We start from the raw sequence: 460,000 nt of genomic DNA, 5'->3' as shown, positions 1-460,000 counted from the left end.
CCTGGTTCTGGTAAGAACTCTAGCGGCTGCTTTTTGGACCAGTTGTAATTTGTTTATTAAGCGTGCAGGGCAACCACCCATAAGAGCATTTCAATAATCTAGCCTTGATGTCATGAACGCATGGGCTAATTGTTCTGCATTTGTCATTGAGAGCATATGACGTAATTTAGATATATTTTAGATGGAAAAATGCGGTTTTACAGATACTATTCACATGACTTTCAAATGAAAGATTGCGATTGCGACGAGGACTTGACAGAGCAGACATCAAGTGTTAGACAGTATTCTAGGTAATTACATGAGGAAGTTTTTTGTCCAATAATTAGAATCTCTGTTTTTTCAGAGTTAAGTAGTAGGAAATTACTAGTCATCCAATTTTTTATATCCGCTATGCATTCCGTTAATTTGGTGAATTGTTAAGTTTCGTCAGGGTGTGAATAAATATAGAGCTGAGTATCATCAGCATAACAGAGAAAACTAATGCCATGCTTCCTAATAATATCTCCTAAGGGTAGCATGTACAGAGTGAACAGCAATGGTCCTAGTACTGAGCCTTGTGGTACACCATACTGAACTTTTGATCGATAAGACACCTCTTCATTTACTGCTACAAACTGATAACGGTCAGACAAGTATGATTTAAACCATGCTAATGCAATTCCACTAATGCCAACTTAATTTCCGAGTCTATTTAAAAGAATGTTGTGGTCAGATACAGCACTAAGATCGAGGAACACCAATAGCAAGATACAACCACGATCGAATGATAAGAGCAAATCATTTCTGACTCTAATGAGAGTTGTCTCAGTACTATGGTACGGTCTAAATCCTGACTGAAAATTCTCACAGATACCATTTCTTTCCAAAAAAGGAACATAGTTGTGAGGATACTGCCTTTTCTAGTATCTTTGACAGAAAAGGTAGATTTGAGATCGGCCTGTAATTGACTAATTCTGTAGGATCAAGTTGCGTTTTTTTAACAAGTGGTTTAATCATAGCCAGCTTAAAAGTTTTCGGTACGTATACTAGTGACAAAGATGAATTAATGATATTGAGTAGAGGATCTATGACCTTTGGAAGCATCTCTTTCAATAGTTTAGTCGGTAAAGGGTCTAACATACATGTTGTCGATTTAGATGTTTTAACGAGTTTAGAAAATTCTTCCTCTCCAATAGCAATTAAGGAATCTAATTTTTCGTCAGTGAGACTACAATGCACTCTCTGATGCGATACTGTAGTAGACGGATGCATAGTTATAATTTTTCCCCAGTATTTTAACTGAGAAAGTTCACACAAGTGTTTACCATTTGGAGGCATAGACGATGACATTAACTTTTTGTTACTTCTCAAGTACAGATGGGCTTTGTTTCTCTATGATAAGGCAGGTTTGAGGAATCTCCAGGAAACATACTTTTATTTACCTACTTTGTTTCTCTATGATAAGGCGGGTCTGAGGAATCTCCAGGAAACAGGCTTTTATTTACCTACTTTGTTTCTCTATGATAAGGCAGGTTTGAGGAATCTCCAGGAAACATACTTTTATTTACCTACTTTGTTTCTCTATGATAAGGCGGGTCTGAGGAATCTCCAGGAAACAGGCTTTTATTTACCTACTTTGTTTCAGAGGCTCTGGGTTACACTGTCATGCTGATCTCTATCTCTATGTAAAACCACTCCCCCTTGAAAGGTATAAAACACTGTGTTTTAGCATTCCAACAGCAAAGTCCTCAATAAAGAGTAACTTCTGCTTTGAAAGATATCCCAACGTCTCCTGGTCTCTGAAGGAAAAGTTTCCAACACTTGTAACACGGAGTCGGCTTTGCAGCCTTGGCTAAATGAAGTTTACACGAGACTAGATAATGATCTGAGATGTCATCGCTCTGCTGCAGAATTTCAACAGCATCAACATTGATTCCATGTGATAATATTAGATCTAGAGTATGCTTACGACAATAAGTAGGTCCTGACACGTGTTGTCTAACTCCAATAGAGTTAAGAATATCTTTAAATGCCAATCCCAATGCATCTTTTTCATTATCTACATGTATATTAAAGGCACACTATGCAAGAATTGTACCTTAATATAACAGCTTCAAAGTCATTTCGCTGGTAAACAAACTCATAGTAGGGCGAATCATCCTGGTAGTAATGCTTGGGGGGACGCCACTGGAAAAACCAGCAATGCAAGTTTGAGAGGAGCGCCCCCGACAAATCTCGCGAGAATCACAACATGCTTTACGGCAACGACGTCACACACATCAGCAACAACATATGAAGCACGAAGACACTTGTGCACATTTCAGACGTGATACTCTACGGTGGAAAAAGCAAAGAAATCGCGGTCGGAAGAGACTAGGAAAAGGAAAAGAGAATCTGACAGCGTGAGGAACCAGACAAGAGTCCCACTCGCTCAGGCTTTCACTGTTGAAGTTCATTCCTGCGATTATCATGAGAACAGCTGTCAATATCTCACATAATTATCAGGACATAAATAAGTCAACACGTTGTAAATAGTGTAAACAAGCGCTATTTGTAAACTATTGTGATAAATTGCATAATCATGTCTAAAGACATCATAATGGCCAATGTTATGAAATAATGCGCCGTACATGTAACTTTATTGATGTCATCTGGCATTTTGTAATGTTTACATTACACACACAAAAAAACACAAATTAAATCATATAGTAGGCCTAGGCTATTTACTTATTTATTTAGCTGCAACCATGTAAAAACGTTATAAGCCGTCAAGCGAGGTAGGCTACTTTAACGTTATTACTATAAAGTAACGCTTGGCAAACATATTATTATCCTATTACCATCATCAGTAGTTCATCTTCGATAGCACAATATATACAATTATGCAGTAGCCTAATATTTGTATGAAATCGTGAAACATTACCTGGTCAATGGACATCTTCAGAGTCTAGGAGGGGGGGTATCAGGCCGTGAGTGCAGAGACGCTCTGCGTGAGTGGTATTCACGACAGTAATGTTAAATACAAGTACTCTACATCGACTCTAGGGGGCGCTGTTTGACAAAAACGGAATTCCTGCACAGTGTGCCTTTAAAATCAACAACAATTAGGACTTTATCTTCAGCCAGTACTAACTCTGATAGAAAGTCAGCAAATTCTTTGATAAAGTCTGTATGGTGTCCTGGTGGCCTGTATACAGTAGCCAGCACAAATCTTAAACGTGATTTATCATTTGCACTATATATTGTTACATTAAGCACCAACACTTCAAAAGAATTATATTTGAAACTAGACTTCTTAGTAATTTTGAAAATATTACTATAAATTACAGCAACACTTCCCCCTTTGCCTTTCAGACGAGGTTCGTGTTTATAACAGTAATCTTGCGGGGTGCACTCATTTAAAGTAATGTAATCGTTTGGTTTTAGCCAGGTTTCTGTCAAACACAGCACATCTAGGTTATAGTCTGTAATCATATCATTAACAATAAGTGCTTTTGAAGTAAGGGATCGAATATTCAGCAAACCAAGCTTTATCATTTGTTCATTTGTATTATTTCTGTTTTTTATTTGTTAAACATCAATAAAAAATTTACCCTTAGATGGGTTTGGAAGTTTTTTGTATTTCTTAATTCGGGGAACAGACACAGTCTCTATATGATGATATCTAGGTGAAAGAGCCTCTATGTGATGGGATTTATCTGACCTCAGTGACGTGAGACGGCTGGAAGACGGTTGGTTTAGCCAGTTTGTCTGCTTCCTAACCCGAGCCCCAGATTGTCATGTTTGAGCTCTAAGACTATGTGCCATATTACTCGAGAGAAGAGCAGCACCATTCCAGGAGGGATGAATACCATCTCTTTTCAACAGGTTAGGTCTGCCCCAAAAACTTTTCCAATTGTCTATGAATTCTATATTATTTTGCGGACACCTTTTAGACAACCAGCCATTGAGTGATGACAATCTGCTAACTATCTCATCACTCCTTCGAACAGGAGCCCGTATACCTGACAAGCAGTTAATGTTATGTTTTAACTTCAGCTGTTAGTGACTAAAAAAACTGGTATGAATCCCCTTATATTCAAGAGTTTTTAATCACATATTTTGATTGTATTTCAGCATTATTAAATGCTTAATGTCACAGTTTATCCCTTTTGATTCATATGCAGTAAAAATGCAGCTATGTGCTTTTCTTCTGCTGAGTTTGACTTTGGCTCATTGTCTTGCATCACCAATCGTTAGTTGGATAGTAGAAGGCTTATATTATAATACGTTGTTGTTTTAAAAGTGATATACACCTCTCGATTTTTAAATTTATTTTTCTTAATGTCTGAATATTGATTTCATATCTCATGTTCTCAGCCACCACTAAACAAATGGTAAGTACAGCAAAGTCACTGACATGAATCTGTTGTAATGTTATTGTAATATGTTTTCAGTGTGCAAGATGTTTTTGATTATTGTCATTTCTGAGATGATGTGATTGCTCTTTTTTCTTATTTTACTTTCAGGCTGTTTTACTGAAATAAATTTTTGATTACACCTGTCTTCTTTTCTTCATGATATTTTATTCAAAGGCACTGAGGAATGGAAGAACATACAAGATATAAATAAAGGTAAAACCAATATTTTATTTGAAGAACTCACGTATTTTTATTTAAGCAGTATGGTAACATATCTATTTTTTTGTTTGTAAATGTTTACTCCTGATTTATTCAAGCATATTAACCTCTAAACAACACTGTTGTTTTATTAGGTTTAAATCTCAAAGAAGGAGACATCATGGTGATGAGTTTTGTTCCAAGGCATTCTAAAAATAGAATATTGGACAATTCAAAAATCAGTCAATATGATATTCTCAGGATACTTAATTCTTGGAAATGAGTACCGGTGGGATATTCCCGTCCCCTATGAGCTGAGTGTGAATCTCAGTAAGAAAAGATGGATTATTCACTTGCATTTTAACAAATTAAATTTGAAATATTTAAAAGACCTAATGTTGTTTTCAATTATTGTTTCTGATTGTGATTATAGGTATGAACAATAAATGAGTCATTTTGAGAGCTTTTGAGCAGTTCAGACTGAAATCATGTATTGACTTTAAGCCCAGAACAGCAGAAGAATTTTAAATCTCTGTGGGGAGTCTTGAAGGCTATACAATATGCTTCTAGTTAGTAATCCACAATATAGCATTTAGCCCAGACTGTGCTATATTGAATGTGTAGTAGTAAAAAAAGAAAAAGAAAAAGAAAAACATTCATGAGTTAATAAACTCCCGAACACCTGTCCAAATTTTGGATAACTTGACTATTCCTTCTAAAGGCTTTTGCCAAATACAACTTGGGCCAACTTTAAGAAGGCCAAATCAAAGAGGGATCAGACAGGTTAGACCAGAGAGATAGTCCAAATCCAGACAATGACCAGATTCAGACAGGAGAGGAGTTATAGGCAAGAATGTCTTTACCAGCATACACTCTTAGAAGAAAAGGTTCTGTAAATAGAGCCTTAAAGGGTTCTGTTAGACGCTTCATTTAGTCGTTCCCATCATAAAATAATTTAGTTGTAATTATTTAAAGGGTTAGTTCACCCAAAATTTGTCATTTACTTACCCTCATGTCATTCCAAACCCAAAAGACTTTCGTTCATCTTCGCAACACAAACAAATGGGTTCTTTATAAAACCCTAGGGCTCTTGACTCAATTTTAAAGAACACTTTTTTTACAAAAAGGTTCTATATAAAGAGCAGAGCAAGAGTTCCCTTACGAACGGTCACTTCGTATTGCGTAGCTATACGCAGTGGGGAAACTCCTTTTCCTCAATTTACTGAAGCCTATATGTAAAACGCATTTGCAGCTGCACAGCTAGCACACTGAGCGTCTAGCACGCTCATAGGCTGTGCTGCAGCAACTGCACATCCAATGGCGCGGGCGACTCTGACGTGCGACCAATGAGCTAGCCCAACGTCAGAGCCCACCGAGGGGGCGTGGCCTAGCCTATATAGACCCCCGAATTAGCCATTATAGCAGATTTTTACTCCGTCAGCAAAAGTACACATGTCCCTGAGCTTTCTACTGTTATTCGCCGTCGAACAAGCCTTTTCAGCCTGAGCGAGCTTGTCTTCAGCAGACTTCGCCTGCACGCCGTTGTCTCCTGACGCCGTCTCACCTGTGGCTATCCGGCGACAGCCTATATCCTTTGTTCGAAAGCTTTGTGTTTGATTTCAGATGCCTCGTTCAGCCTGCGCCACGTGCGGAGGCCGTCTGCACAAGGCAGACCAACACTCGAGCTGCATTTCCTGCCTGGGGATCGACCACGCGGAGAATGCACTCTCTGCCGGCGGATGTGCGGCCTGCGAAAGCATGCCTATCTCCTTGCTGCGCAATCGGCTAGCTCTGTCTCGAAACGGCGATGCTGCTTCAGCCACGCTGTCTATTCCAAGGAAGAAGAAGCGTCGCAGCCAACGGCAACCGGAGAGTATGGAAGTTGGTGAACGCACGCCGGCCGCGTCCCCGCGTGCTTCACTTTCTCCTACTCGGACGACATCACCGGTCCTGTTTGTAAGAGACCAGCGCCCCCCCCCCCCCTCCCATGTGGAGGGCCTCGTCTCCTTCGGCGGTTCTCTCGAGCGCGACGACAGCCTGTCCATCGCCGCTTCGGAGGATGAGTGGCCGGGCTCTCTCGACCCTGTCACCGCTTCTCAGTCTCAGTCGAGCTAGAGTGGACCACGCCCGAGGAGCCGCCGCGTAGTCGGCTGGATGGATGGTCCCTGTCGGGGCGCCAGCAGGCCCCTCGTCACAAACCAGCGCCATTCTTCCCCGAGGTCCACGAGGAGCTCACCAAGGCCTGGCGCGCTCCGTACTCGGCACGTGTGGGATCTGCAGTTTCCGCGATGCTCTCCTCCGTGGATGGCGCAGCAGAAAAGGGTTATGAGTCTTTGCCGCCCCTCGAAGAAGCCGTGGCTGCTTATCTTTGCCCGAGCACTGCAGCTAGCTGGCGAGCTAGAGCCTCTCATCCCAACAAACCCTGCCTAAACAGGCCATCGGAATGTTTAATGAGTTATGAATATTCACATGTTACTGAATATACTATATTAATTATGTTATTGAATATCCTGTTTTTGAATATGCATCTGTTACTGAATATTCTATATAGGTATTATTGTTATGTATTATGTATTGTTATTGAGTGTTAAAGCTGCCGTGACAATATAATTTCCTGCAAAGGATCAATAAAGTATCAACAACAACAACAACAACACCTCAGCCCTCGCTGGACACGTGTATTCCGCCTCCGGTCAGGCTGCATCGGCCCTGCACACGATGGCCGTGTTGCAGGTCTACCAGGCCAAACTCCTCCAGTCCATGGACGAGGCTGGCCCGGCCTCGGAGGCCTTTCGAGACCTGAGAAGTGCTACAGACCTAGCGCTGCGTGCTACTAAGGCTACAGCACAGGCCATCGGAAGGAACATGGCGAGCTTGGTTGTGCTCGAGCGCCATCTTTGGCTCAACCTCACCGAGATCAAAGAAGCCGACAGGACTAGATTTCTCGACGCCCCGGTTTCCAGCTCCGGTCTCTTCGGCCCGGCGGTGAAGGGATTCTTGGAGAGGTACACAGAGCCACAGAAAGTGTCCCAGGCTATGCGACACTTCTTGCCGAAACGCTCGAGCTCCACGACCAGCAAGCCCAAGCCACCGCCTTCACCTCATCCAGCCAAACCGCTGAAGCAGGCCTGTCAGCCCCGCCCCGCGGCCGCTGATAGCCACCGCCAGTCAAGGCCCGCGAAGCGCTACCCGCTCCCCCGCCGTCAAGGCCCGCGGCCCAGCACCGTGATTGACCAGATACCTCCGAAGTTGTCCTAGCACAATGAGGGAAGAGAGAGGGCTCGTGTCTTGCGCTCGCCAGACCACCCTCGAAAAAAACAGCAAAACATCCCACAGCTCCCTGTTCAGTTCAAGCGGCTGGGGATTTTATTATTGTGAACAGGCCCGCAGCAGTAAGCGCGTCTTTGCAAACAAACGCCGTTTTCACGGCGACCCAAATAAAGCACAAAAAGAGCATGTTTCACAATCACAACACACGGGTTCACGGTCCCCCTTCACTAGGTGGCCCCCTCCCTGTTGTAACACTGACTTCCCCCCGGGCAAAAGCCTGTATAGTCAGTCAAACACTCAGTATGTGCACAAATCACATTATAAGGGTATCAGGTCCCCCTATGTTAGGCAGCCCGTCCCATTCAATGTGTCATGCCCTAGCCACACGGGCCATGGCCTGGCAAGCCATCCCCGGTGTGTCGAGTTGGGTTATAAACACTATAAAGCGAGGCTACTCGCTCCAATTCGCTTGCAGACCCCCGAAATTCCAGGCGGTTATTGAGACGTCGGTGAGAAGCAGCGTGGGTCACGTGCTACGCACCGAAGTTCAGAATTTATTAGCAAAAGGAGTGATAGAGTCAGTCCCTCCCGCGAATGTATTCAGGGTTTTACAGCCGCTATTTTCTAATTCCAAAGAAAGACTGCCGACTCAGACCCATACTAGATCTGAGACATTTGAACAAGGCTCTCACGAGACAGCCTTTCAAAATGTTAACACTCAAACAAATTCTCGCGCAAGCTCGCCCGGGCGATTGGTTTGTTACAATGGATCTGAAAGATGCATATTTTCATATTCAGATTGACCCTCGTCACAGGCCATTCTTGAGATTCGCCTTCGAGGGGAGGGCACATCAATACACCGTTCTGCCGTTCGGTCTGTCCCTGGCACCCCGCACATTCACAAAATGTATGGATGCAGCGCTCTCCCCACTGAAAAGTCAGGGAGTGCGCGTGCTGAATTATCTAGATGACTGGCTGGTGCTGGCGCAGTCGAGAGACGAACTGATAGTTCACAGGGATTTGATTCTTAGCCATCTAAAATACCTGGGGCTCACAATCAATGTGACCAAAAGCAAACTGACCCCCAGCCAGAATGTTGTCTTTCTGGGCACGGTTTTAGACTCGGTGACAATGAAAGCGCGGCTCACTCAAGAGCGCACGCTCTCTATACAGACACTGGCGGCTGCGTTCAGGGCGCGCCTCTGAAGAAATTCCAGAAACTGCTTGGTCTAATGTTAGCTGCATCGTCAGTACTCCACTTGGGATTACTGCGCATGCGCCCGCTGCAGCACTGGCTGAAACGCCGTGTGCCAACCCATGCATGGCAGTCAAACAGCCTGCGCATTATGGTGAATCACGGGTGTTTAAGAACACTGATTCCCTGGCGGGCTCAGGACTGGTACCACATGGGGGTGACCATGGGGGTAGTTTCCAGGAGGAAGGTGGTTTTTACAGACGCGTCCAACCTAGGTTGGGGAGCGCTGCACGAGGGCAAGCCTGCCTCCGGCCTCTGGTCGAGCACGGAGCAGAGCTTACATATCAATTGTCTGGAAATGAAAGCAGTTGGTTTGGCCCTGAAAGCTTTTCTGTCAAACCTCAGGGGTCACCACGTCCTAGTCCGTACGGACAACATGTCAATGTTGGCCTACATAAATCGCCAGGGTGGCATCAGGCCAGGCAACCTGCATGCTATGGCGAGGGAACTCCTCCTGTGGGCACAAGCTAGTCTGAGCTCTCTGAGAGCAGCATACATTCCGGGCGTCCAAAATCTGGGCGCGGATACGCACTCACGGGGCAACGCTCCCCTAAGTGAGTTGTCCCTGAACCCTCAGACGGTCAGTCTAATATGGGAGATGTTTGCGAGGCCGAAGTCGACCTTTTCGCCTCGAGAGCAAACACCCACTGCAGGGTTTTCTTCTCGAAGAACAGGGACGCGCTGGCTCATCCCTGGCCCAGCTGCCCCCTTTATGCTTTTCCCCCGTTTCGATGACCCCACAGGTCATCGAACGGGTCAGGGAGAGCGGATGCCCAGTCCTTCTGGTGGCTCCTCTCTGGAAATCCAGACCGTGGTTTCTGGAGCTGGTTCAGTTGTCAGAAACGATCCCCTGGCCTGTTCCAATGAGGAAGGATCTCCTCACACAGGCCAACGGAATGATATGGCATCCCGACCCGATTTATGGGCCCTCCACGTGTGTCCCCTAAACGGGGACCCAGGGACCTTCCTGACAGAATCTTGAGCACTATCTCTGAAGCAAGGGCCCCGTCTACTCGGCGCCTGTATGCTTTGAAGTGGTCGTGTTTTTCCAGCTGGTGCTCGAAAAATCAAGTTGACCCAGAGTCATGTGAGGTATCTGTGGTACTCTCCTTTCTGCAGGAGCTACTGGACACGGGCCGCACCCGGTCCACGCTCAAAGTTTATGTGGCAGCCATCGCAGCGCATCATGCTTTGGTGGCTGGCCACTCACTGGGAAGAAATTACCTGGTGGTAAGGTTTCTGAAAGTCGCTAGGAGGATTAACCCCTCCAGGCCCCCTTCGGTGTCGCCTTGGGACCTCTCCACTGTCCTTAGGGCCCTGAAGGGACCACCTTTCGAGCCGCTCCAGTCGGTTGATCTAAAACCACTCTCGCTAAAGACTGCTCTCCTGTTGGCATTGGCATCTATCAAGTGAGTGGGAGATCTGCAGGCTCTCTCTGTGAGTCCTGCATGTTTGGAGTTTGGGAAGGATGACTCCAGAGTCATTCTCAAACCCAGGCATGGGTATGTACCCAAGGTGCTCTCAACGCCGTTTAGAGGACAAGTTATTACGCTATCAGCCCTTCCCCCCATCGGCTGAGGATGGGGAGGTTAATCTTCTCTGCCCTGTCAGGGCGCTGAGAATCTATCTGGAGCGTTCTGCGTCTTTTAGACAGTCAGAACAGCTGTTTGTCTGCTTTGGTGGCCGATCTAAGGGTGATCCAGTCACGAAGCAAAGACTGTCTAGATGGATAGTGGTTGCCATTTCTATGGCCTATACATCAGTGGGTCAGGTTTGCCCTATATGTGTCAAGGCCCACTCGACTAGAGGCATGGCCTCGTCATGGGCTTGGTCATCGGGTTTTCCCATTCAAGATATTTGTGAGGTGGCTGGCTGGTCCTCGCCTTCCACATTTATGAAGTTCTATAATATGGAGGTGCCTTCCCTGCAGGCGAAGGTACTTTCGGTATGATTAAGACCCAACGGTGTCTGGTCTTGTCAACAAAGATTACTGTGCATAATCATATACATACATATATATATATATATATATATATATATATATATATACATTATATATATATATATATATATATATATATAGAAAACCCGCTTAGGCCGGTTATAAAATTGTGCTAATAATCCCGACAGTGTCTGGTTTTGTTAGTATATTCTGTCAGTTGAACTGATATATTTCAGGCCCGACAGTGTCTGGTCTGTTATGTATATAAATATATTTGTTGGGTTCTGGCTTGTTCTGTTAGCTCAGGGGTCCTGAGTTGCAGGGCAACCAGTTACTTAGGGTGCGGCGTTTTGCATGGCGTCCCCACTGCGTATAGCTACGCAATACGAAGTGACCGTTCGAAAGGGAACTACTCGGTTACTATCGTAACCTCAGTTCCCTGAGAGAGGGAACGAGTATTGCGTAGCCGGCCGCACTATAGTAACTGGTGAAGTTGTCGCTTCAGTCGTATAAACCTGCTATAATGGCTAATTCGGGGGTCTATATAGGCTAGGCCACGCCCCCTCGGTGGGCTCTGACGTTGGGCTAGCTCATTGGTCGCACGTCAGAGTCGCCCGCGCCATTGGATGTGCAGTTGCTGCAGCACAGCCTATGAGCGTGCTAGACGCTCAGTGTGCTAGCTGTGCAGCTGCAAATGCGTTTTACATATAGGCTTCAGTAAATTGAGGAAAAGGAGTTTCCCCACTTCGTATAGCTACGCAATACTCGTTCCCTCTCTCAGGGAACTGAGGTTACGATAGTAACCGAGTAGTTATTGCTTGAAGGTTATGCTGAATTTGAAAGCTTATTAAAGGGTTAGTTCGCCCATTTAAGACATGAAGTTGTATGGAATCCTTACCAGCACTATAGTGCATACACACTGACCCACTCTAGTCCTCCCTGGTCAGAGTTCTGGCCGCTGGAAGTTTTTCAAGAAAGTACTCCCGGTTAGTTTCCGGGGCCTCAAAACTGTGCGGGAAACAGGAAAGTAACCGGGAGTACTTTCTTGAAAAACTTCCAGCGGCCAAAACTCTGACCAGGGATGTGACTACAGAGTGGGTCAGAGTGTATGCACTATAGTGCTGGTAAGGATTCCATACAACTTCATGTCTTAAATCGGCGAACTAACCCTTTAAAATGCCAGGGAACAACTCAAAATGTGCAAAATCCAAGAGAGAGGGCTGGCAAAAAGTAGCAAATTAAGTTTGTAGTGATCATGTTAGATGTTTTTATCACTTATTACAGTATATATTTTTGTATTTTAATAATTTGTAAATAATGAATAACTTTGTTCATTGTAATGTCAGTTTCACCACCCACTACTAGAACATGGGAACAAGTAAAAGTGAAGTACTAGAATATTCTACATAATGGTAATTTGTACTTACTTAGTCTCTTTTAAAAAGGCACTGTTAATAAATGTTTGCCAGCTCTTCCTCAGACACACAGCAGGGACCAGTAGCAGCAACACCTTCACTGCTGGTAAATGAACTTTAAATGATCTTAGAACACGTTAAAATAATGTGTTGCTGCATTACATTAAGTAGGCCTATAATCCCAATGGCTGGTGCAGTCATCAACTGTTAAACCTTGAGTAGTAATTAATTGCTCTGACTTGTGAAAGTGTACATGTGTGAAACTACATGTAATGTAAAAAAAAATATGTTGCCATGATTTATTGATCACATTTCCCCCCAGTGTACTTCATTGTAATGAAATTGTGTTTTCCTCTTTTGTGCATTTTAAACAATACACCAACACTTTTACCTGTTCCCATACCAAGCAAGTTGCTGAAGCATGTGCAGTAAGTACTTTTTCTAACTTTACATCAAAAAGGAAGAAAGTACAACACTTTGTAATGCCCATTTTTTCCCCAATGCACAGGACAGTAAAAGAAACCCTCTCAGGTCAGGTAAGTGCATAAATAAATTTACACCTGAGTACCTATTATTTCTGAATGCAATATGAGTTGCAGGAGTCCACGCCTACAGAAGAGCGTGCACAAAGCAGTGATACAGAGGTGGGCAGTGTTGTACTTTCCCTTTTCATTTTTGGTGCATAAGGCATGTGTTGACAGGTTTCAAAGAATCTCAGGGCAATGTACAGTTTGTGCTTTTTCGTTTCCAAAAAATGAATGATGTAAACGACAGCCTCACGAGCCATGAGAAAATTTATAAATCTCAAATAGTACACTCTCGCGCTGCGCTAAAAGACTTCCCGTATCACCTAAAGCCGTGATCTAATCCTGTTAACATGAAATTTAAGCTTGCGCACCTGTTGCTATGACTGACAGCAAGTGTATGAGCTGAGTGTACCAGCTGAGTCTATGACTAAAATGTTCAAGTGTGTTGAATGTGAATATAAGAGAATATGCATATAAATTTGACAGATGAACACTCTGCAAACTCCGAAATCACCCACTGCCTGCATTTATAATTATGAAAAGGAGCCTTCCCTGGTTTGACATGGAATTGAAACCACCTGCGAAATTTTAGTTCCATCTAGTGGCATATGGTGGAGCTGCTACTTTTCTGCAGGTGAACAAAAGGACATACACATTTGTATTAGTATTAGATATGTCTAAAACAAAAACAAAAAAACAGCGAGGAAGGTTTTCTGATAAACAGTATTACAATAAAAACCACTTGAGAATTCAGAAAGAAATTATTTGCATTAACGTTGGCTTAGTGCTTGGTCAAGTGGTGATTGGTTTGATAATGCCACGCCACAAACGTTACAAAAGAAATAATAAACAGAAATTCTATATTTATTGTAATAGTTCTATGAAATGGAAAAATCCCTTTGAACTTATGTTTCCAGAATTTCAGCTTGCTGAAATTACAAAACACACCTACAAAAAAACAACAATGGTCAAGTTTCTCTGCTTTGCTGACATCTTGACCAAACTTTCAATTCATACATGGATTTGGTCAACATGTGACTCTTTTAACTTCCCAGTTCATCCTTCCATTCACTCTCACTCTTTGACAATATCGGGTACAGTATAATCTAGTATGAAACAAATCAATGAAGGCATGAGATAACTACATCACAAAAAACAGCATGAAATCTCAACAGATGGCAGTAGAGCTCATAAATTTCTCCACAAAAAGCAAGACCTCGAAAAACACTCGCTAGGTAAAAAGTAATGGACAAAACTCAGGGCGGTCACTCACAATAGAATTAAATACAATTTAGATGATTGTTAAAGTATAGAACCATGTTCTATAATTTGTGCCTTTTTTGTCTTCCTACCTTGTTGGGGGGAAAAAAGCTTAAACCAGCCTAAGATAGTTTGTTTGTTTTTTATTCTGGTCTTCCAGCCTGTTCAACTGACACTTTCCGAAAACTCCTTTAAAAGCTTATACAACCTATACTGATTTGCTAAATGAAAACATGCAATTTCGGTTCCTTTTAGCCACACATTGAATATTTCACAAGTCAGCAAATGTTCAACAGTATCCCTGAGGATAGTTTATGGACTGCCATAACTTAAGCTGAATATGTGACCTCAGGTTGGTTGAGGAAACCCCCAGCTGGGTATGGATGAAGTGGGAATCTCCCTTCTCAATTTGAGTAGCTTCTCACTGCGCTGACCCTCAGTTTCTATGACATCCTGCTCCTCAAGTGATTGACGAATGAGGGATTTGAGCAAGGGCAGTCCAAGGCCAGTCGTGGCAGAGACTGGGACGACGTGCATAAAACGCATTAGTGTTTTAGGGGTGATGTCCTCAGGAAAGATGTGGCTTGATTCTAGGGAAAGCAGAGCATCACTCTAAAGTTATCAATCAAGGAAAAATGCAGAAAAATGTAAAGGTCAATGCAGTGAAACAATCACATTAGGCCCACATTTCAGCAAAATGTACTTGTGGTAGAAACTAGAGACTGCTAAAATCGTCAAGTACAAATCAGCATCTTTAGGGAAAAATTGCAGTAGATACTTGTGGGAATGGTCATTCTTAAGAGTGACCTTAAAACTATTGCATGAAAAATAATGCAACACTTTATTGATAAAAGCATCTGTGTCATGATATGACATTTCTGACGCACCCGCTTATATATCTAAAATAACACAAAACAAAGGCTAAGTCTACACTAATATACACATCTGTGACTAATATTCATGATATTTGCTTCCAATAATACCTACCTTCCTGGTTCTCCAAGTGAGCTTCCAGCTCTCCGAGCCGGCCCTGAGCCTCAGGGAGGTCCATCTTATTTATGACCAGGATGGCTGGCTTGTCTAACAGTTCCTCCTTATACAACTCCAGCTCCTGATCAACAAAAAAGATCAAGAGCAAGTTATGCAGCAAAATCTTGTATACAGAAGCATTTCATTGAGAAAGGCAGTAGTGTTTTAATTAGTTCAAATGTGGGGGTTTTCAATGTTTTTGATAGATGTATCTTATGATCACAAAGGCTACATTTATTTTATTTTTAAAAAATTGACTGGAAAAAAATTACAGTAAAACAGTAATATTGTGGTAGAAGTTTTCTATTTTAATTTATTTGATAATGTAATTTATTTCTGTAATGGCAAAGCTAAATTTTCAGCAGCTATAATTTCCTTATTTGGCGCTCAAGAATATGATTTTCAATGTTGAAAACAGTTGTGCTGCCTATTTATTTAGGATTCTATCATGAAAAGAAAGTTAAAAAGAACAGCATTTATTTGAAATGGCAATCTTTTGTAATATTATAAATGTCTTTATTCCTTTTTATCAATTCAATGCATTCTTGCCAGATAAAAGTTTTTCTTTTATCTTAACCCCCAAACTTAGGAACGGTAGTGTATATAATTACCTTGGTTAAAAGCAGTACAGTTTCAAATGCAGCCCTAAACGGAGTATTACTAGCTAGCTGAAACCCACAGATATCGACCTGAAACACCAGAACATGAAATTACTATGCAATTCTCCTAGTCCGTAAACAATTAAGTTCACAACATAAAAGACTGAACGAAGTACCACAAACATGAGCTGCTTGGTTCTTTCCACATGCTTGAGAAACTTGTGTCCCATGCCTTTATTCACGTGAGCACCTTCAATGAGTCCTGGTAAGTCTGCCACTGAAACCTTCAGAGAAAAATAACTTCTGTAACTCATTCTGACATCAGTCTGAAGAAGTGCGTATTATAAGACACAACATACAATATAAAGTAACATTTGCTAAAGATGTTTATGAAAAATGTAACTGTAGATTGTAATTTTTGGTTTAAATCTTGGTTTAACTGTAGGCTATATTGTAATTTTGGTTTAATTCTCTTTATGGGAGAAGGTCAAAACCAAGCTTGTCAATCAGTATGCAGAATAAATCTAATTCAGTTATATCCTTAAATTAAAAACCGACTCTTCACACAATGTGGTCTTCTGAACAGGCATGCCACTGTTGTAACTACATTAAGTAATGACATGATAGCATCTTGCTGAGATGAGTGAATGTTATGAGTTCAGCACATTTTGAAGAGAATGTCATCCTACCTGCTTGTGGTCATCATACATGATCTTTCCGATTTCAGGTCTTAAAGTTGTAACTAAGGGGAGGGGGAATTATAAAAACAGCAATATATATCATATATGCAACATTCTTCCACTTTCAACTTCTTTTTTCCCAGCAAATTTCTTATTACGTGTAAATATTTTTAAGAAAATAAAAAGATTTAACAACTGAGACAGACTGAATATTTCACAGACATTTGACGAACAGAAATGAAATGAGTCCCTGAAAGGGGGAGGCCAATATCAAAAGCAGCAGTGAGTATCTGGTGTGGCTAGCAGATGCTTTAAGAGCTATAGTACATCTCATCCTCATGGTCTGCAGCAAATTTGTCAGTTCTTGCTGTGAGATGTTACTCCACTCTTCCACCAAGGCACTTCCAAGCTGTGTGCGTTTTTGTGTTTTTGGCACTGTAAACACGATCAACTGTCCTGTTTCTCTGTAGCATTGTCTTACATTACGGACATTACAGTGTATTGCTCTGTTCACATCTGCAGTCCTCATGCCTCACTGCAGCAGGACTATGGCATGTTCACACAGGTGATTGGGGACCCTGGGCATCGAAAAGGTTTCTTTAATGTCCAAAGTTATTGAATTAATGAATGAATGAGGCATTTCATATAGCGTTCATATCTACTACTGTACACCCAAAGCGCTTTACAATCATATCAGCGGATCTCTCCTCAACCACCACCAGTGTGCAGCATCCACTTGGATGATGCGAAGGTAGCTACAGAACAGCGGCGCCAGTGCTTTCACACCAGCTATAGGTGGAGAGGAGAGAGAGTGATAGAGCCAATTCTGTGGATGGGGATTATTAGGAGGCAATGATTGGCAAGGGCCAATGTATGGAATTTGGCCAGGACACCGGGGCTACATCCCTGATCTTTCAAAAAGTGCCATGGGATTTTTAATTACCACAGAGAGTCAGGACCTCGGTTTAACGTCTCATCCGAATGACGGAACTGTGATTGTAACTGTGACCTTAATTTTCTTTAGGACTTTTCCACAGGTGCATGTGCAATAATTGTTTATGGTTCACTGAACAAGCATGAAAAACATTGTTTAAACCCTTTTCATTAAAGATCTGTAAAACTTATTTGGATTTTACAAGGATTTGCTGAGGACAGATAGATAGATAGATATTTCAACTTTTCACTACGTTGGTTTAACTAATTTATACAGATTTTCAGTACTCACAGGGATAGCTGGCAATCATTGGTTTAGCATGAGACAAGGCAGTCAGCAAGGAGGATTTGCCTGCATTGGGAAACCTGTCAAAAATAATACAAGCCTGTAAAAAAATGTTTGATGTGTGTGAATTAAATACACAGAAAAACAATAACACAAGGAGGGTCACAAAGAATGACACATAGCAGTGTTTTATGACAAAACATCACAATCAATAAGGTTTTTACATACCAAGTATAGTTTAATTATGCATTATATTTTTTGTGCGTTTTACCTACATCATGTTTAGCTCTATATGTGCTTTACTTTTGACACCAATACTTCCCACCCCATTCCACTTTATGTGTAGAGATTCTCTCACCCTACAAGTCCAAGATCTGCAATGAGTTTGAGGTCCAGCCGAATCTGTCTGCTTTGACCTTTACTGGGTAAGAACCCAGAGTGAAGAGAGCCACCATGACCACCTCTAGCCACCAAAAGTCTGTCTCCTTCACAGTTCAACTCCCCTAAAGTGAAAAGAATAAAATGTTCAATGACACAGAGTACACTGTGAAAAGGAACAAACAACACAAATTGGCATTTGATATAAAAGTTCAAATGTGAGAGAAAATGTGTAGAAAAACGTCAAACAAAGAAGTGAAGTGATATGAGGAATGTTAAAGGAAAACATTGGATGATATAGATGTTACAGAGAGGTGTAAATGGAATTACCTAGTATTCTCCCCCCGTCCGTTGTGACACTGATCCCAGTAGGTGCGAATACCTGGGTGTCCTCTCCTTTCGCCCCTCTCAGAGCATGAATACTGACAAACGCATCACACAATAATTTACTTAGTCTCGAATCTCTATACTAAAAAATCAGCACAATACAAATCAGATTAAACAACTCTCAAAATCAGGTTTTACAAGTCAATAAACAGCTTTATGTGAGAAGCAGTCCAAAAATAAGTGTTTATTTACTGTCTTGTGCACATTCTCTTAAATGAAACATACATCTGCACATTTGAATCTGAAATGATACACATGCAAATCAAAAAAATTGTCCACAGAATCATCTCCTCCTGATGTGTTCAGTGTGCTGATTTTCTGGGTGCATGCAAACAATGAAAAAAGTCTTGAATTTATCATAATCCGAACATGTGGAACGCAATATATATTTAATGAATAATGACAAAGTCTTCCTCACAAAACTTTTAAAGAATTGTGCATTACTTTAATGGACTTTATGGAGCTTGACATTTGGGTTCGCAGTTTCATTATATGGAAAAACAAGCTTGGATATTCTGCTAAATATCTTGAAAATTCAATAGACTATTTGATAGCAACTATTTGAAAGATTGTGAATGCATCCTCTGCATGGAGCTAGTGAGGCTTCACAATATCAGAACAATATAGACCTCCTTACATCAGATTCACCAGACAAAAGAATAACACCTAAAATGCATCTGTTTTAGATTTCTCACTTCAACACAATCAATCAATAGGATAGATCACAGCACACAATGTTACTGCAAAAATAGGGCCCTGTGACTTGGCTTGACAGTTTATGTGTGTGTGTGTGTGTGTGTGTGTGTGTGTGTGTGTGTGTGTGTGTGTGTGTGTGTGTGTGTGTGTGTGTGTGTGTGTGTGTTAAAATATCTTATTGTGGATTAAAAACATAATAATATATTGAAAAGACAAAAATACTATTATATTATTTCTATAATATATAAGAAACTCCTACTATTGCCTTTAAGAGGTATTACTGACAATTTCCATTTCTCTCACCCTTATACTCTTTCTGAGAAAAAAAGGACTCACCTGCTGTTTGAACCAACACCTGCAGTGAATCGTTTGTTAGGGTGTTTGTCCTTGATTTGCTTCAGTGTGGTGCCTTTTTTGGCCACCACACACACGTCTCCACCATTTCCCCCATTTCCCCCTAAACGGGGCAAACCCATTCCTCCACTTCCACCCCTCACATACAGCCGTATATTATCCACAAAGTTGCCATACTGAAATAAATGAGATGCAGAATTAGTTAAGTTCATGAAACTGTTTGTTTTTCACTTTTGAACGCATGGAAATTTTCAAGCATAAAGATATTTATTTCTCTGGTGTTGACAGTACAATCAAAAATATCTTAATTTGTGTTCCAAAGATGAACAAAGGTCTTACAGGTTTGGAATGACATGAGGGTTGTGGTTCAGATAAATCATACATTTCACACACATGCTTTATGCTGTTGGTTTATTTATTTATTAAGAATGTTTTCTCATAAACCCAACCTAAATCAACCTTCAACAGTATAAGAACAGAGCCCTCAAATTATGTCCCTTTGAATTGAGACCTGAGTGAGCAGGAATACGTCTTGCTTAGGTAAACTACCTCAATCCTCGAGAGTCGAAGGAGGAGTTTAAGACGCAAGGATACCACAAACCCCTAGTCAACATTACGCACGTCGCACTTTGCAGCACACTACATTTCATTAATTAAAGTGTGTCTGGTCTGGGCAACCTGGGATAGACAAACGTCAAGATTACAGTAGTTTACATCAGTAAAATTACCAACAGGCTACTTATTCGCGTCACCACACAGCTGCTAGCCCTAACCCCATTTTATTAGCCAATAAAACTCATTCATTTATGAAAATAGTCCTATAGGCTATAGACCACTCTGAAAAAGACAAAATAAGGAATTCTTAAATCAGATTTATGGATCATGTTAATTGGAACAGGCATGTGCCAGCTCGATTTCTACTCATTTCACAAGATGACAAAATGCTAAAAATGTTAAGTGTGTAGCATCATGTTTGTAACAGTAATAATCATATAGTAATTTGTTACAAGATCTGTTAATGACACAGAAACTGAGCATGTGAAGGTCGGGCCAACTATGACTTCCTAAATGTCATTCTATAAATTTGCCAACGTTACTAACCTTGCGGAAGCAAGCTCTGCTTGTCCAGACCATACCGAAAAAACTCTTCAAGTCAGATATTGTCCTGAACTGGAAAAAAATCTATCTGTTTTTAGTTACAACGTTCCTGATTCTGCATTGCTGAAGTGAAGTACCAAACACGTGTGTACTTCCGGAAACATGGCGATGTGTGCCGTGATTGGCTGCCTGCAAGTGCTGTCCGTGTTTCCGCCTCTCCCAGTCAGAACTAAACTATAAAGAACTAAACAACAATCTTTTTCGTTAAAATAAAAATTTAAATTTTATTCGTTGCATTTTATTCCCTGTTAACCTTAGTTACAAACAAAACAGTAAATGTCAAAATAATATTTGTTTACATAATACAAACTAAAATATTTTCTCAATAAAATACATTAACTTTTTATATAAAATAATGGCATTTTTTAATAATTAACAATAAAATGTAGTTAGACAACAAACACAACGGAAAACAGCCATACAACATACAAAACATAATAATAAATAATAATTTCTGAACATTGACTCTTTGACCTTTTTCTCATGGTTTCTCAATAGAATTCATAAAAGTATATAGTAGAATAGCATTGTTCTAACAGGGGCACTTTGTAACGCAGTGTGACAACATGCCCCACCTGCGCAACTGGGATTTAACCTATATCTAGTGTCTTCTACTGGTCAACGAACTATCTCAACTGTTAAATAACAGATATAAGTTTAAAATTATTTAAATTTAGACAAATGTGATACTTACACAAAAAACAGAGATGAAAAATTAACATAAGTGAGGAATTTACTTTAGCTTATAAATGTTCAGTGATATGTTCCAAAGATTTCTGAATTTAGGCACAATTTTTTGTCTATATAATGTTGGTGCAATACACTAAGTTTCGTCATGCTAGCATGTGTGAAAGTATTTAAAACAAGTGTGTTACAACTAGCCCGTGTTAGTATGTGCCCCGCTCACCCCTAGTTAGCTTTTAGCATAACTTGTTTAAAAAAATACAAATACTTGATTATTTATTTCATAAGGTACATACCTAAAACCTAGCAGTAGAAATTATGCCCACTGTGTCAGACAACAAAACTGGACAGGTAAATAAATATGAGATAATATTATTATTATTACCATTGGTGAAAACTACAACGTTTTTTTTAAAGGCGTTTAAATATTGTTGGCCCAATTTGGCTAAATGTGTACGATAAAATGGGCAAGTGGGATTCAGGTGAAGTGAGTGACCTTTAATCTTCATTATACTCAAATTATTTTGACATATCTACCTTTCAGAAAACAGAATTAAGTGTGCTATTAGGAAATTCAAGTCAGAGATGGAAGAAAGGAAAGAAAGAGCAGAAAAATATAAGTTATAGCCTAAGTTGAATAAGTTCAATCTCTCGAGTGAGGAAAAGATGAAAGGAGCAAAATGTCGCCTAGATAAAGAATTAAAGAGTTCAGAAAAACAGACGGAAAAATGTTTAAACTATGGTTACCATTTTAGATGTTCCTTTTTTCAATTTGTGTTGGCCTATTTGTTGTTGCATGTGTAATAGTCTGAAGATAGGCTGAATATTCTGATATGCAGATTTCATCAAATTTAATGTCAACACAACATGTTCTATCAGTTGTTTTGAATTTTACACAGGCATTGAGTGAACTGATGATTTTTACTCATAGCCAATGTGCTTTTGGTTTTGTTATATGTTGTTGAATGTTTGTTTGAAAACATATGTTAATAAATCATGTGTTTTAATTAAGATACAGGATCTTTTTTGATAAATCAGGGATGGCCCACTTTGAAAATAAATTTGTCTGGAGTGCAAGATCCTTAAAATGTTTATTTGTATGTAACAGAATAATTGCAAATAATTTGTATATTGCAAATAACAGATTATATAAATGGTATTCTTGCAAATAACACATTATATAAACTGCCTGTATTCAAATTGACATATTATAGCTGGACTTTAAAGTTAACAAAAGAAGGCTCATAAAAAAACATATTGTATAAATTACACTTTAACAGGAGGCAGACTTTATTCCCTACAAAAAAGAATAGTAGGTTAATCATGAGCTCTAAGTCTGCTTCAATTGTCATTTAATTATGTTTTTCACGTCAAGAGGTTTTTAGTGTAAAGCCCAATTTATACTTCTGCGTCGAACTTACGCCGTAGCTACGCCGTAGGCTGTGCGTAGCGCACGTACCCTTCGGCGTACCCTGACGTGCACCTCTCCAAAAATGTAAGAACGCGTCAATTCTACGCGGACGCAAGCGCTGTGATTGGTCTGCTCAAACCGCTTCCTCGGGTTTCACATGCTCCCTCTGCGTGTGTCAACGCGGATAACGACGCAGAAGTATAAATTAAAACCAAAGCGTAGGCTACGGCGTAGAGGCTCCGGCGTAGGTCCGACGCTGAAGTATAAATCAGCCTTAACGGTCAGCAGCCTGACGTTTGAAACGTGGGCGCGCAGAGCTTTAAAAGTCTCCAGAAGTCGTTATAAACACTCTGTCAAAGCCAATTAATCGCCTCAATGGTATGACAGGAGACGTGCCTGCAGAACAATCGCAGAAAAGAAACGACTGAACTAAACATTGTAAGTAATGTTGTCTTCAGTAATGTTTTACATGCAGCTATTTCACTTGCTGTGGTCGGAGAAAAAATACTTTTTTTTGCTTTTCCAAAAGGTTTTGTTTTACACGGCATACTGTTTATGATTCGCATACACCGCAACAGTCATAAATATTCACTGTTGATTCCATAGGTTCCAATGGAACGATTAATTGGATTCCTTGACGGCAAGTAGTGGCGCCTTCTGTCAGTGTGTCTGCTGATGCTCGCCACCGCATCATCGGTCTACATACCCAATCTTGAGATGCTGAATACCGAGAGGGCAGGAGGCGGCAAGAGTCCCGGTCACCTGGGCGAGATAAACCGTGAATGCTGGAACACATCGTCACTAGCGGTAATACAAGCGCGTAAATTATCCGTTGCCGATACGGTTTCTGGTCTCTGGGACTTCATGACATACTGCCAAATATTGAGATATTAAAAATATATATATAGGTATATGGCAGTTTTCCCCCATGGTATTGATATCAAAATTGTGGCCAGTGAAAATGCTGAGTGGCTGGTAATTTTGGAAAACCACTAGCCACAGTGGCTGGTGAGCAAAAAAGTTAATATCAAGCCCTGTTGTATATATGTATTAGGGGCGTACACTTTAAAAATGAACTCAAAAATGAACTCAAAATGAACTCAAAAAAAACTGAACTCATATTTCTCAGTTAAGTTTACTTTATATTTAAAAGTAAATAATTATAGGAGCCCTGTCATTGTACAGCTTCATATTTTTAGCGTTTTCAATGAGACCAAATCAATAATAAGACAATTTTTAAAGGTACTTTATGTTGGCACACACAGACATCAAGAATTAGCGTATACATCTCAACAATGGTGACAAACAGATCAACTCTGAACACAAGCTCATTATTTATTCATGCAGCAATGCATGATGGGAGCCATGAATGAGTTTTAATTGGTGGCACGCAGAATGCACTGCAACATGCTTTATAATTGTCACCATTGTTGAGATTCACAGGCTGATTCTTGATGTCTGTGTGTCTAAAAACAAAAACAAAAAAATAATAATAATTGTATTTGAGATATGTTAAAAAAATTCTTAGGATTACATTGTAAAGGTTACAAATACTGTACAAGGACAGTGCTGCTATAATTAATAAAGTAAACCTAAATTGGGCTCTATATGAGTTCCATGATTCAGGTCAAATGATTGTGAAATAATGATTATGTTAAAACACAACCAACACCATCAGATCACCTTTTCTATTTGTTCATCTGACTGTTATAACTGAAGTACAACAACCAAACAAAATCTAAAGTCAATGATTTAAGAGTCAAGAGCCCAACTTAAGCAAACACTGATCACCATAATGGTAACATACCAATTACGGTTTTCTCCTTCAGTGATTCGGCTTGTTAACATCAGGTGTCTTCAATGTTGGCAATAAAAAAAAGTGTTCTTAATTCATCTTTGACGTCAGTCTGTTATTCCGATATTTTTGTTTAAGAAAATGTGTAAATTTTACTCATTTTAAATGGTTAACTTTTAAGGAATTAATTTGATTAATTATTACTCAATTCTAATTTGTTAAATTTAATTAATAATATTGCTTGTAATCTGTTGCCTCAATTTTATTGATTAGATTTAGCATATTCATTCGTATTCATTTTTACAGTGTAGAATTTTGTAGGGACGCTATAGGGACGTGTCCCTACCAATATCCAATGCAACTGATATGTCCCTAGCAATATTTTCGATTAAAACTTAAAATATATTTATATATAACCACTGTTGTCCGGTTGTGTCTTGTGGTTTTTATGTAGGCCCTATTAGGCTTATTTTATTTAACCAGTAAACATCCTATTTACATTAAAGGTCCCATATTATACAAAATTAACTTTTGCATGCTATTTGGACATAAATGTGTATTGGCAGTGTGTGTACACAACCAACCAAGTCATACTTTGCAGTCACGTGACTACCATGGATACCTGGCGGGCAACAAACGCTGAAAAAACGGAAAATTTCCAATACTAGCCTACAATCAATTATATAGTGAGGCTATTTTGTTTCCATAGCACATTAACAAGAAGTTTAATGACACTAATAACACTAAAAACAATACAATTACTAAATATTAATAATATCACTAAAATGACGAAACGATCCAGAGCTCTATATCATTTTAGTGATATTATTAATATTTAGTAATTGTATTGTTTTTAGTGTTATTAGTGTCATTAAACGTTTTGTTAATGTGCTATGGAAACAAAATAGCAGTCTTTAGTTCACGAACAGCACAAAAACTTGTTTAAAAGGAAATATTCTTCTAATTTTTTTCTGTCATTAATGTAGGTCCACAAGAAAAATATTAAGCCAGTAAATTAAGATAATCGCTATACCGTTATATCTATCGTCGTCTTTGAGAGAACTCGGCGTTAATGCAGCGACAGATACTGAAAGCTACGTTTCTACTTTCACTTTAAGGGAATGAGCGCGTTTACATGCACGGTCTTAACCTGATTATGCTGAATAATAGTGCATCCAATCGTACAACAACTATCTGGCATGTCGTTTACACCTCAAAACATCAACTTTTCTTTATTAAAACTGGCAACGTCCTGGCAAGATCCTTGATTAGTTTACTGGGTTTCCCTGCTAGAGAACGACGTTCTTGCCCGCCAGCCAGCACTTGTGACGTCACATGCAAAGTATGAATAGTGATAAAAATCCACTCACTCCTTTTTTATTAATCCCCATAAATCATCAGCAGTGCCTCCCAACGACCTGTTTTCAGAATGCTGTTTTAGTGACGTCACTAAGTACAGGCCCCGCCAACGAGTGTTGACAGACACTGCCGTTCTAACATAGAACCACCCTGATCGAGTTCACAGCTGCTGCACTGACGAGAATGTCTCCCAGCGTTGGTGTTGTGTGCTTGGATGTATTAAAGGGTTAGTTCACCAAAAAATGAAAATGATGTAATTAATGACTCACCCTCATGTCGCTCCAAGCCCGTAAGACCTCCGTTCATCTTCAGAACACAGTTTAAGATATTTTAGATTTAGTCCGAGAGCTTTCTGTCCCTCCATTGAAAATGTATGAATGGTATACTGTCCTTGTCCAGAAAGGAAATAAAGACATCATCAAAGTAGTCCACGTGACATCAGTGGGTTAGTTAGAATGTTTTGAAGCATCGGAAATACTTTTTGGTCCAAAAATAACAAAAACTACGACTTTATTCAGCATTGTATTATCTTCCGGTTCTGTTGGGGAACCGCGTTCACGAGTCCGCAGTGACGCTGATGACGTAAGACGCTGCTGACGTGTATCTGGTGCGTCCGTGTATTCAAGTTCAAATAAATATGGCTGGGCAAAAAAACGCAAGTCTTCCTCTGTGTGGAAATCCTTAGACATGTTTGTGAAGATTGTTTTGTTTCCAGGGTGCGTCTCCCTCAGACTGTAAACGAAGCTCGGGCCGCCGCACCAGACACACGTCAGCAGCGTCTTACGTCAGCAGCGTCACTAAACGCGGATCCACAACAGAACGGATGGAACGGCAACGGCAGCCGGAAGTAAACGGTTAACTGCCGTAGTTAAAGAACGCAACAATCACTAAGCAACAGTGAAGAGTACGGCGTAGGGGATAATTTAACCATTTGACAAAATACAAATAAAGAAAGTGATTTTAAAAAGCAGTAGAGGGTTGCTTTGGCCATTTAATGATATACATAAACAATTACAATGCCACATACCATAAAACATAACATCAGTGTTGGGCAGTAGCGTCGCTACAAGTAGTGACACTACTAGTTTAACTACATTTCTCGGTAGTGTGGTGGTAGCGTCGCTGTTTTCTGTATCAAATAGCTTTTCAGTAGCGAAGCTCTTTTTTTGATCAAGTAGTGCGGTAGCGTCCACACAAGCTAACGTTACATTTTCCCAAGCATTTCTAAAGCTCAAGCTCAAATCGGAAATACAACTGCTAAGTATCACTGATGCTGGATCAGTTAGTGAGGGTGACTACTTCTTCTTCTTCTTCTTGTTTTACGGTGGTCGGCAACCATAGGGCCATTATCCCAGACAGCAGGCGAATCCGAGCCGGATCCGTCTCTAAACCGGCAAATCCGCGTTACAGTCACGTCCGTTTCACTGCTCTAAAGCCCCGTTCAGACTACACGCGACCAAGCGACGCGATACCATTCATTTAAATGGTGAGCGGGCGACTTCCGGCGACACGCGCGACAGCGACCGTTGGCGACTAGATGGGGCGTGTCTGGCGACGCAACAAAGTTGAGAAATTTTTAACTTTATGCAAATGAAGAGCGATTTTCGCGAGCGACAACCAATAGGAGTGGAGCGCACGTGATCCTTCTCCACAGCCCCTGGGCCTGCAGTGATGGATGAAAAATTGATCCTTGCGGTTAGCAATTTTCCAGTTTTATTTGATATGTCTCTGCCCACGTACAGGGACATAAATAAAAAGAATGATGCCTGGAAAGGAGTTTCGGTGATTGTGGGGATTCCAAGTAGGTATAAATGATTGAATAGTCTGTACAATTAACTATATTTTTTTTGACAGACAGTAAACAAAACCTAATGTACTATAGTGGCCTTTCTAATATTTTAGTGCTGTTTACACTCTCCATTTACACTTGTATATAATGTACTCCATAATGTTATTGAAATCAATGTATACTAGATATAAATAACCCATTACTGTACTGTACAACCTATTACATCAGTACTGTATACTGATGGACACATATTAATATTATGTATTCTATGAAATATTCAGTATATCTTGTATCTGTATACAGATATTAATATTGTATTGCAACATATCACAGAATAAAATAGGCCCATACTATGCTTACTCATTGCATCTTATCATACTTTGTTATACATTTTCATAAAAGTAATATTTGTGTCACATTTGTGTGCTCATACATACATGTGTTTTTTTTTTTAGTTGAAGAATGCAAAAAAAAAAAGGAAAAACCTCAGTGATGTATACAGGAGGGAAATAAATAAAAACAAAAACAAAAAAAGTGGCTCAGCAGCTGATCATGCTAAGCCTTGGAAATACAGTGCCATCACGGGCTTCCTCACCCCCTTTATGGAGTTCAGAAGCACTAGTGGAAACATGCCTCAAGGGTTTGGACAGTCAGCGGGTCAGGGAGAGCCAGCCATATCCTGTGACAATCCAGCTACAGACTTCAAGCAGCCAGCTAGATCCAACCAGCAGCCAGCTTGATTTAACCAACAGCCAGCTTGATTTAACCAGCAGCCAGCTAGATCCAATCAGCAGCCAGCTAGATCCAACCAGCAGCAAGCTATATCCAACCAGCAGCCAGCTAGATCCAATCAGCAGTCAGCTAGATCCAACCAGCAGCCAGCTAGATCCAACCAGCAGCCAGCTTGATCCAACCAGCATCCAGCTTGATCCAACCAGCAGCAGAAAGCAACCAAGACAGGAGAAAGAAAAGTTTACACAGGGCACTTCAAAAAGGCAGCGGGGGGGGGGGGGGGGGGGTTTCTCTCTTTTTTTGAGAAACATCTTGTCTCAGCTCTAAATAGAGCAGAGGCAGCACCATCCAATACTCCACCAGCATCTGAAGACCCAGATAAACTTTTCCTCCGTAGCCTGTTGCCACAAATCAAAACTCTCACATCTAGAAGGAGGGAAAGAGTGAAATTTGATATTCACCGAATTATCTTTGAGGCACAGTGCAGCCAGGAACAGGAAGAGAGCGGGGTACAGCTGACAAGGCCATGAGGGGTGTTCGTAAGCTTATTTACCCTTGTGGTCCTGTCAGCTGTACCCTGCATCCAAGGTTAATATTGTTAAGTGTTTTTGTTATTATGAGAACAAGGTACAGCTGACAAGGTTGAGCTATAATTACAGTTTACCCTCATGTAGTCCAGCTTCATGTTGAGTTTTGTTTTGTTGTTGTTTGGGGGTGGGGGGCCTGTTTAAAAAGAAACCAATTAAAATAACAATAACTTTTAGGTCATTCTTCAAATAAAAAAACATTTGTTCCAGAATGTTCAATGTTTCTTAAAAAAATATATATATATTTTTTAATTGTAAATTTCTTCAGCACACCACAAATAATATTTAGAAGAATTTTGTCCATGTAGTAAGTCAGTTGGATCCAATACTGATTTCATGAAATTATTAAGTATATATATCTATATATATATTAAAGTTTGTAGCATTTCATAGTGTGATTACCATAGTGCAGTCACTTATTATTCATATGTTTTGCTGTTATGTATATTGGAAAGAAATGTTTATTGAGCATATCTTATACTATAGCCATGCAGGGTATAATTTAGTATTGAGAAGAGATGATGGAAACACATGGAAACATTGCTCTATTATTATTACGTGGGTGGCTCTAAAAAGAGCCTTTGGTTTAGTGCAGAAAAGATCCTTTCATGCCTGTCACACCGGTGGCTGCCAGGGAACTGCAAATTCAGCACAGAAGTAGTCGAATAGGGTCTCCCTCACACGCATGGCATCGGGGGAAGCGTTGTTGCTCCCTGCTCTGCTGATGTTCTGCAGCGCAGAGGCTTCCCCTTCCACGGCCAGGGTTGGTGCGTTCCACATACTCCCTGTTGTCCTCCGCAGAAAGTTGTGTAGAACACAGGATGCTTTAACACAGGCTTCCACATGATCAGGGCTGACACCAATCACACGCCGATACATTCGCCACTGTGCTGCGAGTATACCGAACGCATTCTCAACTGTCAGCCTTGCCCGTGAAAGCCTGTATTTAAACACCCTGTGTCTACTGGGAAGGGTGGTGGTACCTGGGAAGGGTCGCATCAAGTTTCTGCAGAGAGGGAAGGCCTCATCTGCCACAAAGACGTGAGGCTGGGGTCCCAGGTGTTCTGCTCCTGGTAGCATCGTGTCCTCTGGTAGGCCAAGGGTTCCACTTTGAAGACCGTTTCCAAAGGGAAAATTTGCCAGAGGCCCACCATCACTGGACTTCCCATAACTGCCAACATCTATGATGCAGAAACAGTACCTGGCATCTACAACTGCCAAGAGGACAATAGAGAATGTCCCCTTGTAGTTATAGAATAATGATCCAGAGTTGTTGGGAGCCTGGATCACCACATGTTTCCCATCAATAGAACCAAGACAGTTTGGGAAGTTCCAGCGATGGTAGAAATCTGCTGCAATGTCCCTCCAATCTTCGGTGGAAGGAACCGGCATGTACATCACAGCAGCAGCATCAAACTGGGTCCTATCCAGCCTGAAGTACTGCTGGAACCTGACTTCATCCAGCCGCAGTTCCTGCACCAGCCGGTGGTACTCGCCGTGCTGTCTCCGAGTCCGAATGGTCTCGTGAACCCAGATAGACCGGCGTTTGCGCTCATGCCGTAGATAAACGGCCGCAACGAGAAAAGTCGACTTCTGTGTCTCGTTCATCTTCATGCTTCACTACAGACGTTTTTATGTACGGAGTATATTTATATTTAGTATTTTCCCTCCAGAAATTGTGTTTTTTAGCGGCAAGAAAGCTGATTCGCTGTCTTTTGGATGTCATACTAGTCAACCAGTAGTGGGAAAGCCCACTAGCGACCTCATCGCCAGCGACTGGCAACTTGCAGCGACAAAGTCGCGTGTAGTGTGAACGGGGCTTAATACGGATCCAGCCCGGGCCCGGGTTTTAGTGCGCGGGAACAACAGTCGCAAAGCAGATTCGGGCCGTATAGTAGTGTGATACTAGCGCGCGATTTTTCTTTCTGCAGAACGAAGCAGCCACAGTCGGAACTCGCGGGCATCCTACCTCAAAAACTTCACCAAGGTAAGCTCAAACTGCTATTAATTAATGAATTTATTGATTATGTTGTCTACTCGTTAACTTAAAAGGTTTGTTTTGCTCCTTTGATCGGTTTTGAATAGTATTAGCTGACTCTAATGTTATCAGAGGAGAGCATGCTAACATGAAGACGGCCCAGAAGACTGTAATTATATGTAATTTAGGAATTTAACTGCTTCTATTTATTATAATGAACTATTATACATTTTCTTAAATGTGCTGCGTGGTAACGTTAATTTCAGTGATAGGCTTGCTTTACGTTATGTCAACCTAGCTAAGGTCTCCCGCAAGACCCTCATTTTAAAAGAGATTTTATAAGTAACTTAGCTGCTACCTGCCAAAAGTTTGGAAACGTTTACATTTTTTACATCAGTAGGCTAAGTATGATATAACACCAAGAAGTTGAGTGTTAGAGTATTTCGTAAACCATCTTCACAACCTAAATCATATTTATGGCTAAGATATTACTATTTCTTAAAAATAATTTCTTACTTTAGTAATTCAGTCCCATCAAACATAAAACTACTTATGTGATATCTGATTCTGATCAATTTAGAGGGATAGTTCACCCAAATTTTTTTATTTGCTGTTAATTTACTCACTCTAGGGCCATTTAAGATGTAGGTGTCTTTTTTTCTTCTTTAGTTTAACAGTACAAATGTTTAGCTGAAACAGTCAGTTCCTCTGTGATTCTTATAATGGAAGTCAATGCTACCCTCACTTTGAGAGTCATAAAAACACACTGTATACCGGCAAAACAATAAAACCTCAATGTATCGTCAGGTGCCACAGGTATGGATTTTGTTGCTGGTTTCCCTTTAAATTAATATTTAAATTGTTGAAATACCTGATTATCCCTTAAATTATCTACATTACTGAAGAACTATCAATTAGGAGCTTATTAGTTTGGGGAAGTTGGAGATGTTTATGCCACTTTTTAGTTTTTTTTTCCAACAGGAGCTGTAAGGAGTAACCAGTCCTCTACGGGTGCAGCAGATACTGACATAGATTGTTACACCATCCGTTGGTTTAATCTTGCCTCTGACTGTGGCGGCGGCCGGAAAGAACGTGCAAGAGCCAAAGAGGCATTAACTGAGGTAAATTTCAGATAGAAGCAGCATAAGGGGGGCTTTCACAATTTACAAGCCATCAGGGTGCTTCCCCAAGAACTAATGGAAAGATTTCTCAAAGACTAATTCAGATGCGTGCAGAACATTAAGCTCACATTCTATGTGTTCATTAGTTTATGATCTGTCTAATGTTAACTATGAAAGGGTTCCTCTGGTCTGAAAGCCTCCTTAGTGGCAGTTTGTGTTTTTAGCTATTACTGTTTTTCATCAGTATAACATTACAATAGTGGCAAACCCCACTGCATTTATTCTTGTAAAATTACCAAAAAAAAAAAAAAAATCTGGTCATTTTAATTTGCAGCATAATATGTAATTATTATGGTAATGGTTAGCATAAGTTGCCTTTAGCATCCAATATAAATATATTTCTGCCTTATGGTGAACAGAATCCCCGTCAGATCGCAATCGGAAGCTACTTCAAACACCTGCTGGTGTCTGAACTAGTGTTGTCAAAAGTAACGACTTCGGTACCAAATCGGTACACATTTTTTTTTCAATTGTGACAATACCAGCATTTCCCTCTAGCATTTTTAGCGCTGTTGAACAAATTCTTAAAAACCTCTGATTGGCTATTGTGTTCTCACGCTCAAAATTTAAGTCTGTGATTGGCCATTGCTCTGACAAGCTCAACATAGGTCTCTGATTGGCTACAATTATCAACGTTTCAAAAGCATGTCAGCTTCATTGAGCGCTTAGGCCCTGTTCACATTGCAGGCCAAAGTGGCCCAAATCTGATTTTTTTGGGGTTAAGTGACCAGGTCAGACTTCTTCAGAGGTAGTGTGAACACTCAAATCTAGCCCAGATCTGATTTTTTCAAATCAGATTTAGACCACATACATATGTGGTCCTGAATCAGACCCAGATCTGATTTTTTTCAATGCGGCCGCAGTGTGAACAATCAAGGCGGATTTGATGCGACTTTTACGTCAATCTACATCGTCATTTGTCACAATTATGCGCCGGCGAAGCCCTAGACACAACAGACACAGACAGTAGCCTAACATTAAAAACTTGACTAGATATGGAGAACAGCGATGAAGCGAGTCAATGAGAGTGAGGTGTTAGATCTAAGTAGTATATGGGGAGATACTTCAATTCAAGCTAGAAGGACCTACTGTAACCGCTCCGTTTTTGAAAAAATTGCACACGAAATCGAAGAACGGGGACACAGGAGATCAGCGTCTCAGTGAAACTATTCACGTCATATTCCCACCACTCCTGGCTTCGTCTACGCATCCACACAGATCTCTGTAGTGAATTTGCAACCATAAACCCGCAAAAGTTTCCATTACACAAACACTATGAAATAAATGCGAATATGCTTACTTCCTCCATAACCTTCCGAACTTTAGTGCATGCCGGTTAGTTTGAAACCTCAAACAGTTCACACTGCAATCAGATATAGGTCACATTTTAAAAGGTAATGTGAACAGCCAATCAAAAAATCGGATCTGAGCAAAAAATCAGAATTGAGCATTAGGACTTGCGGTGTAAACGGGGCCTTACACAATGTTTGAAAGCAGGCGTCTATCAGTGGATCCATCTATCAGTGGTAAGCGCTTGGTGAAGACGACATGTTTTTGAAACGTTGATCATTGTAGCCAATCACAGACATATATGTTGAGCACATGAACACAATGGCCAATCAGATACATAATGTTGAGCCCCATAGCAGGCAGATTTCTCATTTAATGGTAATTACATGAGTATCTACTGTTTTCGTCTCAAAGACTAGTTTACAAATAAAAAACAGCAGTGTCATAATATTATATTATTAGCCCAAATACAGACAATACAACTCAACTTAGCCTATATAGGTCCATTTATAGTCAATCAATAGTCTGTCTCTGAACGCTGCTTCAATAGATCTCAAAACTAACAGCTTTTTTCTTTGTCTTTTGTTTGCACATGCCAGATGCAGATGGGAATTAAATGGCACGTGTGAAGGGGTTTGTAGTTCCATGGCATTCCTACCCTTCTGTTTGGTTCTTGATGGATTTGCAGTTCATGATATTAACATGTTTGGGATGCAGCTTTTTGCTGCCTCTTTGCTACTCAAGAAGACCTTGTTTTTTGGTACAAATAAATTCACAAGGCTTATGTTACTACTACACAGCACTAGTATGTAAATGTATTCTTTAAAATATACATTGAGAAAAGTTCTGAGATTGTTTAACTATTTGTGTAACACTGTTTGAAACTTTGTGAAAATGATGTAAGCCCAGCAAGTAGAGACTTAAGTGGTTTATGAACTTTGATTTTAGCTCTTGTGCAAAAATTATTAAAAGAAAAAAGATGCACAGTGGCACTGTTTTTGCATTGTTTTGTGTAATACATGGAAGGAGAAAATCAAAAGAAAGCCCTTGAATATGTCAAATTTACTGTCCAGATTTTTTTTTAATGCATGATTATTGTGAAGTAGTGGCTGTGAATTAGTGCTAACACAGGTGGTATTTTAGTGTAAAGTATACATTTTAGTGTAAACTTCTATAGCAGTACTTTCAACGCCTAAGCATTTCATGTTAAAACCTAACAGAAAAAATATCAGTGGTATAAGACTATAAGATATTCTAGATATGTATACTTCTTAAAGAGAGAGCGAGTGTGTCTGTGTGTACAGTCTACAAAATGAGCTGGCCCTGATCCGGCATGATTCTGGACCAGATCTGGCCCACATTTGGGCCAAATCGCCATAAAGAAATCAGGAGCTGGCCCAGTTCTGGTCCAGATGAGGAAAAAACGGAACTGTGCCGGTATTGGCCCGTTGTGCCAAAAGACACCGGCCCAGGTCCGTTGCGCGGATCTGGCCCAGAACTTATGAAGTGTGGGCCAAATGATTTTTGCTATCTGGGATGATTCATTACCACAATACGGAAAACATGGACTGAATCACGATGCATAAAAACGAAATTTACTGTATAATGCGGAATTTCACAGAATTTGTCAGATCTTCGATGAAAAGAAGGTAGGCTAAGTAAACTTAAATAAAATCGCCATATAGACTAGTGTCTGTGAATATTAAACCGCTTAAAGACTATTTAAGAATCATGCATGTTCTGCTTGTCTCTGTGAATGAATGGCACAGACGCGCGGATTCATTTACCACACACTGATGCACCATGACGCTTGCGATGTTTTCAGCAATGGATCGATCAACTTCATCTACACAGCCGCTCTGAGAGTCACTTTAGCAGCATTTTAGCTTGATTTGAGAAAAACTTTCGTCATATCAAAAAAAAAAAAAAAAAATCAGACACTCAAATGTCTAGCTTCATGGCAACCTGTCAAAATAAAAGGTTGGTTTAACATTGGGCCAAATTGGTTTGGAACAGTTGTTGATCTGAACTGACAAATTATGCCTGACTATATGTTTGATTGACAATTTCATTGATCACTGAGATAGCATTGACTTGGAATTAAGTTGGTTCAATATAAAAATTTAATTTTAAAAAGTAGCTCAGATGTAGTAAACTACTTTTGCCATATTGCTGTAGCTTAGCTTGCTACATTTCCCAGGGTGGTAGCTTCAGTGTAGTGAAGCTACATTTAATGTAGAGTAACTGCTAGCTTAGCTCACTACATATTCTAAGTAGCTTGTCCAACACTGCATAACATTAACTTTCTTAATCTTTCACGTAGTAGCGACTACGGCAAATCAGCTGTTCTCCCGTAGTAGACGGTTACAGTAGAACGTCGTGAAGTAGCACTTAAGTCGCGCATGCGCAATAGATCGCCAGAACGCCGTTGCCGTTCCACCAGAGGCCGTTGCTTAAAGTCCCTAATGCTGGACGGAGACTGACGCCTGGCAGCTTTTCTTTGCTGCTGCTCTGGAGTAACGCATTTCAGCTACGTGCTATGTCTTTTTAAAATATTGTTCACTATCATCATACGTTTTAGTTATCAGGCGCTTTCCAACAAAACCGTCAGCAGCATCTTTAGAAAAGCATTCGTCCATGTCATCCGGTGACTTGGCTTGGAACCTCCCACTAGGGATACGGACTATTTATACCGCGTGCAGCATCCGAGCCTTCTAGAGATACACGAATCCAAAAAAAAAAAAAAAAAGATTCTGAAGATTGTTCGCTTGGAGGTAAGAAAATCACTATAGAAACGTCTTTATTACCATTCTGAACAATAGTCTGCGACTGAAATGTGACCTAAATTATGCAGAATATTATCAAACATCATTCGCTTCTGATGTTTTGACACGCATTTTAGTCGTAGACAGCCTGCTTAAAGTTACAGTCAGTGTTGCCATTTTATCTCTAGCTGAAATAAAATTTCTACAACGAAAGATTAAAACAACTCCCATTCCTGTGCCGTTACGTGCTCTAAAGGAAGGTTTTTGGTACAGAATTGTATGAATAGACAGGTCATGAGGACAAAAACAGAGGCTATGTAGCATATCATTTTTTAACAGGAACGTTATTTATAATGCACTTATTAGAAAAGAGAAAGAAAGTACAGGTAAAGTTTACATGTTACAGAGAAAGTAACATGTAAACATTGTCACTCCATTAGTTAATATCTGAAATTAGTTATTTTCCGTACTGTTCAAACTGTTCTAAATGAAATTGTTTTATTGCCTTATTTGACAATATTTATTTTATTTATTTTAGGGGCGTATAAACGTATACACAACAGCATACACACGTGCTTTCTCAGACACGTGCACGCATGTATACAATACTCACACACAATCCAGATTCCAGTCTAAGCTCCTGTCTAGATGGCACACACAGACATGACTACCTGTACAACTTTCATCTAATTTTTAATGTACTTTCAGTTATATGATGCTTATTAAGAATAGTGTGTCCTGCCATGTCTGATGTTTTGGTTTCCCATCATATGATACCAGATACCAGGTCTTAAGCAACTTAAACAACTTGAATATGGAGATTTGAATGTCTAATGTCAATTTAAAAAGAACTGATTGTTCACAAAACAGCAGCATACAATTCTATTGACTTTTATTGACTGGAACATTCAAAATTGGTATTGGCTTGGCACTGGCTTTGTTAAATATACAAGGGATTTATAACTGAAAGAAAAAAAATACTTCAAAAGAGCACAGCTGTAGTAAACATTTGGTTTTCTGGATGAGCGGTTAATAATGGTGTTTTTCCCTGGACAGCACTCATTAATTCAGAAATATTTGACATCTGAATTCTTTGATTGACCTGTCAGAATCAAGTATTCTAGAGAGAGCAGTGCAATAGTCTACATGTTATGAGGATTGAATCTTTTTTGATAACAGAGACAAATGAGTGTGGAAAAAACAAGGGCCATGTGAGTACCCCTTGTGAATGTGGTCAGGAGACTGTTAAATGGGGCAGTGGGGTGGAAATGCCAGTTCAAAACCCTGCCAATGCTTCCCTCCGCCCCTTACACACCCGTCCCGCCATTCTCACACCCGGTTATGCCTGGAATCCCATGCACTCTCTCTGAAAAGAGTAAACAACCAGGGTCAAAGAAAAACAGGTTGTGACGGGTGGCTGTGATGTGCCGACTGTCAGCATGCCAAGCCCACTTTTTTGAAAAAACATAAACATGAGTAGCATGGATTACAGGCCAAACTGAAGTGTAATCAAGGGGGATTTACACCCGCCAGGTCGAGACAATGAGTGTGCTCAGATAACACTGCCTCACTCCGTAAAACTGATTATGATTGGCTTTTGTCAGGAAGCAGTGGCAGTGCTAATACTAGCATTAGCTCAGCAGGGTAGAGTGTTTGAGCAAGGCCATCTTTGCGTACATAGTTGCTGACATTTTTGTTATTAGAACCTTTTGCATATATAAGATATGACGAGAGGGGATCAATTGCTGTAAATTTGGTTCTATGGTTAAAAAACTTTCACACATTTTAAGCTCTCATGTGGAAAAGAAATAGCTTGTAAATCTAAGTAAATATGCAACACATCAAAATAGACTTGTGTACACTCTAAAATTGCATAAGCAATCACTCTAAGGCTTAAAACAAAAACAACAACAGACAGCCTGTAAATTCTATTCTAAATATTTTATCCTATCACAAGTTGGTTACCATGTATTTGTTGTGCATTAATCAATTTCAGATCTTTAGTGCGAGTAATAATATCCAAACATCACAACACCATAATGTAATATTTTAAAGTGGAATGGTTTCTATACAAAGGTTGTTTTAGAAAATGTCCACATATAAGGCATTACTGTAACATGCTAAGATGTTGCAGCCAGGATTCATTTGATGTTGATTGACAGATGTAATTTTTTGTGCTTATCAGTGCCAGCTCTAATTCTGGCTACCACTATGCCTCTGCTGGAAGAAAGTTCCGTGCCGAGGGACTGTACTCGAACTGTGCCAGTAGTCATCATTGGTGAGTCATCAAGGAGCAAACATGATCAGATTCATCAATAATGAAAGTCGGATGTTTACAGCATTAACCAATAGGGCTGGCTCTTAGTTAGTATGGATGTTAAGAAATATTTAATAATAATATTATATATTTAAAGAATAAAAGATGCACAAAAATATAACATTCCATAGTTACATTCTCTCCCGTCTCCCCTTCACAGGTAATGGCCCCTCCGGGATATGCTTGTCATACCTTCTGAATGGATATACTCCTTATTTAGATCCCATGGCTGTGCACCCAAGCTCCATCCTCTTTCGTAAACTACAGGAAGCCAAGCATCTTCCCATCACTGAACAGGTAAAAAAAAAAGAGTGATGAAACAGGTTGTGGAGATTAACGTTAAGAAAATAGTGAACAATGTAAACAATCAAAAATGTTATAGTCTACTGTGCAATAAATCCTTTGCCCGGTATGTCTTCTTGTAGGATTTGGAGTATCTTTGTGAAGGTTTAGAGGGGCGTTCAGGAAACCCTGTGGCAGTGCTCTTAGACACACTCCTCCATCCAAATGCAGATTTGGGCTTTGAGTTCCCCTCTGTACTGCAGTGGAGGCTGAAAAAGAAACATCACATTCCTCATCTGGTCTTGGGCAAAGCTAAACCTGGCGGTGCATGGCATGTGAGTGATCCTTTTGTAATAGTAGGGTTTATGCTTTTCACTTACAACTGCCTGAGCTGAAAAAAATATGAATTGAAAAAATAACCTTCCCTAACTATTAGGCTAGCTTTGAGAATTTAGTCATGCTAGTTATCCAATACAACTTACATAATGTGAAGAAAACCTGGATAGATATTTTTTTCTAAATGTCCCTCATTGACAAACTTTGCCCTTCTGGTCTCCTAGGCAATGGAAGGTTCGATGCTGACCATTAGTCTTGGTATATGGATGGAGTTACCAGGAGTCAACTACAGAGATTTGACTCCGGGCAAACGGAAGTATGCACTATGGAGGAGAACTGCATACATGATTAAGGCAGCGTCCATTAGTACAGGGATGTCAAGTCCCACTACTGGAGAACCACCTTACTGCAAAGTCTAGTTACAACCTTAATTAAACACACCTGAACCAGCTTGTCAAGGTCTTCACTATTACTAGAAATTTCCAGGCAGGTGTGTTGGCAAAGGTTGAAGCTAAGCTCTGCAGGAAGGTGGGCCTCCAGGAGCAATATTGGACATCTCTGCATAAGTATTTCTCAAGGATATCAAGAAGATATTACGGGTCTTATCATACAGAAATATGGTCTAATTTTTTTATGTTTTAGTAGGTTCTGAGATTGATGGGTTCCTTTGTATATATGTTTGATTTTCTCACAGGGTGGTGTCCAATGATCGAGCCACTCCAGATGAGATCTCCTCCTACTACAAAAATTATGTCAAGCTCATGGGTCTCCAGAAGAACTTTGTGGACAATACCTACGTCACCTCTGTTCAAAAACTTCACCGCAGTCAGGAAAACAGTATTGGGAATGAAAATGTAAATGGTCAATTGAATGGTGTGAAAAACGGGTTTGATTTTTGCAATAAGAACAGCACAGAGAACGGTCAGAATGGACTGGTAAATGGGTTTAGTGATGAGTTACAAACTGGAATGGAGAATAGCATTAGAAGAGGAGAGATTGGGGAGGAAGATGAAGATAAAAGAGGCAAAGAAGGAATGAAAGAGACTACTGGGGTGTCTCAAGGGCTTTCACAGGGACTCTGGGAGGTCAGGGGCTACCAAAAGTTCCAAGGTGACACTCATGTCCCTTTTAGCTTATTTGCCGAGAATGTTGTCTTAGCAACAGGGGCATCTGACTCTCCAGCTCGATTGGGAGTAGAGGGGGAGGATCTCCCTTATGTGTTTCACAGTGTGCGTGACCTTGGGATGGCTGTCAGCGGTCACGGCAAACTGGGCTCTTCCTCTGACCCTGTGCTGGTAGTGGGGGCAGGGCTTAGCGCAGCCGACGCAGTGCTGTGTGCCCTGAACCATAGGGTCTCTGTGTTGCATGCATTCCGAAAGCGCACTGATGACCCAGGTCTCATCTTTCAACAGTTGCCAAAGACACTTTACCCTGAATATCACAGGGTCTACCACATGATGTGTTCCCAAATTTACCCAGCATCCCCTGTTGCCAATCCAACAGCTCCTAGTCCATCTTTGTTTCCCGACTACACCAGCTTCCCTGAGCATTGTGTGCTCTCCTTCCAGCCTGACATGCACTGTGTGATGAAGGGATCCAATGGTGTCCTTAGAGTCTTCAAAGTCTCAATGGTGCTAGTTCTGATCGGGACCTATCCCAACTTGTTTTTTTTGAAGGACCAAGGGCAGTACCTTGGCTTGGATCCCAGTAGGCCTATCTCCTGCAGACAGAATCCTGTCGACATAAACCCTTACACCTTTGAGTGCAATGCAGAGCCTGGGCTCTTTGCCATGGGACCCCTTGTTGGTGACAACTTTGTACGCTTCTTGAAGGGTGGCGCTCTTGGCATTGCTAGCTGTTTGCTCAAGAGACTGAAACAGAGGATGAAGAAAAACAGGAAATTGATCGCAAATGAAGGAGGGTGTGGAGGACGGGGAAGAGAAGGAAGTGGAGGCGGAGTAAGAGGATTTGTCTAAGGCTCCAAGAGAAGGTGTTTTATGACAGTAGTCATCTTGGGATAATTCTCATCTTTGTATGTATGCAGTGAATACTAATGAAACTTCAACTTTCCTTACACTTCTAAAATAAAGTATATTTATAAAAATGAGCAGATGCTAGGAGAAACTACTCTCTTCCCAATGGAGTCTTATGTTGACTCATACAAAAGCATTTTTTTGCTGGTCAGAAATACAGTTATGTGCCAATATATCATTGTCATTTAAAGCCTAGATGGAGTACGATTTATGTCTTTTTGCTGTCAGTTACCTTGTTACTTGTAATTAGTAATCTGCTCTTACATTACATCACGGACTGCATATCTCATTTAATGGTCAAAGTGCCTAAAGGGCTGTTCACACTGACAGCGATTTGTAGCGGCAAAGCAACTGAACATCATTCATAGTTTGTGTCACAAGCAACAGACTGTTGCTGTTGAGAAGTGACAAGGTTGAGCAGAGCAAAGAGAAGCAGCCTGAGTTGGATATAGAGGCAGAGTGGGAATTCCTACTAGACACCAAAGGATCAGAGACTCAGCGATCTTCAGTGATTTATTTGCATTTATCAGTGTGAATGCAGCATAAGTCAAGGAGAAGTCTACAGCAACAGAGACACAAAAAATTAGGAGGCCATATTGTTAAGACCTGGACTATGTGTATCTTTTCTATCAGACAAGATCCAAACCAACTTTACTCTTTTAACAAGTGCCAACCCTACAGTACATTGTAATTTATAGTAACCATGGTGTGTCTATGTCCCTAAGGTATTTTATAAGTAAAATAGTTAAATAAGGATTTTCTGATCAAAGAATTCAGATTAATCTAATGTGAGATGTTTTAGAGATTTGCAACAGGTTTTGACTCCTTAATAAGGTATTTCACAATACTGAATACTAGTGAAATGTTTTATTTCATACCTATCTATAGTGCCAAATAAACGTTATATTGCTTTGAAATAATAATAATAATTTCTAAAGCATTACGTTTTCACCTCAGCCATTCATACTGTATGTTTAGATTGCTGAGGGTATCCTTGTATGGAGTGACAGTTTAGACCGCAGATTTCATCAAAAGACATGAAGGAACACTTGAAGGAACCAAAAGCATAAGACAAATCTGAGCTGTAAGAAATAAGAAAGTCCTTTAATTCAGAGCAGAATGATTGAAGCTGCTTCACAAGGAGGTGACATACAACTGCTCAATTTTGTAAAACTTCAACATTTATTACATATAAGTTTTGTACACAGTATTTTTTATTATAGACAAATAAATCTCTAATAAAAGTGGAAATGTGTTTTGCTTGGCAATCTTATCACAGATATTTACCACATTATGAACATTATTATCTTTTCTTTGCAGGTTTAGGGTTGTACCTGAGAGAAAAAGAGAAAAATAAAACAGATTCAACACAAAAGTAACTTATACAGTCCAACCAACATTCCCACAAAGGCATTTAACATTCCTGCCCAACGGTGACAATTAGTAACTGATGTCTAAATTATTGAATAACAGCAAATTGATATAAACTGGTATGCAGTAAAAATCAGACATTATTTAAAAGTCGTCAAACCAGACACCCCCTTCCATAAAACATGTCTGGGACACTTCATTAGCCTGGGGGAGGGAGCTGGAGCAGATGTTAGAAAAACAGAGGTGCCGTTTTCTTTTCATTCTTTTTATTTTCTTTGTGATGTTCCCACCCCATGCATGACTTGCTGAACAGATTCAGAGATCAAACAGTTGTGTTGGACACAACCACACAGCTGTGACTGTATATTTGAGGGCGCGAGTGTTGGTTTTTGACAGGACAAATCGTACCACTTGAAAGTCCCCCGTTAGCCAGGTTCAGTCTCCAGGCAACAATTCTGTGCCTGACAAGGCCTAACCCTTCTTTCTCTAAGAAGATGCGAGCCTAAAGGCTCGGCCAAAGAAGCATACTTTGAAAGCCTTGCGCACAGAGCGGAACGCAGAAAATTAAGTATACCCGGGTCTTAACACACAAGATGGTGGCGATGTTTCGGTTGTATGAGGACGAAGTCTATGCCAATATCTGAAAGTAAGGTTATGCCAATTATTTGTATTCCATTTATATAAATATAAATTTGATATGAGTGAATCTACTAAAGAAATTATCTCAAGACACTGACCACTAACTTAAATCATCACTGTATATTCTGTCCTAATCACTTAGTGTTTAATCAGCAAGAGCTTGTTAGAAATATCAACGGGTCATCACAGCCCAGCGTGACCTCAACTGTGAACAATGACTTAAAAGCAGTTAGGAAATCATTGACATCATACTTTCCAAGCGTGCTCTGTGAAAATTAAGGATCTGCTAAAAGGAGAAAACGCCCCCTTCAAGAACTCATGCGTGATGCTTCGACACTGGTGGACCTGGTAGTTTATCAGCAGCCAGAACACACAGTTGATGAGTTCATGAATTCAGTTCATAAACAGTGTGCATGACTTTACGAAAGAAACTTGCTGCGGTTGAGTGAAGTTTTTCAAAGATATGTCAAAGCTGTAGACGTCTACCACCAAATATCTGAGAGACTGTCTGACAGAGGATTCAAAGCGGGGCACAATACTGGGAATCGGATCCAATCCCTCTGTTCTGCCTGGCCTGCCTCAGTGCGTAACACTATCCCGTTGCTTAAACTGGTCTCAGCCAGTCCACTCCAGGCTAAGCCCATAGTGTGCCAACACAAGGTTATTGCCTCATTGTGAGCCTTGATATCTGGGGTCAGAGGTCAGTGTCTTGTTGAATGTAGTGTTAGTTTAGGCAGGTGGCGATTGTCTGCATGAGGGTGAGAAATGGACTGGGATCAGACAATCTCAGTCAGGGTTCAAAAGAGCACTAAAATTGCTCACGTCCCACTTGACGTCACTCACTTGATTCTGTCGGTTTGATCTATGTCCCACCCCCTATAAATTGTTTTATGCCCTACTGTCTGCACAAGCACATAGACCACATACCTGAACAAATCATCTCCCAAAATCTCCTCCCGTTCATTCTGTTTTTCCTCCTAAAAGAGAGAGAATATATGTCAGGTTTTGCCAACCACCAGTAAGATGAATGTATTTAATTTAGATAAAGTCACTAAATCCAAGAAACTACATTTTGGGGTAGTTCCTCTAATTCACACAGCCTGTTTTATTTAGGAGCTAGAAATACCATTAAAATGTGAAACTTAAACAGCACAGCTCTAACAAAGTGCTTGCACAACCACCTCGAGTTTTTGAGTCGCTGATAGTACTTGAAGTGAATTGTACAAGAACTTGTCAACATCCAGATCAGTGACCGCTTTCTGTTTACTGTCATTCACTGTATAAATTATCAAATGCATACTAATTAAAACATGACAAAATACACATCAATTTAAAGCTACAAACAACTTGCGCTTCAACTTATGACTGTTTATATCTACTAGCAACTGTGATTTTGTGTCGTTTGTGCTCCAAAGTAAGGATGCAATTTAACAGATTAAGTCTGTTTCATATCCATTGCACTGCGTGATTGTGTGAATGGATGACAGCTCAGTTTGTTGTGCTATTGTTGCTTTTAGTATTCAGAAAAAAAGAAGTTACTACTATCAGTGTTGATGTTCAACTCTGTATCCAGGGTCCAGGGTGTGTAACATTCCACACACAAATCAGAATGATAGCTATGCGCATTATGCCTACTACTGGCTACTGTTTCAATGCAAGCAAAAATAAGCAGATTACTCCAAATTATTAAAATTACAATACGAAGGGAATTTTTTATTTTATTTTTTCATGCTATACTTTAATGACATGAAAGACAAAATATAACCCTGCTAAATAACACCCTTGCTAAATGGTCAATGAAAAACAGCAGCCATTAAAAAAAAAGCTTTAGATGTGCACCATTATTAAATTATAAGTGATGTTAAAAATAAACTTTAAGTGAGCGTAAACAAATTTAAATAATCAAATTCTAAAAAAGGGGAAATGAGCACGCACAATTAAATATCCAATAACAGGCAATGACATGCATATAAAACAGTCTAAGGATAACAACCATTTCCCATGGTTTGTTGCCACTCATTTCCTTGTTCCTGTGGTCTCTCACCTCTGTTGCCTGTCTAAGCCATTCCTCCAGTTCAGAGTTCTTGCTGCGATTGTGAGCCACCAGATCCGAGCCTCCGATAATATTGGGCAGCCCATGAAATCCAGGGACATTTGCCTAAACATGCACACACAGAAGCCATTTAAATTGTCATATACACAGATAAACAGACACTGTGATACTTTGCCATAATATTACAGAAGTGTGCACAAGACACTCGCTCAGACCTTGCGGAACCTTTTGACATTTTTGTCATTGGGGTCACGGGTCTGTAATGGGCCAGGTCTTGATCTGGAAGAGGAGGTGCTCACAGTCAGGGACTTAAACTGAACCTTTAGGAGACTCCTGGGCAGCTCAGCCTCATTCTCAGATCCAGTTTTGGAGGTTGAGGCCTTCAGATCAACAGAGATTTTATTACACCAACATGTTACAAGACACTCTGAGGGAAAACAGGGTGAACATTGTGATCATGACCTTTCTGAAACCCTGAAAAGATATTATTAGGTAGCATAGGTCAAACTGACTCACAACTAATGTCTGTATTTAAACCTCTCACCTTCATTTCCTTATTAGCTACAGTCTCACTGTGCTGAGAAATTGCATTTTGAGTCCTTGAATTCTGAAAGAAAGAAAAAAACATGGGACTAGCTGTTCTGTAGATAAAAACAGAAAACATTTATAAGAAAGAAATGATGGCTGTCTCCGTACCACAACAAAAGACACTTCCTCCTCTTTGACCTCTTCATGTTCTGGTCTATTCCCCTTGTTTGCTGACCTATGTGCCGCCAGACCTGGCGTTTGATTGGGTGACCTCTTTGACTGCCTCTCAGAGCCCTGATTTGTTGCAGCTGGGCCTGTTTTGTCCATCTGCAAGTTCTGAATGTTGTTCCTTGTGCCTTTTCTGGTTTTGGACTCAGTGCCCTCTTGCTGATTGGGCAATTGTGGGTTATTGATTGTGCTGTTGGGTTCTGACTCAAGACGTTGTTTTTTATTAGCTGCAGCACACAGAGGCTGATCCATCTCTTCGGACATTATGGATTCAAGCTCTTCAAGTGACATTTCTAAATCAGCAGCTGCTTCAGGTTCCTCCGGGTCTGATGGGACGTCTAGCTCTGGTTCCTTCCTCTTTTTGCTGCCAGAGCTTTGACTGGACCCACAAGCCTGACCCAGACCGGCACTGAACTCAGATCTTGACACTGAGCTGTGTTGGTTTTGGGCAGGATGTGAGTTCTTGGCGGAGGAATTTTGCTGGAACTCGTCTTTTTTATCTTCACTGTCTTTTCTGAAGATTTTGATCTCTGACTGGACAGAATTGGCACAGTCTTCATGGGGCCTGCAACCGTAAACAAAACAATCATATAATAGTTCAAACATCATGCAACCTTTCAATATGAAAATACTGTCACATGACCCTGTACACCTGGTTTTAACCCTTTCACACGTAAGTTTAAAATATTCTAACTGACCCCCCAGCGTGAGTTTTTCAAGGCGACCGTTATTTATAACTTGTCACTTTAATGTTTCCATGGTGACGCGTCATTGCTTGTCACGTGGCACAGCGCAACTACAACACAGCGCTGAATGAATGATGATCTGCTTTTATGTAATTTTTCCTTTTTTATTAAAAATATACACAAATGTATTAGCTATAGCATGAAACACTGATATTCCGATTGTCAAATATGTGCAAGTGGAAGTGTTTTGTTGTTTAAACACCTTTATAACGATCGCGTTAGTTGAGCTGTATGCGCAATGGGCGGCGCCATGTTAGTTTGTTTCACAGTTCAGAGAATCGGATCTGTTGGATTTACAACATTTCAATTCCTCCGCTTCTCACGAAATACATGAAATAGGTGGCCGGTGAACTGGGAGAAGAATAGGATAAAATGTAAAGCTACTTACACAATGTGTATCTGATATGAATAAAAGTGTTGTCTTATTATAATGGAAAGGAACAAGAATTATTGCCGCTTCCATAGACATCAGTGTGTTTTTTACAAACTCAAAATCATTGTTTTGCTAGTAATTATGTGTATTTAAGTGTCTGAAACCTAAAATAAACATTATGTGGTTGAAAACACTCAATAGTTGTGATATATGACAGCACTGAGTGCGTCTGTCTCTGGCTCAGCGCCAGTCAACGCGCGAAAGCACGTTTGAATTTAGAAGTTGATCACGTGATGCACTGACCGTTCTAATCACACCGGTGTGATCGTACGCTACAGGGACCAGCCAAGACTGATCACACCGGTGTGATCGTACGTGCGAAAGGGTTAATGTCTATCCTGGGTGATCTGATTATGAGTGGTCAGTTGAGACACATTATCTGGTTGTATTTAAGGCCATGTGACTTTTTTTAATCACATTTATTAGACTACATGCAGCATTTTCTGTCTCATTACTTTACATATTGATAAAGCACAAACTAAAAGTAAAAGAAAAAAAGAACAATGAAAACAAACCGAATAAATTCAATTTCACTACAAACATCACTTATTCTAGGCACGCAACTGTATTAACTTCATTTGTGTGTGCTTCTCAACATTGATACTAATAAGAAATATTTCTTGAGCATCATCAAATCGGCATATTAGAATGATTTCTGAAGGATCATGTGACTGAAGGCTGAAGTAATGGCAGCTGAAAATCCAGCTTTAAATAAATTCAATTTTAAAATATCTTAAAATAGAAAACAGTTATTTTAAAATGGCTACGTTCACACTGCAAGCAAAAGTGGCCCAAATCCGATTTTTTTAATCGCATGCGACTCGGATCAGATTTTTTTATCAATTTGAACAGCATAAACCACTTGGAATCCTTTTGATTCTGAATTGGGCCACTTCAATATGTGGATCCGATAGAGGTCAGATGTTTTGCCATAGTCATATCAGAATTCATGCGACATTTTTCACAATTCTAAGCTAATGGACATCACTCCAAAGATTTTATATCCTGGTAGTTCTTTGAAAATGGAAGATGGCAGCGAAGTTAGTCAGAGGAGGGACAGTGAGCTGTTATACTGCTCTATACAAGAAAAACTGCACAAAAAAAACTTTACTCTTTCTCCTCATCCTCGTCCAAATTCACTGGTTCCATGGCACATAACCTTATAAATGAATGCGTAAAAGCTGACTTTAGTAACCTCCATGTTTACTTCTGTATGACAGCGTGCTGCGTGACGCCTTTGTTAATGTCCTTTTGGGTATGTGGGTCAGTCTGATATTGGCCATATTTAAAAGATAATGTGAGCATTATGGCTTTCAGTGTGAATACTTTAGTGATGTGGTGTGGCATCAGACTTGCCTTTTTTTGCCCGCAGGCTGGAAGAAGTTTGTGAGGGCTGTCTGTTTCTGGGGGGACTGTTTTAGTGTGGTGCTGCCATTGGGAGGTGCTGTCAATTTCCCAGAAACTTTAAATTCAACTTGCCCCCTGCCCGAAGGAGCAGAACCTTTCTTCACCCTCTGCTCAGGCTCAGCCATGCTGCAGCTCTCAGATGACCTCACCGTCTCACTGATGATGCGGGAAGTGGAAGGTTCCGGGCCGAGGGATGAGGACTTATTGGTTGCTGATAGTGTGGAGCCCTTCTTTGTGGGACGTGTCTTCTCAGGAGTCTCGCCAACTGCACTCACTCCACTTGTAACCATCCTGAAAATATGAACATTGACATACTTTACAAGACAGATTTATATTAACACTTCTATTAGCATTATTTGCAAGTGCTGTATGGTTTTGGAACTCTGTGAATTGATTGGTTTATTTAAAAAAAAAAAAAAAAATCCAATAATTATAATTTTAAAAAAGGACCAACACTGGATATGCGTTGTCTGGCTGTGCACCAAGTTACATTTGTGATCTTATTGTGCCATACTGTCCTGCTAGGGCACTTAGATCTTCAAATCACTTGCTTTTGAATGTGTCACGATGTTGCTACAAATTAAAGGGTGATCGGGCTTTTTCTGTCGCTGGGCCTAAGCTTTGGAATGCTCCTCCTTATCATGTGAGGTGTGCTCCTTCATTGGATATTTTTAAATCTACTCTGAAAACACATTTTTATTAGGGCTGGGAAAAGATTAATCGCGATTAATCGCATCCAAAATAAAAGTTTGTGTTTACATAATATATGTGTGTGCACTGTGTATAATTATTTTGTATATATAAATACACACACATGCATGTAAACATATAAGAAATTTTTTTTATTTATAAATAAAATATTTATATATAATATGAATTATAAATAAATATATACAGTATATACATGCAAATATTTCTTAAATATATACATGCATGTATGTGTATTTATATATATACAAAATAATTATACACAGTGCACACGCATATATTATGTAAACACAAACTTTTATTTTGGATGCGATTAATCGCGATTAATCTTTTCCCAGCCCTAATTTTTATTCTTTAGCTTTTGGAAACTTGTAATTGTTGTTTTTATAGCGTAGTTCTGCTATGCACTATGTACAGCACTTTGGATCAATTTGTATTGTGTTAAATGTGCTTTATAAATAAAGGTTGTTGTTGTTGTTGTTGGATAGATGGAGTAATCAGCTCATAACAATGAATTAACTGATTGTTTCCTTCACTTTAATTTGTGTTTTGTTGTCTCACTTCCAAAAGTTTCGTCATTTCCTTAAAGCAGAAGTCTAGTTCACTTCAAATCACAAAAAGCTGTCAAATAAGGCTATTTATAGTTATAAGGTTTGAACACCACTTAAAATGTTAGGTTATTGTTCTGAGGTTCAGGGGCCAGTTGCACCAGCTGTGCTTGAGTTACAGCTTAGTATAGTTTTTACTTAAATGGACACTAAGTTACAACTTACACACTACTAAATATTTTCACGTTGCACCATTGAAATGTAACTCAATGAATAAACTAAATATTTACAGAAGCCTTCAATCACGTATTTGAAGGCTGCTGTTGGATCATTAAGGGTAAATGTCATTTTATGCAACTGCACATTACTTTACGAAGAGCTTACAACCAACTACTTACATTATGCCTTAAGAAAAAATGGTGCAACCAAATAAAGTACAGAGTTAGTAACAAACTAGCTAGTAGTTACTAAGCCTCTGGTGTAGACTTTACGTTCTAATTTAAGAAAGAACTTACGAATGGCTGGTGCAACCCTACCCAGATCTGGAGATGTTAGGTGGTCCAATTTGCTTTATATTTCTATTCTTGAAGACACAGTTATTCTGTATGACTCATGGCACAGACTTCTACCTGCTCTGGTCCTGAGAGAGCTCAGTGTTGACCACATAGGCTGTGATATTCTGGGAAGGTGCCACGAGCGCCGTCTCATCCACAGCAGTGTTCTGAGAAAGTGTTGCTGCAGCAATGACTGGCTTCACTTTCACAGATTCTGTGAAGAAATGTTGAGGAATTGTTAATGATATGTCAGTTTCTGCGTAAAGCCAATCCTTTTGGCCAACAGGAAGTCCACTTCTCAAACTGCCATGAAAGGTCCATTATGCACGCAATAAAAAATAAAGTACAATCAATCATCATCATATTCATCATTATTCAGTCAGTTAACATACTGAAAAAAAAAAACACTAAGAAAGAGTAATGTTCTAAAACAGTCCGTCTGCACCAGATGTGTATGTAAGTGTGTGTAAACCCACCAGATTGAATAGAAGAACAGGGATTGCAGTATGTTTGATTATTGACATGAATGGCAGCCAATCCGATCTCAGATTCTGTGATAAAGCGCAAGCCGTTTCTGTGTGAACAAGACAAAACATTAGAAAGAAACAAATATCAACAAATAATTTAGAGCTATCTGAGTAGAACTACAAAAATCAGTAAAGTAAAACATTTAATATATGTTTCAATAGTATATGCAAAATTACATATTTGTTATTATATAATTAATTTAAATAATTATATTTAATAATATATTTCTTTCATTTTTAAATAATGGCCATTTTGTACTAATGGGGCAGGAATGCGTGTTCTGGCACAAACAAACACAACAAATACATGCACATACAAAATGCAATCAATCAACAATCAAACGGAAAATATCTTTTTTCTTTTTTGAAACAGTAGGTGGAACAGATTTACCATATAACTCAATATACAGAATAATTGCTATAGACATTGTCTGAACTAATAACAGACAGCATAGACTGCGCATCAGCAAAAAATACACACACACACACCTGTAAAGAATCTGGGCCACAGATTCCACCCACTTCTTGGAGTTTGGAGGGATCATAGCCTGGGAGTTTCCCGATATCATGTCAACTACACAAGTGTTGCTCGACTCTAAGAGTGAAACGGGCAGAGAGCCCTCGTCCAAAACCCGAAACACCCCACCTCCGCAACTCACTGCCAGACTCAAACGCTTCATCTGAAAAGATACAAAAAACATCAGTGACTACAACAATAAAATACTGACTGTAATTCAGATGGGATTACAAGGATTTTCTAAATTGTTCAAACCTAATTACAGCTTTGTCCTGCAAAAGAGAAAATTAAACCGCAAATTAAGACTAAACTGATGTAATTGAAGCCTGCTAGCTGTTAAAAAGAACAGGATGGGCCTTTTAATTTGTCCCACAACAAGAAGAAATTAAACATTTGTATGCTTTAAACATTTAGACATTAAAAAAATCTTAGTTTTACTTTAGTAAAAATCATAATATAATTTTTTGGTTCATTTAAATGAAGCTGATATAAAATAAAATATAATTATATGAAAAACTTAAACTAGAATATAAAAAATAATAATAAAAAAAATAGAAATACCTTGACAATAAACAAATATAACTTGATGAACTACAAAACAGAAATAAAAACTGAAATAAAAAAATTTGAAATTATACAGGAAATGGAATATATATATTTAAAAAATATAAAATGAAAACCAGCACACAACTAAAACTAAAATGAAATTAATACTATATTTGTAAATAATATTATAACAACAACACTGTTCCAAACACTAAAAAAACTAAATTTTAACTTTTGGAAAAACTATCTTTCTGGGTCTCCAGAGGTTAAAAACTTCACCCTCAAAAAAATAAAATGACCATGTGACCCCACTGCACTGCTGTAGTTTCTATCAGCAGGTATTCACTCACAAACTAACCTGCTGGCAACAGAGAATATACCAGCTGTTCGACATCACATGGTCTGCTCTTACTCTGAGATAATCAGCACTGCTTTACACCTGATTAATACAGAACAGCAGGGAGGAACACCTATGTGACATGATCCAACTTTTTCCTAATGAATTACGATTTTTCAGAGGAAAAAGAAAAAAGATAAAGAATACATGAAATTGGTAAGAAAGGTCAGAGAGCTGGTTCCAGCATTACAGTATAATAGAGAAATTAAGTAGAAATTAAGGAGTCTTTTCTTAAGTTAACAGAAATGAAGATGTCTAAGGGTCTGGTAGTGGAAATACTTAAGGACACACAGCTGCTGCTGCAGTTTGTGTGTGGGCTGTGGAAGAAAAAAAAACGTCTGCACAGACTTTAGTATAAAGGTAACATCTTTTTCTTATGTAATAACTGGCCACGTGAACTGATAAGAAACAAGAAAGTGAGACAACTCAACTCGCCGTGTTTGGAGGGAGAGAAATGTTGACTATGACCCCAAGAACACCATCCATACATTCAAGCACGGAGGTGGAAACATTATGCTTCTGGGCTGTTTCTCTGCTAAGGGTACAGGACGACTTCACTGTATTGAGGGGCTGATGGATGGGGCCATGTTTTTGATTTGATTACTTTATTATCCCCATGGGGAAATTTTTGTTGCCTATGTTTCAACACGTGTACACACGAAGAACCAACAATATACAAAAATATAAAAAAAAATATATATATATCATCATTGAGACCCGCTCAGTAAACACCAACACTACCTTTCATTTAAGAATTTTACTGCCTGTTCCAGGAAGGATTTTTTATCCATATTTTTAAAAATCGATGCCATCCTATATCTCCGACCCAATGGTAATCTCATAAATTTATTGAACAGAGGATGCCTATTGTCTAATATGATTTTGTAGCTTTACTAAGGCAACTGGTTAGATAAATTTGTTCAAGAGCTCTTAGAGGGATAACAAGTAGTTTACTCGCAATACTCAAAGCTTTCCTAAGCAAACTCTTTTGTTCAACTGAGACATTTCCAAACCAACAGGTGATACAAAATGTAAAAACACTTTCAATAAAAGAATTATAAAACACTCTTAGGATTGAGACGCTTACAATAAATGTCAACATCTTCCTAAGGAAGCAGTCCATTTATCCCACCTCAGTTTATGATCAAAGACAACCCCAAGGTATTTATACTCATTAACACACATAATTGGCTCCCCTTTAATAGTCGTCACACTCACTGAAGACTCCTTCCTAAAATCAATCAATCCTTTGTTTTTGAAATATTTAACTTTAGGTTTGACATGTCACACCAGGTCAAATAAATTCATTTAAAACAGATCCATGACTGTGTTCGTCCCCCTGAAGGAGACTAACCTAATGCAGTGTCATCAGCAAATTTGATTAGATATCTCCCTGAATGAGCACTAATACAGTTGTTTGTGTACAATATAAACAATAGGGGTGAGAGGACACAGCCTTGTGGGGATCCAAAATTAGTAATTTGTTTCTCCGACAGTGATAAACCCACACTCACTCGCTGTACTCCGTTTCTTAAAAAGTCCCGCAACCACAGACTCTGTCCTCCATCTAGGTTAAACTCTGTGGCTAATCTTTCAACTAATACAGATGGCAATATATTATTAAAAGCTGAAGAAAAGTCAGCAAATAGGATTTTCACGTGATTTTTGGAACCTTCAAGATGCCAGTAAACAATATGCAACAGTGAATACGTTTACATGCAGCCAATATTCGGGTTATGGTCGGGTTAAGGTCACTATTCGGGTTTCTGAAACATTAGGAATAACCTGTTTACATGCGTCAGCAGAGAGAGTTTCTCCTGTATACATGGAATTGCAATATCCCAATGTAAACGGCGACGCACGGTTAGCGTCTGACGTACGGACAACCTTAAGAAGCAATATGCGTCATTTCCGATTCTTCTTCCTGTATCCAAAGACAACAACAACAGCAGCAGCACGCGGATAATGAATAGTTCGGGGCAGATAGCGATCGCCTTTGTTTGCGCTTTGGTGCTGGTACTGACCTCGCCCCAAATGTATGCTGTGCTGCGTCTCGCAATGTTTACTTCCGGTATACTGCACGCGGGTTTTTGCCGGTGTTTACATGGCCGTGCGTGACCGGTTATTGCTAATATCCCGGTTTTGAACGGGTTATTGGCTGCATGTAAACATAGTAAATGTTAAGATTGCATCATTCACTCCCTTGTTTGACTGATATGCAAATTGCAAAGGATCTATATATTGAGTTTTTGACACTTCATACCTTTTAACAAGCCTTTCAAAGCTTTTAAACACCAAAGAGGTCAGTGCAATTGGCCGAAAGTCACTAAGCTCTAATGGTTTATTGATTTTAGGAACAGGTATAATAGTTGAAGTTTTCCATATAGTTGGTACTATGTGCTGGTCTGAAGATATTTGGAGTAACACATATGCTGTCAGGACCAGGGCTCTTATGTGTATTGCAACTCTGAAACATTTTCTTTACATCAACCTCTTTGATGGAAAAGTTATTAGTTGATGTCAAGAAAGTTCCTTCATCACTATTAGTATCCTCACTATTCCCCTCAAAACTTGAAAAAAACTGATTTAACCTATTTGCTAGCTGGATATCCCCCTGTGATTGTCATATTTGTGTTATACTTTCCTTTACTTTTATGTGGCACACTAATCATTGTCCTAATACCTTCCCATGCCTGTTTAGAATTTCCCTGTGACATTTTAGCATCAATTTTATATTTATTTATATAGGGCCTTATCTACCTTAATTTGTCTTTTAATTTCCATTTGAAGGTCCCTTTTAGCAAAAACATCATTATTATAATATGCTACCTTCTTCTTATTTAGTAGTTGTTTAAGTTTCTTTGATACCCATGTCTTATTATTTGGAAATAATTTATAGGTACTGTCAAATCTTGGACGAGAACCTCCTTCCTTCAGCCAGAACACTGAAGATGGGTCATGGAAGGGTCTTCCAGTATGACAATATGGCGTTATTTTCCTGTCAAATGTCGAGAGCGCATTATTGTAGCGCAAAAGTACATTAATATAATGCGCGAGCGGAATCTCTCTGCTCGCGCGCGGAATATAATGTGCCGAGCGCGAATCTCTCTCCTCGCGCGGAATATACTGTGCCGAGCGCTAATGTCTCTTCTCGCGGGAACTGGGCGCGCGCTCTCAGATATACGCTGCTCTTGTAAGAATTTTCTCTGGGCTCGCTCAGAGAATATGCCTGGACTTAAAACGTGTTCAGTGCAATCGCGAATCTCTCCTCTTCGCTTAAAGTATATGGAGGACCAAACCTGTATAAATTAAAAATTAATAAATTAATAAATAAACAAATAAATATGGGAATACATGTAAAAAATAAATAAATAAATGACTATTTATATTATTTATATAAATATCTTATTTATGTATAATTATATTTTTTACACATTTATTTATTTTTTCATTTATTTATTTATGTATTTATTTTCAATTTTATTTATTTTCACATTTATTTATGTATATGCATTTATGTCTACATTTATTTATTTATACATTTATTAGTCTGTATGCTAATGAGGGGGGGGCATGTTTTACCTAAGACATAGCAATCGATCCCCGAGTGGCAGTGCTGAAGCATTGAGGCCACAGTGACACCTTGTGGTGTGACCAAACAATACGGACTTTGGTTTGTGGACGTGACTTTACAGGTCACGCAGGAAATAAATGATGGTTAATATGGCCAAAATCTTATAACACGGTTTATGTCCTTTAATATGCCCTAACTGTATGTAGCTATAGGCTATAGGTTTACCATACATAGGCCTACTCTTATAATTATACATAAATAAGGAAATAAAAGTATAGTAATTTATTTATTTATTTTTACATTTATTCACATATTTATTTGTTTATTTATTCATTTATTTATTCGTTTTTAATTTCTGCAGGTTCGGTCCTCCATATATTATAGGCTATATGCATCATCATGTAGCCTATAAGTTCTTAAGTTTAACTGATCAATTCAGTTAATAAGGCACTACTATAGAGCTGTCACCAGTAAAATCAGTTTCAACAAAATCCATCTTCGCACTGCAGATGTGTGACGTGTGACGCTGACTCTGAATGGAATTAGATATTATTTACACAGACTGTTAATGCAGAGGAGCCATGGATGCATTTACACTGCAATTACAGTTGCGTAAATAATGTTATGAGATTCATTTCTTAATATAATATTTTGAATATTGAAATGTGTGATTTTCTCCTTCAGTCATTCTGCTTGTTAACATCAGGTGTCTTCAATATTGGCCAATCATCACTCAATTAATCACATCAGCAGAGGTCAAACTCTTGACATCGACACTTTGACGTCAATATGACTTTCATTTTTGACCTATTTCGTGACGTCATTTTGACATAATGTTTGATGTCATATTGATGTTAAATTGACATCAAATGCCCACTGGGTAGCTACATACAGTTAGGGCATATTAAAGGACATAAACCGTGTTATAAGATTTTGGCCATGTTGCCCATCACTATGTCATTTATTTCCTGCGTGACCTGAAAAGTCATGTCCACAAACCTCTTGCGTATTTGGTCACACCACAAGGTATCACTGTGGCATCAATGCTTCAGCACTGCCACTCTGAGATCGATTGCTATGTCTTAGGTAAAAGACCCCCTCATTAGCATACAGAGCAATAAATGTATAAATAAATAAATGCATAAATAAATAAATAAATGTATAAATAAATAAATGTACAAATAAATACATATATACATAAATAAATGTGAAAATAAATAAATAAATGCATTTAAATTTTTTTTGGGAAAAGTGGAGAAATGTGCTGGTTAAGTTCGTGAGACAATCAACTAATTACTATTATTATATTACGTATTAAGACCCTTGATTGTCACCTGACTATGGCTTTGTAAACTTTATCCATGATGTGGTTTATAATGGACTGTGGTACAGAAACTTGGTTTACTCTGGCTATTCTCTGCCGTCTCAGACGACGATGTTTCTCCCGTTTTAGCCACCGTAGCTTCTTCGAAAGGGAGGGTGAGCGGTGGGCTGAGCCCTTAGTGTAAACTCGCAACCGAACCGCTAGATGTCGCTAAAAGTCACACACTGCACCTTTAAGTGCAGGCATATTCTCTGAGCGAGCCCAGAGAAAATTCTTACAAGAGTAGAGCATATCTGAGAGCGCGCGCCATGTTCCAGAGAGAGTCGCGCTTGGCACAGTATATTCCGCGCGCGAGGAGAGAGATTCGCGCTCGGCACATTATATTCCGCGCGCGAAAAGAGAGATTCGCGCTCGCGCATTATATTAATGTACTTTCGCGCTACAATAATACGCTCTCGACATTTGACAGGAAAATAACGCCATACGACAATGACCCAAAACATACCTCTAAGGCAACAAAGGAGTGGCTCAAGAAGCAGCACATTAAGGTCTTGGAGTGGCCTAGCCAGTCTCCTGACCTTAATCCTACTGAAAATCTGTGGAGGGAGTCGAAACTTTGAGTTGCCAAGCGACAGCCAAGAAACCTTAAGGATTTAGAGAGTATCTGTAAAGAGGAGTGGACCAAAATCCCTCCTGAGATGTGTGCAAACCTGGCAACCAACTACAAGAATGGTCTTACCTCTGTGCTTGACAAAAAAGGTTTCTCCACAAGTACTAAGGCATGTTTTGCTTGGGGATCAAATACTTATTTCACTCACTGAAATGCAAATCAATGTTTAACCTTTATATAATGTGTTTTTTTCTGGATTTTTTGGTTGATATTCTGTCTCTATCCATTAAAATAAACCCACCATAAAAATGATAGACCTTTCATTTCTTTGTAAGTGGGCGAACTAACAAAAACGTACAAAATTTTCTCCATCCAAAACAACCCTTTGAATACTAGTGTATAACAGTCATAATAATATAATGATAATAGTTACAGTGATGGTATAATTTATAATATTAGCAGTAGTTAAACAATCCCTCTTGCCTGTTTAGAGTTCAAAAACAGAAAAGTTTTCCCCTTGAAGAGGCTTTTTCTCTCAGGACGTGCACTCAGATCCACGTCCTCTTTAGCCAGGCTGGGCTCATCAATCGGAGGCCTAAATCTGATCAACACAAAACACAGCAACATCTGATCTCTAATGTTTTTTCAAAATATTGCGTCAAAGTTATTTAAATGAAAAAGAACAAGCAACTGTGAGCAAGAGAGAAAAGAAACATTATGTACCTCTCAGCTTTAGGCAGTGGCAGTTTCTGCTGCACAGCCTTGCTAAATGCACTGAAGAATTCCGGCTTTACTATAGACCGACAGCACAGCAACGCACAGATCGTCTGCCAAAAGAGACATTGATTCAGTGAAAGTTTAAGTTTACCAGGGAACTGAATAAACCCTCCAGGATCAAATTAAGTGCTTAAAGGTATAGTTTACCCCACAATGAAAATTCTGTAATCATTTACTCACCATCAGGTTTTTTACAAATCTGTATAAATTTCTTTGTTTTGCTGAACACATTGCTGAACCAGGGCACCATTGACTTCCATAGTAGGAAAAAAAGTCAACGGTGCCCCAGAACTGTTCAGTTTCCCAAATTCTTCAAAATATCTTCTGTGTTCAACAAACCAAAGAAATTTATACAGGTTTGAAACATTCTGAGGCTGAGTAAATGATGACAGAATTTTTACATTTTTCGGTAAACTATGCCTTTAAGAGGTCAATGGCCTTCTTACCTTAATGGTGACCTTTACAGTGGGCATGACGAGATGCGTGCATTCAAGTGTCCAGGAGTTGACAAGTCGCCCTCTGATAGAATGCACATCTTGAGAGAGGGAGGCCTTCCCTTCGTTATCGAGACACGAGGAACACACCACAATACACTCTTTCTCCAAACTGAGTGGAGAAACAGGGTGCTTATAATTGGCCTCGTGAAATTAAAATGTAATACAATAAAACTATACAAAACTAACTACATAAACAAACATGCATGAAACATAATGGGACAATAGCCTAAAGCAAATAAGGTAAGCAACAATGTCAGATTTGTGTACAAATATTTGTTTTTATTTGGATCTTTTCAAGAACTGTTTGATCAAAATCACAAAACTGGTCTAATTGATTTGTTCACAAATTGGACTGAAGTGGTTCTCAAATTCAACTTCAGCAAATTTACATTCTCCTCTTCACACAAACCATATGACCGCCAAAAAACTGTGCACAAGTCTTATAGACTACTTCTATAATACTGAAAGATTGTGTACTTCAGTTATCTTTAGTCAGATGCATTTACATTGTGATTGTGCCTCAAATCAACTGTATTTTTGTTTACAAAAGTGTGACCCAAATGGCCCACATAATTAGCCCCTTCAAGTTACAGTATCATGGGCTCTCCATAGGATGTTATTGTATTGTTTGTGGAACATTTGTTACCAAGTATAAAGGTCTGGTCTCAAAGACAGTACCATGGGTTAAGATTATTTGAAGGCAACATGCTAACATCTCTGCTGAATAACTGCTACATTACACCTTTAATAAATTCTTTTCCCCACAATAACTCTGGTCAAGCTTACTTATTTTATGTATTAGAAAATTCGAATACATTGGCGAGCCACCCAAATGACTGCTCGTCCAAATGTAGAGACATCTTACAATTCTTTTTGAAGCTCAAAGGCTTCAATAGTCATTCGTTGTAGCAACAAGGGGGAAAAGTGACCAGTCCTCAATTGGTTCTCCATTTTTAGTGCATTCAGAGATTCTCCAATTGTAGTGCACAGACGGAACACCATAGGCTTTTGGAACAACATATGGGTCATTTTACCACTATCAGCCACTTCTAAAGTATCCTTACATACACAAAGGAATGCATTGTCACATACAAACCTGAACTTGCTCTGGAAGACACCAAATGTGATTTTGTCTCCTGTCTGCAGGGTCTTTGTGGAGCCAGTCTCAAGCTTCTCACCATTGATGCAAGTGCCGTATTTAGAGCTGTCCTTCAGAGTAACTGCCTGCCAACAGTATAAAAACAAGAAAGCACCCTGTCAGACTCAAGATTTACCACAAACTACTGTCAACTAATCCATCTAAATTACAGCTGTAAGGGAAACGGGGCCCTCTAGGGCATGACACCTGCAAGCACGCATTCATAGAATGCAACGCCATCTCAAGTTAAACATGATACACTTAACTATCAATTCCGGAGCTGGCTTATGAAGGTATTTTTTGGAGTAAAACAACTGAACACCTGTGACATTGGAATTTGAAGTTGTACAGAATAGCCACACATATTTATCAATAAATTTAAAGTCCCAGAGAAAAATCTTTTAGGAGTTTTGTTGGATTTTGTTCTTCTGCAACAAACACAACACCACCTTAAATTCTGCACTGCAGGTGCACAAATCCTATTCTTCGAATCACAATCACATACATACACACATTTTTGCTACAGCTGCTGCAGTGAATTTGGTGCAAAACACACACTCGTATCAAAAAATGTGAAGTCATAGAAAAATTCACCACATCCGCAAATTAATATGCGAATTGTGAATTCATGCAATGAGAGTTGCACAACTATAGAATATTATTGTCACAAATACATTGCTTTTCTTGGATATTTCTCTAGCACAATCACAAGTCCATATCTACAACTGTTGAACTTTTGTACAAAATAAATACAACTGTTGAATTTTTATTGTATTTAAATGTTGGGTGGACAAGATTATTTTGGTTAGTTTAAAAAAAGGTATTCAACTGATTATTAAGAGGACAGCACTAAAGTTTGCTTATATTTTCAACACAGTTTGGTATTGTAATTCAAAACCGCTGTACTTTCATATACCATTGCTTAAAAGATGACAAGTGATCTATCAAAGCAGTACATTAATTAAAATAGACAAGTGAAATTTCATCTTTTTGAATATTTTAAAATACCTATATCAAATTACTGTACTTTTTAAAATATAGATTTTACTTCTAACTGCATTTAGAAATAAAAATCTATATTCTAAGTTGTATTCACAGTCAGTACATTTAATTTTCTTCCCCTAAAACTTTCCAACAAGCTATTAGTAATATACATATATAATTTATTGCATCTTGAATTTAAATAAGGAATCCACAACAAGAATGACTAACTGGATTCACAATAAAAATGACTAAGGGAAATAATGACGCACGTGATTACTGTTCTTCTGAGTAATTAGCAAAATAACACAAAAAAACAAGTAAATTAAAATTTGATTACTTTGTGAAATACTTTCCACAATGTTGCCTTTGAGACAATCTCATGAAGCAACCTAGGATATGTATGGACAGACTAAGAAAGCCAAAGAAAAACAAAGCCAAGATGACTTGTGCATGTTTGAAGAAAAGTGCAAATAATGTTTTAGACAATATAAGTCAAAGGCAGTGCTATTCATATTCTACAATCTGAGCACACCTCTCACTGTGGTTTGGTACATACTGTATAAGAATGACAGTGGGAGGGTGTACAGAAGCATTCATAGTATTAGTGGGCTTAACCCTTATGTGCTGTTGTGGCTGTTTTCAGCCACTATGGGGAATTTTTGAGTCTTAATTTGGCCATAAAACAAATCTTATTTTTACACATATTTTGGGAAAATGCTTTGAAAATTTTCAAAAACTCAACAGTGCACTGTGGGCAAATTCACTACCCTTTCGTTATGTTCGTGGCTGAAAACAGCCACTACTTTAAACTGCTGTAAAAATGTAGCAGATAAATATTTTTTTCAATTTGTTTTGCATAAATCTATTAATCAACCTCAGTCCTGATCAAAACTACTAAATGTTTTTAAAAAATTCAGGATTTTAACTCCTTAATTGCCAAATTCATAAATGATTTCACTGACTTGGGGAAAAAAACACACAAAATGACATATTTTCAATATAAAATGTGATTGTGGACTGGATTTTTTTTTTACCTTTTATCACAGTCTTGGACATGTCAAAGATTAGAAACAACATTGGTTTTGACGCATTGTTAGTTTTTGTGCAGCATCAGATGTTAACTTTTTCTCCCTCATTTACTGTTCGTGGCTGTTTTTTCCCCATTGGCTTCCATTATAACCACATTTTTTGATTGCAAAGCCATGACACCATATAATCATGCATTTTTGGGAAGAGGTAAAATTTGTAATTACTGTTGATAACCAGGTGGCACCATTAACCCTTTAGATAGGCGTGTGCAAAAAAAGGCTTAGTTTCTGGCTTTTACATTGAGTTCTATGGAGTATAATACTGCCCTACAAAGCAAAAAGACAGTAACTACGCAGAGTGCAGAACTGAGAAAAATGACTTTAAAGTTACCCTGTCATCCAGCCTAAGTAGTTGTAGGTAGATTATTGGACATGTGGCTATTTTGTTACTTTATATTAGCTTATTCTTTTATTCACATATCAAAGGATGCATTGAATGTCAAGAAAATGATAACTCATTTTTGACTGTAAATGCAGTTACTGCCTTTTTGTTTTGTAGGGCAGAATAGCATATTTTTGTGTGTGTGTGTGTGTGTGTGTGTGTGTGTGTGTGTGTGTGTGTGTGTGTGTGTGTGTGTGTGTGTGTCTGTGTGTTTGTCTGTGTGTGAGTGTGAGAGAGAGTGTGAGAACTCACCTTGATACGTCTGAGAAAATCAAAACATGCACCTCAGCTCTCAGAACTACATGGAGTAAACAAAAACAAAGTGCCTTTTGATGGTGAGAAATGCAGACTAAACAAAAACAAAGCAAGTGGATTTAAACACTTGCATGCAAGCCTGCTGGTCATTTGATGGTGAGAAGAGCAGCAACCAACATGAGAAAGGGCTTGACTTGTAGTGAAGTTTTTGAGATGATTATGCAGCCTGACCCCTCCAGCGAGCTGCAGGATGTATTGTCTTCTCCCTCTAACACCACAGACTCAGGAGAGTCAGATCCTGATTTGGATGTGGCACCCTCATCACTGAAGGCGAGGAGGATTTGGAGGATCCTGGATCTGGGTGGATTGGGAGAAACGGCAAAGTGTGGTTTCCCCCAACGCGGAGACAACTCCCTTTCTTCAGCCTGCCAGAGGCGTGACTCCGGTCCAGTTTCTCATTGTGCGGCGCCCATGGAGGTTGGTCATGCTGACAATGAGGTCAATCATCTCCTCCGTGAAAAACAGACTGGACACAGAATCCATGTTCTGGACCCTTGCGATGGCACAGCGCGTCGGCCCTGGAGTCACGCCTCTGGCAGGCTGAAGAAAGGGAGTTGTCTCCGCGTTGGTGGAACACTTCACGGTTTGTCCCAATCCACCCAGATCCAGGATCCTCCGAATCCTCCTCGCCTTCAGTGGAAGCTAGAGAGGATGATGAGGGTGCCACATCCAAATCAGGATCTGACTCTCCTGAGTCTGTGGTGTTAGAGGGAGAAGACAATACATCCTTGCAGCTCACTGGAGGGGTCAGGCTGCATAATCATCTCAAAAACTTCACTACAAGTCAAGCCCTTTCTCATGTTGCTTGCTGCTCTTCTCACCATCAAATGACCAGCAGGCTTGCATGCAAGTGTTTAAATCCACTTGCTTTGTTTTTGTTTAGTCTGCATTTCTCACCATCAAAAGGCACTTTGTTTTTGTTTACTCCATGTAGTTCTGAGAGCTGAGGTGCATGTTTTGATTTTCTCAGACGCATCAAGGTGAGTTCTCACTCACTCACTCACACACTCACAAAAATATGCTATTCTGCCCTACAAAACAAAAAGGCAGTAACTGCATTTACAGTCAAAAATGAGTTATCATTTTCATGACATTCATGGCATCCTTTGTTATGTGAATAAAAGAATAAGCTAATATAAAGTAACAAAATAGCCACATGTCCAATAATCTACCTACAACTACTTAGGCTGGATGACAGGGTAACTTTAAAGTCATTTTTCTCAGTTCTGCACTCTGCGTAGTTACTGTCTTTTTGCTTTGTAGGGCAGTATTATACTCCATAGAACTCAATGTAAAAGCCAGAAAGTAAGCCTTTTTTTGCACAGGCCTATCTAAAGGGTTAATGGTGCCACCTGGTTATCAACAGTAAAAATTACAAATTGTACCTCTTCCCAACAGGGATAACCACCAACAATCAAAAATGCATGATTATATGGTGTCATGGCTTTGCAATCAAAAAATGTGGTTATAATGGAAGTCAATGGAGCAAAAACAGCCACGAACAGTAAATGAGGGAGAAAAAGTTAAAATCTGATGCTGCACAAAAACTAACAATACGTCAAAATCAATGTTGTTTCTAATCTTTGACATGCCAATGACTGTGATAAAAGGTTAAAAAAAATCCAGTCCACATTCACATTTTTTATTGAACGTCATTTTGTGTTTTTTTCCCCGAATCAGTGACATAATTTATGAATTTGGCAATTAAAGAGTTAATATCATGAATTTTTAAAAAAACATTTAGTAGTTTTGATCAGGACTAAGGTTGATTAATAGATTTATGCAAAAAAATTGAATAAAATATTTATCTGATACATTTTTACAGCAGTTTAAAGTAGTGGCTGTTTTCAGCCACAAACATAACGAAAGGGTAGTGAATTTGAACAATTCACAAGGGTTAAACATCTCTTCATTGAAGAAGCTCCTTGTTTTTTTAAGTCAACATTATACAGCACAGAGTTACTGACCTGCTCAGTGACAGTGAGGTTGGCATGCACACGACTGATAGACTGATCATTGGACAGCAGAATCTCACAGTTCTTACGGCCGACCACATACTCCTGACCCGGGAGCAGAACGACACATTCCCCTTCAGAAACAGAAAGGAAAGAAGTGAATTAAGGCATCCCAAACTATCCAGACAATAATTACTGGAAACATGGGGAATTTCTCTTGTTATATGACAAAATCTTTGTCCATTAATGAAAGTGCAGACTGTCTTGATTTCATGTCAACATTTTTTCATGGCAGTCAGAAAGATGATATCTGGTACACATATCTTGTAGCCTACATAAAATATTTCAGGGGTCTGTTATTGATCTATTATTAAGATTTCTCTGCCTAATATACATCATAACCATAAAACATATAAGTGGTGACATTTGTGACAACTGAGAAACCCAGAGCCACGTTTTAAATAAGTTACGGATTGATTCACATTATAAAATCAATTATTCCTACTTCTTATTGAGAAAATGACCAATTTCAACTCTACATTCCAGTCTACAACTCGGCAATTGTTAACCGGAATACAAACAAATACTCCCACTTACTTTACAAAAAAAAAACCTTAAAGGACTTTGTTTTAATTGGACATACAGTGAGTAAAAAACCCTTACCTTATAGAATTAGATTAGTTAATTTGATGTTAGCATAATGAAAGTCTTGACATTAATAACATAAGATAGCCTTTTACACAAAAATGATGTACAAGTCTTTAGAAGTCGTCCCATAAACAGGAAGACTTATGTAAACGCCAACATATTACATTACCATTTGTATTGCTTGAATGGCTTGCAGTTGGTCTGGATTTTAAGTAGCAGCTAACGACGTTACTGCCGTAGTAACGTTAACTTACACAAAAACACTGATAAACCGAGTCATTTTGCACATAAAACGTTACCTCCAGCTTCGGTTGTTTGCAGTTTCCACATTTCAATAGTTGTCGCTTTCTAGAGAATTAATACTTCTATACAAAATATACTGTAGCTGTAAAACGGAACTGAATGAACATATGAACTGTCGCGCCACATTTACATCTTCATATGCGACGTAATCAATTTCAGTTTCAAAATAAAAGTCCTACAGATATCTATGCAAGTGATGGAAGGTTCGATTCATTTCTAGGAATCGGTTCTTTCGAACAATTTATTTCAAAGAAAAGCGAATATAATAATATTCAGTTCGGGAATACAATAATTAACTGAAATCGAATGTAACATTAAAATAAATGAATGAGGCTGCACTATTCATTGAAATAAATCTAAAATTCACGATTATTAGAGCAAATGTATGTGACCATTAACCGACATCAGAGAGCTGTAAGCATGCATAAATTAAGTTAATGAAATATTAACTTGAAAAATCTGGGCATAATTTCAGTATATTTTACGTATAAAAGGCTATTTAAAAAATGTACAGTCTATGATAAAATGCTAACATATTTTTTTCGAAACACTGGTTCAGCCAAGTTTTGTGAACCAGTTCAACCGATTCATTAAAAAGATATGACTTCAGGAAACAGACACCGCCTCTCACCAGAGACGTTTACCTTTCAAACTAAATTTAAATGTTAAAAAAATAGACACAACGCATGAAAAAATGACAGTGAAATTGATAAATGATTTTAAAACTGTCCAAATTAATTTGATGTGCATACATTTATTCATGTGTTCTTTTTTATATATTACATAACTTGCATTAAAAGTTCATTAAATAGAGCTGTTTTTAAATGTTCTTTTTAGGCATCATATTTACAGAACAACAGTTTTTCGTCAGTAAGTGTAGAGTGTTTATTTTTTTCATAAATAGCCCATAGAATCCTTAAATTAAAATATTCCACTGGGCCATAACATGTCTGTGTATGCAATAAAAGAGGTAGAATATCAAGCTCTTTTTCAGACTTGGTTTCAGTGCTTGAAAAATTTGCAGAATGTGTGTGAGCGTAAGGTTCCGTGCATCAAAGTTATTTACATATATAACAAATGTATTAATGCATTATTAAGCAACATTGCTACTGATTCAAAGCAATTAGCATTCCAAAGCACTTCTAAACAATTGACAACTGCAACTATTCCTTTAGATGTACATCCATTTCCAAAGACAACAAAGTAGATACATCAGAAGTCCATGGCTGTCTTTCCAATGTGTTATTCCCAAAGGGTCTAGAATGAAAAATCATTGAACATATCAGTTTGACAGTGTTCATTGTCTCACTTCCAGTTCAGTTTTCATAGGTATCTTTCAGAATAAGGTCCCAACTTTTTTTAAAAGTTCAAGTTTGACATAACTGTACAAGTATGTTTATTGCCAGATAATCATTTATATTATAAAATCCTAAATTCCCTCACAAATTCTTTGCATTCTAGCTTTGTCACAAGCATGTTTGTGTATCTGTGTGTGTCGGTGCATTTGGTGTTCAGTCAAAAAGAGAAAACAAGCCTTCTCGTTACATGCAGAGGCATTCTAAATGAAAGTATTATACAGACTGGGAACCAAGACTCCACCATGAGAGACGTAAAAAAACAAAGCTTCAAAATAATGATCTTAGTTGTTTAAAAAAAACATGCACTTCAAAAAAAGAAAAGAAGCCAATGAATCCAAATACATCATTGGTGCACCAACCTCAGCTGTTGAGACAATATGAGGTTAAAAACAGCAATTTTATATATGTAAGATGATGTTTGGATATATTTAGCTACACTAACCAAGATGGTCAATTCCTTAAAAGCATTTTGTGGCTGGTTACAACATTTGAGTGTGTGGTCAATCATGCATTTTGCATGTGCATGTTTGCAAGGTCGTGAATTCCAGCACAGTTTCTAATGGTGAAAGAGTGTGAGGTTAGATATAAGTAGCTGAACATTTTATATCTGAAAACTGTTTTATGACAGAAATGTTAAATGACTGACATAAATATCCAATGATGCAAACTACTCTTTTTTGTCAAATTTCACCGTTTCGAATTGAAAAAATACACTGTATTATTTGCATGTTATTCATGTAATACATAACTGAATGTGATTAGAACAGGAACAATTTGCTGTTTTTAAATATTTGTTTAAGACAAGGTTACGGCCATGTATTTTTGTATTTGCATGAGTGCATTGTAATGAGCTGTGAAGATAAGAAGAGGTGTCAGAGGTGCTGCATTTTTTCCATATCCATGTAAACACAGTGAGCAAGAAAAAGAAGCACTAGATGGAACGAAAAAGAAAAGAAAAAACAAAATGGAAGAGAGTTTGTCAGGCACAGAGAGCAGTGGGTATGAAGGGTTAAACTCCCTTATATTGGTTGTAGTGTTCAGTCTTTTATTATGGTGAGAACAGCTAAAAACTTAATCAAGGGTAGCTTTGCATAACCCCGTCTGCAAGATAAATTCCTCATCTCGAACCTATTTCCCACCTGTTATTTTTTCCTCAAATTTCCCCTCTCCCTATTCATGCAGTGGTTTATTCAAGAATCCGTGGCCCATTTCAGAGGGCAGATTCAGAGTAAAGAGCCCCTGATGATCCGTGCGGCGGTGGGTGGAGCCTGCGCAGTGATGCGACTGATGTTGAGTTGAGGTCTCCGCAGCTACGCAGGTGGATTCCCCCGGCCCTTACAGGGTCATCATCGTGCCGACGGCCGTTATGGCGACTGTCGCTATGGGAGTGGTGGTGTCCACGACAATGGTGGTGGACGTGCTGCCCCCTGTTGGCTCCCAGAGAGTTACGAAGCACCTTTATAGAAACACAAACATGCAATGGGTTATTTTAGTATTAAATTGTAATATACAAAATTCCATCTGAATTAAATGATTTTATTTATGGTTTTGGCAATGTTTTACCTGCTCTAACGGCAGATTTCCCTCTCCTCCTGTCCTTCTTTTCGGCCCCTGAGTACAGTTTCCAGCATGCTCAGTGGCAGGGGCCAAGTTACGTTTGGATCTTTGCAGGAAACGTTGAACTAAATTTCTGGTGACCTGAAAGGAAAGGTGAAAAATGAAAATTTTAATTGTGAACAGTGCAATACAAATTTGAATTGAATTGAAAATGTTTGTCTTCATATTTATACATTTAACATTACAGTAATATAAGCAATGATTTATTTAGCGCTGTCATCGTCACATGTTAATCACAGTCTGCACTACATATCCAATCATCCTCTCCGGCTCACACCTGCACTCACTCCACCATTACCTGCACCTGCCAACGATCATCATCCTCACTCACCATGTACAGCTGTTATCACCTTTGTCTTCATTGTTCTCTCTGTTCTGTGTTCACGGTCGGTTATTGTTTGTGTCAAGTGCATACTGTTTGTGTGTTGCATGCTGTCTTACCTATCGGTTGTATACTGAGTTACTTATTAAACTAACTTGTTAACTTTCTATTATCATCGTCTTCCTTGGATCTAAACCTTGACAAGCGCTTTACCATGTACTACTGAAAGTGCTTTAAAATCATATCTCCCTCAACCACCACTAGTGTGCAGCATCCACCTGAATGATGAATTAATGATCCAACAGTGTGTTCACACCAGCTATAGGTGGAGAGAGTGATAGTGCCAATTCAAATGATGGGGATTATTAGGAGGCCATGATTGACAAAGGTCAATGGGGGGATTTGGGCAACACACACTACAGGGTTACAACCCTACTCTTTCGAGATCATCACTATACTGGGGCATTAGGACCCACACAGACCACAGGGTAAGCAGCACCCCCTGCTGGCCTCACTAACACCTCTTCCAATAGCAACCTGGCTTTCCCAGGAGGATTCCTATCCTGATACTGACCAGGCTCAACCCTGCTTACTGTAGCTTCAGTGGGCAACCAGTCTTGGGCTGCAGGGTGATATGGCTGTAGGGAATCAGCATATTTCGGGGTCTAACCTTGAGGTCTCCAAGTGAGCGTGCACAGTCTTTGGGTAAACGCAGCGAGGTGGCTGGAATCTGTTTTGAAGGCAACCGGCTACTTACAGCCTTAATACTGCCCTTTCTGGGCAGGGAAGCAGGAAGGGCCAGAGAGGAGTGAGGTAACAAACCAGCTCCAGACGATACCCCTGGATGACACAAATAAATTAAAGAAAATTTAAATCAACGGGGCAGAGACAGATTAATAATAATAATACAAATAATGTAATACAATTTTGAACATTATTAATAATAATGTAGAAAAATAATAATATAAAATAACTTATTTTTACCATTGTTATGTTATTTTAGTGTTACTTATATACTATTAATGTTCAAATTTATATTAACTAATTAATATAAATGGCTTTAATTATAATAATTATATTTTAATATTTGTTTCAATTTCATTTTGTTATGTAATATTGTCATGTTTTATTAGTTAAAAAAAATATGAAAAATTTCTATTTAAATTTTTTTTTTTTAATTTCAGTTAGTGACAAGGCAACATTTCTAATTTTCGTTTAGTTTGTTTTCCATCAAATTATTTCGAATAATTATTTAATATCTAACATCTATATTTTTTATAGTTTTAGCTAACAATAACTAAGTAACTTTCTGTACATTTTAAATATCTCTGGCCATTGAATAGTTTGTTTCTATTGTACCTTAAAGAAATATCGCATGAGAAATTAACTACCTTGCCTTGGATGGAGGTTTGCAGGCAAGTCTAATATAGTTTTTATCTGCTCCATCCTTCCACATCAGGGATCTTTTTAAAAATAAAATTATAAAACAGATGCATGTTTATAACATTAGCCTTCTTTAGAAGGATATGCAGTTTAGCAGGTGCTTCACAAAAAATCAGCACAAAGTTTGACAAACCACATTTTATTGTTATCATTATTTAGGAAGGATAGCATTTATCCAACTTCCTCCTTATTACTGTCATGTCCATGTATTGTTTAGTTTCGTTTTGTTTTCACTGTCACCATTCGCCTGAGATCTAGTTCATTATTAGTTGTGGTTTTTAAATAGTTCCCACCTGTTCCCACCATCATCAGTTGATGATCTTCCTTTGTGTTGAAGCCCAATGTTTCTTCAGTTCATTGTCTTGCTTTTACGTTTATGGTGGTTGTGTTTATTAAAGTTTATTTGTAATAATAGTTGTAATCCTGCGTCACAAATCTCTTCTTTGAGTTAGGTCATGTTGCTAAACGAGAATAGCTGCTGCTGAAGTGTCAATGCGGATGGTCATGCATTAACAAACTTGCGCTTTTGAGCTCAGAAACTTTTTTCATTTTTTTTTCAGAATTTCACAAGAAACTCAGTCTCAATAAATGGTATTTTTTAAATTAAAGCAAGTGATTAGTTTTGAAACTTGAAATGAACTTGAATTTTTTTTCCTCATGATATGAACCCTTTAAATTTAGTAGGGATAGTTACATGTTTAATACATACATTTTTTATGTGTTACCAGGGTTATTATCATTAACTAAAAGTATTTTAAACTTTAAAACAAAATTGTTAATTGAAATAAAGCAATTGTTAAAAATAAATTAAATAAAAAAAGAATAAAATTAAACAAATTTAATTAAACTAAATAAATTAAACTAAAAGATAAATAAACTAAAACTAAACCTGAAATAAAAATAAATTAAACCTAAAAATTAAAATTTTAAAAAAATCTAAAACATATATATAAATATATATATAACTAAATGAATTAGAAAAATTTAAAGTCCCTGTAAAGGCAATTAAAAAAAAAAATTCTAAACACATTATAAATGTTAGAAATGTATTGCTAAAACATATTACAAAGACTGTGAACTGTGAAGTACTGAATTGTGGAGTTAGACCGTTAAACAGTTTTTCACCATTGCTATTTTCCTGATTTTTTGGGCGGGTCTAAAACGGGGCTCGATGACACACTGGAGCCCTGAGCTCCTGGCCCCGCCCCTACTTGATGATGCACTAGAGCCACTGAGGCTTGCCGCTCCACTAACAATATAAATAGAGCACATTCGCATCAGTTTGGCGCTCAATAGCGAGTTACTGTCAGTACTATTATTTGTTACTACAGCGTACAGTTCACTAGTTAGCTATGTCTTCGTCACGGAAATGCGTACTACCTGGATGCGAACATGTCTACAAAACAGATCGGTGTCCTTATTTAAATTTCCTAAAAACGATCACATCAAGAAGAGGTGGATTAATTTTGTGAAGAGCCACCTTGATAGAGAGCTGAGGATCACCACCAAAACCAGCCTCTGTAGTGATCATTTTACACGGGATAGTTTTATAAACTTTCGTCGGAGACAACTGGGATTCTCTGATAATCGGCTGTTACTGGTGAATGGGGCCGAACGACTATCTCCCGCCTCGGCCTTTATCCTCCCGTCGCGCCGACAGCTGGTGCCATCATCGGTAGTGCGTGCCCACCAATGATTGTAAGTTGCCTTGTGTGCTTATGTTATGATTAACCTAATAAGCTGCTAGGAGCATCCATTCCGGCTGTAGCGGGTGACAGTTGAGTGTGGCAACGGCAGCTGTCCCGCGAGTGGGCGTGGTTACAGCGCAGCCAGCGGACACGCCCCCAGCGTTTGAGAGCAGAGACTACTGCACATTTTTTCAAGATTTTGATAGCTTATTTTATGTACTTGCCAGCTTTTTTTTTCATTCAAATTTGGCTGGGTGGCTAATAACACATTTTTCTGTGATATGACAAACTCAGAACACATACTTCATTTTGACTTTACAGGGACTTTAAACTGAAAATTCTATTGTATAAATAAAATTAGAATAACTCTGTGTGCTACTCCTAATCATAATAATTGTACATAATAAACGTCTCCGTGGCCTGAGAGTGCTAAACTCTTACCAGTTTCAGAAGAGGTCTGCGATCCCCCCTCACTGACTCCTTTACTGCCTCCTAAGAGACTGAAGTCACCTGAGGACAGAAGAGCACATGCAAAAACACACGTGACGTCAGACGCTTAATGAAGTAATGTGCATTACGTAATCAGATTACTTTTTTGATGTAACAAATACTTTATAAATTTACACATAACTATTTAAGTTACAAGTATTTAAAAAAGTTTTGTAAAAATTTTTTAAAAGGCAGGAACAGACAAAATTCATGTTTTCACATCAATCCCAGACAATGCAGTCTGTTACGTATGTATGTTTATACCAGTGTCAGTCGAAGAGCTAAGCCCTGGTTCACTGTGTGACCTCAAAAGGGGTAAGAACCCATCGCTGTCTTTCCGATCCCGTCCAATTTGCTCACGTAAGCATGGCCTCAGAAGGAGCTGTCCAGGCATTTGGTCCGTGCGGTCTTCAGCAGGACCTGATAGGGCTGTGGTAGGTGGGTTGCGAAATGCGGATGAGGAGTCCCGTCTGGAGGGCGTGCAGGGCCGAACTCGGATTTCCGGGATAAAGGAATGCTGAGATCCAGCTAAGAACTCCAACTGAGAGCAGCTACTAGCCAACAGAGCTTGACGCCTCAGCAATGGAGACCTATGGAGAAAATAATGAAGACTTACACCTGAGAAGTGATTTTGTTTAACAATTTTTAATGATTTAACTCTTTCTGACCTGTAGGTAGAGGTGTTGTATGAGCTGGGGGAGGAGCAGGAGTTCGATCTCTCGCCTCTGAAAAAATGCCTGCCGGAAGGAGCGGCCACCACTCCCTCAGAATGCTGTGTGGAACGGAAGCTGGCATACTCTGCCCCCTCCCCTCCCTCGCTGTCACCCCGTGGTCGTGCCCGCACACCGACACCCACTTCCATGAGGCAGGAGTCCTCGGACGGGGAGCTGTCATCTGGAATATCCACAATCTCAGACATCAACAGAGAGCCACTGTCCATTGACACTGAGAGAGAGAATATACAAAATGTGCACATATACACATGGATTCGATCATTCAAACGCACTCGGCACACCAGTGAAAGAGATGGAGGATGTTACATAAAAGATGGGATGTCTTGACAAAAATGTATCACAGAAGACACATTTGAAATGAATGTCACTGAAAACACATCTTAACACAAGGTGAAAACAGGGCCTGTTTCCCGAAGACTCACCTTCACCACTGAAAGCCGTGGATGTTCCTCTCTCTCCAGACAGCTCACCAGCTTGAGCGTCAAACACTGTGGCCTATAAATAGTGAGAGTGTCATCATGACCACAGTATTACATGATAATGATGTAGATTACAAAGCATGATCAAATATGAAATTTGGACTTAATATACACTACTATTCAAAAGTTTGGGGTCAGTGTATTTAAAAAAAAAAGAAATTAATAATTTTCTTCAACAAGAATGCATTGTATAAAAAGTAATAATTTGTTACATTAATATAGCGCTTCTCTCGCCACTCAAAGTGCTTTACATATGGAAGGGGGAATCTCCTCAACCACCACCAATGTGCAGCATCCACCTGAATGATGCGACAGCAGCCATATTGCGCCAGAACGCCCCCCACACACCGGCTTATTGGTGGAGAGGAGACCGAGTTATGAAGCCAATTATTATATATGGGGATGATTAGGAGGCCATGATGATGGACAGAAGCCAATGGGCAAGTTTGGCAAGTGAGCAAAGATGAGTCAACTCGATGCTCAACAAGGCTGTAAAAACTGCAGTATTGTGCAATATTATTACAATTTAAAGTCCCCCAGGGGGATGTTTAGTAAAGTCCCCCAGGGGGGTGTTTAGTAAAGTCCTCCAGGGGGGTGTTTAGTAAAGTCCCCCAGGGGGATGTTTAGTCCCCCAGGGGGACTTTAAATTGACTAAAATTGACTACAGGGGGACTTTATTTAAAAAAAAATGAGTACCTGACTAGAAGCCCTTTGACCCATCACTGCCTCATAAGGAGGAGGACAGTCAGTAGGGTACAGAGGCACTGGACTCTCCATTGATCCATTATACGTGACACTGCAGGTACACACAGAAAACAAGGCATGAGAAAAAAAAAGAAAAAGAAAAGGCATGACACAGAAGGAGTGTAGTTAAAATGAGCAGATGCCTATAGAAATATAAACAATATTTTCAGAGTGATAAAGAACATTTACATGAAAAAACTGAGAACCATTTAATGGAACAATACTTTACCTGTGCATCTCTAGTATGTAAGCTTCATTACTAAACATACTAAATGCTATTTTAAAATGTTTATAAAGGTTTTCCTAAAAGTTTTGTTGGGTTAGGAGATTTTATTAGCTCAGTATGAAACAACCAAAATGATGGAAAAACAAATGTGTGTGTGTTTTCACCTCTGTGCATCGGTCTCAGAGCTGCAGGTGTACTCAGGAGGGTAGTAAGGTGGTGGGGGGATGGGGGGAACAAACTCCTCAAAGTCCATCATGTTACTGAGAAATGCATCCTGAGGAGTGGTGCATTCTGGGTTTACAGAACGGGAGCGATGAGGAGCCAGCTACAACAAACAAAGTTGGATGAAAGAAACATGTTACACTGTAACATTATACTATTAGTAAACCAAGTGTTTCAGTGTAAAGATTTTGTGCATTTTGTCTCACTAGATGCAGCAGGTCCAGAGAGAAGATATGAATGCTGCAGGTGACCGTGGACAGAGTGCAGATAATGGTGGAGAGAATACTGAGACCACAGGCACTGAACAGCAAGTCCTGCACACACATATACAGTAGTATCATGGTTAAATTCATTCTTATTCAGGCACCTGAGCTATCTGTTTGATTTGGGGGTCTGGGAGCATTAAGTTAAAGGATGCCCATAAAAACAAAAAACTATGCTACTATACTCCACTATGCTACTATACTCCACTATGCTACTATACTCCACTATGCTACTTTTGGCCATCTCAACGTGCAGTCACACTTACCAAACACACCAAATTCGCTGTGTTGACCAATAAGAAAGCTGCTTGGTTTGAAAGTGACTAATATGCAAGTTCTGCTTCATACATTACTACACTTTTGACAACAGACAATAGACCTTTATGCTTGCAAACTTTTGCTGAAATTTCGGTAATGTAATCACATCTTAAACAATAGGAACATTGGGTCTTGTTCACTAACTGTGTGTATGCATAAATTTGTGAGTGAAATGTGCGTACGAATGTCTTCACGAACAAATCATTCAAATTGACACTTCAATAACTTTTGTACTAAAATTTATTTTAAATTTATGGGGGAAAAACTACTGAAACCATACATACAGTAGATTAAAATACTGATGAAACTTTAAATATATTATATTGTTATACATAACAGACATAACATATACAATATATTTTTGTGTCTTGAGAGCATGTCAAGTGTTTGCTAAGATTGGCAACAAAAAAAAAAAGTTGCGCAGAAAGTCCTTAAAGGGATAGTTTACCCAAAAATGAAAATTCTGTCAGTAATTACTCACCCTCATGTTGTTCCAACCCCGTAAGACATTCGTTTATCTTCGGAACACGAATTAAGATATTTTTGATTAAATCTGAGAGCTGGATCACTCCTCCATAGGCTTCTAGAATTGTCTTGTATTGTCTTCCGGTTCTGTTGTGGATCCGCGTTTAGTGACGCTGCTGACGTAAGACGCTGCTGACGTGTGTCTGGTGCGGCGGCCCGAGCTTCGTTTACAGTCTGAGGGAGACGCACGCTGGAAACAAAACAATCTTCACAAACATGTCTAAGGATTTCCACACAGAGGAAGACTTGCATTTTTTTGCCCAGCCATATTTATTTGAACCCGAATACACGAATGCACCAGATACACGTCAGCAGCGTCTTACGTCATCAGCGTCACTGCGGACTCGTGAACGCGGTTCCCCAACAGAACCGGAAGATAATACAATGCTGAATAAAGTCGTAGTTTTTGTTATTTTTGGACCAAAATGTATTTCCGATGCTTCAAAACAATCTAACTAACCCACTGATGTCACATGGACTACTTTGATGATGTCTTTATTTCCTTTCTGGACAAGGACAGTATACCGTTCATACATTTTCAATGGAGGGACAGAAAGCTCTCGGACTAAATCTAAAATATCTTAAACTGTGTTCTGAAGATGAACGGAGGTCTTACGGGCTTGGAGCGACATGAGGGTGAGTCATTAATGACATCATTTTCATTTTTGGGTGAACTAACCTTTTAAGTTAAGATCTGACAAGATAATTTAGGATTTTTCACAGATTCGTATTACAGAAGCAAATTTAAGTTGATTTAAGATTCTTATCCTATCTTACAAAATCTCATCTTATCTGTAGTTAGGAAATCTTAAACCCCTCCATCGAGTTCGGTAATCAACTCTCAGGACTGTTACCAAGCAACCAACGATGCGCAAACAACTGCTGTGAAGTAAAACGGAAAAACTGGAGAATGGAGAAAAAAAATAAGTGGTGCTTTTCATTAAGTAAAGTTTTGATAAGCTTGGTAGAAAAGGCAAAGCCTAATCCTTTTATTTCATAGGAGTCTGTAATTATTTGTTAAAGAGTTTTGTCGTCAAAGTGTAGCACGTCAATTGCAAGTCTTTCTTTGTCTTGTATCATTAATAAATGTGACGTCATTCTCAGTCAGGGCTATCATTATGTGATTTGGCAGTTGGCTTTCAAATAATTTGAAGTTAGGACACCATTGGGGTTGCCCTAAAGTGACAGTTTTTAGGATTTTTTTTGCGGAGTTAGGATGCTTCTATAATACCCTTTTCCTATTCATAGTTAAGATAAGATTGTGTACTTAAGAAATGTCATTCTGTAACAGCTTTTGTCCTAAATGAGGTCCTAACTAAAATTACCATGGTTACCAAACAGATAAGATAAGATTCTAAGTTAGGATCTTTCTGTAATGCGCCCCCTGGGTCTTTTTTTCCCTAAGTCAGTTGCATATAATGGTAGTTTAGTGTAATTTGAATTGGAAAATTAAGATTGTTTACCTCTTGTCTAACTGCTAGTTGGTTAAACTATTTCTTAAGACTTACCTTAGTATTCTTCCTTAACGCACCCTCAACTTGGGGGTCTCATTTTGTATTTCATTACAATTAAAAGAAGTCACTGAATCATTGCACTGACAATATTTTCCTTTGTTAAACTTTTCATTTGTGTCTTGAAATTAAAAATGTGCAAAGCTTGTTTAAAATCTTAAAAAGCAGATACCTTGAGCTGGTGACGCACAGCGTGGCAATCTGAATGTTGGTAGAGCACTAGTGTCTCATCTTCTGTTGGAGAGCATGTCTGCTTTGGGTCACAGCAAAGACACATGCGATTCTCCATCTGGAACAAACACACAGATATTATTTGAAGAGAAGAGAAGTTAAGAGAAGAGAAGAGAAGAGAAGAGAAGAGAAGAGAAGAGAAGAGAAGAGAAGAGAAGAGAAGAGAAGAGAAGACTACCTGACAGGTAACATAAGATTTGACCATCTGTGCATTCTGACATGACAGCATGGAACCAGCCAGACTGAGAATCACACACACTGCAGACAGCAGCATGAACAGCGACACCTGAACGAAACAAAAACAGCATCACTGCAAAAACTAATGAGGAGCAGACAAAACACACTCAAGAAATCATGTCGAGATGACAAAGGTACATACGACAAGAGTGAAGGGCCTCCTCCATGATATCACACCCACTACTCCTGATGCCACAACCTGTTCAACAGAGGAAAAAAGGTATAGATCAAAGGATAGATTTCCTGTCTCTCACACAAATCTATGTTAGATGGCTGCAGAAGACTTGGATTACAAAGCAAAAGTCCAATGGAGCAATTTATGTTAGTTTTTATAGATAGATAGATAGATAGATAGATAGATAGATAGATAGATAGATAGATAGATAGATAGATAGATAGATAGATAGATAGATAGATGGATAGATATTCCATGTTTGGTTTCTCATCATAGTAGGAGTTAAAAAAACTGTGTCCATAATAATCATTTTAATAATATAAACAGAACATTAAATATAGAATGAAGGACACTGCTGACATCTCATGCCAATGTTAATATATTCAAATAAACTTACGAAGAAGCCAGCCCAGAAAGGACAGGACTGTCTGACACGGGGTGATGAGGTGAAGGCCAGGCTTGTGAAGCTGAAGGCCAGCACCATGGCCCCAAGTGCAAGGTGACACAAGCCCAGGTACAGCAGCAGGCGCGCACTGGTCCTCCCAGACATTCCTCTGCGACTACCAGACAAAGCTCGAGACCCTGTCATCGAGGCCACGCTACTGGAGTCCGATGGTGAAGGCATGATGGCTACTGAAATACCTCCAAATTATGGGACTATGTGACAGTTCAAAAGATATGGGATGTGAATGAAGATACTTCTTTAAATATACAGTTAGGGTCTATATATTGCCTAGGGTCCTAAAATGAATCCCACAGCTGTTAAAACTGAACTTGACACACTTATGTTGTGTTAACATTTATTCTTGGCATCGTACATCTGCATTCTCCAATCCTTAATCTCGCTCGCTCGATCGCCCACCTGCAGTCTCTCTCCCCCCGTCCCCGCGGCATTGCGGTACCCAGAGCCTTTAGCAGGCCGAGTGTCTGCCGCATCCGCAGGCCAGAGAAGCAGCTTTGGCCTTCTGGCTACTCCGCGGTGGAGGACGCGCTGAACAGGACTAAATAAACGATCTCAGTTTAGCTGACATCGAAGTGTATCTTCCCTGGATTTCCACTAGAGAGCCTCACATCTCCCGCCTGAGCTCGGAAGAGACGTCTCATGAAGCAGAACAGTATCAGGAGAAAAAAGGGAACGATCGACAGAAAAAGGAAATGAAATTTACGAGGACAAACTCGCTCACTCGCTATGTTGTTCCCATGATGCATCCGTTTGTTTTGTATAATAATTGTAACGCCATGGTGTTCTCTGTGAGGGAGTTTGATCCTAGATCCAGTCTCCCCGTTTTCCTCCCGCAGTCACGAGGACTCCCGTCCCATCCGTATCCCGGACATGAGCATCACTACGTAATCGCACCAGACTTGTAAGTGTCTTAGCTTACGTTGTTATTCACGCCTAATATATTTACGTCACGTAAACGTTATGCGATGCCATTTCAGCGTGACTCAGTTTTTAGAAAGATAAAATAAGCAGTGCATTGTGGTAGCACGTGTCCCTAATATTTGTTCAATGCGGCACCGCATTCACCCAGCGCGAGGTGCTGATGCTGCACTGAATAGGCGGTTGCTTGGCAACCTACTTCGACAGTCGCAACGGTTGGCGACCTTTCCGCGCATGCGTAAAATATATAGCTTTGCACTTGCATCGAAGAAGAGGTGAAAAATACGGGAGTGGCCAAAAGGGATGTCCGGCCCAGGATTGACATCTTCGATAAAACAAGCCAAAAATTCCATACATCATTTTTGGCCAGGATGTCCTACAAAGAAATAATGAAGAAAAAAAAAAACAAGAGAAAAATCTACAAAATAGTCAATGTAGGCCTTTTCCAATGAGCTTTTTGTTTGTATGTATTTGTGTTTTGTTTATGCTTTTTTAAACAGGGTTTTAAATAAAACCTGTATCTGTTGCTTACCTTTTTTGCTAAATAATTTTGTCATACAAGTACCTTAACCAAGTTTAGTGTTTTGTTCTTCCCTCATATTTAAAAATATTTTAAATATTTAAAGTATTTAAAAAAAAAATGGACTAATTAAACTTGTAGGGTCATTAAAAACAAATATCCCCTCCGGACATCACTTTTGGCATAATCAAATTATTACCAGTAAAAAGAAAAACTTCACAAAATGTTGAACATTATTCACTTTATTAAAAGCAGTTCATTGTAAAATTTCTGAGAAATATGCTGTGTCAAAGAATATGAAAAAGTGTAATAATGTAGAAAGACAGAAACTTGACGCAAACAATTATGCAAAAACAAACATGCATTATGTCTGATCATAATCCCTTTGGAGAAACACACTGTGAATTTTCAGTAGAACATTATTATATTCCCACCCATAATCCATCAATTATTTTCTCACACAACTCATTTAACATCCTAAATTCTCATATCCATCCATTTTAAGAGGTCAGTCTGTAAAAATTGAAGTTATTCACCTTTTATAGCAGCGACCATTCAAACCATTTGTCAGAAAGTGCAGATTAGCTGTCAAACTGGACTATATTTTTAACAAAAAGACCTATCATGCCTATCTACACCTGAAATAATGCTGAAGTGAGCAAAACTAGGACTTGTGCAAGTAAAACCAACATTGTCACCATCGTAGCCTAGTCACTGTTTGTGTAGTGCGAAAATATAAACATGATATTTAAAAAATGTGATTTTCATCTAACTACATGAAAGCTGTACCCTGTTTTATATATCATTTAATGTATTTCATATCTTACTACTGCCATCTTTCTTGGAAACCACTTCCTATTAGCATTCCATGTTCACTTTACAAATAACATTCAGGATTTAACAAAGCAGTTCTCTGTAGGTGTGTGTGTGTATGTGTGTGTGTGTGTGTGTGTGTGTGTGTGTGTGTGTGTGTGTGTGTGTGTGTGTGTGTGTGTGTGTAGTGAGCATGTCCTCTGCATAAAGGCATATCTAAAGAAGAAGACATTTGGAGGACTTTTTCTCTGTGCTGGTGGAAATTTTAACCTCTCGGCCAGATGGACCCTGTAAAAAGAGAAAATATTAAATCTAATCCAAGGCCTAATTTATTCTTTAGATCTGTCTGATAAAAAAAAAAAGTGATACCAGTCGAGATGAAATCTACAAATAAGTTTAGTAGTTCAAAACTGATTGTGTGTTTGTTTCAGTATTAACATGCACAGATAATAAGCATAATTGTTCATTTTATCTATGTACACACACACTGGAAACTTACCGACTTCTTATTTGACATTAGCAAAATGTCTCGAGCAAGAGAAGCAAAAGACTATGGAGAGAAAGGTAAATCTTGTCAAAAAGTAGACCAATTATATAAAATTCAACATATTAAAATGCACAGATTTAGTATTTTTAAGGAAGTTCCTGCCACTGACACACTGACACTCATAAAAAATATATATCTATTTCAAAACAATCATTATGTTGTACATTTGTAAGAACATATAAGAATACTGATATTACATAATATCTGAGTAACAGATAAAGATCGACTGTCCCTATTAACAAATCAAAATAGCATTTCTTTGTTTGCCTGCTATTTTTTTTTTGCTAAGTGAACATATAATGAATCAGTCAATCCATACCTCCTCAACGTTGATGCTCGATTTTGCACTAGTCTCAAAAAATCGAATACCATGTTCCTTTGCAAGCTATAACGAAAGAAAAATGACAATAATTATTTTTTATGATGAAAATGATTTAAAGGGATAGTGCATCCAAAAATGAAAATGAAAATAAAATAAAATGAAAACCTCAAGTTGTTCCAAATCTTGTCAAATTATTTTTTCTGATGAACACAAAAGATGATATTTTGAAGAACTTAGGTAACCAAACAGTTGATGGGTCCCACTAACTTCCATAGTATGGAAAAAAAAATACGATGGAAGGCAATGGCTAATGTCAACTGTTTGGTTACTGACATTCTTCATTCTATCTTCTTTTGTGTTCATCAGAAGAGAAAAACTCATACAGGTTTAGAACAACTTGAGGGTGAGTAAATTATGACAGTGTTTCATTTTTGGGTGATCTATCCCTTTAAGTTTGTTGTCAACTGAAAAAAAAATGTAGTGCCAAATGCAACACATTTTACATGTGTTAAATGGTGATATGTTTGTATGTTTTAAAGCATGATATGCACATGCTGTGAATCAAATGACTGAAATATCATTCAAAGCACCAACAAAACTCCTTGTACGCACTTGGATGGACAACGAAAGGCATCTTTTCTCAAACCACATACTGGCAGTGTGTGTATGACAGCACTCACCTTCTCACCCACCTCCGTTGACACTTTCCGCTTGGCCTCGATATCACACTTGTTACCCAGTAACATCCGACTTACACCTGCGGATGCATTCTGGGAAACACAGAAAAATAAGCATGTGCTCACTTCCTTATTTTCGTCAAAACTGAGACTTGTTTTAACAAAAGGCCCCATGTATTTTTAGTGCGTCTCTGTTCTGGTAACCTGTGCAGGATCTGGTTCCTTTGGCATCTTATAAAGAACTGAAACTCACTTTTAACAAAGCCTGTTTAATTTGATATGCTTTTCTGGAGGTTGACAGAAAAATCTGATTATAATCACTGTGTATACGACAGTAAGAATAAATTGTTATGCTGTAGATAAAAATAAAAAAAACACCCAAAACAATACACTTTAGATTTTATTAGATTAGTTTTCCTAACAAAATGAGTCAAGTTGTCCAAACAAATCAGGGATGGGACAGAGAAATATGTTAAAAGTAATATGTCGACCTTTATTTATAAAACTCCTATAATGACTGACAGATTTAATTTCCTCTTTCTCTCTTACTTCTTTGATGCCCTTCATCCAGTTCTGAATATTCTCAAACGATTTTTCATCAGTGATGTCATACACAAGGATGATGCCCTGAAAGAGATGATCAAAATAAAACACCATTAACATTATGTGTATGATTTTCCATATCTAAATAACTGTTGAATTAATCTTGGTTTCGCAATAATCACATATGTAAGTTTATGGCTATTTACACATAGGACCAAGAAGATTAGTTTATGTTAACATTTGTGTTTCCTGTCTCACCATGGCCCCTCTGTAGTATGCAGTAGTGATGGTCTTAAACCTCTCCTGTCCCGCTGTGTCCCTAGCAAATAAAAGCAGTTGCACACATAAGACATTTTAGCAGTCAGAAAGCTTGTCAGTAAAAAAACTATGTGACTTATGGAACAACAATTTCATTTGGCATGTTTAATATACATATTTTATAGCAACTGGACTCTGTACTTCCGGCTGTCAATGCCGTTGGACATTAATGACTTTGAGTCAGGTCTGGGACTGGGACTAAAGTCAACCAGACTCCACCTTTGGCACATTTACAGCAAACGTACTGTTTTAACAGCCAGCTGTCAAACTGAAACACACACTGAAGATGTCTTGTGTACATGACACTGCCACCATATTTACCCAGACATTCTGTGCACATGTAAAGAACTTCAGCTGAATAGACTTGAATGACTTTTAACTTCTCTGATTTATCAAACAAACAGGACTCACCGCAAAACATGTATAATATTAAATTTGCATGTGTATTTAATTTATATATATATATATATATATATATATATATATATATATATATATTTACCAGACTTGCAGTTTAACTTTCTTCCCCTCAACCTCAATAGTCTTCACTTTGAAGTCGATACCTAGAAAGAAAAAAAAAAGAAAAAAAGGATAAACAGGAGGGGCAGGAAGGAAGGACGGACATGTTTTAACCCCAAGAGGCTAAATAAAAGTGGACTAATGAATATGTTTGCTACATTCAGAAACACATGGAGCAGGCATAATGAGATACAATCACTGCTCTAAATGGTTTAATAGACACCCTGGTTTGTTTTTCAGTGAATTAGGAGGGAGGGGTGGAGGAATGGGGTCTTTTGAAGATCTGGGTGAATGCACTAAATGCCATGGAGGATGGCCTTTATCTGATGCAGAAATGAAGGGGGTGTAACTCGTGGACGTGAGATTGGGAAAATGAGATACAGAGAGGGACAGGCTGTGGCTGGCAGAAATAAAGTAGAGCGAGGGGGCCGGAAATGGAATCAGGGAGGAGGATGATCCGCAGGACTGATTGAGTTATACTGGAGAAGAGGCTGGAATGAGATGACGTTTTGACTAGTACTGACATGAACAAACACTTGGGGTAGCACTTGCTTTACAAGGTAGACACTGAGCAGTAGAGCGAAACATTTTGCCTTATCAAACACTATTACAAACAGTTTCATTGCGTATAGCAGTTACTTACCGATGGTTGATATGTACGTTGAATTAAAATTGTCTTCTGCGAAACGGATGATCAGACAGGTCTTGCCAACACCACTATCGCCAATAAGCAATAATTTAAAGAGGAAGTCGTATTTCTTTGCCATTGCTGGTTTCGCATAGAACTTTAATCACGTTTAAAAAAACTTTCCTCCCGTTTTTGTTAACAAACAGTCACGCGCAGCTGACTGAAAAGTGTCCTCGTTTCATGTGTTTTCTTTCCTTGGGAAACTGTCACCGGTAAACCCAGTTTTGCTTTGTTGCCTTTGTCCGTCCGGATAAGAAGTAAAAATTCCATTAAAGTAGAAAAGTTTTCTTACAGCCCTTTTTCAGTGCAGATGCCACGCATTTTCCATTTTTGATGTACGATGTTTTCTCTCTTGTACGATATACTTAAAGGTATTCATCCATACATAGACAACAGCAGACTTTTTTTCTCCCTAAACTTTCCCTTGCCCGAGTTCCCAAAAGCTGACGTCGAGGGAGGGAGAGGTTTAATAAAGCACTGCTTACGGGAACCGATCACTGTCTATCAACAGAGGGCGCCATTGGCACACAAGATGCTGAAACGAAGCACCCGCTGAACTCTTCTGTTTTTTAGGTCATTATGGTCTGTTTGTGACGTTGTCAAAATATTTAAACAAACTAAACATATATATATATATATATATATATATATATATATATATATATATATATATATATATATATATATATATATATATATATTTGAAAAGAAAATAGTTTTATTTTACTGTATATGTAATACAATTTACTTTTAATACATCATTGTATGATGGGGTTAGTGGGTCTACTCCTCAGATGAAATTTTCTCCAAAAACACACTACCCACTGCATCACAGACAAGGCTTAATGTCCCTGACTAAAATGCAGATTTGTGCGGTCTTGAAAGCAATTTGCACTGACATATCTGAAAATAATAAAATATGTCATATAATGTTTTCTAAGACACATTTATAAAAGCTACTTAAATGTCCTAATTTAACTAAGGCCTAATCATGCTTAATCTAATCCATGTCTGTGAAATCAGGCATAGGTCATTAAACACTGTACTGAAACAAGTTGTTTTGCATATAAGTAGGGATCATTTGTAATAAATGTGCAAATTGTGCCCATATCAACTGTTTTTGTCACAACAGAGATTTACTTATAAGTACTCTAAGATGCTAAATGAAGTAGTTATAGCAGAATAACACAGAAGTTGTTAGTGGTGTTATTTATATTATATTATAGCCAAGTATTTAACAACATATGAAGTTTTTATTTTTATATTTTAATTTTAGTTTAAGTTTTAGTCATTTTGTTATGTGCTTTTGTCTTTTTAATTTTATAATATTTCTATTAGCTTTAGTTTTAGTCATTTTAATATGCTTTATTCAGATAAAAGATTTTAATCATTTGAAATCCCATTGCATTGCATTAATTGGCAAAAGTAATTGAAATTATCACAAATATATGTTAAACATATTATTATAATTATTATTTAATTATAATAAGTATGTTTTATTTAATATAATACACCAAACTATGCTTTTAAATGGCACCTTTATGTTAGGTTGCCTTTATGTATTATTAAGCATTATATGTGAGAGTTTATGTCACAATTCAACATTCCAACATAACCCACAGCCTGTTTTAGCTTAATACTTATTTAATATGGGTTAAGAAGAAATGCTTTTATTAAATGTGTATTTCCTGCCCCTGCTCACGAGCCCCGTTCATATACGCCATGTATTTCCGCTAGCCCCCCCTTTTCGGCTGCTGTTCCACTGTCGCCAACATGCCTGTAAGTGCGTGCTATTTCAATCAAGTCCATTTAAAATGTAATCACACCTGGTATGTGGATTACATCGCATCGATTGATTAGGGGAGGCTTTTGTCTCATTATCTTACTGGCCACGTTAAATTAATTTAACATATTTTGAGGTTAAAACTTAGTAGAAAAGGGCGAAGCGCGTGCTATGTGTATAGGAACGACAAGATGGCCGCGTGCATGCGTTAGAAACTCATGGAGAGCATTGCGCTTCTCGCACAAATAAAACCGTCACCTACTATTATATGTAACGTTAGTTGAGATTTAGTAAATAAATAATACGTTAAATAGAATTAATATGCTGAGTAGTGGTGGATGTGCCTCTTATTGTTTGTGAGGCGGAAGTGTGTCATGAATCAGATCACCCTTTGTAGTGGCGGTGTTGACAATCAGCTGATCATCTCTATCGTCAAGCTTATTCCATTGATAGTTATGTAAAAAAACGCCATTTTCTGTACAGCGTTTACACGAGTGCTCATGTTGTATTATCGTTGTAGCTGAGTTAAAATGCCATAAAATGGCTGCGTCCTGCACTCTTGAAAATAAAGGTTCTTTATTGTCATTGATGGTTCCATGTAGAACCTTTAACAACCATAACTTTGTCATTGCACAAAAGATTGGGTCATTATTCTCACACACAGTCACAAAAAAAACAGTTTATTTTAAGAACTGTTCACTGAGGGGTTCTTTAGGGTACCTAAAATGTTTTTATTTAATATTTAGCATCACTGTGAAAATCTGCTTTTGGAACCTTAATTTCTAAGAGTTTAGAATAAATCTATCATAGCTGAGATTTCGCCAGTTGGCAAAGGTGATTGACAAATCTCTCATCATCACTTTCAGCTCGCGAAGGACTTGTTGCACCCAACGCCAGAGGAGGAGAAGAGAAGACACAAGAAGAAGCGTCTCGTACAGAGTCCCAACTCTTATTTTATGGATGTCAAATGCCCAGGTAAAATCTGTGAGACATTTTTTTCTCACGGGGAACTGGACAAAACTGATCAGCCTTGGTTCTGAGAGAATTTTTTTCTGTAGGTATTTTTAAAAAGTCTTTGGGAGTTATAAGCCATGAACCAAACCAACCAGCTATGAGGGGAATTGCAACAATAGAGTTTGATTTGAAGCAAAGTAGTATTTGAGAAGTAGACAAAAATAAAGGTACAAAACTGTCTACTTAAGTTTTAATGAGTAAAATAACTACAATGACATGGAGCATTGTGAGAGACGATCAAAATAAAAATTCTGTATGAGCTATTTATATGTGTATAAAACAACAATGAAAAATTGTGTTTCACATACAAGAGGCATTGATTTGTGTATTTGTATGTTTGAAGCCATTCTCTCTTTGCAGGCTGTTATAAGATCACTACGGTGTTCAGTCACGCACAGACGGTTGTCTTATGTGTAGGATGCTCTACAGTGCTGTGCCAGCCTACTGGAGGAAAAGCACGCCTCACAGAAGGTATCACAAGTGCACAGACACCATCCAAAGCATGAAAGAACCTAGTTTATCAATCTAGTGGTTGCACAGATTCTTGATGATTATCTCATAAGCAGAATCTCACAGAGGGATTTTCTTCATTCCTGCTGCAGAGCATTCAGAACATGTCACACTAACACATTAAAATACAGCCTTCAGAAGATGACTAATGTATTCATGCTTTCGTGTGGGAGAAATATGGCTAGAAATGCACTCCTAGATCAGAGATACACATACATGCGCTTGTAAATGTAGCAGCGCCATGGCAACACACCGACACAGACCAACCTAGTGTTTTCCACTTGATCGTTGTTCTCTTTTTGAGCTGAAGCTTGATTGGTGAAGCTCTGAAACTCACTGCCCTGCTGGCCCACAGTTCAGAAGAAAGCCAATGATTCAGTGGCAGATTTCTGTCTCAATGATTCAACACTCTAATTGTTTGGTTCCCTGTCCAGAAAATAGACATATGTTCTATTATTTAAAAATGTTTAATTACTTAAAGCACAAATTTACAGCTAAAAAATTATTTTGAGAATTTATTTGTTGTGGGGATTATTAAAGAGAGAAACAAATGTACAACTTATGAAATGTTCTTGGCCAAACTGTGTGTAAATTGAAGGCTATATATATGTATTTGTTTGTCGCACACTCGCTCTGTTGAAGTCTTTGAAGTTCAAAAGCCTCGTCAGGATGTCCATTTTCAAAATGAAACGACTTGAATTTCTTACATTTATAGATAAGAAAATTACTGTAAAATGTAAGCAATGCACTGGTGAAAACACCTCAAGCGCATTAAACAAGCACACGCTAGCAACTAACATGATATGCTTATGACCTTGTTTAAAACGTTTAAGCGTCTTGGGCACCTTTTCCTTGCTCTGCTTTTTCAAAGTGCTTTTTCCCCCCCCATAGAAATGAATTTTCCGCTACTGTGAAGTGTGACGAAATATAGATTTAGTTTTTGACTGAATTGCTTCTCTGTTAACAGGATGCTCGTTCAGGAGAAAGCAGCACTAGTCTCTCATTAACCAGTATGCAAGGATGAGAGAGACCACGTGAGGAGAGACAGGATTGGCCACTCCACAGGGATTTCAGTGACTCCACCCACAACGAGGCCGTGTTTCTTATCTATAATGAGATGAAAGCTAAACCGAGAAGAGTGCTAGAAAACTGTCAAAGTGCTGTCTGAACACAGAGCGTGTGAGGTGTATAACCACCAAACCTGTCTCTCTCTCCCTCTCTTACTTTAAATAAAGGTTCATTTTTCATTTATGTATGCGTGTTGTGGTAAATAATTTTCCAGGCAATCTGCATCGTCACAGCTACATAAATACTATGATGACCTGGTTTCACAGACAGGGTTGAGATTAAGCCACGATTAGGCCTTAGTTTAATTAGGACATTTAAGTAACTTTTATAAAAATTCCTTAAAAAACATTACTGATGAGCATCTTGAGACGAAAGAGCACTCAATTTTTTTTAAAGATTATTAAGCATATTGCTTTCAGTTAATTTGAGTCCGGGACTAGGCTTAAGCTTTGTCTGAGAAACCAGGGGGAAATGTAAGGAATTCAGCTTGATGAGGTTTCGTGTCATGCTTGCCTGTTGACTTGATCTCATCACAAGCTTATACAAATGTTTTTCTCTGAAAATATTGTGTCTGTTGTTTAGATGGGTGACATTCAGATTGTACACATGTAACCATTGCATTATATACTATTGATCCAAAGTGATACATAATAATTTGTTACACTAAAGCGTGTTCTATGTAAAATGTATTCCTGTTATGGCAAAGCTGACTTTTCAGCATCATTACTCAAGTCCAGAGTGTCACATGATCCTTCAAAAATCATGTTGATTTGCTGCATTTCTTTGAAAAGTTGTGTTGCTTAATATTTTTATAATACTCTTTTTTTTCTTTTTCTCGATTCTTTGAATAATACAAGTTGAAAAGAACGGCATTTATTTGAAATTAAAGAAATGTATAATGTTACAAAATATTTGTCACTTTTGATAAATGTAATGAATTCATGCTGAATACATTTCTTAAAGAAATCTTATTGCGCCAAAACTTTATTTAAAGTAAAAGTAGTCTGAAAATGAGAAATTATACTCTTCAGGAACCTAAAGTGGTTTGCACGTTTTTACTGCTGAACTGTAGATTGAACCATGACTAGAATCTTAACCTATTGTAAAAAAAAACTTTCAAGCACATGGTTCTTTCATTTATGACAGAGAGAATAAGATAACCGAGGTGCATTAAGTTAGTTAGTATTCCAGAGCCACTGTTTTCTCTGCAGGGCCTTTTGTGTTCGCAGTGATGGTGTGATCCACAGATAAAAATATTTTTTGTCCTCTTCTGAAAGAAAGTTAGAAAACATTGATTAAAAAAAAAGCATATCAGTCTTGCACTTTTAAACCATAATAAGCAAATGTTGGTGCATTTAGAAAATAGATCTGATTTCACGCAGACTTTAACATAAAAGTGCTCAGTGCATCTTTAATGTAAAGCGGCTCTATCAACTAAAATGTGAGGGGGTGTCATGCACCTCCTTGAGGTCAAACACACCTGTATTAGAGGTTCGGAGGACTGCAGGTACAGTTTGTGTGAGAGACAGTATGGTATTGTACGCTGTGGAAATTGAACACATTTAAGAGAATATAAGATGTTCAGAGCCTGAGTGAATCACATGTCGGACAGCACTCAATCACTGACCGCAAACATATTCAGTGTTGCTGAAAGTTAAAACTCTTATGTGTGACCCTACCTATGAAAAGTGCAGCGGTGGTGGCTAATACAGCAAAAAGAGCAAATATCAAAATGAACAAAAGACCAAAATTTGCTCCAAGTTGACCTGAACATACAAATAAAGAGCACTGTAGTCGTTACAGAAACAAACATGTCTGTTACACTACAATTCAAAAGTTTGGGGTTGGCAAGATCTTTTTAATGCTTTTAAAAGTTTCTTGCTCACCAAGGCTGCATTTATTTATTTATAAATACAATCATATTTTGAAATATTATTGAAAATAACAGTTTTCTATTTTAATATATTTTAAAATAATTTATTCTTGTGATGGCAAAGCTGAATTTTCAGCATGATCACTCCAGTCTTCATTGTCACATGATCCTTCAGAAATCATTCTAATATGCTGCTCAAGAAACATTTTGTATTATTATCAATGTTTAAAATAGTTGTGCTGCCTACAGGGGCATCACTATTTGCACTATTTTCAGGAATCCTTTGTAACATCACAAATGTATTTACGGTCACTTTTCAGTTTAATACATCCTTGCTGAATGAAAGTACTTTAAAAAAAACAAAAAAAATCTTACTGACCCCAAACTGTTGAATGGTAACGTATATGTAGAATATTGCGAGAAGTGTGTTTGTTGCTCTCTTACCTGACTCCTGGCTGTCCATCACTCTAGTCACCATCACGACGTGGGTTTGTGGAGAAAGGTCTGAATACAGGGTAATGATTGCAGTAGACGGTACCTGATCCAGGAAATGTGATGTTGAATAGACTCTAATGAGGAGGAGGGTGGGGTCTTCATCTGACCGGACCGGATCAGACAACACAATGTCTGTTGTGTCTGACTGAACCTAATTTAGATAAGAGTGAAGAAATAAGAAACTGAAAAGTCATTTAATTTCAAATGCATTTTAAATACAATTAATTCAGTCAAGCAGTATAAGGATTTCTCCCATGATCCCTCTCATTCTCACCCTCAGTGCACTGAGCATGTCTGTGGTGCCAAACACTGTGATTTCAGCCACAGGCTGCTGGGAGGACAGTTTGATCTTGGTGACAGGACAATGGAACGCTGGCACATACTGGAGCCGAAAGGAAGATTGAAAAGAAGGGGGTGAGTTAGAAAGCGACGGCAGGGCAGCTGGGGCTGATTGAGTCTGCAGACACGCAGACAGATAGATGGAGACAGGCAGAGTGGACAGAAGATGGAGGATGGAGTCTGACTGGGGCTGCACAGAGATCCTGCAGCTGTACTGAGCTGAAACAGGACATGACAAGACAGGTCAACCATAAAGGCTAGCTTCATGGTTAAAATAACAACATTTTAAAAATATGTATATTTTATTTTTATTGAAGGATGCTTTGAACATGTTACCAAGTTAGGATTATCAAGGATTTATCAAATTTATACTTCAATTGTTTGTTTTTTTAATTATTAAAACACAGTTGGAATCTCTCAGACGCTAATCATAACAGGAGGCTTTAAAAAAAGTCAGCATCTTAAAGTATTTTAGGTTTTGTAAAACTTGTTTCACCTGTGTCTGTATTGTAGAAGGGTGTTGCTTGAAAGATATCCTGCAGTATTCTTATCTCTAGGTAGGGTGCGCCAAAGTGTAAAGAGCACAGTAGCTCTGCCTCAGGATGTAGTTTTTCCTCTATGACCTCCAACTGGTCTAGATTGCATTGAGCTACAATGCAGAAAGAAAGAGTCAGTCAGACTCAGTCACAACCTCATATTCCATCTGCACAGACATTTATCCATGTCTCTGAAAGTGAAAATCCTTCCCGGATCCAAGATCTAGGAAGATCAAATAGAGTTGAGATAATGAAGATGTGCAAGTAAAATTTCCCACCCACCACTTGTTTTAATTGTACTTATTAAACCACTTGTTTTAATTGTACTTATTAAACAGTTAGAGATAATCACGACTGATAATCATTTCTAGTCTAAGGATTAAGTGTTTAAGCGATTAAAGGGGATCTGTGAATCCCCCAGACAGAAATGAATATTTGGATTATAATCCCTTTATTTCTTTAATCTCTTTACAGTCTAAATATCCCTCATTATTCCTTAATAATCTTTATGCAATCGGATTAATGGCATGTCAGACGTTTTGTGTACACTGGCGTTCCTGAATCTCACGTGTAGGTGGAAGGAGTCACCTATGTTGGCAGCAGAGGTGTTAAGATCCACTCTGACTGTGTATTCTGAAGCTTCGGGCCAGTTAGTGAGGAGCCAATCAGCAGGAAGAATGATCACAGGAATGGACGCAGACTCCACTATTACCTGCATGACACCACAAGAGTCTTTGAAATCAAAACATTCACAATGGTTCTGTTCCAAGACTTGGTGAGCTACTATGCCACATCCTAACAGAGATGGAACCACACAAGTGATCAATTTGGAGTTTTTTTGAAGGGCTTCCATTGTCAACTACAATTTATATATGGCTTCGCAGTATATAAGGTAAGGGGAAATAGAGCCATTATGTCACAAAATATGAGGACACTTATGTAATACCACATAGGCACTGATTACCTCTCTGAAGGTTTGCTGCCCACCCTCTATCCTGTAGTAAACCACTACCATCCCAGAATTCTTTGCAAATGCCACACCAGTCTCAGAGTTAATTTGAAGGATCTGACTTGATGACACATCCCATCTCCCTCGCCGACCTTAAAGAGGACAAAACAAATGCAAAACCGATCTATACTCTAATGCTCAAAGTATACTTCGGTTTTTATGCGTACACAAGGGTATGCGTACAGCCTGCATGAAACGCACAGCCCGACTTTTCTAACCATGCATATTCTGTACGGTCAGCTTAAATTTGCATCTTAATTGTTTTGCACTAAATTAGTTTGTCTTGTGTACTCTGACTTGGATGCGGACTTTAAACATAACTTTAATCAGAAAATAAACAAACAACAAAACGAAACGAGCAGCAGCGGCCGACTGCGGCATAAAAACATAATTAAAACAGCAATGTGAAATGTCCCAGGCTCTTGGCCACGCCCTGCTTCATACCACAGTAACGTCAATAAAACTTTAATACATTAGTACATCCATGAACATGGTTTCTGCCTGAGTCCCGTTAGCTTTCCATCAGCTGTGGAGTTAAAGATGACAACTCCCATGATTCCACGCTCATTCACGGCATCATCAAGCTACGCTTTTGTTATTGTTTTGAAAAAGTGACCTCTAGCGGCAAAACTTACATACTGTGCTTCAAAGCGCATGTTTTTGCACACAGGAGTATACTTTGAAAGGCGAGACGCTTGGCCATACGCATACATGAAGTGTTCACATTCAAAATGGAGTATAGTTTGGACTTTATGAAGGGTTTGTTTACGAAAACTAAAACCAGTGCTCTGCTTGCTAGTAACCTGATTTACCCTGCTGGTCTGTAATGGGAGAGCTGAAACAGATTATATCCCCAGGGCGCAGGAATCCTGAGGGCTCTGAGATGGCAGGCACCACAAACAGAGTGGTGTAATCGCTCAGAAATGGGTTTATAGGGTCTCCCTGCACCCTCAAAACAGTTAGACCAGGTGACACCGTCTGAACCAGAAACGACTGATTGTCTTTGTCAACTATCAGTTGCACCAGGTCATCTCTGAGACAGAAAAAAAAGAGATTAGACCACTACTGCGAGTACTTGGAGTCACATAAACATGTATATTTGTGTAATTACCTGTTAGTGGTGACCAGTGTTTGCATATTATGGGAGTGGAATTGTTGTCCCATGTTGTCATAATATAGAGCTTTGATATGGATGCTCTAGCCCAGAGGGTAGGCAGGAAGGGCTCTCTCATCATCACCGTTCACGGATGACAAAATCAAAATGCGTACAAACCACACTGTTGACACCTAAGGAAGGAAAAAGTTTGACATGAGGATCTAAAATGAGGGTTACTTATGGTAATAATTATCATGATGAAGCTGAACACTCACCTTCACACTGATCAACAGTGTTTGGTTGATGCCACAAATGTCCACGGCAAAAACCTCCAAAAGAGCCATGCCTGTATCAGGTCCTGTTCTCAAAACTCCTTGATCATCAACAGTAACAAGCCCTGCCCCTGAGACACACCGGCTAAACGTGTAACGGACTGGGCAGACCGAGTCTCTGAAAACACACGTTTTAAAACCTGTATGATGTTGCCTAGTCAAGCGTAACCAGTCCGTTGACAAAACAGCAAAATACCTGTGGTTGTTTCTGAGATTATATGAAACCAACCAGGATCTTCAGGCAATTCTTCAGTAAAATTTAGGAGGGAAAATAAGTAAATGTAATTTTGATCAGGCAATGATGTGGAACAGACTTCATGGAGTGGATGCTAAATTATTTTTTTCAAGCTGGGCAAAAAAAAAAATGAATACAAATTTCTGACATGAAACAGGCATACAAACTCACTTATTGCTCTGCAGGGTGTACTGAGAAAGGGGAGACATGAGGATGGATCCTAGGGTTCCTGTTGTTAATTGCATCTCTTCAAACACCTGAGAAATAGGGAGAACAAAAGAGAAGAGATACATTTATAGAAAAAAGAAGAAAAAAACATTTAGAGAAAACAAGTTTTTTCTTCCCTATAGTGACGTTTATCTGAGTGAAACAGCTTCTCGAATTAAAAATGTTGGGTGGAACTTGATTTTGTCCATCGGGAATTGATTGGATGGTTGTTGTTTCTATTGATGTCATGTGAGTGACAGGTTGTCCCGCCCTCGCTAGTAAACATGTTATCAGAGAAGAGATGTTGCAAGAGGCAGAGGAAGTTATTTTGATTTTGAAGATTATGAGGCCGCATGAATAAAAAAAAAAATGATGTGCACGAATAAATCATTAATAATAAATGCTGCAACATTCCATTGTTTATTTTGACTTCATGGTGACTTTAAATATTATTCTTCCATTAACTCATTCTTGAGTATTTTAAACATCCAGATATTCTATTTAGCTGATTAGCCTTGCTGAATCTGTTTGACTAAAATAAACTGTGATGAATTATGTATTCTGAGATTGTGTGGGTTACAGTACATTGTTATTATTTTATTTTATTAAATCTAATTATAAAAACAAGCCTGTACAGTATGATTATATAGTACAGTACAGAACACTTTTATCTCAGAAGATCAAGGAAAATCTGCTTCCTCATGATGCGACTCCTATAAATAGCTTGTCATTGGTGGTTCTTTGTGGAGGATGTATTTACCAGTATCTGTATCTCGTCGGTGAGATGATCAGAGAATGAAGTGTTGCTGGTGTGTATTTCTTCGAGCAACACACGCACTTTGAGGCTGGTCCTGCCTGGAGCTTCGGCTCTCACTAGCACAGATAAACTGTGAGAGGGAGACACACTAACGCCCACCTAAAACAGACAGCATAATGAACAAGTAAGTGTTCATACAAGTCAGTTTAAGCTGTGTGTGTGTGCATCTCACCTGTGCATGCCTGGGTTTGATCTCCAGCACACACGGTTTGCTCAGACTCCAGTGGAACCTGAGGCCAGACTCGACACTACCCAGAGAAAGAGGGTTCTGACCGCTGTCCCTCCCCATCACGTAAACCGGCATCTAAAAGGAAAGATTCATCCAAACCCCTCCTTATACATGCAGCAAAAAAACATGGCTGCATACAATAATAATGAGCATGAGAAGGACAAACCTCTGTTCCTACAGATAGAGTAACTAAAGGAGCCTGTATCCTCACTGCTGTCAGGTTAAACACCTCCACTTCATCCTGATCACGTCACATACAGTTAAATCGCAATTATTAGGTTTATGCGAAAGCATTATATCTTTAAGGGTGTATTCACACTTAGTAGGTTTGCTTTGATTAACATGAAATATGAATGCCACACTGACCAAAGGCATCTAAATAAACCAAAACCAGAACAATGTCATAAGATGCGACACTTAAAAGGAGAGAATGCGCAAGCACACGGAAAATCGCAACTCTGTTGAGTAGGTACTTATTTTAATTAAGTAATTACTTCACGACCATTAAAAAAGTATGTTCTATATGGTATGAGTGTGTCATTATCATGTGACCTAGTAGGTCATCCAGGCACTTTTTGCCTACTCTTTTAAGAGAATTGTAAATTTGGATAGACTTTTGTCACATGCTGTTTTTCGAAGTGTTATTTTTATTTTGTTTTGATTAAAGAACTGAATGCGATTAGATCCTGCCTATGTTTTTCGTTTTTATTTGAACCCATTGCTGACACAAACACTGGGCTCATTCAGCCCAGCACACAGCATTGTTTTGTAAAATGGGCAAGTTCTAACGCAAAGTATATATCATATCATTTTAGTGTGTGTGTGTGTGTGTTTTTGTTGTATTGTTCGGTGTTAAAAATCAGTGTAAACACTAAGCAAACCAGTACTAAATGTATCATTTTCTTTTTTGGCCCAGACAAAAAGAACCAAGAGAGAACCAAACTAGTGTGAACACACCCTTAGAAATGTGTACATTTATTATAGTAACATTTGAATACAATTTAAATAATAAATAAGACCATGTAAGCGCATGATGTGTGTATGAGAACAGATGTTAGTGATGGTAGTGGTTACAGCATATAATTAAAGCGGAATGGGATGAAGATTGGATTAGCTGCAGTAGGTAAGTAGTTAGGCCTATTAATAATTCATCCTGTGTGCCATGGAAATGGAAAATTAAATCATGCATGTATGTTTGCTCCTGGGTCACCTTTATAATTATGTGATTAAGAGACATTTCAAACAGAACACTTTTTTGTGTTTAAAGGGATAGTTCACTCCAAAATGAAAATTCTGTCATTAATTAGAGTGAACATGCTTGAGCTTCCGTTTACCACAACTGATGAATGATGAATGTTTAAATGTGAATAAAAGCCTAAATTCATTGTTCATTATATTAAGCGACAACGTCTCTTCAGAAAATTTTGAATAAAATGCTTAATTCATATGGATTAGTTTTACGATCTCTTAATCAACTTTTTGAAGCGTCAAAGTGGTAGTTGTGTAGCCGTCAATGGAGAGACCGAAAGCTCTCAGATTTCATCAAAAAAATCTTCATTTGAGTTCCGAAGATGAACAAAAGTTTTATGGGTTTGGAATGACATGAGGGTAAGTAATTAATGACAGATTCTTCAGTTTTAGGTGAACTATCCCTTTAAAAACAAAACACAGTAGTGGAATGAAAAAGTCTTGAGATGCAACTGTGAAACACGTCTGTCTAGCACATGTTTACATTGCAAACCTATGGAAAAGCAGCACAGTGGAATGCAAAAATGCAAGACATGGGGCAGAGAAATGAAAGAGCATAAAGGCGTGTTGAACTTCTTTTAACTTGTTTACAGTGGAATGCAAAACCTGGTTCTGTGTGAACGGACCCTACAACTACTACCACAGGTATGTGATCGTCTGTGAAAATAATACTTTTTATGTATGGCCTCACATCACAGGAAATCTATTACAAATCTATGCGTGTGCTACCTGTACAAAGGTAAGCGGTGCTTCTGTATCTTGTGTCTGGAGAGTTCCTCTGACTTTGACCACACCCACTGCCACACCTCTGACCAGTCCTGTCTCTGTTACCATGGCAATAGAGTTGTCACTCACGGAGAACCTGGCACTGGACTGAGGATGAGGCCCTCCCTCCAATTTCACCTGAACACCAAATACATCTTTATACTCAAAAATGCATTTCTGAGAAAACTAACATATGGTTTGGTGCATCCGGTCACACCCACCTGTCGCACACTTCCAACTGCCAGAGTGAGTTTACTGGGCTGCAGACTGAAGGGAGGGTAAACTTGCATATTCTTGTGGGAGGAGCTTATAACACGCCCATGACCGTCCACTACTGAGAGGTGGAGACTGACCACGCCCACTGACAGGCCTGTCACATGGAACCCCATGCTGTACTTGTCCACAGGCCCCGCATCCCTGTATACAGTAAAATACAATTCCAAAGCCATCTGTTTTAACTATAATTTCTATGTGAAAGAACTAATGACAGAAATGAAAAATGAATATAATCAAATATTTTGAAAATAAAATGGAAATACCCCTTATGTGCATACAATTTATTTGTAATTCAAACTGAAACTTTACAATAAAAACGACTCCTATAGCAGTTATATCCATTTCTTTAAATTTCATACCATTTTAATATTTCCATCATTTCAAATTGAATTAGAATTCTACATTCTGTTTAATACTTCAGTTTAGATTCAGATTCATTAAATTCTAAGTCTCTTGCCTCCCTCCTTACAATTTTTCCAGCACCTCACCTCAACACCACCTCAACTCAAGCATATCTATTAATTTCTATATTATGTATTAGATATTACATACTCTTTATTAAGTCATAGGATAGAATTTAGAGCTTGAACCCTTCCATTATGGACAACAAACCTTTTTCTCATGCAAATGTATGTAAAAGTAAACTAGTGAAATGGGACTGATACAAAACACATGGTCTGGACTCACTCTACAGAAATGATTGACGAAGAAGGGATAAGCATCAGGTTCATGATCAACAGGAAATGATGAAGAAATGGTTGATTCTTTGAATCCAGAACACGCACTCGTACTACAGCAGAATGTCTGACCTCAATCTAAAAACCATTAACATAGGAGACAATGATTCAGTGAACATGAGATGACAAAAATGTAATACAGTGTAGTAAAATGCCTAAAAGTAACGCAAGAGATGAGGAGCGTCTGTCTCCGTCATACAATATTAATGAAGTCAATTTGGAAATCTGTGATGTCAGAGACAAGAATGGAGGCCACAGCAGGATCAGAGGTCAGGCAGAGGTCATGAGCAAAAATAGTCGAAGAACCAGACTGAAGTGGGGACACCTGGGATAGAAAGATTATAAGAGAACTGGATATTTATATTGCAAAATATTTACAAGAAATATTTGAATCTGCACAGACTATTCTCCCACCTGTATTATATTCGTGTCCATCATCTGGCTAATGCTGGCCAATTGGTTGTCTTTTAGATGGATATGAAAGTTACCTGAACCATGGATCAAGGTCAAATTTTCCTACAGAGATGAATGGATTGATTGAGGAGTCATTAAAATAAAAAAAAAACAAGCCAGATGAGATATGATAGAGAGGGATGAATTTGCTCACTGTGACTTTTGGATGATTGAATAAAGTGACAGAGTGTCTGGCCCACTGTACGTCATCTACCAAACGCAGATTCACACACTGAGATGCTGGAGCTGTCAACATCTTAAACAGCGCACATAGTTCAAGTGTTACTCAGGGATACAAACATAAATATGGACACATAACAGCACAGATAAACACACACCTCTGGACATGTAGGAGTGACATTGACAATCATGGTTCCTGTCTGTCTGTGGGACTGAAGAACCTGGCAGGCTGTAAACCAGGCGAGTTGATTAGATTAAGCTAAATGGAAAATAAGATTGTCCACAATAAGGAAAGAAAAATTATTTTTAAAAATCTAGTCTAAATCCTGTCTTATAACTGTACTCTTATGTCGGTTTCATATAGTATCAAACTTTTATACCATTTTCAAGAAAAGTCTCACTTTAATTACTCTAAAAATGTTATGTGGTGTAACCAAGTAAAAAGGTATCTTATTCACTGCTTTCAAACAAGTTACAACATACATTTTTAAATATATGAATATAAATAAAATATAATTAATTATTCATTTAGAAATAACATAATATAATAATAAAACATAATAATAAACTGATAATATTTTACCAACACTGCTTCACAGCTTGAGTATAATTATTAAGTAATCTCATACATGTATGTATCTATACTGTACAAAGTAAAGTGTTATTAATCAAATATTATGAACTATTGATTTATAAATAGCTAAATAACTAATAATATTTTACCAAGACTGCTTCACTGCTTTTTGATCATTTTAATTTATAAATAGCATAATAATAATAATAATAATAATAATAATAATAATAATAATAATAATAATAATAATAATAATAATAATAATAATAATAATTTAACTGCTTTTAAGAAATATTACTAAAATATTATGCCAAAGAACTTAATAAAGCATAATTCTTTAAAAAAAATATATGGCATCAGGACAGCTGTATCAGTCTGATATTTTTTTAATTTAATTCAGAAATTAAAGAATATTAGAAGCGGTGTATTCATTTCATGCATGAATTCCATTAATCTATTTTTGAATAAGTTAATAGATTCGGACAAACAAATGAGCATCATTGATCAATTTACACAACATTGTGAAAACTAAAAAATGGCAAAATTATACAGTGCAAAGCAAAACACCATGTAGTTTGTAGGCTGTCTGAGTTGGTCTATCAGTCGCTGTCATTGTGGACTGGGGGTCCAGTGAGAGGAGACCAGGGTCAGAGGAGGACCACCTCATCGAACAGGAAGTGAAATTATCAAACTGCACCCCCTTTTGGTCAAACACAGACAACTGTAATGTAGCATCCCTAGTGCTGGACACAGATAACTGTGAGAGGGAAAGAAAATAATGACATGAATTAATATGGTAATGTGATATTCAATTACATCAGAGTAATTCTGAGAGAATAAAAGAAGTCCAAACACTGAAAGAGATAAAGTGTGACCTCGTTAAATAAATAAATATAATATATAAATAATGATAAAATCATGCTTAACGTATCTCACTATAGAAGGCATACAGGATAATATTTCAAATATAGCAGAAAAGCAATAAACTATTGATTTGGTGCTCTATAATCATGAGAAAGAAACTGTGAACCTAGTTAATGTGTGAATGAATCTTTGAACAAAGGTGGCAGAGATATCAGTCACAAGAATGTGCAGTAATAGTCCTTTTTTTGCCATCCGTCAGTTCAGGAACAAATGGTCACATTAATTATTTTATGTAAGATTTATGTAAGACTTTTTTTTATTCAGCAAGGATGCAAAATTGCTGTATTAAATTTATACAAAGTGACAGTAAAGGCATTCATAATGTTACAAAAAATGTATTTCAAATAAATGCTACTCTTTTCATCAAACTAATCCTGAAAAAAATGTATCATGGTTGTTTTAAAAAAAACTATTAAGCAGAACAACTGTTCCTCTTCAGTCGGTCAGTCGACGCCATGTCGAGACCGACGAATAGGAATCTCGCTAGAGAGGCTAGTCTACTTCGAGTGAAACTAAACGAGCCAATGCACATTGGCGTGGAATCATTGGCATCAGCTGTTCAGCCACTCAGCGCAGGTATATATTGAGCAGCAGGTGAGATTGCACTTCAGCTTTTTGCTTCTGAGCCGAGCGTTTCGATGCTGTTCTCTTGGTGAGTGTCTATAAATTAAACCAGCGAGCTCTCCAGGAGGATTTCTCTCGTCTGGTGCGGGCAATACAGCACGGCAGCGGGGTCGACTTTTCTCTCTCTCTTTCTCTTTCTGTCATTTTGTGTTTGTGTTGGTCACTGAGCAAAACAAAAAGGCTGTTCTTACAGCTGGTACGGTGTGCCAAGAGCGCTGAAAAGACGTTTTTACAGCAGGTAAGATCGCCATGAGAGAGAGACAAGGCACGACAGGCTGCACACTTCCCTGTCTGTGTTCGAAGCGACCGTTCCCCTATGTGCTTCAGCACTACTTTTCAAATACAAACCTAAAGACTCTTTAATCAGAGGTCAGAAATGTGACCACTGACTGTCCGCTGTGTTTATATTGTGTTACACTGTATTATTATGTTTATTTTAACTATGTATTGTTTAATTTTATGTAAAGGCCCACTAGGGACTAACATTGAGAATTAGCCTCGGCTAAAATGTTGTAGTATGGAAAATGAGTTTCTGTAACATACTTGTCCCTATTCAAATAAACTTAAATAAAAAATAAATAAACTAAGGAGGGCAGTCCCTTTAAAGAGCTTAAACGGGTGGAGCGCGTCTTTTTAAAGATGTCACTCTACCTGTGTGTTTCTAGATGCGGTCGTTACCTGGGATTGCGGAATGGTCACTAACGCTGCATCGATTGTCTGGGCATTGAACATGCTGAGACAGCGTTCTTGGATGAGTCATGTATCCATTGTGGGAAGATAACATTCTTGGAGCTTCGGTCAAAACTCTCGTTCCTGAAAAGGGGCGGAGTCCCCGTGCCTTTGCCGCGATATAACCCTCATCAGAGGGTTACTTCAGGCAGTGGTGCGGTGACCTGAGGATTACGGTGAGCGCACTTCCTTCGGGGAACCAAACCCCTAAGAACCCTCATCCCTCCCATGCTCCGCAGCCAGTAGAGCCGCCAACGGAACGTACTGGACCGTCCACGAGGTGTGTACCAGTCGTTTCCTTCGGCGCTCCACATGATGAACAGATGTCGGTCGCTGCATCGGAGGGTGGGTCAGACTTGTCTGCGGATGACGATTTGGCGCCGCTGCCCCCTTCAGGTGTGGCAGCGGTGCCCGAGTTGGACACGGAGATGATGGCCATGGTTTCCCGAGCTGCCAACAGGATCGGGCTCGTGGGGACCCTCCACTATGTCCCAAGCCCTTGAGGCTGGATGATTGGTATCTTGGGGTGGAGTGCTGGTTCTCAGCAACCCACCCTGGTGCCTTTCTTCCCGGAGGTGCATGAGGAGCTCACTGGGGCGTGGACGGCACCTTTCACTTCCAGTAACCGTCCCGGTGGCTCCTCCTCCCTCACCACCCTTGATAGCGAGGCGGCTAAGGGGTACACGCCGTTGCAATGCAGCTGTGCCCAAACTCTACTTGGCGCGGAGAGCCGTGTCTCCCTTCCCAGGACTGTAAGTACTCAGAGTTAACCCAGCAAGGCTTACAAGGCCTGTGGGGAAACCACCTCTGCCATACACCAAGGCATTGAAGGACCTGCATGAGGGTGGCCACGTTCCCCAAGTTCTTCAGGAACTTCGTGCCGCGACGGACCTCTCGCTTCGTGCAACGAAGGTGACCGTGCGGTCGGTGGGTCGTGCGATGTCCACTATGGTGGTCCAGGAACGCCATCTCTGGCTGTTTCTGGCTGACATAAGGGAGACTGACAAAGTCAGGTTCCTTAACTCCCCTGTGTCCAAGACCGGCCTCTTCCGCGATGCGGTCAAGAACTTCGCCCATCAGTTCTCGGCTGTACAAAAGCAGACTGAGGCAATTAAACACATCCTGCTGCGACGGTCGGCTGCTGCCTCTACCTCATCGCCTCCGGCCCCTCAGTCTGCTCGTCGCCGGGTGTGTCCTCATGTGTCTGCCTTCTGTCCTGCGCCGCAGCATCAGCCTCCACCTAAGCGACCTAAGCCAGTCGCAGGCAGGCCGCCCCGGAGATGGATGGGACTGCTCTCCAGGAGATGGTGACCGCACCGCTCTCTCCCATGGAAGAAGGCCGGGTGGAAAATCTTTTGTTCCCTTTTATTTGTGTTCCGCCACTAGCCGCAAAACGAGCTGTACCAGCTGTGATTGTAGTCCTACTGGCGAAGGACGCAATAAAGCCGGTCCCTTCAGCCGATATGAGGTCAGGGTACTACAGTCCCTACTTCATTGTACCCAAGAAAAGCGGTGGGTTACGACCCTTGGGCTAAGTCACCCAGTATTCATATGCAGTACATCCTTGTATATCTCCACATAACTCCTACGGGGAAGAATGTGGGTTCTGCAGCGTTCTCCTTCCTAACAGAAAGGGCACGCTTTCCCAGTGTTATCCAAGAATCTCACTGTATGGGTCATCTCGGAACAACAGTGACAGATATACTCTGTGTAAGCCCTCTTCTATCGTCCTTCCAGGCAAGAAGGGGCAAGATGCTTGCCAGCTGGATGGGGTCAGCAGCTGTGACCCGTTGGTAGGGATTCCTATTCGTCGGTCTCGACGTGGCGTCGACTGACCGACTAAAGAGGAACGTCTAGGTTACATATGGTAACCCTCGTTCCCTGAAGGAGGAAACGGAGACACCACGTCCCGTCGCCACACCTGCTGCAACCCGCTGGGGCAGCCAGCTTATTGGCTCAGCTCCTAAGCAAAAAACTGAAGTGCAATCGCACCCTCATTATATACCCGCACTGAGTGGCGTAACAGCTGGTGCAAATGATTGCACGCCAATGTGCATTGGCTCGATTAGTTTCGCTTGAAGTGAAACTTAACATATCATTACCATTTTGGTGTCTGCACTGCAGAAATGTAGAAATTATAGAAATGTGTGTAAATAAGTGAGCATGCAATCACTGGCATTCTGATGGCTTGTAATTATTCTTTCCATTTTGTGTGTGTGTGTGTTTCACTTTGACTAATGATATGCTTCATTAAATTGGTAGATCTAATGCAATTTCTGCTTCTCTCAGAGTGCTGTGACCAAAAAAAGAACATTTATGACCAAAAATCTAAGTTTTCCTCAGAAAATGAGATATGATGTGATGTTTCTTTCTCAGAAATGGTTTTAGTATATTACTGTGGGTGTATTGATTGCGAGGGTTTGACATTGATCAAATACTTGGTTTCTAGAGCATCTATGTCAGGAGAGGAAAAGCCCTCATGCAAACACACACACACACACACACACACACACACTCACACTGAGGGCCCATGCATGCGGTTACTATGGAAACTGCCATAACACTTCACCCAGCATATCTCACATAATTGCATGGCAAATGAGAGCAGCGAAAAGAGGGAAGGAGAGAGACAGAGTTCTGGTGTGGGTGTAGGGGTGAAACAGAAAGAGAAAGAAACACCTGGAGGGTGAGAAAATGAAAAAATTAAAAGAAAAAAGAGAGGACATAACAGCAGGAAGGGGCAAAACGAGAAAGAGATAGGATAATGTGGGCATTACTCACCAGTCCACAGGGGTACTGAGGCTGAATGCAGGAATAGTGATGGGAGAATAGAGGGATGGATGAAGGTGAGGACGGGGAGGAGGTGGTTGACGAGAGAAGAGAGAGAGAGAGAGACTAGCGGGGATGCCACACGCCACATGAACTCTGCTCTCCTCGACTGCGGGAATCTCGTTGAATGGTCCTGGAGTATTACCACATCTGAAGACCAACCACTGCACACATAAACACACACACAAGTAAAAAAGCGCTTCACCCACTCAATGCATAAAGGGCTTATGCAGCAGAGAAATGACAAATTTAGAATGAATTCTTTAAAATGAAGAATACTATCTCAATTGTTTTTTTGGCATACAAACCCACAAAATATCCACCAAATTGTTTTCAGACAACGATAGAAAAATATATACTGATATTATATATATATATATATATATATATATATATATATATATATATATAATGCAGACTATATATATTTATAGAGAGAGAGAGAGAGAGAGAGAGAGAGACAGAAATAGAGATGTTTTTAAAAGTAATGAGAGAGTAATGTTTTTAAAAGTCTCTTAAGCTCACCAAGGTTGCATTTATTTGATCAAAATAATTATAATCATAATAATTATATATTATAATCAAAAAAATTATAACAATTTAATACATTTTAAAATATAATTTATTCCTGTGATGGCAAAGCATCAATAATCCAGTCTTCAGTGTCACATGCTCCTTCAAAAATCATTCTAATATGCTGATTTGCTGCTTAAGAAACATTTCTTCTTATTATCGATGTAAAAGCAGTATTTAGTGTACGTATGCAGTGCATATGAGTGATACTTTGCAGTTAAAGACATTTCGCAACCTGTTTTCCCACGGAGGTGCACGTGACCTGATACGCATGTTGAGGTGTCCTTGCTTGGGTTGGACTCAGTGCCTCCACGGTAACACTCCCTGTTGGAAGCACCTCGATGTCACTATAAAAACGGATGGGGGCCGGGGGCCAGGGCTGAGGCCCCCCATCGAATATAACCACACGAGATGAGCCCACTGAGAGAAGAACTTCAGATGCAAGCGACTGTGCGAAAGAAGGAGAGAACAATGTCACTGAGAGGTTAAGTGGAGTCAAAAGCTCATGATAATGTCCTTGTTAAAACTGTTGTCTTTCATTAGTGTATGACTGACAAAAGCAAAAGCACTGATCCATCACACTGTCCTGTTAAACTCTCATGAGTGTACCAGAGAGCTCCACTGCTCTCTATGTCCCTAACATACTACAGAGTCATACATCAGTTTCACATTAATCTTCTGCTACATCCAAACAGTTCATTATCTTAATAAATAGCTACCATAAGGCTGATAAATCACCCTTATACAGACGTGACACTTACTACAAATCATACACGCACACACACCAACACGCACACACACCAACACGCACGCACACGCACGCACGCACGCACGCGCACGCACGCACGCACGCACGCACGCACACACACACACACACACACAGCATACTTTAAGAGGGCTGTAGGCCACCAGTGTTGTCGTCTCGCTGATGTTGCATGCCTCTGTTACCACTGTTATGGTAACAACAGCATGTCCTTGTAAAAGAGCCTCCATTCGGACCCCTCCACAGAATTCAGCACCTGGAGGCAAAGATCCTTGGAGAGAGAAAGGCAGAAATGTAGAATCAGACAGAAAATATTCATGTGATGTTCTTGCAGGTTTAAATCAGGTAGATACATTAATAGGTTAGGGAAAACCACAATAAATAATATGTTGCGCTACCACATTCATTTAATTTAATTAAATATTGAATCCATTAGTTTGACAAATCTACAACAAATCTTACAGTGAAAACAGAATATAATTATTTTAAAATAAATAAAAATAATTTTGGTTGTCTTTTTGAGATTGCATGTAACATCTCAGGGAGCAAAATTTAATCTGTTTCAAGTATTCAAGTATATCTAAAAATAGCCTTAAAAATATCCCAGTTGGCAAATTGTTTTTGTTATATCATCATTTTCTTAAAATATTTTTTTGAATGAAAATAGGGTTGGTAATTTTTATTCGGGTGTAACAAATGCAGTCTCTGTTTTGAATTTAAGCCAAAAATTTTACTCTAAGAATGTGCTGGCTTCACGTACCAGACAGCTGTGTGAGTTATCGGTACGTAAATCCTCTGTCAAACACAAACACGCATACACTCCATCAACTTGATGTTTACGGGCTAATGTACTAACCGGATTACACAGAGAGAGCGCATATTGACTTTCCCAGTGCTTTAAATTAAACCAAGAGAAATTAACTAATTAATCCTATTTTAATTTGTGCGTACAGTGGAGAGGAAATCCTAAATGGGGGGTGTCTGTGTGTGTGTAGGCAGTGAGGGGGTCTCTGTGCGTGACTGGGAGTAGATGATGACTTATTCTTTATGTTCGATATGCCCAGAGCTAAACAATTAGAGCAGGCGGGTGAATGAAAGGGTCATCAGAGTAAGAGAATATTGAAGAAATCAGTGGAGTGTGAATGGATAAACCATGTACAATTGTAGAGATGGAGATGCACCTGACATGTGTGTAAATATGCCGGAAGGTTCAGTGTGAACGTGCAGAGAGAGTTGAGAGCAGTTTGTGACGGCCACAAGATTTCTGTCCTCCAGAAGAGATGCTCCACATTGAGAATTTTTTTTATTGGAGAAGTTTGCCAGAGAATGTGTACTGGTGCTCCTGTGAGTGTTTGAATGTGTATCAAAGACAAAGGGTGTCTGAGAGCAGGTGTTTGGTGGGTCCTGAATGCCCCAAAGAGCCAAGGGAATATCTATCCTGTCCCCCACACGGCAATCGCCCCTCTGAGGAATTAGCTGCAACCGGCCAGGCCTTACAACCATCACCTGTACACACATAAGACACAGGAGTTTATATATATATATATATATATATATGTGTGTGTGTGTGTGTGTTTGTGTTTGTGTGATAGTGAGTGCAAATTTTACCTTCCCGACTACTTTATGTAGGATGTTTTTGGAATCTGAAACCTCAATTTCCGCCTGGCCCCTCCTCTTTCCTGCTAGGACCACCCCTTTTACTGAAACTGTGGCAATTCCACTATCAGGCACTTCCCATTCCACAGAGCCACTTCCTCCCTCCACCTAAAAATACAGTCAGTTATAGCAAAGAGTCATTATGCTCCAACATATATAGATAACAATATTTATTTTAACGGCACCTGAATTTTGTGCTGATACAGCTTATTGTGGGGTTGCCACGGAAACACAATCACAGAGGGCTGCAGGGTAAGAGGGTTGTAGATTTCGACTTCCTGTCGCACTCTGATTGCTGGGATGACAGGCCACTCTTCACCATCCTGTTACATAAGACGGTTGTCCAAGTAAAATAAAAAAATAAAATAAAACTAACAGTACTCTAATGGTTGGTAAAGTACTTTATGAAAGGCAAATATTTTTCAGACAATATTTAATTTTTTATATTAAAAAATAATATTATAATAATATATTATTTTTACAGTATAAATGGGACTTTTCAGAACTGAACTATATACTGCATTTTTATTTTAGAAACACGGCCCCTTACAAAAGAACCATAATTGTGGGTCTGTGGCAAAAAAAAATTTGATAACGCTTGGCATAACACACAAGTTATTTTAAATAACTACTTTTACAATAATATAGTAGAAAATGTCACAGACACAAACTCTAGGTAAATATCACTTAAAGAAGGCTGGGAAATGCCCAACCTGATGTAGCTGATACTAACCAGCTCAATAGTCAGTCAAACCACAAAGCAGCACCACAGCGTGCGCGGTGAAGGTCTGACAAGAAAATTTAAGCCTGCCTAAAGGATGATTTCCCTTGGAGGCAGTTTGGAAGGTTTTTCCTTCTTTTTTTGTCCCATTAATCGAATGGATGATCCCTATAAGTTAGCGGGGATCGACAGGAAGTTGCAGACGAAACTAATGAGCAATGTTTCCCCTGGTGCTCATTTTACAGAACCATAACGCCTGCATGACGATTGGATAAATCTGCCCCCCTCTAAGACACGTTTCATCTTCTGCCACCACAGTGACTCCCGCAGATGGAACATGCTGTCTTTTCCTTTTTTAAACAATGAGTTTCCCAACACACCCTATGCCTCTCTTTACACTTCACAGTGTGTGTGTCCTCATTTCCTGCTCTCTGTCTTATCATGCCCCCTCAGGTGGGGCTCCCCTCTAGATCTGCAAACAGCTTGTGCCATTTACTCCAATAAGACTGAAATGCACTTTTGTGAAATAACCCTGACTGAACCCCTCAAACTGAGCAATGAACTGAACAAATTCCCAGAAGTAGGATTTTGACATACTGATGACATTGGTATTGTCTAATTAAACCCATGACAATACCCAACAGGGAACAAAGACCAGCACAAAAATAATGGTATCAGTAAAACCATTTTTCAGGGTTCTGGTAATGCAGTAAACATTGATATTGATGTCTATGTGAAAGTATATAACCATCCTTGTACACATACGGGTTGCTCACTGATGACAAAAAGACAATTTGCTAAGATTTATCCTCGTTGGTTACTGTTGCTTGCTCATAAAAGGTTTGCAGAACAATCCCACAGGAATGAAATGGAGTTGCACATGAAAACACAAGTCTTGTATTCTGTATTGTGAAATTGTGTTTAAACCTATAACAACACAAAGTAATTCTAAAGACATACACTACAGCTCAAAAGTTTGAGGTCAAGTAAATGTATTTTTTTATATTCTGATTAGTTTACAGCTCCAAATCACTTCGGCAAATTATTTAACTTATTTCAAAGGTCCTTATTGCCTACAACAGCAAAAGACATTGGCAAAGCAAATTAATTTAACAAACAATAGGATGAAAATGACAAACTATTCCTATGTTTTTACCACGAAACTACGTTTTGCTACCTATGAGAAGCACACACTTTTTCTCCTGCTCTGTCTCCCATACAAACGCACACACATAAAGACCCATACAAGACGCACACTGCTCTACTAAATAGCAGCATCTCTATTTAGTAGATCACAACAGACTGTAAAAAATTTTTTTTGAATGCATGTAAAAAAAGCATACCTTTAAAATAGCACATTACGGGCACTTTAACTTTTTCCATAAGTGACCATCACAAAAGGAAGGAAAGAAGAACAAGCTATTACATTTTGAAGATTACAAAAACAAATGATTTCCTCTCACCGATCAATTGTCCAATCTTTGTAGATATATATGTGTGTGTGTGTGTGTGTGTGTGTGTGTGTGTGTGTGTGTGTGTGTGTGTGTGTGTGTGTGTGTGTGTGTGTGTGTGTGTGTGTGTGTGTGTGTGTGTGTGTGTGTGTGTGTGTGTGTGTGTGTGTGTGTGTGTGTGTGTGAGTATGTTACCTCAGAGACGATGCTATAAAGTGAGGCCTGTATTAAAGTCTTTCCTTTCATGATGGTCTGCAGGAGATGGCAGGATGGATCAGACAAAGACTCGAGTGTCACTAACCCCTCAGTCTCCTCCACAACAATCACCACATTCTGCACAGGGTTAAAGTTCAGACGTTATGCTCCTGTCAAGAGATGCAGTGGAGCAAACAGTGCAGAAACTATGAAGCACAACCTGTGACAGGTGAACCACATGGCCCTTGCTGTCATGGATACGGACAGTCAAATAATACTGCCGCCCTGTCTCCAACACCCACCTGTCCTCTTCCTCCACAACACTCAATGCTGAAACACACAGACAAATGCAAATAAACATAAACTCACATACAGGTGTGGAACTCTCATAATATGTGTAACTCACTCATATAGCTGGGCTTCACCACATATACAGAAGTGCGAGGAAGGTGGGACAGTATTTCAGGGGGCAGATCTGAGTCACAATTGAGCTTGGAACCATAACAATATACTCATATGCCCTACAACATACTGTTTCAGTGAAAAACACAGTTGTGTCGGATACTGTTGTGTTCAACTGATAGTGTCGCATGACCCGGCTTGAGGGCGGTGACTGTCGCTGATTCACGCTCAACACAGATGATGTCATGATGGTACATTCTGCCCCTGCATCCATCCACAGCCATGCCGTATCCCTCCTCAGAGAGAGTGACCTCTACAAACAGACAGGACAGTGAATAATTGATAATTGATAAAAGATGCAGGTGTAAAAAAATTAAAAAATTTCTTTCTTGACATTCGCAATGATGTGTTCATGTGATGCAATATAATTATCTAGAAGTGTGAAGTCATGTGGTTTGGGTGTTAAAGTGTTAACATGCAGTTTAAATGCCATATTGGCATAAGCATATAAAAGCCACTGGCATATTGGTAACCTCGGGTGTGTGTTTATGTGAAGAGGTGTTGAGGACACTTGTAAAATTAGATTCCTGCCTTCAGTTGGCTTTAGAGGAAAGCTCAACACAGTCCAGAGCTTAACCAGAGCTTGATTAATAAACATCATGCATACATTTTTAACATTTCTCTGTCAATGACAAGGAGTTGAACTTTAGCATCAAGTTTTACTAGCACAATATTGTATTTGAATCAGTGTGTCATGATAAAAAGACCACCATTGCTGGTTTTGGATGATGATATTGTGTTCCTATTGGAGGGAGATGGATTGCTTTTTTATGACTAGCAAGCTGCCCTTGGTCAATCAGTCCACCAGCTTCATCAGCATGTTTTGTTAGTGAACAACATAGCTATGATGGTCCACCAGCACCAAAGCAGCATAAACCAGATTTTATTTGTACCAATCTCTCCTTCTTGTTCTGTTTTCCACAGACTGTATCTGATCATGGATCCCTGTAGCAGGTATGTATCTCCAGCTGGACTCAGGTGTAGTCTGTCTATCACAAACAAAGTCACACTGGCTGCTTCTACACTCTGAACACCCACCCATACACACACACACACACACACACACACACAAATTATAATATATTATCATTACCATCACTATCACTAACACTACATTTGATCAGCCCATACATTAAAAAACAATTTCTACATGTTTTGTTATCTATGGATATTGTTATAATGATTGGAAATCATTAAATGATAATTGTTATCATTTTTTTAAAAATGTATTATTTATCAGTAGTATACATATTAATATTCTGTTCAAAAGTTTAGGGTCAGTAAGGTCTTTGAAAGAAATCAGGCTTCAGCCTATTTCCAGACTAAAACGCATGTTTGAGCTGTTTTAACTGAAAGAAACTTGCTCTGATATATCTTAAAATATGTCAGTGCCATTGTTTTTTCTCAAGATGTACACCAGTGTTTTTTGTTTTTTTTCTAAAGCACATTTATAAAAGCTATTTAAATGTCCTAATCGAACTAAGGCCTAATCCTGGCTTAATCTAAGCCCTGTCTGTGAAACCGGGCCATTATGTAGTGAATCCCTAAATTCACTTTTTAAACATTGTATTTAAAACTATTAGTTTTATTTCTAGTGTGCTTTCTTTATTTATTAATTTTTTGGGAATATAATATAGAATTTTAATATTGGCCATTAAATTGTTACCAACCATAACTTGAAGGTACTTATTGTCTTATGTGCTTCTGCCATAATTTAAAATTCTACCTATAGTGTTATTTGTGATTTCATACCTTGTGTTCAGGGTGTAGAAAAGACGCTTTTATAAGTGCTGAGCCACTGTGAATCCCATACAGCAGGACACTCTCACCCCTCTGACCAACATCCTCTAGAGACTGGATATGAGGTGGGGGAACGTACCCGGCATCGTGGTGACGCACAAACCTATGTTAATCACAGAAAACAAGATGTGCTTTATGCTGAGGTATTTTCCCTATCTCTCTCCCCCTCTCTTCACTTTAAGATCCTTGTTCACCTCACTGCCTGTATTGCATCAGACTCCTTTGCCAGCCGCCAATTAAATTTCAAACTAGCCAGACAGCTAAAAGTATTTCCTGTGGATCAGGCCAAGAACAGAGCACAGCCATAACTTTCTCATTCTCAATGAAACGCATCTTCCTAATGTCCAAGGGAAATTTCTGAAATGAAAAGTACCTTCAGAGTCAAATGCCTGGACAGATAACTGCAGTGGGGGGTCGTCGGTAAAAAGCTGTCGAGCAGTCGTGACGATCTTAATCCTTTCAATCCGATCAATGATGACATCACAGCGCAAAATGTGACCTGTCACTAAAATGGGAATGGGTGAAGTCACACTTTTGAACCCTTCATGTTCTGTTTCGGATCCTAAACATCAAAAAAAGTATAATTTTCAACTAAAAATAATTCATGTATGCTGTTTTATACAGCAGAAGCATGTCTGTCTTGCTCACAGCAGCGTTTTGGTTATGTATTGGAAGTCCGGTACTTGCTCTGAAGCAGCAGCAGCGTAGCAGATCTATCCTGCCAAGACCAACCATATCAACATTGTCATATCCATTACCATGCCAAACACTCATAGAGTTGTCATGACAGAAATACAATGAAAGTCAATGGGAACCAAAACTTTTAAGTTACCAACATTCTTCAAAAATATTTTGTGTTTCACAGAAGAAAGAAAATCTTTTGGATCAACATGAGGGTGAATATGACATAATTGTAATCCTTTTAATAGATTGAGAACAACTGTAATGAGATTTAAATGTTGTGCACTGCATTTTAATTCAAGCAGTCAGTGAGCCAAAAAGTGAGCAGGCTGACTGCATTCAGTATTTATTTGTCAATTAAAATGGCAGTTAATTTCATATGGAAAATGGCTTCATTATTCATAAATTGCTCATGAAAAAATAACCTATACAGCTGTAATGGCTCTGTATGTCCTTCTGTAGAAAAAAAAAAAGCATGTCTATTTATTACTGTCTCCTACTCTCGCTCACCAGGGTCTTGTGCTTGGACCACAGTACGGATAGGGACAGCCTGGGGCGAGGACAGAGCTGACACCAAGCACTGCTGACTGCAGGAAGAGAGGGGCAGCGGACCAGGAGGGCTGAGTGCAGAGAGAGGATACACCCTGACAGTCTCAGGCTTAGAGGACACCCTAAAGTCAGACATACAGCAATAGAGTTAGACACATGAGTGCAAGTAAAGCACACTATTGCCGATATTGTTATTTTCATACTTACTTTTCTGCTAATAATTTGGGCATGTTTCTTTTCAAAAATGTTTTAAATGTAAATGTCATGATTAGAATATGAAACTCTGACACCGACTCAATGAGTTTAGGGCAAAATGAGGGAGACTACAAAACTGTATTAAGGAATTTTTTGGGATCAAGAAAATATAATCAGAATTACTTTAAATTATATAAAAACAAGACTAGTGTTTGTGATGTTAACTCACAGCAGGGGCAACATGGAAAATGCCTTCCTGATGAAGAATGACATTGGTAATTACACTACAGGTAATTATGGCAAACATTTTAGGGTTTTATTTTAAATTGTAAAAATATTTCACAATATTACTATTTTCACTGTATTTTTGATTAAATAAATGCAACCTTGGTGAGCATAAGAGACTTCTTTGAAAAACTTTTAAAATAAACCCGATTACAAACTTTTGAATGGTAGTGTATAATGTAATGTCATCATTTTGATACAATAAAGAGGAAATGAAAAATTACATAATGTGTTAAGAACATTATTGTTACGAACTGCTCCGAGACACAAAGGTTGAGGATCCAAATGCAGTTTTATTGAAAGGGTAATCCACAATCTAGTCAAAAACAGGCAAAGGTCATAAACACCGGGTAATCAGACCAAACAATAACAAACACAACAAGGCAGGGAACACAGGCAAAAGAGCAATCCACAGAACAGGCAAGAAATCCCAAACAACAAGAGACATGAAACCGTGGAGAATGCTCAGAATTGCAGTGTAACACTAAACAAGACTTTGCAGGGAATAAATGAGTGTACATGGTTCAAATAGGCGGAGACTGATAAGGTAATGAGACACAGGTGGATGCAATCAGTGATGATGAGTCCGGGCAGTGAGTTATGGGAAATGTAGTTTGTGAGGGAATGACAATAGTATGATGTGGAGTCCCCTCTGGTGGCTCTCAAGCGCACTCCAGCTGGTGACCGTTACAATTATAGTGATCTTTGCTCACTTCCCATGTAAAGCATATCATTTCACATATACGCAAAATAAAATAAAATAAAAATAAACAGGTAAAGTTGTGGGACGTTTCGTCTCATGTCTAATAAATGAGGAAATCAAATTCCAGTCTAACTTAAGTTATTTTGATACGTGTCGTGTATACACATTATAATTGCAAATTGCACTCTAATTTCTTCATCAGACTATTTATCTTTATCCTTCCATTTATAAATGGAAAGGCCTGAGTGAAACATTATTGTGGACCCTCAGTCAATCACTCTCTCTTTCCCCTTTTCTCCCTCAATCTTTACAGGCTTTCACACTATTATCACACCAAAACAGCACAATACTCTAACCGATTTCAAGTTTTTAGCATTCTTCTAGCATTTGCAAGCATTGGTAGGCCAATTCTTCAGGAAATGCATATACTACTGATTTGCAGGGCAGTAAAGGGGCAAACCAAACTTCACCCTGGAGATGATGTCATAAAAGATTGTTTGAATTTTGTTATTCAGCAAGGAGAAAAGAACTGATTAAATTAATTACTTTTCAGACATGACAGCTCGTAATGAGACAGAATGGTGTGTTAAGCAGAGTATGCTCCACAGCCCCTGCCACTCACCATTTGTATCCTCTCTGTGCTGTCAGTGTGATGTTCACAGGCACATGAACGCTGAGAGGTAGCAGCAGCTTGGGAACGTTCAGTTTAGTCGACTTACTGAGTGCAATCAATGAGCTCATTAGCAGCATCACCCAAACTGCTCTCTCCATCATAGGCATGTTGAAATTGCAGCTCTCAAAACCAACTACAATACACAACTGAATAGCCTACTGCTGGTGGCTAAACAATTATGTTGACATCATTTTCAAAGCAAGACACGAGCAGAAACCGCAAACTAGTTAATCTCATTTGTAAGAGCTATATTTAGGGTTATTATGCCAGGCGCTGGTAAACGGCTAACGTTAGTCGTTACAATGACGTTTGTTGATGTTGTTTTTGAAATAATGTCGGCTCTTGAATAATCGGTGTTCTGTTTTTACATGACCCCCAGAACGATTAGTAACCTGTCTGCGCTGTTTGCAAAGTAACTATAGGCTATAGCCTACGTTGCATGTTTTTTTCTAAGGAAATAAAAATTATGGAGTATGAGGTTTATAAAATCGAAAAAGATCTGGGTCAAATTGTTTTACAGGGTTTTTTATAATAATTGAATCGTCCGTGAATGTAGGCTAAATGTAAAAAAAAAAAATCGTTCTCGTGGAAACGCATAAGTCTATCATAAAATTAAGAATCAAAATGATTTGGACCTACGGATGGCGGATGAGAAATCTGAATTTCAAACCGCGCGTCACACAATAACGTCTTTACATAGCCTAAAAATAAATAACAAAAATAAATTTTCGTTGGTGAAACGCTATGTAAATTTATAATAAATCCTAATAAAGGTCATACTTTATCGACACAGGCATAGCCTACCGTCCGAAATCGAGGCTAACGGTCATGAATGTTAAAGTAACACTATCTAGTTTTTCAACCTTCATAATATATTTCCAAGACCCTTGTGAGGCCTACATCGATTTACAATCCACAGTATTCCTGTGCCCCATGAAGCTTTGCGCGAATTATGAGTGTAACTCAAACAATCAGTGAAAGACTAGCTCTATGGACGCAATATATATATATTTTTAAACCGTGTATGATGACATATATTATTCTACTTACCCTTCAACCATTGAACATTAAAAGGACATTTAAAAGTCTCAAAGCATCAACAAGGTACTTCAACAGACCAAATAATCTCTGAAAAAGCATATTTCCACAGCAAAATCGGTCGATTAAATACTGTGGTAAGCTCAGTGGCGGTTCTAGACCATTTCAACTGGGGGGGCCAAGCTGGGGCCAGTTGTGCTGTTAGAGGGGCCAGTTGCATTTAGACCTTATTGTTGTCATATCATTTTCTGCACTGCACTGCAGGCATTAACAGGCAAAATACCATGTTTATAATCATTCAACAATGTATTTGCATTTCCATTAGATTTTTACATTTGCATTACATATTCAGTATTAGTCACAGTAACTGTAATTGACATGATGTCCTTCTTTCTCAATTTTGTAAAATCGAATTTAAGGCTTTTTAAAACCTGAAGAAATCAAAATTCATACCGTACATTAGGGGTGTGCAATATTGACAAAAATATATCTCAATATTTTCAATGTTTTTTTGATGATTAGATGATATTTTACTGATTGTGTTTTTGTGCTGGTGACATGGCTGGTTTAGGCCTGTTGTTGACAGCAGACTCACAAAGATATTCATATTTTTTAATATTCTATGCAGTGGTCAGTTAACAGCAGGGACCGAAATTCATTTTTTAATTAGTTTTTAATTAATTTAATTTGCCACCTTAAATTGATTTCCAGGGGCATTTTCACCTATATATGGACATTCTTTCTAAACTTATTTAGAGTTATGAATCACCTTTTATGTCAAATACTAACATACAAATTAGACAGTAATTATACTTATTTATACAATAATACTTAATTATACAATAATTATACCGTACCACTGTTACCAGTCAAATTAAATCATTTAATCAAAATCCATCTTTGCAGTCTAAAGGAGACACAGAAGTGGCATTAATATATTTACACTCCATTCACAATTGCATAAATAAAGCTATGAGATTTTTTTTAAATCAATATTTAAACATGAAATTATTTCAAATTTTAACGTTTTAATTAAAGGGTACTTTAAATATGAAACTAAAACCGCCAGTAGGCGGCGGCAAGTCACTGTCTTAATAAGTGAGTTGAAGGATTCATTCATTCAACCGATTCGTTCAAACGGCTGATTCATTCGGGAAAGAAGCAAGTGATTCCTTCAAAACGCGGATTTCAGTCAAGAAATCATCGCTGTCTGTTGCATTGAGACTCTGCTACGATTTCATTTTGAAATTCTAGTCGGCGAAATAAAGGGAAAACAAACAATATTGACAATATTGTGTCTAAAATGTAACGCCCAATGTTAACTTATTGTTAATTTAACTGTTGTATAAGATCAATATCACAGTTGCAATTGTGCACGGGAAAACAGCACTCTTGCTGATGTGATATTCTAATATAAGAACATAATATGATATAAATATAAGACATAAACTAATTTGGGGACATAGCCTACCTACCTATGAACCGCACACAGCAGTGAAAGGAAGAGAGACAAATGCGATGTCAGCTCACAGTGCATCGTATACAGTTAAAACATTGATTACAATATCATAATAGACAATACACATCGCACACCCGATACGCACATAAAGAATGAACTTGCAACTGAACTGACATTTACCAGCTTTCTCCTTCTCTCCTCTCTCGCGTGCAGGATACAGACGTTAACGTTATTCTGCCGCGATTCCCGCGAATGTGATGCGAATTGTCACGTGAACAAGCAAATCCACAAAGATAGAATAATAAAAAATAATATGCATACAACGAAAACAACGATAGCAAAAAAAACAGTTTTGTAAAAATTATTTCACACTCCACATTTAGGGGGGCCACAAGGGGGGCCAAGCTTGTTGTCACAGGGGCACGGGCCCCCCTGGCCCCCCCTCTAGAACCGCCACTGGGTAAGCTGTAGCCTATTTTGTAACATACGCCTTAATAATAAAAAAATGTTTTACTTCAGCATTGCGTGATACTATTTTAAGTGATTTCAGTCGTTTTGACACATAATGTTAAAGTAGCATATATGTTGACCTTTATCACACTATTACAGCGAAATTCAAAAGTAAAAAAGAAATTAATCATGAGGAAAAGAATGCAGAGCTCTTACAGTTATAACATGTCACGTTAAAATACCAAGTGTTACGTTATTCTCATGTTATTCTTAGATAAAACGAAAGAAAACTGATAGCTCATTAAGTCAAACTGACGGATCAGCTTTATTTGTAGGGCAACCTTATGATTTGAAATGATTCGTTTCAGTCTTTTTGAATGGTACAGTTCCCCAAAACGGAAGTGCCACCCATAATTCAAAACACAGTAAGCTCGTCAGGAATAAGGTGGATAGGTTAAATGACACGTCTGCATAGCCTGATGTGGTCTGTATCGCTTTTACTGGCACTATGTAACGACTCGGTTACTAATGTAACCTCAGTTCCCTGAGAGGAGGGAACGAGTATTGCGTAAGTAGCTTACGCTATGGGAAAACTCCTTTTCTCGAGAATACTGAAGTCTTTATGTAAAACGCATTGCAGCTGCACAGCTGACAGCAATGAACGAAGGAAGCTCGGTCATTGGCTGTGCTGCGGCAACTTGCTCGAACCAATGACGGGGCGACTCTGAATGTGCGACCAATGAGCGCGCTTCGCGCCCGCGCGCGTCAGAGCCCGCCAAGATGGGCGTGGCCAAGAGCTATTTATTGGGCGCCCCGTCATGAGAGTTCTTTAGGTTAAAACGACTGAAGCGAACTAACCAAGCACAAGCACGGCAGCTTACGCAATACTCGTTCCCTCCTCTCAGGGAACCGAGGTTACGTTAGTAACCGAGTCGTTCCCTTTCGAGAGGTCTCTCCTATTGCGTAAGTAGCTTACGCTATGGGAACACCATGCAAAACGCTGTGCATGCTGAACTTCGCCTTATGATAGCCAGAGGCAGGTGCCTGAGCTGAAAAGCAAAGTTATCATCCAACTAGCCGGCAGAGGCGAGCTTTATATGTGGGAAAAAATACAGAGCGGCTAGAAGGCGCTCAGTGTGACACAAGCACATACATAATCTAGATACGAACTCGTAGTTCAACTAGCATCATGCTGATAGTACATTGGAATGCAATGTCGGGACCTGTAGGTTGTAGAACCTGATAAATGTGGACGGTGAGGCCCAGCCTGCCGCCGCACAAATATCCTCGATCGGTATCCCGCTCGACCATGCCCAGGAAGAAGCCACACTCCTGGTGGAGTGTGCTTTGACTCCCCAGGGGCATTGAAGTCCCTTAGCTTCATAAGCCAGTGCTATAGCCTCAACTATCTAGTGAGAGATTCTCTGCTTTGAAACGGCGGAACCTTTCGTACGGCCGCCAAAGCATACAAACAGTTGTTCTGTCTGTCTGAATAGGGCAGAACGCTCCAAATACACTCTGAGAGCCCTAACGGGGCAGAGTAGATTAGCGTCGTGTTCGTCTGCTGGAGACGACAGCGCAGTTAGGGAGATAACCTGTGCTCTGAAGGGAGTGGTGAGCACTTTAGGAATATACCCGTGTTTCGGTCTAAGGACGACCCTGCAGTCGTAAGGTCCGAATTCTAGGCAGGCAGCGCTTGTCGAAAGCGCGTGCAGGTCGCCCACTCTCTTGACCGAGGCGAGTGCCAGCAAGAGCGCAGTCTTAAGCGAGAGCTGTTTAAGGTGCACGGTTTGGAATGGTACGAACGGGGGCCCTTTAAGAGCGTGTAGGACAGTAGCTAGGTCCCAGATCGACACTGAGGGGGGGCGTGAAGGGTTCATCCTCCTAGCGCCCCTTAGGAAACGAATAATTAGGTCGTTTCTTCCCAATGGACGTTCCATTACAGGGTCGTGTGATGCTGTGATGGCCGCCACATATACTTTGAGCGTGGAGGGGGTGCGGCCCGCCTCCAGAAGCCCTTGTAGAAAAGCGAGTACGTTCGTAATCTCGCATGTTGCAGGGTTCAGGCCCTTGGCATTACACCAGTCACTGAACACTTTCCATTTCTGAGCGTATAAGCGTCTCGTGGAGGGCGCCCGCGCCTCAGCGATGGTTTTTAGTGCTCCGCTCGTGTGGTTCCTGGGAACCCGTTGAGGGGCCATACATGAAGGGCCCACAGATCGGGGCGGGGATGAAATATCATCCCGCTGGCCTGACTGAGGAGGTCTGGCCTCAGTGGAATCGGCCGTGGTGCAGATTGCATTAGCATCAGATCTGGAAACCATGTTTGGTTCTTCCAGAGTGGGGCTATCAGAAGCATTGCGTTTTGCTCCTCTCTGACCCGACTGATGACCTGTGGCAGCATCGCGATCTGGGGAAAGGCATATAAGGGGCGGCTCGGCCAGCTCTGGGCGAGTGCGTCCGTGCTTTTCGTAAAGAAAAGAGAGCAGTGCGCGTTCTCCTTGGAGGCGAAGAGGTCGATCTCCGCTTTGCCAAAGGTTTTCCATAACCACTGAATCGTCAGCGGGTTGAGAGCCCATTCTCCTGGGAGAATCTTGTCTCTGGATAGCATGTCTGCCCCCTGGTTCAGGGCGCCTGGCACATGCGCTGCTCTCAGCGAGCGCAAGTTGTGCTGGGACCATAAAATGAGTCTCCTGGCCATTGAATGCATGGAGCTCGACCTCAGTCCACCCTGGCGATTTATGTACGACACTACCGTCATGTTGTCCGTTCGGACCAGGACGTGTTCGTTTTTTAGATGTGGACGCAGGGCTCTGAGAGCCAAAGCGACCGCTTTCATCTCCAGACAGTTTATGTGTAGGCGCTTTTCCGGGTTTGACCAAAAGCCGGAGACAGGCCTGCCCTCGTAAAGGGCCCCCCAACCTATTTTGGAGGCATCTGTCGTTATCATCTTTCTCCTTGTGTTCACACCCATACTCACGCCTGACTGGTACCAGTCGGCGGCTTTCCAGTGCGTCAGGGCTTTTATACAGCTGTGGTTCGCTCTGATTAAAAGGTGGCCCGAACGCCACGCGTGAGTAGGGACGCGGCTCTTGAGCCAGCGTTGGAGAGGGCGCATATGCAACAATCCTAGCTGGAGTACGGCCGATGCTGAGGCCATGAGACCGAGCATCCTCTGAAACCGCTTGACGGGGGCGCGCGCGCCCGCCCTGAATGATGTTGCAAGGCGCCGGATGGTGAGCACGCGCTCTGATGAGAGACGCGCTGTCATTTGCATCGAGTCTAGAACTATTCCCAGGAAAGAAATCCTCTGGCTGGGAGATAGTATGCTTTTTGCAAAATTGATTCTTAAACCCAGGCATTCTAAATGGCTGATAATCCAAGATCTGTGTGTTATTAACTGACTCTCTGATTGTGCTAGGACCAGCCAATCGTCCAGATGATTCAGTATTCGCACTCCCCTTCGTCTCAAGGGGGAAAGTGCTGCATCCATAAATTTCGTGAATGTACGGGGAGCCAGGGACAGGCCGAACGGAAGTACTGTGTACTGGTAAGACTGTCCCTCGAAAGCGAATCTCAGAAACGGCCTGTGATGAGGCGTTATTGGAATGTGAAAGTAAGCATCTTTCAGATCCACTGAGAGAAACCAATCTCCTGGGCGTACTTGCGCGAGGATATGCTTGGTTGTTAACATTCTGAACGAGCGAATCATTAGTGCTTTGTTCAGGTGTCTGAGATCTAGGATGGGGCGGAGACCGCCATCCTTTTTCGGGACGAGAAAATAGCGGCTGTAAAAACCTTCCTCGCTCATAGAGGGGGAAACAGTTTCCACAGCGCCCTTTTCTATTAGTTTGCGCACCTCGGTGCGTAGAACATGTGAACACTCCTTTCTCACTTTCGTCTCGACCACAGTCGTAAAACGTGGTGGTCTGCGAGCGAACTGGAGCGAGTATCCGTGCTTTACTATATCCAATACCCATTTCGGCATATCTGGAATGTTTTCCCATGCCGCTGCGTGTACAGATATGGGTTGAATACAGGCTAGGGGCGGGCCGCTGTGACGTAGGGACCCGGCCAGCGAATCGCCTGAGCTCGTAGCTCTCAGAGGCGCGGGCGCGCGCTGAGCAGCTGAGTGAATGGGCGCGTGTGTGATTACAACAGCGCGCGCTGTGTCTGTAAAACTCGCAGCCTGAGCTGGGGTTGTGTTTGACACTGTAAGGACAGTGTTTATATGTGGGGGTGCATAAACAGTGGTAGGCACACTCGTCACTTTTATAATGTTTCCCGCTTTTACTGGGGGTGAATTTATAACTGTGTGAACAGTGCTTCTGTGTAGTGGTGCGTACATGACCGTAGGCACGTGATCTACATTCATGGGGCGCGCAGCCTGAGCTGGGAATGAATTTGGCACTTTTTTGACAGTCTCTGGGAATGCACACTTTGTGGACATGTGAACCCTTAGTGACACAGGCAGAAAAAGACTCTTTTTGTGTTTTCTGTGCGTCGCCGTAAAAACGGTGTTTGTTTGCAGGTGAGCGAGCTCTTTGACTGGCCCATTGACTGCTGTATGGACATATCCAGCCGCCTGTAAGGGGACTGGGTAATGTTTGAGCTTTTGCAGAGAGAGTGGTCCGGCTTTTGCGAGACACACACTCTCTCTTCTCATTCCTGTGGCTAGGACGGCTTTCGAGGCTCAGGGTTCAGCACAATCTTGGGCCGAGGACCCCGTCGCTCAGGCGGCGGCTTGCGGTTGTGAGAGCGCGAGCGGCGTCGAGTGTCAGCCTGAGGCGCGGGCTGAGAGGCGGTGGGAGCTGTTCTAGCCCGCTGCAGCTGTAGCGGTCTCTGTCTCCTCTGCGATTAGCTGGAGCGCTTGGCAGGAAATGGCGCATAGCTTGTGAAGCGTTCTGGGCCTCAGTGAAGTGTTCGGCGAAACCCTTAACCGCCGGTCCAAACAGCCCGCTGGTGGAGATAGGCGCGTCGAGAAATGGCGCCTTATCCGCGTCCTTCATCTCCATCAGAGTTAACCACAGATGGCGCTCGAGAACAGTCAAATTAGCCATGTTCCCTCGTAGCCTCTTTCCTTCGCGCCGTCCACAGAGGAGAGCGAAGAAGAAAAAGAAGGCTTTAAGCGCGCAGAGTGGGGGGCTTTCCACGACTTGGTGAGTTCGTCGTGAACTTCCGGGAAGAAGGGAGAAGGCCTTTGCCGAGGGGCCTGCTGGCGCCCCTGCAGAAACCACTCATCCAATCGGCTCCGGGTTGGTTCTTCGGGAGAAGACCAATCGAGCCCGAGGTCTTCCACGGCCTTAGAGAGGACACGGATAATCTCGGTATCCATGGTGGAGCCCCCGCTCGTGCTAGCTAGCGTCGACGGGGCGGGGTCGAGAGTGGAGCCCGGCCAGTCGTCCGATGCTGCGTCGATGGACAAGCTGTCATCTATTCCCCCATCGTCCTCGGACGCGCCGAAAGTCACAAGGCCCACCGCTCTGCTAGAGGGGTGTAGGTCCGGCTGGGTGAACTGAACCGGCGGTGGGGAAGGCAAGAGCGGCGGTGAAGCACGCGGAGACTGGCTCGGACTGATGTCACTGAGCTCAGGTTCAGGAAGCCTCTGTGAGCGGCGCTTTTTCTTAGTGCGCGGCTCAAACAGAGGGGTGGCGGCGATGGGCTCGCTCAAGGCGAAAGCGGCGAGGCGAGCCCGCAGTGCGGAGAGACCCAGGTCATCACATTCCGGGCATCCGCCCTTGGTCAAAGCAGCTTCTGCGTGGTCCCGGCCCAGGCAGCGAGCGCAGATGATGTGACGATCCCCGTCCGGGAGAAGGTCTCTGCACGACGCGCAGGAAGGCATTTGAAACAACGCCTCAGAAAATTTGCTCTTTTACAAGTGTCGTGGGGCGAACAGATGTAAAGATACTTGCGTGTGTGGCACGCCGGATGGCTCAGTAGGATGGCGTTCGAAGGCGGCTGAAGGTGCCGACGTCCTCGTAGCAATCCCGCTGGTATGCTTTTCGACGGCGGCGAATGCTTCAATAATCCGGAGGATCCAGCGAAGAAGGTGTTCGCTGAAGGAGATTAAATCTAAAGAACTCTCATGACGGGGCGCCCAATAAATAGCTCTTGGCCACGCCCATCTTGGCGGGCTCTGACGCGCGCGGGCGCGAAGCGCGCTCATTGGTCGCGCATTCAGAGTCGCCCCGTCATTGGTTCGAGCAAGTTGCCGCAGCACAGCCAATGACCGAGCTTCCTTCGTTCATTGCTGTCAGCTGTGCAGCTGCAATGCGTTTTACATAAAGACTTCAGTATTCTCGTGAAAAGGAGTTTTCCCATAGCGTAAGCTACTTACGCAATAGGAGAGACCTCTCGAAAGGGAACTTCGAGTTTCGGGTAGGAGCACAAAAGGAACTACAAAATTCGACTGCTTTACGGCATAGCCTACATAGTTTTTCTTTGTTTGTGATGTCTTTCATAAAATCATGCACTGTGGCCATTGTTGATTCCAAAGCAGGTGCTGAATAAACAGCGAGCGTGCGCGTTGGACAGTAGGCTGCGGTAAGCTAAATTATTTACGACAGCGGTAATGGACAATTCCGCTTCCAACCTGTAGGGCGACCGCAGAGGAAAAATTCCTTAGTATTGCTTTAAAACATGAATGTTGATGTGCCCGCCCCTGACACAGTCACACAATGATACTCACACACAGACACAGTCAAGTATAGATATATACTTTATTAATTCTCTCTGGTAAAATAAAATTACAAAATAATTTCAACCTCAAACGGCACCTCCCTTATCTATAATTAATATTAATAAAATCGTTATTTATACAGCAATCATAATTTCCATGACGAATGAGAAGAATGCTATTGTATAATTATAACAAATATGAGCTAAAACTGCGTTAGTAATTATTAATAGTAAAAAACCGAGCGATACAAAGCTAGTTCAGTAATAGCATACTGTACATATTCCAAGCGGATGTAATTCAGTATTCCGGCCACAGGATGTCACTATTAGTCAGTTTTCAAAATGGTCTCTCCATTGAAATGGGGTTAGAAGTCTCTTATTCCAACACCATTAAAATAGAAGCAACTCCACTAAAAAAATGACTATAATCACTCATTCTACAGTTATTTCCGTGTGAGCAGCTGTTCCACCTTGATGGGGTGGTTTTTATAATGTATTGACTGGCCTCAGCGTCACGCTTCGAAATAATTCTTTGCTCAAATGGCTGTTAGTCTCTTGAAGACTGTAAAAAGTGCTGTTCAGCTCTCTATGATGATTCGCCATCATAACATTGTAGGGCGCTGATAATTTATACTCTCTCTAATCCCAACCACCCCAATCCCTTGTTTTGCAACACACACCTCGGTCCATTTCAGTCAACTATAGACAAAGCACTTTGGTAGCAAAGACGGAATTAGAGAAAGTGTATGTATGAGTGTCCATGCATGTCAACATGTCTGAGTCAGTCTCCTCTAAAATGTATACATTCATGGTAACAGTAAAGGACGTCCTTCTTTTGGACTACATGAAATATGGCAGTTTAGTCAAAGGGTTTTTGTGCAAATGTTAGCATCTCCTCCATTGTGATATATTCTGTGGCGTTAAGCTGCGTAATGCTCGTAGTTACAGTGCATTGTATGAGTATGCGTGTATATGCTTATGTCATCACTTCTCTTCATTACGACTAATCATCCATCTCTCCACCCTGGTGGGAACTTCCCGCACTAGTGCTCTCAACAACTGGAGCTGCTGGTGTTGGGACTGTCCTCGGTGGGCTGAGCCGGGACGGAACCAGAGCCGGAGCCGGAGCCGGAGGGGGGGTTGGCTAGAGGCAGGCTGGCAGCCGTGGGTGAGAGCACAGAGGGCACAGTGGGGCTCAGGACCTTGGCATCACGCTCACGCAGCAGTTGAATGAGTGCGGCATGCTGGGAGCTGAGCGTGGCCGACAAATGAGCGGGCAGAGCATTAAAGCCGGCCGTCAGCTGCTCCACCCGCTGCTCCAGACTTAACATCTGCCTCTCCAGATCCTCACTGCGGTCATTCAGCTCAGACATCAGTTCATACATGACGCTCTGCATCTATGTGGAAAGAGAATGACAGTGTAGTTAGACAAAAATAGTGTGGTAAAGTAAAGGGAGGGATACAGGACAGTTAAAGGAAGGGAAAAAGAGTACAAACATTAAATGAGACCATGAGAAACATTAAATAGAAAGAGTAGAGATAAAGTCAACATGGTGTGTAGACAATGCATTTTACTTCTTAATATAATACATTTCTGTGGTTGGATGGGACCCAAAAATGAAAATTATGTCATCATCTACTCACCCTCAAGTTGTCCAAACCTGTTTGTATTTCTTTCTTCTGCTGAACACAAAACAAGATATTTTGAAGAATATGGGTAACCACACAGTTGATTGACTTCACTGATTGACTTCCAAAGTATGGAAAAAAAAATGGAATTCAATGGGGTCAATCGACTGTTTGGTTACCGACATTTTTCAAAATATCTTTTGTGTTTAGCAGAAGAAATACATACAGGTTTGGAACAACTTGAGGGTGTAAATGGTGACAGTATTTATTTTTCGGTGAACCATCCTTTTAAGGCCCATTGTTCACACCAATAATGATAACTATAAATTGTATGAGAACAGGAAAGTTCACACCACAACTAACGATAACAACACAAAAAAAACGATATCAATGGAAACACTTCCAGAATTATTTTTTTTTCCAGCTAATGAACAATAAAAACATTGACAGCCAATTAGTATCCATCTGACTTTAAAGAGCTTGAGCATTTAAAGAGGTAGACAACATAAATAGAATGTTATCGTGTGTTGGTGTAGTGATCTTTATAGTGATCCTTCTTGGTGTGAACTGGCTTTTATCCATCAGAAACTGATTGGATTGTGAACAGTGGGCGTTATATACCAGCATGGAGTTTGCTAAAATAAGTAGCTAATTGGTTATTGGATAGCATTATTCAATAGTGACATCAATGGGAAAGGAAAACAGAGGAAGAGCAAGTTATTATATTTTGATGAAGGATTATGATGACAAACAATTATTTTTAATAGAACAAGGAATGTGCATTAAGTGCATTAAGTAAATAGGGTCCATTTTGATTTAATCTGTATTATCTTGGTTTCTTTGGCTGGACAGCAATACAATTAAATGGAGACTTTTGCTTGAGTCTTCAGCTTCTCCTTTTTTTCTTGAGAAAAAAAGACTTACAAAATCCCAAAAGTTTCTCCTTTCGAGTTTCTGTAGTAACTGTGGACAAAATCTGCTGTGGACAAAATCTGCAATCAAATATTTTTTCAAGGACTAAATCATCTGAACTATGAAATTCATATTAATTATATAGCTCTAAAGTCATTCTGTGTCTCAACAATTGTTTCATGTGTGTCCCATTTTTGGATTGTATTTAGAGCAAAAAAAATTAGCTAAAATCTTTCAAACCTTAATACATTATATAGTTACTTCATAAGCAAAATATTAAGACTTGTTTTCAGAGAACATATCTTGAATAAGGTTGATTTTTCTTGCTATATTATAATTTAACTTTAGGCATGGGTCTAGTCAAATTTTGTGAGAAATAAAAACTTACCAGAAAGGCTCACTGAAAACAAGTGTTAATATCTTGTGCAATTAGATACCCACACACGACATGGACACTGTACAACATCTTCAAATTTCTAAAGTGAAAAGGGCGCACAGTGCAGGAACACACAACACACTCTCTTTCACACATAAATAAATAAAAACACCAGTTCCCTTACATTCGCTCACGTTCGACATAGTCGACGTGCCGACTGATCGGGATCACACTTAGGGAGCCTGACATCTTCGAGTACTGTAAAAATGAGCCAATGCACATTGGCGTGCGTGAAATGCATCACACACTCTGCCCCCGCGGTGCGGGTATAAATACGGAAGTGGATGCACGCATTAGTTGTCTTCCCCTTCGGAGCCGATCGGTCTTCATGACAACGAGCGAGTGTGTCTGTGTTCTTCTGGAAGTCTCTCTCAGTGCTGGTGGTTCTACAGCACGAGTGCAGCGGTGATCGCGATCTTCTGAGCTCTCAACTGCTGTTTTAACAGCATAATTTCTGTGTGTTTGTTGACGGTTGGTTAGAGGGCAAAGAAGTGAGTGCTTCTCTGTTTCAGTTCACTGTCCTGTGTTGCCGCGGTTATTCCCCTGTGTGGTCCGGCACTGGTTGCGGGTCCCATTTTCTGAAAGAGCAACACAGGCAGTTGGGTGCGGTTCGAGGACCCGGTCATCCGCCTTCTCACGCATCCCTGGCCGTCTCGTGGAGACAGGTATGTGTTCTACACCACCACACTCAGACCCTGCTTCGGGCCGCCTTCGGGCCTTCCGAGCCGGGTCCCTGTCCTCCACCTCACTGCCCCACCTCGGGTATGTCTGTACGTCTGGGACCAGGTGGTGAGCCTGTAAGCGCTGCCCCGGAGGAGGCAGACCCAGCCCTGGCTTTTCTCTGTCTGTACGCTCCATTGCGGTTATACGTGCTCAGAATGCAAAGCCTGGACCTCAGACCAGCTCTTGTCTGTTACGGAGACCAGCAGAAGGGAAGGCTGTTTCCAAGCAGAAGTTGGCCCACTACATGTGGATGCCTTCATCTTGGTGATTTCCCAAGATCCACGTGCCCACCTGGGTGGTGAGCTCCTCCTAAGTGAGAGTATTGCTCCCTCCTAGGCGTTGACACAGAGTGCCTCGCTGAACAGATGTTAATAGAGTTGGGGGCTGGGCAACACATATCACATTCGCTAGAGAACTAGCCTATGTGTCGAACCGCTGCTTCCCGTGGGCTCCCTTCATATGAAGCCAGTTTCACTGTAAGCCCGGTTCAAAGTGTCGGCTTGTTGCGCCATTCCCCTCCTATGGACTGGATACGTGTGCAATTCTTGCTCCAGTGAGTTCCCCTTATTAGCAGAACCCTGTCGACTTCCTCCATACCCTTCGGCAACGGACATGGCAAAATGTCCGAAGCCAGGCCTATCACTCATATGCACTGGTGAAACCTGTGTTAGGCTGGGTCCATATGTTGTGATCCCTATGGCGATCCAATATGTGTATTCTTCCATGATACGGCTCCCTGCGGCGAGCCTGTGTCTTCCCTCGGCAGGTTGAGTATCCTCCCTGTCATAGGCTGGAGCCACCACAGTGACATTCCATATGTTGTACTGCCCGGTCATCCGCCCAGTCCATATGTGTATTCTTCACACATGTTACCTACCTTCGGACAGGATATTGCTTACGCAGTGTATTCCTTTCCATCGAAAGAAAACACTTTCTCAGTGGTCTTCTGGAACAGCAGTGACTTCCCTGGCCTAAGCCCTGTCCCATCTCCACCTCAAAATAATGCGGGTGGATCAGAAGGCTTTTGTCTAGGCACTGGAAGGTGGCAGCACTAGTGGCGTTTTAATTGGGATGCCAATCAGTCGAGACGTCGACTATGTTGAACGTGAGCGACTGAAAGAAAACGTCTCGGTTACGTATGTAACCCTTGTAGTAGTCAACGTAGTCTCGATGTAGTCTCATCGCCACTATTGCTGGACCACCACTGACTCTGAGTTACGCTCGGCTCCTCAGCGAAAAACAACTAGTGCATGCATCCACTTCCGTATTTATAACCGCGGCACAGGGGCGGAGTGTGTGATGCATTTCACACACGCCTATGTGCATTGGCTCGTTTTAACAGTATTCGAAGATGACAGACTCCCTGAGTGTGATCCCGATCAGTCGACACGTCGACTACGTCTCCGTTCCCTCCTTCAGGGAACGAGGGCTACATACGTAACCAAGACGTTACATTCAAAAAAATAATGCCCAAACAAGCACCGCCATCACAAAAAATATCTTGAATTGCACACATTTTATGTCACTCTTCAGCTTCCTGTCTCTCTCCCCTCCCACCCTCTCCCTCTCCCCATCTCCTCGCTCCCACTGTCATCCCTGCTTTAACACTTGTTCAGGTTGCTAGGAGACACAAAGCCACAGAAACAAACGGGTCATCATGGAAACAGTTGAATGCTGAGATATATTTGGGAAAGCAAAGGTATGTGTGTGTCACCGGGCATTATGTGTTCCCATCAACGTAGTTGCAGCCTTGGGCATTATAAAGTGTTTGTATGCATTTAGGTATGATAAAATTGCAGGGAAGGGAACACAATGTCATCGAAAGTGTGTGTGGGTGTCTACTGTTTCCTAACAGATTAAACGTGCATATGCGTGGGTTCTGGTGTGCGACCATGTCAGTGATTTGTGTTCATGATGTGTGTGCATGCACAGTAGTCTTACCTTTGATAAGTCCACCAGAGTATTGGCTTGATCACTGAGTTTTCTCTGCTCCATTTTAACACTTCGCAATCTACAAAATAGGGATAAACACACACACAGCCCATTAGACCCCCTCCTAATCTCACTAGCACCAATGGCCCTCAGTTGTAAACCTCAACTAGCTAATTAACTTAATCAGCTTGTTTTCTTTATTTGTTTGTTGTTGATGAGAATCCCCCCAAGATGAATACGCAATTACGGCGTAAATCATAAAAGCTTCAGACTTAAAAGGATTCAATAAGTGTAGGATTTCTTTAAAAGAAAGGGTTCGGTTTGAAAGGAGCTCTTAAAATTGGCGGCCAGGGCCACAACAAAACAGTGACAGGAGGATTAGAGCTTTTAAAATGATGAGTATGTGTGTGGTGGGCACCCACACAGAGACAGGGAATAGCATTAGCCCTAGCGAGCTAACAGTCAAAAAAGCTGATACAGCAGTCAGTTTGGCCAAACGAATAAGAAACATGGTCGCTTCAGAAGCATTAGACGATCTGAAAAGTCAGAGGGTTATGTTATAACCAAATTGGACTGGCTTATGAATTTGAATTAGGTGACGTAACATTTGCTCAGAAGTTCAAACTAATTTGTTAAAAGGCAATAGTGCTCGAGCCATATTAGCATTAGCACTTGTGTATTCTTCCAGTCCACTGCCAAAACAATCGTTTGGCAGAGGCTTCTTTGGGACGACATTACGATGAGTAATTGATGGCAGAAATGTCATTTTTGGGTTAACTATCCCTTTTAAGCCGTTGTTTTAATCAATTTATTTGCTCATTTTAATTGCAGCACTAAAAATGCAATAACCATGTTTCAAACAGTGGAGTGCAAAGTTTCTATATACCAATAGATAATAATGTTCTGTTTATTACAAGTCCGTACTGCAGTTTTAATGTCTGCTTCTTTAAATACTCAAGCACTTTAAAGCCAGATTCTGATTGGCAGTTAGTATTTTTATCATTCATCAGCTAAAGAAAAAAATTCTGAAAGTAATTCCAACAATATCTTTGTCTTTTCTGTTATAGTTATGGCTGTTTAATTCACTGTTCTTATCGAATAAGAACGATTATTAAGACTGCTTTGTCATAATTATCGGTGTTTGTGTGAATGGCGCTTTTCAATGTTTGCTATATGGAGGGTCAGTGAGATCATTGATTAAGCCAGAAAATACTAAAATGTCAATAAATTGGTATTTGGATGATACATAAAATTGAATTACAATAGAAAGCTTAAGTTTCAGGTTTCTACACTGGTTTCTAAACGGGTCTCTGAAGAGATGAATGGTACAGAAAACCATCACTACACTTTTTTTTTTTTTTAAAGCATGAAGATTGATAAATGAGCTCTTACAGCTAACCATTATCAGAAAAAACTGCCATTCATGTATGTATTTGTCATATAATGTCCATGGGCAGGTCAGACATGCTAACTGCCACAATCACACTTATCACACATCTGGCCACTCAGCCAAAATGTGAAGCACTCTAAATGCTTTTTGTGCGGTTTTAGCGTATATCGCTAAAGCTCACCAAGTACTTTTGTTGTTTATGGGTCCATTGGTGTGTGCTTAAAGTAAAAAGTGAATGAGGGCTTAAGTGAAATTGTGGTGTCTGTGAAGGGAAGCTGTTTTTCTCACTGGTGAATGGCTTGAAGGAACTTCCTCTGATGCTTGCGTACACGGGAGTGGTCAATTTTCTTCATCAGCTTGGTGTGCTTGTATATCAGCCAAGTCTCTCGTAGAACATTCGCTGCAGCGTTCTTTATCTGAGGGAACATGTCGCCATAACAACAATATTAGCAACAGGAAAAGCACCTCAGGAGCGAGTATTGACAAGTATAAGCTCTGCTTTGCCAATACACGCACACAACCCCAAACCTCTGCCAAATTAAAGGTCTTTTTGGGAGTTATTCCAGAGTGACTTGACAACAGACATTGTAGCCCATAATTCTGTCATCTGGTCAATTCACTATTCTGGCTGCAGAGCAGTGATGTCCAATAAGAGAGAGTCGTCTCTAAAGCCGTATATTTATATCTTTGTGATAAATTTTTGAAGGACAATAGTAGTGAATTAAAGCCATCTTTTAAATATCCCCAAAAAACAACAGACCCGAAGTCATTTATTTACAATGGGGAGTAGTACGGCAGCTACGTGGAGTTGCGATCATCTGCGTATATGGAATTTTTGGATCTGATTTGAGCTTCGAATGTGTTAAAAATATTTTAAAAGGAAAGATCATGTGTGACCACCTGACTGGATGTGATATATTCTGATTAAAACAATGGGCCCTATTTTAAAGGGCCCCTATTATGCTATTTTAAGGTTTCCTAATGCTGTTGTGGAGTCTCCTACAACATGTTTACGTGCATCAAATGTAAAAAAAACCTGTTTAATTTCCTCATAATATACATTTGCACATCATCACATTTTCAAAAATTCTCAAATGACTCGTCAAATTAATCAATCCCCCTAATCCCTCCTTTCTGCGACTTACTCTGTTCTGATTGGCCAGACAGCTCAGTCTGTTGTGATTAGTTTACCGTGTACAGCACTTCGAAAACAAAAACGCCCATTGCTATAACAACGTCAGCTCTGCATGTCCTGAGGCTTCCTACACTGTAAACTAAACACAGTAACGGACAATGACATCGATTTGACCATATTAATGCGAGCGCGAGTCTGATGATGAAACTACTTAGTTTGAGGCACATTATAAGATGTTGCAACTTTAATTCCTCACCATCAGCATTAACAAGTGCATGTCCATAAACAAAGTGATTATTTTACTTGTACTCATTTATTTACATATTAGCCTATTTTTCTAATATATTGCGGTGAATAGGTGAAAACTGTATCAATAACAGTACATGTATGCAATGTACATTAGCCAAGCTCTAGAGTGAATGATCTGATGTAACATAAACGTTGGTAAAACAAATATTTCCTCAAAGTAATGAGAACGACAGACAATCTGCATTAATAGAAAGAGTTTTAGGTAATAGTGGCCTACAGATATATTCAATACTGATTAGCAGAAGTATTTCAGTAAGACAGTGATAACATGAGTTAGCCAGTTAGTAGGAGACCTACACATTTTAGAGTTGAATCTTACTTTTGAAAGACAATAACTTAATATACGGTGCACTTTCAGATTTAAAACTTTGCAGGATGTTTTCACTACATGAAAGGTAATTTTCAAAAATCCAAAATAGGGGCCCTTTAACGATCTGAAACCTAAGTATAAAACACAAGTAACTTTGTGGGCAAATCTCAAATGGGTTTGTCACACCAGGAGCGGTTCACAGCCAAGGAGACCGACGTTCTCGTCAGGGCCGTAAAAGTGACATTTTATGGGGATGGTAGAAACCCACCCAAATTAGCTTTGGTTAAACAGACGTATAATTTGGATAAATGTGTAAGCTAGATTTATGCCTATTTTTTCCACATCTTCATGGACACCACAATGATTTCCCTTGTGTGGTAATATTTTTCCTTGTAGCCTAATTATGTATGGTTTGCAAAAAATGGGAACTGCTGCGTCTGTGTAAATGAGAGAAACAAAGTGTATGCGCGTTGTGCACACGCTACATTACGGCCAAGCATGCGCCCTTAAAATAGCATCTGAATAACACACCACTGACTTTAGACTAGGTCTTTCCTGGTCTGTGGCGGAATTGTTTTCTGAAACTGCAAAATAGCACCAGGGAACGTTTGCACTGGAACACACCTCCTCCTTTCGCTGAACCACCCCCGGGAGCGCAAGTTCATTACCTAATTTACCGACGTGCGTCTGTGGAGGGAAAAGTCTGCTGTGCGCCGCGTGCAAAATAGTAATGATACATGCGTCGGTGTACAAAGTCAATTGCGATGGGTGCAAGATAGGGCCAATGAGTTTAAGGTGAGAGTTATCTTACCAATTTTTCGGTTAGTATCTCTTTCGTCAAATGTACATTTTATTAAGTGATAATGCATTCAGTTGGCGGTATGGCTCTGCTCTGGGCAAACTCCATGCCTAAAAGTAGCAAGACGTCCCTTTGCATAACTGAAATTCACAAAAATTTAACATAACTTCATTAGGGATTATTACAATGTAACTTTACTGGTATTATTGAAGACAAGCACAGCATTTATTTGGACACTCTGCATGCAATTTCTAGCAATTGATCCACTACATACCTATTTAAAGACAGTACAGCGCTATGCTAGCACATTTAGCGCCTGATTAACCAGGATTGCGGGTGGTTAGCAGATAAGATGCAAGTTTTTGCACTGAAAGAGGTACAAAAGAATGTCTTGAGCTTCAAATATTTTAATATTTTAAACTCTCAACTCTTGAAGACCTCCTTGTGCATCAAAAGATTCATTTGTGAAGTCTTGAAGCCACGATTACTCTTTTAAATCTCACATATGGCACCAGAAAAGGGAGAGGAAGAGCAAATAAAGGACAAAATTTAATAAGAAAATCTGCTGAAGAAAAATGAATGAGGAGACTTCAAAGGGGCACCACTTTGGTGGAAAGAACAATTACATCCTCTTTGGGCAACGGAGGGATGATAGAACCCTCCCGTTTTTTAATAAGCTCCAGATTTGACAGTATTCCTCCACACATAGGGCAGCACCAGGCTATTTTTTTTTAGCACTGCACAGCTCTGATTAATTAACAGTGGTCAGTGTATTTAATAATACAAGAGTAGGAGCTCTGCTCCAACTTCAATGCAGGTCTCATTTATGAAAAGAGGAGTGGATTTTCTGGAATCTGGAGTCCAAATGACAATTAAGCAGTATTACAGTGATTATAAATACTGCTATTACACATAAAATAATAGTTCATAACAGCCCCTGTACATCTCCTAAATATACAAACTAGATCGTAAAATGCCCTCATTCTTACATTATTGCCATATAGCATTTTTTTCACATGGTAGTCACTAAAAGAGACAGAGAGAGAGATACCCCTTTTCCACCAAAAAAGAACTGGTTCGGAAGTGATGCTGGTTCAAAGTTGGTTCGGAGTTGGTTCAACTTGCGAACCTTCTCAGAACCTGTTTGTTTTTCCACTGACTAGAGCGCCCAGCGAACGCTTCGTTACATCACTGTGTGCGTCGCCATACGTCTTAGCTTAAACGCTTGCAAGTACAATATTACTTTGGGATTATCTCTAACTTGTGTACCAAGAAGGCTTTAAAAACAATTGATGTAAGTATTTTAATCTTTTCCTTTGATATGTAATCTTTTCTGAATAGTTATGTACCCCTGTCTTGTCTTTTTTTCTTTCTGTTTATTTGTTCTATATTCTGACTGTTTTCTTCTTTGCTTACATAATGTTTTCAATTAAAAAAATAATTTAAAAAAAATAGAAACGCTTGCGCCAACTTCAAGCATAACAATTACAATGGCGGACTACATCGTGTTTCTGCAAATGTTTCTCCTGGCTTTGCGATCCTTTCTGTCAGAAAAGATGTTTAGAACACATCTAAACCCGCCTCCAGCCCCCGCCGTAAGCATGACGTGGTAAAAGAACGGTTCTAGTCCAGCAAAGAGTTGGTGCTGCTTTGGAACCAGTTTTACTGGCCGAGAACCGGTTCTTTGGCTGTCGAAACACAAAGAACTGGTTCGCGAGTAGGCACTGGCTCCGAACCGGCTCTCAAAATGCTTTGGTGGAAAAGGGGTAAGAGAGAGACTGTCAGAGAGGTCTAAGCAGTTGAAAGTGGACGTCAGAGAGGGGGAGGCAAAGGGCAGGAAACTGTAATGAAGTCTGGGCCATCATTGTTTAATATGTGGTAAACTGAAGCCTTATCCTTATAACAGCTGCCAGACTAGCTCACCTCAAGCTACAACTGTCAATTCAATCTGAACATTTCTCCAAATACAAAAGATATGCACTATACAGGCTTCGGCACCAGGTAGTTATAGGAACTACTGGGTGCTCCCAGGTCACTGTGATTTTGCCAAGTAAGACATGTTCCTGGATTAACATATTTTATTGATCCTGGAATAACATTCCTCTCCGAAAATGTTGTCCCTACCCCTAAACCTAGCCTTATCCCTAAAAAGTTGTCCCTAAAATCAGAGGGAAATTATTGGTGAATAAACACGGATGTAGAAACATCTAACCCTGGTTGTAAGCCTAAACTTGACATAAACTGTAAACATCCTTCAAATCTGACTGGTTGATTGGAATGTTGTTCTAAGATCAACAAAGATGTTGTTCCAGGAGTGTTGCACTTGGTGAAATCATGTTCACCAGTGGTTCCCCAAGAACTAAATTTCCCCCTGTCATTAGCCGCCCAACAGCGACGTCATTTAAGCACAGCATTCAACAGCGCAACAACTGAGGATGGAGGACGGCGTGATCAGAGCTGTGTTTTTGTTCTGTGTCATCTTATTGTTGTTTTCCATGCTCGTGGAGTTATTTCGTGAAGTAAGGATATGTAAACTCTGTGTTTAAAAATGGCGGGTGTCGTTGTTTCATATGGCATATTAAACATACACATATCAGTTTTAGGTTTTAGGAACTTAATCATAGAAACTAGCCACCAGGGAGATTCCCAGAGAACTAAATGTTCCATAGGGCCATTTTCCTGGTTGCATTCGCACCGCCTGTGTCGTGGGGTTCGTGATAACAGGTGGAAGTTATGAGATAGAAAGAGCAAAAAGAGGGCTAAGAGACGAAATTTCTCATAACAACTTGCGGTGTTACATATCATCAAGGCTGAGAAAAGAACATAACACCGCAGACAAAGGCGATTAGTTAGATTACAATAGATGTGAACAAAGAATTATTTGAATGTCTTAAAAATAAATGTTTCATAAGTTCCCTTTCGAGGGAACTCAACACTGCGTCGAGAATCGACACTTTGGGGACGCTCCCTTAGCGTGCGCCTCTGAAGTAAGAATGAAACTAATCCAATCCTGATTGGTTTGCGTCGTGATGTAACATGTGACGGCATAACCGGATGCATAAAAGTGACGCTGACACACACACACATCAGCTTTAGCTCTTCAGCAAGCGCTCTCTGTGAAACTGTCTGTCTTATTTGGTGTTGTTTGTCTGTGCAAAGCTCTGTATTATGGCGAGTGAACAATACACTAAGTGTGTGCACCCCTGCCCAAGATAATATATATGCCACGGGTGGGGACACGCATCAGCTGTGTGTGTGTGTATTGTTTAGGGGCGCTGCACGCACTGTCAGCTCTCGAGAGGGCTGCCTGTGCACACTGTGAAGCACTTCCTATTAGAGTGCTGCGCTCCCGCTTGGCTATATTATTTCCTGATGATGGCCAGGCTCACGATCCCCGCGGTTCGGGTCCCGCGTCCATTGAGGCGGCGCGACGGCTTAGATCGTGGAGATCGCAGAAGGATCTCGCGGATGAGAACGAGACTGCTGAGCCACCTTTTCTCTCATCATCCGCAGATTCTATGACACTTTCACGACGCAGAAGCCCGCGATGCGGCTTCTTCTGCCCGTGACGAGTGCCCAGTGCTCGAGCTATCTGTTTATAAGGAAGTAGATGTGCTCAGCATCTGAACGAGCAACATGAGTCACACTCGCCGGCTTATGTTTCTGCTTATGTAGAGCTCGTGGAGGTTGTGATGCGCGCGGTGGCCAAACTAAATAAATATATAAATAAATATATTTATATATATAAAATATATGAGCTGGCCACAAAATAAGCAGGATGATCCCCGTCAAAATGAACTAGACGAGAGATTCCTGCAGCACCGTTCACAACCTCAGAGCCGGGGCTTACTGTTTTTCCCAGATCTTTATAAAAATATAAATATATATGTGTAGATCCTGGGAAAAACCCCATTCTTTAGGTATCTCACCACATTCATTATATGTTTATTCGAATGTGGTGGGTGCGAGAGAGTCGGGTTATGGCAAGTTGCCGCAGATGGAGGAAGCTTTAGCGTGCTATCTTTCTCCTGATCCGGCATCTTCACTTTAAGCCCCGGCGCTGCCCAAAAAACCGTGCAGGGACACCTCTGCACTGGTTGGCTGGGCTTATATGGTGCAGGAAATCGATGTTGCTCTTCCGCCGTTAAAAACGTTTCGGGACACATCGGTTTCCAGCGAACAAATATGTGAGGCAAATATTTCCTGTTGGCCGCTCCGCTATCTCCTTCTGGCCTGTTTTCCAACGCTGTCACTACAGTCGTTGACAGGTTTCAGGAAGCAAAAAAAAAAAAAAAAAAGAGAGCGTTGCCTCTAGAGGCCCTCCTGCGGGAGTTTGGCAAACAGAGGAAGCACTCTCAACCGAAGTCCTCCAGCCAGAAGGGTGACCTGAGGGCAGTCCTTCAGGCGAAGAGGTCCTAATTGTAGGACTTCTGAGGGCTGTATGGATGCGGCTCTGGCTCCACTGAGGCTTCAGGGCATCCGTATACTGAATTACATCGGCGACTGGCTCATATTGGCCCAGTCTCGAGAAATGGCAGTTCGGCATCGAGATGTCGTCCTTGGCCACATTCAGAACCGGGGGTTGAGGCTCAACACTAGGAAAAATGTGTTGGACCCAGCTCAGAAGACTACTCTTCTGGGCGTGGTATAGAATTCGGTTACGATGCGGGCACGTATGTCTCCCGCTCGTATCGAATCCATCCTGGCCATGGTGTCCGGGATAAAGCTAGGCCAGGCCATCACTGTAAAGCAATTTCAAAGACTGCTGGGCCTCATAACAGCGGCATCCAACATAATTCCTTTGGGCCTGTTTCACATGAGGCCCCTTCAGTGGTGGCTCAAAGCCAAGGGTTTTTTCCCCAAGGGGAATCCGTTCCATATAATAAAGGTTACGCGCAGATGCCTTCGTTCCCTATTAATATGGAAGAAACCTTGGTTCTTGTCCCAAGGGCTAGTGGTAGGGGCGTCATGTCGCCGGGAAACTGTTTCGACAGACGCTTCCCTCGCTGGCTGGGGCGCGGTCTCGGATGGCCGCTTTGCCAGGGGTCTGTGGCAGGACCATCATCATTCTTGGCATATAAATTGCCTAGAGATGTTGGCTGTGTTCAGGGCTCTGAGGAGCTTCCTCACAGACATCAAAGGTTACCACGTCTCAGTGGTAGCTTATCTAAACCGACAAAGAACACTCTGATCGCGCCCTCTATCCAGATTGGCGCATCAGATCATTTTATGGCCCCAAGGGAAAATATTATCTATAAGAGCAATATATGTCCCGGGGAATCTGAATCAGGGAGCGGACATCCTGTCGAGGCAGGGGCTGAGGCCCGGGGAACGGAGACTCCATCCAGAGGTGGTGGAGTTCATATGGCAGAGGTTTGGACCAGTGGAAGTGGATCTGTTTGCGTCTCGAGGGACGTCCATCCCACTGTCCACTTTGGTTCTCCCTCACTCATCCAGCCCCGCTGGGGTTGGATGCCATGGTACAGGCCTGGCCGAGGCTTCGCCTGTACGCTTTTCCCCCCGATCGCTCTGCTCCTGGGGGTCCTGGAGAGGGTCCGTCAGGAGGGCATCAGTCTTCTTCTGATAGCCCTGTTTTGGCCAGCCCGACTATGGGTTTCAGACTTAATTTCACCCCTGATAGCTCCGCCATGGCAGATTCCTCTGAGGAGGGGTCTGTTGTCTCAGGCGGAGGGCACTATATTCCATCCTCATCCAGAGCTGTGGAAATTGTGCGTCTGGCCTCTGAGGGGGCTCAGTACCTAGATGCTGGTCTATCATCTGGGGTGGTCGAAACCATACTTATCTCTAGGGCTCCGTCTACTAGGAGATTATATGCCCTCAAGTGAAATATTTTTCTACTTGGTGTAGAGAACTTGAGTTAGACCCAGTTAACTGCCCAATGGCTTCAGTTCTGGAGTTTCTTCAAGATTGTTTCTCTGCGAATCTCTCCCCTGCCATTGCGGCGTTCCATGCACCACTAAATGTTGGGCCTTTAGGGAGGCACCAACTGGTCATACTATTTCTCCATGGTATTGGAGGATGAGACCGACAGTCAGGTCCAGGGTTCCTTCCTGGGACCTGGCGGTGGTTCTCGAAGGGCTATCCCTGGCTCCCTTCGAATACCTCCAGTCGGCTTCGCCTAGGACCTCACGTTCAAGATAGCCTTTCTCTTAGCTATTTCTTTAAAGAGACTGGGAGATCTCCAAGCCCTGGCATTATCGTCAGTTTGCTTGGGGTGTGCCCCCGGCGGACTTAAGGCCATCCTGCATTCGAGACCCAGCTATGTGCCTTAAGTGCAATTTATCATGGCTAGGCACCACCTCATGTGTCGGCAGAAAAGGAGAGGTTCCTTGCTCTGCCAGTCAGAGTTCCGAGTATTACCTTGAGAGGTCCTCTTCTTGGAGGAGGTCGGACCTACTGTAGTGTGTTTTGGATCACCTATTAGGGGCTCCCGGCTATACAAACCATAAGTAGGCCTACAAGGTGCGGAATTTCCCTTCACCTTTGGCCGTTAGGGCTCATTCTACTAGAGGCATGGCGTCCTCTAGGGCCCTCCTTTCGGGAGTTCCCATCAAGGAGATCTGGGAGGCAGCCGGTTGGGCTACCCCACACACTTTTGTTAGGTTCTATAGTCTGCACCTCCCTAGTACGCTTGGCGCACACGTGCTCTCGTCCTAGCTGAGTGCCTGAATCAGTTTCACTCCGGGGCAGGCCTGTTTTCGGTGCGTGGCTTAGTGGGCATTCGTTCCCCAAAGTGTCGATTCTCGACGCAGTGTTGAGTTCCCTCAAAAGGGAACGTCTCGGGTTATGACTATAACCCTTGTTCCCTGAGAAGGGAACGAGACACTGCGTCGTCCTGCCACGCCCCTCGAGGCCTTAGAGCGTCTTGCTTCATCGCGGAGCTGATGTGTGTGTGTGTCAGCGTCACTTTTATGCATCCGGTTATGCCGTCACATTTTACATCACGACGCAACACCAATCAGGATTGGATTAGTTTCATTCTTACTTCAGAGGCGCACGCTAAGGGAGCGTCCCCAAAGTGTCGATTCTCGACGCAGTGTCTCGTTCCCTTCTCAGGGAACAAGGGTTATAGTCATAACCCGAGACGTTTTGCAGAGATGCTATAGAAGATCCATTTTGGGTTCCCGAAAGAACCCTTCAGTGAACATTTCTTAAAATAACCTTTTTTTCTTAGTGTGAAGACAATTTCCACTATAAACTCTTTCGTGCATTGCAAAAGTTCCACGGATGTTAAAGGATCATCATGGAACTAGATACCAATGTTTACTGAATAAACAGGTAGTTAAAAAATTATCATTCTGTTGTGTTCATCACACAGTAACCTTTAAAAACAATAATTGCATGAAAGAAAACATTTACAACCCTCATGAATGCACATTAATTAATTACTGAAGACTGGCTGTTACAAGTGTAATCAGTTCAGAAGAGTTTATTTACCACTTATGAAAAATTTTGAAAATGGTACCGACGTGATTAGAAAACTGGAATACTTTAGAAAGATCACATTAGCATTTTTATTCAAGGATAGTCTGTGATAAACAATTCTACCCTGAGAAACCTGTCCATCTTCACTGCACTGTCAGTTTCACCTGATGGGAAGACGGAGGAACAACCTGCACCCTTCCACCCAGTTGAAGGTAAACCTTTTGTTACTGTGTCTCCACGGCAACATGTCTGTGAGGTCAAAGTGGCGAGAACATTTTTCTGCTTTTTGTAGAGGTTTGTAACCATAGTAGCGACAAATTCAATGCATGAGGATGATGGGAATGGTGACTCTATAGCATTTATCAATCTCTCTTTCTCTTGTTCGCCAAAAGCCTGTTAAGATGAGGCAATTGAGTAAGCTTGAGTTAATAAACTTTTTAAAAAGAGGCTCGTACTCCCTTCACTTGAGGAAGGCATTTACTTTAGCTGCTCATCTGAAGAAGCACTCCACAGCTAAAGTGATATTTTTTTAAATCTGTGTTGCAATTATTGATCACCAGCCTTCTAGTCACTGATGTCAGCCAAGATGTTGATACATATTTGACACAGGGAGCTATTTCTGAGTCTTTCAAGTGCATGAAAAATTGAAAAGGACCTACGTAGAAAGAAAACTGGTACATATGGTTCTCTGAATATAAGGCTGTGCCTACGTGTCCATTTATTGAAGCGTGTGTGAGTGTGTTTACCCGTTTGGTGAGCTGTGTGTCCATCATAAAGTTGTGCACATGCTTCTCCGCCTTTGTCAGCTCAAGCTTCCTGGCTACCACGGCAACAACCAATGCAGTGCAACCTGCTCCCTGTGAGAGACAAGAGAAGAGGTCAAGGTGTGAAAACACGCAGAAGCATAAAAATACTTCCTACTTGTATCATTAGCAGAGATCACATGAGTGATATTAAATGATGATTGATAATAAAATCAGATCCATGGACGGGCCAGGGAAACATTAACTCCAGTTCATGAGAGCATTAGAAAAAAAGAGAAAAATAGCAAAGAGGGTGGATGTGAAGTGTTTTGCATAAAAATTACACAATTTACTAATATTTCAAGCAAAATCAAAAGAAAAGAGATGAAAATGCTTTAGGATAATGAAAACAATTTTAGCATTATTAGGATTTTTGCAGTGTTACATTCGGTGGCGTCATGCACCTATTTCTTAAAAGGGGAACCAGTGGCAGTTATGTTAGCTTGGTGCCCTAGAGGAGACCAAGCATGACCAAAGGGAAAAAAAACTGTCTCTAATGATACAGTTTTTTATTCAGTGTGAAAGCTGACCACTTTCAAATCTTGACACACACAGGATTCCATGTTCTTTTAGGGGCCCTACCCCTCACAGAAAACCTTCTGCATTTTACATTTTCAAAACATAAGTTGTTGTTTTCCTCATGGAGACAAAAAAAGTCCCCATAAGGTCAACATTTACTGGTATTACTATCCTTGTGGGGGCATTTGTTCCCCAACACATAGGAAATAGCAGGTACACACACACACACACACACACACATTGTGAATAAATATATACCGACTTCGGTCCAAGTCGGTGCTGAAATTAAAAAAATGTGACGATACATTCACTCTAACAGTTTGACAACATATTTGTCTCTATTTGGCCATTGTCTTCACACACTCAACATATATGTCTGTGATTGGCTACATTGATAAACGCTTCAAAAATATGTCTTCACCGAGAGCTTACACAGATACATACGAGAGTGTTTGAAAGCAGGCGTCTATCTATCAGCGGATCCCTGATATATCCACTGATAGACAGATCCGCTGGTAGACGCCTGTTTTCAAACGCTCCCGTGTGTATCAGTGTGGCGCTCATTGAAGACATGGACATAGTGTCCATGATGTCACCCATAGGTTTATGAAGAGCATTTTTGAAACCCAAAGTGGGCGGAAATGGCCGTTGCCATCTTGGCATGTCACTCCCGGATAACTGAATATGGGCAAAGAGGCGGGATTAGCTTATTAGCGACGTGACAGCTAACAGACAACAGACAAACGGAAAGTAGTGACAGCAGCGGCAATCCACCTGTCACTCAAGTGGCCAACACTTAATCATGCAGAACTTTAAGGATTATTATAATTTAAACTAATGAGTTATAAAAAAAAATCACCCCCTTACAGTTGTCATGAAGGGAAAAATTAGCTAAATAGAACAAAACCACTTTTTGTACCAGGCTGTAAACATATTTTTTCTGCTGTAAATTTGGCATATTAACATGGGAGGTCTATAGGATTGATTCTCTTTTGTAGCCTGTCTTTAGCAGCCAGTAGATAAACTGCAGTAGGCCTATAAGTCACTTCCGTGTTGGATTGAAGAGAGAGACCAGAAGGTTGCCGCTTGGTGAAGATAAACACATGTTTTTGAAGCGTTGACCATTTTAGCCAAACACATATATGTTGAGCATGTGAACACAATGGCCAACCTGAGGTGTTTAGGAATCTGTTCAATAGTGCTCAAAATGCTAGAGGGAAATGCTGGTATAGTCACATTTTTAAAATTTCACAAAATGTAAAATTTGCCAACATTTTGACTAATATAAACCAAGCGCTACTTAAAGGGATAGTTCACCCAAAAATGAAAATTCTGTCAGTAATTACTCACCCTCATGTTGTTCCAACCCCTTAAGACCTTCGTTTACCTTCGGAACACGAATTAAGATATGAGAAGGAAGGCTTGCTGCGCTACTGTGATTCCCAAACAATCCGGTGCAACCAGGGCAGGACAAGACAAGGCAGAAAAGGAAAATCGCCGGTGCAACACATAAATCTTCTTAGTAATCCATTTATTTGAGGTACAAACCAGTGACTAACATTTCGACGTTAGTCACTGGTTTGTACCTCAAATAAATGACATCACGACATGAGGGTGAGTAGTCTACTGACAGAATTTTCATTTTTGGGTGAACTAAACCTTTAACCTCCTAACAATCAATGTACTTTCATTTTATAATAAAGAACAGCTTTGACGATTTAATTAAGTTAATTTCATTAACAAAACCTATGACGAAAAATGTTCATCAGCAACCTTTTTTCCCACGACTAAAGGTGCGGTCACACTACACTTTTCATTCCACTGACTTGCATTCAAACACATACAAATGTGAGTGACAGGAAACGCAAGCTCATGCAAAGAAGTTTCGCATTTTGCTGTGTTCCAAACATAGACTGTAAAAAAATATGGACAAGCGTGTCTCTGCTTCCTTCCACTATAGAAAAATGAAGCCAAAATATCCCAGTAATGGTCGTTTACGTCTTTAGGAGCTTGAGCCTTCGCAGTAGTGATCCTGAGGTGGAGCCGTTCATGTTTGGGGAAATCTGAACTGCAAAGTCGTAATAAATCCAAACATAGATCTTGACTTAAATGTTTGCGATCGTGGTAGCTGAATTATATGAAGTTAAGCAACCTCTGTGTGACAACCTCTGTCTGTTTTGCTGTTGTTAAACATTAATGGAATTTGAAATTAGGAATTTCACTGCGTTAATCTTTGAGGGAAGTAAGAGAGTGTGTTCATTTATAAAATAAATTGCCACTAATAAATCAGGAAACTAGATGAGTTCAAATAAACCATGCGTATGAGATGACATTCTCTTGATTTGTGCTTATAGTTGAAAGTGCAATAATTCTGATGAAATATAAAAATAATTTTCTAAAATGACAACAATCCTTATGATTATAATTTTGAACAAAATAATTGCTTTCTAGCTACGTAAAAGTATTTGTTAAAAAAAATCTTCCTGACCCCAAACTTTTGAATAAACCATAATGTGGTTCCCTCATTCATGATATGCAGACAAAATTAGATTTTTTAAGTATTCACAATTGTCTTTCCAATTTATTCGGACAAAAAAACTAGTATGATAATGAGTATGATTGTCAATACTGTATAGAAGTAATGGGAATTTAATCAGAGTAACCAAATATAATTTTTATATAATTTACATTTAATAAATGTTTTTATACTGGGAAGAAATATGACCCTGACCTGAGATTCTTGAGATTCATCCATGTACTGAAATAGACTAGGAAACATTAACAGTGTAGACATCACTGGAGAGACTATGATGATACAAAAAAAAACAAAAAAAACAAACACACACACAAAGATTTACTCCCATTTGCACATCACAAACGTGTAAACTGAAGATATCAATGACTACAACGAAGTAGGTATACAGAAGAAAAAAGACTAAGTCTGGTTGAGGGAAAATGAGGAAATAAACCCATTTAGAGGTAAAGAATTGGAGTGAGGTAGACAGGAAGAGAGGAATACAATTTCTGATCAAGAAGAGAGGGACACAATAGTTTAACGCAGAAAGAGAAGAGGTCTGGGGAAAAAAAAAGATAGAGTGTAAAGTGACGAGAAGAGGAGAGGAAGTGTTAATGAGGTCGGAGAACTACTAATAAGAAATGAAATGGAATTAAAAATTGACTAATGAAAATGAGTGTGCTTCCTATGACTGTGTATGGGGCATATATATGTATAGTGTATGTGTGTGTGGAGACGCTAATTGAATGTTTTTAAACCCACTTGTAGGACATACGGAAGAGAAATGTACAACCCAAAAATACTCTAGACCCAGACATAAAAATAAAACAAACAAGCCCATTTTCAAGAAGCACTTTTGTTGCCTATATTCACCACTTAATAAAACATGAGACCATCCACGGAAAAAAAAATGTGTATGTGAGTTTCCATATGGCAGCTTCTATTCCCAGACAAAAAACATAAAAAAAATATTGTAAAAAAAGTTACAAAAGAGTGTCAGATTGATAAATTTTTCTGCAAACATACTCCATTGCAGTTTATATTTCGCCTCTTTCCAGATCTGACAGTTATTGATATCATGAGAAAATAAGACAAACCACCTCTCCTCAGACAAAAATATATCCCACGGTTTCACAGACAAGGCTTTAGCCTAGTCCCAGACTAAAATGTATGGTTGAGCTGTTTTAAATGAAAGCAATTTGCACTGATATCTTAAATATGTCAGTACCTCTGTTTTGTCTCAAGATACACACCATGTTTTTTTTTTTTTTCCTAAAACATGTTTATAAAAGTTACTTAAATGCCTTAATTGAACTAAGGCCTAATCCTGGCTTAATCTAAGCCCTGCCTGTGAAACCAGACCATTGTGTTAGAGCTCCAGTTTAAAACGCAGAAAATTCACTGTTATGATGTGAGAGAAAAGGCTAATACTCAACTATAACAATCCTTTACCCTTAAGCTGGTGTTTGAATGAGATGACGAGTTTTTCAAGACACTATGACCATATATAATGTCCTCGATTCCATATCTACATTTGCAGACAGGATAGACAGGTGCTTGTAGCATCCCCAAATCCTTGAGCTGCACCAAGCGACTGGTAAACTAAAGCCCTGCCCAAACACTCCCGTTTCCGCAGGGCAGTGGTACAGTCTAACAGAGTTGGCCTTGCTATGTTGTCATAGCAACAAGTCCCATAATTCTGCCTATAGAAAGTCATTACAATCACAATCACATCCAACACTCGTTCTCTCTCTCCTTCTAGAATTCCTATTCTGTAGCATTTCATCTCTTCAGTAGCTCATATTTAAAAAAAAACAAAAAAAAAAACACAAGGAACACAAATGGTTTAAAACATTATACTTTGGGAATATGTCAGTATTATCTTGGTCAATTACTTTTTCTTTTGGTCAGATCTAATAAATATTCAAACCATAATGTGGTTCACACATACAATGACTTGAATTCACCTGTTCTATGATAAGCAGGTTTTTAATTAAAGTTCTTTTTGGGGAGCATTGAGACAAAAATATCAAAATGATTATCAAAAAATTATTATTAAGCAGCTTGGCTATATTTTATAAAAACATTCAAATCAAAAGTCATGTGGTGCAATCAACATGCAAAAAAAAATATATATATAACAGGAAATGATATCATAGAGGACCCTGCAAACCTACATGACTGAAAAAGTCTCTTAAAATATCAGATAATTTGACAAACTTAGTTCAGTTTTTTAAATTAAATGTCTCAAATCCCTGAAAACTGATATTATTGATTGATATTTAGGCTATAATTTAATAATGATATCTCTTTTAAAAAATCATAGTGAAACAAAAATAGCTTTTAACTATTTACTTGATAATAGTTGATAAAGTTGAAACTCTAAGAGTCAAATTGATCACACACCAATCAGAACCATCCATAGATAGATAAAAGGGCCAGAGTCAGTTCATTCAGTTTTGGAACAATGGATCCAGAAAGACATGAAGGAAGAGGTCGAGGACACTGGAGTGGAGGAGGAGGAAGGGCAAGGGCAAGGGCAAGGGCAAGGAGGCAAGTCTCGGATGAAATTCGTGCCACTCTAGTTGCCCATGTATTGGTCCATGGTATGACTATGAGGAAGGCTGGGCAACGAGGAAGGCCAAATTTGAGTCGCTTCACCGTCGCCTCGATCATAAGAACCTTCCGGGAGAAAAACAGGTAGATGTACTTCAGACTGCTCTCCACTGTATTTTTTGAGAGCTGTACTATGTGCTGTTACAACACATACATGTACTGTAGCTGTTGCAGCTACACAGGATTTGTGTTTACTGTTTTGAGAATACGAGGCATAGTTTCAAGAAATGTGTTTAAGCAATCGAGAAAAACTGTAAAATATTTTTCCAAAACCACATGCAATCAATAGGTGTCACGATTCCTGTCTTATGTTTTCCTTGTCTTGTGTGGACTTTTGTTTATTCCTGTTCTGTGCTATGTTTTGTAGTCCTTTGTAGTTTTTCTTGTTTATTAGTCTCTCCAGGTGTTTCTAATTAGCCCCGCCCCCTTGTTATCTTGTTTAGCTTGTTTGCCTGTGTATTTAAACCCCTGTGCCTGAGTTGTTGTTTGTCGGTCATTGTTTTGATGTTGCTGGTAGCTGTTCCGTGTTCCGTGTTCCGTGTTCCGTGTTCCTGTCCTGAGTCCATTGGAGTACCTGTTCATTTTATTAAAGTGCTTGCATTTGGATTCTCTCTCCACTTCTTCCTTGCTGCATCGTTACAGAACGACCGACCCAAAATGAAGCCAACAGCACGGACATCGTCTGATCTCCCCAGCATGAGCCGGGAATTCGCGGGTCAGATCGCACCCTTGGCTCTGGATAGCCCTGATTTATTACAGTTCACGTGGGGATTTATTCCTCTCGCTACTTCCTGCTCCCTCGGAGACGAGGCAATTTAATTGTGTTACCGGCTGGGGGCTAAGGAGGTCAACCCGAGGGAGCTTCCCAATATCTCCAGTCTGGACTGGAGAGAGGCACTCTCCCGATGTCTGGAGAGCTTCCTCCCACGGTACGCCAGGTCATCATCTGACCTCCAGTCAACCCGAGCCTTCACCGCTGGTCCCGTCCAGCACAGAGCCTTCACCGCTGGTCCCGTCCAGCACAGATCCTTCACCGCTGGTCCCGTCCAGCCCAGATCCTTCACCACTGGTCACGTCCAGCACAGAGCCTTCACCGCTGGTCCCGACCAGCCCAGCGCCCTCACCGCTGGTCCCGTCCAGCCCAGCGCCCTCACCGCTGGTCCCGTCCAGCCCAGCGCCCTCACCGCTGGTTCAGTCCAGCCCAGCGCCCTCACCGCTGGTCCCGTCCAGCCCAGCGCCCTCTCGCTCTCGGAGACGGAGGAGGAAGAGGACTTCCCGCGTCCCGCAATGCCTGGAAGTTCTTCCTGTACTTCCTGTCAGCCCAGAGCCCTCGCCGCTGGTCCCGTCCAGTCCAGAGACTGTTCACGTCACGTCTGCAGAGCGAGAGACTGTTCACGTCACGTCTGCCCAGCGAGAGACTGTTCACGTCACGTCTGCCCAGCGAGAGACTGTTCACGTCACGTCTGCCCAGCGAGAGACTGTTCACGTCACGTCTGCCCAGCGAGAGACTGTTCACGTCACGTCTGCCCAGCGAGAGACTGTTCACGTCACGTCTGCCCAGCGAGAGACTGTTCACGTCACGTCTGCCCAGCGAGAGACTGTTCACGTCACGTCTGCCCAGCGAGAGACTGTTCACGTCTGCCCAGCGAGAGACTGTTCACGTCTGCCCAGCGAGAGACTGTTCACGTCACGTCTGCCCAGCGAGAGACTGTTCACGTCACGTCTGCCCAGCGAGAGACTGTTCACGTCACGTCTGCCCAGCGAGAGACTGTTCACGTCACGTCTGCCCAGCGAGAGACTGTTCATGTCACGTCTGCCCAGCGAGAGACTGTTCACGTCCCGTCTGCCCAGCGAGAGACTGTTCACGTCACGTCTGCCCAGCGAGAGACTGTTCACGTCCCGTCTGCCCAGTCAGAGACTGTTCACATTCCGTCTGCCTTCATGGACCTGGACTATCTTGACCGTCTGGCTCGGATCCTGGACATGTCTGTGTCTCCTGTCCCAGAGCCGGAGCCAGTGTCTCCTGTCCCAGAGCCAGAGCCAGTGTCTCCTGTTCCAGAGCCGGAGCCAGTGTCTCCTGTTCCAGAGCCGGAGCCAGTGTCAGCTGTTCCAGAGCCGGAGCCAGTGTCTGCTGTTCCAGGGCCGGAGGCAGAGCCAGTGCCTGTTCCAGAGCTGGAGCCAATGTCTGTTCCAGAGCCCGTGCCTGTTCCAGCGCCAGAGCCAGTGTTTGTTTCTGTTTGTGTCTGTTCTTGTGGCTGTTACAGTTTTGGTGTCTGTTCCTGAGCCTGAGCCGGTGTCTGTTCCTGAGCCTGAGGCGGTGTCTGTTCCTGAGCCGGTGACTGCTCCTGCCTATGACCCCGTAACTACCCTTAAGAAATGTTTTTGGGGGGGCAGTAGGTCCTCGCCGTGGCAACTTAGGGGCCCACGGCCACCAGAAAGATCCTCACCGCCATGGCCACCCGAAGGGTCTTCACTGCCCTGGCCGCCCGAGGGGTCGTCTCCGCCCTGTCCGCCCGAGTGGTCGTCTTCGCCCTGGTCTTCACCGCCCTGGCCGCCCGAGGGGTCTTCACCGCCCTGGCCGCCCGAGGGGTCCTGGCCGCCCGATGGGTCGTCTGCTTCGCCCTGGCCGCCCGGTGGGTTGTCTGCTTCGCCGATGTTTTCCTTGTCTTGTGTGGACTTTTGTTTATTCCTGTTCTGTGCTATGTTTTGTAGTCCTTTGTAGTTTTTCTTGTTTATTAGTCTCTCCAGGTGTTTCTAATTAGCCCCGCCCCCTTGTTATCTTGTTTAGCTTGTTTGCCTGTGTATTGAAACCTCTGTGCCTGAGGTGTTGTTTGTCGGTCGTTGTTTTGATGTTGCTGGTAGCTGTTCTGTGTTCCTGTTCCGTGTTCCTGTCCTGAGTCCATTGGAGTACCTGTTCATTTTATTTAAGTGCTTGCATTTGGATTCTCTCTCCGCTTCTTCCTTGCTGCACCGTTACAGAAGGAATACAGAGAGAACATTTCTAACAACTTAGTGTTTTAAACTAGAGTTATGTTATTGTATTGTCTCGTATTTGTGTGTGATAGTGAGAGTGAGAGTGAGAGTGAGAGTGAGAGATCTCAAAAAACTCCCAAACCTAAAAGAAAAAGAACTGTCACGTCAAGTTAACCATGCTTCTCCTCTGTACTCTCTCTGGTAGGATATTTAGACACACCGAAACTGACATGTGAACACGAACAACTAATACTCCAAACAGAAAAACAGAGAGTACAATGAAATGACAGAAAGTGACCTTTACTAACAGATATTTACATCTGCAAATTCAATATCAAAATAAACACACTGCTAAACCATTGCTCTACACCACCTGTCAAGCATTCCTCAAGCACAGAGACATAAATGCTCGGGATTATAACAACAAATACATGGGGTTTACATTAAGCTATCGTCATCATAACGTTATCAGGAAGAACACTGGCAGTCCTAAAACAGCCTAAAAGCTGAACAAATGTGCTGTCCAAAAATACACAGGAGGATACGTCCTAAAAACACTGGATGTTTGCTAGATGGTGCGTCCTGGTGTTTGCTAACAGACATGGCTGATGTGCATGTTTGGATTTCTAGAAAGAAGATAACGAGAAGGAAAACATATCTTTAGACTGTCCCTTGCCATTGTGGGTGTGAAACCTCTGTGAAACCCTTGCTATTTGTGTGTGTGTGTGTTTGTACCATAATTCCTGTGAGCAAACACACTCCCTTGCCACAGTAAGTGTGAGGCACCATGTCTCCATATCCAATGGAGAGGAAGGTGATGGAGATAAGCCACATGGCACCCAAAAAATTGCTGGTCACATCCTGAGCATCATGGTACCTGAGAGAGAAATAAAGAAGCAGCGGTTCAGTCTGGAAAGATTTGATTTTTGAAAGCAACTTTGAACAAGGTTCTGGCTGTGGAAGGTATGGCGAAGCAATAACTGGATGTGAAATAGGCACAAATATCACATCAAAGTTTTCACATCAAATTATTTAATCCATTTCGACCACCTTATCTGATCTGCAAAGCGCTTTGAAGGAAATTCTAGAAAGTCTAAGTGTTTCCCCAGAGGCCTGTCTAGAAACTTTGAGAAGGTTCTTAAATGTTTGTTATACCTTTGATGCAGCAAAAAAAAAAAATCTTATCCTCCCTGAGAACATCTTAATAATGGCAAACCAATCCAAAAACAAAACCACACAAAAAATAAAAACTAAATAAAATAAAATAAAACTTAAAAGAAAAAAGAAAACACGTTTGTAGCCCATCTCTCCATCCTACTCGTATCTACACGTTCAGTCAACGTCACAACATTAAAGGTGCAGTATGTAATACTGACAGTTTGCAATTGAAATGGGTAGTACTGCAGTCCAAATTCAAAATATTGGAGAGTTGTTTCCTCCTTGACGCTCACCTGGGTTGCCAGATTAAAGGCCCGTTCACACCAAGCATGATAACTATAAAGATAACTATATTAGCGTCGACACCAGAGGAAAATATTATTCTGTTTATTCAAAGTGCGAGTTTGTCTGTTGCATTAAATGCTCAAGCTCATTACAGCAGAATGGATTAATTCTGATTAGCTGTTAATATTTTTATTGTTCATCAACTGGAAAAAATCATTCTGAAAGTGATTCCAACGATATTGTTCCCTTTCGAGAACGGTCACTTCGTATTGCGTAGCTATTCGCAGTGAGGAAACTATTTTCCTCAGATTATTGAAGCTTTTATGTACAACGCATTTCAGCTGCACAGCAAGCACAGTGAGTGACGGTTCACTCATTGGCTGTGCTGCAGCAACTGCACATCTAATGGTGAAGGAGCCTATAAAGGGAACCCGAATTCGAACCCGAATGGGGAACCCATTATAGCAGATTTTCTCTACTTCAGCAACAAATTTTGTCTCTGTGTCAAACTTTGAAGCTATCGCTGTGGAAACAAGCCTTTTTCTGCCAGAACGAGCCGTCACACAGTGGACTGCACCTTCACTCACCCTGGAAGCCGCTCTCTCCTGTCGCCGTTCTCCAGTGGCCATCCGGCGATCAACCATATATCCTTTCACTCACTGTTACGTTATACAGTCTGAAAGAGCTAGCGAGCATTGTTTCAGATGCCTCGCTCAACATGCGCCATGTGTGGATGCCATCTGCACGAGGGCGACGGGCATTCGGATTGTGTTTCATGCCTGGGGCCTGCCCACGCTGAAACTGCACTTTCTGCTGGCGGCTGCTCTCCCTGCGAGGGCATGCCTGTATCGGTGCTGCAGACGCGGCTAGCTCTCTCTCAAGATGGCGACGCCGCTCCTCCTGCTCTTCCTTTTCCTGCGTTACTTAGACCGAAGAAGAAGAAGCACCTCAGCCAGCGGCAGCCCAAAGGCATGGTTGTAAGCGAGCCCTCACCGGCCACGTCCCCGCATGCCTCGCTTTCTCTTGCCTGAAGTCCGTCACCAGGCAGACCAGCACCCCCCTCTCCCCCCACCAGGTGGCGGGCCTGGTCTCAGTCGGTGTATCGGACAACGACGACAGCCTCTCATTGCGGCTTCTGAGCAGGAATGATCGGGCTCTGTCGACCCCACCCTCCCCTCTCAGTCGGGTGTCAGCGTCTCAGCTACCAGGACCAACTCTGACGTAGAGATGCTGAGGATCCTCACTGCGGCTGTCGCGGACCTCGGGCTCGAGTGAGCCTCACTGTGAGACACTTTTTGATGAAGCACTCTAGCTCCGCGTCGTGTAGGCCCAAAACCACGCCGCCTTCTCCCTAGCCTAAGCCAGGTAGGCAGGTCTCTCAGCCCCGCCCTGCGGCTGATACCCACCGCCACTCGCAGCCAGCTAAGCGCTACCCACTGCCTCGGCGCCAGGGCCCCCGACCCAGCATTGTGTTGAACCCTAGGCCTCCGAAGACCTCCTAGCAACAGGAGTGAAAAGAGAGGGCTCGAGTCTCGCGCTAGAAAGGACCACCCTCGAAGAAACCCGCAAACCTCACAGCTCCCTGTTCTCTCATGGCAATGCGGCCTCATGGCAGCCGCATCGCCAGTACTCAATATGGGATTACTGCATATGCGCCCGCTTCAGCACTGGCTCAAACGCAGAGTGCCAGCACGTGCATGGTGGTCGGGGAGCATTCGCATTACGGTGAATCGCGGTTGTTTACAGACCCTGATTCCCTGGCGGCTCAGGACTGGTACCACCAGGGTGTGGCCATGGCGGTGTCCCTCAGGAGGAAAGTGGTTTTCACAGACGCTTCCAACCTAGGTTGGGGAGCGCTGCACGAGGGCAAGCCTGTCTCCGGCCTCTGGTCGAGCTCGGAGCAGAGCTTACATCTCAGCTGTCTGGAAATGAAAGCAGTCTGTTTGGCCCTGAAAGCATTTCTGTCGAACCTCAAAGGACACCACGTCTTAGTCCACATGGACAACATGTCGGTGGTGGCATATATCAATCGCCAAGGCGGTCTCAGGTCGGGCTACCTTTACTCCATGGCGAGAGACCTCCTTCTTTGGGCGCAAGACAACTTGAGCTCTCTGAGAGCAGCGCATATCGTGGGCATTCAGAATCTGGGTGCGGATATGCTTTCTCGAGACAACACTCCCCTAGGACGGTTCGTCTGATATGGAGTGTTTTCGGCGAGGCCGAGGTCGACCTCTTTGCCTCGAGAGACAACACTCACTGCGCAGTGTTCTTTTCGAAGAACAGTGACGCGCTGGCCCATCCCTGGCGCAGTCGTCCCTTGTATGCGTTTCCCCCGATTACTGAGGCTAGAGCCCCGTCTACCAGGCGTCTCTATGCCCTGAAATGAATGCCCTGTCCTCTGGCTGGTGCTCGGTTAGACACTTTGAACCTCAGTCATGCGACCTCAGTCTCTCCTTCCTACAAGAGTTGTTAGACGTGGGCCGTTCCCTGTCCACGCTCAAAGTATATGTGGCAGCCATAGCAGCTTATCATGCTCCGGTGGCTGGCCAATCACTTGGAAGAAATGACTTGGTCATACGGTTTTTTAAGGGGGCCAGGAGGATGAACGCTCCCAGGCCTCCTTCTGTACCATCTTGGGACCTCTCCACGGTCCTTGGGGCCCTGAAGGGTCTTCCATTTTAGCCGCTTCAGTCGGTTGATCTTAAACCACTTTCACTGAAGACTGCTCTCCTGCTTGCACTGATATCTATCATGCGAGTGGGAGATCTGCAGGCGCTCTCTGTGAGCCCCTCATGTTTGGAGTTTGGAATAGGTGACTCCAAAGTTACTCTCAAACTCAGACATGGCTATGTCCCTAAGGTGCTCTCAACACTGTTTAGACCACAGGTTATTACACTATTAGCTCTTCTCCCTTCCGGTGAGGATGGGGAGGCTAATCTACTTTTCCCTGTTAGAGCTTTGAAGGTCTATTTGGAGTGCTCTGTGTCCTATAGACAGTCGGAGCAGCTCTTTGTCTGCTTCGGTGGCCAATCCAAAGGAACTCCAGTCACGAAGCAGGGGATGTCCAGATGGATAGTGGAACTCCCTGAAGCTCACTATAACACTAACAACACCAAGGTCGTACTGTAGGTTTGATTCCCAGGAAACCAAAAAATTGATCAATAAATATGTAAACAATGTGATTAATTTTTTACTAACTTGAACTAATGAATTGAGCAGAATAGACCAAGAATGTGTATTAAGAACATAAATAAAACCAATTTCATGTTGACTTCAACAGAAGAAAATCAAAGCCTTTTTTGTTATGTGTGCAGTACCATCAGTTTCTTTAAGTCCTCTTAAGGCATCTTAGCAACTTCCCGAGAATATAGTTTACAAAACAAGTTCATCCAGTCAGGGGGATGTTAAAGCCCACTTTGTGCATGCCGAACTGAGTAAGAGCAGCATACAGCCTGCAGGGAGACTCCTCCTCTGGAAAGGCCTTTAACATGATGACTTTTGAGTGCAGTGCATATAAATAGACCAGATCTCTGTAGGCTCATCTCACAATGACTCTGCCCTGATCACATGTGGCAATTCAAATGTGCAAACCGTCACTCATATCGTGCTGCTCGAGCGTACCGCAATCAAAACAATCATCAAACCTCAGGTCCCCAATCCGGGTAACCCTCAATATTTTAAAGCGTATACCCCGATACAAACACACATCCAGAGTTTGTAACCATGACAACACGCCTGGCAGAGTCGGAAGCACCCACTCACTGGCCTGAGGGCCTAGTTTATCCCGAGAACCTTTTAAGATGCAACATGGGAAATCTGTTGATGCACGATTGGCTGCTACCTGGAGTGCACATGTGTCTGGAAAAAAGGGAAAAGCTGTTTAGATAGACAGGTCTCAGGTTTCAGAAACAAGGGTGTGAATGAAAGTGCTCCTTTTCTGTCTCTCTCTCTCTGGTCTCTCTAAGAACAGCAGACGTGTAAGAGCGAGTGTTCGCACACCTCAAGCGGTGTGTTTTCATCCAGGCAGTGCCACTTATTGCTGGGGATTCAGGTGAGTCCTCATTAAGCATTAGAAACTTGACAGCGTCTAGACACAATGGCGTAGTTCCAAACACAATGCTTCATTTGTTCATTCTTCCTCACGCTCGTTCTCTCTCTCACCTCTCACACACTCTTACGGTCCAGGCAGCGATAATCCACAGGGAGATGCTGAAGACTAGCAGCACCGTGCCTGGGCATATGGTCATCAGGGTCTTCATCACAAACCGTGTGTTAAAGTGCACCTGAAAAGAGAAAAACAACCAGTCGTGTGATTCATTTCAGTCTGGATTTTACCGTAACAGTAGATGAAGTTACACAAGCAACAAGCTGCAAAAAGCTTTACCTGATGGATATGAGCAGCTTCTAATGATCAGTTAAGCCTTATATCATCAATGTTAAAAAGTATGGTTTATAGCAGGGAATTTTTAATTTTAATTTTAATTATATATATATATATATATATATACAGGTCCTTCTCAAAAAATTAGCATATTGTGATAAAGTTCATTATTTTCCATAATATAATGATAAAAATTAAACTTTCATATATTTTAGATTCATTGCACACCAACTGAAATATTTCAGGTGTTTTATTGTTTTAATACTGATGATTTTGGCATACAGCTCATGAAAACCCAAAATTCCTGTCTCAAAAAATTAGCATATTTCATCCGACCAATAAAAGAAGTGTTTTTAATACAAAAAAAAAAAAGTCAACCTTCAAATAATTATGTTCAGTTATGCACACAATAGTCAATACTTGGTCGGGAATCCTTTTGCAGAAATGACTGCTTCAATGCGGCGTGGCATGGAGGCAATCAGCCTGTGGCACTGCTTCGATAGCGGCCTTAAGCTCATCCAGAGTGTTGGGTCTTGCGTCTCTCAACTTTCTCTTCACAATATCCCACAGATTCTCTATGGGGTTCAGGTCAGGAGAGTTGGCAGGCCAATTGAGCACAGTAATACCATGGTCAGTAAACCATTTACCAGTGGTTTTGGCACTGTGAGCAGGTGCCAGGTCGTGCTGAAAAATGAAATCTTCATCTCCATAAAGCTTTTCAGCAGATGGAAGCATGAAGTGCTCCAAAATCTCCTGATAGCTAGCTGCATTGGCCCTGCCCTTGATTAAACACAGTGCACTAACACCAGCGGCTGACATGGCACCCCAGACCATCACTGACTGTGGGTACTTGACACTGGACTTCAGGCATTTTGGCATTTCCTTCTCCCCAGTCTTCCTCCAGACTCTGGCACCTTGATTTCCGAATGACATGCAAAACTGAGCAACAGTCCAGTGCTGCTTCTCTGTAGCCCAGGTCAGGCGCTTCTGCCGCTGTTTCTGGTTCAAAAGTGGCTTGACCTGGGGAATGCGGCACCTGTAGCCCATTTCCTGCACACGCCTGTGCACGGTGGCTCTGGATGTTTCTACTCCTGACTCAGTCCACTGCTTCCGCAGGTCCCCCAAGGTCTGGAATCGGTCCTTCTCCACAATCTTCCTCAGGGTCCGGTCACCTCTTCTCGTTGTGCAGCGTTTTTTGCCACACTTTTTCCTTCCCACAGACTTCCCACTGAGGTGCCTTGATACAGCACTCTGGGAACAGCCTATTTGTTCAGAAATTTCTTTCTGTGTCTTACCCTCTTGCTTGAGGGTGTCAATGAAGGCCTTCTGGACAGCAGTCAGGTCGGCAGTCTTACCCATGATTGCGGTTTTGAGTAATGAAACAGGCTGGGAGTTTTTAAAAGCCTCAGGAATCTTTTGCAGGTGTTTATAATTAATTAGTTGATACAGATGATTAGGTTAATAGCTTGTTTAGAGACCCTTTTCATGATATGCTAATTTTTTGAGACAGGAATTTTGGGTTTTCATGAGCTGTATGCCAAAATCATCAGTATTAAAACAATAAAAGACCTGAAATATTTCAGTTGGTGTGCAATGAATCTAAAATATATGAAAGTTTAATTTTTATCATTACATTATTGAAAATAATTAACTTTATCACAATATGCTAATTTTTTGAGAAGGACCTGTATATATATATATATATATATATATATATATATATATATATATATATATATATATATATATATATATATATATATAAACAGTACCGGTCAAAAGTTTGGAAACATTATTTTAATTGCATGCTCATCTCGCCTGCATTTATTTGATCAAAAACACAGGCAAAAACAGTAATATTATGAAATATTTGTTGTATCACTGTATAAGTGAATGTATCAGTTACTACGGATTTCTATTTTAATATACTTTAAAATATAATTTATTTATGTGATGCAAAGCAGAATTTTCAGCATCATTACTCCAGTCTTCAATGTCACATGATCCTTCAGAAATCATTTTAATATGCTGATTTGATACTCAGTTATTATCAATGTTGGAAACATTCTTTTTATTCATCAAAGAATCCTGAAAAAAGTATTACCGGTTATAAAAAAATGTGACCGGTCACGGAAACTAGGGACACAAGTCGGTTCTGCGGCATTTTGAGTTATTCGTAGATTCTGAAAGTGTAATCTCCAAGCTTTCCAACGATGTGTAACATGTGGAAATCTGATAATATTTGGAGAAGTTGTGGCCATTTGAAGCTAGGTACTTAAATAAGCTCAAAGATGAGTAAACAACCTCTAAAGATTGTGCAGTTCTCACCTGTCTCTGCTGCTGGGAGTGACAATAGGGCTAATTTACATCTCATTTAGATAAGCCATACCCCCTGTAAAGCTCCCCCCTGTGCTTTACAGCTTTTTTTCACTTGGAATGAGTGCACTTCTGCCGCACTAGGCGAAAAACAATTGTGCTGCCCCTCTATTTGCAACGTACCAGCAACAACACACAAAGACCAATATGCCATATACATATAACGCAAAACCAGCAACAACACACAAAGACCAATAAAACATAGGCCTACATATAACGCAAATAGTGCGCAACGCTCGTGTGCCCAAAATCTCAACAATATTAAAGTTTATGCAGGAGGCAAATGCCTGCTGGCATTTTTCTTTAAGCAGTCATGACAGGAATTTTCCAAATAATCATATTTCACCTCCTCAAATTACTGTGGCAAATCTCATTACACCACTTTCTTATGTGCGTATACACACACAAATGAAATGTCCGCAAACACATTATATCATCAGCAGGTTCAGCATCTTAAATAACGACTAAAGAGCAAATTAAGCTTAACTTACATTTCAGAAACGCGCACAGAGGGCCTTCATCGCAGCAAAGGTCTTAACTGCATCCTCTATTTCGATTCTCTGTGCCAGTTCATGTTCTATGGAGATTGTTGCCAGTCCATTAACTCTGTTCCCTGTTCAAAAAACGTTCCCCATTCAAAGCAATCGGGACGTCACATATGAAACAGCCAGCCACCGCTGTCAGCGAGCCAAGCCGCCGTATTAAAGCACTGCGGGCGCGCGGGCCGCACCTATACCTCCGGTTCAGTTTCCCGAGCCCACGAAGTGCGGCGAAAACATTTTCGGTGTAACTGCCACGGTTCATTTCGTCTGCGACAATCTTTGCGGCATATCTTCATTGAATTTTGATATCAGATAGAGCCTGCCAGAGCACAGCATAATAAGTAGCCATGCGGTTCACTTGGAGGGCGGGGGCAAAAGCGCCGGGTTATTCAGTATGGATATACACACAGACAATGACACGCCATGCCCCTACTGCATGCTATAATCTCCGAAAACAAGCCGATTTCAACCTCAAAATGTAAGCTTTTAAATATACCAATACTGCTATCTCAAACATGGAGAGGCTTCTTCGTGATTTCAATTAACAGATTCTGCAAAAAATTGAAATTCACCAATTTTGAAAAAAAACTCTTCTTTCTCATTTTGCTCGAAAGTTGTGCTGCCGACTTGTGTCCCTGGTTTCTGTGACGGGTCACAAATGTCACAAATGGGTTACGTCTGAACGGCTTAGGGGAGTGGCAAGGCGACGCAGTGTCTCGTTCCCTTCTCAGAAGACGTTCCCTTTCAAGGTAACTCGCACTGCGTCGTTAGAAATGACTCTTTGGGGAACAAATGCCCACTATGCCACGCACCAAATATGCCTGCCCTAGTGTGAAACTGTCTCAGGCACAAGCTAGGACGAGAGCACTCGTGCACCCGGCGTGTTGGGAAGGTGCAGACAAAAAAACCTGATAAAAGTATCTGGGGTAGGCCAACCGGCTGCCTCACAGATCTCATGGAGGGGCACTCCTGAGTAGAGGGCCCTAGAGGACGGCATGCCCCAAGTGGAATGGCCACGGCCAAAGGTGAAGGAAGATTGTGCACCGTGTAGGCCGAGGCAATAGCCTGTACAATCCAATTGATAATTGTTTGTTTGGATGCAGGGAGCCCCTTTTTAGGTGACCCAAAACACACCAACAGTTGGTCCGACCTCCTTCAAGAAGAGGACCTCTCAAGGTAAATACTCAGTGCTCTGTCAGGACAGAGCACATGGTCCCTCTCTTCTTCTGCCGACACATGTGGTGGAGGATGAAATGCTTGCAGGGCCGTAGACCGTGCGATACTGGAAGGCACCTTGGGCACATAGCCAGGTCTCGGATGCAAGATGGCCTTGACTCCTCCCGGGGCAAACTCCAAAAAAGCTGGCGATATTGCCAGGGCAATATCTCCCACCCTCTTAAGCGAGGTAATGGCTAGGAGAAAAGCCATCTTAAGCGTCAGGTCCTTAGCTGATGCCGACTGAAGTGGTTTGAATGGGGCCAGTGATAACCCTTCAAGAACCACTGCCAGGTCCTAGGTAGAAACTCTGGTCCTGGTCGTTGGTCTCATCCTCCATGTACCACGGTGAAAATGTATGACCAGCTGGTGCCTCCCCAGAGGCCCATCACTTAGTGGTGCATGGAAAGCCACAATGGCAGCCACGTAGACCTTAAGTATGGACGGGGTGAGACCAGCAGAGAAGCGATCTTGAAGGAACTCCAGAACTGAAGCCACTGGGCAGTTAACCGGGTCTAAATCATGTTCTCTACACCAAGTGGAAAATACATTCCACTTTAGGCCATACAATCTCCTAGTGGAAGGACCTCTGGAACTAAGTATGGTCTTGACCATTCCGGCTGAGAGGCCAGCATCTAGGTACTGAACCCCCTCGGGGGCCAGACCCAAAGCTTCCACAGCTCCGGGCGAGGGCGGAATATCGTGCCTTCCGCCTGAGACAGTAGATCCCTCCTCAGAGGAATCTGCCATGGCGGGCCTATCAGGAGTGCTATTATGTCGGAGAACCATAATCAAGGCCGGCCAAAAAGGGGCTACTAGAAGTAGACTGACTCCATCTCGACGGACCCTCTCCAGAACTCCCGGGAGCAGAGCGATCGGGGAAATGCGTACAAGCGCAGCCTCGGCCACACCTGTACCATGGCGTGTGAGAGAAAACCACAGTGGACAATGGGACGTCTCTCCATTTCCACTGGGCCGAATATCTCCCATATCAACTTCACTACATCTGGGTGAAGTCTCCATTCCCCGGCCCTCAGCCCCTGCCTCGACAGGATGTCTGCTCCTTGATTCTGAACCCCCGGGACATACATTGCTCTGAGGGACAACAGTTTCCCTTGGGACCAGAGGATGATCTGATGTGCCAGTCTGGATAGGGGGCGCGATCTGAGTCCCCCCTATCGATTCAGATAAGCAACCACCGATGTATTGTCTGACCATGTCAGGACGTGGTAGCCTTTGATGTCTGGGAGGAATCTCCTCAGAGCTCTAAACACAGCCAACATCTCTCGGCAATTTATATGCCAAGAGCGATGATGGTCCTGCCACAGACCCCTGGCAAAGCGGCCATCCATGACCACCCCCCAACCAGTGAGGGAGGCGTCTGCCGAAACGGTTTTCCGGCAACATGACGTTGGGCGTCATCCGGCGATGGACTGGACCTTGGGACAGAAACCAAGGTTTCTTCCATATTGATAGAGAACGAAAGCATATGCGCATAACTCTGATCATACGGAACGGCTTTCCCCTCTGGGAAAAACCCTTGGCTTTAAACCCCCACTGTAGGGGTTTTCTTCGTGTTGAGTCTCAACCCCAAGCTCTGAATATGACCAAGAACGACATTTCAATGCCGAACTGCTATTTCTCGAGACTGAGCCAATATGAGCCAGTCATCGAAATAATTTAGTACCAGGATGCCCTGGAGCCTCAGTGGGGCCAGTGCTGCATCCATCCACTTGGTGAATGTGCGCGGACAGAGAGCTGAAATGTCTCTCGAGATCTGAAATAAAGAATATATATATATATATTAGGGCTGTGAAAAGATTAATCGGGATTAATCGCATCCAAAATAAAAGTTTACAAAGTTTACAATGTTTACATAATGTATGTGTGTGCACTGTGTATAATTATTTTGTGTATATAAATAAATACATGTACATATTTAAGAAATATTTGCATGTATAGACTGTAAATATATTTATATATAATTTTTATCATATATAAATATAAATATTTTATATATAAATACATTTTTTTTCTTAAATGTATAATACATGTGTGTGTATTTATATATACAAAATAATTATACACAGTGCACACACATATATTATGTAAACACAAACTTTTATTTTGGAAGCGATTAATCGCGATCAATATTTTCACAGCCCTAATATATATATATATATATATATATATATATATATATATATATATATATATATATAAAGATCTAAATACGTATTTGATATTGATCAAACTAGAAAAAGTAAAACCTTTAACCTTTATATTTCAATATAGTTTGTATATAAATATATCTTTTGCACAGATTTTTTTCCAAATAGATATATCCTTGAATTGTATTTAATGTTTCGATATGCATTTTCTCTCAAAAACAAGCTTCTGTGGTGGCGTGATGGGTCCCAATAGTCCCTATGGTGGTCTTATTCATATTAAGACCATCAAAAGATCATGTTTGACCTTATATTTGTCCCATCGGTTGTACTCGAAGTCAAAACAGCTTTTTTAGATCAAAGGTTGTTCAGTGTCTTTGTTCAAAAGTAAAGACTTTGACCTGAAATATCATAATTTATGTGAAATACTGGGTGTCCTGTCTGAAATTTACAAGAAGCCCTTCAATGTTTTCATTTTCAGCTCAGATGGATTCTAATGCAGCTCTTCTCCAAGGCATTGTTGCCATTGTTTGTTTGTACTCAATTTCATCTATACTTTATTGAAAACAATGTTCTTCGTCGTCATTATTATTATTGATTTGTGTTTTTGAAAAGTCAGATAAAGGGCAGATCTCCAGAGGGAAGGCGGAGATCTCTGAGCTAAGATGGGCCACACGATCATTAATGATAAAACAGCACATTAGAGGAAAGAGAATTTGCATTTACATCTCTTTGAAACAAGAGCTTCTCTCAAAGGACAAAGTGATTACCCTCTCCAATCAGCCATTCAAATTAAAGTACATCAGGACTCTTTTCACCTGTTTTGGATTATTTCAATGGCACCGAAGGACAAAACTCAAACTTTGAACTATCAAACACTTGACAGCCATTCTTCAACCTCTCTTAAGCACAAAGCTGAAGAGATACACAATATTCAGAGACATCAATCAGCCATCTATAGGGGAGCAGAGATAAACCTGCTTGAAAAACACACAGCCATCAATCATAAAATCCATTACAGCAAAATATTCATCAGTCACATCAACTGACACTGAGCTGTGATGCTGCATCCTAACACTGCAAAAACAATTAGTTTAAGCTCCTGTCCAACACTAACCTTCAAAATAAGATTCGTCTTAATGCTATTTCACTCAAAAAACCCAACAAATGCCAACACACACACCAAATAGCAAGTGGGTTTAGTTGGATCCAGGGGAGTAACTAAGTAAATGTAGCAACAGAACAAGCATTACTTTTAGTAACATGTAGCTTAGCTGTTAAAATAATGTAGCTTTTTCAGTAACAAACCACTTTTTCCAAAAAGTACAGTAGCAGCATAGAATAACAATGTCAAATTGTCACATTTTATGTCACATTGTGATGTACACTAAGCAGGTCCTCTTCATTGGTTTAATTCGTTTTAGTGAATCACTTAAATCATCAGGTCCATGTAAATCTTCCAGTTCAAAAATAAACTATTCCCAGAAGTCTCTCTTGTGCCGAAGGGCATTTGCAGCCGTTTGGCCTTTTTTATAATGAAATATTTTGTTAAATGCTGCTGTTTTCAACTAATTTATATTGTTGTTTAATTAGGACAAATGTACCTGTAAATTTAGCTTGTTATCAAGATTCAGTTAAAACCCCCTATTGGTTTTGAGAATTTTGTCTGTTGAAATTAAGATTGATTAATAATACTATATTAAAAAAAAAATTATGTCACTGTCATGGTTTTGATGTATTCAGTTTAGTCTTGTGATCTTGTTTCCCCCTGTCTTTGTGATTTTTGTTTATTCCTGTTAGTTTTTCCATGTCTGTTTAATTAGAAATTCCCGTCACCTGTGTCTTGTTAATTTTCCCGTTAGCCCCAGTACATTTAAGCCCCGTGTTTTCCCTCAGTGTTTGTTGGTCGTCGTTGATGTATGGTTGTGTGTTTTTGAAGTCCTGGAGTTTCCTTTCCTTTGTCCCTGTACGTTTATAGAAGTGAAGTTTGTAAATAAAGTACCAATGTTGCAGATCCCGTGTCCTCGTTTTCAGCAGCCTACAGCAACCCTGACAGAATGACCAACCATACAAAAGGAAGAAAGGAAACGGAAAATGAGCGGGGGAAGAAGAAACAAGAAAAAAAAGGTGAGCCCCATGGAAACACCTATCCTCTTCCAAAGTGAACGCTCACTTGAGGAATATGCAGGGCTTTACCTAAATCTTTATGATGACGTGACCTGGGAAGAAGAGGAACTTAAACTGAGTTTTTGGGGTGGATTGAAAGACCCTCTTGCCCAGATACTTCTGGTAAAACCTCTCGATCTGTCTATCCTGAAGTTCGTGGATCACACGGTATGGGCGTGTGGATCCAGCTACGTGGTGGAAGATCTCCCACTCCATCCAGTTCCAAGCCCATTAAGTCCAGAGCCTGAGCCCATCGCCTGCCCAGCAGAGCCTGAGCCCATCGCCTGCCCGGCAGAGCCTGAGCCCATCGCCTGCCCGGCAGAGCCTGAGCCCATCGCCTGCCCGGCAGAGCCTGAGCCCATCGCCTGCCCGGCAGAGCCTGAGCCCATCGCCTGCCCGGCAGAGCCTGAGCCCATCGCCTGCCCGGCAGAGCCTGAGCCCATCGCCTGCCCGGCAGAGCCTGAGCCCATCGCCTGCCCGGCAGAGCCTGAGCCCATCGCCTGCCCGGCAGAGCCTGAGCCCATCGCCTGCCCGCCAGAGCCTGAGCCCATCGCCTGCCCGCCAGAGCCTGAGCCCATCGCCTGCCCAAGCTGCACTTGAGTCTGCTCTGGAAGACACAGTGCTCATTGTGGTGTCCATGGCTGTTTTGTGTGTGTGAGCAGCACACACATCAACTACAGCCCATGAATCCAGCCCAGAGCTTCCTTCGCCGCTGGTCCCGTCCAGCCCGCTGATCCTGCGCCAGTCCGGTCCAGCCCAGATTTTCCTTTGCCGCTGGTCCTACTTAGCTCAAAGCCCTCTTCACCGCTGGTCCTGCCCAGCCCAAGACTCTCTTTGCTGCCGGACCCCCCTTTCCTGTCAATTTCCCCATTAAAATTTTGGGGGGGCGCAGTATACCTGCTATGGGGGCCGCGGAGGTCCCTCAGACGCGGTTCCCAGTGCCACCATGGCCACTTGAAGAAACCTCTCCCCCATGGCCACCCGAAGGGCCGTCTCCGCCATGGCCGCCCGAAGGGTCGTCTCCGCCATGCCCGCCTGAAGGGTCCTAACCGCCATGGCCGCCCGGAGGGTCCTCACCGCCATGTCCACCCGTACTGTCATGGTTTTGATGTGTTCAGTTTAGTCCTGTGATCTTGTTTCCCCCTGTCTTTGTGATTTTCGTTTAGTCCTGTTAGTTTTTCCCTGTCTGTTTAATTAGAAATTCCCGTCACCTGTGTCTTGTTAATTTTCCCGTTAGCCACAGTACATTTAAGCCCTGTGTTTTCCCTCAGTGTTTGTTGGTCGTCGTCGATGTATGGTTGTGTGTTTTTGAAGTCCTGGAGTTTCATTTCCTTTGTCCCTGTAAATTTATAGAAGTGAAGTTTGTTAATTAAGTACCAATATCTCAGATCCCATGTCCTCGTCTTCAGCAACCCTGACAGTCACCTTAAAGGGATAGTTCACCCAAAAAACAACAATCTGTCATTTACTCGCCCTCAAGTTGTTCCAAACCTGTATAAATGTCTGTCTTCTGCTAAACACAAAAGAGATTTTGAAGAATGTTGGTAACCAGACAGTTGACCGACTTCATTGATTGACCATTGACCTTCATAGTATGGAGAAAAAAAATTCTATGGAAGTCTGTGGTCCATCAACTGTCTGGTTACCAACATTCTTCAAATGGTGGTGGGTAGTCAACGTGATAGAAAATAAAGATTTTCAAGATAACATTTAATATAAAATTATAATATTCATATTTTTACAGTACAAATGGGTCTGTATGAAAATAGCAGCCTTTTTAGGAAAGAGGTCCCTAGTAAAGGATCATTATATTTGAAAGTCCAAGAAATTGAAAAGTTTGAAGCCCTTGGTTTATCTGACTATTAGACTGTAGTGTAACTAGTTTTCATTTTTAGTAGCTTCTAGCAGTTTTAAAGTAGCTTCCCCAAAACTGTCTTGATCAGTATGTTAACCCTTCTGCTGTTTTGTGGGTCAGCGTGAACCAGCCTATAAATGTAGAATCTTTAAACTGTCAGTAAAGCTGAAAGGTTCATCTTTCTCAAGAGACTGAACAACCCACATAAATCCACAAACAAACCTCTTTCCTCTAGCGCAGAAAATCACAGGCCTCGATGCTCATGACTGTCCACATAAAAGGGAACTAAAACATAAAGAGGATGTGTTTATTGAATCTGGGTGCAAGTGGGCTATTGAACATAGACAGGAAGGGAAAGTTGACCAGTTGATGAGGTTTGGACTAGTTGATCTATAATACCTGAAGAAAGCTAACTGTTAGCATTCCCATTCATCTCAATGGCAGTTGCTTGGATAGCGCAGAACCCTCCAGAAGTATGTGATTTCATGCTTTTAAGAGACCTTCGAACAGGAATCAGGCGATGTGTTATACTTGCAAATATATTATTTTGTCAGAATACACTGCTACTAACTGCAGTACTAGCTGCTAACAGAGGCTACTGGAACCATTCTAACTAGGCAAAAGAATGTAAACAGCAAGAAAAGGAAAACTACACTCACAAACAAATGCTACACATATAATTAACACCCTAAATTCTCAGTTTTGAATCATTGGGTTGACCTCTGACCTTGTTGAGTGCCCCTATGCTGCGGGAGGAGGCATCGGTGAAGAGCTTGCTATGTAGCAGCATGACTCTGGCGATGAGGTAGAGTCTAAGGAACATGGGTACAGACAGCACCATGTCTAGATCTGCCTCCGCCTGCGAGGGAGCGTAGGAGAAGGCCAGCCGTGCCCGCCACATAAACTTGAAGTCCCCCGGTACCGGGTGAACCGCCGAAACGATCAGCTCCAGAGCGATGAGCAGCACTCGCTCCATGGTCATGGCGATCCGCCAGTCATCCGCACCATTGTCAATGACGAAGAGCTAAAGGGGAAAAGTCAGAATGGGAATGTTAAACAATGCAAATTGAGCAAGAGTTTCCTGGCAAAGTTTCAATTGGCATAATGGATATCAAATTTGTATTAAAATGTAAAGTGCTCAATGGAACACATAAAACCAAACCCCTATAAAAACTGCGTGTATATATATATATATATATATATATATATATATATATATAGTAAAAAAAAAACTACAGATAGAAAAATAAAATAAAATAAAATACACTTTTCATGTCCATGTGTTTTTTAAATACATATTTCATTTAAGGTAAGGCTATGTGTAATATATGTTGAAGAAAATAGTAAAGTACTGTTACGGATGTGTGTTTTTTGTGTTCTTTTATATTATGAATTTTTTCTTGCTTTGAATTTGTTTTGTCTATGTGTGTGTGTGTTGTTTGTCCTGAGTAGCATCCTTTAACCAGCTGATTGATGGCTCTGCCTGTCTTCATTGGACTGGATGGCACTGATTGCGGCAGGTTTTAAACCATCTCTTCCGCTCTTCAAGGAGCTGCTGTGACTTCGGGCCGGTCACACTTCTCCTGTCTCCCCACCAACAATGTTATTGTTTGATTGTGTGATTGTTATATATTTTAAGAAGTGTTGGGTTCCTTTGTAATGTTCGCTCTGTTTTGATAGTGTATTTAGGTTAATCAATTGGATTTTTCTATGATCTCTCGAAGGAAGATATTTTGTCTTTTTTTATATTGACTTTTTGTTTGTTATTTTGGGCCGTGAGTCACCCTGAAGTTTATGCACCAACTGGTCTTTCTTTTGTTTCTCTGGAGCTGTCAACTTTATATTTATTTTCAACATCTTAATAAAACGTTTATCGCATAGCTATTCTTTTCATAAAATACTGAAATTATTATTTAATTATTTATAACTAAATAACTTACAACTTGGCCTAATATCTAGACTACTTAATATCGCCGTGCTACTAAGGATATGCGAATAAAAAGAGAAAAATCGAACGTTGCGTAACAGCTTAAGTCCAACAATTCATCATCCATTTAATCAAAAAATTTCAATTACAAATTAATAATTCAGATTACCTCATTAGAACAACTAATAAATAGAGCTGCCGTTCGACTAACTGAATGAGTAAAGTGTGTTCTCAGAAGCAGCGCAGGAGGCAAAATGAGAGGGAAAAAGATTGATGAGTCCCACAATGAGAACATGCTCAGATAGTCATTTTATCCTGCCAGGAACCCCAAACAGACAGAGCAATAAGCAAACAGAATTCCGCTGGCATAATGAGCACTGACAGTTATATGATTCTCTCTCTTTCTCTCGTTCTCTCTCCCAACGCAACTTCATGTCAGGCGGTATATCAGCAGAGCCTAACGACGGAACGGGAAGCTAATTGTGCTGGCTGGCGGTGTTAGATGTGTTTAATGTTAATTGCAAGTGTTAGATTGGCGAGGTTTGTTTAATTGATAAGCAGAAGGCAAGCAGGGTTTTCCCCATGAGACATACACACATCTACACACACACAGGAGGGGCTGAAAATGATTGTACGGGAATCCTGAGAACTCATGAATGAAGTCGGATATCTCTTCTGCTATTATATGGCACTCTCGCCTATATTCATCGCAAGGTTGTGTCACAGCGCAACAGGTCTTTCTGGCATTTGTTTGTCTAATTGCTTGTGCATGTGTGCGTACCTGACTCTGTGTGTGTGAAGGGCACTGTGCATGTCGTATGGCTGTAAAATGTGTTTTTTTTTTCTGGAAAAGCCAGCCTCGTCATGGTGACTGTTGCCTAGGCGACAACATCAAAGACCAGCCAAGCTTAATTAGGATCCCCTGGTGAGAGAGGGAGAGAATGACTGTGTGTTTGTGCGTGTGTATGCAATCACAAAAGAGAGAGAGAGCATGAGGAAAGTGAGAGGGAGCGAGATAGAAAGGCAGGGAAAGAAGCCGAGAAAAAATGAATGTGCGGGAAAAATGCATGCGTGTGCGTGGGTGGAAGAAGAATGAAAGAGAATATGTGAGAGTGTGTATGAGAGTGCATGTGAATCTGTGAGAGGCTTGTATGGATGGCTGTATGATTTATGAATAATGGTTGACGAATATGGATCTTAATAACTGATGTTGACATCTACAGTGGACTGTGGATGATTCAGTGTTGATTTATTGTAAATAATCCAGGAGACTGAGACATAAAATACTGATAAACTTAAATTAAATACTTATTAAACACAATATTACACTAAATTCACTAAAGATATTTTAAAAAGAAATGTTAAAAAGTTTATAAAATAAAATACTTGAAAAGAGATAAATATTAAATATTATTATAAGTGTTAAACGGCGATGATGCATTAAATTGCTAAAAGTTTTAATTCACACAATTTTATTAAAAATTCTCAAAAAACATTTTAAATTATTATGTTTATCATTTGAATGTTTATTATTTCATAAACTTTTTAAAAAATTACATTGATTAAATTAAAATTTTAATTATTTCAACAAAATTAACAAAAAAATTAAAGCAGTTAATGTTCATTAAATGTTAAAATGATGAAACATTTTATGAATAATAAATTGATCAAATCAACATTTATTTCAAATAATATTTACTAAAAAATTCACTAAAATATTTGAAAACATATTGTTTATTAAAACTTAAACTGTTGAAACATTCTCTAATTCTAAACATTCTCTAATCCTGAGACGGGCTGCTCAGGGATGATGGTCGTTTTTCAGGAGATGGTAGCAGGACCACTCCTTCCCCCGGTGCAGGGCCGGGGGAGAATCTTTTGTTCTCCGCTCCCCGCTGCTCACCCACGGGTGGGCAGCACCCTAAAGTGGTTAAAAACAGAAACGACCCCCTCTTCCCTGAGCTCACAGAGTTCTCGGGCGACACAGAGCGCCGCCCACAAGCCGTGCTCTCCTCGCCCCCCTCTGTCCCAGGGTGAGGCGGTTGACACGGCGTGCCGTCCACGACCGCTTCGCCCTTGTCCCCCTGTGTCGCCAGACCCCTGGCAGAGCAGGCCCCCGCGGGATGACCAGCCTGGTCCTTCCCTGGCCCCCTCTGCCAGGGCGTGGTTGCTAACTGTGCCCCCACACCGGGCCACTATGCCGTCCACGTCTGGGCCAGTTACTCCGCTTCGCTGCCCCCCGGGGGGACGTCTGTGGTTTGCATGACCCCTCTGGTTCAGTTCCTGGGAGCCTGGTTAGAGCTTCAGACCTTCACCCGTGGTCGAACCTCCGTTTTCTCAGGGCGGGTGTCCCCCTGGAACGAGCTTCCCGGCATGTTGTTGTCTCAACAGATGCCTCCACCACGGGCTGGGGCGCCATGTGCAATGGACATGCTGCTGCGGGCTCCTGGACAGGACCCCAGCGGCTATGGCATGTCAATTGCTTCGAGTTGTTGGCAGTACGCCTTGCCCTGCACCGCTTCAACACGTACTAGTCCGATCAGACAATACCGCCACTGTAGCGTACATCAACCGTCAAGGTGGTCTACCGCCGTATGTCACAACTCGCTCGCCACCTCCTCCTATGGATTCAGAAGCATCTGAGGTCGCTTCGAGCCATTTTCATTCCCGGAGCTCTGAACTGTGCAGCCGACGAACTTTCATGGCTTCAGCCCCTCCCTGGAGAATGGCGACTCCATCCCCAGTCGGTTCAGCTGATTTGGGACCAATTTGGGGACGCACAGATAGATCTGTTTGCCTCTCACGACTCGACCCATTGCGCCCTGTTTTATTCGCCTGACCGAGGGCACGCTCGGCACGGATGCACTGGCGCACAGCTGGCCGCCGGGCCGCAAATATGCGTTTCCCCCAGTTAGCCTTCTTGCGCAGACTCTGTGCAAGGTCAGGGAGGACGAGGAGCAGGTCATTCTGGTCGCGCCGTACTGGCCCACCCGGACCTGGTTCCCTGAACTTGTACTCCTCGCGACAGCACCTCCTTGGCCCATTCCTCTGAGGAAGGACCTCCTTTCTCAGGGACGGGGCACCCTGTGGCACCCTCGTCCCGATCTCTGGAGCCTCCACATGTGGCTCCTGGACGGCTCGAGGCAGGATTTGAGTACCTTACCACCAGCGGTGGTGGCTACCATCACTTCCGCTAGAGCGTTATCCACGAGACACGTCTATGCGTTTAAGTGGAACCTCTTCGTCAACTGGTGCTCTTCTCACCGAGAAGACCCCCGGAGATGCTCGATCAGCGTTGTGCTTTCCTTCCTTCAAGATTTCCTTCCTTCCTTTTCCTTTCCTTCCTTCAATCCTCTTGGGCTCTAGCGCATGGCGCTTCGCGGATGTGGATGTAACAGACATCTGCAGAGCTGCAGGCTGGGCGACACCTAACACATTCGCCAGATTCTATAATCTCCGACTGGAGCCTAGGTGCCTCCCGTGTGCATGGTCCCTCCTCTGAGCGATGTGTATTTCCACTGTAAGCCTCTCTGAGCATGTGTCTTTCCCTTGGCAAGCCACCTTGCCACCCCTGGGGTTGAAATATTCCACCTGCAGCTGGACACCCCAGTGTCTCCATATGTTTCCTTCGGGTCATATGTGTATTCTCTAAGTCCCCCCCATCTGGGTTGGCATTAATTGCATATTTCCCTTAAACTTGGGATATGCTTCCCAGTGTACCTTGGTATTCCTGTGATAAATAGGAGTCCTTCGTCCAGTCTCACGACAGGGATCTCAGATTTACGCAGGGCACTGGAAGACAGCTGAGAAGGTGGCGTGATTAGACTGGTAACCCCATTCGTCATCATCCGACGGAACTCGGAGTGACAACGAAAGGGAACGTCTCGGCTACGTAGAACGTCTCCGTCTGCCTGCCACTTCCGCTGTACCGCGGGGATCGCCTGAGCTCAGTCTTGGCTCCTCAGCGAAGAAACATATCTGCATGTTGCTGGCGTCCCCCTTTTATACCCACGAGGTGGGGCGGAGTTACGTCATGCAAATTCCGCAAACCCATGGCATTTCCTTGCCATTGGCTCATTTTGTAATACTCGAAGCTAATAGGCTTTCTAAGCGAAACCCCATTCGTCGTCATCCGACGGAACGAGGGTTACATCCGTAACGAGACGTTTTTTATATATTTTGAATTAGTTTTCATTTTTTCATTTTCTATTTTCTATTTAATTTTAGTTATAGTTTTAGTAATTTTGTTGAGCATTTCGTCATTTTTATTAGTTTTATTTAGACAAGTAATAAAAAATGTTTTACGGTTTTAATCCTGGTTACGCTCTAAACATTTAGACAAATATCAACAAATGTCCATTTAGCAGTTCACAACAAACACATATTGGCTCAAAACAGCCAAATATCATGCTTTAGCCTATATATCTGTTTTTCATTACATGACTCCTTCCATATTTCTGATATTTGCTGAAAATCATCACAATCTTTATCTGCAGATAAATGGTTCTCATTTCTGTAAAGCTTTGCGTTTATGAGTAATCGTGGGAACGTTCCATCTAACTTTGAGGGGAAAAAAGAAATGCTAAAAATGCTGAAATCTCCTTTTTCTCCATCATCATCTCTCCCTTTCCTCCTCCGCACGTTACTCCTAATTCATCTCTCCACTACCTCGCCCACTCCCCCCATCACCCATCCTGTCGTTCTTTTTTGGGCCAAATCGCCACCAGGATATGCTGAATAATTAAATTCCATTAGTTAAGGTAATCAGTCAACATGAGTGACTGGAACGAGCTGCCTCTCTAAACCCATCAGAGAGAGAAAGAGAGGAGACAAGAGAGAGAGAAACCCAGAACCTTCCAACAAATGAGGGCCAGAGCCAATTAGGAAAAATTAGGGAAAGAAAGGAAGGATGAACAGGGGAGTAGACAGCAAAATGATGAACGGGAGAAAGGGGAAAATGCAGAGGCTGGAAAAAAAGGGAAATCCAGGGAGAAGGCGCACACATACACACTGCACACAAACAAACGCTTACATACCACTTCGGATCAGCACACAATCACGGAAGTCCCAGCTAACATAGAATGATTTTTTCTGTATTTTATCATTGTTGCTTGTCAGATTATATATGACCAAAGTGAGATCTTAAGTAAAAGTCAAGGCAGACATCAAGTGTCTTTATGTCAGACTGTGTGATGCACAGTTCTGCAGACTTTAGTCAACTGACAGCTTTGACTGGGCAGTCAGAGACAGTTCTGACATCCTAACTCACATACAAAAACAACTGAAGTGGTTTTGCACAACCCTGGCAAACCCGTAATGTTGGGTATTTTTTGCCTTGGAAAGAAAGAAAAAAAAGTGTTGACTGCTATGCTTATTCTTCTGAGCAAACTCAAGGTATTATATGAAAAACTTCAACTTAAAGTTGCAGTCCGTAGTTTTTCCTCTTTGTCGCCATCTCTGTTCGAAATCTGCAATTGCAGGTATTCGCAGAATTATCAACTTTACATGGGTTGTGCCTCGGCACGGCACAGCGCAGATGAATCCAGTGTTTTGAGGAGAATGTGCGGCTGTCAGTCACCGCTCCGGTGTGGATACTGTCATTTAGAATCTCAGATTCTGGAAGTATGACCAACATAAGAATTTTCCCCGGAAAATGTCATCTGATCAAGTAAGTAACATACTCTTTTGTTCTGACCAACTAAGGGAAACAAAGCATTGCAGTAAATCGCGCTGATTAAATCTAACGATAGCTTATCATATCACGTCAAACCGTGCAAATTATACTTTGTTCTCAAATCAACATCAGCATCGCATGACTACATTTAATCCCCTTCAGATATTTATCCTCGTTTTCGCTTTAACTTCTTCCCAGTTGCAGTCTCTTTCTTTCTGTAGCCATTCCGAAGTCCAAAGTCTTTTGCATTTTACAACGGGTGAATCTACAGTAGTCACTGGTAATTGTCGTTTGAACCTTTCTGGATCCGACATCAAATTAATAAGTTTGATTATGTTTGATTATTACATCAATATATAAGTTTGATTATTACATCAAGTGATGTGAGAAAAGGCTATAAATTTCCACCTCCAACATCCTCACACGCAATATAGCCTAGTAAGCCGAGACACCTTCTTTATGTGTAGATGTGACGTAATGACGCAAAGACATTTTCGATTTCCCCACGGAAATCCACCAGTACCACTGGAATTAAAAACATTATTACAAGCTTACCGTTTTGAATCGAGCTAAGGCAAACAGATAGTTTTGAACTCTGGCTGGTTATGTACTTGCTCAAAAATGTATTTTGGATAATTTTAACCCAAAAAAGTTACGGACTGGAGCTTTAAAAGAAAATGATACATTTTGCCTAAAAATAGTGATTAAAATTACAAAAAATATAAAAATATTTAAAAAAAACAACTAATAAAAATGACAAAATCACATAAAATTACTTAAACTAAAATTAAAATGAAATTTAAAAATAAAAGCTAATTCAAAATATTACAATAGTATATAAATAATACTGAAATAACAAACTTAACAACAGTAATGTAGGCTATATTTATAATTGGACACTTGATGTGTCTTTACCAAGCAGCAACCTTCTCTCTTGAATCCAACACGGAAGTGACTTAAACTGCAATTCATCTACTGGCCACTAGAGACAGGCTCCAAAAGAGAGTCAATCCCAAATACTGTACCTCCCATGTTAAAAATGCCCAACTTTACAGCAGAAAAAAATATGTTTTTCAGCCTGGTACAAAAAGTGCTTTTGGTCTATATAGCTAATTTTGCCCTTCATGACAACTGTGAGGGGGGTGAATTTTTGTTTAACTCATCGATTTAAATTATATTAAGCCTAAAAGTTCTGCATAATTAGGGGAGTGGCCACTTAAAGGGGAACTTGGCAACTCTAGCAATTTCTTTGATTTTCCCTTTTGTTGTCGCATGTTTTCTCAACGTATACGGGCGCATGTTTTCTCAACGGGCGTATATATTTCACAACACTGTCGTAAAAACTCTCACTTGCAGCACCCTCCTCCCCCTTTCTACCGCTGCTCATGTGCATTTGTTATTATCGGAGCCGGCCAACTTTATCGTGTGGAGCTATGTCTACCGAGGTGGGTAATACATCATACACATTGAGGGCGGTGTGTGTGTTTATGTTGAATTGCCGTAAAGCAGTTCGGGTTTCTCGTTCGTTCTCGCTTCACACGAGACTTCCTATTTCCAACTTACCGGGACGTTAGTCCCCATGTTGCAAGGTTGGTTTTCCGCCTGGGAACGCTGGGGGGAGAGGGGAAAGTCACCATTTTCAGAATTGTCTGTTAAAATGCTTTCTTTAGTTGGCTAAATTCTTTCTGTGCTCTTACACAAAATCACCAGCAGCTTCAACACAAACCGAAAGTTTGAAGACAAAAGCAGGACCTTTTAAAAGGAGTGGGACTGAATAATAAGATGAAACGAAATTAACGTTTTGAGTTTTGCCATTGCTCGAAAGTTTAAAAAAATATATTTTGTACTTTTATTCAGCAGGGATTCAATAAATTGTCAAAATGTGACGATAAAGACATTTATACTTTTACAAAATAAATGCTGTTCTATCATAAAATCCATTATCAGTTTCCACAAAAATATTCAGCAGCACAACTGGAATGTTTCTTGAGCAGCAAATCAGCAAATTAGAATGATTTCTGGAGGATCATGCGCATGGGCGTTAGCCTGACTCCGCCCTCCTACGCACTTCCGCTCAATTTTCATTTTCCTTCAGTACTACGTCTGGGATTGTGCTGTAGTCTTTGGTTTTCTCTGGTCAATATTTTAACCGGGCCAATCAGCGAACAGAGGGAGTGGCTGAAAATGATGACGTTGATGTTGTGCGTTATTTTGAGTTGTAGTTCAGTAATGGCAGCGGAGAAAGATTGGAGCGAAGCCATTCGGTCCGTTGTGGCAACACTGCTGAATATCAAGAAGTTAAAGCCGAAGCAAGAACAATCTTTGCTTAGTTTTGTTGGTGGCCATGATGTTGTGGCCCTCCTCCCCACAGGTTTAAGGAAGTTAACACTTGTCAATGGAGCGGTGCCAGACTCTATGTACAAATGAAATGTACGAGAGTCTGGTGGGACCAGACTACAGGGGCGTAGTCATTATTTCAAAAGTAAGGGGGACAGAATGTCAAGCGTTATACCATTTTTTTTCAGACCTTTGTTGACAGGTTTTGCTCAATTGGCTTAATATGCTATTTATGTTGAAAGAAAGAAAGAAAGAAAGAAAGAAAGAAAGAAGTTCTCTACTTTATATTGCACATGGTATTGTATATTGTACTATATTGTTTACATATTTCAAATTGTTTGGTTTTTTTGTACGTTGTTTTGTAATGGCACACAGTAATGGATACTTGCACATTCGCACTCTATTCTAGTCCACACTTCAGGAAGGAAATGTCAACTCAATTGACAAACATGCCAAAGTAAGGAGACCTTAAATCAGTAGAACAATAGATGCAATTAACAGTTAGTGTCATTTCATTTATGCTTTTATTTTTAGACTGGTTTGTTCAAAAGCAGCAGATTATTGTATTAAAATGGAGCCAAGCAAAATCTTTCTAACACTGAGCCTGACATTTTAGAGTTTTGTCCCGAAGCACCTGACACACAATAGTCGTGGGATCTGGTTGGTGGGGTTTTAATACAGGTATGGAAGACCCACCTCCTTCAACAACTGTCAACATGTCTGATGCCCTCTGCTCTGTCTATAAAAAAGAACAAATTAGTCTGATTAGTCTAAGTTAAAGGTATCAGAAATATTTCAACATGGACAGTGCTGCTAAATATTTTGTATATTCCTTTCAATTTACACAATCATACAATAAATGGTACACAACAACAAAGGCTTTTTTGTCTCAAAATTTTAGCTATAACTGTAGTCATAACTTTTCACAAAATGTGTAGTTACTTTGTTTTGCCTATGCAAGGCAGTGTAGACATACAACACATAATGAATGTGTAATGGAAAAAAACAAAACAATTTTCTTAACTTATTCCAGTCATTTGTTTTCACTCACCTCTGAAGCCTCCTTGAAACTTTCTGCCTCATTCACTCTCAACTCTAAATTAACTTCTGACTCTGTCTATTGACAATAAATAAGTTTGAAATATGCAGATACAGGGAATTGTGACATACAAAAGAAATTAAGTAAACTGCTGAATAATAACCAATTATTTTGATTCCTAAATTATTTTTCCTATATTTTCCTAATGGTAATTTTATGATTGGTCTATATATGGTACTACAAACACATGTTGTAGATTTTATACAATGTATAAAAAAATGCATTAGCAGGTGTTTTTAAAAGCCACTTTATCACTTTTCACCTGTCAAGTTTATTTTTTTTGTCTGTCAGTATGTCTGTCTGTCTTACTAAACTAAAACGTTCAAATTGAAAACCTTCCAAATTCAAGCTTTTAAAACTACTCCAAACTTTCTGGTTAGGCTTTTTCAAGACAACTTAAAGTTTGTCAACAAACTTTTTTATCTAATTGTAAAGTGTTACCGAATTATATATGGTAAACATCATCTACACATGTACACAATGCTGCCTGATTCAAGCAGAAAGATAGTAGCTGTTAATACATGAAAATCCAAATTCAGCATTAACAATCACCTTTATTCTAATTTGAAGGGCTTTGATAACATATCTGTGAAAATAAAAGACAAAAAAGACTGAAAATAAGTGCACGTTTGTGCGGGCAGTGAATATTTTCAATTTCCAACAAAACTTGTTAATTATTCAACCAGAGAAACAGGCATTGTGCAACACAATTTGGATACCACATGACAACTTACAGTGTCCAGTTCTTTGTTAAGCTACCTGCTATAACTTAATAAACTCCCAACTGGAAGGGTTTCAGGCCCAAGTACTGTGGATACAACTTGAGTCACTTAATGAGCTTTTATTGCACACAGATACACAATAATCATCCACAAACGAGATACCCTGAATGCTACTGCTACACTAGTCTGTCAGCTGGATATTAGTGATGTTATTTAGCATGTTGCACACTGCAAGACTGTGATCCAAAATGTCCAACTTCATCAGAGGCAGAAATACATCCTAAAGGCCATTAATTGGCTGTCTGTAAGCATGTAATGCAAAACGATCCCACTGCCTTGTGGTGAATCTGTTATGATCCATGAAGTGTGTTACAGAATGAAACAGGTAACTCCAATCCACTCAGATTACCAATGAGGCAAGCCCAAAATACTTCAAACTGCAGGATCCCGACACACACAGGCTAAATAAGCTAGGAAATCTGCCTGTGGAGAAAAGCATTGGAATCTGCTTAGAATTCCCTCTTTTTAAAATAAATACATTTATATCCACACTCACATACGCACAATCTCCAATGTGTGTAGTAAGTAGCAAAAACAACAGGAAACCCCTTTAGTTTCCTTCAAGCAACAACTCACACAATGAACCTGAGAAACGAGATGTGCTGTCAGGGTGCTGTACTGCGTGGTTAATACTACAGTAACCTCTCAGCTCTAAGTACAGGACTGTCACTGACACCTCATTCCTTTTCCAGAACCCTGAGGGGATCTAATCTACATTAGCATTCTGCTTACGCTTTGCTAAATTATGCCTTTTGTTTCTAGTCTGTGCTTTTAACATTCAGCACAACATTTTGCTACTCCCTTTCAAAATTGTTGTATTGTAACTGGATAGTTGACTTGGATTTTATTTTTTTTAACATCGAGATTGTATGTTATTAGGGTAATACGAGGCTACTCGTCACACAGGGAAGTTGTGACAAAGTCTATATCTAAGTACTTCAGTATTAGAGCTGAAGTCAGCTGTGGAGCGGCTGTGGAGCGGCGCTCGGAGGTCAGACTCAGTTAAATTCGGGACATGTTTTTTTTAAATTTATGTCAATTTATCGATTATATTTTTTAAATATTACATTTTAAATGTATATTTAAATGTTATATTATGGTTTAAATTTTGCTGAAAGCCTCTAACAGGCAGATTTATGTCAGTTTAGAGACCACTTACCCCATATAGCTATTGGGGATAGTTGTCACATTATATGAACTGTAACATTTTTCATGGTCCGTAACAGTGAAAATGTTTAAAGGTATGGTAGGCAATATCGGAGCAACTAGCAATAGCAAGTTAGCTTTGAAAGCATGAGATCCCACTGTCCCTTCAGAGCGCCAAAGCCACGCATCCTTCAAAACGCATGAACGCACACAGCAGAGTCTGCAAAGTGACATGAGATGAGAGACGGTGTTAAATGACAATAATTACAATAATAATGAATGTAGATGAACTTACAGAGCTCTTACTTGTACCTCCTGACTACTGCAGATTAATTTCTGTGTTGATAGTGTTGACATAGAAACGCACAATTCTGAGTCTGAGGACATGAACAGCTCCGGGTAAAACGTCACGGGTTCCCATCTCGTAATTACGGTAATGACATGGCGTGAACACAGCATAAGCTCATTGTTTTGGTTCAGGAGGAACTGTAAAAGGTGGCTGTTGTTTGTTTTTGGTGCTCGGTGACTGACGTATGTCTACAACTCTGCTCAGCCTTAAAGGTGCTCTAAGCGATGTTGGGTGACGTCACTTTTTGTTGACGTTCGAAGTATTGTCAAACAAAATGGAGGCTTGCTAGACCCTCCCTCCTCCTCATCTGCGCACTAACCCCCAGAACCTTCTTGTCGATTATTGGCTGGAACAGTTTGTTATGTTTTGTGGTGCGTGTTAGCCCAGTTTGTTTTTGTTGCTGTTTGTGGAGCCTGGGGTGTCTGCAGATACCACGTTTTTTTACAGTGTGTTCAGGAGACAGGCAGCTAGCGGATAGTGAGGAGATGTTTGCTGTATGTGACAAAAAATGTTTTGGCCTAAAAAACAAGTGACATCACTTAGAGCACCTTTAAGGAACACGCTGAAGACGGGCGATGTCTGTGAGAGCAAGGTGCGCGGAGGTATGGAAATACGTATGTTGACAGGCAGGTAAGACATCGTATCATTGCATTAATGACCGAATGCAATAATTGGATGAACATTTTTTGATCCTGAGACTTTCACAGAAGATATATGTACATGTTTTAATATTTAGACCACTTCTATTATTGATTGCTATCAGGATGTGAAGAAAGTTTCAACCAGTATAATAAAAAGTGTTTATAAAACAAATTGCCTACCCTACCTTTAGTAGACTCTATAATACAATAAAAAATATATGTATATATATATATAATATATGGGAATCTGACTTTAAAAATAAGCCTACTATGAGTACTATTAACTGAATAAATAGTGTTGCAACTAGCCTCAGTCTTAATAAGCAAACAAAGCTAAGCAAAAATGTGGAGCATGTTATATAATAGGTCAAACTTTAGTTTCTGCCAAAAATATATTTAAAATGTACCAAAATATAGTATTTAGTATAGTAAATATATATATATATATATATATATATATATATATATATATATATATATTCAGAAATCTTTAGTCATGCCATTTCTGAATATTTTCTTTTTTTATATTTATAGTAATGATTATATCAAGTTACCACAGTTTTGTTGTAGCAACAAATAACTGTAAATTCCTGTAAATTACATTAGAAATTTAACATGGACAAATTTGATTTCCATGGTAAATTTCCAATGGCTGACCAATGATTTATTCCAGCAAATACCTGTGAAATTCCACATCAATGATTTATCCTTTTATATAGTCTTTTACAGTGTCTCATGTTGTGTCACCAACCAAATACATGAACTCAAATGTGCAGTGTGTTAAGTCTCCAAGGGCCAAACAGCTTCCAAAAGCTCATCATAAAAACCACTCAAGCAAAACATTTCTGTGGATGGGCTCAACCTTGAAGCTAAATTATAAAATTGGCTTCATGTAATACTGGTGATTCACCAAACTCTTTAATAGGTCTTAGCTGAAGCTGCACAACCATGAATCATTTTTATTGTGGTTCTAGGTTCACAAACTTTTGCCAAGGATGAAGCCTGTTGGCTCTGAGGAAGAGTTGCACTCACATTAACACGTACACTTGAGTTCAAACGCTACCTTAGAGGTGCTTTCAATCATAACGGCAAAGTGGATTTTGACTGAACTGAAAATAAGGGTGTGTTCACTTGGAGTTCGTTTCGCTTGGTTTGTTTGGTCCGGACCAAAACAAACAAACAAACAAACATTGAGTCCTGGTCTAAATGTTAGAGTTCAGATTGGCATTTTTATCACCAAACCTAAAGGCATAGGGATACGTTCACAACCTCATTGGTCTGTTTTTATGACGAATTGCTTATTTTGAGACGAAACTTACGAAACATCCAAAACAATGCTGTGTGCTGGGCTAAATCGACTCATTGTATGTGCGTAGCCTACATGTGATAGTATTTTGACCACCTGAGAACTCGTGAAGAGCTTATAAAATATATGGAGGAATCAAAACAGCAGGAATCAGTGCTTGAAAAGCGTCACGCGCCCCGCCCCGCAGCGCGGGTATAAACAGCCATGAATCATTTTTATTGTGGTTCTAGGTTAGCCAAGCAGTTCAGAAACTTTTGCCAAGGATGAAGCCTGTTGGCTCTGAGGAAGAGTCGCACTCACATTAACAAGTACACTTGAGTTCAAACGCTACCTTAGAGGTGCTTTCAATCATAACGGCAAAGTGGATTTTGACTGAACTGAAAATAAGGGTGTGTTCACTTGAAGTTTGGTTCGCTTGGTTTGTTTGGTCCGGACCAAAACAAACAAACAAACAAACAAACAAACATTGAGTCCTGATCTAAATGTTAGGGTTCAGATTGGCATTTTTATCTCCAAACCTAAAGGCATAGGGATACGTTCACAACCTCATTGGTCTGTTTTTATGACGTATTGCTTATTTTGAGACGAAACCAAACATCCAAAACAATGCTGTGTGCTTGGCTAAATCCACTCATTGTATGTGCGTAGCCTACATGTGATAGTATTTTGACCACCTGAGAACTCGTGAAGAGCGTATAAAATATATGGAGGAATCAAAACAGCAGGAATCCTTCCATCACACACACAAACAAAGATCTGCTGCGAGACACGGTTCTGATGCCTGTACCGAACTGTGATGGGTAACATCACGACAATGGTGAGAAAAAATAGACCCAAGACCCATCTTTTCAGCGTTCTCGGCCCGCTTTTTTGGTGCGCACCAGGGTTTGGATGGTTTCCATTAAGAGATTCACTGGACTGGGAGGATAAAAGGATAGTTCACGCAAACAGAAAGAAATATGTCATCATTTAACCAACCCATCTCAAAATCGTTTTGACTTTCTTCTGTGGAACACAAAACAAGATATAAAAAAAACGTCTCGGTTACTAATGTAACCCTCGTTCCCTGAAGGAGGGAATGGGAGACGTGACGTCGAAGTGACAACGTAATTGGGATCACTTCAGGGAGCCCTATCAACTTCGAGTGTCTACAGAACGAGCCAATGAACGTTGGCGTGCGTGAAAAGCGTCACGCGCCCCGCCCCGCAGCGCGGGTATAAACAGGTAGCGGGTGCACGCACTCATTGTTTTTCGCTGAGGAGCCGAGATTGTGACGGCCTTACAGCGATGGTCAGCAACCGTGGTGGTGGGATGTCACGTCTCCCGTTCCCTCCTTCAGGGAACGAGGGTTACATTAGTAACCGAGACGTTCCCTTTCAGTCGCTCACGTTCGACGTGACAACGTAATTGGGATCCCATGGAAAACACAGCGGTTGCTGCCACATCCAGCGCCCTACGGAAGACTCTCAGACCCCATCTGGCTGGGGCGGAAGACCTGCGTAGAGGGAGTTCACTGCTGTTCCGTTATACCCCACACAGTGAAACTCTTGGATAACACTGGGAAAACGTGCCTTTCCAGGGGAGAGGGACACTGCAGAAGCCACATCCTGCCCGAAGGGAGGTAACATGTGGAAAATACACATATGGACTGGCCGGAGGGCAGTACAACATATGGAATGTCACTGGGGTGGCTCCAGCCTGAGAAGGGGGAGGCAACACCAGGCAGTGACGGCAGAGCGGACTCTGCCAAGGGAAGACACAGGCTCATCGCAGGGAGCTGATCGTGGAAGAATATGCATATGGGATCGCCGCAGGGATCACCACATATGGAACCCAGCCTAGCACAAGTTACACAAGCATACGAGCACTAGGCCTGGCGTCAGACGCTCCCAACGTCTGACTGCCGAAGGGGTGCGGAGGAACTCTACAGGGTTCGCCTGAGTGGGGAAGTCGACTGGAGCAAGAAGCGCATCCGCTCCATGTGGAGGGGAGTGGCGCAAGCCGACACTAGAGCGGGAACTTCGGTGTTACCGGCTGAATGAAGCGAGCACACAGGAAGAAACCGGCTCAACACGTAAGCTATAAAACCTAGCAAACGTGTTAGGTGTCGCCCAGCCTGCAGCTCTACAGATGTCTGTCAGCGAGGCGCCGTGTGCCAGCGCGCAAGAAGAAGCGACACCCCTAGTGGAGTGGGCTCTCAACCCGGGCGGGCAAGGCACACCTTGGGCTTCGTAAGCCAAGGCGATGGCATCCACTATCCAGTGGGCCATCCTCTGCTTGGAGACAGCCTTCCCCTTCTGCTGGCCTCCGTAACAGACGAAGAGCTGATCTGAGGTCCTGAGGCTTTGCGTTCTGTCCACGTACAGCCGCAGACCGAGGACAGGACAGAGAAAAGCCAGGGCTGGGTCTGCCTCCTCCGAAGGCAGTGCTTGCAGGTTCACCACCTGGTCCCGGAAGGGAGTGGTGGGAACCTTGGGCACGTATCCAGGACGGGGTCTCAGGATTACGTGAGAGTTAGCCGGGCCGAATTCCAGGGACGATTCGTTGACCGAAAATACATGCAGGTCCCCTACCCTCTTGATAGAGGCCAATGCAACCAGGAGAATTGTTTTACAGGACAGAATTTTTAACTCTGCTGACTTGCAAAGGCTCAAAGGGTGGTCTCTGAAGTGCCGAAAGGACCAGAGACAAATCCCAAGAGAGTACAGAGAGGGGGCGAGGAGGATTTAGTCTCCTGGCCCCCCTCAGGAACCTGACGATCAGGTCGTGCTTTCCCAACGACTTACCTTCAACTGCATCGTGATGTGCGGCAATCGCGTCAAAATACACTTTAAGGGTGGAGGGAGACAGCCTTCGCTCCAGCCCATCTTGCAGGAAGGAAAGCACAGCTCTGATCGAGCAAGTTCGGGGGTTCTCCTCGTGAGAAGAACACCAGTCAACGAACAGGTTCATCTTCAACGCATAGAGGTGCCTCGTAGAGGGAGCTCTAGTGGAAGTGATGGTGTCAACTACCGCAGGGGGTAGGTCACCAAGAACCTCTGCGTCCCGTCCAGGGATCAGACATGGAGTTTCCAGAGGTCTGGACGTGGGTGCCATAGGGTGCCCCGTCTCTGAGAGAGCAGGTCCTCTCTCAGAGGAATGGGCCAGGGAGAGGCTGTTGCGAGGAGCACTAGTTCCCGGGAACCAGATCCGGTTGGGCTAATACGGCGCAACTAACAAGACCTGCTCCTCGTCCTCCCTGACCTTGCACAAAGTCTGTGCAAGAAGGCTCACTGGGGTAAACGCATACTTGCATAGGCCCGGGGGCCAGCTGTGTGCCAGAGCATCCGTGCCGAGGGTCCCCTCGGTCAGGGAATAGAACAACTGGCAGTGAGACGTGTCAGGCGCGGCAAACAGATCTACCTGTGCGGTCCCGAAGCTCCTGAAAATCAGTTGGACCATCTGGGGAAGGAGTCCCAATTCTCCCGGTAGCACCGGGTGTGTACGTGGCCCCCCAGCCGGTGGCAGAGGCATCCGTGGTTACCACAGAGTGCCTGGACACTTGTTCTAGGGGAACACATGCCCGCAGGAACGAAGGGTCCGACCACAAGCTGAGAGTTTGGCGACAGTGCGGAGTCACTTGGACTCGGCACAAGCCGCTCTGCCACGCCCATCTCGGGACTTGATCGTGGAGCCAGTGTTGGAGCGGCCTCATATGAAGTAATCCGAGTGGCGTGACTGCGGCAGCAGATGCCATATGCCCCAGGAGCCTCTGAAACAGCTTCAGTGGTGCCACTGTTCTGCGTCTGAGCGTGCTCACGCAGTTCAACACTGACTGGACGCGGGCCTCTGTGAGGCGTGCTGTCATGTTGATCGAGTCCAACTCCATACCGAGAAAAGAGATCCTCTACCCGGGGGTGAGTTTGCTCTTTCCCAGTTGACCCAAAGCCCTCGGTGGCTGAGGTGATTGAGCACCATGTCCCTGTGTTCGCACAACTGCTCTCTTGACTGGGCGAGAATAAGCCAGTCATCGAGGTAGTTGAGAATTCGAACATCACGCTCGCACATGGGAGCAATAGCCGCCTCTGCGACTTTCGTGAAGACACGGGGCAACAGGGCCAGCCTGAAGGGTAAGACTTTGTACTGATATGCCCGTCCCTCGAACGCAAAGCGAAGAAACGGTCTGTGTCGAGGGAGAATCGAGACATGAAAGTATGCGTCCTTTTGGTCGATCGCTGCAAACCAATCTTGGGGACGGATGCATTTGAAAATGCGTTTCTGCGTAAGCATCTTGAACGACAGCCTGTGAAGGGACCGGTTCAGGACACGCAGGTCCAAGATTGGCCGTAACCCAGCGCCTTTCTTGCGTACAATGAAGTACGGGCTGTAGAAGCCGGTCTTCATATCGGCTGGAGGGACCTTCACCAGTAGGACTGCGATTTCTGCCCTGAGCACAGGGGCACTGTCCGCCAGAACACGGGTGAACAGAATGCCCTTGAACACAGCGGGACGCCGGATGAACTGAATCGCATAGCCGAGTCTGATAGTACGGATGAGCCAGCGAGACAGGCTGGGAAGCGCTAGCCAGGCTCCCAGACACCGCGCAAGCGGGACCAACGGCACCACAGATGTACCCGGGGTGGGGCAGCGCGGCGGAATGCAGGGACCCGACTCAGACGGCTTAGCGGCCCGGAGTGGGGTCTGAGTCTGTGGTGTAACACGTACCTGCTTCCATCGAAGGGCAGAGTGAGTGTGCGGACGCGTCAGTGCTTACGGAACACAGCGACTGCTGCTCGCTGGCGATGAAAGAGGGGCTTGAGGGTGACAAGGCATAGCGTCGTCGACCGCCAGAGGTTTCAGAAATTGCTCTTTTGTTGAAAATGTGGGTACAAAAAGAAAAGGAAACAAAGGATTCTCCGCCCGGCCCTGAAGGAGCGGTGCCTTCACCTCCTCCTGAAGAGCAACTTGATCCTCCTCTGGGTCGCCCGTCTCAAGGTCGTTTGCAGCTGCACTTGCCTCCTGGTTTGCCAGCGGCTTGGACGGGCGTGGTCGACTTCCTGCGGCCTGCTCCACGCTGAGGCCTGGATGGTGGCTGCTGCTGCTGAGGCTTAGCGGGAGTGGAGGACGCCACAGGAGGTCGGCCTCGGCGACGAGCGGACGGAGGGTCTGCGGCCGGCGGACGGGTGGGAGCAGCAGCGGTCCGCCGGGGCAGGATGTGTCGGATGGCCTCTGTCTGCTTATGGGCGGCCGAGAACTGTTGGGCGAAGCTCTCAACCGCGTCGCCGAATAACCCAACCTAGGAAAGAGGGGCATCCAGGAACCGATATTTATCGGTGTCCCTCATATCCGCCAGGTTGAGCCAGAGGTGGTCACTCTGAGAGCGAGGTCGGTTGCCACACGGAGCTCCTAGAGGAGCTCTGGGTCAGAACCACCCTCGTTCATGTCCATGAGTCCTGGTCCTGGTGGACCTGCAGAAGCGCCATGGCATGGAGGGCGGAAGCAGCCTGTCCACAGGCTCTGTAAACCTTCGCCGTGAGACCGGACGAAAACTTACATGCATTGGACGGGAGGCGTGGATTGCCCCGCCAGGAGGAAGTGGACGCCGGACACAATTGCATCGCGGCGGCACGCTCCACCGGAGGGACATCCATATACCCCTTAGCCGCCCCGCCGTCGAGGGTGGTGAGAGGGGAAGAGCCACTAGGACGGCTTCTGGCACTATACGGTGCCGTCCACGTCCTAGTAAGCTCCTTATGCACTTCCGGAAAGAATGGTACAGGGGCGGCGCGCTGAGAACCAGCACGGCCCGCCACGAGATACCAATCGTCCAACCGAGAAGGTTCGGGACGTGGTGGAGGATTCCACGCAAGCCCAACCTTCTCGGCTGCCGGGAAAGCATAGATCCATTCTGGATCTGACTCGGGCAACGCCACACTCCCGGAAGGGGGTAACGCAGCCGAATCTTCATCTCGAGAGGACTGAAGCTCCCCCTCCGATGCTGCGATCGACATCTGATCGTCAGGTGGGGCCCCAAATGACACAGCTGGTCGTCCATGAGAAGGACCAGCACGTTCCTTTGGAAGCTCCAACGGCGGCAGCGCTTGAGAGGCGTGAGGGGCCCGCGAAGATTGCCTCGCCGGGGAAGCCTGACGGTAATCCTCAGACCACCATGTGCAAAAGTAGGTTTATTCTGAGGTCCAGAATAAACACTAGATCTGGGCATTGGCGAGGGGACTGCACCTCCCTTGAGGTAAGCGAGTCTTGATCTTAGCGTTGCCATAGTCATATTCCCGCAATGAGAACATGAGTTATTCACAAAAGCTGCCTCAGCGTGCTGAACGCCCAAACACAAGAGGCAACAATTGTGGCCGTCTGCTAGCGCCAGGGTACAACCGCATCCAGACACGGACAAGCGGAATGACATCATGAAAAGGACGCAGGGTCACGCTTGTGTTGCTCTTTTAGTTGAAAACAAAAAATATAGAAAAGAAAAAATAACTCTCTTAGTGCTGAAGCACCCAGGGATAGCCGCGGTGTAATCAGGGTACACACTCAAAGAGGAACGCCCACCGAGACCGACACATACACATACACAGACACACACACAAACAATGTTGTGAAAACAGCAGTTGTGAGCTGTAATGCTCGCGGCCACCGCTGATTGCGCCTTCACACCAGCACTGGAACAGAGTATTTTCCCTTTGAAGCAGTCTTCAACGTTGCAGCAGTCTACAGAAACTCAGAGTCAAAACGAAAGCTTGTGCGCCGCTTCCTGTTTATACCCTCGGTGCGGGGCGGGTCGCGTGACGCTTTTCACACACGCCAACGTTCATTGGCTCGTTTTCTGTAGACACTCGAAGTTGATAGGGCTCCCTGAAGTGACCCCAATTACGTCGTCACGTCGACGTCACGTCGAACGTGAGCGACTGAAAGGGAACTTTAGTTGTTGTATTGTTTGTTTTTATCCATAGAGTGAAAGTCAGTGGGGTCCAATTTAGTTTGTTTTGGAATCCACTGACTTTCATTGTATGGGCTGAAACATTCTTCAAAAATATTTTGTTTTGTGTTCCACATAAGAAAGTCCAATAGGTTTAGAACATGATCACAGAATTCAATTTTTTTGGTTAACTATCTCTTTAAGATGCCAAATAATAATGAATCAATATTGCTACCTTTTTAAATTTGGGAATGTAGGGATGAAGAATAAACAGTCATTCCATTCGTATTCCTCTCTGTCTCTCTCCTCAAAAACATCCTTAATCAACACCTACTCACATCATGTTTTTATCTCCCTTAAACTGCGTCGATACACAAAAACACACACATACACACACAGTCTCTGTCAAGGAGAGAGCTGCTGAAGTCTGACTCACACAGGAGGAGAGAGAGTTTCATCACCACAAAAAAACTTGCATAAAGCCGAACGTACATGACAAACTTCTAAATCCAACAAAATGAATGAAACACCGTCTGCACCTTCACACAACCACACACACATTGGCCTGATATGGAGAGCAAAACGAGTGCCGGAGCTGAATATCTGTGCATGTGTTCAACAGCAGCTTAAAAGAGCCTGAAGCAGACGAATAATACACAGACTCACAGACAGAGGGGGCAAGGGAAGGTTGAATGAAGGTAAAAATACAACCAGAGAGAGCGGGAGAGAGAGAGAGAGAGAGAGAGAGAGAGAGAGAGAGAGAGAGAGAGAGAGAGAGAGAGAGAGAGAGAGAGAGAGAGAGAGAGAGAGAGAGAGAGAGAGAGAGACTTTGACTTTAAGGGTCTCTTTAATACAAAATTTAAAAAAATTACATGAACATTATAAAAGAAAAAAGAAAAAAGTTAAGTGAAAACTCTCACAATTATTTGTATTGTTTTACAAGAAAAACATTGCTCAAATATAAATTAGCAAACCTTCATCAGAGTCAACTTCACAAATACACCGATTAACTTCCCATCTATATTTGAACATCTCCAGATCATTTGTCAATTTACAATAACTGTACTCTATTTTGATACGGGATTTTATTAATCCCTTTAATACTGAAAAAACATCAATTGAACCCTTGTCACTCAATTTACTTTTTCTTGTCAACCAAATAGCCATCTTTGCTTGTCCAAATAAATAATTTAATAAAACATGATTCTCCCTTTTGTTTCTGCTATATTTAGGCCCATAAACAAATCGTTCAGGTGAAAAATCTTCCCCCAGGGTTTGACACCACTCTTCCATTTTAAGAAATAAAAGTTGTAATCGCTCACAATTAAAAAATAAATGGAAGACTGTTTCTTGTACTCCACAAAAAGGACATCCCTCCCCAACCTGTGGGTCAAGGTGTGCTCTGTGTCTGTTCGTAGCTATTATACCATGCACAACCCTCCATTGCAGGTCCCCAGTTCTTTTCTCAATGGGGGGTTTGTACAGGGTCCTCCAGCAGCCTTTAGGGGAAGCTCCTGGCCCAAAAATCTCTTGCCATTTAGTCTCTCTCACACTCTGCAACTGCATGAGATGTATCACCTTTACGCACAGCCCGTACATAATTTTCTTTCCAGCATTACTAAAAAGTCCAAATTCATGTGTTTTAAAGGAGAGCAGACCATTCTCCATTTCTTGCCAAGTTCTGATGTCAGGTGAGAAAAGCAACTCTGGAAAGACAGGAGTCTCCTCTTCTCCAACAGGTGTCTCTAAAGAGTCTATAATCTTTGGGTAAAAACTCATAGATTTGAGTCAACAGTCTCTCTGCCACACGAACTGACCGTAAGCCCATTTTTGAAGCCAGGTTATCAGCAGTAATCCATCCTTCTTCAGAAACAAAGTGTCCAATTTTAGTGAAACTTGCATTCCACATCGCTTTAATGAGGGAAACAGATTTAAAACCATCCAAATCCAGTACAGGATTAAAAAACAGTGGCTCTTCTCTCACCCACAGGCCTTTCACACCATTTTGTTGACGAGAGAAACTGAAAAGTGTCCATGTTTTTAACACTGATCTATAAAAAGGTGTCAATCCGCTCAAATTTGTTTTCTCAATGTCCATAAGAAATAAGTGGCGGTCAAATCCCATGTTGCCCGCTCTCTTCAGGAGGGTGCACGCTATTCCAGCCCAGCTTACATCTTCTCCATATAACAGTCTCTGAGCCGTCTGGAGTCTAAAAGCTCTAACTCTGGCTCCAATGTCGACCAGCCCCTGTCCTCCTTCCTGTAATGGCAGATAGAGCACTGGTGCCTTCAGCCAGTGCTGTCCTGACCAGAAAAAGTCCACTAGACACCGTTGAATTCGTCTTACCAGCTCTTCTGGAGGCTCTAGGATCATCATTTTGTGCCACAGGGATGATGCAACCAGGTTGTTACAGACCAGGACTCTCCCCCTGTAGGACAGCTGGGGCAGCAACCATTTCCAGTGAGACAACCGAGCACACACTTTCTCCACTAGGCCCTCCCAATTTTTATTCCTATATTCCTGTGTCCCTAAAAAAACTCCTAAATATTTGAACCCTGCCTTCCCCCACAACAAACCACCAGGAAGTGATGGACTACTCGAGTCCTGTCCACACCACACAGCATTACTTTTTTGCCAATTAACTTTAGCTGAAGATGCTTTCCCATAACATTCTAAAGCCATTTTTAAACATTGAACATCACTATGATTTTTAATTAAAACAGTGACATCGTCTGCATATGCAGAAAGTTGAATAAGACTCTTAAACTCCAGTGTATTTACTTGTAGACCTGTAAGATGTTCTCGTAATTTACATAGTAAGGGCTCAATGGCTATACTATAAAGTTGACCTGAAATAGGACAACCTTGTCTAATGCCTCTGTTAACTTTTACAGGAATACTGAGGCCACCAGCTATTTTAATCATGCATTGTGCTCCAGCATACAGCAGTCTTATTTTAGAAATAAAGCTCTCCCCAAATCCAAAAGCTTTTAAAGTATCAAAAAGAAAAGTGTGATCAACTCTGTCAAAGGCCTTTTCTTGGTCCAATGACAGAAAACCCAAATTGGCATTATTGTGAGAAGCAAAATCAAAAATGTCACGTACCAAATGCAAATTATCTATTATAGATCTATTTTTTACACAGTAAGATTGATCTTTATGTATAATCGTATATAGTATACTATTTACCCTGCTGGCCAGACATTTTGAAAAAATTTTGTAATCAGAGCCGAGAATTGCTATAGGTTTCCAGTTCTTTAAAAGGGTTAGGTCACCTCTTTTTGGGAGTAGCGTTAAGACTGCCCTCTGAGAACTCAAAGGAAGAATTCCTTCATTGATGCATTTTTGGATCACCTCAAAATAATCGTAACCAATAATATTCCAAAAAAACTTATAAAATTCAGCGGGTAACCCATCTAGTCCTGGGGTCCGTCCTGAGGAAAGTCCCATAACAGCAGCAGTGACCTCTTCAAAGGTGAGTTCAGTCTCTAAAAAGTCCTTGTGTTCTGATGTTAAGGCAGGAAGATCTTGTAGTAGTTGGTTTCTGCACAGTTCATCTGAATTTTCAGCAGCATATAAATTAGAATAAAAATCCACAGCAAGTTTACGCATCACTACCGGGTCTGAAGTATTGTGTCCATTATTGTCCTTTAAAACGTGCATCAGTTTTTCTTGCCCTTTTTTCCTCTCCAAGTTAAAGAAATAAGAAGGAGGTCCATCCATGTCTCTTTTTGTTAAAAACCGACTTCTTACAAGAGCTCCTTTAACTTTTTCATTTAAAACGAAGCTCAACTGATTTTTCCTTTCAGTCCACAGTGCTTGTAGATCTCTATCATCATTATCATGCATACTCTTTTCAATATCCATGATCTCTTTTTCCAACAGTACTAGTGTCTTTTTCAAAATTAAAGAGGTATGAGATGCATACTGCTGACAAAACCCTCTTATGTGCGCTTTACCAACTTCCCACCACTGAATAACATTTTCATAAAGACATTTTTCATTTTTCCAGTTTTCCCAAAAAAAATTAAAATTCTCACAAAAAAGTTTATCTTCCAAAAGTTTAACATTGAAGTGCCAGTAATAACTAGTATGCTTCCTTTCGGTCAGAATACACTCAAATGTAATAAGTTTATGATCAGAAAGAGCCGTAGGGATGATATTTGTGTTAACAATCTTATTTCTCATGTTTTGTGATGTATAAAAACGATCCAAACGTGCTCCAGAAACGCTGCCATTGCCAACTTTCATCCATGTATACTGCCGTACTAATAAATTATGCTCTCTCCATACATCTGAGTATTTTAGATTTTTAATTATATTGGCTAAACAGGTAGCTGACCGTGAATGGGGTTCTTCCCCATTCCGGTCTCGTACAAAGTCTAGAGTACAATTCCATAGATGTTTACAAACAGGAAATTAAAATTCATAATTTCAGCCCTTTCAGTCAAAAATCTCCCTGGTACCACTTCATCTTTAGATAAAATATTTATTTTGAGAGCAGGGGAAAAAAGTACAGCTACTCCAGCACTTACATTAGTCCCATGACTAAGAATGCTATCTCCTTCCCACCACAAGCCCCAATCAATCTCATTATCTTCACTGCTATGGGTTTCTTGCAAAAAAACAACACTCAAATCTTTCAATCGAATAATTTCTGATAGTAACCCTCTTTTTCTCCTGTCCCTCAATCCATTTATGTTAATTGATCCCACCCGCAAGATCTCCATGAACAAAGGGAAAAGAAAGAGAGAAAAACAGAACGAAAAAGTATAAGCCATTAAGAAAAATTAGTTTTCCCCTTCACTTTCTCCAACCTTTTGCCTCGTCTGAGAACAGTAATATGCTTCTTAAGACGAAACCGCTTCTGTTGTGAAAGGTCATCGTAGTTGCTCATTTTTCTAACCCGTAAAACAGAAGCAATAAACTTGTCAGTATCAGGGAAATAGTTGGTTACTTCAACACCAGCTTTTCCTTTTGTATTATCAAGAAATGCATTAATTTGTTCAACAGTATACAGATGTTTATCAGTTCTTTAGAACTCTCTGACCACTGATCATCATCTCCATCATCAGTACACTGGGAATAACTATCCATCTCATCTGCCATATTGTCCTCTGCGTCTTCAGCCTGTACTACATCGTCAACTTCACCCACATAGTCCACACTACTCTGAGACTCGCTCTTATCAACAGTGTCTAATACATTTCTAGATTTACCAGAAACATAACTCACCCAGGTTGCTCCACACTCTTAGCATTGACATTAATCTCACTCACCTCCTCCATCTTGTCCTGCTCTGTGGCTCCTTCTCCCTGCTCCTCATTCCTCTGTTCATCGCTTTCACTCGTTTGCTAGTCGGTAGGCCTAATCTCAGTGTTGTTTACATCACCACTTATCACATCAGATGTGGACGCGCGCTGATCATCTTTATGTGGACAAGCGAAGCGTTTGTGCCCCAACTCACCACATTCGAAACACTTTAGGCTTTCGGTACTGGCGTAAACCATGTACGAATTCTCCATATGATTAACGCGGAAAGAGGCTTCTAAGTTACGATCCTGTGAACTCAAAAACATTAAAACTTGGCGCCTGAAAGAAAGAACATGTTTTAGCGCGTTGTTACGACATCCAAGGGGAATCATTCTAACAGGACTTGCAATCTTTCCGAACCTCTGCAGTTCTTTCGTTAAGATCTCGTTAGGTAAAAAAGGTGGGACGTTCGAGATTATGATTTCGTTGCTGGAGCGGACAGTGGTGTTATCAAAACGAACTTTTCTTTCACCCACACTCCGCTCACAGTCAACTGATTAACCTGGGAGTCTGATTTCAAAAATATGACGACAGCTTTATTCATCCGTGAGGCTGAAATGATATTCTCGAAACCAACCTGCTCTCCTATAACCACCAGCAGCTCTTCCACTGTCACTCCGGGTTCTGTTACACACTTGCAACCATTACGGAGCGACAAGGTTGGCATTCCTTGCACGGAAACAGACGCCATACCGGCGTCTGAAAACCGCGCAAGCTAATTTACAAGGAAACACTGACTACGTTTACATGCAGCCAATAACCCGTTCAAAACCGGGATATTAGCAATAACCCGGTTTTGAACGGCCATGTAAACACCGGCAAAAACCCGAATATGCTCATATCCCGGATTTTAAAAACCGGGATATTATACCTGGGGTACCCCTTTTCTAACCCGAATTTTTGGTCATGTAAACGCGCATCGGCATATCCCCATAGTGATGTGTGTTCTGCGCATGTTCTATTCGCAAGGAATCTTGGTCTTTTGAGTTGAGAAACTTCTCGGCGCATACAAAACCCCGCGTGCAGTATACCGGAAGTAAACATGGCGAGACGCAGCACAGCATACTTTTGGAGCGAGGTCAGTAACGTTACCAGCACCAAAGCGCAAACAAAGGCGATCGCTATCTGCCCCGAACTATTCATTATCCGCGTGCTGCTGTTGTTGTTGTCTTTGGATACAGGAAGAAGAATCGGAAATGACGCATATTGCGTCTTAAGGTTGTCCGTACGCCCAGACGCTAACCGCGCGTCGCGTTTACATCGGGATATTGCAATTCCATGTAACTCCAGTAACTCTCTCTGCTCACGCATGTAAATGGGTTATCCCTAATGTTTCAGAAACCCGAATAGTGACCTTAACCCGACCATAACCCGAAATTTGGCTGCATGTAAACGTAGTCAATGAGGCTTTTGGGCGAGGGGGAAAAAAGGAAAGAAAAAAAGGAAAAGCAAAGGAAAAGAAAAGGAAAAAGAAAAGGAGAAACTAGAAACAAGAACGAGGAATTTGCAATCGCTCTCACAAACGCGCGCTCAACTCCCACACACTCCCAACACTCGCACCGAGAGAGAGAGAGAGAGAGAGAGAGCAACTAAACATGCAACTAAGGTGGGAGAGAAAGAGAGAGAGGAAAACCGACGAGAAGAAGGGGGATGAAGGGAAGGAGAGGGAAACATAACACGGCGTGAGAGAAAGCACACAGTGAATTGATTTGAACAGAGAGAGAGAGAGAGAGAGAGAGAGAGAGAGAGAGAGAGAGAGAGAGAGGAACGGGCATAATTTGATAGAGGCAAGAGTGTTAGATGGCAAAAGTGTGATGAGGGAAATTACAAAGTGGGTGGAATACACAGCGATAAAATGAAAACAAGGGAGAACATTTTGTTTGCATGTGTGAGCTTGTCATGATATCCTGTTGAATAAATGTATGAACAGATTTCACAATGTAAAGAAACACACACATGTGCTAGTCCCAAAAAAATCAACAAACTCTAAGCTTAAAGTCAACATTCAGCATTCACAGCCTATTTTTATTCTATAATGAGTAGTATTTAAAGGTGAAACAGGATATTCAACGAAAAAGACAGCTAGAATTAGATCATATTCACTGGGAATTGATTGAATATTTGTGACATCAACTGATTAATTTAAGTTCAATTAATTTTGAATCATTCACAATGATGAATTACTTAAAGAGGCATTTGTAATTTTCAGAGAGGACACATGTTTGTCACTTTAACCTTATTAAATGTAATGCTGCTAAAATGGAGGGAAGGACTGATGATAAATCAGCTTTGTTAGAAGTGCATATGTATAACTACTGTGGCAGTGAAGTGCAAAACAAACCACAATTCCGAAAACAAAACAACAAATTTATAAACACAATGGAGAGACTAAAAACAAATTATAGCAGACTGTGACAGAAGAAATTCGATTTGCGTGTGCATGTGAAAATATTAGAGTTGTCTATTTAACCGGTTAATTTAGTGCGATTATTATGGAGAGGAAAAAAACGCTTCATATCAAAATCTTCCTACCACTATCTGGTTTGGTCAGACATAAATACAAAAATACTCTGGTAAAGTGGGAGAGTGGCGTGTTGCAAGAACAGCAGATTTAGCTTTTGATGCGAACGACCTTAGTTCGAGTCTCCCTCGAGTGACAAATTGTAATTCACAATATTAACTTCTTGTTTATTGATCTGTATAAAATGAATATCACATGTGGAAAAAACAGCACTCTTGCTTTTGTGCTTAAACTATAGGCTACCATATTATAAAAGAAAAAAGCTCATGCAGGGGCATTGCCCCTATATTTGGAATTGTATGTGCTTTAACTGCATTCTAACAGTGTTTATGTTTTTTTTTTGCAAAGTGAGTCTCATACTTGATAATATCAGCTCGCAGCCTCGTTCTTTATTATCGTAGACGATGCAGCTAATATTTACACATGCACACGTGAACCGACTTTCTTCTGCCGCAGTCTCCTGTACTTTCTGTCTCGATTGACAGATGTCTTGAATAGCGATCAGTATTCCATTCGTCACATATACCTACCTTTTCCGTTTTGTCTGACTTGTCGTTGTGTTTTCTGACTTGCTAATTTGTTTTCAGATTTGTCATTGTGTTTTCTGATTTGTCGTTGTGTTTTCTGATTTGTTATTTTACATTACCCTAAAAACATTTAAATCTACAAATGTAAACTTTTTAAGAAAAAATGTTTAAAGCAACTGTATGTCAGTGAATGTGTATTAGGGGAAGGTACACCATTCCATTTTTTATGCTCATCAAGGCTGCATTTATTTGATCAAAATATTTTAAATGTTTTACTCTATTATTACAATTTAAAATAATCTGTTTTCTATTTTGATATATTTTAAAATGTAATCTATTCCTGTGATGGCATGGCTGGATTTTCAGCATCATTACTCCAGTCTTCAGTGTCACATGTGTCAGGGTTCTGTCACTTCTGTCTAGTCTACTGTATTTCTTGGTTTTGTGACAGAGCCCTGACACTCCTGTTTTGTCTTGTCTGTGTGCCTTGTTTCATGTGCTTTCATGACATGTTTTATCTTGTGCTGTGTTGCATGCAGCTTGTGTTTATTACTGGCTGCGTGCTTTCATGTTGTCATGTTTTGTGTGAACACGTGGCTTATGAGTGTTCTCATTGGCTGGGTGTTCACGTCTAGTTTTGTGTTAGCACATGGCTTGTGATTTTGTTTTACTGGCCATGTGCTTGTGTTCAAGTAATGTTTGGTGTGAGCACATGGCTTGTCATGTATGTTACCTTGTGCCATGTGTGGGGCCCTATAATTTCCGCGATCACGGAATTGCGGAACGAATCGCAGAATTGGCAATTAATGCGGAATCTAGTGTTAACGCGGAATTTTGCAGCATTTTACATATTTGGAATGAAATTCTGTTTTTTGTGTGGGAGAAGAATGTATGTCTGGGGAAAATGCAGACCGGGGGAAGCAAATCTGGGTGACACAACCCCTCCCGGCATTTCAGCTCCCCCTTCAAAACAATGAAAGAATGGCCGAAGCGAAGCAGCTCTCCATGGCTCTCCATGGTCTGCGAAAAAGTTTACAAACTCGACACTAAACTCTCAGTACTGAGCCAAGCAGTTCCCACATCAGTTGACTGAGCGGAGCTTCATCAAATACAAAACTCTTTTCACATACGAGATAGACACTCACTGAACTCAACACAAAGAGGCTGGCAATCATGTATTTCAATGGTAATGTCTCTGATAGGTGGGAAGCTTAAATTAAAAAAGTTGGCTCACAAGGATTTACTCCTACAACTTGAATACTTGTTTAAGTAACTTTTGATAAAAAATTTTTGGTGACAGTCAACTTTAATTTAAAAATTAAAACTTTAAAAAAGGATTTTGGTTTTTGATTATTGATGCATTTGCCACACCTGTCATCCCTCGTTACCTCCTTTGTTTGCTTTTTATTCTCCTTGTGTTTGCAGTCCTGTGCTGGTTCGTCGTCTGTACACTGTGTGTTTCCCTGCTGTCAAGTCAAGTCAAGTCAAGGTCAAGGTGAAATCAAAGTCAAAGTCAAGTCAAGGTCAAGTCAAAGTCAAGGTCAAGTCAAAGTCAAGTCAAGTCAAGTCTTGTCTTCCCCCTTGGGGTAGTTTTGTTTGTAATTTGTTTTATTTTTATTATTAATAAAGCCCATCAACTGATGGGCCTATTACCTGAGTCCTCACTCCTTTCAACACACCCACACCTGACAGCATGATCCTCCAAAAATAATTCTAATGCTGATTTGCTGCTCAAGAAACATTTCTTCTTATTATTAATGTTGAAAACAGTTGTGCTGCTTAAGGCAAGACATCCCAGGTGAATAGGGTAAACAAATAACTAATAAATATCAACCATACTTCCAAGGTTGATTGATTACATAAAAAATTGCAAAAAAAATTTTGTATTACAAGTTTTCTGCAATTTTGTTTAAATATGCAAATGAGGTGTTATCTAATTAAATATGCAGTAATTTGCACACATTTCTAGAACAAAAATCTGAACATTGGATGAAGTCAGGTTAAAAAATCTTGTTTGATAAAACCTTTGACTCTAATATATCAAAAAAATGAAACAAGATGTTTTTCTTTTTACCCTATTCACCTGGGGTGTCTTGCTTTAAAGTCAGCAGATGCAAAATTCACTTTTATATGGTGTTTGCATATAAATGTGTCTTTGCAGTGTGTGGACACAACCACCATACAATGAAAAAAAATCCATTCACTCCTTTTTTTTAATCCTCAAAAAGTCTAAACACTCTCAATAATCGGCCCGTTTGGATTTTCTGAGCACTATGTCATAATGCTCATACTCCGCCCACGACCACTGACGGACTGTACCTTATTAGCATATTTTTGCCCTCAGCCATTCGACACCCCCCATGGCATAGAGCGGGTGGGGTGAGCAGTTGCTCATTATCATTTAAAGAGACATGCACCGAAACAGGTCACTGTGAACAAAGCTATTTTTGAGGAGGTAAAAAGGGTGTTATTTTACACAACCAGAGGAATTTTAAACAAAGTATATTACAAACTTTACATGAACACCCTAAAGAATCATACCAACTTGTGGAAAATAGGCATCCGATGACCCCTTTAAGCAACACAACTGATTAAATTAAAAATCTCTTTTTATCACCCCATAAGTCAGAAAATACTATCAACAGCCAGAAATAAATAAATTTTCGCCCTTATTTTTAGGAATAAAATGTTGTATAAAATCAGAAAAAATGATATTTGAAGAAACCCCTCTGTAAAAACCTTCAGAATATAGATAAGAATAAAACTATAAAGTTTAGTGTATGTAAGTGCTACAGAAGTGGAGATTTCTGGCTCAATAGGATTTTGAGAAAACCTTTAAAGATATATACTGTAATTGAAATCTACAGACGCAAATAGATAAGTGCTCTAAAAGATAGTTAAAAGTGTATGTTGGATGTTTTCTTTCCACTTGTCTGAAAAAAACACTTTATGAAAAGGCAAAAAGCCCAAAATCTCAAAATAGACAGATGCATGAAAAAAAAATGTTTTTGCCTGTAGTGTCTCGCCTTAATATTTAGCGGAAATGTTATGATGAATGGAAGTTCAAAAGAACAGCAGTTAACTAAAATGGAAATCTTTTGTAAAAAGGGTTAGTCTCTACTGTCCCTTTTGATCAGTGTAATGCATCCATGCTGAATAAAAGATTAATTTCTTTAAATATAGTACTGACCCTAAAACTTTTGAATGGTAATTTAAGTTTTGTGATTTGATTAACTTGACCTGTAGCTGTGCACTACTATTATCATTCATCCTTCATTTTTTGCCTCCAGCAGATAAGGAGACTTTTTTCACGGGTAGACAGCTTATCTTATTCCTATGGTGCAGACAGATAGTGAGACAGGCAAAGTAAAGCCCAGGACACCCCTTGGAAAATGTTTCCTGCAACATCACTGCTCATTTACAAGCAGAACAGGGAGTGGGCGCAATCCCATAAAATTACCCCTAACATGGGCCCCGGGACTGAGAGCGGTCTCTGCACAAAGCGTCCTTGTGCCTTCCCAAAGAACGCTGCTGCCCTTGAATGCCAATGTGCCATGATTCACCACTGCTCGAAGCAAATATTTTAATTATCAATTAACTATTCGTTTTATAATGGAGTTGCATATTGTGGCTGTTAAACAGTGAAACACACTGGAAAGTTATAATAGTTTGGTCAAATATCACAATTGGGCTGGGAGAGCACAGTGGTCTGGAAGAGAAATCAACTATATACTATCAACCCTATAAATTCAATTTACTTTGAGTCACAATTATCTTTTAAAATGTTTTATTCTGTGGTGGAAACAAGCTTCCATACGAAGTACAAAATTCACTTTCAAACCAAAAGATTTATGTTGGTCAACGCAGCAAATTCATCCAACTTGAACCTGTTGTGAGATCTGCATTGGGAAATCTTAAGCCCCCCCACGAAAATCCAGATCGCATGAATTCCTATTGAAATAACTAGATTTCACCCATGGAAATTCGTAGGAGAATGGTGAATGTGTCCACACCTCAACAATAGAGACTAATGTGAGAACATCATTTGTGTTTACCTGCACCTCTCGAGCATGGTAAGCGATGATTAGTCCAAGAAGGATGACGGTGGAAAGGCTGATAAGACACTTCAACGCCAGAGAATACATTGAGCTCTGTAAAACACATACACATACTGTTATTAGTACACACACCATTTTTATTTCACAGAGAAATATTCACTTACAGGTGCTAACCCTGTGTATTTGTGGGGGAGGGGATCACAGAGAAAATTAAAAAGCTAGTTAAGCAAAAAATTAAATGTCTGGCATCCTTTTATTATAAACTCATGTGACTGACTTGACATGAGCTACAAACATGGTTGTTTTTTTCCATGCAATTTCAATGAAGAGCTTCAGAAGGATGCAAAAGTACTAGAAGTATTTTAAAAGTGACTCGTACACTACGTTCCAAATCTTCTGAACTCATACGTTAGATCTGTGTGACGAACAGATGGAAATTTTTAATCATGAGATAAAATTCCCTGCAATTACATCAAATCAGAGTCTGTCAGATGTTACATCCCTCATGAATAACAACTGGAATTTCAATCCGAATCTATCATATGGCATCAGAAGATTTGGAATATACACTATTGTTCAGTGGTTTGGGGTCAGCAAGATTATTTTTTTAAAGCAAGGAATACTTTTATTCAGCAAGGATGCATTAAATTGATCAAAGGTGGCAGTAAAGGCATTTATAATGTTACAAAAGTTTTCTATCTCAAAAAATAGTAAGCAGCACAACTGTTTTCAACATTGATAAATATAAGAAATGTTTCTTGACTGCAAAATCGGCATATTAGAATGATTTCTGAAGGATCATGTGACACTGAAGACTGGAGCAATGATGCTGAAAAATCAGCCTTACCATCACAGGAATAAATTACAATATATTGAAATAAAAATGTAAATTGTATTTACTGTATTTCTCTGTTATTTTACTGTATTTGTGATCAAATCGAAAGCAGCCTTGTTAAGCATAAGACACTCATTTCAAAAACATAAAAAAATCTTACTAACACCAAACCTTTCACCTCATTAGATGTACAACCCACTTTTATGATTTCTCCATAGGCATTTTCCAACCTTGTTGGAATCATGGGGGGGGGGGGTATGATATTGTTCTGAAATTCACCTTTTGTGTCCCATGGAAGACAAATAATCCTACCGGTTTGGAAAGACATGAGGGTGAGTAAATGATGAAAGAATTTTAATTTTTAGGTCAACTATCTCTTTAAATAAAAAATGAACAGCACAATCACAGCATGTGCATCTGTGCCATATAGTCTGCCAAGACATTTTTAGTGTATTTTCATAATCTATGGATTACATGCACATCACTTCAAACTACACACACACACACAAACACACACACACACACACACACACGCACGCATACTCAAATGTTTGTCTGACTGGGTGTGATTGCAGGCATCTCACCTTGACACCTATATACTAATATACACTACTGTCTGCTGGACAAATTTAATTTAATTAACACACACACACACACACACACACACACACACACACACATTCACGCACATCTTGCTTAAACTTTCTCTTGACTGAAAAGCTAAAGTTCTTAATCATTTCCAGCCTGAGCCTCAGTGCTGTCCAGCTGAACCACACACATTATTAGATTGGCCACCAGTGGGTCTAATTTAAGGCTCCATATCGGAAGCATTATTCTACAAGGACAGACAGACAGTGGTGTCTGGGGGACCAACGGCTCCTCAGTCTCTCACTCTCACACTGACACACACCCACACACACATATATAAATACACAGGGCTCCTAACTGGAGCACATACACACTACCCATCCAGGGACTAACAGCTTATCGATACAACAACTGCTGCGTTTCATTCTCTGTCAGGCTTTTAAACAAGTCCTAAAGATGATTTTCTCTAATAGGTGGAAAGATTTATTGTCCCTATATATCAACGGGATTTATCTGAGTAGATGTTCCTTCATCAACCCCACTGTTGGTCCTGGAACAACATCAGGAGATGTTGGACATGGTAAAGCCATTACTGTCTGGAAACTAATTTTAACTCACCCAAAACGTACAAATATGCACAGACAATAATGCAAATGCACATTAACTTGAACTTGAGCTAAAGTTACATGCCAGGCAAAATGTATAACTCACATTGTGAATAGGCTGTTGCAAAAAAATGTACAACATACAATGCAGTGTTCTTAACAATTTCTATTAAATAAAAAATCACAGGCATGAAGCAACAATTCAAAACCCTACCTTCTAAAAAGTAGCTAATACTTCACTATGCTCATTATATGCTATTATTTCAGGAGCAATAAGGACCATTTTTTGTGTTTTGTTTTATGTAAACCCATTTATGTTTAAAACATATTTAAATGTTATAGTTTGACACATTTGTGTAATTTTTGTCCACTAAAATGATATGCCGATTCAAATTAAAAATGAAGTTAAAAGGACTTAAATATAATTATTTATATAATGCAATATAATATCAAATATGATATAATATAATTATATTTTTAACAAATAATAAAGGCAAAACTAATTGATAATTATAATATATTATACCATATTCTAGTCGATATTATTATAATAAACAAATACTTTCGCCGTTATTATTTATGTTAAATATATTTTAATTTTAATATAATATAATACAATATAATATAATTATAAAAATAAATAAATATAATAGAAAGGGATCATCTGTGTTCGTTCTACATTTAGTTCATCACTTGTAGTTCAGTTTCCTGTGTTTCTGTTAGTTGGTTTCTCATTGTTTCATTCTCATTTGCACCTGTCGTTCATTTCTTTGATAGGTTTGTCTGTGTAGTTAAGCTCTGGGTTTCTTTCTGGTCATTGTCAGTTCTCGTTATGTGTATAGCAATTGTTTTGTTTTCGTAGTGTTCTGCACTGCTGCACACACTGCTGCGATTAGATTTTTTTCTCACATTTAATGCACCTGGAACGTGAAAAAAATATATAAGATTAGATTAGATTTAGTAGATAGTACAGTGGATATTTAACAGGAGAGTCAAGGGAGAGACACCCTGTTCATTATATGTAATGCGAAACACACTATCCCCCATAGCACTGCTCCAACATATTGACTAATAAAGGAAACTTCTAAAATGAAATTAAAACATGTCATGTCAGAGAGAGATCTTTACAAGAGGCCTTTTGTTGAGGATGCTATATTTAATGCATATGCGGTCATGGAGGTCAGAATTTTACTTCCGCTTTCTTTTCACTTTCCCCAACCCCTGTCTTCTTGCTCTGCCTGCATTTTTTTTTCTTACCCTCCTCCTAAGTGAGTCTTCAGTGTCTGTGACATGACTATCAGAGCTCATGTTATATACTAGCGTGTGAACAGTGAGTATGACGAACAGACTCATGGCTAGATTAGCAGTTATTGATCCAGGTCATGATGGACACCATGCAGAGCTAATAGGCTTTCTGAGCTCCATTAACTCCATCAGCATTCTCTCACACGCTTAAAATATCCCTCCTGCTCTTCTTCTTTTCATTTCTCCTCCATCTATACAGCATCCTCTCTTTACTTCTCTATGGTCCTTTTATAAACACCGAGCAAAATGGCTCTGACGTCTGAATACACAGTCATCTTCAAGCCTTCTGTCTGTCACGCAGTTTACACAAATTCGCGCACAAACACACAAACACATTCGCAGTTGAATGTACCGCCACAAATGCACACCGTCATCTGTGATTCTAATGCAATTACTTCCTCTTTTTGATTTCTTCTTTTACCGATGGTGTTGGATTAAGTGATTCACTTGAAAATCTAAAATACAAGCCACATACAACCTGCAGTGAACACACACACAACGAGAGATTCTTTTCAGATCCTGAAACACAAACAAGACTCATGATGCATAAAGTGGCATGAAATGGAAGTTGCAATAGTCTTTTTTTCCCTGTAACTTATAACCGAGGCTTCTTGAACAACAAAAAATGTAGGGCGGGACTTTTTGAACATTAATTGGATTGTTGGAACGTTGTTGCTGATCTCCTGTGAGTGACAGGTTATCCCGTCCTTGCGTCAGTAAACATATCATCAGAGAAGTCATTGCAAAAGGGAGGGGAAGTTATTTTCATTAATGATTATGAGGTCACATTCATTTTTTTAAAAATGTGTGAGGTGCATGGATATATCATTAATAACCGAATAGAAAAAAAAAAAGATTTGTTCATTCTGATATCATGGTGACTTTAACCACCAAAGGATAATCAAGACCAGAGAAAGTGAAGGGGGATAAAGGGGGAGGAGATGGACCATATAGGCTAATCACCTTTTGATAGAGTTTGTTTATGCGCAGCATGCTTTTAGCATGATTTATGCTGAAGAAGCTACATTTGTGACACCATCAGTGTCAGATATCACTTTTGATTTAAAATGTGCTATTGAAATTGGAGATTTATGGAGATTTTTGTATTTCTGTCTTTCAAGTAAACAGAAAATGTACTTCTACAGACATAGAAAATAGCTGCTACCAAGATGGCTGCCATATGGACCGTCCTTTAAAGGGGCTTTTTCCTGGACAAACACAGATTTGCAGATGATTAATGTCACTGTATGTGCAGTGTTATGAGTGTGTGACCCTTCATTCGGAGCACTTTGTCTAAGTCAAGCAGTCTAATGATCTGAACCCTCTGGCCAAAACAATCGCACACACGCCACACTTTATCATTCACCCTGACCTACACTCACCCCATACAGAAAAACACAGCAAATAAACCACAATCAACCTTTATAAACACACACATAAGCCAATAAATACACACACCGCCAACCACAGTTGGTAATATGAGAACCTGATCTGTCACCTTTACAAGAGGAACTTTATTGCTCAGAGGTTGCTCATTCATAGCTCAGATTACTTGGAGTTTTTATTTATAATTTCTTTCATCTGTTTTCTCAAAAAAAGCACAAATGACACAGCTGTTGACATATTGAAGAGAGCTGTGAAAATGGTGTGCCTAGCATAGCTCAACCTAGCTAAAGGTACGGTAAAAGTAGCGTAGCTCTTAGTTTGGCTGATGGTATTGGTACTTTTTAAATCATGCAGCTTTTCATGTAGTGAAGCTATGTTATTGATTACATTGCAGGCAGCGTTGAGTAAACGTTACATAGTTGATTATCATAATTTCAGCAATAAAGACATGTATTCTCGGTTGGATGGTGAGACTCAAAAAACAATATATAATTAATGAATAGATAACTCTTTTGAATATGTTTCTTCTCAGTGAAACGGTCAACCAAATTACAGTTTACGATCTAAACTGAACTTACGATGTTTAATATGAACATGAAAAATAAGTAGCTTATTGCTAAATTTACACTGCAAATAGGGCACAGAAGCTCTTCTGGAATGCCATTTAGGTGTCTTTACACAAATGCTGCTCAGAAGTGACAAATGCATTTACACAGCAATTTCAACTGTATACTTTGATATAGGGGCTGAGGTGGGTCAGAGCAGGCATAAATTGGTCAGGCTTTTATGCAGTATTATGTCTTTACACAGAATTTTGAGCAGGCACAGAGCAGCCTTAACTATGCTGTGTAAAGGACCCTTAAGTAACAAGCTACTTGTTACATGTAAACAATTCAATTCCTGATATCAAGAATTATAATTTCATCTAGTGAAGCTTAAATTCTAGATATCTATAAATCATATCCAGCAAATTAATTAATGTTAACCTGGCTTGCCATATTTTTTAGGGTTACCGACTAAACTGTTATATTAAACCACAAAACAAAAACGCTACAAAAACACACATCACCACCAAAACCAAAACCAAAACCATGTTAAAAAACAGTAATGTATCTCACTTAATGAAAAACACACACACAGATAAGGCCAATTACACACCGAGTGGCACACACACACACTTGATTACACACTGACATAGACCATTACACCCCCTGAAAACCCAATTACATACTCCGAGGCCAAGGAAAAAATGGAAACACACACAGCCTCACCTACATGCACGCAGTCATACAGGCACATACATTAAGCTTACAGCATTAATGGCCATTTGAAGGTCCTTTTAATTCCATGCACTATTGCCCCCTCGCTCTTTCACTGACCATTCCTCAGGCTGTCCATCTACTCTCATGTTTCTTTTCCTTTTCCCCCTTACTCTCTTTTTTTTTCTTTATGTACTGATGATTATTGCTCCTGTGAGAGTGCTGTAAAAGCGTTAGTGTGGCAGGAGTGGGATTAGGGTCGGGCAGCCCACTGGATCACCCCTTATATATGTCTTAGAGATGAATTACACATAAACACAGGTTTGTTTTTTCTAACATGGTGGGGACTGTCCATTGATTCATATTGTTTTAAAAATGAGCAAAATACATTTTCTATCCCCTTTTCACCTAAATCTAATCCCCACAGAAAACTTTATGTGTGTGTGTGTGTGTGTGTGTGTGTGTGTTAGGGGTTTAATATATTTGAAAATGTAATATATTTCTGTGATGTCAAAGCGGAATTTTCAGCATCATTACTCCAGTCTTCAGTGTCACATGATCCTTCAGAAATCATTCTAACATGCTGATTTGATGCTCAAACTTAGTCCTCTACACACTTTTCCCTGAATAAAAACCCAGATATACACACACACAGTGCCCCACGACCTTGTGCACTGGCAACAGATGTTGATCTTCCAAAGGTGTTCCTAAGATGTTCCAAAGGGATGCGTGACAGAGTGACGAGGGTGTGAAAATTAAGTATTGATTTGACAGATGGAGCTTTTCCCAGGTATTCAGGGCTGATCAGGGTCAAGCAGACATGTGAAGCTGGAGATGGATGGCTTTAATGCATGCGGCCTCGTACAACTCTACACGCGATTGAACAATTTCATGACCTTTTTTATGTTATCCAATGAATACTGAGCAATCTGACCACATTGAAAACTCAAAATGCCTCAAAATATGACTTAATCCTGGAAATAAACAGAGTTCCAGAATATTTACAATTGTAAAATGCTATGCCCAAACATACTGTAGATTCTGCACTATTTCTAGTCAAATAATTTTTTTTCTACAGACAGTATGATGATTTGCTTCCACTAAAACTCAAGAAGCTCTTTGGATCATCTGAAATCATAATGGAAAACATGATTATCAGATTTTCATCAGGAGTTTGTGCAGCTTGAATGCTGCTGTCATTAAAAACAAGAGAGGAAAACCAAACGCTAAGACACTCTTAAACTTATGTTTATGCTAATAATATAATTTATAATCAAAAAGAAGTCTAAGTAGTCATTAGTCAGCTCAGACTTTTGGACCCCACTGTACCGCATATATCAGCTGTGCTTTAGGACAACAATTCAATTATTTTGCATGTAATATAAGTAAATAATAATAATTTATACATCGATATTTTTAATACAATAAAAAGTTGATATGAAAGAGCAAATATTTACCGGTATATGAAATACAACAATGCTAGTAACACGCAATGGTTTCGATTTAACACTGCATTCTTTCGTGCTATTCTTATCAGCTCTCGCTCTCTCCTGTTCCTTTTACCTGTCTATTTAAGGAAGGAACGATGTGTAAGGAGTGTGAAGGGACCAGACACCTCCGGAGGAACCACAGCAGAGCGTGTAAGGAGCAAACACATCTTCACACATACAAACACCTATTCACATCCACAACATTTGCATGTAACATACCTTTGCACAGTTGTATAAAATATATTTAACTATATACATGATTTGAGGATAAATTCATTAAACTAATTGCAATTAATTGCATGTAACTATTTTCAGAGAAAAGCCCCCAAACAAAGATAAGTGAAAGACATTACATAATTGTGTAATGTCACACTTACATGAGACCACAGCAATAGGAAACCACAACCATCCAATCAATTCCTGATGGGCTTTCTTTTTATTGCATTTTTTTTTTTTGATGAGTAATGCACTAAATAAATGCATTAAATCAACTAACCATAATATGCACACTTCTACTGAGATCAGCATACACATACCAAACTAGTGAAATCTTCATTTTTATATGCTCAAGCATAGACAGCCTTCTTCAGCTTCTTTGATTCAATGTGCACACACAACTGCCATTTCAAAAGAGACGAGAGCATTAAGAGGTTAGGAAAATGTTTTGGACATAATGATGCCTCATCAGGAATTTCCTGCTGGTTTCCATCCTTTCAAAAGCAGCTGTCTCACACATACACACACACACACACACACACACACACAGTTCAAGCGGTGCAGTAAAGCCATCAATGGGCGCTTGATGGTGTGCAGAGGTGATTATCAATAATCGGTATAGCCGGTCACTCAGAGATGTGAGCGTTCGGTAGCATCTAAGCAGTCGCTTTCCTTATTAATTCCCTCTGCCATCACTCAATTTTCCATTAAAATAATCTTGTTTCAAATGGGAGTTATTCACTATATGGGGGGTTTGAGGAGAGGTAATTCCCCATTAGATGAGTCGAATCAAATTGAAGCAGTTTGGAGGAAGTGGAAGAGCATCAGTATCTCGCATGTCTCTGGACTTTCAACAGTAATGCACTGAGAGAAAAGCCCTTTAATTGCTCTGAGAGGCGATCCAGCACTAACAGACTTCAATTGTGCTGTTTTATAATGGCTATAATGGTATACAATCAGCATGGCCATTATTCATGAGCAAACTTGACTCACTCACCCATTTTCCATCTCAAATAAAGAGATTTTATTACAGCCTTTCATTTCATCTCTTCTAACACTCACTCGCTTTTCTCTCCCTCTCCAATAACACTCCCCCGTTCACCGCCCACTACAATAACAGAGAGAGAGAAAGAGAGAAAGAGCACTAAGGATAGTGAGTACAAGAAAGAAAGAGAAAAATATCCAGACCCAGAATAATTACCAGGAGAGAAGAGGAAAGGAATCGCCAGAGAGAGGAAAGGGAAAATGAGTACAAGAGAGAGTGAAAGAATGAGCAAAGAGAAGAAAAAAATGTGTGTGACAGAGAGAAAAAGGGAAACAAAGCGTAAGTGGAAAAGAGCGATAGACAAAAGAGAAAACCACAGGGAAGACAGGCAGCGAAAGAGAGATACTGAGACAGAACAAATTTCCTATATATCTGCCATATCACAAGCACCTGTGCAGAACAAGGACCACAAACACACGTACAAGGGATTTCCAGAATACATGCTGAGACAGATCCATTCAGAACAGTGCCAGATGCAAACGAACACCTCATAACGCTCGCACAAACCCACTCGCGGACAGAACACACACTTCAGATGACAGAGTTGTTCCAAGACCTACTGAGCATTTTAAACAACACAAAGTATTGTTTATTCTGCCTTCTAAGACACCTCGTTTTAGACAAATTTCAAAGGAGCATTGCATGTAGCCTTCAAGGTAAATGCAATCCCAGAATGCACTGCGGCAAGCTCATCAAAAAAGAAATCCAATATGGTGGAAAATGCAATAGAACTATCGATTATTATAATGAAAATTAGCAATAAAAACATTACAGTGTCAATAGAATGTACAATTTTACCCAATATTTGCTGTATGTGTGCTGTGTTTTTAAGCTCATTGGAGTATCCAGTTGTTAGCTTAGCAACATGCTAATGTCAAACTCTATTGGAGTCAATAGAGTTGAGTAATGCTTTGTAATGTGTCCCAAATTGTGCGATTTTACCTAATATTTATGTGTACTATGGGTTTTTAAGCTTATTAGAGTACCCAGCTTTTAGCTTATCAACATGCTAACATAAAACTCTATTGGACTAAATTGAGAGATGAGTATGCCTACATATAGCGCCCTAAATGGGTCACTTATAAGGTTCAATAATGCTTTTATTAGTTAATATTAGCATATTAGCTTCCTGTCATCAACAAAAATCAGGCAACTGACACCAAAGTTGACAATGAGCTCGGCTCTGTCTGTCCATTTCTTACTCACCGCACACACATTCAGCCTTCAATCTGAGGCTGTGGCTTTTACAGTGGAAAACATTTCACCTTGACACGAAATGTTAGTTACATTCAATCCTTTTAACGTAACGGCACAAGAATCAGTCACTTACCTAACTTCAGCCTCACTGATTTTGAGACTTTGGCTTTATATAAAATATTACTAGTCTGTAATTCAGCTGAAGTGAACGTCAGTTCTTGTCTTGAGTAACACTATGTAGGCTGTAATGGCAGTTACATCTACTTTGATCATCAAGCAACACTTGATGTTTAGCTCAAGCACAGACTGCGTGGATGCGTGTTCTCGTCTCTCATGGGTTTGAAACTTATGCAGAGCAAAATGGATGTTTGTCATGTATAAATAAAGAGACAGTATACTCCTCCAAAATGTATAAATCTGTTTTAGGGAAGCTAAACACATACAGTCAACCCACACTCCTTTCTGTATTAAACTGTTTCAGTATTGGGTTTATTGAGCTCCTGATCAACATGCTTTCAATTTCCACAAACAATTTTGACTCATCTCTCAGTTCTTTACAGTCTTCACAGTAAAACACTTGATGTAAGTCTAGACAGCGTGGAGGTTTAAAAAGTAGAAACGTGTAGCTCGAATGTTGGTTGGCAGTAAATTATTTATAATTCATTGATTCTCACTACTACTACTTTATCATTTCAATTTTCAGAAAAGTTCAGAAGGTCTTCCAGGTCAGACCAGCCACTAGTCATGTACCTGAAAACTGTAAGCCACACAGCATTTGATCACTGGATTTACAGAAATCATTTCACTTTTTAGAAGAGTTTTCTCATCATTGCATATCTAAAGAACTCCTGATGAACACATTAATTACTATTTGAATTATCATTCAGTGAGTCATTTAAGAATGTATTACTGTCTTCGGAAGGCTTTTGTCTTTTAAACACATTAAAATGTAAAAGTTTAGGTCATTTCATATTGTCATGCAATGCAGGCATTCCCCCAACTTTTTTTCAGCTGAACCTCTTTGACCTAATATATTTAATTGAAGTACCCCCTGAGGTTTAAAGTTAGATCAATAATAAAATTAAGTCAATAATACTTTTAATAATAAATAATACAATTCGGTGTTCTCTGGTGTTGGTTAATTGTCATATGACATGCAGGTAAACAAATAAAATATTTATATTATTCAAATATTTTTAATAATAATAATAATAATAATAATAATAATAATAAATATATATATATATATATATATATATATATATATATATATTAGTGTATTATTTTGATTTATTTTAATTACAAAAGTTAATGATTTAATTAATCAATAGCTTTTAATTAAACTCACAAACCCCGTGCCTGATATGTAATGCACTTAATGTTGTTGATAACAAAGAATGGAATATATTTTCTTTCTTTTGTATTTTTTATATCTATATGATACAAGATTATCCCATTTAAATCAATGTGATAAAATGATTTAGGTCAAAAGTAATCTAAAGTCAGGCCTAATCAAAAAGTAGTCAGATTATATTACCTGAAATTTGTATGGATTATGATACTAACTACAATTTTTGTCATGTAATTTTGAATCAGTAACCGACTACAATTTGTTATTACTAATCTACCCAGCACTGGCCACTGTATGTTTGTAAGGGATGATTAAAAATGTTCTTCTAGGAACTTGTTTTGGATCCAGAACATTCCTTTAAATAAAGTTTCTAAGCATTTCTTAATCATACAAATATTACTGATCTCTACTCCATTTTAGAAATCTCAGCTGTCCAAAATTCTTTCTGAGCCTACAGACATTTGATCCTGTCAACATTACGAACCTTGAATGTCTACTGCAATGTGTATGTTCACTAAGATAGACAACTATTTAAAACATTCATGCTCACGCCAGATTCACAGGTGCATCATTACTGTCCTCTGTTCCAAAAAGGTGACAAATGCCATACCAATTCTCCATGGATGTTTGTTTTGAGAGTTGATTTTCAGCCTAGCTTGTGAATCATGATATGGGCCTTGCACCCTCTGAATAACAGAAGCTCCTGTGATGGTTTTCTGCGATCACACACTTCGTGCCCATTCAAACTGAGAGGGCTTTGAATGCAACTACCGAAAAACATTTATTTATATCTCTGATGATTATGTCGCAGGATTATTGTTGGTGTTTGTTGCAAAAAAATCACGCATTCACATTGCACATAAATATGCACTAAATATAGTCACTCCAAATGAGTCACACTTTTCATAGTTCACTTGCTTTAAACTAAATTCTGTCATCCTCTAATCCACCCTCACGTTGCTCAAAACCTGTGACTTTTTCCAGTGGAACACACAAGCAGTTAAAAAGGTCTAAGCTGCTATTTTTTATAAAACGAAAATGCAACTGATCATTGGCTTTGAAAGTCAGTTTAAAAATGTGCTTAGTTTATTTAAGTTAAAAAACAACAACAACACTAAACAGAAACTATGGCACGGTGCGGTCACATTTCGGTTAAATTTTTTGAGGAAGAAAAGGTCCATTGACAAAAGTGTAGAAATGTATGAAGCACCATTTACACAGAAGTCAAACCAAAAGCAGCTTTCTGTTGGTCCCGATGAAGCCGATGCAAAATCTGCATTGTTAAATGTTTCGCCATCACGTGAAATTCCCAATCGCATGGATACCTATACTGAAATGAGTTTTTTTGTTCTCACATGTCAAGCAAGCACTGTTGGGCTGCCGTTTTTTTTTTTTTTTACCATATTTGATGTGCTCAATGCATAAGCATTGATCAATGTTTATATAAAAGTCTAAATTAAAATTTGTATCATATAAACTCACGTCTCATCAGAAGACTTGGATTAACCTGCTGGATTCATGGAAATTATTTTTCTGATCTCATTTTGTACTTTTTGATGCTTCAAGTTTTGGTTGCTTGGACTTTCAATGGATGGACAAAAACGAGGGTGAATAAATTATGACAGAATTTCGTTTTTGTGTGAACTATTCCTTTGAGTGATTTTTGTGTGGTCAAACATCTGTTCTTGTTGGTTTAATCTCATTATGCAACTTGTATACTTCTTGATTTAATAGTCTGCACTACTATATGTATGGCTGCATCCAAGTTTTACCACCGATATTTTGGGAACATGGGAAGCATGTGCACTTTCATTCTTATTCACACAGACAGAGCAGGACCAGCAGGAAGTGTCCTCGTGCCCGACCATTCACCCAAGTCCCCGGTACACAAAGTCCTCACCTTATTGTAGACACCCCAGGACAGCTCGGTCTCAATCACCATGACAACAATGCCAAACATGCCGAATATGAGCGCATAGTCACTAAGTCTCTTCCTCTTTTCGAACAGTGCCCTCCTGTGGCCTAGTTTGTAGCCAATGTTCTGATTCTTACGTTTAGAGGCTTTGGAAGCAGTCCTCCCTGGCCCTCCCACGGCACCGCCCCTCCTTCCATTAGTCCCGCCCCCCGCCGCACCACCTAGCATGCCCCTGCTCTCAGAGAGGGCGTGGTTCTGGTGGTAGATGGACATTTGATTGGCCGAGGCCTCTACTTCATAAGCGTGTCCATAAGGTGGATCCTCTTTCGAGGAGATGATGATCTCTGGGGGGTTCTGGGATTGGGGTTGACTGTGCTGAGAGGAGGCCGCGGTCACCTGGCCCGCGGTCGCCCCGCCCTCTTTGGTGTCGCTTCCGCTGTCGGACTCGATGAGGTTCCGACGGGAGGCACTGAGGCGGCTGAGCGGCTTCATCACGCCACCGCTGTACTTGCATGAACTCATGGCGATCTCTGTAAAGGGGTTACTGTCCCGCCTGTGCACCAGGGGACTGGCCTGCCTGTGCTTACATCCCCTCTCTCGCTCCCTCTCCCGCTCCCGTTCTCGCTCAGTGGAAGGTGAATGTGAGGAGTAGAACAGCGCATTGTAGACAGGCGACGTCTCCCCACTCAGGCTGTGTTGGCTACCCAAGCAGGAGGAGAGCGGCGTGCTAGTGGGGTGGAGCGCATTTGGGATTGGCGTGGACAGCTGGGGCGTCATGGACAGGGGTAATTTGGGCAGCGACGCCGGGGGAAGGTTTGGCGTGGTGGGCGAAGGGGTGCCATTGAGACGCTCCAGGCTGCTGTTGCCCCCCGTATGATTTGAGTGGTTGGTCCCAGGGTAGTTGCCAGAAAGGGAAGCATGGGAAATACCACCGATAGGGAGGGGGAGACGTTGCTCTTCGTCTTCGCTCCCGCTGAGAAGGACCAGACTCAGAGAGGGAGGGGGATCCATGGCAACCAGGCTCCAGCAGGTTTGTTTGTGCTCTGCTCCTCAACTCTGGAGTTTAGTTGGAGGGAGAGAAAGGAAGAGTGAGAGTGAAGAACGTTATTTATAACCGAATTAAATTAGCAGGATCAAAAGAAGGCTGGATTAAATGGGGGACTCCCCTCATATTAATAAATGAAGGATGGATTGAAAGTGTTGGGTGACACCGAGTTGCTTACAATGTGAAGGAGGAGTTTGCGTGGAAGATCGTTGTGAGTGAAAAAAGAGAAAACTGATGAACCTATGAACCCATCCATTTCTACTAATCGCTCTGAGCTTTCTCTCTTCCTCCCTTTCTCTCTCTCTCTGACACCCCCTCCTCTCCTCTAGCTCCTTCCAGCAATATCTGTCACATAAATGCATGCAAGATTCTCTCTATTTTTAAGAAACTTATGCAATAGTCAAATTGTGGCCTCTGGACTGACCTGTGACAAATGCAAGACTCATCATATTACCATCACTGCACTGCACTATTTGGTATTTGTATTGCATCTAAAATAAATACATGCTAGAGAGCATAATATTGATCATTTAGTAGGCTACATTTATAATCATGTATGAATATTTACAACTAAGATTTTGATTCCATCAGACATCTTTCTCTCTGTCACTTACCTCTCTCCTGTCAGTCTATCTCCACCTTCATATGGTGATTTCAAAAGCAGTGCAACAATATTCCTCCACACTTTTTCTTTTTCATGTTGTCACAATCATGCCATAATTTCTTCTTCGGCTCGTTGTCAAGCTGTGATTCCAAATTGAAGGTTTTTAATGAAAGTAGTATAAAACGGTATTTATTTAAACGAGACTCCTACGGACGAAAGCTGTTGCGTTCAACACCTGAACAATGATAGAAATAAAAGCAGAAAATAAATAGCACGAAAGGATTTAGAGCGCTGTTTAATATTTCAGGAAATGTATCCACCCGTTGCGTTAATTAGCATTATTAGCCTCCTGTGAAGAAAAGCGCTTTAAAGTAGAATCTGGATATGAGTAAAGGTAAAAGTAGCGAGAGTCTGATATTGTGTAGAAATGGATGCATGTCCTCCAGATCTCACTCTGACAGCACGTCTCTCATACTCCCTCTCCCTCTCTCCCTCTCCCTCTCAACTTCTTTTGGGCTCCGTCTCTCCGCCCAAGTCCCTCCTCTCTTCTACTCTCATTGGACACACATCGCTGAACCAAGCAAATAAGCTCTGGAAACACTGGAAGAACATTTAATTTAGAAAAACCACCTGCCTCCTCCACTCCTCTTTCTGCCTTCATAGCACAAAGATTTTTCAATACAACCTAACAACAAGCGATCGAAATAAATAAAGATTAAATAAATTAAAAAAATATATCAATATTATAATAGTTGTTGTTAATCATAACATTAATAATTATTATAACATATTATTAAATAATTAATGATTAAATAAGCGTGACCTTTTAAACAAACAAACAAACAAATAAATAAAATTATGACACTTTCTTCTCTATTTTATGTTTTTATTTTGAGAGAAAAAGAACGATTCATTGATATCTTCATCAGTGATTAAATTCAAGTTGTCAAAAAAAGTGCCATGAACTTTTCAGTTAAAAAATTTAAGGCAAGAATTAAACGTAAGATTTCAATTTCAGTGGATTGCCATCTTTGCAGTGTAATCTGCACTCTTGCTCAAGGTCACCGAATCATGACATGTCAACGCCTCATCAGCATAGGGGTATGAACACGCAGCTGCCAAAACAGGTCGAAGTCCCACCAACAGGTGTCAAAGGACACAGCACCTAGCCTATTTCCCATAAAAGTAGACCTAACTGCCCCTTTGTCTCCGGAAACAACACCTGTCACCGGGAAATACACGGCAGCCGATGCCGGTCTAACAGACATCCCTTAAAATGACAACTTATATTCGTTAAAAATTTGTTTAATCATTTATTCACCCTCATGTCATTCCAAACTTTGACTCATTCTGTGGAAAACAAAATAAGATATTTTGAGAAATGCCACAGTGTTTTTTTTTTGTCTCCACACTCAATGGTAACCAAAACTGTTTTGTTACCAACATTCTTAAAAATATCTTCCTTCTTGAACTTTAATTTTTGGGAGAACTATCCCTTTAAGATATACTGTCAGGCAAACCTTTTAGTGACCACATTGCCAATGTTGACATCCGCTTTTTATAATGATCAAAAACCATAGCTGCCTATTCAGCGCATACGTCCACCACCGCACAGGACGCTGACTCTTGCTAATGCATGTAGATCTAAAAAAAAGGGATAACATGAAGAGAAAAAAAAGCACTTTAAATGGGTTTCCAGGTGAAAGTGGCTCATCACTTTGCTATCTCACGGCAACACTGTCCTCTCCATCATGTCATTATGTTCTGGCTCCGGTAATTACCACGTAAAATCCAACATTTCAGGCTCCCTAAACCGGATATAGCAGGATGGCGCTCCATCAACGTGGACAGAGAATATTTTACTTGACAGGCACGGATAAATTAAATACTCAAGTCACCTGGAAAGGCGATTTCCCCAGATTTAGTGACTATTACAGCACAATCCATATGTCGACCCAGTGGCATCATCGGCAGCAAGCGCTGTCCTCCTCATCCCGCGCGGTAGTCATGGTGATGATGTAAGGTCACACTATTCCCATACATGTGTTCGGTATCACATAATCTAAGGTGCATGACACAGGCTCAATTCCCCAGCGTTCAATCCAGGAGATATTAAAAGACTTTAATAGACTAAAGCCCCAGTCACAGATTTTGAGCATGCAAAATTTCTTTGGACACAGCAACGGTTGTGATATGATGTCACTTGATGATGTCTTTTTTATAAACATGGATTCAACATATAACAAATAGTCATACACTCAAAATGTAAAAAAACAATACAATCTACTCAACTTTACTGCACAAATATTGTTCTATACAGCCAAGAGGTCGTGCCGTGAGTGAGTTATCGATCTTCTACTGGTCACACGTCTTCACGTGATGCGACTTCGTATAGCTAAGAGTTTACCAAACTTGAACATTGGAACACATCAAAATGCTAAACTTTTTTTTCGCATTTTGCATTTGCGGTCTCACGCATTTGATTTGCATGCGTATGAATGGAAGTCATTGCAATGAAAAGTGTAGTGTGACCGCCCCTCTAAGAAATAAGTGGAAAAAAATAAACCAGCCACATCTGAAAGGGAACTGAAAGCTAGCGGCCCACTAGAAAGGTCAAAGGTGACCGTGCGAGGACAGTGACAAAATGCGACACAGCTGTCCAGTTCTAACCGGAGAAGATGATGGACATGAGAGCTAAGATCACAGCTCAGAGGACATGAGAAAGAAAAAGAAAGGGAGAAATTCACCATGCCGATTTCAGTCTCTTCGACAGGGAAGGTTATGGATGTGCAGAGGGGGAGAGTGACACCAAACAAGTGCTTTTGTTGCTTTTGTGAAGAGAAAAGGTCAGCTCATTCCTAAAGGACACCTATGAAGTGGTGTATTACAGTGTTAAAGTTCGAGAGAAAATGATAAATGCTGGGAAAACACTGGTCTGATAAATTTATATATAAATATATATATGACCAAACAACAGAATGAGCTCAGGCAGAGTGGTTACCATGCCAACACCAGAGTACACAGACAGTTGTCTTCTCTTTTCCCCCCTGTTGGATGAAACCCTTCTGTCCAAATGCCTTACAGTCTGCATCGACAGGAGGAGGAGCTCTCCATCTCACCTTGATCTTGTTTTATTTTAAATTGCACTACTCGCTAATAGACGTGTAGGCACAGCGTGTTTGATCCACGAGGCCGCGTTCATGCATCTAAACAGGCCGTAAAATTCCCATCATCTCCACCTGGATCGAAACACACTCACACACACACACGGATGCTAATCAATAGCAGAACAGCATCATTCGGTGGGCAGCAGGGTGAAAACAAACCCACCTTATTTGCTAATGTGAACTCAGCAATACTACACTTGAGCTATGCCTCATCCTCCGGTCCGTTCAAAACACACCATGTTCTCGAAGTCAGTGGGAGTCGTTGGTGACCCCAATGATTCAGTGGACATGCTAAACTCATGAAACGATCCATCAAATTGAGTCACGGCCCATAATCTTTCCTCCTGCCAGCCATTCGACTCTTCCCTCGGCTGCAGTCACATGCTTCCACATCGTTTGATGGTAATGAACAAAAAGGGTTCCCACTGACAGAGGCAGAGAAATTTGCGAGCGCAATGAGAGCGAGATAAAAGGGGTGAGAGTGGGAGCAGGACGGAGCAGGGAGAGAAACAAGGAATAATAAGAGAATGGAAGAAGAAAAGAAGAAATGACAGGCAGTAGGGTGTGAGTGATGGGGGGCAGAGGGAGAAAGAGAAGGAGAGACAGATGGACAAACAGAGACAAGTAAACAGAAAGAGAGAGGGGTGCCACAGTAACAGTCTGGTGCTACGTCAAATGCTTTGCTTTAGATCCCGTACGAGTATGAACACACACACACACACACACCGCATATCCCTTTCCCAAAGAAATAACTATACCCTTTAATGGAAAGACACGGAGAAAACATGCACATGTTGGTCTAAAAATACACCTGGCAAAAAAATAAATAAAAAAATAGCAGGCTTCAAAAACAGCAGGCGCAGAGTCTAAATAATCCACACAGACAAATGCAACACAATCGTGGTGACGTCTTCGCTCTTGAAACAAACACACTCAGAGAGCAGTATTCTTCATGTTTGCTAATGGACTTCCTTACTGCCCACACGCTCAGGCTCAGTGCTACATCAGCACATAGCTACACCATCCCGTCCGGCCATAATGTTCTAGGGTTCGCTAAATGTTCTCCTACTGTTACAACTTGGCTGATGAGACATGTCTTAAATGTTTTGGAAGACAATTTTGAATGGACAGAGTAACAAAAGAGTAGAATCCGTGGCTCTGTGATGCTGGAGAATTCGATCAAAGTCTGGCAATATAAAGATGCTCTCAATTTGTGATGCACTCACTGAATGATTGGTGATCATTGGCATCTTAGCCAGTATCGCTTTTGTTGCCCCAATAAGAGCAAAAGCTAGATTCTTTTGTCAAAATATTGACACAATAGGTTTTGTTTTGCTTTTTTTATCAAACGTTTTGTTTTGCAACAAATTATGTTAGATTCTTGTCATAGCCTTATTATAAGACTGAAAATACAATTCCTCTTTGATTTTTGACTGCTGCCAAATTTTATGAAAGGTTTGTTTTGTTTTTAATTTAGTTTTTTAAATTTTGAGTTTTGTTTTTGTTTTTGTTGAAAGTTTATTTTGCAACAAATGATGCTGGATCCCTAGTCTTTTGCTAATACGAGTGAAAATACAAATCCTCTTTAATGCATGACTGCTGCAATATTAGTTTTTTTGTTGTTGTTTGTTTTGTATTGTGTGTGTGTGTGTGTGTGTTGAAATTTTTGTTTTGCATCAATCGCCTTTCTGCGTCCGAAATCGCATACTGTATAGTAGTACTACATTTGATTGAACTTACTTCACAGTTCACACCTGTTAAAAAATATGTTCTATATAGTATGAAAGAAATTCGTATGTACTACATCTGCCATGTTGTCATTGTCATGTCATATGGCGTCTTGCTTCAACTCCATTCACAAATCCTCTCCCGTGGCCTCATGGGATAGTAAAGTGTCCATTGAATGCGCACTTCAGAATAGTAGTGGGTCATATGGGTATTTTTCCCCTACTGTTTTATGAATACTTTTCACATACTTTTTTTGTCCTTATATAAAAGTAGGCATATTCTGACGCAGCACTTGTCTTTAATTCACGAGTGTGAAGATACAATTTATCTTTGATGTATGACTGCCGCAAGATTTTTTTCTTCTTTTAGTTTTATGTTTTGTTTTGAAATGCTAGAGATGTAACAATCTGCCTAATAACTGCTGCTATCCACTGAACATTAATCTGAATTCTGAATTCAATTCCATTGAATTTCTAACAATTCATATCTAATTAGTGTTTACACTGGTCTACAGCCAAAATACTTCTGAAATAAATGTAGTCAAACTTTACTTATTCTGGGTCACTGAGAACAAAAACGATGCTTAAAACTGTTGATTGGCTCTAGTTTTCAAGATATGCTATTGGGTTGACCCTTGACTTGGCAATGGCAGAGGAAAAGTGAGTTATAAAGAGAAGGGATCTCATTTTAATTCAGAAATTACTAAAATACCTCTTTGACTGGATCTATGAATGAATCTATGACTGGCTTTGGATATACTTGCTTTTTAGGTAAAACAATGATTAATGCAATCTGAAGCTGGTATTGCGTCATACACGCTATGAATTGCATCATGTTATTCCTAAAAAAATCATGGATGATGCCTTCATAATAAAACTACTACTGAAGTTCTACTGAACAAATTTCCTAATATCAGCTCTAGAAATCATACAGAAGGAGTGCAAAACTGGACCACAGCCCTTCAGATTTTAAATCCAACCTTGCTCCGTCCAACACACATACCTGTAGTTTTCAAATACTATCTACAAAATAGATGTAAAATGTAAAAACTTAAATATTTTGGAAGCAGTTGCCAATCAGTTGTTTAATGATCGTATTTGATTTCAGCACATCAAAATACATAATAAATAGAACATTTTATCTCTGAAGCAGACGACTTCTAAAGAATTGTAGACTAGTGTTATTAATGAATTACTCATCCCCAAATATTTAAAATCAGATCTATAACAAATCATTTTTGTAACCTTTGCCACCCTGCATATGATTTAAAAAAAAAAATCAGATGTATGGCAGCTGTATGACTGCACTTTGTTTCTCAAATTAGCATCTATTGCAAATATGAGCCAACTGTTATTCTTCCCTCTAATTAAATATTACAGACGTTCTGATTAAATGTATTCTAAGATGTACTGCCACTGGAATAAATGAGTTAACATAGTCAATAAATCTTGTTAGGCAGAAAATATCAGGATTTTCAACCACTCACCAAAAGTAATAACAGCAATGAAAATCACATTTTAATTCTATAATAAGGGACTCCACCTTAACCCTTGCCATGAACACTGCCGGCTGTTGTCTGGCGTATGAGGACATTTACTCTGTTCTCTCCCTGCCATCTATGTGAGCGCTGGACACTTTGAAAGCTTTCTCATTACAGACATACCACCTGCAGCCCCTGGAAAATTCCCTAAACTAAAGGTGATGCGGTCAGGGTTCGCCTACTATAAACAGATTACTACCTAAATACCAGTCCATCATCCCTACCCTCTACTCTCACCTTTTCCATTCCCCACTCTCTCCATTTCAGTGCTCCTCTTTTTCGGCCACTGCCTTTTGCTCTAACCTTTTCAACCTCTATTAAATGTTCATCAACCTCCACTCACCTACAGTGTCACAAAATGAGTAAAAATTAATTATAAGATTAAATTCATTAACAACAGTTAATTCATTAAGTATCAACAATTAACAATACGCTACTTGTATACCACTTTTTATATTTTATAATTATAGCTGATATTTTTTTTTTTTTTTTTTTTTTTTTACAAAAATGCAGCTTTAGAGCATGCCACTAACAATGGCAATGCATTTTGATTGAACTATCCAAGTGTAACAAGTTTATAATTAACATTAATGTGGACATGATAATAGTAGGGTATATTTATAGGCTACATTACAATTAACAAAGAGTAATGCTTTAAATATTGCCCAATATATACCTAATGCACTGACTAATGTTATGTTATGATGTGTAACCTAACCATCAAATCTTTCAGTAGCCTATGTTTCTGTGACACCCAAATGATGTCCTTTGAGGGAAGGTTAGTGGTTCAATATAAAATGGATTAATTTATGAAAGAAACTCCATATATTTGGCATGCAGTGCATATAGCAGCACATTATAACCTCATTATGTAAGCCACAGATATGCACAGATTTCTAAATACAGTACTAACACTTGTGCTGTGACAGTTGGTGTGTAGGTGGAAGTTAGAAGGGAAAGCCCTCAGATGTTGATATCTCTCTCTCTCTCTCTCTCTCTCTCTCTCTCTCTCTCTCTCTCTCTCTCTCTCTCTCTCTCTCTCTCTCTCTCTCTCTCACACACACACACACACACACACCATGCACATTACATTAGTGCATTTGTCATTCTAGCCTATGCAGTCCTGCAGAACAACTTTGATTCTACTGACACAGCTGGTGGAACTGAAAGGACCGTGTGTGTTTTTCATGGGAGGGTGTGTGACGACCTGCAATGTGCGAGCAGTCTTAAATGTTTCGTTTCAGGGCTCAAAACAGTGTCAGCTGTTGCGATACATAATAGGATGCCACGAGCACTGAGAGCAACATAAACACACAATGCTAATAGCAGTGACTCCTATAGCCTACTCATTAACCAATAGCAGCTTAGTTCCGCGTTTCCCTGTTCTTTTCACCTGAGGCTTTCCTGCGACCCACACTTAATCTTCACGTATTCCCTCATTCCCTCTTCTCATTCATTCTTCTCTCGGGCATCGATCACCTCAATTACACGGCGTATAGACCAGACTAATATTTCATATACACGCTGTGCACTTGTTTGACATATCCGTCGAAATATTCGCGCGGGCCTGGAGTACAGATAATGCCTTTTTTTAGTTGGAGTGTGACAGCGCCGTTTATACAGAGCGTGACACGACAAAACCAGGTCGCCAGGCGTCGTAGACACTGTGTATGAACGCTTGATGTGGACGTGTCAGCCGTCAGAGTGCGTTGTTAATAGAGGCTGTGCTCTTTTTAATAAAGTGTGAAATTATCAATACATTTCACTACCACAGCTGATGGTATTTTACTCATTACCCTTCCAATAAAAATGCTTTCAGACAGAATCAGCAGACTTTCCAGCGAAATTAGTGAGGGGAAAACGAATAATTTTACATTAATGTTCTCTTTTACTGTCCAGGGGTTTGATCTCAAACCTGTCACCTGTGAACTACACGAAAAAGGGAAAGGTCGCCATCCAGCGGTTGTTTAAAAGGTAAACGGGTAGGTTGTGACAAGTTTTGAGTTTGTAGGCCTACTATATATTTGAATTTCTTTCAATGTCACATTTACGCTTTATTTATACATTTATGCTAGCTGTTGTAAATAAACGTCACTGGCATATATTCAGGCAAGAATCAACTAAGATGAAACTGTGTTAGGACAAGTCTTTGCTTTTATTAAATTGTTAGGCCAAGGCGGTCACCTTTTTAATGTCATTTCATATTAATTACAAAATTGCTAGATATTTTGAATTAACTTACATGAAATGCTTAATAAGTTGTCCAATCAATTCCACAGAGGCGTACAAGGAAAATAAACACACCCTAAATACTTATTTCTAATTAAATGTATATATGGCCCTATAAGATATGAGGATACTCTAGCCAGAGAAACCAATGATTCCAAAAAAATCAAGGATTTTCCTCACAGAGTTAAGTACTCTGAAACTGTTAGAACAGGAACAATATTTTTTTGTTTCATTGCAATCTTGAGGGTTGGATGTCTCATTTGCGTTCCAATAAAAAATATTTGTATTCACGGTTCTGTTATTAGTTATTTAATACATGTAAATCATTCGCATATTCCCCACCTGTCACTCCTAACAAGTTGTCATGGAGCACTTTTTTCACCTACTAATTTTTCTGGCCTTGTTTTCAAGATTCTTAGTTCAGTAGATAGCAGGAATATTTGTGTTTTATACTGAAATATAATTATTTAATAATATTTCAGGGTATATGCACATTATATCTATATATATATATATACACACATGTATACACTGAAATATAATTAGGCATATTAGTTTGAACTATTTCTCCTTGATTAGAGGTAAAGTAGATAGCAGCACTCTGACCTAAATATCTGCTTCCAGGATAGACATACCATCACAATTGTACTATAACCAGAGTGCGTTTACCATTTGCTATGAAATGCAAAAACCACAAGACATTAATCTGCAGCTCATGGAAAGAAAATGCTCTTTTACTTTTTTTTTTTAATAGAACAGAACTTATCTTAAAAGAATTTGAGTAGGCTTCAATGGTTTGATGACAAATGTTTGAGGCATACAGATTCACATTTGCTGGAAGAAAACAATGTTAGTATTGCTTTAGTCTTGAAGCAGTGCATCAATTAACAGTGTCTGAACACATGAAACAAGCAATGCAGACTTGAGCTTACAATATAAAGGGCAAAATAATATTCCAAGAAATAGTTCAGATCCACAAAGGTACACACACACACACACACACACAAACAAATGTGCATATGATTGGTTTGTGCTGTTCACCCATAGCTTTCACCACTCAAAATGTAGACTGTTTGGCTGCATGCATTATCTACCACAAGCTACCCCCCCCCCCCCCATGTATAACAAAAAATGCACATCAACGATAGTCAAAACAGAACATACACATCTCATATAAAATTACATCCTAATAATTAAAAGATAGAAAATAAATTGGATTTCAAAGTTACGAATCATTACAAAATATATACATACAATATATACACATACATAAACACACACGCATATGTATAAACTCGTTCAACAGACCTTATATATACATCTGTGTGCATATGTATCTGTATGTACATTATGTATATATTTCAAGCAGTTGGTATGTGGAACTTAACATAGTGCAACAAAAATAAAATGAATTTAAGTAAATACAGAAGCAGTTTATTCCGTGCAGATTTAAAGCAAACTGATCATTTAAATGGATAAAAAAGGTGGGTAAATGACAAATTGGTACATGATGAGCAACTTAAAGGGATAGTTCACCCAAAGATGAAAATTCTGTCATCATTTACCCTCATGTCATTCCAAACCTATATACATTTCTTTCTTTCTTTTTTTGAAAAACACAAAAGAAGATATTTTGTAGAATTTTGGTAACCGAATGTTTCTCAAAATATATTTCTTTTATGATATCTTTCACAGAAGGGAAAAAAAAGTCATACAGGTTTGGAACAACACTGAGGGCAAGTAAATGAGAATTTGAATTTTTGAGTGAACTAACATTTCAAAATAAACAAATGACACTTTGCAACCCAACTCAGATAAAATAGGTGAATGTCAGTAAATATATCCCTGAAAAAAAAAATCTGTTATTGAATGAGAAATACCTAAATGTAGAATTAGAATAAAAAAGACTACGAGAGAGAGTGAGAAACAGAATTATCCCTCAGCTATGTGAACACGCAGTTACATAACAGTATTAAGATGGTTGCAAATGGGAAGAAAACAAAAAAGAAACCCGCTAAAACAAATGCAACCCTGTAGTTAAAACTTTCACAAAAAAAGAAAAGGAAAAAAAAAGGGCCAAGATTCTACTTCATGTCTCATCAAGTCCAATTTGCCTTGGGTTTATGGCTCTGTTGCCATGGTAGCATCCGTTACTGCTTTGTCATGATGGTTAAAGTTCAAATCCAAAGCCACAGGCTTACCCTGTTCCTCCCTCTCTGTACCTCCTCAATTCTCTCTCTCTTGCTGCCAGGCACTCTTCCACTTCATCCATCCCTTAATTTGTTCTCTCTTCATCTTTCTCTATCCCCTAAAAGCCCTGTGCTGCAGACTGTAAATTGTTGTTTGAGCTCAAGCAGCTATTGGGGTCAACTGCGCAACCCGGAGCTCGCATGTCCCCGGTTCCTCCCCTTAGCTCTGAGCCTCTGGCTTCTCCCTCGAAACTTTTTTCTTCCAAGGGCTTCCCGATCCAGGAGCCATATCCATGTTGGTTCAGCGCCAGGAAGAACAGCCTCTTGGCGTCCTGGAATGAAGTGGCAGCCATCTTAGCGTGGGCGTATGACGGCAGTGCCAGCAGATCAGCTCGGCCTGCACGCTGACACAAAGCTTGGAAGAGACGGAACAGATTGGACTTGGAAACCCGTGATACCTCCATCTTGGTACTGGCGTAAAGAGAGAAAGACAGATCATGAACAAAAGCAGGTGTCTAGGTCTCGAAGTGCTTCAGATAAATATTCAATTAGATAGATAAGCTGGGGTTCCTTTTTACAATGGTGATGTATGACAGATGGGTCAGTCTCTCACCTGTCCACTTTGCCCTTGGTGCCATCCAGTACCTCAACGCTGACCTGGTCTGGGTGACTCCAGTTAACGCTGGACTCTTTGGTCTTGTTTGTGTGGCGTGCCGAGTCATACACACTCACCCTGCCCACCTGCAGAGAGTAATGCAGAAACCAAATGAATGACATTGAAGTAAAAAAAGTTTCATAGTACTAAATGCATTGTGTTGTGCGTGTGTGTGTGTGTGTACCTCAGGGTGGTTGAGAGTAAAGTTTGCTGGTAAACTCTTTTTGAACACATCACCGTCTCTAGCCAAGCGGCAACATACAGCTCGAGTCAGGTGACCATGGCTGTAGAGATACCCTGAACAGAAGCATATTTAAAAAAAAGTAAATGAAGCTCTAACTTTGAAGCATTATAATACAATTTATAATAAATTATAATTTTAATATTTTTTAAAACCATTTGAATACAAAATTGTGAATTTTAATATGAGCATTATAATTTATATAATTTGCTATTACTACTATTAATAAAAAAATAAAAAAGACACTTTTTTTTACAAAACAGTATTTTTACATAAATTTTTATAATGAATTGTCAAATAATATATAATTTAATTATTACTATTATTAGTTTTAATTTATAACTTTAAAATTATTTAAAAAAAATATTATTTTTATATACTTATTCAATAATAATGCATTTTTTAATCAATTTTAAATGTTTATTTTAATAATATATTACTACAAGTTTTTCAATTATTATTAACATTATTATAAATTTTTCAATCAGTTTCAATTAAATACCTTCATTGTAAATATAATTAAATAACACAAACAGATGCTTGAAAACATTGGATATCATTACTCAAAGCATGGCAGCAGTGTTTACCAAGAGTGACTGAGCGCAAATAAACGGGGTGGATGAAGTGGCTAAGGAGCGCCCCCTGTAGGCCGAGCACATTCCAGCGCAGGATCTTGTCGCTGCAGCTCATGGTCCTCAGGCGCTCACCATGCTGAATCCCATCCCAGGTGGGCACAATGTCACTGGACTCCACTGGGATGGTTCCTTCACCTGAGAAAAGGTAAGGTTTAATGAGAACAGAAAAAGGAAAAGGCTAGAAATCTTGGTTTGTTCAATAATATGCAAGAACGTATGATGTGACAGACATGTAAATAGTATGTACAGTTGAGGACCAAATGAGAAGACTGTAACATTGTCTACGGTAGCTCTAAAAACCTAGCTAACTAAACAAATAGCATTATCTGTAAGCATAATCTGGCAGGACTGTCAGAAAAATGTCTGTCACAATACATCACGAGCCTGTTTTATTTTTTTAATTCCTTGTCAACAGTCAGGGTCAGCACAACAGCTAACCAAGCACAACTGCCAACATCATGTGCAGACTTGTCAACTTGAATTCAAAGAAATACCTCCGCTTACCTGCCAACCGCTTTTGCCACGTAATTGCTTTTTTACTATCCCACTAGACAATGGCGGTTTTGCCTGGCAAAAAGCCAAGTTCACGTGGCTATAGAGAACCTCTTTGGCAAGATAACTGCAACCAGATGGTACGACAAACACTGCTGAGTGCATCTTATTTAATCCGACAATTAGCAGACTAGAGTTGTGTACCTGTGGTCCTGGAATTACGCCACAGCATGTGCATACAGTAGTTGGTCATTTAAAGTCACCATGAAATCAAAATGGGCAATTCTTGTTTTTTTTTTTATTAGAATATTGTAGTATTTATTATAAATAATTTATCCGTGAATATTATTATGTTTTTAATTAATGTGCCCTCATAATCTTTAATCAAAATAACTTTCCCTTCTACTTGCAACATCTCTTCTCTGATGACGTGTTTACTAGTGCGAGGTTGAGACAACCACTCACTCACATGAGATCACAGTAGTGCTGGTAGATTCATTTCTTACATTTGAATCAATTCTCATTTTGAAGAACCGATAACGAACCTTAAATCCCAAGAATCAAGCTTTCAGTCTATGCTGTTTTTTTAGTTGATGAATTAACTAAACATTGTAGCGTGCCTCTCATCCAATAAATCTCAATAAGCTTTGCTACTTCTGATGTGAAGCTTTCAAATTCTGTAAATTTTATTATGAACTTCAAACACTAAATGCTGTTTTGGCGCTCTTTAATGTGGCGTGACAGATAGCTGTAGCGCTTCAGTTCAAGCAAAGCAGCAGCGCCGGGCGCACATGAACGGTTCATCTCTTCTGCTTTACTTCTAGTTAAAGCACGAAATAAACATGAATGAACATCAGAAGGTATGTTAAACGGTACAGTACACTTTATTGAAATCCTTATGTCATATGGAATCGTTCAATCAGCATTTCAACCGCAGAAAGACGTAAAAAAAAAACAGCTTCTAAACCATATCACATAATGTTACTTTTACCACAGAAAAGTCACTCACTGTCAGCTAGAGCTGCACGATTAATCGTTAAAAGATCGCGATCTCGATACAACCCCACGCAATCTTAAAGTAACACTATGTAGTTTTTCAACCTTCATTATATATTTCCAAGACCCTTGTGATGGTACATTGACTTACAATAGGTTGAATGACACGTCTGCCATAGCCTGACAGTGTCTGTATCGCTTTTACTGGCACTATGTAACTTCGGGTTTCGGGTAGGAACCAGAGCACAAAAAAAAACTACAAAATTCGACTGCTTTACGGCATACGTCACTTCCTCCACTTCCTCAGATTCTGACGTGAGAGCCCAACTAGCGTTTGATATAGGGATGCACCGATCCGATACTCAGCATTGGTATCGGCTCCGATACAGCCATTTTTGCTGGATCGGGTATCGATCAGACTCGGCCGATCCAAATCCGATAATGTGCGTATACTATTCTGTGTTATTGTTAAGCCCCACAAAAGCACCAAAACATTATAAAACATCATACAGTTTTCGTGCACTATATTACAAGTGTTCTGAAGCCATTATAGTATAATGTGAGATAGAAATTAACATTTAAGTCATTAAATTCAAGATCACGTAAACGTTTCCCTCCGCTGCGGGCGGCTGTCAATCATTCTTCATTCAGTATTCAGCGTCGCGTTCGGTTACGACAGTCAACATGATGAAACTCTCCAAGATGATTCTATGTTACTATTATTATACTTGATCTGTAGATAAAGCTCTATGGTTTCGCATAAAACAACTTTATCTTGTTGGACTTTATTGCTGTAAAGTTAACTTAATCATGTTTCTACCGGGTGTCTGTTAGATCACAACTAGAGTAGAGTCCACTATAATTGTTCTTCACGCGCACAGAAACTAAAATTTAAAACTGTTAAAAGAAAAGGCTCAATAAACTATTGCATAGATAGATACTGTATAATACACTACACATATGTCTTTCGTTTGTGCTTAGAACTTTTCAATGCGGACTCGACGCGCTGTGACTCCGTGTTGCTTCAAGCGCATCGTTCTGCGCTCGGGATGCGCATAAGTGCTTTGAGCCGCACTGTATTGCAGCCTTTCACATCAATACAGTGACGCAATGAAAGATTATTAATGGCCTATCTATCATATGTTGCAGCCTCATTAAACAGGTGTGCTATACATTTAAAATGTCTCAATTGTATAGTAGCCTATAGCTATATATAAAATAATTTATCTTTTTGATTTTTGTTAACTTGTTTTTCATGAATGTATTTTACAATACAAAGAGCAATGTGTAACGTTTTACCAGATTTAGTGGTACACTTATTGTCTCTTATTTGTTTTTTTCACTAGATGTTCAGATTTTATACAATTATTGTGGACTTATGATTTTTCTAGACTAAATTTTACTGCTGAATTATCCACTAATCTAGTTTATAAAATCATTTTTGTCATAGATTATGATCATATATTTTTTAGATTTGTTTTTCTTTATAATTAAGTTGTCTGTATTAAGTAGATTGTGTTTAACACACAAAAGAGTGATTATCAGTTCAACACACAGAGAGTTATATAAATTCTACTTAATTAAAAAAAAACTGTGTTGGTATCGGATCGGCATCGCAATCGGTCGATACTCAGAATTTTTGGTATCGGATCGGATCGATTCTGAAAAAAGTGGTATCGGTGCATCCCTAGTTTGTAAAACGTCTGTATGTTGTTGTCATGACCGAAGCAACAACTAAAAGTAAGAAGGCAAAGGTTATGTCAGAGGAGACTAAAAAAAGAAAAAGGGAGAGTGACAAATTAAAAGACCGAACGAGGATAACTATTGGAGGGAGAGCAAGACAGTTTGAAGACGGTGAGAGTGTGCGCGTGCGCGCGCGCGCGACCGGCTCTCTCTCTCTGCTCGTTCTTTCAGTAACATGCACCCTGTCACAAGCGCAGCAGTCAGTCATCTATAAAGTGTTTATACATTTATAAATAAATCAGGGAGTCAGGGAGCTATCGCGCGAAATGTAAAAGGCTGAATAACATGGCCAGGCCAGTTACGGAACCTATCTGGTCCTCCATTTATCTTCATGAATCAAGTAATGCTAGTAGAGTAGCGAATTATCAATCTGGTAGCTACACTAACATGCTAGTTTACGATGGTTATAATAAATAATATTTCAGGATAACTATCCTATTGTCTGCAGGCTGATATGTTTGTGTATTTATTTTTCTGGTGAAAGTGTCTTGCCTCTGGCTATAATGCAAATCGATTATCAAATTTGCAGATACATCTATGGTAGCTTGATATTATAATATTGACGATATATGGCTATTACCTACCACATAAACATTGAATTGAATTAGCATATCCGTTATGTAAAACAGTAGACAATAGGCTACTATAATGACGCTGTCTTGTAAACGTGAGCTACGCGATCTTTTGACGTTTGAAAAAAATAAAACCCATGAAATTATATTCATATGACATGCTGAAATATATGCCAATGTACCTGGGATGAAGACATTTCACACGCAACGCCGGCAGTCTGCCCGCTTTAACTCAAGACAGTATCGGCTTGTCAACAAATGCACACGTGTATCGCCTGGTCTAACCATGACAGATTTTACGACAGTAGTAGAAGACAATACTGTTTCCCAACTGTAGGGGGACCCCCAGAGCAAAAACGACATAGTGTTGCTTTAATCCTGACTTGAGAAGAAACTAAGCAGAGCAGAAGAATGAGTGAGGCAGGCAAAGCGCAAGTAAGTCTGATGATAAGACCCTGACGTTGTCATATGGTGCTTTTCCACGGCACGGCTCGCTTTGCTTTTCCACTGCAGTTTAGTACCGCTTCAAAGTGGGAGGGATTATAGACTGATGGTTAAAGTGGCTGAATGTTTTTTAATTCCTGGTAGCAATATCCAGCTCTCATTGGATCCGCTCCTCGGCCTCCATTGAGGGGAAGGTCTGCACCTCATCTGCTGACGAGTCACCACGATTCAGCCATTTCTTTTTTCCAAGTTAATTTTTTTTTTTTTCAAGCAAGTCATTTAATAAAAATTGTGCAAAAAATATACTGCGGTGGATGTTGCTGACTACTTAAATCTTGCGGTTTTGGTGTCTCGTGTTGCAAATCCAATGATGGTTGTAGTGACGATTCTCTCTGACCAATCAATGATCTGTAGGGTTTTCACATCACATTTTAGTATTGGTACGGTACACTTGTAACCTCAACAGAGGTGGTACCATTTAAAGCGAGCCGAAGCGAGCCGTACCATGCAGTGGAAAAGAGCCAAAATGAGCCGTACCGAACCTTATCATGCAGTGAAAAAGCGCCATTAGTACCGAAAAGAGGATCTTTTTCCGAAGTGTGAGCTTTTTTCGAAACCAGAGGATGCTGCTCAGCAAACCATACATTGCAAGCAATGTTTAGCCATCATTTCTGCACCGAAGGGTAACACCACCAATCTGTTAAATCACCTGAAACGTCATCGCATACTACAGTATGAGATGGTTAAAAGCAAAACTGCTCAATCACAAAGTAACAGTGGCCAGACGAAACAAATGTCTATAAAAGCAACGCTATTCCACACAACATCATACCCATCAAACTCCCTCAGGCACAAAGAAATTCCAGATGTTGATAGGCTAGTGTTTCTTGCTAAGAATCATTAATAGTCTAGCCTGGTAAAATACCTTTGAATGTTGTCAATGTTTAATTGTCATTTTTATTTATTTAAATATTGCATCCTTTTTGTTTTCTGAATTTTTTACTGCATTTGTTTAAATTTGACTGAAGCAAAGAGTATTAGTATTGGAAACCTAATGTTCAGGGTTTGTAGATCTTTAAAATAATAAAGCTTTTCAGAATCGTGAGAGAATCGTGATCTCTTTTCCAAGCAAAAAAATCGCGATTCTCATTTAAGCCAGAATCGTGCAGCTCTACTGTCAGCTACAAGAATTTATTTGAAGAGGAGCATTTTGTTAAATATATGTACTATATTAAATATTCATTGTATTTTTACTTGCCTGTTCTTCAATATTTAATGCGTGTTTGAATAAATCCTTCATGTTTTTATGACAGCCACCATTTAAGTGTAAAAATAATTAATTAAAAATGTATTATAACATTATTATAAAAACGTACTTGTGTAATTGAAATACAAGTAGCCTAAAAATCAGTTAATTTTAACATTTAATATTATTATGAGGTTCAAAAATAAGTGACGCCCACATTTTTCTTGTTCGAGATGCCGTTTCACTCAGATGTGTGTTACAATAGGGAAGAAAAGACAATCGCAAGTTCGCAACTTCTGTTTCAAGCTGACTTTAAGATCGGGAATTTCAAACAGAAACTATTACAGCATGTGACAGTTGACACTGAAAGAAATGTTGTTATTTTTTCAGGGGTTTCTGCATTGAGACAGATTAAAAGATTGATCTTTGAATTTTTAAGTATAGGTATCAAATCATTCAGAAGATCTTGCTTAACCTGAAAAATCTGTATTTGTATTTTTTTGGTTTTTTACCCCATTGATGCAGTTATTTACAGTTCTATTTCGGTCGCTTACCGTTTTCCACCTTGGTTCTGAGCTTGCCCTGTTTTACGTTCTCGAAGAGAGGCATGTGTCCAGAGAGATTTTCTTCAGCAGCCTCGCTGCACGACTTATCGAACAGAGCGCCATCGCCACATGGAGCAGTGCTTTGAGACGAAGAAAAAGGCATGCGTTATCATGTTTGAAGATGAATCTCTGTTCTTAAACCAGCTCGGATAAGAGGAAGTGCATGTCTCACCTAATATAGAGATGAAAGGTGATGTCAGATTTAATCTTCAGCTTACCATCATCTGCCACCTCAAAAATACTCCCATCACCAGGGCTTTCCCAATGTTTCATCAGCTCACCATACAAAAACCTGAGCCATACAGATTTTATAAATAAGAGTGTTTTGTTAATATATTGCTTTTTATTATTTCACTAATAGGGCTGATCAAAATCGAATTTTTGTAACCGTTACAAGTTGGTGCTTTTTGTGCATTTGTCTCACTTTTTTTAATGCTAGATTAAACCGTTAACTGTGTAAAAAAAGTTACACATATAAAGTTTATTACTGAAATATTAAGAAATGAAATAACATTATTAACTGTGTTCTTACTTTGTTACTGTTATTATTTTTTAATGTATTTTAAATTATATACATGTATACACACACATATATATATATATATATATATACACACACACACACACACACACACACACACAGTAGTCAACATTTGAAGTGGATCAAAACCTTTCAAAGTTATACATGAATTTGGAACAATACCCGTTTTTGTCTTAGGACAACTTTGATGACCTTATTTTGATTCACTTCAAATGTTGACTACTGTATGTGTATATATAAACACACATGCATACATAGATAATAATCATTGAGAAAGACAGAGAAAGTGAAAGAGAGCATGCATAGAAGCAGACGCTCTGACAGTAACATCTTCAGAACACCGAAGGTTATATAGTCGATATTATTTATGAGCTGCTGTGAAATAAGACTCCATCTTGAAGAATGAGAAGGAAAAAGCTGTAGAATGAGAGGTAAAATTAATTATGGGATTGAGAGTGAGGGAGAGAGAAAGTTCTGTTGCAAGCTGATACCGGATAAAGCCTCTCCTGGAGATGATTTCTGCGTGGCAGTCATTAACGGTGTCCCCTCGAAGACTAAGCTCCTCTCCCTTAACACAGCGGTTTCCTACAGGCGTAAGACAACAATTATGGCACATCTCTCATTACAGTGCATACTTCATGTTGACTCTGTCTGTGTTTAAGTCTATGGGTCTACGTACCTGTCCCAAGGCTGACAACTGTTCCAAGTGTATCCGATCCGTTTCTCATAACAATGGTGGCAAGAATCTTCCTACCCAGAAGGCTGTGCTGGATGCGAGCTGTGAGTGCATTAAAGCGCTGATGGCTTAGCATGGCGATCTGATCATGCATCGTACTGCCCGATACTGGCAACTGAAACATACAAAACCATTTTAGTAAGTATTTTATTACACATCTCTCTTTAAGATTTTGATAGGTCAAGTGCAGCATTGACCGGTCAAATACTTTTGAATAATGACAGTTGTAGAGGGAAATAATGTACAACTGTCTCTAATCTAGGAAATATGCTTCCTATGTAATAAATATAACAAAAGAACAGCATTTGTCTGAAAAAGAAAGCTTTGGTAAAATTATAAACTACCATTGAAAAGTTTGGGTTCAGTAGGAATTTTTTTTGGGAAAGAAATGAATACTTAAAAGTGACAGTAAAAACATTTATAATGTTACAAAAGATTTTGATTTATAATGAATGTTGTTCTTTTTAACTTTCTATTCATCAAGAATCCTGAAAAAATTGTACACAACTGTTCAATATTATTATTGATAATAAAAGTTCCTTGAGAACCAAATCAGCATATTAGAATGATTTTTGAAAGATAATTTTATGCAATGAGCAGAAGAGACGGTTAAAAACATTAAAATAATCTCAATCTCCCTCTCTCTCTCTCTCTCTCTCACTCTCTCTCTCTATATATAATTTAAAGTTTTAGATAATTAACGTACACGCACACATAAATAATGAATCATTTAATTTATAAATATATAAATCAATCAATATAAATTTTATATACAACTATTTATATAAACATTATATTTATATCATATAAATATTTGAGTTATATATTCATTTACTTACCTAGTAAATGTAAAACCATTTCAAACTGGGTTAAAAAATACCAGCCATTTGTGAGAAAACTTTTTTGAAGAAGAACTTTATTGTTAAAAGTTTTCTTATGTTGCAGTTTACAATAAGTTTTCTGAGTAAGTAAAATTTTGGAATTATAATGACCCTTGGTGATGTAAATGTTAAATGAATAGTTATAAACAGACAAAAAAAATCTGTTTTTTTTTTATAACAATTTAGCATCAAACATAGGGACACGTATAGCAAAAAAACACACCAAAAAGTTAATTTTGTACTGCTTCCAAATATTATGACCCCTCAATATTTAATGGTAACTTTGTTAATGAATAGTTAAAAGCTACTGCTTATTTTATTATGAACTTTTATTAAAGTTTCTGCGCGTTTAGTACCTCTGGTGTGAGCTCTCCAGTACGTGCTGCTTTCTCTGCTTCTCCGATGAGCACACGAAGAGCAGCGTCTGCTGCCTCCTGCTTCCCCTGCTTCTTATTACTAGCACACACTGCAGGAAACCACCGCCCTCCCAATTTAGCCTGGTAAGTAAACCTGTAAAAATGGGAGATGAAATAAAATGTGATATTAACTTTTTATTGTGTGCCAGAGCAGTGGAGAGTTAGACACAGAGATAAGAATCAGGCTGCTTCTGTAATAAGGACATCAAGATCAAGATCAAGAAACGTGACAAAGTAAGAGTGCAAGTGTACTTGGGCTCGTGTGAGAGTCCGGACTGGCCCACAAGGCGGATTTCAGCAGCGAAGCCTCGAGCACGGGCGTACTCGAGAAGGCCGGACACTGCGTTGTTGTTCAGGTGGTTGATGAGGTCACCCACACCTGCTTCATGTGCCGCCTGGAGCTCAGATGCCGTCAGGGGGGGTAGCGAGGGGCACGCAGGAATCGCTGGCTGAGACTCATTGTCGCCCAGAGCAAAGAAATTACCTGGAGGCTGGAAGAGAAAGATTGAGTTCAGTCTATCAGCATATAAAATACTCTTTTTCTTTCCATCTTTCAAAGTGCTCTTTTTCTTCTTGTGCTGTTGGTAAACCTCTCTTCACCTTGTTCAGATGTAGTAGTCCATCTCCCATTAGCTCCTTCACGGCCTCCTCCGCTGCCAGCTGCCTCGCTGCTTTCTTACTGGGCGCTGAGGCTTCTTGGAAGAGACGTTCCCCAACCTTTACACGGAACATAAACCTGACAGAGGAAGTAAGAAAAAGCAAGAAAGATGGTGGGAGAAAGGAGTGAAAATTACAAATCAGTCACAGTGGACACTATATTTATTGAGGCAGTTCTATTCCATTGAGCTCTGAATCCTCCAATCAGCTTCTACAAATCGCAGAGAACAGAATGGGTCATGAAGTTATTTTTAAAGAAATTATTATTTTTATTCAGCAAGGATGCATTAAATTAATCAAAAGACTTTGTTACAAAAAAAAATCTGATTCAAATAAATGCTTGAAAAAAGTGTGGTTTCCACAAAAAAATATTAAGTAACAACATTTTTCAACATTGATAATAAAAAAAACCTTCTTGAGCACCTAAGAATAATTTTAAAAGGATCATGTGAGACTGAAGACTGGAGTAATGATGCTGAAAATTCAGCTTTGCCATCACAGGAATAAATTATATTTGAAAATAAATTAAAATAGAAAACAGTTGTTTTCAATTGTAATAATTTTGCAATATTGTTCTTAATTATTTTTGATCAATCAAATGCAGCCTTGGTGAGCATGAGCAAAAGACTTTGTTCAAAAACATAAATCTTACGACACAAGTACCTCTACCTTCTTCAGCCATTCAAATGTACTAATATTTGTTACACTGATAAAGCACACTGAAACTGAGAATGACAGAGAAACAAAAATATTCAGTTATCCATTCAAGCATGCTGTAAATGCTGTTTTTGCCAACTTGAGCCAAAACAATTGCCTATTAAGGCTAGTTTGGCAGGCAGTGCTACATTGACATCAAGGCCAGTCATCAGAATCGCTCTTTTGCTAAAGGCCAAGAATATCCACTGGCACATGACAGAACTATACATGTATGTTTGTGGAAGCTGTCCTGAACCTAACAAAAATAAGATTTCTCATTAAATAAGTTAAACAAGAAATGAGGAGAAACTACATTCATCAACTCCATCAAGATATTATGATATCTGGTATGGTATGATATCTGCAATAATACAGCTACACCATCTAAAGAATCATAACTTAAGTCAAACTCAGTCCTAAAGTAAAATAAAGCTTTTTTCCTCAACAGAGATCAAGTTTCTCTGTTTTGTGTTGTTAATTATGGTGTGACTGAGGGTTTTTCTTCCACTTCTAGTGATGCATTTGTTTTGAAATCAAATTGTGTTTCTAAATTTGATTTAACAAACATTTAACATCTCATATTGCTGCTGCTTAGATACCAAGGGTATAAAACAGGAGAAGATATAAAATCATACTGTATTAGGGAGTACATTAGAATAGAACTTTCTCATTTCCAATAAGCACTTCATATCAAATCTGACTTAAACCAGTTCCTGAAATTGGGTTTGTGTTGAGCGCTCCGAGATCAATGAAAACACTCTGAAGCACGCATGCAGTCTACACATTAATCTCAATAAATATTCAGTTTAATAAATCACACTAGGCCATATCACGATTTCAATCTATTTTGATTGTTTCTTTTAATTTGTCAATGCAACTTCCTTTGATGCAGACGACCAATATCATGCTAATGAACAATATCAATAAAAGTAAAAGAACCAGGACAAAATAAGAAAGACAGTATATACAGATAAAACAACATTTCGGGCCAGTTTCACACCCAGCAAAAATCAGACTGTAGGGGCGAGGGGAAGAAAGGACACATAAAAACACAAAAGAGGAACAGATAAAGAGATAAGAATAGCGCTACCAAAACGACAACATAAAAGCTCAGTAGGTTTTTTAGAGGCAACAAAGTGATAAGGGGAAAAGGAAAGAGCAAGAAAGAGAGGAGATAATACAGAATGGGCTTGGAGATGTGGAGAATGTGAGGAGAGCAAGGGGACAGAAGAGCCTGGCAAATAGAAACACATCAGGACAAAAAGCATATGACTTTCTGTAGCAGAATTAAAGGGATGTATAAACCTAAAGTTTTTTACTGTGGGACGCATTTACCGTGGATCATGGGGGGGCCCTTCCTGTCCTGTCTTGATAAACTGGATGGCATTCCCACTGCGCTGACTGTGCTCCATCAGGACAGAAACGGGATTCTTTCCTCCAGGTAGAGACCGAGATAGAGCCTGGGGCGGAGTATCGGTGCCACCCTTTAGAAATTATATGAAGAGAGTGAGAGAGAATTAATAAATGAACAAATTAATACATTTTATTTTAAATTAAAGGATCAGCTCACTTCAGAATTGAAATTTCCTGATAATTTACTCACCCCCACATCATCCAAAATATTCATGTCTTTCTTTCTACGGTCGAAAATAAATTAAGGTTTTTGAGGAAAATATTCCAGGATTTTTCTCCATATAGTGGACTTCAACGCCGGTTATCAACAGGTCCAAATTGCAGTTTCAATTCAGCTTCAAAGGGCTACACGATCCCAGCTTAGGAATAATCTATCTAGCAAAACTAACGGCCATTCTCTAAAGAAGAAAAAAAAAAGAAGTATTTATATACTTTTTAACCATAAATGCTCATCTTGCACGTCCACGACTTCACACATTATGTAATCACATCGGAAAGGTCAGGCGGTAACCTGACGAAGACTGAAAAAGTAGGGTAGGGCAAAAAACTAATTTTCTTCTCCAACTACAAAATCGTCCAACATCGTTGTTTTACCATTCATTTATTTTTATTTTATTTGTAAAGGGTGTTTGACTTCGTCTTTGCATGTTCGCTTTGTAAACAATAGTTCGCTACTTCAGCCTACGTCACACATGACCTTTCAACGTGATTACGTCACAGCTACACACCTAGTGCAAGAAAAGCATTTGTGGTTAAAAAGTATATAAATGTTTTTTTTTTTAGAAAATGACCGATCGTTTTGTTAGATAAGACCCTTATTCCTCGGCTGGGATCGTGTAGAGCCCTTTGAGCTGATTTGAAACTGCAATTTGGACATTCAACCCGTTGAAGTCCACTTTATGGAGAAAAATCCTGGAATGTTTTCCTCCTTAATTTCTTTTCGACTGAAGACAGAAAGACATGAATATCTTGGATGACGTGGGGGTGAGTAAATTATCAGGAAATGTTAATTCTGCGGTGAACTAATCCTTTAAATCAATATTATATTTAAACAAATATTTTTATATTATATGCAATATACAACATATATCTATTTTATAAATGTACATATATTTAAATGAAAGGTAAAATAGGACATCAAAGATATTATCTGTAGGAGATAAAATGATCAGGTTTCATGCAACTGATTCATAAAAAGAAAAACATACTAGCATATCATCCAACAGGTCAGTGGTTGACTCAGCTCCCTCAATGCTCGGTTCTTCCTCTTCATCTCCACCTGCTCCCTTTATCTCCTTCCAAAGAATCTTCAGGGTTATGGCTGCAGCATCTTTTTTGGCCACTTTTTTGTTTGAACCCTCAGCTGGTGGAAACCTGCGACCATCTAACATGACCTGCATCCGAAACCTGGAGACAAAAAGAAAAAATATCAAGCTATAAACTGTTTAAATGTAAACAGTTTGTTTCTACTATTTCTTAATCATGCAATCTCATTTCACCAAAATTCACTAACAACAGAACATTTTTTCTTTAACATCTCCAAAAATACATGGGCTGTTTCACAAATTCTTAAATTAATCACCGCTGTGTATCTGCCTTCCAAACACATACACTGCCAAAAAAGACTGGCAAAAACTGTCTTAACACAGGCAAAAAAATGTTGACATGCAACCATAAACAAACTTTTCATCTACTAACCGGGGGTCATGTGAGGGTCCAGACTGCTCCAGAAGTAGGAATTCACAAGTGTGTCCAAGATGCTGAGCAAACTCCATCAGCCCGCTAACTGGGTTCTTACTTCGGGCCTCCTTGAGTTTCTGGAATCTGCTTGACTCCAGGCTTTGAGCTGGGGGAGGGGGAGCAGCCAACGAAACGGCGACCTCGGAGCGGATTGTGTTCAGGAATTCTGGAATATCATCAGATGCCCACTGTGAACGTTCTCCTCCATTACTGGCCGTATCCTGATAGTATGAGAACTGATGAGGAGGAGGTTGGAAGTAGCGGAAGGTGGAGGAGGAAAGGTCACTGGGTTTGGGGGGTATTGGCTCAAGGCCAGGCATGTCAAGCTCTGTGTTTCCAAAAATGTTATTGTTGTCCAACATCTCCACCAATGGATTTTCACCCCCATCCATCGGCACTGCTCCAATATCACCTGAAAAATCAAATACATCATCTGCTTCCAACTTGACCGAAGCTACGTCCTCAATCCCTTCAGCTACCAAGTTCAACATCTCGGCACTGTTCACATCCCGTTTTGCAGTCGCCGCAGCTTTTCGTTGGCGGTCCATCTTTTCCTGCCGGTGTGCACTGAGTGACCATGTAGGTGGAGTAACTTCGGTGTTGCGCCTTACATCACCTTGTTTCTCCAAGGCATAGAGTGTGGGATTAACCTGCTTGGCACTGCGCAGGCCGAGGTTCTTGGCGATCACAAGCGAATTAGCCGTTCCCACTTCATAGAGGTACTGTAGGATCTTCTCTTTGCCATCTTTAGAATCCGCCATTGTTGACAAGGTTACCAACTGGACTGCAGATAAAAGAGTCTGTTGATCCTGGACCGGAATCAACGTTTCACAGGTATTTTCACCTTCAGAGTCCTCCGACTGGTCACTGATATCACCGTCAGCCTCTACGAGGATCTGTGATGCAGAGGGAGCGCTGGTGCTGGTGAGATGCTCTCTAGCCTCTTGTTTTATGGATGAACTCTGACCTGGCTCTTTCACCAAATCCTTTGAAGACTGCGATTGGTCTCTCCCTTTGGTTGGCTCACTGTCCTCTTCCTTGCAGAGTCTCCAAAGAGGAGGAATCTCACCCTGCTTCACTGCTTGGTTTGTCCTTAAGAGGGCATATAAAGCCTTATTAACAATCGTTTTGGGAAGACCAAGCTTTTTGCCCAAGGCTTTTGCCTGTATGGTCTCGTCTGGCCCAAGTGATGTCAAAAAAGCAAAGACCTGTTGCTGGATCTCAGGGGTCAAATACAGAGACTCTCTGACCGAGCCAGGAGTACTGAAAACCTTGTTAGAAATGCTACTGCAGGATGAAATGTCAGAGTTGTCTACCCTTGTTATCCGGTCACTTAAACTCAGACTATGAAGGCCAGAGGACACATCATCTGCCTGTGCATTCCAGTAATGCTTAGTCTGTTGATTCGGATAATACTGTCCCTTCTGATGAGGGTGATTCAAACCTGTCTTTTTCTTAGGGTTAAAGTTATGCTCCCTTTGCCAGTTTCCTCGGCCTCTCGTGTAGCAGTCTCTTCTTCCGAAACTGTTACCACTTGTTTTGAAGTCTCGATAACCTGTCTGGTAGTGGAGAGGCCCAGTTGAGAACTTTTCCTCTTGACTGGGGGTTTGGGACCCTCGCTGCTGGGGTGCTTTGTACTGCGGAGCCTGTGCACTTTGCCCCCTGAGGAACTGCACCTGGTGTTGTCGGAAACTTACACCATTGGGGTCGGAGATCTGATCACTGCTGTGGTGGGGGGATGCCCACAGGGGTGAATCAGAGGGACTAGGGGGAAAAGGATGACCACGTGGAGGCACGCCAGGAGCACCCGGGTAAGAGGAGAAAAGAGAAGGGTGCGGATAGCTGCCGGATACAGAGCCGGGGCTTGGGACACAAAGGCCCCGTTGGTGACCAGTGGTCGTGTGGGAATAAAACTGAAGTTTTCCCTGTTGGGGAGGGAGGTAGAATCGCTGGCAATCTTTGTTAAACCCTCCTCTACCTCTGCTCATAGCGCAGGGGTCGGGGGCGAGGAGGGAGTAGCGTTGGGCTTGGTGGACGTGTTAGGATGAGACTCAGCTGTCTGGATGTAGTCACAATGATAGCAAAGGCTTAGTCTGTACACTGCTTCTGCAGAGAGACATAGAACAACAGAAAAATCCATGAAAGAATGCAAAGTGAAAGCAAGCTTTTTTGAGGTTGCAGTGTCACTGTACAGACACACAAATTCTGTTGGCACATTTCTTGGCAACAGAGCAGATTGTAATTTGAACACTTGGTAAAAGGCTCAACGGATTAATTATTCATGCTTATTGTGACAATCAATTTATTTCTGGTTTAGCGAGTAATTTGTGGATCCTTATGGTGAGGGAAAGTGGTCATGGGTATTAGAGGAAAGCATTTTCAAGGACATTCTCTCCCAATGTGAGCAACTATAGTAGCTAAAGCACAATGATGAGAAAAGCTGTTTTTTAAGAGACTGGAAAACATTGCAAGACAGAAATAAAATTGAACCTAACACTTATTTACAAAATGCAGTACTCTACCACATAGTATATGTCTGGTGAATTGCTGTGAGAGTTTAAAATAAGTTGCTTATTAAGATACAACAGTCCTCACTCCTCACAATACAGCAGGTCAATAGAGAGTAGGGGTGGAGGAACGGTACACAGAAGTCACGGTTCGGTTCAGACATCACGGTTCAGTACGATTTCGGTACAATGGAGTGAAAAGCAAAACAAAAATGCAGAAGGCATTTTATAAATGTCTTAAGCCTTGTATTTTTTTTAAAATAAGTTTTATTAATAAAGGCATAGAACCAGTTTATTTGTAGTGCACTGACAATAGTTTTATATAATTTAATTAGTTTATTAATTAAATTACTAAAAAGAAAAAAAAGACTTTGCGATATGTTTGGTAATTGTACCTGAATGAATTTAAAATTAATTTGCTATATCAATATATTTGTTTTCCTTAATATTAATTAACCCTAACTTTATTCTCATCTGAATTAAAAATAATGGCGCTTTTCCACTGGATGGTCCTGCTCGGCGCGGCACGGTTCGGCTCGCTTTGCTTTTCCACTGCTTGGTACGACTCGCGCGGCACGGCTCGGTTCGCTTTAGCTCGGTTGGTTTTTCCACTGCAGTTAGTACCGCTTCAAAGTGGGTGGGATTATGACTGATCGTTATAGTTTATCCGCTCCTCGGCAACCAACAAGAGGAACGTCTGCACTTCTCGTCCACTGACCACGATTCAGCCATTTCTTTTTTGGAAAGTTTTTTTTCTTCAAGCAAGTCAAGCAAGTAGATTTAAAACAGGTGCTACAGCGGTGGCTGTTACTGGCTATTTGAATCCAGCGGGTTTGATGTCTCGCAAATACAATGACGCTGGTAGTGACGATTCTGTCTGTCTGACCAATCAGTGATCTACAGTGCTTCCACGTCACTAGGGCTGCAACAACTAATCGATAAAATCGATTATAATCGATTATGAAAATCGTTGTCAACGAATGTCATTATCGATTAGTTGGTCTGCTTACGTCACGGGGAGCGTTTACTGGTACGCACACACACGCAAGGTCTCTCTCCCTCAGGCGCTCTGCAGAGCGCGCGCGCTACACGGTTTGGAGCAGTCTCTTCTGTCTCGCATGCGCGCTCTAGATTTCGAGAGTTTGAACTAATTCGCGGGCATCAGGGAGCCGCAATCAATATGCGGGAGACTCCCGGGACTTCCGGGATCTTGGGATGTCTGTATTTTGTCTCGAGCATCAGGTTGCGCAATCAGTTCGCTCGCAACGTAAGTGATGGATTAAAATAGCGCTACCGCAGAAATAGGTTAAATTGGTCTTTACAAAGCGAAGCACTAAATATAAAGGCAGTTAATAACAGCAGCAGTAAAATATTGTTTTTTAGTCACTGTACTCAGTGGTTTTCAGCGAACGCTTGTGCACTAATGCATAATTTCTCCTGTCCTTTACTCAAGCCTGTTAGCTTGCTGGGTAACGTTACCTCCATTCCGTTCTCTTTTTATAGCATTTGTCTACTAAGTTTTAATTGTTTTTCAAACGGGATCTACTGCGGCTCTACGTTCACACAATTGTTTTCAGTCTTTCTATATTTATTTAATCAATTTATCCTTATATTATTCTTTTATATATTATATATAATATATATTATATTCTTTATCCCTATATTCCTTATATATAATTAATTTTAAATAAAAATTAAATGAATTTATATATTTTAGATGTTTTTAGTTTGTTTTTAGTTCAGATATTCACATCTGAACAACATGTCTGTGTACAAATTTGTTTTAACAAAAATTGTGTTAAAACATAATATGTTGGATATCATTTTTTTAACAATAATCATGTTTGTCAACTTGCCATCAGCAATTATCATTAAAAACAATGCAAATATTGATATTAGTAAAACTCAATGTGTGGCTTTTACACATAAATACCCTGATTTACGGTTTTATTTAGTTATAATAAAAAAAAATCAAATTTAATTTCTATCCGATTAATCGATTAATCGAAAAAATAATCGTCCGATTAATCGATTATCAAAATAATCGTTAGTTGCAGCCCTACATGTCACATTTTAGTATCGGTACGGTACGCTTGGAACCTCAACAGAGGTGGTACCATTTAAAGCGAGCAGAAGCGAGCCGTACCGTACCGTACCATGCAGTGGAAAAGCGCCACAAGTGAGCCGTGCCGAGCCATACCATGCAGTGGAAAAGCGCCAAAGCGTGCTGTGCCGAAACGTACAGTACCATGCAGTGGAAAAGCGCCATAATTGATATCTGTATAAAATAATACTACCATTAAAAACCACATTTGATTTACTCTTTTAATCAATGTAGAATGTGTAACTTAAAAATAAAACTCTGTGTGTGTGTGTGCGTGTGTGTGTGCGTGTGTGATTTTGATTGGATGACAGTTAGGTTACAGTTTGACAAGAGTTTAGAGTGTGACAAAACACACACTTCAGCATTGCAATATTGACAACACAGTCTGTTCATTATGCTGTGTTCAGACCAAACGCGAATTGATCGAAATGTATCGCTATTTAGAGTTTTATTTATTTTTATACCGTGTATTCCCCATGTAAATTCGTGCACCGAACCATGACGCCCGTACCGATTCGGTTCAATACGAATACATGTACCGTTCCACCCCTAATAGAGAGTTTAGCCAGCTAATTCATTATTTTTAATAGATTCAGGCAACAATATTAGCTCAGAAAAACAGCAAGGTTATCACACATTACATAAGAAGAAAAAAAAATGAATGTGAGGGTTACATTTTTCTAACCACATAACTTTTGGTTACATTCCAGTGTACAATGAAAATTAATAGGCTATTAAAAACACACATACCTGAATTCACATCCTCCTATCAAATCCTAGCATAGACAAGAGATAATTAAGCACCTTGTAGTCCAGTCATTTTAAGCCAAAATGGGGGTCAACCAACCTAGAACAAATTGCAACAGAAGCAAACTCAACTGATTTTGTATCCTCAATATGTCATGAGTAAGGGGAAAAAAGCCCCAAAGAATCCCATTAGGGGAAAGTTTCTAAAAAGACCCAAATATAGCCTATTCATACGCCTATTCATTCTTTTTCTCACATGAATAGGGTACAAATTTTAACCTTTAGATATCATCATGAAAATTACTTGAGTTGATTACTTGCGGCAAGACAAACAAAAAATGTATAACACGTTTTTTGAAATTGTTTGTTAACATGGGCATAATCTAATTACATATGTGCTAATTTGCATAATGAACACAACATGGGGTATTGTCTCCTGTTCTTCCATCGACTCATCCCCCAGAAACAGTCCTGGACCCAGCCCCAAAACCCATCTCTGCAATAAAAAATTAATAAAAGGCTGGTTTCTAAAGTAGTTCTTCCTGCCTCTATCTATGTATTAATGTTCATGGGTAGCCTAAATGGCCTCCATTCAGACCTTAACATTAAGTATTTTACTGTTATATGTCAACAAGACATTTTCACCTGGCAATACCCAATGTATAGATCTGTTGTGGTATTTATGCAAATTAGCACATACGTAATTAGATTACGCACCATTTGCCCATGTTAACAAACAATTTAAAAAAAACTGTAATATATTTTTTGTTTGTCTTGACGCAAGTAATCAACTTAGTAATTTTAGTGGTGATATCTAAAGGTTAGGCTAACATTTTTACCCTATTCAGGTGAGAAAAAGAATGAATAGGCGTATGAATAGGCTATATTTGGGTCTTTTTTAGAAACTTTCCCCTAATGGGATTCTTCTGGGCTTTTTCCCCTTACTCAGGACATATTGAAGATAGAAAATCAGTTGAGTTTGCTTCTGTTGCAATTTGTTCAACCTTTTTCCATAAAATGACTGGACTATTGATGCAGCTTCACATTTAACTTCAGTTCAGACATAATAGCGCACTCTCTAAATAAGCTTAAGCGAGAGGGAAAGTGATTCTACTGCTCAATCTCTTTCCATGTGCTCCTCCATGAGCATTCTGAAGTGACAGTCACACTTGTTACTTTGATATCCCCAATACAAATCTGGCATTTTAGTGGCCATTTCTTTCAAAATACACAGAGGTAGCACAGTATAGAGATGGTACCAGATTGTAATTCCATGTTATATTTATATATACCCAGGTAACAATACCACGGTACTAACATGGCCCTCCAAGGTATTTTAAAGAATACCATTTTCCTTTTACAAAGGAAAAGCCTGTTGTAAGAGCAGAAAGTTAAGCCAATTAGCCATTTAAATAAATTAATGTCTTCAAAACTGAGAGTTGAGGTAGATAGGTTATTAAATATTTAAATATTGGAAAATTACTATGATTCAAAAAATAGGAAATGTTACATTTAACCAATGGATTTTCACATTATCATAATAATGAGTTTAAAAAAAGGATTGCATTCACACAAAGCAATTTCTAACAAATACAATATTTCTAAGAAAACAACTGCATATGCTTGACACGTATGACTTAGAGGACTTCTTAAGATTTTACACATTCCCATGACTTTGGATAGGGCTCAGGATTCGGTTTCTGTTCTGTTCAATTTTAAAAATTCCCTGATAGTTCTAGCTAGGTGTTCTATGGCCGTGGAAAGATGGGAACCCTATACAACTTTAGTAGCCTATTTCACCCAAAAGCATAAGTGGGGCACTCCAAGGATGAAAATAATAAGGTGTTTATTACAATACTCTTGTATCTAAAGCCTTCTTTAAAATTAATCACTGACTCCTAGTTTTAGCACAGATTCTACAGTAATGGTTCAGTCACTTTGGCAAAAAGGGTGTTTACCTACACAAGTAAAAACTCATTCAGACGAACCCAAAAAGTTATACATACCCCAAAAAACGCCTGAAGTTAAAAGACAGATGAACTTGACAGATAAATTAGATAAGGCCCAGACTCACGCACTGACTAAACACTGTTCCGCATGCAAAATGAAAATGAAACAGACTGATTAAACTCCAGCAATACTCCTACGTTTTCCCTGGTGGCTTCTGCAAATGTTTTAGATCAACAAACGCCACAACACGAGATGAACCTGAAACTTGTCCACACTTTTGGAAAGTGTGTTGGGAAAACGATACCAGCAATAAAAGAAAACAGAAAACATGCGTAAACGCAGAATGTTGCGAGCTAGGCACAGACCACTTTAAGTTTCGCTTTCTATTCTTCTCTGAGCTCTCAAACTAGTGTCTCTAAATTCATTAATAACCCGAATTTCGCTAAACTGACAGCAGGAGTCGCCATTAGTCAGAAGCACTTGAAAGTTTCATAGGCCTATTTCACAGTTTCACAAACTGTAATTACACCAACAAGTTATAACAACAACCCAATGGAGTAAAACGTATCTGAAAATACAAATACCAAGAAATCGTCCCAAGGTTAATAAACTGTGAAACAACTCGTGCGGGGACGACTGTAATCATATTACTGAATATCAGTTAACAGCGCGACATATTAATACTGCATCGCACTACTCATTTTATCATAGCCGTTGGACTATTGGTTTCGTTTCAGATTTCACCAGCCAGCAGACGGAAAGCAAACCTCCACCTGCGACCCTCCCAGATGCATAATACATGAGGTTACAGTACTGTGACCGACATGAAACTGCACTGCAGTTTATAACCTCCTGCAGAAGCCTGAGGTGGCTAAACAGCTCGTAAGTGTAAAACGGTTCTGAGGATGCGTGTGCCTCGACTTAACTTATCTAAAAGAAAAAGTCTGGAGAAACACGGGTCATGTACAGACACATGTCTCCAGGAGGCGCTTATAACACAGTTTATCCAATACACACAGTCACGCAAAGTTGTGACTTAGTGGCTCAGGGCTTTATGCTACAGAGCATCATAGACAGAATGACAGCAACTGGTTTCATCTCCATATTCAAGAGTTGATGTAATGTTATAGCCTAAGAGTATTATTTAAAATTCATGCTAATCTATTATTAATATTACTGCCATCTTTACTGTTATTATTATTTTGCTTCACTACATTTATTGAGTAAAGCTGTGAAACGAATAACGTACTTTTTAATGTAACGTTAATTGGCTTCATACAGCAGTATTGTGGTGATAACAGTGTGAAGTGATGGTATAATTATTATAGTACTTAACGTTACTTTTTTTGTTATTGACCGGAATACCTTTTAGACTAGTTTGATTTTTTTAAATTGCATTTAGTAAGTAACCGCAGATAAATTAGACTGCATAACTGTTACATACATCATACATAGGAATAACGTTACATTTCAAGAGTCCCGGAGGAAAAAACGATGTGGTACTGTTTCCGTTATGGTAACGTTAATTTCATGGTATTATTTTGGTTCCTACCCAATAAAAAAATATTTTTTACTAATCCGAACTAATCCGAAAATAATCGTCTTGGTCCAGTATCAATGAGCCCTTTAAGTTATAAAAAACCGATAACTATTTACAAGGACATCGGAGGTTGCTCAGTTTGAATGAAAATATCGCTGCCTACGCAAGTAAGCAAATACAACCCGCTATAAATCATTTGCTAATCTTTAATTCAACTGCAAGCATGCAACAGCCTAAAATCAGAGGTAACTAAGTTAGGGCGAAAATACTCAATGGACACAGCATATGATATGGACTATTCTTTCGACAGCCAACGACAAACCGCGATCGGAGAAGCTTTGAAGCATTTCTCTCACTCCAGAACAATCCAGTTCCCACTCCATTCCGAAAACGCTTTGATATAGTAAATAACATAAAGCTATGTAAGTTACACGGAGTAAATATACTTACATGCGCAGACGACGTAAACAATCCTGCAACGTCCCTGCAAGAGGCCACATGCAGATTGAAAACACAGCGCTTGTGAATGACAATGAAATGTGGCGCGTAGCTGCGACGGTGTTTTAGACGCTCTCTGATGACGTAGGGTTTCGCAAGAAACCGCAATGTGATCCTGAAAATACGATCGGTTATTAATGAAATGAAATAGCGATCTGTGTAATGCATGACTTGAAATTGAAATTGTTTTAGTAAACAATGCTTGTTATGGTTTATAGCTAGTAATATTCCCCAGTGTCGATGAGTATGAAAGAATGTAAGATATCATAATATAAATAATAATATTCAGTTGCCTGATTTTCATGCCCCTTTCCTCACTCTGGAGCTTGAGTTTTCAAACTGGGGGCCGCATGGGAGTACTAGGGGGTCCGTGGACAACTTTAGAGAAATGCAGTGTAAAAAAAAATAATAATAAAAATTGGATTAAACCAACCAATAGTTAAATATATAAATAAATGTAAAATAAATCAATATTAATTAAAATACATAGTAAATTAATCAATTACATTAAATAACTCAAACAAAACCTTTCATTAAAATAAAAATAGTACATTAATTTAGATTTAAATAAATAGCCTACATTTGGATTTAAATAAAAACTGATCTGAGAAGAAGAAAAAATCAATGACGTAACAGCATAAATTATTTTACAAATAATATTTTACACATTTAAAATAGGCCTTTATTTTTCCAGTGTTAATTGGGTCTTTTACATGAAAATATGTACGTGGCTTTAAAATGGATGAGGATCACAATGGGATTCAAGGAGCCTATTTGGCAGTTCATGGCATCTAAAAGATTAAAAGATAACCTGCTCTGGAGGTAGCGATATGTCCAGACTGTTCGCTGCCGCCTTGTTTTGTCTGATTTGGTGAGCAAACCTTACCAGACAGTTCTAAAGGTGTACATGACAGACTATGTGACTAGTTAATAGACCCGTATCAGCAGCTTCAGTGGCAGGTTGAACTTCCTCAGCTGGCAAAGGCAGTAGAAACTTTTACTAGGCCTGACGCTCACACTGCTGCTGAAGTGACACAAGCTGTCTTGTGTTTCAGGCCCCATTTGTTCTTTAATTGTTAAATGCCTGATAAAATCACTGGGGTGAAGGTCAGTGACATGACCCACAGAGAGCAACACTACTGTTACTAATCCCATTCACAATTTATACGGCTGCTAAATTATTCCTGCGTTGGCACCTCTGCCCACATCTTTTCGATGTGTATAAGATTCACTTTTCAGTGTATCTGTCACTGGTTCTCACTGAAAGGCCACCAAAAGGTCACACAGACAGAAGCTTTGGGTCAATAAATCAATTTACTTAAAATAATATTTTACATTTTAATTTAATGCTATGACCAAACATTTTGCTTTTACATTAATTCATGTCAACTTGAGATTACGATTAAAAAACCTCCTCCAGGTATACTGTTTGTTTTGTTTTATTTGCAGTGTGTCCTACATTGCTTCTTTCGGTTTATACTAGTTACATTGTGCCTGATTTTTTGAAAAGGTTACCCACAGCGCAGCTGAGAAAAAACTCACAGCGCTGAAAATACTGTACAGAGATATTTGAGTTTGAATTCCATATTCAAATAAATTAACGTTTTGATTAATAGAGGAAAAACAACCAGAGCAAACAAAAGGAGAGAATGAAAGCGTAAAGAATGAGAGGGGGGAGAAGAAGCTAAAAGTCTCATCTTAAATCTATGACAAGCCATCTGACAAGAAAGAAGAGAGATTTGTTCCGTATGCTTGCGCATAGGCTTTGCGTGAATCTGTGAAATCCCATGATAATCAGCATAACTGTTATATAAGACAGCTGTAGAAATCCAACACAACATAAATCCACTGATGGTTCTGTTCAAAGTCGTCGCTTACTCAATCTGTCTAAGGAATATTCCTGGTTGAATACTAGCTAATTCATTTTGATTCACCTCTTTAGTATAACAAACACACACAAAAAATTCGACAATCAAGGATACAGTGTGTCCAATATTTAGAGGATTTAAAAGCAGAAATATGAAGCTTATAAAACATTAATTCTTCTGGTAAAACTTGTGTATTATTTGAACTTTAAAGTATAGAGGTTGTCATAACTATGAAACTATGTTTCAAAAGTTGGATATAACCTTACAAAGAAAACAAAGTTCATACACACTCAAACAAACAAAAAAATTCCCAGATTGGCCCCATTCGTTTCCATTATGAGTGCCTCACTGTAACCCAGATTTTTATTTTAAATTACTTGTCATGGTTATTAACGTTGTGGCGATTGTGATTAATTTGTATTGAACCAGGAATATTCCTTTAAAGTCAATGAATGTGATGAAACTTTTAAAGGAATATTGCAGTCTTTTAACACAAATATGTTATTTAAAAAGGGCAAAACATGTCCTGACTGGTCTGGTCTGACAGATTTGTATGCGCCTGCGCTACAATAAGTAAAATTGGAGCGGGAGGGGAAGGGGGAAAAAATGCAATGCTCACACTCACACATGGTTTGATGCAGACGGCTTCCTGTGGGGTGAGCCACCTACTGCTGGATGAAGGCACGACAGCCTAAAGCTCATAAAAGAAGCAGCCCAATATTCACGATTAACACTATTGGCTTTCCAATTCAGTGCTGCACATTTATAACACTGTTAAACTGAAGTTATATATGAGCTGAGTGAACACCCACACAGCTCTGTTACAGATGATTTGTGCGCAGGTGTTCAAGATTGATGGCCAGATCCACACAGACTCTCTGCAGATTTACAACACTCATAATTCACAAGTTTTTCAGCCCTTGATTTTTCACTTATTAATTTAATCATGCATTTAGCTACCAATATAGGTACTTTTAGCTGCATGTGTTTAGGTCAATGACACGCAAGAGTGTCCAAGAGGAGAACATATATAGAGCCCATTAAAATAACTTAATTGAAATAAAAAATAAAACACAGCCCCAAAAATTCAAGTATAAAATTTATAAAAACATTATTGTTTTATTGAAATATGTATGTTTTTGAAAATTCTGGAATCATACATTAACTGGTTAGTTTATTTAATATATGGACACTCCCAGTTTTGACAAAAAAGTTTGAAAACAAAACATGGGCTTTGTAATTATTACAGCAAAATATATATAAAAATATATCAAATATGAAGGGTCTTTGAAAATTGTGTAAGGCAAGTCAAAACAGTTGAGAACCACTCATTTAAAACTTTTTTTGAAAATGTATTTTTTAAATAAAGTATTGTTCTTACCATTATTATGGATTATCATCGTTTTTTTTAAAAGTCACCACATGACTTTAAATCCAGACCCCCAGACCCCCCCCAAAAAAGAAGGAAGAAATTGTATTTAATATCTTTATATATGAATCGCATTTTTAACATTTTGATTTGAATAAATAATAGATTTAAAAGGAGCGTCACGTCATTGACCCATTTAACACATTTTAATAGGAGAAAATTCCATTAAAATCTGCACAGAAATTCCATCTGGGCCTGGCGATAGCTAATGCAACCAAATACTGCTTTGAAGAATAAAAGACAGATGAGAGCACAAAAAAAAAACAATTAAATTAAAAACCTCAGTTCAGCTAAAGGGCTGAAAATCTGTACAAACCTACTACCAACACAGTGGCAATAGTGAGGTAAGAGACAAATTAATGTGGAAAAGCATGGAAAGTATTGATCTGTCTCTCTTGGCCTCGTTTCCACTCACTTGAAAATACTTTTTTCTCTCTCACTCTGATTGTCCAAGTGGAAAATGTAGTAATGTTTTTGTTTTATAATCTTTTTTGTTTAAAGGTGCACCATGTAACTTTTTGGTTTTCAAAATGTATATAATGAGTGGGTACATCATGAATCCATCTTCCAAACCGTGTTTTTGTCTCATCCTGAACCACTTCAGTACGCCGATAATAAGCGTTTATATTCAGACTATTTTAGACCTAGCAGGATCCCATTACCTGTGTGACCGGTAAAGACATTAACTCCGGCCACAATGTTCTTCCGCAAGATTCATGCAGCTTTGTTTATTAACCGCTAGAGCGCTAAAAGTTACATAGAGTACCTTTAAACTGTCACATTCTGAGAGAGCATCTCTGCCCTCACAGGTGCATGTGTTAGTGTCAGGATGATACATTAGTCAGTTTGCTGACGTCTCCATGTCTTTAAATTGACACAGTCCCCAGAAGCACAGTTCAGTCTCTCAGTTGTCAGCATCTGAAGACCTCGTCTTGTGACCAGTCACATGACATGAATTAGTCACAATGCTGGTGCCATGTCAATGACCACATCTGCCTCCTGGAGCATTACAGTCTTTGAGTGTCGTCTCTTCTGTCCTGAGCTGGCGGTCAACTCCAGTTCGTCCAACATAATTCTGTCCAGTCCAATGAAATGAAATGACGTAAGTCTTTAAAAGTCTCTTGTAGTTTCTTATTTTCATCATTGCACTGCGATTGTGTCAATTCCCGCTTCATATCTTCGTATTTCAGTATGTGTGTATCAGTGGTGGAGTGCATGTAAGCATATGGGACTGGTTTGAAATGTTTTCTGAGTCACTGTATGCAGCTTTTAGTGTACGTGTGCATGTATTCGAGAATTCAAGAGATGATCTCTTCATTCATGTGCCTCCATCCCTTCTGTGTCTCAACAGCTGGAAGATATTCTGTCAAAGATAGACAAGCTTCAGAAGAGCACACATTATAGATGGACATTAACATCCACAATTCAATATGGAGGCAGGCAGAGCCTTACCTTACCGCACATACCATCTTTACTGCAGTTTTTATTGTCCTTGTCTGTGGCCTCCTCTTCAACCTGAAAAAATATATCAATCTTATAATAACACATTCTAAATGAGTGTTTGCCTGTCTTTTGCTCTAAGTACCCACCTCTTTTCTCCATTTGAGCTCACAGAAGACTCTCTCAAAGCATTCGTGCATGTAGTTGAACTGGAAAAGAAAAGGCATCTTTAGTGCACAAGAATAAATACAATTTGCAAGATCACATGGACGAGACTCACATAAGGAGTAAAGATTTTGACCCAGCGAGGTTTCTTCTCCCCTCGCGCGTACTCAAAACAGAAAGCCATTCCCTCTTCATCCGTGTCCCATCTCTGCATCTCGGACCATTCGAACGCTATCACCTGATTCTGTAATGACACAAAGGGCAAATCATTAAGCAGCTGAACTGTTTTTTCTTACTTGTAAAAGTAAGTTTCTGAGTGGTATCAACATGTACTACAATTAAATTATGACACCTAGCAAGCAGGCTTGTGCAAAATTGGCCTCCAATCAATTCATGGATTGAAATTTGAATTGAATTGACTCCGCCCCACAGGAAGTGGAATTTAATTCATGGCAATTCAAAGAAATTTCAGTGTCACACAACAGAAACAATGTGTTGAATCTCACATACATTCAGTGTTAGGAAGGTTACTTTGGAAATGTTACAAGTTACCCATTATAAATGTGGTTTGGATTACTTTATCAATGCAAAGCAATTTCCTTTTAATTTGATAAGTAACTAATTGAATTACACATTTTACCTCAGTAATACAACTAATACAATTACATTAATTTTGTAATTTAATAACAATTTCATTACACGTAATTAGTCACTCCTCAACACTGCATACATTTTTTTCTAAAATACAGATGATCAAATTCTTGAAATAAATGACAACATGACAACAATGTTGTTTAGTTTTGTTCCAATGTTATTTTCATTTCAAAGTAATCAAATAACACAAAGTCGTTGTAAAGGCAGTTATCATTTATTCCAATGCAAAACTCACTGAGCAACACTGTTGCATCTAATTCTCAAAAGCTCCTCAAATGTTTTATCATTGCGTCTGCACCGTTCTGGTCTGAATATCTTTCCTGCAACACTAAAGATTCTCTCAACTGGTGCAGAGGAAGCTGGTATGGCAAGATATTTATTTACATGCAAGTTAAGCTAGGGCAGGAAAATGGCTTTGGTTTTCTCTCCAATAGACCAAAGAATCAGTATCCTCTGTAAGACGAGGGGAACTCAAGTACACAGGTACCTCATGCGGGGCTGTGTCAGCTGACATGGCAGATGATTGACTTTCCATGTAGGGTAACAGTTTTGGGCATTTCTTTGGTTGAGCACTGCCATCCATGGTTGCATTCCCTTTTGAGGAGGCAGACTCAACTTTTGCAGTGAGAAGCTTTTTGATTATTACCTGCACTTCACCAATACACCAATCCAACTTAAACCTTGGGTCGAGTGTGGCAGCCACCTGGAAGCATTCCATGTCTTCAAATTTTGTTAAACGGCTCTCAAGTGAGGATTGTAGAGTTGACACAAACTTTTTATTACCGGTCATCTTCATGTTCTTGATAGCATGCCTTAAGCCCCTGACACAAGGGATGCTGAAGCTGGAGGTTACCATTTTCTCAGCCTGGCATCTGTCTGTAGCCTCCACAAAGGGTTCCAATATCTCACAAAGCTCCTGTATTATTTTCAGCTCATATGATGTCAGCTGGGTGGGGCAATGGAGCTCAGCAAGTACATCACTTGGAACAGTTAAAACAAACCTCAGCATCTTTAACTTGCTATTCCAGCAAGTGGAATTCACAGGCTGAAGTTTGTGCCCTCCCTCTAGGGTGTCAGTAGCCAGTGTAGACTTGTGAAAAAAGAAAGTACGTTTTTTTATGGAGCCAGCATCATCCACGGCCTCACGAACCACAAGCTGAAGAGTGTGGACAAAGCATGAGCTTCTCTCTGATGGGAAGTAGACATCTCCTCTTCAATATTTACCACTTCAAAATTAGATGTCTCATCCTGCTCTTCGTCTTCACTTTCAACAACATGTATTGTTGGGAAGAGGGTGAATGCCTTTATCATGTTGGAGGCATTATCAGTCACAATGAATGACACTTTGTTCTGAATATTGTAATTTTGAAGAACATCCTCAAATTCTACAAATGTTTTCAGCCTAATACCTCCCTTTAAAACGCTGGCAGCTCAGCATTACACTCTGCAACATAAATTCTATAATGAAATGGCCAGTCATTCCAAAAAATGACTTAATTGATCGACTTGACCAAAGATCTACTGTCAGGCAAATATGCTCAGTTTTTCCATCAGATTAATCAGATGTGATTTTACAGTAGCTGAGCACTGAGGGATAAGGTCCTGGCTGAGAGCTCTTCGGGAGGGCATTGTGAAGGAGGGTTGGGCCAAATGCAAAATAATAATGAAATCCTTATTTTCAACAGTGTAGAGAGGGAGGAGACCATTTGCAATATATGTAACAACACTGTCAGTCAGAGCAACTTGTCGTCTATTATTTGGTGACCACTTAGAGCTGGAACTTGCTGTTTCAGAAGGATTATCACGATCTTCATTCTGGTTTGGCTGGATTGTGTAACCGCTGGTTTCACAGTCCATCAAGATTTCCTGATGTTTCTTCTATAGGAAAAAAAGTACCTCAATGTAGATCACTCTTTAAGAGAACAAATATTTCTATTAATTCCACAATTGACAAGAATTGTTTTCTTGATTTACAATAAGTAATAAGTAAAAAGTGTGCTTGCATGCTTTTAAACACATATGATATCCAGTGTTGGGGGCAACTCCCCAAGAAGTAATGCAATAATATATTCACATTTGGCTGTAACTGAGTAATGTAACACATTAATGTTACTGTTGTGTTGTGAGTCGAAGGTGTGTTTAAGCCCTTTATGAGCTATATGCCAGGCTCTTGCTGTGTTGCGTTACAGTAATGTAATGAGTATAGTAATGAGTTACTATCCATAGAGAATAACAAGTAAGGTAATGCATTATGTTTTTTTTTAAGTGAATAATGTGTACTTCACATTCTTGAGTAGTGACCCCAACACTGATGATATCAAATATCAGTAGCATAATACCATCAAGAGATAGTTTTAAAAATAGAAGTCTGTTAACTTACTTGTAGATGCCTTTTGAAATTTGAAGTAGCCTTGATGGAGCCACAGACTGGAGCACTGCAGTGCTTGCATATAGCTCTGTGGTTTCCAGGTGTTCTTGTTGGAATTGATTCTTCAAAATGAACTAGTACAGGTGACCTTTTAGGCCTGCTATTATTTTCCATTTCGCTGTTATTACAGGTGTCAAATCTACAATTGTTTGTAATCTGAAGTTGTAAGGGACTTCTGAAACTTAAAAAGTCCAGTGTTGACCATCAAATTGTGTAGAAAAGAAGCTTTCAAACAAATGTCCACCTCAAATTGTTTGGCAACCATTTTAAATACTTGGTTAAAAGTAAAGCATTCTGGGAAATGGAGTCATGTTCCACAAAATTACAATTACAATAAATCAAACTTAATTATTTGTTCTGTGACTAGAGCTTTTAACATTCATTGCTGGGGGAAAACATTTCTTGTTAATGTAATCTGTACAAGTAGTTCAAACTAATATCATTTATAGAATACGTAATGCAATCATATATGACTTACACTGTAAAGCTTCATTGTTAAACACTTTACTTAAAATATGTATTAGAATTTCTTTGAATTTTTATTGAATTACAATTCTGCTTTCTTTAAATTCAAATTCGAACTGTAATTATAGATCCTGTTTTTGACATCAATTCAAATTCAAGAATTTAATTGGAATTCAAGAGTCATTCTCAATTCTGAATTGTTCACAAGCCTGCTAGCAAGAAACGTTTCACTCTTTCAAAGCAAACACATTCACCTCTAGAGTGCCATCCTCTGTGCACGCATGGAGTTTAAAGTGGCGGATGCTTATCGCTGTGACAACGTGACCTTTCCTACGCGAGTCACAGGAGCAGTGCGGGAAAGTAATCTCATTGTAACCCTCACATGTCCTCAGAATACCTAAATACTACAGAGGAAGATGGTATAGGAAGATTAAGATTCATTTTTTCACAATCACTTTTCAAGGGATGCACTGCTATTAAAACTCTTTATTATCAATGTTGAAAACCGTTGTGCTGTCTGATATTTTTGTGGAAACTACATTTAAAAGAAAAACAATTATTTGAATTAGAAATCCTTAGTTACATTTTAAATGCCTTTAAGGCCACTTAAAAATATTAAAAAATATCGTTTTATAGATTTGCAAATCTTACATTTAACAGTGTTGTTAAATTATTACAGCTATTAAAGATTAATTTGACCAAAATGATGGTCTAAAAGTAATAGACAAAAAAAATCTTCTGAATCCTTAAGTTATCTTTCACTATCAAATCAAATGTTTAAACTTCATGTTATTAAACTTATGCCATAGGTGCAATATTTGATTTGAGAGCTTGATAATTCAAAAGTTAAATTTTCCACAGAAACATAACAGCATGCACACATTTTGGGATGAATAATCCCCTTTAACCCCCAGACCTCCACTCATTTGAATAACTCTGAATTGTTTGGAGACTGACCATGGTCATTTTCCTCTGTTCAGTGAGCTTTTGGAGCTGGTAGGATGTCTCTCCCACTTTGATAAATCCCTTTTTCACATCATCCAGAGCCTGAGAGAGAGGGAACAAGTAAACACCAGTACAGTCTGAAAACGCATAGCCGAAAACAAACAAACAAACAAACACACACACACACACACACACACACACACACACACACACACACACACACACACACACACACACACACACACACACACACACACACACACACACACACCTTTGTTTTTGTGATTTGTGACGACATTCCATAGGTGTAATGGTTTTTATACTGGACAAACTGTATATTCTATCCCCTTACACTGCCCCTATCCCTAAACCTACCCATCACAGGAGACATTCTGCATTTTTACATTTTTAATAAAACACTGCTGAGTATTTTTTTAAAGCCATTTGAAATATGAGAACTCAGGAAATGTCCTCATAACTCGCGTTCAAGTTGTAATACCAGTGTAATACCCATGTCATTATACATATTTGTGTCCTTTGCACAATACATGCATTACACACACACACACCCACACACCTGATAGAAGCAATAGTTGATAGCCAGCTCGTTGTCATTGAGAAGAATCTCTTCCTCTGTGGTGAAGAGCCACTTGCGGAGTGTGAGGCAGGTGCCTGGGATGGCAGATGTGTAGTTCTGCACATACAGCTTGTGTGGAAACTCATTAGGGGCCAACTTGCGTGCTGAGAGATCGAGAGACAGGAATAGAGAGGTAGATAAGCAGTAAGAAACAGGGACAGAGAGAAAGTTTTCAAAATGATGAGTCAGAGTATTTACAAAATCATAGAAGGACTTTATTATGTACTTCATTTATCATTATATATTACTTTATATCATTAATATAATATATTGAGGTGAGGTATTAAAGTTATATAAAACTAATCAATAAACATTGAGCTTGATTTGAACACAAGACCCTGCTATTTAAACACATGAGTTGAGACATGCTGGCCAAACATGTTCAAAGCTGCTCTATGAAACCATGTATTAAATACAACACCAAATATAAAGCACCCACAAACTCTCCAAAACATACTAACTAACTGTTTGGATATTTTGGGAGCAATTAAAGATACAAGTACAGCCAATTTGTGACACATCAAATCATAAAATGTGGATGGGTTTTGAAGATATTTTAGCATGAATCACACATGTGAAAACAACACATACTGGCCGAACACATTTTGGCTTCATGAAGTGACTGGATAAGAAGATTAGTAAAAAGAGGCTTGTTTAATTCAAGAGCCATGAGCTAACAAACCCCATACATTCAGATACATGTGTATGTGTGTGTGTAATGTTGACAAGTGTATTTTATGTAAAAAAAAGAAAAAAAGAAACATTTAAATGAAGGCTTTCTGAAGGTTTTTGCTTCAGAATAAGAAGTTAATTAATAAGGTTTAAAATAAATACATTTACATTGTGAAATTAGGTCACAATTGTGAAATACAAAGCAAAAAATTTAGAACAAAAGTAAAAATGTATTTCTTAATCTGTAAAATTGTTTTCCATTAAATTTCTAGTTATATGAAAATTATATGAAAAACATACAAACATGAACAAGTAACTTCAAGAAATGGCAGAAACAGTTTGATGGATGCTTGCATTGCATTTCATCTCATATCTTAGGACACATCTACAAATATGAATATTAAATGTGAATGAATTGCGAAGCATCCATTTTCAAAAGTAATTACTGTAATTCTGCACCAGTGAATTGCTGTACATTCACAGAGAAGAAAAAAGAAAGTGTGATACAATGAACTATTCTGCTCTATGCCAGTGTGCTCTGCTTAATCACTCATGCCCAAGCGAATGCTCTACTCATGTACCGCTCACCGGTCAAGCGACGTTCTCTCAAATGCCACTCTGACATTAAATTTGTCGGTTGTAATGAATTTCTTCAATAAATGTCTCAATTACAGTAGGCCTATAGATAACAGTTATGATAGTTGTGGCTTTAAAGCAATATCTTTTAAAGTAGCAGGCTATAAATAAATGTGATGTGCAAACATCCACATCACTATGATCAAATGATTTCTTAAATGGTGTTTTCTCATCTATTTTTATTGTATGTTTATTTTGTTATTGAAAGGAAAGCATGTAGCACATATTTACATATTCATTTAAATGAATCCATCAGCGTGGACGTCGGGATGTTCATTAACTCGGCTACAATTGATTTAACTTGAGGAGAGCAAACAAATGCTTATTTATTTTGATTCACAAATGCATAATTTTTAGTGATTTGCTTTACTTAAATATTACCTTTTATGCAGTGTGTAATATAGCTGTTTGTGAATGTAAAAGGTCTGCAAAGTTTTAAACATCAAAGTGCACGACAAATAAAGTTGTTGTCTCCTAAAAGAAATAATCGATTCGGAACTGGCGAAACGAGTCGTCAGTAATTCCAGTCCCACTTCCTGTTACATACCTGCGTCACAATGTAACAAATTTGCATAATACCAGCCTATGATCTTCATGAGCTGGCTGCGAACAACGTCTACTTTGACTCAAACACTGTAGTAGTAGCTGAGGCCTGGAAGAGTTTGGTTAGTGTTGTTCATGTCAAGAAGTAACTGTTTTCAGGGATGAAAATGCACTTCAAAAGGATCAGGACTCGGCTACAATTGGTACTAGAGCCCGACCGATATATCGGCGAGCCGATATTAGGCATTTTCATAACTATCGGTATCGGCATTTATAATGGCCGATAAATGAATATAAAAAAAAATGCGGCGTGCGGTGATTCATGTAAGGGTGGCGCTGCCAATAAAGCACCTAAAAGCTGTCACAATGAACTGGCAAAAGCAATGATATGAATACATCAAATATAGCAAGGAGACATTTTAATTGTTTATTAATAACAAGTGTTTTCTTTTCAGTCATTGTGGGCTGCAAAGATGAAGTTGAGGATGCGGACTCGCGATCTTTGAACGCGCCAGAGAGAAAAGTACATTTCAGAAGGATTAGGCCTACATAAGCAGAGAGCAGTTTGTCTTTTGTTTTGATTTGTTCTGTTTAAAAGTAGACATTTCAATAGATATATTTCTCAGGTCTATACGCTGAGTTTCGGTTCATTTATGAGGCGAGTTGCAGTTCACTCGCTGGCGCCTCCGTTTCGAGATTATCTATTGTCTGTTATATTTACTTCTTATTTATTAAATCCAGGCATTTGGTTGATGAAACATTGATTAAAATTAAGATATAATTAATACAAAATGAAATTGACTTTAATTGACAGAAAGCTTTGTGCTTTCTGTTCGAGGTCTATGTGAAAGTTTTAAAGCACTTTAGTGCCGCTTGCGGAGCTTGTCACGTCCGTTTTTTCCTCATAAATGCGAACACGAAAAATAAAATAAAATAAAATGAATATTATATGTTCTGTTGAGAGCCAACCCTTCTTCATCCAGTGGGTAGTAGACTATTACTTTTGATTTGCACAGTGTAATTCACTGAATTGATTTCTCTGCTGCCAGCTTCTGTCACATATTGTGTTAGCTTGTGACTATTGCAAGCGCGCAGCTGAGAAGTCCTGATTATATTGTCTGCTATATTTACTTCTTATTTATTAAATCCAGGCAATTGATTAATTAAACATTGATTAAAATGCGTGGCGCGATCGACAAATCTCCGACAGTAAACGGATGGCCCAATCTGCTCTGTAACGGGTGCTTTTCGGCGCCTCGGGTAAACAGCTGTTACGACTCACGCGAGCAATAACGGCCGCGTCCGGTGTGTAGACACAGTGTTAAAGCTCATTCTGCCTATAACGCTACGTTACAACATCAAGCAATATTCCAATAACTTATATAATTATAACACTTTATATATAGGGCCATTTTGCATTAAGAGTAGCCTAGTTTCACGTTTAGTAGGTACATTTTGCTTACTAATTTAAAATAGTATAAAAGTCTGTACATTATGTAATTAAAAACGTTTTCATTATGATATTATAAATTTTACTTTAGTAAAAAGATCTGAGTTATTCCTCCACTGGTAGAGATTAGAGGAATTAAGACTAAAAATAGAAGATAATGTCAGTGACACTTTTGATATATTTATTGATACAAGTTGTTTTATATAGCGTGACTAAATTAAAAGACAAAGTCGTTAGTGAAGATTATGCAACAGTATTTAGAATATAATATAATATGCAATGCAAACTAGTTTTGTTACAGATCAAATGTATAATTCTCATTCTATCATTCCCCCTGCCTCCATTACATATCTTTGTCACACAAGTCTTTGATCACCACATTTGAGTGATCATTGCAAAACGTTTATATATTTATTCTGTTTAAATACTGTGTATTCTCTATACAGTACCCATCAAAAGTTTGTACACACCAATAGGAAAGTGTGTCCAAACTTTTGACTTATACTGTACTATAATACACATAAATTATATTGCTACTGTACACATAAATAATATCGGCCGATATATCGGTATCAGGCTTTTTTTTAAATCGGTATCGGTCCCCAAAAATCCATATCAGTCGGGCTCTAATTGGTACGGAAAAACCTGACGCCTTCGTTACTGTTTGTATCATTGTGTATCAAGTGCTGAGGAAGCCTCTGGAGATGAAATTCAGATATGGTGATATGGTAATAGGCGCGGCGAAAAGCGATTTAAACTGGAATGCAATCTAAACAGAAAGCGATTTCAACCAAGGCGGGGCCACCCCCAAAACTTTTAAAATCTGAACGATTACACCCTTAGTTACTAGTAATCCTTAACACATAATACAGGAAAAATGATGAAGAGCCCTCACCAAAGGAGTGGTTAATGACTTCAAACAGAGCAAAATAACTTGCAGTAATGCTGTCCATCCCAATCTTCGTTACTACAGCCTGGGAAAAAAAGAGACAGTGAGAATTAATGAAATGTGTGGATTTAGAAACATCAAATGAGTTAAATGGATTACCTGGTAGACCTGGTCTGTTGTGCAATTCTTTCGGACTCGGACTGTAACTGTAGTTTTGTCTGGCATTGCTATCCTTAGCTCCACATCAGAAACACCATTATAGTTCTAGGAGAAATGAGAGAGGGACCTAAAAATACAGTCCAAACAGATAGAGCAGCGCTGCAGGCTGCTTGTCCATCGTGTGCCTGAGAAACACCCTGACAAGGTACAGATTCACACTCACAGCCGAGCAATGGAACATGCAAATGGGTACACAAACAAAGACATGGCTGCCACATTTCCAAATTTCAAAAAGGAAATTCAAAATTCCTCAACAAATTAAACAGATTTAAGACAATATCCATATGTTTTAAAAGATATACAGGGCATTTTAAGCCCTGAGCGGACTGTTCAGAATTACTTTTTTCTCTCTTTTTATCTCTCTTTTTTTTTTTTTTCATTTTTCTTTTATTGCCAGCAGCTGACTTGCTAAGGTTTTGGTATTAAATGTAGAGTTGCTGTCATGTCAATCATGCCACTCATATGAAAGACAGAGCGCACGGGAAAAGTAACTCTCTGACAGGATAGCTGCATGGATGGATGGATAGACTAGTCTAACAGGCTTGTAGTTTTGGGGCCATTAAGGGGAGAAGGATCAAGGCAGTGGTTCTTATTATTTTTGACTGCAACGCACTGTTAAAACCATTCGCACGGTCAAAACCAATATTTGAAGGCCCCTCAAGATATTCTTATACTTCGGTTAAAATGGCAAAGCTATTCATTTATTTATTTATTTACAGAAAGTAAAAGTGTTCTTCTAATTTTTATTACAAATTAATTACTTATTTATTTTCTTGTTTCCAACCAGCCCGTTTTTTTGCGATTTTGTGATCGCTGAATACAAAAGCTTGCGAGCTTGCATAATTTGCCATTTCACCACAAAATAAATCGCAAAAATTAAAAGGTCTCATAAACAAATTATAATTATCTAATTGAATTATAGCTAATTTAATTAAAGTTGTAATGCATTATTTTGAGGAGGATACGGATGTGTGCGTTATGTCAGTGAGTGGTCTGGGTGAAACAATGAAAGCGAACCATTCCACGCAAGAACTGAATTGTGTTCTCTTTCTTGGCTCATTGCACTTGGTGCAATATACACATAAATATGTCAATAATAAGTGAACAAACAGTTTGTGGAGGGGAGGGGGGGGGCTGTTTGGTCAGTATTGCATCTGACCTTGCAGGTCTTAAAGTGACAGAAACCTAATATACCCTCTGCTGTCTGTCAAAGCTAAAAAAAAAAAAAACAACAGGAAAAAAAACAGTACTTAAACTTAAAGCACCATTTGTATCCGTTTCTTTATGTTGTATTTATTTGTCCTATCTTATTTTATTACTGACTGTTTACTTGATTATTTGAGAACTTTTTACTTACATTAGGAAGTAATTGTTTAGCTGTGGATTGCTAATAAGATTTCGGTAATATTCCCACACTAATGGATTATATTATTAAAGATAGATAGCTAGCTATATGATAGCCAAACAATTTTGAACAAAATATAAGGACGTGCACCACACTCAATATCCCCCTTTCCAAGTCTGAAAATAAATGTCCATAGATTGTTTTAAAAGTTAAAAGGTATCAGAATATGATAAGAGACCAAAATAAACAAGATTTATGCAATTTATTTGTCCTTTGTGTGATGACTATTGGGCAATTTAACATAATATGGCAAATATGATATCCTAATTATATATTATTTTTAAAACATTGCAAATTTTTCAAAAACGTTTCTGGAAATTACCACCACAAAATTGATAGCAAAAAAAAGAAAAGAAAAGTGAAATCCTGGTGGGACTGTTTAAATACACCCCCTGGTAAAAAAAAACACTGCTTTAAGGAACACTGTATAATCGACTGATACAGTACTGTAATTCGATAAACACACTGTATTCAATGCAAAAACAACAGCAACAGAAAAAGGAATTGAGTTGAATAGTCTGTAGTTGAATGCATTTTGATGTATAAGATCCTCTATCAGTTTGTCCTTTTTGAGAGTCAGAACATGTGTTAACAAAGGCATATTTTCCTTGCTAAGGTATCTATCACACTTAGTCTTTGAAGAGTCTTTTTGACTCAGTCACATTCTTTGATTGGTGGCCATAGTCATGGGCGTAGGTTTGGTCTCAGCTTTGGTGGGGACACCCCATCCCCCCCATTCTATTCTTTAAAAAAATGCATTAGATTAAACTGGGAAGGGTCATAAAACTTGCATATTGTTATCCTAGGTTTACTGCTTCTATTGTTCTCAATTGTAAGTCGCTGTGGATAAAAAGTGTCTGCTAAATGAATAAATGTAAATCTGTTGTGGTTTGATGCTATCTCTCCTGCATACAAAATGGTTAATTAATTTTGTAGTCTATCCTATGGCTAGCAAGTTTAACCCTCCTACCAGATATTGTTATATGGATATTATAAACTAAAGCACCATGGTACAACAGTGCTACGCATGCAATCAAGAGAGAAACTCGTAACTTAGAGCGTAAATGGAAACAAACTAATTTAGAGGTCTTTAGAATCGCGTGGAAAGACAGTATGTCACGTTATAAAAAGGCTCTAAAAGCAGCAAGGGCTGAGCATCTCCGCAAACTAATAGAAAATAACCAAAATAATCCAAGGTTTTTATTCAACACCGTGGCTAGACTAACAAATAAACAAACATCACCAGAGCAAAATATTCCATTACAATATAGTAGTAATGATTTTATGAATTACTTCAATGAGAAAATAGAAAGCATCCGAAACACAATTGTAAATATACAATCCTCTATGATGTCTTATGATTCAGCCTCAATTATGGCCCCTCTAGAACAACTACACCGCTTTACAACTATAGGACAGGAAGAGCTAAATAAACTTATCATTGCATCGAAACCAACAACATGTTTATTAGATCCAATACCCACTAAACTACTGAAAGAAGTGTTACCTGTAGTCGAAGAGCCTCTTCTTAATATTATTAACTCGTCTTTATTTTTAGGTCATGTTCCAAAAATATTCAAGCTGGCAGTAATAAAACCTCTCATTAAGAAACCGCAATTAGATCCAAATAACTTAGCAAATTACAGACCCATCTCAAATCTTCCATTTATGTCTAAAATACTAGAAAAAATTGTGTCCGCTCAATTGTGCTCTTTCTTACAAGAAAATGATATCTATGAAAAATTCCAGTCGGGATTCAGACCGCATCATAGCACAGAAACTGCGCTAGTTAAAATTACAAATGATTTACTTTTAGCTTCTGACCAAGGCTGTATCTCAATACTAGTTCTACTCGATCTAAGCGCTGCGTTCGACACTATCGATCATAAAATACTCCTGGATCGACTACAAAACTACACTGGTGTTCAGGGACAGGCATTAAGCTGGTTTAGATCTTACTTATCAGACCGTTACCATTTTGTCTGTCTAAATGGGGAAAAATCAAAGATAACGTCAGTAGACTATGGAGTGCCGCAAGGATCGGTGTTAGGCCCTCTGCTATTCTCAATATATATGCTGCCACTTGGTAATATTATAAGAAAACATGGAATTAATTTCCACTGTTATGCTGATGACACTCAATTATATATCTCATCACGACCAGATGAAAACACTAACTTATCTAAATTGACAGAGTGTCTAAATGATATAAAATGCTGGATGACGTGTAATTTCCTGCTATTAAATTCAGATAAAACGGAGGTACTACTTATTGGTCCAAAAAACTACCCACAAAATCCCTTACAATACAACTTTAATTTAGAAGGATGTCCTGTTACTTTATCCACTACAGTAAAAGACCTGGGTGTTATACTAGACCGCAACTTGACTTTCGAAAATCATATTTCATATATTACAAGAACAGCCTTTTTCCACCTTAGAAACATTGCTAAGCTACGCAACATGCTATCTGTTTCTGATGCAGAAAAGTTAGTTCATGCATTCATGACCTCGAGACTAGATTACTGTAATGCTTTATTAGCTGGCTGTCCTACATCCTCAATCAACAAGCTACAGTTAGTGCAAAATGCAGCTGCTAGAGTTCTTACTAGATCAAGAAAATATGATCATATAACACCTATTTTATCATCTCTACACTGGTTACCTATTAAGTTACGTATCAATTACAAAGTATTCCTACTGACCTATAAAGCCCTAAATGGTTTAGCTCCTGTGTATTTAACAGACCTTCTATCGCCATACAATCCATCGCGCTCTTTAAGATCACTAAATTCGAGGCTTCTGGTCATTCCTAGGATATCTAAGTCCACTAAAGGAGGGAGGGCGTTCTCGCATTTAGCTCCTAAACTCTGGAATAGCCTTCCTGATATTGTACGAGACTCAGACTCGCTGTCCCAGTTTAAAACTAGATTAAAGACGCATCTCTTTAACCAAGCATTCACTTAATGCTTAACCTTTGATACTGCTGAACCAGTTCGAATGCATTAACATTATGAACATCAGCTATGCTAATTATTTCCCATCTGCCTTTCTGCTGTTATCTCGGGACGCTAGTCCCGAGGTAAATAGCGTTCGTCAGCTCCAGTTTGTATCCAGCCTCTCACGGAGACTTCAGATGCCCCAACGCCTGTGAAGAGACGACTCAAAGCCGGCGATATGTTATGCCATAAATTAATACTTGATTAACTAACTGTATTTTTCTATGTACATTTCCGAAATGCAATTTCTGTAAAGCTGCTTTGAGACAATGTGTATTGTGAAAAGCGCTATACAAATAAATTTGAATTGAATTGAATTGAATATTATCAATCAAATAATGATTCATTATATTTGAATAACCAACAGTGTTAACTTTTGCCTTTTTAACATTGCCAACATGTTTTTCCAGCACATGTGTCTAGCAAGTAGGCTACACTCACAAATACATTACATAAACAGAATGTAGAAACGAAAAATATCTCAGATGATCCACTGTTTATGACTGCAAGATTCTAAGTTGAGGTAGGCTAATTAACATTCAGTGACTTGCTAACGTAGCATTCTATCATGATAGCGCGACTTCTATGAGTCTATCCGTGCTGCACACCCCTAATTAATGCTCCTAACCTTGATAGATTGCAGAAGCTAGGTTTAACTGTAACAATATCCTGGGTAACCAGGATCACCAGTTAATACTATTTTCCACAGTAGAATCTGCATTTGAAAGCCTGGTCAGTCACTACTACTGCTATTTATTTGTGTGGCTAGTTATTTTTGCCTACTTACGCTCTGCTTTATGAAAAAGCTTCGTATGTCCCCTTTCTTCTTCTTGGGTGACATAGCTGATCTACAAAGTACAAAAAGGGGCAAAAAAACGGAATATTAAAATGTTTTACTCTGGCCTTTGTATATGGCAGGCAGAGAGACAGCCCTGGTAACTTACCGTCGGGGTTGTCACGCGCGCACACACGCGCGCGCACACACACACACACACACACACACACACACACACACACACACACACACACACACACACACACACACACACACACACACACACACACACACACAAGCGCACACACGCACACACCACCCGCTCGCTCGCTGCCAGTGAGTGCAAGCACAGAAAGTAGTCCCGGCCCGCGCGTGTAGCCTGCCTGTAAGATACCCTGCCCCCAATCAAATTACGGGGTATCTTGTACTGTCATCGTCCTGGCCATTGGAATCGATCCAAATAGCAGTTCAAAGATCCAAATGCAGCGCAAATATCAAAATAGCAGTTCAAAGGAGCTTGCTAAATATTGGTGGGGACAAATTTGTCATCTCAAAATATTGATTGGGACTAGTACCTAGCGTCCCCCCCTAAACCTACGCCCTTGGCCATAGTCCATGAATCAATTTTTGAGTCAAGTGAGATTGCAATGCTGAAAGTATGCTCCTTTTGTTTATATGCAGTTATAATCAAGATGAAGAAGGGTTTTGCAGGACTACAGTCTTCTCTTTGTCCAAGTACATTTACTCATTTAGCGGTCTTTCGGAGTGTGCACAACCAGAGGCCAGCTGTCGTCTGATTAACTGTATACATGAGGTGAAGTCCAATACAGTGCTGCAAGGATGATGTATTTTTGTAGACCAAAACACAGAAACCAGTCAGCATTTTAGCACTTCCAGTTCCATTGTCCTAAAGTCAATGTTTTTTTAAATGCCTCAAATAACGTCTGTGGTTAACACAAGCTCAAGATACTTTCACGTTTTATTCCACAACCCCATTTCCAGAAAAGTTGGGACGTTTTGTAAAATGCAATAGAATTCACAATCTGTGTTTTGCTAATTCTCATGAACCTTTTTTAACTGACAAAAGTACAAAAAAAAGGTTTCCAATGTTTTCACTGAACAACATAATTGTATTTTGTAAATATAAACAAATTGTTATATTGATGGCTACAACACACTACAAAAAGGTAGGGACAGAGGCAAAATAAAAGTGAAAAGATTATCCAAGTTATATAATCCAACTTTTTTGAAACGGTCCACAATAAGTAGGTGAATTGGTAATAGGTGAGGGTATCATGTTTGGGTGTAAACGAGCTTCTCAGTTTTTGCAAGCAAAGATGGGTCATGGCTCACCACTTTGTGCCAAATATCATGAGAGAATAATTGTCAAACAATTCAAAAATCACATTTCTCAATGCAAGATTGCAAAGAATTGATGTCTTTCACCATCTTCCATATAATATTGTGAAAAGATTCAGAGAATCCAGAAAAATCTCAGTCTGTATAGGGCAAGGCAGTAGACCTCTGTTGAATGTGCGTTACCTTTGAGCTCTCCGACGGCATTGCATGAGAAACCATCATGCAACTTTGTTCAATACAACCACATTGACTTGGGAGTATTTTGGAAAATCGTTTTCACTGAACACAATCTGATGCTGCATCAAGGGATGCCACTTGAATCTCTGTTAAGCAAGGAGAAAGTCAGTTCTATGTGGAGATGCTGGCAAGTTCTCTGTGCCCAAGCTCATCTCAGATGGTCCACACAGTGGAAATGTGTGCTGTGGTCATATGATTCCATGTTTCAGCTCATTTTGGAAAAAATGGACATCAAGTTCTCAGTCAAAAGGGACCAACCAGACTTTCATCAGCGACAGGTAAAAAAGCAAACATCTGTCCTGGTATTGGGGTGCTTCAGTTCAAGCGGTATGGGTGACTTGCATTTGTGTGAAGGTACCATTGACATGGAGGCATATATTTGGATTGTACATAGACAAACTGTCATCAAGATGACATCTCTCCTGAGAAGCAAGACAATGGCAGGCCTCATTCTGCACATGCTAAAACTGAGTGGTTTCCGACACTCTGCACCACAGAAGGGATTTGCCTGCAGTCCAGATCTGTCTCTTATTGAAAATATATGATGACCCATCATGAAAAAGAGAATCAGACAACGACAAATACAGACTGTTGAGCAGCTTTCTTGTATCAGACGAGATTGGCCAAAGATTCCACTTGCAAAACTGCAACAATTATTATCTTCAATTCCCAAACATTTAAAAAGTGTAATTAAAAGGAAAGGTTATGTGACTGCTAAACATGCCTCTGTCCCAAATTTTTTGTAGTGTTACAGCCATAGACTGTAAAAAAAGATGGATGACGCCCCTTCGTTCTCTTCCATTGGCGAGAAGTGAAGCCACGAAATCAACGTCCCGCAATATTATAATTAATAATATTAATTATAGAAATTTAGATATTAAATTTAAAGCTCCAATCTCCTCAGTCCTCCAAAGATCCCGAAAAAAAGTCGTTGTTGCTTCAGTGACTACTTTGCTCAGAGAACCTGTCAATCACAGCTGTCAATCATGTACGCCACAGCACCGTTTTTATACAATCAAATAATTGACTAAAAACAAACTTATTTTAAAAACAAACACTTGAAATTACATCAGCGTGATGAAAACTACAGTAAATGACAGAACCTATCTTTGGAAAAAAGATATGTGAAGTGTAATTTAATTGTTAATTCGTCTCACGTCCCATTGAATAACATGGGGAGGCGGGGTTTATGAGCTATACAAGGACCGGTCACCGGGGGGCGGTCGAGACGCTTTGGCTTCACTTTTCAGGGCTTGTGCGGCACGCTTGGTTACAGCCATCAAAATCAAAATTTGTTTATATTCACAAAATAAAATTAAGTTGTTCAGTGAAAACATAGGAAATATTTTCTTTGTACATTTGTCAGTTAAATAAAGGTTCAAGGGAATTAACAAATCACAGATTCTTGAATTTATTGCATTTTACTAAATGTCCCAACTTTTCTGGAAATGGGGTTGTACAACATAAAATCGATCAGTAATACCCCCTTGTGATTTTTTAAAAAGCTTTTACTTGTCTTGAAGAAGGCGAGTACTAACAAGTGGCTAAATGGGACTACAGAGTTTGTCAGTGACATTAAACCATTAAGCATCCGAACGCTGAGCAGGATAAAAAAAATGTCCCCCCAAACCATTTCAGCACAAACTCCGCCCCACAGCTGATTCTAAAGATTTCATTGGTTATGTCAATCACAGTCCTGATGCCTACACAATGCTACAACAAATACTAAACCCTAACCCAACCCAATGAAATTGGCTGCAGGGCAGGATTTGCGCTGAACTAGTTTGGGGGGAAAAAACATGCCTTGCAAAACATTCTTACTCAAATTGAGTTAATTTGTGAAGACTATCATGATAAACAAATTGTGTAAGAACCATAAATGTTTTGTTTTTGATGATAACAATTATCCAAAAGCAAAAGGAAAAAATCCTAATGGATTTTTGTTGAGGGAAACGGGGTGATGCTAACTTCTGGGTTGACCTACAAAAATACATCACTGCAGTAAAATGTGTGAAATGGCATGAACAGGGAATAAATGGAACAGAATAAAGCAGGGCAAGAAACATTTTTATAATCATAAGATGCTTAAACCAGGCCTGGCCTTTCTGCCCCAGAAGACAAACCGTGCATGTCCAGACAGCATGCTCATGTGATTACTAAGGATGAATGGCACCAGACATTCCCCATGGTACACAGATATGGCTGGGTATCGAGTTCGATACTTTTTTGGCACCAGCCGAATTGCCCCGATACCATAGAGTATCAAAAAATGCCTTGTCGTTCGGTACCAAATTTCAATACTTGAGGAGTTAATCTGGTCAGCATCAATGAAACAATAAGCATGCAGCATGTATGATGTGCCCAAAACAAGTTCTGGTGATTGGCTGTGGTGAGGCATTAAGGAAAAACACTAGTTTAAACCGGCTTGATGGTAACAGCACACGATGCAACGGATGGTGCAGATGAGCACCGTGTCCTTCGTGTTTGCGGTGTAGTAAACGGAACCGCGTGTCTGCGCCATTCATTGACACAGAGACACGCAGAACATGCAGGATTCATATTTAAACAGTCCTTTTGCAGTATAATATTCTCACTTTGACAACATTTCATTTGAGAGAAACTATCATCACAGAAGATGGTCTACACGGCAACCCATTAAAGGGTTAGTTCGCCCATTTAAGACATGAAGTTGTATGCAATCATTACCAGCACTATAGTGTATACACACTGACCCACTCTGTTGTCACCCCCCTGGTCCGAGTTCTGACCGCTGGAAGTTTTTGAATGAAGTAATCCCGGCTACTTTCCGGGGCCACAAAACTGTGCGTTTTTACGTGAAAAAAAGATTTGCGTTTCAAAGCTTGATTAATTTAACACAAAAAAAACACGCCGGGCAAAATTCATACCTCAGTTTTAATGCGGCACTATTTTCCTTCCGTTTCTATCAATCCGCGCTGCTGTCAATGTCAACAGTGCGCACGTGACGATCAGCTCTTCCATAGTGTTTACACAATCGATCGACAACAAGGTAAAAAATATTAAATTAACAATGGTGCGAACTTGTAAATTCCCAGGCTGTGACAACAAGGATGTGCCGGGATCAAAGTTCAAATTTCATCGTTTTCCTGTATCAAATATGAATATGAGACAGCTTTGGCTGGTTGCCATCGGCTACTCAGCGGGAGCTAAATTATCTCGAATAAAGGATTTTCGTGTGTGTAGTGCTCACTGCAGCGAAGACGATTACACCTCCAACCAAGGAGGAAAAGGAAAAAACATGATTTTAAAGAGTTTTGCTGTACCAGTATCACGGGTAAGCTCTATTTACTAACTTTATGATCCCATGTCTAAACTGTACGGTAAACAAGATGATGTTTAGACTCCATTATAAAACACGTGAAAAGATGTGTAAAAAAAAAAAAAATATATATATATATTGTTACAATTTGCTGTGAAAAATATTTGATTGAACACACCATTTGTCATTCATACTGCCTCTTGCTACAGCTGTGGTGGGCCCAGCATCAGATTGGACAACTTTTCTGTCCTCTCGCTCTCTCTCTTCCCGTTCTTTGTCCATCTGCTCAAGTTCGGCATCGGTATACTCCGGTTCATAAAGATATCCCTTTGACGTTGAGTTAAAATTACTGTCTTCATCTGATCCGTCTGACACTGTGCTAAAATTAGTTTCATCATCTGAAGTTTCGTAGTCGGACATGTTGTCGGCGAGTCGCGCTATCAACAGCTAATCGTCACGTGCGCACTGTTGACATTGACAGCAGCGCGGATTGATAGAAACGGAAGGAAAATAGTGCCGCATTAAAACTGAGGTATGAATTTTGCCCGGCGTGTTTTTTTTGTGTTAAATTAATCAAGCTTTGAAACGCAAATCTTTTTTTCACGTAAAAACGCACAGTTTTGTGGCCCCGGAAAGTAGCCGGGATTACTTCATTCAAAAACTTCCAGCGGTCAGAACTCGGACCAGGGGGGTGACAACAGAGTGGGTCAGTGTGTATACACTATAGTGCTGGTAAGGATTGCATACAACTTCATGTCTTAAATGGGCGAACTAACCCTTTAAAATAAAAGTTTGGTTTAACTCAAAGAGATTGCGATAGAAATATATTACTCTTGTACAGTATAACTGTACGTTCACACCGCCGCCGACTTGAGCGTCAAAGAAGCTCTGGCCGCTCTGTCAAGGACGCTTGTCAAAAAGCACGGGGAAGCTCGTTGACGCTTTGGACGCTCTGACGTAGCAGGGAGAAGAGAAGTGTCACAACATGAAATGTAATAAACAGAAAAAAACAAGCAATACATTGAAAAAACCTTTTATAATGACAGCATTTTTATAACTGTTTTGGTCACATTTGGTCTGGGAAAAAAATAATAATTACCTATTATTATTATTTGCATTAGGCTATTATTTGCATTAGTGCAATTGGTCAAATCGTTGTCACCTTGAGCAAATGAATTGCATTCCCATGCCTCGTTCTTTTGTAACTGGTCCCTGTAAGCAAACAACGTCATATCATATATGATAGGAAACCCAGCAACAGCGATTATCAGCTTCTCCTCCATTTTCTCGGAACTAATGTTTTGGTAGGAACGAAAGTTCACATCGTATGTTTCTCCGGAATCAGCCAGAGTGAAGGACGTCTTTATTCTGATTGGTTTCTGGCGTTTTGCCGCTGCTTGCCGCTGAACCGCGTCATAGCTCATTACCATAAAGTTGAGCTTCTTTCAACTTTCTGATTGACGCTCAAAACGCCCAAAACGCGACGCCGAGGGATTTGACGCTCCTTGCAGCTGAGAGAAGCCAGCTTCCATTGAAAATGAATGACTTCCGGCCGCTTTGGAAGCTCAAGTCGGCGGCGGTGTGAACGCACCTTAATGTACATCTTAATGTAAAACTACTACTCATAATAATACAATTATTATTAAAAGAAATTGTCTTCCATGTTATAATTAATAATAGTAAACCTCTGTTGTGTAGCACTTGTTTGTTAAACACTTGAAGGGTTTGTTTAATTTGCATTTGATTAAAAGATAAATTAATGTTTTATGCCTTCATTTGATTACCAGATAAATTAAAATACACAACACAGAGTTTCTATAAAAACAAACATTTCATAGGGCCCTATTATTGTTTACAAATTAAGTTGTTTTTATGAATTCAATTAATTAGGTGTTCAAGCACGAAGTGCTGAAAACCTATTGTAATTGCTATTTGAAAAAAAAAAAAACCTAAAACGCATCGTGCAGCCCAAACCGTAAGGGCTAGAGAGCTGAAACTTTGTCAGATGGTAGTACAAAAATCGAGGAGAGGTTCAGAGATTATGACCCCGATTGGCCAATAGGTGGCGCTACAGCAATCAATTGCGCGAAACTGCTCATAACTCCTAGACCGTATGTCGTAGACTCAAGTGTCTTATATCATTGGAAAGCTGGACTCCTGACGAACAAAACGTACATCTCCGATTTCATTTCCGCCATGATAGATTTTCCGCCATTTTGAATTTTGTCGAAAAACTACTTTTGCGAACTAGTCCCTGGTTTTTCGCCCGATCGGGACCAAACCAGTGCCAAAATGTTCTCCGGAGTCTGAATATCAATAATTATCAAAAAAAAGTTGAAATTTTGATTAACTGTCGCTAGAGGGCGCAAAATGAATGTTGTGGGCGGAGCCTATTTTACTAAAATGGCTATAACTCAAGAAGTAAATGAGATAGCTTCACCAATCTCGGTACACATGTGAATGAGTTGATTTTGAGGTCACAGTAAAAAAACCGCGTCGATCTAACACTAGGTGGCGCTATAACATTAAAAAAACATAAAAGGGGGTGTGGCCACCTGACCGTTAGTCCGATTGACCTGAAAATTGGTATGCAGTGTCTTGGTCCAAGGCCCCATGTATGTGTAAAAGGATATTGGCGTATCTCAAAAAACATGGCCGCCATCGGCCAATAAATTTGAGCACCTGTGAGACGAGGTTAACGGAGGCCAATCGGAACGAAACTCAATGGGCATGTTCGACTCATGGCCCAAGAGGTCTGTAAGAGTTTTGAAAGAAATCGGCCACTAGTTGGCGCTAACGAGTTTTACGGCTCTGTAATCACGTGGTGTTGCACACATCCCCACAAAATGCATATCATTTGATAGATCTCCTCATGATGAACAACTTTGCCTCTAGAACCATTGCTGTCAATCAAACCGTTCATTAAATATTCACGAATATGTTAAAAACCTACTTTTGCAAACTAGTCCCTGGTTTTTCGCCCGATCGGAACCAGACCAGTCTAGGACAATTCTCTGGACTCTCTAGATTAATAATTATCAAAAAAAAGTTGAAATTTGGCATTTGGTTGGCTATAACAGGGGCATTTATAAAATGGGTGTGGCAAAATATAGTCAAAAGCCTATAAATCCTATACGAAAACTCAGAACTTCACAAAAATTGGTGAGCATAATGTGACATAACATCCTTAAAAACCATGCCAAATTTTATGGAGATCGGACCATAGGTGGCGCTATAACTGTTAAAAAGCTTTGAAACAATGTATTTCCCTTGGCAAATTGCCTGTATTTGCTGTAAATGGTGTTTTGCATTTATTATCATGTAATGTTCATATCATAATGTTCAAAACCAGTGCAGTACAATTCTCTGGACTCTCTAGATCAATAATTATCAGAAAAAGTTGAACAACTTCATTTGGATGGCTATAATAGGGTCACTTCACAATGTAGCCATGACCTAGTGTCCCCAAAAGCTTATATCTCTTCAATGAATGCTCAGATCTTCTTAAAAACAAGTCAAAACATGTGCCATATGACTCCAAACAATCATGACAAATTTCAGACAGATCGGACAAAATTTGCCTCTATAACAGTTAAAAATGAGAAAATTAAATGAAAATAATGGCGTATTAAGCCAATAAGTAGTATTTTACTGCCCCCTGCTGTTTAAAATATGAATTATACTTGAGTAGTGTGACAAAATTACTATTTAGACTTTATAAAATTACTATTTTAACATTTACAATCACATTAAGTCAAATTTCATCTATTGAAGTATCACTATTGACAATTCTGTCACATTGACAAATGTGAATCCTGAATGAGACATAGTTCAAATCTCTGTATCTACAACAGAATGTGTGTGTAGTCCTATGTTTCTGAATAAATTCTGAATAATCTGATTAATAGTTTGCAAAGACATGTATGAAATAACATTCAAATATATTTTCATAATGATTTTGTGTGTGTGTGTGTGTGTGTGTGTGTGTAAGCTTGCATAAAGGAGTTAAAATGGAAAAACTGGTTTGCTTTAGTGCAGAACAATGTGTTATATTGTGGTAAACCATGCTAGAAGAGGGTAAATCTCTAGAACCATTATATCATGGTAAATCATACTAGAACTTGGTAAATCATGGTAAACTATGGTAAATCATGCTATATTCATGGTAAATCATACTAGAACATGGTAAATCATGAAAAACCACACTAAAATGTGGTATATCATGGTAAATCATGCTAAAACATGGTCTATTCCATCTATGATGTCAGTGGTTAAATGCTTGCTACATAAAACTTAATGTCTTTTGATGCTTGTGTGGTTAAAAATCTTAAATGCCTTAACTGCTTGAACACCGCTAAATGCTGCTTGCAGTTTTAATTATATATGTTTTTGATTAAACCATTTAAATGGAATATAGACAAAATAAAACAAAACATATAACACATAAAATATTAAAAAACAAAAATAATCTTTGTAAACTGTTAATAAATTGCTGTTAAATTGAACAAGTTTCATGATTTCAATTAATTATTTGATTAGTGATCTGGTACCATGACAGCCCTAATATAGACAATGCCTTACCTCATCAGACTCCGACAAAAACTCCTGCATGATGTCGCTCTCCCCGATTACCCGAACAGAACATACTGGTGAGATGAATTGGGAACGGCAGAGAAACACAGAGAAAGAATGTTGGAAACATCTGTAAACAGTTATTTTCTAGATTTTCATCTCACGTCTCTTTCCTGTATCGTTCCCTATTACCTTTCTCCAAGTATTCCTCCAGCCCTCGTCTGCGAGCATCTAGCTGCTGCTCAGACAGGGAGAAAGGCCATTTCCCTGGCAGTTTGGGAAATGCAAAGTTAGCAAATTCCCTCTTCAGATTCTGATGCAAGATGGCAAACTCTCGATAGCGCTTTGAGCACAACTGCCTGCCTGCCATGTACACGTTGTAGACCTGACACACACACACACAATCATTTTAAAAATAATACTTAAATCATCAGGGGAAAAAATACCAGACATGCGTAAGCAGGGACAGAGGATAAAACACTAACAACAAACTTCTCCCCGTTCTGCTCCACGTGTTTGTAGGTGGGCACGGAGATAGGCACGGCCTGCTTGTCACTATAGTCGTAGCAGGACTGCGAAGAGCCATCGTCCCCGGGATCAAGACTGTCCGTCTCTGGCTGAGGAACCGACAGGATGGCCAAGACCAACTCTTTCTCTCCTGCTCGGATGAGATCTACCACCTGCTTATGAGTGGCCCCTTCCACATTCACCCCATTTCTGCAGATCAAAAAAGAAGAGAGAAGGATCTGGTTACAGAATTAAGCTTGTACTCTCAGCCAATACCTTTTACCAATGTGACGTTAAATGGTTAATGCTTTAAATCTTGCCTTACCAGGACCTTTTAGAAGGTTAAGGTCAGATCAGATATCTCCTAATCCTGAATTACTACTTAGGTGGAGTTCCTGGAGCTCCTATTTTATGGTCTAATCTTTACAGGACTCAATAATAAGGGTGTGAGAGTTTCGGTTCAGTTGACTGAATTGTTACTTGCCCTTTAAGCCAGTGCTGTGATGCCACTGAAAGTTAGTTTATGCCTTGCCAGCAAGAAAACCAAACATCTCAATATGACCAATCTAGCTGGTTAACGTAGATGACCAGCTTGTTACAAATTTTATTTTGTAAAAATGTATTACTGCTCAGAAGTTTGAAATCAGTAGGATTAATTAATAGTTTTATTAAGCAAGGATGAAATTAATCGAAAGTGACAGCAAATACATTTATGTACAGTACAGTACAGTTCGGGACGGTAAACCCTGATCTGGCATGTTTCCACCGCCAACAGTACCCTTACTTGATAGGCGTGGTGTATGCCAGAAAGTAGCGATCGACGTCATTCTCATGTGAAGAAGAAAGTGACACAGTAAACAAAAATGGAGGACATAGAGAAGATCTTGTTCTTACTGCTCTGCAAAAAAAACATTGTGTTGCAACGGTATTATGTTTCAACTGTATATAAAAAAAATGGCACCCATTTTGTTGTCAATCCCCTTGTAGCATGTGCAAGTGACGATTCTCTGTCAACCAATCATCGTTCTGCAATGAGTCTAGCTCCACCCTTTAGGTACCGTACTACTGTGGTAGGTACCCCAACAGATGGATCCCAAAAAAGTGGTGCGTTATGGTTCAGTATTTTGGTACAATTCACAACTTCTGATAATCGAAACGTAAAATAATTGCGTACCGTAGTGCACTGTATTTTTGAGTTTGACCTCAAAATCTGTGCTGTATGTGGTTGATGCGTGCAAGATGTAATTCTGACAGAGGCGGACAGAGTACACAGCTTCATTACTTGAGTAAAAGTACAGATTCCCCTTGCTAAATTTTACTCAAGTACAAGTTAAAGTACTACAGTCAGATGTCTACTTAAGTAAAAGTACTGAAGTACTTGTTTTTAAAAGTACTTGAGTATCAAGAGTACATTATCAAAATATTGCATTACTACTGCCAAAGTTAGGGTGGCCATACGTGCGGATTTTGGCCCGGACAGTCCGGATCTTAAGCCCCCTGTCCGGCGCAGCCTCAAGCCGGACACTCATTTGTCCTCTTTTTGGAGTTGCGCTGAATTGTTTACAAAAAATTAACCTATAAAAATCCCGGATGTTGATAGCGGCTCCCCGATGCCCGTAAATTAGTTAAAATCTCCTGGAATCTCGAGGCGCGCATGCGAGACAGAACATAGCCTACTGTATGTGCTCCAAACCGTGTAGCACGCGCACGGCAGAGAGGGAGAGAGCGAGAGACCTTGCGTGCCCTAGCCGTGAAATGACTTCTTGCAGGTTGGGATGTCTGTGTCCTCCTTGTTGGTGTTACGGAAATGGCCACCCTAACCACAGTGCTTACATTATGTACAGAAACGTCCTACATGGAGTTATGAAAAATGTGAATATCAATACCTTGGAGAATGCAAATGGAATTGAAAGTAAAATCAAGTCGTTTTCATCTTTTTACAATGTTGCTTTATTTAACATTTAAGAAAATTTCAGAAAATTCAGAAAATTGAAATAGTCTGGCGAGGTGGGGCCACGGGTTGGCACATTCCCGGGATGGACCTGCTGCGTCTTCATCCATTGATTCGTCCATGGTTTTGTCTCTTATCTAAATCTGAGCATGGAGTTGACTTTGGCGGAAAGCTGAAGGTGATTGCTGATAGGCTGTCCCAATGAGTGGCGCCTGCACAATCCAATCACGTTTGAGGGTGAAACAACAAATCGAGGGTGTCCGAGAATTATTATTAATTTTTTTTATTTATTTTTTTAGAAGTAGTAACGGGTACTCACGGTTATGGATAGAAATGTAGTGGAGTAAAGAGTACAATATTTGCCTCTCAAATGTACTTGAGTAAAGTCATGAGTAGGCTACTCCCAAAAAATGATACTCGAGTAAAGTACAGATCCCTCAAATTTGTACTTAAGTACTGTACTCAGTAAATGTACTCCGTTACTGTCAGGCTCTGAATTCTGACTGTAATGCAGATTTCAGAGCAGAAATCATTCAGGGCAGAAAACAAACCCTGATACCAAACCGATCATGTGGTCCAAAGAGAACTGAAGAGTTTCAGCAAAAGAAAATCCCTGTAAAACCACTGGAACAAAGTACTTCAGAGTTACTCAACAGCAATCAGCAGTGCATTGACATTTTCACTCGTCTGTTTCTCGTACGTAGACACTCAAATACGCTCTCAGTCAGCCAAAGAGCTTCACAGAACGCTCACTCTTCCTCCTTACTGTACATAAAAAAGCTGTAAATATCCAGCCGCCACTGAATCATAGTTTTGTATTGCCTACAGTGTGTCCTCACACCATCTCACTCTTTATGACACAATCATGAGGGTTCTCAATTCTGGCCCAACTCAAAGTTTAGCTCCAACTCAAATCAAACACACCTGAACAAGCTAATTAATATCTTCAGGATTCCTAAAAAGCTACAGGCAGGTGAGTTGGATCAAGATGGAGCAAAACTAAGTGGACTTTGAGGGCCAGAATTGAGAACAAATGCTGTATCAAATACAAGAGAGTAGGTTAACCTGCTTCCAGACCGCCAAGTTCCAAATGGACTCCCACTTTCTGAAAGCTTTAGCCCTCCATTATATGTTTGACATGACATTATTTTAGACGTTCATAACATCGTAACTGGGGAGCACAGAAGATTGAGCGATTTGAAGGTCTGGGTATTGATACAGATTTAGAAACCATCCATACCACGTTCTTGAATTGATTCTGATTCAATTGGGTATATTTGAGGGGTTTGTTCTCTCTCTCCGCTAAAGGTGCAGTCACATTGCAGAAGATGCTCAACGAATCTTCACAGGCGAAATCCGGTTGTTTCAAAAGCAACCGGATTATTATTTCTGTAGAATGCAGGGCGAGCAGATTTGTACACGTTTTAATGCAGCCACTAAAAATAGGCATAGTGTAAACATTTTCTATTTGAAGTTTACGAATGGATGTCGGGATTATTCAAATTAAGAAAATCATGTATTACTGTACCCATTTCTATCGATTTGGGGTGCATGTCTATGAGGGTGCTTTGCAAAACTTTGCATTTTGTTTCAACTGCACGTAAAACGTTTTTAGGTGTAATATTAAAACATTTGCGAACAGTACATCCACAGTACAAAAGAAGGTGGGAGTGTATAAGATGAATGAGAATTGTTTTGCCTCCCTCTCGGTCTTAATTTTACACTGGCTGATGCTGAGCACTGTCACCTTCAACGCCACGGAAACCACTTGTCACCATGGCAACCTATGCCAGCATCAATGAGGTGCCCTGTGAATATTAACATGCAACCGGAACCGCTCCGGTGCAGATTAGAGACACAATACTATCAACAAATAATAAATCGCAACAAAAACAACCCAGACATTCCTCCTAACAGACATCCTCTAATGTAGTCCACAGACAACAAGTCTGCGGTTACATAATCATGCTGCAAATGTTTGAGATCACCACGGTTATAAAAAGTATGTGCCAATCACTGAGGAGTGTGCGAAAAAAAGCTATTGTTCGTCCAATTGTCCACGGAGATTCATTTTGATTTTGAGCCAGTATTGCTCAGAACAGTGCGCAGTCAAGATGAGAAGGAATGAGAGAGCTTGTCTGTTCACGATGCTGTATGTGACCTGAATCTGCAATGAAGACAAACGTGTCCAACACAAACCTCCTTTATCTGGTGGAAATGAAGCAGCCATTCACTTAGAGACATACACCAATGCATATGACAGGCAGAGACACTGTGTGCAAAGACACGTTAAAGGGATGGTTCAGCCGGAAATGAAAAGGATGTCATCATTTACTCACCCTCATGATGTTCCAAACCTGTATGGCTTACTTTCTTCAGAGGAACATAATAAAATAGGTTAGCCTGAATGTTACAGCCTCTATTCACTTTTAATTAATTTTTTTTCCATACAATAAATGAAAGTCAAGCTGTCATTCTGTTCTATGAAAAAAGTCATACAGGTTTGGAAAAACATGAGGGTCAGTGAATGATGACATAATGAATAATGTGGGACTACATTTGTAAAAACAAACAAAGGCAATTCTGTGACAGTATGTAATTAGGTGGCCTTGAAATCAGTTAATAAAGTCATCTTAATAATAATAATGTTTGCTAAAAACTTAAACGATATGAGATGATTGCGAATGCTAGCCTAGATGTTTGAATGACAAGCTCTGATGTGTTTAGAGTATGAAATCCTTCAGCATACTGTAACCAAGTGGACAGATATGTTTTGAGGGAAGCACCATTGTATGCCATATAAGTGTTATGCATTTTGAATATACTGTATATTTCGCGACTTCACAGATGATATGTAGTACTGCAGTGACATGGCTGGCTAACTTTCAGTTACTCAATCTAATACATTCAACACACTTATTAGCCAGGTTAGCAGTTGTACTGGATTACAGCGTGATTTCTCTTATCGGAAGCCTTTAACTGTCTCAAAAACACTGCTGCCTTTAACCGCTGGTATTTTAAAAACCAAATTAGGTCCCTTTCTGTCTAATAAGGGACGGCGGTGGACAGCGTGGTTAAGCGGCTGCTCGCGCGCGCCCACAGATTATTTACATATAAACTTACACTTCAAGAATACGGTCCCCCTTTGAGATTCCAGCTCGATCTGCCGCACCGCCCGGTAACACGGCGCTGACGTGCTGCAGCGGGGCGTAAAGTTCGCCGTTGATGCTTCTCAGCTGCCCTCCTTCGCTCACTTGACCGCGGACGTTGAAGCCGTAGCCCGAATCCGACTTGACGATGCGGACCAGCCGAGGGCCGGAGGTGACCGTGGTCGTTACGAGGCCGCCGGCGCACGTCGCCGAGCTCATGCCGGAGCCGTTGCGAGCCGCCGAGTGAAGCGTGGAAGGGGCAGCGGAGCGAGTGCTGTCTCCTTCGACAACATCTGCCATTTTTATTTGAAGAAATCCTGCCTCCACAGCGGGTACGGGCGCCGAAGTGCTACATGAGCTTATTGGCTGGCGGAGTGCGTCAGACTCCAGACGGGAAAGACTGACGCCAAACCGCCCCCATCACGAGACACTGCTGCATTTGCGTGCCTTGAAAGCTACTAATGTCACGTAACAACAAATCAGTGCACCAGGGGATTTGTAGTTTCATTTCACTGCATGTTTCACATAGATTACAGTTCTATTATTATTAATAATATATATATATATATATATATATATATATATATATATATATATATATATATATATATATATATATATATATATATTATGTAGACTATATAATAATATAATAATTATATTAAAAAAGTAAATTGTCAAATTTCCAATTAGTCAATAAAACCAAATGTATTCAGTGCTTTTCTTTTACGAAATAAAAAAGTATTGCACACTATATGCCAACAGTTCCTTTTTGAAAGAATTTCAGCCCTTTAATTCGATTTTCTTTTCTTTATTTCAATGTATTGCACTTTTAATCCATTTTTAAATAACGTTCAGATAAATGAAACATTTATGTTAATCTATTTAACCTGTTACTGGATCACGCCCTTGTTGAACTATATCTGGAAATGGAGTATCAGAACATGAATGCCTCGTAATAAAGTCACTTGGCAAATAGTGTTTAAACCATTTTTTACAGCCTATAGGTTTAAGTGTAAACAGTTGATAGCACACTTACATCACGGAGATGTCTATTTGATGTGCGTGTTTACATCTGGAAGACGTATTTTTTAGAGTGTTTGCTCATCTGCAATACATCTATAGGATGTTTCCTGTCAGATGTGAAATAGACGTTTAGAAAATGTCTTTAAAAAGTTTATGACTTAGACAATATGTAAAACTGACAGACCCCAAACTTTTAAAGAGCGATTGCATAAGGAAATATATTTTATTTATATGGAAAACTATGTATCATTTTTTATACACTTCTCAACTATACATTTATGCTGTGTTTTTGTGGAAATTTGGAAGGTTTTTTTTTACCTATTTACTGCACAATTACTTAACTAGGCCATAAATTGGCTCATGAAAAAATATTTTTTAAAGAATAAATCACTTAAATGACGATAATTAATTTTTTTTAATTTAAATTAAATTTTTTTGATTAAATCCAAATTGTTTTAGGACATTGCTCTATGTGTTAGGGATAGAATACTGCCATCTGCAGAAAGTGCAATGACCACATATTTCCAATAGAGGTCCATATAGGATCATATAGGACTTTTTCACTTCATTCTTCTTGCTGATTCAACTTCTCCTCACAACTTTATGATATATGTTTTGTGAATATATATTTAAACATTCTGAAATACATAAAAAATATATATTCCCTCAATATTCCGTGTCCCTCACTCACGTCACACACACACACACACACAAGAGAGGGAAAATGTGACTTGTAATGTTTCTGCAAATGTATGTATAATAATTTGCAAAAGCAGATAATTAAAAATATATCAGACAATGACAGCAAATTCTAACTTTGACAAAAATATATTTTTTTTATGTATTTCAGAATGTTTAAATATATATTCACAAAACATATATCATAAAGTTGTGAGGAGAAGTTGAATCAGCAAGAATGCTTGTTCCATGTTGCATTTGTGAAATTTATTCAGATTTATGCGTTTAGTTGATGTTTTGCCAATTTCTATAAAAATGCTCTCCGTTGCAGTCACATACACGTGTGTGTTTGTGTGTGTATGAGATTAAAAGTTCGTTCCACTTGTTTTTTATGCTCTATGAGACCAGACCGATTTAAATGTAATTTTTTTTAGATTTATGCCAGTTTTGTTTATTTTATTTGCCAATTTTTGTAAAAAATATTCTTTGTTGCAGTCACATACATTTTTGTGTGTGTGTGTGTGTGTGTGTGTGTGTGTGTGTGTGTGTGTGTGTGTGTGTGTGTGTGTGTGTGTGTGTGTGTGTGTGTGAGAGAGATGGAAAGTTTGTTCCAGTTTTTATTTATGCTCTAGGACCAGTCCTTGGTTTATATGTAGACATTTTCAGATTTACGGTATAATGGATTTACTTTTATTTTTTTGACAAACAAAATGAAAAAACTCATTTTTTTTTTCATTTTCCCATTCATTTTCAATGTGGGGTCATTTTGACCCCAAACACCTTAAACGGTAATTTTCTTTTTCACACCTTTAGAAAAACCAAATCAAGCTCAGTTTTTTTTTGTGCATGTTTAGATAGATTATTTAGGAAAAGTCACAGAGTTTCATGCCCCTGAGATGAAGGTAACACTTTTAAAAAATGAAGGAAAAGTCCAGTGGGGTCCCCTGGTACCCCAAACATTGATTACGTCTATTAGATGTTAGTAAACTGCAGATGCTTTCCAGATGAAGTTATGTTTAACAGACATCTTGCAGACGTATGTATGATCTATATGTTGGACAATAAATTTGGCTATAAAATTATGTTTATCTAAAAGGTGTGTTTTAAATTTGAGGTCCTGTGAGAATTTAGCCATCTTGACACCCACAATTTTTTCGTTCAAATGTCCCCTCACAAATTAACACATTCATGTCACAATATCAATTCTGTCTTTTTCATTACTAGGACAGAGCCTTTGGCTGTATCCGAAAAATCATACAATTATGAAGGTAATATGATGCCATAGTATGAGCAGGGTAAGATTTGTAAAGTTGTAAATGGCCTTTAAAGTGTAAGAAAAAAATATGTGTAGCATTTTACTGTTATATTGTATTTACTGTATGCATGTATTGTGAAACTGCAGACTGGCCGCTTGAGGCAGGCTGCAAAAGTGAGTCAAATCTGTATCTCCTCCATGTTAAAATCCCCAACTTTACAGCAGAAAAAAATATGTTTACAGCCTGAGCAAAAAGTGGTTTTGGTCTATATAGCTAATTTTGCCCTTCATGACAACTGTGAGGGGGGTGAATTTTTTGTACAACTCATCCGTTTAAATTATATTAAGCCTTAAAGTTCTGCATAATTAAGGGCGTGTTTATACTCCACGCGTCCGCACCTTAGACTGTAATAAAAATATGGACGTAGTGTCCGTAACGTCACCCGTAGGTTTCTGAAGAGCGTTTTTGAAGCCTAAAGTGGACGGAGGCCAACCGTCGCCATCTTGGTAGCACGTCATCTCTCGTCACTCCCGGATGCGATATTTTTTTTCACAGGATGGTAGGGGAAGACTCATGAATATTCATTAGGGAACTCATGCCTGATTGGTCTGATGACCTACCCCCTAACCCCGCCCCTAAACCTACCCCTCACTGGGGGTCTGATGACCTACCCCTAACCCCGCCCCTAAACCTACCAGTCACTGGGGTTAAGACCAATCAGGGATGAGTTCCCTAATGAATATTCATGAGTCTTCCGCTACCATCCTGTGAAAAAAAATATCGCCTCCCGGATAAAAGAAAATGGGCAAAGAGGAGGGACGTGGGTGGAGCTGAGGTGCTAATGCTATGCTACTGGCCTCACGCTAAATTGACAGCTGAATGTAGAAGTAAAGCCAATAGGTAAAGTTCATGTTTTTGCCCTTCAAAATACTATAATAATTAAAATACGTAACTAAAAGTGAGACTATGTGTATCGTGATGCATTCTTATTCTGCTAGTTAAAAATGTATTATCATGCAGTAACTTACAATATTGCTCTGAACTTGTGCGTTTGACAGTGATTCATGCGCATACATGTAAGTCAGCGTGGCATCGCACGTCAAGTTCGTAAAGAGCTTTATTCAGTTCAGTCGATTTAAAAATCTTATTTTGGCCGCCTCTCAATTATATTACCTCAGAAGTTACCGCGACGCGCTCGCCGGACTCCCTCCCTCGAGCCTCGCTCTCGCCTTTTCCGCCTCCCCTCACAGACGCGCAGCTGCCGCTCACGAGCCGCACTGCCGTCGTTTTCTGATGCAAACGCTAGCCGGAATGACTCCCTCGAGCGTCCATCTCTCCTTCTCCGCCCGCCCGCGCTGCCGCCGCCTCAGGGGACGAGGCGCTTGATATGGATGAGGACGCGCCGCTGACAGCTGTTCTAACCGCGGCTAGCTTTCTTTACGTTACAAGAAAGCTACCCCATCCCGCATGCGTCACCGGCGAAATGAGGAAGGAGTGTGCTAGTCCCGCCGAGGCCGGACTATCCCCCATTTCTCAAACATTTCTCAGCTCCTCTTAATTTGAGCGGCTGGTAATGTCAATATTGCAGCATGAGCCTGTTATATAACACGCACGACTGCAAACAAATGCCGTCACACAGAAACTGTGATGACGCTCTCTTTATCTACTCGCGCTAACCGAAGCTGATGTCATTTCCTCCCTGTGGCTCAGTGGCAAAACCCACAGCTTTTACGCCAGAGACCCTTGTTCGATCCCGGCTCTCGCAACGGATAAAAATTATGCGGCTCTCCTCGGCGAGCTGCCGTATTCAGATCCGGCTCACGCCGATGGTGTTTTTAGTGTAGAAAAGGTGCCCACACCTCAGTGTTCACCCCTACACACAAGCACAACACTTCCCGTGTCACTCACAGAGCCCACTCCCATAAAGCGGAAAATAGCCGCTCGAGTGTTAAACGTAGGAAATGTGTCCCCGAGTCGGTGCCCACGCCTACTTTCTGCCCGTTCTATCATACGGCCATTAAAACTCATATCAGTCAGAATATAAAAATAAGTCCTGTGCCCGCCCACGAGCGTTCACGCTTACTAACACACATCTCTCCCCAAGGGCTGCCCGCGCATTCCAGAGTAGTCACAAAACGCCACCCATCACAAGCGATCACGGCACCACATATAACTGTAAGTCTCGTACCTGCTCACGCTTACTTATGAACACTCTGCTCAAAACGCCGTGCGCGTCACAGAGTTATCATAAAACGATCCCCATCCAAGTCTCGTGCCCGCTCACAAGCGTTCACGCTTACTAATAAACACTTTGCCCAAAGCGCATTGCGCGCGTCTCAGGGCTATCATAAAACGCTCCCCATCCAAAGCGATCGGGACGTCAAAGTTATGTGTAAGTCTCGTGCCCGCACAAAAGCGCTCACGCTTACTAATAAACACTCTGCCCAAGGCTCCGCTCGCGCATCACAAAGTTATAAAGGGAGCTTCCCATCCACGGAAATCGGGACGCCTCTTATGTATCAGCCTGTCACGGCTGTCAGCGAGCTGCCGCTTGCAAGCACCGAGGGCGAGCGCACCGCGCCCACACCTCCGGTTCAGTTTCTCAACCCCGCAGAGCACGGCGATAAGAACCCGGAGGCCATTCGCCCCATAGCTACATATATAAAAAGCATGGGAAGCCATTCCAGGGGTTTCAGAATGGGTGCTGAGCACAATAAGGCACAGCTATTCGCTACAGTTTGCTCGCCATCCTCCGCGCTTTCAAGCACAGAACCGTGACAACTGTGAATGCTTAAAGTAACACGAACTTCAGTGCAGAAATAGCGAAGCTGCTGTGCAAAGGGGCCATAGAATTGGTACCGCCTTCTCTGAGCGAGTCAGGCTTCTATAGCCGTTACTTTCTCGTACCCAAGAAGGACGGAGCCCTCAGACCCATCTTAGATCTGAGATGTTTGAACAAAGTGCTTATGAAAAGACCGTTCAAAGCGCTTAAAACCAGAAAAATCCTCGCGCATGTTCGCCCGAGGGACTGGTTTATTTCTCTCGATCTGAAAGATGCCTATTTCCAGATTTAGATAATACCCCGTCACAGGCCATTCTTGAGATTCGCCTTCGATGGTCAGGTTTATCAATACTCCGTCCTGCCGTTCAGCCTGTCCCTGGCACCCTGTACATGTACGGAGTGCATGGACGCAGCTCTCGCCCCCTTGAGAAATCAGGGTTTGCTAATTATGAACTATCTGGACGACTGGCTGATTTTGGCACAGTCAGAGACAGAACTGCTATCTCACAGAACTGTGCTCCTCAGTCACATGGAGAGCTTGGGTCTCCAGTCAGCTGGACCAAGAGCTCATTACTACCCAGTCAGTCAATTTCCTTTCTAGGAATGGAACTGGACTCCGTGGCCATGACGGCTCGTTTATCGACACAGCGCGCGCGCCGTGTTCGACACCTAGCCGCGTCTTTCCAGAAGGGCAGCATCATTCCTCTGAAGACATTCCAGAGGATGCTGGGCTGTATGGCCTCAGCTGCAGCAGTGCTTCAGCTGGGCTTACTGCGCATGCGCCCGGTTCAACGCTGGCTCAATGCTCGTGCGTCTCACCGAGCTTGGGCTGCTGGCTGCGAACAAATCAGAATGATTCAGACCTGTATTACGGCTCTGCAGCCCTGGTTAACAGCCGACTGGTATCAGCGGGGTGTGATGATGGGAGCAGTCTCGTACCGAAAGGTTATCTCGACAGATGCGTCCAACTCAGGTTGGGGTGCGCTCTTCGAGGGCAGACCGGTCTTCAGCCTGTGGTCAGACCGGGAGAAGCTCCTTCACATAAACTGTCTGGAAGTGTTAGCAATCGAGAACGCGCTGAAGCGTTTCCTCCCGCTCATACAGGACCACCATGTTCTAGTCTGATCAGACAACATGTCAGTGGTTTCCTACATGAACCGTCAGGGCGGCGTCAGATCCAGGAACATCTGCGATCTGACAAAGCGCCTCCTCACGTGGTCTCAGCATCACCTGCGCTCGCTGAGAGCTGCACATGTGCCAGGCCACCTGAATGACGGCCCAGACAAACTATCCAGGGACAACGTTCCCCCAGGGGAATGGTGCCTGCACCCCCAAACAGTCCAGAAATTATGGCGCCTGTTCGGCAAAGTGGAAGTCGACCTATTTGCGTCAAAAGACAACGCTCACTGCCCAATGTTCTTTTCGAAGAACGAGAGAACCAGCCGCCCTCTGTATGCCTTTCCTCCGATCTCTCTGCTACCGCAGGTAATCAAGAGGATCAGGGAAACGTGCCACTCTGTGCTCCTCATGGCCCCGCGTTGGGAGAATCAGATTTGGTTCCCGGAGCTGACGCGGCTGTCACTGACAGCCCTGTGGCCGATCCGGTGAGAATGGATCTCTCACAAGCTCGTGGCTCGAACTGGCATCCCCATCCAGAGCACTGGTCTCTGCACGCATGGGTAATCAACGGGTACCCGTTGCCCTGCCAGAAGGATTGATGAACACGATCACACAGTCTAGAGCTCCCTCTACTAAAAAGCTTTACGCGTCTAAATGGTCAGTGTTCTCCAAATGGTGCACCGACAAAAACCTGGACCCACGGACGTGTGGGGTCCCCCCCCCCATCGGTTCCTATGTGGGATCTTTCGTTGGTCCTCGAGGCCCTTAAAGCTTTCCCGTTTGAACCACTAGATTTCGTGGAGTTAAAGTACCTATCACTCAAAACCATTTTCCTGACAGCCCTGTCATCAGTGAAACGTGTGGGGGACTTACGCGCGCTGTCCGTCAGCGCCATGTGTCTCGAGTTCGGGCCAAATGACTCAAAAGTCATCCTCAAGCCTAGACACGGCTATGTTCCTAAAGTGATTGGCACTCCCTTCAGAGCACAGGTCATTTCTCTATTGGCTCTGCCTTCATCCGATAACGAGAGCGACATAAATCTCCTCTGCCCAGTCAGGGCGCTGAGGGTTTACACTGCGCGCTCCGCCCCTTTCAGGCGCTCGGAGCAGCGTTTCGTTTCGTTTGGTGGGCGCACCAAGGGTCCGTTTGATTTGTTGTGTGTAAGTTAATACAGGCAGAAATGAATGATGTGATCTACTTACCATCACCAATTTAATTACTGTTCATTTTGTGACAATCTTCTATTACTATTAAATATTCTCTCTTGACTAATGTGTTGTCCCTTTCACCTACTCACTGTTCATTATGTTTTGGCTTTTTCAATGAATTTGTTTATCATTTCATGAGGAACATGGGCTGTTGTTACTGGTGTTGTAAAATTGTTCTGTGTATGAAAACGGGAGTTATCCCCAAAAGTTATTGGTAAATAGCCTATTTGACAGCGTCATGCTCAATGACGAAATTGTTTAATTATAAACCGATCCATAAGCATTATTTTGTTGTACATTATTAAACGCCCCGTTTTAGTTTAGGCTATAGAGATATTACAGAAACTACTATTTAGTTCCATTAACTGCTTTTGAATTGGAACAGGTATCGTTCAATTCTATGGCAGCTGTGTTGCGTTCAGTCCAAAATGGCGGAGTTGCTGCTCTGCACATGGGCGCGTTGGTTGCAATGGGACGTTCTATTGAGTTTCGCCTCTTGGTACTTTGCTTGAAAGGCGATTTAGGCATGTTTATATATAATAGATATAAGGATATAATGATATTTTCTTAAAATAATTGTTTAAGAAATAAAATTATACAAATGCAAACGGGGCAACAACAAAAAACCGTTTTAAACATTTTGAGTCCCCCCTCTCTTGCCTCACAGTGCTTTGGTCTACTGCCTCCGTCCCTTTTACCTCACCACCGACACACACACATTTACGGTGGCGGGAGAGATGAACTAAGTTTTTGAGTAGCCTTTGTGGAACTCCAGTAAGTCAATGTCTTATTCACTTTAATCGGATGAAGTAATTATTTTCTCTTTAATATAGATGATGCTGACTCATTAATAAATCATGTCAAAAAACAAAAATATGGTTGTGTACAGTGGACCAATGTACTTTTGTCACTGATGTAACGTTAGTCTGCTATGTAAGCGATTATAACGTTTAACGTTAACTTACCCTTGTTTAATATAGTCTGCGTTTACCTAGCTTGTTTAATACAGTATATCCCCACACACACCCACACCCATAGAGTTTACGCATAGGTCTACACTACGTGATGTAACGTCAGTCTTCTTCTTCTTCTTCTTCTTCTTCTTTCTTTTAATGGCGGTTGGCAAACAACTTTTAAGTGTGCATTACCGCCACCTTCTGATATGGAGTGTGGATCACAATAGCCTTTCCTCACTACCCTTAAATAAATATATAAATAAATACATACATCCATAATAAAACCAATAAATAACTTCATAAATATTTAATAACATTATTAATATTCATACATTATCATTATTATTAAATACAACTTTCTAAGACAACTCAACTCATATTCTTCTACTAAGCCCTGTTTTACTCAAAAACATAAATATCGCTCTATACCCTACATGTCCTGAATTCATTTGTAATAGTTCCTTCATTTCAAATCTAATTTTTTCTTTTCTAAACCAGTTTTTCAGCCTCATCCTTTCCTCCTTATACTTTTGACAATTTATAATAACATGTTCTACTGTTTCATTAATATTACAGACCTCACACATCCCGTTTTCATGTTTCCCTATTAATTTAAGCGTACTATTCAATCCAGTATGCCCAAATCTCATTCTTGAAATAATGTCCTCTTCCCTTTTATTCCTATTATTTTCTCTCATACCTCCTACCCTCTTTTGGATACTGTAATACATTCTTGCTTTTGTTTCTTTATTCCACTCCTCTTGCCACTTCTTTCTCATTTCTTCTTTGATTATGCTTTAACTTCCGCCTTACTATAGCTTATTACCATATCTATCTCTGTTCTTTTGGTTGCATTTTTGGCATATTTGTCTGCCATTTCATTTCCTTCTACTCCTATATGAGCTGGAATCCAGATGAATTTTATTACTACTCCTACTCTATTAACTCTATAAACAGCTTGGGCTATTTCCATCAAAATATCATGTCTTGCTTCGGATTGCATGTTCTTAATACTGGTTAACGCACTACTTGAATCTGACCCTATTAACACTTCCCTTGACCTACTATTTTCAACCCACTCAAGGGCTAAGAGAATGGCCAGCATTTCTCCTGTATACACTGACATTTTATCATTTACTCTCTTATTTAACATAACATTCACTTCTGGTATAATGAACGCAGCTCCTACTCTATTATCTTCTGTTTTTGATGCATCTGTATATATCTTAATAAACATAGAATAATTCTCCTCTATATATCTACTAACCTGACTCCTATCAATACTATTCTCTTTTTTCCACTCTAAAAGGTGCAAATCTACCTCTAACTCCCCTAATAGCCAAGGTGGAACATTAGATAATGGCACAGTTGGACTTACCGTCATATCTCCTATCCCTATCTCATCGACTGCATCCCTTATTATCCAACCAAAGCTCTTAATCTGTCGTCTTTCCCTTTCTTGACATGGTTGTAACACCTTCTGAGTCGGGTGACTTTCCTTATGCCCTTTTAAATTTGCCCAGTACGTTAATGCTATCTGATTTCTTCTAATCTCTAATGGCATCTCATTCATTTCTACTGGTAATGCCGCTACTGGGGTTGTTTTAAAAGCACCACAACAGAGTCTCAACGCCTGACTTTGAATAACATCCAACTTTTTCAGTAAAGTTTTTGAAGCAGACTGGTAAACTGTACATCCATAATCTATAACTGCCCTAATTAATCCAATATAAACTACTTTCAATGAAGTCCTATTTGCTCCCCACTCTCTACCTCTCAGACATCTTACTACATTCAATATTCTTTTACATTTTTCAACAACTTTCTCAATATGTATTTTCCAGATAAGTTTTTTGTCAAACCATATCCCGAGATATTTAAAACATTCCACTCTCTCTAGATTTTTATCATAAAGTTTAAGTTGAAACTGTTCTTGATTTTTCCTTTGAGAAAAACAGATTACTTTGGTCTTTGCCACTGAAAACCTAAAACCCCATTCCATTCCCCAACTCTCTACCTTCCCAATTGCCTCTTGCATCTTCCTCACTATATAATCTATATTTCTTCCCTTTTTCCACATAACACCGTCATCTGCGAATAAAGCAACCCTTATAGATCTATCAACTCTACTAAACACTTCATTTATCATAATTGAAAACAAAACTGGACTAACTATACTCCCTTGAGGAGTTCCATTTTCCACTAAATACTTTGTACTCAATTCTGTCCCTACTCTTACTGCGATCCACCTATCAGTTAAAAAATTTTTAATCCAACTATACATTCTCCCTTTTATTCCCAATTGATAACTCTTAATCAAAAGTCCTTGTTTCCACAACATATCGTACGCCTTCTCAACATCAAAAAATACAGATAATATACTTTCTTTATTAATTTGAGCTTTTCTAATTTCACTCTCTAAACATATAGCCGGATCTATTGTGCTTCGTCCCTTTCTAAACCCACTCTGGTAATCCTTTATCAATTCCTTTGTCTCCAAATAATACTTTAATCTTTCATTTATCATTTTTTCCATAATTTTCCCTACATGTGAAGTTAAAGCAATCGGTCTATAACTTTCTGCCAAACTCGGATCCTTACCTGGTTTACATATAGGTACGATAATTGATTCTTTCCACTGTTTTGGCAAACATCCTACTTCCCATACCTTATTATATAACTTTAATAACGTTTCTTTACTCTCATCATTTAAATTTTTTATCATACAATAACTTATTTGATCAATCCCTGGCGTTGTTCTTCCCGATTTTCTTAAGACATTATTCAACTCACCCATTGTAAACATCACATTTATGGTACTTTCATTTTCCCCACCATCCTGTATTACTTCAACATTATCTCTTATTGTTTTCTCCCTCTGCGTCTTTTCCCCATTACTCAAATTACTATTGCTATGTATTCTAACAAATGTCCTTGCCAGCAACTCTGCTTTCCCTTTGTTCTCTATTATTATTTTCTCACCTTCTTTCATTATAGGATATCCATACTCTCTTTTATTTCCTGACATTCTTTTAATCATACCCCATACTCTATCTAGTGGTGTACTTCTTGCTAGAGATTCACAATACTTCCCCCAAAAGTTTTTCTTAACTCTCTTTATTGTCTTCCTTACTACAGCCTGCTTCCTCTTATAATCAATTAAATTCTGAAAGTTATGTGTTCTTTTCAGGATTTTAAATGCTTTATTTCTCTCTTTAATTACCTTTGTGCATTCTTGTGTCCACCACGGAACAATTTTCTTTCTAATACTGCCTCCTCTTTTTGGTATCGACTCTTTTGCTGCACCTAAAATAATACTACTTATTTTTTCATTAAGATCTTCAACTCCCTGATTTATATAAACCTCCTTTAATTTTTCTTTGGACAATATTCTAAAATTGTTCCAATCTGCTTCCTCAAATTTCCACCTACTTACTCTTTCTTTCTTTTGCATATCCCTTTCTATTCCAATTTCTATATATATAGGATAATGATCACTCCCTAATAGTACTTTCCTTTTTCACTTCCCAACTACTTATCCCTCCCAAAGACTGGGACACCAACGTAAGATCTATTGCAGTCTCTATACCCTTACTTAAATTTATTCTTGTACCAGACCCATCATTTAGACATACTAATTCCTTTTCATCCAATATTTCTTCTAAAATTTCTCCATTCAAATCTTCTTTTTCACCCCACACCTTACTATGTGCATTAAAATCCCCGCACCAAATAATTTTTCCTCTCCACTCCTCCAGTATTGACTCTAGTTGCACTCTCTCTAGTTTCTTACATGGGTTATAAAAGTTAATCACTTTGATACTTTCTTTCTTATTCCATATTTCAACAACTATTACCTCTAATTCTTGTATTGTTTTTAACCTCCTATATACTATACCCTCTTTAATAAATATTGCACATCCCCCTCCAATTCCATTTCTTCTATCTTCACGTATGGTATTATATCCCTTAATAATGAAATCCAGATTAGTTTTGAGCCATGTTTCCTGAATGCAAATGATATCTGGTTTCTTTCCTAGTTTATCAATATATCCCTTAAACTCATATCCATTTGCTAACAAACTTCTAGCATTCCATTGAATTACCAACATTAAGTTATGCTTTGAGAAGCTGTATCTCCGTTCCCTTCTCCATGGTTAAGATCAGCATGTATCTTTTCCCATGACAAATCTCTCATGTTTAGGAATTTAGCTGCTGCCTTAACTATGATTTTTATCTTCTCTGTTTTTGTTTTTGCTTGTTCTGAACAATTTATGACATATGCTACAAAAAGCACTATCCTATCCATTGACATTCCTGTATTTTCCTGTTTTGACCCCGTTCCTTCTTTATTCGTACCAATGTCTTCTTTTTCTCTTTCATTATTATATATTTTCACAGCCTCTGCATATGTTACTTTCTGATTTGATTTTACTTTTTGAACCTCAACTGCCTTTTTTCGGATTTCACAGCCCCCATATGCTGCTGTGTGGTTCCCTCCACAATTACAACACTTTATTGTAACATTACTCCCACACTCTCCATATGCATGTTCTCCTCCACATCTACCACCTCTCTGTTTCCCTTTACATACATTTGCAGTATGTCCATACCGCTGACATTTATAACATCTTAATGGAGGAGGTACATATTCTCTGACGTTAAAGCTCATGTATCCTACCATCACTTTCATAGGAAGTACATCATCTTTAAACTGTAGCAGTACAGACTCACTATCTGTTTTTTCTCCATTTCTGAAAGCCTGCATTCGAGTGATTTCTGTGATCATTCCTCCTTTAATCACTTTCCTTAGTTCTTCCAGATTCTCTTCTACAGGAATTCCTGTTATCACTCCCTTAGTTCCTCTCTTCTCACCAATTATTTTTTTCTCCACTATTTCTTTCTTACAAACTGATTGCAGTTTCATAGTTTTATTTTTCTGCTCAATATTTTTGCATTTCACCAATAGGCTCCCATCACGCAACACTTTCGCCATTTCTATTTCCCCAATCGCTTTCTTCAATCCATTTGTAAGAGTGATCGGGCTAACTGATGTAATTTCATTCCCCTCTTTAAATTTAAGAATAATCTTAAACTCTTCCATCATTATCTTTTTCCTTACTTCTCGAATTTCTTCATCCTCTTCTAATGTTCTCTTCTTTGTCATCTGACTATTTCTATTTTCTTTTTTCCCTCCTCCTTTCCTACTAGTACTCTTTTCCCAACCCATCTGCATATCTTCATCCTCTGAACATCCACTATAGTTTGCCATTCTGATCCAGTCACAAATCAGATTATGCCATGAACCCGCAAACAAAACCAACAAAATAAACCTACAACAACTAAGTAAGAAACAAAACAAAAACTTTCCTATCCAGCAATGTCTCTGCTCCCGGTTCCTCACCCACGCTCTTTGCTGATTTCTCCCCAAACGTCAGTCTTGTAGATTAGACTCCACTTTATTCTGCTCTAAACAATGGGCGCCGCCATGACGACGACTACGGTTGCCTACTTCCGGTTCGTACTGTGTTAGCAGTGAGAGAATGAGTTCAGGCTCTACATGTGCTGTTGTTGGTTGTTTTAACAATTCAAAGAAGATAAAAAAACTTTTAGAAACTGGGTGCTTTGAGCATAACATAAAAAGGAGAGAATACCTATGTCCGGTTCGTATCAGCTACATTCAATACCAGAGAGTAGACATTTTTGGTTAGATGCGCTAAAACTGAAGCATCCAACGAAAAAGGTGTAATACGTTACCAGTAGGGATGGGCATTTCAAGCAAAAATAATATTCGAAGATCGCTGGGTATTATGCAATTAATATTCGAGAATCGCACCCCTCCATCACATCACGCACACATGCATAGGCTACACACCAGAGCACATGAGCAAAGCGGAGCAGTGTGACGCTTAAATATAAGTTAAACAAAAAACAACTAAACATACGTTTTATATTTAAGTTTCACCATATAATGTTTTTTTAAATTATTTAATCTATGTTGATTATATGAAAAGGGAACGCATAATGAGTCATGAAGATGCCCAATATATTGGAAAACATTTGGAATTGCTCAGACATGATTCTGACCACTTATCAAGTTTTGTTTTGTAGAAAGCATTTCTTTAAAGTGAATTTCGTTTACTATAAATTGTATCTTCATTTTTATCAATGTTTTATCAACAAATTGCCTGGAATAATAAATAAGAAGCACAGTAGATATGCAGGACACGGAGGCGCGGGCGCGTGAACTGGAGCGCGTCTTATTAATCAACGAAACTCAGCGTATAAGTTACTTGATGTGACCTGTGAGTCACATTCATGATAAGTATATCTATAGAAAGCTTGAAATGTGTACTTTTAAACAAAATAATTAAAAACGAGCAGAAATGGGCTGCTCTCTGCTTATGTAGCCTATAGGTTAATTCGTATGAATGCATTTCTCTCTATAGGCGCGTTCACTACTGCGAAGATGGCGAGTCAGTATCATCAAATTTATCTTTTCAGTCGACTTACAGAAAACACTAGTTATTAATAAACAATTCAAATGTTTAATGCATAATCATTACTTTTGCCGGGTTTTTTGTGGCAAGCTTATGCGTGCGTTGAGATGCAGAATAGGCAATATATTACTAAAACGCTCATTATGGTTTAGCATTCTCTTCCATATAGTATACATAACTTCCAACCCAACTTCAGTCGTGCACGGGCAGGGGCAGCCCTGCTTATTTCACATATTTTCTAACCAGCACATCACTGCGACGTTCTGAGCAAGCGGCGCTTAATCTTCATAAAGTTTCGAACCGGAAAATGACAACCGGCTTCCGGTTCAAACCCGCAATGAATCATGGGTAAATTCGCTAACCAGGAAAAAGGTGGATAGTCCGGGTGCGCATTTAGATTTGAACGCTTTCACTGTGATTTAGTCGGTTTATATCATTTAATATAGTTAATATAATATAATATCACACGAAGAGTGCCGTTTTCTCCAGATATCAGCATGATAACAAATGTGATTTTGATTTTATACAAGTTTAATAAACAAGAAGTTAATATTAAGTGATGTACATTTTAGACACCATATTACCAACGAAAATAGTTGAAAACTAACGTTAAGCCACAGCAATGAGAAACACACCGAGGTGTTTCCTTACTGAATGAATCAGCTTTTTGAACAATCAGTTGAATTTAAAGTATCTTTTCATGTTTTAAATCATTTCAAATATAAATATTTAACATTTTATTTTTAAAACGTCATAATATTATTTATGTCTGTGTAAAACATCTAAATACTACTTTAACCCTCATTTATCTTTGGGGTCTATGACCCCAATCGACTTTTCCGTAGTAAATAAAACATATGGTTCCCGTCATCTCAGTTGCATACAATTGTTTCACTTTTTCTACATTATCTATCTATACACACAATATACACTATACACTGGGCTTGATTCAGTTGTTCTAAAGGTATGTAAAAAATTTTACATTGCATTTTGGTGGCTTGATGAATGAAAAAGCTAACTAAATTGACCAAAAATTCTTCAGAACCATACATTTTATGAAAAAAAAATTATGGTTTTGAAGATTTTTTTTTGGTAAATTTAGTCAGCTTTTTCATTAGACCAGAAAGAAACTTTGAGAAGAAGGATAATGGAACGGTCTCCATGCTACATTAATAGTAGTAAGGCTTTCCTCGGTGTACACGTATCCTTGCAAGTAATTTTGCCTGTATTATTGCTGTCCCCTTCAAAAATTGCTCTTGAGAATTGTTATGTTTATTGTCCCCCCCCAACATTTTGATGAAATTTTCGCCCCTGCACAATCCTCTCTTGCACATGCAAATTTTATTTAGACCTACACTTTCTTATGTAGCCTACACCTTCACAAATACCCTGTGCATGCAATTATTACCTTCATATTTACTCCATATAGTAGGCGAAAAACTGTATAGCCTACCTCAACACTCCCGTTGTACCCGGGAGTGAGTCTCCCGTATTTCACACCCATCTCCGCCCGCCCCCCTCACGTTTAGCTATTTCTCTCTTGAAAGTGAAACTCCCGTAATTTGTATTGCCCAAACCTCGTTATATGAATAATCACATCAATATAAGGACTTTGGTAAAGTGAATCAAAGAACTTAAGAGAACTCAGAAAATTACTCACTGCTTTTGACTAAAGAACTTTTGTAACTTTAATAAGGATTAATCTATAATTTAAAATGTAGCAGAACAAACTGTTTGATAACCTTTTTCAATGTTTGTATATTTCCTTCTGTTAGACAAATATTTAAAATATACTGTCTTAATGTTGTTTGTACATTAATTTGGAGATGAACTGTGAAATTATTACATTATAAAATATAATAAAAAAGTATGTTTTTTTAATAGTGATTAATCGTTATAAATCACAGAAAAAATCTAGTTAGAGTGTTATTAATCTAGTTAATTTTTTTTATCTATTGACAGCAGCACTAATAGAAATAAATAAAAAAATTGAAAACGTTGTATTTATTTATGTTGATATCTGCGCAATTAATGTGTTTTTAGTCTGCCTCTGCCATCCAGCAACCCCACTCCGAGTCCCACCCATACAAGTCCCAACATAGAGATTATGTGATTTCGGACTCAGCCCTTGTGTAACCTTTGGTTTGTTTATTGAGGTGTTTGTAAGGCACTCTTCTTAAAAAAAACTGCAAAACACAATTACATCGAGTGAAAAAAAATGTGTCTAAAACATTTCAAGCACTGTGCATTATTCTTTGTAAATCAGTTTTGAAAACAATGTGGTGTTTCTACTTGGTTTATAATACACAAATAGTGTGTAACCTGAAATTAAAATTAATACAACTTTTGAATGTTATAACAACAAATTAATTATTTAAGATTAAAGTTCTTAACCTGAGATAAAGGTCATTCTAAATGACTCATAGTGCCAAAGTATCAGTTCAAAGATCCCTTATGTGGGCCACCACAAGATGGAGACATTTTTTCCTCGTGTGGTAGCCAACATAAGGGATGTTTGAAGAGAAAATTAATGTTTAGTAATATTTAATGTTTATTTGCAACTTGTCTGATCACTGAATTGGGAAACTTGTGCTAAAAAGCACCAAACGAAGTCTATAAATTACCCAGAAAAAAAGCCCCCAATATGTGTTGATGTAACGTGTAGGCCTATTGGACGTATTCAACACGTTTAATATACCGAATTACACAAAAATGTTTAAAGCTACATTTTCCTGCCGTTTTTGAGAATCGAACTGGCAACCTTAGGGTTACAAGTCTGACTACCAAGTCTACCATTAAGCCACGACTGCCCTGTATCCATAAGCTGGCCATATAGAATCTGTAAATGTTGGTGAATTTTAACATTGAACACGAAGTGACTGTCCATATGTGTGCATCTTCCCCTTTAATTTCCCGACTACAGCGTGTTAATCTTAATTTCCTGTTTTTGCAACTGCTCTTTCCTTTTTTGCATTGATTGTGTTTGCACGGGAGAGGTTTAATAAACTCTGCATTCAAATTTCTAAAATTTCCCTCTTATAATTATTCTTCTTATAAACCATATTTAGGCTATGACATTATTTTCCATGTATGTTTGATAATTTTTTTATGCTTACGCTTTAAGTTTAATTAATTTTCTGCATTGTGTTTGCATGGAAGAGAAATGTAAAGGGCGAAGGTAGACAAACATTGTACAAGACAATTTCTTTTTTATCTCATTATCAGAGTAAATGAAGGGTCAACCCTGTTGCCGTCCGCTTATTTTTTTAATCCAAAGAAAACGCACAAGGCAGACAAAGAACCAGTTACATTAAAGGTTGTATCAGTGATTTCAGGCCCAAAAATAAATGTCTAATCTTTCCTACAACCACCACTCTAAACCAAAATAAACAGTGTTCCAACCAATCACTGACAGGGGCGGGTGTTCCTCCGATTTCGCATCCAGCCGTGCACGAGCGCAAAACCTCACAACACCCGCCCCTGTCAGTGATTGGTTGGAACACTTTATTTTGGTTTAGAGTGGTGGTTGTACCCATTTGTTTTTGTGTGCAGATCTCAGAGCCTAGGCTGCCTACAGAGACGCGGTTTTTGGACGGCATGCTTATGGGGCGGGCAGCTAGCGGATCGTTAGGAAAGATTAGACATTTATTTTTGGGCCAGAAATCACTGATACAACCTTTAAAACACTCCATGGGAATTGTATATATATATATATATATATATATATATATATATATATATATATATATATATATGCTGTATATATAGTGTGCGTGTGTGTGTGTGTGTGTGTGTGTGTGTGTGTGTGTGTGTATATGCATCTCAGTGGTTAAAACTAATAATAAAACTTTGGTGTTTGCTTAATACAGTATGCAGGGAGATAAATTACAGTTGTTTTGTTTTGCCTTTCACCTCAGGTGTTTAAGACCAAATTAGATCCCTTTCTGTTCTAAAATGGGACGGTGGTGGAGGTGGAAAGTGCGGTTAAGCATCTGCTCACACTCAAAGCAATGGGGTGTGATTCAGGAATGATGCACAAAAACTGTTGGCCGGTTTCACAGACAAGGCTTAAGCTAGTACCAGACTAAAATGCATGTTTGAGCTGTCTGAACTGAAAGCAACTTACACTGACATATCTTAAAATATGTCAGTTGTTTTGTCTCAAGATGTACACCATGTTTTTTTTTCACATTTATAAAATTTACTTTAATGTCCTAATTGAACTAAGGCCTTATCCCGGCTTAATCTAAGCCCTGTCTGAAACCGGGCGTAGATGTTTCAGAAGTCTGATCTATGAACTTTTCATCTCATGACATCTACCAAAATATAGATCTATCTCACTATAATCAATCCATTTGAGGCCCCCTTTGGTGTGGTATGGTATTGTTTTCACATTTCCTAAATAATCAGTCCATATGTGTTACTGTAATTTTAGAGTGTACTTTGACAATTCATTGTAAGTATGTTGTGTTAGCAGTGTTAATGGAAGGTGTATGTTATTTGAAAAATGAAGCATAGTTTTTAATATATCCATATTTTACAGTTTAATTAGACTGCAGCCACAAACACACATTTCAAAAGAACACTGACAGCCAAGAAATTGTAAGTTAATTCAAAACATTCAAAAGCTGTATTCTTTTTTTTTTTCAGATGTATCATAAATTTACAAAACATTTCTGTAAGGACAAAGGGTAGCACTTTATATTACAATCCTGTACCCCATGTACATGTACTCATTACCCTGAACCCTGGGTTACCCCTAAAACCTAACCTTAACCTATGTAGTTATATTAACCTTATATTACCCAGTACTTTCTTAGGTAAGTGCACATACTGTAAAATAAAGTGCAACCGGACAAAGTTATTTCCCCTTTTTAAAGGATTCATTGCAAAGCATAGTGATGGAGGTGATCAGGGTGATGTACTCCTGGAAGTCCACAACACCATCAGCATTTGCATCCAGATCCTTAAATATCTTGTCCAGAGTTGTCTTGTCTTGGGTTTTCTTTAACACAACACACACAAAAGCTTAATCAGAGACATGGTCAGTACAGTGATGAATCAAATGGCCCATATTTATTAGCTCAAAATATATTAATTATGAGAATTAATACAAAAGAATGAACCTTAATTTGATTTAAAAATGAAATAAATAACATTATTTAAAAAATAAATAATTATAGAAAAGAACAATTTTAATACATAACTTTTAACAAAAATGTCATAATGAAAAGAGAAATTATATTTCAATTGAGACTCACTCCAAAAATGTCTCCTAGCTCTGCGGTGAGCAGGTCCTTCAGCTCGCCTTTGCTCAGGGTGAACTTGTCTCCCTCCTTTCCTGAGTATTTATGAAAGACTGAAATCAGCTGAGACATTGCTTTCTGAGTTTCTGTGAAATTAGAGTGATACAAAATAGGTGTATTATTAATAACAAGAATCAAGCAAAGGCTATGTGTCCACAACATGAAAAATGATTAGTAGTGGAGATGTCAAAAATACATATGAAATGTCACGCCCAGCAACAGCATAACAAAGGGTTAAAGTTACACCCCTCCGGAGTCAAACATAAGAATGAGGAGAGAAGGGATGATGGCCAACACCCTGCCAACACCCTGCACATACCCTTTAATTAAGAAAGAAGGGAAAGATAGATAGAAAGAAAGAAAGAAAGAAAGAAAGAAAGAAGGAAGTAAAGAGATCTACTCGATTTTGTCATTTGATCCACCACCAACATTCTTCCTCTTCCCATCACACAAACTCTTAAACTATTGCATTAAAATTGACAAAAGACATATCTACCAAATGATTACTGGTTAACGTAAGAATATGTAAAAGTCGTATAGGGTAAAAGGCGCCCCTGCTGTAGGGTCGAAAGGCACAATGATTAACATGATAATAAATAGCTGGCTGACTTATCCATTTGTTGACATGACATGGAAAGATTCAGATGTTTAATATTTATCAAGCTGGATGTCCATTTTAGAGAGAATCACCATATTTATAATGAAACCACCATATTTAAAAATATGATATTAATCATATCATATAATAAAATGCCATAATTTTTACTACTGTAACGCTATATTAAATTGTTATGGGATCTCATTCAGTGCTTTCAGCATCTTTACTTTTTAAAATACTTCAGTTTCTGTATTTTTTAAATGAACATATTTTTACTGAATAAAAATGAATTATTATAATCATAATAATAATTATTATAATCATCAAAATAAACCTTAAAATAGTGCAAACTTTACTAAAGATGGTTTTAGGTTTTAACTGAGATATTATTAAAAAACATTTTATTTTAGCTAAAGTATTTGTATAATTAATTTGTGCCTTTTGCCGCATGCTGGGTTTACCCTGTGTCTATGGCAAAAGGCCCACCTTGCCACCTCATATTTATTTTTATTATTTTTAAACAAACAAACAAACAAACAAACAAACAAACAAACAAACAAACAAACCACTTCTATGATTTATTTTCATACAAAATCTGTTACTCCATCAATGTTAAATAAAAACATATATTTTTTCAGCAATCATACACTATGGGAGTAGTGAAAAACAAATTGTACTTTAGCCCTGTTGTACTCTATAAACTGAACTAGCCAATAACTCAATATCAGAAAATGAAGGCTGCAAGAATGCTTAACACATCAAATACAGCAATAGTGCAGCAGTGCACTACATTACAGTGCAGATCATTAGTTCACTTTAAGGCAGCAGATAGTAAAACAGTCACTAAAAAAATATAGTCTCTTACGTGACATGGTGTTTCAGAAGTTCACGGCGAGCAAGGAGTGAAAGAAAAGGAAATCAAGCGAGTGAGGACTGAAGGGACTGATTGAGTGTTATATGCAATAAAATACCACACCCGCGAATTCACCCTCCCAACATCCCAACCCTTTAACTGCAAGCGCACCTACATTCACATCCCTCTCTCTTTTACTCTGCCCTATATACTCTCTTATTGTTCATCCCCTTAAACCATTGAAATTCCTGTTTGCTCAATTATAGAGTTTGCAAAAAATTAGGCAGGTTGGCTTGGCCTTGTCTTAACTCAACTGGTTAAACCAGCTCCTGACTGCAAATAAACTGACAAAACATTATACTTGAGCCTTTGGACAAATCCATTGTCAATACTTGCCTCTGACTGTCAATGTTACAAGGGCGTATCTGAGAACCACTTTTGTGAAACAGGAATTATTGAAATAATCTTATCCTACAGAAATTAAATCTAATAGTAATGATGTTGTAACTCTATTCGTGAAATCATTTTAAGAGCTAATGCATGTTTGTTGGTATACAAAACTGCTCAAGTTGTCATCCTTATTCATCATACTGACAAAGCCCCATAATTTATTTTCTTTTAGACTGGTAAAAACTTTTACATAAAACATAGATAGACACAAATATAGTGAGTGACCTGAAGTAGAAATGAATACAACTTTTGCATTTTATAACAACAAATTCATTTTTTGAGATTAAAGTTCTGAACATGAGATAAAGTTCATTCCTTATGGCTCAGAGTGCCAAAGTATCAGTTCAAAGATAACTTATGAGGGCCACCACAAGATGGAGGCATTTACTCCATCTTGTGGTAGCCCACATTAGGGATGTTTGAAGAGAAAATTAATGTTTAGTAATGTTTAATGTTTATTTGCAACTTGTCTGATTCACTGAATTGGGAAACTTGTGCTAAAAAGCACCAAACGAAGTCTATAAATTACCCAGAAAAAAACCCCAATATGTGTGCAGTGAAGATTAATGTTTAGTAGTGATTTTAGAGTATCAGTGGTTAAAGCTAAAACGTATGATAAAACTTTGGTATTAGCTTAATATTAAAAGGTGGGATAGACAATAACAGTTGTTTTGTTTTGAAACATAATTTCAACATCATAATAACATCAGTAAAAGAGAATGATGGGAATATTTAAAAGAAAAATTACAGTTTCATGAAATATGATTTTGACTCTAACATGCTAGTGAGTCAGTTACTAACGTAACCTCGGTTCCCTGAGATAAGGACATGAGTATTCCATCTGCTAGACGCGATGGGGAAAACTCCTTTTTCTCAAATTACTGAAGCCTTTTATAAAACAACGCAAAGCTACTGCATAGCCATAACAGTGCAGACACACCCAGACCATGCTGGAAACATTTTTTTGTTCACTTTTATTATTGTGACCCTTTATTTCTAGTATTATTTATTGGATTTGGGCACTTTATTATTATTATTTATTTTTTTGGAGCCTAATGCACAATTGCGCTGTGCCCACCGTTTGCATTTGTTTTGAGCCTATATGCTTTATTTTCAGTTATGCACTCTATATCGTTCTCTTACGAAAGGTAAGTTGCTTAAGCTACGGGTAAAGTCATCTTTTCATGAGATATTGAAGCCAAAAAATTATCCTAATTTTTCCATTTATTGTCAACGCAGTGCAGCTGCTAGCAGACCTAGAGCAGGCAGTCTTGCGTGCTCATTGGCTGCCCTGCGGCAACTGCTGCCAAACACTTAGCCTCGCGTGTGACGTCACACCCAATGAGGGCACCAGCGCTCTTTACGCGTCACAGCCTGCCAAAAGGGGTGTGGTTTAGCGTATAAAAGCCAGGCTCGGTAGGCAGCTCACTGATTTTCATCTCTTCAGCGAAGCTCTCCGCATCGCTGGACTCTGAGAGAAGCCGCTGCCGTTGAAACCAGCGACCAGCACGCAGAGGAAAGAGCCTGAGGAAGACGGTCATCTTCTCCATTCGGCAACGAGTATCCTTTTAGTGCTTTGTTTCTTGTGGGTGTTCGCCGCCGTGACACTCACTTTATAAAAGAGCACAAGGCTTTTTTCTAAAAATGCCTCGCATCTCCTGTGGCTCGTGCAGAGCCCCGCTCAGCCCCGGAGACCGCAATGTGATCTGCGCTCTCTGCCTGGGCCCTGCACTCGATGGCTGTGCATCAGATCCTTCAAGCTGATCTCCTCCGCGAATGGGACGAGAAAAGCAAGGACCCAGCCGCCATCACGGATTAGAGAAGTGCGACGGATCTTTCCCTTCATGCTACGAAAGCCGCAGCTCAGGCGATCGGGAGATGTATGGCCTCGCTCACCGTCACAGAGAGGCACCTCTGGTTGATGCTCGCTGACATGAGGGAAGCCGAGTGCTCCGTGTTTCTCGACGCGCCACTCTCTCCCACTGGTCTCTTCGGCCCAGCGGTAAACGGGATCGTCGACCGCTTCTCCGAGGTGCAGAAGACCTCGCAGGCCATGAATCTCTTCCTTCCTTGACGCTCTAGCTCCGCTGCAGGTCGCCCACGTGACCAGCCGCCTGCACAAAGCTCTAACCAGCGTCCAGCTCAGCCACAGCCTCACAGCGACGACAGAGCGGGCGCCCTAGATCGCGCTCATCCAGCCGCCACAGGCCGCCTCCCCCGCGGGGACCCCAGCCTAAGATTGCGGTGAAGCCAGAGCAAGCGAATTCCTCCTAGCAAGAGCAGAGAAGAAAAGACGCTTGAGTCTCGCTGCAGCCAGACCGCCGTCAAAGTGTCTCGCCCTGTCAGTCCCCTCAGAGAAGGCTACTGCAGTAGTGTATTTAGCAGCCAACGAGTCGGCAACACAGCCCGCTTGCCTGCACACAACCGCCGTTTTCCCGACCCAGAGAAATCTCAAAAAGAGTATAATGTCTGGTTATCCGGCTCACGCCGTTGGTGTTTCAAATATAGAAAATGTGCCCACACCTCAGTGCTCACCCCTACACATAAACACCAGACCCCCCGTGTCTCACACACTCACAGAGCCCACTCTTATAAAGCTGCCAAATGCCGCTCGAGTGCTGGAAGTAGAGAATGTGCCCACAAATCTGTGCTCACACCTACTCGCTGCCCGCTCTGTTACACGGCAACAGCCTCACAGCGGCCAAGTTATGAACGTAAGTCACGTGTCCGCTCACGAGCGCTCAGGCTTACTGACAAACACTCCGCCCCAGGCTCCGCTTGCACACAATATCATCACAAAATGTTCCCTGTTCCAAGCAATCGGGTCATCACAAGTGATACAGACAGCCACCGCTATCAGTGAGCCGCCGTACCCGAGATCCGAGGGCGCGCGCGCCACGCACACACCTCCGGTTCAGTTACCCAAGCCCACAAAGTGCGGTGATCGGTACCCGGAGTCCATTCTGCCCCTAGCTGTAAATGTAAAAGCATGGGAGGCTATTCCAGGGGTATCAGAATGGGTGCCGAGCACAATAAGACAGGGCTATTCACTACAGTTCGCTTGCCGCCCCCCTCGCTTTCGAGCACGGACCGAGACGAAAGTGAAAGCGGATGTAGCGCATCTACTCCGCGCAGAAATAGCCAAACTGCTGTGCAAAGGGGCTATAGAACCAGTACCTCCTTCTCTGAGCGAGTCAGGCTTTTACAGACGCTATTTTCCCGTACCCAAGAAGATATTTGAACAAAGCTTTCAGGAGAAGACAGTTCAAAATGCTCACGACCAGACAAATCCTTGCGCAAATTCGCCCGAGGGACTAGTTTATCTCTCTCGATCTGAAAGATGCATACTTTCAGATTCCGATAATATCCCGTCACAGGCCATTCTTGAGATTTGCCTTCGACGGTCTGGTATATCAATACACTGTCCTCCCTTTCGCCTGTCTTTAGCACCCCGTACATACACGAAGTGCATGGACGTGGCTCTCGCCCCCCTGAGAGAACAGGGCATGCGAATCCTGAACTATTTGGATGATTGGCTGATTTTAGCACAGTCAGAGATAGAACTCTTATCTCACAGAACAGTGCTCCTCAGTCATCTGGAAAGCCTGGGTCTCCCGGTCAACTGGACCCAGAGCTGATTACTGCCCAGTCAGTCAGTTTCCTTTCTAGGAATAGAACTGGACTTTGTGGCTATGACGGCCCGTTCATCGACACAGCGCGCGCACCGTGTCCGACACCTGGCCGCATCTTTCCAGAAGGGCAGCATCGCTCCTCTGAAAACATTCCAGAGGATGCTAGGCTGTATGGCATCAGCTGCAGCAGTGCTTCAGCTGGGCCTGCTGCGCATGCGCCCAATATAACGCTGGTTAAACGCCCGAGTGCCTCGCCGGGCTTGGGTTTTCGGCCTCAAACAGATCACAGTGACTCAGAGCTGTGTTTCAGCTCTGTAACCCTGGTTAGCGGCCGACTGGTACCAGCAGGGGGTGACAATGGGAGCTGTCTCACACCAAAAGGTCATCTCTATGGACGCCTCCAACTTAGGCTGGGGCGCTCTCTTTGAGGGCAAACCGGTCTTTGGCCTCTGGTCAGACCGAGAGAAACACTTCCACATAAACTGTCTGGAGATGATAGCATCCGAGAACGCGCTCAAGTGCTTCCTCCCGTTCATACGGGACCACCATGTGCTAGTCCGCACAGACAACATGTCTGTGGTGTCCTACATAAACCGTCAGGGCGCTGTCAGATCCAGGAGTCTCCGCTATCTGACAGAACGCCTTCTCGTATGGTCTCAGTACCTCCTGCGCTCGCTGAGAGCCGCACATCTGCCAGGCCATCTGAACGACGGCCCAGACAAACTGTCCAGGAACTACGTTCCCCCAGGGGAATGGTCCCTGCAGCCCCAGACAGTCCAGTTACTATGGGGTCTTTTCTGCAAAGCGAAAGTCGACCTTTTTGCGTCAAAAGACAACGCTCATTGTCCAATGTACTTTTCAAAGAACGAGGATGCGCTGGCCCAAATCTGGCCCAGCCTCCCTCTCTATGCTTTCCCTCCGGTCTCTCTGTTACCACAGCTAATCAAGAAGATCAGGGAAACGCGCCACTCGGTGCTCCTTATAGCCCCACACTGGGAGAATCAAGTCTGGTACCCGCAGCTGACGTGGCCGTCACACACAGCCCCTTGGCCGATTCCGGTGAGGAGGGAGCTCCTTTCTCAAGTCCGCGGCTCAATATGGCATCCCCATCCAGAGCGCAGGTCTCTGCAGGTATGGTTAATCAACGGATAACCATTGTCTTGCCAGAAGGAGTGATGAACATGATTACGCAATCCAGAGCTCCCTCTAAGAGGCGGCTCTACGTGTCTAAATGGTCTGTGTACTCCAAATGATGTGCCGATAGAAATCTGGACTTGTTGCTTAGTTTCCTCCAAGAGCTGCTGGATAAGGGCAGGTCTCCATCCACGCTTAAAGTATATGTGGCAGCCGTTGCTGCGTCCGCTGAGTCGACGCGCGGTCGGTCAATTGGAAGGAACGAGCTTGTCATCCGCTTCCTTAGAGGAGCCAGGAGGATGAATCCCCCGAGACCCCCTTCGGTTCCCTTGTGGGATCTTTCCTTGGTCCTAGAGGCCCTGAAAGCATTCCCCTTTGAACCACTAGACTCCGTCGACCTAAAGTACCTCTCGCTCAAAACCGTTTTTCTGACTGCTCTGTTATCAGTTAAACGTGTGGGGGATTTACACGCGCTGTCTGTTAGCGCTGCGTGTCTTGAGTTTGGACCAAATGACTCTAAAGTCATCCTTAAACCAAGACATGGCTATGTCCCTAAGGTGACAGGCACTCCCTTCAGAGCGCAGGTCATTTCTCAATCGGCTCTGCCAGCATCCGATAGTGAGAGCGAAGTTAATCTCCTCTACCCTGTCAGGGCATTGAGGGCTTACATTACACACTCCGCCCCTTTCAGGCGCTCGGAGCAGCTCTTTGTTTCGTTTGGTGGGCGCACCAAAGGTCTCGCTGCCTCGAAACAGAGCCTGTCCAGATGGATAGTAGATGCTATTGCATTTGCTTATGTGTCCAAAGGTCTGCAATGCCCGTAGGGCGTCAGAGCTCATTCCACTAGAGGCGTGGCCTCATCGTGGGCTTGGTCCAGCGGGATTTCCATCCTATGTTCTGCCCAGATCGGATCATGCGCAGATTACTTTCATGTGACCTTAACTTTCCTGGTTGAGCTGCACTGTATGGTGATGGTTTATATAGACCGGCAACGCCGCTCTGTATACCCTATATATGTGCTTATGAACATGTGCTGGCCCGTGCTGCTGGCCGCTTGTTTCCCACTTATCTATGTTGCCCGGGATTCCCTGGGACTCATGAGGTAGATACTTGGCACGCACGGCGTTGACAATGGGTTCCCGTAGCATAGGCAACTTACGCAATACGAGAGAACATCTCGTAAGAGAACATACTCGGTTACATACGTAACCTCGGTTCTCTCTAGAAGAGGGAACGAGTATTGCGTAACCCGACCGTGCTAGCGCCACGAGCGATTTTTCGCTTCAGTCGATGAAAACCTGTGAGCTGCCAACCGAGCCTGGCTTTTATACGCTTAACCACACCCCTTTTGGCTGGCTGTGACGCGCAGAGAGCGCGGGCACCCTCATTGGGCGTGACGTCACGCGCGAGGCTCAGTGGTAGGCTGCTGCATTTGCCGCAGGGCAGCCAATGAGCACGCAAGACTGCATGCTCTAGGTCTGCTAGCTGCTGCACTGCGTTGACAATAAATGGAAAAATTAGGATAATTTTTTGGCTTCAATATCTCGAGAAAAGATGACTTTACCCGTAGCGTAAGCAACTTACGTTCCCTCTTCTACAGAGAACCGAGGTTACGTATGTAACCGAGTATGTTTTTGCTCTCGTCTTGATCTGGTTTGTTTAATAAATATTCTTTTTTTTATTAAAGTGGATGTGCCTCGTGTGTTTAAAAGTAAAAGCTTTAAATTAATAGTCTATTCGTCTCTCAGCCGCAAAGCTGAGCTCCTATGTTCAGCCTCGCTCCGTGCGAGGACATGCACAGAGCGGCTGAAATGATAGTGTCTGTCAGTTATCATAAACATATGACAAAAACAATTGTCTACATTATGTTGCATATTCCTCAACAGTTCTTGTGCTGATATCACTAGTTGACATAGTACTATTTTCGGAAATCATAGGCTATATTGCGCAGGTGCACGTGATTCAACGCTGTCAGAGCCAACAGACTCGAGTGTGTCATTTCAGTGCAAAATAATTAGGTCAAAAAATGATTTAATATACTGCAAATAGCCTACAAGTTTATTATAAGTTTATTATAATAAATAAATATATATATATATATATATATATATATATATATATATATATATATATGTTTATTTATAATTCATTTAGGCGGACAAGGCTACCAAGTACTGCGCAGCTATTAATCTAACTTTTTTTTACGGCTGGCCATGGGAGCATGGGAAACTGCAATGGCCGCCACGTAGACTTTGAGCGTGGAGGGGTTGCGACCCGCATCCAGTAGCTCTTGTACCAGCGGTACTTCGCATAACAAAGGCTTTTGGCTCCGGGCTGAGCACCAGCTGGAGAAGACGAACCACTTTAGGGCATAGAGGCATCTTTTGGACGTGGCTAGAGGGGCCGCACATGGAGGGCCCATAGTTTGGGATAGTTTCGTCCTGTTTGCTTGGGAAAGGAGGTCTTTCCTCAGGGGTATAGGCCATGGGGCTGCTACCAGCTGCTGAATCAACTTGGAGAACCAAGGTTGGATCTACCAGAGAGGGGCTACTATAAGGACTACATTTCCACCCTCCCTGATCTGTTGGATGACCTGAGGGAGAAGCGCGACTGGAGGAGCGCATCCCTGCTTTTTGAGAAAAATATTGGGCAGTGAGAGTTGTCTTCGGAGGCGAAAAAGTCGACCTCTGCCCTCCAGAAAATACTCCATATCATTTGAAACATCTGGGGATGAAGGGTCCATCCTCCTGGGGACACATTGCCCCGGGACAGCATGCCCTCTCCCTTGTTCAGTTTGCACAGCACGTGCGTCGCTCTCAGTGAGTGCAGGTTGCCTTATGCCAAAAAGAGAAAGCTTCTGGCTAGCCTCTACAGAGGTCTCGACCTGAGTCAGCCCTGGCGGTTCATGTAGGACACTACTGTCATGTGGTCCCATCGGACTGAGACATGGTGACCTGTCAGGTGTGGCAGGAAGGTTTTGAGGGCCAGCTATCATTTCTAGGCAGTTGATATGCAGCCATTTCTCCATGCTCGTCCAGGAGCCATCGGTTTGCCCTTGCACAGAACTCCCTGAACCTGTGTTGGTGGCGTCCGTGGTGATCATCATGCTCCTTAAGATCATCCCCAAGCTTACCCCAGACTTGTAGAAGCTGAGTTTTTTCCAAAGGGCCAGTGCTCTGATGCAGCTGTGGTCCACCTTGACATGAAGAGGTCGCGAAAGAGGTCGCGAGCTGCTGAATAGTCTGGGCGCTCTCGTGTGTCAGCCAAGCCTTCATTTGGGCTCTATAACTTCACCCAGAAAGGAGATCCTCTGACTGGGGGACAGTGAACTCTTGGCTATGTTGATTCTGAGTCCTAGGCATTCCAAATGGCTGAGGAGAACAGATCTGTGGTAATTCAATTACACCTCTGACTGGGCCAGATCGAACCAGTCATCATGGTAGTTGAGGATGCGGATTCCCTTTTGTCTCAAGGGGAAAAGTGCTCCATCCATGCACTTTATTAAAAGTGTGTGGAGCCAGAGACAGTCCGAATGGTAGGACTGTATAGTGGTAAGCCGCCCCTTTGAACGTGAATCTCAAAAAAGGTCTGTGACGGGGCCTATTTGGATATGAAAATATGCATCTTTCAGATCCACTGAGAAAAAACAATCCCCCGGGCGCACTAGCCGAGGATTTATTTCAGGGTTAGTATCTTGAACGGCTGTTTCACGAGGGCCTTAGTCAGATGTCTGAGATGTAGAATGGGCCTGAGGCCGCCATCCTTCTTTGGAACAAAGAAGTAGTGGCTGTAGAAGCCTGACTCGCAGTGGGGCAGAGGAACTGTTTCCTAAGCATCTTTTACCAGGACGTGAGCCACGTTGCTCTTCACCGAAGTATCGACTATGCCCGCAAAGCGGGGTGGTTTGCGATGAATTGGAGTGAGTAACCTCGTTCTATTGTGTTCAGTTCCCATTTCGACATGCCAGGGATTGCTTTCAATGCCTCGGCTCAGCTGGCTATGGGCTGAATAATACGCAGTGTAAGTGACCGTTTGCTTTGCTTGTGTTGTTCGTGTGATTTAGTCACGTCCGGGTAACAGACGCGCCCCGGATATAAGCAAGCTTAGTGGTTCCGTTTGTTAGAGAGACATCCACACCGGAGCAGGAAGTGTTTGGCGCGTATAGCATGTTGTCTAAAGGAATGGCGAGGATTAAATGAAGTTTCCCAACCCTCTGTTTGATGTTTGTACCCTTGGTAAGCGGAGCGAGGTAGGTGTGTTTTTTGTTGTTGTTGAGATCGTGAAAATTTGATTGTGTAATTTTAAATCAATGGAAAATGTGTCTTTGCGTGTATTGTAAGATTTGTGACTTTGTGTGTTTTAGTTTCACGGTGCGTGACAAAAGAATAAAAGATATTTGCACCGGTCGAACTCTACGCTGGTTTATTGATGCCAAGGGCTGCTACACGCAGTATGCTGCATTTGCGCTTGACCCTGAGCCATCAAAGCAGTCCTGGTCAACCAGAGACAGGGCTGTATACTCTTTTGCCGAGTATTTTTGTTATTTATTTTGTTCGTTATAATATTCGGTCAATTGCAAGGGTTTGTGAACTTAAACGGGCCCATAGCCTGCAATGGCAACATCTGCTCCAACAGCTGGAACTGAACAGGGTGTTTGGAGGAACACTCGGGGCATTTTGGAGGGTGGTCCGGCCGCAGAAAGACTTAACCCTCCCCTCTTCCTGTCCGGATGACCAAGACTGCTTCGATGGCTCAGGGTACAGCGTAATCTTAGGCCGGGGACCCTGAAGCTTAGGCTGGAAGCATTTTGCCTGATGAGGGCCCTGTCGTCGTTCAGGTGCAGGTGGTGGCTGAGTGACTGCGTCCTTGATCTTGGTCAGATTAAGCCATAAGTGATGCTCCAGCACCACTAAACTAGCCATGGCTCTTCCAATAGCCTGAGCGGTGACTTTAGTGGTGCAAAGGGGCAGGTCCGTAGCGCTGCGGAGGTCATGAAATGCGGCAGGGTCCGGTCCAGGCTCATCCTCATCCTTAGACCGGAGGAGCTTTGCCTGGAACACATGGAGGGCTGTCGTGATGGATGAGCCACCATGGATTTCCATCCAATAGCAGTGGGTGGGCAATGGTGCACAGCCATGGCTTCCTCTAGACGGGGCAACTTCTCATATCCCTTCTCCACAGCGCCGTCGATGGTCGAGAGCGTTGTGGAAGTAGAAGTGTGTAGGCGGGCCGAATAGGGGGCGCGCCACGACTTTGTAAGTTCTTCATGAACTTCAGGGAAGAACGGTGCAGATCACTGTTGGAGCCCATCATGAACCAATCGTCCAGACGGCTGCGTTTTACCTCCTCAGGGGCTCTAGCTCTGACATTGCTTCGTTCTATAGAAGGCAAGGGGATGGGGACATCACACGAGGGGTGCTGGTCTGGATGGGTGAAAAGCACAGGCGAAATCTCTCTCTGTGGAGAAAGTGAGGCAAGTGGGGTCTGAGCTGTCATAAGCTCACTAACAAAAACACGATCTGAGAGGGGAGAGATGAGAGAGGCATGCTGTCACAATTAGAGCAGCTCGTCTCTGTGAGTGCGGCGTCTATGTGGGGTTTGCCCAGGCAGGCGACACACACGCTGTGCTTGTCATCAGGATCCAGAGGGGCTCTGCATGTGCCACAATCGCGGTGCGACATTTGAAGCAACGTCGCTTGCTCTTTTAGAATTTGCTATTTTTTAATGCTCGACGGATGAGCGCAGGGAAACAGCGCGTTCTTCCAGCCAGCTGATTCAGCGCGAGGCAAGCTGTCGCGCTGTTTCCCTGCGCTCATCCGTGGCACATGCAGAGCCCCTCTGAATCCTGATGACAAGCACAGCATGTGTGTCGCCTGCCTGGGCAAACCCCACATTGACGCCGCACTCACAGAGACGAGCTGCTCTAATTGCGACAGCAAATAGATCTCTGAATCTGCTGCAATTTGCTGGCTCACTCCCTCTTCCGCTGCAGGTCTGTTTAGTCGGCGATGAAGGCTCTCAGGAGTTATCTGCGAAGTACGAAGACCGTCGCTGAAGGAGATTAAATCTGAATCATATGGCGAAATGAGCTGCTTTTATAGGCAGATGCCCCGCCCCTTCTGGCATTGTGCATTGTGACTGTGCAGTAGCACTGCGTTATTTTATAAAAGGCTTCAGTAATCAGAGAAAAGGGAGTTTTCCCCATCACGTCTAGAAGACGCAATACGATGTGACCGTTTGAAAGAGAACAGATTATTATACTGTCTCCTCACTTTTGGACTAAAAGGCCAAAAAAAAGGCCGCTGCCTTTAGGACAGAGGATCCTCGTCTCCCCCCTAAGCCCTGTGAGTTCTCATCCCTTCCGACGGGCAGAGCTTACAAAGCCTGTGGATAAGCCGCCTCCTCTTTGCATGCACGAGGTTAGCCCAGACCGTGCGCTCATAGGTGAGCTCCGCACTGCAAACGAGCGTTATGGCATGTGCGATCGGTCTGGCGATGTCCACTTTAGTTGTCCAGGAGCGCCGTCATTAGATCAGCCTGGAGATCCGATTGGATACAGCCTGGATCTGAGCGGATGGTGGGGCCGTCGGGCAGAATAACCTCAATCTGCTCACGGGCGGTTGAGAACTGTTGGGCAGAAGCACTCAACTGCACCGCCGAAGAGGCAGACCTGGAAGATGGGGGTGTCGAGCAGACGGGTCCGCCCGACATCGTGCACATCAGACTGGTCAGCCCCAGAATGGTGAACATCACCTGACTCCGAGAGCGTACGGCCACTTTCGTCGCTCGGAGAGCAAGGTCAGTGGCGGCGCGGGTCGGCGGCCTCCCCCAAAAACCAATCGTCCCGGGAAAGCATGGCCGTCATCTCCGGATCAGACTCAGGCACAGCCATATGCACACCAGAGGGTGGCAGCTGTGACGAGTCGTCATTTCCAGAAGAATCAAGCCCACCTAGTGATGCTGCTACAGACACAGCATCATCCTCTGTAGCTTCAAATGAAAACACACGGGCCACCTGAGGGTAGACTCGTGGAAGCATCCGTTCGCTAGCGGGCACCGTCATTAAAAAGGGGGGCTGGGGTCGCGGACACAGAGTCGGCGCCTTGTTCCAGACCAACACCCTAAGGTCACCCTGGCCACCAGCCGAAGATCGGGGGGTGGATGAGGGGACTCTCACTCTTGCGAGTTCACCGAGTCTCGACCTATATATGACGCGATGATCACGTTCCCAGCGAGAACATGAGTCACCCACGAGCGCTGTTCAAGCATGATCAAAGCCCAAACACACTAGACAACGCTTGTGCCCATCAGAGTCCGATACCAGTCCGCTGCAACCAGAAATGCATGGGCGAGCCATCTTTAAAAAGACGTGCCGCGTGCAAGCTCTTTTATGAGAGGAGAAAAAAACTCTGCGATGTTGAAGCGCACAGGGAGACACACACACACACTGGCAGATCACTGCACAGATCAGCAGGCACTGTGAGCTCGCTGCAGATCGCCATCACACCAACACCGGAGAAAGAAGCTTGTCTCGTAGAGTGAAGTCAGAGATGACTGTGGAGTGAAGAAATACTCTTGGCTCCGAAGCGAAAACATATCTGCATGTTGCGAAAGGGAACCCACATTTTCCTACTATCTTTCCCTAAATGCTAATTACAAAAATACAAACACACTGTTTATTAGTAGTATTCTGCTCCGGTGGAGCCGTTTTCTCAAACACACAACAACTCAAACACCCGCAACCCCCTCTGTTGCTTTTCACTGACCTTCTTTCACAATCGCAATTCTTTTTCATTTGACCGAAAACTGGTGTGTAAAAATTATCTTGCTTAGGCCTACTATAAGATGATCCCATGTTGGCTGAATATCCTCTCTTGGATTTTTACTTTTGACGCGTCTTAATCTGTCAAACGTCTTCAACAGACCCGGTTCTGTCACCTCGATCCGGCAAGGTTAGCAAATATGATCTGTAATTACGGTTTACTCAAAATTCAATTCAATACAAATTTTTTTGATAGCACTTATCACAATACATAGTTTCAAAGCAGTTTTATAGAAAGTGCATTTCAGAAATGTACATAGAAAAATACAGTTAGTAACAAATCTTTTCCGTGAGCGCTTTTCAACGCTCGATTGCATTGGTCCGACTTCCTCGGGTTCCAATTAAAGATTTTGTTACGAGCCAGTTTTCGGCTAAAATTGGTCCGACTTCTTCAAGTTCCAACTAAAAACTTTTAGTAAACCTAATTAATCAGTCGTGGTGCTTCCGTCCACTGCGCCTCCTTCATCCGCTTTACGAGCTAGTTTTCGGCATAAAACTGACTTGTAGTGATGGGTCGTTCGTGCTGGTTCACGTGTTAATCAGGTTAAGGCTCTTCCGTCTACTTAACGAGACTTTCTCAGGTTACAATTACAAGATCTAAGAGACGACTCTTTTCAGTGAGCCTACTCTATTTTTAAGTCAAAAGAGACGTCTCTTTTCAGTGAGCCGATTCAAACGAGCCGGTTCAAGGAAAAGAGCCGGAATGCCCGTCACTAGCTCAATTTACCCCTCGAAAACCTTTTCTGCCCGACCAAAGGGATAATTCCAGCCACTGTGGTTCATTCACAGTTATATCAAATTACATCGCACAAAAAAAAATATTTTACTGTCTCTTACCCGAGATGCTTTTACTGCCACCGAGTTCTTTCTGATTCCAGTGGGTTGCTCCTAGCCCTGATAGCAGTTCTGGCTCTTCTCTCTCAATTTGGCGAGATAAGATCCAAAGCCTGTGCTTTGAGATGATCAGTTCGTCAAATCCGCTGTCAGGACCAGAAGGCAACCTCAAGGAATCAGACTTCTGACACCAATTGTTGAGGCAAAAAACAATAACTAACAAAATAGCATCACAGCATAAGCTACATCAAGATTCAAATTGTACTTTAAAAGATGTTTATTCTTTTAAAGGAGGGTTGTTCAAAAAAACATACCGTAGCAGCTGCTCTACGATGGAACAAGACCTGCATCACACAGAAAACAAGCAGCTTTTATACAGCCTTTTGACAAAGTCTCTTCTTCTGTAATTTTCCGCTTACCCCAGTAAAACCAGATCTTGCAGGTTTTAGAAATCAATGGTACTTCCTAACCCCCCTTCCTGGGCTTTTACTGTACCCACACCTGTGAGGTCAAAACGCTTTATAATACAGTGGTCCCTCTGACCCCCCTGGGCTTTACTGTCTTCACATCTGTGAGGTCAAAAGGCTGAATACCCCTTAGACTTTCTGAAGAAGGTGAGCCTCCCACCCCCCTGGGCTTTACTGTCTAAGAAAATGAAAAAGAAAAAGTAAAATATAAAATTTCCACAACACTTCACAAATGCTTTGCTGCATACCTCAATTGTAACGAGTGGTTATTTCAGTCAAAGTTGCTCTTCTATCAGCTTGAATCAGTCGGCCCATTCTCCTCTGACCTCTAGCATCAACAAGGAATTTTCGCCCACAGGACTGCCGCATACTGGATGTTTTTCTGGCACCAACAACCATGCCACGCTTAAAATTGCTTAAATCACCTTTCTTTCCCATTCTGACATTCAGTTTGGAGTTCAGGAGATTGTCTTGACCAGGACCCCACCCCTAAATGCATTGAAGCAACTGCCATGTGATTGGTTGATTAGATAATTGCATTAATAAGAAATTGAACAGGTGTTCCTAATAATCCTGTAGGTGAGTGTATAGTGTTCTCTAAGCTAGTTGCATCCAAAGCAGTATCTAAAGCCCTTGCACTCTTACAATTAACCCTCAATTAAAGTTTGGATGCGTGTATCTAGTTCTGAAATCTTCTCCGTCAGCCTAACTATCTCCCTGCATTTATCACATGTAAATCCTGTGCAGACGGAGAAGGCTATGCTATACATGTTACATAAAGTGCAAGTCACAATAAGAGGAGAAGACATGACTTACCGTGTTTGTTGACTGATTCTACTTACCACAGCTTTGATGGATTTGTAAAACGCGCGAGCGTGTGAGCTAAATAAATAAATAAATAAAGAGTGCACGGATGGCATGCTAAAAGGCTAGCGAATTAGTAGCTTGTTGTGCTAGCAACGATTTAGATTGAAGGTAGCGATGTCAGGTTAATATGTGATGTTGAGTAAGTTGCAGTACAAACAACAGGGAGTGGTAGTGATATTGATTCAAAACAGAAAGATATACGAAGCTACAGACACAAACCAACAGCAAGGCAGCAAGGCAGACAGGAGCAATCGAGCAATGCAAGACAGACTACGTCGAACGCGAGCAACTGAAGGGAACGTCTCAGTTACATATGTAACCCTCGTTCCCTGAAGGAGGGAACGGAGACGTAGTCCCGTCGCCACTATTGCTGGACCACCGCTGATTCCCGGCTACACTTGGCTCCTCAGCGAAAAACAACTGCTGCGTCCATCCACTTCCATATTTATACCCGCACCGCGGGTCGGAGTTTGAGATGCAGATCTCGCATGCCAATGTGCATTGGCTCGTTTTAACAGTACTGGCTAAGATGACATGCTCCCTAAGCATAATCCCAATCAGTCGACACGTCGACTACGTCTCAGTTCCCTCCTTCAGGGAAAAAGGGTTACATACGTGACCGAGACATTTCATGACACTTTAAAACATTCTAATAATGAAATTAGAATAGAACTGGGACAAATACATGAGCCACAGCCATATCACCCTTTAGCCCAAGACTGGTTTCCCACTGAAGCTACAGTAAGCAGGGTTGAGCCTGGTCAGTATCAGGTTAGGAATCCTCCTGGGAAAGCCAGTTTGCTGCTGGAAGAGGTGTTAGTGAGGCCAGCAGGGGGTGCTGCTTACCCTGTGGTCTGTGTGGGTCCTAATGCCCCAGTATAGTGATGGGGACACTATACTGTAACAAGCACTGACATAAACTGAGGTCCCAACTCTCTGTGGTCATCAAAAATCCCCTGGCACTTCTCAAAAGAGTAGGGGTGTAACCCTGGTGTCCTGGCCAAAATCCCTCCGTTGGCCTTTATCAATGATGGCCTCCTAATAATCCCCATCATTTGAAATGGCTCTATCCCTCTCTCTCTCCCACCTATAGCTGGTGTGAACGCACTGGAGCCACTGTTCTGTGGCTGCCATCACATTATTCAGGTGGATGCTGCACACTGTGATGGTTATGATTGTAAAGCACTTTGGGTGTAAAGTAGTATATAGTAGAACGCTATATAAGTGCCTCGTTCAGTCACTGAACACTTGCATAATATTTGTGCAGTTCTAAAACAATTAACTTGTCATATTGAAAAGGAGATAAACAGAAGCGAATAGCCTACAACACATAATATAATATAATATAATATAATATAATATAATATAATATAATATAATATAATATAATATAATATAAGCTCACTAATGTTTCATTGTTGAAACAAATTGCTTTAGCATTGTTTAGACAATGAAAGACAGTGACCACAAGAATTAAGTTCAGATAAAGAGGGTGACAATCACATTTTTCTATTGAGGCCGCTATAGGGGAGTGGGAGAAAGACATGAGTTTGGCTTCAGCATTCCCTGGAACTGCTCTCAACAGCAGCAGACCACATAGCAGTCAGTGTTCAGAGACAATGGGCTGGGATTCAGGAATTATGCACAAGGAGAGTTGACCGGTTTCACAGACAAGGCTAGTCCCAGACTATAATGCATGTTTGAGCTGTCTGAACTGAAAGTAACTTGCACTGACATATCTTAAAACATACCATTGTTTTGTCTCAAATAGTATTGTTTTCACATTTAAATGATCAGTCCATATATGTGTCACTGTTATTTTAAAGTGTAACTTGACAATTCATTGTAAGTATGTTTTATGCTAGCAGTGTCAATGGAAAGTGAACGTTTTCATATGAAAATTAAGCATAGATTTAATATATCCATAGGATCTAACCGTTTAATTAAACCGCAGCCCCAAACACAATAAACACACATTTACAGATAAGAACACTCACACCCACATATTGTAAGAATACAGTTTTAATTCAAAACATTAAAAACATTTATTCTTTTTTTTTCCAGATGTACCATAACTTTACAGATAAAACATTTCTGTAAGGACAAAGTTATTTACCCTTAGTAAAAAATTCATTGCAAAGCATAGTGATGCAGGCGATCAGGGTGACGTACTCCTGGAAGTCCACAACACCATCAGCATTTGCATCCAGATCCTTAAATATCTTGTCCAGAGCTGTCTTGTCTTGGGTTTTCTTTAACACAACACACACAAAAGCTTAATCAGAGACATGATCAGTACAGTGATGAATCAAATGGCCCATTTTTATTAACTCAAAATATATGAATTATGAGAATCTTATTTATTTTTAAATAATCTTATTTATTTAATAAAAAAAATATTTAACTATAGAAAAGAGCGATTTATGTCATTAATAAAAAGAGAAATTATAATTATAATTTTAAATGGTCAATGACACGATTACGCAGAGACTCACTCCAAAAATGTCTCCTAGCTCTGCGGTGAGCAGGTCCTTCAGCTCGCCTTTGCTCAGGGTGAACTTGTCTCCTTCCTTTCCTGAGAATTTATGAAAGACTGCAATAAGCTGAGCCATTGCTTGCTGAGTTTCTGTAAAATTAGAGTGATGCAAAATAGATGCGCCATTAATAACAGTAATCAAACAAAGGCTATGTGTCCACAACATCTAAAATTATTAGTAGTGGAGATATCAAAAATACACATATATGAAATGTCACGCCCAGCAACAGCATAACAAAGGGTTAAAGTTACACCCCTCCGGAGTCAAACATAAGAAGGAGGAGAGAAGGGATGGACCTGTAATTGTCTAAAGAGTTGGAGTTATCAGAAAATGGGGGATTAAAACTACAGTTTTAATCACGGCCAACACCCTGCACATACCCTTTAATTAAGACAGAAGTGAAAGATAGAAAGAAAGAAGAAGGAAGGAAAGAGATCTACTCGATTTTGTCATTTTATCCACCACCAACTGCGAAAATGGTAAAATTGACAAAAGACATATCTACCAAAACATATAACAAAATACTGAACTAGCCTTCAAATCAATAAAAGAAAATAAATGCTGCAAGAATGCTTAACACATCAAATACAGCAGTAGTGCAGCAGTGCACTACATTACATGTAGTTCACTTTAAGCAGATAGTAAAAAAATATAAAAGTCTCTTACGTGACATGGTGTAGCAGAAGTTCACGGTGAGCAAGAAGTGAAAGAAAAGGAAATCAAGCGAGTGAGGACTAAAGGGACAGACTGAGTGTTATATGCAGTAAAATGCCACACCCCCTGAATTCACCCTCCCACCATCCCAACCCTTTACACACAAACACACCTACATTCACATCCCTCTGTCTTTTACTCTGCCCTATATGCTCTCATATTGTTCACCCCCTTAAACCATTGAAACTTTTGTTTACATTGAGCTTGTAAAAAAAATGAAGCCGGTGTGTTTGGCATCTCTTGTCCTTGTAAAGTCTCTAACTCAACTGGTTAAACCAGCTCCTAACTGCACAAAAACAGCCTAAACCTTATACTTCAGCCGTGGGACAAATCCATTGTCAATACCTTCCCCTGACTGTCAGTGTAAGATGGGCGTATCTGAGAACCACTTTAGTGAAACTGGAATCACTGAAATAATCTTCTAATGCAGAAATTATATCTAATAGTGATTATGTTGAAACTTAGAAAAAAATAGTTTTAAGGCCTACTCGCTTATGCATCCCTATGCATGTTTGCTGGTTAACAAAACTGTTCAAGTTGAATGAAAATGTGGTGAAGTTTTTAGCAAAATGAATACAGATGTATACATCAAAATGACCATGTTCATATTTTTTTCTTAAAGGCTGTTAATAACATTAAAACAAAAATTGGTCTTTGAATCTGAAAAGTAAGGCTGATTACCCCTTGTCTGAGTTGTTCAGACGACACAGTCTTAACAATGGCTGGATTTATGCATCTGGCCTAGTCTAATTTTTCACAGCTGAAGGGCACAAGTTTAAACCATTATTAGGTAAGGAAACCGCAGACTGTATTTGTCATTAATCAGAAAAAAATGCCATGAATAAACTGCTTTAAGTTGTGTTGCAATCATAATGGAGTTGCTCCAGCTATTTTAACCAGCCCCGCATGGTTTAAGCACAGGATTATTGTCTATTATTCTTAGAAATTATAAAAGCAAAAACACAGACTATATGCCTGCTTATTGCAATCAAAAGCTGCTTATCTGTACTAAATGTTGTGTAAGACCAACAAAAAAAGCACATCTCATATTGCAGTGCTTCATGGGAAGCATGCTATGTCACAAAGCAGTGATTTTTTTAAATGTTATTTTGTGAAGTACATTTTGCAAGAGCATTTTAGATTACTAGAAGATTCAATCTGAATCTTAAAGTGGAATATCAACAACAACAACAAAAAAATTCTTCGGGACAGTATCCTCAAATGTACAACCCCTAAAGTGTGCATATTAGAGTCTTAAAGGGACAGTACTTCCAAACATTTTAATTTAATCAAGACTTTCTTTCTTCTGTTGAGCTTTTTTTTTTTTTTTTGTAGATACAGTGAAAGTCAGTGAGGGCCAATGTTGTTTTTTGGTACTTTACAATCTGCACTATCCCTTTAAGATACTAAAATCAACACTTTAGGAGTAGATAAGGTACAAATGTGTTCCTTTACTGGCACTGCCCTAGTTGTACCCCTAAAGAGACAATAATGTACTTTTTTTCTGACAGTGCACAGCCAAACAAAATCACACTAGTCACACAAAATACTAAATAAGAGGAGAAATCAGGAATACTGTAAATTAAAAAAAGCAAAAAATAGCATTTATTCTGATTTGTATGAATGCTAGGATGGCACAGTATAATGTGTGTCCTGTTTCAAAGCTGTGATGCGGAAGCATGGGCTTACACTAGTTGTACACTAGCTGCAACTTTTATTAATAGCAATGCACTGCTGAAAAAGTGAATAAAGAAATAGATGGGAATAGAGAGAAAAAGAGAAAAGGGGAGGGACATTGCATGTCAAACCAACATAGTGAAAGTCCATGTGAAAAGTATTCAAAGTACTAGTATTTCAGGACCAGTGACCGATTTAAAGATAGAGCTAGAAAGAGAAGTCAGGGAGGGAGGGAAAAAGGAGGGGGGAGTAGGCGGAGGAGATGACTGGCCTTATTTAACCTCTGTCTTTATGTAATAGAGATGGTGACTCATTCGAGTAGAATTTCAGCTTTTTTTCATTTCTTTTTTTACCACAGTTGTTCTTTGTGCACGTTAATGCATTTAACTTTTTTGGTGCGCTGTTTATTTCCCTTAAAGGGATAGTCCGCTAAAAAACAGCAATTTTGTCATCATCTACTCACCATTCTTTAAAATATGTTCTTTTGTGTTCTGCATAAGAAAGTCATACAGGTTTGGGATGACAAGAAGGAGTTGATAAAGAATTTTCATGGATGATCTGTTCGTTTAAATGAGTGAGACACATACACACATGCACACCTATGTGTTCATACAAAGACAAGTTTGATCCAGCAGCTGGGAGAAGACAAACAAGAGCTCATGATTAAATCTCATGCACTCTGTGGCCAGTGTCCTCGTGAGTCACCATCGAAAACAGTCTCTGAGTATAGTGGGACCTCCCTGGCGCCATTTTGACCACGAGTGTTAGTTAGGGTCGGCTTCAGACTCAGTGTATAACAGTGTGCAAGCGTGGATGAGAACATGAGAGGACAGGACATGGCGGAAATACTTGTTATGGCAGGAGGTTGGCCTTTCTTTGAAGATATGCTTGTTGTTATGAATAAATGTTCACAAAAGCATGCACAAACTCATTCACTTTTCATATCAAGTATAAAGGAGAAAGTTATTGTGTATGAAAACAAGTCTTTCCTGCAAGTCAAAAGACATTATCTTTGCTCTGATTAGCTACAGTTGCACTTGCCATGAACCACTTATTATACTGTGTTGACATAGCTAGCATACAAAAGACACATACATCATGACAAACAAAATGAATATCCCTCCCCTTCCCATTCCTATTAAATACATACATCTGCGTCACTAATGAGAACTTTAAGCAAAATTGGAAATAGATGTTAGTTTAACAGAAGACACATTTATCTTTTTCCTGCCAATGAAAAAGCAGTCTTGTTGCTAAATGTCATACACAACATGTGAAAACATAAATTGTTTAAAGCTCACACTAATTTGCATAATATCTTACGCTGCCTTTAAGACAGACCTGAACAAGGTGTCACAGGGAAGTTAGCAAAATGCATTTTTCATTAAAGTCAGCTTGAGGCAAGTTGTTACGTGATTTAAATGTAAAAAAAAATATTTTGTATTTTATAATTGTTTTAGGTTTGAAAGGAAGGGTTATGTTCTGTTTTTCTGTTTTGTGCATTTCCTTTGTTCTAGTTTTCCCGCCTGTTTGATTACCGTGTTTGTTGCCCTGATTGCTGATTTGAGTCACACCTGTTTGGAGTTTCTTTGATTATCTCCATGTGTTTCAGTTGCCCTTTGTTTTCATCATTATTTGGGTTGTTTCTTACCCGTGTTTTGTTTCCCGAGTATATGAAGTGTTACTTTGAGTTTTGTAGAATTAAAGAATATTCTGCTGTGCTTAAATCCTGCCTTATATTTTCCGTGTTTGCAACCCAGCGTGACATAAGGTTTGCGCCTAAACGTAACCCTACCTTGACGAATATTCAGTGTGACAACTAGTCAACAACTCTTTCTTAGCCTGTAGTTCTCTTCAATGAGAGCCATTTCCCAGAGTACCAACTATAAGGAGATTATTGCATGAATTCAGATCAGCCTAACAATTCAAACTATGATGATTGCCAAAGAAAAAAGACACTATCATCCGATCAGCTGCAAAGGGAAGCACAAAGTGACTTCTTTCATCACAAGTTAATTACAGAGGGACTGCTTGTGTGACTCAGACAGTTATCTAAAACATTTCTAATATAGCCCTGTGAAGGGAAGCATCCAACCCCATCACGCAGCTGTGGGTGTCTGTGTGTATGTGTGTGTGATGAGGCCTGGACTGGTATGAATTTTAGGGCTATCATTGAGAGTTTACATCTCTGTGAAAAAACAGATTGCTGTAGACTGGAGAGCTGCACTGTCTGAACCTTCTCGCCTTTTCTTCTGTATAATTTTAAATTAATTAATCAAAAGGTAGAACATTCTCAGAAGATTCTTGGCAAAGTTCTTTTAAAGTTATTGACAAAGTTCTACCAGTAACGTTAATAGAACATTCGTTCAAAGTTATCTGGTCTTTAATAACTTCATCAAAACATTAGCATAAAAATGTTATTTATACATCATTCATGGAACATTTTTCGGAAACTTTTTGGTTGAATGTTAGTCTGATGTTTTTAAACGTCACTTGCTACTTTGTTTCATATGGTTCAGAGAACATTCAAAAGAAACATTTGTATAATACTCACAAAATTATAAAAGAAAACATTCCCTTTATGTTTTTTCTTACGTTCATATAACCAAGAAAAAAATACATTCTTAAAACAATTTAAAACCTGGATGTTTTGAACTCTCTAAATTATCAAAAAATAAAGTTTTCATATAAAGTTCTGTCTCTCTAGACGGCACACTGATAGGTCCTTATTTACTCGATCTGCTTGCAATCACATCATCCTCTCTAAGGCGCAGCTAATTGGTTCCTGCTGTATCAGTAGCCAATGAGTTCGCTGCTCAACCTTCAAATTCTTGGCCAGCATTGCAGCACGCTTTCAGAAATCCTCCACCTTCCCCAGTGCCACCTGTATAATGATGTAAAATCTGATTCATTTCCGCAAACCAGTTCTTTCGGACAATTCGTTTCAAAATAATGATTAATCGGTTCCTTACATCATTAGCAATTATGTAACAACGCATTTCTTTTCTAACAATTCAGTGTCATGTTATATCAAGGAAACATTCAAATTAAGTCATTTTTTTCAACGATATTGAAACATCCAAATAATTTGTTTATTTATTTATTCAAAGTTATTTGTGTGAATGCATATTACTTATTATTGCCTTACATCCACTTCAGGGGCCGTTTTATACGTTTTGGCGTATAAAAAAGCGGGTACCTGAAAACTCAAACTTTTGAAAACTGGTTTTAAAGTACAAGTTTTTGAAAACAGTCTCCATGTAAACAACCAAACCTCGAATTTGTGAAAACAATGACGTCATGCACATGCATATTACATGTTCAATCTATAGTGCTTCATCGCCATTTAATGGCCTGGCAGCAGAATACAGTGTTTTTAGTTGTTTTCGCGGATCTGAGTAAATGGGGATCGTTTTGACAATGGTGTCGTCAGTACGTAAAAAATAAGCATATCGTTGTCCTGTAAACGCACCCTAAGTTAATGTTGTTTGTGGTCACAGTTTAATTTGCGGATCCTTTATGTCGGATACGTCTGACCAATATTTAAGAGCCTACATCTTGGATAAGATTCCTAAAAGTTTTGCACCTACAGCACACATTACAACACGCATTGATGCACAAACGTGGATATGATCTACATGTCTAAAGTATACAGTTATCAGTTATGTTTTAGGACTAGGTGAAACAATCCCCTGTTTAAGACCTGAGGTATGAGAAGTGACGATGCATTCATCGGAGTGGTTTCCTCTCTGTGGTGGTGGCAGGTCTGTGGTATGAGTAATGACGATGCATCCATCGGAGTGATTTCCTCACTGTGGTGGTGGCTGAGTGGGATGAGAATGGGGATTTTTAAGCTTCATTGGGGTCATCAGGTGGGCACCCTCCTTCTCTGGTGTTTCAATGATAGGCCCACGACACCTCCAGAGGGCTCATTGGCAGCACCTGGCATCCCTTACGCTATCAACCCTTACGTGCCACAGGTGTTATTAGGGGCCCAGTTGGAGTCTCCCCTTTTCACCCATAGCCATCGACTTGCTTCATCTGCTGCACCTGAGAGAGCTTTGATGGTTTGACGTATGGTTTGGCCTCGCACTCCCAATTCCTTAAGCAGCCTGATGGTTGACTTGCCCACAAAGCCTCTGCAGCCGACTTCCACTGGGAAAACCTTGGATTTCCATCCACGTTGCTCAGCATCAGCTGCTAACTTGGTGTACTTAAGGCTCTTGCGCTCAAATACCTCCTCTACAGCAGCCTCCCAGGGAACGGTAAGCTCTATAATGTACACGATGTGGAGTGAGGAGGACCAGAGCATGAGGTCTGGTCTTAGGTTTGTTGTGGCGATCTCAGAAGGGAAGAAAAGCCTTTGGTTCAGATCTGCCACCAACTTCGAGTCTCGAGCCCTTCCTAGCTGGCTGATGTCCGATGTTATATGGACTTTGGCTGTCTTTGCACCTTTTCGGATAAACTCCCTTGCGTATAAAGGATGGAATGATGGAGGAGGCAGGGCATTGATCTTTATCTGTAGGCACTTCAGGACATGGTTGTGCCGCCAGGTATAGCGGCCTCATGACAAGTTTGTCTTGCAGCCAACCAGAATGTGTTTGAGGTTTGCGGTGGATGGACAGAGGGGGCACGTCGGGTCTTCTCCGTACCACTGGTTGAGGTTTGAGGGGGAAGGCAGGACGTCGTACTTTGCACGTAAGATGAAGCTGATGAAGTGAAATGCTTCCAGGCCCATCAGCTCCCTCCAAGAGAACCTTCTTCTCTCAACTCCCTCCCATCTCATCCACTGTCCTTGCTTGGCATGTGAGACAGCCTTTGCACACCTCGTTGCCTGCTCGTGCCGACACACCTCAACAACCAGCTCTCGGCACTGAGCTGGAGCTGCTCCATGCCACGATGGTCTGCTCTCTCCAAGGCCGAGGCCTCCTCTCCCTTGTTGCACATTGCCAATGATGTCTCTGTGCCTGAGGTCTGATTTCGCCTGGTGAGTAGCTGCAGCTGGATTCCATTTCCTTCCGGTCACCAGGGTAGGAGCTGTTTGGGAAACACATGGGTCACGGGAGTCTGTTAGTGTCATTTCCAGCCTTACTTTAGAGCACTTGAACTCTTCTGCAAGGCTGGAAACAGGAATCTCCAGGACGCCTCTTCCATACAGCCCGATGTTAGTAAAGCATCTGGGGAGTCCCAGCCACTTTTTGGCAAATGGCAAAAGAACAATACACTCTTAAAAACTCCTTGATTTTACAAACACAACTTAAAATATAATCTGCATGCACAATAAACTATAGTAAAATGTATCTCTGAACAGAAGTTTTTTGCAGGTTTTAGCATATTTCCAGTATGTGCCTCAGGCTGGCATTGTATCGTAAACTCCCTCATTAGTGTCAGCTCCTCTGTAATCCTCTGCAAACTTTTGACAGTTGGTTGAACCGGCTCAATTGGTTCTTTTTGAGTCGGACGTGCTACTTTGGCTGTGCGTCTTGCGTCACCAACCTGGAACTAAAGTTCGATTCAGTTAAATTAGTGAAGCAACTCGATCGGTTACTTCCTGAGAACCGGCTGAAAAGAACGATTCGTTCAAGAATCAAACATCATTACACCTGATAAGATCTGCTATTTTAATTAATGTATGCTGTTTTGTACAGCAGCAGCATATCTTACTTACTCTGCAGCAGCAGCAGCAATAACTAACAGCAGCAGCACCACAGCAGATCTATTTCTAGACCAAACATCAACATTGTCATATCCATTACCATGCCAAACACTCCGAGAGTTGTCATGACAGAAATAAATTTATGGGAATGTTAGAAAAGTGTTCCCAGAACATTTTTGTTAGCTAGGTAGTGTTTGTGTGCATGTATTGATGTTTCCTGTGTTTTGTTATTTAACTTCTATTCTTTTGTACATCAGAATGGAAAATCACACACAATGTTCACACTGCCCTCCATCGTCCATGTATCTCTTTGTCTCTCTGTGTTTCCTCCTCTCCCACCCTTTCTCTCTCTCTCTCTCTGTTGGCTGATAAAAGAAAATGTTTTCCTGCTGCCAGCTTCTCCACCCTGGGACACTGGCATAGTAAACTTTACAGAGGAAATCCTCCAGTTTTAAGCTGCTTGTCCTGTGCTGTTTTCTACTCTCCTGTGTGCTTCCATTATGTTTTCTCTGCTCTTGAGTTCACTAAAAATGAGGTTTGTCTCAGGTGAAGTAAAGTCAAGTGAAGTTTTGCTTAGTTGTAATTTGCACAGCTTACAGGGTACGCTGCCTGGAACTGAAATGCTGCATTACAATCAGATTGAGACAAATAAAACAGTTACACACTGTACAGAGTATAATGACACATAAGATATAACAACATATCTATCAATATAAAATATAAATCAAGTATATAGAATAAAATCTGATTAGCCTTGAATCAGATTTTAAATGGTAGAATCAATGAATTGATGAATTTTATTGAATCATTAAAATATTTTAACAGCATTATGTGGATATCGATTGAAAATAGGACTTAAATGTCCACTACAACAATCCTATTAAGGCCTCTGAGCCCTAGCACCTACCCACTACACAGAGCATCCTCACATGGTGAGGAACGTTTCCAGTTATATTTCCACGTGAGCATGGTTTAGCACGGTATGATTACCTTTATGTATGATGTGATCATTCTTTATAGCTCATCCTCTGAACTCTTGCGTCACCAAGGTTACGTACAGCCAAATCCTGATTTTGATGCATCACGCTGGAAATACAAACTGTAACCGTGTCAACTGACACAAACTGAAACTGTTCTGCGCTATATGGTGATAAAGAATATTGAATAACATTCTAATCAATTGGAATTTTAAAAGAGTAATATGAGGACTGTTTAATTACCTTTGTTCAGAAACGTTTACTTGCAACAAACTGTCCAATTTGTCCCCCAAACAAATTAAATTAACCACATTTATTCCCTCTTATCTAAAATACTATCTATTTGGAAAGCAGTTAACTACTAATCACGCTTTTTAGAGAACAGCCAAAAGTGTGAGTGTGTGTTGTTTGTGAGTGTGACTGAGGTAGTGTGGTATTGAGGTTTCTCTGTGTTTCTTATCTTCACCATTGTTCCTGGCTAAGTTATAGTCATAGTTCAGTCATCCAGTCATCTCTCACTAATCTTACCGCAAGGCCAGCAACCCATTTTAAACTTTCCACAGGATGTATGTTTGTTTTTGGCTTGCTATACCATGTGAGCCATTTTTACACAGTGAAAGTCAGTATGTTTCTAGTATGCCGAAATTGTCAAGTCACCTTCATTTATATAGCGCTTTAAATACAGATTGTTTCAAAGCAGCTTTAATAAACAGGAAAGTAATGATCAGTGCTGCAAACTGAATTCAATTCTTCTGTAATGCAGCTCTAAAGAGACAATAGCTTTATTGTTCTGCATGCTGAGCTCAGTTCAGTGTTGATTCGGTTCCGTTTAATAACTGTGTAAAGTTAATTAATAATGAAATGAGTTCAATTCAGCTATAAAGCAGCTCTGCAGAAAACAGTGATGTCATCGTTTAGCTCAGTTCAGTTTTCATCCAATAGTGTCAGTGCATTCAAGTCAATAATATTGTAGAATATTAAGTGTCCCAAGGTAACATTGGCAAGGAACCCAAACATCATGTGACAGAAATGGAGTAAAAAAAACTTGGGAGAAAGCAGGCTCAGAGACTAGTTCTCATCTGGCAAAGCGAACAGATATGGTGTGATGACGATTACAGTCTGCTGCATCACAATTTTATTTTACTGTAGAAACACCTATATTTGGAACTTGAGTTTTTTTGCATTTAATTCTGCATTAATAGAAATACATGTGCAAAATGATCATGCAATCAGTAGGTCTCTGCAGAGTCTGCAAAATGAAGGTGTATTAGACCCCTCCGGCACTAATAGCCCTGGGGTCTCTGGTTAGTCTTAATAGGGCTTTCCACACTGCGCTTAATGAAAACATTGCTTTTAACCCCGGGTAAAGGAACGTTTCACACTTGTAATTTTGAAAGGGGATTAGCACCGTTTTTTACCCGGGGTTATTAAACTTTTGGGGTGTTAACATCGTGGTGCCATACTTGTACAGTGTGAAACGATGCAGTGTTAGAATGTTACAGATAGACACTTAGCAACAGATAACCAATCTAGTACATATTTGTGTGCTTTGGACAGTCAAGGCAACTTTGTATTGTATAGTAAATTCAGCATTTGAATGGAAAAATATCAAATGCTAACAGAAAATGCAACAATTTGAGTGAAGAAGAGACCGTTTCATTCTTACCTTTATAGTCTGAAATGTCTATTCATTATAAACTCGATAGTACAGTCGCCAATACGAGGATGCACAATGCTAGAGCTTTTATGTAAACTGGTTGTGTACTGCGTTCATCCAAACAATGACACTGACATTGCAAATAAGACTGTTAACCCATGGTTTAGGAATGTACAATGTGAAACGTCGGCTTATGAGTACCCTGGATTAATTGTTAACCCTGGGTAAATTATATGAACAGTGTGAAACGTGAAGCAAGATAACCCAGAATTCCATTTACCCGGGGTTTAGAATGACCCAGGGTTTACTAATTCAATATGAAAACCCTTAATGTAGCCCTGCTTGAACAGTCACTATGTGCACCAATTACCTCAATTCACTTTTCCAAATCCATGTTCCAGTCAGAAGCCTGCAGGCAGTGTTAGATCTGTATATGTAATACTTTTCCCATTACAGCTCTGAAACTTTATATTACACCGTGATTACAGTGACAGTCTTCTAGGGTAAATCACTTTTGTTGTTATATGTATTCTTTTTTGCTACATAGGTTTATGTAAATGTGCATTTTAAACTCTTGCCTATATATATCACCTTTGAACATTTAGGATTTTTATGCTTATGTCTCTGTCTTTGTTCTGTGTCTTTGTTCAGTGTCTTTGTTTGCATTTAGTTGGCTTTTCTTTCGTTTGTTCTTGAAGTTGAACAATGACTGGTTTTAAGCTCTGAATTTTGCTCTCTTCTTAATTTAAATAATTGATTTATGGAAAGTGCCAAAGGGAAATTATTTCCTGCAAGTTACCAGGCATCTAAGCGGGCAAAAGATGAGCCAGCCAGTATTTGAATGTGGTTTAAAGTCATAGAAGTCACAGACCAAGTGTGTTCTGACATTGAGTTACAGCAAATTACCTTCAAGTAAGCGATAAAGGACTTTATAACATAAGTATACTGTAGACTACAAGTCGAAAGATTAGACACACCTACTCAGTCTCGTCACCAACAACACAGTAAATACACTCATGCATTTGCTAAGAATATACTTTTAAATCTGTAAGTGCAATACAATTGTACTGTTATGGTGCTAGGTGCAGTTTCCCTCACATTATGACTTTTTTTCCAGGTTTCATCATGTGGGGTGCAGAGTATTTCTTCCAAGCAAATGCCATCTGTCCTGTGTAAACAAGCCTAATCGAGATGCTGTTTGTGTGCTTTGTGTGTTTAGGAACATGTGGGTGTGTTCGCTCTTACATTAGACTGCTATACAGGTGTGGAGGACAGGGACTGCACTCTGGGAAAAACAATATATACTGCAGAGAGACAGGTGTCCCTGCAAGAAGCTTCCATGCAGCATGTTTCATGAATGAACTGATATAGTGCGGCTTAATATGTCTGTGAACACACACACAAAAAAAAACATTATTATGTACATTTAACTATTTAATATTCTGCACTTTTTGAATTAATAAAATAAATTAGTGACACTGATTATGTTAACTCTATTGTACAAATGGTCACATGTTCTTGATGTTCTTTTGAATCTTTTCAAATCATGCTAGAGAACATGACAACATGACCGGTTTAACAACAGGTTTATCATGCAAATGCTGCTTTCATTAAAGTAGAAGGAAGATAAATTAAATAAGACATACTAAAATTCTTGTCCATTTTTAATTGTTTTTTTTTTAAATCAAATTAATAGTAATCATTTTTTTTAATGTATATTTTAATGCAAAAAAATAAGCATTTACATCCTAATTTCTAAGGCTGCCCCTGACTAAAGATTTTTCTAGTTGACTAGTTGTTAATTTAAGCCATTAGTAAGTTTAAGTTGTATTGTCCTTTCGGAAATTCTTTTTGTGTCTGTGGCACCCTTCAGTCATCACCAACACCAAATGACAAATACAGACAAACATTAAAAATCCAAAAGTACCTTACAAAATACAACAGACATCAACAACATCCCTGTCGCAACAGAAAAATCACTGCCAAAGATGAAAATGACAACTGTGATATCACGAGTATTTATTTAACAGAACTATACTGGAGGATATTAAAGATCTTTGTGCACGGGAAGTCTGTAATAATGGTACCCTATACCTTCGACCAGATGGTAACAACTCATATGCCCCACAAAGAGTGCGATTCATCTTGAAGAATTACATGGCTTTTCCTCACAACTCTAGATACACATAATGTTGTCATACCATATTGCTGTTTACCTGCAATCCTCCTAGCCATATTAACAATCTTATTCAATTTGTTCTTATTTGCAACAGACAGTGAGGAGGAGTACCAAGCAATAGAGCTAAAAGTCAAAATGCTTTCCACAAATGAACGATAGAGTGTGTCTAAACTGCCAAAGCTTACACATAAAATACAGTTGTTGAAGCCCTTTAGTCGACTAAGTAATTTAGTTACTTAAATATATACTGTGGGACACACACACATTAAACTACTAAACTTTTTGTTTTCTATATTTTACAAAAGCACAACGTTTAGCTGCTATTGTGAGTTTACAAAAATAAAAGTATTCAGTTTCTAATAATGTATTTGTTACATCTCAGTGTTTGTTTGCTTGCATTTGTTTCCATGGCAACCCTCATTAGTTCATCTGTCTCACCTGTTACCTCGTTAGTCTTGTCAGCTGTGTCTCGTTTCCCTGATCTGTTTCCATATGTATTTAAGGCCTGTGTGTTGCCTTGTTCATTGTCAGATCTAAATTGTATTAAGTGTGTGTACCCTCTGCCTGTCTTTGATGTACCCTCTGCCTGTCTTTGATGTACCCTCTGCCTGTCTTTGATGTACCCTCTGCCTGTCTTTGATGTACCCTCTGCCTGTCTTTGATGTACCCTCTGCCTGTCTTTGATGTACCTGCTTGAGTTATATTGTAAGTAAAGTTTGCATTGGAACTTTTGACTTCTCTTTTGCATCACACTGTGACAGTATTACACTTATCTGCATAACCAAAAATGATTGTTTCCACTTATCATGAAAGCGCTGGCGTCTCCGTGTCATGCAGTAAGTGCGCTATACTTTAGCTTCCACACTCTGCACAAACACTTGTGCTGCGTCCAAAATCGAATAATTCCTTATTATATAGTATGCGAAAAACAGTACGTTAAAACACGTTAGAGCGAGCGGCCAAGTTACTTACATGGTTCAAATGATAAACCATGTTTGAGGTCGATGGATAAGTGAATGTTTGGATGTCCTGCATGACATAGACTGCTGTAACAAGGACCCACAGTTAACTATATGCCGCTCACGGACTGCATGACTTTGCCACTTCCTGTGGAGTTTTTTTTTTTAAAGTGACAGCAACTAAAATATTGATCGTCTAAGCCTCTTCTCGTCATCTAATGTTTAATCGACTATTAGGGGGGCATTTCACATAGATTTTTCTTTTCTCTGTGCAGAACATGTTGTAACGTTTTGGTATAGCCTATTCATACACCAATGTGAGAAAATAATTCGTAGCAGTTGGCTGAAACCGGTTCAAACCTGCTCCTGAAACACACCCAGGCCTTCTAAAACTGCTATTACGTAACAATCTATTATCTTGCTCTCTTTGACTGTTATATTGGGAATTTGATTATTGATTTATTTTGTATTACAGTCCTAAATTCCATCTTGGGTCTGTAAGTGTGACATAACTGACTGATGGCCTGACAACAATCAGCTGAGCTGGATTGCCTATAATCAAAATGGGTGAGTTATTTGCCTTTGCATTGCAGCAGAAGTGTGAATTTGAATAAGTCAATGAGATACTTCAAACAAAGCACACCTCTGTTTGATCTAGGCCTTTATGAAATGCATGCATGGTAGGGTAGGTTAATTGTGTTTGTGCATATGTGTGTTTTTAATGGATTTAATTAAAATATAGCATATATTTAATGTAAATAAGAAAGATTTAAATTCTGACTCTTTCAGAAAGATTTTTAAATGACTTTTTAATAGGGTAGGCCTACTTTACCTAAAACATTTTGTGAGATTTGTTTTTTTTAAGGCTACTGCACATTCACAGGATGACAGCATTTGTAAAAAGGAGGTGTGACAGAATCATTTGTGCCAAATAATGTTCCAAACCGATTCTCCTATTAGAACACATTTGCATGCATGTTTGCATGGAGCAAGTAGGTCAACTGCCATTGAGTACAAAAAGTCCAATTAGAAGGAAAAAAACAATATTTGTTGCATTCTTATAACATTTTTATATACACTCAAAAGTATTTATTGATGAACTGAAATGAGTAAACTCAACTAAGTTTGCAGCAGACCCCTATGGCCAGCTTCGACTCCTCCCCAACATATTCCGGTGTGATGTATCCCAGTCTTCAAGCAGAACAAACTGGATGAAATATTCTGAATGATACCAATCCACAATCTGACTTGAGATGCAGCCTGGAATTACACCATATGTTGGTTCATTTGGCCAGATGAGAACTGGTCCCTAGATTGAGCCTGCTTTCTCAAGTTTTTACTCATTGGTTACTCTGTGACATTTCTGTCACAGATGGAGTTTGGGTTCCTTGCTGTCACCTTTGGCTTGCTTAGTGTAAACACTTAATATTCAGCAATATTTTTGTCTTGGATGCACTGACACTATTGGATAAGAACTGAGCTGGACGACAACATCACTGTTTTCTACATAGCTGCTTTATATCTGAACTGAACTGTTTGTTTACACATTTGATGATCTTTATTGACTGAACTGTCTTTTTAGGGCTCTTTTACAGCAGAGTTGAACTGTTTTCATCACTCATTATTTTTCTGTTGATGCCTGTGAAGATGCTTTGAAAGAGTTTGTATTGTGTAAAGCTCTATATAGGCCTAAATTAAGGTGACTTGACTTAAACTTAAGGCCCATTCACACCAAGAACGATAACTATAAAGATATCATTCTGTTTATTCTAAGCGCGTGCTTGTCTGTCACTTTAAATGCTTACGCTCATTACAGCAGAATGGATTCTGATTTGCTGTCTATGTTTTTATGGTTCAGATTGATTCAATCATTCTGAAAAGGATTCCAACAATATTGTTTCTCTGTGCTGTTATCGTTATAGCTGTGGTGTGAACTCTGCTATTCTTTAATACTGTGAATACTTTTTAGAACTATTTATAGCTATCGTCCTTGGTGTTAACGGACCTACTGTACATGTCCAAATAACTTGATTCAATCAAGTTTATCCTGATTTGAGTAGAGCTAACATGTTTCCATCATGCAGAACCACTGTTAATGATTCAGTCGTGTGTCTGAGTGTAGGATGAATTGGTTCATTCGGGTTAATTGTCCCAATTTTGTCCAAATGTTTTTTTTCACAAGAAGCATAACATGCAATAACTGACATAAATTATATATGTAATTTACCCCCCAAAATGTGATATAATGTATAACTAATATAAATATTATTTTAGCCCTCCCAACATACACAAATAATTTAATATTAAAATATAACATGCATTCATTGATTTAAAGTTATTTTGAGCAATTTAAAAAATAATTAGCCTACGTGATATAATAAATGCAATTGGTATATATTATGTCATTGAAAATGAGAACTAAATGAGAAAAAAGTGAGAAGTACACATGAATGATCACAAGAGGGTTTTATTAGTGTCCACAGAACTATAAATTACACTTTTGCAAAATGTATATAAGTAGACACTGTTAATTAGAGAGGTCATAACACCATTTCTGTATTGTGTCATACTGTCTTACACCATATAAAATTGTTGGCAACATAAAAAAATGCATTGTGAGACACTGAGAGGTACTTTGGGACCTTGTAGGAGGCATGTGAGAAAAGTGTGTGAAGGACTTGTTCACTTGTCCTGACCCCCTTTGCCCCTCCCTCTGCTCTTTTCCTTGCCGTGCTTCTTCATATAGTAGGCCCTGGCTAGACCAGAAATACACTGACTGAATTCACGGAAGTTCACTTCTCCATCATGGTTCTTATCCAGTTCTTCCATCGCCTCCTTAATATTCTCGGGATCCACTTTATCCTGAGACAGACATAGAGGGAGGAATGTCAATCCTGTTACTTGCATCCCACTCATAGCTGCAAAAACAAATGATGAAGGGCAGCATTGCATGAGATCCTAAAAAGTATGTTAGCAAAGGAATGAGAGCAGGAATGAAGAGCAAGAATATTTTTGAGTTTCCATCGTGCAATTTGGGTAAACGCTTCTCATGCCAGGTTGCCATAATAAGCCTTTACTGCACAGTAATTGCACAACATTATGCAATGGATTTGTTGCAACATGTTGGAGGTGTTCACTTCCCCCAACCAATGACTATCTTTCTCAAAACATTTTCTTTTTTTTTATGCATACCTCTCATTCTAACCTTAAATTCAGGACTGGTGAGTTGGGCTTTAATAAGCTGTCCAAGTTCAGCATTACTGAGCTGGGACTTCTTCTCGTCTGTTCCTGCATACTCCTCAAACACCTCCACTATGGCCACGATGGCTTTCTCCAGCTTAGTCATTTCTATAAGAAAGAGATTCATGAAGTTCTAAAGCCAGTCAGAACCTCTTCATGCACATGGATCATCCTAAAGTCACCATAAAGAAGGTATATGGCCAATGCAAAGCAAACAATACATTTATATTTGCTGTAAGACATACCCACACAATGATGGTCTGTAACTGAGGAATGAAATTTTAGCTGCATTGTTAAAAAAAGGGTCTGAATGAAATGAGATTTTGAAGAATGTTTTTGTCAGTACACTAATAGTCAGTGGGTTCCAAAATGTTGCTTTATTTTGGACCCAATTGACTTTCATTGTACGGACAAACATAATTGACATAAATTCACATAATTTAAAAAATCTCCTCTTCCGTGTTCCACAGAAGAAAGAATTTCATGCAGTTTGGAATGACATGATGGTGAGTAAATAATTACAGAACTTGAATGATATATCCCTTTGAATAAAACTTGCTATAAATTTCTCTAGACTGTTTCTAAAATCTTCTTTTGTTCTGCCCTGTTTTTGTATCTCTATTTCCTGATTTTTGCACTTTCTCTCTTCTTATTGTCTTGCACTTACCTCAGTGTTGTGGTTCCAGAGAAGTTATGCAGATGTTTTGTTGGAGTAAATCGTCTGCTGCTTTTAAAGCACAGATTTTACTCTCCACAACACAATCGCACACAGTGGCAGGAATGATTCATTCTTGGGCTATGTTCGTAGCACACCCAATCCAGTCTGAGTCGTCTCATGCTCTGTAAAACAATACACTGTTACACTTTTTAGATTAAAATATGATATTCTGCTGTGTTTTACCATGGTTATGCAATTTGATTATAGTAAATAAACAAAAAAACAATGTATTGGGGATTTCCCAAGTTAGACTGCATGGGGAATCTGAGTCACACTACAGGGCATGAGTGACTCTTTCGCTCTTTTGGGTGTTGCCCATTGTCCTTCCTTCCACGAAGAAAATTGTGAAAGCCTGAACTAACTGGTCTCATGCACCCTGAACGCCATAGTTACATGTATTTTTCTGAAGTGACTGCATGCCCTTTCTTTAACCATTCTTTTAATAATGTTTCATCTTCAACATTTAGGAAAAAGCTGAAAGACTCATTGTGTAGCTATGACGTTGTTGTTTATATTTTCGTGGAGGCTTGAATCACAAGCTTCAAAAGAAAGCTTCATATTTGCAGTAAACAGAGACACACTTATCCTCTCTAAATCTAGTCTTCAGACTTCAAAGAATGCCTGATATTTGCAAAATGGTCATTTTTAAAGGAGACTATATAAATGCGTTATCCCTAGTACACAGAAACGCTAACAATAATGAAGCCATCTGCAGACAATAATGCATGCAATGGTGCACAAAACCATACTAGACAGTGACTACTCATCTTTATGCTCTGTTGTGGAGCAACAGGATTTTTCAGTATTTCCCTTAAGCTTTTTCTACATGACATAAATACAAAGACACTGACTCACCCTCCAGTGTTGTAATATAGTCTACTTGGAGACCGAAGAAGTATACAGCCAGATAAACAGACACACCCTTTCTAATTAACTTAACCAAACATATTTATCATATATCTTCCATTATTGATCATCACAGAATCTTTTTTATATATTTGCATAACATAACCAAGATGGTAACACCAACAGCAAAGTAAATGCCGGTGAATGTAAACCCCAGCGAAATCTTTACCTCTAACCTCTGAGAAAGACCTTTAGGCTGTGGAGTATTAAAAATAAGGGTGTGTGCTTTTAAGTGTGCTCTATTTAATTATCTTTTGTTCAGTGCAGGTTCTTCTACATTGTAAGGTAAGCATGACCTCAAGTGTTTAAATATTGCACAAACACACCTTAGCAAATATGCACACACAAAAAAAGGAGCATTATAGGAGCCATTATATATGTATAGGTGCCATAGCCATGAGGATTTGATTCGAGAGATCATGAGCTCTACAGAAAAACTAGGTCACTCTTTATTTTAGTGACCGTGTGTAACAGGGACCTTGTTACATGTACTTACTGTATAACAGTAAATTATGCATACATTAATAACATAAATATAACATAAACTAACATTTCTATTCCTAACCCTAATAAGTTGAAGCTACTCAGTAGCTACTAGAATTTGTAATTGCACTCTAACACGTCTTAAAATAGTTTAACAAAAAATGATAATAGCCTACTATTGGGGCCTAATAAAGTAAAAAAGTAAAATAAAGTAATCATTGGTGTCACTTTATCAGACATAACACAAATGTGTTTGTTAGCATGTCAGTTTTAAAATAATCCATTCAACAAAACAGCGGTCTAAATTTAACCTACAGACATGTTTGATATTATCTGTGAAGAAGAAAAAATAATTGTTGGGTTACTTGTCTACAAGACAGAGAAATATAAAAGTAGGAGAGAAAAGGAAGAGCAAGTTGATGGAAGAACTCATGACGTGTGGAATACTGCTGACATCTAGTGATCACCTTCCTGAACTATAACTATAACTGCGCCACGAAAGTTATGAAAGCGAGGCTGTGATAGACTTTCAGTGTTTTCAGTGGCATCCGCTGTAAGAAGCTAAAGCTCAGAGGTCGCTTATAATTTTACACAGCTAATATTGTCTGGGTTTTTTTTTGGTCTACTGATTATTTTTTTTTGTGGAAAGATAATGCTGTGTTTCGCCAGCAGAACATGCCAAAAACACAACACCAGTACACTGACTGAAGAGATGTAGCCTACGTCAATCCCTCACACAACCTTGCTTTCATTCCCATTAACAAATATGGCGCTGCTGTGAATAAGGTCTATATGGTCACATGACAGACATTAGACACTTTAATTCCCCTTTTACAAGAATTAAAATTAAACAAAAGTGTCTTTGTACCATTCAGTTTGTTTGTGCATCATGTAATATTATGTATTATATCAACTATTATAAATATGTGCATAATAATGGTAAAAATAATTGTAGTTGTATTGCATTGATATACTGATTATAGTTATACTGAAGATCTATAGGTAGGTATTTTTGTATTTTAAGTCCAGACAAATCATACGGAGGAAAAAACAAACAAAAAAACACACTGGCTCCCATGATGACCTCATGTGGCTGACACACCCTTAAGAGTCATTCTGGTTGCAAGGCAACGTGACTGTTTACACGGATTTCAAACACACACCCACACACATTGTCGGTGGTTCCCCGTCTATGGTGGTTCCTGAGGGGGAGGGGGCACATTTTAAAACCAAAAAAATAGTTTGAATCAAAAGATCCTAAAGTATATTTTATTATATAAAATGAATTTAGGTGTAGGTTTTCTACAATAAACGCCAGCTTGCAAGCACTCTGCAAAACAAAAAAAAACAGCCAAGTATGATGGTCCACAGATCACACATTAATGATTTATTATGAGATTCATTAATGTCATTACAGGGTTGCATTAAATATTGATATGCCTGTGGTTCAAAGTTAAATCTGTGTTTGGTGTTTACTGAATGTCTGATGTGTAAACAGAGGATTATCTATTCAAAATAGAAAGCACTCAGAAACAACATATATAATTTTTCATATTCTTGGTAATATTTTAGTTATAAAAACTAATTTCAGGGCAATAAAATGTATTTATCTAATTAGGTTATATCTTTATATATTTTAAATGTTTATATATTAGGCAATGATGTATCATCTGATTTATGTATCAGACTGATGTATCATACTGTAGGCGTAAGTGGATTGGTAGAGATCTTTGTGATATCACTCATTGTTACTATGTTAGACAATGAGAATCCCATTATTTATGGAACTTTTAAAGGAAGCGTGGATAGATAATAAAGACAGTCTGTGAATTAGTTGCTCTTTAAACATTCACAAAGTCACTGTTGAAGTCTGTGATTGACTCTTTTATGAAAATGATGTTTCCCCCAGTCTGGTTGCTCTTAAGGATTGGCATTCCTGTGTTGTGTTGTGTTGTTGTAATTATGCCATTTGTGTGTCTATTAGAATTTCAGTCATTTCTGGGAAAGGCAACGGTTGTTTTGTAGCTCTTCTGTCACCATGTTAAGCCTCAGAAAACAGAATGCAAAACAGAAACATACAAAAACTATAACATTTTTAAAATTATTTCCAAAATAAATAAATATGCTGTATGTTGGGACATAATCATGCCTACAGAAAGTGTAACAGAGCTCACAAGTAATTTAAAATTACAAGCCTTGTGCTTGTGTAAAGAGAATTTAATGCTGATATATCTAATCAAATATTTAAAATCATGGCGAAATGTGCATATAAAGGACAAAAATTTAACCGTTTTTATCCTTATTATATAAATATTCATTCAAGAAAAAGTTCTCAGGCATAGTTCTGGTAAATATTCTGTGTTAAGATTGCATTTGATACTCTCAAACTCAAAGATGTTTTTAAGTTCCAATGTGTCTGCACCCTTAATAAAGGGCATTTTTCATTTTCTTTTGAAAATGTCTCCAAGAGTCTCATTAGAATAACGTCTGATATGATATCCTAATAATTTTGCAAAGTATTTTGGAATCCAGCCCAGAACAGTATGAGGCAAAAGGGGGAAAAAAACAATCTGGAAAATCATTGAGTGTTTATTTCCATGGTGGAACTTACAGGACTTTTGAGAATATATTTTGTGCCCAATGCTGACACTTATAAAAACTTAGAGTAAATTTGAACATCACTGGTCAAAAATGAAAAAAATCATCTTTTGAAAACATACATACAGTGTAACTAATAGGCTAACAACTTCAAGGCATGTGGCTGAAAGTGAAAAAACATATTAACAAAATGACGAAACAGAAAAACAGGCTTTTTTGCCCTCATGTTTGGCTATTTAATTCTTTTTGACCCCAGCTGCCTGCTTATGCGTCTGGTAGATCTGTTCGCAGGCAATGGAGAGGCCCACCACAAGAGACACAAACTCTTCAAAATTCACCTCTCCATCTCCATTAGAGTCCAGATCCCTCATAATCCTGTCAACGGCAGCAGGATCCTTCTGAGTCTAGGAGACACAAAAGATAAATGTTTGCAATATAATAAGTAGGTTTCCAAAGATTTTGGAAAAAGAGTTAGAAATGAAGAAGATCTGAATGATTCGGTATGGATTTCAGAGGCCCCTTGCTCAGGGCCCTCCTTAGGGCGGTGCAACCGGTGTGACCGTACCAGGCCCCGCACTTGAGGGGAACGGACCGGGGGGCTCTTCCACGCCCCGTGCTTGGTACGGCCCTGTCGTGCTATACCGGCCCTATTCATTACAGTGCCCAAGCCAATGTTTAAAGTTGTCCCGCCTTGGGTGTATGATAGATGGAAATGTGTACCTTCAGAAAGCTAGACAGCTCTTTCTCCATCAGCAGTTTGAGCTCTTTGCGACTCAGGGATGCTTTGCTACCCTCTGTGTCGGCATAACGGTGAAACACCATGATCAGAGTCTCCATTGCTCTCTCCAGATCAGACGGCATTTTGACTGTTTACAGTGAGATATAATGTATTAGTTTTTGTGTCTCATCCCTTAATCAAGCTGGATATTATGCAAACAGCCACTGTCCTCCTCCCATTGAGCAGATTGGGAAACAGAAGTGGATTTTTCCATTTGGAAATAAGCCAAAGTGTGAGTAATGCCCACCAGATGTCATGCCAAATAGATGCATTAAAAAAAGAGGCATTTATTATTAGAAGGCCTTTATCCTCAAGCAATTGTTTAAAGTATTTCAGAATTAATAAGTTATTTTGAACTTTTAATATAGCCTACCTATAAAAACGTTTAGATTACAAGTAACACTGACGGCCATAAAATCTGTGCATACACGCGCGCGCGCGCGCACACACACACACACACCATTTAAAAAGTGCAGTTCGTATTTCAAAGTTATTTATTACATCACTTAACAAGTAGAGGAACTTTACAATACTAAGGTAAAAACTTTTAAAAAGCGCTGTCAGTAAGTAAAAACTTAAGTAAAACAATGTTGTACTATGCCTTTATTTAAATGTCAACTTGTTCCAGAATAGTAAAAGTTTGCGTACTTACGTTGATACAAGGCAGAGCGTCACCTGAAGATGAAAGAATGTACTGAATGTCCTGTGCAAGAGTTGGTCAAGCAGAGCAGGAATTTATACCGGGGCTCCGCCCGAATGAAGAGTGTGAGGTTGGGTGGGAACTGTAAATGTTAACTGTTTAGGGCTTCACGTTACAGAAAACGATGACGGGTTTACAGTACAAACGCGAATGAATGTAAGCATGTGTATGTAAATTAATTTAATAGTGCTCCCGTTAAAGATTTATGAACGAAGAATTCAACTCAAATCAACTCCGACGGAACAAAACACACCTTAAATCAGTCACGCATGAAACCAGTTAGACCATCGAAGGTTTTAGCAAACCACCCTTGTGAAAAAGAAGTGTGCTTACTTGTAGTGTAGCCTACTTCAAATCTTATATTTTAAAATGTACTTGCAGATAATATTATATTATTAAAATAAAAGACCACTAAGAGAGTAGACTTTCAGTGCACTTTGAAATAATTGAAAATCAAACGTTTTTCATTTAAGGTACATAATATTGTTGAAATCTTTTTTTTTAATCTTTTGTAGTGCTTTAAATAAGTATTCTTAGTTTGATGTGCTGACTAACACATTACAGCATATGTAAACTTGATTATGATTTTAGTGTGTTTTTTTAAAAATTGTTTAATTACAAATGTGTAATTAAAAATGCATGTAAATACCAGAATGCTTATTTAAATGTGTACATCATATTTAAATGACAATATAATTATCAAATTACATATAAAGATGTATGCAAGTCCTATAAGAGGCTAAAAAAACACTCTTAAGTTAAACTAATTTAATATAAATGTAATAAAACGTTTTCACTTAATTTCAAATAACAAGCAATTAAGTGTTCTAAAACATTACATTCCGTTTGCACTTTGCAGTATATTCCTTTATTTCCGTACTCTTTTTAAAAGTATGCAAGGTGTACTCCTTTTTCACAAGGACAGATTGTTTTTAAGCAGAAAAACACTGTTGCCATCACTATTGCATTTTGCACCAGTGGAATTTATTTTTATAAATGTGTGTGCTACTTTATGGTCAGTACATTCCTATGCATGTTGAACGAATGTTCAGTATGGGTCCGTATGTTTTCACAAGGAGGACCAGCCCTTTCATTCCTATCCACCATTTCCTAAGTGTGTGACTCAAAAACTTTCACAATGCTTCTCGTCTGACACAACACAACATTTCTGACTCTCCACTTTGAACAAATGTTAGAATTGGATACTTGGCAGGGCATTATTTTTAAGGGTAGGGCCGCCGTTTTTGGCAAAGATAAGACATGGCCTGTTTCAATATGCACAGGAGGCATGAAGGGATGTCTGCAGCACACAGGAAGTGCCTTTAAAGGGGTAGTTCACCCAAAAAAGAAAATTCAGTCATCATGTACTCACCCTAAAGTTGTTCCAAACCTGTATGAATTTATTTATTCTGCTGAACACAAAAGATATTTTGAAGAAACAGTTGATGAGCCCCATTGACTTCCATAATATTTTTTTCCCATTTGGAAGTCAATGGGCTGTTTGGTTACCCATATTCTTCTAAATATCTTCTTTTGTGTTCAGCAGAAAGAAATTCATACAGGTTTGGAACAACTTGAGGGTGAGTAAATAATGCTAGAACTGTCATCTTTGGGTGAACTATCAGACACTGTTATACATTGAATCACTTTGGAAACTAAATTGAATATTTATTAGTATAGGACATGAGAAAAGGGGAAGACAGAGAACGGTCATGGGTGGATGACACATGGTGTTTTGAGTAAGCGCGATTGTTTTTGTCATAGTAACCATGTTGAATTCTTTGCACATCTCTGGAGGTTTTTTGTCTCTACAATTCTCTCGTTACATTCCTTTCAAGCTAGGGCACGACGTTTTTTAAGTGGTCTGACTGGCAGTTTTTTCCACAAAGGGCTAAAACAGATAAACATCTATGCATTAATGCTATAAAGAAGCTACATGAAGAGGAGAAAACATTAACTTTCACAACTACAGCATTAGTCCCTCCAGAAAAGACATAAATCGATATGGAAAATACCTAAACTAGTTACTGAACTAGTTTTTTGTCCTTCTGAATATAAAACGCTCATATAGCCTGGGAGAACCATTTCGGCAGAGTTTCACTACTGCTGTGGGCTATACGGTTTTAATTTGAAATGCATTACAAATATTTGGGTGAGCTTCAACATGTGGTAGAGTCACATTAATTCCATGCTAATTTGAAGCTTATCTGTGGTTTGAGCTTTAAGGACTGAATAGGTTAAATACAGTCGAAAGATGACAATGACTGAGTTTTTTGTGTGGAGTCAGTAGCAGGACTGACTGAGTCAGCTGAGAGTCCCAGGATGCAATGTGAGGCCTTAGGCAGGAAACCAGCACTGTTTAGCATACACAAAGGGTGGAGGACACTGAAATCACTTGGCAGGTTAGTCATCTGGAGTCTAACAACTCACTGCAATAATAATAATTCCTAAATCAACTGGTTTTCATATGGTCTGTTACAGAAAATTCACATTAAAGTCACAATGAAACTTTTCTTCCAAACTGTGGACTTGGTTTGATCCATCAGTTGATTGAATGAAATTAATATGAGCTTATTTAAGAAAACGTCAGGTTTAAGTGGACTAGATGACTGGAGAAGTCCAACATAAGTCACTAGGGCGAAGTCTGCCATTTCACCGGAAAAAAAATACAAGGTACATATGCATTAATTAATCGTTCAAAATAAGATCAATAAGGTGCATTTAGAAAATAGAATGAGTGAATTTTCATTTTGTGCCGGCTAAAACAGGAAAACAAGAGCTCTCTGAAGGGCCATTGATTCTTTTATCAACTTTTAATAATAAACCCCTTAAACAAAAACAATCTGGTAAACAGAACCAAAAACCATACATCTATGGTATGACAAGGTGTTAGTTATTTTTCAGTGTGGATGGAATGGATAATAAAAGTCTGCTTTTGGCAAACACATCAGATTTCGTAGCTTTAGTATACAGCGGCGTGGTGGCTGATGTCATAAGTGCTTCAGTTCTTCCTTTTGCCCTTGCTGGTGAGTTTGGCAGGAGCTGGAGCAGGTGCTGCCTGGTAAAGAGCTGCTGACACTTTGTTGATGTAGTACAGTGCGATGACAGAGAAGATCAGGCTATATTGGAGAGAACAGAGAAAGAAAGAACAAATGAACAGTGTTGAATGAGGTATATTTGACCAATTCGACAGGTAGCCTATAAAAGTCAAGTGGGTTGTCAACAATGTTTTTTGTTTTTAAAAACTGTGGGATGAGTCAAGTTTTTTATGTGTAAATCGATTACCACAACAAGAAGAGAAGCTCGCACACATAATAGTCGAAGCTTTCTTACAAAAAATACTTTATTTAGAGGCCAAATGCGAAGTCCAAACGTTTTAGATTCACAACATCATCAGTGTTTATGGCACTGATGATGTTGTGAATCTAAAACGTTATATATATATATATATATATATATATATATATATATATAATTTATTGAACATATATATATATATATATATATATAAATAAATAAAATGTTCAATAAATAAAAATTCAATCCCCTTAATTTTTTATATTTTATGTTGCTGACGACTTAAACTACTTTAAATTACTTTTTTTCACATAAATCTACACTCCATACACCATAATGACAAGGCAAAAAACTGATTTGTGACAAATTAAACCTTAACTGCAAATTTATTAAAAATAAACTGAAATAATTACATTGCATAAGTATTCATACCCTTTTCTGGGACACTTGAAAGTTATCTCAGGAGCATTCCAATTGCGCTTGTAGATGTTAAATTCAAATGGGTATGATTTGGAAAGGCACACACCTTCAAATAAAAGGTCTAACAGCTGAAAATGCATACCAGAGCAAAAACTAAGCTATGAGGTCAAAAGAACTGCCTGTAGAGCTCAGAGACTCTAGAGCTCAGGGATTGTGTCAAGAAATAGATCTGGGGGGAAAAATCTGCTGCATTTATAGGTTCACAAAAGCATGTAACCTCCATAATCCTTAATAGAAGAAGTTTGAAACAACCAGGAGTCAGGGGTTCTAGAGCTGGCCTCTTTGCCAAACTGAGCAATTAATGAACAAGGGCCTTGGTAAGAGTGGTGACCATAGCTTCATGGTCATATATGGAGATGGGAGAAATTTCCAGCAGGACAAACATCACTGCAACACTCCACCGATCTGGGCTTTATGGCAGATATGAGTGGCCAGACTCAATCCTCTCCTCAGTGAAGACACATGAGAAAACACTTTTTTCTCAGACTGTGAGAATCAATTCTCTGGTCTAATGAACCTCAGTTTCCAGCATCATGTATGGAGGAAAACAGGCACTGCTCATCACCTGCACGATCCCATCCCAACCAACTCTGCAACTGTGAATGTCCTTGAGTGGCCCAGCCAGAGCTTGGGCTTGAACCCAATCATCCATCTCTGGAGAAACCTGAAAATGTCTGTCCCCCGACAGACCCCATCCTACCTGACAGAGCTTGAGAGGATCTGAGGAGAAGAATGGCAGAACATTGCCAGCAATTGCAAATACAGTTGTGCAAAGCTTGTCACATCATACTCCAAAAGACTTGAGGCTGTAAAAGTGCTTTAAGTAATGAGTTAAGGGTTTAAATACTTGTAAAATGTACTTATTTTCAGTTTAAATTAAGCAGAAATTATACAAAGAAAATTATATAAATATATATTAAATACATATATAAACAAAGAAATTATTCAATTAATTTCATATTTTACAGTTACACAAAATAATAATACAAGAAAGTTTTCATAATCATCAAGAAATAGTGCAACATTATCCAAAACAACACTTCAAAGGAATAACCCCAGCAAAAAAAAAAAAAAAGAAAACCGAAGGAGAAAATCAAAAACTTTTAAACGTTTTAAAAGTAACTCACCACGTTGTCACGCACACACGATGCACCAAACCAGACGCAAACAGAGAGAGGCACAGGCACACGAGAACTAAGACAGAGATTAAATATTTTTCAGGTAAGTACATATATTCAATCTTCATTAAAATCGTTCAGATTTTAATTCAATCTGATTACATTCATCTATCAAAATGTGTATTTGTACATTATTAAAATCTTTTAATTTACACTGCTGTAAGTTTGTGAAATTTTTTCATTTATTTGATCGTAAAAGCAGTAATATTGTGAAACATTATTAGAGTTTCAAAATAACTGTTTTGTTAATTTAATATATTTTAAGATGTAATTTATTCCTGTGATTGTAAAGCAGAAATCACTGCTCCAGTCTTCAGTGTCACATGATCCTTCAGAAATCTTTCTAATATGCTGATTTGCTGCTCAATACACATTTCTTATTATCAATGTAGATAACAGTTGTGCTTTTGTATTTTTGTGGTAACTGTGACTTTTCAGTATACTTTGATGAATAGAAAGTTCAAAAGAACAGTATTTAATTGAAATAAATTTATTTATGGCCTTTACTGTAAAGAAGTCTTTACTGTCACTTTTAAATAATTTAATGCATCCTTGCTGAAACAATTTTTTAAAACTTTTTAATGGTAGTGTTAGTTTCTTCATTCATTTGAACTTTCTGCAAGTGAGGAGGAGGATACACCAGACAATAGCAGTATTTAACATAAGGTTAAGTCATTCACTTACTCTCTGGGAAGATTTTGGCTTGGAAGCCTTTCCCGAAGACAAGGTTCTCCAGGTTATTGAAAGCCTGTTATTGCAGGTTAAGAACTAACAACGAAAACAGAAAAGCCAACTGAGAAAAAAAATTATATTAAGCCTTAAGGTTAGACAAACTACAACTGTATGCATGACAAAGCAGCAGAAGGATACTGTAAGAGAGCAGACAAACAGCACAGACCCCAGGAAGCCCCCCAGGATGGTCAGCCACTCTGAAGAGCCCAGCTGCCGACTGAACATCTGCATCCCTGCAAACACCAGCACGGACAGCAGACTGGACAACACCAGGGATGTACTTGTGTTCACCGCTATCGAGAGAGAGAGAGAGAGAGAGAGAGAGAGAGAGAGAGAGAGAGAGAGAGAGACTTGACTTTAACAATCCTTTAATTAAAATTTTTCGTTAAAAGAAGTTACATAATTACATAAAACCTACACAAAATATCCACCACACTATTTCATAACAATAAATAATACAAAAAATACCACATATATACATACATTTTTTTTCTCTCCCTCTCCACAGTTTAAAAATAGGAAAAAAGAAAAAAAAAGAAAAAAACCCAACTCAATCTTTGAGGGAAAAAAGAAAACAACCAAAAACACACCTAGATATAAATTTGCAGAGAACCATCAATGCAAATTTCACATCAACATTTTTATACTCCCCAAGTGTAGTTAAATGATTCCACGTCTTTAATCAGTTGATAGTACGCATATTCCACCTTTAACTTTGATTTGATGTAACCCTTTAAAATAGCCACTGCATCAGTTGACCCCACACCATTTAATTTACCATATTGGCCTGCCCAAACAAAAAGAAGAGAGAGAGAGAGAGAGAGAGAGAGAGAGAGAGAGAGAGAGAGAGAGAGAGAGAGAGAGAGAGAGAGAGAGAGAGAGAGAGAGACCAAGGGCAAAAAATCTAAGAATAATATGACCAGTAATAGTACTAATATTATTACTTTATTATTTATTAGTCAGTATTCGGTATTATACTGATAAATACTATTTAAATAATTTTATTAAAAAATGTATAATTTTTAAAATAAAGCTGTTAAATTGACGCAAGGGAAAAAATCATTCTCTGAAATGAATTGTAATTGAATATATTAAGAAAGAATTAAGAACATGTACGCGTACAGTTCTTGACGTATTAGTCTATTTGGTTCCGCGAAGGGCTAGTGTTTATTACGGAAGAGTTCATTTGGGAACGAGGGAACACTCAGATTTATAAACATTTTGTAATCTATTCATTTACAGACAAGAAACGTTATATTACGTAGAGAAATCCAAAAAAATCATAAACGTAAAGGGAAAAGCGTACTATGGATCTATTATGAAGCAGGTAAATGTGCTAGAATTTGGACACGTCAGTGTACGCTCTTTAAAACGTTCCGTGTGGAAACAATCAGAGAGGCTAAAATGTTCAACTAAGTTACCGTTTTGCTTTTTTTTTAAATAGTAAGCGCACACTGAATTAAGTTATTGTTATTATTCCTCTTTCGTCTTTTCTAAAAAATACTATGCCGATGACAATTGAAAACGTATGAGATGTTTAGCAATGGTTAGCGGTGAGCTAAACACCATTCATACTTTACATTTTTTCTTATTCTTTTTTCGAAACACAAAGGGGTGAAAAAACCCAATTCAACTTATTGTTAATGTTCACAAAGCGATTTAAATGAGGAGCTGCAGTAGGCTCCTATTTTGCGTTTAAAGGCTAAAAACTTTTAACGAGACCACCCGAGTATTATCTGTCCCTTTTTATGATCATGCGTGCAAAATAACAGACAGAACAGTTCAAATTTCAACGTTTGAAATAGTTAATGTAAAAGCTAAGCTTACCCATATTGGACAGCAATAAGGTAAAGACACAGGTTTAACTCCTCTCTGTTCAGTCTCGGGGCCAGCAGAGCAAAGATGACGCGCTGCTAACGTCTAAAAACTGTGCCAAGTGCAAATTCCCCTGCACTAACCCTACAGCTCCATCTAGTGGACAGAAGCGTGCAGCACATTCACCGCCATATTAAATTATATTATATTATATTATATTATATCAAATATTATACTATATTATATTATATTATATAATATTATATTAAATATTATATTATATCATATTAAATATTGTATTATATTATATTATATTATATTATATTTATACCATAGCATAGACTGTAATACCACCCAAGCGGCGGCTCTCATGCATGCTCAGCTCAGCAGCCATGCGCATGCTCTTTACTGATCTCCCTCTGAACACCTCATAACATCCATCGGATGGCTCAACATCCGTCAGAATAGACCTCAGCAAGCACTGTTGGAACCCCCCTAAATCAACATGGTTTGCGTTAAATTGGACCTCTCTTAGACACAAATAATATTATTATGACGTAAAGGTTTAACAGCCGTCAATTTCAGTTGCTTGTTCAATCCTTTTGTTTTATTTCGCGGAGTTTTGATCTTATAAACCGTTAGTTGTTTAAATGATTCTATATGTAGAAAAAGCGCTCGACAATAACGTTAATTTCATTTGCTATTAATCTAACAATCGGCATAGTTCAGCAATGGCAGATGCGGAGTTGCAAACCTTTACATCCATTATGGACGCCCTCGTGCGCATAAGCGTAAGTACATTTGCATTATCAAAACCACATATTTACACAATATCTGTCATGCGCACGCGGCTGTTATTTAACACACGAACGCAATGTTTACGGTCAGCTTTAGGCTAAATGGGACATTTGAGTGTTTTCCATTCCCAAATCTAACATTAAACTAAAAAATCATTTAAAATAGATAAACCACATTATTTACTGATTGCATATTATTTGCTCGATATGAATAACACCTGTAAGCAGAAACTGAGTATATTTTACATCCTTTTCTGCTAAAGCGCGTGTAGACCACTGCTGTTTTTCCTCTGTTATGAATGATTTATTTGCTCTTAAGGGTGTAGGCCTAATATAATATCAGAATATTTTTCCTCACAGTTAATACAAGATTGAACAGACGCATTTAGACTACCTTAGAATCATGATTCATGCAGATCAGACGCTGATGCAACATATTAATTGATTACATTGTTAGAGAAAATGTAAAGGAAAAATAAAGGAGCCTTTAAAAATCTATAAGAAACGGAAAAGGCTCCTATCACTGAGCTGCTGTCGCGCGACAGGATGTATGTTGCCATAGAGACGGGATGCAAGAGGGCTGAGGTCGCGAGCTGTGGGAAATGTCTGGAAAAAACTAAAGCCAGTGTATAAAAGAGGAACAGAAGACAGCTAGCAAAATGTAATTATTTCAATGGCTTATTGACAGAATAAAATGTTGGCTATATGCTGTCAGCTCTGGGGAAAATAATTGCTATACTGAACATAAAACAGCTTAAAATAGCTTAAATTGATTTGGTCAGGCTTCTAGATCATCCTGCTAACCAGCCAAAGGTCAGCATTTTCTTTTTCAGTAGGGAAGCAAAGTGGTATTTTTTAGCAGCCTGGTTCTAGAAATATTTTTTTCCTATTTATGTTTCCCACAGAGACTTAAAAAAAAGGTTTTGTTTAAAAGTTATAAGCCATGGGCCATATGATCAGCTACAAGATAAATAACAACATTACAAAGTTTAATGTAAAGCAAATCTTGTTGAAAATCGGACAAAAAGGTACAAGACTGTGTACTTAACAGCTTTAATGAGGGGAATAACTACAACTCCAAAATACATCATTTATTTAAAAACAATGACGAAATATAAAACTATTGGTTTAATATAATATAATTTATACTGTATATAATGTGGATTTACAGTATTGTATGATGTATTCTTTTATAATGCCAGCTTTAAAAATGAATATCTGTCCAGGGAATCTTAACAGACAGTAAAGTTTAACAAGAAAGATGTTGATTATGTATAGAAACAATATATTTTAAGTTAGTTTGAGAGTGTAAGACGTCATTCGCAGTGCTTCATGGGAGTGGGGAGTAGCTGAAGTGTTATATTGGCCTGATTTAGTTGCAGATTTAGTGTATATTTCTCTCCGGCATCAAGAGTAATGTAGTTTTTCAGCAGGAATTCCACTGTTAAAGATGATTATTTAAAGAATAAGTTGAAATAATATGGACTAACCGGTTTGTAGGTCTGTCTTTAAAGATTTCTAAGTTATCCTTCAAAATCAATTTCCCTGTGGAGAAAATGAAGGGGATTTTTATTATTATTATCTTAAATTTAGATTCCAGCGATGTAGAATTAATGGTTGTTTATGAGTATTATCAAATACAAATGTTAACTTCCTTATTGCAGATGTGAAACTTGGGTGGCAGGAATGTAAACAATCAAAATTTGCGTGAACTTAGTCTCAAGTTTTTCGAGTTTGAGGAATGATTTTCTTGTACTTCCAGCCAAGTTAAACGTTCGAGTTGCATTTAAACACAGTCCTTTTGGGAAGACCAAAGATGACTAACACATTTGAACAGATTTGTGAAACAGAAACAAGTTCAACTCGTAAATCTCTCAATTGTCAATCAAATTTAGCTATTACAAATATCAGACATATGTGTGAATACATAACAGAATTCATGATTTGAATGTTGCATAAAAGTATTTCCATTACTGGGAAAATTTGTGAGCAGAAATAGAAAGAAGGAAGTATTGAGTACACCTTTAATAAATAACATGTTTGTGTGTGTTGTTTTTGGCATTTACATAATTTTCCTGATATGAAAATATTCTGACTTTTATAACATGTTCATACTGACCAACCTATGCCCATAATGTTTACCTTAGATAAAACTCATTCCATAGCACAAACCATAATCAATTTCAGTCATTAAAATGAAAAAAAAAAAAAAAAAAACACTCCAAATACACTGAAGAAAAAAAAATTGTGTAGAAATTGCTGGTAAATTTCACAAACACTTACGCAGAAACTGCAAGTAACACATTTAATTCAACCTAAAATAATAAAGTAGAAAACCTGAAATAGTATTTTCCTGTGAAACGCACTCTAATAATCTTTGTGTTTTTCTATTGCAAGTTTGAAAAATATATTTATTTTAACAGTGTATAAAATAAAAAGCCTACAGTGTTCTTTCAAGAACATGAAACTGCACATGTGACATCAGGAATGATGTATATTTTATTATATCATATTATATATTAAAGCCTTTACCTCTGAAACAGGATATATGGTTATGATCTGTCTATAAATATAAACATTATTGATAATGTATATATAGAGAGAGTGTTGTCTGTGCTTGCGTGTTTGATTGCGTGTTTCCCTCTGGTAAATGTTAAAACTGTTCCTTTCTCTGTCTAGTCTAATATGAAGAGTATAGAGAGAGAGCTGCACTGTCCCGTGTGTGAGGAGATGGTGAAGCAGCCGATAGTGTTGCCATGTATGCACAGCGTGTGTGTGCTGTGTGCGGCAGAAGTCTTGGTTCAGAGAGGATACCCGCCCCCCGAGCTCCCCCCAGAGCCCAACACACCCACCTCGAGCCCCAACACACGCTCTCCCCGACAGACACGCCGACCTCCACCCAAAACAGACCGCCTAGACCGGGTGATCAGAACAGGTTTGTGTGTTCCTTAATAGACACTGAGATCAAAATCAGGTGTGCTGTCATCTTATTACTCGGCTCTCTGAGATGATGATTTTGATTTGTCAATCATTCGTTCAGTTCTGCAGTCAAGTGGGTTTTTTTTTTTATACTGACCACTAAATTGTACACTACCATTTTGGGGTTGGTATTGTTTTTTAATGTATTAACTGTTTTTATTTTAATATATTTTAAAATGTAATTTGTTCCTGTGATGGTAAAGCTGAATTTTCAGCATCATTACTCCAGTCTTCAGGGTCACATGATCCGTCAGAAATTATTCTCATATGCTGAGTGATTTGCTGTTCTTGAAAAATGTCTTATTATTATCAATGTTGAAAACAGTTGCTGTGCTTAAGATATTTATGAAAACAGATACATTGTTTCAGGATTCTTTGATTAATAGAAAGTTCAAAAGAAATCTTTGTAACACTATAAAACTCACTTTAGATCAATTTAATGCATCCTTTCTGAATAAAGCTATTTATTTATTTTAAAAATTCTAACTAACCCAAACTTTTAACAAAACTGATTACTAATTTTACATGTATATTTTTGTGGTCTTTTTAATCTCCCATAATCACGTAATTTTAGCTCAATTCAATTAATCATGTCCAGTTGATTATTTATTTGATCATCATTTAATAGTTATAATTTATTAATAATTTTAGGCATTAAAAGGAATTATATAAATTATTTATTTAAAATAATTTGATTATTTAATTATATTTAATAATTCCTAAAATAAGGCATGCCAGTTGAATCATTTATTTGGTTGTATTTTCATAACATTTATTTCAAAATAATGTATTTATTTATTTATTTATTTAAATTACTTATTTAAAAATGATTTAATTATCCCCAGTTCACAGACGAAGCTTAAGTCTAGTTTCAGACTAAAATGTATGTTTGTGCAGTTTTAACTGAAAGCAACTTGCACTGACATATCTGAAAATAAGTTTTCTTTTGTCTCAAGATGCACATCAGAAATGTTTTTTTTAAAGGGACATTTATAAAAGCTACTTCAATGTCTTAATTTAACTAAAGACTAATACTTGCTTAATCTAAGCCCTGTCTGTGAAACCAGGCCCAGATTAAATAACATTTAAAAACTATGACATTGTGATCTGACTTTAGCATAGTTTCACTAGCTTTTCTCTTCGCAAAACATTTATTGATACTACTGTATCATTCAGATGTACTGTGTCTTTGCAGCACTTTGCAGGTGCGTGTGTGTTTAAATGTAGCAGCCGTCGTGATGGGCTGATTCTGAACGAGTCAGCACACACAGGGCCTCTGGATTCGGTTCTCTTTCGGCATTGATTAGCTTTTCCTTTCTTCTTCCTGCCTTAGATTTATAGTGGCTTAAAGAAGCTTAATGTGGTTTTTCTATCTGCATCTCTCCTTCTTTTTGTGCAGTGTGTGGAACACATCCAGGACGGAGGCGTAAAGACACCCCTCCTGTGATCATGCTGTTCCCCTGTCCCACCTGCGGAAAAGATGTGGAGCTGGGAGAGAGAGGGCTTGCGGATTGTCTGAGAAACCTCACGCTGGAGCGCATAGTGGAGAGGTCTCACACACACACACACACACACACACACACACACACACACACACACACACACACACACACACACACACACACACACACACACACACACACACACACACACACACACACACACACACACACACACACACACACCACCTCCTCAGAGAATTCCTGCTTTTATTAACTTGAGCTACTTTGAAATTTAATTTCAGTAACTGTACTATAATGTTGTTCTACTGGTTTTGAACAATACATCGGATGTTCTGAACTTGTGTCTATTCATAGTTTGAATATTCTCACACAGTCTCAATACGTGGACCAATCAAATCACTTTACTGGCATAGCAAAATGAGGTCATGAAAAGGCAGGGAAAATATTTAGTTTCTTCCTTCCAGTAAACAGCTTGCATGGCTCCATTCCATATAGTAAAATTGTGCACGAGCAAATCTGGCCCTAAAACACCATAAGACTCAATTATAACTTAAGAAGGAATGGAAGAAATATATGACTCAAAATTAAAAAATGTTAATAGTTAGTTACTAGTGAGAATTGGACCCTAATCTAAAGTTTTACCATGAATTCGTACAATATGGCCACTATTTAAATAAAATGAGGGAGCTAAATAGTACAACATGGAAACAAATTCTTAATATTGTTTTGACATGAGATCCATTTTTCCTTCCGCATGTCATGTGCAGAGCTCCATGCATTGATGTGTGACACAATGTAAAAAAAAAAAAACATTAAAAAGACATTTAAAATATATATGTAAAATCATTAAGATATTAAGATAATGATTAAGATAAACAATAAATATCAACATTAAGTTACTAAAATATTTAAATTAATAGAGACATGATGTTCCTTTTAACATCTATAATAAATAAAATAAATGAATTAATTCTAAAGATAGGTAATACAACATTCTCTCTTCTTAGATGTGTAGTAAAGACATTGAGGGTGAACATTTGTTGGTTGAACTTTTCCTTTAAAAGAGAAGTTGTGAGAGGAAGCTGAATGTAAGTGAAGTGCTAATGCTTTGTTTTTATGCAGTCTTTGGACAGCTGAGCTACATTTACACCGAAAAAACAAACACACACTATAATTGATGTAAATGTGGCGAGCAGGACGAGGCCGAGGGCCATGTGAGACCGGCGCGAGGCCGGTGACGTGATTGATGAGCAACACCTGCGCGACGCAACGGTCTCGTATCTCTCACGGAGGAGCGGAAGCATAAAAGGAGGAGCGACGATAGTGAAGATCGAGAGAGGACCAGGCCTGGACTGTTTTATTTGATGATCAAGCCTCGTCCTGCTCGCCACAGTACACATACAAATATATAATGCAATTAAACAATCATGCGTACATGTAACCCAAGCAATACGTGTTAACTTTTCAGATTAGCCTCAATGCACAATATGACCGATGTCTCTCTTTCTCCACGTGTGTAGGTACAGGCGGACAGTAAGTCTTGGCAGCATGGCAGTCATGTGCCAGTTCTGTAAACCTCCTCAGGCTCTGGACGCCACCAAAGGCTGCGCTGACTGCAGGTCCAACTTCTGTAATGAGTGCTTCAAACTGTACCACCCCTGGGGCACACCTCGAGCCCAACACGAACACATCATGCCCACACACAGCTTCAGACCCAAGGTAAGAACACACAGGACCTTTCTGAGAGAGGATCACCACAAACACAAAGAAAGGAGAGTCATTGAGTCAAACATTTGACCCCAGGTCGGACCGTGTTTACATCCAGGGTCCAAAATATATATATATATTTTTCAGTGTTTTGAAGAAATGTACCAGCCATATATCTCAGAAATCAACTCTGAGTCAACATGCACCACTGCCAAATTTTCTACATATTGTAATCATTATGTTCACAACTTGTAATGATTACTCTAATGAGTTTATAGTGTAATAATACAGTTTATAGGATGCTTTAATTGATCAACGTACATTTTTTACGTTACTAAATATTTATATTTCAAATAAATGCTGTTCTTTTTAACTTTCTATTCATCAAATAATCCTGGAAAAAAAGTATGTGTCTGCCTAAAATATTAAGCAGCACATTTGGTTTCAACATTGATAATAAGAAATGTTTCTTGAGCATCAAATCAGTATATTAGAATGATTTCTGAAGGATCATGTGACACTGAAGACTGGAGTAATGATGCTAAAAATGTCAGCTTTGCCATCACAGGAGTAAATTACATTTAAAAATATATTAAAATAAAACAATATTACAATAAATAAAACACATTTTATTATTACAAAACAATAAAACAATATTTTCATTATTAATATTTATGTAGAACATATTTTTTGTCCATTATATAGGCCTAGTCTGTCACAAAAACATGAAGACATACAAGTTTGTTTTGACATAAATGTCCACTAAATATCACAAAACACTGAATAACGTATTGCAACCACTATTTGCAGATCAACCACATGCAAATAATATTCAAATATTGTCCTTTTCCACAGCAGTCGACTCAATAGTTCCCCTTAATCTCACTTTCCCCCTCTCGGGCTTTTCCCCGGTCCATTTAACTTCTCTCTCTCTCTCTCACTCACTTGCAGGTATTAGTTTGTGTGGAACATGAGCAGGAGAGGTTGCAGTTTTACTGCAGGTCATGTCAGCATCTGTTGTGTCCGCTTTGTAAACTCCGTCGGGCCCACAGTGGACACAAGATCATTCCTATTGCATTGGCTTACCAAACTCTAAAGGTACCCGTTCCTTGTATGCTCTATAGAGCTGAATCTTTAGACTATAAACAACGTAATAATGCCCAACATGCTCTTCTTTCCTGTATAAAATGGTTATTTGGGCTAATCTTTCTAAGCTCTAGCCCTGCACATCTCAAGGGTAGAAGGGAAAGGATTTCCTCAATGACTTGGCAGCTAGGAGAAGCTCTACAGTGTTGTCGGTGTTTAACGCTACTCATCTTTCTCCATGTTGTGAAATCACAGGAGAAGATCACCAAGGAAATGAACAACATCTTGGGCAATCAGGATTCTATACAGGCACAGATCACCCAAGTAGAAAGTGGCATTGCTCAGATTGAGGTACACAACATTGGTGTTTTAATTATACTTTGAGTGTTTTTGAGACAAATACTTCACCCTAGAGTATATGAATGGTGTGAAAACGGACTGAAGATGAAGGTGCAGGATTTCAACCGGATCCTGCAGTTGTTTTGCCAATGTCCTTTGTTTTTTCTTTGGTGTTATAGACTTTTAACCGTCAGAATGAAAAAAGATGGAAATTGCAAAATATTATTGAATATCATAATAACTGAAAAATTTATTTGTGAAATATATTTATGGCCAAATGTGATGGTGGGGTCGACCAGGATTCATTCTGGAAAGTAAGAAAATGTGTAGAATTTTATATTAAATTAAAATCTAATTATTATTACTATTTATATTAATACTTTTTTAAAAATTTTTATTTATTTAGATTTAATATACATTTTTATGTAAATATTTTAAATATAAATTCAAATAAATGTAATTATTAAAATATTTATTACATTTAAAAAGACATAGGCTGCATCCGATATCGCATACTCTCTTGAGAAGGTACTTATTTTGAATAAGTGATTACTTCACGGCCGCTAAAAAAGTGTGTTCTAGTATGAATGTGTATAGAATGAATGTAATCTGGGCATACTACATTCGCTATGTTGAAATTATCATTTGACCTACCAGCGTCAGGTATGTCGTTTCACTGCTATGTAATCCTTTCCCGTGGCCTCATGGGGAAGTAAAGTGCCCACCGTATGCACACTTAAGAATCCTGCAGGAAGTAGTAGGTCATCCGTGTGGTTTTTGCCTACTCTTTTATGAGTATTGTAAATTCAGACATACTTCTTTTTTCACATACAGTTTTACACCTAGTAGGGAATTATGCGATTTCTGATGCAGCCTTCATGTTTCTTTTGTATATGGAAATTAAATCTAAAGATGGATAATAGTTCTCTTTCCTTCCAGGAGTATCCTGTGTTTTTTCAGTGGTGTTATAGTGTAAATTTATTTGTGAAAAATAATGATGACCAAATGTGATGGTGGGGGGTGATCAGGATTCATTGTGAAAATTAAGAAAAGGTTTAAAATATTTAAATTAAATTGATAATAATTTATTAAAATTAATTTATTTTAAAATATGATTTAATGTAATATTTATATTATTTTATGTAAACATTTTAATATATAATATATTAATTATAAAATAAATTTTAAAAATGTATACATATTTATGATGTTTAAAAGATATGTCAAGCTTCGCTCTTCCCTTTTTCTGTCCTGCTCAATCTCTTTACCTCTGTGCTCAGGTGAACAGCGTAGTGGCTAAGGAGCAGTTGAATCAGTGTGTGAGTGAGTTGCGGGGTGTGCTGGCGGAGCGTCAGGGGGCTTTGGCCATGTTGATGGAGGGGGCTCGTGCGCAGCGGGCAGGGGCTCTGAATGCACAACTCTCAGAAAAACAGAGTCTTTTGGAAAATGCAGGGCTGCTCACATACACTCAGGAGCTTCTTAAGGAAACCGACCAGCCGTGCTTTGTGCAGGCCGCCAGAGTCACGCACAACAGGTTAGACTGTGTTTGAGGGTGTTTGTTGCTGGGATTGCGTGAATCTGTTCATTTATGAAATATGAAACCCACAATAGTCTATTGTGTGTTTCCATTGAAGGCACACAAATGTTGGAAGATTATGTTACACATAGTCAATTGGTTTACAGAGAGCTTCTTTATATTCATTTAAGTTTTACTTGATTTTTTATCTTTCTTCTTGTCAGACTGGTAAAATCAATAGAACATCTTCAGCATTTCTCTCTATCTGCTGATCCCTCGTTTCGACACTATCAAATAGACGTCTCCAGAGAACTCACAGCACTCAGCAGCATGGAGTTTATACAAGGTTTTCATAAAAACTCCATTTTCAAAATCCTTATATAGTTGAAATAGAAAACCAAAAAGAGTTGGTTTTCTAGGTTAACAAGGTAACAATTTGAATTCACATCTTACTCGACCCCTCATTTTCCTTCTGCAGCCCCATTGGCTCCTGTGATTGACACTCAAAAGACCCTGGCCTATAACGAGCTCTATTTGTGCTGGCGCCTCCCACAGGACTCCGCCCCCGCCTGGCATTATTCAGTGGAGTATCAGAGGAAAGTGGGCGGAGCTGGAGCATTATGGGGCAGAGTCTGGTCTGACGGAAGCTCAGGAAGTAATGGCACACACTGTCCTTGGCAGCGTCTTGATGATGTGGGCGGGACCAGTGCAGTGATTGACAAGCTAGAGATGGACAGTGTGTATGTCCTGAGAGTTCGAGGCTGTAATAAGGCAGGGTTTGGAGAGTACAGTGAGGAGGTGTATCTACACACACCTCCTGCACCAGGTAAGACACATCCACTCACAAATATATAAACACACTTGCATTTGAATCACTTCAAAATATCAGTTATTCTGAGAAATTAGTTTTTCCTCAAGTTCCCCAGTTTCTCACATATTGGATGGTTCGTTTTTGTTTAGCATATTTTCCTGTCATTCTACTTCGTTGACTTGGAATTTACATCCTCTATTCCTATATTTATCCATCAATTTATTAATTCTTCCATTTATTCATCGACTTTCGTTTTTTTGTCTATTCATTGAATTATTTAATAATTGACTGATTGATTAATTTATATCAATTCATCCACCCTCCATTTATCTATCCATCCATCCATTCATTCAATGATGTATTTATTCATGTCTGTTTGTTCATGTTTATTCACTTGCCCATCTGTCTGTATCAATTATTAATTCATCGATCTATCTGTAATGAATCCTCTGGAGGCAAGTTGAAGTGAGAACCCAAGAGGAACTTTAATTAACAAAACGTGATCAAACATAAAACAAAGGCATGACGAGGCATGGAACTCAAAACGCAAAATAAAAACAAGAACATTGACAGGGCTACCAACAGTAGTTACATGAAGCAATTAATACTAGACAAAGACACAGGGCAAACATGAGGGCTTAAATACACAAGACTAACGACTAGACAAGGGACACCTGTGAACATTGAAACGATGAACGATTGACAACATGACACCTCAGACAAGGGAACACATGGCAGGATCACATGACATACATGAAACAAGGAACAAAACCCAAAACGTGACACTATCATCTATCTATCATTAATTGTTCCATTCACATCACAGTACTATTACATCAAACTGGACCTGTTCTTGTTTTGTGGTATTTTATGCATATCATATTCTCTTTTTTGTTGTCTCTCATAGTTAATTATGTTGCTTATCACAAGTGTATTTCTCAGTGCATATCCACAACTCTTTGACACATCTCTTTTTTTGCTCTTCTCTCTGTATTATTTCTCCTTGTGCTCCCTGTTATTCTCCTTTGTTCTTATTATCTCTGCTGTTTCTTTGACTTGTATTCCTATTTAACTGGAATATCAGCTGCTCCATCTCCTCTGAATCCTAGAGTCCTGGAATATGTACAATGCTCCTGCTGTCCTCTTTGTTTCCCCACCGTCCTCCAAATTTCCTATCCCATTTCATCCCTTTTATGCTTATCCATACATATCCCCCCTCTCTGTTTCTTTCTATCTTCTATTTATATGTTGTTTCACTCCCTCACCCTCTTTTTTCTTTGTGCTCTGCCCTAACCCATATGACCTGACCTTTCCAACCCTATCCTCCATTCCTCTCCTCCTGAATACCTAAATCTCAGTGTTGTCGTTCTGCCTGGATTCGCGCTGGGGCCTGCATGCGGAGCGGGTGGCGCTGGGGAAAGGGCAGACGTATGCCCGGAGTGTTCCTGGGATGACCCTGTTGCAGGCAGCTGATCGGGCCCTTACCTCATGTCACCTCACCTCTGACCTCCTAGTGGCTGACGTTTCTATCACACAGGGACGACACTACTGGGCATGCTCAGTGGAACCTGGATCCTACCTGGTTAAGGTGAATATACACAACCATTCAGCAGTATTAAGAAATTAATACTTTTAATTCAGCAAGGATGCAATAAAATGTTCAAAAGTGGCAATAAATACATTTATAATGTTACAAAAACATTATATTTCAAATAAAAATCTTTTTTTTTCAAATAAAAATCATCTTTCTTTTTATCAAAGAATCCCGAAATGTATCACATCACAAAAATATTAAGCGGCACAAGTGTTAATCAGCATTGATAATAAGAACCATTTTTCTTGAGAGGCAAATCAGCATATTAGAATGATTTCTGAAGGATCATGTGACACTGAAGACTGGAGTAATGATGCTAACAAATTAAGCTTTGCCATTACAAGAATAAATTACTGTTTATAACAGTAATTTACTGTCTATGACTGTTTTTACTGTATTTTTTTTAATCAAATAAATGCAGCTTTAGTGAGCATAAAAGCCTTCCAACAAAACCATTAACAATCTTACCAACCCCAAATGTTTGAGCAGTGTACAGCTATTTTTGCAAACAGTTGTAATATTTTTTAAAAATATTTAATGTTTTTGTTATATGAAATAATAAGATCTACTCACTTTTTTCCCCCAAGAATTAAAGTTTTTCACCTTTAATCCTTTAAAAAAAAAAACATTTTCATCATAGATGTGTATTCAGGTTATTACCGTAAACCTTTAAATAATAGCCCGGGCTTTTATTTTCCCAAATCGTCGAACTGCACCGGCTTGTGTTTGAGACAGGCGTCTACAGGTATATGAGACAGTCCATAATTTAGTGATGAGATGTTGTTCATTGAGATGCTGTTCCTAGAGTCTCTAATCTCTAAAAATCTCCAAATGCTCCACGTGAAACTGTGGTCTTCCGACCTTTTACTATCGTGTCAATTGATTTTGATTAATATGCGCGAGGGAGAAAGAGCAAGACAGCGCTCGTGTTTGAAGACGTGAGAGTGCGCGCGCGCGGCCGGGGCGCTCTCTCTGCTCATTTGCGCCCTGTCAAGCGCAGCAGTCATTCTATTCTACATCACTCACTGATCAAAAAAGGCTTTGGCGGGACACAAATTTGCTTTGGCGGCCGCCAAAAAGGGGACAATCTGACTGGTTTTAGAAGATTAGCCTAAATACAACCCGAAACTAAAAAACAGACCCGTCCTCTATTTGAGACCGGCCTTTATTTACCCAAACCTGTCGCCACACCAGGCGTGTAAAAGAGACAGACGTCTATTTGGGACTCGGCTATTATTTGAAGTTTTACGGTATATGTATGAATTTTAGTATATTTATTTATTAGAATAAAATATATTTATTTAATATAATAAAATATTGTCACTGTCAGGTGGAAACCTTGCATATTTTGTCTTTTTTATTATTATTTTTTATAAATCATTACTATTGGTCACCCTTTATACCTGTCTGTGGTTTTTGCAAATATTTAACCAATTAAAATAATTAAAAAATAACTTGTGACCAAACCCCGAATTTCCAGAGGTGTAAAGTCCAGGGGTCAGAAAGTAAAAGTCCTGCCATATGTTTATTCCACCCATGAACTCAGCCAGCTGATTTCACTAATTAGTTCCCTTGCGAAGGAACTCGCGCTGCGTCGATGATGCTTTGGGAACGGCCCTGATTGATTGCGTCTGAAGCACTTGTGTCAACTAGTCCAATGGCGAGAATGAGCGTCACGGGCGGGGAATGTCACAACCAGGAAAGGACAAAAGCACATCCGGTCTGGTGTTAGCTTCTGTGCCTCAGCAAGCGCTCTGTGTTCATACTTTCTGTCTTATTTATTGTTGTCTTTCACTATATTAGTCACAAGCATAGATAGTTTCGCAAACAAACAAACCTTAGATCCTCCCTGCCCTCTTTTCTTTACGGGTGGGGATACACACGATTTATGTGTTGTTTGTTTGGAACGGAGCATGAACTGTCAGCGCTCGAGGGTGCTAACTGTGAGCATTGCAAGTTACTATTGGTTTGTATGCTCTGTTCCCGCCTGTCACTCATTGAGGAAGGTGGTCAGGTTCAAGTTCCTCGAAGTACCGGCCCCGTTGTTGCGGAGGCAGCACGGAAGCTGGTATTGTGGGGTTCACAAATGGATCTCGCGGAGGGGTCAGAGATGGGCTCTGCCTTGTCTTTGCCTTCACCCTTCATCCAGTGCTCTCTCTTTCTGGGATCGGAAGCCCGCGCCGCATCTTCTTCCGCCCTGGTAGAGAGCCCGGTGTTTCTGCAGTCTATCTCTGAGAAGGTAGAGGTGCTGAGCATCGATGCAGGGGAATAAAAACTTACCACCCTCATCTATGAAGAGCACGTTCGAAGAAAAGTAATGTAGCTCGATATGAAAATGTAAACAAGTGGACGGGCTGTGTTCATCGCTAAACATTCCCGACATGTATATGTGTGCACTATCGGGAGTTTTCCCCTGCTACTGTTTACTTTTTTTAAAAAAGAAAAGACTGCAATTAGAATCGAATGGCTATGCAAATGCAATGCATAGATTAAAGAAATACATAGTGTATTGCAAGCTATGAATTTTTGATCATTTTATTGTATGTGGAAACTATTTTAATTATATATATATATATATATATATATATATATATATATATATATATATATTCAGCCTTTCATCCAGACTATGTTGACCTGCCTGGTTGATCTTTTACTATGTTTAATTTTGAGGAATTAAATAAGTTGGCTGCATTTAATTGAGGAATTAAATGATGAATGCTTATCTAACTTTCATTAGGTTGATTCCTGTATAAGTTCAGCCTTTCATCCAGAACGTGTTAACTTGTCTGGTTGATCTTTTGCTGTTTAATTACAAAGAATTAAATAAGTGGGCTGCATTTAATTTTAAGGAATTAAATGATGAATGCTTATCTGACTTTGATTAGTTAGATTCTTGTATAAGTTCACCCATTCATCCAGACCGTGTTAACTTGTCTGATTGTGTCACGGTGTAGTGTAGGCTGAAGAAGACGAAGAGGCAAAAAAACTCCAATACAAACTTTTACCAATAATATATTCCAATGGGTAGAGACAGGCATGATGAACACACACTCTAAATAACACTGGATACAAAGTAGACTGGCAGAAAGGTCACACACACTTACTATCACTGGATACAAAGTAGATGGGCAGAAGGATCACACGCACACTTGCTATAACTGAGAACGAACAAAGACTGGCTGAACTGAAAGGAACCAAATACAAACACTGATGAACACAGATTAACAGAAACCAGGTGACACAGATGATGATTAACTAGACACAGTTGGAACAGATGATGAACTAAATGACAGTAACCATAAAAACAGATAAGTGGCGGGAAAACAGCACAAAGGAAGACGTGACTAGTGGGTGACTGACAGGTTGATCTTTTAATGTGTTTAATTTTGAGGAATTAAATTATGTATGCTTATCTGACTTTCATTAGTTAGATTCATATAAAAGTTCACCCTTTCATCCAGACCGTTTTACTGCATGTTATTTTGAGTAATGAAATAAGTTGGCTACATTTAATTTTGAGGAATTAAATGGTATAATACGGTGCTGCAGCTGTCCACCTCTGAGTAGATGGATGTAGTGAGAATCGAGTTAAGGGAATTGAAGATTTGCCATCTCAATCCCATGCATACAAGGAGTTTTTAGAGTTTATACTTCCATGTCAGGGCCTTCGAGTTTTTCCCGTTCTCCACTTATTCAATTTCCAGATCCTGGATCAAACCCGTTCAGCTCGGTTTTTCAGTTCTCAAAATATATGTTTAATAAAGGGGGCTGAAAGAGCTTGGGTATGGGCCGATGCCAGAAGAAAGAAGAGATGCTTGCGAGTTAGCAGTCCTGTCACGAGTTAAAGCACCCCTTAATGCTCAGCATGAGGTTTTCTTTCGGGGGCAAAGAATACCAATATTGTGCTTCCATTCGGTCTAGCTCTATCACCCCGCACGTTCACCAAATGCGTAGATGCAGCTCTGGCCCTGCTCAGGCTGCAGGGCATACACATTTTGAACTACATAGACGACAGGCTGATTCTAGCGGAGTCTGCATCGAGATGTCGTCCTCGCAAACATGCAGAAATTGGGGTTGAGACTCAATGCCAAGAAGAGTGTGCTTTCTCCACTACAGAGAACCACTTTCCTTGATGTGGTTTGGGATTCAGTCACGATGCAAGTCGTTCTATTGCCCACTCGTGTAGCTTCTATCCTCACAGCCACGAAAGAATTAAAGCTAGGCCAGTCATGCACTGTGAAACAGTTTTAGAGATTGTTAGGCCTCATGGCAGTGGTGTCCAATGTGATACCCGAGGGGAAACATACTCCGTATGATCAAGATCACACGGCGATGTCTCCGTGCCTTGGTTAAATGGAGGAAACCTTGGTTCTTATCCCAGTGTCCAGTGTTAGGAGGTCTTTGCCATCGAGTTGCGCTCTCGACAGATGCTTCCCTCACTGGCTGGGGAGCGGTTATGGAAGGCCGCTCAGCTCAGGGTCTCTGGAGGAATCATCATCTTTGGAGGCACATAAATTGCCTGGAGATGATGGCAGTCTTCAATGCTTTGAGACACTTCCTCCCAGACCTGAGGGGCCATCATGTGCTTGTCCGGTCAGACAACACATCAGCCCAGATTATGGAAAGTGTGGGTTTGGCCTCCTTTGGTGCATGTTTCCTCCGTGGTGCTTCTAAACCAGGACAGGACTATGGCAGCTTAGAAGCCTTATTATATAAGCAGGTATCCCTGCAGGATGTGGAATGTGGCAAGCTGGTCCTCTCCGCTCACATTTCGTAAGGCTTCTAACTTTGACCTGGGCGCTATCCCAGGTTCACAGGTGCTCTTTTATTAGTTGTGCTCTCAGTATTCACACAGACAGGCTCTGGTTCGTATTGTGTTCGGACATTCTCGTTCCCAAAGTGTCATCGAGGCAGTGCAAGTTCCCTCGAAAGGGAACGTCTCAGGTTCCGACTGTAACCCTAGTTCCCTGAGAAGGGAATGAGACACTGCGTTACTTTGCCATACTCCCTGCAATCCTGTGATCGACTTGCTTCGGCTAAATCGAAGCTTACGCCGGTCAGACCGAATGTGCTTTTATCCTTTCCTGGTCGTGACGTCACCCGGCCGTGACGCTCACTCTCGCCATTGGACTAGTTGACACAAGTGCTTCAGATGCAATGACGCAGGGGCGTTCCCAAAGCGTCATTGACGCAGCATCTCGTTCCCTTCTCAGGGAACTAGGGTTACAGTCGGAACCTGAGACGTTCAATCTCCTGGCTGAAAAATTGTGCTAATTAGCAAAATACTGAAGAGGACTTTTACTTTCTGAACCTGGACTTTACACCTCTGCGTATGTCTGACCATACATAAGTCCACAATATCAACTTTGACAACACAGTATTTTATTAATTTAAGAAAATACTGTTTTTTTTTACATTTCCTGAAAAGTTTTTGGAGATACAAGGTATCCGCCCGACAGCGACAATGTATACATATATGTAAGCACTTCTAGATCGGCCCAATGGAGGCATCTGATAGAATGGCTGAAGGTCTCTGCGCGTTACTGTCTCTCCGCGTGGCAAAGTAATTTAATTCCATTTAAGCTTTTATCTGACTCCATTTTTTATCTGACATTTTATCACGGCCTCGAATTTAGGTTAGATTGCCAATTGGTTATTGGTCAATTATATAATAGTTTAGCGGCGCATTTGATTATTCTTCTCAACTCTTTACTTATATTTTACCCGTTCATATTAGGAATCTATGTCGCTCTGAGGTCCTCATGCCTTCTGCTTAACGTGGATCTTATGATCACAAGCCTGCCAGTTTTGATCACCAAACAGAGGTAATTGCTATATACTTGAGATTGGTCGCATTCACGCTTACACAATCAAAGATACTTTGGTATAGCCCCCGTGGTTTCATAAACTTGAAATTAAAGTAACGTTTACTCAGTAGAGGTATGTCCACTATTATAGATATAAGCTGACCAACAATACTTCTCTTATAATAGCTTTGGATTGGCCATGCCGTGGTTTCCCACGAACACTTATCTAAGGTAACTAGTGGTGGGCCGTTATCGGCGTTAACGTGCTGCGTTAACGTGAGACTCTTATCGGGCGATAAAAAAAATATCGCCGTTAATCTATTCTCAAAGTTGGATTGGGATCATAAAATAGCTTTTTCGAATATCGTTATATTTTAGCGCAATTCCATGTGTAGCCTAGTATATTTGACATAATTAACGCCGCGCCTGTACTGTCACAGATCGCGCAGCAGGGTATTTTCCTGTCAGGGACACAAGGTGAAGGTGTATACTTTTACATGTTACTTTGGGCGACGTTCCTCTCGTTACTTTATTTTAATGCAATTACATGTTGTTAAATGAGTTTATTCCAAGTGAGCTGTATCTTTGTTTGAGCATGAGCGATGCTCAATTTACAAATGAATCACTCTTTTGAGTCGATTCTGTTCAAAGACTTCATCAAACAAGTTGGCAGATCGGTCTAAATCGGTTCGCGAATCAGTCTGAATGATCTGTTCAGTTCCTCACGCACTGAATCGTTTGAAGCGCGTTCAGTCACACTCGACTTGGATTCGTAACAGGAAGATTTAAGAACATCAAGAGTGTTGGATGAAGTGTCCGTGGATCTAGTTTAGTCTAGTGAAAGCAAATCTGCAAATGCATCATATTTTTGCCAGCGATGAAGATATTTATTAGTTGAACATCTTCGTATACTGTCTGTGAATGAATGATTCCACAGGACGATACATTCGATTTCATTTCATTCAGGTAATACATTTTACAACTAAACAGATTATTACGCCACGATAGCACTACTAAAAAGTATGATATTATCCGTTTGTTGGACATATACATTAATTTATAAGCTACAAAAAAACGCTTCAGAGCGTCGGCGCACTGGCAAAGGTTAACAGGTTAAATAAGCTACAATTCTGATTGTGTACAGTTTATGAAATGAACACCCGCCATCCCGCGGTAATGTGCGTGTATTGCACAGGGGCATAGTCACACGAATGGTTTACATTGATTGAAAACTAATTTGTTTAAAAAGGAGGAGGCTATTGCCGGTAAAGGCAGGTTCATATAAAATCATTATGACATATGACATTATTTTTTGATCTAACGAGCATCTGGTTTAGCGATGCAAAAACGAACTCTAGCCTAGCCATGCTTATTGTTTTTTTTTTCTTCTTCCAATTAGCCTACTATGTAAAAAAAAAGACGAAAACATGTTACTTGTTCAATTAATCAACAGTTTGTTTGATGACAAATCGCTAAAGATGAAATTGGCCTCCCTTTCTGTCATTGTGAGTGTGCGTTGTTTTTTTTTGTTTTTTACCGATATTCGACTTTTGTTCCTCTATTGTCGAATGGTATTTTTGGCAGAAATTCACATCCCTACGCGTGGCGAACTATTCTCAAAGACTTACTTTTAGTCATTAGTTGGGTAGCACACATATTCTGATTGCCTTCGGCAGAATTCAAATGAGCCATTTTAATCCAGATTAATCTAGATTAATTCCAAGATTACAGTGAGATTAATCTAGATTAAAAAAATTAATTTATGCCCACCTCTAAAAGTAAAACAGAGGTAAAACATTAAATTAAAACAGAGGTAAGACACACCCACATTTAGATTGGTCAAGCAGCATTTTTGCTGTTTTAAACAGAAATTTACTTCTTGTCTTTGCAAACCACATACACTTGAATTAGAGCCAAATATTAGTCGTCACTAATCTGACGCAAAACTTGCTGTAACATACAAATCCGTTTAGTCTACTTGGGAAAACAATTTCAGAGTCAGTCGGAATAAAATCAAATGTAACAATTTATTGTGTCAGGTAAATATATATCATGCCAATTTCATAATCAATTCAAAGATAATCAATACAATAACATCAAATGCTCAGAGATAAAGAGTAAAAGATGGGAAACGCTTCATTTTACAGTACAGAACTTACAGTGTACTTAATGTACTAGAAAGTACTGGGTAATATAAGGTAAGTACATGGGTTAAGGGTAGGTTTAGGGGTAGGTTCAGGGTTAGTACCTAGTTATTACCCAGTTATTACACAGTTATTTTAATTACTATAATAAGTACATAGTATGTACATGGGAAACAGGACTGTAAAATGAAGCGTTACTAAAAGATGTAGGTTGAACCCGACATTTTGAAAAATACATAATGCTGAAGTCTTTGAGATCCTTCAACATTATGGGCTGATCTGGGTTACAGAATCGCCCTGAGCCTCTTGTTGCATTTCTTTATATCGACACAAACTTCTTTTACATGGAAACATTTGCTAACAATGGGAATTTGCATTCAGAGTTTACACCTTTTGGGGACTGAATGCCATTTGCCTGGAAGACACACCCTCCTCTGTGTGCCAGTTATCTCTAAACTCTAAAGAACTTTATTACCTTTTGGTTTACTTCTTTGGGGATGAGACATTTGTACCAGTCACACTGAGACATTTAAAATGGTACCAAACATGTATAATACTTTATGATAAAAATTCACATTAAACCATATAGATATTTGGGTGCATTTTGGTGATCTCAGCATGAGAGAGAAAGAAGTGGGGGAAGAGGGAAAGAGATGTATTCTGAGGTGAGACTTGCATCTCAAATGGTGATGCTAACTTCACAAGAGAGAGTTCAAAAGTTAATTTCTTTTGTTTTCTTAGAGAGTTACCCTTTCTTCCAGTTCTTCCAGTTTTTTCAGTCTTACATATTAAAAATAATAGTCTAGATTCATACAAAAAAAACAAAAAAAACTTTCAAATGTCTATGCCTAATGGTGCGTTCACACCAAATGCAAATAGAGCGTCTGGCGCGAGTAATTTCAATGTTAAACCAATGTAAAGACGTGTTTCCGAGCGTCTAGAGGTCCTGAGGCGTTGAATGAGGCATTTAGCACGGCGCGGTAGACGCGAATTCACCTCATTTGAATGTCCAGTTCACACAAATGACACGAATTGAGCGTTATGCTCAACTGGTGCGTTATGCGCAAATGATTTTATTTGGTGCATTCACGCGTGTGACGCAAATTTGCGAGATGAAAAATCTGAACTTTGGCGTCAGTTCGCACTGCGTTAACCAATCAGGAGCCTGCTTGCTGCTGTCACATGGTGAAGTAAATATTTTATTACATAAAAACTTGATTTCAATATATGAGACATTCATTTTGTATTGAATGCTATTTATTCCATATCTAATCTAGATTATATGAAACATTATTATTATTCTAATCTAAAGACAATCAACATACTTTAGTGCAAGAACATAGTTCTTGTCTGAACAGTGTTGTGTGAGAAAAAAAATCACAGGACAGGTTAATCACTTTTGTAGGCTGGCTCCATTTCTCATCAAAACAAAAATAAATGACAGATTATGTGGGTGAGGGTGAGGGTGATACTCGCTCCGATGCGGGACAACAGGTCATCAAACTGGGCGTGGGACAGGCGGAAGTACCGCTGAAAGTGGCTGTCATACAGGCGCAGTTCTTGGAGCAAATGGTGAAACTTGCAAATGGTGAAACTTGCCAAACTGGGAATGCCTCCGGTGGGTCTGGTGGACCCAAGTACGGTGACTATACCACCTACACCGCTGTTCTGCTTTCCAGAACAAATACAGAGCGGTGACTCTCGAAGAATGCTCGATCAACATCAGCCATCTTGCAAACAGACAAACGCCTAGCACTTGCCCCTCCCAAAAGAAGTGGATTTCGCCTCAAACGCATTATTAATATTATGCATTATTATTATTATATCATTATACCATAAATTTTTTGCTTTTTAATGGATTCAAAATGTTCAAGCGTCCAACTAGACGCGATAGACGCGAATTTGACGCTCTATTTGCGTTTGGTGTGAACGCAGCATTAAAGGGTTATTTCACCCAAAAATGAAAATTATTCCATAATTTACTCACCTTCAAGCCATCCTAGGTGTATATGAAAAATATCCATATTTATAACTTTATAAATTATAATCACTGGCTTCCGTTAACGGACGTACATGAGTCAAATTCTGGCAGAAGAGTGAAGAAAGTAATGTTCTCCTAGGATTGCTTGAGGGTGAGCAAATTGTGGGACAATTTTTATTTTTGGGTAAACTAACCCTTTAAAGCAATTTTGTATATGTGTGTAGGTGGGAGTGGGTGTTGAAGCAAAACTGCAGGAGTGGTTCCATCTTCCACAAGACATGGCAAGTCCACGGTGAGGAGAAATAGAATTTTGAAACATTTTAGAGCTGACTGATGAAGGCAATGTTATTGATCATTATCCCACCCACCCCACCCCACCCCATTTCACTTTAGGTACGATCCAGACAGTGGTCATGACAGTGGTGCAGAGGACGCCCAGGACTGCCCTCCTCCATTCTGTTTCCTCACAATGGGCATGGGCAAGATTTTACTACCCAAGTCATCTAACACTTCTACTGGACCCCTCACTGCCCCCCTGCCACCTCGCCTCGGACTGTGTCTGGACTTTGAGAAGGGGCGGCTCACTTTCTACGACGCACACTCACTGCGAGTCCTGTGGGAGGGGACTGTCGATTGCTCCGCCCCTGTTTGCCCAGCCTTCTGTTTTATTGGCGGAGGGGCTCTGCAGCTACAGGAGCTAATAGCCAATCGCAGTACAGAGCAGAACCCGCCAAGAAGAGTGACCATCCAAACCCGTGCAACCGATGCCAGTCACTGAAACATCTAATCGCTTTAAAACTAGTCAAATCAGCACCTTTAGGCAAATATTCTTTTATCGTTTTCTATCGACTTTGTTTACGAGCTTATTTCATAGCTAATGATGCTTTGACTGATAATATTTTATATTAAGATTACATTTTATTTCAAAGTATACACATTAAAAAAAGGTTATGGATGCTAACAACATGTAGCATGCTATCAACATGTGGGTCAGCATTAAATAATGAGGAATTGTTATATTTTATGGCTACAAAATCAAAAACAATGGAAATATAGTCCATGTATGATTCAGGTTCACTCATGACAGAACGTCCTTATAAAAACAAATGATTCCTCACTATTTACAAACTCCTTTTCCAGCATTGTTAGCATGCAAACCACCCAAAATGGGTGTGCTAATAGTAATACACCTTGATTTACTCATTAACAATGTATGTGCTCTTTACAGGAATGTTAAAACGTCTTGACATGCGATCATGTTGCAGTTCTTATCCATTTGAGACTGTGTCATGTTTCTAAGTAGTTCCCTATGTGTTTGAATTGTGTTGCTACTTTGAGGCTCAACCAAGATGTCAAACCTTGGTTGGACACGTTTTATTGGTATCAGTCCACGTTCTGTGCATAGAGACCTTGTATGTTTGGATTGTTTGGGCCAAAACAGGGTTGACAGTTAAGGTGAAATGAAAAGAACCTGCTTTTGTGAGATCCCTACAGGTGCCTCCTCAAATGTTATACAACCAACTCCCATTTGAATGTCCTAAATAATAATATTCAAAACACAACAGTCTTGACACATCTCATATCTCATACTTTTTTCATAATCTTTATTATTTTTTATTTTTTTTGCAGAATGGGTATGCAACAACGATTTAGCGGGTAAAGTTGCTTTTCAGAAGTCTATGCTGCTTATGACTGTGCAAACTGTCAGTTGTTAGTCGTTGTGTGTTCGATGTGAGAGGGCATTTTTGAATTGTATACTGAATGTCAAATGTATTTATTGCGGGTGTGTGTGAGTGCGTGATATGTTATTGCAATAAAGAAAGACAGTTGCTGAAAGCTCTTGTTTTGGCCATGTTTTCCGCTACTTGAGTGCACTGTTGCAGATTCAGGTCTCGTTGTGTGAATTTATATTGATGTTGATGATATTATGTAGCATTTCTTAAAACGGCCCTTTGAAAACAGGCCAAATGTTTGTAAAATACACTAATGGCAAAAGTGAAATAAAGCATCAATGTTTCTCACTTGTATTATTTCCATGCCCCATGATTTTTATTCTGAATAAGGGGCCGTTCACACAGAAAACGTTTCTGCATTCCACTGTGCTGATTTTCCATTGTCTTTCTGTGTAAACGAGCTAGGTGGACGTGTTTGACTGTTGCACTTGCATATGACACAGAGTTAAGCAATCAAGTTAAGATTTTAAAAAACATGTCTTTAGATCTTGACCCCCCCAAACTTCCCTTACATGCATCTCATGTTTTTAAATGCAAAAACACATTCTGTGTGAATCTGTCCTAAGGAATTTTACAGCAAAAAATAAAAAAATGTATATAAAGTATATATAAAGTATATATATACACTCACCTAAAGGATTATTAGGAACACCTGTTCAATTTTTCATTAATGCAATTATCTAATCAACCAATCACATGACAGTTGCTTCAATGCATTTAGGGGTTTGGTCCTGATCAAGACAATCTCCTGAACTCCAAACTGAATGTCAGAATGTGAAAGAAAGTGTATTTAAGCAATTTTTTCTTGGCATGGTTGTTGGTGGCAGACATGGGTCGGAGTATTTCACAATCTGCTCAGTTACTGGGATTTTCATTCACAACCATTTCTAGGGTTTACAAAGAATGGTGTGAAAAGGGAAAAACATCCAGTATGCGGCAGTCCTGTGGGCTTTGTTGCCTTGTTGATGCTAGAGGTCAGAGGAGAATGGGCCGACTGATTCAAGCTGATAGAAGGGCAACTTTGACTGAAAAAACCACTCGTTACAACCGAGGTATGCAGCAAAGCATTTGTGAAGCCACAACACGCACAACCTTGAGGCGGATGGGCTACAACAGCAGAAGACACCACCGGGTACCACTCATCTCCACTATAAATAGGAAAAAAGGCTACAATTTGCAAGAGCTCACCAAAATTGGACAGTTGAAGACTGGGAAAATGTTGCCTGGTCTGATGAGTCGATTTCTGTTGAGACATTCAGATGGTAGAGTCAGAATTTGGCGTAAACAGAATGAGAACATGGATCCATCATGCCTTGTTACCACTGTGCAGGCTGGTGGTGGGGGTGTAATGGTGTGGCGGATGTTTTCTTGGCACACTTTAGGCCCCTTAGTGCCAATTGGGCATCGTTTAAATGCCACGGCCTACCTGAGCATTGTTTCTGACCATGTCCATCCCTTTATAGCCACCATGTACCTATCCTCTGATGGCTACTTCCAGCAGGATAATGCACCATGTCACAAAGCTCGAATCATTTCAAATTGGTTTCTTGAACATGACAATGAGTTCACTGTACTAAAAAGTCCCCCACAGTCACCAGGGGCCTCATTTATAAAACTTTGCGTAGGTTTTGCGTCAGAAGTGGCGTACGGATGAAACATAGGACGTGCGTACGCACAGAAATATTCGGATTTATAAAACCGTGCACACGCACATCCTACGCATTTTTTCCTTAATAAATCCCAATCAATTCTAAATGTAGCGCAGCTTTTGCGGCTTCATGTCACGCCCATAGTCGCCCATAAATAGTCCGTGAAACGCCCACAAGTTAATATTCATAGATTGTGAAATTATGGCAAACATAGAGAGGAAATCAAAAAAACGTAACTTCACTCAATGTGAAGTAGAAGTTATCGTTGGCGAGGTGGAAAAGAGGAGAAAAATGTTGTTTGGAGGGCACAGTGTGGGCATTACTAATGCCAAAAAGGCACTTGAGTGGCAAAAGGTTGCAGACGCTGTAAATGCTGTAGCCTCACAACCTCGGACTGTGGCCGAAATAAAAAAGATGGTCAGACATCAAAGTCGAGGCAAAAAAGCGTCTAGCGCTCCATCGCCAGAGTGTGTCTGCCACGGGTGGGGGAAAGGGGACACCGGAGCTGACCCCTCTTGATGAGAGACTGTCGGCAATTATTGGGGAATCCCTATTAAGTGGAGTGGTGACTGAGGCGGAGGGGGACACTGACGCGCCAGATGCACCGGATGACACAGGTAAGTGAAATAAGTCAAATGAATGCAGTCAAGTCACATGTATGTAGGCTACACGATTACAATTTATTCATATAGAACAATCTTTATTTCAGTCGCTGGGTGTTCTAGCTGGGCCAGTGCCAGTGGTTCAGAGGCTGCAGCTGAGCAGCCGTCTGTGCCCAGCGTCTCCACGGCACGCGGCTCTCAACCCTCCAGCAGCGGGCGTGTCCTCACCGATGCAGTCCTTGAAATTTAGAGGGAAGTCATTAACTCAGTCAGAGAGGTGGCAAAGGAGTTGGGTGAAATCAAGACTGTCCTAACTGAAATAAACAGCACAATGAGGGAATTCTTGAATAAATAATATATTTTTTCCACACCTTTTGTTGTTCTTTACAAGCGACGCATCACTTCCAAACGCTGGCGCACAGCAGCAGCATTTGGCTCAAATGCCTGGGGATGGGGGTCAGGGTCGGGGCCAACACAGCAATCGGCGTCAGGGGGTAGAGGCACGTTTTTAAGCTGTGCCACATTGTGTAGCACAGCACATGCCAGCACGATTTTGGACACCTTTTCAGGAGTGTACAATAACCTCCCTCCAGTGCAGTCGAGGCAGCGCCATCTGCCCTTAAACAGGCCGATGGTGCGCTCCACTATAGCGCGAGCTCGGCTGTGGCACATGTTGTATTTCCTTTCCTCTGCATTATGTGGATTGAGGAAAGGTGTAAGCAGCCACTGTTTGAGGGGATATCCACTGTCCCCTGCAAGGATAGTGAAAGGGTTAAGACTTTGAAGTACAGTAAAATGTCTAGTAATCAAACGTAGCCTACCTAGAAGCCAGCCATCACGCACAGCACCAGCCTCGAATCTGCGCCCAACACTGCTGTGTCTTAAAATGAATGAGTCATGGGTTGACCCAGGCCACCGAGCTACTACGTTAGTGAGCAACATGTCTGCATCACAAATAATTTGGACATTGAAACCGTACATAGCTGCAAATTGAGCTTTCTTGTTTGCCTGTTCACCCGCCGTGTATGGAAACTTTATGCACTCATGGGACAAAGCTATTATGCCTTTTAAAATGTCTGGCATTATCCGGCTAAGGGTCGGCTGAGATATGCCTGACCTGTCAGCCAATTCCCTCTGAAAAGTGCCAGTCGCCAGGAATCCTAGTGTTGTTAGGACTTGAAGTGGGACTGGCACGGCATGGTTCCTCCGAGTGCTCCTCTGTAACGCGGGGGCCAAAAGACCGCAGAGATCCAACAGGACAGCTCGAGGAAGTCGGAACCGGCTCATGAGCCACTCGTCCTCATTTGCCAGCAAATCTTCTTGCTGTCTGAAGATGCGTTCACTCCGAATCCTTCCATTTGCCACATCTTCTAAGAGCGCAAGATCAGCCATTGTGCGTCATTACGCATTGTGATGGGGCATTTTATTTCCATCCATTTAATTGCATCTGACAAGCTACAGATGTTGGTTATAATCTACTTGGAAATGGGAATTAGTTCAGCGCAAATGTAATTTCTTGCAGCTTTCTGAATGGTTGAGACATAGGCTACGTCATACGTTATTTTATCAAAAATAAAACAAACTAAAGGCATATGCATGAATACCATGATTCCATAGCTGATGAAGACATTTTTAGTATGAAAACAACTTTCCCCAGAGGACAAATAATACAACTATTTATCTATCTGTCTATAAATCTATCTAGGCTATATATCTCCCTAATTATATATCTATCTGACTGACTATCTAGTTGCATCTATATCTGCTCCGCCAGACGGACACATTGGCGAGAATATCAGTTTTGTACATTATTGCGTTCTGTTTACCATCTTATTTATGAGGATGAATTGTATAACATGCCAATATTATTGCAGAACATATTTGACTTTTCTTTTTGGAAATATTAATTTGCATTTCTGTTTCAGATCGATCAAACGGGTGTTCGTGTAGGCTGTTGATTGTAAGACTTGCTTTGTGAAGTCTTCGTGTTATTTATGAGAGGCAGTATTGCCATTTATTTTACACAACGGTCTACAGTTTCACACACTTTCACGTGTTTCTTCCATCTGCCGACGGTGTCGCCATTTCTCATTTCACCCGTTTTTGTGCGTACGCCTGGGTCAGAGCTTGCGTGAAGGACCGCACATTTTCCCGTCAAGTTTGCTTTTTATAAATACCAATTATTGCGTAGAGAGCGGTGTACGCCTTCTTTTGTGCGTACGCAACGTTTATAAATGAGGCCCCAGATCTCAACCCAATAGAGCATCTTTGGGATGTGGTGGAACGGGAGCTTCGTGCCCTGGATGTGCATCCCACAAATCTCCATCAACTGCAAGATGCTATCCTATCAATATGGGCCAACATTTCTAAAGAATGCTTTCAGCACCTTGTTGAATCAATGCCACATAGAATTAAGGCAATTCAGAAGGCGAACGGGGGTCAAACACAGTATTAGTATGGTGTTCCTAATAATCCTTTAGGTGAGTGTATATATATATATATATATATATATATATATAGTTGAAAGTTAAACATTGCTCAACCTATTTTTTTGATGAGTTAAAGCAATGTCAAAACATATGTTGTCATAAGTTATTGATAGTTTTTCCTCAGCTAAAACTGTAAAAAATCTTTACAACCTATTGCACACAAAACTGACAAAGATTTCAAATTATGTTCAGATATTCAGTCATACTCAGGTCAGGTCCAGTCAATTGTGTGCTACATATCTGGGCAATTGCAAACTGTAAATTACAAATTAAATAGTGGTAAAATCACTTATAGTGATTTAACCACATTTCTGTAGTTTCTAATTTATTAGCAGGTTCTTTCGTATGATGTGATTTTTTGACACTCAGAAAGTCCCACATAGATAGTGGCTGTTCTCAGTTATTAAAGTGAAAGTAAAAGAATGCTTCCTATACAAAAAAAAAAAAGCTGCTTGTTAGTCCAGTTCTTGTTTATTTCACATATGATCTAAAGTTACATGTACATGTACAACTCACTCATTTCAATGTTTATTATGCACCACATTAGTGGAAACTTATATGTGAGAGTGTGTCTGCCAGTGTGAGAACATAAAACATACAGCATACAACAATATTATATGTTTATTTATGTATGAATGTTGCAGTCCTCAAACATTACCTTCACACTAGCATCAAAAGTGAATAAAAAACCATGGCATTTATTATACATGTTTATATATATATAGATAGATAGATAGATAGATAGATAGATAGATAGATAGATAGATAGATAGATAGATAGATAGATAGATAGATAGATAGATAGATAGATAGATAGATAGATAGATAGATAATTATGTTCCATGCCATTCATCAGGAACAAAGAAGAACGTATCAACAAACCAGTAAGTCACGTCACACCTCCATGACTTGTTTTTTTTTTCTTCCCTCCCACTCGGGCTCTTTTTTTCTATATGAAATGTGAAAATAGGTGGCCATATGTAAATCACACATGCCTAGTTTTGATCATTTCCTTGTTCAGAGAGCTGGCAGTATCTCTTCAGACTTGATACAGGTAAGAAGCACCTGCACTCATCTACTTTTCTCTACACAAACTGTTGGTTTACTTTCTCTCTTTCTATTTTCACCGTTCGTTTCCCTCTGGTGTCTTTTCAAACTCCAGTGTTGTCCGCAAGCCATACATTTTAACGTTCTCCTGAAAGAATTTAAATCAAAAATAAAATTTACCAAATTATTTTGTATCTAAGCTTTTTATCTCGTGCTTGACGTTTTTGAAAATTATTTGTGACGTTATTGCTTGTTTTTTATATCAACTCTATAACAACATTTATAACAACATAATATTCTACTAACATACTCTCTAACATTTACATGCTGGTTTAAGATATTAATAACATATCACTGCATAATATCATCATTTTATTAACCTATTGGATCAGTTTGCAGATATAGAATCACAACATATCAGTTATTGTGTTAAACTATAACACTTTCTAAGAATTTGTCATCATAGTTTTTTAAAAAAAAAATAGAATTCAGATAGCTACAACATTATCACTGACTAGTTCAGGATTTCTTTTTTTTAATAAGTAAATTGATAAATATCTACAGGTGATGAACTTTTTATATGAAAATATAAATTCAACCTCAAAATGTTATAATTTACTTGCCTTCATGAGGTTTCAGACATGTATGACTTTTCTTCTGTAGAGCACAAAGGAAGTTAGGAAGAATAACAGAATCTTTTTCCATACAGAAAGAGAATGGCTTTCATGTTCCACTAAAGAAGAAATTCACATGGGTTAGAAACGATAGGTGATGACAGAAATGTTACTTTTAAGGTGAACTATCTTTTAAAATGTCCCACTTCCCCACTATTTACATACAAACAAAAGCTCCGTCAATGTGGTCGGCATTTTTAGTTTAACAAAAGCTTGCACAACCGGATCGACAGCTTGAATGACTCACTTCAGTAAGCGTTTAAAAGAAATCACGTTTGCATTCTTTTCAAAAATATTGTATTACACTGATGGAAGGATTAGTGGAATGAGTCACTGATAACCAATGAGAAAGCATGGATGTTTTCCTGGCGCTTATCTTTTTAATTAAATTGTGAAATGAAATGCTGCCAATAATATCCAGATCTTTTGAACTTTCTTAACTTACAGTTTGGTTCCCTTTCAGTCGTCCACGTTCGACGTTACGTCTCCCGTTCCCTCATTCAGGGAATGAGGGTTACATTAGTATTTAGCCAACTGAAATATAAAGGCAGCTGTAGCCTATATTTTCATGTCTTTTAAGACTCATTTATACTATGTGAAATAAATAGAAAGCCGAATACTTAAACTCTTAAGCATTAAAATGACTAATTTTGACAATTAGGCATTAAGGTGTTACAAATGGTGAATTTCAGTAAAGCTGCTTTGAAACAATGTGTATTGTGAAAAGCACTATGATAAAAAAATTGACATTAATTAACGACCCCAAATTAGTACAATATTGTCTGGAGAACATTTAATTTTATGTATAGGCCCATTTTTCTTTTTGACACACTTTTAAAGTTAGATGTAAACATGATGCAAAAAAATCAGTTACATTTATTTATGTACCGGTATTTACAAATTATTATTTTTTAGAAAACAGATTTACACAGCAATATCAAATTAATAAATAAAACAAGTGTTTATTTAATTAATACCGTAAGTTAACAGAGATTTGACAGCCATAAGCTACAATAAATGTTTCAAAAAATTCTCTCAAATTTTTCATGGACCAATGTACTAGCAATAGCAATGTACTAACATTTCCATATATGAATGAAATCCACATATAATGACTTGCTGCTCTCAATAATTCCTCATTTCTTTTACAGCCTTTCTTCATCTGACAGACTTGTTCTTGTAAAACATCTGCAGCAATGGCAAATAATCTCCAGCTGGTGACAGTGTTGAGCCTGTGTGTGCTGGCTGTTGTGGTCTACGCTCAGAGTGAGTATCTAATCACAGTTTCTCTCTCATTGGAGATCATACTGAACTATTACTTTCTAGTCCTAATCACAATTATCAGCATCAGGTTTTTTCAGTGCTTTGCCTTGTCATTTAGTTATGATATCTCTTTTTCCTATGGATCTAACACATTTTAAATTTGCTTTCTCTTTCTGACATAATAGACAATGGCGACGCACCTCCTCCTAGCATTGGAAATGAGATCTGCACATTCTACACTCAGGGTGGGACCCTTCTTCTGGACGGGCCGAAGGTCTTTGAAATGATGCTGATCGAGTTTGGAAGGGCAATCCAGGTCTGTATACGTTTTCTCAAATCATAGATAAATCAGCAAACATGATTATATGATGTTTATGTAAATAGGGAGTGCTAAGGGGTTCATGGAAAATTCTCTCTCACTCTTTTGGTAGACCTTGACCCCAATGGTGACTCAGCAATGGATGGACGATGTAGATGAGGATCATGACAAACATCTCAACATGGCAGAGTGTGCCAGTCTCGTCCAGAGAGTCTCTGACTCCATTCAGAGGCCCCCTCCGCAGTAAACAAGACCTCAACTGATTGAAGTTGCTTATACATGTATGGAAGTATATGTAAAAATAATTTTAAAAAAAAGATCTCACTTATTTAGTATGTAGGCCAATAGCTTCATCTCATGTAGGATAATCTTTAATAAACACTGTGACATTACACTCTACATTTAAATAAAGCAATTTATTGTTTGAGGAATAACTTTAAAAATAGGAATTAATGTAGGCCTATCTTTGGAAAATTAAGAAATAAAATCTGGTCTTAAAAAACTGTTGTGATCTATGATGTTCAACTGGTACAGACATTTTGTACTTTTGTACACAGGTTTGGCAATTGATGAAACAAGTTGAAATGAAAACAGGCAAAATAATAAATGATCTTCTCCTTCTTAGAGAGATGTTTAGGCTACTAGTAAGTAAGTAGCCTAAGTGTATAATTAATTCACTTACCGGCCCAATGAAAAAAGAAGCAACTTGGGCATCACTGCTCGAGATTTTCTCTGTCATAAAATCTTTCCACTCTGTGTGCCGTAATGATGTTTTTGCTCGATTTTTTTGACAGTCTTTCTGACTTCTAGCTTCAGACCTATTCTGCTTCTTCGACTGTACCGGTACTCCGCTGCTAAAGCAATTAATGTCTAATTTTTGCTCTTCGCATCACCAATCAACACTACGCTAGTGTAGCCTATCTACAGAGGCTGGAGCCAATGAGTTGCGAGAATTCTCTCTCGAATTAAAGTTGCCAGACAACACCAGCGCCAGCATTTTTGATCATGCCCCCAAAATATTTTGCTGTATGAATATCCGACCATGCAATAAATCAAAAGAAAGAAAAAAGCCTCTGCTTAAAAAAAAAAATGTTTCCATCTTAATGCGTTTTTTAATCAACACTTGAATATGGGTAAGTTTCATTAAAAAAAGAAACATTTTGAGCAAAAAGCTGAAAATCACGTTTTTGTCAAGAACTACATCAAAATTGGATTTAGTAGCCTGCGATGATCAAAACATACCATATATAAGAGTAGATCAAGTCCATCAACACTCCCAAAGCTTGCACATTGGGCAGTTTTGATTTATATGCTGTTTGATGTTGATGCTCGCATTATGCATCTGCTTACTTAATCGGATCGCTCGTTTCTGCTTCTTCTTTGCCTGTGTTTTGACGATTTGATCTGGAGCATAGACTGTAAAAAAGATCTGGAGATACTGTTCTCTTTCAGAAGATGTGTAATAGCACCCCCTACCGTATAACAGTGGAAACACTGAAAGCAGGAAATTTCCGTCAATGGCGGGGAAAGAGTTAAAAGCGTGGAAATGTATTTATTTTCAGCCTGTTTCCTGGCTTTAGACATCACAGCTCACGGCAGTGGCTAATAAAGGACACGTTCAGCAACTGCCGTTAAAATGAATGCTAACAGATATTAAGTAGACATTCTTGGTCTGTCTCAGAAACCAAATGAAGCATTGGGAGAAACACCTCAAATGATCTGAAGTGAGGTTGGATGAGAAAGTTGAGTCGGTTTGAGAGTGAAATTCAGGCGATGGAGTGCTAAAGCTTGAAATAGCAGCTTGAATGCCTTGAGTCTGCATACTGTTGATCATAAATGCCAGCCTAAAGCAACTGCACATGAAACAGAGAGACAGAGAAGATGGTGAGACAGTTGGACAGGAGAAAAACAAGGTCACCATTACAGTCTGTGACCTTTGACCTAACCTGTTTTACTAGCAGACTTTCAGTGTAAGCTGAAATCTGTGACAGAGGTCAGCAGGTGCCCAGAGGGGTGTTGCCTGTCTGTGCCCGTGTCTTCTGTTCTCTGTCTCATGTTTATTAAGATTTGAAGAATGGAGTCTATCTATTAAAAACATGTTGATACAACTTGTGGTGCTTTTGGTGTCTTTGTTAACTCGTAGTCCTGGCGTAAAGACAGAAGCAGACAAATGCAAACAAGCACGAGGAGACAGATAATTAAGGCTGTTAGGAAAAAAGAGATGTGAATGAGATGAAAGTAAATAACAAACGCGATACAGGAGAAGGGCTGAAGGAAAAAAGGGGTGAGCAGCACATTCCTCTTCCTCTGTCTCTGCTTCCCTTGTTCAGGCTCTTCAAAACAACAGCTGGAGCTCTCACAGGTGTGTTTTACTTGCTGAAAGCTGAAACATATGAGCTGACTTTGCACACACGCGCACACACACACACACACACGCTGATGCAGCAAACGCACACTAGTGTTTTTCAATAGTTCAGCAAACAAAAGTTTAAAGTGCTTCTTCTGCACATTTATAACATTTATTTGTATCATCACTGAGATGTACAGACGACAAGACATATCTTAAGTCACTTCAAAATGTATGTTTTACAAAACTTCGGACAAAATTTTGCTAATACATGATGCTGGAACTATCTTCATTTCTCTGAGACTTTTTTTTGCAGATAACATATAATGAAATGTAATGTAACATAATTAAAAATAATGGCAAAATAATATCACTCAATAAAATGTAATGAAATGCAACTCTTTCAAAAGATTTCATCTGTTTTTGGTTTACACCATCATCTATTTATGAAAACATTGGTTAATTTAAACAGGCAGTATCAAATTCAGCCTTTATCACAAGCTCAGCAAGATCCCAGTTTTATATATAAAAAATGTTTTAATAAATGTAATTATATTGTCTGTATTACTGCCATGATTCCTCAAAAAAAATGTTTTGGGGATTTTAATCATTTAAATTTTTGACTTGATTCAAAATAAGATCTTTAAAATTAAAATGTAATATTTATATTATATCAATTGCTTTCCAAACACAAGAAAAATAAGATAGTTTGCATCTTTTTTTAGTTCTAGAGTCTCTGTTGTCCCCTTACTCAAGAATCAGACAGTCTCTAACAAAACAAAGACATTCATGAGCAGAATATATGATGCATTCTGACATGCATAAAAACAAAAACTAATTATTGATCAGCTGTTCATCTGAATAACTGAAAAAGTCACTGAGAAAATGCATAGTCAGCAACCTAGACAGGTTTAAGGTGGTGTGTGTGTATGTTTGTGTGTGTATCCTAGAGACAGTCTCTGCTGCAGGAAACAGTGGTATCCTGTTTTGCAGTAGACTCCCATTGTTGGGCTGATTAAACATATAATACACACTCCCACACGTACACACCACACCACAGCTACTGCGCTGTTAGTGATGAGAACAGAGCGAAGTGTCCGAGATCAATCAGATGTGATTCATAATAAACACATTTTGCCCAGATGCCTTCACAGAAGTGTCCAATCAAGAAACACTGGACACCACACAGCAACACAGCCACACACACAATGTGAGTGATGTCTAGTCTTTCTGTCTCCACATGGCCATCCATTACTCCTGACCGTCCAGCCCCAGTCTGTTTATTTGTCTGTCTATTGTGTAACAGAGACGGTTTACACTGTAAATACACTAAATCGTTTCCTAGTTTCAGTCTGAGGAGCTGGTTATGGTGTGGGCGCCATTTTTCATATAGGGAAATGACGATGGTCTCTGACAAATCATTGTAAATTCTATATTTATTTTCTTGCAAATTATGTACTTCTCCTTTATCTCCTTGAAATACGGAAATTGATTATTTTAACAGGTTTGCATATGAAAGTTGCTTTCTGTGTTCAACTCATATATGATTGTATCTTTATTTTAAAGTTTGATTAAATTATTGGTATAATTTAACAAATATGCCGATGGCATAATTATTAACAATTAATAATGGATTTACACACACACACACACACACACACACACACACACACACACACACACACACACACACACACACACACACACACACACACACACTCTCTCACTCTCACTCTCACTCTCACTCTCACCAGGACCCAGATATTACATTAAGCCTAATTTAGTTTCAGGATCATTACTCCAGTCTTCAGTGTCACTGTATCTTTCAGAAATTATCTAATGCTGATATGTTGCTAAAGAGAGGATGGTAAACACAGTTGTGCTGCTTAATATTTTTGTGGAAACTGTTTTTTTCCCACTGCATCCTTCTTTGACAGGGTTCCTGCACACTTTTTAAAGTCAAATTTAAGGCTTTTTAAGACCTGAAGAAATCAAAATTAATACCCTACATAGGGGTGCGCAATATTGACAAAAATATATCTCAAGATTTTTTTAAAAATTAATATTTAAATATGAAATGATTTCTAATTTTGACGTCTAAACTAAAACCGCCAGTAGGCGGCGGCAAGTCACTAGGCTTGTTCGACTTGAACCGGCGCTGCACAGACCGATCGGTTGATGATATCAAAGTACCGCGAGAGCGATTAGAGAGCAGATGGCTCCTTATGCTTTTGAATCGCTCTCGCGGTACTTTGATGTCATCAACCGATCGGTCTGTGCAGCGCCGGTTCAAGTCGAACAAGCCTACTGTCTTAAGTGAGTTGAGGGATTCATTCATTCAACCGATTCGTTCAAACGGCTGATTCATTCGGGAAAGAAGCAAGTGATTCGTTCAAAACGCGGATTTCAGTCAAGAAATCATCGCTGTCTGTTGCATTGAGACTCTGCTACGGTTTCATTTTGAAATTCTAGTCGGCGAAATAAAGGGAAATCAAACAATATTGACCACATTGTCTAAAAAGTAACTCCCATTCGGCCCCTGGTTCCATTACAATGGACATCACATGTCTGCCCCCTTTTTTTCTTTTTTTACTTCTGGAGCATTTCACCTATTTTAAAGCCTGCAGTCCATGAGATTGGACGTTTGTCATCCAATCAAATGGCAGTAAAGCTCTGCATGTAGTAATTATTTAAAAAAAATACTACATTGAAGAGAAGCATGGCAGCACTTCACTCCAAACTCTGAAGAAAGCAACATTTTCTATGGTTTTTAAATTTTTAATAAATTTTTGCCAGTATTTCATAGTTTGTATGTAAAATAGAAAGGTTGAATTTATTAATTAAAGTTAAAAATCGATTGTAGAATTGCACGTTTTAAATCAAGATTTTTTTCAAATGTGTCTGTCCATTAGAATGGACAGTGGGTTCAAAAGCCTGTTACTGAAATCATATGTCCAGTAATGTTGCTTGAAATTTCTTATATAAAAAAAAATCTATATCACAGTACCGATACATTTTTGAAACTTTTTCATATGCAGAATATACAGTTCATGAAGTGCTTGAACATATAGATGATGCAAATATCTCAGATGTTGACTTCATGTGGAGTGATGAGGAAGATGGAGATGAAAGAAAAATATCCGTATTTAAAACTTTATAAAGTAAAATAACTAGCTTCAAGCCAAACGAACATACGGATTTGACTTAAATCTAAAGCGCAACTTGAATATTAATATTTTTCATATTTTGTTTAATATTATTTTTTTTATGGATAGATGCACTTTTATGATGGATAGATGCACTTGTATGATGGATAGATGCACTTTTATGGACTTTCAAAACAGAAACAACCATTCACAGCCATTATAAAGCTTGGAAGAGCCAGGACATTTTTTAATATAACTCTGATTGTATTCGTCTGAAAGAAGAATGCCATATACACCTAGGATGGGTTGAGGGTGAGTAAATAATGGGCTAATTTAAATTTTTGGGTGAACTATCCCTTTAAAGGGATAGTTCACCCAAAAATTATATTTGTCATCACTTACTCACCCTCATGTTGTTCCAAACCTGTATGAGTTTCTGCCGAACACAAAATAAAATATTTTAAAGAATATCGGTAACAAGACAGTTGACAGTAGCCATTGACTTCCACAGTATTTTTTCCTACTATATATTTTCCTAATAACTACATTTTATAATATAATATTATCATTATTAGTAATTATTTTGAAAATTACAATAATATTTAGCAGTAATGTATCAATATAGATATTACAGTATAATGCTGTATAATTAATTTAAGCAGAAGCAGACCAAATTACGAAATACAGTAAAAAACTATTTTGTAGTTTACAGTACTGATCTTGTGTACTGTAAAGTGAATTACACTATAGTTACTGGAAATCGAAATACAGTAACTTGCTGGCAACCGTGCTGTTAGTAATGTACTGTTAAAATAAAATAAAACCATTAACAGAGAAATTGTTTCAAAGATGCACAGAGGAAATGACTCTAACATGAATGCATTGATTGATTCCTATGTTTATTTTGTTATGAATAAACAAATGTGCGATCTATAAAGCAAAAACTTTGCAATTAAAGTTGAAATGTTATAATGTTCAAGTTTTTGATCTAAAAAAAAGAAAGATGCACACAGAAAATGACTCTAATATGACCAAATTGATTGTTTCGAAGATATTTAGTTTGTTACAAACAATGTGCAATCTGTAAAACAAAAACCTCAAAATTAAAGTTTAAATGGTATACTGCTGAAAAGTTTTTGATCTTGAGAAAAAGCTTAAAGTATAGACCAACAATTTTTATGTTTATTAATTTATTTCATGTTGGTACATTTTTGGGAACTACACCTGTTTTGACCTTACCTCCATTGGAATGGACAAAAAAAAGTTAAATGAAAGACAATATATATATATATTTTTTTTTTTCATTTGGTCTCATTTATAGAAGCCTCATGAGCTTGAAAAATGTACTTTCATATTTTTCAGAAACTTGAAACATAATTCAGATCTGAAGGGGTTAACTTATTGTTAATTTAACTGTTGTATAACATAAATATCACAGTTGCAATTGTGCACGGGAAAACGGCACTCTTGCTGATGTGATATTCTAATATAAGAACATAATATGATATAAATATAAGACAAAAACTAATTTGGAGACATCTATGAACTGCACACAGCAGTGAAAGGACGATAAACAAATGCGATGTCAGCTCACAGTGACTCGTACATCGTTAAAACAATGATTACAGTATCATAATAGACAATACACATCGCACACCACTACGCACATAAAGAATGAACTTACAATTGAACTGACATTAACCAACTTTCTTCTTCTCTCCTCTCTCGGGTGCAGGAGATAGACGTTATTCTGCCGTGATTGCCGCGAATGTGATTCGAATTGTCACGTGAACAAGCAAATCCACAAAGATAGAATAATAAAACAATAACACGCTAATTAGATAGTTTCAATTTGGAAAGCATTTAGATATGTCTAAGGCCCCGTCCACACTACTGCGTTTTCGTTTAAAAACGGAGAATTAAAACGAAAACGATCTCCGTCCACACCAGCGTTTTAGCTGCGTATTAGAATTGATCTCCGTCCACATTAAAACGACTGAAAACTCGGATCACGTGACCATTCTCCAACACTGTGCATGCGCGTGCCGGTGTAAACAGGAAACGGATGGACTATTCCTCAGATTTGATGAGGAAGCAAGTAACGTTAGCTACCTCTGCAAAGATTAGAAAATGTCGAAGACCAGAGATTTCTTTTCATGGACCGCCGCTGCACACGGGAATTGTCATAGATCGCTCGAATAATAGTTTGCCTCCGGCGCATGTAGGCAGTTATAGCATTGTAAAATGCAGAATTTGCTTGCACAACAGCTGCTAACAAAGACATCAAAGTCAGTAACGCTTGTAATTCGTTATCCATGTTGCACTCACTAACATCAGATACGTAGTCCAGGATGTTTTTGTTTGTTTTTTTCCGGTGACGGGACATGTGATGGGTGGCTGACGAATCAGGGAAGGATACGTCATGGGTGATGACACCCAATCATAGAGCCGAGCGTGACCTTCTACGTCATCGTTTCTAAACTCCTCCGTTTTGTCCCGTCTACACTAAAACGCCCTCCGGAGATTCAAAGCGAAAAACGGAGCTGCAGCGTTTCTAAACTTCTCCGTTTTGGGTCTTCGTTTTTCCCGTTTTAGTGTGGACGGGAGGTGCAAACGTAGCAAAAGGTCTCCGTTTTTAAACGAAAACGCAGTAGTGTGGATGGGGCCTAAGTCAAAATGTCATCTAAAATTAAGACCTTTCATAAGTAAAAATAAGACTTTCTATGGCCTTATATTTTAAACATCTAATTTAAGACTTTTTAAGGATCCGCGGGAACCCTGTTTGATGAATATGAAGTTCAAAAGGACAGCATTTATTAGAAATTTGTACAAATATTTATTAACTTAATAAATGTATTTACTGTCTTTTTAAATCAATTTAAATTACCTTTGCTAAATATAAGAGTATTAATTTATTTTTTCCTTACTTACCCCTAACTTTTGAATGGCAGTGTATCATGATTTTTGATGGTCATGGTCACTTCGTATTGCGCAGCTATACGTAGTGGGGACGCCATGCAAACCGCCGCACTGGGTAACTGGCTGCATTGCAACCGGCCAAAAGCGGGGGGGGGTTATTTTTTATGTGCATTTAACTGGCAACAGCGGGTTTATGCATGAATACAACCGGGTTGTACAGCGGGTTTATATATATATGTGAATGTGATTGTGCACAGTAATACATGACAAGACCGGCCACCGACGGGTCTTAATCATACCGAAAACACCTTCGGCTGCAGGGAAGGCACTTCCATATTATAGAAATTCATAAATGTGGACGACGAGGACCAGCCGGCCACCTCACAAATATCACTAATGTGAATGCCAGATGACCAAGCCCATGACGAGGCCATACCTCTGGTCGAATGGGCTTTGATGCCGATAGGGCAAACTTGACCCGCTGCGGTATAAGCCATAGAAATAGCATCCACTATCCATCTAGACAGTCTTTGCTTAGTGACTGGATCCCCCTTGGATCTACCACCAAAGCAGACAAAAAGCTGTTCTGATTGTCTAAAAGAAGCAGAACGCTCCAGATAGATTCTCAGCGCTCTGACAGGGCAGAGAAGATTAACCTCTCCATCCTCTGCAGAAGGAGGGAGGGCTAATAACGTCACCACCTGTGCTCTGAACGGTGTTGAGAGCACTTTAGGAACGTAACCATGTCTGGGCTTGAGGATGACTCTGGAGTCATCTGGACCCAACTCCAAACATGCAGGGCTCACAGAGAGCGCCTGCAGATCTCCCACTCGCTTGATAGATGCCAACGCCATAAGGAGAGCGGTCTTCAGCGAGAGAGGTTTTAGATCAACCGATTGGAGCGGTTCAAAAGGCGGACCTTTCAGAGCCCTCAGGCCCATGGAGAGGTCCCAAGACGGCACAGACGGAGGTCTGGAGGGGTTCATTCTCCTAGCACCTTTAAGGAATCTCACGACCAGGTCGTTTCTTCCCAGTGACTGGCCAGCCACCAGAATATGATGTGCTGCTATGGCTGCCACATACACTTTGAGCATGGACGGGGAGCGACCCGCATCCAGCAGCTCCTGCAAGAATGAGAGAACCACAGATATCTCACATGACTCCGGGTCAGCCTGATTTTTCGAGCACCAGCTGGAAAAACCCGACCATTTCAAAGCATGAAGGTGCCGAGTCGACGGGGCCCTGGCTTTAGATATGGTGCTTAAGACCTTCTCAGGAAGGTCCTTGGGTACCCGTTGAGGGGCCAAACATGGAGGGCCCATAAATCGGGTCTCGGATGCCACAATGTCCCGTTCGCCTGTGTGAGGAGGTCTTTCCTCAGAGGAACAGGCCATGGGATTGTGTCCGATAACTGAACCAGTTCTGGGAACCACGGTCTGGTTTTCCAGAGAGGGACCACCAGAAGGAGTGTGCACCCGCTCTCTCTGACCCGTTTGATGACTTGTGGAATCATTGAAACGGGGGGAAAGGCATAAAGGGGACGGTTGGGCCAGACATGGGCCAGCGCGTCCCTGTCCTTCGAGAAGAACAGTTTGCAGTGGGTGTTGATTCTCGAGGCGAAAAGGTCTATTTCTGCCTCTCCAAACACCTTCCATATCAGACTGACCGTCTGTGGGTTCAGGGACCACTCGCCGAGGGGAGTGTTGCCCCGTGAGAGCATATCCGCGCCCAAATTCTGGACGCCTGGGATATGCGCTGCTCTCAGAGAGCTCAGGTTGGTTTGTGCCCATAATAGTAGGTCTCTCGCCATCGCATACAGGTTTCCTGACCTTATGCCCCCCTGGCGATTTATGTAGGCCACCACTGACATATTGTCTGTGCGGACTAAAACATGGTGACCTCTGAGGTTCGACAGAAATGCCTTCAGGGCCAACCCAACTGCTTTCATCTCCAGACTGTTGATATGTAAGCTCTGCTCCGTGCTCGACCAGAGGCCGGATGCAGGCATGCCCTCGTGCAGCGCTCCCCAACCCAGGTTGGACTCATCTGTAAGAACCACTTTCCTCCTGGAAATTGTTCCCATTGTCACCCCCTTGTGGTACCAGTTCTGAGCCCGCCAGGGAATCAGGGTTCTTAAACAACCGTGATTCACTATAACGCGCAAGTTGCCTGACTGTCATGCGTGTGTTGGCACACAGCGTTTCAGCCAATGCTGCAGCGGGCGCATGCGCAGTAATCCCAAGCGGAGTACTGGCGATGCTGCTGCCATAAGACCAAGCAGTTTCTGAAATTTCTTCAGTGGCGCGCGCTCTGAAAGTGCCCACAAGCGCTCGCACTGAGAGTGAGAGCTCTGGTGTGAGTCGCGCTGTCATAGCTCTCGAGTCTAAAACTGTGCCCAGAAAGATGACGCTCTGGCTGGGGGTTAGTTTGCTTTTTGAAACATTGATTGTGAAACCCAGGCATTTTAGATGGCCCAGAATGAAATCCCTGTTAGCTAATAGCTCGATTCTCGACTGTGCCAGCACCAGCCAGTCGTCGAGATAATTTAACACGCGCACTCCCTGATGTCTCAGAGGAGAAAGCGCTGCCTCCACACACTTCGTGAATGTGCGGGGTGCCAAAGATAGACCGAACGGCAGAACGGTGTATTGATAAGCCTGGCCCTCGAAGGTGAATCTCAAGAATGGCCTGTGACAAGGATTTATTTGAATGTGAAAGTAAGCATCTTTCAGATCCATTGTGACAAACCAATCCCCCGGGCGCACTTGCGCGAGGATATGTTTGATAGTTAACATTTTGAACGGCCGCCTCATGAGAGCTTTGTTCAAATGTCTCAGATCTAGAATGGGTCTGAGACCGCCGTCTTTTTTCGGAATCAGAAAATAGCGGCTGTAAAAACCCATATGTTTTAGTTCGGGGGGGACTAACTCTATCGCCCCTTTTGCTAAAAGATTCTGTACTTCGGTGCGAAGCACGTGACCCACGTTGCTTCTCACCGAGGTCTCGAGAACCGCCTGAAATTTTGCGGGTCTGCGAGCGAATTGGAGCGAGTAACCTCGTTTTATAGTGTTTATGACCCAACTCGACACACCGGGGATAGCGTGCCAGGCTAGAACCCGTGTGGCTAGGGCTTGTCACACAGATTGGGGCTGGTCGCCTAACGCAGGGGGACCTGATACCCTTATATTGTGATTTTTGCACACATTGAGTATTGGATTGACTATACCAGCATTTGCATGTGGGGGAGTCAGTGTTACAACAAGGGAGGGGCCGCCTAGTGAAGGGGGACCTGATACCCTTATATTGTGATTTGTGCACATATTGAGTATTGGACTGACTGTACAAGCATTTGCGTGTTGGGAAGTCAGTATTACAACCGGGGAGGGGCCGCCTGATGAAGGGGTACCGTGAACCCATGTGTTGTGATTGTGAAACATGCTCTTTTTGTGCTTTATTTGGGTCGCCGTGAAAACGGCGTTTGTTTGCAAGAACGCTTACTGTTGCGGGCCTGTTTGTAGTAATAAAATCCCCAGCCGCCTGAACTGAACAGGGGGCTGTGGGAAGTTTTCTTGGCTTCTTCGAGGGTGGTCCGGCGAGTGCGGGACCCGTGCCCTCTCTCTTTCCCCTGCATGCTAGGACGACTTCGGTGGTGCTGAGTGGGGTGCGGCGGTTGGTCTCGAGCCTTGGCGTTGGGGAAACGGGAAGCGCTTGTTTGCTCTGGGCTGGCGCTGGGCATCAGCCGCAAGGCGGGGCTGAGAGGCCTGTTTCGCAGGCTTTGTCGGCCGAGGCGTTGACAGGGCTCGCTTATGAGCACTGGACGCCGAGCTAGAGCGCTTAGGCAAGAAGTGACGCATGGCCTGGGACACTTTCTGTGCCTCGGTGTATCTCTCCGAGAACCCCTTCACTGCCGGGCCGAAGAGGCCGGTGCTGGATACTGGGGCGTCGAGGAACCTCGTTCTCTCCGTGTCCTTAATGTCAGTGAGGGTAAGCCAGAGGTGGCGCTCGAGCACGACCAAACTCGCCATATTCCTCCCGATAGCCTCTCTGTGGCCTTGGTAGCTCTCAAGGCCAAGTCCGAGACGCTACGAGGGACCAGAAAGGCCTCAGGGTCCAGGCCAACCTCGTCCATAGACCGGAGGAGTTTGGCCTGGTAAACCTGCAGCACGGACATCGTGTGCAGGGCCGATGCAGTCTGACCGGAGGCGGAATACGCGCATCCAGCGAGGGCTGAAGTGCTACGGCACGGCTTGTTAGGATGAACAGCTCTAGTTCGCCAGCTAGCAGCTGTGTTCGGGCAGAGATGAGCGCCCAAAGCCTCTTCGAGGGGCGGCAACGGCTCATAGCCTTTTTCCGCTGCTCCGGCCACGGAGGAGAGCGGCGCGGACACTGCGGGGCCTCGTGTAGAGTAAGGAGTGCGCCAGGCTTTGGTGTGCTCCTCGTGTACCTCTGGAAAAAAATGGCGCTGGCTTGTGACGAGGGGCCTGTTGATGACCCGGTAGAAACCAGCCATCCAGCCGACTTCGAGGGGGTTCAGCGGGCGTGGCCCACTCGAGCTTGAGGTCCGCTACGGCCTGCGTCAGGATCCAAAGCATTTCCGCATCGGAATTAGTCCTGGTAGCAGAGGCGCTGGGCGTCGGCTGGGAAGCCATGACGGGGTCGAAAGAGCCCGGCCATTCTTCCTCAGACGCGGCGATAGACAGGCTGTCGTCGTGCTCGCTGGGCCCGCCGAAGGAGACAAGGCCCTTGGGGGGGGGGGGGGGGGGGGCGCTGATCTCCCTCGAACAGGACCGGAGATGAAGGAGCTGGAGAGAGTGAGGCACGCGGGGACGTGGCCGGCGTGCGTTCACTAACATCCATGCTTTCCGGTAGCCGTTGGCTGCGGCGCTTCTTCTTCTTCGGCTGAAGGGGGTCGGAGAGGGAAGCGTGGATGAGGCGGCGGCGCCATCACGGGAGAGGGCTAGCCGAGTTCACTGCACGGAGATGGGCATGCTCTCGCAGGCCGCACATCCGCCGGCCGACAGAGCATTCTCCGTGTGGTGAAGTCCCAGGCAAGGAATGCAGTCCGCGTGTTCGTCCGCCTCGTGCAGCTTGCATCCGCACGTGGCGCAGGTCTTGACACGAGGCATTTGAAACAACGCTCGTACAGATAAAACACACAGAAATGCAAAGAATAATGAAAAGGATATTCGCCGGATAGCCACAGGAGAGACGGCGTCAGGAGAAACACGGCTGAATGTGTCGTCTGCTGAACTGTAGCTCGCTCAGGCTGAAGGCTTGTTCGACGGCGAAGGCTCAATAAATGGTCAGAGACGTGAAGTTTGTCGCTGAAAGAGTAAAATCTGCTATAATGGCGAATTCGGGGACCATTATAGACTGAGGTCACGCCCCCTCGGCGGTCTCTGACGTGTATGACGCAGGGTGATCTCATTGGTCGCACGTCAGAGGCGCCCGCGCCATTGGATGTGCAGTTGCCGCAGCGCAGCCTATGAGCGAGCCAGACGCTCATGTTCTAGCTGTGCAGCTGCAAATGCGCTTTACATAAAGGCTTCAGTAAATCGAGGAAAAGGAGTTTCCCCACTGCGTATAGCTACGCAATACGAAGTGACCGTTCGAAAGGGATCCACTTATCTTCTTACATGTTAACATTTACTCAAAAAGCAGTCAGTATCTGGTGTGACCACCATTTGCCTCAAGCAGTGCAACACATCTCGTTCGCATAGAGTAGAGCCCTGTACAGACGAAACAGAGACTCATCCGTGAAGAGAACACCTCTCCAAAATGCCAGACGCAGACGCCATTGAATGTGAGCATTTACCCATTCAAGTCGGTTAAGACGACGAACTGCAGTCAGGTCGAGACCCCGATGAGGATGACGAGAATGCAGAGCTTCCCTGAAACAGTTTCTTGGAGTTTGAGCAGAAATTATTTGGTTATGCAAACCGATTGTTGCAGCTGGTCTCAGACGATCTTGGGGGTGAAGATGCTGGATGAGGAGGTCCTGGGCTGCTGTGGTTACACGTGGTCTGCTGTTGTGAGGCCGGTTGGATGTACTGCCAAATTCTCTGAAACACATTTGGAGACGGCTTATGGTAGAAAAATGAACATTCAATTCACGGGCAACAGCTCCGGTGGATATTCCTGCAGTCAGCATGCCAATTGCACACTCCCTCAAAACACCTGTGCCATTATGCTGTGTGAGCCTGCACACAGCATAATGCATGATACTGTGGCCAGCCTAAGGCACACCTGTGCAATAATCATGCTGTCCAATAAGCATCCTGATATGCCACACCTGAGGTGGATGGATTATCTCGGCAAAGGAGAAATGCTCACTAACACAGATTTAGACAGATTTGTAAACAATATTTGAGAGAAATAGGCCTTTTGTGTACATAGAAAAAGTCTTAGATCTTTGAGTTCAGCTCATGAAAAATTTGGGGCAAAAACAAAAGCATTTATAATTTTGTTCAGTGTATATTGAGAGATGATAGACAAGATGTTATAGAGTAATAATGTAATGAAAACCCAATTTTTACAAAAAACAACAACTGACATTCAACCTATTTTTAGACCTTACTGAAAACGTACCAGCGCGGGTTTTCCCAGATCGCATCAGATTTAGACAAACATGGCTGAAGACTAAAAAGTGCTTTTGTCTTCATGCATGAAACTGCCATAGTCATCATTGTTTCTCTCACAAAAGAGGTTTTGCCAATCACTAATTCTTTCAAAAACACTCCTGATGAACAATTACCAGCCACAATAATTTTCCCCTTTCATGTCTTTCTCTGAGAGGCAGGCAGGAAAAGCATGTAAAGACTTCATAGGCACTGAGAAACAGCAAACGCATGGTTCCCACTCGGTCATGTTAACCAAGGCAAACTGCAAACAACACACACAAAAACACACTACAAAACCAAACACCTAATAGCGGGAGATAAAAGTGCTGTTATTTCCCACAGAAATTAAAATGTCTGTCAGTACGTGTTACGCTTTGGCTTTTCAACGTATTTTAGTTTTCATTGCTCACAATCAGTGCTGATCCTCTTTGAGACCAGAACAAAATCCTCTCACATTCCCCTGCTAAGCTCTCATAACTTCTTCTCTCAGTCTCAGCCAAACATTGAAGGCTATGTTATATAAAAATTTATTTGAGCCATTTTTTACCCCAGAAAGAACATCCCCCTAAATCCCCTCTGATATAATATACACTGGTGCATAGGATATAAAATACAAAGAAATAAAGACATTTAAGCTTACTGAAAAACACAGAACATAATCATACAACACAGAAGCCATAAACAATACAACAATAAAACAAAGTTTAAATGTTTTAAATCAACATAATGACCATTTTTATTCACAAAGCCAAGTACTGGAGACTTGAAAAGACTTCTGTGAATAAAGTACCGAATGATGCACAGTAAGACCCAGAGCTATAGCCTGTTACAGATCAAACCTGCTTAGCATATGCAAAACAACATTAACAGCCAACGACTGCTTAAGAATTTCATCTCACCATCTTATGGGTTATGAATATGTAATTTAGTGAATTTGACAATTATTCTTCCTCATATCCTGCCTGACACCGCAACTCACATGATTTAAGCCATCAGATTTTGTGTGACTTTGGTGTTCTCTGAGGGAGGAGAATGTGTTAAAGTTATTGTTTATTTAAATACTTATTTTCATCGGCTTATTGTAAAGTATATGGTGTTCTGAGAGTGAGAAAGATTAGGGAAAAAGAGCTTTCAACTACAAAACAAGAACTGTGAACAGATGTGTGCAAGATTTCTTATTTTGTAGTCTCAGAGACAGATATTCTTAATCCAACGTCATTCAGTCACACAAATTTTCTGTTTCTACACAAAGTTTCATTTGGAGTTGCACGCAATTAAATAGCTGCCAAACTGCCATTTGGATACAATTAAGAATGATATTAAAATAAGGTAGTCTTATGATTAATAAGCGATTCTGTAAACACTACATGTATTACTTAAGTAACAGTGTGACACTTTCCTAAAGGCCACTCGGAAATGTATTTAGCCAACCCAAATAAAAAAAGACACCTGCTTAATATTAACACATCGTTTCAAAAGAAAGGGCTGTAACAGGAAATGTTTCAGCTCTTGGTTTGGGGTGTGTCATGTTTGCAGATTTCAACACTTATTAACTAAGGAATACCTGCCAAACAAACTCAGAGAATCCTCATCCCAATAAGGATCAACCAAGAGAAAAAGAGAAGATTTTCACTCAGTTAATTAAAAAATGTACCAGAAATTAATGTACTGTCTGTCATTATTTACTCATTCTCATGTTGTTCCAAACCTGTATGACTTTCTTTTCTTTCAAAGTCTGAGGACTCTTCCAGACAGCACAAAGAAATTCTGAGGTGATTCTTTTCCATTCAACTACAAAGAATATGTACAGGAACTTTCAAGCCATAAAAGTATCATAAAATAGATCTAAAAGACATAAGAGAGTCTGATAATCTTCCCCTCCAGTGAGCTCAAGAACCAGATCCATCATATATGAGAATGACTCATTCAGACGAATCATTAGATTCATTAAAAGATCACTCAAAAGAACAATCTGTTCAAGAAACAGGTCCCAAAAAGAGCTAAGATCAATATTTTTAGGTAACAATGTCTTAAAATGTCACACAACACCTGGACCATAAGTGTGTGATATGAACGTAGTGTGTGATATGATGACTAATACAGTATGATCCTCAGATTGTACTTTTTAAAAACTAAAAGCTCCAGTCCCAATTCTTTGAAATTGCATGGGAAAAACATTGTCCTCTTTTGTGAGCAGAAATAAAGTCATACAGGATTGGAATAATAGGTACAATCAGATTTTTGTTTTGGAGTGGGGAGTAACATTCCTTTAATTAAAGAGATATTTCACTTTATATTTCATTTAAAAAAAAAAAGAAAGTTCTCATCATTCAAGTCATCATTTACTTACCCTCATGTTGTTCCAAGCCTGTATTACTTTATTTCGTCTGTGGAACACAAAAGAATATAGTCTGAAGAATGTTGGTAGCCAGGCAGTTTTGGTTACCATTGACTTCCAATGTCTATATCTTCTTTTTATGTTCCACTGATGAAAGAAAGATTTGGAACGACATGAGAGTAAATGGTAAAAGCAATATCATTTTGGGGCAAACTATCCCTTTAACTATATACAAAGACAAAGTGAAAATAGTCTGACTTCACTGAATATACAGTGGCAGTTTCAATAGATGTTTGAGTTCAGAAGGTATCATGATAGTTTTTTGCCAAAAAAAACCAAGAAGCTCTTCTGGCTTGGGTAACAGAAAGTGGCCAAGGCACTTCAATGGAAATCCCCTCTCAGATTTGGATGAGTTTATAGGAGGGCTTGTTTGGAATGACAGCTCCGAACCACCAGAAAAGGAAGAAGCGGATGAGGCTAGTAAAGATGCCAGGGGTGTTGGGTACCTGAAAAACAAACAAAAACAATATGACACTTTTTCCTTTACCTCAAACCACTGTCTCAGGACAGTCTCTTCATCGTCTTACCATGATATAATAGTCTTGGAGCTGAAGGCCATACAGCGTCCATGATGTCGATGTGAAGAACGTAGCGACAGTCAGGGAAAAAGACAAGCGCTCCACAGACCTCGTTCGCACAATATCCAACTAGTGGAAATAAGGAACACAAATGTTTTTTTGTTGTTTTTTTTGATAGAGGGGAAAGATGCTTTTGCTACTTATCGATAGAAAGTACAGAGAAAAGAAACATGATGCAGGCAGGACTCAAACTGGTGTCTACCACTTCAGCACCAAGGATCAGTAAATCTGGAGAAGATGTGCTCACCACTGCGTCACAGCTCCAACTAAAACTTCTTATTTACACTCATGCATGGTCTCTCCTATAACAAGCTGCTATTGCCACTCGCAGACAGGAGGGAATGATGGAGGAAAAAACAGGAAGCAACAAAAGGAGGTACAAGAATGACAGGAAATACACCACAGGGCACAGGACATATAGACAGAGCTGGACTGATAAATATGGAAGAGGGAAAGATCCAAAACAGGAAGATGCGAGAGGGCACAGAAAAGAACGATGGATGGAGTGATGAACAAAAGATGGAATGCTGGAATGTTACTACAGGACTTCACACCATTTTACTGAAAAAACAAAACAAGATAAGGACAAATGTACAATTATTGTAGAGTTGATGTATGCTTTATGCAATATGAAATGGTGTCACAGATAACAAATGTATGCAAAAACGTTTTAACTTTTAACAGGGACGTGCACAGGGGGGTTGCTCAGGTTGCCCGGGCAACTGCCCATATGCCCTTCTCGACTCAAGTTGCCCTTCCGAGGAAAAAAAAAAATCGTACAATGGCTGCAGAATTTCACATAGGCCTAGATTAATTTTTTATTTTTATTTTTTGAAATCGCAAAGCCTCATTCACTTCCATTCGTGCACCGAACTTGAAAGTCAGTAAGGGAAGGGCAAACTGTTTACGTGGCTGCAGCGCTGCACGCGACCGGTGCGTAAGACCCCACAAATTACTTAAGGCCCCGCCTCCATCTCGTGTCATAGCGTGTCAGTTAATGTGAACAACATCCATGACAAAATGAAGCGAAACTATCCTTCTGGTCACGAAAAGAGGAAGAAGAAAAAACCCATGAGAGTGAATTGCGGGAACAACAATCAGGTAAACTTGTGTTCTCTCCTCTCTAAGTTTGATGTCAGCAAAGTTTGATGTTTTTCGGTCTTGCTAACCTAGCTGGGCAGGCAGTGCATCTCTTGCATCACTTTGTGCCTGACAAAAGTGAGAGTAAAATAAAAAAATGTATTACGTTTGTTTTTGATAAACGACAAAGTGCAACGGTGTTTGTTTACTGCAGCTCGGAAAACATAACCGCGTCGCGTGTGTTATCGTGCGTTCATATGCGCGTGCACGAAATGAAACTCGCCTTTTTCAAGCAGAAATATGTGGAGACCAGACATACTGTACAATACATGCACGTGAATGATGGCACTCCCAATCAAAGTCACATTTATAAAACAAGAAACTGATTATCTAGTCTCAGTAGGGTTGGGCGGTATTTCGGTAATATCGTATACCGCGGGGTCTTAAAATAGCAACGGTATCAGTTTCAATACCGTCATTACCGGCACTTATATATAATATATAAATATAATTTATTCAATGCCTAGAAATGCTTATGTAGTTGTCATCAAGTGACAGTGTGGAGGAGAAAGAGAGAGAGAGAGAGAGAAGGGAGAGGCGGTAAATACTGACGAGGCAATATGTAAATGTTGCAATAAAAAAGGTGACCGCGAGAGATGGAAACACCTCTAACCTAATGTCTCATCTCCGAAACAACCACCCACTCACTGCTGCGAAGATGCATTTTGCCCCGAGTTCATTAAATAAGCGCATTAGTTTATATTTGTTAAAATATTATAATGTAATTTTTTTTTTACGTTGATAATGAAAACTGAACAGCACGAGTAAGATGGGATGCATCGGGAGTCAGACATTGACCACTTAATTAAGTTTCATTTTGTAAAAGGCCTTTCTTTAAAGTGAATTTCGTTTTGTATAAATTGTATCTTAATTTTAATAATTTTTTTATCAACCAATAATAAATAAGAATCAAATATAGCAGACAACATAATCATGACATGATCGTGGGCTGGCGCGCCGCGGTCACTTGCATTGAAATCTCATCATAAATTAACAGAAACTCAGTGTATGTCTCACAGACATGACAGATATCTAAATAAAGCTTGAAATGTCATTAAACGAAACAATTCAAAATGAAACGAAATAGGCCACTCGCTGATTATGTAATCCATGATGTGCATTTCTCTCTATCGTTCACTATGGAGATGGCGATTTGTCAATTTCTTTAAACGAAACAATTCAAAAGGAAAAGAAATATAGGCAGCATACTCTCTGATTAATCCATGATGTGCATTTCTCTCTATAGGCGCGTTCACTACGGAGATATCAATCGACAATTTCTTTAAACGAAACAATTCAAAACGAAAAGAAAAAAGCTAGTCTATACCTTCTGATTATGTAATCCATGATTTGCATTTCTCTATATGCGCGTTCACTAGGAGATGTTGATCGTCAACTTAATCTTTGCAGCACTGACAGAAAAGTTGTATTAATAAAAATCAATGGACGCGTGTCACCGGATTTACAAATGCACTTCTTGCTTGTTGCTTGTTAATTCAATTTAAAGTAATTAATAAAATGAATACAATTGTCATAATTAAAATAATTAAATATTATTAATTGTCCCATTTTTGCTCATTTATAAATAGCATTTATATCTACCACCCCCTCAGCACATGGGTTAAAAAATTATTTGGCGCCAAAATATTATAACGGCCCACGTATTAAAAATAGTCTAGTCTAAATAGGCCTACGAGCCGTAGGCATTATTACATTTAATGCCGTCAGCCGGGATCAGACACAACGTGCACGGGTTGGCCTTGATTTTTTTTTTTTTTTTTGCCCGATCTGGTATTCAGTTTCTGAACGGTGTAGGCACAAGCCAACAGTTTGGTGACGCTGTCTGAGCCTTATGTCATAATTTTTAATTAGTCACGGTAATACCGTATACCCCGGTACAATAGGGAGGAGGTTTGAAGGTATCAAAATTTGGATACCGCCCAAACCTAAGTCTCAGTGTAGTTAAAAACTCTAAACAACTGCACTAATTATGCAAGATAGAAAGCAATGTATTGACAATTTGACTATTGATTTATAGGCTATATTGAATTTAAAATGTTGATTAGCTGGACATACTGGTCAATATGGATGCACATCCCTCAGTAAATAATAACCATAAATCAAGAATTGCTTCAACATGCATAATAATAAATAAATAAAAATCATACTGATGCCGAAAATACCCAGGCTGTAGAGAGAACCAAAGTTAATCCCAAAAGCCAAAGCTCAGGGTTAGAATTTATTATTTTCTTCTTATTTATGTTTACGTTAATATTCACTTGTTATGTTAACATTCTATAGAAAATACTCTATTCAATAAATATTGTTTGTTTGAACCTCATTCTGTTCTATATTGTTGTACTTATTCTTTGACTGTTTTGTTTAAAGGAGGGAGGGTTGTATTGGGAGCACTGAAGTGTCAGGTGTGATTGTGTGGCAATGGCAAATGGTTTACATAGCTCACGGCGTCACAGGTCAGGTAGAGGGCCCCTTTTGCTTAGGGCCCCAGGGGGAGTTCAGGATCGGCCCTGGTTTTAGCAGTCGATTCTGTTGCCTACCGGAATTCCTGTTCCCTTTACGCAATCATACTACAAATCATGCGTAGTTGCCAGTAGCCTACCATCAGAACTGAATACGAGCAAGAAGCACAACTGAATGTAGGGGAAGCCCTTTTTTCAGGTCAGAGCAACTGCCCCTCATAATTCCTGTGCACGTCCCTGACTTTTAATATGTAATATGTTTTTACATGGTTAACATGTTGATGCATGCAATTAAATAAGTGTAAATGTTTTATTATTCACCATTATCACAATGCTGTATGAATTGTGGGATGGTGGGGGACTATGTGCATATATACTGTGAATGTCCCAAAGTACAAGTGTATTGGCAGGGGATTAAAAAGGAAATTAGAAAAGTTTTAGGAAGAGATAGATCAATGCACCCACATTTTTTTTTTGCTTGATGCTTTCCCCTTGGATCAGTTTGGTAAATACCACTTATTTGTATTACATATTATTAATGGCAGCCAAGGAGATAATCACTGTGAACTGGATGAAAGTGCATGAACCCACTGTGACAGAATGGACACAAAGACTGAAACAGATATCTGAGAAAATGATTGCAGATTTGCAGTTGAAATCAGACCTTTTTCGACAGAAGTGGGCGCTTATTGAAACATATTTGCTTGAAGGAAGATAATGCACTGGTATGTGGTGTATTTATTTTCTGAAGTGCTGTCAGAGACTTTTGTATTTATTTTAACTTTGTATTTTCTTTAATTTTCTTATTCATTGTTGTTTTTTTGTTTTGTATTTTTATTCACTTTTTTGTTTGTTTCTTACTTTATTTACATTTTCATTATTAATATTATAAGTTAATGTTATGTAACAGTGTTTTGTTTAAAAAAAAGTTAAATAAATACAGTTAAAAAAATATTATGTGGTGTATTCCTGTCATTTTTATATTTTTCTCAGGCTTTATTTTTTCACAGACTTATTCTTTATTTTCAGTCTTTTTGTTATTTCATCACATATTATGTTTTATTTTTGTTATATTGTTTATATAAGTAAAACATTTACATAAAAGTTACGTAACACTGTACATAAATAAAGATTTACATAAATTGAATCTGTCATTTACTCAGTCATGAGCGTCATTGACAGTCCTGCTAATACGCTATTAGACTTCTAAATACGTTCTTTTCATCTTTATGTGCTTTACGGCAATGTATTTCTATGTGCACTGGACATTTTATATTTTTTATCTTTCATCTTGCACTGTCCCTGTTTTGCCCTGAATGTCTCTTTGGCTCTGACTTCTGTACCACTGCACTACGTACCGTTTCATGTGTAAATCCAAGATTATGTCTAAAGTTTTATGTAAAGTATATAAAGTATATTCAGTACATACATTGTAGATACATACATTGACAGACAGGTAGGGCATCCTACTATTGCATTCAGACCGAATGCAATGATTGGACAAACATGTTTTGGTCCTTAGACTTCCTCAGAAGATATATGTACATTTTTTAATATTTAGACCACTTCTATTATTGATTGCTATCAGGATGTGAAGAAGATTTCAACCAGTTTAATAAAAAGTGTATATAAAAAAACAATGCCTTCCATATCTTTAAACACATGCAGGTACATGCTGACTGTGGTTTAAACATGATTAATGCTGGTTATAGGCATAGGTGTTTGTGTGTACTGACTGTACTCACAAGATCAGTGAGCGGAGAGAGGTACATGCTGATGGTGAACACACTGCAGGCGAGGCCCAGCTGAGAGAGTTGAGCTTCGCCAGGAGGAATCACCATAGTAAAATACACCCAGCCCACACACAGCACAATCACCATCACCAGCGTTTGTGAGAACACTCGCTTCTGAAACACACACGTACAGCATACCTTTGAAAAATATTCATCATATTTGTTGTATATACAGTGGGTTTCAAACGTCTGGGCCCACATTAAAAAAGCTGGGATCCAAATTCCACTTTAAACCTGGAAATAAACTGTGAAGATAATTTTACATAATTGTACATAATTGTTTGACTAAAATTAATAGATTGGTATTCTAATATCATAACTTGTGTTTAAAAATACTGAATTAACTTTTAAATTAAACTTAGCACACAAGTTAAGTTGATGATATCGTGTGCAATTAAAAATATTAAATAAAGTCAAACCGCTATTCTGCTAATGTAACAGACGATAAAAATATTGTATTTATTTTTTCATTTCACCCCTTTAATCAAACTGTTATGCTCGTAATTTAATTTGTAATTTAAATATTGTATTAAATTAGAAAAAAGCTAATAAAGAAGCTAGAGGTCTTAAATTCCGGACCCCACTGTATACTCCATGACAATGACTAAATGACAAACCTTCTCTTTGGTATAATGACAGTAGGTGATGATGTATAAGGTCTGTAAAGATGCCCCAATGATGTTTACAATAATCACTGTTCCATCTCCCTTCAGTAATCCATAGTAAAGCCAACCTAGATTACTAAACACACACACAGACACAAAAAATGATCATTCAGACTGAATGGACTTGCATATGGATTTCAATGCATGATGACCATTGCATACATGAAATTGTATGCAATAACTAACAAGAACTGCGGATGTCAAATAGCAAATAGGCTACATACTTTAAGCATGTGGTAAGGAAGGGCAGAAACTGAACGTTATCTGAACACTGTGTGGCCTTCATTTTCTTCAAGTCTGTCCTGCAAACACAGAAACGCTATGTGAGAAAAGATAGCATAACTTACTGTCATAGCATATACAACACTTTATGCAAATGCAATTCAAATGCTTCATATATTGTACTGTCAATTTATACAGATAGAGAAATTCATTTGCCCCACAAAGCCTCCAAATGTTTATATGCTCAACTTACAAACACATAATAAAGATGTTAAAAATGCACTTATAATTTCAGGCAAAATACTATAATTACTAGTTATTGTTAATATTGTAATATTGTGAGCTGTTCTCGCTAACAGTGTTGGCTAATATCGAGTTACTAAAGGTTTGCTGTTGCACCAATAGTATGTTCGCAGAATTTTTGGAGGGCGTTTATTGAATTTGGGTGAAGGCAGCCTATAGGCGCAACATAGTTATAACCACTACAGTTGATAAATAAAAGTTTAATATAGAACTTTGTTTATTCAAAGTATTTTAATTAATTTACAGAAAACTCAAGGATGGCACGACATGCCACTGCACGAACATTATTAAATCTGTAGCCTATAAGTGCACATTTTTGCTCAGCTAACGTTACATGGCAACTGTCAAATACGATTTGTCATATCAAGTAGTAGAAATTGAAGTAACTTACAATCCCGTCGTGAACATCCCGACGGTGAATATGATGCACGCACATGATAGCAGCTGCAGAAAATCCATAGACTGAAAAATCGAAAATTGAGCTGTGCTTCTGTACCGCTGAGCAATCAAGCAAATAAAGTAAGTTATAAACCTGAATCCCGCACTCATGCAACGCTGACGTCCACTTTCTCTGTTTCCGTGTTTGTAATCAGTGTGAACAGCTTCCTTCCCTCTGATTGGTTGTTCACAGAATGATGCTCTCATCGTCATTTTGTAGTCCGGTTGTGTAGTTTATTTTATTTTTTTATTTGTATTATTATTATTGTTAAACAGAATTCAAGAACAAACATGTGTGGCATACTTCAACGATCATATTTTTTTCGTGTTGATACAAAATTCTGAAGAAAAAATAAAACAGAACAACACAACGCACACACACACACACACACACACACACACACACACACACACACACACACACACACACACACACACACGTACACACACACACACACACACGTACACACACACACACACACACACACACACACACACACACACACACACACACACACACACACACACACACACACACACACACACACACACACACACAGACAAAAGATAAGGGTTTAAATATTATAGGAACTGTAGAATTATTGCATATATGATAACTAATACAAAGTTATCTAAACATAAACAAACAATTGTAATATAATTTTTCAATAATTAAATATTGATTTATATCACAATTTCATCCCTTATGAAAATGTTTTGTCAGCATGCTTGAGATTAAATGAGACATATATAAAATTAAATAAATTAAATATCTATTTTTATGAAGGCTATATTTTTATGTATTATATAATTTAGTCAAAAGTGTGAAAATATTAGCTGTATTTAGGATGCATAAAATGCAAACTATGAAAAAGACCAAACAGTAAAACAAGACGAAGGAGATTGTTATTGTATTTCAAAGACAAAATTCTCCTCTCAGAATTATAAAAAAATTGTTTTCTGTAAGTCCAGGGGTGCAAAAATGGCAAAAGATGAGAAGGACCTATACATAGCGGGTCCAATGTATCTTGTGTTGACTGTTTTCAAATGTAAAAAAAAATAAAAAATGTTGAGAGTGCCAGGAAAAATGAGCAAGTTACATCCTGGCACTCAAGTGCCACTTTTTTTTCATTCATCTCAACCCCATCTGAATGTTTGGTTAAAAGCTGTGAAGTCCTGGCCAAGAAAAAGAGATGAAAAGGGAATGAAAGAGGACAGGAAGAAAGTTTGATGGTGGTGTTTTGAGCGTGTTAAACTTTACTCTGAGGCCTCAACAAATTGCACAGAAAATCTGTCTGTTCTGCTCCAAAACTTTGTTTTCTTTGAATCAGTTGAACAATATTTATTAAAAAAAAACTTTCCACAAAATTTCATAATTGACAAATGTCTTTATTTTATATAACTCTTAATATTTACATTTTTACACAACTATTTACAAGTTTATAAACCAAAACAGTACAAAATCACTTTTTACAAAAGAAACTGTTCTTTTAACTTATTTGAAAAAATTAATTGAACCGTTTTAAATTGTGCATGTCGTGCTCTCTGTCAGAAGGCCAGCTTCTCTCTCTCTCTCACTCACTCACAGACAGCACAACCGATCATTCCTGTTCAAAACCAAATGTTGTGTTATGAAAGAAAACAAATCTGATCTCATCGATAACATAATTCCAGTACATTTTGTAGGTTGTGTTCACATTACATCACAGAAACCAACTGAAACTACAGCAACACGAGATCCAAAACACAGGAAACTGTTCGATAGCTGTTCTAGATTTACAAACACTGTTATATGCACGAACATCAATTCTTTATAAGGTGCAAGGTCAGGGTCAGCTTTAAGATAAATCCTGTGATCTTTGGCTCAAATCAGTACAGTAGAGCAAAGGTCTCTATCAAACACATTATCTAACCTATTGTCCACCCTTGTGGTCACAATTCCAGTTCTACAGCTGATGGTTACAAGACAAGCTCCCCCGACTTTAAAGTTTGTTCTGAATCACATTGGTAAATAGATTTGTGAAGAATTTTCAGGAAAAATGAGCACATACGGTCTACAAAAGTAAAATAAAAAGAGCTGATGGAAAACAGTATTATAGAACGGTAAATACTCAAAACACATTTCTCTGGTCACATCACTCTCACAAATACAAACACGTCACTCAGCAACTTGCACACCAGCACCAAAACTTCAGTTTGTATAAAAATTCTTCATAAAAAATCTATTTTCAGAGCCGGTAACCAGCACCGGCATTAAAGTCTGTTGTGTCCTAACGGACCAGTGTCCATAAAATGTTCTCATATCAGGCTCAGTGGAGGAGCAGAAAGATGAGTATAGAGATCAAAATGACGAAACTTGAGACGGGAGACACACGAACACCCAAACTCCCCACGCTCCTCTGCACAACTGGGATCATGGCAATAGGGTCATCTGAAAGTAGAGGAGAAGCATGATGAGTACATTTCGTGACCGTGTAACTTGCGTAAAGTCACTCTAACACCTCGGCTTGAAAAGTAAAAAAATTCCACATCTTATTCTAAAGCAAATGGACACGCTGCCAAAAGGCAGGAAAAGAAGTTCTCACCTGCTGGAAGCCTGTTTGATGGGTTATGTACTCCGCCACCAGCCTTTACTTCCATTTCATCATCCTTCTCAACTACCTTTTTCTTATTCTTGGAACCTAGAACATGAAATGATATAGTTGGAATGTTAGTAAGGCTTTGGTTGTCCTTGTAATCTAGTAAAGATAGCAGAAATGTCTAGTTGGTAATGCGAAGAACTGATTTGACTTACCATGAAGTCCAACAACATCCACCTTCAGTCTCAAACACTCCTGGCCATGATGGTGAAGAGGTTTGGCTGTGGAAAACAGTGAAATTTTAGAATTGGAATCTGTAGTACTATGATTGTAAATAATACATAATTTAATGTGTTATTAAATGCTAAAACAATCATTTTGTATTTACGTTCATTTCATAAGGTTTTGAAATAAATTTTCAAGGAAAAGTTGACATTTAATGACATATGGTGTAAAAAGTAATAGCTTAGTGTACATATAATACATATTTTTAAAAATGTAAATAATTATATTGAATAATTTAAATGTGTTTTTAAAAGGTGACAAATATTGTTTCCCAAATATCCTGAATAATTAACGCATAGATATCTTTTAGTTTTTGGGGAGTCACACCACATGACATGATTTTGAAGGTCTTCAAGGGGTTTTCCTGTTTTGTTTTGTTTTTTCAGCACATTATGTATTTTTTTTCTTCCTACTTGTTGGTCACCCAACATGCACTTTGTGTGGGTTCATTTTAACACACAAACTTCAAATTTTTAGTTTTGCATACTCTCACAAATACAGACATGGATACTTACAAATATAGTAGTAACTCTCTCCCTGGCGGAACTCCTTGCCCAGAGTGAAGGGAGTGAAGCGCTGGAACTTCTCCGAGAACTTCTCTGGAGCGTGAGGAGCGAAAGGTCTGGAACACTCCCAGCGCAGCTGATCGAAGGACTGTGGCTTGCAGTTCTCATAGTCCTCCAGCTCCACCATATAGAGCACGTACCGCTCGGCCTCCTGGGATGGGATCTCGCCCCGTGCGTAGTGAGGGCAGATGATGTCTAGGTAGTCATTAATGCGGACATCCACAGTGTAATCATCCCATAGGAAGCTGGAAGAAATAAGAAAAAAATCCATGAATGGCTGTCAACCTTCAAAACACAGGCACACCTCAGGAATAAAATGGCTTCAAAAAAGAAACTTGATGTTCACAAACAAACAGAAACAGTGACACGAAACGGCCCCAGGCAAGCGTCATCAGTGCAAAGCAAAAGCGAGAGCTACACCCTGAGTGATGTGTGTTCACCCTTCACCTGCTGCTTTTATTTGGGTGAAACACCCTGTACAATCCCTCTTTTCTTTTTCTTTCTACTCTGCATTTTTCTGTCACGTTGGGTGAAGGAGTATTTAGGGAAATTGTTCAACTGTCTTTTCCTTAAAGTCCTCCATTAAAAGATTTCCTTTTAATCCATTTGTTTTACTTGATTTCTATAAGCATTTTGCTTTGTTTTGAAAAATTCTATAAATTTTTCTGCTCACGTATTTCACTTGAATCTCCCTTTTTTATTTTGTCACACAAATATGATTGAGGGGAACCATAGGGGGGTTATATATATATATATATATATATATATATATATATATATATATATATATATATATATATATATATATATATTAGTGCTGCCGCGATTAGTCGACGCAATCGACCATGCAAATTAGTCGACGGCAATTTTTTTAGTCGACGTGTCGTTTTACTATTGACCGCCTATTTATTTTTGGTCACCCGTCTCAAACGGCTGACTTTAATTCACCTCCACACAGCAGTCTGTGCGCCGTGCGCGGCCTGCTGGTTAATCTGCTATCCTCTTCCTTCACGTTCCCGCCCCGCCTTCACTGCTTTGATATGAAAAATTGCGGAGGCAGGTGACGGTGCTTTCAAAGTGGGCTCGTTTGCTGCGGTCCGAGCGCGATTGTTCCCGGCGCCCCCCGCAGCGTTGGTCTGTTTCACACTCAACTTAATTCTATCGAACACTGGTGCGTTTGCGTGAATATTATGCCATCGCAAACGTGCACGGCGCATGATAGAAAACAGAACGCGGGTCAGTATTGTGTTTTTCAAACGGACTCTTTTGAGGAGACAATGGATTTCCAAATGTGTTGCCCTGATTCCACGCGCAAAGCACGAATACACTGCAGGCTCACTCTCGCTCGTATCCAAGGTAAATCATCAACACTATCATCCCTTACATATGTTTTTTAACTAAATACATCATAATAAGCTAAAACGCATGCGCAGGTTACTTTACTTCCTGAACAAGTGCGCACCTGAGTCCGTGTTATTTTCACATTCACGCAAACCGCGGCACGGGCCCGCCATGCACGCAAGTGTAAACGCGAGCTGCATATCTGCCTGCCTGCTTTCAGCGCGACTCATTATTAGGCAGAGCTATGCGTAGTGGGCTAGACTCTTTCAATTCCAATTTATTTGTGTAGCGCTGTTCACAATATCAGAAAATGCATGTATTGCATCTACTTTACAATTCAGAGTGATGTTATCAGTTATGCATTTCAGAAATGTACATAAAAAATTTACAGTAAGCTAATAAAAATGTATTTAACAGCATAGATGAACAAAGAGCTAATTTAATTAATACATACATGTTTGTTAATAGAGGATTAGATTAGGACTCTGACTAATATGGTATAGCATAATGGAAATGCAGATAGTTAATGCTTTGATTGTTAATACATAATGTTTTTGAACAGGTGACATTTTATGTTTTGGCCCTTCAGTTGAGTTCAAAATTAAATGGACACAATGAAATAACAAACACTTGATTTTTTTTTTTTAAATTAGTCGTTTAGATTAGTCGACTAATCGAAAAATTAGTCGAAAGATTAGTCGTTAGAAAATTAGTCGTTAGTGGCAGCACTAATATATATATATATATATATATATATATATATATATTTTTTATGTTAACATGTTTACTTTGACAGCTCTAAAATACTTTTTGTTCAAACTTTTTTATCTGAGAAAATCTTGAAATCTCTTGACTTTGTGTGATCCATCACAACCTCTTCCCTGTTCTCTTGGTAACAGAGATGGAGCCGCTTAGACTGACTGGCTCTTTGAATTGGCTCTACATGTTTTCACAGCCTCCTCTCTGTCTGTCTCTCCTTTTATTGTCGTCTCATTTGCTTTTCTCATTTTCGCCTGATCTGAGCTTCCCTGCTGCTGTTACCAGATGTACAAATGACAAATCCACAGGCCTTTCAGTATGTTGGGCTTTCCGTGTCTTTGCTTTCATGTTGTCATTGATTTATTATAATGAATTGTGTCTCACATTTCTGAATAACTGTCTGAATAAATCACAAAGTTTTTTCCTTAATACACTTATAATACCATACAATACTCCAGTTCAAACCACATAAAGTATCTGATTGGCTGATTATAAAATTATACGACATCACATTTCCATATACCCAATATCATCAAACCCAATCACATTACCATAACATTTACTCACACGGCCCTCACGTGAACTGCCATCAAAACACAAGGCGGCCTCTTTCCCCCCAGCATGCCCTTTGCTCTATTACTTTCTCCCTTTTGGCACATGTATCTGTTGTTGTTGCCATTGGGAGCCGTGGTTAAATGACGGACAGACACACAGGCTCCTGACGGGCCCCCTGTTGTCCACTTCAACCCCCTTCATCTCTGTCTCTTTCCCACTGTGCCTCTGCAGTAAGCATTAGCCGACCTGTCTAAACAGCCTGGCGGTCTATTCAGACGGGGGGTAAACATACACATCACTGCGCTTATTAGCCCCGCTTAATGCAGAGATTAGAGTCAGTCTCGCACGGCTTCTAATCAGCAGTGTGTTCAAAAGATAGTACCCCTTGCTAAGCCAGCTGACTTTTCTGTGTGTGGGAAAGCGTTTTTTTTATGTGTATTCAGTATGCCAATCAACACATCAGAGCTGATGAGACCAAGTAAGGGTGGATGAGATGCTAAATGGTCAAAGTGATTCTAAAACAGAAATCAGTGTGAACGGTTTCGGCGGTTTTAGTTTCGCTCTGTTTTTCTTGGGAACTAGACTGTGTGGTTGATTGCCCCGTCTCACTTCCTCTGAAGTCCCTTTGAAGCAGCTGATCTGGAGCTGTTTGAAACCTGGTGGCAAGAACTAGACACCACCACAAATTGGGTGTCATTAACTCATCCCCCATACATCAGCCTAAGGCACGGGTCTAATCTCTTTATTTTTTGGGTCACCAAGGTGTTTGCCTAGAGATGCACAATATATTGGTACCATATTTACTGGCTAATATAAAACATTATTATATTGGATAATATACATAAATATTCCTGATGAATGTAATGAAACATCATTATATTTATGTATGGGGAAAATTATTTTATTACTAAACATTAGGTCTATTATATTCAATTGTAGAAAGGTTAAATGTAATATTTAACAAATTCAGCCAATTTTATATACTGTACATCATGTTGTGATGCCATATATTTTCTTTAAATATTTTCATTTATTTTGACAAAATAGTATAGAACATTAATTGGCCATTTATCAGAATATAATCTGACTATCTGTGCATCTCTAAATTTAATTTCATACTGAAAGGGTCTGGTGGGCCCTCAACCTATGATTCCCATGCCTGTCTAATCTCTCTGAGCTGATCCAAGGCCAGCCGCCGATAGCTCAAACTATCCCAGAGCAGCACTGTTGTGCTTTTCCTGCTGGTGAGCGGTCACTTCAAACGCCGCAGTGGCCACTGTTTCCCGTGTGACACTTGGCTCTGTTCAGAGCGTGAGAGTGACGTTGTTGTAAGAGGGGCACGGATCCATGTAAACAGCACACATTTCAGGGGAGTGTCTGTACCTGCGGCCCCTGGGGGCCACATCACTCATCTGTTTATCACAAGACACAGAGGAGCCTGTGTTTAAATGTTTGTGTGGGGGCTTAAAGAGTTTGAGTTTAAAGTTGCACTCAGTAATTTGTTTACGCAGACTAATTAGGTTGGTCGAATAAGCCGACCTCCTCTATGTACACTGTAAAAAATGATTTTGTGGTGAAGTAAATACTACTGAAAAAAAACAATGTAATTTACATGAAAAAGTTAGTTCAGGCAAGAATTAAAAAAACTAAGTAAATTCCATATCAGTACTTAATTCAAGCGAGTAGAAATTAAAGCGTAAATATCAACTTAATACAATTAAGTAAAAATTACTCAACTTTTCTGATACTGGGTTTCCCATCATGCACTGGACCTTGAATAATTAGTGAGGTTGATTTTTCACTGGTTTCCAGCTGTATTTACACTGTTTTATCATTACTTTTGTTGTTAGGATTATAGTAACTTGCCATTTTGTGACATTTCGAGTAAATTTTCTGCTCAAAATGACACATTCGAAAACAAAAATGATCCATCAAATGTTACCGTCATTGTGTATTTTCTACCAAGTATTGAGCTCTTTGCATTCACATGTTGTTTAACTTCTGACATGATATAGTATAAATTACTTAGAAGTTCTAAGTAAAGCACATACTGGTATTTCAATATTATTGTTTGAGTGAAATGTTATGTAAAGGAAATTTCAATTAAATTGATATTACTCAACCTTTTACTAGCCAAGTTAAAATTTCTTTGTTACTTTCACTTGACTAGGTCAAGTAAAGTTTACTTAATTCTATATTCCAAGTAAATTAAACTTAAATATTTCTAATTAAAGCTACTGATAAATATGTTTAGGTTTTTACTTGGCAAATCGTTGTAAATTTACTAGCATTTTCTGAGAGAAAAAAGTTAGCTAGCTTTTTTCAAGTAAATCCTACTCCAATTTTTTTTCCGTGTAGAGCATTTTTAGGCTTCTAATATGACTGGAGTCTTCATCTTGTGCAAGTGTCAGTCTTTAAAAAAAACAACAGTAATAGACTTTTACACTATTACACAAAAAATCTGTTTCAAATAAATTCTGTTCTTTTGAACTTCATATTAAAAGAATCCTGAAGTTCCACAAAAATATTAAGCAGCTCAACTGTTTCCAATATTGATAATAAGAAGAACATTTTCTTGTTCACCAAATCCGCATATTAGAATGATTTCTGAAGGATCATGTGACACTGAAGACTGGTGTAATGATGCTGAAAATATTTTAAAATAGAAAACAGTTATTTTAAATTGTAATCACTCACAACATTGCTGTTTTACTGCTGTTTACTGTGGTCAAATAAATGCAGCCATGGTGAGCATAATAGACTTTCAAATACATAAAAAAACGACTTTATATGTAAAACTAAAGCTTAATTGATTCGTAGGCTATTTGTCCCCTTTCCCCTCAATAGTTTTTCTGGGCTCCCCCTCTTTCACTTTTGGCTGAATGTTTCAAGCTGTCAGGCGGGTCAGTAATGTCAAAGTTTAGGGTCATATTTTTCAGACACACCCTTACACAGTCAGCAGGGCACACACACACACACACTGAGAGACGGTAAGAGATGTACATGCTTCAGAGCAGATGTACTCACTGCCAACTGCACAATGCTCGCTGTCAGCAGTTCACACACACACACACACACACTCGGTTACTGAAAACCTTTAAGACCTGCTGCTTGTCATGACAAGTATTATGATCCTATTTTAGTGCCTTGTTCTCACACTATCAAGTAATAAAACATGTCTGTTCAAGCGCGTGCACGATGCTTTCACGCTATTTTTGTCTGTCTGGCTTTCTTTCTCCACTACAAGTATAATATACAGAGACGTCTCAGTCTTACGCCTTCTTCCCGTTAAAGTGTGACAGGTTCAAGGTGCTAAGTCACCACTAAGTCCTTTTAACCTCACCGCTCTCTCACTTTCTTTCCGAGCAGTATGTTCTCGTATTGTCCTTCTCGTCGATTACATGCTGGTAATTACCCCAGCCGTCGCGGAACGGGTCGGAATGCCAGCCAGCTAATCCGCTCTTCCAAACCAGGGATTATCACACTGAGCACACGGATCACACCGCACATTCACCAGCACCAGGACTTATCCAATACGGACCGTTTGGGGGGTTAATGTGGGGGTGGGGGGTTACAGGTACATATTTCATGTTAAGATGGGGTTCGGGGTATGGGCTGCACAATATATTTATTGAAATATAGCAAATGTGCAAATCATGATGCATATGACAAAGTCTTGAGCTTACAATGCTTATAAAGTTGTAGGTCAGCAGAGAATAATGATGGTCTCACATACACTTCAGGGTCTATTTTATTGTGTTAATATGAAGGAATTGTCCATACTGTTTAATCACAGGTGTTTTACCTATATTTTGAATTACCTATGTTTTGTGTTGTTTTAGGATTAAAGGAAAGTCTGTAAACTTAACAGATAACATCCAATACCACTACCTTTTCCATTTTTTAAATTATTGTACCCATATCGCATCATAACAAGTTATTTTTAACAATGTTAACAAGTTATTGCATTTCACATTTTTCTTCAGTATATCATGCAGAAGTGAAGGTTGAGTGATTATACGGATGAGTGATTATGAGGCTATTTCAGTGAAATTGTGTGTGAGATTAGAGCAGACACCCAAAATTTCACCCTATCCATCACTGTCCTTTTGCTCCACCCCTATCTGTTTATATTTTATATATATCTTTCTATCTTCCACCCCCCTTCCTCCATCTTCTCCACCCTCTTTCTTTTCACATTCTGTTTAAAATCACATTATAAACCTGGGCCTCTTCATTCAGGCTAATTTTTTGGAGAAAGATTCTTTTCTTTCTATCTGACCTCTAACCCGTCACCCATCCCCCGTCCTATCTTTCTCACCCCGTTCCTTACAAATGCCTGATTTTCTCCTCCTCCCTTTGTCTTTCTCTTTTAAATGGATGCTAATTGCATGTTGATACACTAGCTTGTTGTTTGGTAGCATAGTCTACTGTGAGTTTTATTCAGAGTTATTTAAGTCAGCACCTTTTTCACAAAAAATACCCCGGAAATAATAAACTGAAAGCAATATAGCCACTGAGAGAAATAAAAATGATCAACAAGTGAAGTAAGTGATCGCCACATTCTGTAGGTGGCGACAGTGAGCTGCTGAAGACGCTGAAGGCAAGCACTTGACTTGAAGTAAATAAGTAACACCAGGAAACAAGTTTCTGGTTCTTTTGTTTACATTTGTGAGGTCACACACTTTACTACACCGACAATTACACAATCTAGCACAATACAGACAGAAAAACAGGAAAACTCTAACTCAACAGAAGAGTGATAATCAAAATAGTAATCAGGGACTGAACAAGATAGACAAAGGGGGCTGTGTGGGAAAAAAGTGGACGGAAAGATGGAGCAGGGAGGATATAAGGACATATAAAGAGAAATAGTAAGGAAGTCTGGTTGGGAGATAAGGAGAAGAGAGGAAGAGCTCAGAATAAGGGGTAAAATGAGTGGAAAACACAGCAAGAAATGTAAAAACAGGCCCAGGGTCATTTATATACATAAAAACTTTAACTGGAACATCAGATTATTTCTGCCGATTATTAATCATCATTACTTTAACCAGTTGAAATCCTAAAATGGAACTCTAATCTGTGGAAAAACACAAACTGACATGATCCGGAAAGAGCTTCGGTTTTGTAATCAATCAATCCAGTAGATGGTAGAACATTCTATAATGCTTTGAGGAATTATGGATTATATTTTCCATACACATCCATTTCTGTGTAAATCGGGATTATACAGCACTGGATTACACTGGAGTCTATAAATATATACAGTGATTACTGTGTGAATGGGTCATTCAGCCAGATTACACACATCTACGTATAATCTGAGGCTGAACCATCCGTTTTACAGATTACAGACCTGCCTACGTAGCCGGCTGTTTTTGCGTGCATCTGAGCCAGAAACGAAGAACAGTGATGTGTGGGTGTGTGTGTGTATGGGTGTGTGTGTGAGTGTAAAGGAGATAGATTTACAGCCTGTCTGTGGAATCTGTCTGGATATGAATGCTGATCTGTCACGCTCCCCTCCTCCTTCTCAAGACAATACAGCACTAAATGCTCAGATACATGTAAAAGATCAAACAAAGTGAATCTGGCGGGGAAGGGATGGACAAAGAGGAAATGGAGTGGACAATGAGTGGACAGCTGAAAGGTCAAGTATAGCAACATGTTTGTACGAAGGAATCCCAGTCTACTAAATATACCCTAATCGCACATTCCCCCTGCATGCGAGCCAGAAACAAATCTTTGACGAGCGAACACAAATCCATATGACAACACATGCAAAAATAAACACATGATTCAGGTCGAGAGTAACGATTTGATGATGCTAACATGACGAGACTGTACACTTCCCCTTCAGCGCGCTCAGCGTGCAAGCGCAGACATGTGTCGAGCACAAAAACAGACCGTCGAAAACAACATCCATATGTCAATCCGGACCTGAAAATCCAGTCTCCTCAGGGTGCAGACTCACGCACATATACCCGTCAAACCAGAGCATCAGCCCGCCAAAGGCCACGTGCAGAAGATTAAATCATTACTGTTCACTCACACCCATTCAGGTGCGAAAACAGTCTAGTGTGCATTTGTGTTTGTTTGCGTGTTTGTTACGCAACAGGCAGAACTAGATGATCATACCGATTAATATTTAACACCTATCTGGCATAGATTAGTCGAGCCTGACAAGTGCACTAACATACTAAATGGTAGAGTTTCACAGACAGATTGAACAATCACTGGCTTTGATGGAAGTCGTTAAAAGGAAAGAAAAGCAAAAGGAGAAACACGAAAATCTGATTAATGGCAATGGTTTCTTTTTTCTTAGAATGTAAAATGAATGAGAAAGATTTAACTTGGAGAAAGACATAGTGAAAACAGTTCCCACCACACCTGACAGATTATGATAGCTCAAGAAGGGATTATATTTAAAATTCTAGTTTTGATGTGTGTTTCTAACCTTTTCAATGCTAACAGAGCAACATTGCCATTCTCTGTGTATGTGTGCAAGAATGAGAGCTTTAAAAGTAGAGATCCGCACAGATTTTTAATATAGAGATTTTCTGAGGGCTTAGCGTTTCGTTATTACAAATTTTCTTGTTGTGCTTACGCAACCCTTTCCGTGGATGTGGTCCATGTCGGGATTAGGGACCGGACAACGCACCAGACTGCTGCCACATAATCCCCTCCACCTCTTTTTCTCCATCTCCATAGATGTTTCTAACTCAAATTACCAATCCTTCATTTTTCCAAGCAGCTCCTATTACTCCATCCCTGTCTCTTCCACCTCATTTTTTTCACAGCAGGTCCTAAAAGAGTTTGGTCTCTATTACATGATTTCTTGAAGCTATCCCTCCTTCTGTCTGTCTTTAGGAACAGCTGCTGCCTCTCTCTCGATCTCTCTCTGCTGGCTGATATTGAGCCAGGCTCTTCTGAGACCGTGTCTGGTTAAGGCTGGTACACTCATGTTGCGCAACTACGGGATTGATAAATTACTCACTGAAAGTCGACTGAATTACAACAGACGGTGTGTGAATCACCTGTGACATCATGAAAACTTCCAATCGGGTCATGACCATGAGCACGGATTCAGTTCAGTTATCACCAGTTAACTTTTATGACAACAGGCTTATCATGGTGTACGTGAAAAATCCAGGTGAAACAAGTCAATGTTAATGAGAAGCGGGAAAAAAGATGCCAGCACATGGTCAGAGGTTCTGTTTTACAGTCGACAAGCTTCTGATTTTCTTCACAAAAACCCATTTTCTTGTTCTTGAGTTTCTTGCTAAAGGCCTAATAAATCGCTCTGATTGCTGTCATTCGTATTGATCTCTGGAAAGTGCCTAATGACCCGTCCTTCTTCACTACGAGGAGAGATTACAAATGCAATCATTTGATGAAACACACATCAAAGTGCTGTAACGGTGAATTGTAACAGTAACATATTAATATCATACTGAGAGTAACAAGATACCTCCCATAAAAAGTGCAAGCTATTATATATGTATTAGTCCAGTGTGCTCATGTCTGTTTATTTATTGCTTTGTGTATGTATCTGTACAAATTTGGCTAGATTTACTAAAAAGAAATGTTGTACATCTACAGGTTTGAGTGAAGGATAGAGTATTGTATATATCATAGTAAGACACTCTGTCAATAAAATGCCCACACAAATAGTAAAACTAACATGTGTGCATGTATATTTAGGCTGATCTGTCCGTCCATCTGTCTGGTTTCTTTCCATGTACTTTTCTGCCAGCTGCTGTCTGGTATACAGTAATTATCATGTCATTCACTAGAGCATGTTAAAGGTTAGACTAGAGCCAGAGATAATAATCAAAGCAATGCAGTGTGTGATAACTAACCTGAAAGCGTAAACAACTTGAACTAACATAACTTGCAAGCCAGGGTAATGATTTGCCAAGTTAAAAATTAGAGTTATGCGTTTCATTAATCTAAACACAGAATGAAAACAGTAGGAGCAAATAACAAGAAACTGCAACAAAACATTGCATATACACCAGATAAAATAAGATATATCCGCTAACGGCTTGTGAAACTATTTAGACTGTTAATGCAGTGCATATAGCCTACGTAATTCATTTAATACTACTCTACTTTTTGGCTATAGTTTACATAGGCTCCAAGATTTTACAATTTATGATGCTATACAGAGATGTCAGATATCACAGAAGAATACTAACAAGAGCTACATCATAAAGGGAAAATTATTTACTTATTTAATTTATTATTAAAATACTCACTTTGCGTTCGAGCTGTTCCAGTAAACACTGTGTCGCTCCGCAGACGCGTACCAGGCGCTGACGCTCACAGCAACACACACCAGACACAGAAAATCCATTGAGTCCGGGATTTAATGCTCTTCAAAGGAATATATACGAGTGCAAAGTATTGTTTTGCACGTTGAAGATGAAAATATAAATGTGCACTATACTGCAGTGCAAGAATCGTTGAAACACTATTGATTCGGTTTACTTGAATAACAGGTTTGTATAGGAGACTCTAGTACAAACAGTCGCGGTAAAGCCAGAAGAAATGTGCGCTCAGTCCTCTTTATCAATAAGCTACATAAGCCACGCCTTCAAGTGCAAGCAGCAAATGAAAACAAGGACGCTTTTTATGTCGACACGCCTCTACTCACAGGCTGCCAATAAATCGGTGCTATTTTAGTATCATTTATACACTATAGTTTTTATTGAACGTCTATTTTGATTTTTTTTTTGTCATTTTGGGCTTTGTCTTTTTCATTATTTTTGTATTACCAGTTTTTTTTTCAGCTTTAGTTTATTTATTTCCAGTTAGTAATTTAGAGCTTTAACTGATTGCCAAGGCAACATTATATGTGTGTGTGTGTGTGTGTGTGTGTGTGTGTGTGTGTGTGTGTGTGTGTGTGTGTGTGTGTGTGTGTGTGTGTGTGTGTGTGTGTGTGTGTGTGTGTGTGTGTATTATTTTAGCTTTATTTCAGTTGACCAAAATATTTCTAATAATAATAACAACAACAACAACAACTATATAATAACAATAATAACCCTGAAATAAATCTGCATTTTTAAATATTAAAATGCAGTTGTCTGACTCTAACTGACATCCTTTATATGCATATGCCTAAACTTTTTATAGCCTATTATAAGTAAATATAAAAAAATATTTGTTTTTATTATAAAGTAACCCAATTTCTTATTTTTGTTCATCGTTGTATAATTAGTCATTTTACATTTATTTATTTTTGATAAGAACATTTTCTGAAGAAGGTTTTCCTGAATACAAGCCTGAAATGGCTATATTTCTATACCCGTGGATATAACCCTGTTCCGCATTAATCATGACAGCAATTTACCGTGGGCAGTCTTTTTTAGTTATGAAATATTATATTTGGAAACATAGCCATGCATTGTGTAGAATAACAAACAAAGCAGGCTTTTCCTGGGTATCAATCAAAAAAGTTGTAATCCCTAAAATCCCCTTTTACACCTGATAACGTTATTATGACATCAGCACTACTGTCATCAGGGCTTTTCCCCCTCATCCCACCTCCACCAGAGGGTCCCTCTAATCCAGGCCTTATACTCATCCTAGGGTCACAGTGGAAAGCAATTATCCTGTCTTTTGTCCAGGTCTTTTTGACTTGAGGGTTTAAGGTGAGCCGAGTGGAAAGCGTGTCTACCTGCGGACTATTTTGGGCTGGGCTAGGCAGGGCTGGGCAGGCTCATACATGCTCCATGTTGTTGAAGGCTTCAGTTTGGGACGATTAGTCAAAGCTGAGTGTATATGAGTGAGGGTGCTTTCCGTCTGCTTTGAGAGCAATGCGTCACCTTCGCCCAGGTGAACAGGGACATTATGGATATACAGTTTTTATTCAGTCTGAGAGTTGCAGAATAAAGTATGCTTATGAGCTCCATCGGCGTAGGAGGTAGAGCTCGGAGCAAATGTTCAGGAACAGATCTACCCACAGCAGGCTTTCCTTTACAGTCGGCTTGGCATCGAGCACTGAGCCCTATCACAGTCTAGGACAGAAGCTGAAATTCCTCTCAGTCTTATTCTCTCCTTTCTTTGCTCTAGCACACACTGTCTTTTTTTGTTCTCTCACTTCCCTCCTACACAGTAGCCGATGTTGTCTATAAAGTGTGGATAGATCTGTGTAAGACTGTTTAGCATTGGGCCATACTGTCCACTTGTGTGCGTGTGTGTTTGTGTGTGTGTGTGTGTGTGTGTGTGCATATGAATGTGAATGGGTAGTTGTCCAGCGTTCAGAGCGGTGGCTGAACAAAGGCTGCATTTGAATAACGGACTGCAGCTTTACAAAGCGATCAAGGTGTAAACAACTTCACCATTCAGCCTGGAAAACCTGCATCCAGTACAACACAAATTCTCTAATGTCCTGTTAATGTTATAGTATTTAAAAGTGCTACTTCATTGTTATTGCAGGATTCAGCCAAAGAGACCATTTCAATGGCCCTCGGGGTGAGTTAGCGAGGGCAACTTTGAGGTAACTGCTTGCGGTATATACCAACAAAGCATTCATGATGAAAAATGAGAAGAAGGATAATTTAAACAGAACTTCATAAGGTGTTGTTATTGGAGCTAATTTAGCGTTTAAGCTGTCAAGTTGCTAATGCATATCCTCATGGGCTCAGGAGATCTCGTCTGTGCAACAAAGACATTTATTCCCAGCTTTGATTAGCTTCTAACTTCAGATGGGAATGATGAAATATCTCATGAAAAATGTATTTATTCCTCATTGTGAAACAAGCCCATAGCTGTTATCCTGAGCTGAATGTGTCTCCATGGAACACTTACTTTGTTTGTTAGTTGCCTGACATGCAAAATTACCTCCATAAGTATGCAACAAAAGAACTGGCAACAATAATAACATTGACAAACTTTGGTCAACCTTTACATGCTTCAAACTGTGTCTGCCCTTTGGGCACCTGGAGAAACCATTTACATGTATAATGTTTTGGTTTCTATGCCTCACCTGAGTCAATAATTACTAAGATATAATTACTTTTTTGTTAATAGCATGTAATACTTACTCCTAAAATGGAGAAATGGTTGGAGTGGGTGGGTTAATGATGATCAAATATGGAAAAGATGGATATGTGGTTAATATGATAAGAGGTGAAGAGGGGTGTAAAAGCCGTTGAGGGTTTGGATGGAAATGGGAGTGTATCTCTGTTTCGTTGCGTTAAGATTCACCCAGAGGCATACAGAGAACCTGCTATTGCGAAACACTGAGAGGGAGAGATGAAAAGATGGATAGAGAAAAACGGAGAGAAATGGAGAGCAAAATAGATTTTCTTTGGAACAAAAGTGATGGATGACCTGGAGTAGGTGTTCATGTAGGAGAAAATCAACAGAGAACTAAATAATCAAAAATAGAGAAAAGGAAAAATCCTGGCACTCCCGATATAGGGTCAACAAACAGTTCTATTATATATTACTAACAGTATATTAAATATTTTTACAATTTAAAATATTTTCATTTATCGTAAAGTGTGACTTACAGAAAGATTCCTGTAATTGCAAAGCTGATATTTCAGCATCATTACTGCAGTCTTCAGTGTCACATGATTTGGTGCTCAACAAACTTTCCTTATTAATATTTATGAATGTTGAAAACAGTTGTGCTGCTAAATATTTTTCTGGTAACCGTAATTTTTAAAGGATTTTTTTTATGAATATACAGTTCATTAGAACAGAATTTATTTAAATTATTTTGCAGCAATATAAATGTTTTTACCGTCCACTTTTGATCAATTTAATGCAGCCTTACTGAATCTTTAAGAAAACTTTTGAATAAATTCCTTTTTTGAATAAAAAAATCAAATTAAATACTTTTGCATTTTAATTTAACCTATTAATTTTGCACATTTGCATATATTTTCTCTCTTTTTCTGTCTGTGTATTTAAATTGAGCATTTTTATTAATTCTGCAATTAAATCATTTTGCACTTTATTTTCTAGAATACAAATCATGTGTATAACATGACAGTTGGTGCAAAATTCTTAATTTAAAAAAAAAATTATTGAATGAAAGAGATTTTTTTTTAAATCCAACAAATTCCATTTTTACAGATTTTGAACGTTATCTTTTGGTCTTCACTGAATGTGTGAGAATATTTCTTCATTGATTCATGCATGTGGACACATGTACTGATAAACTATTTTAAAATGAATCTGGCAAGCTGTATTGAAATCAAAGCCTGTTTTCTCTGACCTCCATCTGAGGTCATCAATTAGAAATGCAGCAGTCTGACCTCATGGCACACATACACACTTCTGTCACCCTATTTAACTCCCTGCTTGGTCTCATTGCGGCACACTCCAACAAGCTGTTCTCTTTTTGCGGAGACAATGGGATGATCCCTCATTAGCATACAGGTGGTCTGCATTGTGGACCCGGCTCTGGTTGAAGGCACACTCCTATACAATGGAGCTCCTCTTACTCCACAGGGGGCAAATGAAGGAGCACGAATGCGTTCAAAAGCTGATGTTCACACATCCTCACACACTTCTGTTTCAACTCTTAAACACAGGCCAATTATTAACTGAACTATTCTCTGCACAGACATTCATTCATTTTCTCTGCCTCTTCCTATTCATTTCTCTCCGTCTTTTCTCCATGTGTCCTTGCTTTGGTTCTTGAAGCACTCTTAATTTTTTCCACCTCATTCCTTTCATGACCCATTACTGTTCTCAAGCTTGTTTAAGCCATTGATCATTGTACATGTTCTTTTCAACCATATATCATTTACTCTCTTATGCTTGAACTTTTCTTCTCTTCTAATGAAACGAAAGATTTGTTTTTGATCAAATTTTACCCGTCTCATTTTATATACTTATTTATATTAAGTTGCACAATTATTGTAGGCAAAAGTTTTTTGCATTCAGACTAACTAGGAGCCATCACATTTTACATTTATATCATGAACTTAAGTTTTTTTTCTTGTCATATTGTCTTATTTAGACAAAAAAAGAATCATGTGGCATTTTTAAGGGGGCAACAATAGCAGTCCTGCCTGACACATTTAGCTTATTAATTCAAAGTCTGCTATGGTGTTTTAACACCTGATCTCTATTTTTCTGGCACAAACTTGTCTAGCTAAGCATGTTTCTCTTGCTCACTCTCAGTTTGCACAAAGCCTATCTAAATTTAGAGGTGGCCAGTAAGCTTAGTGTTATGATTATGAATTTTCTTGTTTTGGTTATGCAAGCTCAAGCTTTATCATGAATGTGGACCATGTCAGGATTAAAAGCAGCAGATAAAAGACTGGTCTAAATGCAAGACGGCTGCCACAGTTTCTCTTTATTTCTCTCTCTTTCTTCTTCAGCACCTCATCCAACACACACATACACACATGCATGCACGCACACACACCACCACCACCACCAATTATCATCCATGTCTAATCTCTGTTGTTTTTTCCCCCCTTGCTTCATCAGGTGTCGTCTGTCTTTCCTCATTCTGTTCTTACTGAGCAGTTATTTTGCTTCTGTTTCCTGTATTTCTTCAATTACACTCACATAAACGCACTTAGACTTTATATATATATATATAAAGTTGAACAGTTTATTTGTAAATGTTGGACTGTAAAATTGAAAAAACATTAACTTTGATTAGCTAGGTTTGAATAACCACAACTTTTTAAACAAGAATATTCCATGTCCAGTCTCTACATTTCTTCCCAGCAAAAGTCTGAACAACCACAACTTACACAGTTTTAGGAGCCAATATGATTAGAATAAAAAAATCAATGTTCAAAAAATGAATATTCATTGTAAATTTTCTAAATTTAAGCAATAACACGTTATAAGGAATAACAACTCCTAAATAGACTAAATACTCCTTGACTGCTGCTTTGTTCAGGATAGCAGCACTTAATACAAATCATACACATTAACAATTCTCTGACTGACTGATTTGTGAAACTGTGTGACTGAGAAACACAGATCACTGGCTGTGCTGTTGTCATGACATTCTGGTTTCTGTCGACTGCGCATGAGAATAAACAAGCGGCAGATACGCTGAACTGAGTATTGTTCATGTGGTTGTGATTCCTGTCTAAACAGATGGTATATATATGATATGCTGTATGCAAAGAAAACCTGTATGTTTATAATTTAAAATAATATGTCTCATTTACACTACAGTTCAAAAGTTTGGGGTTTGTAAGATTTTTTAATGAAGTCTCTTATATTCACAAAGGCTGCATTTATTTGTTCAAAAATACAGAGAAAATAAAATATTATTATAATTTTATATAACTGTTTTCTATTTTTAATGTGTAATTTATTCCTGTGATGGCATGGATGATGTGTCACATGATCCTTCAGAAATCATTCTATGCTGATTTGCTGCTCAAGGAAACCTTTCTTATTATTATTAATGTTGAAAAAAGTTGTGCTGCCTAATGTTGTTGTGGAAACCTGTCAGGATTTTTTGCCTTTGTTCTCCATTCATTTGTTTCCATAGTTACCAATGAGTTTATTGATTAGTCCCACCTGTCTATTGTTCAATTCCTCACTATCCCTGAGTATTTCTATTCCTCATTTGATGCGGTTCTTTGTTTTGCATTGCACTACCTTATGTGATCCCCAGAGTTATACAGTGGGGATTATCTTCATTGTGTTGTGTTTATTACAAAGAGGTAGCGCAAAAGATCCCTCTCCTCTTCATTTGTTTAACCAACTGAACTAACAATGATACTTTTTTTCAGGATTCTTTTATGAACAGAAGGTTCAGTAGAACAGCATTTATTAAAAAACAAAGTAACATTGTAAATGTATTCAATTCACTTTTGAAAAGCAAACTTTTGAACAGCGGTGTATAGGCCTGTCCTTTCAAAACTTAAAGGGTTAGTTCACCCAAAAATGAAAATTATGTCATTAACTACTCATCCTCATGTCGTTCCAAATCGTAAGACCTTCCTTCATCTTCGGACACAAATTAAGATAATTTTGATGAAATCCAAGAGCTTTCTGACACCCCCATAGACTGCAATGTTTTTGCTTCTTTCAAGGCCCATTAAGATAGTAGACATCGTTAAAGTCCATGTGGCTACAGTGGTGCAACCTTAATGTTATGAAGCGACGAAAATACTTTTTGTGCGAAAAAAACAACAACTTTATTTAACAATTTCTCTTATCTTCTGTATCAGTCTCTGACGCTGTTCACGTAAGCTTCTGTCCTCAGGCCTCTTTGTCTCAGCAACTCAACAGGTGTTTGCACTCAATTCATCAGCAGTGAAAGACACATATTCAAGGATCCCAGATGGGCTGATTTTATTGTGGAGGCGAGACACGACGGGCGACAATTTACACACACTCATGATCACACATCACTGCATGTGTATATTTGGCTTTCTAAGATGTTCAAACACAAGAACAGAGGATATAACAGGAACAAAAAGGCAGACAGAGGGATGCTGGATCATCCTTTGAGCTGAACTGCAGTCATTGTTTAGAGAATCATCACCATGACACAACTGCATACACAATGACACACTTTTTTTTTTAAAACCATAAATGCTTTTTATTGTGTATCTGCATTAAAATAGAAGTAGCACTGTAATACGGTCTGCATTACTGGAAAGCATGCTGAATAGAAATGTGAATCAGAAATGATCATGTTCTAGGTTTGTTTTTCATGGCACAACAGATGCTGTGCATAGCTTTGTGTATTCAGGCATCACAAATCTTCCCTAAAACTTGAATTAATGATAATTAAATAATAATGATTTACATTACATTTATGCATTTAGCAGACGCTTTTAAGCGACATTAAGGGTACATTGGTATTGCATGGAGCTAGCATCACCAATGCCAAAATTTTGATTCTCACAACACAATAACTATTAAATACACTAAGCATCTGCCAAATGCAAACATCTCGATGCATTTCCTGCTTTAAGTGCAGTTGCAGATGCTGAGCTGAACTGTAAGTGAGGTGTTAAATGATGAAGGCTGATTTAAATTCATGAGGTCGTGACCTTGTGGAGCTTTACACTTCAAACATGCTGTAGTGGCTTACATGTCTGTGTGACTGGTGTGTTCATGAACATGTGGATCATAAAAATACACACATTCCATAACAGTTGTAACATGAGAGTATATTCTGTAAATACATGCTCCAGGATGTTTGTGCATATGCTGCACAAATCATTCCACTTTAATCTGTTGAATTTAAAAGACCTATAGGCCTATTTAGGACTGTCAAAATGTTTAATCATGATTAATCATTTTAAAAGGAAAACATTCAGTTGCTTTTAAATAAAAGAAAACAAAATAATGGGCCTTTGTATAATTACTAGGTTCGGGAATTTGTGTGGGTGACAAATAGCGTAAATTTATGCAGTGCTCTTTACTCATCTCACAACAGTCTCTGCATTTGTCAAAGCCCAATTGAAATGTAAAAAAATAAACAAATCAGAAATAGTTCAATAATAAAATGCCTTCCAACACAATTTATGCACTTAAACAATACATATGTTGAGAAGTATGTTAATGGTCTTCAGCTGATGTTCAAACTTTATTAATGATAATATCAGGTGATATTTTACAAGTAGAACTATGACAATTCATTTTCACTATTCAAGACTACCATTCACATGGAGCACAGTGTAGTGGAATAAAAAAAAAAGCAATAGAAACAACTTTTTTTAAAAGCAGAACTTATTTCTAAATAAGTGCAGCGTGACCGCAATGCTTCAAAAAGGCGCTGTTCAAACACCGACTAGGGCTCTCGAGATCCAATTTCCTGAGAGCTTAGTTCCAACCCTGATCAAACTCACCTGCCTGAAGCTTTCTAGTAATCCTGAAGACCTTGATTAGCTTTTTCAGGTGTGTTTGATTAGAGTTGGAGGCTTGGAGCAAAACATTGCAAAAAAATTGATCTCAAGGGTCAGAGTTGCCCACCCCTTGGGCAAAAGCAGTGCAGTGTGTTCTGTGTGAACAGCCAAAGCTTTTGGTCAGTTTTGAATAGGCCTATCACACAGAACAGAATTCAAGTTATGTTTAAGCAGTTAACCCTCTGGTACTTTTTGCATGTTGGTCAAAAATGACAATTCCAATGAAACTATATTTTAGTTCTGTTACGGCCTCAGCCTTATGGGTCTTGCCTGTGTATGTTTGTCTTGTCTCCTAATTGGTGTTTCTTTCTGAGTGTATAGGCTTCTCCCCTGCGCACCTGTGGTCCGTTGCTCTGATGGCTCGTGCTGAGCATATAAGTGGAGTGTGCAGGAGGCGCAGCGGTGAACTCCGTGCGCGTCATGATGCCTAGCCGGCTGAACACAAACTGTGTTCTTTGTATTGTGCTACTACTTTAGTTTATTTATTAGTGTTTGGTATGTCTATGTTGACGATTAGTGTAAAGTAAATGTGTGTTACTTGTGGAAAGAGAAAACTTGAGAGACGTGAGTTTGTGCAGTCATTTATTAGTCTAATAATAAATGCTTTAAACTGCTCTTTGCTTTGCGTCTCCTATGTTGCTGAACCCTCACGAAACGAGCATGTTTAACAACAGGGGTTCGTAACAGTTCGATGATAATTTTTATTTAATATTTTGTATTTTTAGGGGATTTTATGGTACTAAATTATATTTATGCAGTAGTTATAATCCATTTAATAAACTTTTTGAGCATGATCCAGAAAATTAAATTTGCAACTTAAACGGTCATAGATCTTGAATACTTTGGAGCGCAAACTAAAATGTGTTCTTCTTTAAAAGACGATCGACACTTGGCAGATTATTGCTGAAGTGAAAATTTAAATAAGTGAACTTGAAAAAAGTTATAGAATTGTACATTTATTGTTATAAAAAAATAAACAAAAATACCATTTTCAATTTAGATATGAAATATATATTTTCCAAAACGCATTTTACTCTAAAACTGTGAGAAAATCAAAGCCATAGCCTACATCTAACAAGCTGCATTCCAAATTTGAGGTTGAGATCTAAAAAAAAATAGTTTTCAGTAAGAATTTGTTTGTGCAGAGTACCAAACGTTTACCAATAGATGAATTTCCTCTCCCATTCATTTCCAATGCGAAGAGTGTGACTATTTCTTCAGGACCATTAGACCTTTCGAATCATGACCTTTAATTTTTGTGTTCACACAGCAAGTGCCAAAACCTTTATCAAGTTTCGTACCATTCCGATGATGTAAACAATAAAAAAAATAAAAAAAAACCGGGTTAATAGCAATTGGTTTTACATTTTTGCAATAGTTCAATAAACAAGAAGTTAATATTGAGTAACTTACAGTTTAGGCACATTATTTCCAGTTGCTTTCATGATTCAAAGACTCATTTATTAGAAAATAGCCATTTGTTTTATACCTGATCGAATTGGTTAACTCACTCATAAAGTTATCACTTGCCACCACCTAGACCAACTGGCAAAATTATTTAAACTCCATAAAGAGTCACAAATTCCCACCCCGTGTGCAAAAAAACATAGCAAATTTCTAATAAATTTTTTTTGCACTGTAGGAATTGGATGTCATGTGTCGTTCCAAACACAAGCGATATTAATCCGTTTTTAGCTCATGCAAGAATGTGACTACTATTTGCTGACATATAAGTATGGGAGAGTTGAATGCAGAATGAATCAGATTTTTAAAAAATATATTACATGAAGTTTCTTTATGTATGAAAATATGTAGGCTATACATTAAGGGCAGATTCCAAACGGCAGGAAGGGGACACCATTTGTAGGGGCGTTCCAAACGAAAGGGCCTGTTTACACCTGGTCACTTCAAAACCGATTTAAATCTGATCAATCAAACCACTTAAAGATGTGGTCTAAGACGCATTCCAGGCAAAACTGGACAAGTTTAAATTATTGTGGTATTTGAAGCCACATATGTAAATTTTACTCTTCCCAAAATGGTAAAAAAATAAACATGTGAGAGCATTATATAGGTGTCATGACTCAACGGATCACAGGAAGCAATAGCAGGTAAATAACTCTTTATTAAGGGATAAGGAAGTCCAAACAGAAAGACACGGGCGTGGAACTGGTGACCCAGGGACGTCGATGGTCAGCGAGGTGAATCCCAAGTGGTGCGGTGAAGACAGACGAAGAACAATCCACAAATGGTGATAATCCACAACCGATGATAATCCACAATCAAGACGAACTTCACAGGAACACACGACGAGAGACTCAGGAACACAAGACTGGAACACCGAACATCCAACGAACGATCTGACAATGGAGATGAGAAAACTGTGAGCATATATAGTGAAATGAGATCGGCTGCAACTGGTGATGATATGATGATCAGCTGGAGCGAATCAAGGAATGACACTCAATCACGCCCACAACACACGTGCTTTCATGCAACAACAACAACAACAACACGAGACGAGAAGGAAGCAATGAATTAGTATACCGTGACAGTACCCCTTCTCCTAAGAACGCCTCCTGGCGTTCTCAGACTCCCTTACCTGTCGATTTTAATCATCGATCAGAGAGTGATTCAGAATGTCTCTAGCAGGTACCCAACTTCTCTCCTCCGGACCGTAACCTTCCCAGTCCACCAAGTACTGAAATCCACGTCCCCTCCGCCTTGAATCCAGAATACGATTAACTGAATAGGTGGTGTCCCCATTTACAAGACGCGGCGGGGGGGGGGGGGGGGGGGGGGGGGGGGACCGGGACTGGCGGATTAATGTGAGCATGAAACACAGGTTTAATTTTGGAAACGTGAAAAACGGGATGTATTCTCCTGTACGCTGGAGGTAAACTAAGGCGGACTGCCACCGGACTAATGATCTTGGTGACAGAGAACGGGCCAATAAATTTGGGAGCAAGCTTATTAGAGACGGAACGGAGAGGAATGTTCTTAGTAGAAAGCCACACTTTGTTGACCGACGACGTATATGGGAGGCTTTGACCGGTGGCGATCGGCCTTAGCCTTGGTGCGCGCCCCCACTTGGAGTAAAGTCTCGCGGGCTCTAGTCCAAGTGCGGTGACACCTCTGGATTAAAGCGTGGGCGGAGGGAACCGCGACCTCGGATTCCAGACTGGGAAAAATAGGTGGCTGGTAACCTAAACTACATTCAAACGGAGATAGGCCCGTAGCCGACACTGGTAACGTGTTGTGGGCATACTCCACCATGGAAAGTTGTTGGCTCCATGAGGAAGGATTCTTGGAGACTAAACATTGCAACACCCTTTCCAGATCTTGGTTGGCTCTCTCGGTTTGTCCATTGCTCTGGGGATGAAACCCTGAGGATAAACTAACCGTCGCTCCCAGTAATTTACAAAATTCTTGCCAAAATTTGGACACAAACTGGGGTCCTCTGTCAGAGACCACGTCCATCGGGAGGCCATGTAAACGAAAGACGTGGTCAATGACTGTCAACGCTGTCTCCTTAGCTGAGGGTAATTTGGGTAAGGGAATAAAATGAGCTGCCTTCGAGAACCGGTCCACCACGGTCAAAACGACTGTGTTACCCTGGGAGGGTGGGAGGGCGGTAATGAAATCGAGAGCGATATGGGACCAGGGTCTCGAAGGGACTGGCAGCGGTTGAAGGAGCCCATCTGGGGGTCGATTGGAAGTTTTACCAGTGGCACAAACCGAGCAAGCCAAAACAAAACTGTGAATGTCACGAGCCATAAGTGGCCACCAGAATCGTTGCTTGACTAGAAATTTAGTACGATAAACTCCTGGATGACAAGCCACGTTGGAGCAATGACCCCACTGAATGACGTCAGACCTTAATCCCTCCGGCACGAATAAGCGATTCGGTGGGCAACCGGGCGGAGGCGTTACCCCTTCTAAGGCCGTCTTGACCTTCGATTCGACCTCCCATACGAGTGTGGAGACAAATAGACTCTCCGGTAAAATGCACTCGGGAGTAGACGGGCGTTCGGAAGGATCAAAAATGCGAGATAAAGAGTCGGGTTTGATGTTTTTGGACCCCAGGCGGTACGAGAGAGAAAAATCAAAACGACCGAAAAAAAGTGCCCACCGAGCCTGCCTGGAGTTCAATCTTTTGGCAGTTCTGATGTACTCTAAATTCTTATGATCAGTCCAGACTATAAAGGGTACCCCCGGGCCCTCTAACCAATGACGCCATTCCTCCAAGGCTAACTTGACTGCCAACAACTCCCTGTTACCAATGTCGTAATTGCGTTCGGCTGAGGACAAGCGATGAGAAAAAAACGCGCAAGGATGCATCCTGTCGTCTGTGGGAGAACGCTGGGACAGGACTGCTCCTACCCCCACCTCTGACGCATCGACCTCCACCACGAACTGCCGTGAATAATCAGGGGCAACGAGGATGGGAGCTGAAACAAAGCGGCTCTTGAGTTTGGCAAATACAGCCTCGGCTGTATCTGACCACCTGAACGGAGTACTGGGGGAGGTCAAGGCAGTCAGAGGTGCGGCTAGTTGGCTGAAATTACGAATAAAACGTCGATAGAAATTGGCGAACCCCAGAAACCTCTGTAGGGCCTTACGGGAATCTGGACTTGGCCATTCTACCACAGCCTTAACCTTTTCAGGGTCCACACGCATTCCCTAAGACGAGATGATGTATCCTAGGAAAGGAACAGACTGTGCATGAAAATCGCATTTCTCCGCCTTGACAAAAAGTCATTCTCTAACAACCTCTGAAGCACTCGTCGGACGTGTTGCACATGTTCCTGGAGAGACGAGGAAAATATCAATATGTCATCCAGGTAAACATATATGAACTGGTCTATCATGTCTCGCAACACGTCATTGACCAGTGCCTGGAAGACTGCTGGGGAGTTGGACAGCCCGAAAGGCATGACCAAATATTCAAAGTGCCCCCTGGGGGTGTTAAAAGCAGTCTTCCACTCATCCCCCTCCCTGATACGAACCAAATGATAAGCGTTACGCAAGTCCAATTTCGTGAAGATGGACGCTCCCTGCAACCTCTCGAAAGCTGAAGACATCAACGGCAAAGGATAAGTATTCTTTACCGTGATGTTATTCAACCCCTGGTAATCAATACAAGGTCGCAGAGACCCGTCCTTCTTCCCCACGAAAAAGAACCCCGCCCCCGCTGGAGAAGAGGAAGGGCGGATGAGCTTGGTTGCCAGAGAATCAGAAATATATTTCTCCATAGCCTCCCTTTCAGGAACAGAAAGTGAGTATAACTTGCCTTTAGGCGGAGACTTACCTGGCATTAAATCTATGGCACAGTCATAGGGACGATGAGGAGGAAGAGAAGCAGCACGAGACTTACTGAACACTTCCTTCAGATCATGGTACTCCTCGGGTACGTTAGACAAATCCCCTACTTCCTCCTGAAACACACAAACAGGCACAGACGGACAAGCAGACACGAGACAAGACTTATGACATTCCTTGCTCCACTCCAGTATAGCTTTATGTTGCCAGTCCACACGGGGGTTGTGACGGGTGAGCCAGGGATGTCCAAGAACAATGGGTGCCAGGGGTGAATCCAGAATGTAAAAACAAATTGTCTCGGAGTGATTGCCTGAAGTGATGAGGGTGATGTCTTCCGTGGTAAATGAAATGGTGGGGAGTTCTTGACCGTTAAGTGCATGTACTGCAATCCTTTGTGTGAGTGGTCTGAGGGGAATCTGAAATTTGTGTGCAAAAGTCCTGTCCATAAAGTTACCTTCAGCCCCGGAATCCAAAAGTGCTCGACCGTCGTGCTGGTGAGCTGACCATCTCAGTCTTACCGGAAGGAGAGTAGATGTGGATGAGGTCTTCTGGGGCGGAGATCCCACCCGATAGTAGCCTCATGCTTACTATCGGGCTTGGCCTTTTACCGGGCAGTTGTAAGCGTAGTGTCCCGAGCCTCCACAGTATAGGCAAAGGCCCTGGGATCTCCGCCTCTCCTTCTCCTCCCGGGAAAGCCGAGCTCGACCCACCTGCATGGGTTCGTGATCGAAGACTGGGCTGACCGCGTCCCTGCCGCTGGACCGTTGTACCTCGACTCCTCCGGTAGGACGGGTGGACAAAGCTCTACTCCCGACCCTTGCCAGCCGCGCGTCCACCCGTAGAGCCAGGTCGATGAGGCCATTGAGAGTCGTTGGGAGGTCCAGGGCATAGATCTCCCTCTGGACGCGGTCAGCCAACCCATGCAGGAACATGTCCCACTGCGCCTCCTCGTTCCACTGACATTCGGCCGCCAGGGTTCGGAACTCGATTGAAAAATCCGAGACCGACCTCTCACCTTGACGGAGGTCGGCCAGCACCCTAGCGGCCTCTCTCCCCGCGACGGCACGATCGAATACCCGTTTCATCTCCGCGGAGAGTGTCAGGAACGAGGCACAGCAGGGATCTTGATACTCCCACACCGCCGTCCCCCAAAGCGCTGCTTTGCCGGTTAGTAAAGTCAACACAAACGCCACCTTAGTTTGCTCATTTTGAAATGTTCTGGGCTGTAGAGCAAAATGCATGGCACATCTGGTCAGGAATGCTCTACAGTATGCAGACTCACCCGCGTAGCTCTCTGGAACAGGTAGGCGTGGTTCGGCGTGAGTAGGATTCTCCGGTGGAATGAGGGGAACGGCTGGTGTGGGTGGCGCAGCGGGAACTCGAAGAAGTAGAATCTGCTGGGTCAGCTCGGACACCTGCGTCACCAAAGCTTGTACCGCACGGCCCGTGTCATTCAAATTCCTCTCCTGCGAGTCCATTCTTCTCATACTGTGATGAACAAAGTCCTCCATACTGGTCGATGAAGTACCTGCTGCTTCCATGGTTGGGTCAGATCGTTCTGTCATGACTCAACGGATCACAGGAAGCAATAGCAGGTAAATAACTCTTTATTAAGGGATAAGGAAGTCCAAACAGAAAGACACGGGCGTGGAACTGGTGACCCAGGGACGTCGATGGTCAGTGAGGTGAATCCCAAGTGGTGCGGTGAAGACAGACGAAGAACAATCCACAAACGGTGATAATCCACAACCGATGATAATCCACAATCAAGACGAACTTCACAGGAACACACGAAGAGAGACTCAGGAACACAAGACTGGAACACCGAACATCCAACAAACGATCTGACAATGGAGATGAGAAAACTGTGAGCATATATAGTGAAATGAGATCGGCTGCAGCTGGTGATGATATGATGATCAGCTGGAGCGAATCAAGGAATGACACTCAATCACGCCCACAACACACGTGCTTTCATGCAACAACAACAACACGAGACGAGAAGGAAGCAATGAATTAGTATACCGTGACAATAGGCTTCCGGTAGTCAAATATGACAGTGCTACTGCAACACCCATCGCCACAAATGAGTAGCTGAGCATCTCTTTAGCAAACTGCTGCAAATGAAGCTGAAAGTTCGGCATCGCATTCTTTCAGCTCAACACATAATCTTCTTCATTAAAAGGAGTGAGACTAAATGATCTTACCAGTGCTGATGCCTCTCTCTCACCAATTGCAGTCTTTGATCTCGATATAAGCTTATGATAAATAAAATATAGCTCATATCTGTTGCTTTTGTTGATGTGAACTCCATTAAATTTGCATAAAGCGCGGGAAATGAAGTTTGGATTTATTTTCGTTTTTGTGAGACACATGTATGTAGAAGTGTAAAAGGACCAGTTTTAACAAATCGTATAGCTATTTAATCAGCAAAAACGCATGAAGTGACCAGGTGTAAACAGGCCCAAAGTGAACACCTGAATCCCTTGATGAAGCGCCCTTCCACAATATCGTTAACAAAGGGTACATGTGATGGTTACTATAAGGAAGTAATGGCCATGTGACCTAGGGTGGCAAGTCCCGCCATTTATTTTGAAGCTAGATGGCAAGAGAGTTTGAATTTACGTATAAATAGAATAATTAATATTGTTTGTTATGTATATTACACATATATTACCCTTGCACTTCATATTAAGTTTTGATATTAAGAATGCTACTCGGCAAATCAAAGTCAAGTCCTCAAACCAATAATTTTATAATATCAAATTGAATAAATTCATTAAAGTCTTAAAAATCTGTAAACATATTTATTTAACCGTATGCATTGACATTGACATTTATATTTCCTTTACATGCACTTTCACATTCATTTTGTCCTTCATGTTCAAAAAAGTACACAAAATTTATTTTAATCCATGCAGTACAAGTAACATTCAGAGTAACTGATCCACTCTGTGTGTGTGTATTTATGTATGTGTGGAAGAGAGGTAAGGAATAAGTGTGTATTGCACACCAGGCTCTGACCACACTAGCCGCTGTGGTATAGTCATGGTTTCTCATGTCCTCTCTCCCTCCTTCTCTTTCACCTTTTCACCCGTGTCTCTGTCTCCTCTGGCCTTTTCTTCATTTCAGAGTATTTCAGTGTCTCATTGTGTACAGTAATTGTTAGATACCGTTGTTGCAACACAGCATTTTCTCTTTTTTTCTTCTTTGGTGTGATTTATCTTGCAGTTGCCTTGAATGTGAATCAGTCCGTGATTCTACATGGGAAAAAAGCAGTAGCACTTTACAATAAGATTCAATCTGTTAACATTTAGTTAAAGGGATAGTTCACCCAAAAATGAAAATTCTGTCAGTATTCACTCACCCTCATGTTGTTCCAACCCCGTAAGACCTTCGTTCATCTTCGGAACACGAATTAAGATATTTTTGATGAAATCTGAGAGCTGGATCACTCCTCCATACTAGTAGGCTTCTTCAGGGACTGGAACTTGACAGCCCCGAAAAGTCAGTAAAGACATCGTTAAAATAGTCCAAGTGACTACAGTGGCTCAATCTTAAGTTTATCAAACGACGAGAATACTTTTTGTGGGCAAAAGCGAACAAAATAACGACTTTATTTCAACTATTCATTTCCTTCTCTGTTGGCCTCTAGTCAGTTAACTTAGTATGATTGCTTAGAGCTAGGTCACACGTAGGCTCACTATTGGCCGTACGCTGGTCATGTGTGTGATGCGTGTGACGTACAACAACAGAAGCTTACGCTGTTAAACTAGTGAACTGACTCGAGGCCCAGAGAGAAGGAAATTAATAGTTGAAATAAAGTTGTTATTTCTGTTGTTTTTTGCGCACAAAAAGTATTCTTGACGTTTGATAAATTGACGAGATTGAGCCACTGTAGTCACTTGGACTATTTTAACGATGTCTTTTCGGGGCTGGCAAGTTTCAATCCCTGAAGAAGCCTATGGACTAGTATGGAGGAGTGATCCAGCTCTCAGATTTCATCAAAAATATTTTAATTTGTGTTCCGAAGATGAACAAAGGTCTTACGGGGTTGGAACAACATGAGGGTGAGTAAATACTGACAGAATTTTCATTTTTGGGGTAAACTAACCCTTTAATATATTAAAGACGGCATGAAACGGAAGTTGCGATAGTGTTTCCTTGCCAATTGTGACAAATGGCTTCTCAAACAAAATATGAAATTTGAAATTCAAAATGGGGGTTTTGCACGTTGGGAAGAGGACGCCATTTGAAGGGGCGTTCCAAACGAAAGGTCCTGTTTACACTTGGTCACTTAATGCGTTTTCTCTGATCCGATAGCTATCCAATCGTGAAACGAAAAGACCAGGTGTAAAATGTGAAAATGTGGGGCGGGACTTAATTTTGTCCATCAGGAATTGATTGGATTGTTGGATCGTTGTCATTTGCTCTTGCTGTAATCTCAGAAAACACATCATCAGTGAAGAGATGTCGCTGCAAGTGTAAAGGGAGGGGACATTACTATGATTAAAGATTACGAGGGTACATGAATATTAAAATAATAATAAGCACAGAATAGATTAATAATTTATAATAAACAACACATAAAACCATTAAAAAAACATTGTCAATTTTGATTTCAAGGTGACTTTAACTATCATGATGAAGTAAGATTTTTGTTGTATGGTTGTGTAGTTATTGTGCTAGGACGTGCTATGTGATTGTGTCGTGTTGTTTGTTTGGCGGAGTGTTCGGGACAGCCTGTGTTATTGGCAGCAGGAAGTGTGTGAAACTTGTTGCATAAGTGACACATAATTAACAAGAACTCGGCGTCTAACACTTACTCTGCCCGTGAAGGGCTCTCCCTCTGGCCCCACACACACACACACACACACACACACACACACACACACACACGCATCTGGTGCTGGATATTTGGGACGGTCTGTTCTGTATTAAACCAGAAACACAGACGATTGATATTATGAGCTCATGTAAGAGTGTGTGTGTGTGTTGCTGCAAATATGAGTACAAATAGACGTGGTTTTGTGAGAGAAAATAGTTGCAAGGGTGTAATTAAACTAAGAGCAGACTTGATCACTTGTCAATATTTCGTCATCTCAAGGGTATTTTTTTCTGAACATAATTTACATTTGAATTAGGGCTATTAAATAACCCAAAAGAAGGACCAATTCTGAACTGCCTGAAATGAGTCGCCAGTAATTTCAGTCATACTTCCTGCAAAAACTTATACGTAGGTTTGTAGTAAAGTTCTATAATGCCAGCCTATGGTCTTCATAGGCTGCCCGCAAACAACATCTACTCTGACCCGCTCTCAAACACAGTAGTTGTATCTAAGGCCTAGAAGAGTTTGGTTCCTGTTGTTGGAAAGATGTTTTCTGCGCTGTAAAATCAAATCCATTTTGCATGCACTTCCAAAGAATGAGGACTTGATATGATAAAACCAACGCCATAGTTACTGTTCACATCACTGTGAATACAAGTGCTGTGGATGCCTCTGGAGCCGAAATTCAGATATGGTAATGAGCGTTTCATTTTCGACACGCCCTGTAAGTGGGTGACCAATCACAACAGACTGGACCGTTTCAGACACTGGGAGAAATGAGGTGATGCTGCAGTGTATATTATGAGAAAATAAAGTGTTCTTTTACGTTACACTTACCAAAAGGGGGCAAAAGAACCATTTTTAATGAGTGTGAAGGGCATTCTAATAATCTAAGCAACCATTTTCCACTATAATAACTTTTTGTGGAATGGAAAGTTTCCATGGATGTTAAAGGTTCTTCATGGAACCATTGGTGCCAATAAAGAACCATTATTTTGTAGATGAGATGCATGTAAAACTATTGTAGGAGACTTCCAAAACAAAATTAGGAACCCTTCATTTAACTTAGTTTTTTAATTGATTTTTCCAAACATTGAAGCATTTCAAGTCTGAAGTTCCACTTTGTATTTATGGCAGCAGTTAACACAGTTCACAACGCAATGGATCAGAATGCACATTTTCATTAAGGATGTGAACTTAACATTGGATCTGAAGTCGCAACATACACTATTCAAAGTGGAAAGTTTTTTAAATCGATGAATTGGTGCAGTGATGATTGGTGCAACTTTATGCATGCATGAACATATTGAATGAAATTGACATATTCATTGACAGTTTATATCCATAGGTAATGGCCGCTAATTTAAAGGACTAAAAACTGCAACCACAAATAGTACACTCCACAGTTTGATTTTGGGCAGGACTATTTTAAGCAGTATGCCAGCTTGTAGTGTTCAGAACACAAAGTGCATGTGAAGAATTTTGCTGTTTAAGGGGGATTATTGTTCTAATCTGATGCTTAGTGATGATTGTTATGTTTTATACAAGGAGTCACAGAACACTATGTACTAGCAAACATGTGTTACGTGGAAATAAACATTTAAATGACAAAACATGATTCACAAAACCGGTAAAACAATCTCTTCCAAATCTGTGTTCCTTGTCTGATATTGTCAAATTAGGTGGGTGGTTCTTTTTTGAGGATCAAAGTTCAAAGTCAGCACTGCAAATATAACTTTTTATTCCAAAAATATTAAACATTCTTAAAAAGTTTTATAGCAAATTTTAACATCTTTCTTGATTCATGATGTCTTGTACATCATTTTGAATTGTATTATTTTATTGATGCTATTTGCGAGATGATATATATATATATTTTTTTAAATTTTTTTTTATTTTATTTTTTTTTATACAATGATTTGAAGGAGAATGACAGTGTGTATGCTCACCGCAAATACAAATTTTCTTTTGGGGACAATAATTTATATTTCATTTTAGAAATTTGGCATGAGAAATTTCCTTGCTAAATTAAGATTAATAAGTAATGAAATAAGCTAGCAAAAGAATTTAAGACGTGTTTTTAGAAAATATATCTCAAATTTAAATATTGTTTTTGCCCAAATAGCAATTTTTTGAAGCACAAATCTAAAAAATGTAGTGAGGTTTATGATGAAAAACAATAAACTTCTGTCATCATTGAGAGAGAGATTTTGGAATCTCAAGGTGGAATTGTCATTGGAGAAAGTGATTCGTCTTAAAATCATATACAATTTTGTCTCTCAGTTAAAAATCTTGTTTTCAGGAAGTTATTTTTATCGGACATCGGCAAAAGTACTTATTTTGTTATTTTTCTAAGGCAATGGCTGAATTGGCCAGTGTTATGGAAGAATATGTGTGTGTGTGTTTGTGGGTCGATGTGATTGAGTAGATTAGGATCTCATTACAGAACACACGGTGTGACGTTTGCCTGGGGGGTTGCTGTTTATTTAACCCAATTAAAGGATTAGCTTGTCTACGCACTAGCCATCGATAACGCTCACACCGGAAAACATGGAGTAATTATGGGTTTAGAACACGAGCACGTGCAGTGACCAGAGCAGAGCCTCTCTGACTGGCCACATCGCTGGCTACATATGTGTGAGCCAGTGTGATCTGGATTTATATTTTCAAACCTGTATATTTTTCACAATACATTTAGTGTAGTTTGTTTACAAATGTACTTTGTAATCAAAATATGAAAGAATGTTTAGCTAACATTCCCATTAAGTTACAAAAACATTATAAACGTTAACGCAAAAAATTTCTCTGAATTAATTTTTTTTTATGTTTTAAAAACGCTTTTTCTTGGTTATGCAAAGATTGAAGGCACAATATGTACGATTTTTTGGATCAAAATATCCAAAAACCACAAGAACAATGTTATATATTTTGTTGATTTGTGTAATTACATTATCCCAAATGTTTTTAAGAATGTTTAAATCCAGAGAAATAAGCAATTTTAACCAGGATACAAACCATGTCCGTGCGTCGCCTATCAATGACACCATACCCGTGTTACCCTCGATTTCCGTTTTTTGTGGAAACCATGGAAACACCAAAGATACTTTAATATATTATGTGTTTTATTAGACAGCTGAGCAACTGTTTGAATACATTCATCGACAGAAAACTAATCATTGTTATATAGCTCAAAACAGTTAGTCTTGTTGTTTAAATCTCGTTTTCTTGATTTCCCGCGAGTTTTACCATACCTAATATAGATCTAGCTTCCTGCAGTGTGTAACAAGTGTCGCATAGTAGCTGCATAGTAGCGAACGCACACAGTAGCATTAAAACATAACTTTCAACAAACTCAAATGTATCTAAACTGTTATACCCCACATATATGACCGGAAGAATCGGAAGAGGTTGTCTGCGACATAATAAAAGCTCCACTGCTCTCGGGCCGAAATCACGGCGTCATCGAGCTACGCCTTTTTTTTGAATAAGCGACTTCTAGCAGCGAAAAATTACATAATGAGTCTTTAAGGTAACATTCTGTTTTATAATTTTGCATGGGAATGTTACTTTTGACTTATATCTGCTTAATATAAGACTTTCTAGAAACGAGTATTAACATTTAAACGAATGTCCAGCTAAAATTTTCTAGGAAAAAAAAACATTCCATGAATGCTCTATAAATAATGTTTTTGTGCTAACGTTTTGAGAACATTATTAAAGACCAGATAATTTTCAGCCCATATTCTATTAACATTAATGGAAAATAGTTTGTTTCTTACTTTAAGAGAACCTTGCCAGAAAGTTAGCTATTAGCTATAAATGTTCCCTATTAGCTGGGGATATACCTATGTAACCGGTCCTACTTGCTCCCGCTTTGGGTGTATTCAAACCAGTGCACCAGCATGGGAGCAAAATCCGATCTGCCTGTTTACATGACAGTCACATTGGCACATATCTGATATATATCCGATTTATTTCCACATATGAACAAGGCCTGAAACCGATCTCGAAATATCAAAATGCATGCGCTTTTTTTCCTGTTTACACGGTCATAGAACACATCCGATCTGTATCACATATGAGCAAAAAATCGGAATTGGGTCACATTTCTATGACATTGTAAACGAGGCCTAAGTCTACATCCTCAAGCATCAGTCACTAGTGTACCTCTTGAGGCCAGGGGATTGACGTTTACCTGCACAGCTCTTTACTAGATGGCTTCCACTACACTCAGAACACTAAACCTCACTCACATTAGGTCAAAGTGGGATTCGAACCAGACTCTAAAGACCACAAACCTTAACGTCAGTGTGGTGAGCAGGACGAGGCCGAGGGCCGTGGGAGAATGGCAAGAGGCCGGTGGGGTGATTACTGATCAGCGCCACCTGCGCAACGCACCGGTCTCGTATCTCTCATGGAGGAGCGGAAGCATAAAAGGTGGAGCGACAACAGAGGAGATCGAGAGAGGAACAGGATGGGTTTTATGTTGTGTTTTATTTCTGTTTTGTGTGGCCAGCAGTCGTCCGTGAGGGGCTGCTGGCTTATACTTTTGTTTAATCAGTAATCGCGCTAATCAGTAATCACGCCTCGTGCCATTCTCCCACGGCCCTCGGCCTCGTCCTGCTCGCCACGGTCAGTAACTAGTATGCCTTTTCAGGCCAGAGGAGTGAGGCTTACCTGCATAGCTCCTTTCTAGCTGGCCTCCGTTACACATATGGAATGTTTTTAAGTTTTCAGGTTTTCAGCTTTTTCTTTGTAGTGATGCTCTACAGTCCTAAAGTAAGCCAGATTGCAGTTTTCTGCTGTATCCTCCACAACCGAGCACTCAGAACTGACTTACTAGAATAGAATTGTGCTTATCTGATTTGCATAATTGTTTGTGTGTAAAACAGATGCCAAATTAATGCAGACAGCATGTGCAAATAAACTTTCAGTGGGCACAGTTTGTTCTTAATGAATTCCCCCCTTACTCTATACATACGGAACATGAACTGAGGAAATGTAACAAACATCTGGATGCATTTACTTGACAAACAAAGTTTCACTCTTCATTTTTTGCTTGTGAGAGAACCACACGCAAAAGTAAACATAATTAGATATAAATTTCTAATACAAACCTGAAGTGTTGTCATAAACTAATCATCCAGTTTGCCTCCATTGTGTCCTTCACATCATCCGGATTTTACTTGGGTAGCTTTCTATTATTCTAATATTCAACATCAAGATTTGAAATAATCTATATCATTGGTCTTTTAAAAGACCACCAATTCTTTGCCTTCATGGGTTTTAAAATTGATTTGTGGTGATTTAAAAAAAAAATCCATCAAGCAAAATGCTGTTAAAAATTATTTTAGATGGAGCACAGCGTGTAACATTGCAGGACATATCAACTATCTCAAAAATGATTTTAACTACCCATTTGCATAAGGAATATGATTAGTATATGGCACACAATGCAAAATACATTTTTCAAGAGTGTCTTGCTTGTTTTCCAGGTTGTACTTTTGTGCGCTGCTGGAGATGTACTGTGACATGTTTTTGCTTTCATTTGCCTCCCTTTTCTTCATTTCCAGTGTTTCCTCTATTCTGGGATGTTCCTAATTACAGTCCTCTTATGTGTGGCTGGACTTTGTGGCAGTACCAAGAGGCCTCTCACTCGCTCTCACTGACTCATACACTCCTTCAACCTTTCATTATGTCACTCTGCATTTCTGACTTAAATCCATTCACATCCTATAACTCTTCCACTACCATGGCTGATTTCTCTCCACTCTCTTTCTTTCCAGTTTGTTCAGCTTGACCACCTGTTCCACCCACATAAACCTGACATTAACAGGCATTAGTTGCAAAGTTACTTATAGTCAGTAGAATGTCTGTTGGAGGACCATCACATTAAAGAGTTATTAAGCAGATATAAAGCAGAGAGTCTACTAATACTCTAATGAGAGTTAGCGAACATGTAGTTGCAAAGTTACTTAGTCAACCGAATGTTAAAAAGGGACCATAAAAAATAGTGTTACCGACAATTCTCTCATGAAATGTGGCATAAAGGGGTGAGCCATGACCCTTCTTTGCTAACAAAGATTGAACCTTAGCTGGATACTCCTTTTATACCCAAACACGATACACTCACCTATTACCAAATTCAACTGTTAATTGTGGACTGTTTCAAAAGAGTTCAACTTGGATATTCTCTAATCTTTTCCCTTTTAATTAGCCTCTGTCCCAACTGTTTTGGAGTGTGTTGCAGCCACCATAATCAAAATTTGTTAATATTTACAAAATCCAATTAATTTGGCCAGTGAAAATATTGATTCTTTTTTTCGTTCAAGAAAATGAACAAATAACAGATTCTTGATTTTATTACGTTATTGCATTTTACAAAATGTCCGAACATTTCTGGAATTGGGGTTGTAGATGACGACATCACAGATTCATTTATGGGTTCAGTTCAGGTCTTTGGCTTCAGTCAGACATGCACAGGCACAAGCCAATCTAAAGATATGAGAGAATAATATGATAAGAGCAGAATAAAATTTGTTCCATGGACAGAGACCAGGGATGTTCACTCCGGTATATCTGCAGATTACAGTGTGTGAATAAGCACAGAATAAGTCATCAGAGATCACTGCTGAGTGTGACCTAGTTGAGTTGCTCCAGGCATGTTAAGCTGCAATGATTGAACCAACCACACAACTGAATCACACACATGGGTAACACTTCTGTAGAACCTTAATCAAGATCACATGACCCAACTCTTTTCAGACACACATATTGATTTCAGCTCATGGCAAATCTGTGACCAGACACACAGACCCAAACATACCCTATCCTGACCGCACAGACGGACTTTATCTGTGACCACACACACATTTAAACATACCCTCTCCTGACCTGTTTGACCCTACAGCGAACACTTCTAGCCGTGCCACGTTTTATCCCAAACACGCAACGCTTCTGACCCCAACATGAGATTATCATTCAGAAATGCTTAGATTCTCTGTACGTAATACTCTATCTGGCCTGCCAAATGTCCAGCACACCCTTTTCTGGCCTGAATATACAAATCAGATCACCAACACTGGCCCTGATTTCATAGTCCTGCCCAGTAATGAATCAGTGTCTCCTCCTGCCAGTCCAACCCAGATCTCCACCCAATCCCTACAGAATTATAACTAAGTCTAAAAGCATCTTTAACACACAAGCATGTAGATTAGTTAGAAAACAATATACATGAAAAAATCTGCTTTAGTGCATACATTTATTCAGAATCATTGGTTCCATTAAAAAAAAGTTCAGTGATGTGCATTCTTCAACGGATGGAATATCATACTAAAATACTCTTGAGTTTCTTTAAATACTAAATATTAAATGAGGTCACACACTACACTTTTTCCTTTCATTCACTTCCATACATACGCATGTGAATGCTGGAGACCGAAACGCAAGCTTGTGCAAAGAAGTTTTTAATTTCTCTGTGTTCAAGTTTGGTGAACTCTAACCTGCAACTTTGTATCAGATGAAGACGTGTTACCAAGAGAATACCGGTGTATCAATCAAAAGAACACAAACGTTCAAGCTGCAGGTTTGCTATGTTGCAGGAAAGTTTAGTAGTATTTTTACATATCAGATTATATGTTGAATTATTGTTCAACAAAAAAAATGACTTCAAGCATGATGTCACATCACAACCGTTACAGTGTCCAAAGAAAATGTATCTGCTCAAAGTCTAATGTGACCTTCCCTTAAATCTACAGCGCAGAGCACACAGTGCGACCAATGTGGGCTGTAAACAGAACAAATGCTTCGTTTGAGTCAGTTCTTTTTAGTGAATCAAACACACAACACAAGCAGTGTAGTCTATCTCCTAAATAAATGAATCTTTTGAGTCGGATGTTTTTAGTGAAATCAAACACATAGGCCTACAGTGCAACTAATGTAGCTTTCAACTAACAGGGAGATTTAAATCAGTGTAGTTACTATCATTAATACACATTATGCATTAGTCAGTAGCATCAGTGGTATTTTTATAAAAATACATGAATGAGTTGTCAAAATTTTCTTTAGTTAGTAGTCTCTTGTTTAGTCGGTCACTCTGTGATAACATCTTCTGAGAGAATTAGTTTAAAATTGTATATTAAAATGATCCCATTTTTCCAAATATTTATTCCTTAAAAGTTCTTTTCCTTCTCATTTTGTAATAATGGTTTTTTTTGTTTGTTTTGTTTTTTGTTTAATTATTTTAAAAATGTCAGTATATTTCCCAGTTTAAATTATATTTAGAATTTTAAATCCCCAAATTTCCTTGTAGACTTTTGGCTTCCACTGTGTTTAACAGCAGGATTTGCAAAGATGATCTGCAGCAGGGTTTCCAAAGATCATTTGTGCGCAGAGTTCCTCATTTAGAGATTCACATTAAATGCTCTCATTTTCACATTCATTATTTCACTGCATGTGGAGACTGCTCAGCAGGAGAGAGAATGAAAGAGGGAACGTGCAGGTCGAGGTTCAGGCCACGGGGGTGTTGGGTATTAATTAAGTCCAGCTCGTTACCGGCTCCTGGCAGTCTGGTTTGCTGCGACAAATCTAGAACAGCTGGGTCACATTATGGAATACCAAACCCCGTTTTATTACAAGTCAACAGGAGCACAAATTCAAATATGTAAAGGCAGTCATTCATGTGTATGTGTGCACCACCGCTTGTCTATACTGACCACTTTCTTATTCACCCAATCAAGATGGAAAATTCAAAGGTCATGATCAATGTCTTGTGCAAATCCGAATGCCTACGTGCATCTAGGTGAACCTAATGTGTGTGTTTGTGAGCACGCTCTCAACTGCGATAAGGGTGGTTGACCGAGAAGAAAATTCCAGTGCGATTCCTTATCTCAATCGAATGATGTATTCCATGTGTTTATGGCCTGAGGTGCACTTCAGTATTTACACAGGAAGGACTTTTACCCCACTGTAAAACACTTGAGAGCACCTGCAGAGAGCCGAGAGGCAAAACGTAACCATAAACGGTCATGTTGCATCAGATTGAGCTGAACTCGAACTCGAATTGAGATCACGCATCAAACATAGTTTCTTACACATGTTGGATGATGTGGCAGTGAGGACAATAAGACAAACCTTCATGCTTCGGGTCCCCCTTTTAATCTGAAATCATAGCCCCTGTTCAAAGACCTGGTGACATTCCTGCCCTGTTGGTGCCCCTGATGTATTCAGTCTTTCATTTATTAATCCAGGGATCAGAAAAGAGCACTTCAGGCATTAATGTGAAGTTGTTTCAGAAATGTTTCAGCATGTTGCCCTTTAATGATTCAGTTATACAAGAGCACAGAGTGTTACACTTCGAAAACTATAAACTCCAGGATGAGTGTTACGATATCTCATAAATCCATGCTCATTCTTGCATAGTTCCTCTTTTCCTCAGCGGGCTACTGTTTATTGTTCTTCTTTTTTTTTTGGTAAACAGTTCGCTAGCATAAATTTTACCACAGGATAAAAGTAATTTGTGTGACTGTTAATGTTCAAAATGTTCTCATTTATCACACATAACTTATGTTTAGCAGCAGCATTTGGGTAAGATTGATGATTTCCAGATAAATGATTTTTATTTGATTCAGCGTGACATTCGAAGACAAATTAGTTTCTGGAAATGTATGCAAATAGCTGCATGTGGGATTGTAAGTTACTTGACTGCATGCAAGGAAATGACTTCTGTGAAAGATTTGCCAGCCGGTGGGACTTCAGAGGGTTATGAATACATTTTGATGGAGAATTAGAGAAAGTCTGAAATGATATACACAAAGAGGAGGTGGGGGATGTGACAGTTGAACTGCTTCACAGCATCTCATTCACGGCAATTCATTATACAAATTCAAAAAGGCAGCGCATACACACAAAGTGTGTTGTTCTCTTCAAAAAAAGTTCTGTGCATATGTATGTTTATAGTTTAAATACAGTGTTTGGTTTCGCATGTCTCTGTTTGCGTGTGTGTTTACATGGCCAGTGATGTCACTGAATTTGTATTGTGGGTTTTGGTCGTGGTCTTGTGTGATATAAAACAATAGGACTCTCAAATTAAAAGCAGGCAGAACAAATATTAACTTCAGCTATGTCATTGAGGATCAGTTAAAAACAAGTGGAAAAACTGAGAGGACGTACAGAGAGATGACAAGGGCTAAAGAAACTTACAAAAAGAACGAGAAAAGCAGTATTTTTTTAATGCACATTTCTATATTCAAACAAGTATTTATTCAAGTAAGCTAACTAAAATTGAAATGTAATTTTTGATTTGTCAAAATTGACAGTGCCATTTAACTTTGTAAAATGTAAAATTGATTCATTTAAATTTGGACAAATAATTTGTTGACCTTATTCTTATTCTTTTTTTTATTTTATTTGTTGTATGCAAAGAAAACAATATGTAATATTTGGTAAAAAGTTAAAACTTGTTTTTTATACTTTATTTAATTTAAAAATAATGTTTGACATGTTTGCAAACATAAATATAAGTGTGAAAATAAAAATAAACCTAAATAATTATGTCTACATAAATAATGTTTAATTAAATAATAAAAATATTGAAATGATGATAAAATAATGAAACAAGTTAATCAAGACATATTGAAATGTTTATTTATTTTGTATGCATGGAAAATAATCGAAATCTTCCTGCCAAGACCTCAGTAATGCCGACATCTTATCAAGTTTGCACACTGTAAATAATCTCTCAAAGAGAATCACTCATGTTATAATATCACCTGACATTCAACCATACAAGCAAGTTGCATATTTTCTATCCATACAGTTTAACATACAAGTTGTCACAACCTCTGTTTACCTAGTGACTAAATGCTGGAATACCCTCCATAAAAAGACCATAGCAACTAAATTGCTGTAAAAGGGGAAAGCCCTACATACAACGCAATGTTAGCAACGTGACAATATTTTGAGCACGGGGAGCGTCATATCTCAGTCTCTGCTTAAGCAACAAGTCCATTGATTTCTACACGTCTTTTGTTTACGGGCTATTCATCAGTCACATGATGGGCCTTTTAAAATCCTCTAATCATTTGTGTGTTTGAATTGTTTTTATGAGCAATATAGGGTTGCATCTCTCACACTTCCCATCACGCTTTCACACACACGTATAAATAGAGGTAAACACACATACAGTAAGCCTTCATGGTTTGTGGGCTGTTTTGTTCAATTCTACTAGTGACTCATAACTGATGTT

General features: G+C 39.8%; 19 protein-coding genes across 27 annotated transcripts; 4 read left to right on the top strand and 15 right to left on the bottom strand.

Moving 5' to 3' along the window:
• Window positions 1-13,829: 13,829 nt before the first annotated feature.
• gtpbp10 (GTP-binding protein 10 (putative)) lies at window positions 13,830-20,862 on the bottom strand. Its single transcript, XM_077211422.1, has 10 exons — window positions 20,690-20,862; window positions 19,571-19,764; window positions 18,482-18,573; window positions 18,132-18,276; window positions 17,780-17,853; window positions 16,564-16,616; window positions 16,051-16,158; window positions 15,887-15,964; window positions 15,234-15,357; window positions 13,830-14,836 (listed from the first exon to the last, which is right to left on the bottom strand). The coding sequence occupies exons 1-10, from the start codon at window positions 20,720-20,722 to the stop codon at window positions 14,595-14,597; spliced, it is 1,143 nt and encodes a 380-aa protein (XP_077067537.1). The 5' UTR covers window positions 20,723-20,862; the 3' UTR covers window positions 13,830-14,594.
• Window positions 20,863-35,971: 15,109 nt separating this feature from the next.
• Window positions 35,972-42,536, top strand: osgin2 (oxidative stress induced growth inhibitor family member 2). The gene is made up of 6 exons (XM_077211412.1): window positions 35,972-36,326; window positions 38,503-38,595; window positions 38,795-38,931; window positions 39,060-39,251; window positions 39,477-39,568; window positions 39,947-42,536. Exons 2-6 carry the CDS (start codon window positions 38,529-38,531, stop codon window positions 41,226-41,228), a joined length of 1,770 nt encoding a protein of 589 aa, XP_077067527.1. The 5' UTR covers window positions 35,972-36,326; window positions 38,503-38,528; the 3' UTR covers window positions 41,229-42,536.
• nbn (nibrin) lies at window positions 42,449-66,245 on the bottom strand. Its single transcript, XM_077211399.1, has 16 exons — window positions 66,079-66,245; window positions 65,144-65,265; window positions 60,366-60,493; window positions 59,219-59,378; window positions 58,719-58,822; window positions 58,479-58,596; window positions 51,517-51,707; window positions 50,977-51,074; window positions 50,576-50,714; window positions 48,640-48,981; window positions 46,045-46,669; window positions 45,893-45,955; window positions 45,564-45,728; window positions 45,340-45,453; window positions 44,223-44,272; window positions 42,449-42,619 (listed from the first exon to the last, which is right to left on the bottom strand). The coding sequence occupies exons 1-16, from the start codon at window positions 66,107-66,109 to the stop codon at window positions 42,589-42,591; spliced, it is 2,481 nt and encodes an 826-aa protein (XP_077067514.1). The 5' UTR covers window positions 66,110-66,245; the 3' UTR covers window positions 42,449-42,588.
• A 575-nt stretch (window positions 66,246-66,820) lies between these two features.
• fam189b (family with sequence similarity 189 member B) lies at window positions 66,821-80,256 on the bottom strand. Of its 3 annotated transcripts, none has more exons than XM_077211369.1 (14): window positions 79,062-80,256; window positions 78,632-78,688; window positions 78,431-78,538; window positions 78,194-78,310; window positions 75,611-75,718; window positions 75,347-75,507; window positions 74,909-75,008; window positions 74,156-74,228; window positions 73,668-73,944; window positions 73,264-73,589; window positions 72,952-73,020; window positions 70,050-70,219; window positions 69,004-69,138; window positions 66,821-68,896 (listed from the first exon to the last, which is right to left on the bottom strand). In XM_077211369.1, the coding sequence occupies exons 1-14, from the start codon at window positions 79,287-79,289 to the stop codon at window positions 68,651-68,653; spliced, it is 2,175 nt and encodes a 724-aa protein (XP_077067484.1). In that variant the 5' UTR covers window positions 79,290-80,256; the 3' UTR covers window positions 66,821-68,650. The 3 variants fall into 3 exon arrangements, with proteins under 3 accessions (XP_077067484.1, XP_077067493.1, XP_077067502.1); XM_077211378.1 differs by having other exon boundaries at window positions 73,668-73,893; window positions 79,062-80,218; XM_077211387.1 differs by having other exon boundaries at window positions 68,543-68,896; window positions 70,137-70,219; window positions 79,062-79,986.
• Window positions 80,257-80,791: 535 nt separating this feature from the next.
• rab13 (RAB13, member RAS oncogene family) lies at window positions 80,792-85,503 on the bottom strand. Of its 2 annotated transcripts, XM_077211342.1 has the most exons (9): window positions 84,948-85,503; window positions 84,288-84,348; window positions 83,726-83,786; window positions 83,474-83,551; window positions 82,928-83,017; window positions 82,245-82,310; window positions 81,878-81,928; window positions 81,567-81,666; window positions 80,792-81,528 (listed from the first exon to the last, which is right to left on the bottom strand). In XM_077211342.1, exons 1-8 carry the CDS (start codon window positions 85,069-85,071, stop codon window positions 81,595-81,597), a joined length of 603 nt encoding a protein of 200 aa, XP_077067457.1. In that variant the 5' UTR covers window positions 85,072-85,503; the 3' UTR covers window positions 80,792-81,528; window positions 81,567-81,594. The 2 variants fall into 2 exon arrangements, with proteins under 2 accessions (XP_077067457.1, XP_077067447.1); XM_077211332.1 differs by having other exon boundaries at window positions 80,792-81,666; window positions 84,948-85,502.
• Window positions 85,504-86,700: 1,197 nt separating this feature from the next.
• On the top strand, window positions 86,701-89,550 carry rps27.2 (ribosomal protein S27, isoform 2). The gene is made up of 4 exons (XM_077211355.1): window positions 86,701-86,771; window positions 87,642-87,750; window positions 88,150-88,260; window positions 89,267-89,550. The coding sequence occupies exons 1-4, from the start codon at window positions 86,766-86,768 to the stop codon at window positions 89,293-89,295; spliced, it is 255 nt and encodes an 84-aa protein (XP_077067470.1). The 5' UTR covers window positions 86,701-86,765; the 3' UTR covers window positions 89,296-89,550.
• Window positions 89,551-90,403: 853 nt separating this feature from the next.
• Window positions 90,404-115,068, bottom strand: LOC143728447 (nuclear pore membrane glycoprotein 210). The gene is given in 40 exon segments (XM_077219356.1): window positions 90,404-90,637; window positions 90,848-90,910; window positions 91,047-91,133; window positions 91,685-91,886; window positions 92,010-92,293; window positions 92,571-92,723; window positions 93,199-93,322; window positions 93,575-93,711; window positions 94,432-94,652; window positions 94,731-94,906; window positions 94,991-95,165; window positions 95,454-95,539; window positions 96,250-96,405; window positions 96,479-96,610; window positions 96,702-96,776; window positions 98,513-98,686; window positions 98,770-98,965; window positions 99,512-99,639; window positions 99,761-99,886; window positions 99,976-100,077; window positions 100,169-100,270; window positions 100,353-100,423; window positions 101,336-101,525; window positions 103,880-104,132; window positions 105,827-106,038; window positions 106,683-106,895; window positions 107,336-107,481; window positions 108,392-108,716; window positions 108,819-108,974; window positions 109,052-109,189; window positions 111,234-111,371; window positions 111,454-111,563; window positions 111,640-111,708; window positions 111,799-111,948; window positions 112,589-112,721; window positions 113,448-113,598; window positions 113,690-113,768; window positions 113,869-114,000; window positions 114,687-114,847; window positions 114,933-115,068. Coding segments are annotated over 40 exon segments (5,880 nt in total). The 5' UTR covers window positions 114,992-115,068; the 3' UTR covers window positions 90,404-90,542.
• An 11,160-nt stretch (window positions 115,069-126,228) lies between these two features.
• kcnn3 (potassium intermediate/small conductance calcium-activated channel, subfamily N, member 3) lies at window positions 126,229-218,740 on the bottom strand. Its single transcript, XM_077210853.1, has 10 exons — window positions 218,248-218,740; window positions 216,574-217,644; window positions 203,394-203,489; window positions 169,527-169,823; window positions 158,258-158,379; window positions 153,389-153,530; window positions 143,974-144,084; window positions 133,517-133,644; window positions 131,848-131,917; window positions 126,229-127,603 (listed from the first exon to the last, which is right to left on the bottom strand). The coding sequence occupies exons 2-10, from the start codon at window positions 217,597-217,599 to the stop codon at window positions 127,259-127,261; spliced, it is 2,337 nt and encodes a 778-aa protein (XP_077066968.1). The 5' UTR covers window positions 217,600-217,644; window positions 218,248-218,740; the 3' UTR covers window positions 126,229-127,258.
• Window positions 218,741-227,608: 8,868 nt separating this feature from the next.
• adar (adenosine deaminase RNA specific) lies at window positions 227,609-253,220 on the bottom strand. Of its 3 annotated transcripts, none has more exons than XM_077210891.1 (15): window positions 253,098-253,220; window positions 243,758-245,905; window positions 243,268-243,466; window positions 241,982-242,130; window positions 239,894-240,029; window positions 239,546-239,784; window positions 239,234-239,387; window positions 237,940-238,111; window positions 237,752-237,845; window positions 236,892-237,011; window positions 236,669-236,799; window positions 230,574-230,756; window positions 229,930-230,042; window positions 229,704-229,831; window positions 227,609-229,561 (listed from the first exon to the last, which is right to left on the bottom strand). In XM_077210891.1, exons 2-15 carry the CDS (start codon window positions 245,785-245,787, stop codon window positions 229,210-229,212), a joined length of 4,200 nt encoding a protein of 1,399 aa, XP_077067006.1. In that variant the 5' UTR covers window positions 245,788-245,905; window positions 253,098-253,220; the 3' UTR covers window positions 227,609-229,209. The 3 variants fall into 3 exon arrangements, with proteins under 3 accessions (XP_077067006.1, XP_077067017.1, XP_077067025.1); XM_077210902.1 differs by lacking the exon at window positions 253,098-253,220 and adding an exon at window positions 251,164-251,510; XM_077210910.1 differs by lacking the exon at window positions 253,098-253,220 and having other exon boundaries at window positions 243,758-245,912.
• Window positions 253,221-254,568: 1,348 nt separating this feature from the next.
• Window positions 254,569-288,272, bottom strand: snx27b (sorting nexin 27b). 2 transcript variants are annotated; one of them, XM_077211115.1, is made up of 13 exons: window positions 287,812-288,272; window positions 282,716-282,947; window positions 282,423-282,615; window positions 282,240-282,304; window positions 267,526-267,630; window positions 267,373-267,451; window positions 263,117-263,280; window positions 262,552-262,641; window positions 261,849-261,998; window positions 258,163-258,291; window positions 258,032-258,091; window positions 257,895-257,957; window positions 254,569-257,805 (listed from the first exon to the last, which is right to left on the bottom strand). In XM_077211115.1, exons 1-13 carry the CDS (start codon window positions 288,135-288,137, stop codon window positions 257,761-257,763), a joined length of 1,701 nt encoding a protein of 566 aa, XP_077067230.1. In that variant the 5' UTR covers window positions 288,138-288,272; the 3' UTR covers window positions 254,569-257,760. The 2 variants fall into 2 exon arrangements, with proteins under 2 accessions (XP_077067230.1, XP_077067220.1); XM_077211105.1 differs by having other exon boundaries at window positions 257,909-257,957.
• Window positions 288,273-307,880: 19,608 nt separating this feature from the next.
• LOC143720891 (ictacalcin-like) lies at window positions 307,881-328,591 on the bottom strand. 2 transcript variants are annotated; one of them, XM_077210839.1, is made up of 3 exons: window positions 328,529-328,591; window positions 308,624-308,754; window positions 307,881-308,367 (listed from the first exon to the last, which is right to left on the bottom strand). In XM_077210839.1, the coding sequence occupies exons 1-3, from the start codon at window positions 328,533-328,535 to the stop codon at window positions 308,224-308,226; spliced, it is 282 nt and encodes a 93-aa protein (XP_077066954.1). In that variant the 5' UTR covers window positions 328,536-328,591; the 3' UTR covers window positions 307,881-308,223. The 2 variants fall into 2 exon arrangements, with proteins under 2 accessions (XP_077066954.1, XP_077066945.1); XM_077210830.1 differs by lacking the exon at window positions 328,529-328,591 and adding an exon at window positions 310,132-310,300.
• Window positions 327,332-328,661, bottom strand: LOC143720885 (ictacalcin-like). Its single transcript, XM_077210816.1, has 3 exons — window positions 328,529-328,661; window positions 327,821-327,951; window positions 327,332-327,577 (listed from the first exon to the last, which is right to left on the bottom strand). The coding sequence occupies exons 1-3, from the start codon at window positions 328,533-328,535 to the stop codon at window positions 327,434-327,436; spliced, it is 282 nt and encodes a 93-aa protein (XP_077066931.1). The 5' UTR covers window positions 328,536-328,661; the 3' UTR covers window positions 327,332-327,433.
• A 15,471-nt stretch (window positions 328,662-344,132) lies between these two features.
• Window positions 344,133-346,745, bottom strand: s100w (S100 calcium binding protein W). Its single transcript, XM_077211272.1, has 4 exons — window positions 346,495-346,745; window positions 345,589-345,761; window positions 344,887-345,029; window positions 344,133-344,543 (listed from the first exon to the last, which is right to left on the bottom strand). Exons 3-4 carry the CDS (start codon window positions 345,025-345,027, stop codon window positions 344,364-344,366), a joined length of 321 nt encoding a protein of 106 aa, XP_077067387.1. The 5' UTR covers window positions 345,028-345,029; window positions 345,589-345,761; window positions 346,495-346,745; the 3' UTR covers window positions 344,133-344,363.
• Window positions 346,746-348,386: 1,641 nt separating this feature from the next.
• s100a10b (S100 calcium binding protein A10b) lies at window positions 348,387-351,334 on the bottom strand. Its single transcript, XM_077211284.1, has 3 exons — window positions 351,057-351,334; window positions 350,347-350,492; window positions 348,387-350,030 (listed from the first exon to the last, which is right to left on the bottom strand). The coding sequence occupies exons 2-3, from the start codon at window positions 350,485-350,487 to the stop codon at window positions 349,863-349,865; spliced, it is 309 nt and encodes a 102-aa protein (XP_077067399.1). The 5' UTR covers window positions 350,488-350,492; window positions 351,057-351,334; the 3' UTR covers window positions 348,387-349,862.
• Window positions 351,335-351,949: 615 nt separating this feature from the next.
• Window positions 351,950-358,767, bottom strand: krtcap2 (keratinocyte associated protein 2). Its single transcript, XM_077211246.1, has 5 exons — window positions 358,619-358,767; window positions 356,930-357,084; window positions 356,744-356,807; window positions 356,009-356,075; window positions 351,950-354,223 (listed from the first exon to the last, which is right to left on the bottom strand). The coding sequence occupies exons 1-5, from the start codon at window positions 358,620-358,622 to the stop codon at window positions 354,106-354,108; spliced, it is 408 nt and encodes a 135-aa protein (XP_077067361.1). The 5' UTR covers window positions 358,623-358,767; the 3' UTR covers window positions 351,950-354,105.
• A 249-nt stretch (window positions 358,768-359,016) lies between these two features.
• trim46a (tripartite motif containing 46a) lies at window positions 359,017-382,854 on the top strand. Of its 2 annotated transcripts, none has more exons than XM_077210800.1 (12): window positions 359,017-359,397; window positions 362,083-362,338; window positions 363,782-363,932; window positions 365,366-365,564; window positions 366,504-366,650; window positions 366,894-366,989; window positions 368,258-368,511; window positions 368,718-368,839; window positions 368,972-369,319; window positions 370,663-370,892; window positions 381,058-381,125; window positions 381,227-382,854. In XM_077210800.1, exons 1-12 carry the CDS (start codon window positions 359,338-359,340, stop codon window positions 381,609-381,611), a joined length of 2,316 nt encoding a protein of 771 aa, XP_077066915.1. In that variant the 5' UTR covers window positions 359,017-359,337; the 3' UTR covers window positions 381,612-382,854. The 2 variants fall into 2 exon arrangements, 1 of the variants encoding a protein (XP_077066915.1); XR_013196645.1 differs by having other exon boundaries at window positions 359,042-359,397; window positions 370,389-370,892.
• Window positions 382,855-388,253: 5,399 nt separating this feature from the next.
• Window positions 388,254-391,375, top strand: LOC143721087 (uncharacterized). Its single transcript, XM_077211259.1, has 4 exons — window positions 388,254-388,360; window positions 390,179-390,293; window positions 390,476-390,606; window positions 390,722-391,375. The coding sequence occupies exons 2-4, from the start codon at window positions 390,224-390,226 to the stop codon at window positions 390,854-390,856; spliced, it is 336 nt and encodes a 111-aa protein (XP_077067374.1). The 5' UTR covers window positions 388,254-388,360; window positions 390,179-390,223; the 3' UTR covers window positions 390,857-391,375.
• Window positions 391,376-406,152: 14,777 nt separating this feature from the next.
• Window positions 406,153-415,829, bottom strand: slc50a1 (solute carrier family 50 member 1). The gene is made up of 6 exons (XM_077211188.1): window positions 415,612-415,829; window positions 414,920-414,997; window positions 414,648-414,771; window positions 413,983-414,144; window positions 408,567-408,686; window positions 406,153-408,485 (listed from the first exon to the last, which is right to left on the bottom strand). Exons 1-6 carry the CDS (start codon window positions 415,767-415,769, stop codon window positions 408,378-408,380), a joined length of 750 nt encoding a protein of 249 aa, XP_077067303.1. The 5' UTR covers window positions 415,770-415,829; the 3' UTR covers window positions 406,153-408,377.
• A 1,197-nt stretch (window positions 415,830-417,026) lies between these two features.
• Window positions 417,027-430,328, bottom strand: efna1b (ephrin-A1b). The gene is made up of 5 exons (XM_077211204.1): window positions 430,002-430,328; window positions 419,038-419,333; window positions 418,453-418,518; window positions 418,244-418,339; window positions 417,027-418,089 (listed from the first exon to the last, which is right to left on the bottom strand). The coding sequence occupies exons 1-5, from the start codon at window positions 430,097-430,099 to the stop codon at window positions 417,968-417,970; spliced, it is 678 nt and encodes a 225-aa protein (XP_077067319.1). The 5' UTR covers window positions 430,100-430,328; the 3' UTR covers window positions 417,027-417,967.
• Window positions 430,329-460,000: the final 29,672 nt, after the last annotated feature.

The sequence above is a fragment of the Siphateles boraxobius genome, unplaced genomic scaffold (assembly GCF_051911475.1).
Source record: "Siphateles boraxobius isolate OS27281-9 unplaced genomic scaffold, OSU_SipBor_1 12, whole genome shotgun sequence".
Lineage (NCBI taxonomy): Eukaryota > Metazoa > Chordata > Actinopteri > Cypriniformes > Leuciscidae > Siphateles > Siphateles boraxobius.
Note: the sequence above shows the minus strand (reverse complement) of the source record. Positions and strands in the feature narration are given on the sequence as shown.

Coding starts and splice junctions, on each gene's coding strand:
- gtpbp10 (XM_077211422.1), bottom strand. CDS start 20,722: ATGGTCTGGACAAGCAGAGCTTGCTTCCGCAAG. Junction 17,854..18,131: donor GCAGATCTTGGACTTGTAGG/GTGAGAGAATCT, acceptor TATTTTTGACAG/GTTTCCCAATGCAGGCAAAT. Junction 16,159..16,563: donor TGTATGATGACCACAAGCAG/GTAGGATGACAT, acceptor TTTTCTCTGAAG/GTTTCAGTGGCAGACTTACC.
- osgin2 (XM_077211412.1), top strand. CDS start 38,529: ATGCCTCTGCTGGAAGAAAGTTCCGTGCCGAGGGACTGTACTCGAACT. Junction 38,932..39,059: donor ATCTTCCCATCACTGAACAG/GTAAAAAAAAAA, acceptor GTCTTCTTGTAG/GATTTGGAGTATCTTTGTGA. Junction 39,569..39,946: donor TTGACTCCGGGCAAACGGAA/GTATGCACTATG, acceptor ATTTTCTCACAG/GGTGGTGTCCAATGATCGAG.
- nbn (XM_077211399.1), bottom strand. CDS start 66,109: ATGTGGAAACTGCAAACAACCGAAGCTGGAG. Junction 58,597..58,718: donor CCACTGCCTAAAGCTGAGAG/GTACATAATGTT, acceptor TGTGTTGATCAG/ATTTAGGCCTCCGATTGATG. Junction 48,982..50,575: donor CTCTCTCAGGACCAGAGCAG/GTAGAAGTCTGT, acceptor TCATATTTTCAG/GATGGTTACAAGTGGAGTGA.
- fam189b (XM_077211369.1), bottom strand. CDS start 79,289: ATGCCTTCACCATCGGACTCCAGTAGCGTGGCCTCGATGACAGGGTCT. Junction 78,689..79,061: donor CTTTCTGGGCTGGCTTCTTC/GTAAGTTTATTT, acceptor TCTGTTGAACAG/GTTGTGGCATCAGGAGTAGT. Junction 75,009..75,346: donor TCTGAGACCGATGCACAGAG/GTGAAAACACAC, acceptor GTGTACCTGCAG/TGTCACGTATAATGGATCAA.
- rab13 (XM_077211342.1), bottom strand. CDS start 85,071: ATGGCAAAGAAATACGACTTCCTCTTTAAATTATTGCTTATTGGCGAT. Junction 82,311..82,927: donor CAACGGAGGTGGGTGAGAAG/GTGAGTGCTGTC, acceptor CTTTCGTTATAG/CTTGCAAAGGAACATGGTAT. Junction 81,929..82,244: donor CGAGCATCAACGTTGAGGAG/GTATGGATTGAC, acceptor TTCTCTCCATAG/TCTTTTGCTTCTCTTGCTCG.
- rps27.2 (XM_077211355.1), top strand. Junction 87,751..88,149: donor TATGGATGTCAAATGCCCAG/GTAAAATCTGTG, acceptor CTCTCTTTGCAG/GCTGTTATAAGATCACTACG. Junction 88,261..89,266: donor AAAAGCACGCCTCACAGAAG/GTATCACAAGTG, acceptor CTCTGTTAACAG/GATGCTCGTTCAGGAGAAAG.
- kcnn3 (XM_077210853.1), bottom strand. CDS start 217,599: ATGGATCCCCCTCCCTCTCTGAGTCTGGTCCTTCTCAGCGGGAGCGAA. Junction 203,490..216,573: donor CCTGGGGTGTCTACAATAAG/GTGAGGACTTTG, acceptor TGTGTTTTACAG/AGCTCAATGTATTCTCTGGC. Junction 144,085..153,388: donor GTTTGCTCACAGGAATTATG/GTACAAACACAC, acceptor TGTCTCTCACAG/GGAGCAGGTTGCACTGCATT.
- adar (XM_077210891.1), bottom strand. CDS start 245,787: ATGAGCAGAGGTAGAGGAGGGTTTAACAAAGATTGCCAGCGATTCTAC. Junction 242,131..243,267: donor ACCTGTTGGATGATATGCTA/GTATGTTTTTCT, acceptor TAATTTCTAAAG/GGTGGCACCGATACTCCGCC. Junction 237,012..237,751: donor TCCAGGAGAGGCTTTATCCG/GTATCAGCTTGC, acceptor TGTATGGCTCAG/GTTTTTGTATGGTGAGCTGA.
- snx27b (XM_077211105.1), bottom strand. CDS start 288,137: ATGGCAGATGTTGTCGAAGGAGACAGCACTCGCTCCGCTGCCCCTTCC. Junction 263,281..267,372: donor AGTCATTAACCACTCCTTTG/GTGAGGGCTCTT, acceptor TCGATCTCTCAG/CACGCAAGTTGGCCCCTAAT. Junction 262,642..263,116: donor TCAACTATTGCTTCTATCAG/GTGTGTGGGTGT, acceptor CCTCTCTCTCAG/GCTCTGGATGATGTGAAAAA.
- LOC143720885 (XM_077210816.1), bottom strand. Junction 327,578..327,820: donor AGCTAGGAGACATTTTTGGA/GTGAGTCTCTGC, acceptor GTTGTGTTAAAG/AAAACCCAAGACAAGACAGC.
- LOC143720891 (XM_077210839.1), bottom strand. Junction 308,368..308,623: donor AGCTAGGAGACATTTTTGGA/GTGAGTCTCAAT, acceptor GTTGTGTTAAAG/AAAACCCAAGACAAGACAAC.
- s100w (XM_077211272.1), bottom strand. CDS start 345,027: ATGACTAAGCTGGAGAAAGCCATCGTGGCCATAGTGGAGGTGTTTGAG. Junction 344,544..344,886: donor TCACCAGTCCTGAATTTAAG/GTTAGAATGAGA, acceptor TGTCTGTCTCAG/GATAAAGTGGATCCCGAGAA.
- s100a10b (XM_077211284.1), bottom strand. CDS start 350,487: ATGCCGTCTGATCTGGAGAGAGCAATGGAGACTCTGATCATGGTGTTT. Junction 350,031..350,346: donor AGCTGTCTAGCTTTCTGAAG/GTACACATTTCC, acceptor TGTGTCTCCTAG/ACTCAGAAGGATCCTGCTGC.
- krtcap2 (XM_077211246.1), bottom strand. Junction 356,076..356,743: donor AGCCAAAATCTTCCCAGAGA/GTAAGTGAATGA, acceptor TCTCTGTCTTAG/TTCTCGTGTGCCTGTGCCTC. Junction 354,224..356,008: donor CGTGTGTGCGTGACAACGTG/GTGAGTTACTTT, acceptor TCTCCAATATAG/CCTGATCTTCTCTGTCATCG.
- trim46a (XM_077210800.1), top strand. CDS start 359,338: ATGGCAGATGCGGAGTTGCAAACCTTTACATCCATTATGGACGCCCTC. Junction 368,840..368,971: donor CAGCATGGAGTTTATACAAG/GTTTTCATAAAA, acceptor TTCCTTCTGCAG/CCCCATTGGCTCCTGTGATT. Junction 370,893..381,057: donor CTGGATCCTACCTGGTTAAG/GTGAATATACAC, acceptor ATATGTGTGTAG/GTGGGAGTGGGTGTTGAAGC.
- LOC143721087 (XM_077211259.1), top strand. CDS start 390,224: ATGGCAAATAATCTCCAGCTGGTGACAGTGTTGAGCCTGTGTGTGCTG. Junction 390,294..390,475: donor TGTTGTGGTCTACGCTCAGA/GTGAGTATCTAA, acceptor CTGACATAATAG/ACAATGGCGACGCACCTCCT. Junction 390,607..390,721: donor AGTTTGGAAGGGCAATCCAG/GTCTGTATACGT, acceptor CTCTTTTGGTAG/ACCTTGACCCCAATGGTGAC.
- slc50a1 (XM_077211188.1), bottom strand. CDS start 415,769: ATGAGTGCGGGATTCAGGTTTATAACTTACTTTATTTGCTTGATTGCT. Junction 414,772..414,919: donor TTCCTTACCACATGCTTAAA/GTATGTAGCCTA, acceptor GTGTGTGTTTAG/TAATCTAGGTTGGCTTTACT. Junction 414,145..414,647: donor GTCATTATACCAAAGAGAAG/GTTTGTCATTTA, acceptor TGTGTGTTTCAG/AAGCGAGTGTTCTCACAAAC.
- efna1b (XM_077211204.1), bottom strand. CDS start 430,099: ATGGATTTTCTGTGTCTGGTGTGTGTTGCTGTGAGCGTCAGCGCCTGG. Junction 419,334..430,001: donor TGGAACAGCTCGAACGCAAA/GTGAGTATTTTA, acceptor TATTTCTTCCAG/CTTCCTATGGGATGATTACA. Junction 418,519..419,037: donor AGAGAGTTACTACTATATTT/GTAAGTATCCAT, acceptor TGTTTTCCACAG/CCAAACCTCTTCACCATCAT.